The sequence below is a fragment of the Microcaecilia unicolor genome, chromosome 6 (assembly GCF_901765095.1).
Source record: "Microcaecilia unicolor chromosome 6, aMicUni1.1, whole genome shotgun sequence".
NCBI classification, from domain to species: Eukaryota; Metazoa; Chordata; class Amphibia; order Gymnophiona; family Siphonopidae; genus Microcaecilia; species Microcaecilia unicolor.
The window spans coordinates 65,072,453-65,649,168 of record NC_044036.1 but is presented as its reverse complement, the minus strand read 5'-3'; the positions used below and the strand labels follow the sequence as shown (position 1 = coordinate 65,649,168).

The window sequence follows — 576,716 nt, the reverse complement described above, 5'->3', positions numbered from 1 at the left end:
CTATCCATTACTCACTGTATCACTGACCCAAGGCCTCTTCTGGTTTGTATGTCCCCTGAGATGAGCTGCTTTCACTCCCTCAAAAGAGCTTTAGTCTGCACAGCCTGTAGCAGCAAATTTACACTTCACACAGCAGACAGCTCTTTCCAGATCTTATTCACTTAATGGGTGAGAAAGTAAAATTAGTTCAGTTGCTGATGAGGACCTTGAGCCAAATGAAAAGTGTTCATTTGTCAGCACAGACTTCAGGCTGAGATATGATTATAGAGCTAATTCAGTAATGGGGTTTGATGCTGAGCTCTTCTATATACCCAGGGTGTGTAGTTATCTGTTGATAATCAGATACTACAGTTTTCTCTGCTTGTATATGTGGTGGGAATGGAAACATCTCCCAGTCCTATTAGGGGTGACTGCATACAGTAGGCACTAACATACATGTAAATGTTTAGAATACATGTGTGCACATACTGTTCAAATAAGAATGCAAAAAAGGCCTGCAGTTGATATAGAATATTACTATTAAATTGCTCCGTAATGACCAGGTGACACCTCTGCTGCAACTAGAGCATTGGCTCCCAAGCAGAACAATGGATTAGATAGAAGATCTTGTTGGTTTATAAAATGTTACTTTCAGGTTCCCCTGTATTTTTGTTCTCTCATTTGTTTACCTTATGTCCCAACCAGGACGCTACGTTCAAGCCAACAACACTCTGAGCACATACCGAGCATTCTTGTTTAATGTTGTGGGTCCCACTATGTGGAATGCCCTTCCTCTGTCATTATATGCAGAGGGCGCTCTCCTGAAGTTTACAGTTATGCTAAAGGCTCATCTATTTTGTGCAGCATTTAATAGGTAATCCAAGTCTGTATATAGGTATAAACCACTTTCCATCCAGAGCATTTTGTTTATGATGTTGTTTGCATGTTATAGATTGTAGTTTTTATTTTAATTTATGTGCACCGCTTTGACAGTCTGACCTTAAGCGGATAATCAAATAGACACAACCTTTGAGAGTCCAACAGATATTTTAAAAAAAAGTTGCTTAGTTTATTCATCAACCATAAAGAAGGTACAGCTATCCAGAACAACTCACACTGGGAAAAGCAGACTTGATATGAAAGTGTTCCAGCGTTCATGCCTACCTTTGGTTGCCAGACATAGAGGCAGATGCACTAAAGCTAAATGAGCCTTTAATGACCCTCCAACGAGGAAAATTTGATCCGTTGCATGCATCAAAGGGCTTTTACCGAGGAAGCCAGCAGCTAACGAAAACGGAATGGAGATGAGCAATTAGTGTGAAAACCCCATTGAAACGACATGCACTAACCTTTTCCGATTGCCTTTACGCAGGAAAAAGGCAGGAAATCTAACGAGAGGTCTGGACCTCTCGTTAGGACAGCTCTGTGCCAGGAAAAATCATTAAGTGAAAAAATAAACAAACTTTGAGCCAATCCCAGCGCATTAGCAGAGCTAAAAGCGCTGTGATTGGTCCAAAGGACGTCAGAAAACACATCAAATAACCTACATAGGTTTCCGATGTCAGACGGGGCGGGCCCAGGAGGAGAGAGACGCGCGACAGAAGCTGGGCGAAGGCAGGCATCAGCTTTCTTCTTGCCCGTGCAGCGCCTTCAGACAGAGGAGAGAGGCGCTGCACGGGCCCGGTAAGAGGGAGGGGGGCCCGATGGAGGAGGGGAATGGCGGTGATGACCCCAAGAGGGGGCGGGGCACAGGGTGGAGGATGTCGGAAGGCAGAGCTGGGGGGAGACAGAGTAGTGAGGAAGGGAGGGGGGCCGGGGCTGCTAAAGGTACGTTTGCTTTTCTTCTTGCTTTTTAATTTAGAATGCAGGGGGAAGTGGGGCGGGGGAACGGCGACCACGGGTGGGGGGGGCAAGGACGGCCATACAGGACACTCCTGACCAGCGCCTTTGCCCCCTCCCGACCCTTTTTTAAAATTTTTGTTTTGATTTGGGAGCCATGTGCTTGTGATTTGACTGTGTTTTGACTGTTTGTGGCATACGCAGAGCAACTAACATAACGCTTGGCTGCTCTGCGCATGATTTGGGGGCCGATTAACGATGTGTATTGTGATTCTTTGATACATTGTACGTTTCAATACCGATCTCAGCATGTGTGACTTTTTTTTTTGGTGCATTTTTCGTTATTTTAAAATCGTTAGGGACTTTAACGATTTAGATTTTTTTACGTTTGGTTGCTGCATCTGCCTCTTAATCAGATGTAAGTCTGGCACCATTGCATAACTTGGCACCTAAATTGTAGGAATCCCCATGATCAGCCTATGGCCACATCACCTTTTCAGTTGCACATGGAAAAAGTTAGGTGCCAAGTTATGGAATAGCACAGTTAAAGGTGCTTTTTGAATTTGGGCTGGAGACTTGGTGGTTACTGACTTTTGAAATTGGACCAGAGCTTTTTGTATGCGGATGCTGTTGGCTGCATTCTTTTACTTTTGACATTGGGCCTCATTTTTCTTTTACACGCAGATATTGCAGTACATACTTTGAATCTGTGAATGTATTTTGGAAAAATATGTGACCCCTGATGAAGGTTTTTCCGAAACTTGGCCAGGTTGGGTCCTGTTTCCATTAACGTTGTCATTTGGATAAACTATTGCTTTGTTTGTCCTTCCTTGGATCGCTGTTGCTGTTTGTTTGTGTGATCTTAAGGTGGCCAAACAGGTAGAAAAGGCAACAGTGAAAGCTAGAAGGATGCTTGGGTGCATCTGGAGAGGAATAGCCAGTAGAAAAAAAGGAGGTGATAATGCCTCTGTATATGACTCTGGTGAGACCTCATTTAGAATATTGTATACAATTCTGGAGACTGCACCTTCAAAAAGATATAAACAGGATGGAGTCGGTCCAGAGGGTGTCTACTAAAATGGTCAGTGGTCTTTGTCATAAAGTGTATGGGAACAGACTTATATATACTTTGGAAGAAAGGTGGGAAAGGGGAGACATTTAAATACCTATGCGGCATAAATGCACAGGAGGTGAGTCTCTTTCAGTTGAAATGAAGCTCTGGAACGAGGGGGCATAGGATGAAGGTGAAAGGGGATAGACTCAAAAGTAACCCGAGGAAATACTTCTTCACAGAAAGAGTGGTAAATTCATGGAATGACCTCCTGGAGGAGGTGATGGAAATGAAAACTTATTTGAATTCAAGAAAGCTTGGAACAAGCATATAGGATCTCTAAAGGAGTGAAAGAGAAAGTAGATGGCATGGATGAGCAGACTGGATAGGCCATATGGACTTTATCGGCCTTCATTTTTCTGTGTTTCTATGTTAATAGTTTTTTTAAGCTTCTTGAATACCCACAAATATCAATTTAAACATTGGGCATTTTCTAGCTCTTTTGCGCAGTGCTGTGTTCCCCCCCCCCACACACACACACACACATACACACACACACTTCCTTTTCTCTATCCCATACATATATACATAGCCAGACAGAACATTGGTATTCAAGGTCAGAAGGATAACAGAGTTCAACAAGGGTTGGGCCATTTTCTGTGGGGCAAAACCAATAACAGCCATTGACTAGGTGCGTTTGGAATGCGCCATTTCTTTCTCCTGGGAGAATCTTTTGGTACCTCCTCCACTGTTGGAGACAGGATGCTGATCAGTGGACCATAGATCTGTTGATCTGACCCTGTATAACATTTCTTTTATTCTTTTGCAAATGACTTCTGTCCCATAAGGGTGAGATCATTTTTAATAGGGTCAAAATTGAAAAGCTTTTACTTCTTGCTTTAACAATGGTCAGTTATCTTTGTGTAACTATGTTTTCTTTGATTTATGTTCCATTTCTACACATCATTATTTATATTTTTATTATTATGAGGTGCCTGAAATAAGATGCCTAATAATTACTGAAATAATTTTAACCTATACATTTTATTAAGATAGATAGATAGATAGATAGATTTACGTGTTAGTTTGGCATGATCAAAAAAGGAATTCCAAGCAAATCACTAGATATCAAACAAACGAACAAAAAAAAAAACCTTCAGAGAAAGTGATGGATTCTTACTTCAGCTGTAAAAACAAATCTGGATAGTCCTAGCCCGGCATGATCTTCTGGGTTTTTATTATTTGAAATATCCCATGAAAAATGCACCTTGTTAAGATTTGCACGTTATTACTCTAACGATTCTGCAAACACTGCCACAATGCGATGAAAGGCAAAGCAGTCTTGATCTGATTGAGAGCTAATAAAAATCAGCACTGAAAACTGAAAATAGCACCCTTATCATCTTTCTTTCATTTAGATGTGATTACTGGGGGATTATAATGCAATCACAGCTATGTGTGAGAGGTAGCTATGGGAACCAGTTTTAACTGTTTATCTAGGCAAAGATCTTTATTTAAGTTTGAACTCTCTGATTCATTTATATGTAAGACATCAAGGAGACAAAATGCAGAAGAAACAGATGCTCACTTGTTCTCCACATTTAACTTCATAAGCTACCAGCCAATTTGTCTTTCAGGAGCAAAATTAATTTCTGATGACAATGTGAGCAAGTAATAAACCGGGAGTTCCTGTCTTGGGAAACTTGTTCATGCCATGTCTTCTGGAATTATTTAGGGAGGTGGGGGAGGGGAAGCTTTGCAACTAGACTTGCACAGGCATCTGAGCAGCACTGCCATTGTTCATGAACTGTAACTCCTTCGTTAGAAGGCTCATAACACCTTTGTAAGACGCCTGAGCAGGAGTTGGGCGTTGCCGGTGAAATAATACAGCCGGACAGGAGGTACAAATTCAAAAAAATAAAGCATTTATTTTACCCAACATGTTATATCACAGGACTGAGCTTTTACTATAAAGCAGTTTCTCTTGGTTAGTATCAATGCTTACACTACTCTTGCACAGTTCAGTACCAGTGTTTCCAACACTCTTGCACAGTTCACAGCACATAAATATACTCGTGGCTTACATCAGCCAGTTCTCAGCCATTAAATCCGAGTCTCAGCCAAGTCACACACTGGAGTTCCTGTTCCTCCTCTCCTGGGCATCTCCGTAACTGGAGCCTTTGTATCAGAGTCTCCTGCTTGTTCCGCAGGTTTCCTTCTCCTGGGAGTCTCTATATCGGTCTCTTACTCTTGGGTCTCTCTCTCTCCAGGGTCTCTGTATCAGGACCTCTCTCTGTTCTGCTCTCACTCAGGGTTTTTAACTTCCTGTATACTGTGAAGCTACTCCTTCCTGACCAGACTGCCTCACTTTCCCATAATGCACTAATCCTGCCATAGTAGCTTCAGCCTCTGTCACAGCAGGTTTAACGCCACCTGCTGCAAAGGTGGCTGAACTGCAACACCCCTCAGGGAATATCCCTAAGGACATCCACACTATGAGGCCCTTTTACTAAATCGCGGTAAAAAGTGGCCTGCAGCAGTGTAGGCGCGTGTATTAGACGTACACCGGCCAGTTTTTACCACATTTGCAAAGACCCTTTTTTAATGCGATGGGAAAAAGGCATTCGGTAAAACTGCACACGCGTAGTTCCTTCGCGGTTTAGTAAAAGGGCCCCTATGTCCCTCACTGCCTCACAACCTTACATAAAGATGGATTTGAAAAAAGGAACCATGTTGCCATTTTTCTCCTCCTCTGGGAGATTTTTGTTCTTTCTTCCAAAATTCTTTCGAACAAAACTAGTTGCACAAGAGTTAGATATCCATCAGTACAAAGACATGAAAGAGGTTGGGGCTTTCCTGCTTGGAGGAAAAAGGACTGAAAGGAGAAACAATAGAAGTTTATAAAATCATGACTGGTTGATTAACATATTAAAACTAATGACCAGCAAATTGAAAATAAATCACAGAAAGTTTATTTTTCACATAGTACATAAGGGCCCTTTTACAAAGCCGTGGTAGACTCTACACACGTGCAGCTGCGCCTAAATGAGACTACCGCCAGGCCAGCATGCCCCCTGGCAGTAATTTTAGGTTTGGTGGGCGCCCATAAAGCCTGTATGTTATTTATTTATTTCCTCCCATGCTCGCCGTTTCTAGCAGTAATTGGCAGTTGGCACACGCAACTGTGTAGCGTGTAAGCCCTTACCGCTAGATCAATGGGTGGTGTTAAGGGCTCAGGCCAGTTTTAGACACGTGCTGGTTTCAGTTTTACTCCATGCCCTTTTCCCGTCACATTAAAAGAGCCCTTTTTTGCAAACACGGTGAAAACTGGCCTGGTGTGCACTTAATACACGCACCCACACTGATGCAGGCCACTTTTTACCTTGGTTTAGTAAAAGGGCCCCACAATTCAGCTGTGGAATCTCTTACCAAAGGATATGGTCATGGCAACCAAAATAGTAAAATTCAAACAAGGATCGGACAAGTTCCTGAAGGAAAAGTCCATAAAAAATTATTAGCCAGGTAGATTTGGGACAGCCATTGTTCATCCCTGGAAATCAACAGATGTGGTGTTTGGGATCAGTGAAAAGTATGGGGACTATGGGCTTTTTTAGGTGCTCTGTGAGGGTATGTATGGAGTTGGGGATGTGGAGATGAAGGTAGTGAGGGCAGGGTATTTATTTTATTAATTTATGGCATTTATATCCCACATTATCCCAAACAAGTTTGAGTTCAATGTGGCTTATAATAAACAATATAGGACACTTAAAGTATAATGCATAAGAAAGTAATTTGTTGTAAGAATCCAATTTTACAATACAGTATCATAATCATACTGGGATAACTATGGGTGTTTAACATTTAAATATTCCATTATGAATGAGAAATTGTACATGAAACAAAGAGAAAGTTAATGGTAAATAGAGTAATAACCAATTCAGGCAATAATTAGTTGTTTGAGATATGGATGTTCTTTGTGAGGGTTTGTTTGAATAGGAACGATTTGAGGATTTTGCGGACTCTAGTTTAATCCTGTATATTTCTTATTGTGGGTGGTAAGGAGTTCCACCATTTGGTTCCTAAGTAAGTGAAGTTTGCAGATTGGACAGTTTGGTAGATCACTTTTTTGCAATTTGGGAGGTGTAGTCTGAGATAGTTTCTTGCCTCATATTTAGCGTTTCTTTGAGACAAGTTTATTAATGGTACCATATAGTCTGGAGCTGTGCCATTTTGGATTTGAAAGATAAAGGTGCATAATTTGAAGGTGGTTCTCGCGTTGATGGGAAGCCAGTGTAATTTGATTGATAAAGGGGAGGCACTTTCAAAATTAGAGATTTTGTATATGAACCTGGCTGCAGTGTCTTGAGCTGTTTGGAGTTTTTTCAACAGGTTCTCCTTACAGCCAGCATACATGAGACATTTGTGAATCTGGATGGGAGTAGGAAACAGGCATTTGTGGCTCTGAGCTTCACTTCATATTTATATTCAGCACCATTATCAATATAGTCACGGTGAATATATATGTATATCTATATATATATTCAGTGGTGAACATGATGCTGCTCTCTGTTTATTTCAGGACTGCTACTAATCCACATCACACCCTTCCTGCAAAAACTACACTGGCTACCAATACCTTAAAGGGCTAAATTTAAAAATCTATGTTTGATTTTCAAGGCCCTTAGATAAAATGGGCCAAAGTACTTAAAGAATAAGTTAGTTCTTTACACACCTTTGAGACTTCTAAGATCCTCTCAAAGATAATCATTATCTGTCCCCTCATAAAAAGAAATTGTACAATGTGATACCCGCCAGTGAGCCTTCTCAGGACTAGTCACCACACTCTGGAATTTATTCCCAGAGGGGCTACGTATAACTCGAGATTACCTCTACTTCAGAAAGCAGGTGAAAACCTGGCTGTTCTCCCAAGCCTTTAACACATAGGATGACTGACTATACACTCATTCTGTACCTGGACTAGGTTGCTACACACACTAACTTAGACCAGTTCCTTATATCTTGTTTAACTACACAAAGAACTTGCCTTGAATTTAGCCACCCATCTATTTATCCCAACTGACTCTCTACCACCCATCTTGTCTCCATCTATATATCTGCACTTGGCCCCTCGGCTACATGGTAAGCTGTATTGTAGAAAAGCATTGGTATCATATTTATGTTATCTGAATGTTCTAATGTGTGCTTTCCATTAGTACGCCTTGTAGCGCTATAGAAATGCTAAATAGTAGTAGTAGCAGCGCTGCGTACGCCTTGTAGCGCTATAGAAATGCTAAATAGTAGTAGTAGTAGTATTATGCTGATATCGTATTATCTCTCTGTTATTTGAATTTTAGTGCTGCTAAATGTGTATATTTTTAATTCTGTTTCATGGTAGTTCTATTATTAGGTTTCAGTTTACTGTTTTCAGATTGACCTCATTTAGGACTCCTTTTACAAAGCCATGGTACTGATTCCCACTCGGCAAATGCAACGAAGCCCATAGGAATTGAATGGGCTTTGTCAGATTTACCGCACCGGAAATCAGTACCGCAGCTTTCTAAAAGAAGCCCTTATTGTATTTATGTTTATATTGGTCACTTTACTATTGTTATGCTGTTAGCAAAATTGTAAGTTTTATGTTAAACTGTACCTGCTGTACATCACCTTGGGTGAATGTCTTCATAAAGGTGGTTAATAAATCCCAATAAATAAATAAAATACACAATCCGTTTAGCGGTTAAATAATGGTGCTAAACACATATCGGTCAATCTTCTGCCTGCGATGATCAGAGTTTCTTTAAATGCTGACTGCTGTGGGCAGAACTAGCCCTACATATTTAAAGCATGGCCATGTCTGGGCACCGGCACTGAACATCTGAGTCTAATTCAAAACATGCCACCGGGTCTTATGCAGGTCCAAATCACAAAACCTTGTTCGAAACGGTATTTTCGAAAACAAAAGATAGACGTTTTTCTTTTTTTGAAAATGACCTTCTTTCCTATTCAGATTTTGGACGTTTTTTAAAAAACGTCCAAAGTCGGACTTAGACGTCATATCGAAAATGCCCCTCTTTATGTCTGTGTCATATAGGGCATTATTTTTTCGATCCAATATTGAAAAGCACATAAAGTAAAAATGGGCATGGGCCAAGGAGGAAAATCATTACATGTTTCTACGATATTCCCTGAGATCAAAAGATCTTCTATAACCATGGATGTAGAAATTCCTTCAAATCTTAAATGGTGATGTTCTGAGAAGGTAAATGCACTTGCAAGAAACAAGAAATGCATTATTAAGGGTGCACTAGGCCAAAGTTTGGTTCATGCTCATTTTAAATTAATTTTTCCCAATTTGTAACCATTTTTAGTGCGCATTTAACATATTCTTTCTTTGTATGTATATCGTACTGTATATGTGCTAGAATATTTTTAGTGTGCAAAACAATTTTATGCACATAAGTACATAAGTATTACCATACTGGGACAGACTGAAGGTCCATCAAGCCCAGCATCCTGTTTCCAACAGTGGCCAATCCAGGTCACAAGTGCCCGGCAAGATCTCAAAACAGTACAATACATTTTATGCTGCTTATTCTAGAAATAAGCAGTACATTTTCCCCAAGTCCATTTTAATAATGGTCTATGGACTTTTCCTTTAGGAAGCCAGCCAAACCTTTTTTAAGCCCCGCTAAGCTAACTGCTTTTGCCACATTCTCTGGCAACAAATTCCAGAGTTTAATTACACGTTGAGTGAAGAAACATTTTCTCTGATTCGTATTAAATTTACTACTTTGTAGCTTCATCGCATGCCCCCTAGTCCTAGTATTTTTGGAAAGAGTAAAACAAACGATTCACGTTTACCCGTTCCACTCCACTCATTATTTTATAGGCCTTAGCTTGTAGATATACATGCATACAAATGATTTGTGTGCGCTTTAAGTTTTTAGGCACCCAGACAAAGTGAATGTGTGCTCTCAAAATAACACTCCTAGTGTTCACACCTTTCTGTAGTACTGAAAAATAGAGGTTCTAACCTTAAGAGTTCAGTTCTAAAGATCTTCTCTGCCAACTACCTACACTCCAGAATAGCAGATAACTCAAACGAGAGGGCAGATCTGAAAACTAACAGAATTAGCTATCAACTCCCAGAACCTACAGCCCATCCAGCAGCCACAATAGAGTCATTAGTACATCTGGCTCTTGAAGTAGCCCAGCAACAACATCTTTCGGAGCCTGACAGCTGCATGTTCACACAGGGACATGGGCACAAAGCCCGTATCGCAAACAGCTGCAAAAGAAGAAAATAAAAGAGCAAATGCAGGCGGCCTGCTGCTTTGCAAACCAGTGCTGTGACAATTCTAACATTTGGAATAAATTGCTTTGATAGAGAGAGGGCTGAAGTTTTGCATGCACTGACATCCCAGGATCCGAAAGACAGTTAAGATAAAGTTCAGGGAACAAACTGCAAGTGTGTGGTCCAGCAATCACTAAACATTTGGAAGACTCAAGTGTGTCACAGAGATTCCACTGGCAGGGTTATGGCTTACAGTAAGAAAGTAGTAAAGCATGTTTTGCTTAATTTTAAATTGGCCACATATAATTTAACTGTGTCCTGATACTTTGTAAAATGTATAAGGAAAATGTGCTAAGGCAGTGGTTCCCAAACCTGTCCTGGGGGCTCCCTAGCCAGTCAGGTTTTCAGGATATCCACAATGAATATTCATGAGAGAGATTTGTATGTAGTGGAGGTAGTGTATGTAGATATCTTTCATGAATATTCATTGTGGATATCCTGAAAACCCGACTGGCTGGAGAGCCCCCAGGACAGGTTTGGGAACCACTGCATTAAGGTATACAATAGAGCAGTAAAGATTCCCAAACCTGATCCTGGAGGCACCCCAGCCAGTCATGTTTTCAGGATATCCACAATGAATATTCATGAGAGATATCGGAATGCACTACCTCCACTGCATGCAAATCTCTCTCATGAATATTTGCATACCTCTAGAACAGGTTTGGGAACCACTGCAATAGACGGAAACACTAACAAAACATTAATGAGCTCTTAAAGTGCTAGGTTTGATAAAAATTTCTATATCACTGTCTGATAATTCATACTATCATGATACTTCTGCCTGGCACATCTTATAGGTTTCAGTTGTATGTACTGGGAGACTACAAAGGATTTTCTCAAGGATAGTTGAATTTTCATGTCTGCTGCTTTGTTATCTAAAACTACTAGTTTACACAGTCCCTCCCCCCTCCCCCATTTTTTTAAACAGTTCTGGCCACTGATGTGATAGACAAGAATCCCAGGTGGTATTGATAGATGGGGCAATCTATAAATTGGTGCTTCTGTCCAGGAGTCCCAGTGTCATGTGCTTAGCATCAGTTCTATAATGTTGGCTCCAAGATTCTGTTATAGCATACCAGCGTGTCAACATTGGTGTGCCCATGTTTTCGTGCACCCTCTTATGCCTTGTCAATGGCAGGTATAAGCTGGCATGCCAGGGTGTGCTAAGATGTAATTTATAGTATTCCATAAACTATGCATGTAACTGGGACACTTGCCCATGCTCCACCCACATTATTATTATTATCATTATTATTATTATTATTATTTATTTACCGCCTTTTTAAAGGAATATACTCAAGGTAGTGTACAGTAAGAATAGATCAAACATGAGCAATAGGCAATTACAGCAGTAAAAATATTCAAATAACAATACAAAGTATGGCATAGTATACTACTTACAATGTCAACACAATACGTAATAGAACATTTTAATTGATAGTGAAGGGTAAAGCAAAGATGGAACATATAGGTAGGTAACAGAGTAAGAAGAGTTAGAAAGTATGGTAACTGATTTAAAGAAAATTGTACATGAGGTCAGAGAGATGGTTAAATATTATTTCAGCTAGGGTAGGAGTGGATAAACATGTCCTGCTGCAGCATGTGCAGCCCAAGTCACTCCTTGTGTGTGTGAGTGAGACTAACAAGTTAGTTCCTTCTTCTATTAAAGGCCTGGTTGAAGAGCCAAGCTTTCATCTGCTTCCTGAAGTAGAGATAGTCTTGTGTTAAGTGAAGCCTTTCAGGCAGTGCATTCCAGAGTGTGGGGGCTACTCTGGAGAAGGCTCGCTTGTGGGTATCACATTGTGTAATGTCTTTTAGAGAGGGTGTGGTTAGTGATAGTCCTTGAGAGGACCTTAGTGTCCTTGGTGGTGTGTAGAGGATCATCCTATTCTTCAGGTACTCAGGGCCATTTCCTTTGAGGGCCTTGAAGATCAGACATAGAGTTTTATGTATGCCCCCCCCCCCCCCCCCCCGCTTGCAGTGCTACCTTATGGAATAGCTCCTATCCAAAATTCCGCCGCACGTTTTATCTACCATGTGAACCGATACTCTCATATCACCCCTCTCCTCAAGTTGCTTCACTGGCTCCCGATCCGCTACCGTATACAATTCAAGCTTCTCCTATTGACCTTCAAGTGCACTCAATCTGCAGCCCCCCATTACCTCTCTACCCTCCTCTCCTCGTATGTTCCCACCCGTAACCTCCGCTCTCAGGACAAATCACTCCTATCTGTACCCTTCTCCACCACCGCTAACTCCAGACTCCGCCCCTTCTGCCTCGCATCACCTTATGCCTGGAACAGACTTCCCGAGCCCATACGCCATGCGCCCTCCCTGCCCATTTTCAAGTCCTTACTCAAAGCCCATCTCTTCTCCCTTGCTTTTGGCGCATAACCACCTTCCCCATTCATAATACCTACACTGACTACTTAGTTTGTTACCTTTAGATTGTAAGCTCTCTTGAGCAGGGACTGTCCTCCCCATGTTTAAACTTGTACAGCGCTGCATAACCCTGGCAGCGCTATAGAAATGCTAAGTAGTAGTAGTAGTACTATTGCAAATACCTGTCAGTGGCACCTTTCACACACGTAAGCAGCCTCTAGGTCCCAGCTTGTAGAATTGCCCCAGTAGTGCTTATATATTTTATCTTTAATAAATATGGTCCCAGTGGTAATGCTAGATGGAAGACCTGGGCTCCGTTCCTGATCCCAGTTTCTGTTCCTTGGGCTTGACTAATCTGGCTAAAATAGACAGAAAAGGGGAGTGGTGAAAAATAGGAAAACACCTCAGGGAGTTACAATAAATGGCTAGCAACAACATATAGTAGCCCAGTAAAGACTGGTTGCAATTGAACTGGAAGTCCATAAAGGTAGGAGAAAACTGTGTGGCCTAAATAAAATATATGAACCCTAGCCAATAAAAACCTTACCAATAAAACAGGTGATAAAATATTTTATTAAAGAGTATTACTGTTATAGGCATAAAAACCTTTGTTCAATATTTTATCAAGCACTGTGCCAACATAGCCCATTCACTTTGAATAGTTTAGTAAACAGGGGGTAGCCTGTAGATCATCCACGTGCCACCAAAGAATGAGGCCAATGTACTATTCTGTAGAGAACTCCATATATGGCACTTCACATGCTAAATCCCAAAATAGTGAAAATTATTCACGATAAAATACATTATTTGTGAACTTCTTTCTGCAAAAAGTAATAGAGAACCCTAGATAGATAGATAGATAGATAGATAGATAGATAGATAGATACAGGGCCGTGCCTAGGGTCTCTGGCACCCCCCTGCAGTTGGCCCCGCCGGCGCGCCCCCCCCCCCGAAAACGATCGCTACACTACCCGCCCTCTTCTCCCCAGATCCTTGTCCTTTTTTTTTTTGTTTAAATTTACCTCTGGCGCGCGGCAGTGTAACGTTAGTGAGAAGGAGGCGGCGCTCCCCCGCCCAGATGTGTCTTCTTCCCTTCGCTCAGTGTCCCGTCTTCTTCTGACGTCATTTCTGACGTCAGAAGAAGGGGGAACCGAGCGAAGGGAAGAGACTGACACGACGGGGCGGGGGGAGCGCCGCCTCCTCACTAACGCTACGCTGCCACGCGCCGGAGAGGTAAATTTAAACAAAAAAAAAAAGGACAAGGATCTGGGGAGAAGAGGGCGAGGTAAGCATTGTGCGGCAGGGCGCCCCCCAGAGGATGGCACCCTCCTGCCATGCTTACCTCGCTTACCGTGTCGGCACGGCCCTGGATAGATAGATAGATAGATAGATAGAGATATTGTCCTATCTGTTAAGTGAGAGAACTCTCCAGTAATAAAAGGGTTACATAGAATGAGGTCTGTCCTTATATTCCATATCCACTAAGTCCTCCTCACCTAATAGGTGTAAAACAGAACTAGGACTTTCCCCTACAGAATTCACCTGATTCTGGTTTAAATGCCAATAACAACAATATAAACCCTCTCCAGTACTAGACATATTATGAAGTAATAACCCTATAAAAGTCACTCAGCACCAGAACTTATATAACAAGGAACCTAGCCAGAAAAGGCCAGCATTGTAAATATTACAATGGGCTCTAGAAAATCAATAAACCTACTGGGAAAATAAAATAAGTCAGATTACTATAGACCTCTACATAGAAACTCTATATTAACAGAATACCTGGCCTTGGTCTCACAAACGGAACACAGTTGAATGACGTCTCCAAGCACTATGTGCCACTTTTACTAAGGCATGCCAGCATTTTTAGCGTATGCAAATATTTAGGACGCGTTAAACGTTAGAGATGTCCATATATTCCTATGCTAAAAATGCTAGCGTGCCTTAGTAAAAGACCCCATAAGATACCACAATCTAAAAATAGAAATATGTAGTCAAAAATTGACCTAAAACCCCAAGAAATCACATCTGTGTGCTGTGTGACACCACAGCAGAAGAAACAGCGATGCATTTCCTCTGTACTATGCAAAATATAAAGACAGCCCAGCCAATATTCAGAGTGCATACTTCTGTGTTTTCATTCTAATCCTGCCCCAGTAGTATGAGCCACGCATGTATCTAATTTGGAACTGCCCCTGTGAATTTTACACTGAAATAGCCTTGGAAAACAAAGCAGCCTGATTGCAAAAGAACATTTTTTTTCAAGGACTAAGTAATTCTGCTTAATGAAGCACTGCTTCAACAATTATTCCTCCTACAAATCTTTTACCTCATACACACACACTGTAATTTACACACCTGGGTTTTAATTGTCCTTGTATAAATAATCAATGCTGCTTTAAACAAATTAAAAGTTATATATATTTTTTCTTTTTTAATCAGCTAATTTATCCATGATGTCTGTATTTCCGTACTCCCAGACTTCAGACAATTACAGTAAAACTTTACTCCTTCTCTGATACAACTTCACTTGTTTTCCTCAACAAATTAGTTTCTGGAAATAACATTCTACCAAGAGCTTCCCACTTTTTTTTAAATACAGAGGGGGTCTTTTACTAAAGCTTAGCTTGAGTTACCTGCAGCAGGGCCCATTTTATTCCTATGGGCCCTGCAGCAGATAATTCGAGCTAAGCTTTAGTAAAAGACCCCCACAGTTTCTTATGTTCTACCTCTAGATGTTAAAAATTGTTTGTGTTTCATTTGGTCTTAGCTTTGAAACCACAAGGGAGATAATTCTGTAAGAAAGCATTGAGAATTCGGCAGCAGGTACCCAAGGAAATACTGGTATTCTAGTCATTTACACGCACGTGTGAACACATTTGCACCTAAATGAGTGGTTTCCTGTCACATGCTATTCTGGAAGCACAGACCTCTATTTGATGGCATGTACCTTGCAAGTAGTCATACGAATGGGCAGCGTATGGGAAGCTTACAAAAGAGAAAGAGAGAGAGAGTTCAAAGCACAGCAAAGCAAACCAACAAGTGGAAAAAAGCATAAAGGGCCTTCAGAATTGGATAGGTATAGAGATGTATCTTTATTGAAAGACCCAACACAGTCTGTGTTTCAGCGAAACACCTGCATCAAGGGTCTAATGCCTGTGTTTACAAAGGTGCGCTATAGGCATGTTAGCGTTAACGCACGTTAAACACTAACATGCATCAAATGCTAACACACATATAGGAATGTATTGGCACGTTAGCGTTTGACGCGCGTTAAGTTTATAGGCGCGTTAAAAACACTAACGCACCTTAGTATGCATACCCCTAAACAAGCAAACATTAAAATACACAAAAATTCATAAAAATGTAACCTGAATTCACTACACTTATTCATAAAAAAAGTATAAATAATAATGATAAAAACATAAAATAAGTGTAATGAATGGCATTTACCACTGTCATCCTAGTCCTGTAATGAGTCCTGCACCTCTTCTGTGACTGTCACTGTCCTTGCTGGCTACAATGGAGGAGGAGGTGACCTGAGGAAACACCCCTACTTTTGTTCTCCTTCTGCCAGTCTAGTGTGAACTTTATCAAAAACTGCATACAGCACATCAGGCCCAGATTTCTCACTCATTAAATAACTGAATATTACAACTTCTGTGAGAAAAAATAAACATAATAACTTTAATCTCAATCATGTTTTTTTTTTTAAAACCTCTTACAGCATTTTTAAAAACAGTGAAATCAGCATGTCTCCTCTCTCCTCTGCCCTCTCCTCCCATCCATGTCCAGCGATTCTCCTCTCTCCCCTGCCCTCCCCTCCCCTCCTATCCATGTCCAGCAATTCTCTCTTCCCTGCCTTGCCCTCAAATCTATGTCCAGTGATTCTCCTCTCTCCCCTGCCCTCCCCTCCATGTCCAGCAATTCTCCTCTCTCCTCTGCCCTCCCTTCCCCTCCATGTCCAGCGATTCATTCAAACCCCGTCCCCCGCCCTCCCTCAGCTCCCCAACTTTCCGTTCATGCACCCGTGCTCCGTGCCTTGAAATCTTTAGTTTACCTGACGTCGCGGTGAACCAGCAGTAAAAGCAGCAGGCAGGCACTGGCAGGCAGGTTTGCCTCCTCGTCACTTCCCTTCCCTCTGAGCGCGTCCCGCCCTCACGGAAAGGAAATTACATCAGAGGAAGGCGGGACATGCTGAGAGGAAAGGGAAGCAACAAGGAGGCGAGCCTGCCTGCCTGCTACTTTTACTTCTGGTTCGCCGCGACTTCGGATAAATTTAAGATTTCAAAGCAGGGAGCACGGGTGCACGAATGGAAGGGAGCGGGTAGGTGAGCTGGACCTCACAAAAAAGGTGCCGGAACACTGTACCGGCGCATACCAGCACAAAAAAGCACTGATAAGAATAGATCAAACATGAGCAATAGGCAATTTACAGCAGTAAAAATATTCAAATAACAATACAAAGTATGGCATAGTATGCTACTTACAATGTCAATAAAATACGTAATAGAACATTTTAATTGATATTGAAGGGTAAAGCAAAGATGGAACATATAGATAGGTAAGAGAATAAGAAGAGTTAGAAAGTATGGTGACTGATTTAAAGAAAGTTGCACATGAGGTCAGAGATGGTTTAATATTATCTCAGCTAGGATAGGAGTGGATAAACATGTCCTGCTGCAGTATGTGCAGCCCGTGTCACTCCATATAGGTAGGTAACAGAGTAAGAAGAGTTAGAAAGTATGGTAACTGATTTAAAGAAAATTGTACATGAGGTCAGAGAGATGGTTAAATATTATTTCAGCTAGGGTAGGAGTGGATAAACATGTCCTGCTGCAGTATGTACAGCCCAAGTCACTCCTTGTGTGTATGAGTGAGACTAACAAGTTAGTTACTTCTTCCATTAAAGGCCTAGCTGAAGAGCCAAGCTTTCACCTGCTTCATGAAGTAGAGATAGTCTTGTGTTAAGCGGAGCCTTTCAGGCAGTGCATTCCAGAGCGTGGGGGCTACTCTGGAGAAGGCTCGCTTGCGGGTATCACATCATGTAATGTTTTTAGGAGAGGATGTAGTTAGTGATAGTCCTTGAGAGGACCTTAGTGTCCTTGGTGGTGTGTAGAGGATCATCCTATTCTTCAGGTACTCAGGGCCATTTCCTTTGAGGGCCTTGAAGATCAGACATATTTTAGCCCTGTATTGTAGTGGTAGCCAATATCCAATATTGTAGTGGTTCCCAATCCTAACTGGGATGATGAGGATGTTAAGGGAGAAATTGAACCCGCTGCTTGAAAGACTGGTCAATCTGATTTTGGACTCCTACTTTCTCTTTTTGTTTTCTATTCCTTGCCACTTATTTGATTAAATATTGTATTAATATTCCCTTCCCTTCTTCCTCCGGTCCCTTTCTACTGTCATTGTACTGCTTCTTTAGTTCATTGTAAGCCGCTTAGGGGCTGCTTTATGTGGTAATAGGCGGGGTATAAATGATCTAAATAAATAAATAAATCTAAAACATACATAAATAACTACAAAATAAATATAGTAATACAGAATTCAGCTAAAACACAAAACAGGATCAGAGCCTACAGTAAAAATTACAATACAAACATGCAATAAAAGCTAGTAAAAGAGTGTGTAAATCATATAGCAAAAAAAAATATATATATATATATAATAAAATCAAACCTATATATAGATAACAAATATCACTAGTAATAATCAGACCATAAACAATAAATAATAATGTCAATGGTGTATCAAGCATATGTAGCATAACTGAAACATAGACAATACAGTCTTTGAATCATGTGACATCAAGTAGATAATGACAATCCAGTCTATGGAACAATAATAATTAAATATACCAATAAAAATAAATATAACAGAAGAGAGTGATGTGTGCTACAAGACAAAAATGTGTGTAAAGAATTTCATACTGGGTACCATTTACTGTGAATAAAAAACTTCTGTCACCCATCCTCCACTTCACTGTTTTCTGTTTGACAGGACACCCATGCCAGAGGAGAAAGCCAGGCATTGCAAGGTCTGTCATCCCCAGGTTCCAGTATTACTTAAGAGAAAAACACTGCTGACTGTGATGTAAAATGTAATGGCAAGAGCAAGGGTGAAGGGGGAGGGGGCTGTGGATTCACATGCAGAATGTTGCTATTTACATGCATATGTGCACATATATAAACAGATATGACTGTATCCTTGTCATTTACTCACATTCTTGTTGCCAAAATGTTGATGCCGTCTTTATAGAACTACTCCTTTATGCAAAAGAGAATGGGGAGCCCACATAATTCAGCATTTAAAGTTAAACAGAGAAGGACACATTTGGAATTGCCACATTCATCTGCTAAATGTTAATATGCTGATGTAAGTCAAATGGCAAATGGAAAGAAAACACAGAAAGCAGAGTTCTTGTTTTTTCTGAGTTTGGCTCAAGCCTAGTCATGTCATTCCTACTCAATTCCATTACTTGACCTAGGTTCTCTTTAACAATGCTACAAGTTTCTAAGATTAAAAACACATATATTACTGTAGATTACCATGCCAAATCTTTTAGTCATACTTGTTTCTTGTTCTCCGTTTTTTTTTTATGTAGCAAGACATAGCTGAACAGAGGAACATCCTGCTTCTAATACGACCCTAGAAGTGGTAAAGAAATGGAGACTAGGCTTGTCTGCCCTTCAAGGGACAGGGAGTTTCTTCTCCACTACTTTTGAAGGGGAAAATTGCAAGACCCTGCCTCTAGGGGCCTAGAGTCATCTTTCATGGGAGTCCACGACAGAGGGAGAAGCAGCAGAAGCCTTAAGGGGCTCAGTCTCAGCCTGAAAAGCAACCTTCCTAATGGCCAGCTAGGACATACAGTGGGGGAAATAAGTATTTGATCCCTTGCTGATTTTGTAAGTTTGCCCACTGACAAAGACATGAGCAGCCCATAATTGAAGGGTAGGTTATTGGTAACAGTGAGAGATAGCACATCACAAATTAAATCCGGAAAATCACATTGTGGAAAGTATATGAATTTATTTGCATTCTGCAGAGGGAAATAAGTATTTAATCCCTCTGGCAAACAAGACCTAATACTTGGTGGCAAAACCCTTGTTGGCAAGCACAGCGGTCAGACGTCTTCTGTAGTTGATGATGAGGTTTGCACACATGTCAGGAGGAATTTTGGTCCACTCCTCTTTGCAGATCATCTCTAAATCATTAAGAGTTCTGGGCTGTCGCTTGGCAACTCGCAGCTTCAGCTCCCTCCATAAGTTTTCAATGGGATTAAGGTCTGGTGACTGGCTAGGCCACTCCATGACCCTAATGTGCTTCTTCCTGAGCCACTCCTTTGTTGCCTTGGCTGTATGTTTTGGGTCATTGTCGTGCTGGAAGACCCAGCCACGACCCATTTTTAAGGCCCTGGCGGAGGGAAGGAGGTTGTCACTCAGAATTGTACGGTACATGGCCCCATCCATTCTCCCATTGATGCGGTGAAGTAGTCCTGTGCCCTTAGCAGAGAAACACCCCCAAAACATAACATTTCCACCTCCATGCTTGACAGTGGGGACGGTGTTCTTTGGGTCATAGGCAGCATTTCTCTTCCTCCAAACACGGCGAGTTGAGTTCATGCCAAAGAGCTCAATTTTGTCTCATCTGACCACAGCACCTTCTCCCAATCACTCTCGGCATCATCCAGGTGTTCACTGGCAAACTTCAGACGGCCCGTCACATGTGCCTTCTGGAGCAGGGGGACCTTGCGGGCACTGCAGGATTGCAATCCGTTATGTCGTAATGTGTTACCAATGGTTTTCGTGGTGACAGTGGTCCCAGCTGCCTTGAGATCATTGACAAGTTCCCCCCTTGTAGTTGTAGGCTGATTTCTAACCTTCCTCATGATCAAGGATACCCCACGAGGTGAGATTTTGCGTGGAGCCCCAGATCTTTGTCGATTGACAGTCATTTTGTACTTCTTCCATTTTCTTACTATGGCACCAACAGTTGTCTCTTTCTCGCCCAGCGTCTTACTGATGGTTTTGTAGCCCATTCCAGCCTTGTGCAGGTGTATGATCTTGTCCCTGACATCCTTAGACAGCTCCTTGCTCTTGGCCATTTTGTAGAGGTTAGAGTCTGACTGATTCACTGAGTCTGTGGACAGGTGTCTTTCATACAGGTGACCATTGCCGACAGCTGTCTGTCATGCAGGTAACGAGTTGATTTGGAGCATCTACCTGGTCTGTAGGGGCCAGATCTCTTACTGGTTGGTGGGGGATCAAATACTTATTTCCCTCTGCAGAATGCAAATAAATTCATATACTTTCCACAATGTGATTTTCCGGATTTAATTTGTGATGTGCTATCTCTCACTGTTACCAATAACCTACCCTTCAATTATGGGCTGCTCATGTCTTTGTCAGTGGGCAAACTTACAAAATCAGCAAGGGATCAAATACTTATTTCCCCCACTGTACCATCCAAAGAGTGCTGTAACCTGCAAGCTAGCCATTTTTAAACCAGCTAAGTGCTGATGGAGAAAGAAAAGGTTAGTGAGATCATTTGTGATCTAGGCTATCTCAGCCTGATGAAGGAGTTTGGAGCAGCCTGGTCCTGAAGACTCAGTACAGAAGTGCCCATTCTAGCTGTCCAATAGGAGATTTTGTTCAGTTAGGTGATGGTGATACAGAGGATATATCAGTTCTGCCACTGGGCACCTAAGTGCTGAGCTATAGGGATTTGAGCCCCAAGTTCATTCTAACTAACCTTCTCCAAGGGATTATGATATCTTTTTGCTAAAAGGAATTTCTATTGTATGTTTTGAGGAAAGCAGTTTTGATGTGTTTGACTGTCTAGGGCAGGGGCGGGCAACCTGCAGCCCTCCATTGAGTTTTATATGACCCATGAAACCATGGGAAGTATGCACAGAAAACATCATTAACTAGAGTTTTAGAAATTTTAAATACTGTATAGCCAGTCTTACAGTTTATTTCCATCGTTTTTAGTTACATTTTTACTTATTTATTTATCACAGAAGGTCTGTGGAGCCCTGTGCATTTCCAGTTCCAACATTACATAATGCCGTGGCCCACTAGGTTGCCCGTCCCCTAGTCTAGGAGAGGACAGTAAATACCATATTGTTTTGTCTTTAACTAGGAGATTTGCTATATTTAGAGTTTGAATTTTTTCCTAAAAGTCCAGGGCACATTTAGCACTTACTAGTGTTTTCTTCTAAGGTGATGCTAAATGAACTAATTCAAAGGAGACCTTTGTTTGAAAGTGTGTTTTACAGGAGCTATTATGAGAAGCCCAGTCTGAGACCCCTCAGAAATGAATAAAGAGAGGACCTCACCTTGAGTCTACTTCAGAGTCAAAGGCCTGGTGTCAAAGACATCTTTTAGGGACATAATTTTTGTAAGAACTCCTTTGCTTTTACTGTTTTCATTACCCTGCGTTGCCATGTACATACTTTTCAGCCATCTAAACCATGTTTTTGCCTCTTGATTGCTTTATTCTTTCCCACTCCAGCTTAGGTCTCAAGGTTATGTTCCCCCTGATCCTGTGTACTGGTCTTTAACTGCTGTTGGTTTTTTTTTCTCCCAGATTTTAGAAGCACAAGCATCTTTTCTTTCATTTAGCACCTCTTGGGTTTACTATCACCCTTTCAGCAAGATGTGCAGTGATATTAAATTAGCATATAACCAAGCAACTGTTCAGTTACTTCTAGATCCAGTAAGCTATGCTAGAGCCTGTTGGGCAGAGAAACTGAGCTTTAAACAAAGTCAATCTTGTATGGCTGTCACATGCAATCCTGAATCTTCAGTGAGTTCTTGATTATGGGTTCAGAACAAGAAGGCACTCGAATGGAAACTGGCATTTGCAGTTATTTTATCATACCATTGGAGAACCAGAAGAAACAGCTTTCAAGAATATTAATTTCCTTAAGAGCAACAAAACTATTTGAAGTGCCTTCTCTTGTTACAGTTGAATAGATAGGGGACCCTTCAGAGTCTACGCGTGAGGTTACGGCAAGACAGATTTAAGTTTAAGTCTAGCTATGCATTCCACTTTGTTCTTTTCTCTTTCATGATTCCCTGGTGCACAGTTCAGACCTTAGAGCTTAACTGTTTTCTTTGGTTTCTGCGCTATACTAAATTTAAGTGAAACAAATTCAGGTCTGTCGGTTAAAAAGACTTATAAGGGGGAAAGTAGTCTACCTAAAAGTGCTTTAAATTATATGTGCATAAAGCATCTGTTTGAATATTACTCAAACTCAATGTGACGTAAAGCTTGTATAGTATTCCACAACAATCCACCTTTCAGCTGCACTGACAGGGTTAAGTCAGGAAAGGTAAAGTACATGCATAGTTGCATTCTGAAATCTCTGAGTGTATTTTCGAAGCCAAATTCTATCCACACAAAAATTGACCAGGGGACTCATTTCCAAAGCACTTAGGTCCTTTTACCAAGCTGCGGCAAAATTGGCCCTGTGCTAGTGGCAGGGCCCGTTTTTCCCATGTGCAAGGGCCCTTTTTACCACAGTGGGTAAAAAAGCCCCCAGCACACATGGTCATGCAGTGAGAGAACTCTTATCGCACAGCCATGCAGCAGGGAGCTCTTACTACCATCCACTGAGGTGGCGATGAGGGCTCCAGTGCTAACCCTGGAAATGGCACACGCCCAGGGTGGGACTAGCACCGGCAGCCACTTTGGGCTGGCAGTCATCCTGGAAGAGCGAGTGGTAAACCTGAGTTGGGCTTATCGCCGCTCTGTAAAAGGGCCCCTTAGACTTACAAAATTCTATAGCTTACCATGTAACTTTGTAAGTCTAAGTGCTTTGAAAATACGCCTCTATGTGTACTGAGTCCCACAGCAATTTTGAAAAGGAAATTCCTTGTACACGTTCCCTTTGAAAATTGGGTCAAGACCACTGTTTAAAAGTGTATACAATATAATCAGTTTGAAAATTGCTTCCTGTGGAAATGTGGCCAAGGGCAGAACCAGATCCGGGCCACACAGAGGGTTAAAATGTAAATATTAACATTTATTAATGTACAGGGGTGGGGAGAATCCTGTTTATTTCACAGGTAGGAAGAAAATAAACACAAACAGCCAATTCTGAAACTCATGAATTATCCTCCTGTGGTCAGCTTCGGCAGGGCCACAGTATGTACTATTGTCTCTCAATACAAACAGTAAATTCAGCTTCTCTCGGGTGTGGGACCCAGAGATAATGTTCTGTCTGTCACCAGATAGCAATTACCAATCAGCTGCCAGTTAGGTTTTAATTCACAGTTTTGCAAGGCTTCAAGATAAACTTGGCCAACCTGAATGCAGCCTTGGTAAGCGTCTGGGAGTCAAATGTAGATGGTGGAGGAATAGGTGGTAGAGGTCCGATTCTTCCCTCTGGGTATACTTAACCTAGCTGTGCCCTGAGCTCTTATACTCTCTGGGCCATACCCTGTGTCACCTTTCCCCTGGGTGGAAATGTAAGGCTGAGGGTGGTTCTGCAGCTGTGAGGGACTAACATTAAAGTGAAGCAGTAATATCCTATATAGTATACTCCCTTACACACACACACCCCTATATAGTTTGAGATATAAAGGGGTGAAAAAGTATTCCCCCACCCCCTTTGCTGGAAAAGTGAATGAAGAACAAGCAAATATGTCACATTCCAGCCTTGCACCTTGATCCATTTCAGTGAGCAGACTCTAAAGCAGTTTCCATGAGGAATCAAATTTACATAGCAGATTCAAGGACATCACAGATAAGCTAAATTCATCTTGTTCAGAAGTAAGAAAAAGATCATGAGGTTTTGACTCAGGCACAAGTAGCGAGGAGATGGGATGGTGAAATGGTGAGGCTACACAGGGCGCAAGGAAGGCAGGGCTGCCAAAATTACACCCCATCCATTGCCTCCCAAGCTTGGCTGCACAGCAGTGGGTGGGATGGCTGCACTGGGGGGGGGGGGGGGGGGGGGGGGTCACAAAGGGCACATTTCTGGCTCGGGACAATCCTGTATCTCAAAACAGGTAACTAGTTTTCCAGACCCAAGAATCTATATGCTTTCAGGAGTGAAGGAGTGGCCTAGTGGTTAGAACACCAGTCTTGATATCCAGAGGTGGCCAGTTCACATCCCACTGCTGCTCCTTGTGATCTTGGGCAAGTCACTTAACCCTCCATTGCCTCAGGTACAAATCTAGATTGTGAGCCCTTCAGAGACAGAGAAATACCCAGTGTACCTGAATGTAACTCACCTTGAGCTACTACTGAAAAAGGTGTGAGTAAAATCCAAATACATAAATATTCTGAAAGTTAAGAAGCACAAGTAGGTCAAAGAGAAGTGTATAGCATGAGGAGGAGGATATGGTAAAGGCTATACACAAATTGTAAATTACCTTGGGGGCTACCAACTGTGTGCCATTTTTAGTCAGAGACTATTAGCAGCACAGCTTGCCATTGCCTTCCTCAGTCATCTTTACTCCTGACTGGGTATTCATTTACCTAACAGAAATCCCAGTGCAGGATTTGAACTCAGGTTATAGGTGCAATAGACAAGTGACCAACTGATTTCACCACAAGATCATCTAAAAAGAAGAGGAATATGTGTGTTTTACTTTGGTAACAGCAAGGGTAAACTGTTTCGAATTAAAGCAGTAACACTAATAGACTTGGGTTAAAGTAAAACAAGTGTTCAGGGAGGATACGACCACTACAGAACTTTTAAGTCTTCCCTGCAAAGCATACTGAATAATTCCATGCTGGAACTTTCTGGTTAGGAGGTGATGACTGGAAGGAAGTGATACAAATCAATGTAAACATATTTATTTGTTTTTTATTTAGCAAACATTTCAAATCAGCCATTGTGAGGAACAACCCCACTTTCGGCAGAGTACAAAGGGTTTCTCAAAGACCCTACAATCCATCAAATCCTTACTCATATAATCAAAAACAATTCAAGACTTTGTTGTTTACAGAATTTTATGATGTATAATGTGGTGTTTTAGAAGTTTTGTTATGTAAGCCTTTGATACGGTTCCTCACAGAAGGCTCTTAAATAAGCTGAGATGGCTGAACTTAGGAGCCAAAGAGGTGAACTGAATTGGAAACTGGCTGACTGGCAGGTGACAGAGGGTGATGGTAAATGGAATTTGCTCAGAGGAAAGGAAGGTGAGTAGTGGAGTGCCTCAGGGGTCGGTACTGGAGCCGTTTCTGCTTAATATATTCATTAGAGTTAGAAGGAAAATTTAGCTCTTTTGCAGATGACACCAAGATAGCCAATAGAGTGGATACCATGGAGGAAACAGAAATCATGAGAAGAGAACTCCAAAAATTAAGAGAATGGTCAAAGGTCTAGCAGTTAAAATGTATGCAAAGAAGTGCAGAATGATGCACTTGGGATGCAGAAATCCAAAGGAGATTATGAGATAGGAGGCAAGAGATTGATAAGAACAGCTCAGGAGAGGGACCTTGGGATAATGGTGTCTGGGGATCTCAAGGTGACGAAACAATGCGGCTGTATAGAGAGGGGTATAACCAGCAGAAGAAAGGAGATGTTTATGACCCTGTACAAGTTGTTGGTGAGGCCCCACTTGAAGTATTGTGTTCAGTTTTGGAGGCCACATCTTGCAAAGGATGTAAAAAGACTTGAAGTGGTGAACAGAAAAGCAACGAAAATAGTATGGGATTTGTACCAGAAGACGTATGAGGAGGGGCTTGATGACCTGAAGATGTACACCCTGAAGGAAAGGAGAGACAGGGATGATATGGTACAAACACTCAAATATTTGAAATGTATTAATATACAAACAAATGTTTTCCAGAGGAGGGAAGGTGGTAGAAGTAGAGGACATGAATTTAGATTTCAGGGGGGTTGACACAGGAATAACGTCAGGAAGCACTTTTTCACAAAGAGGGTGCTAGATGACTGGAATTCCCTCCCATGGGAGGTGGTAGAGATGAAAACAGTAATAGAGTTAAAAAATATGTGGGATAAACACATGAAAAATTTTTTTATGGATAGTATGGATCATCAGATGGTAGACTAGACTATTACTTATATCTGCCCAGAACTACAATCTTCATCAATCCATTATATTCATTATCATTATCCATGAAACTTTAGTGTAAATTAGTGCAGGAGTCTCTCAAACCTTAAATGTGTGCAAAAATTACTTAATCTTAATCTTCAGCAATGGACAGAAAAGCAAATAGAATGCTAGAATGTATTTGGTATGAATGGAGAATATAACTAAAACTAGCATTCTAACCCTGTATGCATCCATCATGCCACCACAGCTTGATTCTGTGTGTAGTTCTAGTCTCTCAATCTAAAAAAGACATAACAAAGCTAGAGAAGGTACATAGAATGACAGCAAAAGAGAAGGGTATGAAATGGCTCTCTGAAGAAAGGCTTTAATAGCTAGAGCTCTTCCCTTTCAAGAAAGTTTGATAAGTGGAGATATGCCTGAAGTTTATAAAATCATGAGGCCTAAGGAACAAGCAATGAAACAAACAGGTAGCAGATACAATTAATAAAGTATTTTTTTGAGTCAGCCCACAATTGAGCTGTGGAATTTGTTACCATAGGATGTGGTGAAGACCAGGCCAGTAGTATAGCTGGGTTTAAAAAAAGGTTTGTACAAAATTTGGGAGGTCAAATCCATTAGCAACTATTAGCCAGGTAAGGTTAGGGAAAGCAACGTCTTACTGCCAGGAGTTGGGAATAGATGAATCTCTCAATAGGATCTGTTGCATTGATCATCAGAGACAGTATAATGTGTTTGACAGCCTACACATCTCACCCAGCATACGAGTGCTATGGGTGCTTGAGCACCCCCAATATTGAGAAAATTCCTTGTATGTGTCCAGGGAGGGGTTATTTCCATTGGGCTTAGCACCCCCAATAATTTTGAAAGTTGGTTCCTATCCTGCTTATTCTCGAAAGAGAAGGCCGGAAAATCTTCTGACACAAATCGGGAGATGGCCGGCCTTCTCCTAATGCCGGCCAAATCGGTATAATCGAAAGTTGTACAGTTGTGGGTAGTGGGTTTGGGGTTTTTTTGGGGGGGGCTCAGCACACAACGTAAGGGAGCTATGCACCTGAGATCAATTTGTGAAGTCCACTGCAGTGCTCCCTAGGGTGCCCGGTTGGTGTCCTGGCATGTGAGGGGGACCACTGCACTATAAATGCTGGCTCCTCCTACGACCAAATGGCTTGGATTTGGCCGGGTTTGAGATGGCTGCCATTAGTTTCCATTATCGGCGGGAAACCAATGGCGGCGATGTCTAACACCGCCCATCTCTAACGCCGGCCCAAATGTTGAGATTTGGGCAGCCCCGAACATATTATCGAAAAGAAAGATGGCCGGCCACCTTGTTTCGATAATACGGTCAGGTATGCCGCTTTACGGGGCCGGCCTTAGAGATGGCCGGCCCCGTTCGATTATGCCCCTCCACGTGACCCAGTGTGATATATCTTATGTTCTTAGACCTTGAGCCTGTTTTTTTACTATCTTAAGTTCATAAACAGTCCTTGTTTGCTTGTAGTTTTGTTGGCACCACTGTGGCCATCCCTCAGGGCCCCATTTTAATCTTCCAATTCTCTTAGCATGCTGTAAAAATGAAAGTTTCAAGTGTATTTTTGGTCAATAGAGCATATCTTTCTCTTGGTCTGTCCCAGTCTTGCTCAAAACAAATTCTACATTACAACCACTCATCTTTATAATTACCAAGAATGCTCTTTATTATTTTTTAGTTCTGCATTTCATCATAGTTTTCATCAATAGAGGGCTAGATCTATAAAAATTCATTTTACTCAAACTCTATGGCCCAACAAATGCTTTTTAGCCCTAATTGTTTTTCTGGGCATAACATAAAGGGTTATGTCTGCTGCAGCTCTCATCTAGGGGCCCTTTTACTACGCCACATAGGCGTCTACGCACGCCCAACGCACGCCAAAATGAAGTTACCATCCAACTACCGTGTGGCAGTAATCTCATTTTTGGCACATGTCCGATACACGTGTCTGAAAAATATTTTTTATTTTTGGATGCACGAAATGGACGCGCGCCAGGTCAATGGCTGGCAGTAAGGTTCCAGATCCAAAATGAACGCGAGGCAATTTTGATTTTGCCGTACGTCCATTTTAATTTTTTTTTTAAAAGGCCTTTTTCACAGGCGCACTGAAAAATGAATTGGCGCGTGCCCAAAACTCGCGCATACACTACCGCAACCCATTTTTCAGCGCACCTTAGTAAAAGGACCCCCTAATGTTTTGCTTCACCATGCTAGAACAAGGTAGCAATAGCATCAGATATCTTAGTGCTATAGCCAGTGGCGTAGCAAGGGCGGGGCGGTGAGGGTGGTGCACCCCGGGTGTCAGCAGGTGGGAGGTGCTCTGCTCCCGCTGCTCCCACCTAAAGGCCACTGACGCTGCAGTCCCCACCTGCCTACCAGCTCTGTCGAGAGATGACAACCCTCTTCTCCTGCCACTACCCTGCCTTTAAAAAAAATCTGTGAAGCGGCGTCGCAGGCAGCGCCTCGCGTCTGCCCTGCTTGTAAAAGAAGCAAATCTCCTCATCATCGCTGAGCCTTCCCTCACTGTGTCCCGCCCTCCTCTGAGGTAACTTCCTATTTCCGTGAGGGCGGGACACAGTGAGGGAAGGCCCGACGATGACGAGATTTGCTTTTTTTACAAGCAGGGCAGACGCGAGGCGCTGCCTGCGACGCCGCTTCACAGATTTTTTTTTAAAGGCAGGGTGGTGGCAGGAGAAGAGGTCTGTCGACAGAGCTGGTAGGCAGGTCAGGTCGGGGGGAGAAGGGGGAGGGGAGGGGCTTCTCAGATGGGAGAAGGGGGCTGGAACTGGGGGCTGAGGAGGGTAGATGGGATAAGGGGCCTAGTACTGGGACTGGGGGCTAAAAGGGGGGGCAGGTGGGATAAGGGGGCTGGAACTGGGGCTGAAAAAAGGGGCAGAGAGAGGGGACAGATCCTGGATGGAAGGGGGAGCGAGAGGGAGGGCAGACCCTGGATGGATGGGAGAGGGAGGGCAAATGGTGGATTGAAAGTGTAGACAGTGGATGGAAGGGATAGAAAGGGCAGACAGTGAATGGAAGGGGGAGATAGAGAGGGCAGACAGGGGCAGATGGTGGATGGAAGGGGCAGAGATAGAGGGCAGATGTGGATGGAAGGTACAGATATAGAGGGCAGACATTGGATGGAGGGAACAGCAGAGGGCAGACACTGGATGGCAGAGAGAGAACGAAGACAGATGCAGGATGGAAGGAAGACAGTGAAAAGAAGATGAGGAAAGCAGATACCAGAAACAACAAACTGTAAATAAAATATATATTTTTATTTTTTTGCTTTAGGATAACGTAGTATTGTAGCAGTGTTAATAAATGTTTATAATAGAACATGTAAACAAGGTACTCTTTTTATTGGACTAATTTTAATACATTTTGACTAAATTTCGGAGAACAAAACCCCCTTCCTCAGGTCAGGATAGGATACTGTAACAGCACTATACTGTATTGACCTGAGGAAGGATGTTTTGGCCTCTGAAAGCTAAATGTATTAGTCCAATAAAATGGCATTATTTTATTTTCTATGTTTGTTTTATTTCTATTTGTTAATTTGTAAAGTGGTGATTGGTACTTGTTAGTTTTTTCAAATTTACATCTGCTGTCTTTATATTTTGCACAGTACTAGGGGACATTTTCTGTTTCTGTGGAGTTGCATTGTATGCAGAATCTGGCATCTTGGGGGTTCAGTTTAATTTTTGTCTAAATAGAAAGTTTATGATTACTTATTCTATAGTGGATTAGGGTGTATCTGTGTTTGTGAAAAAGACATGGCTTTCAGTTGGCATTGACTGTGCAGGATCGACGATCTGTACTGTCTGGTTTCGTTTTACAATAGGTAAATTGATGTTCTAGTGCTCACTGTAGTGTTTAAGATGCTTTCCTTTTCCTTGTGTGATTCGTAGAAATGACTGCTTATGGTATGGTAGAATTGCTCTATAGGTCCTGAGTGTTTTGTATTCTTGGCATGCCTAGTACTGGAATTTGGAGGGGGGTGTTAAAAAATGACCAGCCCCGGGTGTCAACTACCCTAGCTATGCCACTGGCTATAGCTAATTCTTCTTCTTTAGCAGATTGCAAATCGATGATACTGCTGAGACTTCATTACTATCTGTGGTAGGAATGTAGTTGGCACTGGCAACACTTTTCAGAGAAAAGCTGGAAGACTAATCCATGTCTAATCTGCTTCTGTCCCATCAGGTTTCCAGTGAATTCATATTTTCTGGCTAGTCCCACAATAGCAACATAATCATTGCTCCCTCTAGCTGAGCGGGAGTTTGCCACCTATAGTCCTTCCAGTGGGAGGTGCTGTTTCACCACCACATTTTCAATAGTGAGAGACAGGCAAGCTCTGCAGGACTCCAGGGAACCTGCCTGTCCCTAGTGCTTGAAAACACAATGAAGCACACTTCTCCCCTCCCCCCATTGGCAGCAATGCAGTCGGAGGACTCCCGCTCAGCTTAGAGGGAACAGGGAACATAATAGGTGTTTGCATCTGAAAAGCAGAAGTAGGGAAGAAGTGAACACTAAGATGTATCATTGTGATACATTAACTATATTTAGTCATGAGAAAGCCCCAGCTTGTCTTTGGTCGTATGTAACAAGAAATGGATCTCCACCTTGGGATCCTGCCAAGTACTTGCAACCTTTGATGGGCCAGTGTCAGAGACAGAATGCTGAGCTTAATGGACCTTTGATCTGACCCAGTAAAGCACATCTTATGATGTGCAGTTATTTTTTTAAGATGAATTGTAAAGGTGTTAATGGCAAAATAAAACCATGCACCACTTTCCAGAGCAGGGTTGAGGCATATTGAGTGGGCAGTGTAGGGAAGTTTGTCCTGCCTCTTTCCATGTTTCTCAAAGAGTGTGCATTATTTGTACATAGTTCATACTCTTTCGCGATAGTTGTGCATGTCCATATTCATACAGACAGTATATAACTATTAAAAATCTACATATAAGCCAAGTATGCATGTAGTGACTGCCAGCAAATGCCCAATTGGCTTCCCATATCTGCCTGAATATTCTTACAGGCCGATGCACAAACGTCGCTGTTAAATACCGTGTACGTTTATATCTGTGGTTGAACGTAGTGATTTTGAAACTGTGACTGATGCTCAAAGGAAATCGCATGCAAATGAACTGCATGAAAATTCTGCAAGTGGCTCGGTAGGGAAAGCACCTAACACACGCGCAGAACAGTCTCTCGGCAAGCGTTGATGTTCTGCGCATCACTTCCACCTTCAATTCAATCTCAGGTTTCAACTCCTACAGTGCACATGATCAGCTAAACTCCAAAATGTGTATGTGTCAAGCTATAAAATCTTGTTTATTTTATTAGAAGGCTGTTGCAAAACAATTGCGGTAACTTTGGAAGAACCAGGATCTTTAACGGTTCCTGTTTCCGGTTCAGGTTAATTAGGCTGCAGAAGTTGGCGATTTCAAATAGTTTTGAGTCCATTCCTTCAGTAAAAGTAGCATGCTGACTGGTATAATAGGTACAAGTATTATAACCCCCCCCCCCCCTTTTTACAAAGCCGCTCAGCAATGCCAACACAGCCCATTCACTTTGAATGGGCTGCGTCACCATTACTGCACCGGCAGCCACTGGCACAGAGTTGTAAAAGGGAGGGGTAGGGGATTAGAGGGGCATCTTTTTTTTTTTTTAATTTTTTAAGACTAATTTCACTCAAAAGAAAAGTAGCTTGGTTCAGTTTTGTGGGTTTAAAACAGTAGCTTTGTTAGAGTCTGAAATTGATAACTTTCAATTGATCTGTGTTACTAGAATTATGGCAATAGGATAGGTATGGCTTTAATCCAGCAAACTGTATAGCGCAAACAGACTGCTCCCCATACAATGACAGCTCCAGACCTGCTGTAAAATTTTGCATGTTAAGGGTAGGCACTCCTTTCTGTGTAGTGCATGGAAACATCTGTGCATCACTTGGAATGCTCCTTTTAATACTAATGAGCTCGTTATAATACATTTTAATAGGATTATTAGTAGTTGCTACGGAGAACAGTAAAAGAGACACTGAACCCCTTTGTGCATTAGACTCTAAGGGCCCTATTTACTAAATTGTATTTCCATTATTCATATCATATTGTAAGCCACACTGAGCCCGCAAAAAGGTGGGAAAATGTGGGATACAAATGCAATAAATAAATAAATAAGACGTGCTAGCATTTTTAGCACGTGCTAAAATTTAGCGCACGCTAATGCTAGAGACACCCATATATTCCTATGGGTGTGTCTAGTATTAGTGTACACTAATTTTTAGTGTGCGCTAAAAGTGTTAGCGAGCCTATAGCGCGGCTTAGTAAACAGGGCCCTAAATGACATGCTCGCTGGACCGACTACAACTGGAATAAATCAGTTGCTGCCAGCACGGTAAGCTTTGTGCATCCGGCCCACAGTAGAAGCCAAACTCAACTCTTTACCTACCTCATTTCTGGATGCTGAAATAAAGAGGTTGCTCAGTATCTCAGACAAGTCACAGCAATGCATCCAAATAAAAGAAAACCAGATGGCCTCATGTCTCTAAAAATCCACATGCAGCTTCCTACCTTTTTTTTGTTTGTTTGTTTACTTTTAAGCAATTCGTATAGGTTACAAGAAAATTCTTGAAAAGAAAAGAGACAATCCTGCTTATTTTCGAACGAGAAGACCGGCCATCTTCCAACACAAATCAGGAGATGGCCGGCCATCTCCTAAACCCGGCCAAATCGGTATAATCGAAAGCCGATTTTGGCCGTGTTCAACTGCTTTCCGTCGCGGAGCCGGCCAAACTTCAAGGGGGCGTGTTGGCAGGGTACAGAAGGCAGGACGGGGGCGTGGTTACGAGATGGCCGGCTTTGCCCGATAATGGAAAAAAGAAAGGCGGCCCTGACGAGCATTTGGCCGACTTTACTTGTTCCCTTTTTTGTTCACGACCAAGCCTCAAAATGGTGCCCCAACTGACCAGATGACCACCGGAGGGAATCGGGGATCACTTTCCCTTACTCCCCCAGTGGTCAACAACCCCCTCCCACCCAAAAAAAACATTTTTTGCCAGCCTCAAATGTCATACCCAGCTCCATCACAGCAGTATGCAGGTCCCTGGAGCAGTTTTTAGTGGGTGCAGTGCACTTCAGGCAGGCGGATCCAGGCTCATCCCCCCTGCCTGTTACACTTGTGGTGGTAAATGGGAGCCCTCCAAACCCCCCCCCCCCGAAACCCACTGTACCCAAATATAGGTGCCCCCCTTCACCTGTAAGGGCTATGGTAGTGGTGTATAGTTGTGGGTAGTGGGTTTTGGGGGGCTCAGCACCCAAGGTAAGGGAGCTATTCACCTGGGAGCAATTTTTGAAGTCCACTGCAGTGCCCCCTAGGGTGCCCGGTTGGTGTCCTGGCATGTGAGGGGGACCAGTGCACTACAAATGCTGGCTCCTCCCACGACCAAATGGCTTGCATTTGGCTGGGTATGAGATCGCCAGCATTAGTTTCCATTATGGCTGAAAACCAATGCCGGCCATCTCTAAAGCCGGCCCAAATGTTGAGATTTGGCCGGCTCCAACCGTATTATCGAAACGAAAGATGGCCGGCCATCTTGTTTCGATAATACAGTCGGGACGTCGCTTTTCGGGACCGGCCTTGAAGATGGCCGCCCATATAGATGGCCGGCCCCATTCGATTATGCCCCTCAATATCACAATTAACAAAGAGTTACATTAAACTAAAAGAAAGAAAAGGAAATATTATACTTTTACTTAAGATTCCATCCTAATCCTTTTTATACAAGCAGATAAATAAGAAACAAAGGGGAAAGAAATCAACAAAGTGATAATTGTATCTAACGCGTACAATTAGGGATAGAAGGCAAGGCACAATTCAAAGAAATATTGGGGCCCTTTTACTGAAAAATGGCCTGTGCTGGTGTAGGCGCATCTATTGGACGTGCACAGTTCAATTTTTCAGTGCGCCTGCAAAAAAGGCCTTTTTGGGGGGCCGAAAATGTGCAGCCAAAATAAAAATCAGTGCATGTCCAATTTGGGCCTGAGACCTTACCTCCACTCACTGACTTAGTGGTAAGGTCTCACATGTTAACCGGGCGGTAATCATCAGCGCTACAAATCCCAGGGCAAGCAGTGACTTCCCCATGTTTGTCTCAATAGTAGACTATGGACTTTTCCTCCAGGAACTTGTCCAAACCTTTTTTTTAAACCCAGATACCCTAACCACTGTTATCACATCCTCTGGCGACGATATCCAGAGCTTAACTATTCATTGAGTGAAAAAATATTTCATCCTATTTGTTTTAAAAGCATTTCCATGTAACTTCCTAGAGTATCCCCTAGTCTTTCTACTTTTTGAAAGAGTAAAAAATCGATTCACTTCTACTAGTTCTACACCACTCAGGATTTTGTAGACTTCAATGATATCTCCCTTCAGCTGTCTCTTTTCCAAGCTGCAGAGCCCTAACCTCTTTAGCCTTTCCTCATATGAAAGAAGTTCCATCTCCTTTATCATTTTGGTCGCTCTTCCTTGAACCTTTTCTAATTCCACTATATCTTTTTTCAGATACGGTGACCAGAACTCAATGCAATACTCAAGGTGAGGTCGCACCATGGAGTGATACAGAGGCATTATAGTTTTCTTGGTTTATTTACTATCCCTTTCCTAATAATTCCTAGCATCCTGTTTGCTTTTATGGCCATTGCCGCACACTGGGCAGGAGATTTCAGCATATTGTCTACAACACTTAGATCTTTTTCTTGGTTACTGACCCCCAAGGAGGACCCTAGCATCAAGTAACTATGATTTGTGTTATGGGTTATTCTTTCCAATGTGCATCACCTTGCATTTGTCCACATTAAATTTCATCTGCCGTTTGGATGCCCAGTCTTCCAACTTCCTATGGTTTTCCTTCAATTTTTCACAGTCCATATGTGTTTTTAACAACCTTGAATAGTTTTGCGTCATCTGCAAATTTAATAACCTCACTTATTCCAATTTCCAGATCATTCATAAATATGTTAAATAGCATTGATCCTAATACAGATCCCCCGTGGCACTCCACTATTCACCCTCCTCCATTGAGAGAAATGACCTTTATTCCTACCCTCTGTTTTCTGTCCAATAACCAATTCCTAATCCACAACAGAACATTGCCTCCTATCCCATGACTCTTTAATTTGCTCGAGAGTCTCTCATGAACTTTGTTAAAAGCTTTCTGAAAATCTAAATATACTACATCAACCAGCTTACATTTATCGATGTGTTTATTCACGTCTTCAAAGAAATGAAGCAAATTGGTGAGGCATGACTTCCCTTGGCTGAATCCATGCTGACTCTTTCTCATTAAACCATGTTTATCTATGTGTTCTGTAATTCTATTCTTTATAATAGCTTCCACCATTTTACCCGGCACTGACATCAGGCTTACTAGTCTGTAATTTCCCTGCTCACTCCTGAAACCCTTTTTAAAAATCGGCATTACATTGGCCACCCTCCAATCTTCAGGAACTACAGACAATTTTAATGACAGGCTACAGATCAGCAGATCAGTACCCTTGGATACATGCCATCTAGTCCATGTGATTTACTACTCCTTAATTTGTCAGTTTGTTTCAGTACGTCTTCCAGGTTTTTGGTTTTTCCCATATTTATAGCATGTTTTCTGCATGGAAAAAGCCTTTAATAACATTGCACAGCAGTATACGTGTTTTTAAAATGCATGCACCCAAACAAATCTTCACAAAATTTTATGTGGATCTACATGGGCATTCTCAGGGATGGAAGGAGCAGAGGCAGAGTTACAATTTACATGTATATTTTATACATTATATGGGTAGGCATAGAATACATGATCACTTAAATTCTGCTATACCACTCTTCCTTACATAATCAGAGCAGTTTACATACACATTTCCATAGTTAAGGACAGCAGTGAAAAGAAAAAGATACTCAAATACATGAGTCTGTTTAGAACTCTAATAGCAGATATCAAAAAGCAGAATGTCAAATTAATATGATTGTGTTTTCAGCTAGCACAAATATGACATAAAAGAGGTAATGGGTGTTTTTACAGTAAAATGCACTAAGCTTGCTATTGTTCCAGAAACCTGATTTTCATCTACTGCACTGATCAAATTTAAAAGTTACAAGCAATTGTCTGCTTTGGTATCTGGTAAATTAACCCCCATTTACCAGCATTACATATTTCTGTTTCCCAAACTACTGTCTCTAAGCCGTCTTAACACAGTCCTCGTTCTATAAATGTAGTTCTGTATTATTTACATCAGTCAAGGTCCTAAGGTCATGAACAGTAACAGAACCCACTCTGAGATGTGCATTTTCTTAATATAATTGTGATTTAAGTGTACTTTTCCTAGGACTTTGTTGTGGCTCCACAATACATGAAATGAAAGCGTCACTGTGTAAATCTCTCTCTAAGCTATTACTATTTTTATTTGCATGGTGGAGGGGTGAAGGATCACTCAGGCAATTATTATGAGTAATGCATTATGTTGCTATAAAGAAAGAGCACACAAAGCAACGAGAAATTACATTTAGAAAAGATACCAAGGTAAAAGCACTCATTTCCTTATAATGAAAGTACTTTTTTGTACAGTAAAAAGTATATTGCCATGACCCTACACACCAGTTTAATGCCTGGCAAATTGTTATTGGGAAATGGTATACCTGCTGTGATCTGGGTCAGATTAAACTGGTCCAGTGCAGAATTCTGTCTGGAACTCCAAGTTATTTGGCTCTTGCTTTCAGACCCAGACTGGAGGCTCACAAGCTTGGATTGCCTGGATGGGGGGAAAAAGTGAAAGGGAAGATGGATTTCAGGTGTTCCCGATAATCTTCTTAGGTTACCTACACTTTTTCTGCAATAGTTTTTATCTGGGGGGGGGGGGGGGGGGGAGATGGATGATTTTATAACTGCACAGATGCATAGATAGTATGTTCAGTTTTCCCTGAGTACTGGCGAATTTTCCAAACAAAAGTAAGCTCATATTTCCATGTTAATAACTAGCCCAGGGAATTTATGTGCATGTATTACATCTGCTCTTTGGCACACACACATTTCCTGATGCAAAGTTGCACACTTTATAAAGCAGGGGCATAGCTACGTGGGGTCACGGGGGCATGGGCCCCAAGTAGATTTGGCCCTGATCCCCTTGCTGATGACCCTCTCGACCCCCCTCCTGCCACCAACCCTCCTCCGCCATCACCATCGGGTACCTTTGCTGGCGGGGGACCCCAAACCCCCCCAGCTGAAGTCCTCTTCTCCGGCGTTGCTGGCTGACCTGCAAGGCTTCGTTCTGTTTCTGTGAGTCTGACGTCCATGCAGGATGTCAGACTCACAGAAACAGAACGAAGCCTTGCAGATCAGCCAGCAGCGCCGGAGAAGAGGACTTTGGCTGGTGGGAGTTGGGGTCCCCCGCCAGCAAAGGTACCCGACGGCGACAGTGGCGGCGGGAAGGGGGGGGTCAAAGTTGATGGTGGCGGCAGTGGCGGCAGTGGCGCTGGGGGGGGGGGGTAAAAAATGACAGGGGATGTTGGCGGCGCCGGGGGGCTAAAATGTGCCCCCTCACCTCGGGTTCTAGAACCCCCTCCCGCCGAAGTCTGGCTACGCCCCTGTTATAAAGCATGCTAATAAATAGAAACCATTCCTAGTAATGCCTCCATGCAATCTAGGTAAATGTATGCTCTTAGGGCTAGATTCTGTAAGTGGCGTCCGGATTTGGGTGCCAAAAAAAAATTAGCACAGAGCGCTATTCTATAAACAGCACTCCAAGTTGGGCGTCATTTATAGAACAGCACATAGCACCGGGATCGGCGCCTAACTTTTAGCAAGAGGATTTACACCAACTCAAACCTGGTGTAATCCTGACATATGCGCTTCTTTAGAGAACACCCCTAACCTGCCCATGCCCCTCCTATGGCCACGCCTCCTTTTCAGCTGCACGCAAAAAGATTGACGCACGCATTTTTATAGAATAGTGCTGAACAAGATGCGTACGTAAATTCAAACTGTTAGCACCCAATTATTGGTGCTCATTGGCTTGTTAGTTAAATTGCACGTGCATATTGGGCATGCACTCAAATTTCTATACGCAGTTTTAACCGTCATATATAGAATCCGGTTGATGGAGGGCATACATGCCTAAAACTACCCGTTCTAAGCCTCCACAAAATTCTGCTTTCTCCGCTGTAGCTCCACTGCTCTGGAATTCCTTCCGCAAGCACTTTCGTATCAAAGTCTTTGCCCTGATTCAAAGTAGGTCTTAAGGCTCACTGGGGTCCTTTTACAAAGGTATGCTAGTGTTCTTAGTGCATGCTAATGATTAGCACGCACTAAACACTAGAGACGCCCATAGAAATGTAGAGCATCTTTAATGTTTGGCGCGTATTTATTTTTAGTTTGTGCTAAAAATGCTAGTGTGCCTTTGTAAAAGGACCCCACTGTTTCTCCTTGGCCTATAGGAGTTTGGGTGTGCCCTAATTTGAATCTTGTCATTGCCCTTGGTTGCTTTATTTTTTTTTCTTTTGTTCCTTTCTTCTTTCTCTTTCCTTAGTTTTTGGTTGTGAACCTCTCTGATATCCTGATGAAGGGTGATACAGAATATCAAGCATTGTACTAAACATAAAGGAACATATTTACAAGCAGTTTCTCAAAAGAAGGTGCTTCTGGCATTCTTGGATGGTTACCCAAAGTGGAAGATACTGGTTTTTGGCGCTGTTGAGGTAAGATCTGAAAAAAGGCCAGAAGAACAGTAGAGAATCCTTAAATACAAAAGACTACGATAGCGATAAGTGGATTTCCCAGTAATATTTTTACCATGTCGTTAAGTGAAACATCCATTTTAATTACAAGATTAGAAGAGCCTTAAGAAAAAAATTAAGTATTTGGAATTCTACTGTAAAAACAGCAGACATGATTGAATAAGCAAAAACAAACCACCCTAAAATATGTACTACATTACTTGGCATTTTAAATGAAATACACATACCAATGCCATGATTTTGCAGAAAATATCAGGTTACTCTGTACAATGGTCCTCATTGCACTACACTCATTTCTTTCTTTATTTATTTATTACATTTGTACCCTGTGCTTTCCCACTCATGGCAGGTTCAATGCGGCTTACATAGTAGATAGGGTTTCAGTGTATTGCAGAGAGAATTACAAGCTGTAATAAAGCTGTACTAACATAAAGCTGTACTATAGCATGATAGAAGTAGTTAGGTGATATAACAAGAGAAGGGGTAGTGGAGGTGGGAGAGTTAGGGAGGGGATGAGTTGTATTAGTCGGGAGATTTGGTGTGAGAGAGTAGGGGGAGGGAGGATTTGTGGGAAGATTGGTGGGAGGGGGTCTAGTTCATTGTCATATACTTTACTACATATACTTCCATTGGGTTATGATATTAACTTTGAGTAGCACTAGTTTCATGCTTTCTTTAACTCTCTCTTCAAAATTCTTTTCAACTTTCTCTTATGGTACTTGTTGACTATTGCTCTTGTGCCAGTATTTAGCCTTAGATAGAATTTACCATCTACTTTGAGCATTATCCCCAAACAATCCAACTCTGAGAAGACCACCTCTTGATCAGCAATCTACCTCCCAATATCAATTCAGCTGCTGCATTTTGTACATGCTATAAACGGTGGACTGCCAAGTTAGGAAACCCAGCAATACAATATTATAATAGTAATTCTAGTTTGTATAATCATTCTTAAATGTGAAGGCTCTAAGACGAGCTTAATTCTAAGTAAGATCTTAAGTTTATAAAAAGATTTTCAAATAATCTCTTTTATATGTAATTCCATACTTAAAGACGAATCCATTATTACTCCCAAGATTTTATTGCTGGTTTGCAACAAAATCTCTGCATCTTGAAATTTTATAGGCACATTTGGCATAACCATATCTCTACCTCCCACCCACAAGATATTCGTTTTACTGGGATTGATCTTTCAATCATTCAATAACATCCAATGGGAGATTTTATCAAACAGAGCAGACATCAGTTTACAGGTTTATGTTAATTTGAGAGAGTTTAATAATTGATGTTAACTGAATCAAATAGATGTTAAAAAGAATTGAGGGCAACAGAGAGCCAGGACATGTGACCAGCAGAAGAAAAGAGGTGTTGATGCCCCTGTACAAATCGTTGGTGAGGCCCCACCTGGAGTATTGTGTTCAGTTTTGGAGGCCGTATCTTGCTAAGGATGTAAAAAGAATTGAAGCGGTGCAAAGAAAAGCTACGAGGATGGTATGGGATTTGCGTTACAAGACGTATGAGGAGAGACTTGCGGACCTGAACACGTATACCCTGGAGGAAAGGAGGAACAGGGGTGATATGATACAGACGTTCAAATATTTGCAAGGTATTAATCCGCAAACGAACCTTTTCCGGAGATGGGAAGGCGGTAGAACGAGAGGGCATGAAATGAGATTGAAGGGGGGCAGACTCAAGAAGAATGTCAGGAAGTATTTTTTCACAGAGAGGGTGGTGGATGCTTGGAATGCCCTCCCGCGGGAGGTGGTGGAGATGAAAACGGTAACGGAATTCAAACATGCGTGGGATAAACATAAAGGAATCCTGTGCAGAAGGAAGGGATCCTCAGGAGCTTAGCCTAGAATGGGTGGCAGAGCTGGTGGTTGGGAGGCGGGGCTAGTGCTGGGCAGACTTATACGGTCTGTGCCGGGGCTGGTGGTTGGGAGGCGGGACTAGTGCTGGGCAGACTTATACGGTCTGTGCCGGGGCCGGTGGTTGGGCGGCGGGGATAGTGCTGGGCAGACTTATACGGTCTGTGCCAGAGCTGGTGGTGGGAGGCGGGACTGGTAGTTGGGAGGCGGGACTAGTGCTGGGCAGACTTATACGGTCTGTGCCGGGGCTGGTGGTTGGGCGGCGGGGATAGTGCTGGGCAGACTTATACGGTCTGTGCCAGAGCCAGTGGTGGGTGGCAGGGATAGTGCTGGGCAGACTTATATGGTCTGTGCCAGAGCTGGTGGTTGGGAGGCGGGGTTGGTGGTTGGGAGGCGGGGATAGTGCTGGGCAGACTTATACGGTCTGTGCCAGAGCCGGTGGTGGGTGGCAGGGATAGTGCTGGGCAGACTTATATGGTCTGTGCCAGAGCTGGTGGTTGGGAGGCGAGGTTGGTGGTTGGGAGGCGGGGATAGGGCTGGCCAGACTTATATGGTCTGTGCACTGAAGAGGACAGTACAAATAAAAAAAGTAGCACATATGAATATATCTTCTTGGGCAGACTGGATGGACCGTGCAGGTCTTTTTCTGCCGTCATCTACTATGTTACTATGTTACTATGAGGGACCCCACAGTCCGTGCTCCACGAACTCGAGAGAAATCCATTCCAAACAACCTGTAAATTCTGATGTTGTAGAAAGCCCTTAAACCATTTGTAGACAGTATCTGAAATCCTTAAATGGAACAACCTCAACAAAAGAATCTGTAATGGAAAGTTGAAAAGAACTTTAACAAGAGAGTTTAAGAGCATGTGCAACCATTAAGAGGTGGTCTTCTCAGAGCTGGGTTCTTTGGGAACGCTGGTAGGACACATCATCTAAAACTGATGATTACTGAACAAATGGATCGTATTTGATCTCAAAATGTTGGGCTCTTGCTCTCTTTGCCAATTTAGGCTGACAGCATTCTGAAAATGAAACTGAAATGCTTATAGGGAATGTTTTCTGGTGTCTACAGTGCTTTCATAGTACTGCCAGTTTCTTAGTTTAAGTAGTTACTGGGAAAGTTAACTGAGATATTGCACTCCATTTTTGGTAAGCACCAGTGGAAAGGCAGTCAATAGCAAGTTAAATAAATTTAAAACAGAAATCAAGTAATCATGTTGTATCATTCATGTAAAACAAATGGAAGCCCTAAACTCTACGGAAATGCCTGAACCAGTGCTCATCTTATAAAGTAATCACATTCTAGAACTGGAGCAAGTTAATTTATGGTTCATTTTCAGGAATACTATCCACTAAAATTAGACCTGTTCCATCTCTAGTTTCCTCGAGCTATCTACAATGGTTCCATTACAGCTAATGGAATGTGAATGTAGTGTATGTCACAATATCTTCCACTGAAAGCAAGAGCATACTTTTGCAGGCTAAGATGTTTCAGGACAGACAAGAAAACCTACAGAAACAAATAAGGCTAATAAACACAAGAGTAACTTTGGATGAAAAACCACTTGATAAAAAGAAAGGACATTTTTCATGGAAGATCAATATTATTTCACACACTGAATGGATTAAAACAGAATCCCAACCCCAAACAATGGGGATAATTATAGGACTCTTGAAGAACAATTCTATAACTGGGTGTATGCAGTTATTTGTGCCTTGTGTGCATACGTGCACAGAAAAGCAGCACTTATGAGTGGCACTAGTCTGTAACACAGTCAGGGGCATAATCGAACGAAAACGTCTATCTCCATGGGCGTTTATCTCTGAGAACGGGTCCGTGAAGGGGCGGACCGAACCGTACTTTTGAAAAAAAATAGACGTCCATGTTTTATTTGACAATTTGTGAGCTGGGCCTTTTTGTTTTTCAGTGATAATGGAAAATGAAAGCGCCCAGCTCAAAAACGAATAAATCCAAGGCATTTGTTCGTGGGAGGGGCCAGGATTCATAGTGCACTGGTCCCCCTCACATGCCAGGACACCAACCAGGCACCTTAGGGGGCACTTTTACAAAAACAAAAAAAAAGGTAAAAGAGCTCCCAGGTGCATAGCACCCTTCCCTTGTGTGTTGAGCCCCCCAAATCCCCCTCAAAACCCACTGCCCACAAGTCTACACCATTACTATAGCCCTAAGGGGTGAAGGGGGGCACCTACATGTGGGTACTGTGGGTTTGGGGGGGTTGGACGACTAAGCATTAAGCAGCACAATTGTAACAGGTAGGGGGGGATGGGCCTGGGTCCACCTGCCTGAAGTCCACTGCACCCCCTAACAACTGCTCCAGGGACCTGCATACTGCTGCCAGGGAGGTGGGTATGACATTTGAGGGTGAAAATAAAAAGTTGTGAAACATCATTTTTTGTGGTGGGAGGGGGTTAGTGACCACTGGGGGAGTCAGGGGAGGTCATCCCCGATTCCCTCTGGTGGTCATCTGATCATTTAGGGCACTTTTTGCGGCCTTATTTGTGAAAAAACAGGGTCCAGGAAAAGTGCCCTAAATTCTAGCTACAAACGCATACTTTTTTTTCCATTATCGGCGAAAGGCGCCCATCTCTGTTCAGGTGATAACCATGCCCCAGTCCCGCCTTCACCACGCCTCCGACATGCCCCCGTCAACTTTGTACGCTTCCGCGATGGAGTGCAGTTGAAAACGTCCAAGTTCGGCTTTCGATTATACCGCGTTATTCGTTTTTGTGAGATAAACGTCCATCTCCCGATTTAGGTCGGAACTTGGGCGTTTTTCTCGTTCGATTATAAGCAGGAGTGTGTAACTGTGAGGGGGGTGTACACGTTGGTGGAGTATGAGAGAGGCCTGGGCATGTTTCCAACTTACATGTACAGCTTATGGAAATGTTATAAGGGGTCCTTTTACCAAGCTGTGGTAAAAAGGGACCTGCACAGACAGCGGGGGCTGCTTTTGCTGCATTCTGAGGTCCTTTTTAATGCAGCAAGTAAACAACACTGAAAATAGCCAGGGCCATGCGGTAAGATTGCTTTTACCGTGTGGCCGTGTGAGGGGGAGCGCTTACTGCCACCCACTGAGGTGGTGTTAAGAGTTCACGCATTAACCCAGTGGTAACCAGGTAGGGTGCAGCGCTCCCCTATTACTGCCAGGTTAGTGCCGCTCTAAAAAATATGGGCTAATTTTCCCTAGCATGGGAATTGGTGCATGCCGGGGCTGGAACTTCCGCTGGAGCCTGCTTTGGGCCAGCTGTAGCTCCATATTAGCATGCAGTAAGTCCGCATTGGGCTTATCACCGCTTTGTAAAAGGGCCCATAAGTTATGCATATAGCATGGCAATCTTAGGCACACCCATTTACGCCAGCCATAAACATAGATGAATCATCATGCCTAAATTTAGGCATGCCAATGCAACTCTACTCTAGTATTTTATAACAGAATTAAGGCACTGAGATGTCATTATAGAATAGATGCCCCTGCAGAGCATTGGGACTTCTAAATCGAGGCATCCTATTACAGAATTGCCCCGATAGAGTCTAGAACACTGGTTCTCATTTTTTTCTTCCATTGTAACACACCTGACAAACTATGCTCACATTCGTGACGCACTGAACATTACCGTTCATGGCTGAATTAAAAAATAAATCCCTTATATATCATTCATTATTGCTGAAGATGCAAAGAAAGGTGGTGGCTGCTGGGTGGGGAAGAGCAGACTTGCATCAGTTCCAGTTGAGGCTAGTGGCAGTACTGAGCATTGTGGGTAATGGTGCAGGGCTGCCGAGAGACTGAGCCGGGCCCGGGGTACGGCCGCCACTGCTGGGCCTCCCACCCCAGGACAGCCGCTGCCACCACCCTCGGACTACCGCGTAGCCAGACAACAAAAATTAGGGGTCCAGAGCCCAAAGTGAGGAGGCATAATTTGCCCCACCTCCATGCCCTCCACCGTAACTTCACATACTTTGACTGGCGGAGGTCCCCATGCCCCACCAGCAGAAGCTTTCCTCCAGCGCTGTTCTCCTCTGCATTGCCTGCCCTACGGCTGCTTTTCCCCTCATGTTGCACATGCAGGCAATGCGGTGGAGAACATTTCTGGAGGAAGGCATCTGCTGGCAGAGCTTGGGGACCTCCTCCAGGCAAACCAGAGGCCACAAAACCCTGTGTCTGCTCCTCTTAGCCTCTAAGAGGAGTCCAGCGCCGGAGTTTTCTCTCTTCTGCTCCTGTCAGGATGTGATCACTTGGGTCCCGTCAGGAGCAGGAGAGAGACAGACCCCAATGCCAGGCCCTTGTAATGGTGAAACACAAAGAACCAGTTACATGGATTTCAAATACTTGATTCCCTGCTCTGCTCGCTGAAAAAACTCCAAACTGCCCAAAACATGGCAGCCAGACTCATTTTTGGTAAATCATGATTTGAAAGTGCAACACCACTCTGTGAAAAATTACACTGGCTCCCTATCAAAGAGCGAATAAACTTCAAAGTCCACACACTGATCCACAAGATCCTCCATGGAGAATCTCCAAGTTACATGACCAAACTAATCGACTTCCCAGACAGGAATGGGTCTAAATCCTCTCGAACATATCTCAATCTCCACCTTCCCAATTGCAAAGGCCTCAAATACAAAACCTACTACGATTCCAACTTCTCCGTGATAGGCAGTCAACTTTGGAACACCATACCAAGATACATCCGAGCAATCAACAAACTTCTACCCTTCCGAAAACTGCTGAAAACATAACTCTTCAAACAAGCCTATCCGAACGACCCAACTTAATTTACGTACCTAAACCACACCAAAAATCCACACCACTAACATTAACCTTGCCTCATTCCTTCCCCCACATTTCCCCATTTTATCATTCTCTATTCAACTTGTTATCCCTGTAAAACTTTGTAAATATACACTATGTTATCTTTGTAATACCTAGCACCTATTCATTGTTAGCCGCACTGAACCTGCTACCGAGCAGGAAAGAGCGGGGTATAAATGCTACAAATAAATAAATAAAACCCGCAGGCACACATGGTTGTTAAGGAAAGCAAGAGCTTGTTGTCTCGCTTTTTTGGTGACACACAAGTGTGTCCTGACACACTGGTTGAGAATCACTGGTCTAGAATGACAGACTGAGACATTAGAAGGTTTCATTGTAGGAATAAATCCCAAGAAGCACTGGATAACTCTCTGTAGAATTTTATATATGTGCTCCTTTGCTGAACCCACTAAACCTATATAGATGTATAACTACAATCTGCACTCTTTTGTGAAATTCAAAGATGAAACTGCACATGAGTGCTGTCGGGGCTCTGCTCTGTTCCAGGCCATATTAAATTCAGAAGGCAGCCATGCTACAGGAACAGGTGTTGTATTGTGAATAATAGCTCTATGGTAGTTACTATTCATGCTAACAGTCTTACAAACAAGTGAGTTTCTTATACATTCTTCATCACCTCAAGGCATTCATATTCTTTTAACTACCGAAAATTTAATTAGATTTTGACCACCAATCCAGGATTTGACTTTCCCTGACAGGATTTCCATTAGTGTATTCTGTGGGGGAATTCTCTGGTTTAACATCTGTGTGCCTGAAGCCTGTCTCACATTTACGGCAGAAGTCTGAAAAGCCTCCCTTGTATGCTGTATGTTGCTTCATGCTCCCAATTTCACAGAAGTCATTTCAGCACCAAATGGTAATTAGCGAAGGGATGGGCCCCAACTGACATGAATACAATTTATTGTTTTCCGGGAGGCCCTGAAGTGTGCAAACAAAGAGCACACAGTCTTGCTGTCTGGCATTTTATTAACTTTATTGTGCCATGTACCCAACAAAAGGAGATCTATAAACAATTCTGCGGCCAGCGTGCTGAAACGGAAAAGATAACCATTTCAGTTCAATTAGATACTCTTTGTGGTACCTAACACAGGACAACTAGTTTCATAATTGCCTTCCGGATTAACTTTCTCATCACCAAAGTCCTGCATAAATACATGCTTTTCTCTCTAAAATGCCAACACATCCTAACTTTTGGCAACAATACAAATCTCTTATTTGCTAATTATTTGTTCATTATCAGGCTCATTTTCAAAACACATAGACTTACAAAGGTACAACTTTGTAAGTCTATGTGCTTTAAAACATTAATAAAAGTAATGAATGGATAATATATTTTAATAATTGGAGATGTAAGTGATTGTAAGTGATAGCTCCCCAAATGTCTCTAGATGATCAGTTGACACTTAATTGTTTGCAGATGATGCTTATGCCAGTAACAGGTTTTTCTCACACTTGTGCGTTATTTTGTTTTTTGGTTTTTTTTTTTGACATGTGTGTCATGGTGAATTGTTATGCTATCAGGTCAACATATTTTGCTTCAATAAGTTTAACTAGTAACAGAATTCAGAAAGTGCTGGTAAGCCTTGTTCCATATGTTTTAGGAGAGAAGAAGGAAATGATTGTAGCAAGAGACTAGGGCCATATAGGTCAACAAAAGCTTTGCAATTTTCCATGCTCTGAAGTGTGATCTGACTACATTTCTCATATATTTATGCTGTGCAATTCTGTTATAGTGAGCTACATGTATTTGAACTGAGCATGCGGAAGTGCTGGCTATGGAGGCTGCAGCAGCCTGCCTGCTTCCCCGCTTCTTAGACAACAACTGCAGGGCTCCAGCAGTGAAACTTCAGCTGGCAGGGCTTGAGCATCCCAGCCAACAAACTATGATCAGGGGGTGGGGGGTGGGGGAGCATGGTAATGGCAGCAACAGTGGCAGCATGGTGGAGGGGGACTGAGAGGAAATGCTTGGCCCCCCAGTCCACTCCCGAGCCCTCCCCCCTCCAAATCAACTTCTGGCGCTATGCCCCTGGCGTATGCGAAGCCTTAGTAAAAGGGCCTCTAAGATTGTAAGCCCTCTGGGGAAAGAAAAAAATCTCCTGTACCTGAATGCAACTCATATTGATCAACTACTGAGCTAAATCCAAAACCACCCTTCCAATCTACTGCATGTGTGTTTATTATTTATTTATTTGGATTTTGCTCACACCTTTTTCATTAGTAGCTCAAGGTGAGTTACATTTAGGTACACTGGGTATTTCTCTGTCCCAGGAGAGCTCACAATCTAGTTTTGTACCTGAGGCAATGGAGGGTTAAGTGACTTGGCCAAGATCACAAGGAGCAGCAGTGGGATTTGAATCCCAGCCACCTCTGAATTGCAAGACCGGTGTTCTAACCACTAGGCCACTCCTCTGCTTGCTATACAGTCTTTCAGACCAAGCAACCAAAGCAGTTTACAATAAATACAATTATTTATTCATTTAGAGCACTTACAGTGGTGGAAATAAGTATTTGATCCCTTGCTGATTTTGTAAGTTTGCCCACTGACAAAGACATGAGCAGCCCATAATTGAAGGGTAGGTTATTGGTAACAGTGAGAGATAGCACATCACAAATTAAATCCGGAAAATCACATTGTGGAAAGTATATGAATTTATTTGCATTCTGCAGAGGGAAATAAGTATTTGATCCCCCACCAACCAGTAAGAGATCTGGCCCCTACAGACCAGGTAGATGCTCCAAATCAACTCGTTACCTGCATGACAGACAGCTGTCGGCAATGGTCACCTGTATGAAAGACACCTGTCCACAGACTCAGTGAATCAGTCAGACTCTAACCTCTACAAAATGGCCAAGAGCAAGGAGCTGTCTAAGGATGTCAGGGACAAGATCATACACCTGCACAAGGCTGGAATGGGCTACAAAACCATCAGTAAGACGCTGGGCGAGAAGGAGACAACTGTTGGTGCCATAGTAAGAAAATGGAAGAAGTACAAAATGACTGTCAATCGACAAAGATCTGGGGCTCCACGCAAAATCTCACCTCGTGGGGTATCCTTGATCATGAGGAAGGTTAGAAATCAGCCTACAACTACAAGGGGGGAACTTGTCAATGATCTCAAGGCAGCTGGGACCACTGTCACCACGAAAACCATTGGTAACACATTACGACATAACGGATTGCAATCCTGCAGTGCCCGCAAGGTCCCCCTGCTCCGGAAGGCACATGTGACGGCCCGTCTGAAGTTTGCCAGTGAACACCTGGATGATGCCGAGAGTGATTGGGAGAAGGTGCTGTGGTCAGATGAGACAAAATTGAGCTCTTTGGCATGAACTCAACTCGCCGTGTTTGGAGGAAGAGAAATGCTGCCTATGACCCAAAGAACACCGTCCCCACTGTCAAGCATGGAGGTGGAAATGTTATGTTTTGGGGGTGTTTCTCTGCTAAGGGCACAGGACTACTTCACCGCATCAATGGGAGAATGGATGGGGCCATGTACCGTACAATTCTGAGTGACAACCTCCTTCCCTCCGCCAGGGCCTTAAAAATGGGTCGTGGCTGGGTCTTCCAGCACGACAATGACCCAAAACATACAGCCAAGGCAACAAAGGAGTGGCTCAGGAAGAAGCACATTAGGGTCATGGAGTGGCCTAGCCAGTCACCAGACCTTAATCCCATTGAAAACTTATGGAGGGAGCTGAAGCTGCGAGTTGCCAAGCGACAGCCCAGAACTCTTAATGATTTAGAGATGATCTGCAAAGAGGAGTGGACCAAAATTCCTCCTGACATGTGTGCAAACCTCATCATCAACTACAGAAGACGTCTGACCGCTGTGCTTGCCAACAAGGGTTTTGCCACCAAGTATTAGGTCTTGTTTGCCAGAGGGATTAAATACTTATTTCCCTCTGCAGAATGCAAATAAATTCATATACTTTCCACAATGTGATTTTCCAGATTTAATTTGTGATGTGCTATCTCTCACTGTTACCAATAACCTACCCTTCAATTATGGGCTGCTCATGTCTTTGTCAGTGGGCAAACTTACAAAATCAGCAAGGGATCAAATACTTATTTCCACCACTGTATACCCCACCTTTTCCCACAGAATGCAGGCTCAAGGTGGCTTACAAGAGACTGGAAAGGCTAACGCCAAACCAGAAAAAATATACGTATAATAGTTAAACAGAGAAATGGAGGGGAGAAAAAGAAAAAAAGAGGAGAGATATAGAAGTCCAAAATGGTCTGTCCATTTGATGTTGTGAAGGCAGCGACACGCTGTGACAGAGTATGGTAGCAATGCAGCTCTCTTCAACCGCCAAAAACAGCTGACTGTAAAGTGGACATCGCCGAACAGGACTGGCAAAGCAGGCAAAAGCCGACGGCTGAAAACAGGGAGACAGAAGGAAGCGAGATTCCCACGATGAGCAAAAGTCTTCAAGACGCCTCCCTAATGTAAAGCAGCTGGCGACACTCAGCAGAAGGCAACTGACAACGCAGGCCAGCATGGATCGGCGGCTGGGCAGAGCGGCAAACAGCGCAGGCAGAGTACTCCAGAAGATGGCCCACAGTGCAGTAGAAAGGCTGGAGGAGAATTGGAACACCATTCATTATGATAGGATAGGGGAGGAAAACAAAAAGGTAAAAGGGGGAAGGACAAGGCTTCCTAGCATAGAGGCCCTTTACTAAGCTGTATTAAGTACTAACGCATGCCTAACGTAGCTTAAAATGGTGTACCGCAGGACATGCCAAATTAATGCGCTAAAAATTTGGGGGAGGGGCATGTCAGGACAATGAAGAGTGGGTATTCCTGCACCAAACAGCATATCCACATTAGCATGCGCTAACTGGTTAGCACAGGATGACCACATGAGCCCTTACTGCCTACAAAATGGGTGATGGTAAGTTCTCACATGGGTTTTTGTAATGCCCATGCACTAGTGGCGACATTAGCACATGGCCATTTGGGGCCAGATTCTATATATGTTACCTAAAAAGCTGCGCAGAACTCAGTTTCACCTAAGTGAATTCTACAAGATTTACATAGTCGATATCATCATGCCTAAATCTGCGCATGCCCATTTATACCAACAAAAACCTGGCGTAAATCCCAACACGTAGATTTAGACCGGGCCGTATTCTATGACTACGTGCGTAAATTTTGGAATGCCCACGGAACACCCATAAGCATGCCCCTTTTGAACTGCACGCATTTATTTTGAACTGTGCACTTCACCATTTTGGTGCAGTTCCTTATAGAATGCGCTTACCGAGCTGTGCACGTAACTTGCAATTATTGTCAATTAGTGCTCATTATTGCTTGTTAAGTGCTGTTAAAAATGCTGATTGGCTTGTTGAGCCAATTAAGTTCTGTGCATAGTTTTAGAATGCACCTGGATTTTGGTGCACAAATCTAGGTGTCAAATATACAATCTCCCCCTTTATTTATTTAGACTTTGCGCACAACTTTTCAGTAGTAGCTCAAGGTGAGTTACATTCAGGTACTCTGGATATTTCTCTGTCCCAGGAGGGCTCACAATCTAAGTTTGTACCTGAGGCAACGGAGGGTTAAGTGACTTGCCCAAGATCACAAGGAGCAGCAGTAGGATTTGAACTGGCCACCTCTGGATTGCAATACCAGGGCTCTAACCACTAGGTCACTCCTCCACTCAACTATAATTAGCACATGGGAAAAACTCACACAAGGATGCGCTAAGACCACTTTCTTGCTGCAGCTTAGTAAAAGGACCAGATTTAAGTGCGCCAAGCTCTATGTACATGTTTTTACAGAATACTGGTGTAAATTGGCAGAAATGTGCTATTTAGGCGTGCCCACTTACATTGTGTCAATAGCAGGCATAAACGAGCAAGCCTAAATGCAGCACTTAAGCACGTAACTTTCAGTATCTATAAGCTATGCACATAAATATTGGACACACCCACGTCCCGTCCATGCACATCCCCCTTTGCATGCCTCCTTAAATGGATTGACCCCTTCTTACCTATCTAATTGGGCCATTCTTCTTCATAAGACCTCTGTTGAGAAAACAAATCAGACGCTGTTGCTTTTTCCAATGGTTAGAGGAGTTAAGTTTTCACGGGATATTTACTTCATCAATTTACTATCAAGCTGTAATGATATGGAGCTCTTTGCCAATTCACATTCGCATTATGGGGCGCTTTTACAAAGCCGCTGTAAAAAGTGTCCTGCAGCAGTGTAGGCACGTGTATCAGGTGCACGCTGGACCAGTTTTTACCGCATCTGCAAGAAAGGGTTTTTTTTTAATGTAATGGGAAAAGGGCATGTGGTAAAACTGAAACTAGCATATGTCTAAAACCGACCTGAGCTCTTAATGCCACCCATTGATCTAGTGGTAAGGGCTCACGCGCTACACGTGAGGTGACCGGTTGATGTGCGCTAACTGCCAATTACTGCTGGAAACGGCATGCGTGGGAGGAAATAAATAATTTATCCAGGCATTATGGGCACGCGCCAAATCTGAAATTACCACCGGGGGGGGGGGGGGGAGCGCTGGCCTGGCAGTAGTCTGATTTGGGTGACAGCTTAGTAAAAGGGCCCCGATATGACTTTCCATAACTGCCTTAAAACTTGACTGTTCAAGAAGTATCTTTCTTAGTTGACTGAATATTGCTTTTTGTAACTCTTGGTCTTATTGAGGGGCATAATCAAAAAGGACGGCCAAGTTTTGCTGAGGATGTCCTCGCAAAACGTCCCAGTGGAGGGGCGGGGAAACCCGTATTATCGAAACAAGATGGACATCCATCTTTCATTTTGATAATTCGGTGGGGGATGCCCAAATCTTGACATTTAGGTCATCCTTAGAGATGGTCGTCCCTAGACTTGGTCGTTTCTGATTTTTGCCGATAATGGAAAGTAAGGACGCCCATCTCAGAAATGACCAAATGCAAGCCCTTTGGTGGTGGGAGGAGTCAGCATTCGTAGTGCATTGGTCCCCCTGACATGCCAGGACACCAACCAGGCACCCTAGGGGGCACTGAAGTGGACTTCAGAAATTGCTCCCAGGAACATAGCTCCCTTACCTTGAGTGCTGAGCCCCCCAAAACCCACTACCCACCACTGTACACCACTACTATAGCCCTTACAGGTGAAGGGGGGTACCTAGATGTGGGTACAGTGGGTTTCTGGTGGGTTTTGGAGGGCTCACATTTACCACTACAAGTATAACAGGTAGGGAGGGATGGGCCTGGGTCCGCCTGCCTGAAGTGCACTGCAGCCACTAAAACTGTTCCAGGGACCTGCATACTGCTGTGATGGACCTGAGTATGTGACATTTGAGGCTGGCATAGAGTCTGGCACAAAAGATTTTTAAAGATATTTTTTTGAGGGTGGGATGGGGTTAGTGACCACTGGAGGAGTAAGGGGAAGTGATTCCCGATTCTCTCCGGTGGTCATCTGGTCAGTTCGGGCACCTTTTTGTGCCTTGGTCATAAGAAAAACAGGACCAGGTAAAGTCATCCAAGTGCTCGTGAGGGACGCCCTTTTTTTCCATTATGGGTCGAGGACACCCATGTGTTAGGCACGCCCAAGTCCCGCCTTCGCTACACCTACGACACGCCCCCATGAACTTTGGTCATTCCCGCGACGGAAAGCAATTATGCCGATTTGGGCAACTCTGTGTGAAGGACGCCCATCTTCCGATTTGTGTCGAAAGATGGGCATCCTTCTCTTTCGAAAATAAGCCTGATAGTGTCCAATCTCTTTAATTTTGTGACCCTACACTGAACTTGATAGGTTGTTGTGGAATAGAAGCAAAGTGTAACAATAACAACAATAACATGCAAAGCAAGCACTGATGCACATGACTGTCACAGACACACACACAATGCTAGCAGTCTATCACTTATGCATGCACTCATGCGTACTCGTAGGTGCTAAGTTATATAATTAACAGTACACTTCTTGTCAGACTTGAAATGCAGCCTTTTCCAATGATTTTGTGTCTCTGATTTTATTAACCTTTATTTCTGCTTATTCTTTCTTTTAGGACATCGCTACCTACTACTTCTATCTTCTCTTTTCAAACTTATTTTCCTCCCTTATTTTAAACTTTTTTTTTTTTTAAATCATTGTCCTCCATCTCGTTCCTCCTGATCTGTGCCTACTACTTCTCTCTGCTTTATCTCTCACCCTTGTTGCCTTCTCTCCCCCCTGCTCAGCCTATTAACTGCTTTCACTTTCCCTGGCTTTCTTCATTTCTTCCCTCCCATTTGTTTTATTTTTATTGAAAATGTAAGTGGCTCAGAGCTTATCTGATTGAACTTGTAATCAAATATGATCAAATAAATAAAATATGCCATTTCCTTTCCTCTCCTCTCCTCTCCCAGCCCAGTCTGCTTCTTTAATGTCATATTTCTTGCCTATTTTGCATCCAGCCCTCTCCCATACTCTTCTTATCCATGCTTCTCCCTCTTTTTTCTTACATCATGCTGTTTCTTCCTGTCTCTCCTTATCTATCCTCTTCCAATTTGTGCTCAGGCCTTATTCTTCTCCTCCTTTGCCTATATCACTTTCTCCATCCTTGTGCTTCTGTTCTACTCTCTCTCTCTCTTTCTCTCCTTGTTCCCCCTCCCCTAATCCCTAAGCCCTTGCATCATTCTCCCCTCACCTCCATGTGGAAATCTTCCCAACCCTATACCTCTTTGTCCCTTCTACCATTTTTCCCTTCTGTACAAAATTTAAAGCAAAACAAAACCCCTCTCAGTGAAAGATGCTCAGCTGCCCATGTCAGGCTGCACATCGCTGGAATGAATATTGGAGCCATTGATGACAGCAAGGACCTCAGATTTTCTGCACTGTCTCTTGGTTCTGTCCTCTTCCTGAGAGACAAACATGAATATCATGTTCTATGTCGCCCTGTGAAAAGTGAGGGGGAGGGGGGTGTCAGAGCATGCTTGCTTCTACCACCAGTGCTGCTAACCTTTGATACAGCTATGAGTGATCTCCTTCTGCTGGTATCAGGCCTGACTAGTAGAGAAATGACCAATACAAGTCTAGCATATAATGTTAGGAATTACAGAGGCCCACTCACCCACAAAGCTTTTCAGGCAAATCTCTCTTGGCTTTACTGGGTAGCAGGATTGGACACAGCCAGGCTTGCCCAGAGAGGCGTGGTCTGACTCTGAAATGAGAATCAGGTCAGAACTATATAAGAATCCAGAGTAGGAAAGGATCAGATGGTGAACTCCTAAAGAACCACACACTGGAGAGGTAGCGTAGCCAGAGAGCAGATTTTGGGTAGACCTAAGGGGGAAAAATGGGTGGGCACTAAATGTGCTCTCCATGCCCCCCCCCCCCCCCCCCCCCCTCAAACTCAAAGTTTAAAATCAATTATGAATACCTGAGCTGGCGGGGTCTCCAAGCCCTGCCAGCTGAAGATCTCCCCGAAGGTGTTAGAAACACCTGTACTCAGCTCAATAGTTGGCAGCTGCGTCCTAAACTGCCGACGCCGGCACCCCTGTGCATACTCAGTGTCTGCGCATATGCAAAAACCAAGCATGGGCAGAGTACCAGTATTGGCAGTTCATGAAGGCGTTTCTGGCGCCTTTGGGGAGATCTTCAGCTGGCGGGGTTTGGGGATCCCTACCAGCTATCGCAGCAGTGTGCCACTGTTGGGTAGGCCTATACTACTGAATTGGAGGGCCCTTTCACTAAACCGTGTTAAGCATTTAACACACAGTTTACCACATGCTGTTAGCAGAGAGCTGCATTAAGGGGCTTTATGGTATTTTTGTAGTCTCCGCATAGTAAAGCTTCATTAAGTGCTTTTTGTATTAGGGGGCATGCCATGGGTGGAGAATGGTCATGGATGTTGTTTTGTAGTGAGTGTGCAGGAATGTCAACACACGACCTGCAATAGAAAATGCTGAGAACGTCTCCAATAGCTGCCACATTACATTTGCAGCAACTGCATGGTAAAGTCCTGCATTGAGCTTTTTACCATGGTTTAGTAAAAGGGCCCCTGAGTCAGCTGGATTCAGGAAAGTTAAAGGTAGGAGAATGGGAATTGTTGGGATCAGATCTGCCCAAAGGACTGACAACAGGAACACAAATGATCTGAAAATAGGACAATAGGATCAAAAAAGATATAGTGGAATTAGAAAAGGTGCAGAGAAGGGCGACGAAAATGATAAAGGGGATGGGACAACTTCCCTATGAGGAAAGGCTAAAGTGGCTAGGGCTCTTCAGCTTGGAGAAAGGCGGCTGAGGGGAGATATGATAGGGGTTTATAAAATAATGAGTGGAGTTGAACGGGTAGATGTGAAGCGTCTGTTCACGCTTTCCAAAAATACTAGGACTAGGGGGCATGTGATGAAGCTACAATGTAGTAAATTTAAAACGAATCGGAGAAACTTTTTCTTCACTCAACGTGTAATTAAACTCTGGAATTCGTTGCCAGAGAATGTGGTAAAGGTGGTTAGCTTAGCGGAGTTTAAAAAAGGTTTGGACGGCTTCCTAAAGGAAAAGTCCATAGACCGTTATTAAATGGACTTGGGGAAAATCCACTATTTCTGGGATAAGCAGTATAAAATGTTTTGTACGTTTTTGGGATCTTGCCGGGTATTTGTGACTTGGATTGGCCACTGTTGGAAACAGGATGCTGGGCTCGATGGACCTTTGGTCTTTCCCAGTATGGCAATACTTATGTACTAAGCAGCATAAAATTTATTGTACTGTTTTGGGATCTTGCCAGGTACTTGTGACCTGGATTGGCCACTATTGGAAACAGGATACTGGGCTTGATGGACCTTCGGTCTGTCCCAGTATGGCAATACTTATGTACTTATGTTCCATACCAGAACCAACTAGGCAGCCCTCCCTGTGGTAAGAACACTTCCTTGTTTCCTGTTTGCCTTTTCAGTGGTCTCAGGTCCAATACAGTAGCTTGCGGGGGGGGGGGGGGGGGGGGGGGGGGGAGATGCCACTGTTTCTAACTTTGACATATTCATTCTTCCAAGATCCTATGCCTCTCTTGTGCTGTGGTTTATTTATTTATTTTTGTTATATTTGTACCCCATGCTTTCCCACTCATGGCAGGCTCAATGTGGCGGGCAATGTAGGGTTAAGTGACTTTGCCCAGAGTCACAAGGAGCTGCCTGTGCCAGGAATCGAACTCAGTTCCTCAGTTCCCCAGGACCAAAGTCCACCACCCTAACCACTAGGCCACTCCTCCACTCAATGGTCGGGGCACCAGTTTAGCTGTCTGAGTGTCATGACAAAATAGGAAATTTATAGTAGCTAAAACAAAACTGTACTGCTTTATTCTATTACAAAGTACCAGAAAAAAAAAAAGAAAAGAAAAAGTGGACAAGAAACAAAAATGAGAAAAATCAGCTCCTTCTGGAAAATGTATGTCAATAAAGAATTTAAAAATTAAAAAAAACAAACAAAATCTCAAAAAATATATATATTAATAATGAAACAAATAAACCTGAGTACAACTCATTCAAAATAAGGCTCATTAGAATCCTTTTAGCAAGTTGTGGGAAAAAGGACACTGTGTTAGCGGTGGGGGCCCTTTTTTCCATGTGTCAGGGCCCTTTTTACTGCAGTGGGTAAAAATACTCCAGGTACACATGGCCATGCAGTAAGAGAACACTTACCACATGTCCATGTGACGGGGAGCTCTTACCACCACCCACTGAGTTGGCAATAAAAGCTCAGCAATGCCTGGTTACTGCCGCACAAGCCATTTTGGAGGTTCCCCTCCCCCCGGAAATGGCACACTCAGGGTGGGACTACTGCCAGTGGCCACGTTGATCTTGCGGTAGTCCCGGTAGAGCGAGCAGTAAGCCTGCATTGGGCTTACCACCGCTCTGTAAAAGGGTCCCATTGTTAGGCAGGGAAGGCACATTGAAGCATACTTGTAAAGACAATATATAATCCCATGTGCCTTTATAACATTTTCTTCCCAAAAGCTTCTGTACAGTTATGCCTGCTCTGAGACAGGAATAACTTTATTCATGCATGTGCTGCTAAGAATCTGCACTTATATAGTAACATACTAGACGACGGCAGATAAGGACTTTATGATCCATCCAGTCTGCACAATAAGATAAACTCATAGAAAAATACTGACACCCATCTAATTTATAGAACATCAAAATTTAAAAGTGCTTCACCGCTACTGCTAAGATTGCACTGGCTTCCAGTTGAAGTACACTCAGTTTTTAAGTTGTATGTGTTTATATATGGTGTGGCACCTTGTTATATGCAAGGCCTAATTCATTTGATGGATAGGAATGCATGCCTTGGATCTTGGAAATTTCTAACTCTCCAGTATGCTAGTTGCAGGAAGATTGTTTGGTTTTGTCTATCAGGCTTCACAATGGTGGAATATGCGACAGTCGGAAGTTAGAACTCAAGATAATTATGGTTCATTCTGAAAGCTGTCGAAAACTTTTCTGTTTTACAAGTTATTGTCGATAAGTTGAAATGCTCTGTGGGGTAATGTTCTCAGATTGCTTCTTTTATTCTTTTTATGAGTTTTTCAATTTCTGTATTGTTCTTGATATTAATTGTAAGCCACATTGAACTTGACGGCTAATGTGGAACAGAAATGTCAATTAATGTCAATGTGGGATAGAAATGTCAATTAATGTAATGTAATGTAATACTACATATGTCTACTTGATCTTGGTTTCTCCTTGCCATTTTCAGGGCAGAGACAGTAGAAGTCTGCCTGGCACTGGCCTTGTTTTCCAACTACTGAAGCTAAATCTGTACAGACCATCGAAGTCTGCCCAGCACTGGCTTTGCTTCCTCCACCCCCATCCCCTTATCTGTTGGTGTTCCCCAGGGATCGGTCCTTGGACCCCTTCTCTTCTCAATCTACACCTCTTCCCTGGGCTCCCTGATCTCATCTCATGGTTTCCAGTATCATCTCTATGCTGATGACACCCAACTGTATCTCTCCACACCAGACATCACCGCGGAGACCCAGGCAAAGGTATCGGCCTGCTTATCCGAGATTGCTGCCTGGATGTCCAACCGCCACCTGAAACTGAACATGTCCAAGACCGAGCTTATCGTCTTTCCACCAAAACCCACTTCTCCTCTTCCTCCACTTTCTATCTCAGTTGATAACACCCTCATCCTCCCCGTCTCATCTGCCCGCAACCTCGGAGTCATCTTTGACTCCTCTCTCTCCTTCTCTGCGCATATCCAGCAGATAGCCAAGACCTGTCGCTTCTTCCTCTTTAACATCAGCAAAATTCGCCCTTTCCTCTCTGAACACACCACCCGAACTCTCGTCCACGCTCTCATTACCTCTCGCCTGGACTACTGCAACTTACTTCTCACCGGCCTCCCACTTAGCCATCTATCCCCCCTTCAATCTGTTCAGAACTCTGCTGCATGTCTCATATTCCGCCAGAACCGATATACTCATATCACCCCTCTCCTCAGGTCACTTCACTGGCTTCCGATCAGATACCACATTCAATTCAAGCTTCTCCTTCTTACCTACAAATGCACTCAGTCTGCTGCCCCTCACTATCTTTCTACCCTCATCTCCCCTTACATTCCCGCCCGTAACCTCCGTTCACAGGATAAATCCCTCCTCTCAGTACCCTTCTCCACCACCGCCAACTCCAGGCTCCGCTCATTCTGCCTCGCCTCACCCTATGCTTGGAACAACCTTCCTGAACCCTTACGCCAAGCCCCCTCCCTGCCCGTCTTCAAGTCTTTGCTTAAAGCCCACCTCTTCAATGCTGCATTCGGCACCTAACCCTTACCGTTCAGTGAATCCAGACTGCCCCAATTTGACTGCCCCTATCGGACCGACCATTCACTTGTCTATTAGATTGTAAGCTCTTTCAGCAGGGACTGTCTCTCTTTGTTAAATTGTACAGCGCTGCGTAACCCTAGTAGCGCTCTAGAAATGTTAAGTAGTAGTAGTAGTAGTAGTAGTAATTACTGGTGTTGCCATCTAATCAATGCTAAGTTTGTTTGGTTCCACGCCTTCCATACAGAATTCCTTTGTGTTTATCCCTAGCATCAAGTCAATCCTATCCCTGTTTTGCCCCTTCTCCACCCACCCCTAAGCATACTTATGCATACATCACATATAAATTGGTGCAATGTTTTCATAGTACATTGCTTAATACATCTGTACACAGGACAATTTTATTAAAGCCTGAGCATGTTTGTTTGTTTGTTTTATTTATTTATTGAGGTTCATTACCCGCCTTTATAAAGAGATTCACCAAGGCAGGATACAGCAGGTGCAGTTTAACATAAAACTTACAATTTTGTTAACAGCATAACAATAGTAAAATAACCAAGTATAAACATAAATACAATAAATGATGTAAACTTGAAAACAGTAAATTGAAACCTAATAATAGAATGCATGCATATACAACATAAAATGTTGTTATACATGTATAAATTACTTATAAAATTACCCTCATAATAAATAAGGGAAGCAAATTAAATCAGATAACATCATATTTATGGCCAAGCTCCCCAACAAAACAAAATCCCTCCAAAATTCAAAAACTCTTTATTTGAAAAACAAAAACCCAATGCAAGCTATTTTTCAGAAAAATATTGCTGTATTGGAAGTCCAGATTAACATATACAGCACACATGAAACAAACTATGGGACCCTTTTACTTAAGCTTAGTGTGCGCTAATTGCTAAGAAGCCTATAGGTATAAAATGGGCTTCTTCACACAAAGCGGCCTTTTTAATAAAGCGGCGGTAAGCACGCAAAAACTGAACTACTGCCGGACCAACACGGTCATCGGTGGTAGTTCTAGGTTGAAGGCGTACTATTTCAAGTGCTCTCCGGTAGTAATTTTTTTTGTCTAGCAAGGTGCTAACCCAGCAGTAATCAGGTATCTTCGTGTGCTGCCCAGTTACCACAGGAGCCATTACTGCCACCTCAATGGGTGGTGTTAAGTGCTCCCCGCCATTTTTTTTGGGGCGGCAGCGTTTCACCCGTTGCAGTAAAAAGGGTCCTGGCACATGGGAAAAATGGCCCCCGCTGCTACTGCAGGGTCATTTTACCTGCAGTGTAGTAAGAGGACCCCTTAGCGCATGTGTGCGGAATTATAGAACTAGGTCAATTCACACCTAAGTTACGTGCCAGCATTTACACCTGCTTTTAGTAGGCATAAGTTCCACACCCAACGGTTAGGCGTGCATCTGCACTTAAGTGTGATTCCTTAAAGCGAGCACGTCCAGTATAGAATTACACTTAGGGCCAGTTTTTTGGGGCACACAATTTTGTATCATTTACTGAATTCCCTCCACATTGTGGGCAATTTTCAAAGGAAAACTTTAAATGCAGGTAGAAGGCCCATGCTTACTAAAATGAGCTCATACCTTGCAATATCATGGGCTACTGAAAATTACTCCCAGTGTATTCCAAGAGCGGACACACTCTAATGAAAGGTGCTCTAATTACCACCATAGTATTGAAAATGGACTGGCAGAAAATCTGTTGGCAGAGAACCACGTTTGGGGAAAGTTTCATATCTGCCTATACAGATGCAAAGTCCATAGCTGTGGAGAGTAGTCTAATGGTTAGCGCAGTGGGCTTTGATCCTAGCGACCTGGGTTCAATTCCCACTGCAGTTCCTTGTGGCCTTGGGCAAGTCACTTAGGGCCCCTTTTACCACGCTGCGGCAAAAGGGGGGGGGTCTGCGCTGGCATCGGCGTGTGTTTTTCATGTGCACCGAGGCCCCCTTTTACTACAGCGGGTAAAAGGGAAGTCTCTCTTTCCTGCAGGAAATGGCTGTGCGGCAAGTAAAGCACTTGCCAACCTGCCATTTCAGGGGGGAGGCCTTACCGTCACCCATTGAGGCCTAGAGCATCTGTGGAGATGACAATGATTCTATCATTTAAACATTTATTTTCTCATGCAGGTTGTTTGAAAGCGCCTTATCAGAACCTACCTGCTTGATGTGTAACAGACCTGCTCACACTTCTCTACAGAAGTTCATTGCCTGGCCTGTTCCCTTAAATGCAGATCAAGGGCCACCCATTGAAGTGGCGGTAAGGGCTCCTGCGCTAACCCGGTGGTAACCACGGCCTGTTTACTGCTGGGAAAAACTCCGGCGCCATAAAAATAAATATATTTTTTGTAGCTCCAGATATGACGGCATGCTAGGGGTGGGAAGTACCGCCGGGCTGCTGTGGTAGCCTGGTGGTACTTCCTGTTTAGTAAGCGGTAAACCAACGTTGGGCTTACCACTGCTTAGTAAAAGGGACCCTAAAACGTCCATTGCACCAGGTACAAAAATTTAGATTGTGAGCCCTCTAGGGACAGAAAACGTAGGAATATAATATGTACAGCACTGTGTATGTCTAGTAGTGCTATAGAAATGATTAGTAGTAGTGGGTGTGTTTACCCATGGTCTTTACACTTTTCAAGCATACTCTCACCTTAAAACTTGCCCTGGGAAATGTTACCAGCAGAAAGTTGCATCTGCTTTTTCTGTTGATACTTTTTCTGTGGAAAATAAGATCCATAGTTTTGAAAATGCAAAACTACATGCATTGTTTCTTCCTTCATCATAATCCTACCGCTAGGAAATTCTTTGCACAATGCAGATAAGTGTGCATACTATGGAGTGGGGGAGATGTACTTTTAGCCATTTGGAGGGGAGGCAATTTACAAAAAGTTCTTTTGCCTGAACAAATGACTTTTGAAAATTGCCTTCATTTTTCACTGACGTATATGGAGCCAGTTAACTTGTTTAGAAAGAAGAAACACAATGATCCAATAAATGTCATTTATAGCGTTTTTTTAAAAACCCCACCATGTTTCACAATCTTAATGAAGGTTGACGTAACTATTTCCAAAGCGTAAGTGCTTGCACTGAAAAAATATACGGAGGTTTTACTCTTTTAGCATTAATGGCAAAGTAATTAAATCAACTCCCATAAAGCCTTATTGAAAATCCAAAGTGATTTCGAAATTTACATTCAAAGAAAGATAAAAGGCAAGCTGGCCTTGATCTGCATTTAAGGGAACAGGCCAGGCAATGGACTTCTATAGAGAACTGTGGGCAGGTCTGTTACACATCAAGCAGGTAGGTTCTGATAAGGAGCTTTCAAACAACCTGCATGAGAAAACAAATGTTTGCATGACAGAATCATTGCCCTTTCAACAGATGCTCCAGGCCTAGCACCAGTGTTGAGATATGACACACACAAAAAAAAAAGCTTGAGGATTTTACGAAGACAGGCATCTCTTCAGGTGGTGCCCAGATAAAGGGTTATAAATGACAACCACAAGGTGCCAACAAAGCTGAAGTGCTGGGTCTTATCTTTCTCAAGATGCAAAGCCTCCCTCCAAGCAAACCCATTCAAATGAAGAGCAATTGACAGAGGTACTGGTGTATATTGATTGTTCAGGTCTGACCCATCCTGTCCTTTGCACTGTTCATAATACTTCTCTGCCACACAAAAGGCTCCATTTTCCATAGAGTGTCTAGGGCAGCAATGGGACCGCCAAGACAGGGTGGTCACAGTTTTCCTGACTGATTTACAAAAGGCTCACTGAGGGGTCCTTTTACCAAGTTGTGTGAAAAAGGGCCCTGCGCTAGCAGCAGGGGCCATTCTTCCCACGTGCCAGGGCCCTTTTTACCACAGTGGGTAAAAAGTCCCCAGACAAATATGGCCATGTGGTAACAGAACTCTTACTGCATGGCCATGCGGCGGGGAGCCCTTACCACAACCACCCATTGAGGTGGCGATAAGGGCTGCCGCGGTAACCTGGCTGTAACTGGGCAGTTGCAGTGATGCCCGATTACCACTGGGTTACCGCTGCGCAAGCCATTTCCAGAGGTTTTCTTTCTCACCCCCCCCCCCCCCCCCCCCCCCCCCCAGAAATGGTGCATGTTCAGGGCAGAACTACCTCCGGTGGCTGCATTGGGCTGGCGGTAGTCCGGATTTAGCGTTCGGTAAGCCCGTGTTGGACCCCATGAATATGGAACCTTTAGTAAAATACATATAGATCAGTGGTAAATACACAAGCATTTACAGAAACGTGCAGTAGAACCCAGCATTTTGTAAGAATACACTTTCAAAAACAGAGCAGCATCACTGTGCAGTTTGTCTATGCAAACACCAGCAGTTACACACGCAGAAGTACTAGCACACATACAAATGCCATATTTCAGAACATTGATATATATAAAAAGGAGAAAAAAGAATAGCACTCACTGCCAAAAATTAATAAAGTACAAAAGCATAAGGAGTAATTTAAACATAGCAACTATTACACACATTTTCAAAAGAGATGGACGTCCAAAAAGTGACATAAATTGGCATTTAGATGTCCATCTCACAGAAACGTCCAAATCGGCATAATCAAAATCGCATTTTGGACATCTTTCTCAGAAGTCCATCGGAAGGACATCCAAATCTCAAGGAGGCATATCGGAGGCGTGTTCAAGGCGGGACTTGGACGTTCCTAAGACTTGGATATCATTGAGCCATAATGGAACAAAGCAAAAACATCCAGCACTAAAACTTGGACGTTTTGCGCTACACCTGTTTTTGTTACGAATAAGGCACAAAAAGGTGCCCCAAATGACCAGATGACCACTGGATGGAATCAGGGATGACCTCCCCTTATTCCCCCAGTGGTCACTAACCCCCTCTCACCCCCAGAAAGTGTGTTGAATAACATTACTTGCAAGCCTCTATGCCAGCCTCAGATGTCATACTCAGGTCCATGACAGTAGCGTGCAGGTCCCTGGAGTAGTTTAATGCACTTCAGACAAGTGGACCCAGGCCCAACCCCACACTGCCTGTTACACTTGTGCAGGAAACTGTCAGCCCTCCAAAACCCACCAGAAACCCACTGTACCCACATATAGGTGCCCCCTTCACCAGTAAGGGCTATGATAGTGGTGTACAGTTTGGGGTAGTGGGTTTTGGGGGGAGTTTGGGGGCTTAGCACACAAGGTAAGGTAGTTGTTTACCTGGGAGCATTTTATGAAGTCCACTGCAGTGCCCCCTAGGGTGCCTGATTGCTGTCCTGGCATGTCAGGGGGACCAGTCTACTAAAAAATGCTGGCTCTTCCCACGTCCAAATGGCTTGACTTTGGACATTTTAAACTTGGACGTCTTTGTTTTGAAAATGGCCGAAAATCAAAGACATCCAAATCGCAAAACGTCCAAATCCAAGGATGTCCATGGTATTTGCAAACACAAAAGATGGACGTCCATCTTTTTCGAAAATGACCTTCTCCCCACCTCGGAATTTGGACGTCTTTATAAGACATCTAAATTCTGACTTAGACGTTTCTTTCAAAAGTGCCCCTCACTCAACGTGTAGTTGGACTCTGGAATTCGTTGCCAGAGAATGTGGGAAAGACGGTTAGCTTAGTGGAGTTTTAAAAAGGTTTGGATGGCTTCCTAAAGAAAAAGTCCATAGACCATTATTAAATGGACTTGGGGGAAATCCACTATTTCTGGAATAAGCAGTATAGAATGTTTTGTACATTTTGGGATCTTGCCAGTATAGAAATGATAAATAGTAGTAGTAGTAGTAGTAGTAGTAGTATTTGTGACCTGGATTGGCCACTGTTGGAAACAGTACGCTGGGCTTGATGGACCTTTGGTCTTTCCTAGTATGACAATACTTATGTACTTACATCATTCATTAAAACATCCTGATAAGGAGGCAAGAAAAGGAAAAAGGCAGAAGGGTATCAGATATCTATTTAGAGACAGCTATTGGACTTCTTATAGTCCAAGCTATTTCAGGTCCTAGCCTACATCAATCAATCACTTACCCAAACCACCCTACCTCACATTCCTCCTGTTTACTCAAAAGTCTAACTTTATTAATTCACAAAATTGCTTACTAACTATTCATAATTCCATGAATAACACATACTAATATGCTGTAGTAACACTAAGGAAATTGCTTACTGATTCATTGTAAACCATTTGTAAGATATTCATAATTCCATGAATAACGGATACTGACATTCTGTTGTAACTCTAAGGAAATTGCTTACCGATTTAATGTAAACCGCGGTGAACCCTTTCAGGTATATACACAATAAATTGATATTTCCTTCATCAAAGCAAGATTCATTTATTGTAGCTTATTCCTGTGCCAAAACTCATGAACTTAGTGAGTTTGGCACAGGAATAAGCTACGGTAAACGCATTTAGCCTTGATGAAGGAAATTAATCGCATAGCTCAAAACTGACAAAAAATGGACTGAGCGAGTTTCGGAAAAGTGCTCTTCATTTTTATTACAGCCATGAAAAAGCCTTTGCTCTATTGGTTTCATTAATGACCGTGCACTGTTACCACTGGCCCATAGAAGGCTGCAAGTGGTGTGACCACATCACACCCTTCCTGCAAAAGCTACACTGGCAACCAGTACCTTACAGGGCTAAATTTAAAACTCTACGTTTGATTTTCAAGGTCCTCAGACAAAATGAGCCAGATTACTTAAAAAATAAGTTAGCCCTTTACACACCTTTAAGACCTCTAAGATCCTCTCAAGGATCATCACTATCTGTACATTCATCAAAAGAAATTGTATGATGTGATATCCACCAGCGAGCCTTCTCAGGAGTAGCCCCCATGCTCTGGAATTTACTCCCAGAGGGGCTACGTATAACTTGAGACTACCTCTACATCAGGAAGCAGGTGAAAGCCTGGCTGCACCTGGACTAGCTTGCCACACACATTGTAACTTAGACCAGTTCCTTATCTCCTGCTTAACTATACAAAGAACTTGCCTTGATTTTAGCTAACCATCAAATTATCCCAACTGACTCTGTACCATGCATCTTGTTCCCATCATATATCTGCTCTTGGTCCCTCAGCTATATGGTAAGCTGTATTGTAGGAAATCATTAGCATCATATCTATGTTAGCTGAATATTCTAATGCATGCTTATTAGGTGTGTCAGTATTATGCTACCATTGTATTGTATCTCTGGTATTTGAATTCCAGTGCTGTTAAATGTGTATGTTTTTGATACCGTTTCACCGTAGTTCTATGATTAGATTTCAATCTACTTTTTTCAAGTTTACCTCATTTATTGTATTTATGTTTTTTCTTGGCTATTTCATTGTTGTTATGCTGTTAACAAAATTGTAAGTTTTATGTTAAACTGTACCTGCTGTACACCGCCTTGGGTGAATTTCTTCATAAAGGTGCTTAATAAATCCCAATAAATAAATAAGCACATAATAATTAGATCTGTTAACTGGTTAGCACAGGAATTCCCACTCTCTGCTCCTCACCCACTCCCTCAAAAATAATTCCCCCAAAATAATTACCAGACATGCCTAATCTAACGCGGAATGCTTTAGCGCAGCCCACATAGGTTTGTTTGGGTTTTTTTTTGCTACATTAAGTGTGTGTTAGTAGTAAAAGGATAGGAACCACAAGTTTGAATCTGAGGCAGCGGAGGTTTAAGGGTCTTTTTACTAAGCTGCGGTAAAAGGGGGCTTGTACTAGTTAGTGTCAGTGTGTGTTTTTGACCCGTGCTGAGGCCCCCTTTTACTGCAGTGGGTAAAAGGCTGTCTCTTTTTCTCAAAAAGGAAATGGTCATACGTAATGTGAACCACTTGCTGCGTGGCCTTTTCGGTGGGAAGAGCACTCACCACCACCCATTGAGGTGGCAGTAAGGGCTCCTGTGCAAACCGGGCAGCGATTACTGCCAGGTAAGCACCGGCACTACAAAAATAGATAATTTTTTGTAGCGACAGAAATGGCGCACACTTGGGGTGGGAACTACTGCCGGTCTCCAGCAGCAGTTCAGGATTGGTATGCAACAAGCCTGTTGTCACATGCCAACCCTTTAGTAAAAGTGACTTGCCCAAGATTTTAAGGAGCAGCAGTGAGATTTGAACTGGGCTTCTATGATTGTCAGCCTGGCATTCTAACCACTAGGCTGCTCCTCCACTCCAATCATAACAGCCAACTTCTAAAATACATTTCTGTTAAGTTTGGCCATACAGCATTTCAAGATCGATAAGCACTGCCACGCTGGGAAAAGACCAAAGGTCCATCAAGCCCAGCACTCTGTCTCCGACAGCAGCTAATCCAGGCCCCAAGAACCTGGCAAAAACCCAAAGTGTAATAACGATCAATGGACTTTTCCTTCAGGAATCTGTCCAGACCCCCTTTAAACTCAGCAAGGCCAGCTGCCGTCACTACCTTCTCCGGCAATGAGTTCCAGAGTCTAACCATGCGCTGAGTAAAGAAAAACTTTCTCCGATTTGTTTTAAAACTACCACATTCTAATTTCATCTTGTGACCCCTGGTCCTATTATTGTTAGAAAGCGTAAAGAAATGTTTCACATTTGTCCGCTCTACCCCACTCATTATTTTGTAGACCTCTATCATATCACCTCCCGTATCAGTTATCAATGACTATATTACTAAGGCAAATTTGCAGTGGCGTACCAAGGGGGGGCGGTGGGGGCGGTGATATAGAGTCATCTCTGAGCTACACAGTGTGTTTTTTCTAGCAAAAAAGGTGCCGGTACTCATATGCTAGGCCACCCTTCGGGGTGGGGTGATCACTGAGGGACCCACCCCACAATAGCCAGGCCCCCTGCAACCAGTCACAGAATCTATAATAAGGCAGAATTGGTGTGTAGAGCCTGAGCTCTTTCATTAAAACTTGTGTTCCATGGGTCAATTTTACCAGATAATAGAAAAAGTGCCGGTACTCAGTACCCCCAAGTACCCCCTCAAAAAAGCCCTGGAGCTACATGACCTACATCATTGAGTGATCATTATGATCTCTACCTACTCATTGTGTGAGATGTACAAGTGAGCTTGACAAATATGAAGTGTATTACTTAATAACAGCTAAATATTTATTGATTGGGACATCCGATTTATGCAAACTACATCAGCTTAAGAGCATGAGCTTGAAAAGATGTACAATTATTAATTATAAAACTGCTATCATCTAATAACAGTAAAACAAGCTAAAAAAGTGATCTTGGTACGACTTAATTCACCATTCATGGTAACTCTACTCCCCATGTCCTTTTAGGTCACAAATAACGTCTTGAATTTTTTGTAATAAACCAAATTTTCTTTAAGTTATTTGAAAATACTTATGAAATTGCTGCCTACTGTTTGGTTTCACACTATAATACTGAAAACCAACTTACAGAAAGAAAATGGTATATGGATTCTTAATGATAATTATTAAAGCAGGTGGGTAGTTTTTCCTAATTAACATTTCCATAAAAACAGAATAACTAATGATAGACTTAAAGAAGCCTATTCCTATATACTAATGATTACATTTGTAATTATGCAGCACAGCCCTCGTGTATGTTGCTAATGATAAGTAATTAAGCACTAGGCGTAGGAAGCCATCAAAAAGGGTCATGATAATGCAAAATAGGAAAATTAAAAAAGCAATAAAATTAGTTGTCAAAAAAGATTAAATAAAGTAATAAAGCTATAGCCCTGTTATTTCTTTCAGGTTAATATGGGAGGGAATATTTTAACTAATATCTTTTCTGCTGCTACATTTGCGCTAAGTGCATTTAAAAGTAAGCAAAACAGTTTAATGATTTAATTTTTATAAGGTATTTTTCTCAGAACTTCCAATACTTGAAGAAAAGACAAGGCCTTTGCTGTACATTTTACTAAACGGCCATATTTCAAAATGGGTTCATTTACTACACCAAAGTCCTAATTTATACTCAGTTCTTCACCACAGTAAACTGAGAAGTTGATCTATGAACTAGACATTTGGTTTTAAGTCTTTTGGAAGTTGTTTTGATGACTATGTGAGAGGAGTAGTGCAAGAAAGCTATTCTTAAAGCCTCCAAATAGCTCCAAGACAGTTGACATCTTCAAGAAGAACTAATTTCACTCTAGTTGAATAAGAAGGCTACCTGCCATTGTGTAACACACAGTCTCAAATCTCCAACTCTTTGCCTATGTTCTAGTTTTACTCTTTCCTCCAACTGTTAATTTGTCTTGGTGATACTGAAGTGCAAGGGTCTTCTTGTGTCTATCCACCAAAGTCATGTTTTGTTCCACTGATGGGCACATTTCAATGTACATAACTTGGCCTCAGCAAGTTTCAGCACTGTGCAGGAGCGATCTTCAAGCAATGGACAGAACTAAGCACAAGTTTTATATGTAATCTCAGGAGCTGCAATCACAGGTCCAATTGACAATTTTGCTTGCCCTGGACAGCTACAGAGGTTCTTATGCTATTACTGCATGACTTGGCACCAGTATCTGAAAGCTCACCGTTTCACTACTGCCTTTGGCTCCTAACCGCTACTCATTTGCCCTCCTCCCCTGTTCCTTTTTACCCTGTAATTTCCTTGCCCGTAATGTCTTGTCTGTTTGTGTTACCTAGATTGTAAACTCTTTGAGCAGGGACTGTCTCTCTATGTCAAATGTACAGTGCTGCGTGTGTCTTGTATCTCAACCCCACAAAAAAACTCATGCCCAGAAGGACACATACAGGAATTGGCATTACTGAATTTGGGATTCTCTTCAAAGAGTTGGGTATTCCTTGGTTGAATTCACTGTCCAGGGCATATTCTTAGGGACATTTTAGTTGGGCCCCTGGATACATGGCAGTCTCCACCTGTTGTTAGCTCAGATCTGGATTCTGAAGAATCTCATAATGGAGGTAATTATCATGGATGTTTTCCCACTCCTAAAGGTTAGTACTTCTAACTTTGACAAATATATGTCCTAAACATCAAGTTGGTTTCTGGAGGTTCTAGACTGTTTCTGGTACAGCAATCTCATCAAAACAAGTGGAAAAATTGCCAACTCTCTGAACTCCTTTAATCAAAGACAGTATGACTACATCTAAAAAGTTGGAAGATGTTTGAAACACTCTTCAAATTGGATTTTGAAGGTTATTAAATTGCCAAGGAATCTAATTATGTCTGGTCTAGAATTATTCAAGAATTACTTAGCTGTTAGCAGATCTCTAGAGGAGGGATCCCATTGATTGCCAGAGCACATTATCTTCATATTACTGTGTTAACCTACTTTACATAAGAAAATAAGTTGTGCTACACTGAGTCAAACCAGGTCCATCAGGCCTAACATCTGGTCTCTAATAATTGCCATTTTGGTTACTAGGAAATACCCCAGCATTTCTGAGCGGCCATTTTATAATATGCACAGACAATCAGCTATTTTTCACTGCAGAACCTTATCATCAAATGCTCTCTCACTTCCACAATCACAGTCTTATAAATCTAAAGGTCTTAACGGTGTAACTTGCTAGTGTGCTCTTTATCGACCAATAGATGAAATGTTATTTCAAAAGGATTTTTATATTAACTTTCCAGTTTATGGCAAACTTATATCATAATCATTCACTAAATTATTTATATTGTTCATACAGTGCTATTATAATATTCATCTGGGATAAATGTTAGAAACAATGTTGGGTTGTGGACCATTAACCCTAAATGATTCAGTTTCGCAAATGCTATCTCAAGGATGGGTCCCCTCAAAATTAATCGCCAGCTGCCTGGAGTATTATATTTCAAGTACTATAAAAGATATCTTGCACTGAAAGATTGAGAAAGGTAACCTTGTCTAATAGCATATAATTAAGCCTCAACTACCCCGAGGAAAGTCAAAGACTTTTACAATGTCCAACCCCAATGGGGCTATCCCTCATTGGCTTACAAGAGGACTGCAAAAACTGCAGTGGAAAAAAAACTCTAAAGTGAAAAATAAATAGAGAAAAACCCACTGCAGAAAAAAAACAGACATTCTTAATAGCAAACAAAAAATATAAACTCACAAAGTTGCCCTTACTCAACTTTCCTCAGTGATTTTAGAAAACGGGATAGAGCAGTTAGCATGCACCCGTTCCATGCCCATGATATGCCCCCTCCCAAAAATATTTTTTCAAAAATAAATAACACATGATTGGCGCATGCAAACTAGCAAATTACTGTAAACTGCTTTAATGCCTTTTTCATCAGCTAAACTTAATGTCCTTTAGTAAAAGAATACCTAAATTAAATTAATTAATTAAAATATATATTTTTTTTAATGTTGGTGCATGCCCATACTATCTTTTCAATACTGCCAGTATGGCAATAAGGGACGAACTGTGAGCTACTCTTATGATGGGTTATTTTACCACAAGTTGGGTAAATTTAGCACAGTCTCATTGCATAAAATAACAGGGTCTTGTAGTAAAATAACCCAACATAACAGTAGCCTATGTTGATAACTTCCCCACTAAAGGAGAAGAATTTCATGTTTTCTTTGAACTTTCATTCCATGATCTCTTGTCCTTAAAATTTTCTATATTATGAGAAATTTCACTCTTCTATACTTTATTGAAGCCTATGAAATATCGGAATGTTTCTATTATGCTCTTCCTCCCCCTCACCTCTGCCTCCAAATATATAATTGTCTGTTTTTCTAGAAGTTTGCATAGGGTGGTAGGGCTACCATGTGGGTAGCATGCGGGAAAACAGCACTACCACTGGGTATGCCCAGGTGCCCAGTGGTAGGACTATGTTCAGCGCACGCCGTTTCCCACACCCTGAAAATAAAATTTATTTTTTAGTGCGGAGGGCACATGCCCAGCGGTAATGGGTGGTGCACGGCCATTGCTGCACATTACCCAATTACTGCATGAGCAGGAGGCGGTAAGGGCTCAGGCAGTCAATAGCCATGTGCCAATGTTTTTATTAGCACTCCACCATTTACCACCTCCTTTGAAAACCAGGAGTTTTACGGCCACGGTAAAATGTGGCTGCAGCGTATGGGAAAACCACGTGCTACAATTACCGCCAGTCACCCAACAGTGAATAGAATTTGCTAGTATAGCCATGTGTGTCCACACATGTGAACATTTTAATCACCCTCAGCTGTCTGTCATTTTTAGAGTTCTTGTGACTCGCTGTAATTTCAGAGACCACATGGACTGTTTCCCAAGAAAACACACAAGTCCCAAGATGAAGGATTAATAATTTACTCAAAATAACTGCAGGAAAAATATTGTTCTTGTACCATGGGTTACTGTGTGTTTCCCTTCTCAATTATTAATTCCAAGATGAGGTGAAGATTTGTTTTTAATACGTTGTGAAATGTTTGGATCAAGTTGAATGCTCTATAGTTAAAGGATTTCTAAAGCTTGATTAGAGATGAGCAGGAGGCTTTACAAAAGTATCTTAACCCTTACAATCCATATGTTTGGGAAGATTGCAAAACAAAAATACAAGGGAATCACCAAAAATTTGCCACAGGGTCTCTATCGAGGTGTATTTTCAAAAAACTTAGATTTACAAAGTTACGTGGTCTCCTATTAAATTTATAATAAAATCCACACTCTAAATTGAAGAAGGTATCAGCTTAATTCAGTACATCCCTAGTCAGTGTGCATTTTGAAATGCCCCAGTTAGGGGCTATGAGGACCTCTTGATTGATACTGAGTTTCCTCTACATTTGGGAGGAATAAATTCTCTCCAATAGTTCCTATAGGATAATAATAAAAATAATAATAATAATATTCTTATACACTGTCAATACCATGAGTTCAAGATGGTTTACAATAATAACAAAATGTGGTTTAACAATTCAAAATGACTAATCATACAAACTACAAAAATTAGTACTAATATCTTCAAATAACCAAGATGTCAGCAGAAAATAATAATGCAAATATTTGTTAAATAGCCAACATTTCAACAGTTTAAAAATGTTTCATAATTTTGCTCAACCATAAGTTCAATCAGCAATATATTCCATAAGCTAGGAGCCACTGTATGAAATAATTTTTAATAAATGGAAGGAAGTCTTGTAAAAGGCAGCTTTGGCATTTCCAACTGATTTTTATAATGTGAACAAGTAGAATGAGGTCCAGTTTAAGATGAACCAAATCCAATATATAGGATGAAGAGTATCCATAAATTATTTAAAAAACCAAACATAGGGGTCCTTTTACTATGGTGCGTTAACAGATTTAGCATGTGCTAAATGATGAGATGCCCATTGTATTCCTATGGGCATCTTATCATTTAGTGTGTGCTAAATCTGTTAGCGCACCTTAGTAAAAGGACCCCATAGTAACTTAGGGGCCATTTTACTAAGCCACATAGATGCCTACGCATGCTCAACACATGCCAAATTGGAGTTACCACCCGGTTACCACGTGGTCCTTGCGGTAATTTCAATTTTGGCATGCATCCGCTATACGCGTCAAGTGGCATTTGATGCGCGTAGACAATTACCGCCCGGTTACCACATGAGACCTTACTGCTAGGTCAATGGCTTGCGGTAAGGTCTCAGACCCAAAATGGACGTGTGGCAATTTTCATTTTGCCGCACGTCCATTTTCGGCAAAAAAAGACATTTTTTGTAGGTGCACTAAAAAATAATTCTGCGCGCACCCAAAATACACGCCTACACTACCATAGGCCATTTTCAGCATGCCTTAGTAAAAGGAGCCCTTAAATTCTATACGAGCCATTATCGGAAGCCAATGAAGACATTGCTGCAATGAGGTAATTCTGTCAAATTTAGATTTGTAAAGAATTATCTTAGTTATTTTAAAGCAATTATATTCTACTCAATGATGATTTAGTAAGTTATTGCAACAGTGAAAAGTCCAAAAGTTTGTCTCAGAAGATTAAACTTCCTTATTGCATCAAGTTTAAGAAGGTGTTTTACCTGTAAATAGCAGAATAAACGCCTTTTGTTTGTGAAAGGTCATCAGGATTAGGGATCTTTGGGATGTTTCCCATTGAAAACGATGAACTGGCTTACTAGTGACAAACAGATATTCAAGTAATTTACCCCTACTTTGACATCTTGACTGGAATAAAGGTGACAAGTATCTAGTACAAATAAAAAAAACTCCATACCATTACTCTGAATCTACAATGCCCTCCATGGCTATGACTGATAAGTGATAACAACTAATTTTACTCACTTATCATCTATAGAAAGTGGCTTGTATTGAAGCACTCCTGTAGTTGCATTTAAATGAAGCATAAAAACATAGTGGCCTTCATTTTCAATATTTTAAAGAAAAAAAAACATCTTGGGAACCTCAAGTCTGTGTGTGAACAGACTTCTGTAGTGTACAGTGAGACTGTAATGATCCCTACTAGTTGTGCTCTGAAACATGCCCCCCCCCCCCCAAGAACCCTCAAACCACCAGGCAAGGAAGGGTCCAGCATTCAAAACGATTTTACCTGGGAACAGAGGTTCCTGTCCAGGTAAATAGCATTGGCTGGCCCAACTGTTTGTATTCAGCAGCACTTTGTAAGCCGCACTGAACCTGCTATTGAGCGGGAAAGAGTGGGGTATAAATGCTACAAATAAATAAATAAAATAAATTAACTGAATAGTTCTGCTTTAATGCCAGGATGGTCCAAGAGTGGAGCTGACAAGGACCTGGAAGTTATCAGGACAGCACAGATATTCAACCTAATCGAGCATGTTGGACCACATATCATACAGTCCTAACTGCACCCAATTAGCTTTCTAGGTATGGTGTTGAATATTGGACATTCCCAGATGCCTTTCAGACCATCACCAAATACCCGGATATTCAGTGCCACTGCCTGGATAGGTGCCAGCACGTAATATCAGGGCCTAATTCTGCCAGTTGTGGTCAGCATTGTCCAAAACACTACCCACTGTGGGCTGAATACTGGCCCAGAAGCATTTTCAGTAGTTGGAATCCTCTACTGTCTGGATATTGTTTTTTGAGAACATAAGAGTAGCCATATTGTGTCAGACCAATGGTCCAACTAGCTCAGTATCCTGTTTTCCATACAGTGGCCAACAGGGCCATTGCTCCCACCATTTTTCACACTAAGCAAGAAGGACTTTAAGAGTATGAGAACATAAAGAGTGCCTACAGAGCTCATGCAGGAATGAGGGTGCTGGCATTCATGTAAACAGCAACCTGTATACACCATATTTTTAAAGAAAATGGGCCCATTTTATTTTTTTCTATAACCAATGGCTAGGTATACAATAATAAAACTTGACTTACAAAGAGGTCAGAGCTTTAAAAAGATCATGCAATAAATATATAGCATGACATATATTCGTTGGAAACCTCCTCCCACCCCCCCCCCCCCCCCCAAAAAAAAAAAGTAACATTTTTTGCCAGCCTCAAATGTCACATACTCAGGTCCATCACAGTAGTATGCAGGTCCCTGGAGCAGTTTTAGTGGGTGCAGTGCACTTCAGGCAGGCGGAGCCAGGCCCATCTGCCCCTACCTGTTATACTTGTAGTGGTAAATGTGAACCCTCCAAAACCCACCACAAACCCACTGTATCCACATCTAGGTGCCCCCCTTCATCCCTAAGGGCTATGGTAGTGGTGTACAGTTATGGGGAGTGGGTTTTGGGAAGGGTTGGGGGGCTCAGCACCGAAGGTAAGTGAGCTATGCACCTGGGAGCAATTTGTGAAGTGCACTGCAGTGCCCCCTAGGGTGCCCGGATGGTGCCCTGGCATGTAAGGGGAACCAGCGTACGACATTGGGGTGCCTAACCTGAGGTGCCAATTTATAGAATTGTCCCCTAAATGCTTAGACATTTCCAGCAGCAGAGACTGAGGAGAGTTGGGGCAGGCTTGGCACTTATGCGTGAGTCTTACTAGCACGTAAGTGCGCAAACCAATGCCTGCCGTTGAGCAAATAGAACTGTGTGGCAGCCTTCTGGTGGGTTAATTTATAAAAAGGTACATAGGTAAGTGCCATGTATGTCCCTAAGGGCCTTCTCTGCCAAGGCACCCTGTTATCAAATTCTAGGTTTTAATAGTAGAGTTTAAAGAGAAAGACTATGTAGATGTTTATGACTTCCTGAGCATGTACGTCTAGCTCCATCTCTACCTGTTTTTAAATCTATGCTGAAAACCCACCTTTTCACCACTGCTTTTGGCTCCTAGCCACTACTCAATTGCCTCCCCTTGTTCCTTCTCACGCAGTACTTCCCTCGCCCTTAATTTGTCTTGTCTGGCTGTATTATATTTTTACATTGTAAGCTCTATTGAGCAGGGACTGTCTCTCTATGTCAGGTGTTCAGCGCTGCGTTCGTCTGGTAGCGCTATACAAATGTTATTAATAATAATAATAATGTTTATATTGCCCAAAAATGGCTGATACTGTTCACAATCATATTTCCAATAACATCTAAAATGTGAACTCAATGATCCAAATATAATTACTTATCAATGGAGGAAAAGACCTAAGACATCACAATGATGTTACTCCGATTCTGTCAGTGACAGCTGTCGACAATTAGCTTTCAGTGACAATTGTAATCATTGGTCAAATACCTCCTTTTATTTTGCAATTTTTTCTTATGAAGATGAGAATGCAAGCATTGCTAGTGACCTTTTGAAGGATCCCCAGAAGAAGGAACAGCGAAACGGGTGCCTCTCAGGACCTGATCATGAGCTAAGTGTCACTATAATTGCAGTACTTGTATCAGTAAGGCTGCTATAGTGAAAGTGGTATGACAAAAAAGATGAAAGGATATGATTGAGTTTATTGCACAATAGATCAATTTGTACCAATCAAAGAAGTTATGAATAAATGATTTGAAAACAGATTTATTGAAAAGACTAATAATTATTTAAAAATTGCAAAATAAAAGGAGGTTTTTGACCAATGATTACAATTGTCACGGAAAGCTAATTGCTGACAGATGTCACTGACAGAGTCAGAGTAAAATCTTTGTGATGTCTGAGGTCTTTTCCTCCATTGATAAGTAATTATATTTGGATCGTTGAGTTCACTTTTTAAGTATTATAGGTTTATATTGCTATGGGTGTTATGTAAGTATCTATTAATTGTATAAATAGATGCAATAGGCTTGAACAGCTTCTATGAGAAGAAGGATTAACATGTTTAAGAAGGAACACATTGTTCAAAGCACAACACAAGCTAGGCTCCATGCAGATTATGCCTGATATACTGTCACACTGCCAGTTGTCTCATTGCAGGTTACTGACATTTCAGATAGAAGATTGAGCTACAATTTTTTAAAAATTTAATCTTTATAGAATTCTCAAAGAATAATCACATCAATTAGATTGGCAAAGGTTAACAATGCAAAAAATAATTCTAGGAAATATTTAAAGAACAATATCCAAGCTTTTCACCCACAATACCAAGAGGAGCATAGGACTTAAAATATAAAGAAAGGAAATTAAACCAGTAAGGTACTGTAAGAGCCTCATGATGCATTCAGTATGTCACTTAACTACAATGCTCATAACCTGAGTTTGAATTCCTCACTGGGATTTCTGTCAGGTAGCCAGCCTCTGGCCAACTCAGCATTCCATCCACTTTTGGTTAACAAATGCGTGTCCAACCTTAGATTGGGGCGAGGGAGGGGGGGAAGGCCATGGCAAGCCACCCCCCCCCCCCCCCAATAGTCTGCCAAGAAACTATCACACCAGCGGCAGCCTCTATAAATCATTCACTACTTAGTACTTGCATACTGGGGACGACCTTTACCTTTAAAATATTTTAACAAAGATAGTTGCCACAGCCAACCTCCTATTGCATAATCTAACTTTGAGCACACAATCCCTAAATCTTCAGCTATTCCCTTCCAGACCATAATTCTACAGTGTTTGGAATCAAAATGCAAAAACGTTTTACCCTCTAAAGTTACAAAACAATTACAAGGAAATTTCAAATTAAACCTAGCACCCAGAGCCAAGTCCCTTGGTTTAAAAGCCAAGAAGTCCTTTCATCAGGAAACATATTTATTTATTTGCATTTGCATTTTGCTCACATCTTTTTCAGTAGTAGCTCAAGGTGAGTTACATTCAGGTACACTGGACATATGTATTGCAGACCCCATAAACAACTCATTCCTATGCCTAGTATATAAACATAGGACAGTATTATGATCAGGTTCAAGAGCAAATGTTGCTAGTACTGTAATCCTCTGTGTGACCACCTCCAGTGATGACTCAATGAATCTAGTTCAAACCCATTTAGGCTCCCTTCTGCTCTAGGCACAGACAAGTATGGAGTCCTCAGTACTAATGGTAGCAATTTAGAAGGCATTTCCAATACATCTTTAAGGTACTTCCATATCATATTCACTGATCCAATCAGTGGAGACTAGAGACAGTTCAGGAGCCTTTAAAATGTCCCATGATATTATGATGTATAAAATCTATGGGCCCGATATTCAGTAGGACATATCTGGATAGTAGCAGTTCTTACCCAGATAAGTCCCTAGGTCATACCCAGAGTTTCAATACCACTGAAAATCAAGTCAGACCACCTCGGTTCCATCCAGGCAGTGCTGGGGCAGTACAGTGGTTATCTGGGTACTGGTATGAATATCACAGGTACCCTGAAAGTGTCAGCAGCCGCTGCTATATTCTGGCATGGCCCAGCACTGAATATACAGACATAAAAAGCCCACAGTGGTCAGCATTTTTAAAAATGATGACTAATACAGGATGAATATTGACTCACTCATCTCTTATCGAAACCATATTATTATCTCGCATTTCGGACACTTGGGACTCCACAATTCCAAATCTGGTAGCATGCTGTTCCATCTCGCTCCTGTTCAGCAGATGTCCCAGGAACAACGCCCACATCATCTACAAACTTGTCAGCAACGGTAAACAGAGAAGAGTCTAATTCCTGTGTGTCATCCCAAAGTGACTTTAAGGTCACAACAGCTGGGTTCTGCATTACCAGTAACCCCGTTCTGTAAGTATCCTCTCTCTCGCTCTCTTGGTGAGCAAATTTACAGCAGATTAATATTCTTTTTTAGTTGGCTGAATCACAGCTTCTTTCAAGCATGTTAGAACTGATCTCTCATTCAAGGAACAATTGACTAAAAGTTGCCAATGAATCACCATAAATATCTGTGCTTTCCTTAATAAGCTTATAAGACCTAAGAGTTCATTTTCCTGAGATTAGTAAAACTAATCTCAGATACTGGAGAAAATTCTACCAGAAGTGTCAACACTTGCACTTGATCTAAGCACTGCTTGACACGGGCTATTTTAACATTAAATAAATCTGCTAGACCATTAGACCTTTGCACATTAAAGTACATGATCCTTAGTGAAAGATTAATTTAAATGAGATTCATGCAGAAGGGAAACAGTTTGTCAACCCGATTGATAATAAAAAATATTTTTTGAATAATTTCACAAACTGCAAAACAGAGTTTGTCGTTTATATGTTTTGATTTGTCCCTGTATGGAAATTTACATAGGAATGATGTCAAGGAGTTTAAAAATAAGGATGATTACTGAATATAAATGTAGTTTGAAAACACAGAGACTAACAGAACCTTTGGTTTCACATTGTGTGGATTTCAGTCATAGATTTCAAGATTTGAAATGCACTGTTACTGATGTGGAGCCGATCAATCGAAGAGGAAGAGATCATTTAAAGCATCTGAGGCAGAGGGAGGCACGTTGGATATTCAAGTTAAAATCTTTAGAACCAAATGGCTTGAATAACAAAATTGAGTAGAATGCCTTTTTTAATTCAAGTTTGGATAAGGACATTCATTTCAAATGTTTATTTAATTCTCAGATGCTTGTTTTATTTAAGTCAGCATGACATCATGATTTCAGTGCGCATGTGTAGCATCTTGGTTAAATGCCGGCGCCATTTTTGAGAAAATCACCCACCAGGAATTAGGCTGCACTGCAATCTGACAGTAAGTTTTTTTTTTTATTTACATCTGTTTTTAAAGTTTATGGATGGAAATGATTGGATTTTTCTTTTTTTCAGATGAGCACTACAATGGTATGAAGGGTGACATGCACTAAATAAGTTAACTTTGGGCCCACCCAAAATGGCAGATCTGGCCATGTCACTGGCCCTCACTAAATTTGTTAAACCATGCTCACATATCAAATGTGCGCATATCAATGTGCATTCCTACTGCTTGATTATACCCTGCACAGAAACTATGTCCCAGTTTCAACTGACCACTTCTAGCAATATTTTGTACTCCTATACTAGCTGGGTGCTGAAAGGAGCAATCCTATGAGAATTGGGGATTTATGCATTTGGTTACCAGTCTTTATAATCCTCAGCTTTAGAGTTTAATAAAGTGTTAATGGGCACACACTAAATGTATGATGCTTTTTGTTCCATGGTGTTCTTGAAAAGTCCTATAATCATCCACATTTTTAAAAATTATTCATGCCATACATTCAGTGTGTGCCCATTAACACTTTATTAAGTAGTAAAAACTGGGACAGATGATTATAAGGCAAAGGTGAACAAATGCATGAATCCCCAATCCTAGTATAATTGTCTTTATAAAAATGTGTTTTATTTAATGTTTCTCATAGAAATTTGTATATTTAGCAACTCTTTTGAGGTGTCCTCTTTATTCATTTGATCCTTTTTTTTTCTGCCTATTGTTTCAGCTTCATTTGTTACTGTAAAGAACATGAACGCTTGAACTGTTAACCCACAAGACAGGGTAGAGGTGTCAAGACCAGCAGGAAGCAGATAGACCTGTGCAATGGGCATGAGTCTCCCTAGCCCTAGGAGGATCTGTGTTCTAAAAAAAGCTCTTTTGTACCTTGTCATGTTTGCCTCTGTTAGGTGTATACTTGTCTGACTGGCCCTGCTGGGCCCAATCCAGAGAGTAGGGTTTATCTGCTGTGCTTCTGGGCTGGACCAGAACTGGGTCATTAGCTGTGCTATCCATGTATCCGTGCTTCCTTGTCCATGTTCCTGCTCTATATGCTATATCTTTGTCCAGTCAACTCTTGGAAAACCTTCTCACTCATAATACCTTACATAGTTTTCAATCTGGCTTTAGACCTGCATATAATGCACCTTGATAACCAATTTCAGGATGGACCTAAGTCGGGGCAAGAAAAATTTGATTTTACAGTTTGATATGTCCAGTACTTTTGACACGGTTGACCATAATATAACTGAGTTTGATGCTGAGTTTGATGGATCAGTTTGGCATTTGTGGTGAAGATCTGCAATGGTTCAATGGTTTCTTAAAACCAAGACAATATCAAGTAAAGTTGTCTGGTAACATTTCTTCACCCTGGCTGTGTGTGGGGTGCCCCAGGGTTCTCCCCCCCGCCCCTTTTTTCTCCCATTCTGTTTAATATAATGATGGTCACACTGGGTAGATTATTGGAATCAAATGGCTTTAATACCTTTATTTATGTTGATGATATCACTATTTACATACCATTTAGATGAAATCTTGCCTAGAATTAAGTTCGGCTTCAGTCTGATGAATAAAACCAAGTTCCTAATCCTAATCAATTCTACCCACCCAATGACTAATAAAAACTTCACAATTGATAATGTATCCTACCCTTTTTTCTACTACCATGAAAACCTTGGGAATAACTATTGATCAATATCTAGTATTTGATCCTCAGGTTTCTGTGATGATTTCTAGTGTCTTTAATTCTATGTGGAGATTGAAAAGACTGAGGCCTTTCTTTTCTAACTTGCTTTTTCGCACTCTAGTTCAATCTTTAGTGCTATCCAAATTTGATTACTGTTTACTCAGCTAAACTTGTGATCTCATAATCTGTGTTTCCTAACTAACTGCTTAGTGGCTATTTCTAATTGATATCTGTATTCTATGTAACTGATTTTAAAACTGCTTATTGGCTATTTGTATTTGATAGTTGATAATCTGAGAACTGGATTTAACAAGTGCTTTAAAATCGGTAGTAGTTTCTCTTGTGTTTTTATTTTTCCCTTCTGCTTCCATACTGTGGAATTCCTCCCCTCCCCCATCTGCTTTTGTTGTAAGGTAATTGCATAGCACAGGTGGAGCTTCTCTCTCCACGTGGTTTTTGTCTCTACACAGAACAGAAGCTGGACGGATTTGGGTGCTCTCAGATAAGATTATTTTCTGATTCCCCCTACCTTACACTTGTGGCTCTGGGCATTTCAATGCTGTTCTAGAGATAGGTTACAGCAAACACATTCCATAGGTCTTACGCTTAAGCCCACCCACCCTGCCCCACAACCCACCCACCCCAAGACTGACACTTCCTATATAGCTTTACCAAATATACTACATATCATAAATTAACCCCACCTAATTACAACCCCATCATAGTACACCTGTTCATACCCATTTCAACAAATCAAGATGACTTTTATTCTCTGTAATAATTGTGGTGCTTTAGTTTCAAGACCAAGCTTCTGGAGACTTAAAGCTTGTCCTATCTGTCTTCAGCTTGCTAGTTTAAAACAGGAGCTCAGCAAAGTAAAGCAGGAATTGAATGCACTTAAAGCAACTTCTAGGACTGCACAAAATCATACTGCACAGAATCATACCAAATTCTCACCACTGCCTCAAAGGATAATACCACCTAAGAATAGATGGTTCACAGTAGGCTCAGGCAGGCTTCGTTATGTGACATAGAAGCATCCGCCCTCACAAGTTTTGCCCCTACAGAATTCTTTTGCTCCACTACAGCACTGTGATGCTCCTGAAAATAAAACTGAGGCGGAAGAAAAAGAAAAAGCAAAGAAGGTGGAACAAAAAGATATGAAGGTACCCAAAGAGAAAAGACACCCCCAAATCACTAAAACCGAAACACATACTTGGAAATGTAGATGGAAAGTGATGACCACAAATGCTCGCAGTCTAAGCAATAAAGTTCATGACCTTCATGCCCTAATCTTGGAGGCAGACTTGGACATAGTTGCAATCACAGAGACATGGCTCAATGGTTCCCATGAATGGGATGCAAACATACCAGGCTATAATCTTTTTAGGAAGGATAGAGAGGGGCGTAAAGGTGGAGGAGTAGCTCTGTATGTGAGAAATGATATCACAGCAACTGAAATGACAGGGAACTGGGGAAAGGAAGAAGCGATATGGATCACCTTAAAAAGAGAGGATAGAACCTCTGTCCATGTGGGTGTTGTCTACAGACCCCCGACACAATTGGAGGACCTAGATAAAGATCTGATCGCTGATATTCAAAAGTTGGGGAAGAAAAGAGAGGTGCTGTTGTTGGGAGATTTCAATCTGCCGGATGTAGATTGGAAGGTTCCGTCTGCGGAATCGGAAAGAAGTAGAGAGATCGTGGATGCTTTTCAAAGTGCTTTGCTCAGACAAATGGTGTCGGAACCCATGAGGGAGGGAGCGACACTAGATCTGGTACTCACAAATGGGGATAATGTGTCAAATGTGCGAGTGGGTGCCCACCTGGGCAGCAGTGACCATAAAACGGTTTGGTTTGATATGACGGCTGAAGAGGAGGGTGGCCACTCAAAACTCAAAGTCATGGATTTCAAACATGCTGACTTTAGTAAAATGGGGGAATACCTGAGGAAGGAGCTGATGGGATGGGAGGAAATACAAGAAGTGGAAGGACAGTGGTCCAGGCTGAAAGAAGCTATAAATATGGCCACGAACCTTTATGTAAGGAAAGTAAATAAAAGCAAGAGAAAAAGGAAACCGATATGGTTCTCCAAGCAAGTGGCTGAGAAAATAAAGGCTAAAGAGTTGGCGCTTCAGAAATACAAAAAAACTCAAGAAAAGGGACACGAGGAGGAATACCGGATGAAACTGAAAGAAGCCAAGAGAGAGATACGTCTGGCGAAAGCGCAAACGGAAGAACAAATGGCTAGAAATGTAAGGAGGGGTGGCAAAATTTTCTTCAGGTATATTAGTGAAAGGAGAATGACTAAAAAGGGAATTGTGAGACTAAAAGATACTGCGAGCCGCTATGTGGATAATGATGAAGAAAAAGCAAATTTGCTAAATAGATACTTCTGTTCTGTTTTCACAGAAGAAAATCCTGGAGAAGGACCGCGATGGACTGCAAAAAGTACAAATGAGATTGATGTGGATAGAGCACCGTTCATAGAAGAGAGTGTGTATGAACAACTTGAAAAGCTAAAGGTGGACAAAGCCATGGGACCGGATGGGATCCACCCTAGGATATTGAGGGAGCTCAGAGAGGTTCTGGCGGGTCCTCTTAAAGATTTGTTTAATAAATCCTTGGAGACGGGAGAGGTTCCGAGGGATTGGAGATCGGCAGATGTGGTCCCTCTTCACAAAAGTGGTGATAGGGAAGAAGCTGGAAACTACAGGCCGGTAAGCCTCACTTCGGTTATTGGAAAAGTAATGGAAGCGATGCTGAAGGAAAGGATAGTGAATTTCCTGGAAGCCAATAAGTTGCAAGATCCGAGACAACATGGATTTACCAAAGGGAAATCGTGCCAAATGAACCTCACTGAATTCTTTGATTGGGTGACAGGAGAATTAAATCAGGGACGAGCTATGGACATAATCTACTTAGATTTCAGCAAAGTTTTTGACACGGTTCCCCACAGGAGGCTCTTAAATAAACTGGATGAGCTGAAGATAGAACCCGAAGTGGTGAACTGGATTAGGAACTGGTTGACGGATAGACGCCAGAGGGTGGTGGTGAATGGAATTCGCTCGGAGGAGCGAAAGGTGAGTAGTGGAGTGCCTCAAGGATTGGTGCTGGGGCCGATTCTGTTCAATATATTTGTGAGTGACATTGCCGAAGAGTTAGAAGGTAAAGTTTGCCTATTTGCGGATGATACTAAGATATGTAACAGAGTGGACACCCCGGAGGGAGTGGAAAACATGAAAAAGGACCTACGGAAGCTAGAAGAATGGTCTAAGGTTTGGCAATTAAAATTCAATGCGAAGAAATGCAAAGTGATGCACTTAGGGAGTAGAAATCCACGGGAGACGTATGTGTTAGGCAGGGAGAGTCTGATAGGTACGGATGGGGAGAGGGATCTTGGGGTGATAGTATCTGAGGATTTGAAGGCGACGAAACAATGTGACAAGGCGGTGGCCCTAGCTAGAAGGTTGTTAGGCTGTATAGAGAGAGGTGTGACCAGCAGAAGAAAGGGGGTGTTGATGCCCCTGTATAAGTCGTTGGTGAGGCCCCACCTGGAGTATTGTGTTCAATTCTGGAGGCCGTATCTTGTTAAGGATGTAAAAAGAATTGAAGCGGTGCAAAGAAAAGCTACGAGGATGGTATGGGATTTGCATTACAAGACGTATGAGGAGAGACTTGCGGACCTGAACATGTACACTCTGGAGGAAAGGAGAAACAGGGGTGATATGATACAGACGTTCAAATATTTGAAAGGTATTAATCTGCAAACGAACCTTTTCCGGAGATGCGAAGGTAGTAGAATGAGAGGACATGAAATGAGATTGAAGGGGGGCAGACTCAAGAAAAATGTCAGGAAGTATTTTTTCATGGAGAGAGTGGTGGATGCTTGGAATGCCCTCCCGCGGGAGGTGGTGGAAACGAAAACGGAACGGAATTCAAACATGCGTGGGATAAACATAAAGGAATTCTGCTCAGAAGGAATGGATCCTAAGGAGCTTAGACGAGATTGGGTGGCAAAGCCGGTGGCGGGAGACGGAGATGATGCTGGGCAGACTTATACGGTCTGTGCCAGAGCCGATGGTGGGAGGCAGGACTGGTGGTTTGGAGGCAGGGATAGTTGCTGGGCAGACTTATACGGTCTGTGCCAGAATCGGTGGTGGGAGGCGGGGCTGGTGGTTGGGATAGTGCTGGGCAGACTTACATGGTCTGTGCCCGGAAAAGGACAGGTACAAATCAAGGTAAGGTATACACAAAAAGTAGCACATGTGAGTTTATCTTGTTGGGCAGACTGGATGGACCGCGCAGGTCTTTTTCTGCCGTCATCTACTATGTTACTATATTACTATGTAAAAGTCTCTCATAAAAAAAACTTCAATACTGTGGCTCGTCTCATATGTAAAGCCCCTCGATTCACCAAGTCAGCTCCTCTTTTAATCAAACTGCATTGGCTTCCAATAAATGCAAGAGTTACCTTTAGACTATGTGTACTTGTTTATCAAATTTTATTTGGCCTTTTACCGGACTATATGTAATGCTTGTTAGAATTACCTTTACTTAATGCTCATCCGTCATCTGTGTTGTAAAAATCTTCGTTACAGATTTATTCATGATGCAAGCTTAACATACCAAGCTGCTAGGAAATGGAATTACTACTACTACTACTACTTAACATTTCTAAAGCACTACTAGAGTTACGCAGCGCTGTACAATTTAACATAGAGGGATGGTCCCTGCTCAAAGAGCTTACAATGTAAGAGACAAATGAATGGAATTAATTCCCTACCAAAGTCACTCAGATATGTTACTGACTACTTGACATTTCGTAAATTGTTGAAAGCATTTTTATTTAATGAATTCCTCGCTACTGTTGGTGATTGTTATTCTTTAATTTGTTATTTCAAAATGAGTCATCTTACTGCTTGGATGTTCCTAATTCCACTATAAAAGTACAGAGAAGGGTGATGAAAATGATAAAGGGAATGGGACAATTTCCCCATGAGGAAAGGCTGAAACGGCATGGGCACTTCAGCTTGGAGAAAAGAAGGCTGAGGGGAGTTATTATAGAGGTATATAAAATACTGAGTGGAGTGGAAGGGGTAGACGTGAATTGCTTGTTTACTCTTTCCAAAAATACTAGGACTAGGGGCAAGCAATGAAGCTACAAAGCAGAAAACGTAAAACGAATTGGAGAAAATATTTCTTCACTCAACGTGTAATTAAACTCTGGAATTCATTGCCAGAGAATGTGATAAAAGCAGTTAGCTTAGCAGGGTTTAAAAAAGGTTTAGCTAGCTTCCTAAAAGTCCATAAGCCATTATTAAAATGGACTTGGTAAAATCTACTGCTCATTTCTGGGATTAAGCAGCATAAAATGTATTGTACTATTTTGGGATCTTGCCAGGTACTTGTCACCTGGATTTGCCACAGTTGGAAACAGGATTCTGGGCTTGATGCACCTTCGGTCTGTCCCAATTTTGGCAACACTTAAGTTCTTATCTACTTTTTTGAGATGCTTACTGAGTCACACGTGCAGTCATAACAAACGTGTATAGAAAAGTGTGCCAGTTTTAACAGAGCACTGAATACTTATAGACAACATCACATAGGAGCCCTTTTACTAAAGCTTAGTGCATGCTAACGGACAGTACAGCACACTAAATGCTGAGAATTCTATTTTATACCAATGGTCCCCGTGGTACTTAGCGCATGCTAATGTCCAATAGAATTCGCTAAGTTTTAGTAAAAGGGCCCCATATTCTGTTGCATAACATTTCAGTTTAACTGCAACAAAAAAGTAATTAAGTAGCCTCTGTGCAAGTCTTGGGAACCAACCAGTCTCTGTGTGGTCACATAATGTTATTGACAACAGTGCCATCAATATTGGGTTTAAAGCCCATCTGTATCTTTGATATATATATATATATATATATATATATATATATATATACACACACACACATACACACAGTGCAATCCGCTTAAGTGCAAGGGTCTGGGACCAAAGAAATGCATGCAGTTAACCAGAGCATGCACTTAACCGTTGTGACCCAAAGAAGCTTGACATCTGATAAACATATGTACAGTACTGTTTATTATACGTACAGTATACAGTCTCCGTTAACTGACATTAGGCTTACTTGAAGTAATCAGTTATAGTCCTCTGTACACTAATGGGTCTGTGAGTTCCATAGACTACATCTGCCAGATGGTAAAAACTGTCATAGCACTGACATCCAGTGGCCTCCAGATAGGCCCACACGGTGTTGAGACTCTCCAGCGCTCTTGCAAAAGTGACAGGTGGAGGTTGTTGAATTTCGTCAGCATGTGCCTCGCTGCTCATTTCATCCTCTGTTTCATCATCAGCCGATGTTGCCTGTGTGTAGGCGCATATCTCCACATCAGTGCTGTCGTCAGCTTTTTATAGATCGTAATCAACAGCTACGTAGCAATGAAACTCCTCTTCAGTAACACTGGCTGGGATGTCAATAACCTGTTCATCTGACACGTTTGCAACAGCTGCATCTGTTTCGTCCCTCTCCACATCCTTAACAAAGCTTGCCCGCTTGTAGCAGTTCACAATGGTTGCCTGTGTAACATGATTCCAGGCTTCTTTCTGCATATGTATGGAATCCAATATGCTATTGCTATCATACTCTACCTTGCTGCAACCATATATATATAAAATATACAATGCTACCCTTTGCAAGGTGTTTTGACTGAGTTACTATCCACTTGCATTAAATTCTGTATTGCCTGATAATAGCTGTAACCAATAGAATTTTTAAAATCTAAGAATGGGTGATCAAGGATGCTTCTACTATAATGGATAATATTTAGGTGGTGTGAGTTGTTGGAACTCACTTCTTCAAAACCTTCAATTGGAACTAAATCGCCTTCCATTTCAAATCTGTTCTTAAGGCCTGTTTGTTTTTGCCATGGCCTTTGGAGATTAGATGGGGTTCGCTGGGAGGGGGGGCTCCTCAGGTAGCCCACTAATTTTACTATACTCTTACCTTCTTGCTATTTTTTGATGTTTCATTTATATTGTAAACCACCTTCCTAGGCAATCAAGAATTTATTACAGAATAGGCTCCCAATAGGTCCCCCTTCATAGAATTACCATCATGATGGCACTAAATATATGTATTAATTTAAATACCACACTGGTATTTAAATTAACCTACTGATCATCAGGGCTAAAATCCAGCTCATTGTATTTCAAAAACAGTGTGGGCTCTGGTTGAAGTGTCAATATTGGCAAGCACCCCATGAGCTACAAGAAGGCATTGAAAGGGTGAAACATTGGATTGGTAGTGGTTGGAGTAAAATGAGAAGAGTCAACTTGCCAAGCATGGTCAGATGTGCAGGCCTCTGTGAGTGATATGCATTTGAATACTTTCCAACATCAGGAGCTGAGAACTCCATGCTGCAGGGCCACAGGGGAAGGTAGAAAGGAAATATCTCTGCCTCCTAGCTACTATCGTTCCACTTCCTTCTACAGCGCATTGACTGGCTACTTGCTGCTACTGGCTGTAGAAAATCTGATCAAATGGACTGGAAGGGGAAGCACAAAATAGATAAATTTCCTGCCAGTGGAGAGGGGAAGTGTGGCAGATAGAGACTAAGAATGGAAAAGGGACACGATTCTTGCAAACATTTTGCACTGCGCCATCGTCAGAAGAATAACAGAAACAGAAAAAGATGACAAATGCTATTGTATCATTGAAATTGTTAAAACTATGCTTCTTCTACAATCACTTCACATTCCCTTAAAGTGATTCCACTAACTTCAGTGATCATATCATTCACTGATTAGCTTCTCCCGGTGAACCATGGTGCCCACTTCCTTGCTTGAAATGCTGCCCATTCTCTCCAACTCCACCAACAACCTGTGCTGGGAAAGGAATAGAGAGGATAGGAAGGAGTAAAGGAAAATGAAAGGGGTTATTGCCTGGGAGTAAGAATGCTGCTGTGAAGGGTTGGAAGATGCAGAAAGGAATTGAAAGAGCAAGCCAGAGTGATTGATGGGGACATTGTCTGAGTGAAGCTGTGAAGCTGTTTAAGAGGAGTAGGTACAGGATTTGAGGGTGAGAGGAGTTGAGGGGGGGCATGGGTTGTGATGGGGGAAGGGAACTGAGCGGAAACATGAGAGAATGAAAGAAGAGCAGGCAGAGGGGGTAGGAATAGGGAAACAAGTGGCAGAGATGAAGAGTTGGGAGCGGAGCTGTGTGAGATTGGGAAAGAGGGGAGCTGAAAAAAGTGGTTATGGGAAAAAAAGGGGGGGTCATGGTAGAGATATTTTATTTTTATTTATTTCTGCATTTGTACCCCACATTTTCCAAACTAGATATGAAGCTGAGAGAAGAGAAAGAAAAAAAGAGGCAGGAAAGAGAAGGAAGTTTCTGGAAAAAGTAAAACTAGAAGGGAATAAGAGGAGACAAGCTATGGAAGGAGCTACTGTACATGGAGGGAAAAGAATTTATAAAGAAATGAAAGGACAACATGAAAATGCATTTCTGAAAAAAATGTGAAGGCAGAAAATTTAGAAGACAAAGAACAAGTAGAAACAGAGGACTGAATTCAAACTATAGACATAAAAGTTGGAAAATTGTTTGCTAAATATTTCTGTGCTAGCTGTGCTGGGTCAAGGGTGGGGAGCTGCCGGTATTCTGAACTTCTCCTCCAGTCCTGTGGTCACCAAGATAAACAAGTTAGTTTACTGGAAGAACATGGGAGAGCAGTAGGAGTTTGTTGCAGTATGTAATGCTGTGGTTTGAAAAATCTCCTAAAAATTGCTCGCCTTGGCAGTTTTGAGACAAGAATCAAGAGGAAAACCATATCCCTTTTCACAAAATTAAAACAGTCATTCCCTCTGTTGTATCCCATGGGAAGCAGTAGTGGTTGGCCAAGCTGCCTCACTGTGTTGCATCGACTCAATGTAATAGCAGCAATAGGAAAAGGTGACAGGAAAGATGGGTGGAGTTTGGCAGGGTTTCCTTTCTCACTCCCAGTACAGCTCTGTTACAGCTAGATCTTATATTCCACCAGCGGATACAAAACCAAGGTGCCCTTTTACTAAGCCACCATGTAGGCGCCTATGCGCATCCTATGCGTGTCAGTTTTGAACTACCACCCGCGTGGCCCGGGCAGTAATTTCATTTTTAGGTGCGTCCATTAAGCGTGCCGTAAAATATATTTTATTTCCGGGCGGTAATCAGCATTGTACGCGTGTAGACCATTACCGCCTGGTTAATGCGTGAGACCTTACCGCTAGGTCAGTAGGTGGTGGTAAGGTCTCAGGCCCAAAATGGACACGCGCCAACTTTTATTTTGCCGCACGTCCATTTTTGGGCCCCTCCCCCAAAAAAAGACCTTTTTTGCAGGTACGCTGAAAAATGGACCTGAACGCATCCAATACATGTGTCTACACCAGCGCAGGCCAATTTTTGCCGCACCTTAGTAAAAGGACCCCCAAAAGACCAGTCCATTACATCTGGGAATTACAACAAACAAAAACGAATGATTAGAATATGACAATAATTAAAAACAAATGAAAGAAAATATCAATCACTATCTGACAAACCATATTTTCTGGAAAAAAGAAATGTTTTCCATTTTTTCCTAAATAAGGGCCCCGTTTACTAAGCTGCTCTAGCATTTTTAGTGCACACTAAAAATTAGCGCACACTAACGCTAGAGACACCCATACGGGTGTCTCTAGTGTTAGCATGTGCTAATTTTTAGCATGAGCTAAAAACGCTAGCACGCCTACAGCACAGCTTAGTAAACAGGACCCTAAATAATGATTACAAGATCTGGTACTGAGTGGTAATGAGTTCCAAGTGACTACCACCTGAAATGATATAGAGAGTGAAAGTTGTTCCATATATTTTATCTTACTTATAGCAGGAAAGTGCAACATAGATGATCTACTATTGACTCAGCTTAAGGCCAGCTTTTGGGGTATTGTGACCTGGGTGACTACATAAAAAACTGTTAATAAAAGGTACTGCCATGCTGTTGCCCCTCTCCCCAAGTTCTTCCATATCATGTGGAGAGAAAGAGGGGATAAGGGGGTAAAAATTGCTAGACAGAGGGTAGGGGAGAAAGAAGAAGGAGGGAGAAACAGTAATGCTATGCTGGACTACTACAGGAGGTGGTACTGTGCAGTGGCATAGTAAGGGTAGGCCAGTAGCAGCACACCTATGATGTGGCTGGCAGGGATCCCCAAGCCCCACCAGCCGAAGACACCCAACAACTGTCCCTCCTGCATACCTTGTAAATAGCAGATCTTCGCCTGCAGTGAGCAGCGACTGATACATGTTCACATCTGCCCCACAGCCTTCCCTCTGATGTATTCCCACCTATGTGGAAACAGGATGTTGCATCAGAGGGCAGGCTGTTGGGCCAACATGAGCAGTGTGTATTAGTTGCTGCTCGCTGCCGGTGAAAATCTGCTATTTAAAAGGTATGCGGGGGAGGGGGGACGTTTGAGAGACCATATGGCATGTAGGTGAGAGAGGGAGAGACCAAATCACTTGTGGGACAGGGCAGAGTTCTTCTGCCCACCCACCTTGGACACAGGCCCATCCAAAATTGGGTGTCTGGCTATGCCCCTGGTACTGTGCCAATGCTGTCACCACCAAAGAAAATGCTGAACATTCTGGATGGACTAACGGGGTCATCTCAAGGGATTGTGGTACCCTGAGCCCATTTTTACTTTTGTGCTCCCACCTTGGGACAGGTCTCATGACATGAACTGTGCAGATGTTGGGGCTCATAATGCAAGAATGGCCCACATCAGAAGGAAACTGGTAATTGCATCTTAATTTCCACTTCTTTACCCATTTCCTAGACTTAAAGGTAAAATATTTCATTCTCTAAAAACTGGAAAAAAAAGTCAATATCAATATGATTCTTATTGACTGCTAATTCCCCATCATGACTTAAGGGCTCAAGGCCATGGTAGGCACGCACCTGTGGCCACCTTGAAAATGGTTTGCAGGATATAATTTAGAAATGTTGTTGTTCCATAACTATGGAGGATTGTAGGACTGGTCAATAATGTGGAAAAGACATTCAGTGCATATATGCTTCCCCCCACTCCCCACCCCTAGCAACCTTGAGAATGGATGAGCACTTCATTATAGGGGACTGGGGTTCACCACATAAAGAAGAGTGGAACCTACCGGGGAGTGGTACAGGCCCAACAGGAAGCGGTACAGCAGCTCCAATGGCTGGAGCACAGCATCAAGGGCCTACGGCGTGACCTGCAAGCACACAGTACAGCCCTGATGCAGCAACAAGTGGCGTCTCCTTCTATCACTGCACAGCAACCATCGGCAAACCTGGTGAAAATAGAGGTAAGATTTGAATGCAGAGAACATACAGAGAATGGGGAGCCCTTGACCATGAGGGATGCACACATCCATTCTCAGGGCATCTTCCCCACTCCCATCCCCACCCCACAGGCAGCCACAACTGAGTGTGTCCAGTAGAGAATAAGACAAGACATCTGTACAATGAATTGGGTAGAAACAACCATGGCTCTCAGAGTCCAGTGTATTAGAGTCCACTGCTGTCCCTTGCAATCCTGTTGACCAGCTGCAGTGCAAGATGCAAGAAGTGGTTTTTTAGCACCTACATAGCAGAAGGAGGTGGCTGAGAAGTATGAGCTTACCTTGAACTTGTGGTGCCAGAAATTGCCAAAAGAAACACCAATCTGTTTGCTCCAAGGGGCCAGAGGCTAGCTGCTTCAACTATGGAGAAAGAATGGGGGTCAGTGAGGGACCGCATCAAACACAGCAAGCAGCTCCTGGAGGGTAGAGGTTCGAGAGTTGGTCAGATGCAGAAAATGCAGAGTATATGCTAAGCTGCCAGCTAACACCCAGTCAGAAACTTTGAAATGAAAGGTACACACCCCACACCCCAGTTATCTTTTAAGAATTGGCCAAAAGGTGTGCCCCCCCCCCCCCCCTCCAAAAATGAAAAAAAAAAACAAACAGTGGCAAAAACAAGGTAAAACACTTAGAAATACCACCCCATAATCTAAAGAAAAATCTCTAAAGTGCAAGCACAGAGAAAGCCGTTTTAAAGAGGCCCCAATAAAGGGAATGCAAACTTCCAAACTGGAAGAGCAGCTGGGGACGTTTATCATTTTCACCCACAATCGAAATTAGGGCATCCAAAACACAGAGCAGTTGGGGACGTCCATAGTTCCCACCCATAATGGAAATGAGGATGACCAAATCGAAGGAAACAGCTAGAGACGTTTAAGGATTTTGCCCATAATCGAAATTAGGACGACCATCTTGGGGACGCCTATGCCGCTCTTACATGGGCGTCCTTGGGACATTCTTCTCAGTATTTTCGAAGTTTTGCATCCCATTGTCAGAATGGCACCAAAACAGGCACCCACCCACAAAGGTAATTTCACTTTGTCCTCTGCACTCCTTCCACAGTTCTATGTGTACCCACCTGCCTGTGTGGCTCTCTTGCACATCACTCTCTAAAATGCACTGTACTCCTTTTCTCCAGCTCTGTACCATCTACAATCAGATCTGTGATTACCTGCTAATGCCAATCTTCACCATCTGTTTCCTGGATCTTCACATGTGGGCCTATGTATATGAATGCTGCAAAACAAAACAGGGTTATTTTGACCAACACACTTCCGCCCCTTTTGCTATGCAGGTGATGACACCAGTCAGACACAGAACTGGTCTTAGTGGGCACCAGCCCCAGCATACTGAAGGGCAGATAGAGCAGCAAACCAGGGACACAGACAAAGGTAACAGGGCACTGAACAACTCTCAACTTTCTCTCCCAACAACAATCTCGCCACTCTCCAACTCCACAAAACCGCTAATGGGTCTAAAGACGACTTCCCCCTTACCCTGGTCGCTTTTATTTCAGGTCTAACTAAGGACGCCCATGTTCCTGCCCATGCAAAACCATTTTGCTAGCCGTTATACATTGAAGGCGCCCATCTCGTAACACCGCCCATAACACGCCCCCTGTAGGGACGTCCTTAGATGGGCGTCCTCACGCTGAGGACATCCTTACGGCCCTGTTTCGATTATTGGATTTGGATTACTTTCTTTCACAGGGACGCCCATGTGCCTTTTGTGTCGCTTTTTGGACGCCCTTCTCTTTAGAAAATGAGCCTGCAAGTGTTGTTCCCTCGGAGAGAGCCAATAAATTCTCCTTCTGAACCCATTTCACTCCATTGACCTCCACCACTCCCCCTTTATATATTTCTATGTAGTCCATTTATAGTTGTTTTGCTTGGTACACTGCTTTGCTGTGATTAAATGAAAGGCAGTTAATAAAATCAAATAAGCGTTTTATTTATGTCTTAGTTTGGATTTATTAACCACCTTTAAAAGCTTTTGCCCCACCCTCAGCCTGCTTAAATCACTCACTTTTCCTGGACATATGATTTTGTCTGTTTTATAAATACATTGACCAAAGTTAGAATCATTGAAGATCATTTTTTTTAAAGCACTTATGCAATCAGAGCTGCTGCTGACCACATAAATGCTTTGAATTTCAGCCTGCCTGTATTTACAGAAGGGCTGTTACAATATAGCTATTCAGCTGGAAATGCTTGTAAGTCTGCTACCTTGCTTATTAATTTCCTTTCATGCAAAGCAATAAAGGTAAACTAACCCAATGTAGAGGATACCTTTCCATAAGACAAACCAAATATATCTCTGACTGACAGCCAAGTTATGCGGCCTTTATGGGATCTGAACAAAATAAGCTAAGGATGATATCCGAGCTACAAGTAAATTCTAGGCTGACTTACAAATGTAATTATTTGTTTTCAAAGCTGTAAAGATGTCTGAAGTCAGCTTTGAAAACAAACAATTATATTGTAAACCAACCTACAATTTACTTGTAATTCAGATATCTTCAGCCTTAATAGAGATATGCTTTCCTTTTAAGTATTGGCATTTCCTATAAACAAAGACAAAATATTTTTGATCCTTTTTGTTTTGTTTACAAACTGATCCCTGCCCTGCCTGCCAAACTAAAAAGAACAAAACCCTCCAAATTTCCCACCTTTTCGACATCTTGCACCATCTGTGATCACAAAGGGGGCAAGAGTGAATCCCAGTCACTCCTACCATACCAGTTCTGACTTGAGATCAGCAGTGTTTTGAAGTCCGACTGTACTGCAAAATGGTGCCATCCTCAGGTACACTGTCCAGTGCCATCATAGAATATGATGGACTTAAATAGGTCACTCTACTGAGCGAGGGATGTTAAACACCACTCTCTCTATCCCACTGCTCTAAAATAGTTTCTTACACAGGCACAAAATAAGATTAATTCAATATTAGTACATACTCTGATCTCAGAAGAGACTTTTTTCACCTGAGGTGCTCTGCCCCATGATTTGCTTAATCGTATCGGTCCACTGTTATTTTCTTTTAGCAAAACATTTTCATTATCAAGTCTCATAACATGAATTTATTAAGAACTTATCTGAATGGGACCCAGGCCGACACGGGCCATGTTTCGCACTGCTGCGTCAGGGCTGGGCCTTACAACTTTGCCATAGCTTTTCTAGCAGTAAAAAGAAAAGCTATGGCAAAGTTTTAAGGACAAGCCCTGATGCAGTAGACTCAGAACTCTTGAACCAAAAGTTTTAAGGATAAGCCCTGGCACAGTAGACTCAGAACTCTTGAACCAAAATCTTCTTGAATGTTGTAATTAAACAAGAAAAAATCATTTACAGTTCAGATGTGCTGGACAAGAGTGCTTGCTTTGCAAACTGGGAGTCTGTTCTCCACCAGCTCTCTCTCCATGCAGGAGAGAAGCTGAAGGAATTCAATAACACACTGAGTAGTAATGCTGTTCATACTTTTACACTGGTGAAATCTTGAGAGTCACAGTAGCTTGAAAGGATCATACAACAGAATACAGCATAGGCAGTTTCGGTTCACAGAGGAGATATGGTCCAGACTAACTCTCCAAACCTGATGATGGAGAGAGAAAGAAAGAGGGGGCAACTTGTGCAGCAAGCTTAGAGAACAAGGCAAGCCAGCAAAAAGAGTCCCACAGGAAACTGGACATGTGCTCTGAAAGATCCTATTACAGGAAACCATAGGATTAAAGGGATTTGTAGTCTTATTGTATATCCTATCATCTGCCTCCATGCAAATAAGGGGCAGAACAAGGATAGTTTAAGGTATGGCTTGACTCTAATTCTTTTTGTATTTTAATCTTTGGATTGTAATCTTTTGATTGTAAGCCACATTGAGCCTACAAATAGGTGGGAAAATGTGGGATACAAATGCAACAAATAAATAATTCTCAATGTTTTTTTTTTTTTGTTACATTTGTACCCCACGCTTTCCCACTCATGGCAGACTCTATGTGGAAGGCAATGGAGGGTTAAGCAACTTGCCCAGAGTCACAAGGAGCTACCTGTGCCGGGAATTGAACTCAGTTCCTCAGGACCAAAGTCCACCACCCTAACCACTAGGCCACTCCTCCACTCAAACTGATCTTGAGTTTCTGGTACAGATGGTATATAAATGCCCTGTTGTTGTTGCTCTTGCCTTTGACACACAATTTTTGTTAATTTAATGTCAGCCACCCTAATCTTCCTCCATTATCTTGATAATATCTAGTTTTCCAACTGTATTTTATGAGCCATAAAGCTTCCCCATCTCAGTTTTCTTCTGCTGGTTAGACCTTGGCAGGTGCCATGTGGTTACTCAGTCCAGCATTCACTTGCTCTTGGGTGGAGAAACTGGAATGACGCTGTTTTGAGAGGGATAACTAATTTGATGAAAACTGTGAGAGAAAGGCCCAGATATATAATTTTATGCTGCTTTTAGTTACCCATAAAATTTAAAGAGAGGGGAGATGAAGTTTAGTTTTACTGCTTTGCTCAACCAGAGGGAGTTTGTCCATGAGAGTGTATGTTTTCTTATGAAACAGATAACCTATGAATATTGCCAATCCAAACTCGCCAGTGAAAGCAAATGTTGTGGAGGCATTTTTTTTTTTTTACTAGGGTTTAAAATTGGACATACAAAATTACTTACAGATGTCTGACTAAAAAGCCCCTGAAACTGAGCCATAGTAAGCAACAGACCATCTATAGTGGTGTATTTTTGTCCTGTCTGAGTTCATATTAGATTATAAGTAGCCATTCTGAGAAGGTATTGTGTACCATTTAAATTAAATGCCTAGGCCTGAAATCGGCAATATCCCTTTACAGCACTTGGTCCAGCAAATCAAATTACAAAGCTTTCCACATCTCATTAAGTGTGCTGAGTGCAGTGACTTTTGTAAGAAATCACGTCTTTTTCAGGCGAATGGTGAGCAGTGACTTATTGCGAGTATTCTCATAGGATGACCCTCGAGCAGAAATTAAGAATTAATCTAGAGCGGGAAGGGTCACTTGGTCAAGACTGATCATAACATTTTCTCATTAATGTTTTCATTGGCATGAAAGAGCATGCTTCCCCAGCATACCAGTTCAAAAAGGCCTTTGATAATTTCATAGATGGCAAGGAGCCAAATGTTGTTTAATGAGTTCAGGTAGGCTTAGTTGCAAATATAAGAACAAAAATACATATTTGTATTGAAAAGTTTATCCCTTTCCAGTCAATAATGTATATATACAGCAGATAATAAAACTGGATTTCATTCATCGGTCAAAATATGTGTCAATAATTATTCTTAACCTTGAAGTCTCTCTCTACAATTTTTCGTTAAAGCAGTTTTTTGGGGTCATTTTTAGTAGAAATAAAAATGAACTAATTTTCTTTCTGATAAACCAATTGCTCAGAATATTAATGTTAAATAGGTTAAGGTGAAGCAGAAGGAATGTTAATTAGGTACTTGCAAAGCATTTGGTGCCTGTGTAGAAGTCCTATTATTTGATTAATATCTGAATTTTGTGATCTCTCGATGTTTTCGGTAGGCTCTCCTTGAAGTGGACTTGATGCAAAATTTCAATTTGGTTTTCTCTTTTTTTTCTATTTTGCATTTTCTCGTATGCTTTGCAATGTATGATTTAAAATTTCAATTAAAAATAAAAAAGAAACAAAACAGAACTAAAGTCACTGAGGAGCCCTTTTAATAAAACGCACTGAAATCTGAGCTAAACGCATTCTAACGTAGGACTTTCAAGTGCACTAAGAAAGGATTTAACACAGCGCTTTTTAGGCCTTTTTTAACATTTTTTTTTATTTGCAGGACGAGTTCTAATGTTGCCAATAGTGCACAAGACTTGCAAAAGATTAACTCCAGAGCACTTACTGCCTCTTATTCAGGAGGCACTTAGGGCCCCCTTTTATAAAGCGGCGGTAAGTCCAACGGGGGCTTACCACTGACTAAAAAGGAAGTACCTTTTGCGATTTTGTTGCTTCCACAGTCGGTGAAAGGAGTTTGTTATATTTGCTATGAATGTACAAACATTTGAGTAAAGTGTACAGCTTTAAACTCGAAAATTGCTGCGGTTCTGTGCCGACGTTTGGAGTTTACTGTTTGACCCCTGATGTAGATGCTTGCATGCGTCGAAACACGGCCTGTATCGGGTCTTTTAGTTTTTCATCACAATAAAGACTGTTGGGATTGATATCTCCAGTGGTGATTCGTCTTTGACCAGCCTCTACTTTAGCCTGTTCTAAAAAGGAAGTACCGTCAGGCTACCGCAGTAACCCAGCAGTAGTTCCTACCCTCAGCGTGCCATTTTTGTAGCACTGGTGCGTACCTGGTGGTGATCGAGAAAGTGCTGTGCATTGCCTGGCTACTACCAGGTTACCATGGGAGCTCTTACCGCCACCTCAACGGGTGGCAGTAAGGGCTTCCCCCTGAAATGGCCATGCGGCAAGTGAAGCACTTGCCGCATGACCATTTCCTAAAAAAAAAAAAGACCTACCCTTTAACCACTGCGGTAAAAGGGGGCCTCAGCGCGCATCAAAAACCATGCGCTGATGCCAGCGCAGGCCCCCTTTTACCGCGGTTTGGTAAAAGGGTCCCTAAGTGCTCCTGCGCTAGCGATTCTGGAATGGCAAATGCGATGAAGCCCATTCAGTTCCTATGGGCTTTGTTGCATTTGCTGCACCAGAATCGCTAGTGCGAAATCTGTAAAAGGAGTCTTAAGTCTGCATTATCCAGTTAGCATGCATTAGTCAGAAAATGCTAACCAGATAGTGCAGGAATGCTCACTCTCCTCTCATGACATGCCCCCTCTACAAAAACATTTTTTTTAAATAGTTATTGTGCACTTAGCATGCAAAATACCACAAAACACTTTCATGCGCTTTGTAGTAGCCTGTTTTTGCACATTAATGCCACATTAAGGGACCCTTTTACTAAAGGAGCCCGGCGGTGGTTCCCACCACCAGTGTGCGCCATTTCCGGCACAACAAAAATGGCCATGTGATAAGTGGTTCACTTACCGCACAGCCATTTCTTTTCCCCAAAATTGACCAGCCTTTTACCCGCTGCGGTAAAAGAGGGCCTGAGCACACATCAGAAACATACACTGACGCTAGTGCAGGTCCCCTATTACCGCAGCTTAGTAAAAGGACCCCTAAGGGCTTAATGCCCTCTAGTAAAAGTACCTCTAAGTTACATGATTGCTACTACACGTTTCATTTATAAAAACTGCACAGATTTTTTTCAACTAAGCCCAGCTGAAATAATTGAAAATAATACTTCTACATTAACCCTATTAAAGAGCATCACCATTTAATTTGGGTTAACAGTCCCGTCTCTGCACTGCTATTTAACATTGTCAGACTGCCTCGGAGCCCGGTGACATTTCAGATAATCATTTCTACAGTATCTGAACAACCTGTTTGGATAAAGTGCTGTAATTCTTTGTAATATGGCACTTTTGCACTTAAAAGGAAGGCCTCACAATTTATTTTTAATTTGTATGTCTTAGGGACCTGCTTAAAAAGATTGTTTTTCTTACCTTTGTCTGCACTCAGTTGCTCTGTTTTGATCATTCCCTAAGTCATGCTTGGCTCCATTTCGGGCAAAGCTCCTGATATGTTTATTGTATGTACGTCTTATTTTACGGAATTGAATTGTAATCTGTTTTGAGGGTTAAGGAAAGGCCAATAAACAAGTAAATAAAGGAAATGAAATGACAAAAAATATTCTCTACAAATCATTGATGACAATTTGAATCTTAGCTCTGCAGGGGTATATTGAAGTGGTTCTCAGTCCAATCCTAAAGGATTACTTATTTCTGTTTTCAGGATATCTACAATGAATAAGCATAAGATACACTGGAGAAAGTGTATGCAAGCATCTGAATATTAGGAGCATAAGAAAAGCCATGCTGAGTCAGACTAAGACCAAAGTCCATCAAGCAGAGCATCCTGTCTCTGACAATGTCCAGTCTGGTGAAAACACAGAAAAACAAGCCCTCCCAGCTCTACTCAAGTATCAACAACACTGTGAAGGTGACAGAATCACAAACCAGTGACACTACGTTACCAAAAGGACCTTTATTGTCAACATTCTGTTGACTCATGCTGAGACGAGTTGACGCCGTGACAAGTTTACTTAGATAGTAGAGGGTTTTTTGGCCGACAATTTGGATTTTTACTTAGAGAAAGGTGCAAAACTGTCTCACATATAAATCCTTTTCAGACTCCTGACGCAGGCCTAGTGGCCGAAACACAGTTCATGTTCAGTCTTGGACGATGAGAATCTTGGATGTCAACAATAAAGGTCCTTTTGATAACAGAGTGTCACCAGTTTGTGATAATGTGCATTCCAGGTCACAAATGCTTGGTACAGTCCAAAAAATAGATCTGTTTCTCATAGCATATTTCCAAGGATGAGCTAATATGTTTTAAAGGATTTTTCCTCCAGGAACTTGTCCGAACCTCTTTTGGACTCCACTATGTCAGTTGTCTTCACCACATCCTCAAAGTCACAGTATGGTCCCCAAGGAGAGTCGCTGGTATTTTGAATTCATGGCACACGGAATCATTTATTTCATTACTGACAAACAGATAGAGAAGCTTTTACAATATGCACTGCACTCTTTTACCCTTTTCAGCAGTTGCCTACAGTCTTAAATTTCTAGGATTTCAAGCTCTTCTACCATGATCACTGTTTGAAAATAATTAGTGTCCCCAGTGTTCCCTCAGCCTATGCCAGATATTTGTATTTGCCACTAGGCTGAGAGTGTTAAAAAAACACTTTTTTTTTCTAATAAAGAGAAATTGTTCCCTTTCTTTGTATGGTCAGCCACAGAGAAGCTAATGAGCGTCTCCTATATTACACAGTAATAGCAGCTCACTTAAATACATCAAAGAGAAACCGAAAACTGTGAAGACAAGATTTCTTCTTCCTCCTAAACAAATGTCCACAGGACTTGTTTTGTGGAAATTCTATGCAAATAAAACATGCATCTCTCTGTACCCATACTGGTTCACACTCAGGCTCTCATGGATGGCATTTATCTCCTGCATAGACGGGAAATGAACTGGAAAAATTCCAGTGAAACAGATTAATGTATTTGGATGTTTTTTTGGCACAGCAGAGCTCTGCAACAGCCATGAGTGTTTTCAGTAGGTCAGCATGCATCTTTATGTAACTTTAGATAAATATTTCTGTAATAGGATCATAAATCTGTCCCTTACCTTACCAATGATATCAGAAAGGAGGTGGAGTCTTCTAACATTTCCCAATGGGAGGAGTCTAAATTGAGTGATTTCACTATAGTGAAGGAGCCCAGAAAAAAATTGTTGTTCTTTCCTTCGGGCTGTTTTCCAGGAAGGCATTCAGACCTCATGCTAAGTGCCTGGGACTCAGAAGACATCCCTTGCTGCTATGCTGTGGGAGCCCTAAGAAGGAGTTTACATGTGAATTACTAATACAGGGAATATTCTCCATACTCCATTGTTTTTGAAGTGTCTTCACAAGAGAACATAAAATCTTCTTCCAGTAGGCCAAGCCTCAGGAAATATGGATTCTGAATTGGAGAAGATCTTGTACCAGAAAGAATGGCAACAGGAGTTCTTCAATAGTGTGACTTGGTTGAGGATTTTAGAGGAGAAACTTTACAGAGTTGATATTTCAGTGTGGTTTAAGAGAGCAAGAGAGGCTCCTGCGTGCTTGAACCAGTGGCATAGCTACAGAGAGGGCCTCCGGGGCCTGGACTCCCTCAGTTTCAGCTCAGGACCCCTCTGCTTTCCTGGCTTAAATCAGACTATCAGGCTTATTTTTGAAAGAGAAGGGCGCCCATCTTCCGACACAAATCAGGAGATGGGCGTCCTTCTCTCTAGGTTGGCCAAATCGGCATAATCGAAAGCCAATTTTGGTCTTCCTCAACTGCTTTCTGTTGCGGAGATGACAAATGTTCATGGGGGCGTGTCAGAAGTGTAGTGAAGGCGGGACGGGGTGTGGTTAACACATGGGCGTCCTTGGCCGTAATGGAAAAAAAAAAGGGCGTCCCTCACGAGCATTTGGCCGATTTTACTTGTTCCCTTTTTTTTTATGACCAAGCCTCGAAAAGGTGCCTGAACTGACCAGATGACCACTAGAGGGAATCGGGGATGACATCCCCTTACTCCCCCAGTAGTCACCAATTCCCTCCCACCCTAAAAAAAAATATTAAAAAACATTTTTTTCCAGCCTCTATGCCAGCCTCAAATGTCATACCCAGCTCCATCACAGCAGTATGCAGGTCCCTGGAGCAGTTTTTAGTGGGTGCAGTGCACTTCAGGCAGGCGGACCCAGGCCCATCCCTCTCCCCTACCTGTTACACTTGTGGTGGTAAATGTGAGCCCTCCAAAACCCACTAGAAACCCACTGTACCCACATCTAGGTGCCCCCCTTCACCAATAAGGGCTATGGTAGTGGTGTACAGTTGTGGGGAGTGGGTTTTGGGGGGGTTTGGGGGGCTCAGTACACAAGGTAAGGGAGCTATGGACTTGGGAGCAATTTGTGAAGTCCACTGCAGTGCCCCCTAGGGTGCCCAGTTGGTGTCCTGGCATGTGAGGGGGACCAGTGCACTACAAATGCTTGCTCTTCCCACGACCAAATGCCTTGGATTTGGTCGTTTTTGAGATGGGCGTCCTCTGTTTCCATTATCGGCGAAAACCGAGATCACCCATCTCTAAGGTCTGTGATCTCAACATTTAGGGCGACCATCTCTAAAGTCGACCTAAATGTTGAGATTTGGGTGTCCCCGACCGTATAATTGAAACGAAATATGGACGCCCATCTTGTTTCGATTATACGGGTTGTCCCGCCCTTTCCCGGGGATGTCCTCAGAGATGGGCGCCCTTAGAGATGGTCGTACCCATTCGAAAATGCCCCTCTATGTCATCTACTGCATCATTTGCCCATGTGGGAAGTTATATGTAGGGCAGACATCTAGACAGTTATCCACACGTTTAGTGGAACACAAAAGTGCCATTAAAACCCAGAAATTGTCATCACCACTAGCTAGTTCTTGTATTGATCATCAGCACTCATTTGTGACGTTACGCTGTGTACGTTCTGCAGCAGATCACTGCACCCCAGATTGGAGGAGATAAACGCCAAATATTGTTGCAGAAACAGCAACAATGGATTTTTAGATTAAATACATTATCCCCATGGGGTCATAACGCCAAGCTTGAATGGTGTCACTTTTTTTTAATTTTTTGGAACTACTTGACCAGCCTCTGAAGTGATTGGCCATTGACGGCTTGGGAGTCTGACCTCAGCTGTTATAATAAGTCACCATTTTTTTCTAGGGTTGTGTCTCTTTTCCGTCAGATGTTGAACAGAGTAGAAGTGAGCATGGAAGGGACAATGAAGACTGATATTAAACTGAACAGTTGACATCCTTGTTTAACTTTCCTCTTGTTTCTTTCAGAGTTTTGTGACCATTAGACTCTGATCCAGTTTTGATGAAACGCTGGCCACCGTTGGTCGCGGTCTGCTTTGTTGCATTAAGAAGAGACTCCACAGCTAAGTATTTATAGCTAATCCATATTTATTATATTTCTTTGAAAAGTTTGATTCAGTTAAGCTATTTTTGCAGAGGTTAATGTTTAAGGAGGTTTTTGTCCGATGATGAAATCCCGCTCTTACAGCTTTAAACTGGGAGCTTCTTGAGGCTTTTTCCTCCTTATTTTGATTTTCAATTAACCCTTTGATCATATTGTTGACATTTGAGAATCCTTTTTTTGTTTTTCTACAGCACTGGGTTTGACATCCAGGGGTGCCCAGTTCAAATCCCACAGCTGCTCCTTGTCACTTAATCTACCATTACCTTAGGTACAAAATTAGATTATTTATTTATTTATTGCATTTGTATCCCACATTTTCCCACCTATTTGCGGGCTCAGTGTGGCTTACAATACATTGTGAATGATGGAAATACAATTTGTTACAGTAAGATTATGGGTTACATTGTGAAGAATTATGGAAAGACAAAGTCAAAGTCAAAATGTCAATGGGGAGTAGAACAATGGAATGTAATAAACCCTCCAGAGCTAGAGAAATACCCAGTGAACCTGAATGCAGCTCACCTTGAACTACTAGTGAAAAAGGTGTGAACACAATCCAAATAAATAAAAAACATCCAAATGCCACTTTATGCCATAGTGTAAGAAAATCAAAACCTTCTATTACGGTACAGCTAAAAAGTGACAAAATAATTGTATCATGCATTTCTTTGTATACTTAAAACAGGCAGATAACTGAAAAGTCTACTGGTCAATCACATCATTTACTGTATCTCCGAGTTCCTAGACCATATGAGAAATACACACAACTCATATTCTGAAACCGCCCAAGATAAATAATATTTTTAAACTAAAGAACATGTTTCTGCATGCAGGATCTAATTTCTTCATCCTTCCTTTAGAAAAAAACCAATAGAATATACTTTAGAAATCTTTTGACGGCTGTACTGTTTCAGGCTACAAAAACTCCCACTGTGCAAGGCTGTTCAACAGTGGACCATTCACCAGATGCATTCCTGAACAGCCATTAGGGCAAAAGCCTGTGGTAGCTGTTGAGTCCTTGCCAGGCTCCGTCGCTTCATCATTTCTTTGGTATTTCAAGTATTTACTGTTATCTTTGCAAGAAGTAAGTAATTTGTATATCTTTCATAATTTTGTTTTGTATTTCAGGGCAGTTGTTACAGCTATTAATCACAAATGGGTTTTTCAAATTTTATATCCTTAATAAAATTTCTTAGCGAACAAGGTCATATTATTATTGAACAAATGGGAAAAGCATGTGGAGCATGGCTCATGGAATTCTTTCCAATCCATCAGTGTGTGCATCTGTCTGTGTGTTTGTCTCTGACCAAGAGAAGAGTGGGGAGGGGAAATTAAAATAGAGCAGTGTCCAAACATTTTGTTGGTTTGAAAATAAAAGGAATCCAAGAGAGATAATACGACTGACTATGAAATGTCACTGTCAACAGATTTGAAAGAATTAATTTTACAGTTTAACCACAGAGTGTCATTGTCCCAAGGCATCAGGTCCTGCCCCGCTTCTTTACCACTAGGAGAGGCTGAATACAGTAACCAGTAGTAAACTACATGGTTCAGTCACTAGATATAACCATACAGAGCAACCATTATGAAAGCTATACAGTTCGACAATAGGTTTCAAGGTAGAATCTATAATAAAAGAAAATTAAATACACATCTGAATCACTAAAAGGCAGCCCAGCAGGGATAGGGAAGTAGCAACAGAAGGGTGTGTGTGTTTTGGGAAAGCTTGCAGAGACATGCCTCACTGAGGGGACCATTTACTAAGGCATGGGAGGGGTAACGCACACCAAATCGGCACTACTGCAGGGCTAGTGCATTCATCCGGCGGTAATTCTCAGTTTGGCGCATGCTTAATCCTGTGGTTCAAAATCATTTTCTATCATGGGGGGGGGGGCGTTCACGGCGGTAATCAGCAGTTGGCACGTACTGCATGGTTACAATGCAGGTAGCGCGTGAGTCTTTACCGTTAGGTCAATGGGTGGCAGTAAGGGCTCAGGCCTTAAATAGACGCACACTAGTTTTAATTTCAGCACACGCCCATTTCCCAGCCCATTATAAAAAGCCCTTCTTCCCAGCCACGGTAAAAAAAAAAAATGGCCCAGCACACGCCCAAAACACACTCCCACACTACCATAGGCCACTTTTTACCGTGGCTTAGTAAAAGGACCCCTGAATTCTTTCCAACCCGTGTGTGTGTGCTCATGTGTGTCTGTTTTGCGTATGTGTGCATCTTTGTTTTGTTTGAGTGTGGTTCTGGCTGAAGGTGTTACTTATGTAAATGCTTCCTTTTGAATGTATATATTTGCATGTTTGTATCTATATGTATGCATATGTCTGGCTATGGATGTGTGTATCTGTATTGACTATGTTTCTGTGACCAACACAGGAGTCAAAAGTGGGGATCAGTTTGAAAGGTAGAATTCCCTAACCACTATGTAATAGTGAATCAGTGTATGCTACAGCTGCTGGAACTGCTTCTTCCATAGAAATGCATTGGGTCATTTGGTGGTGATGGGGGGAGGGGGGTTATTTCTCTGGAACCTCTGGCCCAGTCTGTCACATTTTCAAACTTTTGTGTGTCTTCACCAGTTTTTCCTTTATACAAAATGTGGCCCTGTTCTGATAAATTTTATAGTTATTTTGCCCCAGATGTACAGGTAGACATTTTTTGACACCTATATAATTTCTTTTCACCATTCTATTGAGTTGGTTAAAAATAAACAAAAGTTCTTGTGAAATAACAAAATATTAAAAAGGGCATTAAAAGATTTCAGCTTTCAGAACTTCTTATCATACAGTTCCTCTCTTCAGCATCCACATGAATCCATGCATTTAAAAAATGGAAAAAAAAAACAGACTCCAGGAGATCTGAACTGCAAGAAAGTGAATGTTTTGACAGATGGCTATGAGGCGCAAGCATGTAATTTGCAGAGAACGCATTATCATTTTTGTATCCTTAAATCTACCAATCTGAATGGAAGAGGCTTTTATATTAAATACACAATGAAATAAAAAGGAAAAGTGAAAGAAGCCCATAAAATAATTTCACTTTCCCTTCCTCCCCCACCCAACACACACTGATGACTACATCTATCCATCAACTCAAAACAAAAGCTACCCAAGAAGAGGAGGGAAAAGAGAAACAAAATCATGCATGTAATAAAATGCAAGTGATTTCTGTCTTTGCTGCTCCTTTGTCTATGGTAAGTGTTCAGGTTAAAACCTTGCAAATCATCTCAATGGTGTCTTCAACAAGGCGTACTCCCTTGCTATGCAGTTCATAGCTAAATCATGTAAGAATAACCTGGAGCGCTTATGAAAACCTTCTTATTGCATGATAGATACTAATGTTAAACTTTTAGGTAGCACAAGGGGGGCAATTCTGCAGCTGGCTGTGAGGTGGGACCCTATTTTATAATAGAACTAGGGTGCCCGATTCTGTTATAGAACACTAGTATAACTCGATATCATCACACTTACCAGCCATAGACCCAGCCTAACTGGGGCTGCATAAATGCCGCAGGCAAGTGTGCAACTTATGGTGTTCTGTAAGGTATGCAAATATTACTTGTTTAGTTATTGTTATGTAAATAATTTGTTGATTTTATTTTTATGAATATGAGTTGTAATCCACCTAGAATTTTTAGATAGTGCAGAATAGAACATTTTAAAATAAATAAATAAAACAAACTATAAGCCCTATCCATGTCTATTTCTCCTTGCATTTATGCCAGTGGTGTAGCCATTGGACCCCCCTATGTTTGGCTCAGGCCTCCCTCCACAGTACCCTTTGACTGGCTGGCGGGGATGCCCAATCCCCACCTGCTGAAGAGATTCACAGCCAGATTGCCCCTCAGGTCTGTCTCCGTAGGGCAGTTGTCGATGGCCTCCTTTCCTGCTGCCATTGGCATGCCTTGCACCTGCTCAGTTTGTGCAATGAGTGCCAATGTCAGTGGCAGTAAGGGAGGCTGCCAACTTCTTCCCTGCAGAAGCAGCACTGGGACAGTTCCAGCTATGGATCTTATTGGCTGGTGGGGATTGGACATCCCCACCAGCAAAAGTAAGAAATATGGCAGCGACCGGAGGGAGAGGCCCCCCCTCCCCCAGAAATCCAATGCTGTCTATGCCCCTGATTTACTCACTATGAAGGTTAGGCATGCTGTTACAGAATAGTGCTTAATTGCCCTGCTGGCACTTTCATGGGTAAGTATACACAAGTATGTAGGCTTTGGTGTTCTAGACAGGTGCGTAAATATGGGCACCTAGATTATAGAATTGCTCTTAAGATGGCTACATGTATCAGAGGGAACTGTCAAAGGGGTTGGACCAAGAGTTCTAGCAAGGCTACTGGATAGGACTTGACAACTTCTACTCATGAAGACTGCTTCTACCTTAACCTCTATTACAAGAAGAATTAAGGAAACTGTGATTGGAGGTACTAAATGGGGAAGGGACTGCACCAAACTCTGAGTCATCATAGGCAATGGAATTTGCCTCAGAATGAGCAGGAGTTTAATCCTGACTTGCAATAAAAATAATTATATGAATATAATTATCTTCTTAGAAACTTCCCTTCCATTCATGTCCATCAGCCTTCTCAACATGAACTGCAGAATTGATAAACAGCAGAACCCTACATCCATGCCTCCCGCTAACATTTACTTACAGAGATGGACATTGACAAATGTAATTTGTTCATTAAAAATGAAAAGGGTGCACAATAATCCAGACAGACAAAGGGTTTTGAAAAAGAACATTATCTGCCGTACTTCCATCATTCTAAATCATCAGAGGACTTTGGAAATGAGGCAGGTGTTACACTCTTGGAAAGCAGCATCAAAATAGTATTGAAAGAGAGAAAGCTGGGTATTGGAGCAATAATTATACAAATGAGATATATCAAAGCAGTAATAATGATAATGCCTTGAACCCTGTCTGCATGTGTAGAACAATGGGGAAATTAATAATTAAGTTTACTACATTACTAAGAACAGATTCAGAACAGAAACAAAATCTCTCCAGTTAAAGCGGCTCTGTTTCCATTTGAATAAAGCTTTTGCATATTTTCTCATTATACATTGTATTTTAGAATTAATAACATTTTGTTGCCTTTACATTTCACATTAATAAGGCCACAGTTACTGCACAAATGTTGAATCACTTTGCAAAGTTTCACAATTACTGCTCTAAGTGATCTTTGGGTTCCCAATACTGAAATTAATTTGCTCACTGTCTGCTAAAACCTTTATGTACCATGGAGCAGATTTACTAAGGATTTTCCTGCAGATGGAATATGGGACAAATTCCATTGGTAAAGTTGACTCTAGGAATATTTCAGTTGCCACTCTTAATGAAATGCTTACTGTGCTGGGGTGAGAAGACAAAATGGAAAAAAAGGACACTAGCTTTTAATGGTATCAGTTCTATGTGTTGTAGAGGAGTGGCCTAGTGGTTAGAGCACCAGTCTTGCAATCCAGAGGTGGCCCGTTCAAAAATCCCACTGCTGCTCCTTGTGATCTTGGGCAAGTCACTTAACCCTCCATTGCCTCAGGTACAAACTTAGATTGTGAGCCCTCCTGGGACAGAGAAATATCCAGAGTACCTGAATGTACCTCACCTTGAGCAACTACTGAAAAAGGTGTGAGCAAATCTAAATAAATAAAATGTAGGGTAGCCATTCCCTTAGAAAGAAATTGTATTTCTTTTCATAGTTCCTTGCTCTTTCTACCAACAAAAGATGAAAGACACAACATTTTTCCCAAAAATTAATACTGTAGTTTTAAAAAATTACATGGGTTGCTCTATTTTGCCAAAGGAAAAGCAGATCATATATGATCAAGAACCAGCCTTTAAATTCACCTTTAAATGTAGAAAGCCATGAACACTGTTGGCTGTTCAAGCCTTGACTTGACTTTAAGTTTCATGGTGCTTCAAAACTCACATGATTAACACCCAGACCTGTAGGCAACTTCTGACCAATTGGATGCTGTTCCAGGGCCTCTACATGACCTTGGTGGCTATGCCCCCAGCCCTGAAACAGCTTCCCATTGGTCAGAGGTTTCTTACAGGTCTGGGTGTTAAATCATGCGAGTGCTGAGATGTCAGAGTCAGGGTTCTGAAACTGCTACCAAATTCTAATAAGGTGAACAATTTGTTTTTTCTTAACACTGAAAAAGCTTTTTGTGTGGTTCTCCTACTTATTAGGATTCAGAAAACTTAGCTCCATTTGTTAGCTTAAACTGGCACATGTTTAGACCAAGGATCATTCACAGCTATCACCGATCCTATTCAACTTAATGATGACCCCACTTGCCAAGTCCTTATCCAACCATGGCCTTAACCCTTTCATATATGCAGACAGTGTCACAATATACATTCCTTACAAAACCAAACTGACAGAAATCACCAACGGAATCAAGCTCTGCCTGAACATCATGGATTCATGGGCAAATGCATTTCAACTAAAACTCAATAAAGATAAAACTCAGTGTCTCATCCTCTCATCCCAACACAGCGTGGACATCCCCACAAGTATCAACACCCCAGATCACACCCTTCCTATCTCAGATAGCTTGAAAACCCTCGGCGTTACAATGGACCGTAACTTAACACTAGAGAGCCAAGTGGCATCAACAACAAAGAAAATGTTCTGCTCAATGTGGAAACTCAAACACGTGAAGCAATTCTTCCCGAGTGAAAAATTTTGCAACCTGATACAATCAATGGTACTAAGCCACTTAGATTACTGCAATTTATGCGGGATGTAAAGAACAAACCTTAAAGAAACTTCAGACCGCTCAAAACACAGCAGCTAGGCTTATATTTGGTAAAACGTGATTTGAAAGCGCAAAAGCTCTCCGCGAAAAACTACACTAGCTCGCAATCAAAGAACGCATTGCCTTCAAAATCTGCACCCTGGTTCACAAAATCATCTATGGAGAAGCCTCGAGTTACATGACAGACTTGATCGACTTACCAATTAGAAACACATCCGAATCAACACGAATTTATCTAAATCTGCACTACCCAAGCTGCAAAGGACTTAAATATAAAACAACTTACGCATCTAGTTTTTCCTACATAAGCACCCAACTGTGGAATGCATTACCAAAAGCCTTGAAAATGACGTACAACCACCTAAACGTCCGGAAATCACTAAAAACCAACCTGTTTAAAAAGGCATACCCTACCGATCCAACTTAAATGCCTAATCTCTGCAACACAACCAAACTAAAGCACGTAATGGACATAACACAACTTTTCCATTCTCCGATTCCCTAATGTGGCTGTGCCACATGAACTTGATCTTACCACAACATCACCCTGTATTTGTTCACACCGGAGCCTGCAAAGGCCTCTCCGGTACTATGTAAGCCACATTGAGCCTACAAATACGTGGGAAAATGTGGGATACAAATGTAACAAATAAATAAAATAAAAAATGGCAGTATAGATCCCTGGTCATATAATCATTTTCTTGCTTCAAAGTGTAAATGATGATAAATACAGGTTTCTCCAGTGCCTCCACAGTTATGAGACTTTCAATAGCATTTAAACCACTGGTGAGAACAAAACAAGGATCACTGTGCTGGCTTTGGCTGCTGCTCACTCCCCTACTATGACACCACTGTGTGCCTCCTCCTGGACCCTCTATCATAACTACAGTAGAGATGGAGGCAAGTTGGCTACTCTTCCTGCTTTTCATGTCTAGCTGCTCATTTTCTTCCTCGAAAAATTATGTTTGATCTTAGACAAGGGGACTGCTACTGCTAATGCTACAGTTACCCTTGCTTTCATCTCTGCTGCTAGTACTGGCCGCCACCTCTTGCTGCCGGAACAGTTTTCCTTTCTGAAAGCTTCTCCCTCTCACATTCCCGCATCTTGCTCGTAAGATCATTGACTTTCTGAAACAAGAAAAGAACACCATTGGGTAGGGGCTGGGATTTTGCTGTGTTGCAATGTATATACATGGTAGAATCACTCAACACACACATGCAGTAATTTTTGTCAGTAAAACAGTAGTGCACTGCTAAGTATTCTCGCACACACACAGATCTGTCACAGTACACAATGCAAACTGATATAATCTGTCCTACAGTGTACTTTTCCTAAAGACATGGTAGAAAAGTCTGACTGCAGAGGCATAGCCAGTAATGTTTAAGAGGGGATGCTTCTCTCGCATCCCCCCCCCCCCCCCCCCCCCCCCCGCTCACACACACACACAGTATCTTAAAAATTACCTCTGCTCCTGTACTCATAGGCTGCCTGCGGCCTGCATCAGGACTTTTCTCTGAACCATCCCGCCCTTTACAAAACAAGAAGTTGTGTCAGAAGGGGCAGGACGATTCTCCTGGTTCAGGCCTCAAGCAGCCTATGAGTGCCGCTGCCACTGCCCAGGCAAAAGACTGGAGCAGACAAGATTTTAAGGTATGGGGGGGGGGGGGGGGTCAGCGGGTCTGACAGGGGGTGCATATGTTCTGTCTCCTTCCCTTTGTTACTGTATCAGTCCAAAGTAACCAAGCTGCAAAATAAGCTTACTGCTGAAAGTAACAGCACAACATAGAGTACTGTCAGCACTCTTTCTCTGAACTTTTTCAGTCTCTAATGAGCTTCTCAGCCTGTGTATTTACTCTCTAGTTCTCACATAAGTGACTAACTGCAAAATAGTGGCTGTGGGAGCTTCTTTTTTAGTTTCAGTTTCAGACAAGCTGGGATTGAGCGTTTGGAATCTGCTTGGTTCTACTCCTTTCCACATCCCCCACTGGCTCAAGTGGAGCTGATGTAATAAGTGGTGCCATCCTTTATCATGGTAGTTTGCTCAGGTTTGTTCTGCATTAATATTGCTACCTAATTTAGGCTTCAGTGCAATAAGGGCTGCATTAGAATGCTGAAGTAACTTCCAGCACACAGCCTTCTAACATATATATGCATCTATATAGAAATAAATAAATTTATATATATTTATCAACCAACTTTTTGAAGTCAGGCAGTGTACAGCAATAACAATCTGGACAGAGGCAACAAAGAATTACTGCAGTAAAAATATTCAAACAACAGGGCATAGTATGGCACAGTATGCTACTTACAACACCAACACAATATACTATAAGACATCTTAAAAGACAGCACAGGGTGTAAGCGGAGGTGGAACATATAGAAAGATAGGACAGAGTAACAAGAGTTACATAGTAACAGTAAATGACGGCAGATAAAGACCTGTACGGTCCATCCAGTCTGCCCAACAAGATAAACTCATTCTATATGATATGTGATACTTTATATGTATAACCAAGTTTGATTTGTCCTTGCCTTTCTCAGGGCACAGACTGTAGAAGTCTGCCCAGTACTGTTCTTGTACTAAGTTCTGAAGCTAACATCGAAGCCCCTTAAAATTTACACTCTAGCCCATCCCTATCTATTCAGTCACGGTCAGGGCGTAGACCGTAGAAACACACGCATGTTTGAATTCCATTACCGTTTTCATCTCCACCATCTCCCACGGGAGGGCATTCCACACATCCACCACCCTCTCCGTGAAAAAATACTTCCTGACATTAGTCCTGAGTCTGCCCCCTTCAATTCATATCCTCTAGTTCTACCGCCTTCCCGTCTCTGGAAAAGGTTCATTTGTGGATTAATACCTTTCAAATATTTGAACGTCTGTATCATATCACCCCTGTTTCTCCTTTCCTCCAAGGTATACATGTTCAGGTCAGCAAGTCTCTCCTCGTACGGTTTGCAATGCAAATCCCATACCATTTTCTTAGCTTTTCTTTGCACCACTTCCAGTCTTTTTACATCTTTAGCAAGATACGGCCTCCAAAACTGAACACAATGCTCCAAATGGGGCCTCACCAACGACTTGTAGAGGGGCATCAACACCTCCTTTCGTCTGCTGGTTATGCCCCTCTCTACACAGCCTAGCATCCTTCTTGCCACGGCCGTCGCCTTGTCGCATTGTTTCTTCACCTTCAGATCCTCTGACACCAACACCCCAAGGTCTCTCTCCTGAGTCAAGCTTACTAATCTCTCCCCTCCTATCCAGTATCTCTCTTTTGGGTTTCCGCACCCCAAGTGCATCACTCTACACTTCTTGGCATTAAATTTTAACTATCAAAAACCATGAAAATTTACCATAAAAAATATATCATAATGCAATGTGTGAAAAACCAAATTTTTTATATAATTTTTATAACATGCAAGTAGTGCTCAGCGACTGGGTAACTATCACTGGGCTGACTGGCAGTCCTTAAATGTGTTTATACCCAACAGTACATCATCGCACTGTCACCATCCACCTACCTATGATGTTATACTATTATTACTGCTGATAATACTGAAATCCTTATGCGAGTCAAAATATCAAATAATGGAGCATCACATAGAATTGAACACTTATCTTAGTGCTGTGTGGATAGATTCAGCTCTAGCTAGTGAAAGTCCCAGTCACTTCAATAACGTGCAGTGAAACTTGATTTGTAGAACTTCTGAACCAGTTTCCTGTTGTAATATCTTTTAGGTTCCCTACATGCAGGCATGTTTTGCCGTAGCATCATCAGGGGAACACCACTCTAAAATGAACATAATGTTAGCCATAAATTAAACTAGCGTTATACTCAAGAGCCACTGGTAAATTAGACGCTGTTCCTTGTGTATCAATGCAGACACTACGTCTCCCTCAAAATCCACTGGCAATTGGTACAGTACTACAAATGAAAGATCCTTTTCTTCATGTTTGGTTTGTATCCAATGCGTAACTTTACTCTGCGTTTAGTTTGACCAATATATCACTTAGCACCGACCCCTGAGGAACACCGTTGCTCACCTTCCTTTCCTCAGAGCGGATTCCATTTACTACCACCCTCTGCCACCTGTTGGTCAACCAGTTTCTTATCTAGTTCACCACTTTCAGTCCTAAGTTCAACCCTTTCAGCTTATTCACGAGTCTTCTGTGGGAGACCATATCAAAGGCTTTGCTGAAGTCCAAGTAGATTACATCTAGAGCATATCCCTCATCCAGTTCTTTGGTCACCCAGTCAAAAAAGTCAATAAGATTCGTTTGGCAGGATTTTCCTTTGGTAAAGCCATGTTGCCTCGGGTCCTGTAACCCGTCGGCTTCTAGAAAGTTAACTATCCTTTCTTTCAGCAGCGACTCCATTATTTTTCCTACCACCGAAGTGAGACTTATTTATTTATTTGTAGCATTTGTATCCCACATTTCCCCACCTATTTGCAGGCTCAATGTGGCTTACATTTGCCGTAATGGTGAGTGCCTTACTGGTCTGTAGTTTCCCACTTCTTTCCTGTCTCCACTTTTGTGAAGAGGGACCACATCCACTCATCTCCAATCTCACGGAACATCTCCCGTCTCTAAAGATCTATTAAATAAATCTTTAAGAGGTCCCGCCAGGACCTCTCTGAGTTCCTTCAGTATCCTGGGATGTATCCCATCCGGCCCCATAGCTTTGTTCACCTTCAGATTCTCCAGCTGTTTATAAACTACTAGTAAAAAAGGCCCGTTTCTCACACAAATGAAACGGGTGCTAGCAGGGTTATCCTCCGAGTTCCCGCTTGGCCCCCTCCCTCCCCCCTCTCATCTGAGTTCCAGGCCCCCCTCCCCTCCGAGTTCCAGGCCCCCCTCTCATCCGAGTTCCAAACCTCCCTCCATCCCTCTCTCTCCTCTGAGTTCCAGGCCCCCCTTCCTCCCTCTCTCCCCTCCGAGTTCCATGCCCCTCTCTCCTCAGAGTTCCAGACCCCCGCGCCTCCCTCCCTCTCTCTCTCTCTCTCCCCTCCGAGTGGCAGCCTGACCTGCGTTGGCTGCCCTCTTCTCCCAGTCCTACGCTTGCCCCTCACCTTCCTGAATGCCGCCCAGAATGGAAAAGTTCTTACCTCAGGGTCCAGCGGCAGCAGTGAAAGGCGAGCACGCACGGCGCTTCAGCCTGCCTTCCATTCTGTCTCAGCTCTGCCTCTGGTCCCGCCCTTCCGGAAACAGGAAACGACTTGTCCAGAGTCACAAGGAGCTGCAGTGGGAATCGAACTCAGTTCCCCAGGGTCAAAGTCCACTGCACTAAGCACTAGGCTAGAACACAACTAAACAGGCCACAAATAAGCAAACCTGCTGTATCTCCCCAAAGGCTAATGCAGACCCACAGTTAGGGAAAACAAGTTTAATTGGTGAAAGCTAACTGAAAAAAATGAGTTTTGAGTAAGGCCTTAAATGAGGGAAGAAAAGTCTCCAAACGTAAAAATATGGGCAGGTTATTTCACAGTGTAGGTGCCACTACGCTAAACCTCACTTTCTAAAACGTGGTAGATGGAATAGATAACAATAGCTGTTGGCTAGAGCAGAGGACTCGCCCAGGAATGTAGGACTGGAGACAAGGTGACAAACTTTCATCTGCTTCCTAAAGTAGAGATATTCTTGCACTGAGCATAGCCTTTCAGAGAGTACATTCCAGAGCACTAGCATAGCCAACTTTGGGCTCAGGCCCCCTCCAAAACTGCAGCAACAGATGAATGGTTGGCGAACATGCCCAAGTCCCACCAGCCGAAGAGATTCACTGGCCGAGCCTCGGTCCATGCTACCTCAGCAGTGAAGAAGCCAGTGGGGTACTTCAGCTGTGGGTGCCAGAACTTCTGCTGAAGCATCCTTTCAGCTTCCTCACTGCTGAGCCAGCATGGGCGGGGGCTGGGCCAGTGACTCTCTTTGGCTGGTGGGGCTTGGGCATCCCTGCCAGCAAAGATCAAGGAAGGCGGGGGGGGGGGGGGTTAAGAGAAGAACTGAGAGGAAATGCTTAGCCCCAGTCCACTTCTGGGGCCACCAAAAATTGGATTTCTGGCTACATCCCTGTTAGAGTGTGGAGGTTGCTTCAGAAAGGGTTGTTGGCGGGTGTTACATCATGTGATGTCCTATGGGGAGGGTATGGTTAGAGATACCCCATGGGAGGACCATAGCAGTCTTGGAGATGTGTAGAGGGAGATCCTGTTCTTCAAGATCAGATAGAATTTTAAATTTAGCCTGTATTGTACTGGTAGCTAATGAAGTTACTGCAGAAATTAAAGTTGCTTGGATTTGGAAAAGCAATGTAAGTGTTGAGACTAGCTGTATCCCAAGATTCCTGATGTGATTTGAGGGGGAAGTTTGAATCTCCCAAAAGAGATTTTGAGGTCAGGTATGTGTTCACTTGTTTTAGGAACACACAAGAACTGAGTTTTATTGAGTTCAGGTAAGGTTTGTTGTTCTTTTCCCATTCTTGAAGTGTTCTTAATCAGTTTATTCAGGGATGGAGGTAAGTCTCGTTCAGTGGATATGAGTAGCTGCATGTCATTTGCATAGATGTAGAACTGAGCATCCATCAACTGAATCAGCTTGACTGACAACAATATCAATCACTGTGGTACACCATAGGTCAGCACCCATGGTATAGATGAAGTGCTGCACTGCCTACTGGATAGATAGAATCTGAACAAGGGAAGTACTATGACACCGATACCTGTTTCTGCCAATCAAGCTAGCATGACATTGTGGTCCACGGTGACAAAACCAGATGAGAAATTCAGCAGTATTAACACCGAGGCAAATCCCTTGTCTCAGTTTCTATGAAGATCATCTAGTAGGGATTCAAGGACCATCTCCATTCCATAATCAAGACTGAATCTAGATTGATATTGATCTAGCTAGTTTCTCTCTTCTAGCCAGTTACTGAATTGGACATAGACTATTAGTTTTCCTAGAAATAGAATGTTAGATACTGATCCGTAACTTTCAAGCCAGTTCTGGTCAAGGTTATTCTTTTTTTCAGCATCGGACACACTACTGCCCTTTTTAATGCTGTTGGCAGTTGCCCATTAGAATGAGAGGAGCTCATTCTATGAGGTTCCTGCTTGCCTGCTGCACTATCTTTCATGGGCAGGGGTTGAGGGAGCACTGAAGTTGTTGGTAATGGTACTGGATGCCCATCGTACTAGGCATACTCAAATTGCCAATGTTGTTCAAGAATCCTTCGCTCAGTTACATTTGTTATGTCAATTTAAAGCCAATGTTGGCTTTTTCTGATTTTCGTAATGTTGTACAGAGTATGGTCATATTAAGGGTGGACTACTGTAATTCTTTGTATATGGGGGTATCTAGTGATAAAGTAAAAGCTTTACAGGTAGTGCAGAATGCACATAAGTTGATGTAACAAAATGGGATCATGTTACTCCCACTTTGAACCAGTTACATTGGTTGCCTGTGAGATTTAGGATTCAGTTAAAAGTCTTATGATGCTTCATCAGGCTGTTTATGGGAATGCTCTATGGTATTTAACATTCTATGATAAAATTGTATCTGCTGGAGACTTACCTGACGTGGCCACGTTTTGCATATCAGTTCAGTTGGAAGTAGCAGATATGGAACTAGATTTTTGGAATAACGGTTCTCATCCTACTATTAGTGTATATGATATATTATATACACTTTTGATAGTTTGTACCCCTGACGCAGCCTGAGGGTGAGACGTGGCCACGTCGGGTATTGTTCCCATAAATGCATTTGATTCCACTGCTTTGTTGTTTTTTATATACTGTTTTGTAAGCAGTTGTGTGGCTTTTTGTTTTTTTGTTCTGCTAGAGACTTGACATCTGATTCTGTGAAGAAGTTAGCAACTGATCTGTTAGTAACTACACATTATGCTCTTACGAGGGCTGCAGCATTTTCACAGATACAGCCCTCCTATGGAATGCTTTGCCTGGCTATCTGCACCTTTGTGCAAATGTAGGACAATTCAAGAAGCTCACCCATCCACCTCCATCCCCACCCTGTTAGATTGTCACTGAAATGCTTTGATGTCTCACTTATATATACTGTCATCTACCAAGTTTGCTTATTTCCGATCTGACGAAGAAGGGCAACCTTCGAAAGCTACTCAAGAAATGTACTAAGTTATGTCCAATAAAAAAAGTATCATCTTATTTTCTTTTTCATGTTTTATTTAGTTTTATTTCTATTGATTACCTTTAAAAGTGGACTAACATGGCTACCACACCTCTCTACTCAAGAAGCTCTTGAAAACTCGTTTCTTTGCTCAGGCTTTTCTTCATGTAATGCAGTCAGAGATCAGCAGCTATTAGTTAGTTGGGGGGGAGGGGGGTCAGTGTGGGATTTTGCTGTATTCGTTGAGTGTATGTTTTGATTTACTTATTATGAATGTTATGCTGTTAGCCACTTAGGTTAAAGCAGGGTATAAGTTTTATAAATACATAAATGGTAGAACAGCTTACCGCTTCAGTCCTTTAGTAAGGGTTTTATGCTGGGGTTTACTAAACCGTTAGCACACAGTTTAGTAAACAGACTCCTTAGAGTGGGAAAAAATCTTTGTAAAAACCATTATGCTAAAGAAAGCAAATGCATGTAAACTAGGAGAACCAGTAACTGCTCCTGTAAAAAAAAAAAAAAAAAAGGTAATTAAATTATGGTAATTCTTGTTTACTTTCTAAGGGCCCGATGCACAAAACTTACAGTGCTGGAAATGTTTGCTTTAGACTGATTGTATAGCTACCAAGTAAAAAAGTTAATATGAATTATCAGATTACTAGGAATAATAATAATAAATGTACATAACCCAAAGAATAAATGACTTTTCTTACACCTAAAATAAGTTACTCAGAGCAATTTCAGCATCAAACTCAGTTTGAATAAATCCTTATCGGACAGGAAGAGGACGCTAGGAGAGGAAAAGGCCTTTTCTTTCTCACATTGACTTTAAATTCATCATGTTAGGCTGACAGTTAAGACAGGCCTCACACTTTTTGAGGTGTGGTATTGGTGAAACTACAATTCAGTGTGAAAACCAGATGAGCACCCATTAGCATCTGTGCCACGATTACATGCCTTTCTCTTCTTACCATTCTTCTTTTGAAGGCCAGTTAGGCTTGAGGGTTATATGACCGGCTGGAATTTACAGCAATATAGGAAAGTTAATTTGAAGGTAAAAGCAGTAATCCTTGCACTCTGTAAAAGTCAAACATCAAACAAAAAAAAAAATTGGCCAATTAAACTGAACAGCTAAAGTCACTGCCAAGTTATTAAGTTGTTTGCTTTTTTTTTTTTTTTAACTGGTTCAAAAATGTTCTGACTCTAATGATAGGCGATAAGTTTGTAATTATTCCTTTTGTGCCATCTAGTGCCTAGAATACAAAACTGCCCACATTCTTAGTCCAGACACCTCAACAGATGCTGAACTCAAACATTTCAGACCGCACACATGTAAGACCGAAGGATGAAACATTGTTAGGTCTCCTCTGCCAAAAGCTTCATAAAAGGCTGAATTCAGGCAGCTGGCTAACCATATACCTGGTTAAAAGCCATTAAAAATGCTGTTTCCAAGCTAGCAGCAAGCCTAATGCAGAAAAGAAAACCACAAGTCTGAGTCACCCCTTGTGCCTGTTTTTGCACAAACGCTGCACAAGATCAACAGCATTTCTTTCTATTTTAATTAATTAGATGTAGTTCATGAGGAATAAGAGTACTGATGGTGGGGGTGGGGGTGGGGGAACCAGCCTCCTCCTTAATCTTTGCACCTGGTGGTTTTAATTGCACAGTGCAACTGCACTGCCATTGCTTTAATAATTTGCAGATCGTCTGAAGTGCACATGCTGCAAAAATGTTCTAAAGCATTTTTTGAATAGAGCATAATGAGTCCCAGCCGCCAGTGCAAAGCTGTGGCTCTCCTACAGAGGCTCAGGAGCCATTAGTAGCACACTCCCCACATTTGCCAGTGGGTCATGAGGTGAAGTGCTTGCAGAGAACCTCTGCTAAAGGAATGTTAATTTTGTATTCATTTCTTTTCTAGTTTTGGGCCACCTTAATTTTGCCTTAGCTATAGTTGAGTCCCAGGAGGTATTCCGTCAATTAAAATGCTCCATTGGCCGAAGTCACCATCTCTGATCTTTCTAATTTGTCACTGGGCACAGATGGATTTTTTTCCACTGTGGTCAACTTTGTTTCACCTCACTTTAATGTTTAAAGTAGTTAAGTTCTTATAAAGAATTCTGGGGCTGGTGTTTCTTCTGACCCACTCCTATTCCCTCAGACATTGTCCTACTCTCTGGGCTGCAGCAGCTCGAGAGGGGCGGAGGAGATTAGAGAGGAGTATGCATTACAAATTAAGGGGTCCTTTTTATTAAACTGTGGTAACAAATGGCCCTTAGCACACCGTTACATGGGTCATCCCTGCGCACTAAGGCCATTTTTACTGCAGCCAAAACATTTCCAATTTTCTATTTATCTCATTAACAATCGTTAGCACAATGGCCATTTAAAAAAATTACCACAGGAGCACTTACTGCTTTGTAAGCGGTAAAGCCTCCTGTGTTAGGAGCATGCTGACCAGTTAGCATGCCAGTAACGTAGATGCACTGTTAGCGCAGGACTGTTCAATCTCTGCCTCTGACACCCCCCCTAAAAAAGTTACCCAAAATATTTACCACGTGGAGGGGCATAATCGAACGGTGCCGGCCATCTATTTGGCTGGCGCCGCAAAATGCAGTCCCGAACCATATTATCGAAAAAGATGACCAGCTATCTTTCATTTCGATAATACGGTTGGGGCCTGCCAAATGTCAAAGGTGGCCGGGTTTGAGATGGCCAGCATCAGTTTTCACCCATAATGGAAACTAATGCCAGCGATCTCAAACCCAGACAAATCCAAGGCATTTGGTTGTGGGAGGAGCCAGCATTTGTAGTGCACTGGTCCCCCTGGCATGCCAGGACACCAACCGGGCACCCTAGGGGGCACTACAGTGGACTTCAAAAATTGCTCCCAGATGCATACCTCCCTTACCTTGGGTGCTGAGCCCCCCCAAATCCCACTCCCCACAACTGTACACCACTACCATAGTCCTTAGGGATGAAGGGGGGCACCTACATATGGGTACAGTGGGTTTGGGGGGGGGGTTGGAGGGCTCAACACTTACCACCACAAGTGTAACAGGTAGGGGGGGATGGACCTGGGTCCGTCTGGCTGAAGTGCACTGCACTCACTAAAACTGCTCCAGGGACCTGCATACTGCTGTCATGGAGCTGGGTATGACATTTGAGGCTGGCATAGAGGCTGGCAAAAAAATATATATTTTTTAATTTTTTGGGTAGGAGGGGGTTGGTGATCACTGGGGGAGTAAGGAGAGGTCATCCCCAATTCCCTCCGGTGGTCATCTGGTCAATTGGGGCACTTTTTAGAGGCTTGGTCATAAAAATAAATGGACCAAGTGAAGCCGGTGAAATGCTCGTCAGAGCCGGCCATCTTTTTTCTATTATCGGCCAAAGCCAACCATCTGATAACCATGCCCCCGTCCCGCCTTCCATACCCTTCCGAAATGCCCCCTTTAACTTTGGCCAGCTCTGCGACGGCAAGCAGTTGGAGCCGGCCAAAATTGGCTTTCCATTATACCGATTTGGCCGGCTTCAGGAGATGGCCGGCCATCTCCCAATTTGTGTCGTAAGATGGCCGGCGACCTCTTTCAAAAATAAGCTGGATAGTTAGCATGTGTCAGGGCTGCCGAGAGGGGGGGACAGGGGGGACAAAAGTCCCTGGGCCGGGGGCCCGGCGACACCGCAGCCCGACCCACCCTCCCTCCATCGCTCCCAGCACTAACCTTAAATGCCTCCTTTCACCATGTTCGCAGCAAGCAGCAGCAGGGCAGGCCACTCCTTCCTTCCGTGTCCCGCCCTCGCCTGATGTAACGTCCATGAGGGCGGGGCACGGAAGGAAGGGGAGGTCTGCCCTGCTGCTGCTTGCTGCAAACGTGCTGAAAGGAGGCATTTAAGGTTAGTGCAGGGCCCGGCCCAGTAGCGGGTGGAGGGGGGGCCGGCAACCTCGGGTGGTGGTGGGGGCCCGGGGGCGGCCTTGGCCCAGGCCTGGCTCTCGGCGGCCCTGGCATGTGTACATGCAAATACAAAAACTGATGCATTATCTCCTAAGGTAGCTTAGTAAAAGGATCCCAGCGTTACCCGTAAACCTTCTTTCATTCCGGTGAACTGCTCAAGACCCTGCTTGGTAATTATTTGAGGACTGTAGTGTGGGATAATTATCCGGTTAGTTTCACAGTGCCTCTTTGCTGACTCAGATCATGTATAAAGTGAGTGTGTGTGGGTTATGGCTGAATTAGGTGCTCTTTGTTGGTTGGTATGTGCGCCTGGTTGTGTTTTTGAAGCTATAGTAAATAACTTTTAAGCTGTCTGGCTGTATATACGCTTTCAATAAGTAAATAGAGGCGGATTCATTACTTTGGCTCAATTAATAAGGTAACTATTGCGCAGCTTCACAGATTGTGTTCACTAAGAAGCCCTTTTACTAAGCTGCACTAATGCATCCACTACTGCAGGGCGTACTCAGGAGTCCAATGGTAGGTTTCGAATCTGCCTGCTTCCCACATGCTAAAAACTATTTTTTAGTGCTGGGACAGGCTTGGGACCAGGGAGTAGGCATGCCCAGTGCTAATCCATTAGTGTAGCTACATTGTCACACACTAACCAATTAATACGCGGTGAGCACGGGAGCCTTTATTGCTTAGAAAATAAGTGTTGGTAAGGGCTTCCGCACTAATGGCCACACGCTAATTGAGAAACAGTGGCGTTCCTAGGGGGGCTGACACCCAGGGCGGATCGCCGATGCGCCCCGCCCCCCCTGGTGAAAGGACACCACCCACAAAGGAACCCCCCCACCGGGTGCACGCCGCTGAGGGGGGGGGGGGTGCCGCGTGCGCCTGTAATCCGTTGTTCCATGCTTCTTCTCTGCCCCGGAACAGGAAGTAACCTGTTCAGGGGCAGAGAAGAAGCATGGAACAAGAGAGGACAGGCGCACGTGGCCCCCCCCCCCCCCCAGCGGCATGCACCCGGGGCGGACCGCACCTACCGTCCCCCCTAGGAATGCCATTGTTGGGAAATTAGCGCAAGGCCATTAATTGATGAAATGGAAAATGCAGTCATTTTACAGCCATGCTATAAGTGGCCTCAGCCCATGAGAAACCCATGAGCAAATCATAGCACAGGCAACTTTTTAGTGCAGCTTAGTAAAAGGGCTCCTAAATAAAGAATAGAATAGATTTATGAAAATTTACATATAGATCAAGAACTGCAATGAAGTTGACCTGGCCCAGTTAGTACATAAGTAATGCCATACTGGGAAAAGACCAAGGGTCCATCGAGCCCAGCATCCTGTCCACGACAGCAGCCAATCCAGGCCAAGGGCACCTGGCAAGCTTCCCAAACGTACAAACATTCTATACATGTTATTCCTGGAATTGTGGATTTTTCCCACGTCCATTTAGTAGCGGTTTATGGACTTGTCCTTTAGGAAACCGTCCAACCCCTTTTTAAACTCTGCTAAGCTAACCGCCTTCACCACTTTCTCCGGCAACGAATTCCAGAGTTTAATTATACGTTGGGTGAAGAAAAATTCTCTCCGATTTGTTTTAAATTTACTACACTGTAGTTTCATCGCATGCCCCCTAGTCCTAGTATTTTTGGAAAGCGTGAACAGACGCTTCACATCCACCTGATTTATATGTACATTTTTTTTCAATTTTTAATAACCAGGGCTATTTTAACCACTTACAGGGTCCTAGACAAAATTTTAGAGGAGAGCCCCCCCCCCCACCCTTCTCTCATGAAAAGAGAAACTTGATATAATTATACAATTTATTTTAGAGCAAGGGTGTCCAATCTTTTGCCCTCCTCAGGTTGGGTTTTCAGGATTTCTCTAACGAATACAATGGAGGAAGTGCATGCAACTAGATCTCATGCATATTCATTATGGAAATCCTGAAAACCCAACTGGATTGTGGCCCTTGAGAACTAAGGTTGTACAACCCTGTTTCAGAGTGATGAGTTACGTGCCTGAATGAGATGAAACTTACCTTGCACTCCACTGTGGAAAAGGTAACTAAATCTAAAATCCAAATCCAAGCACAAAGACAGACCCCGACCACAACAAATGTGCAGATGAGAGGAAGCCCATAGGAATTGAATGGGCTTCCTCTCATTTGCTGTGCAGGAATCACTAGCGCAGCTTTGTAAAATAAGACCTAAATGATTAGCACAAGAATGCCCACGCGCCACCTCCTGAAATGCCCCTCCCCAAAAAATTACAAATATTTTTTAGCATGTGGTTACTGCACCCTAATTCAGAAGGTACCCACTGGATCCCTGAGCTCATCCCACAGTACACCATTTTAAGCTACATTAGGGCAGCTTAGTAAAAGGGCCCAAAATGGACTTACTGTCCAAAGGAAAGGTCCCTCTTGGATTTTGTGGCTAACTGGCTATAGTTACATTTACATACCCCATAAACATGTATATATTTGCATACATATAAATGAGGGTTGCATTTTGCTTAAAATTTTTAATCACAATTAACCACATGATTAAAGGACCAATATCTCACTCTCTCCCACTACTAGGTCCAATATCTCTCCCATTCTTATTCCTCCCTCTCTCCCATTATGCAGCATCTCCTCCTCCCTCCCCTCCCCCCCCCCAGGTCCATTCTCTATGTGTGTCTTGCTCTCTGTCTCCCACCCTCCAGTTGTACAGCCTTCCCAATGGACAGCATCTTTCCCTCCTCCCCCCCAATGTGTAACATCTCTCTCTCCCTCTCCTACACCCCAAGATCCATTCTTTTTCTCTCCATCCTTCTTTCCCTCCTGTTGGCTAACATCTCCCCCCCCCCCCCCCTCACCATGTGCAGTATCTCTCTTTCCCTCCCCTCTACCCCCAGATCCATTACTTTCCCTTCCAATACCTGATATATCACATCTTATTTTCCCCAACTTCATTGGTTTGATCTCTTCCTCCATTAGCATTTTTCTTCCTCCTAATCTGATTATCTCTCCCCTCTCAACTCAGGAACTTTATTTACATTCACTCCTGTAGTCACACATCCAGGGTCTGCTCCTCTCCCTCCCTCCCGCACCAAGTTTCCATAATCCCAGTCAATCCCCAATTTCCCACTCACCATCTTTTTCTCTCTCTCTACCTCCTCCCATTTCCCAAAGTTTCTGTTCTCCTAATTCCAGGGGTGGGAAACCTAAGGGCCACAACCCAGTCTGGTTGTACAGTGGCCAGGGAACAGAAGCCAAAGATAAGGCTACTCTTTGATAGATTTGAGGTTTATGCCAAAACAGTTGTCCTCCAAATGGTATCTCCTACCACTGTCAATTGCAGAACCTTGCATGACATAGCTGTAATTCGGGTTCCTCTTACCCACATGCATCACTTTGCACTTGTCAACATTGAGCTTCATCTGCCACTTGCATGCCCAATCCCCCAGTCTCGCGAGGTCCTCCTGTCATAGGAGCCAACTTTTCAAAATTATTGGGGGTGCTAAGCCCAGTGAAAATAACCCTTCCCTGGACACAAACAAGGAATTTTCTCAATATTGGGGGTGCTCAAGCACCCACAGCACTCTCAGAGTCAGCTCCCATGCCTCCTGTAATCTTTCACACTCCTTCTGCGACTTGACGACCCTGAATAATTTTGTGTCATCTGCAAATTTAATTACCTCACTAGTTACTCCCATCTCTAGGTCATTTATAAATATGTTAAAAAGCAGCAGTCCCAACACAGACCCCTGCGGGACCCCACTAACTACCCTTCTCCACTGAGAATACTGACCATTCAACCCTACTCTTTGCTTCCTATCTTTCAACCAGCTCTTAATCCATAGTAATACCCTACCTCCGATCCCATGACTCTCCAGTTTCCTCAGGAGTCTTTCATGAGGCACTTTGTCAAATGCCTTTTGAAAATCCAGATACACAATATCCACTGGCTCCCCATTGTCCACATGTTTGTTCACTCCCTCAAAAAAATGCAGTAGATTGGTGAGGCAAGACTTCCCTTCACTAAATCCATGCTGACTTTGTCTCATCAGCCCATGTTTTTGTAAGTGCTCTGTAATTTAATTCTTGATAATAGCCTCTACCATTTTGCCTGGTACCTACGTCAGACTCACCGGTCTATAATTTCCCGGATCTCCTCTAGAACCTTTTTTAAAAATCGGCGTAAAATTGGCTACCCTCCAGTCTTTCGGTACTACACTCGATTTTAGGGATAGATTGCATATTACTAACAGTAGCTCTACAAGTTCATTTTTAAGTTCTATTAATACTCTGGGATGAATACCATCAGGTCCTGGTGATTTACTACTCTTCAGTTTGCAGAACTGACCCATTACATCCTCCAAGTTTACAGAGAATTCATTTAGTTTTTCCGACTCGCCTGCTCCAAATATGCTTTCCGGCACTGGTGTCCCTCCCAAATCCTCCTCGGTGAAGACCGAGGGAAAGAATTCATTTAATTTCTCCGCTACGGCTCGGTCTTCCCTGATCGCCCCTTTAACACCATTTTCGTCTAGCGGCCCAACCGATTCTTTAGCCAGCTTCCTGCTTTTAATGTATGCAAAAAAAAATTTACTATGTATTTTCGCTTCTAACGCTAACTTTTTCTCAAAGTCCTTTTTTGCCCTCCTTATCTCCGCTTTGCATTTGGCTTGGCATTCCTTATGATTTATCTTGTTACCTTCAGTCGGTTCTCTTCTCCACTTTCTGAATGATTGTTTTTTGGTTCTAATGACTTCCTTTACCTTACTGTTTAGCCATCTCTGTGCACTGTGGAGATAAAGCCACAAATCTCTGTAGTTCAAACCCTTCATGTCCCCTCCTCATGCAGAGGCAGTTAGACCACCATGAATACCATCTACCTGTAACCAGAAGCTGTGCATCATAGTAAAATGTATTTATCATAATGTTTCTTGGGTGAATGTGTGTAAGTCTGTAGTCTATGCACAATTGCCACCTGAAAATACAAAAGAACACACAAGATACCAGTAGGAGTCAGTGCTGTTCTAGATCACATGTGCGCTAACTGGTTAGTGCAGTGCTTCCCAAACCTGGTCCTGGGGACAACTCCAACCAGTCAGGTTTTCAGAATATCTACAACGACTGCTCATGAGACAAATTTGCTTGCAAATTAACTTGTTGACACAAAGATCGTTTGTACTTATGCAAAACTTTCATTGTAGTCATAAATATTTCAACACGATCATTTTCATCTGCTTGTGCAATTATTATTGAGTATTTTAGATTACTGAAATATTATATTTAGGTTGTACTAAAAAAAAAAACCCTCAAAACTATTCAGAACATGGCCTTACGCTTGTCCTACACACTAAGAAAAACTGACAATTTAACACCAGTATATGTAAAAGCTCATTGACTCCCCCTAACTGCTACAATTTTATTTAAATATTTCTGTATGGTGTATAAGGTTTTATTTGGTTTTGCCCCTCAGTGTTTGGCAAGCCATTTTCTATTTTCAACTTTAACCAGACCAGTGAGAAATATGCTTGTTTGCCTTTCCATCATTAAAGAGCAAGCAAAAGATTAAATTACTGGATAATCTCTTCTCTCTTCAAGCAGCAAGATTAAATAAAGATAGCACTAATTTTCTATTATTTGCTAGGGACTATAAGCATTTCAGAAATTTGATTAAAACACATGTATTTAGAAAATTCCTATTAGGGAAGTAGATAATGAAGCTGTGAGAGTCTTTTGCTGTACTGGATCATTTTATCCTAATGGTTGTAATTCCTGGTAATGTCCAGGCTCTTTTATGGTGATCAGTGTACAACTGCAAGGCTAACGGTGAAATATAAGACATATTGTTATGTTTAGCCCTTGTAGTAATTTTAATAGCTGGGTTCTGTATTATCTGAAGATGGTTAACAGTATAGTTAGGGTAGACAATTTAAAAAAAAACAATGCATGAACAAGTTTATGCATAGATGGCTTATATACATACTAGTAAAAAAGGCCCGTTTCTGACACAAATGAAACGGGCGCTAGCAAGGTTTTCCTTGGAGTGTGTATGTTTGGGAGAGTGTATGTGAGAGTGACTGTTTGAGAGTCAGAGTGAAAGTGTGAGTGTGTGAGAGAGAGAGTGAGTCTGGGTGTGAGTGTGTTTGTGAGAATGAGAGTGTGTGCAAGTGTGTATGTGAGACACAGTGTGAGAGAGAGTGTGTGTGTGTGGGCGAGAGAGAGAGAGAGAGAGAGTGTGTGTGAGACACAGATTCTCTGTGAGAGTGAGTGTATGAGACCAAGCGAGTGTGTGAGTGACTGTGTGGCACATAGAGAGTGAATGTGATACAGTGTGAGACAGAGTGTGTGAGAGTGAGAGTCAGAAAGACATTGTATATGAGAGAGTGTGAGCCGTGCCCTCCCAATCCATGGCCATCTGTCCCCTGCCCCCTCCATTCATCCTTTTCCAGCAATTCCCCTCTCTCCCTGAGCCCTGCCCTCCCAATCCATGGTCATCCATGTTTCTCTGTCACCTGCCCCCTCCATTCATCCCTATCCAGCATTTCCCCTCTCTGCCTGAGGCCTGCCCTGCAATCCATATCCATCCATGCCCATCTGTCCCCTCCATTCATCCCTATCCAGCAATTCCCCTCTCCCTGAGTCCTGCCCTTCCAATCCATGCCCATCCATGCTCATCTGTCACCTGGCCCCTCCATTTTTCCCTATCCAGCATTTCCCCTCTCTGCCTGAGGCCTGCCCTGCAATCCATATCCATCCATGCCCATCTGTCCCCTCCATTCATCCCTATCCAGCAATTCCCCTCTCCCTGAGTCCTGCCCTTCCAATCCATGCCCATCCATGCTCATCTGTCACCTGGCCCCTCCATTTTTCCCTATCCAGCATTTCCCCTCTCTGCCTGAGGCCTGCCCTGCAATCCATATCCATCCATGCCCATCTGTCCCCTCCATTCATCCCTATCCAGCAATTCCCCTCTCCCTGAGTCCTGCCCTTCCAATCCATGCCCATCCATGCTCATCTGTCACCTGGCCCCTCCATTTTTCCCTATCCAGCAATTCCCCTCTCTCCCTGAGCCCTGCCCTCCCAATCCATGCCCATCCATGCTCCTCTGTCCCCTGCCCCCTCCATTCTTCCTTTTCCTGTAATTCCCCTCTCTTCCTTCCATGACCCCCCCCCTCGCATCCATGCTCCTCTCTGTCCCATGTCCCAGCCTGGCCCGCCCTCTTCTTCCCCCCCCCCCCCTTCGCATCCATGCTGTTGTTTTTCCCCTGCCCTCCTGCTCCCAGTGTTCAACTTTGCTGCCCACCCTCTTCTATCCCCCCAACATCCCTTTTCTTTTGGTTTTTTTTTTTAATTTACCTCCGTGGTGGCGGTTCCGGCAGCGCAGCGTCAGGGAAGGAGGCGGCGTTTCCGACATCTAGCCTGCCCTTCGCTGTGTTCCGCCTTCTTCTGACGTCATCATTGACGTCAGAAGAAGGCGGAACACAGCGAAGGGAAGGCTAGAGACGTCGGGAGCGCCGCCTCCTTCCCTGACGCTGCGCTGCCGGAACCGCCACCACAGAGGTAAATCTAATATACTAAAATGCACCGTGCGTGGGTGCGATCAGTTTGGTTTTTTTTCTGCCCTCGCGATCCGTGTGTTTTCCCCGCCCTCGACGTCATGACGTTTGACGCGAGGGCGGGGCAGAGACGGCTGGGTGGCTTCACACCACGAACCCTTCAGGGAGTGTTTTAGTGACTTCAGAACGTTGTCCTCATTAGAACGTTCACGGTGCGTTTTATTATATTAGATGTACATGATCTGATTAGGTGTAAGGCCCCCCCCCCCCCAAAAAAAAAAAAAAACTGAATCACTGAAGCAATATGAAACTCAAATGTCAGCCATGACTTCAATGTTACACCAAATCTTTTTATGGAAAAGCTGAGTGACAAAGTATGACCTACCAACCAGATTGAGCTTTAGAATTTATTGGGTTTACATTTTATTGGGTTGAATTTTAAAAGTGTACTTCCTTTTAAATCTAGGATATTTTTTGAGTGTTTATTTTTTATTTATTTAAATTTTCCAATATATCACCACATAAAGTGAATATGCAATCAGCATTATTTAACATTAGGAAACAAAAATGATAAGTATATATCTTTACAGCCCATTTGTCCACAAGTTAAAGAAATTTGATTCCAAGATTAAGGAAATTAAAAAAGAAAAAAAAATACAAAAATTAATAATCAATAGATGCTTCCTCTGGTTCAGACCCTAGCCTGCTAAATTAGGGAAGGTTTACTATATTCACATCAACTCTTGCATCAATAAACTCTTTCAACTGTTTTGGATCTACAAACTGAAGCATCACATTACAAAAACAAGGAAATCGCAAAACAAAATTTGCTCCCAATGCCACCACCCTGGGGCGAAGTTCCAAAAAGGCTCTTCGTCTCATCTGTGTAGGCTGTGAGAGATCTGGAAAGATACGGACCTTTGAGCCCAAAAACAGATTTTCTAAGTGTCTCAACGAAAGCCGTAGTACGGCATTCCTATCAGGCTCCAACGCAAAAGTGGCAAGCAGAGTTAACCTCTGAGTAACTATTTCTAATGAGTTTTCTAGGAATGAGGTAAGATTCATTCCCTCCCCTATTACGGGGGGGTTTCCCACCACCACTCCAGTACTCCCGATGTAATAAGCCCGTGTAATAGGAGGGAGTGAGTCCTTGTCCATTCCCAGGATGTCCACCAAATATTTTTTAACCATCTCCAAAGGAGAAATTAACGGCAATTTGGGAAAATTAAGAAACCTAAGGTTAAGTCTTTTAGTCTGATTTTCAAGGTATTCATGTCGTTTATGTAGGAAATTATTGTCTTTAACCAAAGCTGTTTCTATAGATCCCATTTCTTGAATTTTGATATCCACACGTTCCAATTTCTGGGTTTGCTGTGCAGTCACTTGTGCTTGAAGCAGGGCAGCCTCAGAAAGAACTTCAATATCAGAAGAATTCTGCTTTAAAGTAGTTTGCATAGAGGTTTGGATATTGTAAACCATGTCCCATAGTGACTCCAGTGTCACAATTGCTGGTCTAATCACTCCACTAGCCACAGGAGGAGATTGAGATAGACTATCAGCCCAAGCTAACTTGGAAACAATAGCTTGAGGCAATACCTTTGAAGCCTGTTGTAGTAATGTTTCCCGAAGTTGAGAATCTATCTCCGTTGCTGCAGTCACACCCTCAGACAGGACCAGCTGAGCCACTTCGGCGTCTGTCTCTGTTTGAACAGCCAGCAACTCTCTTCCAGGCTGGGGAGGTGCAATTCGCTCCACAGGGCTCAAGGAAGCCCCGTTTCCACTCTCAATCGACTCCGAAGGGCCGAGAGCTGCAGTGGGGGTCGAAGTTCCCTGAGGACCCGGTTGCTGCCTGGGAAATTGCAGGGTTGTTTGTTTCATCGTCGAGGAGGTCACAGGAACCGAGGGAAATTCCTTTACCTTCCCCCTCCGCTTCCCCATGGTTAACGCTTCCCCATGCCTACAGAGGCACCGAGAGAAACTCACAAACACAGCAGCCTCCAGGAGCAAACACAGGTGCGTCTATTCACAGCGCCATCTTGGAAATCTGTCCTTTCATTTTTTTTGAGTGTTTTAATAATACAATAACAGTATTATAACATTGAGTAAATACATAAAGTCATGAGTTCATAAAATAAATAGAAAATACAGAAATTGCATAGGATTACTATAGCTACTGTTATAGATGCTTAGATATGTATTTGTCTAGACTACGGGGCCCTTTTATTAAGGTGCACCAAAAATGGGCTGCGCTAGTATAGGCGTGTACAGATCCATTTTTCAGCATGCCTGAAAAAAAAAAAGCCTTTTCAAAATTTTGGGTGAAAATGGACATGCAGCAAAATAAAAATTGGCGCACATCCATTTTGGGTCTGAGACCTTACCGCTGCAATTGACTTACCGGTAAGGCCTCATGCGTTAACCATATGATAACCATCTATGCCTGTAGAATGACAATTACCGCCTGGTTTCTGCCACACGCCAGAAAATAAGAATTATTTTCTGGCACACGTAGCGGACGCACATCAAAAATGAAATTACAAGGGCCACGTGGTAGCTGGGCAGTAACTCCAAATTGATGCACATAGGCACCTTAGTAAAAGGGCCCCCAAATTTTTTGAGACATGAACTGTTGTGCCACATTTGTCTGCTAATGATAATGTAATGTTGTGTGCCACCAAAAACTCCCAGGCACCATGAAAAAGAACAGTTGCAATTTGACAGATGGCAAAGGCTGCCCCATGCTTATGGACACTGGAGGTAGAGGTAGTCAGGGAGCTGTTGAATCCTCTTGGGAGGATACAGAAGCTGTAGCAGGGAGGGTCAGACAGAAGGCAGGAGCAGACAGCAGGCCGTCAGGTGCTGTCACTCTTCAGGAAGGAGCAGGCACGCAGGAGCAAATGGCAGGGCCACGTTTAACAAGCTTCAGCTGTCTTCAAGACGCAGCCAGCTGTCATCTGATTAACTGACAGCAGCTCTTGCAGTAACTGCTCTAGATAACTTGAGAGGGTTTTTTTTTTTTTTTTAAAGAGGCTTCTTATACCCTTCCCTTGGGTAAAGCAAGCCTCACAATCTGAAACAGAGTTGGGGTTTTCCAATGTTGTGATTTGGAAGACCAAACACTGGGGCACAACTGTCAGCAGCAGATTTGTTCTAACCATGAAGTCACAGTTTTATGTAAAGTTGGTGTTGAAGTTGTTTTTGCTCTAATGTCCTCACTGCATGCCAGCTTGAGGACTATTCCGGCAATAGGCCACAGCATGAGAGCTGAAGTTGGCCTGAATCTATTACTTTTAAAAAGTCATGTTCATAGTGTCGAATAGCGCCTCCTATAGGGGTCTTTGCTCCCACACATGGTGACACACTAGCTCAATACGTCAAAAGTCATAGATTCCTAGGATTTTATGTTTACTGAGAAAAGTAAAGATTTTTATTTATAATATGCCATTTCTAAATAGATGGAGTTATTCTAAATACATTTACCCAATGACTGTTTTTGATAATATAAACTTCTGCTAAGGTGGAAGTAGATATTAAAACAACCACTGAAGACAGTTGTAATTGTTTGAAACAACAATCCTCTATGGAGGATTATAGTAAACAGCATGCAGAGTTATTATTAAAAATGAGAGCTTTTAAAGATACATTAAGACAAAACAAGAAGTCCAAGAGAGATGAAACAGATTATCAGAATAACTTTGTTTATCCGTGGATGAATAAGGAGAAAAGGACCAATAAACAATATACAGCTTTTGATAATTCTTTGGGGGATTCTGATTCTGGGAGTGATGAGATGGATAGAACAGTGGCGTAGCCAAGGGTGGGCTGGGGTGGGCCCAGGCCCACCCACTTTAGGTTCAGGCCCACCAAGTAGCAGCATACCTATAATGTGGCTGGCAGGGACCCCAAGCCCCACCAGCCAAAAATTCCCAACAACTGTTTGCTGCCGGTGAAAATCTGCTACTTAAAAGGTATATGGAGAAGAGGGGATGTTTCAAAGACCATATGGCATGCAGGCGGGAGAGGGAGAAACCAAATCACTTGTAGGACAAGGTGGAGTTCTGCCCGCCCACCCACCTTGGGTCCAGGCCCACCCAAACTTGGGTGTCTGGTTACGCCCCTGGGATAGAACAGCATCACCAAGACTGGAAATGACTTTTTAGCCAACAGGTGGCCACAACCAAGGCATCAGACAAGTGGGATTTTATGAATAACAAGGGGGATGAGAACCGAGAACCAGAGCCAGAGCCAAGATGGCACTAGATCATCAGTAATTACAATAGCAATGTGTTATATCTGATATGCAAAAGTATGTCTTAGAACTTGGATTAAGCTTTGAAGCAACAGTTCCTTATGATCCTTTTAAAATTAGAGTGGCAATTTTCAGATTTAGTTGTAAACTTCAATTGAAAAGATATTTTGAACACCACCCTTCAGGTCCAGACATTTCTATTAAATGCCCCAAATTGAGCTGGAATCCACCTGGCTCTATGGATCCTAAGTTATTGACTTTCCAGAGGTTGCTTCTAAAGCACATTTGGGAGGCAGAACACATATAGAGCAACAGACATAAAATTCATAACATCATATGGAGTCAAAAGAAAGCATTGGAAAAATTATAAGCAGACATGATTTTAAGAGCTGACAAAGGAGGGGCAACTACACTACAATCAGTAGATATATATATATATATATATATATATATATCTGAAGCAGCGATACAATTAGCTGATACGACAGTGTATTGCTTATTGAGGGGGTCTTTTACTAAGGCATGCTAGCATTTTTAGCACACGTTAATATTTAGGACTTGCAATGTCCATATGGTCTATGGACATCACTAATTTTTAGCACATCCTAAATATTAGCCTTAGGAAAAGAGGCTCTCAATGACAATCTGGTAAAAAAAAAAAAATTACAGAATCAGATTAGACAGTGGAGGAAGCTTTTTTTTTTTTTTTTTTAATATGCTGACATCAAAAGCAAAGTTTTTGTGTCATACACACCCAACTACTCAGATTTACTTTGTGCCCAAAATACACACATACAAACAATCCACCGGGGCACTCGATAGTATCATGCATATCTGTTTTAGAACCATTAGGTCAATTTATTTTTTACAGCCCTATGCTCAACAAGTAAAATCATAACTGTAGGATATAACACTTTTTGCGGGAACTGGAAAATGTACAATTAACATCCACAAGTATATTTGTGTCTTTAGATGTAGTTTCGTTATATACCCAGATATGTTACAAGGGGCAGCATTATCACTGATAGCTAAGACTTTAAATGCTAGAGAAGCCCCCCTCCCCCAAGAACTTCTACATTTTTAAAAATGGAATCAGCATCTCTGGTAATTAAACATAACTGTCTCTGATTTAGAGGCCAGTTTTACCAGCAATTTTTTAGAATACAAAGAATTTGTCTATAGAAGTTCCTAGATAGAGGGTATCCTTTTGCAGCAGTTAAGAAGGCCTATTTAAGAGCTCATAATGCTCACAGAGATTTGCTTTTACAATACACTGCATGTACTTGACAAGATCGATTAGTGGCAGTTCTACAATATTCTAATTTAAGTTCATCCATTTCAAAGTTGATTTTCAAACACTGGGAGATATTGTCTCTATTTGAGTGTTTCAGGGAATAATAATGTGGTAAGATCATGGGAGAATTTTTTTGAGTTATAGAAGAATGGGTTGCAATTATGTAGAGGAATTAATACATAGCCAGAGACAGTGTGGAGAATGTCAGTGGTGCACACAAACAATTGAAGGGTTGGATCGGATTGATTCACAGACCCAATAAAGAGTCACATTAAGGGCTAATACAACATACAAATCAAGTAATGTCATTTACATAATCCAATGCCCTTGCCAGCTGTTATATGTGGGTACATTCTCCAGATCGGTGCCACCTTAATGAACATAAATCTTAGATAATCAAATTTTTGACTGCTCCATTGGTACAACATTAGGTTGACAAATCACATTCTATAAAAGATATCAAATGGAGAATTTTAGATGTCATTGAGACAGGGTGGGAGGGAGATAATAGACTATTTTCTAAATTACAAAAAGCAATGCTGCATATTTATTTTAAAATACTATATCACCAGCAGACTTAAATCTTTAAATTGATTGGCAGTCTTTATTGTGAAGCTAACCTGTTGACTGGCTGGTAGAAACATGAGGGCTATATCACAGTTCAAACAAAGTAAAGCATTATATGGGGTAAGGTGCTTATTCAAATAATTAAATGCTTTTATGTAACAGTATTTGTTTTGAAATTTTTTGGGACCAACTCCCTAAGGCAGGGACCACAACACATGGACCATGTCAGTTGAAGGTCCCCTGACAATTTTGAGTTGACAAGAACAAAAGATGTTATATTTAATATATATTTTGTAATAATTACAAGTAAATATAAGAATAATGAAATTTTGACACAGTTATGAATAATAAAAGTACAATAGCCCAATGAAGAGTGAGGTGATTCATGAGCTATTGAGAGTATGCTCATGTGAAACAAATCACCACTAAGGGCATAAATGCAAGGTGCATTATATATGTACAATGCACAAATCCCACAACCAACCTAAATGTTGGCATGTAGCTGTTGACTTACACTAGTATTCTAGAATGACAATTATATGCATAATGCCATTACAGAATTTACACTTAGTGTGAGATAGGTCACCTAAAGTTAGGCACCAAACTTTGAATTGATCCCTGTAGATCTAGATTGCCTCAGTCAAAGGTGGAGACCAAACTCTCTTACTAGAGCCACTGGCAACAAGCACAAAGGCTGAGTTTGAAAGCCCTCATTACAAGGCAGTAGTCTTGATTGGCAAGCATGGTAAATGCACAATAACATTTATTTTTAGAAAAAAAGTGCCCAGTACCTTAATCCTGTCATTACACTAAATGGAGCCATAACAACTGCACATAATAAATAGCTACATTTCTGACACACTGGTATGCATCAAGGATTATATTAAGTGATACTTCACTGCTTTATACACTTTATTATATATGTCTAAAAAAGGAGGGCATGATCAGCAACACAGCATGCTGGGAAATTATTACCATTTAATCACTTCAGGAATAAATTTTATTACATGATTATCTTACTGAAGTAAGCAATCTGTGCATGTCTCATTTTTGGTGTTACTTAGTACAATGTTCATTTATCAGAAAAGTACAAAATCACCATTCAGCACATTAATTCTGCATTTGAAATACACTGTTAAAAGTGTCTCTCACTTAAATTATGCCCATGTACCATGTTTTTTTTGGCTTTGTAATATACTTCTGTTTAATCCTTTATCTGCTACCAGAGTATTCATGTCATACTTGTTTAAAAAAAACCAAACAAAAAAGACAAAATTATGGCAATAGAACCTATCATTCATTGCAAAATTCAAAACTGACAAAAACTGGATATCAGTTCTCAACAATACAAAGATTTTCTGCATGTCTATTTATAAAAAAACAAAACAAAAAAAAAACCACACATACACTCTTAGTGACCAAGAAAATAGCCAGGCAGCCTCCAATCTCCCTCCTTACTCCAGAAAACCTGATGGAGACTCACTGGTGAGTCGACTGCCCGTTCACACTTATGTTGTATGTATTCTATGTATAAAAGACCGATTTCTATTTCCTGGGTTATTAACCTGGTACCCCCATCATGAGAGAATCCTTTAAAAAAAAAATTATTTGAACCTGCCAGTGGCTTAAGAAATACTTGGACACATGGTTGGAACTACAGATTTCATTCACAATTATGTAGGAGGTTTCCCTATTATACATCCCTTCCAAAACTACTGTAGCCTGGTTAGTGCAAGGAAAGTCCTTAACAAGAAGCTATAGACCAGGGCTGCTCCTAGAGCTCTACAAACACAGGCCTTGGAACAGCCATTAGAGGTCATCACTGCATTATATAACTTCATTCTCCCAAGGGCTGTGGGCACTGCTTCTGTAGCACCAAACCAGACTTACCTACAATGGCACTGCACAGCTCTGCCAGAACTATCAGATCAGCTCCCATAATGAATCAGGTTTGGTAGTCAGATGAAAATGTTTCTTATGCATTTATCCAAATGTCATCACCCACACACAATTTGTGAATCTATTATTACAGTCATAGAAATGTACTCAAATGAGAGTTCACATTGCTTAATTTCTTTCACAAATCCTTTATTTTATGGTAGCTCCTTTCCATTGAGATACCGATACAACTGCTCTGGGCAATCTGTACATCATCTTCCAGCTGACAGTCAAATGCCTTTCACAGGGGCCTTTTTACTAAGGCACACCCAAAAGTGGCCTGCGCTGGTATAGGCACGTGTTTTGGATGCGGGCAAGTCCATTTCCTCATCGTGCCTAGAAAAAAGGAGATTTTTTAATGTGCAGCAAAATGAAAACCAGCACACGTCCATTTTCAGCCTGAGACCTTAACACCGCCCACTGACTTAGCAGTAAGATCTCACTCACACTCTAACTGGGCAGTAAGGGCCCCACAGTAGAAAATATTTTCTACCGTGTGTTTTGGACACATGCCAAAAATGGAATTACCCCTCAGGGCACATGGTAGACGGGCAGAAGTACCAATTTGATGGACATTGGATGCACAAAGGCGCCTAAGAGCCTTTGTAAAAGGGCCCCACAAAGCACAGAAGATAAATTCCCACAGAAGGCTAGCAATCAGAATAAAATGCCTCTGCAAATGACATAAAATGATCATGATGCTATAACAATTCCAACTACAGCTTCAAGATAACTATGCTGCAAAAACTGGGAGATACAAAAGCAACAGAAATCAATATTAAGACTGGACACAGTATCTTTCCTCCCACTGGGTTATTTATTTCATAGCATTTTACATCTTAAAATCAAGTGAAACACTTTCACAACAGAAAAACTAACAGCATGTGAAGGAAAACAGAGCAAACAAAATGGTTTCAAACTGGGATTATACTGCACAAATGAAAATCAGAGATTTATAGCGATAAGAGGGCAGTGAGCATCTGCAACATGATCATAAGGAAAAAAGGCACTATATAGTAATTATAGATTTGATAAAAGAAAAGCAGCTAAGCACAATCTCTGCTTCTCCATAATTGCATTTGGTTCTGCATGTGAGTATTTCCCAGAAATTAGAGCAAATGTGAAAATAAAGACTTGTAATGACATGCTGAAATGCATCTTAAACTGAGCTCATGGTCTTCAGCTTTTGACACAGTGCCAAACAGAGTATCCTCTTTAATAATCTCCCACTTGATCTTCAGTAAACATGAATAGCCTCCATTCTCAAAGATAGAAACTGGCAGTGGATGAATTTTCAGTAGTCTGATCATTACTGAGACATCATGTGTGAATGTGATCTGCCTCCCTCCCCCAGGTATAAACATTGAAAACATAAGCAGGCTTTCATTTAAGGATGAAAGCTGAACACTTCAAAGGAAGATTATCAAAAAAGGATTCTGATTTCAAATGGTCATTATTTCTTTTGCTAAATTTCTGAATTTTTACAATTCTTGTTTAGAATTTGTGTGAAAGCATACCTCAAATCTCAGTATTGCGTGATATCTGGGACTTAGTTCCATTCTTGATGATTTTATACTGTCTCTCTCTCTTGAGGTGCTGCAGATTATGCATATGCTTGTAGTAGTGTTCACATGTTGTTTTGTAACGTTGAGTTATATGTGCTTAATTTAATAATTACAATAATTTGGGGGCTGATGTAATAAGCTATGCTTTCCTTAGCGCAGCAGTTTACGTCTGATTTTCCTGTGCTAATCTTAATCTCAATGTAGTTAAGAATTTTTAGCATGGTAAAATTAAAATCACCATGCTAAAGGATAGTTTGCAAATTGTATGTAAAAGGCCAAATCTGTAAGCACTCTTATGCCTATGTTTACCAAGGTGTGCTACAGGTGCGTTAGTGTTTTCAACGAGCGTAAATGGTTTACACGTGTTAAATGCTAATGTGCATATAGAAATGTATAGGCGTTTTAGCATTTAATACACCTTAACTTTAAAGGTGTTAGAAATGATAACACACCTTAGTAAACATACCCCTTAATGTGAAAAACCATGCCAAATTTTGGCATGCTTTATTATTTCCTTTGTAAGGCTAAATCTTTACTCCACCTCAGGGCAGGAGTAAAGCTGGAGCAAACAGTCATCTGAGATGAATTGCAGGGCTTATAGATGACCCTATATGGCCTGGACCCCCAAGAACTCCTACCCTTGGTGGCCTCTAAACAAAAAAGAAAAGAAAAATCACCTTTCTTGGGACCAGCTGGGGTTAGGGCACCCCAGATGGGTATGCCTGGCAAAGAGAGGTCCTTGAGCAGACAGTCTCCAGTGCTGTAGCACTAAGCCCTGTGAGCCAATACCACCTGGTCTGGGATCCAGCATCATCCTGTTCCTCCTGCTGCCATCCTGGAAAATGGCTTTGCCTAACCTCTAGAAGTCTATTGAGATACACTGCTAGATGTCAGTCTGCCAACTAAAAGAAGCATTTCTTCATCTAGAATCTCTGCTAAATCTTATTTGGCAGACTAACCCCCTAGCAGTGCATTGCAACTTACTGCTAGGGATCAAATAACGATGCCATTTTCCAAGATAGCAAAAAGAACAGGACGCAGCTGGTCCAAGGGAAAGGGAGGGAGGAGGAGAGTGGATGCTCTCTCATTGAGGGCCTCCCTGCACTGGTACCCAGGACCTGGAAACCATATAGCCTGGGGAAGGAGTGGGGGATTTAAAAAAAAAAAAAAAAAATTCCTCGTCAGTGGTGATTGACCTCCTATTCACTGAGCAGGTAATGGTTCATGCACTGACAAGAAAAGAGAAAAAGTATTTCCACCCAATACAGTAAAATGGCAGCATGTTACTGTGGCAGTGTGCACTGATTTTTCTATCACTGCATATTCTTTTAGTTTACTGCATCAGAAGTAATAATTTTTTTGCAGTGTGTACAGTGCATTAGATTAGAGCTGTTGGATAACACTGTCTTACCACATTTGTTTCAGATACTGGCATGAGTAGATAATGCCCTCCTGTTGTGTGATATCATTTCCTGTTATAACTGGAATCATCCAGAATTCTGCATTTCTCTGCAATTACATTTTATTCACTGCAGACCACTTTTAAAGATGATGTTTGAAAAACAGAATATTTATCACATTATTAAAATCTACAGTGCTACAAAACTGACTAGACTGATTTCATACCTTTGGGAAAAGACAGAGCCAACTGTTAAACCTACAGAAACTCATAAAATGCTTGTAGTTAAATGTCTACGTAAATAAGATATGAAATATAGAGAAGCAGATGGTCTCAGTCAATAACAGTACTTTGAATTGTAGGATAATTCACAAAGTGCTATTTCCCAAGGCCAAATCAATAGGCATAACTAAAGTAAAAAAAAAAAAAAAATTATCTATGGTAAACAGTCTCTTGCAATGTCATTACCTGTCATTGTAACAAGAAGGGGGAGATGGAATTGATAAATTCAATGATTGTATGTTTATTTTTGGACAAATCAATTTTCCTTATTTCTTACCAGCAGGACAGGAGCTTAAAAAGTTAAATGCATTTTTCTCTCTTGTAAATATGCACCATGTAAGTGGTCAGATGTAAACACAAATGTTACAGCACACCTAGGTACTATGAGCTTTACATTACAGTTGATATTTAGCACTTTCTTTTTGAAGAATTGTTGAGAGCACTGTATGAGATGTTAAAAGATTGACTTATTACTATAAATCCAAGGGGTTGTGGTTCCATTGTTGCAATTCTTTGTCATGGCAGAAAATTCTCCATTCAGAAACAATTGTTCATTCCTCTTAACATTGTCTTCTCTAGTGCAAAAATTAAATCTTAGGGAGTGTTAAGTATTTGACTCAGAAAACTTTTCAAACACTATAAAGAAATAACTTTAAAATGTTTTTCTTTCAGAATCTGGAATCTAAAAATGTATGTTTTTTTAAATTTTTTTTTAATTGAAGTCTATGTTGTTTAGGAAGACCTCCTGAGAATTTTCTTTGCTTATCATCTAGCAATTAAGCTGTAAGTATACCACCACATACAAAATGCTTTATGAAAATTCTGGGATGAAATGCGCAGGTTTCCTGAATAGTTTTGTACATATAACTAGAAAGTTTGACCTCTTCTACTCAAACATGTGTTTGTTACTATTAACATAATTAGGATTCATACATTCTAGAGGTATTGCACACTACTGATGACGGCAACTCATGATACTGCAGCACTGGCAGACAATGACAGCTGGATAAACTGATAACAGCTTCACTGCAGCTCCTCCAGTCAATTAACAGTGAGGTACAGAAGTATGCCTCATAATGTACACTGTGTATTAAACTTGAACAAGGAAACGCACTGCAATGATACTTAACAGTTAAATCAAAAACAGTAGGTGAAGCAGTAGATAGGATGTTTTCAGTTCATATTTAACAAAAATGGTGCAAAACACTTTAAACTGTATAACCTTTTGGTCCAAATACATAAAACCTGCAGTATGTACAAGCACTGAAGTCCTTTTGTAAAAGCAATCCTTTCAAACACATTAAAAAGCACCTTATTAAAAATACTCTACAGATAAAATATAGTAAAATCCTAACTATACCACAGCTCAGTAATGCAGTCATAGTATGAAATCATCATCACAATTCACAATTATAACTAATAATCAATGGAACAACTCAGATAGAATTTATTGTATTTTTATATATGCCTAAAAACACTGGCAGGCATTGCAATCATCTTTTCTAAAGTTTTCCCAATTGTTAGGGAAGGGGAACACAGGGGGAATACTGTCATGATTCTCTAGCTTTTTATAGTATTGGCTGCTTTCGGATTTATTTATTTTTTTTAAATATGTCCGGCAAAACCAGTGTAAATATAAACCTGCTTAACTGCAGTAGCAACAGAGTTTCTCTGCAAAATAAGGTTGAAAATTCAACTCTCAAAAAAGTTGCTTACCTAGACCAGGTGTTCTCTGAATGCAGTAGTTTATTCACATGTATAGGTAATATCATCCCATGGTGCCAAAAAAAAGAAAAGTTTTTCCAGAGTTTTCTAGCAAAGCCTTTTAGATCCCTCTGGGCGTATGCACAAGATTCTTGTGGCATGCCTCAGATCAGTAATTAAGCTAATGAGCTCAGCTGAAGAAGGGGGAGGATCTGTGACTTGTGAACTGCTGCCTTCAGAGAACATATGCTACAACTTTCTCTGAAAGCAAGCAGCTCACTAATATCACAAATATGAGCCTCCCTAGATAATGACTATCCTCCAACAAAACGGGAAAAAATAAAAATAACTGACCATCAGGGTAGAATAACTTTCTGGTGGGTTTAAATTTTTTTAAAGAGAAAAACAACTTTAAACAATAAAAATGGTCACTGAGGGGTCTGAAGCTCAGGTATAATCTTCTAAGAAACCTGAAGAACAGTGTCCAAATCTGCTGTTTCCTCAGGGCTCTGTGTCTAAGTAATGTGATCCAACATGGAAACAAGATTTCAAGTCACAGCCTTGCATATCTCAGACTTTCATTAGCTAATCTAAAATCACAATAAGGCACCATGGCATTGCATGTGGCTGAGTGGTTATAACAACAAGCAAAAGTAGAGAGGTGTGGTAGCCGTGTTAGTCCACTCTTAAAGGTTATCAATAGAAATCAAACAAAATAAAACATGGAAAAGAAAATAAGATGATACCTTTTTTATTGGACATAACTTAATACATTTCTTGATTAGCTTTCGAAGGTTGCCCTTCTTCGTCAGATCGGAAATAAGCAAATGTGTTAGTTGATAGACTGTCATTGAAATGCTTTGATGCTTCACTTATATATACTATCAACTAACACATTTGCTTATTTCCGATCTGACGAAGAAGGGCAACCTTCGAAAGCTAATCAAGAAATGTATTAAGTTATGTCCAATAAAAAAGGTATCATCTTATTTTCTTTTCCATGTTTTATTTTGTTTGATTTCTATTAACAACAAGCTACAAACAAAGAAAATCAAGGTTCAAAAGCTTGCTCCAGACACTCCTTCTTAAGTTTGGGAAAATCAGTACCATCTGTTGTCTCAGGTAACCCTTTTATACTGTAAGCTCTTTGGAGAAGATACCTATTGTATCTAATAATAAAGTTGTAAGTCATCTTAGAATTATTTGGAAAGAAAACACCAAAATATAAAACATAAGTTAATGGAAGGCTTAAAATGAAGCACAGCCCCCACACAAAACCTTACAACTAAAGGTCATATAGAAATTGGTCTCCCTTCTACATAATGGTGGCATACCCAGTTTATTTCAAGTCAAGGGTCTGATATAAAAGTATTATAAGCAGTTGTGTGGAACAGAAGGATCTAGGGACCGGCCATTACATCGGACAGCAAATCTTTACCTTTTATCATTATAAAATCTTCTAAAGGATTCTATTGTAAAAGTCAGAAGTACTGGAGAGATTGAATCAGAAAGACCAAAAGAATGTACTACTTTGATCTCAATGTTCATACCACAAGGGAAAACTAGCAGAGGGTGGTATGAAGTTCCTTATTTCCAACCTTACAATTGCATAAAACTCCCAACTAGGTTGGTTTCTTTATGAAAAAATCCCACCATACTGGAAACCGACCATGCCTCAGATATGTGCATGTTATGTGAATTAATCCATTAGCTTCTTGAACTGTAATATGGTTTTGCCACTAGACTGCTTAGTAATCTGCTTCTAGAGCAGAAAGCTAGACACCTGCAGTCATATCGATCTGCACTTGTCATTAGCCATTGCAAATACCTCTTCCTAAATTATATATCCAATGGATAAGATGCTTTTGCATTCCTAGTCTTGAGTTAAGTTTCAAATTTACAAACACCACAAAATTATCCAAAGTTGTTAAATCACAAGTGGTTTTTGAGACTGGGAATCAAAACAGCACAAGACATTTAAGTGCATTATTTTTTCCCTTTGTGTATCAAACTGTAGTTACATGATGCTAGGTTTCATATTAAATTTCACCACCCAGGAAAAGGATCTTGGCATCAACGTGGACTATATTTTGAAATCCTTACTGTGTGGTAGCAGTCAAAAAAGGCAAACTGGATTTTAGGTATTATATTCTCCATTCGTTTCCCAATACCTTTGTAGATGGTGCAACTTTAGTCACCACATGTCAAAAAAAGATAGTGAAGTTGCAAAGGTCCAGAGAATGGAAACCAAAATGATAAAAAGAGGATGAAATAGCTTCCAGATGAGGAAAGACTGAACAAGATAGGGCTCTTAAGCTATGATTGATTGGAGATACAATAGATGTCTATAAAATCATAGGTAAATGTTAATGGGTTGTTTACTCTTTCAAAAAAATATAAAGATTAGGTGAAATGCCAAGAAATTACTAAACAGCACATTTAAAACAAATCTGAAATAATATTTTTTCATTCAACATACAAATCAGCTCTGGAATTTGTTGCAGGAGGAAGTAGTAAAAGGAGTTAGTATAGCTGGGTTTAAAAATCGTTTGGACAAATTCCTGTAGAAAAAAACATTATTAACTAGGTAGACTTGGAGGAAATGCCACTGCTTTTGCCTGGGCATAAGCAACATGAAATCTATTTACTCTCTGAAATCCTGCCAGGTACTTGTGATCTGGATTGGCCACAGCTGCAAACAGGATATTGGGCTTAATGGACCTTGGGTCTTGGCCAATATGGCAGTTCTTATCGTCTGACTGCAGCTTGGGTTCTTCTTGAACTGCGGGTTGTTTGCCTGTTATATATATATTAAAAAAAAGACCATACAAAACCAAAACGAGAACCAATTATTAAAGCAGACAGATGGCCCTTAAAAAAGAAAGATAACTAGGTCTGTAGAAACTGCTGAAAGAAGGGTCCACTGAAAAGAAAGTAAAGCTTAAGTATGCAAAAGAATAAAAAAGAAAATGCTAAGAGGAAAAGCCAGAGAGAGAAACCTGTAGAAATGACTGCATGAACAGCAAAACAAAAGAAATAAAAAGTGGAAGCATGATCATTAGTAGCAAAGGAAAAGGATGAGGAATGCCAGATAATCACAGAATTCTAGTGCATGCCCAAACAGGTCTTCAAGTCTTCACTGGAAAGCTCTGGAAAGTGTTCCACATCAGTGCCATCAGATGACGTCGTTTGAATTTAGTGAACTGCTTTGCCTTCATAGGAACATATAAGCCTGGGAAACAACTGCTATTGATATTCATAACACCATCCAAACCACATTTATGTATAAGAGGAAATAAATTATTTTTCCTCACAGAAGTTTAAAGGGAAGGAACTCAATGTTCCTCTAAACAAAGCACCTAGTAAAGTAATGCCAAGGAGTTTAAAATGTATTTGCCATTACTCTATTAACAAAGCTACATATGAAGTACAGGTAATACCTTGGTGGTACCATCTTTGAAAATAAACCACAATGCCCTAGGATCCCATGTCTCAACACTGATAGTTCAGAGCAGCAAGACTCCACTGGTTTATACCAGTGTATTTCAGATCATGTCTCAAAGTAATAAACAAATGTTCAGGGTGGCGTTATTTTCATTGGGTTTAGCACCCCAATCATTTTGAAAAGTGGCTCCTATGGCTGCTGGGAAATGGCAAATGGAAGCACTTGGGACTGAAAAATATTTTCTCCATAGTTGCTGTTTGGTAAGTCCTAGTAGCTGTTCCAGTGTGGCAGGAATAATATTAACTGCATTGTGGAGATTTTATGATGGTGCTTACTAGGTATCATCTGTGTTTTTATTTCTGTGTTTCTAAAGTAACTCAAATTAGATGTTTAAAGACCTATTAGTAGAGTGGTGCTTATACTCTGAATTTTGCCATATGCACTACCATGGGTCTTTCCCTTTATATGAAAGCAATTACTCAAAAAATTAAAAATAAAACAGTTTCATCTATTTAACATTTAAATCAGAACTACTGTGTTGAATATTTTTGCAAGTGGAGGTTTCTTCAGAGAAGCAGCATTTACTCCTCTTGTTCATATTAGTTAGAGCTGGGGCATGGGCCTCTGTAGTGCTGATAATCCAGTACTGCACCACAACACACTATCTCAGCTGAACAGTGAAATGTCTCAAAAGGTACATCAGCACACAGGTCTCCAGGGCTGATTGAAACAGCATGACCAAAGACTTCATCCATTAATCTGTGTACTTTGCTCTTAGTTTGGCTTAGGGTAAATCTTTTCATAGAAAAAGTTTTGTGCGAGAATGTATAGTTCACCATCCTTTTCCCGTACTGCATGTGCTCTGATGAACTGGAACTGCTCCAGTGCGAATTCATAGAACTCGTTCTCCATCTTCCATATCTCAGACTGTTGAAGCTTTGCTGTGGTTTCTTTTGTAGGCGCTTTCTTCTCAGCTGTTTTTCTGAGATGGGATTTCTTTCCTAAAAGTACAAAAAAAAAAAAAAAGCCAAACAAAAAAATAGGTATAACAATTACATTGCTAGATAAAATTTCATTTCTATTTATTCACTCACTCACTCAAGTAGCTCATATGTATTATGAAATAATTTTGTTTTCTTTCTCCTTTTCATCTGCTTCACTACACAAACAAAGTGGCAGATGCAATTTAGAGGGTCTTTTACTAAAAGGTTAGCACACGATGTCTGCCACAGGACCCATTTTATTCCTATGGGCCCTGCTGCAGATAACATGCATTAATCTTTAATAACAGACCACCTTAATGTGAATATGCATAGCTTAACGCATATGGGTTAAAAATAAAGGGGAGTAAGGGGGTAGTTAAAATATACTATGAACCTGGCAATACTATTGAAAACTCGGGGGGGGGGGGGGGAGCCTTTGATTTAATATTGTTAATGCTAAACGTATTTTGGCATGCATAAGGGGTGGGGAGGGGGAAACGATGATCATTTTCTTTCCTTTAGTCAGCAACAGTGTTTTGTACGATTGGGTTGTTATCCCTTCTTACCAGCAAGTGGAGATAGAGAAAACTAAATTTTACCAGTGATATCGCTGGTATAAGCTGGGTTGCTCCCTGGAACAATCCAGGATGCCACAGAGTGTAATTCGCTACCCTGCATATACCAAGATATAGCAGTACCATGTATTGCTGCCAATCAGAACAACTGATCTAGGGTTTTTTTGTTTTTTTTTAAGAACTGAAAAGAAATCACAGAGCATAACTGAGGACCTTCTAAGGACGAGACTGTAGAACAGTGTCGCTGACTAAAGGAAAAAAAATGATCAGGTAAGACATAACGTTTCCTTCCTCAGCGTCACCACTGTTCTCCATGATTGGGACATACTGAAACAGCTCTACTGGGTGGGGGAAGACAATATTGGCTCTGCTAAAGTACAACTAAGACTCTGGCCAACACATCCAATCTGTAGTGCTTAGCTAACAAATGGAGCGACGACCAAGTTGCCGCCCTGCAAATCTCCTCAGGGACCACTGCTCATCAAGCTGCCTGAGCCCTAGTACAGTTGGCCTTCAACCCTTGAGGCTATGGATGGTTTTTACATATATAGGCAGACTCAATAGCTGCCTTAATTCACCTCACAATCAAGGCCTTAGAGGCCACCTGGCCATTGCGAAGGCCATGAAAAGCAAGAAGAGGTGGTTAGAAAGATGAAACTCATTCGTCTCCTTATGATACCAGAGGAGCCTCTTTTAAACACCCAGCTTGCGGCGCCTCTGGCCCACAGGAGTCAAACCCCTTACCACAAAAGATGACAACCAGACCTCCTGATTCACAAGAAAGGGACACGCCACTTTCAGTAGAAAAGAGGGTACAGTCCACAAGGACACTGATACCTCTGTTAAGGAAAGATATGGGTTTTGTCAGGAGAGGACAGGGCCTGCAGCTCGGACACCGTATTAGCAGAGGCGAAGGCCTCCAGGAACACAGTCTTGACAGTAAGGTTCTTGATGGAGGCCGAGTGCAGAGGCTGAAAGGGAGCCTTCAACAGGGCCCAAAGAACCAGGTTGATTTCTCACAAAAGGAAGGAAGAAGCGGGAGATGTAGATGCACCAACCAAGCTAGTCTCTATGCAAGGCCTGAGAAGTGCCCTTCACTTTCCTCCCAAAACTGGAAAGAGCAGTGACCCGAATCCTCAGGATGCTCAAAGCCAGCCCCTGATCCAGGCCTTGCTGCAAAAATTCCAAAATATCAGGGATCTGAGCCCGCCAGGCAGGCAGGGGCCATTTCCCGTACCAGGATTCAAAAACACGCCAAACTCTGATGTAAGCCATGGATGTAGAGGACTTCCTGGAACAGAGAAGCATAAAGACCACCTGAGGGGAGAAATCATTTTTCTCTAAACGCGTCCTCTCAATGGCCAGACTTTAAGCTAGAAGGGAACTGGATCTTCCATTTCTGGAGCAGATCTCGACCCCTGGACAGCTGAATAGGCTCCTCCACCAGAAGGTGCTGGAGATTTGCATATCAGGGCCGGTGAGGCAGTCCAGAGTCACCAACAGGACTAAATGAGGATGGCTTACAATCCTGCGCAACAGACAGCCTAGCAAAGGCCACGGAGGAAAGTCATAGAGGAGCTCCTCCAACAGCCAAGGGTGAAACAGGGCATCGATCCCCTGATAGGCCGACTCCCTCCATCTACTGAAGCAGTGCTCTGCCTTTGTATTCACTCTGGATATCATCAGGTCAAACTGCTGGGGACCTGTGATCCACAACAAGCTAACAGGAATGCCCCACTTCTCTTGGCTCCAGGAGAGAGTGACCAAGAAAGTCCACCTGCACATTGTCCTTGCCCACAATATGGACCACTAAGAGGGCCTGCAGATGGCTCTCTGCCCACAGACTGAGGCTCACTGCCTGACACCCGATACTGCCCTGCCTGTTGATGTAAGCCACAACCGTGGTGTTGTCCGACATCACTCTGACTGTATTCCCTTTGAGAAGCGACCAAAACTCTTGCAGGGCTATTTAGACCACCCTGGTATCCAGGTGAATGATGGACCAGGTCTGTTGGCTTGACCAGGTTCCTTGAGCCACTCATCCCATGCAGTGAGATCCCCAACTGAGGAGACTGAATGCTGGACACCAGGTGGAGTTCATCATGAAGTTCTTGAGGTCTGAGCCTCCCTGGACAGGAACAGCGGTCGCCTTTGTGACCCTCGTCACCAGCACATCCACCCTTAGGGAACGCCCAGTACTTCTGGACCTCCTCTGGGCAAAGTGTAAAGGCAATCGAGAACCCTGGCCCCCAAAGGGGACCATCAGGATTTTCATACTCTGCTATCATCATATGAACGAGAGCCTTGTGACAGGGAAAATGCTTCAGGGGCCTCATGAGCTCTTCCAGCAGCAGAACCCTCTCCACAGAGGCTTGAGCATGGAAATGTCCCTTGTCACCTCGTCAATAAGACAAGACAGCTCCTGTCTCCGAAAGGGATGGATCACAGATGACCATTAATTCTCAGCTTCCCTCGGCGGGGGGACCCTCAGAACCTGAATCAGAGGTAGAATGGGAGGCCAACAGTGCCTCCAAGTCCCCCCATCTCCCCCGAGGGTGCTGGGCCCTCTGGAACCCTCAATTCAGCTCTGCGCCTTTTAAAGCCTACACTGGGGACCCCAGGAGTCCCAACAGTAGGAGGGGACCCACCATCCAACTGTACGGCATGCTTGACCAACTGGACCAAGCTCTGGAGCCAAAAGGCCTAAGTCAGACCCAAGGGGGGAGGAAGATTCTCCTACCCCCCCCCCCCCCCCCCCAAATTCCTGATGGGGACAAACACTCAGCAGCAGGAGAAAATAAAAAACTGCAGCATTCCAAATGGCTGCTGTTCCTGCTAATGACACCAATGTCTCGGCAGTCATAGCAGTAAGGTTAGAACTAGGAGCACCCCCTCCCCCCCCCCACTTAAGAAGTTGGAAATGGCTGTGAGCTCTTGCAAACTCCTCAGTGCCTGCCAGCCAGCCAGCATGTCCAACCACATCACAGGCGCGTGCAAGCTTGCCTTACTGCTAAGGGCCTGCCTCAGCCTTGAGCTTCAGCATCTCCGCCATTCCCCAGCTCCTTAAGGGTGCACTGGCAGGGAAATCCCTTTTACGCTGTTTCCAAACAGTGGCCAAGTCAGGTCACAAGTACTGGCAGAAACCCAATTATTAGCAACGTTCCATGCTAATCAATCCTGGAGCAAGCAGTTGCTTCCCCATATCTGTCTCAACAGCAAACTATGGACTTTTCCTCCAGGAACTTGTCCAAACCTTTTTTAAACCCAGATATGCTAACCACTGTTACCACATCCTCCGGCAAAGAGTTCCAGAGCTTAACTATTCGTTGAGTGAAAAAAATAGACCCGCCTATTGTTTTAAAAGTATTTCCATGTAACTTCCTTGAGTGTCCACTAGTCTTTGTACTTTTGGAACGAGTAAAAAATTGATTTACTTCTACTCAATCTACACCACTCAGAATTTTGTAGTCCTCAATCAAATCTCCCCTCAGCCGTCTCTTTTCCAAGCTGAAGAGCCCTAACTTCTTAGGCTTTCCTCATACTGGAGGAGTTCCATCCTCTGATCGCTTTTTGAACCTTTTCTAATTCTGCTATATCTTTTTTTGAGATACGGGGACCAGAACTGAACGCAATAGGCAAGATGCGGTCGCACCATGGAGCGACAGAGGCATTATAGTATTTTCAGTCTTATTCACCATCCCTTTCCTAATAATTCCTAATATCCTGTTTGCTTTTTTGTCCACCGCCGCACACTGAATGGAAGATTTCAGCGTATTATCTACAATGACACCTAGATCTTTTTCTTGAGTGCTGACCCCCATCAGGTAACTATGATTCGGATTATTCTTTCCAATGTGCATCACCTTGCATTTGTTCACATTAAATTTCATCTGCCATTTGGATGCCCAGTCTTCCAATTTACTAAGTTCTTCCTGCAATACTTCACAGTCTGCACGTGTTTTAACAACCTTGAATTTGTATCATCTGCAAATTTAATCACCTCACTCGTCATTCCGGTTTCCATATAATGTATAAATATATTAAATAGCACTGGTCCCAGAACTGATTCGTGCGGCACTCCACTGTTCACCCTCCCCTTAATCAAGGAATAAAGCTATCCAGACCAATTTTTTTTAAAGCGCAATACCTGGGAGCTGCAGGGGTACCCATCGGGGTTACTGCAAAATAGGGTGTATGGGCAAGAAGGGTGGGGGGGATAGGGACCGGCAGCCTTCAGACAAGGCCCCGTGGGACTGAGCCAAAGCTTCACACAGTGGCACTAAGAAGTGCGATGGGGCCAATGGAGCCAACCTCTGTGCTCAACCAGGCAAGGTTTGAGACTGAGCAGCAGTTGGGCTTGACCAGGAGTCCATAGCCAGCAGAACAAGGAGCTAGACCAGAGACAGGAGCACCGACAGCATGACCTACAATCTGCTGAAAGTAGAAAAAACACTGGATTGTTCCAGGCAGCAACCCAGATTATACCAATGATGTCACTGGTAGAATTCAGTTTTCTCTACATCCACCTGCTGGTAGGAAGGGATAACAACCCAATTGTGCAGAATAGTGGTGCTGATGCTAAGGAAAGAACAGATATCAGCTTTCCATTTTAAGTCTTTATCAGACTTCATTCACAATATGTATTACATTATGGGCAACCTCCTTTATAACAAATAGGCAAACGTGATAAAGTAAAAAACATGGCCACTAGCTTACTAAAATAAATGTAAGGCTCAAATGTGTTCAAATATTATGCATGCAGCGGCTATTTATTTAGGAAACGAGGAGTGATGGAGAATTTAATTGTAGTGTACAAGAATGTAGTAAAGTGGGGTTGTGTAGGTGGGGTAGGATTATAGGGACTAAGATAATGTTGTACATTTTTATTGTTACTCACCTTGGATGGTGTTTCATCAAATCTAAAACTTTATTTAAATCCAGAAGCAACAAATGAGGAAACATCCTCTAAAACTGGAGAAACTGAACAGACTGTACCACCTTCTAACATACATGTCACACCCCTCACCTGTTTCCGTGGTCCCTAGCACCATTTAGTGCCAGAAGAATCTGTTTCTCTTCCTGGAAACCCTGTGTTATATATAACTGGAAGTGTGAGCCCTTGGACCAGACTGGAAAACCAGAGTGTGGCTGACGAGTCACTACAAAACAGGACCACTCACAGGAGCACTCTCAGGATCCCTCTTAGGAACCCTCTCAGGATCACTGTCAGAGGAACACTCTGACGAATAATTGTAGTAGCGTCTCATGGTCACTCACAGAATCACTCTAGGAATAAGTGCGGTAGTATCTCAGGAGCATCCTTCCCTGGAACACGCGCTATGGTATCTCAGGAACACTCTAGGTAAAGTGCTGTGGCATCTCAGGAACTCACTCTCTGGAACAGGGGCTGTGGTGTCTCAGAACTCACTCAGGTATAAGTGCTAGAGTGTTTCAAGAACCTCACTCACTGGAATAAGCGCAGAGGCATCACAGGAGCTGCTCTCTGGAACAAGCACTTTAGCGTCTCAGGAACTCACTCACTGGAATGAGCACTGTAGCGTCTCAGGAACTTGCTCTCTGGAACAAGCGCTGCGGGCGTCTTAGAAGCTATTCTCTGGAGCAAGCACCAAGGCATCTCAGGAACTCATTCACTGGAGCAAGCGCTAAGGTGTCTCAGGAGCTACACTCTAGAACAAGCACTGTGGTGTCTCAGGAACACACTCTCTGGAATAGGTGCAAAGAAAATGAAGTAGGTAAGTGCGTCTCGGGTCATGTTGTCATCTTGTTGTGTCTTCCTGTGGCTCCTGCCACGAGCCCAATAAGTAAAGGCTGAGGTGCGTGCAACCTAGGAAGGTGGTGTCTTGTCAGAGAGGATGGTCTGGTAGGTGGCAGCTAGCAGTGTGTAGGTATGATGCGGTGCAGGAGTCACAGTAACACTGACACCCTGCACTTTCTTTTTAGCCCTGCAAGAATGCGCTGGCTGATTTAATCACCTCCTGTCTTGTAGTATATAAGGAAGTTCCCGACTCCCAGCCAGTGCCTTTGCAACAGGTCCTCCAGCCATGTCTTGGGCGCTGCTCCAGCCTTGCTCCAGTTGCCCTATCTCTAGCCCTGTTCCTACCTGTCCTGTCCCAGCCTTGTAGCTGTCCGTGTCTTCCGTCTTGTACCTGCCCGCTTCCTGCCCCGACCCAGTCTGTGCCCTCTGTCTTGTTCCTGCCTGTGTGTTTGCATCTTTTGTGCTTTCTGCATCTCCCTAGCCCTGACTTCGTCAGGCAAGCCCCCAAGGGCCTTCTTTTAAGGTCTATTCCCTGGCCTCGACTGTTGTGCCACCCCCAGGGGATCTCATAAGACCCATCTCCAGGCTCTGACTCTGCCCTTGTGGAAAACAAGTAGATCAATGGAAATGGAAACAAATGTTTATTTGTAAAGCAAAAACCAGAATGATGCCCAACACAGGCCGTGTTTTGCCCACACAAGGGCTGTGTCAGGGGTTATATGGTGTATGTAAAACTCTTCACCACCATAAATATACTTCTTGAAAATGGCACCATTTCAAATAAACTGACAGCAAAACAGCACAAATGGAAGTGGGGGAAGTGAGTGATCAGCTGGCAGGGACAGGGAGAGTTCACATGACAGGATCCGCTGCTCAGCGTATAACCAAGCTGCAAAGGAACAGAGGGCTGTTTGTCTCTCCCTCCCCGAGTGGCGGATTCTGTCATGTGAGCTATCCCTGCCAGCTGATCGCTCACTTCCTCCACCTCCGTTTGTGCTATTTTGCTTTTATGGCAAGAAGCAAGCCATGAAACTACCGCCTCACCGGGAGTGTGATTTCCCTAGTGCTCTCCAGCTGGGTAAGATGCCGCCACAGGGAAAGGCTTCCTTGCCCTCTATCTTGGAATCCCAACCCATCTTGGACCCAGTAAAGAGTGTTGCTGTCTCCCAGATCACTGTATCTCAAGGAAAACACATGTCCCTAAGAAGTCAAGGAAGTGGGCCTTGCACTGGGCATACAACTTCAAATCTACTTCATTATCCCCAGGAAAAAGAAGACCCTTCAATCAAGGGTACATCAATACTGGTGTCCCCAAATGTCTTATCATAGGCAAGATATTCTAGACGTCAGAAGGATAAGAGGGAGATGACACTATCCTCTTGCTCGGAAGGTCTTTGGACCCGAGGATGATGCGTGTGAACCTGCTGTCTATGTTCATGTCCCTGCACATGTAAGACTACGTCATCTTTATACCCTCAAACCTGAACCCACAGGCCTGGGGAGGGGGTTCAGGAAGGGGGTACTGTCATGCCCCTCATCATTTTTCTGTGGTCTCCAGCAGCATTCCATTCCAGAAGAATCTATTTCACTTCCTGGAAACCCTGCACTTCTTTTTTAGCTCTGCAAGAGGGTGCTGGCTGATGTCAATACTTCCTGTCTTGTAGTATATAAGGAAGTTCCTGACTCCCATCCAGTGCCTTTGCAATGGGTCCTCTAGTTGTGTTTTGGGTGCTTCTTCAGCCTTGCTCCAGTTGTGTCTTGAGTGCTTCTCCACCCTTGTTCCACTTGTCAATCTCCAGCCCTGTTCCTAGCTTGTCCTGTACCTGTCCATGCCTTCAAGTCTTGTTTCTGCCTGCTCCAGCTTGTCTCTTCCACTGTGTTCTGGTCTTGCCCCTGCCCCAACCCAGTGTGTGCCCTCCATCTTGTTCCTGCCTGCGTCTGTTTTGATTCCTGCTTCTCCCTGGCCCCGACTTCATCAGACCAGCCCCCAAGGGCTCTTCTAAGAGCCACTCTCTGGTTTAGTCTCCACAGGGGTGAGACTCGCCTGCTACCAGTTGTAGCTTGACTAGCCTTTAGGCCAGGAGGGAAGCATAAACTCAACTGTGACCTATGGGTCACCTACCTAGAAGCATGACAATACAGAATCTCTCCAGGCAAAGAGTGATGAAATTATGGCACATTTCATTAAGATTACCACAGTTAAAACACTATACTTCAAAAGAAAACTAGGCATGATTTTTGTGGATATATGTTGATCTGTTTAAAGTTGATAGTATTAACCAAAATTTTAAACTGCTAGACTTCATAAGATCGCAAGATCCCTGAAACATCTATTAGATGATCGATTCCTGAAAGCTTGCTTCATGCCTTTGTTTTCTCTTTTTAGATTACTGCAACTTTCTTCTAGTAGGTGTTCTTCTCTAATCATTAAACTGCTTTATTAAGCTACTTGCTTTGATCAGGTTACTCCTTTACTTTCCGCACTACATTGGCTTCCTGTTACCTTTAGAACCTTGTTGAAGATTTACTTGCTCACAGAGCTTTTCATAATGGTTATTCAGTTTATCTGCATTCACTTCTCCTCCTATATGCATATACATGCACTCTTCATTCTACCAATACCAATCTCCTGAATGTACCATCTTTCATGAGATTCCAGTTAGACTCTTTGTACCTGATCTTTCTACTGCACCAATCCTACTCTCTTACAACTGTGCCTCGAGGCTTCTGTGATGAAAATTAAGACAGCGATGAAGACACTGTAATTCTTGCAGGGCTCTCTATGACCTTTTCAATACCTTATTCCTCTCACCGAACTGGTTTCTCCCTCTATTTTGTTTTCAGTATAATAATAAGTTTGTAGTTTTGTTTTTAAATTGTTGTGTCATTCATTATCCCCTCCCTCATGATTCGTTTGTCAGGATTCATATGGATCTAATATCTACTGTCTTCATTTGTTTCTCAGATTCCTCTGGTTGCTGTAAACTACTATGATGCTACTGGCGGTATAACAAGTGAATCTTAAATAAATTTGTTGTAAGTACATTTTTCTTTGTCTGACTCTGAACTACCATGTAGAGTGCACATTTTAGGCAAGTGTAAGACAACTGCACTTGAGAACTAAGATAAACCATGTTGAATCAGACTAAGGTCTACCAAGCTTAGCATCCTGTCTCCAACAGTGGCTAGTTTAGGCCACAAATACCTAGCAGATCACAAAAAGATCTTTTCTGAACGTTCATTTCAAGTTAATTTATAGTGTGACAGAGCCATACTATTACCTTGGTCTCCCTAAGAACTCCTTTTACCCTTGGCTATCTAGTGGTCAGTCACTCAGGGTATTTTTGTTTTGTTTCAAATGCACCAAGGGTTAGTCTGTACATCTAACGCAAGCTTCTTTACGCAGTCTCTCTTATCCTGCCTTAATATTATTGCACATCTAACTTGCCAATGTGTATGCTTACCCAAATTTTCTTCATAATGGTCTGCTTTCCATTTTCTGGAAACTGTCTTTCTGGCATTTACTGCCTCATTCACCTCACCATTAAACCATTCTGAACATTATGTGGTGGTCCTTTGACCTTTAATGCATGGAATATATTTTCTCTGGGCTTCCGAACTGTTTTTAAGTAACGCTCACATTTCATGAAAACTGTTCATTAGCTTTTTTTCCCTAAAATAATTCCTAATTTTATCATGTCACTCTCTTTGAAATTAATGCTATAAACAAGTTTTCTTTAGTGTCCTCCTTGCAGTGATGAAGGCTAATTTGACTGTATTGTGTTCACTATTGCCAAGTGGTACCATCACCATTACTAGACTGCAAGGTTCTGGCCCAAAGGATAGACTACACCTCATCAGTTCCAGGATCAGCTGTTCCATAAAACAGGAATTTATGGCATTTAGAAACTGAATCCTGATAAGACATTTACTCAGTCAATACTAGGGTTAATTAAAGTCTCAATCAATTAAAATGAGTTATGAGCAGAAGATTAAAAAAACTCTACTCAAAATAAAGAAGAAAGGAGGTCTTCTGTAATATCAAAACACAGATTAACAACACATGCTCAATCTCATATCAAAAAAATTATACGGAGACAAAGACCTTGGTCAAAAATTTCATATCCTACTCATTAGTTTTATTGGGTTGGAATCTTTTAATCATTGGACAGAAAAAAACCTCCATTTTTAAAATTACTTTTTTTCAAAGACCTCAATATAAAAAAAAATCACTGAAGAGCTTCCTCTTCTCAACAATAATGAAACAATCTGTGCTTCAAACAAATAGTAATGTAACAAAAAAGAACAGCAGCATCTGGAAGAAGGGAGAAGGGGGAAGTGTCTGGAGGGAGAGGATGCAACAGGAAAAAAAAGAGGGTAGTGTGATAAGGAGGAGAGGAAAGTGTCTAGAGGGAAGGAATCAGAAGGGGAATAGTAAGAGAACGGGTGTGAAGATCAGACAGTCTTCAGAGATGGAGCAAGAGAAGAGTGAAAGTAGGGCTAGAGAGATGGTATGAAAGATATAGAAGGGTTAAGAAAGGGATGAGAAGGAGTAAAAAGGGACAGGAGACTTAAAAAGGGATGAGAGACTGCGTAAATGGTACTAGTGAGGAATGGAAGCTGAGTACAGGTATGAGAAAGAAGGTGTGAAACACAATGAACAGAACATTTTGATTGTGCGAATGTGGTGGTTTCTAATGGTGGTAGCTGGTGTTGAAAGTGATGCTTGGGGAGAGAATAAGAGTGTGTGTGTAGTGGGAGCATGAGGAATAGGGGCTCTAAGCAGGGCCGTGCCTAGGGTCTCCGGTGCCCCCCTGCAGTTGGCCCCGCGCCCGCCCCCCCCCCTCGAAAACCATCGCTACACTACCCGCCCTCTTCTCCCCAGATCCTTTTCTTTTTGTTTAAATTTACCTCTGACCGGCGGCAGCGTAGCGTTAGTGAGAAGGAGGCGGCGCTCCCCTGCCCCGACGTGTCAGTCTTCCCTTTGCTCAGTTCCTGCCTTCTTCTGACGTCATTTCTGATGTCAGAAGAAGGTGGAACTGAGCGAAGGGAAGACTGACACGTCGGGGGCGGTGGAGCGCCGCCTCCTTCTCACTAACGCTACGCTGCTGCCGGTCAGAGGTAATTTAAACAAAAAAAAAAGGATCTGGGGAGAAGAGGGCGAGGTAAGCATGGTGTGGCGGGGCGCCCCCCAGAGGATGGCGCCCTCCTGCCATGCTTACCTCGCTTACTGTGTTGGCACGGCCCTGGCTCTAAGGTGTAGCTCCTTAGTCCTGAAATCCCTGGGGAAAGGGAGAGGAAGGTGCAGTAAGATGGTTGTGGGGATTACTCGTTACTGGGTGAAGGTGGAAGGATGGGGGGTGAAGAGCTGCCGAGGGGGGGGGGGGGGGGAGATGTGACTCATAACTGGGTGGAGGTGGAAGGACAGGGGTGAAGAGCTGCACAGTGGGGGAGAGATTACTCCATTTCACTTGTGGTTCCTTATATATTAACTGAAGATATATCCATGTTCTGCAAGTGTGACTGATGTGAAGGTTTATTTTAGCCCTGCAGTCCTGCTTGTTTCATTTTACCAACACAAGTGTGTTGGTGCTGTAAGGTTTGATGTAATATGACTGACGTTTTTTCAAAGATAGATTTGTTATGCTATATAGGTTCTGCATGTTTTTTTTTGTGAAGCATCTATTTGGAAAGAGGGTTACCTGTCTGAAGTGATGCCACAGTTTGAATATTTTTTTTCATGGTGAGTTGTAAGGAGAAATACCCAGATTCCATTGTTGAGGAATGTGAAGTTTTAGAAAACTGGAGGTATAGGTGTCATACTGAGATTCCTGTACAGACTACTTCCATACAGAAGAATTAGTTGAATGACGCTACCAATGTAATGGTAGTTTTACTGGATGGCTGATATGGGCAGGATTCCTTTCTTTTAATAGCTAATTTAAAGGTGGGGAGGGTTGCAATGTGGTGGTGAGCATGATGTGCAAAAAAAAAAAGTCTCTGACTTGCCCCCCCCTCTGTCACCACAAATACTTCTCACCTAAATCATTACTGCCCTGCTAGCAGCCTTGCTCCACCTTACTTTGACTGAAAAAGTACCTAGCCCTGGCAGGTTCTGAGACAACCATCCAAACCTCACAACTGAAGTAGAAAACACCTATCACAATACCTGTACGATACAGCTCTGTAGCACCCCTAAAGAAACGGGGTAAAGCTGCTTCTAACAACATAATGAAGTCTTCAAGTTCTTCGGTAACTCCCACAAGGAAGTATTCATTAACCAGGTTGTACTTGGCTTGCTCTAAAGCCCATCTGCTTCCCCCATTCCTAAAGTAAGACAGAAAAATGACAGAAAACATCACCTTTCTAGATAGTTTTTTCACTTTACAAAAGAGTCTGCCAATTTAATGTTAAGTTAAAAGCAACATGCCTATGTACCATCACCATTTTATAGTAAATTAATTAGCAGAGAAATGGAGTTTATCATCTGACAAAGCCCTATTAATTACCAATATAGAACACTGGTATTATGCAGGGTAGGGATATCAAACTTAAGTTCCAAGGACTGTAAACCAATTAAGTTTTCAGGAATTCCTAATCACTAAACATATGCTATATCTGTGTGCACTGCTTCCACTGTATGCCAATATTTCTCATGCAGTCATTAGGAGATAGAATGAAACCAGACTGGTTTGCAGCTCTCCAGGTCTGCAGTTCAACACCTCTTTCATGACTCACAGTTAATGTTGTAGGCTATCTCCCTAACTTAAGGATTCCCTTCTGATAGAGAGGTTATTTGCACTAGAAAGTCTACAGTGCTGAGATTTTAAATAAGGTCATTTAAGTAAAGGTTGTTGAAACTAGAAGAAGCCCTTGATACCTTGTCACCACAAATAAAGCAAGTAATCAGCTATCACCACCACCAAAACAGAACATTTTGGGGTTTCTCAAAGCAAGAAGGAATCAAGGTGGGCTGGTGGGTGTCTGCTAATGCAGAATTATAAAAGTACTTGTATACATTTTCTAGTAATTATTTTGAAAAGAAAAAATATTCTAAAAGGTTGAACAGGGGAAACATGATAAAAACAGGAGTTTTTCCTTTATAGTTTTCCAAGTACAAAAAAGGTTTGTTGATAACATAAAAAAAAACCCCAAAAACCTAGGCCCTAGAAAGTGATCAGATTTCCTTTAAATCAAGGAAATATAAAATATTTTCCTAAGATATTCCAACACTTTTGATGTTCACAAAATAAGAAAGAAAAGATCTGACTTTTGATTTTTGTTTTAATAGCAAAAGATTTCTAACATTTTTTCAAAATACCCATATACATTTACTCAAAAAGATACAATTTGAACAGGGGAAGCTTAGGCACTGGCACAGAGCGCTAGTGATAAAGGGCACCAAAATCCCCACTTCTGATGTCATCACAAGTGCCTCACCTAATCCACTGGTTAAATCTTTCCTTCCCTCCCTCCACCATGGCATATCTCCCTCTTTCCTTCTGTTTCTATTGGTCCAACATCTCTCTCCTCCTCTCCCCATCCCAGTCCCTTTCTAACCCCTTCCCTGCTGATATAAAAGATGCCAAAGTCGTCACTAGTGCCTCACCTGGTCAAATGGTTAAGCTTTCCCCTCCCCCGAGGATTTGGCATAGCTCCCTTCCTCTTCACCCCCTGCCCATGGCCCTGCAAATTTGCCCTGAATTGCTGGTAGGAGCAATGATAAAGAGAGGCTGTCTTCCCTCTGCCACACCCCGCCCACAGAAAACTGCATCAGGGGAACTAGACAAACAGAGGGAAGACCCAGGGGCAGGCTAGGCAGCCTGTCTATTACTACTTCCACCAGTAACTCAAGGCAAGTTTGGAGTACCACAGGCAAGGGGGTGGGGAGGAAAGAGAGTGAGGGGGTACAGAGGAGAGACAATGGAGGGAAAGAGGAGACAGAGATGCTGGACCTGGGTAGAGAGAGAGGGAAGAAAGGGAAGGGATAGACAGGGATACAAAACTAATGAGAAAGGGTGCTCCTGATGCTTTGGGGAGAAGGAGGTAAAGCAAGTTGGCTCAGAGTGCCACAATCCCTTGAGCCAGCACTGAATGTGAACAATAAAAGTTTCAGAGTGGAAAAGGTACATCATATTGTTGTACAGACTACAGAGGATTTCTGTAATTATTTTGCCAAGCAGGAATTCTAGGTTATATTTCTTGGGAAGGTAATCTGGAAGCATAAAAATCACAGATTTGTATCCTGCAGCACTCATTTTAGAATTTACTTTCAAAATCTAGCCTACATTGAGAGTCTTGATAAACACAGATTACAGTGATAATGTACAGTTGATTAGAAAGGTAAGTCAACGATCTTCTTACCAGCATTCTGAGCTGTGGCCACAGAAGAATGGAATCTGAAGCCAAAGCTTTTCAGGCGCGCAGTCTGAGCCTCCAGCTGCTACACATTCATCAAAGGTCTGGAACCAAAACAGACACACTATAAGATATCAATTCCTCTCTTGCATTTCAAGCATCTTAATCTTATCAGCTATTAAAAACAAGAGAGAGGAAGTGAGGAAGGAGAGAGGGTAAACATAATGAACATAACATATGGAAAAACAAATCCTTTAGTCGATGTTCCCTCTAAGTTGTGCGGTAGTCCTCTAACCATATTGCTGCCTGTGGGTGGTGGTGCTTCAATATTGTGTTTTCAATCGCTAGGGACAGGCTGGTCCTCCGGAGTCCTGAAGAACTTGCCTGACCCTTGCTATTGAAAAATATATTTGAAACAGTACCCCCACTGGCAGAAATGGCTTAGAGGAAACAGTGCCTTTAGTATATGTTATATTTAGTGGTCATATGAAATTGTCACAGTAACATATTTGGCTACCAAAGAACGAAGTAAGTAAAAAGACAGAAAATGGTCTGGGAATACTGGTGTATAATTTATTTTATTTATTTGGATTTGGCTCACAGTACACTTCCCTCAAGTGGAGTCGTGTCAAGGGAGTGACATGCACATTTGAGGCCATGTGGCACATCAATCTCAACATTTGCCGAGCTGTGACCTGCTTGCTGCTTTTGACTTGCGAGGCGAGTGTCGATAAGGTCTCTGCTCTCACTTGTGGAAGAAAAGCCCGAGCCTGCAACGTATCTAGCAGGGCTCCTATGTATTCCAATTGTTGGACTAGGAGAAGGTGACAAACCCTAGTAACTCTAACACCCAAATAGGCACATTGATGCTGTTACCCCCTCCTGTGATGTACTCATGACCAGCCAATCGGCCAGATAGGGGAACACACACGCTCCCAGTCTGCATTGATACGTCACTACTACTGCTAGATATTTGGTGAATACCCTGGGAGCTGATGAAAGGACAACGCCATACTGGTAATGGTGTTTCCCTATTCAAAATCCGAAATACTTTCTGTGACTGGGAAGTATCGAAATATGGGTATAGGCATCCTTTTAAGTCTAGAAAGCATAGCCAATCATTTTCCTGAACCATGGGGAGAAAGGTGCCCAGGGACATTCTGAATTGTTCTTTCATAAGAAATTAATTCAGGGCCCTTAGGTCTAGGATGAGACAAAATCCTCCTGTTTTCTTGGGTATAAGGAAGTACCTGGAATAGATTCCCTTACCTTCTTCTCCTGGTGGCACGGGTTCAATCGCCTTGGCCTGTAGAAGAGCGGAGATTTCCTCTACAAGTACCCTCTTGTGCAGAGAGCTGCACGATGATGCTCTCTGTGGGAAATTTGGTGGTCTTTGACACCTATGCAGGGCATAACTGAGATGGACTATTTGAAGAACTCACCAGTCAGAGGTTACAAGGGGCCACCTGTGATGGTAAAAACTAAGCCTCCATCCCACTGTAAGGCTATCCAGGATGGTTACTTTGAGGACAGCTATGATCTCATGAAGCCAGTTGGCGAGGCTGAGACCGCTGGGTCTAGTGCTGCAGGGCAGAGCAGGAAGGTAGGGTAAACCTGCACCTTTGACAGCAGTAGGTTCACAGTCTACACCCACTTGAAAACCTCCGTGAAGAAGATGGTACAGCTAGAGGGTGCCGGGAGAGTTTGAATGGTGTCCGTATGCTTCTTTATGAGGTTTGCGACCTCTTCCACATCTCCAAAAAAAGTTGTAATCTCGGCAAGGAACTTCTGCCAACTTCTCCTGCACCGCTAGTTCCAGGTCAAAGACATGTAGTCATAAGAGTCTGTGCATCCCCACGTCCATGGTGGAGAGTCTGGACACTATGTCAAAAGAGTCATAGGCACCCCTGGATAGATATTTTTTGCACTCCAGCTGCTTACTGGTCAACCTCTGAAGCTCTGCAGCCTGCTCCTGTGAGAGAGGATCCACAAAACTTAGTGTACTGCGGACTAAAGACTGCATGTAGAAGCTTGTGTAGAGTTGGTAACACTGGATATGGGCAGTGAGCATTGAGGCCTGAAAACTTTTCCTCCCAAACGAGTCTAGTGTTATGGCCTCTCATCTGGGGGTGCCAAGGCATGAATCCTGGAACGTCTATCTCGTTTGAGAGTGAATTTGACTACAAGAGAATGGTGTGGCAGTTGAGCTCTCTTGAATCTGGGAGCCTTTTGGATCAGTACTGCATATTCACCTTCTTAGGTGCGACCTGCACTGAGAGGAGAGATTCCTAGTTCTTCATCAGTGCATCCTTAAGGATAGGGTGCAACAGTACAGTGACCACTTCCTTAAGAGACTCAGTCTACGACAGTCAACATCGCCACCCTGAGCTCTTCCTCCGTTCCCAACTTAAATGGTACGGCAGAAGACGTCTCCCTGATAAAAAAACAAAACAAAAAACAGTGAAAGAAACCCTCAGGTAGAGATTTTCATCTCTCTTGAGGTGGTGAGGGATCAGAAAGTATCCCATAAGACTCCTCCGAGAAGTAATGTGGCTCCTCTTCTGAATCTTCTGAATTCGGACTTCACTATACTCAGGGTGTAGTGAATGAGTTTGTGGCTGTCTCGACTCAGGGGATCAAAGTCCATGCCCTGAAGAGCGTCTAGGTACAGCCCTATTCTCTGACTCCGAGGAAGCTTCCTCCCCTTATGTTGAGAGAGACATTGTAAGCGTCGAGGTAGATATCGATACCCTGCGAGGAACCAGTGTCTAGGATCTCTGCACCAGCATTGAAGGAGCCTCAGGAAAAATTTGGGCTGGATCTGCAGTTCGTTCGCCCTCAATGTCTGAGAGGAGTGCAACTGCAGTATCTATGCCAGCTCCTTTCTGAGCATGGCTTGGAACCACTCATTGAAGGAAGGCATTGGCAAAGGTGGGGGAGCAGGAAGAGACGCAGCCTGAGGTGTCAGTGTCGGACTGGTAGCAGGGACCTGGCTGCTGGGAGACTGGAAAGCCTGTTGAAAAAGGCAGGTCTCCACCCAATTTTTGAATTTATGAAAAGAACTTTCCACATATAAATCTAATGGACAGGAATTCCATAAGGTAGGGGCCAAGAAGTAGAATGTGGTCTGACAGGTAGAATCAAGGTACACAAAGAAGGAGAGAATAAAAAAGTTAGCTTGGGATGAATAACGAATAATTAAGGAATTCAGGGGAACAGAAAGAGCAATAAGGAACATTCGATGGGCTCCAGTTATGATTTTGAACTTAATGTGATAAATTAGGAGCCAGTGTTCCTCAAAGAAGAGCGGAAAAACATGATCAAAATGTTTGTCTGAAGTATTTTAAAAAAATTGATATTTGGTATTTAATTTTTTTACACTGTGGGACACTGAGGGGCATAATTGAAAGTGGGCGCCCAAGTTTTCCTGAGGACGTCCTCACAGGACGTCCCGGCGAAGGGGTAGGGAAACCTGTATTATCGAAACAAGATGGGCATCCATCTTTCGTTTCGATAATACGGTCATGGACGCCCAAATCGCGAAATTTAGGTCAACGAAAGAGATGGTCGTCCCCGATTTTCAAACAAAAAAAACAGCAGCACGGGCCTTTAAAAATGGAACACAGTTCTTGATGAGTCTAAATATTAATCTTTGGTTTTATTCATTATATGTTAAAAAATTTTTAAAAATATATTATTTCTATGTTTTGTATTCTATGTAGACCCCTGACGTAGGTGCTAGTCACCGAAACGCGGCCCGTGTCGGGTCTTTTTGTCAAGGCTCATTCATTAAAGAACTGTGTTCCATTTTTAAAGGCCCGTGGTGCTGTTTTTTTTGTTTGGACTTTAGTTTGTACTTCGTTCCCTCTCTTTTGTTATATCCGTCCCCGATTTTCAGCCATAATGGAAACCGAGGATGCCCATCTCAGAAACGACCAAATCCAAGTCATTTGGTTGTGGAAGCAGCCAGCATTCTTAGTACACTGGTCCCCCTCACATGCCAGGCCACCAATCAGGCACCCTAGGGGGCACTGCAGTGGACTTCAGAAATTGCTCCCAGGTGCATAGCTCCCTTACCTTGGGTGCTGAGCCCCCCCCCCCCCCAAAAAAAAAAAAAAACAATCCCCACAACTGTACACCACTACCATAGCCCTAAGGGGTGAAGGGGGGCACCTAGATGTGGGTACAGTGGGTTTCTGGTGGGTTTTGAAGGGCTCACATTTACCACCACAAGTGTAACAGGTAGGGGGGGGGGATGAGCCTGGGTCCCCCTGCCTGAAGTGCACTGCACCCACTAAAACTGCTCCAGGGACCTGCATACTGCTGTGATGGAGCTGGGTATGACATTTGAGGCTGACAGAGACTGGCAAAAAATATTTAAAAAGTTTTTTTTTTAGGGTGAGACGGGGTTGGTGACCAAGTAAGGGGGAGTAAGGGGAGGTCATCCCCGATTCCCTCCGGTGGTCATCTGGTCAGTTCGGGCACCTTTTTGAGGCTTGGTCGTAAAAAGAAATGGACCAAGTAAAGTCGCCCAAGTGCTCGTCAGGGACGTCCATGTGTTAGGCACACCCCAGTCCCACCTTCGCTATGTTTCCGACACGCCCCCATGAGCTTTGGTCGTCCCTGCGATGGAAAGCAGTTGAAGACGTCCAAAATTGGCTTTCGATTATGCCAATTTGGGTGACCCTGGGAGAAGGACGCCCATCTCCCGATTTGTGTCGAAAGATGGGTGCCCTTCTCTTTCGAAAATAAGCCTTATGGTAACTCACCTTGCAGGTGCCAATAAACACAGGGAGAAGTATCAGGGATGGGAGATGGAGCAGAGTGTAGGGATACGTAAGAATAGACAAGCGAAAGAGAAGCCTTAAATGAAGATTTTAAAAACCTATTTTGGGATAAGGAAAATATTATTATTATACTTGGCATTAGAGATTTAAGCAATCATCCACAAGGGACAATAATTTAAGATTACCCTGAACACTAGAACCACATTAGCTAGTTACAATTGTCCTGCCTAGCAGATAGTAGATGCAAAAATGTTTTGAAAGAACAGAAAATATTAACACTCCTACCTATTTTAGTTTTTTAAATCCATCCTTTTAAGAATGTAATACATTGAATCAGCTTATCTGACATACTGAATTACAAAATAAAACTGGATTATTTTAGGCAATGAAAGCAGTCACACCTGAACATGGGCTGAAAACCCATATACATTATTATCTGATCATGTGTTTTTATTTAGTATTATGTATGCATTTCATGTGCATAAATATATTGTCCACTAAAAAGGGCATATATGCTATACTTAAATATATAGAGGCTCATTTTCAAAGCACACAGGCTTACAAATTCTATATGCTTTGAAAATGAGCACCATAGTTTTTCCTGCACTAAGTGGTGTCATATTTGAAACAAAGCTTAACAGCACAAAGATCTACAATTGCTTATAAGCAAGGCACTGTACAAGAGGCTACAACATAATTTTAAGTGGATGCCTGTGAAAAGTATTAGCTACAGCATAGCATTAACTATGAAAACATGCTCAAGTTTCTCCAGTCTAAGTTAGGATGTCAAGGCACCCTGAAAATCTAAAGTATTTAATGAAGACTTCAAAAAGAGCAGTTTCTAGTTCTGGAAACAACTCAAGTAAAGAAAAAGTAAACCATGCTTGTTGGACTCAGCTCACATCACTTCATTATAGAAGAGAGACTTGGTTGCTTCACACAGCTGTTGCACATTCTTAATAGTGTATCTCTGCTGCAAGTAACAACCTAAACCTGACCTGCCTGCAGCTCTTGAGGACCGGAGTTGCCTACCCCTGACCTACTAGGCTTTAAGACAAAGTTAAACAAACTCCTGGAGATGGGCAATATGTCTGCTATACTCAACAAGAACTTGCCTTCTGGGATAAACTATATTCCTTATTGGGGCATATTCTTTATTCCAACAAAGTTGGACAGCTTGCTATACCTATTCAAGCAGTTAGGAACTGCTAACAGTGAATACAGACTTACCCCTGGCATTATTAAACCATTCACTGAATATATTTTGAATGTGTTTTGAAATTTACAATTTCCGTTATGATCTTTATTCTGTGCATAGCTCCTCAAACAGTTTGTAACGTGCTACTACTACTACCTAACGTTTCTAGAGCGCTACTAGGGTTACGCAGCGCTGTACAATTTAACAAAGAGAGACAGTCCCTGCTCAAAGAGCTTACAATCTAATAGACAAGTGAACGGTCGGTCCGATAGGGGCAGTCAAATTGGGGCAGTCTGGTGCTAAGTGACATTAAGCCAATTATGTTATGAGCTAGCAAAATACTAATTCTTTATCGCAGCTATAGGATGCCTGAAGAATCTAAAAGGTTCCATTTATTCTACATACATATAAGGTGAAAAAAAATAAAGCTTCATGTCTCTTGCTGGTTCATTATAATCAGGAACAAAATTAGGGAGGCCCAGCTATCCCACCCAACTTCCAAGTAGCTGTGGTTTGGGATTTTAGAATTACTCTCAGCTTTTCCAAATTTGAATTCAAAGTAAGTTATAATGAAGTAAAAATAATTCCCACTCCAAATGGGCTTACAACCTAAGCCATACTTGAGGCAACAGAAGGTGAAGTGATTTGCTCAAAGTCGCAAGAAGCATTTGCAAGAGAACAATCTGAACCCTGGCTTCCTTGGCTCTGAACCTGTTGCAGACTGACCTGCTTCCTTTCCCACTCTGCAAGATGCGATATCATCACATATGTGCAGTTGTTGCATAGGGTATGTCACCACATACTCATGTTTCTAATTTATAAGAAGCTGACAATTTCCCTGCAAATAACATAACATTAATCTGACAAATGTCAAAGGACAAATATTTGTGCAATGAGTGATTTTATAATGTATGTATGATATCACATCACACATTTTTAAACATTTTATCTACAGGGAAGCAGAAGCATAGCTCCAGTCTGCCGGTGGCTTAAGCTGAATATTTAAAGTTATGTGGACATTTCGCCTGTAAGGATACACTGCAGAAATCACTTATTTGAATGACTATCTGCCCAATGCTGGCCCTTGAAAAAGGACAGAAGTAGTGAATATCACTAGCATTCATCAAATTTGACAGGTGCCACGCCCACTTCTGTGTTCTCAGCCAATCAGAAATGAGGACACGCCTAAGCTCCCACCCTATTTGAAGGGACCACCCAAGCCACACCCACTCCCAACCCCTAGGGATGACATCACCAGATATATCATGCACCTGCTCCTTTTGCATAACCACACTTCTTGCCCCAACTTATTTGCATAGCCCCTCCCCAAACCCTGCTACTTTTGGTGGTGTCACTAGAAGCGACAGACACACCCCTTTTCAAGGTGGCAGCCACCACCGTATGCATCACATCACCTCATCTTTTCAATACTAGCCACCGTCTTGGATAGGGTCACGTGATAGGAACTGACGTAAAAAAAATTCCAACACCGTCCCCTACAGCCTCAGCAAAATTTAGTCATGCATGCGCATTTCTCAAAGGAAATTAAAATCTGGAATATGTTGTCAGGGGATCTGGTAAAAGCAGTTAGCTTAGCAGGGTTTAAAAAAGGGTTGGATAGTTTCCTAAAAAAAAAAAAAGTCCATAAGCCATTATTAGGATGGACTTGGGGAAATCCACAGCTTATTTCTAGGACAAGCAGCATAAAATCTGTTTTACTGTTCTGGGATCTTTGCCAGGTACTTGTGGCCTGGATTGGCCACTTTTGGAAACAGGATAATGGGCTTGATGGACCTTCGATTTGTCCCAGTTCTTAATTAGAAGCATTTTAGGTTACCGTGTTATTTTCTGTAGAAGATTGGAAGGAAAATATATGTAAAACCACTAAGTGGGGTTGCAATAGCAACTGAAAGCCAAGCTACAACTTATTTTCAATATTTCTGTTACAGTGAACAGATCTTGTTCTGAAACTGAGGAAGAAGAGCATCATCTAATCTCACCAGCAAGCATCTAGCTTCCAGGGTAACCAAAAATGAACCTGTTCTTAAACACCATGTATGTAAATACAGGTCATAATTATTCACTGAAGATAGTCTGAGAAGCAAACTTGTTTTCCCTCTGGGCCTCAGACTCCACCCATGGATGGATCTTGAGCTCCAGCTAAGCGTTGACAGCCTCAGAGTCCAATCAGAGTTTCCTGCTGGAGGGGCAATTCATCATCCAAGTGATTTCTGCTCCCCTTCTGGACACTTCTGCTAAGGTACAGAAAACTTCTATACCATAAATATCACTGACTGATATCTAGAATGTCGTCTCAAACACCTACTCTTTGCTTCAAAAGGTTAGTGCTCAAGACTTATTTTCAAAGAAAGGAACTATCCTTTTTGTGAACAAAAGTTGTATTTACTTCTTGATGTAAATAGGGTTACTACTCAAGCTCAAAAGAAAACTATTCAGCAGCCGAGACCTCATGTTTTGACTACAGGAGCATTTCATTTTTTAGAATTTCCATATAAACTTGTAGTAACCTTTCAAAGAACTAAATATGTTTTTTGGGTTTTTTTTTTGAAAAGTGTAATTAAACTTTTTCTTAAGAATAAGAATGTTTAAATGTTAATGATCCATTTTTATGTGTGTGTTGGGAACTGAATGAGTTTTATTGTGTAATTATATGGGATGTGATTCTCTTCATTGTTATATCAGTTCCTGATATTGACCTCTTCTCCCTTTGATATATGGACCATAGCACATGTTAATTTCTTTATTTTTTTAGTGAAATCAACTTTTGTGAATGACTGCTTTTTTGTTTTTTTTCTAAATTGCCTTATGTTTACATTATGTAAATATTTTGAAAATCTCAATTTAAAAAAAGTTCTACATAGGTAGCTTAAAAACAAGCTGAGTTCACCTTTGGTATGTGCCCTAAAGTGACTGACTACGTGAGGAACTGGATGAGTGGAAGAAGAAAACATGTCATGGTAAATGTGCTCACTCTGAGGATTAGGGATGTTACCAGTGGTGTGCCACAGGAGATCAGTCCTTGGTCTGATGCTTTTATTTATTTATTTTTTAATCATTTTTGTAAGCAATATTGTGGAAGGTTTTCCTTCTTGCAGATGACACCAAAATCTGCAACACAGTACATACCCTGAAAGATGTGGAAAACAGGAAGAGGTGTATAGCAAAGCTTGAAGAATAACCTAGAAGCTGGGAGCTAAAATTGCAAGGTCTTGTATTTGTACTAGTATACATCTCAGACAATTTTTAGGTGGCCAAACAGGTAAAAAAAGGCAACAGCAAGAGCCACAAGGATGCTTGGGTGCACAGCGAAAGGAATGGCCAGCAGGAAAAAGGATAAGAGTGTGCATTTGTATAAATATCTAGTGAAATCTCATTTGTTGTACTGTTTACAAATCTGAAAGGGAAATGGGACTTGATATACTACAGCCTTTCTGTGGTTTTTGCAACTACATTTAAAGTGGTTGTAATCAAAGTCCACTGCACTAACCACTAGGCTACTCCTCCACTGCACCTTTAGAAAGATATAAACAAGATAGTCTTGGTCCAAAGGGTGGTTACTAAAATAGTCAACGGTCTTCCTCAAGTTAATGGCGACACACTTAAAGATCTAACTACACATACTTTGGAAGAAAGGTGAGAGAAGAGAGATGACAGACATTTAAATATTTCCATAGTATAAACACATAAGGTATGGGCCTCTTTCAACTGAAAGGAAGCACTGAAAAAAAAGGGCTCACAGAATAAAGGTGAAAGAGACTCAGAAGTAACCTAAGGAAATATTTCCATATGGAAATGGCGATGGGGACAAGGACCGTATCTGAATTCAAGAAAGCACAGGACAAGCACGAAGAAACTCAGAGGGAGAGGAAGGGATTGTACAGCATGGTATGGATGAGCAAATTAGACAGGCCATATGGTCTTTATCTACCATCATTTATTATGTTAGGTGGAGTGGAGTAGCAGCCTAGTGGTTAGTGCAATGGACTTTGATGATGGGGAGCTGTGTTTGATTCCCACTGCAGCTCTTTGTCACTCCGGGCAATTTACTTAACCCTCCATTGCCCCAGGAACAAATAAGTACCTGTATATACTATGTAAACCGCTTTCAATGTAGTTGCAAAAACCACAGAGGTGGTATACCAAGTCCCATTTCCCTGCATCTCATTGGTGTGGTACAAGTTTTTTCTAATGGTAAAGGCTAAGTAGTACAACCAGCATATACTGAATCTTTTTGTAATTTGTTTTACTGGAACAAAATATTGTTTTAGCAGGATATTAGTGGTTTATGGAAACCACTAATTGTGCAAAAGATAAACAGAATACTTCATGATATACCTTTACCTTTTTATCTCCTTGTTTTCGTCTTCGTAGCCCAGGCCTGTAATCATCTCCAAACCGCAAAAAGTAATAGTAAGAAACAAGCCTTTCAATAGGATCCCTTATGACATTTATATAAATTGGCTTCTTTCTAATGCCAAACCTAAAACAGAGGCAGAACAGACATATGCAAAAATTACTTTGTGTTAACTCCTTGGTGGTAGTTAAGGATTTTTTCATATTAAGAATTTTATGATGTTAGCACTACACTTGTTGGTATGTGCAACAGAGAACCTGTAATGTGTACCAAGGTTGCATTATTTGTTATGCTAGCCACATACTTCTAATCAGTTTATAAGCATTAGGAAGCATACACAGATATTGGATAAGCTGGTTCATTTCATTTAGATATGCATAGTTAATGGCTTTCCAGTTCAAACATGAAAGAATGGGTGAGAGAGGTATCTCAATGTGGGGGGAGTGGTCCAACATCCTTTCCCCCTTCCTTTCCATGTCATCTCGTAGGTTTGGGTTTGGCTACAGCACATTCTAGTGGATATGGGGGTAGAGGACACACTAATGAGTGTAGCTGCATACCCAGGCCTTGATCCAGGACAGAGCTGTTCTAGGGATATAGTGTCAGTGGTACTTATGTCAGGCCCTGAGGTGCTCCCTCATGCGCTGGATGAGGCTTGGATCTTCACATTAGGGCAGGATGCTGGCACAGAGGGGGGGGAGGGGGAGTCCATCCAAATATTTGCAGCTCCTCATTTCAGTACTGAATGGTTAGTGGAGGAAGGCCCTACAATTACTTGCCATTGGAAATTCTGGACATTCTGATTTCATCATTGTTTTTATTTCCCTTTCTTATGAAAAAGCAATTAACATGTATTGCAACAACAAAAGGACCTCACTGTATTTGACCCTATGTATACTACTGGCATGAGTGGTGCTGTGATCCTGAGGAGCACTGCTTCTCATCTTTCTAGGCTGCCTCTAATGGATCTCTCTGCCCTCATGGAGACATTTGGGGGGGGGGGGGGGGGGGGGGAAGGTGGTGGTGTTTAAAATTTTTTTTCCTGTGCCTGAGCCACAGGAGTACCTGGAACTGTATTCTCTGGCACACTGAAACCGGGCTCCCTCTAAAGAGATAAGACTGTCCACACTGAGGAAGCGGTCCTCCATCTGCAGGAGGTATATATGCACATTTTGCACGTGGAGAGAACATGCTGCCTTTGCTGCAGAAGTTTTCTTGATGTGGGCACCAGTACTACGTTTTGCATAGGGTATTTTTAATCGGCAGAGTCGATGGTCTTAGAACGTCTATGATGTTTGCAGTGCATCATCTTTCTAAACTTTTTTTTAAAAAGTATTTTCAAATTATATTTTCTAATATCATAACACATTTATTTCTTAAATTATGGACTTGCATTTTTAAACGTTTTCTAGGAAATGTTTATTTCACCATTTGAAGGTCATATCGAAAATGCCCCTCTTAACTATATATAGAAACAAATCTTGCAACAGGACACCATGGTACTGTGGATCCAAGGATTGTTCAGGCTTAAAATAAAGTATCAAAAAATGTTTTAACTCTAACAATAAAGAGAATGTTTTTTGGGGTTAAAAGTTTTTCTGTTTCCTGACGTTTCGAGGGAAACCCAGTGAAGACGGAAACAATTTTTGATTCTGAAATCTGCTGTTTTGCAATTAGGGGGAACATTTTATATGAGATTTCATTGTAAATGTATAATAAGATATAATGCAGATATAATGCAGTTAAATATGTATTCATGGAACCCTCTCATTTAACATCTTTTGTTGAATCTAAAAGAACTGGGGAGTAATTCAATTTAATACCAGATTTCTCTAAGGTGCTAAGAATGCTTTAAAAATTTTGCTTTGTCCCTCCTTTCATTAATCTTGGAATCCAATAATGTGGACTTGAGTGTTGTTATATGTATAATTTAATATTTCCTTAATATTTTTTGTTTTCACTTTTCTGAACAAGTGTAATCATTGGTATAATAATGACTTAAACCTAAATAAAAGGAGAAAAAATGCTTTAACAACTTAATGAAAAGCAAAACTAATATCTATATGCAGTATCATGGTGATAAACCAAAGGTTCTGTCAAACCAACAAAGAAACTGCACAAGAAAATCTGCTCACATCATATAGCGAAAAATGTTTCTGAAAAATCTCAAAGAATCAGAAGATACAGCAGGTATCCATTTAAAGTCACTAGAGGGCAGTACCACAAACTGAATCAGTATTACACTGACAACACTAAATACATTCCACTGCTGGTTGTTGAATAATCAGTACCATGAACATTTCACTCCTGCTGTACAATTTTTAGCTTTGTACACTGGTTTAGGCAATGAAGTAAGGCAGTTTAGAAATCTTCTAAATATATTCTATGAATTTTTCTTAATACAGAAGACCTGAATCTTTATTTTAACAGCATGAAGAATATAACAAAATGTATATAGTATAAGCTAATGAAACATACTTCGTAAAATCCAAATAAGAAACATGACCATGGTAAAATCCTGGCTTCATTTCCTTCCATGATGTGACATTCTTCACAAATCGCACCTAGAAAATGTGAAACAATACTTATTTATATATAAATAAATAAATATATACACGTATATATTCTGCTAAAATACTTTTACATTAACATCACAAATGTGGCCTAAAAGAAAGGGTACTCAGCTAGGAGCAGAAGCAGACTTTTTCAAATTATACCACAAGAAAGCCACTTTCTCTCCCTGTGCCTTAGTTCTCCCCATTGCAGCAGTAAATAAACTTATCCTTTTCATTTCTTCACCCTTCAAGAAGGAGTCACACAGATAGGGTGCCAGAGATGTGATAGTATACCATCAACTGCATTAGGTCTGCATTACTTGCAGAACTAATGCAGTTGATTCTAGGGGAATTTTGAGCAACGTTGCAACACAGAACCTGCACAGAATTCCTTACCTCTGCAGAATGCCCAGAACTCTGAACTTGCTATGTAGACTTCTGTCCAGGCACTAGCATCAGCTACTCTCCTGAATCTTTTTCTACCCCCCCCCCCTTCACAGAAATCACAGAGCAAGAGGCGCAGAAAATGGACCATTGCACACCAGGCAGCTTCCTCCTCCTCTGCCAGCCTAGACCTGACTGTTCATTGAACCATGGGACTGTACAGAGGCCCATCATGTCGACAGGGGAGGGAGGGGGAGAGAATGAGAAGAGCAGCAGATGACAGTGGCTTGTTTGTACCCTGGGAATGACAGGCAGGCAGAGCAAAGTGAGTGCACCATGCAGATTGGGGGGAGGAGGGGACAGGACAGAGACAGCTGACAGCAAGCCTTGGGGATGAGAGGGGGAGCAAAGCTGAGAAGACTGTGCTACAGAGATGGAGAGGCGTTAGAGAAGTTGAGAATATATCACTGGTGTGGCTGTGGGGGATCAAGCTTGAAGATGCACCATGGGGGAGAGATTCAATGAAAACTGGGGAGGGGGTGCCAGGGGGAGGAAGAAGGAGAGGTGGAGGGTACTGCATGCAGGAGAATACTAAGGGCAAACAGAATTAAAGGTCTTGTTGAGAGTTAGAGAGAGAGAGAGCTGCAGTTGGAGAAAAAGAACTAGGGAGGCTGGAGCATGAGGAGGGAAAAGGCAGAAGGGTTCAGGCTTTATGATGGGGGTATTCTGTACAAAAACATTACAAAAACTATGCAGAATTTTAAAATATCGTGTGCAGAATTCTCAGAGTACTGCATGTATGCTTCTGAAGCAGTACACTACAAAGTCATGGAGATATAGAGTGCTACACAACTCTAACGTACTATTAGTGTCCAAAGCCAATTCCTTTATGCAGGGGTCTGAACCTGGAAAGAAAAAAAAAGTTATAGTCGCAAGAAATCAGTCCAGAATGTGTGAGTCCATTGACCAGTAGATGGAGAAAGAGAAAGTATTTCTTCAAGATCTGCCCCCTAAGGGTATCATGCATCCCTGGATCACTTGGTATTTCAAATGACAAAGCAATGAAGGTTATATAAAGAGTTCAAAGAATGCTGCAGAATCATGAATCACTCAGACTTTGAACACATGGTTGATATTAACTCACTCAATCTCCAATCGAGTTAGTCAACAACAAATGACTTACAGTGAGTAAACTGATTGAAGGAGGAACTATCACAATATACCTAAAGTGAGAGGCATGGACGCCAAGTGATACACCAGATATCAACTGAAGCAGTTCACTGACCACAACCAAAATAAAGTAATGCCTGAACTGAAGGTGGAGTAGATAAAGAAACGGCAGATAAATTGCACAGTAGAAGAATAATGAACTGTGGCATGGAAAGAATAGAATAACAATCTATAAAGGAAGCAAGTAATGAATGGATCTGCAAGGGTAAGCTTCTGGACGGATCCTGTTAGGACTAATGGAAAGAAAATTATCAGGTAAGATATTTCCTTTCTTAGCATTCCACAGATCAGTCCAGAACTTGTGGTATGTAGCAAACCAGTTCACAAATAGAGTGGGGGAGTTCATGGCTGCAGTCCAACAAGCCTAACCTAAGGTGTAGGGATGTTTAATGTTGCACAAAAATGACATCAGGAGCTTGTAGCGCCAAGAGGGCAAAGAAAGCACAACATGAAAGGCCAAGGCTTTGTAGCCACTAAAAGACTAAGGTATAATCAACAAAGAGGCTGAAATGCAGGCAACACTGAAGGTGAAGAATGCCCAAGGCTGCCCACACGAAGCTCAGCAGCAAGTGCTAAGCTGTGTAACCCCTGAGAGTTGAAGGTTAATGTGCAGAGGAAGAAAAATCATCACTCTGACGCAGGAATTTATGCTACTAGAAGCTGGAAACAACTTATTTCCCTTCACCCTTGAGCCTCAGGGAAAAAACGGCATAAGGCTTTTCCAAAAGAGATGAAGGAGCCTTCAATCGGCAAGCTGCATTAACAGCTGAATCTGCAGGCAAGCTGAGACATATACTCATGGCACACACTGCACTTAGCAAGGTGGAAGCTGCCCAAGTTATGACAAAGAAGAGGTGCTTAAAAATAGATCCATACCAAGTATAGCAACGAACTAGCTCTTTCACACACAACCCCCCCCCCAAAAACAAAACAAAACAAAACAGAAAAAGGTACAGATAAACCACCTTATAATTGAAAGAGAAAAACGCCTAGATTTCGACCCAAATCGGGAGATAGACGTTTATCTCACAAAAACGAATAAATCGGTATAATGGAAAGCCGATTTTGGACGTTTTCAACTGCACTCCATCGCGGAAGCGTACAAAGTTGACGGGGGCGTGGCGAAGGTGGAACTGGGCGTGGTTATCGGCCGAGGAGAGATGGGCGCCTTTCGCCGATAATGGAAACAAAGTATGCGTTTGTAGCTAGAATTTAGGGCACTTTTCCTGGACCCTGTTTTTTCACGAATAAGGCCCCAAAAAGTGCCCTAAATGACCAGATTACCACCAGAGGGAATCGGGGATGACCTCCCCTGACTCCCCCAGTGGTCACTAACCCCCTCCCACCACAAAAAATGATGTTTCACAACTTTTTATTGTCACCCTCAAATGTCATACCCACCTCCCTGGCAGCAGTATGCAGGTCCCTGGAGCAGTTGTTAGGGGGTGCAGTGGACTTCAGGCACGTGGACCCAGGCCCATCCCCCCCCACCTGTTACAATTGTGCTGCTTATTGCTTAGTCGTCCAACCCCCCCAAACCCACTGTACCCACATGTATGGGGCCCCCCTTCACCCCTTAGGGCTATAGTAATGGTGTAGACTTGTGGGCAGTGGGTTTTGAGGGGGATTTGGGGGGCTCAACACACAAGGGAAGGGTGCTATGCACCTGGGAGCTCTTTTACCTTTTTTTTTGTTTTTGTAAAAGTGCCCCGGCATGTGAAGGGGACCAGTGCACTACGAATCCTGGCCCCTCTCACGAACAAATGCCTTGGATTTATTTGTTTTTGAGCTGGGCGCTTTCATTTTCCATTATCACTGAAAAACAAAAACGCCCAGCTCACAAATTGTCGAATAAAACATGGACGTCTAATTTTTTTCGAAAATACGGTTTGGTCCGCCCCTTCAAGGACCAGTTCTCGGAGACAAACGCCCATGGAGATAGACGTTTTCGTTCAATTATGCCCCTCAAAGTATACATATTTTTAGAACATAAGAATAGCCATACTGGGTCAGACCAATGGTCCATCTAGCCCAGTATCCTGTTTTCAACAGTGGTCAAGCCAGGTCATAAGTACCTGGCAGAAATACAAATCATGGCAACATTCAGTGTTACAAATCCCAGGGCAAGCAGTTGCTTCCCCATATCTGTCTCAATAGCAGACTATGGAGTTTCCTCCAGGAACTTGTCCAAATTCTTTTTAAACCCAGATACGCTAACACCTTCTGGCAAAGAGTTCCAGAACTTAACTAATTGTTGAGTGAAAAAAATATTTCCTCCTTTTTGTTTTAAAAGTATTTCCATGTAACTTCCTTGAGTGTCCCCTAGTTTTTGTACTTTTGGAATGAGTAAAAGATCAAATTACTTCTACAACACTCAGGATTTTGTAGACCTGAATCATATCTCCCCTCATCCATCTCTTTTCCAAGCTGAAGAGCCCTAACCTCTTTAGCCTTTCTTCATATGAGAGGAGTTGCAACCCCATTATCATTTTGGTTGCTCTTCTTTGAACCTTTTCTAATCTGCTATATCGTTTTTGAGATACAGCAACCAGAACTGAATGCAATACTCAAGGTGCGGTTGCACCATGGACCTATACAGAGGCATTATAGTGTTTTCAGTCTTAATCCCTTTCCTAATAATTCTTAGCATCCTGTTTGCTTTTTTGGCCACCGCCGCACACTAAGCAGAAGATTTCAGTGTTTTATCTACAATGACACCTAGATAACCAAGCAATCAGATAACTATGATTCAGATTATTCTTTCCAATCCACCTTGCATTTCTCAATATTAAATTTCATCTGCCATTTGGATGCCCAGTCTTCCTACAATATTTCACAGTCCGCACGTGTTTCAACAACCTTGAATAGTTTTGTGTCATCTACAAATTTAGTTACCTCACTCATCATTCCGATTTCCATATCATTTATAAATATGTTAAATAGCACTGGTCCCAGTTCTGATCCCTGCGGCACTAAACTGTTCACTCTCCTCCATTGAGAGAAATGACCATTTAATCCTACCCTCTGTTTTCTGACCCATAACCAATGCTTCTTATCCCATGACTTTTCTCAGGAGTCTCTCATGAGGAACGTTATCAAAAGCTTTCTGAAAATCTAGATACACAACATCAACCAGCTCATCTTTATCAAAATGATTTTCACACCTTTAAAGAAATGAAGCAAATTCATGAGGCAAGACTTCTCTTGGCTGAACCCATGCTGACTGTCCCATTAAACCATGTTTGTCTATATGTTCTGTTTTTTTGCTGAAGATAAAAAGCTGATGTCACCAGTGAAAGAGAGAGATGTAGGGGGAAGGAGGTAAGGGACTCAAGACAGCTCTGAGTATTGTCCTCAGGCTCAATCCATTTCCAGTTGAAAGCTCCCCTCGCTCAACTGGACTGCAGTCAAAACTAGTCCAGGAACTGGCCTCAGACCACATCCTATTCAACCCCAAGACCACCTTCTAGAGAAAGAAGGAGTGATAGAAAGAAGGAGTGATAGGAAAAGGAAAAAATAGTTCTTACCTGCTAGTTTTCTTTTCTTCAGTCCCAACAGATCAATTCAGAAACTTGCGGATTATGCTCATCTACCATCAGGTGCAGAGGGAATAACAGAGCTCTGCTATAAAAGAACCTGTGGAGCAGCTTCCTTCTAGTACTTTCGATAACAAAGCAATGAGAAATAAACACAGGGTAGAAGAAAAATCTCCTGCCCCTCAAACAGATATAAAACAAACTGCATGACAAAAAAGGAACAACCACTGCAAAGTGCGCTAAGGGGAGCAGTTTCTCCAATAATAGGCATGTTAATGTGCATCTCCAAAATAGCTGAACCAGAGACCTAGGGAAGCAAGGAACATATACAATATATATATATATATAGTTTAGTTACATTTGTACCCCGCGCTTTCCCACTCATGGCAGGCTCAATGAGGCTTACATATACAGGTACTTATTCGTACCTGGGGCAATGGAGGGTTAAGTGACTTGCCCAGAGTCACAAGGAGCTGCTTGTGCCTGAAATGGGATTGAACTCAGTTCCCCAGTTCCAGAGTTCACCACCCTAACCACTAGGACACTCCTCCATTCCTATATATGTACACACACACACAGCAAAAACATGTGGACAAAATCAAGACAATGGAAATTAATCCCAATTGAGGGCCTCTGGATTGATCTGCTGGGACTAAAGGAAAGAAAATGAGCAGGTAAGATTTTCCTTCCATTACATCCCACAGATCAATCCAGAGACATTGCGGGATGTAAAAAAGCAGTCCTCAAGTTGGGCAGGACATGGAAATCCCTACAGAAATGATTGATGCCCCAAAAGCCACATTTCCCCTGGCAAAAACAAACAAGAGGTAATGCTTTTGAAAGGTGTGAGAAGAGGACTGAGGCACAGGTCTGCAAATTTCCTCAATAGAAATTGATTGCAACTCAGCAAAAGTATCTTGACTTCTGGCAGAATGAGCCTTGGGCTCCAACAAAGGAGTCTTACCAAACAAAACTATATAGAGAAGATGGCATTCTTGAGCCAGCGACCAAGGCTTTGAAGCCTGAAAATCCTTCCTGTGGCCAGCAAACAAGGCAAAAAGGTGGTCAGAATGCCTGAAATCGTTAGGGATCTCTAGGTATTTCAAAAGACTCTGCGAACATCCAAGCTGCCAAGTAAGCTAAACTCCTCCAAACAATCCTCCTTACAGAACAGAGGGAAATTGGCTTATTCATGTGAAAGGCAAAGACCACCTTTGGCAGAAAGGACGAAATGGTCCTGATCATGACTCCAGCCTCAGAAATACAAAGGAACGGGTCTCTGAATGACAGCGCCTGCAATTCTGACACTCTCCTGTCTGCAATAATCAAGACCAAAAAGACAGTCTTCAGAGTGAGGTCTTTCAAGGTAAGTTGATTGAGGGGTAAAAGGGGGGCCACTGGAATGTGCAGAGAAGGTGATTTAGATTCCAGGAAAGACACGTTGCACATTGTGGGGCTGCGAGTGATCAACTCCCCACAGAAAACAGACTACGTCCAGATGTGCTGTGAGGGAATATTTTCAAAGGCGGCCCAAAACAATCAAGTGCAGCCAACTGAACCTTAAAAGTGTCCAAAGCTAAGCCCTTTTTGAAACCTTTCTGCAAAAATGCCGGGATGTGGGAAAGAAGCCTGAAATGGTTCAATGCTTCTGGAAGCACACCAGGTCTCAAAGGTTCTTCGTACTCTTGTGTAAACCATGGAAATGGATTTCTTCCTGGCCTGGAACAGCATAATAATGACATCCTCCTAATATCCTTTCCTCCTCAGTCTAGACCTTTCAAAAGCCAGGCCTTAGACCAAAGAGGGATGGATCCTCCATCTGAAATGGGCCCTGGGAACACAGCCCCTCTCCAGACAGCAAGTGAATGAGGATGTCTATCTGCAACAAGATTATGTCCACATACCATGGCAGTTTGGGACAATCTGGTGCCACCAGAATCACTGAACCAAAATGAAGGGATATTCTATTGAGGACCCTGTCAATTATCAGCCAAGGGGGTAAGATGTACAGAAGAGAGTTGGCTGGTTAAGGCTGAAGAAGTATGTCCAGTGTCTCTGAGCCAGACTCCTTCCAAAAGCTGAAGAACCTGGGAGCTTTTGTGTTGCCTTTTTGTGGCCATCAGGTCCATGGCAGGAAGGTCCCTCTGTCGTAATCAGATGAAAAGATTTCCTGAATAGTGTCCATTCTCTTGAATCCAAAAGATATCTTCTGAAATACTCTGCCTGCACATTCTGAGTGCCCACCATGTGTGACATTGAAAGCAAGGACAAGTCACTCTCTGCTCATTGGCATAGGAGGCATGCTTCTGTTGCCAAAGGAGCACTCTTCATGCCCTCATCTGTTGACATAAGCAACTGCCTCACATTTTTGGACAAAATGCACACCGCCTTGCTCCACAGTATAGAGGAAAACATTAGGAGACCTTCCTGATATCCCCCCTCAACTCCAAGTGGTTGATCAACCACGATGCCTCCAACTGAGTCCATAGGCCCTGGGCCTCACTCAGAAAGTCTGGCATCTGTGGTCACCACCACCCACTGTACAGCCAACAGGAGGATACCACATTGAAGGTTTTCCAGCTGAAGCCCCCATCTGAGACTGACTTTTATCTGGGCTCTACAAGGAACCCAGACTAGAGAGTTGGCAGAAGTAGGAGACCAATGACTGAAGCAACAGCTGAAGTAGGCAAATGTGACACCATGCCCATGGGAGCACATCCACCCTGGAAACCTTCGTATCCAGGGTCTGCATCTAATCCCGCACCCAAGGGGGCCTGGAGGGAGAAGACTGGATATCTAAGCAACAATCTTGTGCCGACACGAAGCTGGGAGGATTCAAGATGACCCTGAGATATTCAAGACACTGAGACAGTTAGATGACTCTTGGACAGGTCAACAACCATCCCAATAACCGAAGACTGACCATCCTGGATGCTACCTGAATATTCTCCTGCAGGGAGGACTCCCTGATCAGCCAATCATCCAGATACAGATGAACTTGAATACCCTCACATCACAGAAATGCTGCCACCACCACCATTACCCTGGAAAAGGTTCTGGGGGTCGTGGCCAGACCCAAGGTAATCACCTGAAACTGAAAATGTTCCTCAAGAATGGTGAAAGAAAGGAAGTGCTAATGCAGCAAAAAAAATAAGGACGTGTCTATTCATTTACTGAGAAAGATAGAAGACTGGAAGGAGGCTGCTGCACAGTGTCCTTTATAACAGAGCTCTGCCGTTTTCGCTGTCTGCACTTGCTGGTAGATGCGTATAACCTGCAAATCTTTGGATTGATCTGTGTGAAAGTAACTTGGACAGCACCAAGTGCTCCCTAATGAATTTTCTTGTGATATAGTTTTACCCTGTATACTGAAAAGGGATGTAGCTCAACTTAACCCACTAGCAGTGGTTCAAGAGCCAATAAAAGCCTATGCAGCACTGGAGCTGAAAGGTATTCCGTCACCATCTGATGGAGACAGAAAAATACTGAGTGTTGCAGGGATGCCCTTAAGGGGCAGATCAAGTAGAACTACATTCTTTCTCTGTCTCCATCCGCTGGCTGATAAACATACCCCACAAGTTCTGGGCTGATCTGTGGGACACTAAGGGAGGGGGAATTTTTAACATTTGAGCCTAACTGAAAGAACTTCAAAATCAAAAAATAGAAATAAAACCAATACTGATTTTAAGTTAAATGAGTTGACAATGGTTTGCATAAACACACCAAGGATAAAACTGATTCCAGCAATTATGAATTAGCATATTCATTTTTGCATATGGATTCCCACCTCCCCACTCCCCCCGTTTTCTATTTCTGTTGATGGCTCTCTCATTCTCCCTGTCTCCTCAGCTCGAAACCTTGGGGTCATCTTTGACTCTTCTCTCTCCTTCTCTGCTCATATCCAGCAGATTGCCAAGACCTGTCGTTTCTTTCTTTACAACATCCGTAAAATCCGCCCCTTTCTTTCCGAGCACTCTACCAAAACCCTCATCCACACCCTTGTCACCTCTCGTTTAGACTACTGCAATCTGCTTCTTGCTGGCCTCCCACTTAGTCACCTCTCCCCTCTCCAGTCGGTTCAAAACTCTGCTGCCCGTCTCATCTTCCGCCAGGGTCGCTTTACTCATACTACCCCTCTCAAGACCCTTCACTGGCTCCCTATCCGTTTTCGCATCCTGTTCAAACTTCTTCTACTAACCTATAAATGTACTCACTCTGCTGCTCCCCAGTATCTCTCCACACTCATCCTTCCCTACACCCCTTCCCGTGCACTCCGCTCCATGGACAAATCCTTCTTATCTGTTCCCTTCTCCACTACTGCCAACTCCAGACTTCGCGCCTTCTGTCTCGCTGCACCCTACGCCTGGAATAAACTTCTTGAGCCCCTACGTCTTGCCCCATCCTTGGCCACCTTTAAATCTAGACTGAAAGCCCACCTCTTTAACATTGCTTTTGACTCGTAACCACTTGTAACCACTTGCCTCCACCTACCCTCCTCTCTTTCTTCACGTTCACATTAATTGATTTGATTTGCTTACTTTATTTATTTTTTGTCTATTAGATTGTAAGCTCTTTGAGCAGGGACTGTCTTTCTTCTATGTTTGTGCAGCGCTGCGTACGCCTTGTAGCGCTATAGAAATGCTAAATAGTAGTAGTAGTAGTAGTAGATTAACAAAAAAAAAATTGCCAGAAGTCCATCATCTATCCAAGCAGTAGCACATATTCTGATTAACACCTAATAAAACAAACCCTAGGTATATGGCAATATGGGAAAATTAGGTTCTTACCTTGGTAATTTTCTTTCCTTTAGTCATAGCAGATGAAGCCATTACGTATGGGTTGTGTCCATCAACCAGCAGGGGGAGATAGAGAGCACTCAACTTTTCACAGGGCCTCATGGCCAGCTAGCTCCACTGCCTCTTCAGTATTTGAAGCTTCCAAAGCAGTATGGCAAACCGCAATGGGAATAACATGAACTTTCCTCACAGCAAACGATGGCCCCTTAACAAGGGCATGAACTTAAAAGGAGGGAATGAACACATCCTACTGGAGGGAATAAACTCGTCCTCCTTATTGTATAACTGGAGGGGATACGCGCAACCTCCTGGAGGGAATATACTCATACTCCAAAACATAAACTGGAGGGAATGGACTCATCCTCCTATAAGTGAACGTGAATCCTGAAGACTGTTTTCCAACTTTCTCCCAAGGAAGGAACATCAGGAAACAAGAACAGAACCTGAAACAGATTCACAGCACACAGACAATCATACAGGGAGGGCTCATGGCTTCATCTGCTATGACTAAAGGAAAGAAAATTACCAAGGTAAGAACCTAATTTTCCCTTCCTTGTCATCAAGCAGATGAATCCATTACGTATGGGATGTAACAAAGCAATCCCTATATAGGGTGGGAACAGGTCACATCACGCGCTTGCACTTGTGCTCCAAAGTGCGCATCCCTCCTAGCAGCCACATCCAGCCTGTAATGTCGAGCAAAAGAGAGCTTAGAAGCCCATGTTGCTGCACTGCATATCTCTTGACGAGAGAGTGCTCCAGTTTCAGCCCAAGAGGAAGAAATCGCTCTGGTAGAATGCGCCTTAAAGGCTACAGGCGGAGACCGGCCGGCAAGCAGATAAGCTGAAAAGATAGTTTCTTTGAGCCAGCGGGCAACAGTGGCTTTAGACGCTGGAGACCCTCTGCGAGGACCTGATAGCAAAACAAACAGATGATCATAGATCCTGAAAGAGATAGTAATTTGCAGATACTGCAGCAGAATCCTGCGCACATCCAACAGGTGCACCTGCCCAAAAGATTCTGGAAACTCCTCCTTATCAAAGGAGGGCAAGAAAATAGGCTGGTTTAGGTGAATCGCTGAGACCACCTTAGGCATGAAGGAAGGCACGGTCTGAACCGTGAGCCCGGACTCTGAGAATTGCAGAAATGGGTCTCTACAGGACAGCGCCTGGAGCTCTGACACCTGTCTCGCCGAAGTAATGGCCACAAGAAAAACGGCCTTTAGTGTCAAATCTTTCTCCGATGCTCGCCGAAGCGGCTGAAAAGCAGAAGCTTGCAGGGCCTTCAAAACTAGCCCCAGGTTCCAAGCTGGACAGGGTGCTCGCACGGAAGGCTGGAGCGAAGCACCCCACTAAGAAACCGTGCCACATCTGGATGAGCAGCTAAAGACACGCCTTCAACCTTACCACGAAGGGAGGCCAACGCTGCCACTTGCACCCGCAGGGAATTATAGGCCAAGCCTATTTGTACACCATCCTACAAAAAGTCCAGAATCAGCGAGACAGGAGCCCGCATGGGTGTGATCGCTTTTGAAGCACACCAAGACTCAAACTGGCGCCAAATCCTGGCATAAGCCACGGAAGTGGAACGCTTGCGGGCCTGCAGGAGAGTGGAAATGACTGTGTTTGAATAGCCTTTGTCCCTCAATTGCGCCCTCTCAATCGCCATGCCATAAGACCAAAGCAGCAGGCGTCCTCCATGGCTACCGGGCCCTGTGACAACAGGTTCGGTACCAGAGGTAAAGGAAGGGGAGCCTCCACTAGCATCTGTCTGAGGTCCGCATACCAAGGCCTCCTGGGCCAATCCGGGGCTTGAGGACCACTTCTCCTGGGTGCAGCCGAATCCGCAGGAGCACGCGCCCTATCAAGGGCCACGGAGGGAACACATATAGTAGGCCCGGATGCCAGGGCTGAGTCAAGGCATCCAACCCTGCCGAGCGAGGATCTCTCCGTCTGCTGAAGAAGCACGGGACTTTGGCATTTGAACCTGTCGCCATAAGATCCATCACGGGCTTGCCCCATTTGGCACATATCTGCAGGAATACTTCGTCTGCTAGCTCCCATTCTGCTGGATCGATCTGATGCCTGCTTAGATAATCGGCTTGCACGTTGCTCTGACCTGCAATGTGAGCTGCCGACAGAAACTAAAGATGCAGCTTGGCCCTGTGGCAAATCTGTTCGGCCTGCGTGGCCAGTGCTCTGCACGGAGTGCCGCCTTGTCGATTTATGTAGGCCACTGCTGTGGTGTTGTCCAACATCATTCTGACAGCCAATCCTTCCAGGGTCTCTTGAAAGGCCAGAAGCGCCTGAAACACCGCTTTCAACTCCAGGCGGTTGATGGACCACTCCGACTCCTCAGGTGTCCACAGACCCTAGACATGTTTCCCCTTGCAATGTGCGCCCAGCCCTTCAGGCTGGCATCTGTCACTACTAGACACCAATCAGGGAGCGCCAGCGGCATTCCTCGCCGCAGCATGCTGTCCGAGAGCCACCACTCCATGCTGAGTCGGGCCGCAGGGAGCCAAGAAAGTCTGCATTGATAATCCTGAGAAACTGGAGACCATCTTTGAAGTAGGGAATACTGTAGAGGTCTCAGGTGCGCTCTCGCCCAGGGCACCACTTCCAATGTGGCTGTCATCGATCCCAGCAGCTGGACAATGTCCCAAGCTCGCGGGCGGGGGCATCCTCAGGAGCAGACGGACCTGATTCTGAAGCTTGCACCGCCTTAGCTCGGGTAGGTATACAAAGCACGAGTCTGTGTCGAACCTGGCCCCCAAATATTCTAGAGATTGCGAGGGGGTCAGGTGACTTTTGGCCATATTGATAACCCAGCCTAGAGATTGAAGTACTGAGACCACTCTGGCTGTAGCTTGATAGCTCTCTGTTACAGAGTCTGCTCTGATGAGCCAGTCGTCTAGGTACGGGTGAACCCTGATACCTTCTCGCCTGAGCAAAGCAGCTACTACCACCATTACCTTCGAAAAGGTTCGGGGAGCTGTGGCGAGGCCAAAAGGCAAGGCCCGGAACTGGAAATGTTTTCCCAACACCGCAAACCTCAGAAACTTCTGGTGCGGGGGCCAAATTGGTATGTGCAAGTAAGCTTCTTTCAGGTCTAGAGACGTGAGAAACTCTCCTGGCTGTACCGCAGCAATGACGGCGCGCAGGGTTTCCATGTGGAAATGCCGCACTCTCAGGGACTTGTTAAATTTTTTAAGTCCAGAATAGGGCAAAAAGACCCACCTTTTCGCGGCACCACAAAGTAGATGGAGTATCGGCCGTAGCCGTGTTTGGCGGGAGGTACTGGGGACACGGCCCCTAACTGAATCAGACCTTGCAAAGTCTCCTCTACCGCCGCCCGTTTGGCGGCAGAACCGCATCGGGACTCCATAAACACGTCTCTTACTGGAGCGTTGAATTCTATTCTGTAGCCATCTCTGATCAGGTCCAGAACCCACTGATCTGAGGAAATATTGGCCCACTCCTCGGCAAAGAGGGAAAGACGTCCTCCGATGACAGGAAGCGAGGAGGGGGCCGGCGCACCATCACTGAGAGGGTCGCCCCTGACCTCCAGGCCTAGAGCCGGTGGCTGCAGAACGCTTGTCAGAGCGAAAGGAGCTCCTCTGCTGAAAAACGGGCACGAGAAGTGAACCCAGCAGAACGCCCCAGGCGGTACCTTTTAGCTTCACGGAAGCAAGGTCTATAAGAGGAGTGGACCGCCTGGCCCTTGGAGGAAGGCCTCGGCCTATCTTCGGGCAAGCGCTGGGGTTTAGGATCTCCCAGGCCTTTAACAATTTTTTTCCAACTCCTCAGCAAATAGGAGAAGGCCTTGAAAGGGCAACTTCACCAACCTTTGCTTAGAGGCCATGTCCGCTGCCCAATGTCGTAGCCAAATAAGATGGCGAGCTGCCACTGCTACTGTCATTTGTTTAGCCGAAGTTCTGACAATATCATAAAGGGCATCAGTCAAAAAGGACAAGGCCGACTCCAGCTGCGGAGCCACATCCGAGAAGGGCTCCGTTCCATCTCCGGGCTGTTCCACTGCCTGTTGCAACCACGCCAGGCAGGCTCTAGCAGCATAACAACTGCATGCAGACGCCCGAACAGTAAGACCTGCAATTTCAAAGGACTGTTTAAGTGCTGCTTCCAGCCTATGGTTTTGTATATCCTTCAGGGCAACTCCTCCTTCCACAGGGAGGGTAGTTCTCTTTGTCACCGCAGTGACTAGGGTATCTACTTTAGGCATTGCAAAGCGAGCCAAATGTTCCTCACGCAGAGGGTATAATTGCCCCATAGCCCTGGAAACTTTCAAAGGTCCCTCGGGGTCAGCCCACTGAGCAGAAATAAGCTCTTGGATGGAGTCATGCAAAGGAAAGGCTCGAGCAGGCTTTTTGGTACTAGCCATCCTAGGATTCACAGAGGAGGCCGTGCCACTGTCAGGCTCTTCAATAGAAAGGACCTGTAGGGCATCTGAAATAAGTGCTGGCAGCTCATCACGGTGGAAAATCCTCACCGCGGAGGGATCATCCAGATCCTGTGGTAATTCTGCACCTGACTCTGGCTCCTCAAACCACGAAGGCCTGCCAGAACTCTCCGAATCCTCACAGCCTGACCACGGGGGGAGGGGGGGGGGGGGGGGTGGGGGAAGGAGGTGCACCACAATCTGAAGGGGAATTAGCCCTTCTATGCTTTTCTTTATGCCAATTATCAGGGAAAATAGCCTCAGCGGGCAGTCCCAGGCCAGAATCCACCGGGGGGGGGGGGGGGGGGGGGGGGCAATAGAATGGGCCTCAGACGACCCTTGAGGGAGAGCTCTTTTCAGCATGTATGCTTTATGCAATAATAACACAAAATCAGGGGAGAAAAACTCGCCCTGGGCACCCAGATCCCGCCCAGGGCTATCCGCTCCCTGAATAGCCTCAATTCGAGGTCCCCCCCCCCCCCGGGCTCTCCGTCTCTACGGAGGCCGCGCCATGCGGAGAATTCAAAATGGCGTCCGCTGCCAGCTCTGAGCGGAAAGAATCATCGCTCGCCATGCTCAGGCCGGCTCTTACACCTGTATGGCACGATTTACAGAGCCCCGCTGCTGATTTGCGCTTGCCACACCGGGAACAGCGCTTTGCATTCTGTGCAGCTATCGCCGAAAACGTCGGGAAAATTCAAAATGGCGGTGTCGCGCCAAAAACGCCCCGATCGCGGGCCCATCCCGGAGGAGTTAGAAAACACTCTTACCTCACCGGACCGAGTATCACAGCTCCGGTCCCATAGAAGAATCAAAGGAAAACCTCTGTTCCATTTTTTTTTTTTTTTTTAAACGCTGTGAGGAAAGCAGAGGAAATAAGAACTCCGGAGGCTCAGATGAGTGGGAAAGGCAGGGAAAGGCGAACCAATGTGCCTGCATCCACTGAGTGGGAAAGGACAGGGAAAAGCAAGCTAATATGTCCACATCCACGGGGGCATGGGTAAGGCAGGGAAAGGGCTAACCTATGTGTCTTCAAAGTGATGCTGCTATAGTCTCTAACACCCCGGCTAACAACTGGCAAGCCAGGAGTCACCCCCAGGCAGATTTTTGATGGAGCTCGAAGAAGCTGCAGCCACCCTGCTTGGGGAGATAGAGAATACTGAAGAGGCAGTGGAGCAGGCTGGCCATGAGGCACTGTGAAAAATTGAGTGCTCTTTATCTCCCCCTGCTGGTTGATGGACACAACCCATACGTAATGGCTTCATCTGCTTGATAACAAGGAAATACTATATTAAAAATCATTATGATCATAAAACACGAGTAGCATAAGGAGAATGCATATAATCATGTATAATTTGTACAGGCAAGCATGGCCCGAGGAATTTCAGGAAACCATACATCATGTGAGGCAACAAGCAGTTGGCTAGTGGGAACATTGGGAGCAGGCAGGCATGACTGGCAGTCATCCAGAATCAATCAGCCTGCCAATTCCCCACCTGCTGAGGTCAGTGAAGGAGGGAACAGCAAGCTGGAGGGTTGCTGCACCTGCCTGCAGAGACAACTTACAGTTTACAGGGGGGACAGGAACAAAAACCTAGCATGTGCCATATATGCTGTGAGAATGGAGAAGGAGGAGAGGGTGACCTTATAGAGGTGGGGAGAGTAGACACACTTGATGGGGAGAGAAGAAGAATCCTGAGAGAGGGAAATTGGGAAAGAGGTGCCTGATGAGGATAAGAGAAAAGGGAAATTGTCAGGAAGAGGGACAGACTACACTCTAGGGAATTGTGCAATTATCGACAGCCATTGAAGTCATCCCGAGAGACTATAAGCTGCACTGCCCAAAGTCCTGTTATGTTCTTATGAGACTTTTAGAAACCTGGACTTTGAGCACCATGTGGTTCACACTCGAGTTATACAGAGCAGGAGAAAAAGTTTGCCAGGAGAAGAACTGTCTATAACATCAGGAAGTGAGCACAAGAGGGAGGAATCAAGGGATAGAAATGGGGGCAGAGTCAGCAAGAGAGACTGTAGGGGTAAGACAATATGAGGAAGGACTTGCTAGGGTAGACAGAGATTAACGGGATGGGTGGATGGGGAGATAGAAGCTGAGTATGTGAGAAGAGAAGATGGATGTGCATTAATCAGGGGGAGAGTGAAGCTGAGGGGATGATATTGCATAAAGGGGAGATGAACTGGAGGAGGAATAGTGCTGAAGGGAAGATCAACTAGTAAGTGAAGGACAGTACTGAAAGGTGATAAACAGGAAGACAGCCATACACAGGGAAAGGAGGCGCGACTGAGTAATAAAACATACCAGATACAAGAAATGTTTATTCCATTCCATTCCAAATTAATTTACTAAAAAAATGTTCACTCACTGAAGCACAAAAAAAGTGTATTTTTGTGCTGCGATACCAGTGTTGGATGCAGAATTTTGACATCAGCCACATGTGAGTATTATGTGTGTGGTTTTGAATACATGTGAGAGATGAAAAGGGTATAAGTGGTTTGAGACATTTGCTCCCAGAAGATTACTTTGTTTACTTGGAATGATATAAGCATTATGAAATTGTTGTAACACATTTAAACATATACATGCTAAAATACAGTTCTATATTTATATTGTGAAAAATTATAACAATTGCCTTTGAATAATTTTCTATGGTGCACAATTTTTTTTAATGTTTTGAGGCATAAATCCCCTATGGTGTAATTGTACTCAAATACACACATTTCTACATTTTAACCACTCTATTTTTCCTTTTCATTTGTACTTCAGAACTCTTAGCAGTCACAGAAAATGGCTGCTGTCTGGAACAGTAACAATTTCAGGGTAAAGATACTATCAGCAGCAGTTTCATGGAGGAGGTGGTTTATTGAAAATAAAATACAACAGCAAAGTTCACAGATATGTTATGAAAACCATGCTACTCAGTAACAGACCTATACCAATGGCTTCTGTTAATTAACAAGTATGCAGTTTTTTCTCTTTCTGCAAATTAAAAATCTAGTCCTTGCATTGTGAGACTCCAACAGACCTAAAGGCAGGACTAGGAATCTGATCTAGATAAACTACAGGCATGATTAAGCCTGTAGACAAATAAATGCAGACATAACAGAGCTTGCCAATATTAACAAATGAGAAGCAGACCATGTATTTACATTAATAAGTGAAGCAGGGTAATGCCATTTGAGTTGAACTGGACTGCTTTTCAACAGCTTTAAGAGATCATCAAATCTATCATGTACCAGAAATGTCAATTTGGTAAGTGTACTTTGGAACACTGATGGAAAGCAAACACTGACATGGTAGTTTCTGATAACTGAAGCCTTATGGAAAACTATTCTGGTCATTACAATGGACCTATCACAGACTGAAATCTCAAGAATTCACTCAAAAAAAAGCTGAAGACACAAATTTTGGAGGCAATTCTATAAAGGGTGACAAAAGTTAGGTGCCAGGAATCTAACATCCAGATCTCGTTATGGAGCACCAGTGTAAGTTGGCAATGATGTGGTAACATTTAGTTGGGTCAACTTAGACCTTGTCAACAGCAAGCATAAATCATGTGCCTAAATGTGATACTTTAGCATGCAACTTACAGTAGTTCTGTAAGTTCCATGCATCAATGTGGGATCCACCCATTCTCTGCCCAGGTTACTCTCCCTTGCATGCCTATGTTACAAAACAACTTAGGCGTGCACAGCTAGCACTTACATGTCTATCTGTAACAATCACATGCATAAGTGTTAGTAATCTGTGTAACTGCAAGCTTAATTGGCACTTAGCTTTAGGTGACTACTACTACTTAACATTTCTAAAGCGCTACTAGGGTTACGCAGCGCTGTACAATTTAACACAGAGGGATGGTCCCTGCTCAAGGAGCTTACAATCTAAGAGACAAGTGAACGGACAGTCCGATAGGGGCGGTCAAATTGGGGCAGTCTGGTGACCTGTTATAGGAATGAGGGGGAGAGAGTACAGGCTGCAAAAGACAGCCATGTTCTCATTAAGATAATCTGTTCTTAAAGATGGTTAATAAATCCCAATAAATAAATAAAATAAAATAAGTTGATTGATGAACAATGATACAAGTGTCACGGTTGTGCCCATGTTTCGGGCTCCCCTTCTTCTCGCCACCTGGTGGCCAGACCTGGTGGCTGCAATGAACTGTCTGGTTATTATCACCCATTCCAGATTTCAGCCCAGTCTGGTCCGGATCTTCTGGGCTGCCAGACTTGCTTGTTTTGTTTGAACCTACACAGCACCCGTAGTTGCCTGGTGATTGCTGCAGCTAAGCCTCAGCTGCTGCTGGGCTTATTAGCCATTTTGAAACCTTTTTGCTTTGCCTTTGCATCGCCTTAGGCCCTGGTATGTTGGTGCTTGTTGCACTTCTGTTTAAGTTCTTGCCTGAGATTCTTGTTTGTTTCTAGTTGGGCTGTGTGTAGTTTAGATTAGATTGTTGTTTGTTTGCTAGTCCTGTCTCTGGGTTATAGTTTTGTGTTCAGTCTTTGTCTGTTTGTGTCTTTGTGGCTGCTCGGCAGCTTTCAGTTCTATGTCTTGCTATCAGTGTTTTGTTTCCTGTTTTAGTGGCTGCTTGCAGCTTTCAGTCCTGCCCTTTAGCTTTCCTTTCCCTGCTGCCCCTGTATGTTCCTTTCCCCTCTGCCCCTCAGGGTATCCAGTTCTGCCTTGCCCAGTAAGTCCTGCTGGCCACCTGCAGCCAGGGGCTCTACTCCTCGTGAAAAGCGGCTAAGCGCAGGTGAAGTTTTAGTGTGCCTGCTCTGCTTATTCCTGCTTGTTTGCCTCTGCTGCAACTCCAGTCCGGGATTCCAGTCCTGTTCTGCCTAGTCTCCGGTGTGGGTGGTTTTGCCTGCCACTGCCGCTCCTCGGCAGTGGCCCAAGGGCTCACTACCTAGTTCCTGCTGTGAAAACGCGACAAGGCAATGAAACTGTTCAATCCAGAACTCTTCAGAAAGGCAGTTAATAAATTCCAATATTTAAATTAAACTTGGTAACATAACTCTAAGGAACAAGGCATGTAGCTTAACACTAATGGGCATTTTACTCTGCTTCGCTTTAAGTGAAAACTACAGTGGCATTCCTATACATTTTTAAAATACTAGTAGGACTAAGAGGACTGTTTACAAAAGCTGACAAATCTGGTTAAATCAATAATAAAATTTGCCAACAAGTGAGGATTTACATGTATCACATCTTTAGTTCACAGAATAGGAAACAAAAATGAAACACAACTATGTACATTCATAGGAAAAAATTGTTTTTCAAACGTTAATAGCAAGGTAGTTAATATTTTGACATGCTTTAGTTTGACATGCCCAGTCATTTTTCCCTCTGAAAATATCATGTTCTTATCAAAATATGCATTCCATCTCTTCCCTTTATAGTCTGTTTACTACCCCCACTTGATCACTTACAAATGAGTTGTCAATATTTTAAATATTAACTGAAAGATTAAAATAAAAATCACCAAAAGCAGCATATTAAAATGTTTTCCACAATTAAAAGAGCCTAGATTGAGCTAGACCTGCTATACTATCAACAAGCTCCCTTCACAATTTGAATTCTATTTTGATTTTGCTTGCTTGATATTTATTTGCAATATGGGGATAAGATCATTAGAACAAAAAAAAAGATCTAGGCGTAATCATTTTATTATTATAACATTTTGAGGATTAGCCAGTCAGTGTGATAAGATAATTGGGAGAAGTTAATACAATAGTTTGCATAAATAGATATCACCAGCAGGAAATACTGACTTTGTATATAGTTATGTGAAAAAGTTTCTCCCCTCCTGATTTCCCCTATTATTGCCTGGACAGTTTCTGATCTTTAAACAAAATGTATGAGGGCTGAATGAAAAGTAATGCCTCCATCTCCATAATTCATCAACGGCAGCACTGACACACTACATGTGTTCAATTGATCTTTGAAATCTCTTCCTTCACCTCAGTTAATGAGAAATGTCCATTGAAGAGTTTATTTTGCTATTGCTTATGAAATGGAAGCTTGCAGTGAGCACTTGGTGTAATTTAAGGAATGTGCCGTAATATAATTTCTGACTGACTGTTGAATGAATTCCTCCAATTGAAATTCACTGCCACATGCAGATTTTTTATGCTGCTGACTATGTTGATGTGAGTACTGTGCATCACTGGGCCAAAAAAATATACTGTAGACTGGGAAGGGCTGATTTGTGTGATCAAAAGCCAAGGCTGTCGAGTTGGCGTTGGCAGCAGAGTTGGTAAAAATGTAAGGATTTCAGCTTCAACATAAAAACCTAAAACATTATAATACCATACCATATATCTACCTTTGTCCTGCATCTAAAATACAGGTAAAAATGAGTTTATTTACCAATATTTTAGATCCAGAACAAAAAATGTAAAGGTCAATATCAGTAGGAATCAGAGAGTAGAAAAATGCTGGAGTCGAAGGTTTGGTGTACCAATTCCACAGCCCTGTCAAAAACGAAGTGTACAACAGCAACGGATGAGTCTCATATAAGAACGGTTGACAAACTCAAAGGACAACTGGAGGACTGCTCAAAGGGAAATTGCCAACGCCACTTATTCTACCTTACACAAATTTCACTGAGCAGATTTGCAATTCCAATGGTCGTTTTTAAGACCAATTTGTAGTCCTAATTTCTCATGATACGCATTTCATTTTTTTGAAATTACTATATGAGAGATCATTTGCAGAGACGCCCAAAGCAAGCCTGTGGCCGAAACAGAGTACTGTGTCTCCTGTTAATAAATGTTTCGGTATCCAGAGTTTCCTCGTTCATCTCTGGTTTACTAGGCTTATTTCCCACTCCTTGTCTCTTCCTGTTTGTGTTTCGTGGGATCTCAGTGTTCCATACAGCTATTCAAACATACTCCACTCTCACCACTCATATTTCACTGTTAAACCTTACATGAATTTAACATCAAGTGTGGTCAACAAAAGCTGTAACATCATTTAGAACTAATCATATCATTAGAGACACAACTGGCTGCAAACCGCAAAAAAATTGTGTTTTAGTAGAAGCAATCTGCTCAACAGTTATCCCAAAAATAATTTGTTGGAATGTCTGTATTCTTGTAAGCAGGCAGGCAATTCTTAAGAATCCCACTGTTGGTATCACAAACTGCTTACACATGGGGCTACACCAATTCGCCACCTCCCTGGAGGATTTCTCTAACTGCCAGTGTCTTGTCTCCAATAAATCATAATAGCATTAATAAAGTCGTGCAGTTCTTCAGATTGTCATGATGTTTCTATTATCTCACATAGCTCCTCTATGACTCTACACGGTGCTGTGTTTTGCTCAAAAGAGCGTCTTCAGGGGTCTGTGTAGTTCAAAATACAATTATTAAATCAGTCGCCACCTACTACATTTATACACATATTTAAATATCTTAAATATCTAAACTTGCATACTCAAAAATATTACTGACCTAAATGAGTGTCCGGGAAGCCAAACCAGAGTCCACTGATGGGCTGAATGCTCAAAAATGTTCACACATGCGCATCACAGCATTGCGGGAAAAAATCCATTTAAATACCCTGTCACATGAACCATAACCCATAGGGGGCCACAGTATTCCACTGAAATATCATACGCTGTTCCTTTCTCTTTTTGTTTTCTATTTATCAATTTATTTTAATAACATTTATGCCAAATACATAAATTCAGAATTAAGAAAACATTCTTTCAAGTAAATTATAAAGAAGGTACAATGCAAATTTATATGTTTGTCCACATTAAACCTTATACGATCCAAGAACCAGGAACTTAAAATTAATTAGCCCAAATGACCAAGGTATAACCTCAAAACACGTGAGGCTCAAAGGACTCAGGTTGACGCAGCCGATCTAGTGTTATTATCCATTGCTAACATACATTACTCTTTGCTAACAATAAATTCTGTAAGCTTTCCTGGTTCAAAAAAATATAATTAGTAGCTTCTAAAGAAATATAACATTTACAAGGAAATTTCAATATAAAGGTCCCACCCATTGTAGGACCCTTGATTTCAATAAGAAGAAGTCTTTTCTTCGTTTTTGTGTTTCTCGTGAGAGATCCGGAAATACTTGGATTTTTGAGCCAAGAAAGGGATATGGCGAAAAAACAATCTAAATATGTTATTGCGGTCCAGCTGCAGTGCAAATGTTACCAGCAGCGTTGTCCTTTCCGTAATAACTTCCAATGAACTTTCCAGAAATTGTGTTAAATTCACATCTGCCTGAGGTACTTGCACATTGCCAGTTCCAGCGCCAGAAATGTAAAACACCCTAGTTAAAGGGGGAAATGCATCTGAGGGAATACCCAAAACTTCGATAAAATATTTTTTCAACATTTCTTTAGCTGGAATTAATGGGGACTTTGGAAAGTTCAGAAAACAGAGGTTATTCCTCCTCATTTGATTTTCCATATAATTGACCTTTTTTCTTTGAAAGTTATTGTCTTTGATAATCGTCAAAATAGACGTTTTAACTGATTTTACCTCAGATTCTAAGGCGTCCGTTCTGGTTACCTGCTCAGTAACCTTATCCGCAAATTCAGTCTGTGCTTGAGATAGTTTCCCCACATCAGCCCGCAAAGATTCAGCTACCTGTAGTAAGGTGGTGTTTAGGCACTGGATCGCCTCCTATATGGAGTCCATCGTGACAACTGTCGGTCTTACGATTTCCCCGATTCTCACAGAGGGTTCTCCCCGAGTATGCACAGGCACCAATCCTGATTGCACCGTTGTTTGAACTGGGGACGAAGTAGCTATGGTGTCTCCATCACAAACAACAGGGGTTCCACTTCCGGGAGTTCCCGTTGTTTGCCCCAACATAGCTAACAGCTCTCCTCCTGGCCTCAAGGGTGTTGTCGTCGGAGGGGGACTAAGAGTCATCCCCTCTACGCTGAGGTCCGATATCGCTACCAGGCCCCTCAAAGCGCCTTCCTGAGTCCTATGGAGCAGCAGACCGGACTCCTCCAACGTTGCCTGTCGGGTGGGGACAGGGTTTACCCGTCCTGTGGAGCTAGGTACGTTGGGCTTGCCCTTTCTCTTCCCCATAGTAGAATAGGGAAGGTTCTCATTCCATATTCAGTGAGGTGCGTCAGGAGCTGCAGCTCACATGTCCCTCACGAACGCCATCTTGGATCGCCCCACCACTAATATCAATGGAACATTTTCATTTTTTAATCATTACATTATCTTCATTTAAATAGAGTTATGGAGGTGGAAACATTACTTTATTCAACTAGACAAAGAAAACCTAAGCAAACATACCAGAGGTTTTAAATTAGAACTTCATTTAAGGAACCAAGTTATCCATCAACCATAGCACCCACATGAAAAAGTAACTTCCCCCTTAGATACTTAACCAATTGACCAAATTTAATTGATAATTACATTCAGCTGATTCAACACAGACAGGCCTGCTGAATCTAAACCTCACTATATATTGAACCTGAGTGAAGTAGAGAACAGATCCCAGATGAAGGTCACAGCAAATATTTTAAAGTAACCAGACGTGGCCACGTTATACCCAAAGGCTGTCAGGGATAACACTATAAAAATATGAATAAAAATCAATACATAAAAACTAAAGACATAGAAGCAAAAAGACAAAACAAAAATGTACAGTCAAGATACTTACATTTATGGATAGAGCATACCATAAATAAAGGATTCAATATATTTCCAAGTTTAAAACCATGCAAGTAGGGATAAGAGACAGGTGAACTGTGAAACAAACTGTCTACATCAGTGCACTGTGGATTCCATAGAAATATGATAAGAATCACTGGGTACAAAGCAAACTAAAACACATTTTTGTGTGGTGCAGGCAAGAAAGTAGCAGTGCTATAGTAATTAGGTCAAAAAGGACAAATAACCAATAGGGATTTAAAACAAACTCGCCCCTATTAGCCAGATTATTTCCACACAGCCTAAAAAAAAAAATACATAAAATCTAAATGATAAAGCTCACACAAATAGGCTCAAAAAGTCTTTAAAGACCGAGGAACAAGGCTAAGAAAAAATAAGTTATTTACAGAGTGGTAATTTTCCATCAGAGTGGCAGTGTCTACATCACATGAACAAGAGTCTGCCATAATGTGCACAGTTGCAGGTATTTTAAACTCCAAACAGGGTCAAAGGTCAATTAACAATTTTATTTTATCAAGCTATTTTTATTACAGACTTTACCAGTATGACTGTAAGTTAAAATAAAAGCAAAGCCATCACAATTCTTATGAAAAACAGAGCCTATATTAACACTCTAAAAAGATCAATTCTACAAAAAATAAAACATCAAAAAACTGAAGGTAAAGTGTAACATATTCAGGCAACCTCAAAAAGCTAATTATCTGAGAAAACACTCCCAATTTACTTTAAAGCATTGAAACTAGTCAAATTATGATTTTAAAAGCGTTTAAAGGTTGTAAAAGGATAACAAAAATGTAGAAGTAGTGACTGCACAAACAGCACATTATATATATATATATATATATATATATATATATAGAGAGAGAGAGAGAGAGAGAGAGAGAGAGAGAGAGAGAGAGAGAGAGAGACTTTAATACAACAGTAAATACAATATCAAATAATTAAATAGTAAATCAATAAATAGAATGGTCATGTAAACTAAACATAAGTAAATAAAATGGTCATATAAAAAGGACATAAATGAATAAATACCAATAAAATTGATATATTCATACAATAAATCATATAAACAAATTTGTATATCTCTAAACTTAAAAAATAATCACCTTGTGGTCACTGGTGTAACAGTCCCTAATTCAAACATCATTCTCTTTTCAATCCTAAAAGTTTATCCACATCTCCACCTCTCAAAAGTCCTGACTTGAACCCAATAGAGATTATGTGGCAAGACCTGAAATGAACAGTTCATGCACGAAAACCTACGAATGTGTCTGACAAAGTGGTTTTGTAAACACTGGATTAACACAGGTGATATGGTTGTTGGATAACTGTTCCTTAAATAAATGAAGTTTCAAGTTTCCCATTTATTTGATATACAGCCTATTAGAAAACCAATATAGTTTATATTCACTTTCTAAACTGCCTTTACTGTTAGGCATGCCAGAGTAATTTACACAACAAAAATAAAAATGTGGAAAAGGAACTACACATTTTTCATATAGAATAGATTCTGACACAAAGAGCAAATAGTTTAAGGAGCAGAGCAAAAGTAAACAAAACCACAACAGCAAGGATGTTTGCACGCATGTATACATTCATTAAGGGCCTATAGGCCTGTCCAAATAGCCTGATTTTAATAACTACCTTAAATTTTTTTTAGGGCAAACTCACTACAAACAGAAATAATTTTAAAACTCTTATGTGTTTACTCAGGTTCCCTTAGTCTCATTCAGTATTACATTTAGTTTAAATTTCAGAAACCATTCAGTGTGACAAAGGAAATAGCAGGAGAAAGCAGGAGGGGGGAAACCTTTTCACATTACTGTTGGTCAATGTTCTTCACACATTTTTAAGCAAGGGCCACTGCTGGAAGAGAACCAAGAAAAATTTTCCACTCCAGAACAGTGGACCAACCACACTGGCTGGCACATTTCAATTCTTCCATCTTTTGCCCAGGAATCTCTCAATAGCTTTGTTTACCTTCGCCTGCCCTCAACTATCCACCTGTCTTCAGCTCTGCAATATAAAACACAAGCCTTACCTTGCAGCCATCATTTACATTGATTTGGATTTGGTGACAGCAGCTCTCCTAAGCCACAAGATTGCTGAATGTGTCTCAGCAGCACACAATGTTTCTATGGCTGATTCTGCTCTTGCTGTCCATCTCAGAGACCTGCTGCTGCTTCAGCCAGCTAAGTCTGCTGACTTTATCACCACTGGTTCATGCAGCCGAAAAAGTCTTCCGTTCACACTGATAAATAGCCTCTTTCCTATCTTATCTTCATCAGTGGCCTATGCAGAAGCAGCCTCCTCTTCAGTTGTGAGGGACAATGACAATTCAATCAAGAAGGCAAACAATCCCCAACAAAGAGCTCAATAGCAACAGGAGCCATAACAGATGACCATGTGGATCACCACTGGCTCACAAGCCTTGCAATGAAGAGCATCATAGTGATGCCCCACATTATGTTCTGTGTTTAATTCTGAAGGGTGTACTTTTGTAAGCACACTGAAAGGGTTAGAAGCAGCTCAGAAAATGGCTACCAAAATGACACAAGTTTGCAATACAAGTCCTATAGAGAGAGGATTAAAAAAATTCAAAATGCACTCACTAGAAGAAAAACAAGTAAATGGGGATATAACAAATGTTCAAATATTTGACATATTTTAGTAAAGAAGGTGGTGATAATATTTTCCAAACAACGTAGAAATATGGATAAAATAAGCTGTGACACCTTTTTATTAAATTCAGTAAATCAATGTTATTGTACTGGATTTCCTCCTGTTCCTTTATGATACCTGAAAAAACTCAAAAAAGTAGGAGACTCCTAAATATATAGTGTCTCATATGAGATATAATTTAATTATAGAGGAAAAGCCTCAATCCTGGCATGTACTCCTTATGTTGTTGTTCAACCTCTAGTAGAGGTTTTTGAGCCAGTGATGATCAGGCAGTGCTCCCTAACGTTGAACAACAACATAAGGAGTACATGCCAGGATTGAGGCTTTTCTTCTATAATTCAACTAGTAAAAAAGCCCCGTTTCTGATGCAAATGAAACGGGGGCTAGCAATGTTTTCTTCTGTGTGCATGTGGGAGTGTGTGTGTCCCTGCCCTCTGGCCTCTCTCCCCTCCCCCCTCTGAGTCCTTCACTGTTACAGAGCCAGCGATTTGATTTCGTGCTCTGCTGTTTTCCTTCACTGACTGTGTTACAGAGAGGGCGGGGCAGACACTCATAGGGAAACCGGATATCTCGCCCCTTCACACTTCCGGCTGGAGGCTTCATAGAACGTTGGTTTTGCCTTTTATATAGAGAGATTATATCTCATATGAGAGGCTATATATATAGGAGTCTCACTTTTTTGAGTGTTAATATATTAATGATTGGACTACCTATAGCTCTGTTTTGATTATCATTAGGAGTTCCTTTATGATACCTGCCCATTTTGGACACAGTTGATGTGGGCAGGGAGGGTGGCAACATTATTAAAATACTTAATTTTAAGAAGCAGTGCTGGATATTTTTCTTAGATACTTTATCTCCACAGGGTCTTAATAGCCAATTGGATTGGGGATCCCTTCTCTGATATAATTAGTTTCTTTCATTTGATAGGTTAAGCTTGGTTAGATTTTGATTGATGGGTATTCATGGGCAGTACTATTTAATCCGTAAAGCCGCACTGATGCCATCTTTGAGTAAAGTTTGATGATGGCGTTCTAGACGGTAAGCGTTTTCTATAATGGTGAATGAAATAAACTATAGTAGAAAGGTTTGGTGGATAGTAATTTAATAATTGGGTAATCCTTTGTATCTATTCTTATTTTTAGTGGACCCGACCCTGACGCAGCTAAAGCAAAACATGCTGCATGTTGGCCAGTGGTCTTGGTGTTTGCAACTAGCCTTAAAGCTAAATTCTAAAAAGGTTTTCAATTTTTAAAGTAATAAGTTTTTAGCTTTTTTGGAAGGAATACATATATAATAGCAATTTTGTGTGAGAATAAAATGGACAAATAATTTGGACTTATGAAGATGCAATGGCGAGTTAAGAGAGAGTTAAGAGTGTGCTCATCTCTTCACAAATGAACCGTCGCCACACGCTTTGTGCCTCTGAGGTCCTTGAAAATTAAAGGAGTAAATGAGATAAAAAGTAAAAAACAATAATAATAATAAGAAAAAACGATTAAGAATCTTGTTGAATACAATGTCATTTTGAAATACTGCAGTGAAATTTGAGTTTGAAAGTATGTGAGGCGCTAAGCTTCTTTGTCCTGTCAATTGGAACCAGGGCCAGGAACTAGTGCAATCTGTCTTCACTGGCAACTGCTCATCACTTTCCCTCCTATTTTATAATCCTTCCTTTCCCACCCCCAAGAAAAATACACTTAGGCTGTCCATTCCAGTAACAGTGCTTGGCTGGGAGCCATGCATCAGGAATCCTTCCAGAGCCTTGCAATTATGTGCCCTAAATTTGGCCACCTGGTATCATCATTCAGCTATGAAAGTTCCCTGTAATTTTAGTGGGGAGGCTCTGATCAAGGCACCTAGATTAGCAGATTTCTACAAATTCCTGGAGGGCAAAAGCCTATGGACAACAATTAGCCCAGTACACTGTCTGAGACAGAATGCTAGGAATGACGGATCTTTGGTCTGGCGCAGAACAGTGCACTTTTATATTCTTAACTAGTAAAAAAGGCCCGTTTCTGACACAAATGAAACGGGCGCCAGCAAGGTTTTCCTCGGAGTGTGTATGTTTGAGAGAGTGTATGTGAGAGTGACTGTGTGTGTGTGAGAGAGAGAGAGAGAGTGAATGTGCGAGTGTGTGTGTGAGAGAGAGAGAGTCTGGGTGCGAGTGTGTGTGTGAGAATGAGTGTGTGCAAGTGCGTATGTGAGACACTGTGAGAGAGAGAGAGTGTGCTTCACACAGATACAGTGTGTGCGAGAGAGAGAGTGTGTGTGTGAGACACAGACTCTCTGTGAGACTGAGTGTATGAGACCAAGAGTGTGTGAGTTACTGTGTGACACATAGAGAGTGAATGTGATACAGTGTGAGACAGTGTGTGTGAGAGAGAGAGAGAGAGTGTGTGTGTGACAGATACCTCTCCCCTCCCCTAGTGTCAGGCCCCCCTCCCTCCCTCTCTTTCTGGTGTCTGAGCGTTACTGTGCAGGACGCTGAGCTCTGGCTGTGCTTCAAGGAACTGACCAATCCTATTTAATAGAATGCACATCCAACATTCTGAAGCCGAGAAACCTCGTGTGGTTGGTCACTTCTGCCTGTGACGAACCCGGAAGTACGTGATGTCAATTCAGGAGATGGATACAGAGAGCAGGAATGCCTCAGCCATGCAGTCAGCTTCAGAATGTTGGAGGTGCGTTTTATTATATAGTATATGTTTAGACTTATTTTTACATATTAAGATAGACTAACAAGACAACCACAAAGCTTTGCTCTAAAGAAAAGGAAATTCAAAGACAAAGGATCATGATCTAAGGTGCAGCTAGAAGACTCAGAGAAAACAATCAGCAACTTGGGTTTAGGGAAAAACAAAGCATGAAATTAAACTAATTAAATAGAGGCAAAACCAAATTCCTTGTACTGTCAAGTCCGCATAACCCCACAGCCTACCAAAAGTTTACAATCAACCATAAAATATACCGAATTGAAACTCAGTTAAAAATACTGGGAATCATTCTTCAAAAACACCTAACACTAGATAGTCAAATATCAGCAGTAACAACAAAATGCTTAAGAACACTATGGAAACTGAGAAGGATAAGAGACTATTTTTCCTAGTACAAATAACGATACTTTCACAACTGGATTACTGCAATGCAGAATGTTGGTTGTAAGGAAAGTGCATGAAATCGCTACAAACTGTCCAAAACATGGCGGCAAGGTTAATTTTCAAGAAGTCGAAACATGAAAGAGCTACTCCACTACTCGAAACACTACACTGGCTGTCAATCAAGGCAAGACTAATCTTCAAAGTGAGCACCATCATCTACAAAATATTATTTGGTTTGTCTCCAGAATACATGGTAGACTTGGTAGAACTATCACCAAGAAACACAAGCCCAGAAAACAGAAGCTACCTACTTCTTCACCTACCCAACTGCAGAAACATAACTTACAAATCTGTCTACATGGCTGGATTTAACTACCTGGGCTCCAAATGGTGGAACTCAATACCAAAGATCACAAGAAGAATCACAAACTGTCTTTAGAAAAGAACTGAAAAAACTCTTTAAAAAAATTCTACAACAAATAACTTAGCTATCAATGATCATTTCAATTACTAATCATAAGCTATCCTTATAAGTACCAACCAAAATGAAAACTGTAATTGTAAACCATCACTAAGTCTCAACTGCACTATAAAATGTAAAGCAATACTGTAACTGTTAACCAGAATGTAATTTGTAAGCCACTTTGAACCGAAACTTGTTTTTGGATAACAGTGGGATACAAGAATGCACAAACAAACAAATAAATAAAGTGCCTGATTCTTTGTTCCAGGATACTACAGTGGGGATATATTCATGCTAGTTTTATTGGACATTTCAATGGCTTTTGACATTGCAGAACGTGGTACTCGGGTGGTTTGAATAACTGAACATTTAAACTTGGAGATATGAGATGGTGGATTTTTGTCATTGAAAACTTATACCTCAATAAATCTATCTCCAAATCTTCTATGTTGAATTAAAACATTAGAAAGCAGAACACACAAGCTCTTTTACAATAGGACTGCTGCTCTGCATCTCTAAATACTAAACCACTGTCATCTTAATCAAATCAGCTCACTACATTGTTTTCAGTTATAAGTAGGTCGATCTTGTTGTCTTTGCACAAGGGTTCTTTACATAATGAGCACACAATATTTATTAACTAGTGAATGGTGCCTTATTTCTTTATTACCATCATCTGCCAAAACACTATCACTTCAAACTAAACAAAACACACAGAAAAAAAACCTATGCACCTCTAACTATACTGCTTAGTGCCTAAAAAAACAACAAAAACTGACCTGAACCTGCCCTTTTGAAAATTAATATTGTCAATGTGTTAAACTTTTAAACCACTGAAAATATGGCTACTTAGGACTTTGGATCTACCACTACAATCATAATTGCTGTACTCGTCTCACCAAGGTTCCTGCACATACTCATTTCTATCTACAAGAGAAATCCTCATGGACATGTGAGAATAGAAAAACTGTACAAAGGTACTGCATATTCTACTACAATCAAGTCACGTCTTCTAGCTTGTGTTCAACATTTTAACAGCAGCCATAAGCTTAGAGTATACATTTTACAATAAATTCAACTTGCCTGATCTTGCAGTGACATAACAGGATTATTTTTGGTTGTATTGATATGAAGAACATGATACTTGTTCTTCGCACACAAGTCATAGGCGATGTTTGTAAAAGATGTGCTTGCTGTTTTAGGTACTCTGTTATAAATAATCACCACATCCTCATCCTCATCCAATGTGCCATCCTGTCGAGGGCCATCCATCGTGTGACGTTGCTCTATTTCTCGGACCTCGTGTCTTGCAATTGCTCTTTCTGCAAAGGAAATGTACACACTTATTAGAAATAAGGATAAATATGCATTATTTTACAGTTTAGAAAGCCAAAATATTAACATTTCTATAGTGCTATTAAACATAGGCAATATTTAGATACATAAAATAGAAAATCCCCATAATCAAGCTTACAGTCTAGTTGAGATAAGAAAAATAATTTCCAGTGATCATGTAAGCACTGAACATGCTTAACATGAGAGAGTCAAAATCAGAAAGAGGAAGTGTTTATGGATCTAAAAGAAATGTCAAAGATATGGGATTTTAAGTAGGACTTAAACATGACCAGAAATGGAGCAATATGTACTAAATCAGGAAGGCTATTCCATGCTTGTTCCTCTGGTATGACTGTCTGGATATCCTACTATCAACTTAAACTTATGGCCAAGAATGTCTGAAAGATTTAGTAAACTGGGTGGGAAAAGCTAAGAGAAGCAAAAGAGCAGTGGACAAACTTTAAAAAGATATAAGACGAACAAATCTGTTGATGAACTTAATTAAACAGGAAGAGGCTAATGTGGTTTTCTAATGCAGCAACTGGAAAATGTTTAGCATTCAAGCTATAACAGATCACAGAAAGACAAGTAATAGTATCTGGTAAATCTAACAGAAACTGGGGTAATCAGAGCAAAAGCACAAAGGGAAGAAAGAATTGTTAAAACAGTAAAACAGAGTGCAGGTTGCTGATCTTTTAAAAAAGATGATATCAATCTGTGCTTGGAAGATGTGCAAAAGTGGGACTCTGAGTCAGAAGTGAAAGGAAGGAATACTTTGAGGTTGACAAGAAAAAAAGTATAACATATTAATAAATATTTTTGTTCAGTGCTCAGTGAAGTGAGAACAGGGAACACTGTCACAAATATGAATGGAAGTGAGGAAGACCTCAAATGATTTTCAGAAGACTGTGTCCCCTCAGGAGCTAGCTAGTTAACTAGAAGCACATAAAGTGAGATTTTATTTATTTATTTATTTAAGGTTCATTTCTACCCCACATTTTCCCACAAATGCAGGCACAATGTGGCTTACATGAATTATAAATGAGGAAACATACAATGCATGGATGCTACTGAGGAAAACTGAGGTAACGACAACCACAATAATAATAACTAAACAGCAGAGTTACTGATGGAGTAAGTTTTTTTGAACAGGAACGTTTCCAGCAGTTTCTTGAAGAGAAGGTGATCAGCTTGCGACTTTAAGAACAAAGGGAGAGCATTCCAATTCTTCGGGCTGGTGTAGTGGATAGACGAGGCAAAAAGAAGCTTGTATTTGACACCCCTACAAGTTGGGTAGTGTAATTGGAAAGAGCGAGCTGTTTTTATGGCATTTCATGGTGGTAGATCTATTAGAGGAATCATATATTCCGGAGCTAATCCGTAAATTATTTTATGTGTTGAAGGCGAATCTTTCTTTTACTGGTAGCCAATGTAGAGTGAGACGCAGAGGCTGCGCAGGAACCAAGTGCGATTTTCCCAAGATGAGTCTCGCAGCAGTGTTCTGGGCAGTCTGGAACTTTCTCAGGAGGCACTCCTGGCAGCCTGCATATATCCCACTACAGTAGTCTAGGTGAGACAGAAATAGCCAGTGAACGAGAGTGCGGAAGAGCTCTCTGGTGAGACAGAATCTAATACCCTGCAGCCTCCACATTGCATAGAACATCCTCTTGGTGACCGCTCGCACGTGCAGGTCTAGTTACAGATGAGGGTCTAGCTCAACACCAAGAAGTCTAAGGCTCTTTGAGATAGGAAGTGTCTGGTCTTTGATGACAAGGGTGTTTGTTGAGAATTTGGCATGAAGGGACGAGAAGACAAGACATTGAGTTTTATCTTTGTTTAACTTAAACTGAAATACTTGAGCCAATGATCCATGATGGAAAAACTCGCTTCTATCAAATCTGAGATTTCAGTTAAGGAGGAATGGAAGGGGATGTAGATGGTTATATCGTCTGCATAGATAAATGGATAAAGCAATAGGCCTGGATGCAAAAGATTCAATGGTACCAGAGTGGATTCAAAGGACTGGAGACAGCCAGTTGATATGGTTCTTCACAAAAATGGAAGTAAAGAGGAGGTTGAGAACTACGGAGAAATTAGACCTTACCTGCTAATTTGCTTTCATTTAGTCCCTCCTGCCTGCTGGAGACTGAGAAAATACTGGGGCTAGGGTCACATGGCCAGGGCTCTTATTGGCTCAGAAGTTTCTCAGTCTCCACCTGCTGGAAGGTGTGCGCAACCCATCAGTCCAATCCTGGGCCGGTCCAGAGGGACGCTAAGGAAAGGCTAGTTAGTCTGACCTCAACTGTGAGTAAATTATTAAAGCAAAGGAGAGTCAAGTTTCTGAGATCCAATTACTGGATCCGATATAGCATGGTTTTAGAGTCTTGCTGACAAACCTGAACAATTTGATTGGGTGACCAGAAATAGATCAGGGAAAGTGGTAGATGTAGTACATTTGGATTTCAACAGGGACTAGAAAAGCAGCTTGTACACTGAATGCCTTAGGTATGGGCACTGATGTACTTAATATGTTCTGCAGTTGTACTACACTGTTTAAAAATTACTAAAAAGTCTTAAAATCCCCCATTTCTCACTTAAAAGTGAATTCACTAACTCTATGGCATACTGTTCTCTGTACTTCTCTCTCTCCTTATGAACTCAGTTCATCAAGCAAGCTACTCCTATGCCCTTGAACTTCAGATAGCATGCTTTCTATAGTGCTTACCATGATGGAAACTTGACACAATTTGTTTTTCATGGCAGAAAAATTCAAGATATACCACCATAGTATTTTGAATATAGTGAAAAACTGGTTAAACCTACAATGAACTTTTTAAAATTATGATGGCCAGTCTCTTATCAGCTCAATCTGAATCAACCCTTGAGACTTTGGTGTCACAAGCTCTCATTTGTAACTACTGAAGGCATTCTCTCTCATTTTTGAGGCCCCACCACTTTTTTCCATCATGCCCTGCCCTTCCAGTGAACATTCTATAGCCAAGGGCCAGAAACCATGGACGTCCCTCTGGAAACTGGCACGTGTATCCTGCCTGACCATTAGGTCTCAACAATGTGCAACGATGGGAACTCCTATCCCTCCAAGCCCCAAGCTCCTAAGGCTGTGACAACCACCTGTGCAACACCTCCAGCCTCAGAATTTACATCTGAGTGCTTTATAAGTTCATAAAATAAATAAATAAATAAATAAATAAATAAATAAAAGATTACTTTCACCCTTACAGATAATACTTGACACAGTGACATTAGATACTACTATGCATCATGTGGAAATCTCACAAACAAAAATCTATGGGGACAATTTTATAAATTGGCCTCTTAATTCAGGCACCACAAAGGGGTAAGTGTAGTGCTAATTCCAGTGTGTTTTTACTAGCAAAAAAGGTGCCGGTACTCAAATGCTAAGGCCACCCTTCAGGGGTGAGTTGATCACTGAGAGACCCATCCCACAATAGCCAGGCCCCCTGCAATCAGTCACAGAATCTATGGCAAGGCAGAATTGGTGTGTAGAGCCTGAGCTCTTTCATTAAAACATGGGCACCATGGGTCTATTTTAGCAGACAGTGGAAAAGGTGCCGGTACTCAGTACCCCCTCAAAAAAAGCCCTGGCTAATTCTATAATGATCTAAGGATGTGCTTAAGTCCTTACAAAACATAAATGCAAAGCCACACTGGTGCACCAAAAGTTAGATGTGCCTACTTACAACAGGTCAATGGCTGGCTGAAGTGGGCATTAGGCATACCTAAATGAACTGTGCAATGCATGCATGTAACTGATAATATTCTATAAGATGTGCGTTTCGCTTGGTGATGCACCCATGACATACCCATGCTCCACCCACATGTATGTATCCACCCTGGCAGATGAATGCTAAACAATCAACATACATTGTTTTTATAAACAGCACCTAGCAAATGCATCAATTGCCACTTCCTGGCAGCAATCACACATGCAAGCACTACTGTTCTATAAATTAGGCACACTATTGGTGCCCAAACTGGTGCCCACCTAAACTTCCGAAAATCACTAAAAACTAACCTGTTTCAAAAGGCTTATCCCACCGACCCAACTTAAATAACTGAACTCTGCTACACTGCAAAACTAAAGTACGTAATGGACATCCACAATTCTTATGCTTTACGATTCCTTAATGTGACCGTTCCACATGAATCTTATTTTACCACACTATCACTTTGTATTTGTTCACACCGTAGTCAGCGAAAGCCTCTCCGGTATTATGTAAACCACATTGAGCCTGCAAATAGGTGGGAAAATGTGGGATACAAATGTAACAAATAAATAAATTTAGGTACCAGCTTATAGAATTGCCTTTTATGCTTCCACAGACAATGTATATTGAAACTACTAGCATTTAGATATCACTCTGAAATGCAGTCAAGAGACATCTCTTATGCTGGGCATTACAATGAATGGTTTTGTAAAATCCAGTTATACAAATTAATTTCAGGTTTGATAACAACTGGACACACTCCTAACACATATGGTTGGTATTACAGCTGAGAATAATTTGTATGTACATGGGAAGAAAAAAAAAAGCACCTTGGGACTCTTAAAACGTCTTCCACAAGGAAGGAGGGAAAGGGGACATTCTTGAATGTTAAATTTTACCCCCGTTTACTAAGCCGCACTAGTAGCAATGCTGACACAGCCCACTCAAAGCGAATGGGCTGTTCCGGAATTAACTCGCAGCTTTGTAAACAGGGGGGTGGGGGTAATGTCAGTTTTTGCCTTAATTGTTTTATCCAACCCTGTTATAAAGGAATTGTTACTTGTTATGCACAGAAATTGACTGTCTTATTCTGAATCTATTTTTGATTTTTTTTTAAATTTACTGTATTTTATGATTTTCATGCGGCTGGCCGACAGAATAAAAGGAGAAATTATGTCTTACTTGATAATTTTCTTTCCTTTAGTCATAGATAAATCCAGAAACGGATGGTTATGTCTATCTACCAGCAAATGGAGATAGAGAACATTGAATTAAGATATATAGGATAGCCTGCAGTCTAGTCTCTCAGTTTACTCCAAATCAAAGCAGGAGAAGATGTCTCCGGAAGCTGATTGCAATCCTTCCCTACTATAAAAGCAATACACTTGGATAACAGTAGAACTAGAAGCAGAACAGCAGCTCATCTTAACAGTGGAATGAACAAGAAACCGCACAGAATCCACAGGGCAGGGCTCTGGATTCATCTGTTGTGACTAAAGGAAAGAAAATTATCAGGTAAGACATAATTTCTCCTTCCTTGTCATCAAAGCAGATGAATCCAGAAATGGATGGAATGTAGCAAAGCAGTCATCAATCCGGGTGGGACCCAGATGCTGCTGCTGAAAGAATTGATACATCAAAGGCCACGACCAAGTGAGCCGCTGCTTAAAGAATTGATACATCAAAGGCCATGACCAAGTGAGCCGCAACATCCATCCTGTAGTGTCTAGCAAACAAATGCAGCAATGCCCAGGTCACTAATCTACAAATCTCTTCCAGGGAAAGGAGGAGAGATTCCGCCCAAGAAGTAGAAAGAGCCTGAAGTGTCAGTGAGGCAGATATCCTTGACAACAGGTAAGCAGATGAAACACACTCCTGGATCCACCGGGCAATAGTAGTTTTAGAGGCAACCGCCTCCTTCTGAGGCCCCACAAATAGAACAAAAAGATGATCCAACCACTAAAACTTATTAGTGACTTTCAGATACTGCAGGAGGACCCCACGGCCATCCAGACAACAAAGTGAATAAGACGCCAACCCACACTTGGATTTGGAAATCGAAGGAAGATGTACCAGCTGATTGACATGAAAGGCCGACACCACCTTAAGCAAAGAGGAGGTAACTATAAGAAGGAAAACTCCTTCAGGAGAAAATCGCAGAAACGGATCCTGACATGAGAGAGCCTGAAGCTCTCCTAGCGGAGGAGATAGCCAACCCTACCGCCTGCAGCTGACAGTTGATATACCAGTACACCTCCTCTGGAGTCCAATGCCCCTGAGCAGAGTGGTGAAGCCAACAGCCCCGGAAAATGGCATCCATCACCACCGGAATCTACAATGATATGCTGCATTGAAGATGGAAAGACAGGAGCCACCAGCCCAGCTGGCCTTAGCCCGAGGGGTCCAGCGAAGGTGACGGGCTAGTCCTGAGACTAGTGGGAGAGGAGAAAGAGCTGAGGAGGTCCCATGTGAGCTCTGCCCTAGGGCACGACCTGCTGCCATGTAGCCCAGCACCTGGACCAAGTCCCAATCCCGAGGACAGGGCAGCTGCAGTAAGGAACGTATCTGGCCCTGAAGTTTGACTCTCCTGTGATCTGGAAGATAGACATGGCCCTACTGTGAGTCAAACAGAACTCTCAGATATTCCAGCGACCGAGTCGGCTGCAACCTGCACTTGGGCAGATTGATTAGCCAACCCAGACAGCCCAATATCTCCATTACCCAAGCCATAACAGTCAGGCTGTCCTGAAAGGGCGAGGCCTGAATGATCAAATCATCCAAGTATGGGTGGACACGAAACCCCTCCCAATGCAGACAAACGTTCGCCACCACTATAAAGGTCCAGGGAGCCGTCACCAGCCCAAATGTCATCGTCCAGAATTCGTAGTGCTCGCCCAGGACAGCAAAGCACAAGATGCGCCTATGCTGTGGCCAGATCAGATGTGGAAGTACGCCTCCTTGAGGTCCAGGGACATGAGATATTCCCTTTGCCAGACTGCCATAATGACTGATCTCAGAGTCTCCATATGGATGTAGCGGACCTTGAGGGACCGATTCACCTTCTTTAGGTCTAATAACAGCAGAGAGGAACTTCCCTTCTTGGGGACCACAAAACAGACGGAATAATAGTTCCCTTCCCCTGTTGGGTGTGGAAAACAGTGGAATTGCCCCCAGATGAAAAAAATCTGCGAAGGGAGAGGAGAACTCTAGCTTTTAAACTATCTCTAATAATGTCCAACACCCACTGGTCTGATATGATCTTGGTCTACTTTTGTGAAAGCCGGAAAGACGCCCCTCAATGACCAAAGGGGAAGAATGAACCAAAACACCATCACTGGGAGCTGCGGACTGCAGGTGTCACTCGGGAGGTTCACAAAGAGGACCGCTTGTCCCCACGAAAGGGCTGCTGCATCTGAAACTTGAATCTCTTAATTGAAGGTTCCCTCCTAGGCCTGTATAATTTAGCATTTTTGAGACAGGAGCACGACTGACTGCTGGCGAAAAGAGGAGCAGGCCCTATCCTCAGGCAGGCGCTAGCCCTTGGAGTCCACAAGACCCTTCACCAGCTTCTTATGGTCCTCCCTCAACAGCAGTTTCCCCCGGAATGGGAGTTTTGCCAGGTGCTGCTTGAAGGCTACATCCACTGACCAATGCCGGAGCCACAAAAAAGCCGCTAGACTGCAACACAAGCGCAAGTTGCTTGGCTGAAGCCCTGAGCAAATCAATGAGAATCTGCCAGGTACATTAACCTTGTCTCAAGAGTGGGAAACTCCAGGGATGATGTCATATCCAAATCAGAAAGCGCATCAGCAGCCCACTGCACCCAGGCTAAACAGGCTCGAGCCACATACAAACCGCAGATGGAGGCCTGGCGAGACAAACCCAAAATCTCAAAGGAAAGCTTGAAAGCAGACTCATTCTATCTTGGGCGTCTTTGAAAGCAATGCCCCCTTCCACCGGCAGCATAATCTTCTTGGTGACCACTGCCACCAAGGAGTTCACCTTCAGCAGTTTTTTTCCAGTTCCTCAGATAGAATAGGGTACATTCTACCCATAGCCCAGGCCACCTTAAGTCCTGCAACCGGGCGTCTCCCATTATGCAGCAATGAGCTCCAGCATCAACTCATGCACTAGAAAGGTGCGTGGGGTTTTTTTTAGTACCCACTATTAGTGGATTAGAGGCTGCCATAGGTGGAGTGGGGAAAAAGATATTGAGGACCTCCAGTGCCTTGGTAATAAAAGAGGGGAGTTCCTTTTTGTGGAAAACCCACACAGCATTTGAATCATCCGCTTCCTCCAAGGGCAATTCTCCCTCCTCCAAAGGCTCAGGCTGTGGAGAAAACATAGACAGAACCTACAGTCCTCATTCCGAACCGGGGGGGGGGGGGGGGGGGGGGTGCAGAGGAGAAGCAGGGTCCATTTACAGCACCAGGTCCACCTCCCTCTTCTTCACAGCTATCACCAATGAGGACTCGCCCTAGGGGACGAGGATGTCTTCAACATACAAGCCTGGTGGAATAACACAAATTCAGGGGAAAACAGTACTTGGGTGGCTGTCAGAGAAGAGTCCAGGCCAGAAGAACAAGTGAAAGCAGATAAGAACCTAGCAGACCCGCAGAAGCAGAGGGAGCCACAACTTCCACTAAGCAGAATAACTGCGAGGCTCCAAAATGGCTGATGCTGCTGGGCTCACTGCAAAGAATCTGAAGCAGCCACCATGACACTTACCTGTTCGCACCCAGACAGTCCACAAAGTGCTCCCACAGCCCAAAAGCCACCCTGCCACAAACCTTGGGCTGGGAACTCGGATGTGCCAAAAACAAAAGTATAATCATGATGCCATGGGGAGCTGACAGCAATAAAAAATTTAAACCGGTACTCACCATGGTAGCACAGCAAAGGCTGCCAGTATTTGAGAGCCCCAAATGCAGAGCAGGTAGGCTGGATTTTGCGGTGTCACTCGACCCCCCCCCCCCAATGCCCCCAATCTTGTGGAAATCAGCCCAAGCTCCCCCGCCCAGAAGGGAGTACTGTTGCCTACGCACCCAGATGAACCTGGGACTCTGCTTGGTTGCTTTTTCTTTTTTTTGCACAGTAGTGAGGAAGGATAATAGTGTGGCTGCAGGGGAGAAGGGGGGGCAGGGGGGCAGGAGGGTGACCTGGCGCCATCAGGTATACCCTAGATAGCACCAGCCAAGCCAGCCCAGGCTCAACCGAACCAAACGGAACAGATGTCCACAACAGCAGAGACCAGACACAGATAAGATGTCTCAACCTGCTGGAGAATTCAGTGTTTTCTATCTCAAACCTGCTGGTAGATGGACATATCCATCCATTTCTGGATTCATCTGCTCTGATGACGAGGAATACATATTTCAATATAACCAGACTGAAAAAAAAATTGGATTCAGAAAACACTTGTTTGGAAGGAGAAAAAGATAATTTATTCAAGAACAATGTAATTGACATTTTATCTTTCTATAATTTTGCAGTGCTAGCTTGGATAGAAAAAAGCAAAACTGTTTTGCATCAGAAGATGCTGCCTTAGCATATACTTACTCTATGATGATACAGACAAGAGTTCAGTACAACATGCTTCTTTCTCAGCAAAACAGATGGCAAAAGTACACATTTTACTTACATCAATTTAAATTGTGAAGCTGTTTTAAAAATCAAAGATCTCTAGTATGATTAGATTATAAGCTCTTTCAAGCAGTGACTGTCTCATGTTCAAGTGTACAGAGCTGCGTATATCTAGTAGCGCTATAGAAATGATAAGTAGTAGTAGTATGTCAACATTATTCAAGAAAAGCATTGCTGCTGCATTCTGAATAACCTGACTGCAATCAGGCAAGAGGTCAAGACTGTGTAATGTAATATTTCACAAATCTATTAATACTAATGGACTCAAATGTATGCAACACGTGGTAAGGTCAGTCTACGTCAACATGAGTTCATACTGAAGAAATGGCTCAGCTGTAAGAGGTAAAATTTATTAATGGAAGGGAAGATAGATTTCATATCTAATTTTAGAGATAGGTCATTCTTTGCCCATTTCAATGTAATACAGTATCATAGTAGACGATGGTACATAAGGACCTCCATGGTCCATCCAGTCTACCCAGGAAAGCATGCTTTGATTGTGTTATAAAGTTTTCATTCTTGATTCTGTTCTGTCTGCCATGTTCAGAACACAAACCATAAAAGTCTGCCTGGCACTGGCCTTAGTTTCCAACTAGTGAAGTTTCTGTCTAAGCACTGTTTTGTTTAATTTACTTTTATGTTATTTAAAAATTTATAGCACACTCAATCTACCATTCTCGGCAGGTAACAACATACATAATAATGCATAAAACATAAAATTATCTTACTTAGCAGCCATGCTGCTTTACTGCTAATGTTGTTTAACAACTGCCCACCACTCTTCCCCAAAGGCTTGATGAAAAAAGTTTCTTCTTAAATAACAACTGATTCCTCTCTGCTCTAAGTGAGGGTGGTAACAAATTCCATAATTTTGGTCCAGCTATTGAAAAAAAATGGAGGATCTATATTTTTACAGTCTCACAGAGTGAAAGGGTGGAACACCAAGTAGACTCATTGGGGCCGATCTTAGTACTCATGGCGATTGATAAAAGACGTAGAGTAGAGGAAATTGCTACAAGATCTCTTTGTTTAAAGCATTAAAGATAAACCATCAAAATTTTATACTGAATTCTCTTTCCATATAGGGATCCTCTGTATTTACCCAACATATCTTTGAATTCTGTCATTGTTTCCACCACCTCCCCTGGTAGAGCATTCTAGGCATCAACTACCCTCTCTGTGAAAAAGTATTTCCTAAAGAGTCTAAGTCGACGACCCCACAACCTCAATTCGTGTCCTCTAGATCTACCACTTCCCTGCCTCTGGAAGAGATTTGTTTGTATCAGATACTTTTCAAGTATTTAAATGTCTGTTATTTATTATATTTGCATCCCGCACTTTCCCACTAAAAGCAGGCTCAATGCGGCTTACAAAGTAATAGGTAACACAGAATTTTGTTATGTAAAGTAGGAAATTAAGTATAACATAATAGAAGGATGGATGTTATCATACCTCTCCTATACTTTCTCTCCTCTATGTCATGAACGTATTTTCAAAGCACTTAGACTTACAAAGTTACATAGCAACATATGGAACTTTGTAAGTCTAAGTGCTTTGAAAATGAGCACCTAAGTAAACTAAAGGGGAAAAAAAATGTGAAACCTTGGTTTATGGTTATTTAGCAACTTCATATAAAATTCAATTTAAAACGAGCCAAACACATATAAAACTTATGAATGGTCCAGTTATAATCTGACTCTTATCCTTCAATTTACATCTAATACCATAATCCTCCATGCATACCAATGCTACAAAGAAGAAAAAGAAGAAAAGCAAAGCTGATCCCAAGGTTGCAGTCTGAGGGTACTGGAAGGTGAAATTTGTTCTTATTTGCTAATTTCCTCTCATTGATTCATGTTAGACCAGTTCAAATATGTGAGTTACCAGCACATGGAAACAGAGCCTGGAATTATCCAGTGATCTCATTACAGTATAAGGCGTGGAAGGAACCACACGCAAAAAAAAGGGGGCTATCCAATTACAAAAGCACAAATATACACCGGAAAAAAGCCTTCAAATAATCATAAATTAAGAAAAGAATAAAATTTAATCATACTCACATACATATATAAATTATTAAAACTATACAATAAGACATTCAGCGAGGCATTTTTGATAAAACATCTAAGTCTGATTTTGGATGTTTTGCTAAAACATCCAAAAATCGAGTGTCGAACACACATTTTTCAGGTTTGAATTAAAAAAAAAAAAAAAGAAGAAAAAGACTATACAGTAAGGTGGGTTGCCAAGGAACATATATAGTGCTGGCAAAGATTCAATTAGTGTCCACTATTATACTGTCGTAATTGTCTTTATCAAATGTCAAATGCCTGACGTATCAGCGCAACATCTGCTTCAGGGGCTTCACAAAGATTAGGTGTAAGAATGAGATCAGGGCATCATGTTGTCTAAGAGAGGGGCAGAAAGAACTCACCCAATCAGACACAAATCTAAATATCAGCCTCGCCTTAGCTGTTCTGCAGCATTAGTGCTTTATGGACCCCTGAAGAACAATTACAACGGACTAATAGTGGACAGTAATTGAATCTTTGCCAGCACAGTTCATGTTCCTTGGCAACCCACCTTACTGTATGATTTTAACAATTTATATGTTTATATTATTAGTAAATACGGTTAAATTTGATTGTTTTTACAGTTTGTCATGATTTGAAGATCTTTTTCTTGATTGCTTTTTGTGGTATAGGTATAAGGAGTTGTGCAGCTCTGGAACATTCCAGTATACTAGTGACAAAGCCGACAGAACAATAAAGCCCAACAATGATGTAAACAAATATAAAATATCAGATACCTATAGGAATTCTTGAAGGTAAAATCTCTGCACGGATAAGTCTAATGATTGAGAATCCCCCATAGTAATACTGAAGAGCAAATAAATGGGAAATGACCCCTGAAGCTGCAGAGCAAATAAATGGGAAATGAGCCCTGAAGCTGCAGTCTTCCCCTGTAGGTCTTATCCTGGCATGGTAGAAAACCAAGGAAAGAGAATTAGAAGGTAAAAACAAAACTCACTTTCCTTTTCATCCTGTTAGACCAGTCAGACATTAAAAAAAAAACACACCAAAGCTTCAGACACCCAGTCAGGAAGAAAACAAGAGCCCCTCCAAGATAGTCCTAGCAAACATACTATTCTCTTTAGCTCATACATCCAACCTATAGAACGTAACAAAAAAAGAAGGAGCTTAAGACTACATTGCCAGCTTACAAATATATTTACATGAGGAGTTGGCCTGCGCTCAGGAAAATGTCAGTTTGTGATTTAAAAGATATGTCAAAGTGATGGCCTCCTTTGTCCATCTTCACAAATAGGGTTTAGAAATCACTTCCTTACCTTGGGGCCACTAAACGTAAGTAGATGGACTGACTTTTGGAAGGTGTTCATCACCTTCAAATGACTAAGGAAAGTCCTGTGGACATCCAGTCTGTGTACATCTGACTTCCCATGCCTTTGAAAGGCAGGCAAAGCAGACTGCTTGAATTGGCTGAAGAGGTGAGACCACTTTGTGCAAGCAACCTGGGACAGTATGCAAGAACACAGTCTGCCCCAAAGGAAAAAAAAAGGAGAAAACTACAGCCCAGGAAAATTAACAGTTAATTTGTGAGACTGAGTTCACATTTCATATACCCTAGCTTAACAGTGAGGTTCATTACTGTCAGGGTATGATCAAACCCGTCTGGAGATATTTTCCCCGAGAAAAAGCAGTTCTGACTGATGACTGACTGACAAAGGACCCTGAACAGGAAGATGTATTTAAATACTTAGGATTAGAGAAAGGCGCAACTGCATTAACATCATGGTAGCTCATTTAAATCTTTAGAGAGCATTTTTTTTTTTTGAGCTCGAGTTTCCTTCCAGGTATGTACTGTTGAATTCTCACTCGTTCCTTCTACTTGTCGGAATGCTTCTACAAGTTTAATGATGGAGACAGATTCTAGACATTAACATTCATACTTCAGTGCTTTCCACGTTATTTAGATCTGTTGAAGATGTTAAGGAGACTTGGAGGCCTATAATAGTAGCTCTATATGTATAATGTCTTTCTGTAAGGCCCATTCTTCCATTGGTAATCAAGAATAGAGGGAATCCAACAAGAGAATGCAGACTGAAGAATGAAGGGACTTGGATAAACTGAAACAGTATGGTTAATCACAATAAAAATAACGTATCACCAAACATAATTTTCAGTTCCATTTATAGAATAGCGCTTAATACGGGGGTGGGGGGCGAGTTCAGCACCAATTTTTCTGCAACATTTAGTCCAAAACTTTAGGAGAATATAAAGATTCTAGATTTAACAGTGTTGATAGCAGCTGACAGGGATATCATTTAAAAGGTTAATCAATTTAAAAAATTAAAATAAAATGGTTGTTTAAATAATACATAAAACACCCTCCCTGCAGTTTCTGGAAGAGGGCTGTAGGCTCCCTTTCTATATTATGCCTTTGCGCTCTACATCCCTTTTCCTCAAAGCTCTTTGCACTGGCTAATATCAGCCAAGCATGCAGGTAAACAGCAAGGTGGAAGTAAGTCACAGGCTCACTTGAGCAGGTCCCCAGCTTATGAAAGCAGGTAAGCATATAGGGGGTAATATTCAGCCAGTGGTGGTCAGCGTTTCTTTAAACACTGACTGCTGCCATGAAATTATATCCAAATATTCAATACCGAGCTATGACTGGCTACCAGTATTAAATCTCCAGGGCCCCTTTACTAAAGGGCATTATGATTTGCATTTAATATGGCTTAATGTGGAAGTTTACTATATATTAGCTGCAAATCTGATGTGGCAATTAGTAAAGGCATGCCCATTTCCCACCCACGCCATGCCTTCTGATAGAAAAAATCTGAAATTCAGTAATGCGCAATAACAGGCAAACTGCTGCAAAAAAAACTTAACTCGGTTGTGTTAACTGCGCGTTAATTGCCTAATGCATTTTACTAAAAGGGCCTCTTAACCAGGTAAGCGCTGATATTCAGGCCTTAACCAGATAAGTAAAAACTGGACAAAGATAGGACCTGCTATTTATGTAATCCTATTTGCTCGGTTACCTTATCTGGCTAAGGGCTGAACTTTGGCATTTATCTAGTGTCAACTCTGCTCTGACTCCGCCCCTGGACCACCAGCACAATACCTGGTTTTGGCTGTATCAGTTAGAGGGGATGTTCAGAGGTACTATCCGGATAAATGTTGATCAATGTTTCCTTGGGGCTCTATCAGCATGACTTAACGGGATAAGAACCTCTTTTACCTGGTTAGTTCACTGAATATTGATCCTTAACATCTTCAACAGATCTAAATAATGTGAAAAGCACTGAAGTATTAATGCTAATGTCCAGAGTGGAGGAGTGGTCTAGTGGTTAGAGCACCGGTCTTGCAATCCAGAGGTGGCCGGTTCAAATCCCACTGCTGCTCCTTGTGATCTTGGGCAAGTCACCTAACCCTCCATTGCCTCAGGTACAAACTTAGATTGTGAGCCCTCCTGGGACAGAGAAATATCCAGAGTACCTGAATGTAACTCACCTTGAGCTTCTACTGAAAAAGGTGTGAGCAAAATCTAAATAAATAAAATAGATTAACTGTATGCATTAACGTAAAGGCCTACCCCAACAACCCTACGTAAACCTCCTCACCCAAAGCACTACATGACTAATGATCGTACAGGACAACACACAACCTTCATCCCTTTGGATCCCCACATATACCTCATTCGATCACTATACAACTTTGTATTTGTTATCAACCGATACAAACGCCTAACGGTACTATGTAAGCCACACTGAGCCTGCAAGTAGGTGGGAAAATGTGGGATACAAATGCAATAAATAAATAAATAAATAAATAAATAAATACTGTTTAATTCTTTAAACAATATTTTATATGCCTGTTAAAGAGAGAATAAGGACTGCATAAATGCCCTTGGCCATGAAGATGTGACTGAAGACTTCAGAAAGGACTAATTCAATGGAATGTAGATGGCAGAAACTACATCAAAGCCAATCCAGAATTACCTGTGATTCAATAAACCAGAGCAGTGGGGAAAAGTAGTGTGGATACAAAGGGAGGAGAGAAATGGGAATGAATTAGCAAGGTGAATATGGTGAAAAAGTTTTCTCTCTCTCTCGAAGAGTGGTGTGATCCCACAGCATGTCTGAAGGTAGTAAGGAGAACTGGAATAGAAAGTGACAGATTAAGGATGTGATGGATACAGAGGATAACTGAAAGGAAGACAGAGCAGTCACCAAATGCTGGTCAGCACTTGAGCTAACAACTATATGATTCTTCCAAAGAATTCAACTCATATCACAAAGCAAAGTTAGTTACCAACAGATGTCCTTCATGGACAGCAGGACAACTAATCAGATGCACAAATGGGATATCACTGGCTGGCGTCAGAACAGCTCTCACAGAGCTGAAAATTAATGTAAAGTTATGAGCATGTCTACCCTCTTCAATGTGCACCAAACCTCACAGTTTGAAATGCAGAATCAACTTTTGGGAGGCATGACAGATTGAGATTGTTTAAAAATGCTGTCTCTGGAGAACACCTGTTACCGAGTAGCAACTTTAGTTTTTCTGTTGAAAAGCAGGATTGAAGCAGGTGACTTGCAAGTTCAAGGTTGAACTGGCTTCTGAGATAATCGCCCTACTGCTGAGCAAGCAATCTGCTCATATTTTTGCAAGAATCAAACAGTTTATAATAGTGGCCCTCGCTATTTTTGAAGCTGCAGCCAGACTGCCAAGAAGAATTTGATGTGAGAGCCAGGACCAGTACTGGATAAAGTGGATGATCCTTCTCCAATAATGTAGACAGTCTGGCTTTTCAGGCACACTCTGAGCAACACGCGTAAATAAAGTAGAAAATCTGAAGAATCAAATGTTTCCCTCAGCCCATCTTATTTCCTAAAACGTTCTTATAAAATTATAATAATGGGCGATTATATTACCCCAGGATTGACCAGATAAATGTTACATCAGGGAGAACTAGGGAGGGGAAATTCCTAGATGTAATAAATGAATGCTTCTTGGAGCAACTGGTCCAAGAACCAAAAAGAGGGGGATCTATTTAAGATCTAGTCTTTAGTGGAATGCAGGGCTTGGTATGACAGCTAACAGTGTTGGATCCGCTGGGAAACAGTAATCATAACATGATCAAATTTGAGTCAATATCTGGAGTGAAGGAAATCTAATGTAGCAGCATTTAATTTTTGAAAGGGTTTCTATGACAAAATGAGGAAAATGGTTAAAAAGAAGTTAAAAGGATTACGGACTGGCCACAAATGTTAGGAATTTAAATCAGGCATGGACATTGTGCCACAGCCAGCATGATTAAAAGGTGAAGTGAAAAACTAGTAGAGCCAAAAGAACATCCTTCAAAGAATGGAAAAAAGGATCCGAATAAAGAAAATAAGAAGCAACATAAGCACTATCAAGCTAGATGCAAGGCATTAATAATGAAGGCTAAAAGAGAATATGATGAAAACTTGCTGTGGAGACAAAAACTCATAGTAACATCTTTTTCAGGTACATCAGAAGCAGAAAGCTTGCAAGAGAATCTGTGGGACCATCAAACCTATAAATGGCAAGTGACCGACTCACCTGCAAATGCGCAGTAGAGACTTCCCTCTCTGTCCCGCCCCCGCGTCAAGACGTGATGACGGGGGGGGAGGGGGGCGGGACAGAGAGGGAAACTGAGCGGAAGGGGAGGGAGGGAACTGCTGACGTCGCTACCGCTCCCCCCCCCCCAAGGTAGCCGCTACCCCCCCCCCCCCCGGAGTCGCCACCACCCCCTTCACCCGGCCCGGGCCCTCTCTTCGTTATTCAACTTACAGCAGCGCCGAAACAGCAGCAAGCAGCAGCTCCCGTTGGCCTTCCTTCACTGCCTGTGCCCCGCCCTCGCCGACGTGACGTCACACGAGAGCGAGGCACAGGCAGTGAAGGAAGGCCAACGGGAGCTGCTGCTTGCTGCTGTTTCGGCGCTGCTGTAAGTTGAATAACGAAGAGAGGGCCCGGGCCGGGTGAAGGGGGGGGGGGGGGTGGTGGCGACTCCGGCGTGGGGGGGGGGGCGGTAGCGGCTACCTTGGGGGGGGAGGGGACATGGGACGTCTCAGAAGCAGGGGGCCTTGGAGCTGGGAGGGAAGGGGGCCTTGGGAGCTGGGGGGGCCTGGGGCCTTGGAACTGGGATGGAGGGAGGGAGGGCGGGGGGCCTTGCAGCTGGGAAGGGGGGAGGACTGGAGCCTTGGAGCTGGGAGGGAGGGCAGGGGGGCCCTTACAGTTGTGAGGGAGAGCAGGGGGCCTTGGAACTGGGAGGGAAGGGGGCCTTGGGAGCTGGGGGGCCTGGGGCCTTGGAACTGGGAGGGAGGGCGGGGGGCCTTGCAGCTGGGAAGGGGGGAAGACTGGAGCCTTGGAGCTGGAGGGCAGGGGGGCTGTTACAGTTGTGAGGGAGAGCAGGGGGCCTTGGAACTGGGAGGGCAGGAGGGAAGGGGGCCTTGGGAGCTGGGGGGGAGGGCCTGGGGCCTTGGAACTGGGAGGGAGGGAGGGCAGGGGGCCTTGGGAGCTGGGGGGAGGGCCTGGGGCCTTGGAACTGGGAGGGAGGGAGGGCGGGCAGGCAGGGGGCCCTTACAGTTGTGAGGGAATGGGGCCCCTTACAGTTGTGAGGGAGAGCAGGGGGCCTTGGAACTGGGAGGGAGGGAGGGAGGGCAGGGGGCCTTGCAGCTGGGAAGGGGGGAGGACTGGAGCCTTGGAGCTGGGAGGGAGGGACAGAGGGGGCCTTGGAGCTGGCAGGGAAGGAGGATGGCAGGGGCTTTGCAGCTGCAACGGGAGGGGGGCCTTGGGGAAAAAAACATTCCAATACCCGCCCGTTTTTACGGGCTTAACGGCTAGTTAGAACATAAAGGAGCAAAAGGGGCACTCAAGGAGGACAAGGCCAAAGCGGAGAGACTGAATGAATTCTTTGCTTTGATCTTTATGGAAGAAGATGTAAGAGTCTACCTGTATCAGAAATGGTTTTCAAGGGTGACGATGTGGAGGAACTAAAAAAAAAAATCTTGGTGAAACCTGTAAAATGTACTGAGTCAAATTGACAAGTTAATATCAATCACCAGGACAGGACAGTGTATACCCCCGGGTACTGAAAGAACTCAAACATGAAATTGCTGATATGCTGTTAGTGATCTGTAACCTGTTAAAATCGTCTTTAGTACCTGAAGATTGGATGGTGGCCAACATAACGCCGATTTTTTTTAAAAAAAAAAGGTTCTGGGGTGATCCGGGAAATTACAGACCATTAAGTTTAACTTCAATGCCAGGCAAAATAGTGGAAATTATTATAAAGAATAAAATCACTGAACACAAACAAATAAAATCCAAAACTGCGGGAAATGTTTAACCTACTAACAAGAAGATTGTGACATAGTACACAGTTGCAAATGGGTAGATAAGTAAGATGGACTTAAAACATTTAAGATCTTAAGAGACAAAAGAGATTAAATTATATGTTTGCAAGAGTCCAAGTGAACTAAAAAAAAATTCTGGATTATCTTCTGTAAGTTATCAAGAGAGAAAAAATTGCATACCTGATGGAATATACAGAGATGGCAGAAAACAACTCTTCACCACCTTTCCTACCCTCAAATCCATTTCTAATTTTGAATCAATTATTCCTCAAATTCTGAATACAGGGTTATGAAAAAAAACCCAAATATAAATGTATCAGTTCTGCTAGTATATATCTCAATGTATGCCAAAGCATCTTATGGCCAATAAAAACCCCCAATTTAATAAAAATCTACAACTAAAGGAAAAGAAAAACATTCTTTATGGATTCCTATGCCCTAATAATATTCTGGCAGTTAGTTCCCTACCATTACACTAGCAGGAAAAATTAACAAATATGGCAGTGAGTACATTTTCACAATATTGCATTGTGTCTGGCAAAGTTTCCAAAAAAGATTTGCAGCCTATAAAGGGATTGCATTTCTAAAAGTCAAAAAAGAACAGACAGATGACATTATGCTCATGCTTGAACAGCTGCACCTGGTGTTCCATGTTACTAATGGGTGAAAGAAAGAGGATCCATGAGGAATCAGCTACAGCTGGGCTTGGATATCACTAAAATCTAAGGCAGCAGCTGTCTGAAAATTAGAATTAGTGATGTTGAAAACCTGCTACAGTTTCATTAGTGTTTGATATTCATCATGTAATTCAAGATAGGATTTCTTTTGGACCTTTATTTAGAATAGTGCATTATATAAATTTATGTCAACATCCGCTGACTGTACTGTTCTAGGAATATAGAAGTCTACGAACTTGGCAGCAAAGCTCAGAATGAAGGACATGGAAGACACATGATAGAACAGTACCAGAGAAAAAGGAATAGTGTGTTCCTGTATTAATCTCATTTCCCATATCTGTCTGGACTGTGATTTACTCTTTCAAATGCAGGGGAAACTAACAAGATGCTTGGAGGTTTCTCCTAGTTGGTAGACAAACTTTTTTTTAAGAACCTGCCTTCTTCCCAAGTATATTTTTCCCCAGTTCTGAGGAAAATAAAGAAAAACTTAAAGTGATGTTATCAACTTTTCTATAACTTAGGAAGCAAAAGTAGAAAAATTAGGAGTGGACAACAATTAAAAATTTTAATCATGATCAATCGTGCAACTGAAATTTTTAATCACGTGATTAATCACGCTTAACCAAGGCATGCATTTTTGGGCCATAATGTGTAATTCAAACCATTCTCTGTTCTAGGAAGTTTAATATTTACTACACCACTTCTTATCAACAAGCATGTTTGATCATAGTGTGTTACACAAATCAATGCAGGACAAAGTTTTACCATCTCTGCTAAAGACAGCCCTTCTGATGTCCTTATTAAAGTGCCTTTTTTAAACCAAAGGAAACACCAACCCCAGTCTAGAATAATACCACTGTCATCCAATGCTATCACCCTGCCCCATACCCCATTTTGTAGTACAAACCATACTTCAAAAAAGGCACCAGCCCCTGGTCAATCAATGCAGCATCATAGCCCAGTTTCACTCTCTCTCTCCCTCCTCATTTACCTCAACAGCTGTGCTCAGCGGATTTTTTTTAAGAGATGCGCTCCAATAGTCAAAATCCACTGTGCAGCAGTGGGATGCTGGTTGCTGGGCACCTCCGGGGTGGGAGAGACACTGACAAGCTGCACAAAAATACACTGTGTGCACAGCGGTGGTGGGAGGCAGGTTGATAGGTATATAATGGTGCATTGCTGGAGGAGTCAGCAAGAAACCCTCTAAGAAGAGTCAGGCGGGTTCTTCAGGTGAGTCAGGGAAGTCTCGCAGGGCTTGAAACAGTGACTTCCCCTAATTCCTGCACCACTGTGCAGAGGAAGCTGAAAATCCAGCAGTAGAGGTAAACAAAGGGGGAGAGGGGCGGGTCTGCATTAAAAAGCAGCCAATGTTAAAAAATTTTGTGTGTTAATAGCATCATAAATGTGTTAATTGCCCACCCATAAGATAAATGATTACAATTTCCTTCCTCCAAATTGGTGCAGAAAACTATGGAAGCAAATTTCCAATTTGCAGGTCATTCTCCCTCACTAGTCCACATATTTAAGAACCAATCTGTCCAAGTTTGTAAAAGAAAAAAAAAAACAGCATATTTTATCTACCTAACACACACAGGGACCTTTTTAGAAAAGCTTAGTGCGGGCTAACTGCTAAGAAGCCAATAGGTCTAAAATGGGATTCTTTGCATGTGCTAATTCCTTTAGCGTGAGCTAAGCTTTAGTAAAAGGTCCCCTTAAGTGCCTATTCTATCAAGTAATATAAGTACCTACTCTCCTTTATAGAATAGCAGTGTAACTAGGTACATTAATGCGTTTACAGTTAGGCATGAGCTCTCTGGCCAGGGAACAAAGCACAATTGCCCTAGCTGCACCCCTCTAACACCATCCCTGGCACGTGTCATTTTTATATTTTGCTCAGGAGGAAATGCCTTTCTTTCTTGTTTCTCTGGTGTACTTACATGCAAGGTCTGGTTTCTTGGGGTTTCTGTTTAATTTATGTTATAGAGTTTGTGGTCACTTATTCTGTATTTGGCATTTGCGTTCTGTGTGTGTGACTGAAGTATTCTGTTAGCATGAATTTTCTAGTAGCATTCTGTAGTAATTTGGTTTTTTCAGTTTTCCCGATAAATTTACTGGTATTTTAGGACCCCGCTTTAATATTTAAGGCACTGACTTTCCATAGGTAGGATCCTTGCTTTTGAAGTTAGTGCTAGCATGGTAGATTTACTCCAGGTTCTATGTGACTTCATGTTTTATAGATTTTTTAAAAATTACTTTATAATATGTCCGTTATTGAGATTACACTAGAAACCAACATTTCTTTGTATGATGAGTTTTATGGGGAAATGTCCTTCCTCTGCTCTGTATCCATTGTTGGTGGAAGGCCAAGAGGTTCTCTGGATGTGGAATGTGTTTGCCTTCAATACCATATGTGTGTTGGAGGACCATGGCTCAATGGGACTGAAGAGTGCAGTCTATTGTACTTCCCTTAGCTCTCAATTGGCCTGCAGCCACTGAAGCCTGCAATGCTACCCTCACTGAAGTTATTGGGAGAGAGGTAGAGGTTGAGCATGGAGTGGGGTAGGGACAGAGAATGGGTGCATTAGGTTGCTGTTTTTTCCTCTTTCAAAAAGTGAGCAACTCTAGTGCCCACCTATCCAACCTGTTGGCCCACCCAAAAATTGCCTTCTGGCTATGTCACCTTAAGCTGTGAACATTAATTTGGTCACATGGCCAAATTGCGTGAACTTGATTAACAAGCTAATCAGCGCTGATAATTGGTACTTAACCAATTAGCAACACTAATTGGCTTTAATTAGAATTTATGCGCACAACTTTCAAGGTACATTCTATAACGTGGTGTGCGTAAATTCTAAAGCACAAAGTTGAAAAGGGGGCATGGCCATGGGTGTGGAATGGGCAAGTTGTGGGCATTTCAAAAAACTATGAGCACTATTATAGAATACATCTGATGTGTGCCTAACTTAGGCACAGGTATTTAAGCGTGTTTTTGGGTGGCCTAAATGGGTGCACCTAAATTTTAATCACAAAAAGAGTGTGTGAGCCTATTCTATAACTATGCCTAACTTTAATCACGCTAACCGCATGGTTTTATGGTGCCAATTTTTAAGGCGCCATTTATAGACTTTCCCTCTAAGAGAATATGATACATGATAATTTACAGTAACCTATAGTCAAATTCACTTAAAAGTTTCATTCCAATATTGATTTACCATTACTGAAAGAGTTAGATCATTTGCAAATATGGTTCAAGTTAATGTCTTATCTGCTTTTTGACATTCTTTTGACATTTTGCCCACAAAGCTGGATAAAACCTTTGGCTGTCTCAGAACAGTTACTCATGGTAAGTTACCTTAAAAGTAAGTATCCTGCTTCCACTTTTTCTAGATAAGTAAGCTCATTTTGGTTGTCTGTCTTTTGCTTATTTCCTTTTCACAAATTCCGGCAACAGAGGGAAACTTTCTTTTATAAAAATGTAGTCTATTCTAATCTGGCCTCATTCATCAGACAATGCACTATGAAGAAGCTTACTTTCCTCTTTACACTCCAAAACAACAAACTTTATTTATAAGAAGTACTGTACAATTAATATGAATTTAATAGTTTAATCTACCCTTAACTGTCTAGGCATATGTTATGAGCATTTAACAATCATTTATCATTTCTTTAACATAGATGGGCAGGATAAAAGAAATGTTTAAGTAAATAATAAAGTAGGCAGATACTAACCTAAGGTTATCAACTGGCTCCAGATTTGCAGAACAAGGTTGATTCAGTCCTGGGTTTACCCCAGTGCATACAGGGACTTGTAGTTCTGATTTCCCCATAATATTCCCTAAGAAAAGTAAGATACAAGTCCCAGCATGCACTGGGGTAAACCCAGGACTGGATCAACCCTGTTATGCGAATTTGGATCCAGTTAGTAACCTTAGGTTAGTATTTGCCGACTTTATTATTTTTAAAAAATTCTTGTACCCTGCCTATCTGGATCCAGTTGACAGTCTTACACTAACCCATTCTTAAATCACATTTGTAAAATGTGAAATTGTAATGTCTTTACTTTTTTCCCATCAGAATAACTCTGATGGACAATGTCTTACATTTTGAAAATGCCCCAATCCCAATCTAGGTAATGAAAATAAAAGTAGTCACACAAACATGATGTATATTTAATGATACACACATTAAATAAAAAGCCAGGTAATCTAACCAGTACTTTTTAGAATAGTTATATTTCATGAGAATACCATGCTTAAATTTCAAAATCAATTCCTAATTACAGTTTATCAAAGCTGGAAGTTTGCAACCCCTTTCAAACAAGTTTGGATCTCTATTCATACACACAAAATCAAAGTCGCCCCTAAATACAAAGGGACACACATTCTCATAATGCATCTTCCAGCCTAGATCACCACTCCTTTTTGTTTATTATATTTATTACAACACAGTCTATCTGTATTCAGCTAAAGAGCAACTACTCTGTGGTTTTGACAAATGCTGTCTGGAGTCTGGATAAAAGCCTAACAAATAGATATCTAAATCCTGTTATGTGGAACTTAAGTGCCACAGAATCTACATGTAATCAATCACATTTACACCAAAAATGTGCTAATTTGGACATTCCAGGCTTATGATGAGACTTCCATTTATACTGTTAGCCAGTCATTTAACACTGTGCCATGTTGCCAGTGGGGGAAGACTGCCAAATGGCATTTTTAACCATATTATGAAAGCATCTGTCTACTTTCTCCATAAGCTGGTCAATACCAGATTGAAAAGTATACTATGGTTTCAACTAAAAGCTTTTTAAAAAATCAATATACACAATTAAGGGATAATGCATATGTACCTTCTCTAACAGAGATATATATAATTATTTAACCAGTATGTTATTTTTAATGAGTGCACACTGTTTCACAGAAATCATTTAACTACATTTTCTGAGAGTTAAATAATGATGAAAACAAGTCTAATATTTACAACTGGCTAAGTACAAGACACACAGACACATACATATATACACACACTTGCACTACTAGATTTAAAAAGAATAGTAAAAAGTAATAGAAATTTTTTATAACATCAATTCTCTTCAAATTAGTTCTTCCTCCTGTGTATAGATTTAAATCTCTTCAGTAAATCTATACACAGGAGGAAGAACTAATTTGAAGAGATACAATACTGTCCCTGTTTGCCAAAAGGATGTTACTTGCAGGAGTACTATTCATTACAAGAGAAATTAGCACATCTCTGGTTAACTTTGTATGTGGTGTGCACTTAACTTTTGATACCTGTCAGAACAAAGACAAGTGTCTCCATTTCCAAAAATAAAGCAAACCTATACAAATCTTTTCTGAAGATAGCAATTCATTCACACATATGGGTGATGTTATTTTGATGGCAATACATTGACATGTTTCCCAGAGCTTTTCACGAACATCCTAGAGATTAGTTCCTATGTGCTTGTGGCCATGAAGTATGCCAGAAGGGGAGGTAATACAGATTTTCTGTAAGGCAACAGTTCAGTTACACAAATCCTAACTGGCGAGTAACAGATCCCACACGAGTCTCCAACAAAAAGCGAGCAATAACATTCTACCTACAGAAAGCAACAATTTTTTGTGGCTAAAACTCTATATGAAACAGGAAGACAACCCTAACTACCCTAATGGGGGCTGCAGTTGGGCTACTTCTCAACAAGACCCTGAAGGAGGAAACTGCTTAAACCTGCTCTTATGTTGGCAACTATCACAATATGATGTGGATGACCTAAGACAACAACAAAAAACAGGAAGACCAAAACTCCAGAGATAGATCCAGAAAAGACACACAGTGGAGAAGAAACAACCACACACACAGTGCAGTGTGCAATTATGCTAAAAAGGTTCTTTATTCAAACAACCAAGGAACTAACCGAAGGGTTAGAAGGTAAAGTTTGCCTTTTTGCGGACGATGCTAAGATTTGTAACAGAGTGGACACCCGGGAGGGAGTGGAAAACATGAAAAAGGATCTTCGGAAACTAGAAGAATGGTCTAAGGTTTGGCAATTAAAATTCAATGCGAAGGAGAAGTATGTGTTAGGCGGGGAGAGTCTGATAGTTACGGATGGGGAGAGGGATCTTGGGGTGATAGTATCTGAGGATCTGAAGACGACGAAACAGTGTGACAAGGCGGTGGCCATAGCCAGAAGGTTGCTAGGCTGTATAGAGAGGTGTGACCAGCAGAAGAAAAGAGGTGTTGATGCTCCTGTATAAGTCGTTGGTGAGGCCCCACCTGGAGTATTGTGTTCAGTTCTGGAGGCCGTACCTTGCTAAGGATGTAAAAAAAATGGAAGCGGTGCAAAGAAAAGCTACGAGAATGGTATGAGATTTGCGTTACAAGACGTATGAGGAGAGACTTGCGGACCTGAACATGTATACCCTGGAGGAAAGGAGAAACAGGGGTGATATGATACAGACATTCAAATATTTGAAAGGTATTAATCCGCAAACGAACCTTTTCCGGAGATGGGAGGGCGGTAGAACGAGAGGACATGATATGAGAGTGAAGGGGGGCAGACTCAAGAAAAATGTCAGGAAGTATTTTTCCACGGAGAGAGTGGTAGATACTTGGAATGCCCTCCCGCAGGAGGTAGTGGAGATGAAAACGGTAGCGGAATTCAAGCATGCATGGGATAAACATAAAGGAATCCTGCGCAGAAGGAATGGATCCTCAGAAGCTTAGCCGAGATTGGGAGGCGGGGCTGGTGTTTGGGTGGTGGGGCTAGTTCTAGGCAAGACTTCTACGGTCTGTGTCCTGAAAATGGTAGATACAAATCAAGGTAAGGTATACACAAGAAGTAGCTGAGTTTATCTTGTTGGGCAGACTAGATGGACCGTGCAGGTCTTTTTCTGCCGTCATCTACTATGTTACTATGTTACTTGGTTGTTTGAATAAATACACTTTTTAACCTAATTGCACACTGCACTGTGTGTGCCCAGTGAATGACCTAATAGCACAGTGCCTGACAGATGGCGTTGATCAAACAATTATTTAAATAAGGGACCACAAGAATCTCCCTCTGGGCAGAAAAACTGCATATATCCATGGAGCTGAAGCTATGCCAAAAGGCTATATATGGTACTAGATTACTGTTGTGCTACCAAACTCTTAAAACCACATCAGGTCATTGGAAGTACATGTGCTTATATGTTTCTTTCAAATTCAGAAATCGCAGGCAGTTTTTTTTCCTTTAAATTAAAAAAAGGGACATTAAGACACAGGTTAACTATATCCAGTCTTTTGACATAAGATACTTGCTCTAGTCCTTTAGGTTTGGGACTGGGAAGTATACCCCAGGATTTTGGGAAAACTAAGAACTACTTGGAATAAAATCTCTTTCTTCTATCCCCAATTGCACAGGGCCGATTGCTTTGGCCTTTAAGAAGACTACTAACCTGAGTAGGTATTGGAGCTTCTCAAGATAAAATTGCTTCCAAATCACACTCTCAAAAAAAAAGCACTGTAATGGGCACAATCTGTAGCCCCCCCCCCCCCCCCCCCCCCATATTATCCGAAAGGGTCCCCTTGCTGAAGTTTACAGTGAGCTAACAATTTGTATAAAACATTACACTCCCACATATAGGAGTCTACTTATTTGTAGAGGGGTAGGAGGAAATGAGTCCAAAGGGAAGCATCAGGTGCAAATTCTTGTTCAAACTCACCTCTAACACATAATGGGCATCCCATGACTGCTTAGGCCTATCTTAACATACAATGCAAGTTAACACAGTAGCCTCTGCACGTATGTTGATCCTTGGGGCTTCAAATAGAGAGTTGCACGGGGACAGCAATGCGACCCCGCCAGAATCAAACCCATCCCCGTGAGTAATCTCCTCCGTCCCCGCCTGTCCCCATAAAAAAAGGAAGCACTGAGTGGAGTGGACAGGGGGCACACAATGCAGAGTAATACATTTAAAATGAATCACAGAAAATATTTCTGCACTCGTTAATATACTGAACCTTAGAAAAAGGGCAATAAATACATAAAACAAACTGAATTTTTTTCCACACTAAAATAGAGAGAATTATTGGCCACCCAAACAGCATAATGCCCTAAACAAAAGAAACAAGTGGGTATGCTAATGCTTTAGCTGCAGTAAAACAGCTCACAAACAGCCAGTTCCCACCATGAGAGAAATAAACTGCCTATCCTACTATATAAATGAAGAGTGACCGACGTGCTGCGCATGTCAATACACCCAGTACGCCGCCGCTACCACTGGATGCAGTTGAAAAGCGCCTGCCGAATTTGAACGAGGTTTTAACAATGAACTCACCCCAGCGTTGCAAGTCTATTTCAGTGTGGTTTCCCTTAGTTTAAAAATAATACCTGGGTGATTTGCTATGGCAGCAGCTTCGTGGTACAAGTATATTTTTTTTCCTATTGTTTAAACACTGTGGCGGGGAGGTGGAGGGTGGGGAAAATGGGCAACGTCTTCCAGTTTATGTGAAAACTGGGTGTTAGGAGGAAGAACCCCCATTAAAAGGCGCACTTCCCTGTCAATCAAGTCATCGTGGGATTTGAATCCCAGAGGCGAGGAAAGGTTTGTTTTTTTACCTGCCCGTTACCCCTCCAACCCCACGAGGTTGACCGTTTTAAATAAAACAGCCATGTCTAAATCCAGGGTTCTTACCAATGGCGAATACGCCTCTACTTGTTTTCTTCCTGTGAGCGAAAAGCCGAAAACCTACAGAGCCCTGAGCACCAACACACCGCACATGCACAGCATTCACAGCCTCTCCCTTTCAACTGTCTAATATTAAAAACAGCAAAGAAAACTACAACTCCCAGCATCCCCCGCTGAGAACTCACCCAGCAATTTCCTACCCAGTCTGTCCTATCCCAGCAGAGCCAGAGTCAGGTAACAAAAGCTGAATTGCTATTTACGTCACAACTACATTAAAAAAAAAAAAAAAGAGAGAGAGAGAGAGAAAAAGAGAAGTAGCCGTTCATTGGAGCTAGTAGTTCTCTGCGATGTCCCGAAGTTCGTAGTGGTGGTGGCAAAAAGGTCCAACATGGCCCAACATGAGATGCTCTCCTCCTCCTCCTCATTTGCATGAGCTGATGACTAGGAAGTGGGGTGAGTATGTATGTGCACAAAGCGCCACTGACGCTATGGGGGGGGGGGGGGGGGGTAACGCAAGAGGAGAGGAGGGAAAGCCAGGGAAGGGATTAGCTGGATTTGTGTGTGTGTGCTGGTGGGATATGTGGAGAGAACTGGAGAAGTGTGAGAGAAGATGTATAAGGGAGTGGCGGGCATCTTGGGGAAGGGCTTGAGAAGATGAAGAGAGAACAAGAAGGTCTTGCTAGGGGATGGGGACAGAGCTAAAGAAATCCTATAAGGTATCCACTGGATATGGGGCAGAGAAAACAAGGGATTCAGGATAGTTGAGGTATGAAACTCCTGGAGGAGTCAAGTCTAAACAGGGATAATGCTTTGGGAGGGGAGGGGGTTGGGGGGAGTCAGGCCTGGAGCACAACATAGTATATAAAAGTGCACTGTACACATCCACTCTCATTTCTTCCTTTGGCTATTACATTTTTCACAACAAAAATGACGCCTGTTTTAACGGGCTTTACAGCTTGTACACATATAAAAAATAAAAGTAGTCAGCTGAGCTCACCTCTGTAAAGTTCTCTTCTGTAGATACCGAGGTCTGGCAGTGCCTGGAAGACTCACTGCATACAACTTGAGCAAATCTCCTGCACGTGTTGAACTTGAATTGAGACAGAGAGAGACCCGGGTGAAAACGTGCAAGTGCTCATCAGGTACGTCCTTTTTTTTAGGTTATGGATGAAGGACGTCTAATTGTTAGGCACTCAAGTCCCACCTTCGCTATGCCTCCCACACCCCCTTGAAATTTGGCCGTCCCTGCGATGGAGCAGTTAAGGATCCCCAAAATGGACATTTCTCCGAGAAGGACATCCACGCCTTTGCTCTGCCCGACAACCCCTTGGTATTTGGCCGTCCCTGCGACGGGGCAGTTGAGGGCGTCCTTTTCGTATTGGAGGAGAGCTTGGTTTCCGCCCACTAAAACAAAGGTATGTGCGCGCGTCCCCACTGGTATCCCACCAGAACATCCTCCATCCCCACGGGAATCCCGCATGTTTGTTTCCGTCTCCGCGGCACTCCCGCTGACCCGGAGGGGATTCCCGCGGACTCCGCGGGATCCCCGCAAACCCCATTCCCGTGCAGACCTGTACTTCAAAACCAATCTTAAGATGCAAGAGGAGAAAGCTTATTCAAGTGGTGAGCCCCGGTCGCTGAGCGTACTCGCTGACCTTCCCCCCCCATTTGAACGCAAGAGGGGATGTTTAATCTGTGCGTTCAATGTCCTATGTTTTCTTTCTGTCACCTTAATTTTCTTTCTATTTCTCTCTCCTACTTTTCTGACCTATCTCCCCGTGGCCATTATCTCTATCGTGTCCCTACTCTGTCGTTCCTTCATTTTTTCCCTCTTCCTCTCTCTCCTTCTGCATCTTACGGACATTGCCCTATTGCGGGGTAATGGGCACTATGTTCTGTCCGTTTCTTTTTCTCACCCCGGCATTAAATACTCTCCTATGTTTCTGCTTTCTTCCTTTGTCTCCTGCATGTCTTAATCTCCTGCATTCCTTTAATTCCCTTCTTACTTCTGCCTCTTACGGACATTGCCCACTTGAGGGGTATTGGGCACTATTATTCTGTCCATTCTTTTCTTACCTCTCACCTTTCTCCCCATTGTCTCCTATTTTACTAGGCTTCCTATGCTGGACTAACACATCTGTATTTTTCTCCTTGTATGATTCTGTCCATCTGACGGTCCTTATATTTCATCTTGTATTCCTCGCCTATATACTGTTCCTTTTGAGCGTTTGCTGTATGAAAGAATCTGTATGCCATCTCGATTCTAAGTTTTGGGAGACCATACTTAGCAGATGGTGACTGTATTTTCTCTTTCACCACGATTGTCAGTGTGCGGTCTAATGCGGGCTATTCTTGGCCTAACGCCTTGACATTTCGTGTCTTTCGTCTCTGTCCCACATGTGTTTTTCTAGCCTATATTCCTTATTTTCTGCCTGTACCCCTGTGTATTTTACCCTTATATGTCTGCCTTCAAATCATTCTGTTCTCTCTATCTTCTGTCATTCTGACAGCCCATGGCCCCCCCCCCTCTTCCTGCCCAAACACTTCTGTTTCACTACTCTTTGTCGCCTTTGCCTGCCATCTAAAAACACTTCGGCTTCGCTGAAACCTGTGATTTGGGTTTTCCCCTTCTTTCAAACTGTATTGCATCATTTCTGTGCAAATTAACTTTATGATTCTTTGCTATCTTTTCTGCTGATACGCACATTTCCTAGTCTTTACCTTCTGTTCTCATTTTATCGTTTGTGGGCGTGCGCCCTCCCGTTTGCATTCTTTCTATATGTTCCATGTCTCTCTCGTCCGTCTAATCTATTTTTCTTGTCCCCTATTCTGTAAGTCTACGGTTCCTCCTATGTTTTTAATTCCTCATCTCGGTATGTCATAGGAAGCCCCGGTTTCCATCTGTTTTAATCTCACTATATTTTTTTTTTCCCTCAGTACACAGCTCATTTCCGGTATTTTTACGGCAGCTTTGTTCTACATTTTGTTACTTTTTGGGAGTTGTCTTTGTCCCCCTTTTTTCCTGCTATCGTCGGACTTCTACAAATACTTCTACATTAGTATCACCTTTCAATTTTGATGCCCTGCAAAGCTATTCTTTTTTGTTGTCAGCCCCATGTAACACAGTTTTTTTGTGCTTCCGGAACTTTGCTTAATACATTGCTAGTTGCAGTCATAATTGATATATAGTTATTTCCTGTTGAACTAACTCTTTGCTTGCCTGTTACAGAAAAACATATTCTGCTTTCCCTTATACTTCCCTTTATAGGATGCCAGTAGTTGTTCTTGGTACACTGATACCGTGCTCACATTTTGTGTAGCAATGTACGGAAGTAATTTGTTTGCTTTCACTTTTAGGCTTACGGCACAGCACGGCACAGCCTTTTAGGGTTTTAAAATTATAATATAACACTAATCTATAGCCTATTTCCTTTCTTCTTTTCTGCATTTCTCGTCTCAGTACGCCATAACTGCATGACTGTAGGAAACACCTGCTTCCTCTTAAGCTAGTACAGTCTGTATTGTATACTGAACGTATCTTATCCGAAGAGCTTACATATGCTTACTTTGCTTTAAAATTTTTTTTTCTTTCTCTCTCTCTCTTTGTCTAACATCGGACATTTCTACATATTGTTCATTCTTTCCGTATGGAACCTGGTCCTTATAAGTCCTTATAAGTCCCGTCTTTCTGTTTTTCTCTCCTTTTTCCTTTCATATTAAAAGTGCGTAGATGCTCCACTGCTCCTTTTTGGGCGGTGCCCACTTCCTTCTTCTTCTCAATATTCTCTCCCTCTTGACTCTGCTAATCTTTAGCTTGGGCATCTCTTGCAACATTTTGTTTAAAAATAATTTCTGGTATAACGTCTTGACCTGCACTTGGTACCGCTTCCGGTGTTTCCCGCATTGGAATCTACTTTTTCTCTTGCCTATATTCCCTGCCCTTATGTCAGCAAGGTTACGTTCTTATCTCTGTCTGTGATTTCTTTGCTATATCATTTTGTTAATTATTGCTTTAACTATACATATACCCGGTGACAGGTCTGTTGCAAGTTTAAGTATTGTCAGCCCGTATTTTTATTTTTTGTCTTTGAGAGCTTATTGTCAGGTCATACGTTGTAGAGATTGTGTGTCATCACTTTTGACAGACTGCTACCGTCTTCCGTGCTGTTAATTATTTTTCTTTTTCTGCTAAAACTCCCGTTTGGAGTATTGCCTGCCACCTGGCTATTATTGTATTTGAAATGGACAATGCTATTCTCTAATTGCTATCGTACGCCACAGTTTGCATACTAAGATTTTTAGACCTGCATCTGTTTGACCTTGGAGCCTAACTTAAACATATTTAGTTATCAACCTATTTCTACGGTCCTTTTCAAACACTTGTTTTGTTTTTATTGGCCACTGATACATGAACTTTGGGGACTGAGCTTCTGACATGATTTCTGCTTGGCACGATTAATATGCACTCATTTCCTGTAAAACTGCTTGCCCGTAACTTTCCTGCATACAAGTGATTTAAGCTTACGATACTGTGCCTGCGTTCTATAAATAGATAGTGTGCGGCAATGTTCTCAGTCCTATCATATATTTAAAAGTTTAACCCTGTTTTATGGTTCATAGTCTCAGTATGCGTCATGATAATTCCATGTCGTGGTACATATTCTTTTAAATTATTCTAGCTTCTTTGAATGTACCCTCTCCCACAAACAGCTTTTATTCTGTATTGTCCTGGTTTTGCGGCCCTCTTTACTGTCGGCTGTCCTATTTTAATGCTTTTGTTTTTATGAATTATTTAATAAGCAAATCTATTGTCTTGTTACTCTTTTATGGTACCTTCCCCCAAGAGCTTACATGTGTTTAGTGTTAAATTTTTCTTCCAATTTTCTTTTAACAAGATTTATCTTATTTTTACTATTTTTGCAGTTTGTTTCAGGGGCTCTTCCCTGGGATGGGCTATACCTTTTATGCTACTCTAAAAATTTCTTTGTTTTTTTTTTCTTTCTCCCCTTATATCCCAGTGTCACGCTATAACTATTGGGCTAGATACCGATGTCTGATGTCTGGGACTCACACCCATTTGAGGGCCACAAACCCTTCAATGGATTACGGTATCTCAATTATTAGATTTTAAGCAGACTTCCATTCCATTTTCGGAGTGGCCTGCGGTTTCGGCATTATTGCCCACCTATGAGTTACTTATACAGATGACCGCGGGGTTAATAAAGAGACGTCTAATGACTTTCGTTGCGATTGTGTACAGGTGGACTCGGGCACTCCATATTCTTGAATGGTTAGTTTAAAATGAGAGGTTTCCTAACCTTTCAATGTTCTAGGATGGTTAGTTGTATATGAGAGGTTCCCTAACCACAAATTATTGAATGGGTTGTTGTATATGAGAGGTTCTCAACTCACTGCAGGTCCCTTGGGGAGATTAGTCGCATATGAGAGGTTCCCTAATCTGCGGAAACCCTTTGGACCGCTGCTCCTCCACTCATGACACCTTATTCGCTGGTCTTGTGAGTTCTTTATGGGAGTGTTCGCAATGCCCCTTTTTGGGGGCTCTATCATGGGCTGGAACTCATGGCCACTTATCTGGGAGAGGTTTTGGCAGGCAGAGGAATTCAGTTTCTTTATGTCTTTAGAAGCACACTCTGGGGAGTAGTTCTTATTAATTAGGGGTAGAGTAGTATACACGTTGACACTATTCTCTTAAACACTTTGATCACCTTTGTGGCTTACATTTACCTGTTCATTTAACATGCGGCAAAAGCATTCGGGCTTTCCGCCAATTAGTAATCTCTGTTCTAGGTTCCGCCACCGGAACACTCTTGAAGACGCGTGAGTATAAGTGTTTTTTGTACGCATGATGCATGTTTTTTCATTTAGATAATTTTCCCGTGCATGGTTTTGTTTAGTTGCCCCTGTTATAGACCTCAGAATTTTGACTTGAATCGTCTTACTTAAAGATATTGCATTATATAGAATACACTCTTCTATGAGTTCCTATGTGGATTGTCTTCCCCCTATTTCAGATCCCACTATGTCCTCCTCCTCATCCCCTAGTCCCCTGGACAGAGTCCTTAATTTCTTTCCCGCTGATAGAAAAGAACTTACCCGCTTATGTCAAACCTGGCATACCGGTTGGTCTGCTAAGGATCAAGGACTGGAATGGCCATCAAAGGGCTCATTTGATCAGGGCAAACTCCAAGCTTTGGTCTGCTACAATGAGTCCCACAAAACAGGAAAATCTAGGGATAAACATTTAGCTGCCATTAATAAATTCATACTTATTGCACAAAACCAGAACGATAGGAGTTTAGGTAAGTCCGATTGCGACCAAGCCCCCTACCAGGAGGCAGTAATACCTACTGCCCCACCACCTTATGATGCTGCTACCGCTGCAGGTACGACAAAGCTTCTACCATGTGCAGTGGGATATACCCCGATACCCCCAGGATATTGTGATAAACCGGTCACAAGTCCTCTGCTGCAGAATTCTCAAGGATCTCAGACAGTAACACCCCCGCTGCCTGCGGTATCTCCCGCTCCTATGATATTTGACCCACCCACTACCGTGCACATTGCCGGTGTTGTTGATCTATCTCTTCCCTCATCACAACAAAACTCAATCCCAATATCTCAGGGGTCAGCACAAACTCAGACGCCCTTAACCCCTTCAGCAACACCAGTGGCTCAGACTGTTGCTCAGTCGCCCACGGTCACGACTGCTCCAACGATGCAAGTATCTACCCAGACCCAGACCCTTACTCCACAGACACGTCATGTCTATCGTACTATTGGAGGTAATGAGATTGAGATACCCCCTCCCATTATTGAGCAGTATCCTTGTGTCCCGAATCCATCGGATCCGGTCTCCATTCACCACCCAACCATCAGTCAGATTGATACGGCTGCCCAGACCTCCACCTGTCCTGTGCCAGGATCAGGATTGACCTCACACATGACTACTCAAACGGCTACCTACCCATACATGGGACATTCAACTCAGACATCACCTCCACCGCCACATTTGGACTCCTCCGTCCAAACTGGTTCCTTGCCTCCCGCATCCCTACATTACCCTATCCTGTCTCAGTTACGACAGATGGGCTTCATTCCATGTAGTCCTGCTACACAAACACGGGCTATTTGTCAGGAACTCTATGATCGGGGTTTCATTAAACCGCCCCCTGCTACAGTGAACCCTTCAATGCCCATTCTAGAACCACAGTGTTCTACTCCTCCTAGATGGGACACGTTAGGCGCACGGCCAAAGCATCCCCTGGTACTTCCAGCCAAACCGGCTAATGAGGGGCAACCAAAGGTAAGACTCTCCCCATTAGAAGAAGCATGGGAAGTTTTACAACAACAACTCCCAGCTAAATCTGACCTGGAGGATATTCGAAATGAACCTCCCCCAGTGCTAAATTTCTCCTCCTCGGTGGAAGGAGATTCATCGCACCTTGAACTACCCAAGACCCGTCCCCCTGACACTCACATTCCTTCAGGGGCATGTTGTATGCCACAACATGGCACCACATTGGCCAGTATGGGAAATGACCTCGCATTCGTTTCAGAAGGACTTCGTTCCTTACGTAAGTCCATTTCAGTACTCCCGGATACTATTGCATCTGCTGCATCAAAATCCAAAATACCCCAACAACATGATGTTATTTCACATCATACCAGACAGCGCCACCCTCAAAGTTATCTTACTGACGAGGGATCTAGTCGCTGCCTTGCAGTCATTGACGGTCCCCGTCACCCTACAGGTCTGAACATTGATACAGAACCTGGCTTATCTGGTCCACCTAGCACACCCGCCCAATATGTAGCATTACATGAAAATTCATGGTATTATGTCCAGCCATGGATTGATACTCTTGCAGGATGGTCTGAGGCGCTTCAGCCCCAGTCCGCCCTCTTCCCACGTGAAGGATCCTTGCGGTCTGACAAACTCTCACTAGTGAGAGATCTTATTTATGACCACCCTGACCCCCATTGGGATCAGAAAACAACCCTCTACCTAATCCAAGGTCTCCAGGTTTGGAAAAAGTACGAGAATCAATTTCCCCCAACCGCATCAATCGATCTCCTTACATCTTCGTTGATTAAACCCTTTGAAAAAGTAAAACTTTTTCCCTTGTTAAATAAAATGTCAGGTGGTGTTTCTCATACGGAATACACTCCACTTTCAGCTGTTGAATTAAATAGCCTCATACTGCAACTCCCGGATATTGCAATGGGAGGTAACCGATGGTTAAAGAAATTTCAGGACATTACACTAGGTACCACTCTGTCAGTTGGAGACATGAAAGCGCTATTGGGCAGAACCCCACACGCCAGTGTCACTGACATATTCACCCAATCAGGATATGCCAAATTTGTAACAGATACTCAGTACGATGGCAATCCTTTAACAGAGATTCAGACCAAAGTATTCCAGGAAATCCGGACCATGTATCCGACCCTTAAAGATTTCTCAGTTATCACTTCCCAAAGGTGGGAAATGGATTCAGAGCCTATTGAGGCTTATTTACTCAGACTCCAAGAACTCTATAAAGAAGAGACAGAGGAGACATTTGACTCCGATAATGCTCTTCCGGTGTTCTATCATTTACTTAAGGGAACCCTACCTTCACAGATTAAAAACAAACTAGAGGACACAGTTGGTCTCCAACTAGAAAAATGGCCAAAGATTCGTGAACACATCCTTCATCATTGCAGAAAGCTTATTAAAAACAAGCAAGATGAAGCCCAACATCGTAAGACAGTACACACTAACCTGGAAGTGCTACAAACTGAAGATCTCAAAGAAAAGAGAGCCTCTAAGAGCTCTGACACAGATCCCAATACCCCCGAGACCACTCCCCCTGTTATTGTTATGTATGCTGATCAACGCTATGACAATAACACCCGAACTCAGGGCCCACGGCCCTATCACTCAGACCGCAGAACTAATTACCCAGAAGAACGAGGTCGTCACGCTCAACCGCAGCGAGGTCCCCCAAGGGGCCCTAATGATGACAATCGACGACCAATAGATTATCGTTCTCGACCTAGTCCTGATCGCTATTTCGATGTCCTATGCTATCGTTGTCATCAGTATGGTCATTATGCACGGGAATGTTCGTTACCACCACAAAATAGACTTAGAAATCAAATGCGCAAAAATCCTCCTGAACGCCAATCATTCCCTTTATGGAACCCCGACCAACGCCGCCCACAGTGACTAGGCGTGGTCCACACTGCTGCAGGATTGGATGATCCCATGATCACCTTGTTAATCTGTGATGTCCCCGTTCCCTTTTTAATTGACACAGGCGCCTCTCGCTCTGTGCTAGCCCATGTCCCGCACAAATTGCAGAAACTTCTTAAAGTTTCCCCTAACAATATTACCACCACAGGATTTGATGGTGTTCCTACGGACACACCCCTGCTTGAGCCCTTGCCAATTACATATGCGGATCAACAACTATCTGCTCCCTTTTTATATGCTCCATTATGCCCTGTCAATTTACTGGGGAGAGATCTGTTGACATTGTTTCACTTTGAAATCCATTTTGATCCTTCCCCTAATGAAACCACTTCACTCATGATGGCTGTCACCTCTATGGTTGAGAAACAAATAGAGGTTGCACTGAATGATCTACCAGGTTTTCTGTGGGCCACACCTGAGAAACCTTATGGTGAGGTTAAAGGCCCTCCCCATCGTATTCAGCTGCTACCGGGTTGCAAAGGCCCTAAAATTGCCCAGTATCCGCTAAAACCTGACGTTATTGCTGGAGCTCAGGAACAAATTGATTCCTTATTACAGCAAGGCATCATTGAAAAGTGTAATTCACCATACAATACTCCATTATTCCCAGTGCCAAAGAAAGAGCCTGGCGCCTTCCGTATAGTACAAGACTTACGCGCGCTAAATGACCTCACTTACGCGGTATTTCCAAACGTGGAAAACCCAACTACACTCCTCAATAGTATTTCCTTGCAGACATATCATTCCACCATTGACCTATCCAATGCCTTCTTTTCCATCACCCTTGACCCTGTAAGCCGCCCGTTAACGGCTTTCCAATTCAATAACACAACATATCAGTGGACCCGTCTCCCCCAGGGATTTACTGACAGTCCAACAGTCTTTTCGCAAACTTTAGCAGGACACATACAGGAATTCAAACAGTACCGATACGATCTCCCACCACAAACCTCTATTGTACAATATGTAGACGACATGCTCATTACCTGCCCTGACTTTGACACATGCGTCCAGGTCACCTGTGACTTCCTTGGCTTCCTTGCTACGAAAGGCTATAAAGTTAACAGAAAGAAATTGAAAGTAGCTCAGACACATGTTACCTTCCTTGGACACCACATAGGCCCCCGTCAGAAGGGCCTAGGTCCCGATACTCTCCAACATGTATCCTCCTTGCGAATGCCCACTACCGTTTCTGATCTCAGAGGTGTCCTTGGCATGTTGAATTTTTGTCGCCTTTGGATACCCAATTATTCAGCTCGAACACAGCCATTTTATATAAAACTACAAGGTAAACAGAAAATTAAACGAGAACCCATTAACTTCACGGCTCAGGAAACATCAGATCTTATGGCTCTTGTGAAAGATGTTATGCTTTCCTCACCATTAGCAACTATTGATGTTTCTCAGGATGTACACCTTTGGGTTGTGCATACTGAGACTACTTGGTCTTGCCTAATCACTCAAGAACATGATGATCTTGCCTGTGGTTACCTTTCAGGTACCTTTTCCCCGGTTGAAAGAGCCTTTGCCACTTGTGAGAAAGGCCTTGTTGCCGCCAGCACAGCTGTCACAAAATTATACAGCTACATTCCTCACCTTCCGGTGATTCTTCACACGTCCCATGATGTTAAATATCTGTTGGACAAACAGATTAGTCACATGACTGTCTGCCGATTGCAAAAGTATCAAGTACTTTTGTTCAGTGTAGTGCACTCTATTCACCCATTAACGTTAACTGACCTTCAACGCCTAGATCCATTACTCACTGTAACAGAAACAGCACAGAATGCTATCTTTCCCCATGAGTGCACTACCCAATTGTCTGTTCCCGAATCCCTCCATCTGCATTCAGAAATCTTGCAGAGTGGCGAGGTTTGGTTTACAGATGGTTCGCAGCAAAACGGAGTTGCTGGCTTTGCCGCCCTCCATTATACACCGGAAGAACACATACTGGATCCTATACAATTCAGGTTACCAGATGCATTTACAGCCCAAACCGCAGAACTTGCAGCGGTTTTATACGTCTTACTGTATAAAGCACTACACTCTGATTTGAGCATTGTCACCGACTCAGACTATGTTTTTGCTTCCTTGCATTCCCATGTTCGCAAATGGAACCAGAGGGGTATGATTTCCTCTACAGGACAACCTCTCAGTCACTTACCTTTGTGGACTGCACTTTTTGATGCGTTGGAGAAGCGCCATCAAAAAGGCCTCCGCACCAGTATCTCTTGGATTAAAGCTCATCAGGAGACAGTTTTTTCTTTCGCCATTAATGGGAACCATGCTGCTGATGAACTAGCCCGTGAGGTCACTTCCTTTTCCAGCCTTCCTTCCGAGTCCCCTACTGATGTGGCGCTTCCTGTAATTGCAACCGAAGTGCCTCCCCTTGACACACCTCCTTCTACTCCTTCGGACTCCACACACTCTGAATCCTCCTCTCCAAACACCCCACCTAATTTCCCTGTACCTCCTGTCATAACCTCTTTACTATCTCCTGAATCAGAGCCCCCTGTTACGTCCCCTCCCTCTGAATCCCTAACCTCAGACTTCTCCGCTACCCTCACTTCCTCACTTTCACAAGCAGAACTCACTTTGTGGAAGCAAGCTGGATGTTTTCTTAATCCAAATGGTCTTTGGACCCATCCTAATGGTCAATTATGTGTTTCACAGCATGTTTTATCCCTTCTTTTGCATGCCCTCCATTATCCTTTACATTTAAATGCTAATACACTGTATGATCAATTGTCTTCCAAGCTATGGGCTCCCCAAATGATGCCCATGTGTCACACTGTAGTTCATAATTGCTACAAATGTTTTCTGTATACACCTAAACGAGGACCTGTCATCCCTTCCGGTCATTTGCCTGTTGTCCAGGGACCTGGCCAACATTGGTATATTGATTTCACAGATATGCAGACACCTGTTCGTGGTAAACGGTATCTGCTTGTCTGCGTGGACAGTTTCTCTAAGTGGGTGGAAGCTTTCCCTTGCACTAGAGAAACCGCACAAACCATGGCACAGTCACTGTGTAATGAAATTATTCCTCGATTTGGTATTCCTGGCAAAATTACCACAGATAATGGTACACACTTTGTGAATGAACTCCTGCAGAACCTCCTTCCAGCACTTGGCATTACACATAGAACTGTCTGTGTTTACAAACCCACCAGTAATGGTTTGGTTGAAAGATACAATGGATTGCTTAAAACAAAAATGCGTCAGCTTATGGCAAATGGGATAAAGAATTGGCTTGATGCCCTCCCTTTGGCACTGTTATCTCTCCGTGCCACTCCATCCTCTTCCCTTAAACTGACGCCGTTCCAATTATGTACAGGTCGCCAGATGCGACTCCTACCTGGCAATCCAGACACTCAAGTACCCGATCAATACTCAGTATATTGGGATATCTTGCAGACTATTGTAAGTTCTCTGTCCTCAATTCCACAGGCCATTTCGGACAGAAGAGGGGATTGTGATGCCAATAGATCCCCCCCTTATAAAGTGGGCGATCTAGTGCACCGGCGTTATTACACGCACAAGACCTGGCGAGATCCCATCTACGTTGGGCCCTTCAAGATAGAAGCTCTGTCAGCCACAGCTGCTAAGCTTGAGGACCACACATCCTGGGTCCATCTGAAAGATATCCGCGCCTATCCAAATACCCAATCAGGCCTCCTGGATGTTTCCATTGATGTTTCCAGCACAACAGTCACTGGAGAGACCAGTCCCACCACAAACTCCATCTCCACCACCACTGAGCCCAAGACCACCGACCCCACATCCAACACTTTTGAATCATCTTGATCAACTCGACCAAAGACTTAACCACTTAATCAACTTAGACCATCCATCTCCTGAATCCCACCTCCTTGATCTGGCTGACATTGTCATCCAAACCTTCGCTGATTCTCCAGAGTCACCATCTGAACAACCACCTGTATTGGAACCTGCTTTTGAGTTGCCGTCCTCACCTCTTCCTCCAACTGTTCCAGCTCTCCCACTTCCATACGTAGATCTTCACATCCGTCTCATCCGAATCCGTAACCTTGCAGAAGATCTCACCCAAATCCGCAACTTAGCAGGACAATTGAATCCGGAAGAACAAGAGTCTGTTGCGGTTTCCACAGTACAGAATCTGCACAGCAACATCTGTGAGCTGCTTGACATTCTACATTTGTACTTCCCGAATCAAGTCAGATAAATGCCACAGCAATTTCCGCTGATTTTCACTCCAGAAGAACTCATTCCCTTACAGACTATTTCTCTACATAAAGTTCCTATTCCAATACCACCCTTTCCAACCACTCCTGTGAAAGTGTTGATACCACCACCCTCCCCCGCTGGTAAGAGTCTCCGCAGGGAACCAACTGCTGAGAACCTTGCTGCCCTCGACAATATCAAGGAACCTGATCCACCAGACCCACTGGACATTGGACTTTACCCTGTTGATAAGTGTCACTCTGAGCAGGTATCAGAAACCAATTCCCATTGGTCGAACGACTTCGACGACACTTATTTGGAAGGCGACACCAATCCTGACGACACGGACGGAACCAGTACCCGCCCAAGTGTTGTCTCAGCAGCAGTGACGGTGTTACATCAATACACCCTCTTCTTCTGCTTTCCATCTGCTCGATTGTTTGCTGTTGGACTCGTGTGCATCATCCTACTTTGTATAGGTTTGGTTTTGTTTTTCACTACCCTGTTTACCTATACTGCTGACAGTAACCTCCTTGATCTTTGGATCACACTTACTGCCTTTCCCACTGGCAACGTTACCTTGCCAGCCGGAAACGTCACGGTACTTGCAACTACTTCTGTACTTGCAACTACTCCAGCAGTACTTGTAACTACTTCGGTACTTACATCTACTCCTGCTCCACCACTTGCTACAGCAGCCTACACAGAGCCCCAACAATACACCGCATTTACACGCCTGTTTGGATACAGATCCCCCCAGACGACCTCAAAGATAGGTCCCATTGCCACCAGTCATCCCACCCCCTGGGCAGATACATCTGCCACGACAGACTTTTCAACTGGCTATCCTCCAGAGCCTATTGAAACCTCTGCGACTACTCCTGTCCTCACTGATTCTCCTGTTTTGCATTCTACAACTGTTCCCAATAATATCAGTAGCTCGGTCCATATTGTCCCCAATCTTACAACTACTTTTGAGGATAATATTACCTTGCTTGAATTACGACCCACCCCTCCTCCTTATTCTCTGGTTCCTCCTAGTGACGCTCCTCCTCCCACGAATACTACTTTAGCCACTCCAAACATCACCGTCCCAGCCACTCGACCTCCCAGATAGCTCATCATCCTTAAGTAACCATCAATATATGTCCCAGAATTTACCAGATAACCCGCCCTCTCCACCTGATTCTCCCCCACCATCGCCTTTTAGCATAGGTGTACACTTAATCCCTGAACCCCCAGAGTACCTTTTTGATCTAAGAGAGTTAATACATCCTCATTGGGACCCAGCTCCAGAAGACGATCCCAATTGGGACCCCTTCACCCGATATCTGACATTGTGTGAACCTTTGTTTGAGAATTGGACACTAGGTCCTAGCCGAACAGTTACAGACACTGTGATACTGTTTGGAGGAACCTTAGGTTTACAAATAGAACAAACCGACGACCTCCTAATAAGACCAGAAACTGGTGACGTTGTAGATTTTTGGATTATCACATACGCCGTACTGGGCACTGATTGGATACCCTTTGTGTTCATTAGAGAGGTTGGATTGGGACCTTTGGAAGTATACAGTATTTTCCATATCCCCGACCCTCCTGAAAGAGGAGCTGTTAGAATTTACCCACCCTACCCAGTTATTAGAATTTACCAACCCAACCCAAATTCTTCCTAATGATATATCAAGCTTTGGTATACCTAGGAATATTAATTATAGCAATTACAGTTCTGGTTAGGACCCTAGGATTTATTGTGTTACTCATTTTCATTAACCGCCAATTACCTTTGGTACAATCCAGGTCTTACATTTAACCATGAAAACTACCAACATGAAGTCCTTAGTCTTCCTCCTGGTGTGTGTGCTCACCATGCCAATGATACAAGGAACACAGCATCTAGAAAGTTTTCTAAAACAATTCATTACCCCTTACGAAATAGCATTACCCACCACCACGGACACAACCACAATAACCCTTGATGTCTGTGCTTACACAATGTGTGGGGCACATCCTGTACAGCAATACTTGTCAGCTTTTGAGGTATACCTGTGTCCCTTCTCCAATTGCGGAAGTTGGGCACAGGTATGGTGGTATACAGGTTCGTGGGTCCCCTACTCAGGTAGTGAGATTCCAGATCTCAAGAAGAGCATTTCTATCATGAAAATGCGAGTGAATGGCCTCTGTCCAATGACCAAATGTAATCAAGTGGCTATCACTTTCAGAGGAGTAACGGCCACTACATACAGAACTTATTCCATAGGAATTGATGCCACAGGTAGAGATCCGGTTGGAACGTTCAAGCTTGTTCCACCCCCAGCCCAACCTACAGCGACCAATCCTTTGGTGCCAACAAAGATCCCAGAAGTAAAAATTCCTTACCAGATCGTGCCAATTAATAATTCCAAAGATTTAATAGCATTAGAAACAGGATTTGGAGAAACAAACCTATGGCTCGAATGGGCACATTATACTACAAAGAGCTTGAATGTCTCTAATTGTTATTTTTGTTCCCATGCAAGAGCAGAACCAACGGTAGTTCCTTTCCCTTTAGATCTCCACAATGATCCAGATGGTTTTTGGTGTATGTTAGAATTATTGCAGGTAAAAGAAGAAGTCAATCAGTCTTGTCAGCATCTTGACAAGCATCACCCCTACTTGCCCCCTCGGATGAGGGTTCCACCTGCATTCAGGATTCCAGATCCTGCTACCAGATATCATACATGTATAGAACGATATGAGGGGAAAAATACACGGTTTTTAGGAAATTTGACTAATTGTAACACAACCTTAGGAAAAGGGAGTCTGCGAAATCTTAATCTCACAAACTTTTCACAAGCTAGAGCAGACATATGGTGGTACTGTGGAGCCCATACTATCCACCATACACTTCACAGAAGTTGGAAAGGCAGATGTGCCTTAGTAAAATTGGTAATTCCAATCATAATAGCGTCCTTACTCCCTCCTCACAGCAGCTCTTCCTCACGAGTGAAGAGAAATGCAATGCCTGGATCTTTTGATGATCGGGTCTATATAGATGCTATTGGTGTTCCAAGAGGGGTCCCTGATGAGTTCAAAGCCAGAAACCAAATAGCTGCAGGATTCGAATCTACCTTCTTTTGGTGGGCTACTATCAATAAGAACGTAGACTGGATTAATTATATATATTACAACCAGCAGAGATTTGTGAACTACACTAGGGACGCAGTTAAAGGAATTGCAACACAATTAGACGCCACCAGCAGGATGACGTTGGAAAATAGATTAGTTCTTGACCAACTTCTAGCAGCGGATGGCGGGGTGTGCCAAAAGATAGGTACACAGTGTTGCACCTTTATCCCCAACAATACAGCTCCAGATGGATCAATCACCAGAGCTTTGGAAGGCTTAACCTCATTGTCACAAGAATTGGCAGAAAACTCTGGCGTTGATACATCCTGGACTGGTTGGATGGATAAAGCTTTTGGTAAATGGAAGACATTTATCATTTCAGCAGCCACAACTATAATCATAGTGGTAGCAATTTTTGTGCTAGTAGGGTGTTGCATAATCCCTTGTGCTAGAGGCTTAGTAGAACGCTTAATTGAAACCGCAATCACGAAAAAGACAACAGCAGGACAATATGTCCTGTACGAAAATCTCCTTCCCAACACCACAGGAGATGACACGTTGGACTATCTCCCTCTGAGAAGGACCAATCGCTATGCAACTGCTAGAGACACTAGAGAGATGTCTGCATCTGTATAATCAGGTAATAGCACACACAGGGATACAATATAACCATATAAAGCTTTATAAGATAAGATATGATCAGTATATAACCAAAGAATTAATGATAAAATAGGTAAGAATAAGATAGAATCTGCATATAAAAGGGTAGAAGTATAGTAACTATAAGTTTTTGTATAACCATAGATATAGATAAGCAGGAAGGATAGAAATAATTGAAGTGGTGCCAGGATGGTAATCTGAAACCAAATAATTCAGACTGTACCGGTTTGCATTGAGACACAGAAAATTTGATGGCCTTGTAGGATACCTTCTGGAATGGATGGTACCATGGTACATTAACCCTGGTGTCACCCTATGGGATAGGGTGAAGAGGGGAATGTTAATATATGGCCTGGTTTTAGATCTACCACTGGAATTGTGATGGACAAAGCCACAGAGCCAAAAACATCTGAAAAAGTACTGATTAGGCCAAACAAGTAACAAATGAATTAATATTTGAGAATCTGCAGAAAGCAGGTCTGAACAATGAGTCTTAACACAAACAGGTACAATATTCAAATAAAATGTAGCACCTGTAATGAAAGAATGATGGATAAAATGGAAAAAAATGTGGCTCTCAAAATGGGGTTTATTTTTTATATTAATGTATAAAATGATACAGAGATCAGAAGATGTGATGAGAGGTGTTGCAAAAACATTATGTGAAACTGGTATCTCAACAGAAAAATATGTTAGTAACCGCAAAAACAGTTTGTTCTAAAAACATGTTGACATAACCGGAAAATGTGGCAACCTGTTGAAATAGATGGAACGGAAGGAGCTGGGTACAAATGCACAGATGGCAGGACGTGAAAGTATAACCGCAGAAATTGAGAAATAACTGACAAAATTGTACCCCTCCATAGACTTCTATGGAGAGGTAAGTGTATAAAAGAAGAGAGATTTAGGCTTAATTTGAGAAGTCGTCCTCAGCACTTCTCAGACGGCGGAGCGCTGTGCCATTGAACCCAGAATCCGTCCGATGTCTGTACTGAATTGAAACCTTGGTAAGAATAAATATCTTTCTATCTGAAATCTATTTCTGTCTTTATTTTCAAATATTCCTTATTTTACTAACTAAACAAAACTAAACACACACCAGACACTCATTTGGTGCATAAAATACTGATAGATTCTAACAGACTATATGTGGGAACATAAATGGCCCAGAATATACCTAGATCCAGAAAGACAGAAAGCAGTAGTTATGGGAATTAATTTCGAATTGCGGCTGTTGATGCCTGCCCAGACCAGACCCCCATGGGACTGGGTGACAATGGAAGTAAGAAAAACAATTCAGAATCTTCTGGATGAACTTAGTACGTTCAATCCTCCATATGGAATAGCCCAAGGAGGACGAAAACGAGGTCAAACAAAACAGTAACAAAACAACATATAAAAAATAAAAGTAGTCAGCTGAGCTCACCTCTGTAAAGTTCTCTTCTGTAGATACCGAGGTCTGGCAGTGCCTGGAAGACTCACTGCATACAACTTGAGCAAATCTCCTGCACGTGTTGAACTTGAATTGAGACAGAGAGAGACCCGGGTGAAAACGTGCAAGTGCTCATCAGGTACGTCCTTTTTTTTTAGGTTATGGATGAAGGACGTCTAATTGTTAGGCACTCAAGTCCCACCTTCGCTATGCCTCCCACACCCCCTTGAAATTTGGCCGTCCCTGCGATGGAGCAGTTAAGGATCCCCAAAATGGACATTTCTCCGAGAAGGACATCCACGCCTTTGCTCTGCCCGACAACCCCTTGGTATTTGGCCGTCCCTGCGACGGGGCAGTTGAGGGCGTCCTTTTCGTATTGGAGGAGAGCTTGGTTTCCGCCCACTAAAACAAAGGTATGTGCGCGCGTCCCCACTGGTATCCCACCAGAACATCCTCCATCCCCACGGGAATCCCGCATGTTTGTTTCCGTCTCCGCGGCACTCCCGCTGACCCGGAGGGGATTCCCGCGGACTCCGCGGGATCCCCGCAAACCCCATTCCCGTGCAGACCTGTACTTCAAAACCAATCTTAAGATGCAAGAGGAGAAAGCTTATTCAAGATTGAAGGTCCTAGATAAACCTTCATGATAGAAAATTACATAAAAGTAAGCGGAAGAAGGTGGCTGCTCTGGTTCTCAAAAGCAGTAGCTTAAAAGGTAAGGGAGAAAAGTTAACATTCATATGTTACAAGATGACTCAAAGAGTAAGACAGGCAAAAATACCTGCAAAAGCTAAGAGAAGCTGGAAAAGCTGTCAGGAAAGCGAAGAGGCAAATGGAGGAAAAGATAGCTGATATGGTAAAACTGGGGGACAAGACATTTTTTTTAGATATGTGTCAGGAGGCTGAGGGGGAGGAATAAGTAGAGGCTAAGAAGGGTAAAGCTGAACTGCTTAACAATTATTTCTGTTCTAAGTTCACAGATGAAAGGCCGGGGTCAGGACCCCAGAAAACAAATGCCAATGAGGATGGATGTATGGTAGACCAGGACTTTTTCTACTGGTGCAGCATTTTTAACTTTACCTGTAAATGCTTTCTTTACTATCAGGGGACAAGATGCTTTTAACTGCTTATGTTTCCAGAAAATATATTTTTTGCAAGAAAACTATTTGAGGCACTTGCCCTCTACTCCCTTCTATGAGTGCTAAGAGTATTCTAGCGCAGCTATTATATTGGTTAATAGGCCCTTCTTTCAAGCCGTTGTACATTTGTGTGTTTTTTCCCTCAATTTCTTGCTCTCTTCCATTGGTCATTGAAGAGACCTTCACATTTAGGGTTTTGGCCTTAAGGCTTTGCATTTCTTTAATTCTTGGTTGATAACATAGAAGGTATTGCTGTATATTCTATTGTAACATGATGAATATGTTACAAGAATTAATTTAAGTTCTTAATATGATATTTAAGAGCAGGGGGAAATTGCTCAAGAGCACTCGCCAATATTTATAATTTCTCCACCACTTACCTATAAGGTAAGAATGATCTACAATTGCAAGAATACAAAGGAATTAAATGTTATATTTTTGTAATTTCACTAGCATGTACAGCAAGATTTAAAAGTATGTACTCAGAGCATGGCACTAAATTTTAAAAGTGACCATGTGCTATCAGTATAACTTTAAAAGATACCATATACTCAGAACACAAAGAGACCATATTTTTAGCTTCCAAAGGGTTTATTTAATATACAAATCATGTAAATAATATGGCAAGCAAGAGGTATTTTTAAGAATCGTTACTGAGAATTTGTGCATACGACAAAGCAACAGGTCCAAATCAAAGGTTTTTAGGTTAACTTACAGTCCTTGTTACAAGCATGCTGAGGTCCAGTGAAGGGCCATGAGGCAAAGGAAGGTCCTCACAGCAGGAAGGTGGGCTGCAGGTCCCAGAGCAGATTCCCAAGAGCAGGCAGGTCCCAAGAGCTGGAGAGCTGCGCTTTTCCAGGCTTTTTTATGCAGTCTGCATGGAAATATGAGTGCATGTCCTGTGTGCATTTGCTTCCTGGTTTGCACTCGACCCTGGGCATTTGCAAAGCATTGTGGTATCTTGGTCTCATGTCTTATGACATCACAAGACTTCCTGTCTGGATTTTGCTGACAAATGGTCTTTTGAAGTGAAAAGGCTTCCTGCTCAATCTCTGTAGCAGATACACATTATACTTTCCTTTTGTCAATAGGTGTGTGGATTCCCACCTTTCTGTCTCCTTGCCTCTTTGATCTTTGTTGTGTTGACCAGTCAGGCTTTTTGATAAGAGGAAGAGAGTAAATTTAAAACTTTGAAGCAGTCTCTTATTTGAGGATAGTCTTTTGTTAAAGGGGGAGTCCTCTGTGGCAAGTGGTTTATGGCTTCCTGTTTATTCTTTCATTCTGAGTCAATAGCTGGAGTTACACCTTCCCAGACCCTCTGACTGCAGTTCTGCAAAAGTCTTGATGAGCCTTCCAGTCAGCTTTTGTTATGAGTCCTTGTTAGGTGGGAGGAGAAGGAAGCTATAGCCCAGTACCTTTTGTCTCTGTTAAGTGTTTGTAATTGACTAGCCCTGCTATCAAAAGTTTCCCAGGAAAAAGGGAGGGGGAGATGAAATTCAGGCTAGAAATTCAAACTATTTTCTCTGCTGTAGTTTCAATAAGTCCTTTAAAACTGTATTTTTATATTGGTACCTGATTCAGCACAATTCTACATATTTCAATAATTCTGCTGCATATTTAATTCTAACAATTGAACTGACATCATGTTACATATTTCCCTCTCTTGGTTCCGAGTGACAATAATTTATAATATATTGGAGTGAGGAACCATAAAAATAAACTATAAAGTCTAAAAACCCTAACTCTAACCTAATACAGTAGCATATATAACATTTTTTAAAATACATACAAAATAGAGGCAAGCACAACTCAACTAATACCCATAAGCACAAAAGTAACATCAGAAAAATGAACAAAGTGAAATCAAAAGAAAATATTTTCTCCACAGTTAAAAGGTAACTGAGGAGAAAGAGGGACCGTGACTTCAGAACCTGCTGAAAGGGATAGCAAAAAAGAAGAAACTTTAGAATTGCCAAAACAATAATTAGTAGATAAGGGGAAAGAAACATAGGCAACCTGATCCTAAAAATCTGAAGAGCTCAAAGAAAAAAAAAATGTTCTAGAAAGATGCAGTGAAAAAATAAAGTAATCATTTGAGTAAAGTGTATAGACTGAAGCCAAACTGTGAAGTCAATGCAGAAAGCTGTGAATTAGGAGATGGGCTAAACAACTTAATGAAAAAAATATTCTTCACTGATCCAATAAGCTAATATATATAATTCTGAAGTGAGCACAACTCGTATAGTAACCAAGAGCAGACTCATACACATATGGTTTGCATATTAATGACAATCACATGCAAAAAAAATCTCTCTTCATGTCAGTTAAATATAAATTTTAATGTTATGTTAAGTTACATTGGTAAAACCAGTCAGAAAATCAGGGTCAAAAATTTTCATACACAAAATTATTGCCATAAAAAACAGCATGGCAGCTTGGAAAAAAACATTTCTCAGATGATTACTTGTGACAACTGGGGTACTTAATAGGAAATTTTGGAGTACCCAATAAAAAATATTTTAAATTATCATCATCAAACTCTGTAACAAACAAAAAAGTATTTAATAGTGATATTGGCCTTCTCACCCACTATCAGGCATATACCCTTTCAACTGTAAAGGTTTACTGTGTCATCTTCTCTGTGATGCATCCCGCCTATGCGGAAGCAGGAAGTTACATCAAAGAGAAGGCTCCAGGGTTGGTGTAAGCAGGGTGTATGAATTGTTACTCTCTGCTTGCTGCCACCGACCACTAGAGACAAGAAAACTTTGACCCTCAACTCTCGCAGCACACTGGTATGTCACAGCAGGTCTAATGTGCCACAGCACACTGGTTGAAAAACGCTGAGCTAGACCATCCAGGGACAGACTACAAAGTGGGAACAATGACACTCTGAACTGCCATTTATATCTTAAGGTCCACCTTTGCTAAGTAGTTAAAGCTTCCAGTAGAATGTTTTAAAATAAGGCTCATTTCCCCAACTGTATTAAACATCTCGAGGAAAGCCCACAGCAAACCAGGAATTATTTTTTTTTGCTAAGGTCTGAAGGAAAACAGATTTCCTTTCTTTGCCCTGTATTACTACCACTGACTGGAGGGGACACAGCTAGGGATGGACCAAGGTGGGACATACCCCTGAACAAAGGAGAGTGTGCTACAGTCCTTTGAGTTGTAACACAAAACATATGGTCTCTCAGGGCGGACTCTATTCCCTGCTGATCTACAGGGAATTTTTAGTCCTTTAATGAAAGCTGCTTAATTTGTACTTGTTACAGCACAAGAATGTGAACCAACGGTTCACCTTGGAGTGGAGGAGTAGCCTAGTGGTTAGTGCAGTAGACTTTGATCCTTGGGAACTGAGTTCAATTCCCACTGCAGGCAAGTCTAACCCTCCATTGTCCCTGGTACAAAATAAGTACCTGAATATATGTAAACCGCTTTGAATATAGTTGCAAAAACCTCAGAAAGGCGGTATATCAAGTCCCATTTCCATTGCCCAGTATTCTGTTTCCAAGAGTGGCCAAGCCCAGGTCACAAGCACCTGGCTAAGGGGTCAATGATCAAAGCTACTGCTAGCTTAAGCATTCGGTTAGAGCAGGGTATGCACACATATTATTGGATGCAGAATGCACAGAGGGCTTGAGGATGCAAGTTAACTCTTGTGGAAGACATGGCCGCCCGCTCAATTAAAATACATGGTAAAAAGCTTTCCATGAAAGGCAGAGAGTATTCTAGCTCAATGCTTAGATCTTTTGATGTGCATGCAACAGGATCTTATTTATTTATTGGTTGAATACTGGTTTATTATACATGTTGTGGTATTTTACTATTATTATTTTTTATTATGTATTATTTTTTAAACTAATAACTATATTTATTTCTTAACGGGTCTTCTGTTTTATTTGCCATTAGTTATTTGCAGCCCCTGACACAGCCCTTGCATGGGCGAAACATGGCCAGTGTCAAGTTTGTCTGATTTTATTTCTAGAACTCACAAGAATAAACTGCTTTGAAAGAATTTCTCCTATTGTGATCTTCTCCTTTGCACCGCCATGCGTGCAACGAGAGAAATTTTCTGCCAGGCCTGTGGCAGCACAAGTGGTTCTGAGGAGAGGATTTCTTGTCAATTATTCACACTTAACTATAGGTTCTGTCATTTTACAAGTGGAAGGAAGCTTCCGCAAATTTTAAAGGCAGACAGGAAGTAACAAATATGTGGCAAGAGTGAAAGTACATATCCACGCATGTTCTTCTGCGCTTAATATGAGCCTTGCAAAAATTCCATATGCAAGAAATTTTTATGAGGCTCATAATTTAGGCATAGAAGTACAAGAACCAATATGTGCTGACATTTCAGTTTTGTCTGGGCATGAGCACAAAAGCTGCGCTTACTCTAAAACATTTATGTGCACGTGTCAGGCACATTCCTTCCCCCATTAACCGCAAGTTTTCTGCACATATAATCTGCATATAATTTGGTTTATGTCTTGCACAGTATTATGCTTGTGGTAAAAGACATCAGAGCATGGCTTTAATGCAACCCTTTGAGCGCTGGCACTGGAGTCTCAAAATTCCATGCTACATAGCCTCAGCAATTTGTCCAAGCCTTTTAAAAACACAGCTACATTAACTGCCTTTACCACTGACCACGGCAACAGGCTCTACAGCTTTACTATACAATGAGTAAAAAAATATATTTTTTTTCCTATTTGTTTCAAATGTACTACTATGAAACTTCATTGAGTGTCCCCTACTCCACAATCTATTTGTGTTTACCCATTACACTCCAACAAAATTTAATGAGCTATTTTATAAGTCCCCTAAAGCCCTCCAAGCTTAAGAGCACTAACCTCTTTAGCCTTTCCTCATATGAGTCATTCCATCCCCTTAATCATTTGGTTACCCTTCTTTGTACCTTTTACAGTTCCACTACATCTTATTTGAGAAGATTTCAACATATTGTCCACGATGACATCTAAATCCTTTTCCCTCACTGGTGACTCCTAAGAAACTTCAGGAACTCAAATAGTGGTGGTGGGGAACCCATGGTTTCCACTGACCACAGAGGATGTAAGTGCAAGATGCCAAACACCTGCTTAATAGTACAGACATGACTATTCCTAGCCATCCCCAAACTATCCTCATGACTTTACGACCATCTTTTGGAACCACAGACCTGGTGAATACCAGGACAGTTACTAAGAAATCCTCAATGAACCATGTCATCATCAGTGAACAGTATGTAAACATTTTTGGAACAACAATCTTAGCTTGATGAAACCTGGGGATTACTACTGTCTGAACTATACCCAAAGTGAACCATAACCAGGAAAGTGAGCAGCCTCAACTGGAAACACAGTCAAACTGTGCAGTCACTATTCTCCATCTAAGAATTCTTTTTAGTCCAGCTAGGAAAATCCCATCTGCCTCTGCTTTCTTGACCTTTTTATTTATTTTATATCTATATATATATCTACCTATATCTATATATAAAAAAAAAAACCAAGAAGGCACCATGTTAACTGTTTTGTTGATGTACTCAGACTGTCAAGAAAGGTCAATAATAAACTAAGCAGTTCCTACTACACCAATCACCTCATATCACAATGTTATACGTATAAGCAGTAGCTCCTTGACCTAAATACAAAGGTGCACTCTAAGGTTAGGGATCATGGGTGACTTTAATCTACATATTGGAATCCCAATACAACCATCATTATTGTATTCCAGGACACAATGGCAGCACTAGGATTCACACAGGCAATCAGTTCTCAATTCCACAAAAAGTCACATTCTTGGTGTTCTGAAAGGGGTTCAACATCTCAGAATTCCAGGCTGGTGACGTTGAAATAATGTATCTAACACAGACAGACCACTTTCTAATCACATTTTCTCTAAATGACAAACAAAAACAGATGTGGCCTTTTCATTTCAGAATATTAGAAGAAAAATTTGATAGCTGAGACTATCCTAGAGGTCTTAAGACTATCCTTGTGTGGATGAAAAGACAACTACATTGTCAGAGGAAGCTGAGCTTTGAAATATGTACTTAGCAAAAGCTCTACAGAAAACTGTATTACTAAAATTCCTATGTCCCAAATACAAATGCTCACCTTGATTCCCTCCAGAGTTACAATTCCTTAATTGCCAAGGATGGAAACTGGAAAGATGGTATACATCTTGCTTGGACAGATTTATTTTTACAGGCTAAACTGTAGGAAACATAAGGTAACGTACTACAAAGCCTAAACAGCAGTCAAAAAGCAATATTTATTTCACTATATACAAGGCTACAATTCAACTAAGCAGCTATACTTGACATTGTAAAACTGTCTACTGCAGTTCAGTGAAAATCTACTTCTATGCAGGGGAAAAGAATTCTTTAAAGAATTAGATCAGCAAACAAGGAAGTGGAAATTACACCAATACAATGAACAATACAAATCTTTTGCAGAAGACTTGGTCCCTGATAGTTTGAAATGTACTGCTGCTGTTCATCCATTGTTAAAGAATGAGAAGTTGGATCCTCTTGTTATAGATAACTATTGTCCTATATCGGTAATGTTTTCTACAAAGATTTTGGAAATGGCCACTTTGCAACAATTACAGAAATTTTTGGATGCAAACATTTTGAATACAGCCCAATTTGGTTTTAAGCCAAGACAAAGACACTTAATTTCACTATATGGAACTATATGAGCTGGATTGGATTACAGTACATAATTTTTCATGGTTATCTAAGATATTACCGTAGTGTTTTACACTGTTCACTATGACCTTTTGTTAAATCATTTGAAAATCTTAGGAATTGAGGGAATATATTAGCGTGGTTTAAATTTTTTGAGAGCAGTATCACTTTTGTGTTTGATAAAGTTGTGACCCATCAGAGTAGAGAACTTGTCCACTGGAGTCCCTCAAGGTTCCGCTTTGTCATGTAACATTTATATGATTCTTATTTGTCTCTTACTTGCATATTGAGGTTTACAATTTAGACTATATGCTGACTATATTCAGGTTTCTTTCTTATCAATGGATCTATAGATGACGCTCTTCAATATGTCTATATGTTTATATTCAAACTAAACATGGTCGAGAGACAAATTATATTTTTATCTGGTGACTCATCATCAATTAGTGTTCCACTAGGAGTTTGTGTTGATGATATATATTTTTTTTGTTACATTTGTACCCCGCGCTTTCCCACTCATGGCAGGCTCAATGTGGCTTACATGGGGCAATGGAGGGTTAAGTGACTTGCCCAGAGTCACAAGGAACTGCCTGTGCCTGAAGTGGGAATCGAACTCAGTTCCTCAGTTCCCCAGGACCAAAGTCCACCACCCTAACCACTAGGCCACTCCTCCCTATTATTTCTGAAATTAACTATCTTGGTATTTTAGTAGAGTCTTCTTTGTTGATGAGTCAAAAGTACGATTCAGAAGACATTCTTTAAATTAAGGATGATCAGGAAATTGAAAGATTTCTTATCTACAGACAAGTTTAGAACAGTCTTACAATCTTTAGTGACACCTTTATTAGATTACTGCTTTTCTCTGTATCTTCCGAACTACATGTTTAAAGTGTTACAAATAGCACAGAATGCAGTGAAACATCTTCTAGATGGGTTATCTTGATTTCATCACATCACTCCTGCACTTACAGAATTATATTGGCTACCTATAGAATGGCATGTGAAGATTAAGGTTTTGACTAATAAAACTTTCAATAAAGACCCCACTGTCCCTGCCACATACTTTAAGAATTTATCATCTAACACACTATTTACAATCTGCTGATTACTACTTGATGTACCTTCTTTCCAACATATTAGACTTGATGACTATTGCTCTTCCATCTTTTAAGTGGGAGGTGCTACACCATGAAACATGCTTCTTTTTGAAATCCAAAAATTAGCTCTGTTATTCAATGTAGGTAACAACTAAAAGCTCACTATTTCTGCAAGCTTTCTGTGCCTAAGCCTATGCTCTGATCATTGTTTAATGATTTGTTTTTATAGTAGTTGTTTTGTCTTGTCTGTAAATTTTGTGTGTGTTTTGATTGATACTCACTTAGAATGGTAGAATAGCGAAGGATATGTCAATCAAAACTGAATACATAAATAGTTAAGGAGAGGAGAACTAAAACCTAGGGATGAACTTGATGGTTACAGCCTAGGATGGTGGATTATGGATGAAAGTTCACAGCAAATACAGAAAAAGCTGGTAAAACAGACACCAGTAGATTTTGTTAGAAAGAGCTGTAAACAATTATTCACCCTGTAGCTGGCTGCAAGGTTTTAATGGAAGAAAATTTCTATACAGAAAGTCACAATAAGCTAGTGTATCTCATCCACTGCTAACTCTGAACACATCATCACTGAACCATTAAAGTGCCAGGATGTACAAAGTGATTGGGAAGAACAACCCAAATTATAGCTACATGATGCTAGGTTCTATATTAGGAGTCACTACTCAGGAAAAAGATCTAGGTGTCACAGACAATACATTAGAATCTTCTGCTCAGTGTGAGGTGGCGCCCAAAAAAAGCAAACAATGTTAGGAAAGGAATAGAAAAAAGTTTAAAAAATTATAATGCCTATCATTTCATGGTGCAATCTCACCTTGAGTACTGTGTGCAATTCTGGTTGCTGCATCTAAAATAAGATGTGGCGGGGCATTTCTGAAAAAACATCTAAGTTGGACTTTGAATGTTTTGTGCTAAACATCCCAAATCCGAATATCAAATATAACCATTTTTGACGCAGCAAAATGTCCAAGTGCAAAGCGCAAAAATCAAGCCATTGGGATGTAGGAGGAGCCAGTATTCTTAGTAGACTGGCCACAGACATCCCAGGAGAGTAATGGGGCACCCTAAGGAGTACTGCTGTGGACTTTATATAAAAGCTCCCAGGTACATATCTCACCATTGCTCCCTTACTTTGTCTGCTGAGTCCTCAAAAACCCACCACTCCCAACTGTACACTACTATAACAGCCCTTATGGTTGAAGGTGTCACCTATAGGTGGGTACAGTAGGTTTTGGTGAGTTTCGAAGGGCTCACATTTTCCACCACAAGTGTAATAGGTAGAGTGAGATATGGGCCCGCGTCCTCTCTACAGTGCACTGCATCAACCACCACACTACTCCAGGAACCTGCTTGCTGCTCTAATAAAACTGGCTACAACATTGGACGTTGTCATAAAGGCTGGTAAATACTATTTTTATTCACATCTTTGGGGGTGGGACAGGGGTCAGTGACCTCTGGGGGGTAAGGGGGCATCCCTGATTCCTTCCAGTGGTAATCTGGTCATTTAGGGCACCTTTTGTGCCTTATTCATTCTAAAAACAGGTCTAGATCAAAACATTCAAGTTTTAGTCCTAGATGTTTTTGTTTTGTTCATTTATGCCTACAAAACATCAAGTGTTAAGAATGCCCTAAGCCCACTCTAATTCCACCCCAACACACCCCCTTGTGCTTTGGACGCACTGCAAACGAATTGCATAGATGTTTGCAAACTAGGTTACAAAAATATCGATTTGGACATTTTGAGAAGAAATTCATTCAAATACTGTTTTATGACATTTTTGGATGTTTTTCTCTTTCAAGAATGAGCCCCATACTGGAATTAGATAAGGTACAAAGAAGGATGGCCAAAATGATTAAGGTGATGAAACACTTCTCATATGAGGAAAGGCTAAAGAGGTTAAGGCTTTTCAGCTTGGAGAACAGACTGTCAAGGGGGTATACGATAAGAGGTCTACAAAATCCTTAGCTGAGTGAAATGCGTAAATGCGTATCAAGTGCTTACTCTTTCCACAAGTACTTAGAGACTAAGGAACATGCTGTGAAGTTACATAGTAATACTTTTAAAACAAATAGAAGAAAATATATTTTTCACTCAATGCACAGTTAAGCTCTGGAATTTGTTGCTAGAGGATATGCTAAAAGCAGTTAGCGTAGCCAACTTTAAAAAAGTTCCTGGGGGTAAAGTCCATAAACCATTAAGACAGACATGAGGAAAGTAACTGTTTATCCTGGGGGTTGGTATCATGGAAATCTGGCTACTTCTTGGGGTTCTGCCCAGGTTGTCATCACCTGGGACATTCCCATTCTGACTGATAACAGCTTCATGCAAAGAAGCCAGACAGATATAAAGGAAAAAAACATGAGAAATATGGTAAGGATTACTGCCAAATTATTCTGTGAATTGTGTGGAAAGGAAGATTCTTGAGCACTAAGAAAGGCAGCCAGAGCAAGAAAACATGGAAGAAGCAAATATTTTCCATTATATTGGGTGCTACAAGCCCAATTAAAACCAACTTCCAAACACACCTAAAAAGGTTGCCTATATTTATTACTACCTATGAACTCCAAAGGAAGTATTCTTTGGCATGATTCAAGTACAAAGAAATTAATATTAGCAAAATATTTGAAATACTTGGATCATGTTCAACATACCCTGGGCTCAAGTTTCCTTACTACATGCACAACACTAACCCATTTGGAGATATTACCCCGCTGATATATGAATATGTGGTATTCTGTACAAAAAAGACTGAATGGCCTCATTACACTACTAGATTGAGGTTGCATCTTAGTATTATTGGGCTGCTTACTTATTTGAAGATGCTAAGAGAGTAGGGATACTTACAGTTTATTTATTACATTTTATGCTGTATTTTATGTCTGCTTGTCAATGAACTGCAAAGAAATTAGAATTAATCTATTGCTAGGGTCAGAATTACTCAGTTGATGATAAAAATTCCTAGTAACTTCTGTTTTGAGAAAATTTCCCTCCTATCCTCTTAAATGGCCTAACAGTCTATTAATGGGGTGGGTGGAAATGAATGATTTTTTTTTTTTGGACTACTCTTATTTCTAACTTTTAACTAACAATCTTTCTTTTCAACATGCTAATATTCACATACTTCTTACCAGCAGGATACAAAGCCTTATATTCAGAATACAAAGCCTGATTCACCAAAACTTTTATCCCATTTTATATCCATAGGAAAATACTCTGATAAAGTCCACTCTTTTCAAATATTTGAACGTCTGTATCATATCACCCCTGTTTCTCCTTTCTTCCAGAGTATACATGTTCAGGTCATCAAGTCTCTCCTCATACGTCTTGTAACGCAAATCCCTTACCATTCTCGTAGCTTTTCTTTGCACCGCTTCAATTCTTTTTACATCCTTCGCAAGGTACGGCCTCCAAAACTGAACACAATACTCTAGGTGGGGGCTCACCAATGACTTATACAGGGGCATCAACACCCCCTTTCTTCTGCTGTATAGAGAGAGGTGTGACCAGCAGAAGAAAGGGGGAGTTGATGCCCGCTTGAAATTTTGGGGAAAAAGGGAGAGTCCTTGGCGTCTCATGGGCTCGATGTTAGCTCAGTTCTGACTGGAGAGCCCATCCTCAGCCACAAAGCAGCAGTTTGCCGGTTGCGGCACTAGGAGGGAAGTTTTCACTCAATGAATAACTAAGCTCTGGAACTCATTGCCAGAGGATGTGGCAATAGTGGGTAGTGTATCTGAGTTTAAAAAAGATTTGGACAAGGTCCTGGATGAAAAGTCTATAGTCTGCTATTGAGACAGACATGGGGAAGCCACTGCTTGCCCTGGGATTGATAGTATGGAACGCTACTACTATTTGGGTTTCTGCCAGGTACTTGTGACTTGGATTGGCCACTGCTAGAAACAGGATTGGGCTACATGGACCACTGGTCTGAGCCAGTATGGCTAATTCTCATCTTATGTTCTACTAGGAAATGTAAAATATGCTATAATGCAAGAGGGCATGCACAAAAAGGACGGTGATAGCAGAGACACACTGCAAAAGGTAAGCCACAGCTGTTTTCAGTGTTGGAGGTTGCCAAATTGTCAATGAAGAGTCTAGTAAGTGATCTCTATTGTTTCCAAACAACTGGTACTGGTGATAGAGTTACCAAGTTATCTTTTTCATAAACCACCTGAAATAACCCTTGATACAAATGACTGCAGATCAGGGCAAAATATTATGCCCTCAGGTACAAATTCAGGAGCAGAAAGTTCAGCAGTTGAAGATGGATAAAAGATTCTTCTGATATAAAAATGTTATCTAATTGTGTTGAGAATCTGGAGAACGATATGATAGCGATAAACAATGCTTTGAGGTATCCAGCAGTTCTGCATAGGAAAATGAGGCAGGACTGTGTAGAACCAGCACACCTCTGTGCTGAGATCTCATCTGTTTTCAGTCAAAAGAAGTCTCTTCTTAGTCTCACAGTAGTTGTGAAGACAGTTGAGATGGTCCTTCCTGTTTTGCAGGAATATGCGAGTATGATACTTACATTCAGACTGATTATAATCAAGGCCTAAGTAGATAAGGCACGTCAAATGTGAATCAAAGTTCTAGATCTTGCTGCCACATTGAAGGCTAGGATGGAAATCAGACTTCTATGTTATAACAAATTTTGCTTGTTTTTCAAAGAAAATAAAAAGGCAGCCAGAAAACAAAAACCATTGAGACAGCAAGGCAAAAAAATTAAAAAACTCTCAACAGTCAGCAGAACTGTGCTTTTGTGTCCATTTGACAAAGCAGAAATACAAAGTTGAGGAGTCTGCTGCACAAAGAAGGGCCATACATGATCTGAACTTTACATTAGGTTCTGCACTCTGGGAGAGCTGTTCTGTCCCCTGTGATGTGTGCTGTCACCCATTTGTGTGCGTAAGTCCTGCTTATCAATGGCAAATGTATTTTTAGTTAGATTATGAAATATCAGGAAGACAGTTATAACAACACTACATGAACAATGAATAGTAAAGACAAGGCAAGGCATGGGCTTACGTCTTTTCTTTAACATACATGTGTACATACATGTGTACCAAAGGTACCCCTTTGCCAGTCAGGTTATCAGGATATCCACAATAAATATGCATGAACTTGATGTGCATACTCTGTCTCCATTATATGCAAATCGAGTTCATGCATATTTATTGTGGATATTCTGAAAACCTGACTGGCAAGGGGTACTCCAGGACTGGACGCGAGGCATCAAGGACTTAGAAAACATGGAAATTAACAACTGATGAATCTAAAAACATTCTGATTAAAGGTTTGGTTTTTTTTTTATCACCTACTGAATTACTTTAATAGTTTACATTATCTAAAATGCTGATGAAAGTCTACTTGTTCTTAAAAATGTATTTTATTTGACAAGGCTTGATATACCACCAAAGGCCTACACGTAGGCATCAAAGCAGTTTACATGACATACTATAATGAAAGAAAGAAAAGAGAGGAAAAAAGTATTTATTAGTTACCATCTACTATGCCATAATATGCTACCCTTTTCTTGTTTCAGTTCACTTCAAATGATATATGGAATTAAAATAAGAAACTAAATTCAGTGACAAAGGGTCTTGATATGAAGCTAGAGAAAGGGTCAGACAGAAAGCAAAAATATTTCTGTGAAAAAGGTAATAGATGACTGGCATAGCCAACTACTTTTACACTCTGTACTTGCCCCTTCCCAAGCCCTTATCTACCTATTTCTGCCTTATGTTCCCCCCCCCCCCCCCCCCCAACCATATAACCCCGTTACTTGGGCGTAGGAGAAGAAATTAGGGGGTGGAAACCATGGAAGCATGGTCTCCATCCCCTACTTCTTCTCCTATCCCCTAAGGCTGTTTCCCATTCGGATCACTTTCCTGTGGCCATGGTGATCACCACCACCATCAGTCTGGCCTATAAATGTGTGCGTTTGAACTCTTCATGGCTGTGATCAGTGCTCTTCCTGGCAGCAGTAGATGAAAACAAAATAGTTCAAGGCTTTCTTCTTATAAATTTTGATTCTTATGGCAGTGGGTAGAAGGTTGTAAGAGGGCAAAAAGAAAAAGTGAGTGTTGGTAGAATAGGTGAAAAAGAAGGAGTAAACCTGGGAGCAGGGGTGAAGTGGCCACAAACTTTGTGCAATGATATCACTTTCGGGGGGGAGGGGGGGGAAGACTGTCAGTAATTAGACTACAAACTCTACCCCTCACCCACCAAAAATGGTTTTGTAAGATTAACATTAGGTGGGAACGTCTGACATCATGGAGACAACTTAAACTAAGTGGAAAAACAGGGACACAAGGATTAGATTGGGGCTTGGAAAAAGAGAAGTGGAGACAGAGTAAGTAGGGATATGGAGGCCACGTGACTGGCTGGGAGATATGGCTTGGGGGATGCCAGATTAAATGTGTGGGGTAGATAGAAAGGGCACAGTGCTGGAGTGATGATGAAAGAAAGTCGATATAAAGGAACTAGGGAAGAAAAGAAGAGAGGAATGCTTAACTTCCAGTGTAGGCTAATGGTGGCTGTGCATGTTGAGTGTAGGATGTAACACCAGTGATTACTTTGGGTGGGGGGGGGGGGGGAGTGGAAATGTATTATTTCCAATTTAGGATGGCAACAGTAGTGATCGCTAGGGGTCAGAGATAACAGCAATACAAATTTCAAGTATCTGACTCAGTGTTCTGCACATTTCTCAGTCAGCAGGCGCACATGACCATTATGGAAAGCATGAGCTTCCCATGTATGCATGTATGCCAAAATTTCTGGCTACATACCTCCCAGCTCTTGGCAACAACCGCTCAACGCTTACCCGATTTTCACTCTATTATTCTTTGCGTATGCTCCACAGCCTATATCAGGACTCCGAAAAGCTCAAGTTGTGTAGGAAAATGACCACTAATACTAGGTAACATCAGAAGAGAGGACTGATGGCAACCCATGAAACCAACGCGTTAGCTATAGTTAAGCTGATGTTCCTGTCAAGCAAAAATTAGTCTAATTCACCTGTCTGAAATGAAGGGTGGTATTTTATTTGTTAAGCTGCTGATCATAATTTTGTTTCGTATAATATACAAACAAAAATAATTCTAAGTTGCACTTTATTCTGAATGGATGTTGGCAAGAAAAGTCATCCAGAAATGCTATAAATACTTTTTTTCTTTATAAATTTTTTTATTAAAGTTTCACAGATACATCTTAACAGATATTCAACTACACACTGACATCTTGCTTCTTACATCAATCTATGCCTATCCCCAACTGTAGTTTCCCTCCCTATCCCAGTGGTGAGTGCTGCTGTTCCTTATACTGTTCATAAAGTGTCCAAATTTTGTTAAAGACTAGCATGGATCCTCTTCGCATAGCTGTTAATTTTGACATCTGATAGAGGTGCTCCACTTTCCTACTGACCGCCTGAAATGATGGCGGCTCCACTTGCCGCCAGGCGCGAGCCAGTCCCAGTCTTGCCGCTACAAAATATTGAATCGCCAACCTATGCTGCCAGCTCGGTATTGCTGCTGGTCTGAAGTGTAGTAGGCAGTGTTCTGCCTTCCATAAGCATGTCCTCTGTAGAACTGTATTAACCAGTTGCATTACATCTTTCCAATACATTTCAACTTTCTCACAGGACCACCAAATATGATAGAATGCGCCTCTGTGACCACACTCCCGCCAGCATTGCCCCGACATTTCTGGGTACAGCTTTTGTAGCCGGTCGGGGGTGTAGTACCACCAATAAAACATCTTAAAACCATTTTCATTTACCGTTTGAGCCAGGGATGGCTTAAGCAAATATTTATAATTCCCCTTCCATATTGTTTCAGGGTAGGTGGTTTGTAGCACCTTCTCCCATTTAGCTTGGTAAAGTACCTGAGGATCTGTCCTTCCCAACAAGGCTAAATATATCCTGGTGATTCCTCCCCTGCCTCCCCCTCTATCGCTAGTTCTAGGGCTGTTTAAGCTAGGTCCAACTCATCTTGCGCTTTCTTTTTAATGAAGCTGCACAGGTTGCAGTAATATGTAAGATCTCTCTTCCCTAGGCCATATTCCTCCTGCAAGTCTGTAAAGTGTATCATTACCCCATCTTTCCATACCTGACCCAGCGTGCGCAACCCTGCTTGAGCCCATGTATCAAACACTTTCTCGGTTCTCCCCAAGGGAAATCCCTTTGCCCAACGTATTGCTGTTTGCCGATAATATCGCCTCTCTGGAAACAGCCTCCTTCTCAATTGGTACCATGTCCACATAGGGTGTCTCAATCCCAGGGGCATTTTTCTGATTATAGGCACCAGCTCATCCCCTGGAATCCACATAATTCCTCTATTTCACGTCTGCCTAGCCAGTGAAAGCCATTTCTTGGATGCCCCAGGGGCCCACTCCGCCAGAACGCGAATTTGGGCCGCCTGGTAATACAGATAGAAAATTAGGGACCCCCCATACCTCCTCTCTCCCATGTTTGAAACATCATTGAGCGTCTCACTCTTGGTGGACGTTTCCTCCATATGTATGTAAACATTTTGCGATTCAGGTTTGCAAAAAAACTAGTAGGAATTGGTAACGGGATTGCCATAAATAGATATAATAGTTTTGGGAGTAACATCATCTTGATGGCGTTTATACGCCCTTTCCAAGATACATTAAGCCCTTCCCATCTATCCAACTCTCTAAATAGCTCTTCTGCTTTCTGGGGGGGAGTTAGCTGCAAAGAGCCCCTCCAACTGCGGCGTTATCTGAATACCTAAGTATTTAATAGATTTGCTCGCCCACACAAAGGGGAACTCTGTCTGAAGAGTCGACAGCTCAGTGGGAGGCACTGTGAGATTTAAAAAGGTTGATTTCTCCAAGTTAGGCTTAAATCCTGATAATTGTCCATATTGTGTGAGATGTTCCACTACCCTCTTCACCGATGTGTCTGGTTTCGTAATAGTCAGCAATATATCATCGGCAAACAGCATCAGTTTATGTTCCCTCCAGCCTCTCACCACTCCCCTTACCTCCTGATCCTTTCGAAGCATACATGCTAAAGGTTCTAAAGATAGAGCAAAAAGGAGTGGAGACAGCGCACATCCCTGTCTAGTCCCTCGTTGTAATTTAAATGTTCTTGTGTACATCCCATTAATTTTTAATGTTGCCAGTGGGGCCTGATATAGTAGCTGTAACCATTTCAGATACTTCCCTTCTATCCCTATCCACTGTAGCACCGTGAACAGAAACGACCAGTCCACACGATCAAATGCCTTTTCTGCATCAATCGAAAGCAATATTGCTGGGGTCTGGTCGTCTCTCACCTGTTGGATGACATGCATCAGGCATCTGATATTATCAAACGTCTGGCGTCCCGCTGTGAACCCCGCCTGATCTTCATGTACTATATCTGGTATCTGTTTTTGTAATCTGCGGGCCAGGATTTTTGTGAATATCTTGTAATCCACGTTCAGGAGCGAGATCGGCCTGTAAGAGCTACATAGCTGTGGGTTTTTCCCTGGCTTTGGTAATAGGGTTATCGCTGCCAATCTCCAGGTATAAGGTAATTCCTGCGAGTCAGCCAGTGCATTAAACACTCTCTGTAAGACTGGTGTTAGGAGTTTACTATACATTTTATAAAATCTGGGGGGAAACCCATCTGGGCCTGGGGCTTTACCACTCGCCATATCTGTTATGGCCCACATGATCTCCTCTATGAGATGGGGGGCGGACATCTGTTCAGACCCCTTCTTCCCCACCCGCGGGAGATCCGCTTCTCGCAGGTATTGCTCCCTTCTGTCTTCCTCTAGGGTCTGTTCTGATCTATATAGGGTTGTATAATATTCAAGGAATGCCTCTTGAACTTGCTCCACCTGTGTGACTGTGTTCCCCCCTGCTATTTGTATATTTCCTATATGGTTTCGTTGCGCTAACTTTTTGAGTTTGCATGCTAGCAGTCTGCCTGCCTTATCTCCAAATTCAAAATATTCTTGTTGTGTCTTTTGCAGTTTGGCAGCTAGTTCTGCCAGTTGTAGTTCGTTAAGTTTGGATCGCAACTCCTGTATTTTTACCTGTCCCTGGGTATCTTTGGGGTCTTTTTTGTGTTCCTGCTCCAATCTTAGTATCTCTGCTCTGATGTTATCTTCCTGCGCTATTCGTGTCTTAGTTATATGTGCCCCCAATGCAATCAATTGTCCGCGTAGGACTGCTTTGAGGCCCTCCCACAAGTGTTCCGGGAGGGTCTCTCCTACATCGTTAAATTCAAGGTATTCCTCGATATATTTTTCTATCACTGGGATATTTTTAGTGTCTAGTAGGATTGCCTCATTTAATCTCCAATATCGTGTGCCCACCTGCCGTGTTCCTGTGTGTAATTCTAACACCACCGGGGCATGATCCGACCAGATGCGTGGTTCAATATGTGTCTCACGCACCTTGTTTGCAATTGCCACATCTCCCATCCATCCATCTATTCTGGAATATGACCCATATTTAGAAGAGTAATAGGTATAGTCTCGCTCCTCCCCGTGTTTAGCCCGCCATAGGTCTATCAGTCCCCACCTTGCCAGGAATCCCTTCAATTTTTTCCGATCTAATTTAGCATACACTGCCTGGCCCGCAGAGTTGTCTAATGGGGGGTGTATCGTGACATTAAAATCTCCTCCTAGCAAAAGATGCCCCTGTTGATGTCTTTGCAATTTTTGTGCGCACTCTATCCGGATTGTGTCTGGCGCTATTGTATGATCCGGGGAAGATAAAAGGTGGGCTGCTATATCTTGCACTACCTTCTCGCAGTTGTTAAATTCTGGTAACTCCGGTAGGCCCCGCACCCGGATATTGGATCGCCGACTTCTATTTTCAAGGTCTTCCACCTTGTCCGTGAGAAATTTCATGTCTGCTTGTTGGTCCGTTATTTGTTGTTCGACCATTGTCAGAGTTTCTGCATGCTCCTCTAGTCCAGCCTCCGTCTCATTGACTCGGTTCCCCAAGTCTTTAATCTCTTCTCTTAGGTCCGCACTTAGTTGTGCAAAATCTCGCCGCATCTCTTTGATGTCCTTTTTTATATCTAGCAACCACGTGCTTAATTGCTCCCATTTATCTGTCGCTATCTTGCTCTCACTATTTTCGTCGTGTGCTCTCTGAGCGTTTGGAGAACGCGGGTTTACAGAGCTTCCCTGGCCGCCCTGATCGTCGGCCTGTTTCCCTGCCACGTGGTCGCGCTGGCGGAATCCGAATGCAGTTAAATCTGCCGTCTTGAGCTTCGAGTTCGCCATTTGTAAGTTCGCGTTCCTTTCACTGCCCGCACTGCTACTTGCTTTTCGCTTCGGGCCGCGGTGACTCTATTTTTTAGCTAGTTTTTCGGCTGGCAACCGGGAGCTCCGTCTTCAGATTGCCATTGCTGATCGTGACGTCACCGGAAGTCCTAAATACTTTTTTCTATTGAGCTTACAATAGTTAGTTACTAACAAATTATACTACATTTTTATGCCCTTGTCTTAAAACCTAATACCAAAAAAACATATCTTTATTAAAGAGCTATGTATTTTTTTTATATAGATCAAAATATTCTACTTCTTTTAGACAAGAGGATGAACTTTATAAGAAACCTTCCTAAGGTGAGGATCCAATTAAGAGTCTGCTTTCTTCCTGTTCCAAATATCAGACTGAAAACAAACAAACAAACAAAAAAAAAAACAGCACACACCGATATCCAATAGGTGTTCTAATAAATAACTGCTATGATACAATCTATGGCTGTATACAGCCTGAGGAAAAGCAATCAACCTTACAACTGTAACAATTACATTTTAATGAATGGAATGGTAAGAAAAATGTCTTAACACAACTTGAGTTATCTATACTCTTCCCAGTCTTTCAGTATCTTTACAGATATACTTGCATATTAACGCATTCAGTGCATTAGATAACTGGGATTTAAAAGATAGTAATTATTCCATCAAGAAAATAAGAACACTTAAACAGTTTGCAATGTAATTTGTCACTTCTACGCTGCTATTAAAAAGCAAATGACTGCTTTGTGCACTATCTTGAAAAGTTTCTTTGAAAAAATGTACTGAATTTCTTATGTGGAAATAAGGATCAAGCAAGGGTATAGGTGATACATTAAGTTAGTTCAATTAAAAAAAAAAAGTACCTACCACCTACACCTTGCTTGTTGATCCTTATTTTCATATATCCAAGTAGGCTAACAAAGCAACCACAATTCTCTACTTAATTTCTCATTATGCTAATGAAAAAAAGTACATATTCATTAGAAGAGGAATATGGGAGACCACATATTTTTACCTTTCTGTATCTAACATTGTAGTAGTAAATGTCCTTTACTCACTCCTTTCTGTTTCATTTTGCATCCATTCTAGAAGTTCTTACTCCAAAAATTATATTTGTGGGATATACTGAGCATTTTGTTGTGTACCTCATCCATCTGTTACTACAGAAATTAGTGACCAAGTTTACTCAGCTGTTGCCCCCCAACTTTACAAAATACTCTGCCAAGGAACATCTGATGCCTTAACAAATTACTTTCAGGAATAAACAGACTTGGATTTTTCAAAAGACCATTAACATGACTTTCTTCAGTTTAATTAAAAAAAACTGAATAAAATCCTTGATTTTAATTTTGTTAGTTAGATATATCCTCTACCTGTTTGTGAGGCAATTCTATAGCTTATGTTGACAAATACTTTTTTGTGTATAAAGCAAAATATGGACTTTAATTTCCTTGTTTTTTTCCTATGTTTTTATTACTGGTATGGCAGCAACACTGATCTTGATAAACTTATATTAGGTGCTCTTTTTAGTAGTTTGTTTTAGACTGTATATAACATGAAGTCCCACTCACAATACTGGTATAACTATTTTGTTATGACATTCTGTTTTTGTTTATATCATATAATTTATGTGTATATAGGATCTGTATTATTTATATACATGATACTTAATTATCCATTATTCTAGGCTTTCAAACAAAGAATAATTTAATAAACTCAATGTTTGTTATGAGTTGCAGATATACTTTTTAAACTGTTTTTAGCAGTAATAAGTGCCAAAAAATCCTGTCTAGTGACATACATTTATCAACAGGTACAGCACTCAGATCTCCATGTCATTATACATGTTCAGAAACTTTTGAATGGGGGAATAATTTCATATGATTTTGAGTAGAGAGGTGTGGTAGCTGTGTTAGTCCACTTTTAAAGGTAATCAATAGAAATAAAAAAATAAAACATGGAAAAGAAAATAAGATGATACCTTTTTTATTGGACATAACTTAATACATTTCTTCCTTTCGAAGGTTGCCCTTTTTCGTCAGATCGGAAATAAGCAAATGTGGTAGATGACAGTGAGGCTTATTTTCAAAGCACTTAGCCTCCCAAAGTTCCATAGAAACCTATGGAACTTAGCCTCCCAAAGTGCTTTGAAAATATGCCTCAGTATATATAAGTGAAACATCAAAGAATTTCAGTGACAGTCTATGGGGGTGGATAGGTGAGAGGAGGGTGACAGAGCAATACAACTTTATGGTTTATAATGGGCTAGAAAACCCAGGTCCTTGTTAAGTGCTGTCTGTTGGGTGTCAAAATATTCAATCATTCTGACTTCAAAGGTCTTACGTTCCTGTATTGTTTTAAAGTTACCTTTCAGGATTCTTACTATGAAATCACTGGTACAGTGTTCTGGTTTTGTAAAATGCTACCCCACAGGGGTGGAATCCTGGCTGGCACTGGCATTCTTCATGTGATGTCTATGTAAATTAAATCTTGTCTTTAGCATCTGGCTTGTTTCTCTAATATAGCATACTTTGTTACATTTTTTACACTGAATGATGTTATACCACATTGGCAGATGAGCAAGTAAAGGATTCCTTTATGTTGAATATTTTTCCTTTGTGAATTACTGTGGGGTCCTGTGAAATGTTTTGGCATTGTTTGCAGCTGGATATATTGCAAGGAAGTGTGCCATTCTCGTCTTTTTGAGTCTGTGTTGGGAGTTTACTTCTGATTAGCTTGTGTTTCAAGTTGGGTGGCTGTCGGAAGGCCAGCATTGGTGGGGCTGGGAATCTCTCTTTCAGTAATTCATCCTCCTGGAGTAGAGGCTGAAGATCTTTTATGATTTTTCTTAATTTTTCCAGCTCTGGGTTGTATGTCACTATAAGGGGGATTCTGTCTGTGGCTTTTTTTTTTCTTTGTACTGTAGCTGATTTTCCCTGGATGAAAACCAGAACACTGTACCAGTGATTTCATAGTAAGAATCCTGTTAGACTATCACTGAAATGCTTTGATGTTCCCATGCATATCCACCCCACCCCCACCCTGTTAGACTGTCACTGAAATGCTTTGATGTTTCACTTATATATACTGTCATCTACCACATTTGCTTATTTCCGATCTGACGAGAAGGGCAACCTTCGAAAGCTAATCAAGAAATGTATTATGTCCAATAAAAAATTATCATCTTATTTTCTTTTCCATGTTTTATTTCTATATGATTTTGATAAATTTGTAAAGAACTAACTTAAGTTGATCAACTCTTTCTACATACTCACCCAGCTTAACTAAGAATTTTAGTTATTCTCTTCAATATGTGACAATTTAAATATGTGCATATTGGGAGTTCTGGTGACATCATCATCAAGATGGCCGCTTAGCCCTAGAGCTCTGATCAAGGGAGCAATAAAAGGTGGAATTTAGCGGGGGTACACCTGCCAAGAACCCAATATCTTTCTTCATTTATGATCCGGGGTCTATTCCAGATTTGATCCATGTTGAGAAAATGCAACAGGGAGATTAAAAGTTAATTTTCCCACAGCTAGTCATGCCGAACTACATGGACTGTGTGGTAAGCCTGATTCCACCACGGACGATCCAGAGGTGGGAGGTTCTTTTCCAAACAGACTGCATTAATAGGGAAATAATGGATGTTGACAGACCTCTCACGAAAAGAGCAATACAGGAGATGCTACTAGCTTTAAAATGGGCTTTGCAAAGCCAAGACCACAACACAGTTCCAGGATACAAGACATACGAGGAGGCCTGGAAGACCTGGGCTCCCGAATGGACAATGCGGAGCAGCAATTAGAGGATAAGGACCTGCAAATACGAGAGCTGGCTACCAAAATTGAGGCATTGTCTGTGACTTTGGTACAGGATGATCGTGGCAGCCGTTTTATCCCTATCTTAAAAGATCCTACTAGGTGGCCTCAGATAGATATCTCTATTGCTAAAATATTTTAATGTTTAATATGTAATGTTTTAGCAATAGAGATATTGGATTTTCCCAATAGCAGTGGATTTTCACAAGTCAATTTAATAATGGTCTATGGACTTTCCTTTAGGAAGCCATCCAGGCCCTATATGAACCCCACTAAGCTAACCACCTTTACCACATTCTCTGGCAACGAATTCCAGAGTTGAATTACACGTTGAGTGAAAAAATATTTTCTCTGATTCGTATTAAATTTACTACTTTGTAGCTTCATCGCATGCCCCCTAGTCCTAGTTTTTTTGGAAAGAATAAACAAATGATTCACATCTACCCGTTCCACTCCACTCATTATTTTATAGACCTTTATCATATCTCCCCTCAGCCGTCTCTTCTTTATGCTGAAGAGACCTAGACGCTTTAGCCTTTCCTAATAAGAAAGTCATCCCATCACCTTATCATTTCATCGCCCTTCTCTGTACCTTTTCTAATTCCATGGTATCTTTTTTGAGAATGCAGCGACCAGAATTGAACACAATATTCGAGGTGCGGTCACACCATGGAACGATACAAGAGCATAATGTCCTCACTTTTGTTTTCCATTCCTTTCCTAATAATACCTAACATTCTATTTGCTTTCTTAGCCACCGCAGTACACTGAGCAGAGGGTTTCAATGTATCATCATCAACAACACCAAGATCCCTTTCCTGGTCGGTGACTCCTAATGTGGAACCTTGCATTACGTAGCTATAGTTCGGGTTCCTCTTTCCCACATGCATCATTTTGCACTTGCTCACATTAAACATCTGCCATTTAGACGCCCAGTCTCTTAAGGTCTTCTTGTAATTTTTCACAATCCTCTCATGATTTAACAACTTTGAATAACTTTGTGTCGTCAGCAAATTTAATTACCTCACTAGTTACTCCCATCTCTAAATCATTTATAAATATGTTAAAAAGCAGCAGTCCCAGCACAGACCCCTGAGGAACCCCACTATCTACTCTTCTCCATTGAGAATACTGACCATTTAACCCTACTCTCTGTTTTCTATCTTTTAACCAGTTTTTAATCAACGATAGGACACTACCTCCTATCCCATGACTCTCCAATTTCTTCTGGAGCCTTTCATGAGGTACTTTGTCGAACGCCTTTTGAAAATCCAGATACACAATATCAACTGGCTCGCCTTTATCCACATCTTTGTTCACCCCTTCAAAGAAATGTAATAGATTGGTGAAGCAAGATTTCCCTTCACTAAATCCATGTTGGCTTTGTCTCATTAATCCATGCTTTTGAATATGCTCTGTAATTTTGTTCTTTATAATAGTCTTTACCATTTTACCCGGCACCCACGTCAGACTCACCGGTGTATAATTTCCCGGATCCCCTCTGGAACCTTTTTTAAGTATCGGCGTTACATGGGCTACCCTCCAATCTTCCGATACCATGCTCGATTTTAAAGATAAATTACATATTACTAACAATAGTTCTTCCAGTTCACTTTTCAATTCTATCAGTACTCTGGGATGAATACCATTCGGTCCAGATTTGCTACTCTTCAATTTGTCAAATTACCCTATTATATCCTCTAGGTTTATAGAGATTTCATTCAGTTTCTCTGACTCGTCAGCTTCGAATACCATTTCTGGCACCGGTATCTCTCCCAAATCTTCCTCGGTGAAGACCGAAGCAAAGAATTCATTTAATCTCTCTGCTATGACTTTGTCTTCCCTGATCGCCCCTTTTATCACTTGGTCTTCTAGCGGTCCAACCAATTCTTTTGCCAGCTTCTTGTTTTCCATATACCTAAAAAAATTCTATGTGTTTTTGCCTCCAACGCAATTTTTTTCAAAGTGCCTCTTAGCCTTCCTTATCAGCGCTTTGCATTTGACTTGACATTCCTTATGCTGTTTCTTATTATTTTCCATTTTCTGAAGGATTTTCTTTTAGCTCTAATACCTTCCTTCACCTCACTTTTTAATCATGCCGGCTGTCGTTTGGTCTTCCTCTCTCCTTTTTTAATACACAGGATATATTTGGCCTGGGCTTCCAGGATGGTGTTTTTGAACAGCATCCACGCCTGATGTAAATTTTTGACGCCCGCAGCCGCTCCTCTAAGTTTTGTTTTCACCGTTCTTCTCATTTTATCAGTCTCCTTTTTGAAAGTTAAATGCTAACGTATTGAATTTCCTTTGTATACTTACTCCAAAGCTAATATCAAATCTGATCATATTATGATCACTTATCAAGCAGCCCCATCACCATTACCTCCCGCACCAGATCATGCGATCCACTTAGGACTAGGTCTAGAATTTTTCCTTCACTTATCAGCTCCTGTACCAGCTGCTCCAGAAAGCAATCCTTGATATCGTCAAGGAATTTTACCTCCCTAGCATGCCCCAATGTTACATTTACCCAGTCAACATCGGGGTAATTGAAATAACCCATTATTATCATGTTGCCCAGTTTGTTAGCCTCCCTAATTTCCAATAACATTTCTACATCTGTCTGTTCATCCTGACCAGGTGGATGGTAGTACATTCCTATCACTATCCTTTTCCCCTTTACACATGGAATTTCAATCCACAGGGATTCCAACATGTGTTTTGTTTCCTGTAGAATTTTCAATCTATTTGATTCAAAGCCCTCCTTAACATACAATGCTACCCCTCCAACAATTAGATCCACCCTATCACTACGATATAATTTGTACCCCGACATGACAGTGTCCCACTGATTATCCTCCTTGCACCAGGTCTCAAAGATTCCTACTATATCGAATATTTCATTTAGTGCAATATATTCTAACTCTCCCATCTTATTTCTCAGGCTTCTGGCATTCGCATATAGACATTTCAAACTATGTTTGTTGTTCCTATTTACATCATGCTCAGTACTAGACAGTATTAAATTGCAATCTTTTGTCTGATTTTTATTTTTAAGGACACCTGATTTACTACGGTCTCTTTTGCAACCTCACTATCGGGATACCCTATCTTCCCTGTTTGGTGATATCTTTAAAAGATACCTTATTCCGAACCATGTGCTTTTGAGCGACTGTTGGCCTTCCCCCAGTCTCTAGTTTAAAAGCTGCTCTATCTCCTTTTTAAACGCTGATCTAGGCAACAAACAAAACAGCAGAGCTAGTAAAATCAATGCTAAAAATCTTGATTTAATTTAACCACTACACCCACTAGAACTGGATTGTTATGACTAATTCAATGTACTTCAAAACACAATGGATGGCATTTTAAGAATAATATTTGTCATTTGGGCAATAAAGAATATGTCACAATATATTTCAGCATGTAATACCAAAATAAAACTGCATCAGCCACACAACAGTCTCTTTACTCATAACAAACCCACCTATAACAAAAATAGCAGTCAAAATGACAGTTCTGTTCCACAAAATTATGTCCAACTGAAAAATAAGCCTGTCAAATAAGGTCACCTTAAATTTATCCACATTCTAATTCAAACCTTTTGGACTGACTGCAGCACTTTGGCAAACATTTTGCCTTTAATTTTCCACAGCAATAGAGAATGAAAGACCTCATGTTGCTTTAGCTTGTATTAGTTTAAATCTAAGCAATCTTTATTGTTCTACTTTACTGTTTTTATAATAATTTTTGTTACCTGAAAATCCTAATAAAATTTCTGGGGAAAAAAAACAAACAAACACAGCTAAAACATAGGCCATGAAGTTCCAGTGGCCTACCAATACTGTTCACTTTGGTAAATGAATAAGCCAGAGAAGACAACAAAGGTAGAAGAAGCAGATGGAAGCGATCTTGCCTACCCTGTAGCAATTTGCAAATGACATTGGTGGGCTAATGGTCCAGACATTTTGTGCCACGATCTAATACCTTCACATTTAAATCTAAATAAGTGAAGGAAAACAAAATATTGAACTAAATGCATTATGACACTTGGAGAAAAACAATAAGGTCCTTTTTTTTTTTTTTTAAAAGATAATCTTGTTAATTTCTACTCTCTCTAAAAAAGGTACATCAAATATGCTTCTCCATTTTACTATTAGTTTCATAATGCAATTCCAACATTTTGTGCCCTAAGCAAATTACACTGCAAGAACTGATTTGTAAATAATTTTCTTACAACTTGGATAGTGAAGTACTAGATAACCTCTAGACCCAAGAACAGCATCATTATTTATTTATTTATGCAGAACATTTATAACCCGCTTTATACCACTGAAAGCGGCCTCTAAGCGGCTTACAATAAACTGATAAAATACAATGACAGTTGAGAGGGTAGAAGGAACAGAGGAAGAAGGGAGGGGAAAGAGAGTCTAAAATGGACTGTGAAGTCCAGACGCTGAGAAGTATCAGAGTAGCTGGAACAGCTCCCAACAAGGCACTGTAGTGAGATCCAGCCAGCACAGCTAAAGCGCAGAAGAAGCGGCATACAGCCTGGAAAGCGGAGGCGGTCACCAGAGGCAGAAGACAGGCGATCAAAGCTGGCGGAGCCAACGGATCCAGCACCAGCACTGACGAGGTACAAGACACGCAGTCCACCGGAACCAAAGACAGCAGCCCCTGGCATCAACTGGCATCCCAGAAGGAAGCAAGTCCCCCACAAGACCCAGCAGTGCACAAGAGATCTGGTGGAAGATCAACAAGAGATAACATATAGCAAGAGGACATACCACACAATATTTGGTAGACAAGTACAGCTTAGATAGCAGTGGAGATGACTACTCAAAAAAACTTTACACACAAGCCGAGTTGCGGTGTTTAGGGCAGTTTGGGGGAGTGGTCTAGTGGTTAGGGTGGTGAACTTTGGTCCTGGGGAACTGAGGAACTGATTTCGATTCCCACTTCAGGCACAGGAAGCTCCTTGTGACTCTGGGCAAGTCACTTAACTCTCCATTACCCCAGGTACAAATAAGTACTTGTACACAATATGTAAGCCGCATTGAGCCTGCCATGAGTGGGAAAGCGCGGGGTACAAATGTAACAAAAAAAAAAATAACAGCGATTCCCTGCAACCACCATCGATTGCACTGCAATAGTTAAATTTTGACAAAACAAGTGCCTGCACTAAGAGTCTGAAGGTCACAGTAGGGAAGAAGGATCTAATTCTCCTCAGTTTGCATACGGTTTTAAAGGATTTGGACACAACATTGGATACATGGCTCAAAAGTTAGGTGACAACAACCACTTCCAGTACTCTTAGTGTAGACTACATATTTGCTGTTGGTCTTAGAAAAATACAGAATTTGTGGTTTGTTCCAAAATGCAGAACAAGCTCTTTACACTGCGTCACAGTTGGCAAATCAAGTGAATGATTTGGGATCCTTCTGGCCTGCAGCAAGGCATAAGGTAAGGCTGCCCTCTCTCCCCTTTGATTTTTATTTTGAGCTTAGAGCTCCTTTATGAGCTATACAGAACAATCCAGCAATTACCGGAATAAAAATTAAACAGCAGGAATTTAAAATAAATAAAACAGTGGCCTCTGCAGATGATATTCTGGTGCATCAGGTGAATCCTGAATGCTCCTTGCCACCACTGTTGCAGGAATTTTAGCAGTTTGGGATCTTTTCAGGGCTGAAGACCAGACTTGCTAAATCGGAGCCATGTCAATACTGCTCTCACAAACATTTTTTTTGAGATGATGGGATATCATACCAGGCCTACTTGACAAACCACTAATAATACCAAGTGGTATACATAATCATTTAACAACTCCTCCCCATTCCAAAATAAAATTGGCAAATCTTTGTCAACAAATCATTTCTAAATAAATGTGAGGGTGGTTCAAAATAAATGTGATCATAACACAATTTAAAATTGGTGTTTGGAATTCCCCTAATTTAGTGTGGTTTGGCAATTGCAGTAGTCACTTGTTTATACACTAAAATATGGGTCCTGCAGCTGTCATGGATCCCTGGAATACTTCACTCACTATCACTTCAGATTGCCCCTAAAAAGGAAGTAGTCTTCAACCTTAATCATAATCTCCTTGGTTTAATGAGGCCTTAAACTTCTGAGATGCAAATTAAGATGGGCAGAGAGCCTGAAGAACACACACTGCTCTGATGACCTTGAATCATACAGTAAAACCAAGTACAAATACTTGTATGAATTATCTAGTTACAGTTGCTACAGATCAAAAGGATCCTTTTAGTGAGCTGTGTTAGTATTAACATGCAGATTAGTGAACTGTAACAGCCAACTCAAGGTTGCCAAAATTAGACTGGCCAAGACTAGGTAATGTACAATTAAAATTCATAAAAAGGAAAACAGAAAAGAACTCCATTAAAAACAAGAAAGGTACACCAATAAACAAGTAATGGCGTTTTTGGTTGGGAGGTGTTACTGAGCGGAGAATGCTCCCTGTAGTTAATGCACTGGAGTTACCGTGTGCTAATTGACACGCTATTAACATGGAAACACTAAGTGCCTCTGCAGTAACACGCTGGGCTTGTGCGTTAACTGCAACTTTAACACATGGCCAAAATGTGAAAATGCGGAGAACGCCCCTTCTTGCTGTTGTATTAGTTCTGGACTTTTTATGCATTAAAATCCTGCATTATGGCATGCGAAGCCCAAAATTTAAACCACTTTAGTAAAAGATCCAAAATGATTAATTTGGCCCTTAATCACCAAGGGAGTTCTTTGAAACACCAGAACATCTAACTCAGAATAAGTGATCTCATGTTACCTGTCAGGATCCTTCTGTTAATGATTTTATGAATGCTTTTGCTTATAAAATCTCCAATTTGGTGGCTACATTTGAGAAACAGCCGATTCTGGTAGATGTCCAGCCAATTGTAGCCCATTCCTGGATTCAGTTTGATATTTCTCCTGAAACAGAGATCATCTCAATTCTAAAATGTCTCAATCCTAGAATGTGCTTAAATGACACCTGTTTGCCTCTCATTCTGGGTCAACCCCTGCTGTAACTATGCTGCTGAACATGTCTATCAACCAGTGGACTACCTCCCTCTTTACAATTATGACTGTTCATCCTTTATTGAAGGACTTTCTAGAGCCCTCCATTCCAGAGTTACCGTCCAATCTCCTCTCTCCTACCTGTAGTAAAAGTAATCAGTTCTTTCCCGGCTTAATGCCTGAGTGTACTGCTTTGTTAGATACTTTTCAAGATGGATTCCATAAATCCCACAGCATTAAGACGATTCTTTCCACCATGGATACATTAAGACAAGTCCTTAATCACTATTCTCTCCTTTTTTTTTTTATGATTCTTCTGGACTTCTCCGAGGCTTCTGATATAAATCACTATATCCTTTTATTAGGCTGAACTCTTCCAGTACTTCTGGCATTTATCACACTACAGAGACGGTCTACAACACTGGTTTGACCAACCAAGAGCCATAAGATTATGTGGAACCAGAAGGCTGCAATAACCTTCTTTAAAGGGTAGGCCCTGATAGCACTACTGTTAAGTGGCCACAGACAGGACAGACTCCATGAAAGAACCAAAGCTCTTTTCCAAACTACCTCTGTAACCGAGCCACATGAACTATGTAAATGAAACTATAAGGCCACATGTCACTCTGTGATAGTATGAGCAAGAGTAAGGCACAGACACTCTACAGACACAGCCAAGCCACTATGTAAAGTAGAACAAAATTATTTTATTAGGATGTACATTAATTATATACCCAGGCTTGTTTCTGTCATAGGTCTTGTAACTCCATTTCAATACAATGGGGGTGGTTCCTCCCAGGCTACATTTAAGTCTGCATGTACACAGGAGTATCAACTTAAAGGTACACATTTAACAGACAAGGAAGGGCCTGGGTTCTGTTAAGCCACAATGTCAACAATTCAGAATGTTCAACTAAGAAATTTCTTACCTTGACCACTCTTCTGGTTCCTTGACCTTAACTGAAAGGCTGCTCCTTCCTCTTCTGGGCTATCCTGTCTTGTTCCTGCTCTGGGTTTTTACTTTCCCTGACTGGACCACACACTCCTGGCTAAGCAGTCTAGAGTTGGAGCTCTCTTGAAGTGGCCTTATATGGGAGTGTATGTGGTGGCAGAGTTCAGCTCTACCATATACTCACTTGTGGGGTTTAACCTCTTCACACCACCACTGCGATGGGTGAAAGCTTACCCAATTATTCTCACCCAACCGGTTGCCAATTCAGTAAACTTCTCTTTATTTTTTTTTACTTCAAACAGCAGTCAATAATCATAAGCAAAAGCAGAGCACAAACAGCTACTAAAACAGAAGAACAGAAAATACTAGAGTGGAGGCTAGTAGATGCTCGACTCCAAGTATCCACCACTCTCCCCCTAAGCCTAAATTGTTCCCTTATTTTATAGGTCTTTTACCTTATCTATCCATCCCTTCCCTTTATCTGCCTACCTATCCTTTTCACTTATCTCTCGCCTAGTCTTCATCCCTCCCATGTTCCTGAACAATCTTTCCTACCCCCTATCTTGTTCTGGTCACATATAGCTATGGTTTATTATTTTTTCTAAATTCCCAACATTCTGTAGTTAGTTAGCTGCATCCCATGTTTTTTCCCTGCTGCTAGCCCTTCCTTACCTACTTAAAATACAATCTTAAAGATGAACATAAGATTCAAGATGGCGACCAAGCAGGATGTGCGATGAGGACGCTCCTAGAAAAACTCTTAAAGTTTTGTTTCTTACAATAATTATGCCAAAAGGAAAGGAAAGCCGAGGGGACCACCTCTCCCGAAGCAAACTCCTTCTTTACCTGGGCAGCAGTCCATGTCAGCATATCTGGTTTCAACTCCAATCGCGGACGTATCCGCTAGCGGGGCAGGGAAGAGCCCCGTTTTGGAGAGCGAAGTATCGCTCAGTCCGTTGGGACCTTTGACCCCGACGCCGCCGCGTACGCCCGGAGGTCCTGTACCGAGCCCTGAAGGAAAGGGGAACTCGAAGGAGTAGCGCTCTCCGGAGACATCCGTGCAGCCCGAGGAGATCTTTGGGATGGCGCAGGGAGACCAACGAACGCCAGAAGATCTGGTTGGGGTAACCGGTGGGAAGTCGCCTGAAACAACAGCGCAGGCCACAGCTTGCGCTTTGGCGATTGAACCGCTGAGTAAACCTCAAGTGGTGTCATTGGAATCAATCTGGACAGCCCTCGAATCACTTCACAAGGTCTGTACTTCATTTATTACGTTGTCATTGAATAATTCTTCTCAAATAAATTCCTTAAAAGTTCAAATGGAGGGAATATCAATGAAGCAGACTAGTCTGAAAACACAAGTTGAAAAATTAAATCAGCAACAAGCCCAGATTTCCAGGGATCGAATATTAATCCACAGGAAAATTGAGAATATGGAAAATTACTCAAGAAATCTGAACTTGCGAATATTAAACTTTCCAAGTTCTCAATTTGTGGCTCCTAAAGACATGTTTGCTAAATTTTTGAAAGAAATATATAAGTATTCTGAGCAAACAATTCCCCCAACTCAAAAAATTTATTATTTGGATGTGAAGACTCCTCCATTACAGGATAATTCTAGGCAGGATATATCATCCGAAGTACTGGACTTGACAAACTTTCTAGAACAGTCAAAGGGCAATACAGAGACTAGAGCAACCTTGATAGTATCTTTTGTTTTCCTGCAAGATAAAGAATCCTTATTGAGACTTTATTTTAAAAACATGTGTCCTGAATTTAAAGGAAGCAAGGTCTCTATATTTCCAGACATTGCTCCGTGGACCCAACAAAGATGGAAAAAAATTCCTGCTTATGAAACAGGAATCTTTGAATATAGGTGCAGTCTTCCAATTACATTTTCCATGTAAATGTGTTTTGATATTTAAAGAGAAGAAATATGTGTTTTTTGAGCCAGATCAATTGAGGTCATTTCTTGTTAAGAAGGGAGACCAGGGTTAATTCCAGATAAATGAGTCCTATATAAATATGGATAACCACTGCTTGTTTTCTTTTAAAGTGTTCTAGCACCAACTTCCTTTGGTATTATTATATCTTGAATCCCTCTATTTGTGGACTATAATAACCAGCCAAACATATATTCTTTGTTTGTAAAATTTATCTATTAAGTTAGAATATGTTTTTTTTTTAAGGCTGGTGTATCTTGTCAAAGAGTTATTCTTTGTATATATTATATTAAAATGATAAATAAAGGGGAAAAAAAGATGAGCATAAGAGTGAAAGTACATATTTTCCATGCAGGCTCTCTCTAATACATAAACTAGGGGCGGACAACAATTAAAATTTGTAATTGCAATTAATCACGCAATTAACCCTTTTAACCGTGCAATTAAAATGACATGCATTTTGGGCCATAAAGTGTAATTCCAACAAAATAGAATACTGAAACCAAAATCAATATGACACAGGTTTATAGCCCTCACTACCACCATCCTCTGGTCTAGGAAGTTTAATGTTTGATGGGATGGAGGATGGGGACTGAAAGCCTCCCTCCCCCAGCTATTTCTCTGCTCTTCTACAAGTTTTGCTATTGAAAAATGCAACCAGACTACTCCTCTCAGAAATCTCCCTTAGACAACAGCTCCAGACCTGGCGGAAAATTTCACATTAAAGGTAGGCACTCCTTTCTGTGCATCACTTGGAAATGTCTGTGCATCACTCAGAATGTGCATTTTAATATTAATGAGCTCTGTGTAATACATTTGTATAGGCTTATTGTTAGCTGCTACCCAAATAGACCACACAGAACCCCTTTGTACATTAGACACTGAATAACGTGATTAGACTGGCTAGAACCAGTTTAAGTCAGACATTGCTAGCACAGTAAGCATTGAGCATTGGCCCCTATGCCTGAAAACTACATAAAAGATCGTATTATATTAACATTACAAGAGCTTTAACATTAAAACATTACAATCAACTGGTTTTTCTCCTTGAATACTATGCTGGGCATAAGCCTTGCATAATTTCATAACTGCTTATGCTCATTATCCAGAAGTCTCAACCGTTTTTCTCAGCTATTCTATCAGACATAGGGTGTAGGGGAAAAGTGGGCCCTAGATGAAGTCATTTGAATGCATTGCATAGTTTTCATCTGGTCTTTTAGTTTGTATTTGGATAAATGGGTAATTGCAGAATATAAGAATGTAAGTAATGTAATGTAATAATAAATGCACACTGCTCTTTTTTAATCACAATTTAAGGATTTACTAGTAATATTCCTTTCAACAAAATAGCTCCTATTACTGTGGTACCTTGCACTTTGCAAATTATAACATTTTTCTGCAAAAGTGAAATCTCTCCATACCTGTTCATTTTCTTTCCTTGAACCCTGCCAGACTAGTCCAGATATGCGGCTTGTGTACCCCCAACCAGCAGATAGAGGCAGACAGCTCCTATCATAGAGTGCCATAACTTTTTAACAGGCAGTGCAGCCAAACTGGACAGCAAGTATTTACCAGTTAAAGCTACACAATTAAGTAAAACATAGCCTTTAAAACCTACTTTTATTTTATGGACAACTACCCCCATAGGCTTTCCTCAACAAACTGTACTCAGCAAACTGAGGGAAGACAGAATCACACAAACAAATGGAAATTCCAGAAGAAAGTCCCATCCTTGCTCTCCCTGCTTGAGGAAACCCCTTAAACTACATACCAAAAATTTTACAGACCAATATTTACTGAACTGCCAAACAGGAGCATGGTAGCCTTAGACTTCCCAGGTGAGTCCTAGACTGGTTCTGCAGGATTCAAGTATGGGAAATTAATAGTTATATATAATTTCACCTTCTTATCCTACCAGACCAGTCCAAACATGGAGGACATACACAAGCTCCCTTAACTCAAGTGAGAGGAAGACTAGGTTGTTCTCATGATCCCCGCCCCAAAAGGAGGCCTCAACCTTTGGCCTGTAAACCTAACTGGTAGCACTCGGAAAACAAAATGCAGTGAAAACCATGCTGCTATACTTCATATATCTACTGGAGTTACTGCTCTGCATTCTGGACAGGAAGCAGTTTGTACCTGACAGAATGAGCACCAAGTCCATCTGGAATTTTCAGAACCCTATTGGATTCCTGGATCCACCTGGAAAACTGACACCAGGTGGACTGGTGGACCAGCAAAAAAAAAAAAAAAAAAAAAAAAAAAAAAAGACTAAAAGGATGTTCAACCTTCTGAATGTATTGGTTCCTTGAGGTAAATTAACAGCATTCTCTTAACATTCAAAATAAAGCTCCCTTGCTTCCTTCCTTTTAGCAAATGTACAAAAGGTTGGCAACAAAACTTCCTTTTTTTTTTTTTTTTAATAACCTTTATTAAACTTTTCCCAACATAAATACAAATCAAACACAATGGAGATGCACCATTGGTTCTTCAGCTCATCCACTCTTTACACATGCAAAGTCTAAAACCACCCACCCCCTCCCCTCTTTCCCCAAATGTTGCAACTTCCAAGTTGGAAAACAACGCCACCTCTCTATGATGGGTTGCTCCTCCACTATGCTGTCCATGTCTCTCCCATTAGTCAGGCCACGTGGTATGTGGTCTGACTGCTGCTCTCCCAGTTTCGCTAGCATTTTACTCTCCACACTGCAGCTCTTTACTGACATCTGCTACACCAATCATTTGGCAGGCTGATCACACTGCAATCAGGTATCTCCAGAGGGGAAAGGAGGAGAAGATAATATGCTTTTGGGAGGTAAAAGCGCTAGACTCTCAGCACAGCTCTCCACTTAGGCAACCATCCTTGTTGATGACGTCAATTCCTCCTTTGCTCCTTCAGCAACAAAACTTCCCGATTCAGATAAGAAAATAAGAAAAGTCGTACTGGGTCAGACCATAGTCCATTGAACCCAGCATTCTTTCTTCAACAGTGGCTAGTCAAGGTTACCATTAGCCAGCAGACCCAAAGATGTTTATCTCTTTCTCATAGATTATTTCCAGGTATGTGGAAATGTCTCTCCTAAATCTCGTTAAACATTTTTAATGCAATTTTCTGCCAGAACTTTCCAAATCTCTTTTGACACCCATTATTTACATTGCCTTCACTACATTCTCTAGTGAAATTCCATAGCTTAATTGTGCACTGTATGAAATAAAAACCATATGGAAAAATTATGTTCTTACCTGATAATTTTCTTTCCTTTAATCATACCAGACCAGTCCAGACTAATGGGCTGTGTCCATCTACCAGTGGAAGGAGACAGAGCAAATAGTTCCAAGTAAACCGCCCCTTAAGGGTATCGTGCAGCCTGGAATGTTCAGTATTTCGAATAGCCAAGCAATGGTGCTCTGAAGTCTAGAAGAACACACAGTTAATACTAAACAGGCAAACACTTGGCGCCAATATGCAGAACCTCACTGTTCCTGTTTAGCCAAAGGCAACTGCAACCTCCCCTCACAGTAAAGTAAGCAGGAGGGAATAGTCCATACGGAGCTTGCTCAAGCACATAGAGATCTAACCCTGAATCCGGGGAAAGAACTCCGTGATGCCAAGTAACAGGAGTCATACAGAGCTGACAGAAGAACAAGTGGCAGGAGATTGAATAGAGAAGATGAAGTAGGCAGTGCTGTAGGACATCCCAGCGTACTGAAGCGTCGTGGAACAGCCAGGGATACCTAAAGGAAACAACACTCTGACAGACTTTAGCCAGGGAGGGCACCTGGACTGGTCTGGTATGATTAAAGAAAAGAAAATTATCAGGTAAGAACATAATTTTTCCTTCACTGTCATCTATACCAGATTAGTCTAGACTAATGGGATGTAGCAAAGCAGTTTCCCAAATGAGGGGGGGGGGGGGGGAGAAAAGAAGAATGTAGAAGGTTGAAAAATCAACAAAGCTATACACACAGCAAAAAAACTGATCAGCAGAAAAGGATTCGAATATCTGAACCATCAGGCTACCAAAATGGAACAGAGTTAGACACTAGAAAAGAAACTGAAGCCGTAGAACGTAAAACAAACGTTCTGAGCAAAAGAAAAATTATGTACCCCTGTCCCGAGAGTAGTAAAAGAAGCAGCAAAAGATACTCATGCCAAAGGACCCCCTTTGGAAGAAAGGCAACAGTCGTATCCGAGCAACAAGGAGAAGAACAGTCTCTCCTAGACCAGGATCCACTTCTCCGAACCCTGGCAGGACAAAGACTAACTCCCAAACCTGCCGGTCTGCCTTGAGTCCAAGATGGTTGGATGAAGTGATCCTAACAAGTACTAGGAGTACGCAACCCCAAACAGTGTGCCACACCTCATAGAAGGAAGCAAGATCCAGGAACCACCCAGACCCTCGCCTAGTGAGCTGCGCTCCAGATGCCGACGAGAAGCTATGTTTTCTACGCAGACATGAAGCTGTGTAGCACCTGCAGTCACAGAGCTGTGCTCCACTTCACCCAATTTGCAGAGAAGAGATAGAGCTACACTCAACAGGCAGTGGAGCTGCGCTCTGCACGCAGACAGGGAGCCGAGTTCCATACGCAAAGAGAGCTGCATGTCACACACAGACAAGGAGCTGCGTTCCACAGGCAGACACAGAGCTGTGTTCTACACGCAGACAAGACTGTGCCCCACGCTGAGACTTGCAGGGAAAGAACTACACTCAGCATGTGACAATGGAGCTGCGTTCAACATGCAAAGATGAAAGGTTGCAGAATAAACAGCGAAGGAACTTCACGCAACATGCCATGATAGAGCTGTCCTCAACATATAGCGATGGAGCTAAAGCCAACCTAGAACTGTGGAACTGTGCCCAGCATGCAGCGATGGAGCCGTGCCCAACATGGAACGGTGGAACTGCATGGAATAATGAAGCTGCGCTCAACATGCAGCGATGGAGCCGCGCTCAACATGCAAAATGCATAGATGGAGTCCCGGGGAACAGCCAGAGAAGGAGGTGCTGCCAGGAGGCCAACAGGAAAGGAGCACAACTTGTGGAAATGCAGACCTGGCACTGCACTCCCCTGGCCCAGAGGGACTAAAACTACAAGAAGAGAAAGCCCCGTGCCCCAAGTAACACTCTCGGCCCTCAAGTGGTCTCTAAGCCACAATGACCGCTCTCCTAGGCAACCGATACGGAGCAGCAGTCAATGCAGAGAAAAAACTCCCGCCACGAGAGGTAAGCATCACAGAGCTAGAATCCTCAGACCATAGGGAGCAAAATGCAGCTGTAAGGCAGTGAGAAAGAAACAACTCTCGCAAGGCCAGGAACAAAGAGGAAACTGGCCACTAACACCAAACTGAGGAAAATCCAGCTAAGGGAGAGTCAAACTCCAGACCTAGAACAGAGCCACTTCCCTGCAAAAAAGTAGAGAAAAGCACAGCGCTAAGAGGCGATAATCCAGATGCACAGCAATAGATCTGCTCAGCAGGAAAGAACTGTGCCCCTTACAGAAAAAAGGAGTGCCAAATGTTCCAGCAGAGAGGCGCCTGAAACTAGAAAAGGCAAAATCCACCTGTGCCAGGCTAAAACTCCCGCCCGAAAGCAAGGGAAGCAAGGAAGAGCTGTAGCAAAGTAGTCCTAAAAAAGCACATTCCCGTAAAGAGACACTGAACCGAGTCCAAGCAAAAGACTGGCAAGAATGGCGCTCCCGAGGGTATTCAGAAGAGGGATTTGAGCTAGCAGTTGCACACCAAGGGCAACTCGGACCCCCACCAGAAGGAAAGTACCCTGCAGACAAACCAGAGCAGACAGGAGGGATCCATGGGGCCGAGAGAACCAGAACCTCCCTCTCATGATCAAAAGCAAATGCCGGCGCTAGAGGCTGTTAGCCCCATACTGGCATCGGCGTTTGCTACCGCTCCATGATTAGAGCCCTCAAGCGCGTGAAAACGCGCTCGAGGGCTCTTACCGCAAGTAGCATGCAAATGCATGCTAAACGGGGTTTAACACATTCATCCCCAATGATCAGCAACCAGAGCGCCAAAGATTGGGTCGCTGGCTGCGACAAACCCTACGCTTGCTACCTACCACCACAGAAGAGAAGAACTCCACAGGGGAGACAAGTTACTCCATGCCACAATGAACCATCACTCTGCTAGATAGACAGCCAGGGGAGGTGGGGGGGGGGGGGGGGGGGGGAGGGGAGGGAACCAGGGTCACTTGATATCACCCTAGCTGGCACATGAGGAACTCAGGACCACTATCATCTAAAACTAGCCCCAACACGGCTACCAGCATACCCCTGGCTCTACTGTCACCAGAAGAATCTGGGACAGGAGCTACCAGCCAGCAATCCACAGCAGCTGCACGATCCGTCCACCATCCGCTAGGAAAGAAAATACTGAACATTCCAGAGTGCACGATACCCTTAAGGGGCGGTTTACTTGGAACTATTTTCTCTATCTCCTTCCGCTGGTAGATGGACACAACCCATTAGTCTGGATTGGTCTGGTATAGATGACAAGGAAGGTTTGTTTTTAATCTGTTGGTCAATAATTAAATGGAGCGTCCTCTTGTTTTTTGTGTTGGATAGGTTATAACTGTTCCATTCCACTTATGTTTTCTATGAACTAGTCATATCTCCTCTCAGTCCTCTGACATAGTAATCTGTTTAGCCTCTCTTCATGATGGCGATGTTACATCCCTTTTTAACATTCTTGTTGTTCTTTGAACCTTTTCTAGTTGCACTATATAATTTGACGTGGGGTGACCAGAACTATGCACTGTAAAGGCACAGTCACACAAGGGGCTTACAAAGAAGAATAATGTTACATTCTCAGTTTATTCTCCATTCCTTCTCAAATAATACCTTACATTATAATTTGCTTTCTCGGCAACTGTGGCACACTGGACTGAAAATGTCATGTATTGTCCACGACAATTCAAAGATCTAACTCAGAACCCGGCATTTTTTTTTTCCTTACATGCATCACTTAGCATTTGTCCACATCAAAATGTCCATTTTGTGAGACCAGGAGACTGGGAATCTAAATGAAAAATGAAACAGGAAACCATTTTGAGCAAAAAGGAAAGTACTATACAAACGGTCACCGCCTCCTCAGAGAACACTGTGGGGCCGATGCGCTAAAGTCCCCGGAAGCAATCCTCCCTATTAGGAAAGGCTGAAGCGTCTAGGGCTGTTCAGCTTGGAGAAAAGACGGCTAAAGGGAGATATGATAGAGGTCTATAAAATAATGAGTGGAGTGGAACAGGTAGACGTGAATCATTTGTTTACTCTTTCCAAAAATACTACAACTAGGGGGCATGCGATGAAGCTACAAAGTAGTAAATTTAATACGATCGGAGAAAATGTTTCTTCAGTCAGCGTGTAATTAAACTCTGGAATTCATTGCCAGAGAATGTAGTAAAGGCAGTTAGCTTAGCAGGGTTTAAATAAGGTCTGGACAGCTTCCTGAAGGAAAAGTCCATAGACCATTATTAAATTGACTTGGGGAAAATCCACTGCTATTTTTGTATTGAACTTTTTTGGGATCTTGCCAGGTATTTGTGACCTGGATTGGCCACGGTTGGAAACAGGATGCTGGGCTTGATGGACCTTTGGTCTGTCCCAGTGAGGCAATACTTATGTACTTATCCTATTTCCAACAGTGCGCAATCCAGGTCACAAGTACCTGGCAGAAACCCAAATAGTTGCACCATTCTGTGCTACCAATCCCAGGGCAAGTAGTGACTTCCCCACGTCTGTCTCAATAGCAGACTAAGGACATTTCCTCCAGAACATGTCCAAACCTTTTTTAAACCTAGATATACTTAACCACTGTTACCACATCCTCCGGCAACGAGTTCCACAACTTAACTATTCATTCAGTAAAAAAAATATTTCTTCCTATTTATTTTAAAAGAACTTCCATGTAATTTCATCGTGTTCCCTTGTCTTTGCACTTTTTGAAAGAGTGAAAAATTGATTCACTTTCACCCATTCAACTTCACTCAGGATTTTGTAGACATCAATTATATCGCCCCTCAGCTTGTCATCTCTGAGCTCTAAATATTTTAACTATTTAGTGTCCATAAGCAATCTCAGCGGTAAAAACAAATTGATACAGCCTGTTCGCCCTCATCCTCTGGTCTCTCTTTTCTATTAACCAATCTCTCACCTCCAAAATGACTCCTTCTGAGGAATATCTGTACTTTTGTGTCTTCTTACAAATCTGCTTCTTCCTGGTCTTATTAAGGAACTGTGTATGTCTACAGTTATCTACTGAATCACATCAGTGTACCTAAAATTGAGTCAGTAAAATTGCATGCTCCCCTTCCCACTCTTAAAAGGAATGCTAGAATAGTCCAGCACTTTTCTCTTCAGATTTGCAGCATCATGGATCAAGATGAATGATCTGCTAACTAAACAAAATGAAAATGGTCAAGCCCTCCTCATATCGCAAATGAAATGCAACCCATGTGCATAGCTCTAGAACATTTTAAAATAGCAATGGAACAACCCCAGCAATTAAAACTTGATGCCTTTTGCTAATTTTGACCTAGCCAGCTTGAAATGAAGCCCAAAGCATGGAAGCATGAGTGTATAATTCTTTAATACTGACTATAGAACTTCAGAAAACCTCATTAGGAGAACCAGTTTTTAAGCCTATTATGCCATCAAACAGGATGTACTTTAAAGCAAACCTTTACCCTTCTGACAAACCCAAGTGGCACTAACCTGTGAACTTCATTGATGAACACAATTTCCCACTGAAGACTTAGGGCCAGATGCACTAAACTTAACCAGCCATTAATGAGCAAGTAGTAAACCCTGACCTGCACTAAATACTTTTTTCCCACATGGTAGCAGCTAACGAAAACGAATGCAGATGAGCAAATTGTGTAGAAACCCCTATTGTGATGAGATGCACTAACCTTTTCCGATTGCCTTAACGCTGGAAAACGGTGGAAAATCTAACGAGAGGTCTGTACCTCTCGCTGGGTCTGCGCAGGATTGGAAAACTTCATAAAATGTAAAAAATTAAAAATAAATCGGGGGGGGGGGGGGGGGGGGGGGAAACGGACAAACTGCTCATCATGGACGGCCATTATGGGAGTGCTCCACCCGAAAAACAGCCCAAGTGCTCAAACAGGCTCCGCTGCTGCAGGCTCTTTTTTTGGACCCCGGAATAATAAAAACGTCTTTTTTGGCCGTGCTTCACTCAGCTGAGAGACCAGGAAGTCTCTGAGTCAACCACAGCGCGTTTAGTTCGGCTGAACGCGTTGTGATTGGCTCAGGGACTTCCAGGTCTCAGCTGAGTGAAGCACTGCCAAAAAAGGCGTTTTTATTATTAAGGGAGCCAAAATGGACATTTTTTTTTGATTGGCACCCATTTTGGCCGCCTGCCCCCCTTGCAATAACAAAAACATCTTTTTTTGCAGTGCTTCACTCAGCTGAGAGACCAGGAAGTCTCAGAGCAAATCACAGTGCATTTAGCTCAGCTGAACGCGTTGTGATTGGCTCAGGGACTTCCAGGTCTCAGCTGAGTGAAGCACTCCCAAAAAAGACGTTTTTATTATTGCAAAGGGGGGGAGGGGCAGCCAAAATGGGAGCCCATCCAAAAAGAAAAACCATCCATTTTGGCCCCCTTAATAATAAAACCCCCCGAAGGCAACAATGGCCCTGGTGGTCTAGTGACCTGGAGCCCCCCCATGCCCCTTCCAACCCCCCTAAAGCAAAAATGTCTCTGGTGTCTAGTGACCCTGAGCCCCCGCCCAACCCCCCCCAAAGGCAACAACGGCCTTGGTGGTCTAGTGACCTCAAGTGCCCCCCTCCCAACCTCCCCCCAACAGCAAAAAATGACCCAACCCCCACTCCCCGAACCAGGAAAAGGAGGAAGGAGGGCGAATACCACCTCCCACACTGGGTGTGGCTAAGCACCATATAAGGAGTTTTCTTCTGCAGCAGCATCTTGTCTTTTCTCCCGTTAGGTAAGCATCTCTCCAGGCTCGTCCCCAGGTGCCAGGCCACTTCAGGACCGGACCTCATAAGGAGGGCCTGTTACAGAAGGCCTATATACACCCATGCCTAGGGAACCATCTCCAGGGATGCTGCCATTGAACCAACCACCTGCAGGCAATTCCATGTCCTCAGGATCCAGACCTGTAGCAACCCATGAATCTATGTAACTTAGAAATTCTGGACCTGGTCAAGATGACCCTTCCTACTTCTGTGCTAAACAGGGCTATGAGGTACTTTAGGGCTTACAAGGGAACTAGCCTACTTTGTTCACCAGTAAGGCCAAAGTTTTCAAAAGCTGGATAGCAGTGGTTATAACCTGGCAACTCTCCTGTTCTGATTGTGCCTTAATTAGCCCACCAGGGAAATTAAGCATACCTTCCCCCTCTCTGTCCTTAGCACTCCATTGCCCATATACAGAAGAAACTGACAACAAAGCTGTCCCTGGGTGCCACAAACTGCACACTGTCCCCTCTCTGAGCCTGAAAAACGTGCAACTGTAGTAAGGCCAGGGCCACAGTACTAAGTTCTCACCATGCCTCCTCTAAGTGGCTGAGCAGACCCACCTCAACTACTATGATGACTTTTTCTTTTCAGAGGGGGTGGTGCTTTTTTTGTTTTACATTTTTATGTGGCAGGCAGCATGAACATTCCCTACTAAAGGATGTCTCGATGTAAAGTTTGGTTTGAAAGGAAAGAAGTCCTGAGGAACTGCTTTCCTAGTAAGAGAACAGACTAGCCACCAGTGACTGCTGCCTGTAGAATTCATTATGGCCCAGCTCTAGCTGTACATAGAAGCAGATCCCTTAAGGGCCACCATCAAAGGAGTTTCTTCTTCATCCTTGCTGCACTAGTCCTGAACTTCTCTACTTTGCTACAGACAGAGAACACCAACTGGCTTTTCACCTGCACCAGCCTTTCAGGAGAAGCAAGAAGCTTTGTTTTTGTATCCATCTGCAGGCAGACAAGACAATTTTTCATTCTAAACTGGCCTGGCAATGAACAGAAAGAAAACTGATAATGTGGCGAGCATAGACCAAAGCATAATATGAGACCAATACAATAAAAGTTGCAGAGGTCCAAGAATATAATAAAGTTTAAAAGTTCTTTTAAAAATATCTTAAATTTTAAAATACAGTCAACCCAGTGGCTCTGTGACTGTGCTGTACACTGCTATGCACTGCCAAACAAAAGACCCAGGATCAGTTCTAAGCCAGACTTTGGCTCCTTTGTGCAGTCATGGAATACTACAAAATTAGTGTTCAGAGTCTGTTGGGGGATGGAGGGGATGAGAAAGGAATTTTTATTCTCAACCACTGCTCAGCTGTGATGCCCAAGCTGTCCAGCCTAGGATGCGCATACACTGGGTTCCAGAGGGAGTTGAAGTCCATGCCAAAACAAAAATGACGGTGAGAAAAATAAACACATAAGTACGTTGTGAGTAGTATCACAGCCCAGTACTGGCCAGTTTAGATTATACTGAAAGATTAACTGGAACCATAGAAAATGCCAGGTTAACAAGAATCGAAAATATACCTGATAAAAAGGCAACTAATGCTACAACAGAAATATTATGTTTTCAATTCCAAATAAAACACACACTGCACTGTATTTAGCACTATATATCTAAAGGACAAGCAGGTACATAACATCTCCTGCACACAAGGGAAAAGATTAGAGGGAATATTGTTGCAGAGTGCTATATTTATGTCCTGCATGCCTCTAGGGAGCATTTCATCAGTCAGCCAAAGTCTGCGAAGATGAAATTTATCCTTAAAAGCACAGGTAGGCCACAAAGACTATTTGTGGCATGTCAATATAGATCATAGTACAGAAACAAAAAGAAAGCACAACAAGTCAATTATTTGTTATCATTCACTTTATTCTCGTTATGTTCCTCCATGCTCCCTATTATGATGTATCATTTGTAACCTTCTGTCATTTGTTATATGAATGTTCTACTGTGGTGTTTCAATGTGTATATTTCATGTTATTCCTATTATTAATATTCAAATTGTCTGTCTCCAAGTTTAACCCATTGACTGTATTTATGCTTATTTGGTCATTTTACTATGGTTATGACTTTTACAAAATTGTAAGTCTCAAGTCAAGCAACACCTGCTGTACACCGTCTTAGGTGAAACTTTTATAATGATAGCTATTAAATCCCAATTAATAAATTTAGTAGCTTCTCAGCATTAGTTAAGCCTTTTCACTAAAATCAAAACCAGATTGATTAAATATTTTGATAGAGAAATAATCAATAGCAACGGTGTCTGTGAATTAAAAGTAGAAAAGAATCCTATCAAAATTATCTGGAATTTAAAAGATATTTATTACTGTCACTTCAGATCAAGATGACTCGTCACATCATGTGGATGTGATGATTAGAGCTGAAAGCAATATCTCAATCACCACACTCTAGTTTGTTGAATACCATATTGTTGAGGCAAAATTTGAATCAATGGAAAATTATTTAAAAAATTGCATCTGCTGTATAGCCAGGACCAAGACAAGCTGAAGTCCCAGTCCCGTTACAGTCAAGCTCGAGATTGGGGGGCACCTTGCCAAGGCTCCTCCTCTCTCTCTCACTCAAGTACCCCCCTCCAAAAATCCTGAATCCTGGTTCTGCATCTCTCCCTCCCCACTACAGCAGAGGTGGGGGGAAAGAGAAGAAGAAACGTCAGACCGGGATTTTGATGCCCTTTATCACATGCACCCTAAGCCAGTACCTTACCTGGTACGTAGGTTGAGCCAGCCCTCCATCTTGCTAACCATGGTATGATGCTCTCCACTTCTAACAATGAGGAAACCTTCACTGTAGTGGTTGGGGTACTTGGACTGAGCAGTGGCCTTGTCTCTCCTTTTATTAGTATACTTAACCACTGGATTACTAGCCACCCATATAAAACAGATACATTTGAATGTGCTTTCCTGGAAAGTACATATTAGCACACTTCTTTCAAAGCTGCAAGAGCATGCACAGCACTCCCAGTGCCTCAAACAGCCATAGCCAAGTAGTGCTATTCTGCAATTTGACCATCAACTCTCTTACTCATAGCTCTCCTGACTTTCCAGGATATGTGCCTGTCAAATATTTTAAGCAAACCTGAGATGCCTTGATGTTTCAGGTTACCTTTTTAGCTACATCCTTCCTACCTTTATTTCTATTCCTAAATTTATAATTTGATTTATGGCCTGATATTCGGTCCACTGTGGTAAGCCATTCACAGCCATGGGCTGAATTAACCTCAGATATTCAATGCCAAGGGAAGTCCGGCTTCCGGCACTGAATATCTGGGTTATTGTAGCAACCTGGAAGTTAACCAGGCAGCAGCTGATGTTCAGATCTGTGCCTAGTTAACCCAACGGATAAAGTTAGTACAGCCTTTTTGCTGTCCTAACTTAATTTGCTTATTTAGCCATTTAGTAGAATGAACATTGCTACTAACCTGTTAAGTAGCAACTCTGCCCAAAATCCATTCCTAGACCACTCCTAAACTAACTGGTTAAGGAATAGCCTGTTAGAACTGATATTCAACAGCATTACCTGTTTAAGTGCCACTGAATACTGGAGGCTGGCCAGCTCAATGGGGTTTAAATGGGCAGGGGCCTCTCTTGTCCAGTTAAACTCCTTCGAATATGGATCCCATAAAAAAACTTCAATGACGTAAGCCTGTTAAGCATATTGGTTGCTAGTCCAGTACTAAAAAAAAACTAAATTGCCTAATTAAAGCTCTTAAGACCTATTTATTTGGGAAGTATGTAATGGGGGATAATTGACTGATAACTATGTCCATACCACACCCATAAATCTGTATGAGTTATTGGTTGTTATTCCTGATGTTTGATCTGTTAATGACGTATATCGCTTTCAGCCCCCAATGAGATACGTTAGTGATTTGTAAGAGAAAAAGTACAGTAAAAATAAAAGCTTTCGGTTACTGTTTCCTACTCATCCCAGACATGCTCTTCAATTTAAAGGCTTTAAAGCCATTAGGAAGATAGGAATGAGATTTTTCACCACAGGGCTTAATTGGGTATTGTCTTCAGCATGAGATAACCCCTAGAAATAGATTAATACTAGGTTCTCTGTAGATCATTGACATAAAATATAGATTAATAGCCTAATATATACCTAATAAATTTAAGGGACATTAGTTATTTAAAGTTGCTAAGTGAACAGAGATTCTTCAACTAAACAACTCACCAATACTAGGATGCAGACAGCAATCCAACTGCAAGATGGGGGCTATCCAGGTTTTTTTTTGCACTGCATGCCAGACATATAATTGTCTCCCAGATGGTAAGAGAGATCATGTGTGTGAACTCCCATCTGAAGATCTCCTGGCTCTCAGAGAACAAATTTGATCTCTGGAAGCTAAAGTAACAGTCTTGAAGGAGCTGAGGCAGACAGAGGTATATAAAGACTGCCTTCAAGGACACGTTAAAGCAAATCCAACTCCAGTCTAGCAGTCAATGCACTCCTTGAAGGAGAAAGGTCACTTAAAGGAAAGTAACTTGGAGCGGCAGAAGTGATCTTGTAGCCAAGATCTGGACTCCAGGTGATCCAATCATCTAAATAGCTGAGTGGATGGTGCTCATGAGAGTTACTAGATGACGTCTGCCTGGTGCAAATATAGCAGACCTTATATGTCACCCAGATAAGATTTTAGACAATATTAGGGAGGAGCAGGCTTTCTTGGTAGATGTGGATACCAACAACACAGGAAAGGGCAGGGTGGGGTTTCTAGAAGCCCAATTTAGACTTTTAGGTAGAAACAATCAGGCTAGCAACCTCAGACTTCCTGTTCCATGTGCAAGACCCAAGAGTCAGGCAGAGCTCTTGAGTCTAAATGCATAGATAGAGATCATGCAACAGGAAAGATGGATTTAGGTTTACTAGGAACTAGACATTGTGGGGGGTTATACCAAAAGGATGGGGCTCCACCTTAACCAGAGTAGAACCACGTTGCTGGTGTTAACTTTTAAAAAGGTGACAGAACAGGTTGTAAACTAGAGCCTGGAGAAATGCTGACAATAAGCTCTACAGCACATGATTCAGATTAAGTTATCTGAAAAACATTTAATTTCATATACACTTACACAAAATCAGTCTGATTAATGCAGTTTGCATAAATACAATAAAATCATCAAATAATGAAAAAACATAAACAAAAGGGTAAGGAACCTTCAGAACCCTAAACCTAACACCTTTCCTAGCTGCTTGACAAAAGCCATGCAGCTTACAGAATTGTTCTAATCCAAGTTCCAACCTAACACTGTACGACATTTCATGCCACCAAATTCTTACCATGATTGAAAACATACGTATTCACCAACATTCACTCCTAACCTCCTTTGCTGAGGGAACAACCAATAATCTCAAATTTCTCCCTGGACTCTTAGATCTGGTCTTTACTGGTACACAACTCCATTTGCAAGGGGTAACAGTGGTGGAGCCATTAGGCAATAGCAATGCAATCAAAAATCTCAAAAATCAACATTATTACAAGAAATTGCTTTATAAAAAACCTACTATTATAGGATTTTATTTTAAAGAGAAGGCTAAGATAAAATGAGGAAAAAAGAAAAGGAGATGTTGCTAGAGTAAAAAATTTATATAAACAGACATTTAAAAACAACAACAACACTTTTTGGATGCCCAGATAAATATATTAAAAAGATCAAAAGAAGGTAAAACAGCCAATGTAGTTTAATGGTGAAGGGGAAAAGGCAGTGAAAACCAAAATGGAAATGGAAAGCAGACCCAAATGAAGACAAGGATGAGCACAAGCACAGCAAGTCAAATATAAAAATAATAAGGAAGGCCAAGAGAGATTTGGGGGGGGGGGGGGGGGGGGGAAAGAAAAAGAAAAGAAAGCTTGTTGTAGAGGCCAGAACCAGTATCAAAAACTTTTTCAAAAACACCCAAAGCAAAAGCTCATAAGGGAATCAACTGGACCACTGGACAACCAAAGAGTAAAAGGAATGCTCGAGGAGGAAAAGATTATAGTACAACATTTTTGTTTTAATATAACTTCAATCATTTGCTTGGCACTGAAATTGAGCTCACTGCTGCAGAACTTTTTAAAAACTGGAATTACATTAGCCAAACTCCAGTGCTCAGGAATTATGGCCACTTTGAATGACAGCTTACCGATTACTAGTAACAGGTTAACGATTTCATGTTTGAGCTCTTTCAAATACTATTCTAGTCCTGGTGCTCTGCTGCCTTTGAGTTTGTCAACTTGGTATATTACATCTTCTATGTAGACTTACACTGATGTGCTTAAGCTGCTCTGAATCATTACCAAAGGATTCCAGGATGGATATAACTCCAACATGCTCCTAGGTTAAGACAGAGAGAGAAATTATTTAGTTACAGACCCATGTAGACAGAGAAAGCTTGGGGTCATCAAAGGCAGGTCTTGCCCTGCCAATGTATTGAGGTTTTTTTTGAAAGTGTAGACAACCAAATGGATAACAGTGAACCAGTTGATGTAGAGGGGCATTTTCAAAAGAACATCCAAGTCAAAATTGGGACATCCTACTAATAATGTCAAAAAAACAAAAACCAAACATCTATCACATAGCCATTTTCAAACAGGAAAAAATGTTGGGATTTCCTGTTCAAAAATACGTGAGGACATTTTTGTGCTGAAAATGAACAGCCATTTTCCAAAATGAAACATTCAAAATATGAATACAAAAAAAGTGGACTCAAAAATGTCCAGCATCATTGATACAAAAATGGCCACACAGACATCCCTGAAGAGCAGAGGGGCAGCCTAATGGACTTTAAACAATGGGACTCTGGTACAAATCCCACCTTAATTCATTTGTTATTCCGAGCCCTCCAGTAACAGATAAAAACCTACTGCACCTAAAGGTACATCACTACAGTAGCTATCATGCCTTAGAGTGCCTTATAAATTCAGATACAGTAGGTATTTCTATGCTCCAGGTTATCTGCAACAGGGCCCATTTTATTCCTATGGGTCCTGCTGCAGATAACTCAAGCTAAGCTTTAGAAAAAGACCCCCTAAAAGAGTTAAAGTGAGTTACATCTGGCTCTCCCCTGTTGTTCAAAATCCACTGCACTGGTCACTAGATCACTCCTTACGCTTGTTCGCTGCTCCATTAGGAATGGCCATAATACCTGAAGATGTCAAAGAGCATGGTGTCCACCAACACTTTCACTTCTTAGGGGGATGGGAGAGGATAAGTAACCATTGGAAGATTAAGGAGGGGTCATGTTTTCATCCCTCCAGTGGCCAACTGTCTTTTTTTGTACCCTGAATATAACTGAAACAGGTCTACTACTACTACTACTATTTAGCATTTCTATAGCGCTACAAGGCATACGCAGCGCTGCACAAACATAGAAGAAAGACAGTCCCTGCTCAAAGAGCTTACAATCTAATAGACAAAAAATAAATAAAGTAAGCAAATCAAATCAATTAATGTGAACGGGAAGGAAGAGAGGAGGGTAGGTGGAGGCGAGTGGTTACAAGTGGTTACGAGTCAAAGCAATGTTAAAGAGGTGGGCTTTCAGTCTAGATTTAAAGGTGGCCAAGGATGGGCAAGACGTAGGGGCTCAGGAAGTTTATTCCAGGCGTAGGGTGCAGCGAGACAGAAGGCGCAAAGTCTGGAGTTGGCAGTAGTGGAGAAGGGAACAGATAAGAAGGATTTATCCATGGAGAGGAGTGCACGGGAAGGGGTGTAGGGAAGGACGAGTGTGGAGAGATACTGGGGAGCAGCAGAGTGAATACATTTATAGGTTAGTAGAAGAAGTTTGAACAGGATGCGAAAACGGATAGGGAGCCAGTGAAGGGTCTTGAGGAGAGGGGTAGTATGAGTAAAGCGACCCTGGCGGAAGATGAGACGGGCAGCAGAGTTTTGAACCGACTGGAGAAGGGAGAGGTGACTAAGTGGGAGGCCAGCAAGAAGCAGATTGCAGTAGTCTAAACGAGAGGTGACAAGGGTGTGGATGAGGGTTTTGGTAGAGTGCTCGGAAAGAAAGGGGCGGATTTTACGGATGTTGTAAAGAAAGAAATGACAGGTCTTGGCAATCTGCTGGATATGAGCAGAGAAGGAGAGAGAAGAGTCAAAGATGACCCCAAGGTTTCGAGCTGAGGAGACAGGGAGAATGAGAGAGCCATCAACAGAAATAGAAAACGGGGGGAGCGGGGAGGTGGGTTTGGGGGGGGAAATGAGAAGCTCGGTTTTGGTCATATTTAATTTCAGGTGGCGTTGAGACATCCAAACAGCAATGTCAGACAAGCACGCTGAAACTTTGGTTTGGATGCAAGGTGAGATATCAGGGGTAGAAAAAGCAGGTCTAGATAAAAGCATCATTTTTGTTTTTGTCTTGGATGTTTCTTCCTGTTCCATCATCACTGAAAAACATCCTACCCTAGTCCCATCCAAAACACACCTCCTTGCTACTTAGTATTTGGACGTTTTACACTGCAGTTCATCCGACTTTCAAAAATCACGATTTGAACATTTTCAGCAGATGGACCTTTTTTTTTTGGCCATTTTGACACATCCATCTGCTTCAAAAATGAGCATCATAGTATATATGGATTTGTAGATGGCATGGATGGGGAGACTGGATAGGCCATATAGTCCTTGTCAAACAGAACCATTATGAAGGCAGACAAAGTCCCTCATGAATGGCTCTTTAAGAAAATTAAAGGATTATGGGAATAGGAGGTAATGCTCTTGTGTGGACTACAAACTGGCTAAAAGAATATGAAGTAGGATTAAATAGTCAGCTAGCCACCTGGAAGACAGTAATGGAGTACCCCAAGGGTCTGGAGATAGGAGTAATGTGATCAAATTTGCAGATAACACAAAATTGTTCAAAGTCATTAAAACTGCAGAAAATTTTGAGGATCTGCAGAAGGATCTTGTGAGTCTAGGAACTTGGGCATCTAAATGAAAATTAAATTTATATGAACAATGATGCACATAGGGAAAACATCTCAAATATAGGCACAAAATGTTGGGCTCTGAGTTAGGAGTTACCACCAAGGGAAAGACCTTGGAGTAACTGTGGACAATGTTTTGAAATTAGCAGCTGTGACACACTGGGCTGAAAAAAATAAAAGAGCAAATAAGAACGTAAGAGATTATCTGAAAAGAGAACAAAACAGAATATCATTATGTTTCTGTATCGGTGTCTGGTGTGACCGCAATTTTAGTATTGTATGGAGTTTCGGTTGTCCCAGTTAATAAAGGACATAGTGGGATTACAAAAGGTTTCGAGAAGAGTGACAAAAATGATAAAGCGGATAAAATAGCTCTCTTATGTAGAAATGCTGAAAATGTTAGGTCTCTTCAGCTTGGATAAAGGACAATGGAGAAGGGATATGATAAAGTTTAATGAGATCAGTCGAGGGATGAACAAGTTAAATAGGGAATGGTTCTTTAACTTTCCTAACACAAAAACCATAAGGGCACTCCATGAATCTACTGATCAGCAGGCTGAAAAACCGTACAAAGGTTTCTTTCCAAGCACTGCATAATCAAGTTGTGGAATCTGTTGCTGGAGGATATTGTAAAGGCACTAACAGCAGGATTCAACAGACGTTTGGAGACATTATTGGTGGAAAAGTCCATAAAAGGTCTTAGCCAGGTAAACTTGACGAAGCCGCTGCTTATTCCTAGAAATGAAGTATGAGAAGCAGATCTACTTTTGGGGGTCTGCCAGGTACTTTTTGAACAGGACTGACCACTGTCAGAGAAGATGGGCTCAATGGACCTCAATCTGACTTACCGTATAATGAATACAACAAAAATGCATTATCATATAGAACCATTCAAAGATATCCACATACATCTGCTTAATTCTCTTTTCATGAGAGCACTGCATGTCCCAAAGGTAACTAAAAGTTACACATGAAGAGGATGTCACACACTTCCTACATCCATTCCAAGAGTCATGGAACGGTTTGAGTTGGATTAGATTCTAGCAGAAGCCTTTCCTGAACTCAAGATTACTTGCCTATGAATACTTCACTATCTTTAGTTCTGCTACTGTCCCTCTTTACCTTTTCCTTGCATCAACATCCAGCTCCTTCTTATGATTTTTTTCTACTTGATTTATCCTAGGACTTCTTACCAGGCACACTCATATGTCTACTCATGCCTCACATGTATTTGCACTTCTGCCACCCCACCACCTCTTCCTGGCTATGTCATGTCCTCTTGAGCCCAATCTTCTCCTCTAGAAAAAGCAAGCAGACCAACCCCCAGCCCTTCAGGTGTGTATCATTTTCAAAGCACTTAGCCTTCCAAAGTTCCATAGAAACTATGCAACTGTTGTTTATAAATGACAAACAGAAAACAATAACAACAACTATAATAACCCCCCTCCCACACCATCACCACTTTCTACCCTTCCAACCCCAACAATAGCTGACTTAATCCACCTTGTTAAAATGTCCAGGGGTACAAAATACAACCCGTTTTGTATGCCCTAATGGGGGAGAAATATGGCCTATGAAGAACCGTTAAGATTTTTTAATCTGTGGATGATTTATTCAATCTCAGGATTCAGTCTAGCTCTCCTGTCTTCTACAGTCCTTCCTGCAATAGATGTCTTCTCATGCAAATTTTGCCAGTTGTGGCCATCATGTTTGCTTGTTTTTCCAAAAAATCAAAAGATCATTATCTGCATCACTCAAACATAAATAACAGTCCAGTTGATTAACAAGCTTCAAAGTAGAGGATGACATAGGGACAAAGTTTGTCCCTATCCCCACCTCGTCCCTACGGAATCTGTCCCTGTGCCCTCAGGTTCTGTTCCTGCCCTATCCCTGTGGCCTCTGTCCCCATCCACACGGCTACTGCGGATCCCCATCCCCGTGTCATTCTCTAGGCTGCTCCAGTTTTTACAACCAGGAGGACCATGTGCTTCACTGCTATACTCACTCAGGCAAAAGTCTGTCTCCATTTGTCTAAATTAATTTGAGGGGTTTTATATGCCTCCTTAATCCTGAAAGCTCAAAGCTGATTAAAACAATTATAAATCAATAATCTCAGCAATTACAATAGCAAGATGAAAAATCAATACATCTATTTATTTATTTATTTATTTGGATTTATGCTCCAGTTAACAATATAGAGTTATCATACAGCTCAAACTCCATCCAATTCCGAATTCCCAGTTCCGTTTAGGCCTTAGACTATATTAACTGCTATTATGTAATTTTAATATGCACTTTAAGATAAAATTCTGTGATTAAAATTAATTTTCTAAAACCTTTATAAGTTGTTTATCTCTGTCCATATAGCAGCAGGGTTGTGTTCAACATGGCTGAAAGCCATTTAGGTTCATTCTGCTTGATGCAATATTGCTTCTGAAATGACAAGATGGTGGGCATTTACTTGCCTGTGCCTTTTGTGTCTCTCCGAGGCCCTGCCCCCAATTCCACCGTCTGCCCTACAAATTCCCAGCAGAGGTGCTGCTGGGAGTCATATTACTAGGAGAGCAGAAGTGCTGATGCTACATTTTATCAACTTGAGCACTCCAACCCTGGGCTTTTTCTTTAACTATCTGGAACTAAAAGGTTTCCAAATGACAGATCTCACAGCTACTGCCACTGGATACTTAAAAGCAAGCATAGACAAAATAGAGTAAAATAGAAATATTTTATTTTGCAAGTGAAGCAGAAAAGAAATGCAGGTTTTAGTGCACAATCATTTAGCAAGTTAAGGCAAACCAGAAACAATTTAACAATAGTAAAGGTATTACATATGTAATAAATTATAATCCTGTTCTATTAATTCATAATAGGTTAAAAAAAAATAAAAAAAAGTACACACACACACCCATTAAAAAAAGCAACTTACTAAACTGGGGGCAAGTAATCAGGAGGTCCAGTGTGTCCCACATTAATTACAGCCTATCACATGGTAAACAACTGTCCCTTAATCACTGTTGACTATTTGTTCATTAAACACAGTAATATCTAGTATTAAACACCTTAAATTCTGAAAATCCAAAATTAAAATTGCTCAAAGCAACATAAAATGGTACAAAACAAATCATGTATGACTCACCAAAAAGAAAACAAATACAGTAAAATACATACCATAATAATCCAAAACAAACTGGATTAAAGAACTTGAACAAATTTTTCACATTTTTTCCCAAATATGGTATGTAATGCCTTTCAGTTTTAAGAGAGAAAAAAAGAATTCCACATCTCAGTCCAACAACAGGTAGAGACCACACACGATCAGAAGTTACTGCAAGTTCAGTTGCCATTAGGAAAGAGATAACTGTCTATAGGGACCCTACCAATCAAAAATGAGGCGGTTTTTAAAGAAACAATAAGGGCCTCTTATCAAGCTGTGTTAGCAGCTCCCTGTGCAGTAATGCCAACTCCATCAGAATGCCATGTGGGAACCACTAGTGCAGCGTAAAAAAAGAGACCCTAAGTTACTTAAGTAACTCTGCCATTCAATATAAAAAGCACCTTAAAAAACACACACACATTTTAGAATAAGCTTACTCCCTAAAGGGATTCTAGATAAGGAACCACTGTCTAATAGTCCTTTGATAGGCTGCAGATGCTAGCAGCTTTCTAAAAATTCTAAAGTATCTTTAATACATTAATTAAGAATAGATAGGCAAATAAATACTTACAGCAGTGAAGTTTACTTAATCAGATGCACTCTCTCAACTTCCAAACTAAGGACCCGATTTACTAATCTGCACTGTAGGAGCGCAAGCGCTTTAGCTTGCGCTAATGCTAGAGACACCCATAGGAATATAATGGATGTCTCTATTGTTAGCACACGCTAAGAAGCTAGCGCACCTACAGCACGGCTTAGTAAACAGAGCCCTAAGCAAAGTTTATAAAACAAGATGATGGAACTGATTTACAGGCCTCAAAACCGAACAAAATTCCATGCCTTTAGCAGTCCTTAATCCACTGGGAGAGGGAAATACTAAGCCACACTATCTCAATTTTCTGAATGTTCAGCACAAACTTACTGTGTAACTGCCAGCTCTTGACCACAGCCATACGGTAAAAATCATGCCTTACCTGATAATTTTCTTTCCTTTAGTGGCAGCAGATGAATCCAGGAACTGGTGGGTTGTGTCTATCTAACAGCAGGTGGAGATTGTGAATAGTGGACTGAAGACAGTGATCCTGGATAGCCAGTCCCTCAGTTAAGTCAGTATATATCGCATCACAAAGCAGAACTACAAGCAAACACATTCATTGTAAGCCTTCCTCACAAACACAGAAACAGCAAACCAGTCAGGGATGAATCAAAGTCCTCGCACAGTACCCTGTATGAAAAAAAAAATATAGGGTATGATACATACCTGTAGCAGTTGTTCTCCGAGGACAGCAGGCTGATTGTTCTCACGACTGGGTTGACGTCCGCGGCAGCCCCCACCAACCGGAAGAAGCTTCGCGGGACGGTCGGCACGCAGGCCACGCCCACCGCGCATGCGCGGCCGCCTTCCCGCCCGTGCGCGACCGCTCCCGCCAGTTGAATGACAAGCAATAAAATATGAAACACACAACTCCAAAGGGGAGGAGGGAGGGTAGGTGAGAACAATCAGCCTGCTGTCCTCGGAGAACAACTGCTACAGGTATGTATCATACCCTTTCTCCGAGGACAAGCAGGCTGCTTGTTCTCACGACTGGGGTATCCCTAGCTCTCAGGCTCACTCAAAACAATAACCCAGGTCAATTGAACCTCGCAACGGCGAGGGTACAACAGAAATTGACCTACGAAGAACAACTAACTGAGAGTGCAGCCTGACCAGAATAAATTCGGGTCCTGGAGGGTGGAGTTGGATTTACACCCCAAACAGATTCTGCAACACCGACTGCCCGAACCGACTGTCGCGTCGGGTATCCTGCTGGAGGCAGTAATGAGATGTGAATGTGTGGACAGATGACCACGTCGCAGCCTTGCAGATCTCTTCAATAGTGGCTGACTTCAAGTGGGCCACCGACGCTGCCATGGCTCTGACACTATGAGCCGTGACATGACCCTCAAGAGCCAGCCCAGCCTGGGCGTAAGTGAAGGAAATGCAATCTGCTAGCCAATTGGAGATGGTGCGTTTCCCGACAGCGACCCCTAGCCTGTTAGGGTCGAAAGAAATAAACAATTGGGCGGACTGTCTGTTGGGCTGTGTCCGCTCCAAGTAGAAGGCCAATGCTCTCTTGCAGTCCAATGTGTGCAACTGACGTTCAGCAGGGCGGGTATGCGGCCTGGGGAAGAATGTTGGCAAGACAATTGACTGGTTAAGATGGAACTCCGACACCACCTTCGGCAGGAACTTTGGGTGAGTGCGGAGCACTACTCTGTTGTGATGAAATTTGGTATATGGAGCATGAGCTACCAGGGCTTGAAGCTCACTGACCCTACGAGCTGAAGTAACTGCCACCAAGAAAATGACCTTCCAGGTCAAGTACTTCAGATGGCAGGCATTCAGTGGCTCAAAAGGAGGTTTCATCAGCTGGGTGAGGACGACGTTGAGATCCCATGACACAGTAGGAGGCTTGATAGGGGGCTTTGACAAAAGCAAGCCTCTCATGAATCGAACGACTAAAGGCTCTCCAGAGATGGCTTTACCTTCCACACGATAATGGTAAGCACTAATCGCACTAAGGTGATTCCTTACTGAGTTGGTCTTGAGGCCAGACTCTGATAAGTGCAGAAGGTATTCAAGCAGGTTCTGTGCAGGGCAAGAACGAGGTTCTAGGGCCTTGCTCTCACACCAAACGACAAACCTCCTCCACTTGAAAAAGTAACTCTTTTTAGTGGAATCCTTCCTAGAGGCAAGCAAGACCCGGGAGACACCCTCAGACAGACCCAACGCAGCGAAGTCTACGCCCTCAACATCCAGGCCGTGAGAGCCAGGGATTGAAGGTTGGGGTGCAGCAACGCTCCGTCGTTCTGCGAAATGAGAGTCGGAAAGCATTCCAATCTCCACGGTTCTTCGGAGGACAACTCCAGAAGAAGAGGGAACCAGATCTGACGGGGCCAAAAGGGCGCTATCAGAATCATGGTGCCGCGGTCTTGCTTGAGCTTCAGTAAGGTCTTCCCCACCAAAGGTATGGGAGGATAAGCATACAGGAGGCCGGTCCCCCAATGAAGGAGAAAGGCATCTGACGCTAGCCTGCCGTGTGTCTGAAGTCTGGAACAGAACAGAGGCAGCTTGTGGTTGGTCTGAGAGGCGAAAAGATCCACCGAGGGGGTGCCCCACTCTCGGAAGATCTTGCGTACCACTCTGGAATGGAGCGACCACTCGTGCGGTTGCATGACTCTGCTCAGTCTGTCGGCCAGACTGTTGTTTACGCCTGCCAGGTACGTGGCTTGGAGAAGCATGCCGAACCGACACGCCCAACGCCACATACCGACGGCTTCCTGACACAGGGGGCGAGATCCGGTGCCCCCCTGCTTGTTGACGTAATACATTGCAACCTGATTGTCTGTCCGAATTTGGATAATTTGGCAGGACAGCCGATCTCTGAAAGCCTTCAGTGCGTTCCAGATCGCTCGGAGCTCCAGGAGGTTGATCTGCAGATCCTTTTCCTGGAGGGACCACAGACCCTGGGTGTGAAGCCCATCGACATGGGCTCCCCACCCCAGGCGAGATGCATCCGTCGTCAGCACTTTCGTGGGCTGCGGAATTTGGAATGGACGTCCCAGGGTCAAATTGGTCCGTATGGTCCACCAGAGCAGTGAAGTGCGGCAACTGGTGGAGAGGCGGATGACATCCTCTAGATTCCCGGTGGCTTGGAACCACTGGGAAGCTAGGGTCCATTGAGCAGATCTCATGTGAAGACGAGCCATGGGAGTCACATGAACTGTGGAGGCCATATGACCCAGAAGTCTCAACATCTGCCGAGCTGTGATCTGCTGAGACGCTCTGGTCTGCGAAGCCAGGGCCAAGAGATTGGTGGCCCTCGCTTCGGGAAGGTAGGCCTGAGCCGTCTGGGAATTCAGCAGCGCTCCTATGAATTCCAGAGACTGAGTTGGCTGGAGATGGGACTTTGGGTAATTTATCACAAACCCCAGCAGCTCCAGAAGTTGAATAGTGCACTGCATGGACCGGAGGGCTCCTGCCTCCGAGGTGTTCTTGACCAGCCAATCGTCGAGATATGGGAACACGTGCACTCCCAGCTTGCGTAGGTAGGCCGCTACCACCACGAGGCACTTGGTAAACACTCGTGGGGCAGAGGCGAGCCCAAATGGCAGCACACAATACTGAAAGTGGCGTGCGCCCAGGCGGAATCTGAGATACTGTCTGTGAGCTGGCAGTATCGGTATGTGAGTATATGCGTCCTTTAAATCCAGGGAACATAGCCAATCGTTTTTCTGAATCATTGGCAGAAGGGTGCCCAAGGAAAGCATCCTGAACTTTTCTTTGACCAGGAATTTGTTCAGGCCTCTCAGGTCTAGGATGGGACGCATCCCCCCAGTTTTCTTTTCCACAAGGAAGTACCTGGAATAGAATCCCTGCCCTTCCTGCCCGGGTGGTACGGGCTCGACCGCATTGGCGCTGAGAAGGGCGGAGAGTTCCTCTGCAAGTACCCGCTTGTGATGGGAGCTGAAAGACTGAGCTCCCGGAGGACAATTTGGAGGCAGGGAGGCCAAATTCAGGGCGTATCCGTACCGCACTATTTGGAGAACCCACTGGTCGGAGGTTATGAGAGGCCACCTTTGGTGAAAGAATTTTAACCTCCCTCCGACCGGCAGGTCGTCCGGTACGGACACTTGTAGGGCGGCTATGTTCCCATGGATCCAGTCAAAAGCCCGTCCCCGGCTTTTGCTGTGGAGGCGCAGGGGGCTGCTTAGGCGCACGCTGTTGACGGGAACGAGCGCGCTGGGGCTGTCCCTGTGCCTGACGAGGCCTTCGGGCCGGCTGGTTGTACCTACGCTTCGCAAAAGAATAGGGTGCAGCCTGCCGAGCCCGGGAAAAACGCCCGCCCGCGGGGGCGGGTGCTGAAGGCGCCCGGTGGGAGAGCTTGTCGAGAGCGGTTTCCCGCTGATGCAGTTGGTCAACCATCTGCTCGACCTTCTCGCCAAAAATATTATCCCCCCGGCAAGGGACGTCAGCCAGTCTCTGCTGGGTGCGGTTGTCCAGGTCAGAGGCACGCAGCCATGAGAGCCTGCGCATCACTATACCTTGGGCCGCAGCACGAGATGCCACGTCACAGGTGTCAAAAATCCCCCTGGACAGGAACTTTCTGCACGCCTTCAGCTGCCTGACCACCTCCTGATAAGGCCTGGACTGCTCCGGCGGGAGCTTATCGACCAGGTCCGCCAGCTGTTGCACATTGGTCCGCATGTGGATGCTCATATAGAGCAGGTAAGATTGGATGCGGGTCACGAGCATGGAGGATTGGTAGGCCTTCCTCCCAAATGAGTCCAGAGTGCGAGACTCCCGCCCCGGGGGCGCCGAGGCGGTATCCCTCGAACTCCGTGCCCTCTTGAGAGCAGAATCCACGACCGCTGAGTCATGGGGCAACTGGGGCCGCATGAGCTCTGGGTCAGAGTGGATCCTGTACTGGGACTCTGCTTTCTTGGGAATGGTGGGGTTAGTTAGTGGTCGCACCCAGTTCCGAAGCAGCGTCTCCTTCAGGACATTGTGCAGCGGTACCGTGGAGGACTCTCTAGGTGGTGATGGATAGTCGAGGACCTCGAGCATCTCGGCCCTCGGCTCTTCCACAGAGACCACGGGAAAGGGAATGCTTATAGACATATCCCGCACAAAGGAGGCAAAGGAGAGACTCTCAGGAGGTGAGAGCTTCCTCTCCGGTGACGGCGTGGGGTCCGAGGGAAGGCCCGTAGACTCCTCTGAGGAGAAATATCTCGGGTCCTCCTCTTCCCCCCACGAGTCCTCATCCTCGGTATCGGACATTAGCTCATGTAGCTGAGTCCGGTACCGGGCCCGGCTCGACGTCGAGGCACCAAGGTCTCGGTGTCGTCGAGCGGTGGACTCCCGCGCCGGCAGGGACGGAGCTCCCTCCATCGACGTCGACGGGGACTCCACCTGCGTGGCGGTCGAGACTGGCACCGCAAGCGGCGGCGGTGTCGACAGCCCCGGCGCCGGGCTAGAGCTCGCCGGCGCCACAGTCATCGGCGCCGGGGGCGCAAGCACCCCCGACGCCGGCACAGCCTGGCGCATCAGCCCTTCCAGGATCCCCGGAAGGATGGCTCTGAGGCACTCGTCCAGGCCCGCTGCCGGGAAAGGCGGTGGGGCCGGTAAGGGTGTCGGTGCCAGAAGCTGCTGGGGGCCAGGAGACGGCACCGAGGTGCCGGAACCCCGACGCGTCGGTACCTCCACCACCGACGGAGATCTCTCCTCTCTGCGATGACGCTTCGGCGTCGACTCCTCTTCAGGGTGCACCGAGGGCTCCCGGTGACGGCGCTTCTTATCTTTTTTCCGGTGCACGTCACCGGCGCCGGAGGGCATGGAGGAGGAGGAGGTCGATCCCCCTCGGTCTCGAGGTACCGGGTCCGACAGGGTTCGGTCCCGTGGCTCACGAGTTGAGGGAGTGACCGGGGCCGACTGCCCACGCGACCTCTCAACCCCACTCTCACCGGCGGACCGGCGGGCCCTGTTCTCCTGGGGTCGCTGCCATCGGTGCCGATGTCTCGGGCATCGATACCGGTACCGAAGAACCGGCCTTCGATACCGATGCCGTCGAGGTCGACGTCGAGGGGCCGGCGCAAGTTCCAAAAAGACGGTCCCGCAGAACTTGCCTCGCAACCTGGGTCCGTTTCCGGAGACCGAGACACAAAGCGCACGACTTGAGATTGTGCTCCGGCCCGAGGCACTGGAGGCACCAAGCGTGGGTGTCGGTCTGCGAGATCGGCCGGCCGCAGCGACCACACTTTTTAAATCCACTCGGGACCTTCGAGGACATCGATGGAAAAATCGCGTCGGCGAAGTCAAAGTCGGCAATGGTGGCTAAAATCACACCACGAAAAAATCAACCGACCGAGCGGCCAGTAGGCCGCAACGTGGCGTCCCCGCTAGAAAGCGAGGGAAAAAGGGGAGCGCGTGCTCCACACGCGCAACAAATTTCTTTTTTTTTTTTTTTTTTTTTTCTAAACAATACAAACAAAATCAGAGGAAACCGAACGGGAATCCAAGCAACGATCCGCGTAAACGCGGTCGAAAATCCGGCGGCTGAACCGAGAGAGAGGCAAACGCACCACTCTCTCAGTCGCGGAAAAAAAGTAACTGGCGGGAGCGGTCGCGCACGGGCGGGAAGGCGGCCGCGCATGCGCGGTGGGCGTGGCCTGCGTGCCGACCGTCCCGCGAAGCTTCTTCCGGTTGGTGGGGGCTGCCGCGGACGTCAACCCAGTCGTGAGAACAAGCAGCCTGCTTGTCCTCGGAGAAATATATATATATATATATATATATATATTTTTTTTTTTTTTAAATGAACCAAACCTGGAAAAACCACAGATGAGAGAGACCTTCATCAACCATGGACAGGATCCTGGATTCATCTGCTGCGACTAAAGGAAAGAAAATTATCAGGTAAGGTATAAGTTTACCTTCCTCAGCGTCAGCAGCAGATGAATCCAGAAACTGGGGAAGGGGGGAGGGGGATGTACAAAAGCAATCCCTATGGAGTGTGGGAAGCCGCTGCTCCCATAAACTGCATTGCCACACCAAAGCTGGCATCCACCCGTGTGGCCACATCTAATCTGTAATGTTTTGAAAATATGCAAGGAGGCCCAAGTAGCCGCCTGACAAATTTCCTCGGGAGAGAAAACACCCGTCTCCGCTCCAAAAGGTAGGCCGAAGTTAATTTTGGACAAGAGGTTGAAAGAAGTCTCTGGAACTTTAACCACCTTTCTTAAGATACCTCTTATACATATATGCAGAAACACTTAAGAGCCACATCGATTCACGTTTTAGTTGCCATCTTGAATGTAATATTGTTAGCCTACAAAACTTTTACTCTACCCTCACATTCTTTAATATTTCAATCTTGACCACATCAGTTTTAACTTGATTAAAGGCTCCAAACAAATGCATAATCTGATGGGACAGTGCCTGATTTTGGAGTGCTGTAATTCTTGAACAGTCTTGCAAAGTTACTAAACTGAAAACCCAACGGTTTTCCCATAAGAGAAGCAACAGTGGGGCTCCCAAGTAATTTCAAACTCAAAGAATCATTCCTGATGTTCATAGCAGCAAACACGGTATACTCTCCCAAGACAGGACCAGCAGCAGGTTTCAAAGCACAACTGGATCTGACGGAATCTCCCTTCCATGTAGCCATGGTTCCACCACCTCCTTCCATCTGACTAGTATCCCCGTGCAAAGTGATGCATGTAGGAAAGAGGAACCCAAACTACGACTACGTGATACAAGGTTCCACATTAGGAGTCACTAACCAGGAAAAGGATCTAGGTGTTATCATTGATGAAACATTGAAATAATCTGCTCAGTGTGCAGCGGTGGCTAAGAAAGCAAATAGAATGTTAAGTATTATTAGGAAAGGAATGGAAAACAAAAATGAGAAAGGTATAATGCCTTTGTATCGCTCCACGGTGTGATCGCACCTCGAATACTGTGTGAAATCATGGTCACTGCATCTCAAAAAATATATATAGTGGAATTAGCAAAGGTACACAGAAGGGCAATGAAAATGATAAAGTAGATGGGACGACTTTTCCTTAGGAAAGGCTAAAGCGGCTAGGGCTCTTCAGCTCGGAGAAGAGACAGCAGAGGGGAGATATGCTAGAAGTCTACAAAATAATGGAAAGGAGTAGAACAGGTAAATGAGAATCTCTTTTTTACTCTTTCCAAACTAGGACTAGAGGGGCTTGCAATGAGGTTAGTAGTAAATTTACAATAAATCAAAGACATATCTTCACTCAATGTGTAATTAAACTCTGGAATTTGTTGCCAGAGAATGTGGTAAAAGCAGTTAGGCTTAGCAGGGTTTAAAAAAGATTTCAATAATTTCCTTAAAAAATGTCCATAAGCCACTGGATATTTTTTTTTTTAAGGATGACTCGGGGAAAATCCACTGCTTATTTCTAGGATAAGCAGCATAAAATCTGTTTTACTGCTCTGGGATCATGCCAGTACTAGTGGCCTGATTGGCCACTGTTGGAAACAGGATACTGGGCTTGATGAACCTTTGGTCTGTCCCAGTATGGCAACGCTTTTATTCTTAAGAAAAACTCTGGTGCCGCTGAAAATCAAAAGAAGCCCTGCTCTGTTTGTTCGTACAAGTTTTTTCTTTTTAAATGCTATTTCAGCAAGCATGATGGTGAGGAGCTTAGCATGGCTGTCTCCCCACGGGACTCAAAAACTCTTCCCTCAAAGGGGTCAAGGCTCTGCAAACACCATTTCACTAGAAGGCCCCAAGGAACATGAAAAGAAGAACAGGCAATTGGGGAGGGGGAGGACTCAGCTACCCGAGTATGGTGCCCCCAAGGCTAAAAGAGAACCCCCTCGAGCCTCAGCATGTCAACCAGGAATGCCTGGTGCACAGATGCCACAGACAAGGAAAAGCCAGAAAAGGATAATAAAAGAAAGAAAACAGTAGAGATAGTCTTTCCTCCTCACCCCCCTTCCTTAAGAAGAGAAATAAGACAATGAACTGAGACTGAAGGGCTTACCACCCATCACCTGAAGGAGACTGAGAATTCTGAGTCTAGCTGAGGCTGTGCAAGGGGTCTTATTGGCTCTCTAAAGTCAGAGTTCTCAGTCCCCACCTGCCTGTAGTCATGCATAACCCATCAGTCATTTTCTGGGCCAGTCTGAAGGGATGCTAAGGAAGAGAATCAGGGGGACCAGACCTTCTGTAAAATAGGTTCTGGTGCAAGGCTGAAGGCCCAATCTATATAGGCACAGCTTCATTCAAAATCTATTTGGGGGAAAAGCAACTAGCTACACCTCTTGGTTATATGCTTGAAAAAGAAGCATGACTTGAGACAGAGCAAGAGTAGACAAAAAGTTATACATTCAGTGCTGAAATTCAGCTTCTGGAATAATCCAGCCTGTTAATGAACTGGACTGTTATTTATGTTTGAGTGACACAAACGATATTTTGATTTTTTTTTTTTTTAAACAAGCAAACACGCTGGCCACAACTAGCAAAATTTGTTGCATGGGGGACCCTCTACATTCCTTCTTCCAGCACATCTTTTAAGATGACATCTTTTATTACAGGAAGAACTGTGGAAGACAGGAGAGAAAGACTGAATCCTGAGATTGTTGATGACTTATTCATCCATAGATTTAAAAAAAAACATAGAGTTTCATAGGGCATATTTCTCCCCCGTTAGGGCATACAGAGCAGGTTGTACTTTGTACTCCTGGACATTTTAACAGGGTAGATTAGGATTCCTTGGGGTAGGAGAATATTGTTGGGGTTGGAAGGGCAGAGGGTGGTGGTGGGTGGGGGGTTATTATAGTTACTCATTGTTATAATTGTTTTCTATTTATAAACAACAGTTGCAACGCATATTGTACCTTTTTATGCTTTAATAAAAAGATTTAAATATAAAATCACAAGTGTTAGAAGCTTCTGTAGATGAGGACAGAGCTTAAGCGGATGGGACAGGGACGAAAACAGAACCTGCATGGATGGGGTGGGGACGGAGACAAAATTTGTCCCCATGTCATTCTCTACTATTAAGTAGTAAATTTAAAATGATCGGATAATATTCATTGTGAGCATCCTGAAAACCTCCAGGACAAGGTTTCGGAACCAACGGCTTGATGGACCTTCACATCTATCCCAGTTTAGCAATGCTTTGTTTTTATGTACAATGATGAAATCACCTATCAATTAACTGCACATATATCTGTCAAGTGAATTGGATAATTAAACTGACAATTTTTGAAAATTCACACAGCAATTGTACGTTATGCCAGCAGATCAAACTAAAGATGCAAAAAATAAAAAAAAAAGTTAAATTCAGAACCAGCTGTAAGCAAACAAATGTTTAAGTTTTAAGTCCTAAAATGGTTGTGTTCCAACATGTATAACTGTTTCGGGGGGGGGGGGGGGGGGGGGAATTCAGTGAATAGATGATCCAGCTCATATATAATATCAGGTTCATAATCCATGTCCATTCACTATAGTCACAGATCAGGAAAAATTGAAGCAGAAGGTAAATTCCAAACTGACTTTTAATATCATGAAGACTGGGCATTTACCCTTGGCAGCCCCTTAGAAACAACCACAGATTCCTATCCATCAACATCTGGTGGCTAAAGTGAACTTTGTGTGTCATATGAATGAGTTGACTGCGCTTCGAAAGAACAGAGTGCATTCTATTGTTCTGGTTTAGGATCCCTTTATTCAGTGGAGGGAGGGGGTAGCAATCTAGTAGCCTGGTGACTGAGACTCTCCAAGGAACAACACCTAACTGTCCTCTGGGGGGAGCTGGGGGGGGGGGATTAGTTCTAAGGGTGGGTATTTGGGGTTTGCCTCAAGATTTAAGTAGGCATTGTACCAAAGAATCATATCATGACTTTTCCCAAAGCAGGCAATTTGGTTTGTATGATGTTATCTTGTTTTCTGGCTGTATTTCATAAAATCTTAATACGAAAAAAAAAAAAAAAAAAGAAGGTGGTGGTGAATTCCAAGTTCCAAAATATCCCACAATGGAAGCTATTGGCAAACCACAAAAGGCTATTACTCATGAAATAAATGACAGTACAATTTAAAAACAGCACATTCAAGGACCTCAAAATAGATGGGTCACAGCCACAGTAAGCAGCTTGTATACAGGCCACTGTTATTAAAAAGTGGACTAAGACAGCTGTTGGACAGATTTCTACCAGCATCTTCAAGGAACCCAGAGATTCAGACTGAAATAGGACCAATATTCAAACTGCAACCAATATTTTGATTAGCAAAGACAGTTTGCCCAAAATTTAGACTACGCCACATTTTGGTGTTCACACACTTGGATGTGCCAGTACTATCATTACGAACAGTGGAACACTGGATATAAGTAACAGAGAAAACTACACTAAAAGTTATTGTTTCAAAAAGACTGGCACCCAGCTGTGCAATGAATTTAAAAAGTTGGTTGCTGAATCAATGAAAATAAGTGCTTCACATGTGTGTTCCCTTTAGCCCTCGCTGCTTCAAAAGTCTAGATCCAACGCTAGTCCATTTCAATATCAAAACATGAGTTACAAGAAATGGAATTTATTTTAATATAGTTTACAGACTACTACATAAAGAGGATCATTTTCACAGCACATAAACTTACAAAATTACATATGTTAATGTGTAACTTTTTAAGTCTATGTGCTCTGAAAATGAGCACCTTAATATATTACCTTTCCTGTAGGCATAAAGCAGTGAACAATACAAAATCAAAGAAATAACAAGGAATGCCATTGTTAAGTCAGAAAAGAGGAAATAACATGAAGGACTATCAAAGTTCAGACACAAACTATCATTCAGTAGCAGTGATGATTATGTCAGTCACGAGTTCAATGAGAGACAATGAGATGTAAAGTATCTTTAGTCACTGTTTGGTACCTTCTGGCAGTAATTCCAAAATAAATAACAGCAGAGCTGTGTGGCTAGCAGATGGTTGGACAGGTCACTTACAGTAAGTATGAAGGCTTCTAATCTGGAAATTAATGGGCCACACAGATGATAGACTATCCGGCAATATTCCATTAACAACACTTTAGGCAAAAACCTCCTCCAACATCAGCTCACTCTGTTTTGTGGAAATTTTATTAATCCTGTAAATATTTCTGCATATCTACAAATCTTGCTGCACCGAGGCCCGACTCACTAGATAACCAGGTTCACATTATATAACAGTAACATTGGCACTGATGTTAATGTCTTGAAAATTATTCCTTGCCAAGAACTTTTCTTTTTTCATCAGAAGTGAAAAAAGTGAAATCAGGTGGCTTAAAAAACGATAATTTGTTCAAATTTGAGCCTACATACGATCATCTTGAAAGTTTATAAAAATATACGCCTACCCTTAAGTAACAAATTAATTTTTTTTTTTTTGGGGGGGGGGGGGGGGGGGAAAGAGTGAACCAGTGGTTCCTCATTTTTGTTTTCTTCCTGTTCTATTAAACAAGTATTAACATTTTGAGGCCGTAAGTCTTCATTTAGAACTACCCAGGAACTTCTTCTCTCTTAATTGACCCACTGTACCTAGTCTGATCACTGCAGCAACAGTCCTAAGGTTGGGACCCATGCAAATAACTCCTTTTGTAACTCTGTCACATGGGATCTAAATCTAGCCACTAGGTCACTCCTTAAGAATTGTCTTATAGCAGTGGAAGAGTGCATTTTCTCGAGCTAGCCTAGAGTTCAATCGGAGCAGGTATGATTGTTTTGATGAGAGTTGATAGTGTAAGAAGGGATTTTTTATTACAGAGCACAGTTCCTCCATTTCTTCAGAATGGAAAGGAAGAGCAACAGGGGTGTTCTGCTGGAACCCCTTCTAGTCAACCTATAGGGAAGAAGAGGTAAGGAGTGAGCCTAGAGCAAACAGAAAATGGCCATTCTGCTCCCTAATCCATTCCCTTTCCTCCTACTGCTCCCCTCCTCTTCTGCAGAGACCAGAAGGGGGACTGATCCTGAAAAAGACACAGCAGAGCAAAGACACAAAATGGAGTTGAATTGGCAGAAGTTTCAAATTTGTAAGCAGTAATACCAGTCATCAAGGCCAAGGCTGAAGCCTTGAAGAATGACACTGCTACGCGCTAATCTTCAAGTCTACTACCTTGAACGTGATGGCATTACTGTTCACAAGTTTCAAATTTCATTTATTTATTCATTCTTGTATCCCACTATTATCCAAAAGCAAGTTTCAGTTCAAAGTGGCTTACAGTTTACAATTAATGAAATTACATTGATGTGTGATTTTCAGTTATATGGCGTTACATTGGTGCATTATGATTACAAAGTGGTGTAGAGCATCAGCCATGCATGTGGTTATCCATAGAATTTATTGAAAAGGTATGTCTTTAGTCCTTTTCTGAACTGGAGATAGTTTGTGATGCTTCTAGTCACCTTGGGTATTGAGCTCCACCATTTAGATCCCAGATAGCCAAATCCAGCTATGTAGGTGGATTTGTATGTTATGTTTCTGCAGTTTGATAGGTGAAGTAGTACGTAGCTTCTGGTTCCTGGGTTTGCATTTCTTGGGGATAATTCTATCAGGTCTAGCATGCAGTCTGGGGACATGAAAAATTGTATTTTGAATATAAAAGCGTGCTTGTTTTGAAGAATAGTCTTGCATTGATTGGGAGCCAGTGTAGCACTTTGCGTAGTGATGTTGTTCTTTCATATTTTGACTTTTTAAATATCAGTCTTGCTGCTGTTTTGATCGGTCTGCAGCTAGTATGCTCTCTTTGCACCCTACATATGCTGCATTGCAGTAGTCTAGTTGAGTCAGTATCAGTGATTGTGTTATTAGGCAAAATAATTGTCTGGGAAAGTAGTCCCTAATCCATCTCAGTTTCCATAGATTTCTGAAGCATTTGATGTGATTGCCAAACTTGGCTTTCTAGTATCAGATGTTTATTGAGAATAATGCCTAGTATTTTTAGTTGTTAAACCAATCCCTTTTTGTCTCATACTCAAGCCCTGAACAGCATTGTCACTTTTGTTTTTCAACCAGACACAATGCAAGCAGAGCAGAACCAGCATGTAAACCTGTTCTGGCTCCCCTATAGAAACTATAGTGTCAATATATTGAAACAATGAATGAGAAGAAAAAAAGACTACATCAAAGTTTTATCATTAAGAAATACTGTTGCTGCTGGAGATCACAGAAAACACTCAAAATGAAATTGAACACAAAAAAATGAAGCAAAAAAGTTGTGTCCGATCCAATCACATTCCTGATGCTTCGCAAGAAAGATCTTCCCCTGGCGATGGGGTTTGATATGCCATCTTTCTGTGGTTACAATCAAAGATCAAAGCTGTTTACATACACCTGGGGTGATGGAGAGTTAAATGACTTGCCCAGAGTTACAAGGAGCTGTAATGGGAATCGAACTAACCACTGAACTAACAATTAGGCTACTCCTCCTCTCAATTTGGGTGCCCAAAATTGCACATGATCCTGCGATCTGCACCACAAATAAACTAGAGCCATAGTTGGCTGTTAATTAATGTTAAATTGGCTCTAATTTGGATTTCCACATGGATGTGGCTGCATGCAATTCTATAAAGATCCATGCCCTGATCCTCTCACATGCAACCCAAAAGGGGGAATGGCAATGGGAGGGACACTGCTGGGTCAGGAACGCTCCAAAGAACAAAGCGCAGTATTATAGAATCTGGGGACTATGTAACCAAGCCGCGTGCCAGGATTTACACCAGGTTTCAACTGGTATAAGTCCTTGCATCCAAAGTTGGGCACCAGAATGTGTGTTAAATGCTATATTATAAAGAGTGCTCAGCCCAGAATGCCTTTTATAGAACAGCACCGAGTTCAAATTTTTCCCGGTATCTACTTTGTGGCGCCATATTTTGAAACTGGCCCCCTTTTCCTGTGATGGTCTAGAAATATCAGAAAACATTCAGGAACATAAAGAGTCAATCATTCAGCTTAGTAATTAGTCTGGTCTCATCTGCGAAGAGTACGACATGCACCTATATTTGGGCCTCAAAGGTTCAGGTATAGTCTGTACCCAAGAAAGAAATTGCCATGGTGGAACTATATTATGGTATAATATAATAATAATTAGTAAATATGGCAAACAAGCTCACTAAATAAATCTTTTGCATAAAAGGATTACACTATTTAGATATAGTCATTCTGTCACAGCAACTATCATGATTTCCTGAGAATAGATTACAATAGTAGCAAATATAATATGTACCTGAGAATCTAAGCAAGCAAGCTAAGGACAGAAAACTTAACTGTACCCCAAAACCACCGAAGAGATCCCGTCTCTCACCCTCTGTGGCTGGCAGAGTCCTTAGAGATGATGTCTACTTGGTGATAGATAAGATCCTTCTTTCAAAGTTCAAGCTGGGTACGCAGCAAGCCCGTCCAACAGCTGGATGATACTGGAGTAAGCCAGACATGTCACACGGCACAGGATGCCGGACTCTCTCAGTCTGCTAGAAGCCAAAAATAATCAGCTACTGAAGTCTTCCTTGTACTGTAGTTTGTAATGCCTATGAACTGTAACTCTCTGTACAGATAATCTCTCCTCAGCTCTTCTCCTCTTTGGAACCAAAACACAGGAAAGCCTGGTCTCAGCCCTGTCCCAATGTCCCCAAGTGACTTTTCTGGGCCAATCAGGTATCATATACACCCTGTCCCACTAATGCTATACAACCTCAGATATTGAGAAGCCCTTAGCCATCTAGATGGTACTTGATAGTTAACCACCTCATTAGCAAACAAGGATTACCTCATTACCGTACCTTCTGTGTGAGTCTCTCTCCCTCAAACTTCCCACACGGAGAACCAGAAAGCCAGCATTACCACATCAGGTTTATCTCAAGACAAACTCCTATATGCTAGGAACTGAAGTACCTAGCATCTGGAACAAATTGTTTCATCCTGGCTCTCTCCCACAAGATTTCCTGCGGTTCAAGCAACAACTCTTCATGAGTAAGGCCTTAGTGGGTGTAGAACCAAAAGGGAGAGCCAGCCTCCACTCTTGCAGCAGCCACTAATCCACTTCCTGGCAACAATGGCATCTCTGCCAGGTCCCATACCTCCAAATGTGGTCCTGGTGAAGAGGCAGCATCCAATCTCCCAGGCTGAGCGAGACTTCACTCTCGCCATGAGATAAACCCAGGTGAAGGGTGCATAATGAGACCAGCATCAATAAAAGAGAACAAATAAGAAACCGCTGTATGAGCTACTGGATAAACCAAAACCCCTGTGGGGGAGTGAGGTTGGTAAGAAGCCTTCCCTTTTGACCATCTCAGAAGCAACACAGAGCTCTATGTCTGCTCACATCACCATTTTCACTCCACTCTGAGTATATAGAATATATTTGATTTGTATTTAAGTTGTTGACAAATTTGATATATGTATTTAATGCTTTATTTTTGGCATATGTTCTGCTGCAGATTGAGGACTCTCTCGCTATATAATCAAAAAATAAAAACCAGGTCATTTTGGTTTTATACTGCTTCTACCTAGCAGATGCAGTCTTGACAAAAAGCAGATAGATTTTAATACTGCCGGGGGGTCTCTCTACAGGTGAAAAAATACAAAAACTTGCTATGCAAGTACTGACATGCAAGACAGAGCATTTTGCTTACTTTATGAGTTAACACTACTGATTCTTCTAGATAACATGAAAATCTTTCACACACATCTGAATTATTTACAACTCTTAATTCTCTGGTGTACATAAACAATTCCCACAAACAGAAAGTTCAGGAAAGTCTGGATTTAGAAAAGACATTTCACATCTAACAAGACTATAATGCACCCCCTTTAGAAGACTAGTCAGAATATTAAAAAAAAAAGTAGTAGTGTTATTACTAGCAGTTTAGGAGACTTGTTAAAATAAAAGCAACAAATACCGATTTTAAAATGAGCTCCCCAATTTTGGTCCTGGCAGCAACAACCATACAGAGTCTATTCTTGTTGCACAAAGATAATTAAGGGACCTTACTCACCAAGGGGTCGATGCTCAAAACTTCGCAGTCAAGTCTTCCTTCTACCATGAAATGTCGGCACAAGAATTTCCACGGCATGCGACAAGTAATGAGCATGCAAATTAATGCCACATTAAAATCATGGCAGAAATTTGTGGCTCAGTGCTAAACATCAACTTTCCTGTCAGTGACTGGCTCAGGCACTGACTGGAAAGCTGAGAGTAAAATTATATATATATGTATATGTGTGAAACTTTAATATCTATATAAAATATCTATGTGTATCTCTCTCTATATAAATATATACAGATAGATTTTTTTTCAAGGACTGCACAGTTAACATGTTAATAACCAACATTAATATACACAATTTTTTTATGACTACACATGTTAATTAACATTAAAAGAATTAACAATTAACACAAGGGGCTCGCTTTAACTTCTTCCACTGGCTGCCTCTGTGTATTACATACCTCATTCTAGTGCTGAAATAGCCTCTCTTGGCGTTCCAAGCCTTACTCTGGCTTACTGAGGATGTTGGAAGGAGCACCTAGTAAGAGCTGTCTGGTAAGGTTTGCCTCTTTGCAGACGATACCAAAATCTGCATTAGGGTAGACACTCCCTGATGGTGGATAACAGGAGGAAGAACTTAGCCATGCTAGAGGAAAGGTCTGAAATTTGGAAGCTTAGACTTAATGGTAAAAAAAAAAAAAAAAAAAAAAATGCAGGGTCATGCATTTGGCTGCAAAAACCCAAGGGAATGATTCAGTTTAAGGGGTGAAGAACTTTTGTTAACGTAAAAGGAGCAGAACTTGAGTGTGATCATATGTGATGATCTTAAGGTGGCCAAACAGGTAGAAGAGGTGATGGCAAAAGCTAGAAGGATACTTGGGTGTATAGGGAGAGAAATGGCCAGTAGGAAAAAGGAGGTGATGATGACCCTGTATAAGACTCTGGTAAGACCTCATTTAGAATATTGTGTATAATTCTGGAGACCACAGCTTCAAAAAGATATAAGCAGGATGGTCAGTCCCAGGGCAGCTACTAAAATGCTCAGTGGTCTTCATCATAAAGAGTATGGGATGACTTAAAGGCGGGATAGGGGAGATATGATAGAGACATTTAAATACCTATGCGACAAATACAAAGGCAAGTCTCTTTCAATTAAAAGGAATCTCTGGAAGAGGGGGAACAGGATGAAAGTGAAAGGGGATAGAAGTAATCTAAGGAAATACTTCTTGATGGAAAGGGTAGTGAATCCATTAAATGCCTCCCAGTGAAAGCTGTAGAGATGAAAACAGTACCTGAATTCAAGAGAGCTTGGGACAAGTACACAACATCTCTAAGGGAATAACAACAGTGATTGCCTACATTCTTCTACCTCCTGCCATTGACTCTGGTAGAGCTGCCGGCCACTTTCAGAGCTGCTGCTGACCCCTCCCCCCCCCCCAAAAGAGGTGCTGGTGTCACTGACTCCACCCTCACCCCTCATGTGAGAGCTGCTGATGTCAGTGGGACCCCCCCCTCCAAATGCCAGTAGTGCAGCTAGGACCCCCTTAGAGCCTTTGGTAAGAGTTGGAAAATCATCAGACACATGCAGCTGCACTATTTACTCTCTCTACTTCACTGAAATCATAATGCAAGAGGAGGAGAGAGTGCATGGCTGCATATTGGGCTACTTCCTCCTCCTGTGTCTGCCTGGAGCAGACTGTTCATGTGAACCATAGGGGCCTCTGTACAGCCCCACGGTTCACATGAGCAGTTGGCTCTAGGCAGGCACAGGAGAAGGAAACAGCCAGATATGCAGTTATTCGCTCTCTCTTCCCTCTTACAGTGCAATTTCAGCTGGAAAGAGAATGAACAGTGCAGCTGCTGCCAATGGCGGGGGATAACAGGAGGCTGTGCAAGGCAAGGTGATTGTGTGCCATGGGGATTTGGAGGGGGGATGCAAGGCAAGGTGATTGTGGGTCATGTGTCACCCATCATGTACATGACGTTACATAGCTCACCCCCATGCTTCCAGAAGGGAGACTACTAGTTTTGTACAGTGGTACCTTAACAGGCTGATTTACTAAACTTTCAGACACAGAATGGGAAAGAGCCTTAGTAAAATGAGTTTGTAAAGTAGTTGCTGCTGATCATGGAAGGGTTCCCCACCCTATACACACATTAATTTCACCATGCACAATGTTAGGTGTGGGGTGGAAGGAAACAAAAGAAATTTCAGCTGCCAGCAACTAGATTCAGTGAAAATCTGGTGAGGCTCCACTTAGGCTCTACCTTACAGAATAGCATCTAGTGAACTGTAGATTTGTGTAGTAAACTAGTAGGTAGAGTACCAGGCTGACAACCAGCAAAGCCAGGTTCAAATCTTGCTGCTGGTCCCTGTGATCTTGTACAAGTCACTTAACCTTCCATTGTCTGAAGTACAAAATTAGGTTCTAATGCCTCAGGGGAGAAGGAAATACTTAGTGTACCTGAGGCCCAATGCTCAAAAGCAAATATGGGCACTACAGGCCATTAGTGTCAGACTAGTGCCCACATTTGCTACCGCACAATGCTGAGAGCCGACGAGCACGTGAAACAACGAGCTCGCCAGCTCCCAGCGCAATAAGCATGCTAAATCAGCTCACTACCTATTCCTCCCAGTGCGCCAAACAAAGGAATTAGGGTTGTCAGCAGCAATGTCTGCCTGCTGGAAGGAATAGTAGCAAATGCATTAGTATGCAAAAAAAAAAAAAAAATGTAAAAAAAGTCCATGTTTTATGATGGACATCTTATGCCCAGAGGTTACAAAGATCAAATCTCCCACACATCTCTTTCAAAGGTTTGCTTCCATCTGAGCCTACATGCCTTCACCAAAATCCGCATTTCTTTGGATTGGTAGCTAAAGACCAGTTACCTGTGGTGTCTGAATGCATTTCTCTCTCTTTCTGATTTGCCCATATGGGTTTGTTTGTTTTTTTGGAGGCAGAGAACATGCAGGAAAGTGCTGCCTTTTTGTGTAGCTCACACAACTGGCACCTTTCTCTTCCACCTCCTTCCCTCTGACATTCTGGACATGGGCTAAACAGCCGTGATGAATGCACAACTCTTCAGCGCAAATGCCAGACATTGTCATCCCACCAAACTCCCTAATACTCAACTCTAACAACACACCTAAATTTGCATGTCATTAACGTTGAACATTAGGGAGTTCCTTTGCCATATGGTGGCATTTTTCTGGCACTGTTTAATACAGCACTGGAGTTTTGAGCATCTGCATCTGAATGTGGCTCACCTACAGCTACTACTGAGAAAGAGGACAGCAAAATCCAAAAAGTATATATTCATAAAAGTCACTTTTTGTCACTTAATTGGCATACATTTCTATGCACAAGCTTACAGAATTACCTTTCACATGCCTGAAGGAATTGTCAGGTATACATATAAAAGTAGCACATATGAGTTTATCTTGTTGGGCAGACTGGATGGACCATACAGGTCTTTTATCTGCCGGCAACTACTATGTTACTATGTAAATGCTAAATTTATTTCAACATCTGGATCAAGCGATTGTGCAATTAAATTTTAATCAAATGTACAACCCATACACACACCCCCACACACACACACACACCAGCCCCTTACTCTCAACTAGACACCTCTTCCCACCCACCCAAAAACCTAACCCTGGTATCTAGTGGTACCCATCCTGACTCCACATACTTGTCCCCCCCACCTCCACTTTTCCCAAATATTACAAAAATGCCCCTGTGGTCTAGAGGAACCCCGGCCCCCTTGCAATCTAACTCCCCTTCCCCTAATGTTAAAAAAGTCCTGGTGGACCCCAAAAGGAAGCAGAACTGATGCTCACTTGCTCCTACCTTTGAATGCCATCTGCAAAATGGTGACACCTGCTCTGCTCAGTGCATCCTGGGAAACACTTGGGCAGAGCCTACCTACCATATAAGGGAGATGATTACTAGGATACACTGGGCATGGTGGGTTACTGCGATTTTGCAGATGGCAGTGCCCAAAGACAGGAGCGAGTGGGCATCACTCCTACCTCCTTCTAGGCATGGAAGCTAGGGTGACAAGGAAGGGACTGCAAGAAAGGGGACCAAGGTCCACTAGACCATCAGGACTTTTTTTTTATACATTAGGGGAAGGGAGGAGGTCAGGTCAGGAGGAAAGCCGGGAGTCCACTAGACCACAGCAGCATTTTTGTAATGTTAGGGAAAAGGGGGAGGGAGAGTCAGGGCAGAATTTTGAAGCTCAGTCCAGGGCAGGCTGGTCAAAATAAATGGAAAGAAGGGGTGCCGCTTGACACCTCTCCTTTCAACTAATCCTTCTATGCTGCCCCACACTTGGCGAAAGGTTTCCCATGCTAAATGCACGCGAACATATATACATATATACATACACACACATATATATACACACCTCAACCCATCAGTGACATCAAATCAAGTCTAACATATCCCATGTGGCTTAATGAAATTTGTTCATTACTGAAAACATTAAGCAACCTTGTGGAACTTAGGCAAACATATTGCTTTACATTAAAAACACACATACACATAACAAAAAAACATTCTGACTTTATACATGAAGGCAGTCAACGGGCAAGTGTGGGATACACTACAGAACTACTAATCAGAGTGCATTTGGAAACTTCAAACCATTACAAGCTCATCTTTGAAACAAAATAAAATAAGAGCAGATTCTCTAGTAACTGTGTCCTTTAGTGTTGAAAAGTTTAAAACAAATGTAGCAGTGGATAATGATGTGAGCTAAATACAAAAGGGGACATGACACTGTGGAGGTCTTTTACTAAAGATTAGCACGTTATCTACCACAAGATCTATTTTATTCCCATGGGCCCTGCAGCAGATAAATTGTGCTAATCTCCTATATGTATCTGCAGTCCAAGTTAAAGGTCAGAGTTGGGAACTTCTGTTAAAAGAATCTGAAAATTTAAGATTCCTTTCAAGTTGAAAAATGTCTAGTGTAATTTGCTATGTGAACTGAAACCTCCCAGATGTCAGGAAAGTCTATAAACTGTCAACTGGTTACACAGTACTCTCATAAAAATTACAAAAGCTGAAAATAATTGTTTTCTTTTTACTCAACACAAATTATAGCTAAAGTTATCTAAAGAAATAATTAAAAAACAAATACATTTTTATAATGAGCATCTCAAATGAAACATATGGGTCTCTATAGCTTTATGAGAGCAACACACTCAAATTACATTAGTTTGATGTGATTTGCAATCTGTTAATGTAATTCTTAAGTGATTTAATTTTAACATTTTGTATAATTCCCCTATGAACTAGATGTCATCTTAAACTAAATGCTTGTGTGTGTGTATATATATATATATATATATATATATATATATATATATATATATATATACATATATATATATACATACTTATACACACACACACACATAGCCATGATATTCAACACCACTACTTAGTTTAGCGCCGCCAAAAAAATGCTCAATGAAGAGGACTCTGTAACAACTATATTGTTTTTATGATTTCTTTGCAATTGCAACAATGCCAACCAAAGTAAACCTTTTACAAGCCCCTAATGTAGTTCTTTCACCTAAATGCACCACCAAAGGAAGCTGAAGTAGTGGAAAGGGGGGGGGGGGGTGCTTGGATTGGCGGACCTCTAAACACAGACCCCTTTAAATTACAATGCCAATCTGGTACTTCGGAACCAAGCAGTTTTACTGTTCTGGAAGCACTCTCATTCATAGTCCTCCCACATCATGATAGTAGAGCGAATCCTCATCAGCTCAAATCTGGACCCTTGCTCCAACCAGACAATTACGCGGCGTAAAGCAGCACACACTTCCAAAACAGCGCGCTTTAACGAAGTAAACATTGCACAGTGCCCCTTAACCCTAAGCAACAAAAATAATCAGGTGTTCTGCCATTGGGTTGTATTTAGCTGAAAACCTAAATCCACGTCAAGGTAATATTGGGGGAGAAAATAGAGGTAGTACCAGACGGACCCGCCACAGGCATTACTGGTACTTTCCAGAGTAACCCTAAAAACTGCGTTTCACAGCAGGAAGGCCGCTTGGATAATAGGGGGCTTCTTTATTTGACCCAAAAGGAATTGCTCTACAAAAACAAAAAAACAAAAACAGAGAGAGGAAAAGGGGCGAGAGCCACAAGGAATAAATTAAAAACAGAGCAAGCACAGTTCAGCTCCTTGATTTCTCATGGCAAAATAAATGAGCCGAGGCCAAGGATGCACCATGCACAGAAGAAATTAAAACAGATATTTTTTTTCTGAGGGGGGTGGGGGGGGGGGCAGATCCTCTTCTCCCATCCTTAAACCCAAACTAAACGGATTTTACATCCTCCCTCGCCACAGTCGAATGCGCACCGGACAGCGCAGGTACCCAGGCAAAGCAAGTGGAACCGGCTTCTCCACGTTCGTGCATTTCCTTTCCTTACCAAGCTTGCTGCGGGAATCCTCCAACTTCTGGATTTGGTTTTCCAGGAAGAGCACCGCTAGCCCGAACGCCAGCATCGCCAGCAGCTGCAACTTCGGCGGCATTATAATCCTTAGGAGCCCCATCAAACTGACCTATCACGACATGCCGTGGACACACGGATAAATAACACTGTAGGAGATAAGGGGCAGCAGGCAAAGAAACAACACCATACGCCACCACTCCACAGCTAAAAGAAGAAAACAGCCAAAAAAAAACCCCCCAAAAAAACCCCAACTGAGACAAGAGGAAGAGATTGCGACTCCAAAACGAATACTTCAAACCGACCGTAATTCCTCTGCACAGCCTACTCGGCTCAGCTAAGCCGCCGAGCGTCCCGCCCTGCGTCACAGTGCGTCCACCAAATCCCGCCTCTACTGGGCCGCTGCTCAGCAACGGGGAACGTGCCCTGTCCTTCTAGCAACCTATTGGCCTCCAGCATGGTCGTGTTCCTCTCGTCAACTAACCATTCAATAAAAGCCGTGTCAATCAGGCTTGAGCCACAGGTAATTGGCTGTTCTCTAGCATTGATTTTTCTCTCATAGATTTAGTGGTCTAAGGACCCAGTAAACATGGTGGTGGTGACCTGTAAATGCCTGTTTAGCCGGCGTGCGTGGAGACTTCAGTTGAGTTAAAAAAAAAAAAAAGCTACGAACTTATAAAACATACAAAATCGAGAAATAGCTTGTATACATATACATCACAAAATTATATGGTTATTTTCTAATACTATACAAAAATGCTAAAATAAGGGTCAATAAAAGTGTTGCATGATATGTTTTATTCGATCGCAGGCAAAAAAAGAAGTCTCCCCCCCCGTTTAGTGTTGGCGGCAATAAAGTGCGGTTGATACATACGGCAAGCAAGTTATTGAATACAAGGTGCATGCACATTGTTCCTTTTACTTAATGCCACATTTGTCTAGACAAACAGTAAAGTGCTAAACGAAACGTTCTCCCTTTTGCCAGGCGGTGTGTAGACAGCTAGCGGAAGGGTCCTGCCTGGATTGGGCCGCGTCGCGCCCCTCGCGCGATTTGCACTCCACAGAGATGGAGTTGACTGTGGAGAAGTGGTTATGGTGGCTCAGTGCTGTTTTGCAGGCGGTAAGTAAGGCGATGGCTGCTGTTTTGGGGTTATTGTGTGAAAGTAAATGGGATGAGAAGAGGATGCTTGTACGCTGAAATTGGCTGTAGTGGTTTCACTCTAGTTCCTCTGGTGGTGGCTGACGTGGCTCTCTGTTCCGGCCTGCGACTTCTCGCCGATGACTTTTTTTTTCTCGGTAATGAATTGCAGACATCAGGAGGAGATAGAAAAACAAAATCTTATTCTTTGGGTGGGTTGATGGAACTTTATGAAACATTTTCTGGGAGGAAGTTTTAAAGTATTTTCTCCAAGTATTTTGGATAAATATTTACATATGCAATGCAAATTGCAAAGTAAAGCGGTTCTTGTAGCAGGATTTGCTTGTCAGAGCACAAAATGTTGGAACTCCTTGCCGAAGTCAATTAGAAGTTAGTGTGATTACTTAAAATATTAAGTAGAGAGGTGTGGTAGTCGTGTTAGTCCACTTTTAAAGGTAATCAATAGAAATAAAACATGGAAAAGAAAATAATATGATACCCTTTTTTATTGGATGTAACAACACATTTCTTGATTAGCTTTCGAAGGTTGCCCTTCTTCGTCAGATTGGAAATAAGCAAATGTTGGTAGATGACAGCAGGGGTGTAGCCATGGATGGGCCTGGGCCCACCCACTTTCCCTCCAGGCCCACCCAACATCCCTCGGTGCTGGTGCGGCAATGAAGGTTCCGTTCCGGCGGGCGTCCCCTCCCTCCAACTAGTGGGATGTATCGCTGTCCCTTTTTGCTCCACCTTCGCCCGCCCGCCCGCCCCACTCTCGCTCCTCAGGCCTTTAAGTTCCAGACCTTCAGGAGTGTACATCAGCAATACAAGCGCTGCCTTTGGCTAACCCCGGAAGCCTTTTCTGTACAACGTCCCGCCAACGCGGGAAGCTGTACAGAGAACACTTCCGGGGCAGGCTAAAGGCAGCTTTTTACATCGCTGATGCTGCCGATGGGCCTGGAAAGCTTGGAGGTCTGCAGAGCGCGGTAGGGGTGGAGAGAGCCGAGGTAGACGCGCGATGCCAAGTCAACCTGACCGCACGGAAAGGATACGGGGGAGTGAAGTGAAGAGAGGAGGAGTTTGAAGGGGAAGAAGGGGTGGAAAGAAGAAGACGAGCAATGCCAGACCTCAGGGGAACGGAAAAGGAGGGCGGAGAGAGAAGGAAAAGCAATGCCGGACCGAAGGGGAAGAGGGGGTGGAGAGGCAGAGAGCGATCCCAGACCTCAGGGGAAGGGGAAATAAGGGGGGAAAGAGGAGGGAAAGTGATACCAGACCAGAGGGGAAGGAGAAAAGTAAAATATTCAGGAGATACTGGAAAGCAGAAGATGGATGGGGAGAGGAGAGATAAAGATGGAGAGAGGGGGAGATGCTGGAGTGCATCATGTAAAAAGGAGAGGGGGCACAGGCTGAAGGAAAGGGCAGGCAGTGGATGGAAGGGGCAGAGAAAGCAGACAGACACCACATGGAAAGGGGGATATGGCAGACACAGGATAGAAGAGAGGGCAACAGTGGATGGACGGGGCAGAGAAAGCAGGCAAACGCTGGATGGAAGGGAGAAAGAAAGAAAGAGGGCAGACGCTGGATGGAAGGGAGCGAGAACGAGGGTAGACGCTGGGTGGAAGGGGCAGAGAAAGTGGTCAAATGCTGGATAGAAGCGAGGGAGCAGATTCTGGATAGAAGGGAGAGACTGAAGAGAAGATGAGGAAAGCAGAAACCAGAGACAAAAAAGGTAGAAAAAAGATTTATTATTATTATATTTTATTTTTTGCTTTAGGATAAAGTAGTATTACAGTTGTGGTGATAAATAGAAGATGAAAATAAGGTGATCTTTCTATTAGACTACTTTAATACATTATTGACTAACTTTCAGAGACCAAAAACTCATCCTCAGGTCAGGACAGGATGACATAACAGCAGTACACTGTACTGACCTTAGGAAGGAGGTTTTGGCCTCTGAAAGCTAATTGAAAAATGTATTAGTCCAATAACATGGTATCATCTTATTTTCCATTTTTTTTGTTTTATTTCTGTTTGTTAATTTGTAAAGTGGTGATTGGTATGTGTCAGTTTTTTCACATTTACATGTGCTATCTTTATATTGCACAGTACTAGGGGACATGCATCACTGTTTCTGTGGTGTTGCATTGTATGCAGAATCTGACTTATTGGGGGTTCAGTTTAACTTTTGCCTACATATTTCTGTTTTTAGTTTGTGGTTACTTATTCTATACTTGGTGAGGATGTATCTGGACATGGTTTTGTGTTGGCAGGATCATTTTTACTAATGTCTTGTGTAGTTTTACAATTGGTGTTTTGATGTTCTAGTGCTCACTGTAACGTTTAAGATCCTGTCTTTTCCTAGGTGTTTTTCTGTATTTTGGTTGTTTTCGTAGGTACACCCTTGTTGTGTGAGTCATGGATTATTATTAAAAATATTTTTTTCATACAGAGGAGGGGGGGTGTTTTTTTCGCCTTTCGCCAGCAGCGCTCTGCTGCCATTCACACAGGCAGCTCCGCTCCCCCCACCGCTTCCATCTGGCCCTGCGTAAACAGGAAGTGCACCAGAGAGGGCCGTATAGATGCAGCAAAGGGGAGTGGAGTGCCTGTGTGAATTGCAGCGCTGCCGAGGAACGAAGAAAGCAAACCTTTCTACAAGTAAAAGTTGATTTGTTTTAGTTTTGCTGGTGGTGGGGGTTTGTGTTTTATTTGTTTTATACTTTCTGCATCCAGGATGGCAACTCTGACCCAGTATGGTTACCTTTATGTTTTTGCTGAAAACAGCTGCAAAGGAAAAGTGACTTGTTACTGGAGAATAATGAGGCAGCATTGTATTTTATTATGGTGACTTATTTTGGCTTATTGTGTGTGTGGGTGGGGTTTTTTTTCTCCTGGGGCTTTAGCTACTTTTAAGAGAGCCTGAAAACTGTGTCTATTTGAATTAGTTATTCACTCACAGATTTGTAAGTTATTGGGAGTGGGGTAGGTGTGTGGTAGGCGTAGGGGCGTGGGCAGGGCATATCAGGTGCCCATCCATCCAACCTGTTGGCCCACCCAAAAATTGCCTTCTGGCTACGCCACTGGATGACAGTATATATATGAGCGAAACAAAGCAGTGACAGTCTAACAGGATGGGGGTGGGTAGGTGAGAGGGAGACAGGAGAGCACAACAATTTACAAAGCAATACAATGTTATGCTTTGTAATGGGCTAGAAAACCCAGATCTTTGTTAAGTCCTGTCTGGTGGGTGTCAAAATATTTAATCATTTTGACTTCAAAGGTCTTATGTTCCTGTATTGTTTTAAAGTTCCCTTTCAGGATCCTTACCAAGAAATCACTGGTACAGTGTTCTGGTTTTGTAAAATGCTGCCTCACAGGTGTGACATCTTTATTAGTACTGGCATTTTTCATATGATGTCTATGTAAATTAAAACTCTTCTTTAGCATCTGACTGGTTTCTCCAATGTAGCAGCCTTCTTTGCATTTTTTTACACTGAATGATATATACCACATTGGAAGATGAGCACGTGAAAGATTCCTTAATGTTGAATATTTTTCCTTTGTGAATGATCATGGGGTCCTGTGAGATATTTTGGCATAGTTTGTAGCTGGACATATTGCAAGGATGTGTGCCATTCTTTTCTTTTTGAGTCTGTGTTGGGAGCTTACTTCTAATTAGCTTGTGTTTTAAGTTGGATGACTGTCGGAAAGCCAGCACTGGTGGGGATGGGAATATCTCTTTCAGTAATTCATCCTCCTGGAGTAGAGGTGGCAGATTTTTCTTAATTTTTCCAGCTCTGGGTTGTATGTCACTATAAGGGGGATTCTTTCTGTGGCTTTTTTTTTCTTTGTACTGTAGCAGATTTTCACTGGGTGTTTTTAAGGAGGAGGCAATATTCTTGGAGTTTATTTTGGGGTTGTAGCCTTTCTGTTTGAAAGAGGTGGGCTTTCAGTCTAGATTTAAAGGTGGCCAAGGTTGGGGCAAGACGTAGGGGCTCAGGAAGTTTATTCCAGGCGTAGGGTGCAGCGAGACAGAAGGCGCAAAGTCTGGAGTTGGCAGTAGTGGAGAAGGGAACAGATAAGAAGGATTTATCCATGGAGCGGAGTGCATGGGAAGGGGTGTAGGGAAGGACGAGTGTGGAGAGATGCTGGGGAGCAGCAGAGTGAGTACATTTATAGGTTAGTAGAAGAAGTTTGAACAGGATGCGAAAACGGATAGGGAGCCAGTGAAGGGTCTTGAGGAGAGGGGTAGTATGAGTAAAGCGACCCTGGCGGAAGACGAGACGGGCAGCAGAGTTTTGAACCGACTGGAGAGGTGACTAAGTGGGAGGCCAGCAAGAAGCAGATTGCAGGAGTCTAAACGAGAGGTGACAAGGGTGTGGATGAGGGTTTTGGTAGAGTGCTCGGAAAGAAAGGGGCGGATTTTACGGATGTTGTAAAGAAAGAAACGACAGGTCTTGGCAATCTGCTGGATATGAGCAGAGAAGGAGAGAGAAGAGTCAAAGATGACCCCAAGGTTTCGAGCTGAGGAGACAAGGAGAATGAGAGAGCCATCAACAGAAATAGAAAACGCGGGGAGGTGGGTTTGGGGGGGGAAAATGAGAAGCTCGGTTTTGGTCATGGTGGCGTTGAGACATCCAGACAGCAATGTTAGACAAGCACGCTGAAACTTTGGTTTGGATGCAAGGTGAGATATCAGGGGTAGAAAGGTAGATTTGGGAGTCATCACCATAGAGATGGTAGGAAAAGCCATGGGATGAGATTAATGAACCAAGGGAAGAAGTATAGATAGAAAAGAGGAGGGGACCAAGAACAGAACCCTGAGGTACGCCGACAGGCAGCGGGATAGAAGTAGAAGAGGATCCACCAGAGTGAACACTAAAGGTGCGGAGGGAGAGGTAGGAAGAGAACCAGGAAAGGACAGAGCCCTGGAATCCAAGTGAGGACAGGGTATTGAGAAGTATGCTGTGATCGACAGTGTCAAAAGCAGCGGAAAGATCAAGAAGAATGAGGATGGAATATTGACCTCTGGATTTAGCCAGTAATAGGTCATTGGAGACTTTAGTAAGCGCAGTTTCAGTTGAGTGGAGAGGGTGAAAACCAGATTGTAGTGGGTCAAGAATAGCATGTGAGGAGAGAAACTCAAGGCAGCGGCAGTGAACAACACGCTCAAGTAATATGGATAGAAAAGGAAGGAGGGAGATGGGTCGGTAATTAGAGGGACAAGTAGGGTCGAGTGAAGGCTTCTTAAGGAGAGGTGTGACCACAGCATGTTTAAAGGCAGCAGGGACAGTCGCAGAAGTGAGAGGTTGAGAATGTGACAGATAAAAGGAATAAGAGCAGGAGAGATGGCATTAAGAAGGTGGGTGGGAATGGGATCAGAGGAACAGGTGGTACATTTTGAGGAAGAAAGGAGAAGTGTAGTTTCCTCAATAGTAACTTCAGGAAAGGAGGAAAGGGAATGAGGGGAAGGAGAGAGAGGGGAACGGACTAGTGGAGGGAGAGGTGGTGAGGTAGAGAAAGCAAGGTTTATCTTTTGAACCTTGTTGTGAAAGAATTCAGCAAGGGTCTGAGGAGATAATGAAGGGGGAGTTGGGGGAGGGGGCACCTTGAGGAGAGAGTTCAATGTGGTGAAGAGAAGTCGAGGATTAGAGCCAAGAGAGTTGGTCAGTTGGATATAATAATCCTGTTTGGCACGTAAAAGAGCAGATTGGAAGGAGGTCAGCATGAAAAAGTGTAAGAAATCAGCAAGGGCCCGAGATTTCCGCCAGAGGCGTTCGGTGGAGCGGGTACAGGAACATAGGTAGCAGATATTAGAAGTCAGCCAAGGTTGGGGTTTTGTACGCCTTACAGGGCGGGTCATCAACGGTGGAAGAGTGTCTAAGGCAGAGGATAGAGTATTCTTGTAAGAAGAAACAGCCTCGTTGACAGACGTGGATGGTGCCACAGTAGAGAGGAGGTTTGAAACATGGGAGGATAGAGATGAAGGGTCAATATCGTGAAGATTCCTAGATAAATTAGATAAGATAGGATGGGACTGGGAGGGAGGAGATTTAAGTGTGAAAGTTATAAGATGGTGATCAGAGGAGGGAAGATCAGAGGCAAGGAAACTAGAGGGTGAACAGTTGGAGGAGAAGATGAGATCAAGACAGTGACCATTTTGATGAGTGGGGGAGGTGGAGCATAGTTTGAGATTAAAGGAGGACGTTAAAGCGAGTAACTTGGAAATATAAGAGTTGGCAGGATCATTAGCAGGAATATTAAAGTCACCAAGGATGAGAGAGGGGGAGGAAGGATCATGGAAGAAGGCAAGCCAGGCGTCAAAGTCACTGAGAAAGAATGAAAGGGACTTATCAGGGGGACGATAAATGACCGCTATTCGAAGAGGCAGAGGAGAGAAAAGGCGGATAGAGTGGACTTCAAAGGAGGAAAAACAGTGAGATTGAGGTGGAAGAAGGGGTTGAAGAGGGAGAGAGAAGTAGTCCAACACCGCCCCCACGGCCAGCAGGGCGAGGAGTATGTGAAAATAGATAACCGCCATGGCACAGGGCTGCAACTGAAGCAGAGTCATCAGGGCAGAGCCAGGTTTCTGTTATGGCGAGCAGATGGAGGTGACGCGAGATAAAGAGGTCCTGGATATAGGCGAGTTTGTTACAGATAGAGCGGGCATTCCATAGGGCGCAAGAGAAGGGCAGAGAAGAGGAGGGGAGTAGAGAAATAGAGATGAGGTTAGAGAGGTCGCGGTGAGATCTGTAGAGTTGGGATAATAGTTGGTGAGGGGGGCCAGGATTGGGATTGATGTCACCGGCTGAGAGTAAAAGAAGGAGTAAAAGAGAGCGGAGGAGAGTAGGAGAGGTGTGGCCATGAAGGCGTCGAAGGCGAGAGTTATTTAGGTGGAAGGGGGAAGGCAAAATGGACGGAAGAAAGAGGCGGAGATTAAAAGCCAAGAGGGAGGAAGAGGGTAGGAGAGAAGGTGAGGTGATGAAGTCGATGGATGGGCAGTGAGTTCCTGTAGCGGAGAGAGGTAGGGGGTGAGGGAAAAGATTAGGAAGGGACAGGGCTAGGAAGAGAATGTGAATAGGGGCCATAAATGACTGAGGTACTTTAGATCTTCATAGGTAAGAACCACTACAATTCTATACGACTCTCTCTCATCCCTACTGCCCATAAGCAGTCAGCCGTGTATGACTCCTGGGGCTGCCACAAGTGTAATGGTTTCAGTGACAGGCCCTAAAGTGGTGAGGCTGCTAGCCCCAACCCTGGCTATCCCAAGGCAGTGGAAGGTTAAGTGGCTTGCCCAAAGCCACAAGGAGTCTGTGGTGGGACGGTTCCCAGACCACTGCTCTAACCATTAAGCTACTCCTCTGCTCAATCTATAGTACTAAAGAGATTAAGCGGCTCATTTTCAAAGCGCATAGACTTACAAAATTCCATAGTTTACTATGTAACTTTGTAAGTTTAAGTGCTTTGAAAATACGCCATCCAAATAAATATAGATTACATTGAGTAATCAAGACAGTTGTCTGTTGATGCAGCACATCACAAAAGTGAAGTTGAAACTATTCAGTTTTACAGCCCTCGTGAGCTTGGGGCAGATTAAAGTCCCACCATGGGGAAAAATAGTTCTAAAATAAAGTTGAACCTAAAAGAAAATCATATCCTTGTACCATTTTGCCAGGCGCTGAGGTCAGAATCACAGTTGTGTAGTTTCTGTGTGACACTGTTCATCACCATGTAATCCTTGATGCATTTGATTCTGTCGGATTCTAGGATTCTGCTTATTTTTGGTTTTGTGCTTCTACTACTGTACGTGAACTGTATCCTCCGGTGTAGTTCTTTTCAACCCTCTTCTGGGGCATACCTAGCCAGTCAGGTTTTTAGGATTACCACTATGAATATGCATAGTTTCCAATATCGGCAAATACTTCTCATGAATATTCATTATGGCAACTCCAAAAACATGACTGACTAGATTTCTCTGAGGACAAGCAGGATGGGGAGGGAAGGCACTTGCACATGCGCAGTGTGTGATGCTGCCAAAGGCTTTTTAAAGTAACAGAACATTTGGTAGCGTCTGCACCGGGCTCCATCAGATGATGTCTACTACTACTACTTAACATTTCTAAAGCGCTACTAGGGTTACGCAGCGCTGTACAATTTAACATGGAAGGACAGTCCCTGCTCAAGAAGCTTACGATCTAAAAGACAAGTGTACAATCTAAAAGATAGGTGTAAATCTAGAGACAAGTGTACAATCTAAAAGACAAGTGTAGAGTCGATCTAATAGAGCATACTATATTTCTCGAAAGGTTAGGTGCCGAAAGCAGCATTGAAGAGGTGAGTTTTAAGCAGAGATTTGAAGATGGGTAGGGAGGGGGCTTGGCGTAGGGGTTGAGGAAGATTGTTCCAGGCATAGGGTGAGGCAAGGCAAAATGAGCGGAGCCTGGAGTTGGCAGTGGTGGAGAAGGGTACAGAAAGGAGGGATTTGTCCTGTGAGCGGAGGTTACGGGTGGGAACATAGGGGGAGATGAGGGTAGAGAGGTAGTGAGGAGCCGCAGACCGGGTGCATTTGTAGGTAAGGAGGAGAAGCTTGAATTGTATGCGGTAACTGATCGGAAGCCAGTGAAGTGACTTGAGGAGAGGGGTGATATGAGTATATCGGTTCTGGCGGAATATAAGACGTGCGGCAGCGTTCTGAACGGATTGAAGGGGGGATAGATGGCTAAGTGGGAGGCCGGTGAGGAGTAAGTTGCAGTAGTCAAGGCGAGAGTTAATGAGAGCGTGGACTACAGTTCGTGTGGTGTGCTCAGAAAGAAAAGGGCGAATTTTGCTGATGTTGAAGAGGAAGAAGCGACAGGTTTTGGCAGTCTGTTGGATATGCGCAGAGAAGGAGAGGGAGGAGTCGAAGATGACTCCGAGGTTGCGGGCAGATGGGACGGGGAGGATGAGGGTGTTATCAACCAGCTCATTTGCATGCGATTTTCTTGATGCATTCCCATTGCTGACCGATTCGCTAAGGAATCGGTAAGGGAAGGGCTTTAACGATGTTTTTAGTGCATCTACCCCTTAGTAAGAATCTGTATCATGCTTGTCCTTTAAATACAAAATGGGAAACATCTCAGTGCTACTTTATTATTTTTGCACAGTTTGGATAAGCATAAAAAGCTGGTAATTTTTTTTTTTCTCACTAAGTTCCTGTCTCGGAGGATATTTAACTACATCTGCATTGACTTGGAAACCTAAACGTGCCAGACTTGTTAAGAAGCGCTTGTTAAAATGGCTCTCCCAGTTGTGTGCCTGTGCTTCAGTTCCTGGGATGAGGTGGTATTATAGTCTGTGTGTTTAGCAGAGGGCTGCCAACTGCAAGCTCTGACAATCCCTAGTGGGCTTCATTGGTTGTGTGAGTATGAACCAATCTTTAGTTTTCGGTTTCGGCTTTGGCCAAAACCAGGCAAATTATTTTTTTAATTGCTGCAGTTTCGGTTTCAGCCAAAACTGAAAAAATTCAATTTCGGCTACTCTACCATCCTTTTGTAACGGTATCAGTTTATTACTGAAATATGTAGCATGATGTAAGTTTAATTCTCAGAGTTATTGGTTTTGCTGGATCAGATCCAAATCATATAAAATATACAGCTGCAAAGACTTTACTTCCCCCCTCTCCACTGGAAAACTACTAGCCTGGGTGGTTACCTAAGCCCATCAACACCTATCCAAAGAATCAATCACAGAGGCTACAGCAACAAAAGACAGTGAAACTCCACCTATTACTCAGACTCAGAAGCCCATCTATCAGACAAAAGAAGCTCAATCATCTATCAGACAAATGGACGCCAGGACATCTGCAGAAAGAAGGACTTATAATGTGGTCATGTGAACAGACTACATTAACCATAATGCCTTGCAAAATATCCAAGACATGCACACACCATGCTTCTCTGCTAACATTATAAAAGGCCTGGAAACAGCCCAGCTTGCCCTCTTGGAACCTCCTCCTCTTGGGACCTGCTGCTCTCTTGGGATCTGCTGATGCCTCCTGTCCTCAACATGTGCTCATCAGTCCTGCTGGACCACAGCATGCTTGTAACAAGGACTTGTAAGTTGATCTAGACCTGCTACTTTGTTCTATTTTAAGCACAGATTACCTGTAAAGATTCCTCTTAAAAACCTACCTCTCGTGTGAAATTGTAAATTAAATCAATCTTTTTGAAGCTAAAAATATGGTCTCTTTGTGTTCTAAATATATATATATACTTAATTTATTTAATTTATTGCAATTATCACCTTTGGTGATTGGTGGAGAAATCAATATAAATACAGCACCTGCTCTTAAATTATAAGCAGTGGCGAGTTGCTCTAGAGCTATTTTCCCCAAAATAACTCATTTCTTCCAACATATTAATTGCTGGAGAAGTGGGTAGAATTTCTTGTAACATATTATTCTCCGAGGACAAGCAGGCTGCTTGTTCTCACTGATGGGTGACGTCCACGGCAGCCCCTCCAATCGGAAACTTCACTAGCAAAGTCCTTTGCTAGCCCTCGCGCGCCCGCGCGCACCGCGCATGCGCGGCCGTCTTCCCGCCCGAAACCGGCTCGAGCCGGCCAGTCTTCTTTTGTCCGCACTCGGTACGGTCGTGTTTTCGCCGTGTCGAGCCCCGGAAAGTCGACCTCGCGCGTCCAATTTGTTTGAACGTGTTTTTTTCCTTCGGGAAAGCTTTGTCCTAGTCGGGAAGTGCTCCGGAAACCCCCCGCCGGGTTTCGTGTAAATCCTCCCCGTACTTCCAGCTTTTTTGCCCCGGTAAGTTTTCTTTCGTCGTCGGGGTAGGCCTTTTTTCGGCCTCGGTCGAGATTTTTTCTCCCTCTAAATTTGGTGCTTCGAATTTCGCCATTTCGGCTTTTGATTTCGCCGGCGTGATTTTTCCGCCCATGACATCGAAGCCTTCCAGCGGCTTCAAGAAGTGCACCCAGTGCGCCCGGGTTATCTCGCTCACTGATCGACACTCGTCGTGTCTTCAGTGTCTGGGGGCCGAGCACCGCCCTCAGAACTGCAGTCTGTGTTCCCTGCTTCAAAGGCGGACTCAGGTAGCGAGACTAGCCCAGTGGAACGTGTTGTTCTCGGGCTCTTCGTCGGCATCGGCACCGGGATCTTCGAGTGCATCGACGTCGTCAGCGTCCAGACCATCTTCCTCGGCCGCCCCTGCATCGAGTGCATCGAGGCATCGGGCCTCTGCATCGGCGCCGAGACATCGGATAGCTGCATCGACGTCGGTGGTACCAGGACCTCGTCTGCTGATGTCGTCGGACGGTGGTGCATCGGGTGGAGTGCAGGTGAGGGCTGTCCATTCCCCTGCTGGTGGCGGTGAGCCCTCGGGTGGGTCTCCGCCTACCCTGAGGGCTCCTGCGGTACAGCCCCCCCGAGATCGACCTTCTTCAGTCTCGGCCCCGAGGAAGCGACGGGTGGATTCGACGTCCTCCTCGTCGGTGCCGGGGAGCTCCGGTGACATGCTTCGGAAGAAATCGAAGAAGCATCGACACCGGTCTCCTCCCCGTGTCGGCACCGAGAGCTCTGGGTCGCCGAGGGATTCGGCACCCAGCAGGCATCGGCACCGAGAGGACCGCTCACCCTCTGTTCAGGAGGTGTCGATGCGCTCCGCTCTGGACAGCCCGGAACAGCCTCCACGCCCGGAACAGGTACTGACGTCGACGCCTGCATCGACCTCTCAGCCTTTCTCTGCAGCCGCTCTAAACGAGAGCCTCCGGGCCGTTCTCCCAGAGATTCTGGGAGAGCTGTTGCGCCCTACCCCTCCGGTACCGGCGGTGCTTGCGCCACCGGTACCGTCGAGCGTGGCGCCGGCTGGCCCATCGCCCAGGTTGAGGTCCCCGACGTCGGTACCGCGTGCGGTACCGACCGCGGCCACCTCCCAGGAAGGCTCCCCGACTACGTCGGCGGAGGGAGCTTCGCCGATGCGGGCGAGGGAGTCTACCTCTCGACGCCCCCATCGTGGACAGGGTTCCACGGAGTCGAGCAGGGCGAGGTTGCAGACACAGGTCCGTGAACTTGTGTCTGACACCGAGGGTGAGGCCTCGTGGGAGGAAGAGGAAGATCCCAGATATTTCTCTGACGAGGAGTCTGGGGGTCTTCCGTCTGATCCCACTCCCTCTCCTGAGAGACAGCTTTCTCCTCCCGAGAGTCTGTCTTTTGCCTCCTTTGTCCGGGAGATGTCTACGGCCATCCCCTTCCCGGTGGTTGTGGAGGACGAGCCCAGGGCTGAAATGTTTGAGCTCCTGGACTATCCTTCTCCACCTAAGGAAGCGTCCACTGTTCCCTTGCACCATGTCCTGAAGAAGACATTGCTTGCGAACTGGACCAAACCATTAACTAATCCCCACATTCCCAAGAAGATCGAGTCCCAGTACCGGATCCATGGGGACCCAGAGCTGATGCGCACTCAGTTGCCTCATGACTCTGGAGTTGTGGATTTGGCCCTAAAGAAGGCTAAGAGTTCTAGGGAACATGCTTCGGCGCCCCCGGGCAAGGACGCTAGAACCTTAGACTCCTTTGGGAGGAAGGCCTACCATTCCTCTATGCTCGTGTCCAAGATCCAGTCTTACCAGCTCTACACGAGCATACACATGCGGAATAATGTGCGGCAGTTGGCGGGCTTGGTTGATGCTCTTCCCCCTGAGCAAGCCAAGCCTTTTCAGGAGGTGGTCAGGCAGCTGAAGGCGTGCAGAAAATTCCTGGCCAGAGGAGTTTATGACACTTTTGATGTTGCGTCCAGGGCCGCTGCTCAAGGTGTGGTGATGCGCAGGCTCTCATGGCTGCGTGCCGCCGACCTGGAGAATAGAGTCCAGCAGCGGATTACGGACTTGCCTTGCCGTGCGGATAACATTTTTGGCGAAAAAGTCGAGCAGGTGGTAGAGTCTCTCCACCAGCGGGACACCGCATTCGACAAGTTCGCCCGCCGGCAGCCTTCAGCTTCTACCTCTACAGGTAGACGATTTTTCGGGGGAAGGAAGACTGTTCCCTATACTTCTGGCAAGCGTAGGTACAATCCTCCTTCCCGACAGCCTGCGGCCCAGGCTAAGCCCCAGCGCGCTCGCTCTCGTCAGCAGCGTGCGAATCAGCAAGGCCCCGCGGCTCCCCAGCAAAAGCAAGGGGCGAGCTTTTGACTGGCTCCAGCAGAGCATAGCCGACATCCAAGTGTCAGTGCCGGGCGACCTGCCTGTCGGAGGGAGGTTGAAAGCTTTTCACCAAAGGTGGCCTCTTATAACCTCCGATCAGTGGGTTCTCCAAATAGTCCGGCAAGGATACACCCTCAATTTGGCCTCTCAACCTCCAAATTGTCCACCGGGAGCTCAGTCCTACAGCTTCCAGCACAAGCAGGTACTTGCAGAGGAACTCTCCGCCCTTCTCAGCGCCAATGCGGTCGAGCCCGTGCCATCCGGGCAAGAAGGGCTGGGGTTCTATTCCAGGTACTTCCTTGTGGAAAAGAAAACAGGGGGGATGCGTCCCATCCTAGACCTAAGGGCCCTGAACAAATATCTCGTAAAAGAAAAGTTCAGGATGCTTTCCCTGGGCACCCTTCTCCCCATGATTCAGCAAAACGATTGGCTATGCTCTCTGGACTTGAAGGATGCCTACACACACATCCCGATACTGCCAGCTCACAGACAGTATCTGCGATTTCAGCTGGGCGCACGCCACTTCCAGTACTGTGTGCTACCCTTTGGGCTCGCCTCTGCGCCCAGGGTGTTCACAAAGTGCCTAGCTGTGGTAGCAGCGGCGCTTCGCAGGCTGGGGGTGCACGTGTTCCCATATCTCGACGATTGGCTGGTGAAGAACACATCCGAGGCAGGAGCCCTGCAGTCCATGCAGATGACTATTCGCCTCCTGGAGCTACTGGGGTTTGTGATAAATTACCCAAAGTCCCATCTTCTCCCAGTGCAGAAACTCGAATTCATCGGAGCCCTGCTGGATTCTCGGACGGCTCGCGCCTACCTCCCAGAGGCGAGGGCCAACAACTTGTTGTCCCTCGTCTCGCGGGTGCGAGCGTCCCAGCAGATCACAGCTCGGCAGATGTTGAGATTGCTGGGCCACATGGCCTCCACAGTTCATGTGACTCCCATGGCCCGCCTTCACATGAGATCTGCTCAATGGACCCTAGCCTCCCAGTGGTATCAGGCCGCCGGGGGTCTAGAGGACGTGATCCACCTGTCCACGAGTTTTCTCGAATCCCTGTATTGGTGGACGATTTGCTCCAATTTGACTCTGGGACGTCCCTTCCAAATTCCTCAGCCTCAAAAAGTGCTGACCACGGATGCGTCTCTCCTGGGATGGGGAGCTCATGTCGATGGGCTTCACACCCAAGGAAGGTGGTCCCTCCAAGAAAGCGATCTACAGATCAATCTTCTGGAGTTGCGAGCGATCTGGAACGCTCTGAAGGCTTTCAGAGATCGGCTGTCCCACCAAATTATCCAAATTCAGACAGACAATCAGGTTGCCATGTACTATGTCAACAAGCAGGGGGGCACCGGATCTCGCCCCCTGTGTCAGGAAGCCGTCAGCATGTGGCTCTGGGCTCGCCGTCAAGGCATGGTGCTCCAAGCCACATATCTGGCAGGCGTAAACAACAGTCTGGCCGACAGGTTGAGCAGGATTATGCAACCTCACGAGTGGTCGCTCAATTCCCGTGTGGTGCGTCAGATCTTCCGGGCGTGGGGCACCCCCCTGGTAGATCTCTTCGCATCTCAAGTGAACCACAAGGTCCCTCAGTTCTGTTCCAGGCTTCAGGCCCACGGCAGACTGGCGTCGGATGCCTTCCTCCTGGATTGGGGGGAAGGTCTGCTGTATGCTTATCCTCCCATTCCTCTGGTGGGGAAGACTTTGTTGAAACTCAAGCAAGACCGAGGCACCATGATTCTGATTGCTCCCTTTTGGCCGCGTCAGATCTGGTTCCCTCTTCTTCTGGAGTTATCCTCCGAAGAACCGTGGAGATTGGAGTGTTTTCCGACCCTCATCACGCAGGACGAAGGGGCTCTGCTGCATCCCAACCTCCAGTCCCTGGCTCTCACGGCCTGGATGTTGAGGGCGTAGACTTTGCCTCTTTGGGTCTGCCAGAGGGTGTCTCCCGCATCTTGCTTGCTTCCAGGAAAGACTCCACTAAGAGAAGTTACTTCTTTCATTGGAGGAGGTTTGCCGTCTGGTGTGACAGCAAGGCCCTAGATCCCCGCTCTTGTCCTACACAGACCCTGCTTGAATACCTTCTCCACTTGTCGGAGTCTGGTCTGAAGACCAACTCCGTAAGGGTTCACCTTAGTGCAATCAGTGCATACCATTACCAAGTGGAAGGTAAGCCGATCTCAGGACAGCCTTTAGTTGTTCGCTTCATGAGAGGTTTGCTTTTGTCAAAGCCCCCTGTCAAGCCTCCTACAGTGTCATGGGATCTCAATGTCGTTCTCACCCAGCTGATGAAACCTCCTTTCGAGCCACTGAATTCCTGCCATCCGAAGTACTTGACCTGGAAGGTCATTTTCTTGGTGGCAGTTACCTCGGCTCGTAGAGTCAGTGAGCTTCAGGCCCTGGTAGCCCAGGCCCCTTACACCAAATTTCATCACAACAGAGTAGTCCTCCGCACTCACCCTAAGTTTCTGCCAAAGGTTGTGTCGGAATTCCATCTGAACCAGTCAATTGTCTTGCCAACATTCTTTCCCCGTCCTCATTCCTGCCCTGCTGAACGTCAGCTGCACACATTGGACTGCAAGAGAGCATTGGCCTTCTATCTGGAGCGGACACAGCCCCACAGACAGTCCGCCCAATTGTTTGTTTCTTTTGATCCCAACAAGAGGGGAGTGGCTGTAGGGAAACGCACCATATCCAATTGGCTAGCAGATTGCATTTCCTTCACTTACGCCCAGGCTGGGCTGGCTCTTGAGGGTCATGTCACGGCTCATAATGTTAGAGCCATGGCAGCGTCGGTAGCCCACTTGAAGTCAGCCACCATGGAGGAAATTTGCAAAGCTGCGACGTGGTCATCTGTCCACACATTCACATCTCATTACTGTCTGCAGCAGGATACCCGACGTGACAGTCGGTTCGGGCAGTCAGTTCTTCAGAACCTGTTTGGGCTTTAGGATCCAACTCCACCCCCCGAGGGCCCTGTTTGTTCTGTTCCAGGCTACACTCTCAGTTAGTTGGTAAATTTTTTAGGTCAATCTCAGTTATGTCCTCGCCGTTGCGAGGCCCAATTGACCAATGTTGTTGTTTTGAGTGAGCCTGGGGGCTAGGGATACCCCATCAGTGAGAACAAGCAGCCTGCTTGTCCTCGGAGAAAGCGAATGCTACATACCTGTAGAAGGTATTCTCCGAGGACAGCAGGCTGATTGTTCTCACAAACCCGCCCGCCTCCCCTTTGGAGTTGTGTCTTCCCTTGAAGTGTATTGTCTTGCTACATACTGGACTGGCCGGCTCGAGCCGGTTTCGGGCGGGAAGACGGCCGCGCATGCGCGGTGCGCGCGGGCGCGCGAGGGCTAGCAAAGGACTTTGCTAGTGAAGTTTCCGATTGGAGGGGCTGCCGTGGACGTCACCCATCAGTGAGAACAATCAGCCTGCTGTCCTCGGAGAATACCTTCTACAGGTATGTAGCATTCGCTATTCGTGGCGAATGTGGGCAGCAAGTCTAACATATTAATTGGTGGAGAATTGCGCGCAGGAATATTGTGCCAAAATAGCAGTGTTCTTAAATTATATTTTTGTATTTTGCTGCTTTATAGAGAACTGAGTATCAGGTTTCATTAATTTTCCGATTGATAAATTGATAAGGTTTTCAGGGCATTTAGAATATTTAGAATGCTGTGCTGGATGGATGTTTGGTCTTATTTAGGTACTTATGCACTCATGTATTTTATGTATTGCATAATCAAATCTTTAGGCATGCTCTGGCATAAAATAAAAAACAATTTTGCAGTTTCTTTTGAGAAGGACATAGATAACCCCACTTTGCCTAAGCAATGCGTAGAATCTTCTGGCCCTAATCCTTGGACCCATAATGTAACTGAAACAAAATGTGATTTATATTCAATTAAGGAAGGGAGCAAGAGAATTTCTGCATGCACTTGGTTAATGTGGGCCATGTGTGAGAAAGCCTTAAAAGAGCATGCAGAATTGAATGAGAAGTTACTAGCCAAAGAGAGAGAATGTATGCAGATAGAGAATGAAAAGGAGTTCTTAATCACAATGACTAGTTGCTTAAGTTATCAAGTAGATTCTCTTAAACAGCAAGTCCAACAGCAGGTAGTCCAAGAAAATCAGATGCAGACCCAAATTTCCGCCTTAGAAATACAAGCCAACCAGGTTCCTGGTTTGAAGCATTTAGTCAGAGAGTTATCACTGCAGACTCCCACTCTAGGTGAAGAGCATGCACATTGTCACAAGGAGATAGAAACCTTAGGACAAAAATTACAGGATGCTCGTATGCAGGTCTCAACCATTACGGGTCTCCCATGTGCTCCTCCAGACCCAAATACAGCTACAGCCATGCATGTTTCAGCTGTGGTAACAGTATCACAGTCCACACCTGTAGCAGGAGGTTTAACTAGAACCATTAGTTCTCAGACCCCCTCACAGCATCCAAAACCTCAGCACATATATGCACAACCTGTTCTGCAGTCTAATTTAAATGCTCATGATTCAGCTCCTCAGCACACAGATGCACCACCTGGGCTGCATTCTGATCTAGGCTCCCATAGAAGGGAACCTCTAATAAAGAAATCAGCTCCTCAGTATGTAGTTACTGAAAACCGCCAGCAAGCATGTGACATTTTAAACTCTCATGTAGCCTTGCAGATATTGCAGATAGCTAACAATAAAAAGAGAAATTTGCCGCCAGATAAACAGAAACTTATAACTGCAGGTCCTGCTGGACCAGAAACTGACATTCTGTCAGCCCTTCCTGCAATTTAATTTCAATTAAACATGAGGAGACGCATCCAGCCTGGACTGGACTTCTCCACAGCATGACCCACTCTGCAGATGGCAGGGAAATCCAGGTGATAATTTTTAAAATAGGTTGGACAGGAAAATGGAAAAAGTTTTTGCTATTTTTAAAATATGTTGGACCGGAAAATAGAAAAAGTTTTTGCAATGGTCCTTTGTAACACTGATAAGAATTAAAGATGTAGCTTCTATTGTTCTTTTGAACATTTAAGATTTAGTAATGTCTCTTTGCAATAAGTCAGATTTAAAATGTCTCTCTGTGATAGCTTCTGTTGTAATTTGTTTTTGATACATGATCTATCAGGTACAATCAGTACAGGGAATGTTTCTGACCTTTTTAGTTTATTCTACATTACAGCCAGGACGCACACAATGTCTCTCCCTGGAATGAAATATTGGCTGTGTGCAAAGCAAAATTAACATATCTTTTCTAAATTCTTTACAACATTAAACACATGAGTATTGTCTATTAAAGTGCAACATTAAACACTGCTAAAGCAGATAAATATGGTAACCTTTTACCACACTCATTACCCATAAAAGGTTTCTCTCTGAAAAATAAAAGGTTTCTCTCTGAAAGGTAGTTCATGGCACTATACCATGACTCTGTTTTTTTTTAATTTGGTCAATGATTAAGTAAATATTATTGCATAGGAATGATAGGAATAATTGTTTTGTGTGTAATAGTAGCCTAGGAAATTATTATAATTGCATACATATGTCTTTCTTGTTTCTAATGAAACAGTAGCCTCTGAAATAGAAAATATAGGGAAACATTCACAGTGTTAGGAAACATTCATAGAATATTTTTCCTTGGAATGTCAAACGCTGAAAATATGACTGAATACATTGTTCCACCCCATTGCGGTGGTAAATTGGTCAATTGTGCACTCTCATGCTATTGATTTTGGCTAGCATACTGGGTAAGATATCCTGTGGCACAAACTTGGGAGCAGCCTATGCCCCTGAGCAGGTGACACAAAAGGAGATGGTCTCTGGAAATAGAGCAAAATGACGCTTGTGTGGCTGAAGTCATATAAAGTGTACTTGCAATCCTATTTTAAACCAGAGCAAAGCCATACTCTGCCACCTGACTGAATGGAAGCCTAATGAAACTGACCACAGAAAACTTAACCCTAGCTACCTAAATGTAAGTCATGAGCAAACAAAAGTAATAATGATGAGTCTTTTAGCTTATAACAGTCATATCCCAGCTAAGGACATATTCCAAGATTCATAGTGATGTGACATAGTAGATGACGGCAGGAAAAATACCTGCACGGTCCAGTCTGTTCAATGTCCATTATTAAAAGATTCACCTCTCCCAATACACATGCCCATGTAAACAGTTCAGTACCTTTGCTATTGTTGTTTTGAAATTATGCTACTGTACGAGGTTGTTAGAGTTGTTTTTTTTTAATTTTAGCTTTTATAGTTCATTTTATGGCTCCTCATTCCAATATATTAAAAATTTATTTTCACTCGGAGCCAAGAGAGGGAATGTAACGGTATCAGTTTATTACTGAAATATGTAGCATGATGTAAGTTTAATTCTCAGAGTTATTGGTTTTGCTGGATCAGATCCAAATCATATAAAATATACAGCTGCAAAGACTTTACTTCCCCCCTCTCCACTGGAAAACTACTAGCCTGGGTGGTTACCTAAGCCCATCAACACCTATCCAAAGAATCAATCACAGAGGCTACAGCAACAAAAGACAGTGAAACTCCACCTATTACTCAGACTCAGAAGCCCATCTATCAGACAAAAGAAGCTCAATCATCTATCAGACAAATGGACGCCAGGACATCTGCAGAAAGAAGGACTTATAATGTGGTCATGTGAACAGACTACATTAACCATAATGCCTTGCAAAATATCCAAGACATGCACACACCATGCTTCTCTGCTAACATTATAAAAGGCCTGGAAACAGCCCAGCTTGCCCTCTTGGAACCTCCTCCTCTTGGGACCTGCTGCTCTCTTGGGATCTGCTGATGCCTCCTGTCCTCAACATGTGCTCATCAGTCCTGCTGGACCACAGCATGCTTGTAACAAGGACTTGTAAGTTGATCTAGACCTGCTACTTTGTTCTATTTTAAGCACAGATTACCTGTAAAGATTCCTCTTAAAAACCTACCTCTCGTGTGAAATTGTAAATTAAATCAATCTTTTTGAAGCTAAAAATATGGTCTCTTTGTGTTCTAAATATATATATATACTTAATTTATTTAATTTATTGCAATTATCACCTTTGGTGATTGGTGGAGAAATCAATATAAATACAGCACCTGCTCTTAAATTATAAGCAGTGGCGAGTTGCTCTAGAGCTATTTTCCCCAAAATAACTCATTTCTTCCAACATATTAATTGCTGGAGAAGTGGGTAGAATTTCTTGTAACATATTAATTCGTGGCGAATGTGGGCAGCAAGTCTAACACTTTGAGAACATAAAGGTGGTTCACAGTAGTATAAAATAAACAACTAAAATCTAACACATAATGATAATTCAAGTAGCAGAAATAACATAAAAGTTAAAATATATACAAAACCAAAGCAGCACATCCCAGGGGGTGGTGTTCCTCTTGGAGGAGCACATGACCAAACTCCAAGCTTTGATAACTAACCTACGGAGATTTAAGAAACGCATACAAAGGAAAAGCAGGAACTGGAATGATCCTATGTGACACCAGAGAGAGAAGTCCCACACAGGCGCTGATATCCTAACTACAGTGCTCTACATAGAGAGCTTTGTTGAACTTTTCTACTACTCCAGACTCCATCAGATAACATTACCCATTACTGAGAACGTATTATTATTATGCTTGTCCTTGGAGAAAATGAAAACATCAGTGAATCTAATTTGTTGCTCATATCTTTAAACCCACACACCCCCTTTTAGCTGTGCTTCTTGTCTACCACTTCCAAATGAAAGACTTTTTTTGAATGGAAACTTTATCTATATTTGTTTATTTGATCACTTGCATGGGGAAATAAATTGTCATTGGCTAAATGCAAAATAAATATGTACTAAAATGTACTGATAGCTGCTGCTGCTAAAGCACTGATAGGAAATAATATTATGTATTATTGTTGGATCCAGTCATAACAAATTTTCATATTCCAGGGTTCTGTAATAAGATAAATGCAGTGTGTAAAGAAACTTTGCCCAGGTCATAAATTATAATTTTCAAAGGACACTAATGTCCTGGGCTTTCAACTTCAGGCATTGTAATTCCACATTAGTCACATTCTTGTTTGTTGGGCAATGATGCTATATATATATATATATACATATGCAAGCTTAGCCTTTAAATATATTTCCTTTCAGATATCTGCATATGGAGCAGAGCTATCATCTGAAGCATGCAAAGATTTGGGCTTTTCCAGTAGTTTACTATGCAGTTCATGTGACCTTCTTGAACAGTTTAGTCTGAATCAGCTTGATCCATACTGCAGGAAGTGCTGTCAGGAGGAAGCCCAAATTGAACCCAAAAAGGTATGTGTCGTCAGACTTCTACAGATGCTATATTTTCTCACCTTTTTATATGATATAGTTTAACATTTTCAGTTGAGGAATTAGGTTGAGCTGTGAGATGTCCAAAACTCCCATAAATCTCAGAGAAAGATTTTGTCTTCTGCTGTGTATGACTACATTGACTAATAGTAGGATTTGTCATCTTAAATCTGTGCCTTTTCTTTTAGTACCATATTGAATCCTATCCAGAAACTCCTCTGCAGTGAAAAACCCACAACTCTCCAATGAAATATTGACACTCCCAATATTCACTTTGGACAATCTCTTCCAGCATCTTAATTGAGAAGCATCTCATGCCCTGAGAACATAGGGCATCCTACTAAACTACGCTAGCAATTCCCATGCTGCAAATGTGACGCAGCCCATCCAAAATGAATGGGCTGCTGTGTATTTGCCACACCGGGAATCACTAGCGCGGTTTAGTAAAAAAGGCCGAAGGTGAATAAAATTTCTAACTGCTCCCAAGACTGTTTTGACAGTGCAACAGCAGTTACATAAAACCATAAGAATTCCCTTTAACACTTTACACATTGAAAAAGCATTGGTATCAATTAATTGGGTTACAGTCAGTTCTGAGGATGCATTTAATATTTAATTGGCTACGTTCATCAAAATCATAATACAAAGCCAACAAATTATATTTGGAGTATTGTCACCATTTAACAGTAAATTTGGAAAGATTTCAAAAGGAAGTCATTGAATTAACTAGTGTAATTCCTTCTTAGTAAAATGATCTAGAAAAAAGTTTGTTGCCATTTGCATCATGTGTCTTGTTAACCTGTTGGTCTTTTACTGATTTTTCTTTGTTTCCTACAAACAGTAAGACAAAATATCTCCTCACTGAATATCTGACCTACATAAATGTTTGTTGCATAAGAAAACCATCTTGCAGAATACTTTTATAGTTCCTGCTTATTTTATGTTATTTTGCTCAGCTTGCCTTCTTCCACACCTGGACTTCCAGTTCAGGCAGAACCTACTCCAGCCCCGTTTATCGTTGGCAGGTGCTATAGATCTTCCTTTTGTGCAGTGACTAAGCCTTCCAGCCACAGTTGTTGGCATCCCTAATGTGTGCCAGCCCAAAGATCAGAAATTGGATTTGGGAATCGATCTTTGGCCTTCCTACTATGTTGGAGACTATCTTATTTTATAAATGTTTTGGTATGTATAAGGTTACACGAGGAGTACTGTAAAGAATTTTGGAAACATACAATATCCCTTGTGTATGTTATAGCATTTAAAGAGTAGTTGTGAAATAAACTGTTAGATCTTGGTGGGGGAAAGCTTGTTTAAAATTTTTTTAAAGTAAAAATTACCTTAGCGTCTCAGCCACATCACTCTGTACAAATGAGTTGTGTGTCTTTCCTACGAGCAGATGGAGGTAGAGAGCTGAAATTTCCAGTGATACCACTGGATATAAGCTGGTGATCTGCTGGAACTTTCCAGTATTTCTTTACCTCCAGCAGGTGGTAAGTTTGTTTAGGCTGGTGCTATTCCTAGGTCTAGCTCCCCAGTGCACAGGCTTTCTGGCCTAGTACTGCGGTCAAGATTAACAGCGTTGCTTCTGCCTCTGGTTCATCATTCAGGGCCAGTCAAACGCAGAGCTACTGCTCTGCAGCACCCAGACCACTTAAGGGTGCCCACTGGATGGAGTTCAGGCTTGGTCTCCATGGGGCCTTTGCTTGCGGGGCTGTGGGTCTCGTTTCCCCTCCCTGCACTCCCTCCCTCCCTCCCCAGCTTGCTTTAGTTTCTTCCTGTTCAGGGAAATAAAGTTTTAAAACAAAAAAGAGAGAGTCTGTTCAAGGCTTTGGGGGGAAAAAAACTGAACAAAAGCAGTGCTAAACCACCTTGAGAGTCCAGGGGAACCACGGAGATGTGGGGAGTGCAGCGCACGCTTTGCCAGCTTTTGATGGGCCATTTCCTTTGTTAGAAACAGCATTGGAAGATGAGCAGGAGACAAATTTAAGGGCTGTTGATCCTGCCTCTGACTAGCCCTGAGGAACTTGGTGGGAATGGCAGCCAGTTTATCCTCAGCTCATCTTCCTTCTTCACGTGTTTTGCTGCATGAGAAGGTTCAGCAGTCCACAGATGTCACCCTGATGTGAAAATACTCAGCCTGCTGTCCTTGGGGAACAGCTGCTACTGATGAGTAGCTTCTCTGTACTTGATCCTGACCTGTTTGTGCCATTTTTGGAACACAGACCTGCCCAGCAGTGTTCTTACTTCTGAACTACTGGCGAAACGGTCGAAGCTCATCCTGATCTGTCTTGCCATTTTCAGGATACAGACTGTAGAAGTCTGCCCGGCACTCTCCTTACTTCCCTAATGCTGAAGTTGCCATCTAAGCATCACTCCTGCTTATTATAAAACTTCAACAGCCATAAGGTTGGTTTTGTTTCGATGCTGTCCTCTTTCCTTCTAGGGATCATCTGTGTTTATCCCACACATTTTATAGTTCTGTTATTGTTACTGTCTCCATCATCGTCACCAGGAGAGTATTCTCTGTCTGTGAAAAAGTATTCCTTGATGTTGTTCCTAAGTCTATAGCTCTGCAACTTCAGTTCATTTCCTCTAGTTTTACAGTTTCTCCATCTGTATGGAAAATTATTTGTTTCTATATTAATACCTTTCAAGTATGTAAACATCCGTATTGTATCTCCCCTACCCTCATTTCCTCTAGGGTCTTCAAGTCTATTCACATATGTCTTTGGTGCAAGCCCATATCGTTTTGCTGTCTTCCTCTGAACCACTTTGTCTTTTTCTGTCCTTAGCAAGATACGACCTTCAAAAATGAACAAGAGGGCGACCTCACGAAAGACTTGTACAGAGGCACTAACACCTCCCTTTCTTCTGCTGGTTATGCCTTTTCCTGTGCAGCCTAGCGTCCTTCTGGCTGAACTTTATCAAACTGGCTAACAGACTGCATAGCACATTGCACTTGTGGCAGACTGTAGCAAATATCAAATGCCTTTAAGGCATATCGGATCAGAGCTGTGACAACCTTTATCACCCATCCCTGCTTCCTTACACTTGAGATGTTTTATGCTGCAACGTGATCTTCCATTCATTCCTTTACATCCCATTATTGTCTGGACAGCATGTCTCACAGAGAAAGCACATTTGAATAGACAGTTCCTCAAAAACTACTCAATTTACACTCTGCCCTCTCAAATTTGTCTACCCTGGTTTGTCCTCATAATCCAGAACCTAGACTTTTTGTTTCTTGCAGCCTTTCTGTTCCAAAGGCACCTGCCAATTCTGTCTGCTTATCACTTACGGTTCAGTAGGTTTCAGTGTAGTGTGAAGGCAGCAGACTGAATATACGTAGCTGTACTTAAAAGAAGAACCTGTATAAAATGTACTGTTTATTTTACTGGTTAACCAAAAATGTTTTTTTTTATGTTGGATTTTATTTTGCTTTCGTTTCATGCCAGTGGTGTATTGAAAAAGTGCTGACATACTGGTAGGGTTCAGTGCTCTTTTTGATTGCACTTCTGTCCTAACTCAGTACGTTGTCTCATTGAAGAAAATCTAAAACAAATTAGGATTGCATTTAGAGCTGCCTCATTAAATAGCTATTTGATAAAGCCAAAGAGAAAAGGTCAGGATGGTCAGTGCTGGTTTTTCCTGTAGAATGAAGGCAACACAGGAAGCATCTGTGTTGTAACTGTCAATAAATTGATATTATCTAAAATAACAGTTTCAAACTGAAATGGCAACCTACAGACTACATTGATAACATATTTATTAGGGCAAAAAATTTCAGTTCTTTTTCAGAGTTTTCAGAAATCTCCATTTTTGTATGTTTTTTTCTTTGTTCGTATTCAGTTTAATAAAAGAAAAAAATCTTTTAACATGGTTTAAAGCTTTGCAGCACATGCAAATTAGCTTAACTTGTGTTTAAATCAATTTTGCACACACAGTATATTTTTAAGGCATACTGACAAATGCACATTCCTAGTATTTACAGTAAACATATTAAATTACATTTCTTTAGCATCAGCCACACCATTCTGAACAAGCAGATGTTGTTCCTGCTTACCAACAGATGGAGATAGAGAAAAATTGATCCCTTTCCAGTGACCTCACCAGTATAAGGTATGGTGCTGAGAGGAAGTCCTCAGTATTTTTCTCTACCTCTTTCAGATGATAGATCTCTCAGTTTGGTGCTCCCGTCCCTGGCCTAGCTCCCCGCTCTGTTGGCTGCATCCACACAGCGAGGTTCAGTTTAATGGCCGCTCCCAGGATTTCCAGTATCAGACCGCATTTGGTCAAGCGCAGAGCTAGACTCCGCTACCCCAGTCACACTTCTTAGTGTCCACTGGGTGAGGCTTTGGCTCAGATCCACGGGGTCTTGGGTGTGGGTCTCCATCCCTCTCCCCTCCCCTAAACTATGTTTGGATGTTATTCCCTCAGACTCCCCTGTAGCCTTCAAGCAGTTTTATTAGTTTATTACTTCTGCCTGCTTCCCTGGTGCAGGAAATAGGGCTGATATATAAAAGTCTGCTTTTGCAGCCTTGAATAAGAAACAAAGAAACTTATTTGGAGCACACCCAAGTGAGCAGGGGGGGTGGCTGAGATGCCGAGTTAGCTCAAGAGGGCAGGTAAGCCTGCATGTGCCTGCCGTATAGCCGGGCAGGCATGTTGGCAGACACTGTTCTGTCTGCAGCTGCTGGCTCTGCCTGCCCTTCCTGTGACAGTCTGTTTCCGACTTCGGTAGGGACTGCCAGGTGTATGTCTCAGGTTCCCAGCATTGAGGCATCAGGTCCCACGGTCCCGGTGTTTATGGCAGCCATTTTTCTCCTCCTACAGTTTTCTGTATCGGGCCTTGGAGGGATGGGGGACATTTCTTTCCCACCACCCTGGGTCCATTAGCAGGTGAGGGTCCTGATGAGGTGCCAGGGTTAGCCCAGAGGGTTGAGCAAGCCCTACAAGCAGAGATTTGACCTTTGACCAGTGGGAGGGCCCTAGCAGGCCCTGGGAGCACAGCCAAGGTCAAGAAGCAGGGGCCAAGCATCAACACAGAGACCCAGCTACCTCAGGGCCACTAGATGTTCTGAAGTGCCTTTTGGATCCACAGAACCTCTTGGACTCGATTTGCAGCATTGGTTGCGGCAGCTGCCAGAGTCTCCAGAGGTTTCTCACCTGGAATAGAACATGACCCTTTTGGTTAACATACTTGTGATTTGATGAGTCTGGCCTCCCAGTCAGTGGCATCCTGGGTGGTGGCTTGCTGTTGGTTGTGGCGGCGCCACTGGGACACTTTCGCAGTCTCCTAGATGCTCCTCAGTCAGCTTCCCTTTGAAGGGCAGTTGCTGTTTGGGGAGGACCTGGAAAGGTTAACAGAGGACATGGGTGAGGCTTCCTGAACTCAGACATAAAGGTTCTGAGTGGCCTTCAACTGGGGATCGCCACAGGAGGGCAGGCGCTTACTGGCGGACAGAGATTCGTTGGCTGCAGCCTCTGCTGTGGACAAACCCTTCAGCCAAGCTCCTTCATACTGCCAAGAGATCCAGAGTCTCCAGTTCTGCTGATGGGGTCAAAACTTTCTGGCCTGTCCAATGAGAGCACACAGGACCCCTCGGTGGTTCAAGTGGGTGGCAGATTGTCTCTCTTCTGCCTCAGATCAGTGGGTCCTGCCGATAGTCGAAAGAAGTTTCTCTTGAGCTGGCCTGTCCTGTCCCAGAAGCCTTCTGGTATCTCCCTATAGCTCAGAGCTAAAGCAGCAGGCTACCACTCTTACTTTACTGCATCTCCTAGTGCTGGGGATGGTAGAACCTATTCTGGAAGCGGAACAAGGTCGGAACCGTTATTTCATTTATTTTGTAGCCCTAAAGGGAGACTCTTTGTCCTATTTTGGATATCAAGGGCCTCAATATCTGCCTTTGGGTCTGGCATTTTCCATGGGGACCCTCCAGTAACTGTTCGCCTCAGAACACCCAGGCAATTTCTTGATATCCGTGGACCTCACAGAGCCCTTCTGCATATTCCTTTTGTAGAACATCCAAGCAGTGCCTCCCCTTCTGTGTTTTGGGGTGCTTTTTTCAATTTTGGGCCCTTTGGGCTATCCACAGCACCCGGAACCTCTTCCAGGTTAGGGGTAGGGTCAGTACATATAGAGTGCCTAGGTATGTGGGTCTATGCTTCTTTGAATGATTGGTTGGTTCGAGCAGGCTTGGAGGCGGAGGCCAGGGTGGCCACCTCACAAGTCACAGCCCTTTTAGAGAATCCAGGCTGGGTGGAGAATCATGTCGAGTCACCTGCTTTCTTATCAGGTCTTGGAGCGTCTGGGAGTCTGCTTTGATATAGCACAGAGACTAGTTTCTCACCCGGAGGTCCAAGCAGCCAAACTGCAGGCCCTGCAACACAAGTAATTGAGCCACTTCCACTGAAAAGGCGCCATGGTCTTCCCTGGCAGGGGTGGTGGAAATGGGAGATCCGGTTCCCTTTTGGGTCTTGAAAGGTGGTACTTTGAGAGACTTTTCTAGCTCACAGTTATCTCTCTATTTCACTCAAGTATCAAAGGACTTCCACGTCTCTGGCTTATGTGCAGGTTTAGAAGGTGTTCGTGCCTTGGTTTGCTGGGCAGACGCTGTCCCCTTGGAAGGCGCAGATCCACATTCCGTTTGCTTTCCTGCAGCAGGGCCTGAATCGAGGCCTGGCACTGAATTCTTTGACGGTGCAAGTGACTGCCTTTTCCAGTTTTTGGGGTTCCATCATGGGCGCCTCCATATTCACAAATAGGTGGCTCGGTTTTGCGTATTTTCTTCCTCTGGTTCTACCTTCTTTGCCATCATGGGACCTGCCTTTAGTTCTATCAGTGCTCTCCGGGGCTCTCATTTGAGCCACTGGGATCAACTACCATTAAGGATTTTCTCTCAAGACTTGTTTGTTTGTTTGTTTCCTAGTTGGAGCTTGGAGAGGCTCAGATTTTCAATCTTTGTCTTGCAAAGAGCCATACTTCTCACTTTCAGAAAATTCAGTGTCTAGTTGCATGGTTCCTCCCTTTCTTCCTAAGGTGGTTTCCTCATTTCATGTGAACCAGGAGTTCTGTTCCTTCTCCTTGTGGAGGAGGGTTCCGATGCTTTGGCTTGGAGATTGCCTAAGCTAGGTGTCCAGCATACGTTGCTGCACTATTTGAAGGGGATGAATGAATTTTGTTTTTGTTCGCCTCTTCATCCTTTTGATGGCCCTAGGAAAAGTCCAGCAGCTTCCAAGGCCTCTATAGCAAGATGGATCAAGACTATCAAGTCTGCTTACATCTATAGGAATTACACCCTCAGGATTGAGGGTTCACTCGACTCGGGCAGCTTCCTAGGTGGAATCCCAGGTGGTTTCTCCAGAAGATATTTACAGGGCAGCAATATGCTAATTGCTCCTTTCCTTTGTGAAGCATTGCAGGTTGGTTGAGCTAGCCAGAGCCTGTTCAGATTTTGGAAGAGCAGTCATTTGGGGGGTCTTGTCTTCCCCGCCCAGTAAGTCTGCTTGGGTACATCCAACTTGTTCAGAACAGTGTGACTGATGCTAAGAAAGGTGAAATTGTGTCTTTCCTTGATAATTTCCTTTTCTTTAGTCAGCCACACTGTTCTGAAATATGCCCTCAGAAGACTAGGGCCTGGGGCTCACAGGGTGCTCTGTTCCTTCCTTCCTTTTCCTTGTAAAAAGAAAAAGATAGCGAAGAGTCTCAATCCTGGCATATGCAGGGTAGCAAGTGCACTCTGTGATGTTATTCTCACTTGATAATTGCTACTGCAATGGTTGATGGGGCACGTACATGCATTACGAAGGTACCATCTGTTGCTTTGGCAGATGCATACTGAGGTTTGCCTCTCAGCACCACACCTTATACCAGTAAGGTCACTGGAAAGAGATCAGTTTTTTTTTCTCTACCTCCATCTGTTTTAGGAAGGAATAACACCCTCTTGTTCAGAACAGTGTGGCTGACTGAAGGAAAGGAATTTTCAAGGTAAGACGTAATTTCAGCATGTGCTGAGACAAATTATGTTGAAACGTTTTTGGTATAGTAAATGCATAAGCTGTTTTTCTTTATGATTTCTGTATTCCATTTTTTTGACTGTTTTCAGCGGTGAAATTAATTTTGTTCATCAAGACAAGATTCATTCAGGGGTCCTTTTACTAAACCACTCTAAAAAGTGGCCAGCACTGGTTTGCAGTATTTCAAGACAAGATAGTTTTTCAACATAGTTAACTTAGAGGCATATTTTCAAAGCACTTTGGGAGGCTAAGTTCCATAGGTTTCTATGGAACTTTGGGAGGCTAAGTGCTTTCAAAATGAGCATCATGGTCTAAATAGAGGCAAAACTAAAGCCATGATGGAAGTATCTTAGACAGAAAAAATCAATTTTTATTTGAAAAACGTAACTTATAGACTGTTCATAAATGTACTGTAATCAACTGTGTATTTTGAAGAAAATTTTGTTTCCTTATTTGGCTGTATTTACCACCTTTTTTGAAAAAATTCACCCAAGATGGTGTACAGCAAGAATAAGCCTGATATAGGCAATAGACAATTACAGCAGTAAAACTATTCAAATTTTCAGCACGTAGTATACTATTTATAGTGTCGAGACAATACACCTTCAAACATCTTAGTAGTTTAGGGTATAAACAGAGGTGGAACATATAGACAGGATAGAATAACAGTAGTTAGATCGATAGAAAATAAAGATGACTAACTTAAGGACAAATTGCTTGTGGAGTCAGTAAAGGTGCAGCTAGAGGACGAGTGGGTAAGCAGTATGTGCATCTGGTATTAGTCCTTGTGCATTTGACTAGATAATGAGTTGCTTCTACCAGTGGCGTAGCCAAAGGTGAGCCTGGGTGGGCCAGGGCCCACCCAACAGTAGCACACGTTTAGTGGTAGCTGGTGGGGATCCCAAGCTCGGCCAGCTGAAGACTTCCCCCTTATGGTAACGAAAACGGTACTCTCTATGATACTGGCACCTGAGCATGCTCATTTTTCAGCGCATACCTGCTGCAGACTGCCAAGATGGAAAGAAGCGTTTTCCCGCCAGCTGAGATATTTTTTTGGTGGTGGTTGGGGGGTGGGGGAGGGGAAGAACACTTGGTGCCCACCCACTTCTTGCCTAGGCCCACCCAAAATCTGTTGTCTGGCTACGCCCCTGGCTTCTACCACTAAAGTTTTGGGAGAAGAGCCAAACTTTTACCTGCTTGCTGAAGTAGAAATAGTCTTGCATTAAGCAAATCCTTTCTATGAGTGCATTCCAGAGTGTAGGGGCTACTCCAGAGAAGGCTTGTCAAGTGTCACATCATGTCATTTCCTTTCTGGAGGCTGTGGTTAGCAACCTTTGGATGTATGTAGATGGAGATCCTGTTCTTCAAACATTCTGGCCCATTTCCTTTAAGGGGCTAAAGGATCAGAAATAGAATATTAAATTTAGCCCTGTATTATACTAGTAGCCAGTGAAGTTTTTGCAGGAATGGTGTAATGTGATCACATTGCTTACAACCTTCTATTGGTCTTGCTGCAGCATTCTGAATCAATTGAAGTTGGTGCAAACCTTTTATAATCAGAGCAAAGTAGAGTGTATTACACTAATCCAGCCTTGATGTTAATCATGATGTGAAACACTGTGACAAGACTTGCCTTCAGAATGTATGGAGAGATAGTGTAGTTGTCGCAGATGATAGAGGCAGCTCCTGAAGGTTGCTTGGGTTTAGTCTAGCTGTACCCCAGAGCTCCTGATCTGTGAGTTAAGGGGGAGTTCGTAGCTCCCTAATGGGGTTTTGATGTGATATGTGACTACTTGTGTTGGAAACTGTTATAAATCGCCCCCAGATAACCTGAGAACCTATACAAAAATAGGACTCATAAAATCAGATTGATGAACCAAAGCTTAATTAAGCAATCTTTATACATTTCTTACAGAAACCCACAGAGGCTCAGATTTTCTAGGCTTAGGCAAAGTTTCTTTAAATTGCTGTTAAACATATTGGTAGTCGTTTTATTAATGACTATAGGTAAGTCGGAGCAAGAGTAGCTATGATTCATCCGTATAGATGTAGAACTGAGTATCTACTGACTGAATCAGCTCGGCTAGGGGCTTAAGGTACATATTATTAAGCAAAACAGATGACCGTATCGATCCTTGTGGTACCGTGCATGTTAGCGCTTACAGTGCCAATGAGGTGCTGCCGAACCATTATGAACTGTTGCCCATCTGATAGGATCTGAACGAGGCATGTTGTGCCACTGATACCTGTTTCTACCAATTGTGCTAGCATGGTACTGTGGTCTATAAGGAGCAAAACAGTTATACGACACCTCCTGGTGAACACTGTGTAAAAGGAACATGCTATTTATGTAATGATAGCACTATATAAGTATTTCTAGGCTATGTCCCCCTGACTATGCGTATGTGAGTACTTAGCTCCTGGGAGCACTGATAAGCAACTGACACAAGGCCCAGAGATTATAAAAATAAAAGCTGATTTATTTGCAAGCAAGTAAAACAGCTAAAGATAAAACTGAGGTAATTAGAATATAAGAATTATGTACAAATGCTAGGTATATCAGAAAAGCAATAAACAAATATACTTTAAATGTTAACATGTGAACACTTATCAGGAATTGTTTCAGAATAAACATATGCTTCCTAGGCCCACTATTAGGACTGCCTGCTTTATTACCCACTAGCACAACAGAGCTTGTAAACAACCTGGTAGTGAAGCAAGTTTCTTCTTCTTCAGGATAAAGGCGCAGGTCGGCAGGTGATCAGCTGGTAGTAGAGCTCTGAAGGGTCCCAGCAGTGCAGAAATTAGTAGAGGAGTTCAGTAGAATTTTACGAGCTGATGACAGTTCAGATATGATGAGATCACCAGATAACTTTTGGTTCCAGGGGAACACCCCTTGTATATGGTTCTGAGAGGGGTACTGTTCCCGAAGATAAGATAATTCATTTTGTCCTGGACACTCAATGTCAAAAACCACAAGAATGTCTATGTCATTAAAGACACAGTTCTTGGAATTCAGGAAAGTCTTTCTGAACCCAAGCTCCAAAGTGGCTGGGGTAACTTGACCAGAGGTCTGTATCTCTGCATAAGAAGTCCATGATGCAATAGCTGCAAGGTGATTACAGCAGCTAAAGTGGGTCAGGGGCACCAATTTGCTGAAATGCAGGCCTCAACAAATCTTGAGACAGTCTATGCTGTTTGAAACACTGTCTGAAGACTGAATTGCAGGAGGCTGTTAACCAAGCACTGTTTGTAGCTATATAAGCAGGGCTTAGCCCCTACAGGTCCACAGCAACAAATGTAGATAAGAAATCCAGCAGTATTAGCACAGAGGTGAATCCCAATATCTTGGTTTCTGTGAAGATAATCTAGGAGATATGAGGACTGTCGCCGTTCAACAACCTGCAAGACTTGAAACCTTCTTGAGACCAATCCAGTTTTTCTGCATCATGTGGCTCAAGCTTAGAACTGAATTGCAGTGCAAATGTGGGTGACACACTTTTTTTTTTTTTGAGGTAGTTCTGCAAAACAAACAACATTCAGAAGCACAAAATCCCAGGTGCCTGGGAAATTTGCTAAACCCTGCATTAAAGTCTCCCATGATCACCAGTCCAGGGAAACTCCGGGTCATCTCTGTAATCAGATGGAGGAGTTCTTGCACAGATGGGTATTAGGTAAATGCAGTTGATATACACTGCCTTTCTGTGGTACAACCAGAGTGGTTTACATATTTTTTTGTTGTCTCCGATGGGCTCACAATCAGTTTTTGAACCTGAGGCTATGGAGGGTTAAGTGGCCTGCCCAGGGTCACAAGGAGCCGCAGTGGTAATTGAATTTAGTTCTCCTGGTTCTTAGCCCACTGTACTAACCATAATGTGTTATTAAGAGGTGCTCAGTGTTTGATGAGCAACTAGATTGGTTTCTCTTCTTCCATCTGGATGAAAAGGGATTCTGATTCAGTTAGATGGGAGATGGCAATTCTGCACATTTTGATTATGTCTGTAGTCAGGACTGCTACCCATTCTCCACATCTCCCTGTCTTGTTTGATGTGAGATAATGTATGATTTATATAATATTTACTGTGAACAAATCAGTTGCCATTGGCCTGGTTCCTTTGCAGATTTTTCTCTTGAAACCTTCCAAACAGGGGAAACGGAGAAAACATCACTAACAGGGTCTTTGCACTAAACATTTGCTTCATATACTCATAATTGGAGCAAACTCATTACTATATCAAGTCCTAGTTGAGTTTGTCAAAAAGTAAATTTTCACTAAATTTATGACCATTTTGTGTGAGTTTTTAAATGCACATTCAGTTAGGAAAAGATGAATAATGAAATCCAAATGCATGGTATGATGCCTCAAAGAGGAAGATGGACAAGAGATTACCATGAATGTTTTATCAGATACTCTTTGAATTCTAATTTTTTTTATAGCTCTGTTGGAAAAATAAATCATTCTACATTTCTTCTTTCTATGTCGGTGTCTGAATTGCTCACTTGCTGGAAATTTTAATTTTGTAGTGAGTATATGACTGCTGCTGCAAGGAAGCAAGCAAACCAATTCTGAATCATTTTAGCATGTGGTGATTTGATTTTGATAAAATGTGTTAGGTTTAATGTGAGAGCAGATCAGAATTGTAAAATGATAGAAAAAAAGGTATTTTTCACATTCTTCTAATGCAATAAATAGTGTCTGAAAAATTTCTGGGAGATGATTTGCAAATCAGTGCAGTGCATTCTGCAAAAGTGAGTAGGTAATATTAAAATTTTAAGTTTTTTTTAATGTTTAAACTGGACCTGCTATACACTGCCTTGGTTGAATCTATTCATAAAGGAAGTTAATAATTCCCAATAAATAAATGATCAATCACCTTGTTATGGTAGATGGTTTGTTCTAAAGCATTCATAGTGAAATGCTACATTGATGATAGTTATAATGATTTCATTTATTAATAGTTATTCACAAGAAGAAGTACACAACTTTCATATTTCAAATTGAAGAGCACTTTTCCAAAGTCCATTTTTCAACTGTGCAATTAATTTTGTTCATCAAGGCAAGATTCATTCAGGGGTCCTTTTACTAAGCCGCTCTAAAAAGTGATCAGCACTGGTGACCGTATTTGGGGTTTTCTGCACGCTGCAGCTACTTTAGCCCATTTAGGAGGTGGTAAGTGCTCCTGCGCAAATTGGGTAGCAAGCAGTAATGTGCCCACGCTACCCAATTAGTGCAGGCATGCCTATTCTCTGCCCATGGGCACACCACCTGCGCTGGAAAATAAAAAAATATTTTCCAGTGTGGGATTAGCACATGCAGAGTGGAGAAACTACTGCAGGATGCCTCAGGGCGTCCCATGGTAATTCCCTTTTAGCGTGCAGTATAGCGTATGATAGTCCCACATTAGCCCTTCTGCAGCTTAGTAAAAGAGCCCCTTTACTGTAGCTTATTCCTATGCCAAAACTCACTAAGTCCATGAGTTTTGGCACAGGAATAAGCTGCGGTAAATGAATCCTTGCCTTGATGAACAAAATTAATTGCGTAGTTCAAAACTGACAAAAAATGGACTAAGTTTTAGAAAAGTGCTCTTCAGTTCTTTTTGTGGCAAACCATATTACTAAGAACTTGAGTCCTCTTGCTGCTGTTCTGCTATTGAGAGACATTCTGCTGACTTTACTTGGCCTGGATCATCTTGATGTTTTTTTTTTTCCTGTGGTGTGTGTATGTATGAGTTACAGAGGAAATAAGATAGATGCTGATATTTCTGTATTCAGTTAATAACTGCCGTGTCTGTGTCTGATGTATTGTTTAAAAGAGATTTTTGAGAGAGATTGCAGAATTTTAGGATTAACTGTGAAACTATTGATGTAAGGCATCAAAATAGATTTCAGTTTGCAATAGCTTTAGAATCATTCTGCATATTTTTAATGTTAACATTTTTACCCAAAATATACATTTTCTAAAACATGTCTTATTTTTTGTCTATCTAATTCAACTGCTCAGGATGAATAGTTGAGGTGGGGGGGGGGGGGGGGGGGGTTCCCCCTGATCCAGCATTTTCTTCTTGCTCCTTTAAGCCTCTGCACAGTTGAACCCAGCGCTGAGAACCAGTACCATGAATCCTTCACTCATAACTATTGGGGATTTTTCTTCTATTTTATAATCATTCATTCATCTCACATCTTTTCACTGGTAGCTCAAGGGGAGTTACATTAAGGTATAATAGATATTTCCCTGTCCCCAGAGAGCTTTCAATCTAGTTTGGTACCTGAGACAACAGAAGGTGAAATGATTTACCTGGTCCTCTCCCCTCAGTTATCTCTCCCTTCTGCTTCCCACCTAATCTTGATGATGCATTCACTATAGAACCAGGCTCCAGCTGCTGTTGCTCCATGCCCCAGCCAGTTATATGAAGTCAAAAAAGTTCAAGAAGCCTTAAAATGAGAGCATCTCAGCTGTACTTTATTAATTGGACCCGACACAGTCCATGTTTCGAAAACAAATGCCTGCGTCAGGGGTCTATTGTATTCAAAGAAACAGGTAATCTAATGATTGAAAACAAACTTGTCTTGAAAAAGACAGGTCCACTCAGTACTTCATAAAGAGTTGCCAAGAAAGCGTGGGGACAAAATGTGAACCTAGTCGATGTTCCGTGGTACAGAGTTGGCTGTCTTTGTACAGCAGAAGATCAACTAGGTTCACCTCTGAGCGGACCTGTCTTTTTCAAAACAAGTTTGTTTTCAATCGTTTCTTTGAATACAATAGACTCCTGGTGCAGGCATTTGTTGCCAAAACACGGACCATGTCGGGTCCGATTAATAGAGTACAACTAAGACGCTCTCATTTTTTAAAGGCTCCTTGTGCTTTTTTGGACATTAGCTTTTGCTGCTTTGCTTTTGGATTCCCTCTCCTCTGTTCTGTTTGTTATATGAGCCATGCCTTCAATGGAAGTAAACAAACTGTAGCAGCAATATGTCCCCTCTGAGTCTGCCCTCTTAAAGTCACAGGAAGTAATAGGCTAGCTGCTTTTCCTATTCTAATGGCCTGCAAACCCCTGCAACTTTAAGGGGCCATATTACCACAGTTTTGGTAACCTCAGTGACCTACCAGGGGGATGCCCAATCCCCCACTGATGCAAACCACCCCTGCATGTCCAGGCTCTTAAGGAGCATCTGCAAAATGTGAACCTTGACTTCTGTGGTTCTGAGCCCACTCCTCTAATCACTAAGCTACTGTTCCACTCCTCTAAATCCAGTATCACAGTTATAGGTATTTTGCCAACCAGTGTAAAACACAGCATCATACAACCTTGTAAATGTAATTGAATAAATGTAATCTCTAACAACTGTTAAATGTAAGCCATATTGAACCGAAGCTCGTTTTTGGATAATTGTTGGATACAAGTATGAATGAATAAATAAATAAAAATAGACCTTCACCAAGAGATTACCACCAAGGCTCCTTCCAATGCAATCGTGCACTAAATCCAGTCACAAGGCATCATTGTTGCATAGCAACTAATTCACACCCTCCAGGGCTGTGAACACTACCTCTGCAGCATCCCCAGCCCCTCTGTAACTGAGGAAGAGAAGAGCTGACCAAGAAATTAAACCATGATCTTAGTATGGCTATGCACAGCATTGACCTAGGGATGCTAATTTGCTGAAAATGTATGAATTGATTTATTTACCGCCTTTTTACTTTTTTAAGGACTTCACTCAAGGCAGTGTACAGTAAGAATAAATCAAACATAAGCAATAGATAATTACAGCAGTAAACATATTCAAACAATACAAAGTATGGTACAATATGTTACATTACGATGTCAACACAATATGTAATAAAACATTTTTCATAGGCAGCTTAGAGTATAAGCAAAGATGGAACATATAGATAGAGTAACCGGAGTAAAAAAAAAAATAAGGGGTTTAATTTAAAGAATGTTGCAAATGAGGTCAGAAAGGTGCTTGAACATTATCTTAGCTAGAGTAGGGGTAGGTAAACATAAAATTAAAGCCATTATTGAGGCATGCAGAATTTTGGTGCGAAAGCGCCTAATTTATGGAGTGACTGACAGTATATAGTTGAACACCCACAGTGCATGTATACCACACTGAAAACAAGACATTTAAATAGTTCCAAAAAGATTTACCTCGAATGAAATTGTTTCCTTCTGCTCAGTACCAAAGCAATTTTAAAACCTGATCATAACGTCTGAAGATTAATATTCTTCTCCTGTAGATGAGAATGAAATTGACTGTAAATTTGCTGTTCTGAAAGAATTGTGTGTTCGCTGTAGAAAAAAAATGCCTAACCATTGCCCAAAAGATATTCTTGACTACCGTGGCTGTATGTACAGTATTGGTGAGAATAGTAATAAAAGGCTCCTTAGGACAGGCATGTTGCATGTTCAAAATGGCCTCACTTTGAACATTCTTCTGTTGTGGCTCTCCTTTTTACTTAGCCATTTACCCTTTTCCCTAACCTATATTACTCCTTTGCAGGTGGATCCAATTACAGAACAGTTAGAGGCCTATTTACTAAATTGTGCTATGGTTTTGCACCCAATTGGGGGGGGGGGGGGGGGGAGTAATTTTATAACAGAGCACTTAAGTTAATAGGGCAGGAAGATGCTTAGTTTGAGTCTATTTATAAACACACATACTGTAGGCACCTTTTGGGCTCATTTTCGAAAGAGAAGAGGACGCTCATCTTTCAACATAAATTGGAAGATGGTCATCCAAATCAGTATAATCGAAAGCCGATTTTGGACGTCCCCAACTGCTTTCCGTCACAGGGATGGCCAAAGTTCAATGGGGCATGTCGGAGGCGTAGCGAAGGCGGGACTGGGGCGTGACCCATAATCGAAAGGAACAAGGACATCACTGACGAACACTTGGACGACTTTATTTGGTCGTGTTTTTCTTACGACCAAGGCACAAAAAGGTGCCCGAAATGACCAGATGACCTCCCCTTACTCCCCCAGTAGTCACTAACCCCCTCCCACCCTCAAAAAATATCTTTCAAAATATTGATTGCCAGCCTCAGATGTCATACTCGGGTCCACCATAGCAGTATGCAGGTTCCTGGAGCAGTTTTAGTGGGTGCGGTGCACGTCAAGCGGTGGACCCAGGCCCATCCCCCCCTACCTGTTACATTTGTAGAGGAAAACAAAGGAGAAAGGGGGGTCCACTCCTTCCACAGTAACGCAAGCAAACCAAACACCGGGTGGAAGAAACAAGTCCAAGTGACCAGCCAAAACACAGGAGTAAGAGCTCCAAACAAAGTTTATTGGGAGGAAACAGTGAGCCCTCCAAAACCCACCACAAACCCACTGTACCCACATCTAGGTGTCCCCCTTCACCTGTAAGGGCTATGGTAGTGGTGTACAGTTGTGGGTAGTGGGTTTGGGGGGGCTCAGCACACAAGGTAAGGGAGCTATGTACCTGGGAGCAATTTATGAAGTCCACTGCAGTGCCCGGTTGGTGTCCTAGCATGTCAGGGGGACCAGTGCACTACAAATGCGCCTCCCATGACCAAATGGCTTGCATTTGGTCGTTTCTGAAATGGACATCCTTGGTTTTGATTATAGCCGAAAATCAGAAATGACCAAGTCTAAGGACGACCAAGTTTCAGGATTTGGGCGTCCCTGACCGTATTATCGAAACGAAAGATGGACGTCCATCTTGTTTCAAAAATATGGGTTTCTCTGCCCCTGGATGGGGATGTTTTGCGAGGACGTCCTCATCAAAACTTGAATGTCCCTTTCAATTATGCCCTTCCACGTGTCTTTTTATAAAATATTAGTACAAATCCAGCAGAAATAGTGCCTAGATTCAAGGTGTGGATATTTTGTCTGCTGTAAAGCAGGCATAAATGATAGCACATACTTTATATGTATAAATCATGACGCCATCCGAACTCTGCGTCTGAGTACACCTACTGTACAATCATATATTAGTTTGCATCATAAGTAATAGCCATGACCTAAATTTATAAGAGCCCATATATGCATATAAATCTGTGTTTTGTGCACAGCAATTGACAGTCTGTAATGTCATCTGCATTAATTATAAGTCATAGTTCCAACCACATTGATAGCATACTTTAAATGCAGCCCCTTAATAGTCATGTAGGCAATTAGATATTTCTATAAAATGCCTTCTATTGAAAATATTTATGTCCTACGTCAGGCTAAGAAGGGAAAATTATCAGATTTAGGAGCAGACTCTTGAAAGATTTTCTCTTTACCTTCCTTGCATTTTACTTCAGCAAAGTTTTTTCAAAAGTGTTCACTATTCCTTTAAATTCTACAAGATTGAAAATACTGGTAAATTAATTTGTTCCCAAGATACCATTTTTCAAGGCGGAGTGTTGGATATTGCATAGTTACACAAACAGGTTTGTTAATATTTGCTTGACCTACTCTGGCAGATATTCAAAGAGAGTTAACCATCACAGAGTTAACCAGCTGGGAACAGACGCTGACTGGTTGTTTTCAGCGGCAATTAGGTTATCGGCGCTAACTAGTCATTTTCAGTGAAGAAGTACAAGCCAGCTGTATTGGGGGGGGGGGGGGGGGGTGTACCGAAAGTGGAGTCTAGTTAGCTCCTGATCTTTAGAGCTAACTGGCCAGTGTTAGTGCATAAATAACACCACATAAATAGCAGTCCTGACTTTAACAAATGGCCAGTTAGCTCTGAATGTTGAGTTAACTGGGCATGTGCTAGTTGGTTTAAAAAAAAACAAAAAGGAACATTCAGTGCCAGCAGCCTGTTATGACTTTGGCATTGAATATCCAGGTTCAGTGCTGACAGTGGACATTAGCAGTGCTGCCCACCACCAGTTGAATTTTTTTTTTGGGGGGGGGGGGGAGGGAGGAAGCACTTATTTTATTTTGGACTTATTTTCTTTCAGACTAACTTTTTGCTTTCCAGAATAAATGCTTAGGTGCCTGAAGTAGTTCTAGATAATTTTGGGCTCTAGGGTATAATTTGATGTCACTAATATCCACTCAGTCTTGTTTTTGGTTGCGGATCATGGGGATTTCATATTAAGAAAGTAAACTACCACAGTTTGGTAACTTTCAATTTCATGAAAATCCCATGTCCAATTGCAGTCTTAACTCTCAAGATGGCTTAAATAGTATTACTTCAGACAGCTGTAAGTTTTAAGTCTCAGTCTGTGAAATATACAGTTCTTCTGGTGTGTAAAACAAAGGGTTATTTGGAGGTGAAAGTAACTCTGCATGAAATTGTTGTAGCAGAACAAATCAACCACGTTGTAAAGGTAATGAAAATAGCCACACTGTTTTGTGAGTTCTGATCATTTCATGAAAACACAAATGCCAACATATCCTTAATTCTATGTAAATGTGAAATTTGACTACTATGTATGAATTTCTATTTTGTTTTTCTGAGACTACTTTTTTTTCCACTTTATTGGAGGCATCAATGCTTTCCATTTTTCAGCCTTTAGGAGTGGTGGGCTTCCAAAAGATGGTAGATTTTAGTCAACAGCCCCACCACCATCATCATTTCCTCATACAGTCCCAAATCATTTTCTGTCCACCAGCCCTGTTCAGTCTCTCAAGCCCACATCTTACGATAAACATGTCCTCTCCCCCAAAAGACTAAATATAGGCATCCATCAGGTTGATACCACCTCCAGGTGCATCTAGAGCAGGGAGGAAGGCAGGCTGACTTTTCTTTGAGTAAAGCCAGGAAAGGGGTAAGTGGTGGGACAGGGAGGAAAGCAGACAGACAAGTGACAGTGAGCACTGCTTTCCACCGTGTTACTACCTGAATGTGTTCAGTTACTGTTTGCCCTGATCCTATATAATAATTCTCACCTCCAACGTTCTAATGTGCCTGGTACCGTGGCTCCCTCGAAGGTGGTCTGCTAGGCAGTTTAGAATGCACTGACGTCAGTGATGTCACTGACAGCTGATTCCAAGGCAAGGGGAGGAGTAGGGAAACACGTGGAGCGTGTTTCCTTACTCCTCCCCCTGCCTGGGAAACAGCTGTCAGTGCCCCCCCCTCAGCGCAACACCCGAGCCCCTGCCCTGCAAAACCGCAAGCCAGGCAGGGGGAGGCGTGTTTCCCTACTCCTCCCCCTGCCTACCAATCAGCTTTCAGTGCCCCCCTCGGCGCAACACCCAAGCCCCTCCGCCCTGGCGCAGCACCCAAGCCCCTAAACCCCCGACGCATCACCCAAGACCCTCCCCCCCCGGTGCATCACCGAAGCCCCTACCCCCCCCCCTCTCGGCACATCAACTCCCTCGCCACCCGCAGCCACCAATACTAACGCTGTCCGGCCGCTGCTGATTCTCCTGCGGGTGGCGAGGGGGTTGACGTGCCGGGGGGGGTAGGGGCTTGGGTGATGCGCTGGGGGGGGGGGGTAGGGGTTTGGGTGATGCGCCGAGGGGGGAGGGGAGGGTCACTGGACATGGGTGGCTGGAGGGGGGCAGGGGGAGGGGAGGGTCGCTGGACATGGGTGGCTGCAGGGGGGGCAGGGAAGAGGGAGGTGGGGAGGGGGTCCTGAGACCAGATGGGTGCTGCAGGGGAGGGCAGGGGAGACAGAAGGGACGCTGCAGGGGGGGCAGGGGAGAGAGGTGGGTCGCTGGACATGGGTGGCTACAGGGGGGGGAAAGGAGAGGAGGGTCATTGGACATGGGTGGCTGCAGGGGGGCAGGGGAGAGGAGGGTCGCTGGACATGGGTAGCTGCAGGAGGAGAGGAGGGTCGCTGGACATGGGTGGCTGCAGGGGGGGCAGGGGGAGAGGAGAGTCGCTGGACATGGGTGGCTGCAGGGGGAGTAGGGGAGAGAGGAGGGCCGCTGCACATGCGTGGCTGCAGGGGCAGACGAGGGTTGGTGGGGAGGGGGTCTTGAGACCAGATGGGTGGCTGCAGGGGGGGCAAGGGAGACAGGAAGGACGCTGCGGGGGGGGATTACCTTGCTAGCGCCCGTTTCATTACCTTCGGAAACGGGCCTTTTATACTAGTTAATAATTCGTGTGAAGTATTTGGGCTGGCAAGCCACATCTTTCCTTATCTTGATAGTCTAGACTAGTGCTGTCCGAGTCAGTCAAAAAATCTTTGATTCAGTATGATTTTATTCTTTCAAAAAAAATGGTTTTTCGATTCAATTTGATTTGATTTAACTTGATTGAAATAGTGAGGGCCACATGCTAATATTATAACACACAAGGTAAAAAAAAAAAACAGACAGCAGCAATTGAACAAAGGCAAACTTTAGTGTGAGCACGCCATGCAGTGTTAGATCATGTGAAAAGTGAAGTTTGGGCAAGTCCTACACCTTCCAGTTTTTATTAAGAAAAATAATTTTGTCCAATTTGGCTGGCTTCAGACAACTGCGTCTTGCAGCTATATTTTGTCCAGAAGCAGAAAAATGTCTTTCTGAGGACACACAGGTGACTGGCTTACACAGAAACATACTGTTCTCCAGATGCAATTGTTGTGGCTTCCTCAAAAGCCTGCAAAACATTAATGAGTTTTTGGGCAAGATCATAATCATGTCCAGCAGGTGCACCTTTCTTTGTGAGTTTTTTGCTGCTACTCAAAGCTAAACCAATGGGTTGCTTGCCCCTGAAACATGTTCAAAACAGAATAATCCATTTGTGTATCTCAAAGGTAAATTTCTACAAAACAGATGAAGATGTGATGCCATGTGCGCAATGAAAGGAGAATTTAGTTCTACTTCCATTTAATTTCAATATATTCCATCATTTTTATAACTTCAGGCTTCCCTAGGCAGATTACAACAACAGTTAAGATGAACCCATCAGGAAACAGGATATCCTCACTGAAATCTGTCCATCTGTATTGTATAGAAGAACAATGAAGAAAAATGGGCACAAACGACAGAGTTTATAATTGCTGTTTCTACAAGCTACAATAATTTGTGAAGCTGTTTTAATGATATTCAATTGTTATTTCTTTTCTCCACCTTTTTAAGGCATTGCCTATCCAACTGAAACAGCTTTAGACTTGTTACAAATGTGGACCAACAATAAAGAACGACAACATGGAAGCAGCAGCTCTTAGGTTTGCTTGCTTTGTTTTGAGCATGTGGCAATGACGGCTGCGCGGGGGAGTGGACACACAGATTAACCAAATTGGCTTACTTGCTTACAGTGGACTAGATAGGCTCATGTCCACTCCTGTCTATTAAACCTGCTTGCTTGGCTCGATTGCCGGTCCTGCCCCCTGATGTCAGTTCCGGCTGCGTGCCAATAGAGAGACTTTCATGCCTGTGCCAACTATAGAGAGACCATGGGCTCTGCTATGGTAAGTTTATCTTCTCACTGCTGCTGCTTCTTCCCTCAGCAGCTACAGTGGCTTGAGTGACAGCGTGAGGGAGGGAAGCAGCGGCTTGGGTGACAGCGGGTGGGAGGGAGGGAAGTAGGGAAATCCCAAATCGGGACTCCTGATTTTTTTTTCCAATTCGAATCAATTCGTCCAAAATGAATTGACGAATCGATTTGAATCGTGAATTGGACAGTACTGGCCCAGACCAGTGGGTTATCAGGTTTCAAGTTTAATGAGGTTTGATATTCCACCTTTAAGACCACTTTCAGACAGTGGTATATTATTTTCTGAAGAAGAAAAGGAAATACATATCATGTAAGGAAAGAGGAGGGAGAGAGAAGTTCAGAGCTGGAACATTGACCCCCCCCCCCCATCCCACCCCCAAACCTAGCGCTCAGTAGACAGGGCAGCAGCATATCATGGACTATATGCATCGGTAAATAAAAAGTTTTAAGATCCATTTTGAATTTAGTATATGAACTTTCAAGATAAAGGGCGTTCCAAAGAGTGGCCCCAATTATTACACTAAATATCCATGAATGATTGAAATTGTAGCATACAGTACAGAGAGAGGGAACAAGCAAGTTTGCTGACACCGACCAAAGTAGTCTGATTGGTGAGTATGGATTTAAAAGACGAGAAAGATATTGGGAAATACCAGAGGTGTGGATCTTGTAAAAGAGCATGAGAAGATTTTAAGGTATTCTGTGGGAAACCGGTAACCAGTATTCTTAAGGGGAGTAGCGTGATCAAATATTTTGGAAACAGTAATGACCTTTTAAGGCTGCATTTTGAACGAGTTGGAGATGCTATGAATCAGGAAATTGCAATAGTCCATACGAGTGATTACGAAAGAATGAACAAGAATGCGGAGGGCAGTTTGCTTAAGCAGTTGATGGACCGAATAGATCTACTTAAGTTTATAGAAGCAGCATCTTTAGTTTCATCGAGTAGAAGAACCCCCAGCACTCTAAATTGCTACTATTGGACTGAAATATAATCCACTTTCAACTTTGCTTTTTTTTTTTTTTTTTTTTCTTTAATCAAATGGTTTGATTTGAAATGTATTTGGGGGTTTTTGTTAGAACTTACAGTGCAGTGACTATGGTGAGATTTTCCACAAGAAATAATTTGTTTGCTTGGAGGTCACTGAATATCTGGATTTTAATTTACACAAGTCTTTTGCTACTATATAAAGGTAAAGCATAAAAAAATATTGTAATAATCTAGCAGTATGTTTGGCTACTTAGAGAGAGAATATAAATAGAACTAACATTTCAACTCCTACTAAATGGTGCTGGATTTATCCAGTGCGACAGAAGGTTAAATGTGCTAATGCTGACATTTTACTCCTTCAGTTGTTTTATAAAAAAAATCATCTTTATTGCTGCAAATTTCAAATGTACTTAAAACAGGTTTCTACTTCCTTTGTAAGCTTAGAGCAGTCCGCAAGACAGATTCCCTCTGTACTTTGTTCTATGCCTACATTAACTCCAGATATGATTCCTGCAATACTATCTATGCAGGAGTGACAAAATTCAATCTCGAATGTTTGCAAACCCTTCAGAATACCGCTGCCAGAATACTTAGTCGGATGACTCAATATGATTGTGCCTTCGCACTACTGAAACAATTACACTTGTTACCGATATAATACCGGATTAAGTATAAAATATTGACATTAGTTCATAACTTATCTACATTTATTATTCCTTATACACCTGCTTGTGCGCTCCAATCATTGCACAATAATAGACTTGTTGTACTTCACCCTTCACAAACAAATTGGGTCTCAGCTATGTGAAATTCTTTACCTAAGCATCTTTGTCTAGAACATTCTTATAACATGATCTGCATAGGCCTAAAGACTTATCTGTTTGAATCAGCCTTCTCAGTTACATAATTTTCTTCTGGACGGAGGGGGACACAGTGGCGCACGGTAGTGAGACCATAGTTTCTTAATGAATGTATATATCGTTTTATCTACTTCTTGGTTGATTGGATATTTCCTATTATACTATGGAGGTCTTTTAATTTTCAGTTTTTGTATTGTAAACCACTTTGACTTGCAATTCAAAAAGTCCAATAAATGATACTATCTTGAACACTCAAAGTAATCTCAGCTTTATGACTTCATTAAGAAAGAAGTGAACACTCTGTCAGTGAAAATGGTTGCATCTTTTGCTCTTCTGTTTCAAACTTATTTTTCCTTATTTAGCACTTTTCTAATTATTATCAGTGGAGATGGAATTGAAATTTAAAATGTCTCTCTTGGTTTTCCAAAAATCCTAAGTCTTTGCTTTTCCAAGAGTTGGTACTTAATTGGATAAAGCTTTATAGAAATACAGTAAAAAGATTTGTAATAAACCATGTTTGTCTCCAAGACTTACTCCCTTTTTTTCATGTCCATTCCAGATTGGTATCCATGCTTACTTACATCTTTGTGCAAGAGCCACATTAAATAGTCTCTACCTAGCAGCTAAACTGTATTAGCTAGCAGGGGCAATACTAGGCACCAGTGATTTTTGTATATTGGATTTCTTTTTCACTAAGTTGAAATGCATGGCTGAAGCTATATAGCCCTGCATATGCTTTTGTAAGAACTAAGGTTAATTTTCTGTAAATAATTATTTACTGTATTTTTGATGCACTGTAGTATGTTTATGTTTACATTTTGTTTTGTATTATACTAACAGCCTATAAACTATAACTGGTAGCAACATCCTGCTAGGGCATATAAATTCTATTCTTATAGGTTAGGGACATTACTTTAGAAACAAATCCATGTGTAAATAGTAGCATTCGAAAGTATATATTAAAATTACATATTTTCAGAAAGCCACCATTTATACATGGAGATTCATAACATACAGAGGTTTCAAGGAGCATAGTTTGGGTGGGTCTAAAATCTACATGTTTATTCACCATTATACAAAGGCAATACACATGCACGGAGAAAGAATACAGTATCTATATTTGGTTTTACATCAGCTTAAAGGACGCATTCATTTTTAAAAAGTGTTTGTTTTGGTCAAGGCTTTACATGAGGAATTAAGGCATTCATTCTCCTTAATTATAGTTAATTTCCACTTGCAATGGCGATTTTATGGGGGCTGCTTTGCCCATGTATTCCTCCGACTGGATTCAGTAGCTCCTAGAAAGTGCACCTTGAGATGGTGGCTGCCTTTTAGCAGACGCCTTGTATGAGACCCGGTCCAGATCGGTTCTGGTAACCTGGTTTCAGTGGTGATGCTGTTGAAATGGCTGTGGCTTTACCTCTAAATCAGTAAGTGGTGATGCTGTGAAGATGGCTGACTCAGCCTTTGAATCGTACCTTAGCATGCTTCTCTTTCAACGTAAGTTTCTGTTTGGGAAAGGCTTCAAAGGTAGTTTCAAACTAAGCAAGCAATCCTCCTCTTCTTTCTCATTGAGCAGGTGCAAGAACAGTCGGCTCTTTCAAGGGATCTGCAAGTTCCAGGATTGTGTGGTCCTCCTATTGAAGGCAAAGAGGCGTAATAAGGAGTCATGAATTCACCCCAAGGACCCAGGGTCTGTGTGTTGTACTCTGAAGGGAACATATCACCTCAGGTCAATGGGTGCTCGAGGTGATCTATCAAGGCTGTGTTCTGCATTTTGCCAAACCCATTTCTGGCTTCTTATGGAGTGTTCCTGCAGATTGGTGCTAAAGAGGCAGTTGTAGAAGAAACCCTACAATTGCTCTTACAATCCTATATAATAAAACTCACCCTCAACGTTCTGAGGACACTGACGTCACTGTCAGTTCCTGCGGGCACTTCCTTCCTGTTCGAAGGGTTCGTGGTGGTGAAGCCACCGAAATCGCTGTGTCTGGGCCCCGCCCTCGCGTCAAACAAGATAACGTCAAGGGCGGAGCAATGGCGTCAGTAGCTTTACAACCAACAAGGAAGGACTCGGGAGATGAAGGTGGCGTGCGTTGACGAGGTCCAGAACAATGGCGGTCAGTGGCTTCACAACGCCGAAGGGGTGGGTAAGGGGGGGGGGGGGTTCGGGAGGAAAACCTTGCTAGCACCTGTTTCATTTGCTCCAGAAACGGGCATGTTTTACTAGTTATAGATATTGTTCAAATCTATCCCCCATCCCCGAGGAGCAGGGAAGAAGTCACTGTACTATTATTCCATTTATTTTGTGGTCCCAAAGAAGGAGGGTTTGTTCCACTATGCTGTTGATGCCCTAGTTTCATATAGAGACCTGCCAGAAAGGGCAAGTTTATTGCTTCTCTAGACTTGTCCAAGGCTAATCTGCACATACCACTTTAGGAGTCCCACCAAAGGTTTCTCCCGTTTTGTGTTCTTGGCAGACACTTTCAGTTCAGAGGCCTGCCCTTCAGCCTGGTTACAACTCTGGGAACCTTTTCAAAAGTGGTGAAAGTTGTGGCAACCTTTCTGCACAGAGGGAATTGGAGTTTATTCCTACTTGGATGATTAGCTGATCTTCCTGGGGAGCACCAGAGAGCTTCAACTACCTCATCAACCACAGAGGGTTACTGGTATTTACTTGATGCTAGGGTCCACCTTGGGGGTCAGCACCCAAGAAAAAGATCTAGCTGTCATCGTAGACAATATGCTGAAATGTTCTGTCCAGTGTTCGGCGGCAGCCAAAAAAAAGTAAACAGATGACATTCTTTATGTACTCATTTTTAAGTACCTATTGTATACATATATATTGTGTTTTATTGATGTGTTTTGATTTTTTTTTTTTTTTTGTAGACTCCTGAGGCAAGTTTTATGGCCAAAATATGTCTTGAATTGTCATTGATACCAATTAATAAAGTTTTGCACCACACCATTGTTTTGGGACTTTTGTTGTCACCTTTGCTGTTTGGGTGCTATAAATAAATGAGAGCATCATGGGAATAAAGAAGATTCTGTATATATTAAAACTAGCCAAAAAGATATGGATAATGTTCAAAGCAATATACATAGCACATATTTAGAACAGTATATAAACATGGGTGAATGTGTGTTATTAGACCTCAAAACCTGATTATAAACTCAAAAATATAACTTAGTACATATACCTAAAAGTAAAATAAATGAGTAAAGGACTATCTAAAACATGCTATTGAATTATTTTAAGAAAACAGATAAGAAAACCATATAAAACGGTGAGTGATATTCTAAAGGTGGTGCTGTAAAGTCAAATGCAGTGCATTGCTTGGTCAAAGATGTCTAAATTCATAAGGGAAGATGATAAATCTAAATAAATTATGTATTTAAAAGTAGTTTCAAATGTTAGTTTTCTAGGTAGCGTGTGTCCTTTCAACTAAATAATGGCTTTATAAGTTTTTTTCAGCACTGGGTCTCTTTTAATAGAATTAGTTTCTTATGTTAGAGAACATCTGAGTCGAGGTGATCAGGTGTTGCTTCTACAGTTTGATGTATTTGCAGCCTTCAATACTGTTAGCCATGACATCTTATCTGTATTCTGCTTTTGTGAAAGACATGGTTTTCTGTTAGCATTGACAGTACAGGATCGATCTGTACTAATGTGACTTGTTTAGTTTTCCAGTAGGTTTACTGATGATCTAGTGCCCATAGCAGAATTTGTGGTGCTTTCTTTTCCTTGGTTGGTCCTTGTGTGACTCGTGGAAGTTGCTGCTATTATGGTAGAATTGCTCTGTAGGTCCTATGTTTTATTTGTAGTGTTTGTATTCACAGTATGAACATGGATTTAGATCACATCTTTCTCAGTAGTAGCTCAAGGCAAGTTACATTAAGCTACAGTAGATATTTCCCTGTCCCTAGAAGGCTTACAATTTAAGTTTTGTACCTGAAGCAGTGGAGGCTTAAGTGATAAGTCCAAGATTTCCAGGAGTGGCAGCGGGATTTGATTCCTGGTTTCCTTGGTTGTCAGCTTGTTGCTGTAACCATTAGGTACAGAGACAGATAATACACCCACCTCCCCGCTCCCCCCGTTTTCTATTTCTGTTGATGGTTCTCTCATTCTCCCTGTCTCCTCAGCTCGAAACCTTGGGGTCATCTTTGAATCTTCTCTCTCCTTCTCTGCTCATATCCAGCAGATTGCCAAGACCTGTCGTTTCTTTCTTTACAACATCCGTAAAATCCGCCCCTTTCTTTCCGAGCACTCTACCAAAACCCTCATCCACACCCTTGTCACCTCTCATTTAGACTACTACAATCTGCTTCTTGCTGGCCTCCCACTTAGTCACCTCTCCCCTCTCCAGTCGGTTCAAAACTCTGCTGCCCGTCTCGTCTTCCGCCAGGGTCGCTTTACTCATACTACCCCTCTCCTCAAGTCCCTTCACTGGCTCCCTATCCGTTTTCGCATCCTGTTCAAACTTCTTCTACTAACCTATAAATGTACTCACTCTGCTGCTCCCCAGTATCTCTCCACACTCGTCCTTCTCCACACCCCTTCCCATGCACTCCGCTCCATGGATAAATCCTTCTTATCTGTTCCCTTCTCAACTACTGCCAACTCCAGACTTCGCGCCTTCTGTCTCGCTGCACCCTACGCCTGGAATAAACTTCCTGAGCCCCTACGTCTTGCCCCATCCTTGGCCACCTTTAAATCTAGACTGAAAGCCCACCTCTTTAACATTGCTTTTGACTCGTAACCACTTGTAACCACCTACCCTCCTCTCTTCCTTCCCGTTCACATTAATTGATTTGATTTGCTTACTTTATATTTTTTGTTTGTCTATTAGATTGTAAGCTCTTTGAGCAGGGACTGTCTTTCTTCTATGTTTGTGCAGCACTGCGTACGCCTTGTAGCGCTATAGAAATGCTAAATAGTAGTAGTAGTAGCTGTATCTTATGTTTGGTAACTCAACAGCAAACTAAAGGTTAGCAGAACTGAAGCCTGGTGGTCATTGGCAACCTACCAAAAACATTGGCAAATTATGTTATGATTGCTAGTAACCTCAGAATTTCTGTTACAGTGCTGCTGAACATCACTCTTCGCATGGCCAACAGGAAAATGCTAGGCTGGGGAGCCAGGGCTGACTGGGAGCCAAGTGTTGGAGTACTTGAATATATTTGCAGAATATTGCAAATACGATGGACCTTTGGTCTTTTCCCAGTATGGCATTACTTTATATGTTGTATTATTTTGCTGTGCATTATTTTGATGTTGTTGATACATAATTCCCTGGAGTGTATACAGTGTGCATACTACAATCAGTAAGAGGAACTAGGGGGAGATATCTGGTAGATAGTAAAGGGTTTCTTCCCTGCAATGTTCAAAAGTGCCCCTGCAGTCCCTTTCTTTTTAAAAGAAATGATGCTTCCACAGGGAGAGCATTGTTCCCTCTAAGCTACGCTAAATATCTAGTAGCTAAGTAAGGTTCTCAGAGTAGCTGTAAAGCATATAGTTAAACTACAGGCAAACAAGTAGGGAAAGCATGTAGAGCATGGCGCATGGAATTCTTTCTAGCCTCCCTGTGTGTGTACAAGTCTGTGTGTATATCAGTAAGAAGTGCTCACAGTGTAATATAACAGAAAATCTTTGCTCATGTCAAATCAAACCTTTGCTCATGATTAAAAGTTTTTGCTCACATCAGATTGGTCCTTAGAGGCAATGTTGTGCAAGAGTAAATATCACTCTACACTAATAACTTCAGGAACCAGACCATTATCAACTAAGAAATACTTTTCCAAATTCATCTAATTCTGGTAGTGAGGATATTTGTTATAAAGTCGATCTAACTGTTTAATCCTTTCCAACATAATTTAAATTATAATTGATACATTGTTAAATATTGCCTTGCTAACGCTTACATAAGTTTTATGATTTTCCATACCAGTATGTATGGAGGCATATTTTCAAAGCACTTAGACTTACAGAGATCCATAGTAACATATGAACTTTGTAAACCTAAGTGCTTTGAAAATTAGCCCCAAAGTCTTACGATGACACCCAGTATCACAGTACTCCTCACTTTCTTTCTTCCTGGCTATTCAATCCCTACAGATCTCTCTCTGCCTACTCTTGTTTCCTATTTTAATCCACAGTAAATTGAACCTTCTCTTCCTTTTGCTGCATTCCTTTGCCCCTCCTCCGCATTGCAGTTCTAATGTCTTACCACGATTTGTTTTTAACTCTGGCCTTTTTCCTGTATCTTTGGCTCTTGAGCCTACTGCCAAGTGGAACATATTTACTGATGCAGAACACCAGACTTCTTTTTTTCACATTTAACTATCACATGAAGTAGAACATACCTCATTAGTCTCCATAAAATATTCCTCTTGTACATCTTTATACACAGACCACATCATTTAAAAGACATATTATTTTAAGTGTGTTTTCTTTTTGGTCCCATATGAGATATGTGGAAAACAGATGGGCAAAGCCTGAAGCCTGCATAATTATGGTGATGTGTTCATATTTAAATAGTATCTAAGAGATGTATGAGTTTATAAAAAGAAAACTTCCTTTGGGGAAAAAAAAACATGGATCCGTGTAATAGGTCAGTTTATTCAGCAACTTGATATACTGCCTTTCAACTGCATAGAAATATATATTGTGTATATGTGTGTGTGTGTATATACATTGAGGTGACGATAAGGGCTCTCGCGCTAATCCGCATTGGGCCACCTGTAGTCCCGAAAAAGGGAGCAGTAAGCCCGCTGTGGGCTTACCGCCACTCTGTAAAAGGCCCCCTATCAGCCTTATTTTCGAAAGTGATGGGCGCCCATATTTTGACCCAAATCGGGAGATGGGCGCCCATCTCGCAAAGGCGCCCAAATCACTATAACCGAAAGCCGATTTTGGGTGTCTTCAACTGCACTCCATCGCGGGAACGAACAAAGTTGACGGGGGCATGTCGGAGGCGTGGTGAAGGTGGGCCTGGGGCGTGTTTATCGGCCGAGGAGAGATGGGCGCCTTCGGCCGATAATCGAAAAAAGGGCGGCAGAAGCGAGAATTTGGGTCGCTTTTGCTGGACCCTTTTTTTTCAAGACCCAAGTCCCACAAAAGTGCCCCAACTGGCCAGATGACCACCAGAGGGAATTGGGGATGACCTCCCCTGACTCCCCCAGTGGTCACTAACCCCCTCACAGCACAAAAAATGAACTTTAAAAACTTTTTTTGACAGCCTGTATGCGAGCCTCAAATGTCATACCCAGCTCCCTGACAGCAGTATGCAGGTCCCTTGGAGCAGTTGTTAGTGGGTGCAGTGGACGTCAGGCAGGCGGACCCAGGCCCATCCTCCCCTACCTGTTCCACTTGTGCTGGTTAATGTTGAGCCCTCCAGAACCCCCCAACACCCACTGTACTCACATGTAGGTGCCCCCCTGCACCCCTTAGGGCTATGGTAATGGTGTAGGCTTGTGGGCAGTGGGTTTTGGGTGGGATTTGGGGGGGCTCAGCACACAGGGAAGGGTGCTATGCACCTGGGAGCTATTTTAATTTTTATTTTTTTTTTTTTAAAGTGCCCCCTAGGGTGCCCAGTTGGTGTCCTGGCATTTGAGGGGGACCAGTGCACTACGAATCCCGGCCCCTCCCACAACCCAATGCCTTGGATTTGTTCGTTTTTGAGCTGGGCGCCTTCGGTTTCCATTATCGCTGAAAACCGATAGCGCCCAGCTCAAAAATGAACAAATCCTAGGCATTTGCCCCGCACAACCCGTATTATAGAAAAAAAAGATGGGCGCCCATCTTTTTTTGAAAATATGGTTTGTCCCGCCCCTTCGCATGGCCACCCACGGAGATGGGCACCCACTTTCGATTACGCCCCTCCATGTGAATTTTTGTGTGTGCTTTTCCTTTGAAAATTACCCCCTAGTTTTTGAAGTGCATAGAAGTGTATTGTGGAAAGTGCGCACATCCAAATCATGCTCCCCATCCTCACTTCCCAGGAAGGCTGAGGTCAGATAAACGTATACAGGGTGCATGTGCATAAGTTTACTCACTTAGAACTAAGGTCAATTTTATAAAAGCACTCTGAACTACTGCATACAAGGTATTTACTGTGTTGCTAAATGTAAAATTTAAAAAAGGAGGAAAAAGGGCTTCAGTGATGTCTATCACGTCTCAGATAACTTTGGACTAATGACTGGACAATCCCCAAAAAACCTCTTTTAATGGAGGTCTTTTTGGTTAGTGAAGAGGTGTGGTAGCCGTGTTAAAGGTTATCAATAGAAATCAAACAAAATAAAACATGGAAAAGAAAATAAGATGATACCTTTTTTATTGGACATAACTTAATACATTTCTTGATTAGCTTTCGAAGGTTGCCCTTCTTCGTCAGATCGGAAATAAGCAAATGTGTTAGTTGATAGTATATATAAGTGAAGCATCAAAGCATTTCAATGACAGTCTAGCAAGGTGGAGGTTGGGTACATCAAAGCATTTTATTTCATTGATAGTCTAACAGGATGGGTGTGGGTAGTTGAGAGGAGAGTGATAAACAGAGAAATACAACTTTATGGTTTATAATGGGCTAGAAAACCCAGATCCTTGTTAAGTCCTGTCTGTTGGGTGTCAAAATATTCAATCATTAGTTAGTGAAGAGATTGCCCAGTCATTAGTCCAAAGTTATCTGAGACGTGACGGACATCACTGAAGCCTTTTTTCCTCCCTTTTTAAATTTTACATTTAGCAACACAGTGAATATCTTGTATGTAATAGTTCAGAGTGATTTCATCGAAAGTGCAAGAAGTAAAGCCAGTTGAAGGCAATTTTATAAAAGGCCATTTCTGCATGTAAAATGCCTTTCAGTATTAACCCTTCATTTTTATGCATTACGTCTTCAAGTATTTTAAATCATTGTAAAGCTTATAAAAGGTTAAAGGAAGAAAGGTAGATCTTCTTAGTTACCATGAAGAGTTTACCAGGAACCAGTAGTTCTATTGAAACAGACAATAAAATGTTTTATATTCATTGTGTTCATTTAATTCATCTAAACAGATTTATCTTTTAGTAATCTTTAGTGTTTATCCATTTTTATTTCACTTCAAAGTTTTAGAAGCTTCATGTAATCAGATTCTTGCAATCCTGCGATTGATTGAAAGACATTGTACTCCTCGCCCATGTCTCCAATAGAATTTAAAAATAGAAATCTTGTTCATCAACATCTTTGCAGTTTTTTTTCTCCTGTTCTGGTTTTAGTATGATGTCAGCGGCAGTACAAGTTAACAAATGCAGAATTGTGTGCTTTTAAATGATGTGTACTTCTGATGCACGTCACAGATATCAACTTTGTCTTGTGTTACAAAAATTCTATTATGTCCATTTATATCTGCATGGCTAGCTACTGAGAAATGTACAGAGCAGCTGTTTGTCTCAGTGTGAATCTGACCTTTTTCTGTAGCTGCACAATTGGGCTATAATTATGGTAGAATTATAACCTTAGAAAGTATAAGCATGAGGAAATTACTTGTTTTCTGCATGTAAATCCTAGCTGTAATAGTTCAACTAGTGACAAAATGTCCTCAAAATATAGATTTCAGTAATAGCTTGTGGTTCTTTTAACTCATGAGGGCAGACTATATTTACTGATTGGTAGAAAGGTTATTTGTAAACCAGTGTAGATATGGGAATCATATGAGCAGTTTAATATGTGAGGAAAGACATTACTGCCTTGTTTTTATTCTTGGGGCTTAACTTTTGGATAACTCTTCTGAATTTTTTGGCATGCATAACTTAGTCCAGTCATTTGCTATAATTGCATTAGGGTATCTGGATAAAACTGTAGGTTCAGCTTTCCTAACCAGAAAATATTTAAGAGGATCAACTTAAGCATAGAGTTACTAGAGCAAACCTCGTGCAGTTATACATAAGTGATATTCTTTCTGTGCAACTCAGGGATTCTGCATATGCAGTAGATTTCTATAATGCATAGTGTGAGCAGGAGTAGTTATGTGTTTATATCCCTACTTTTTATTTGAACTCAACAAGGGATTAACAAAATAGTTCCTAAATTATAATTATGCCTATAGGAATAAGGTACAGTATATAAAAGCTTCAATATAAGAATAGCTATATTAGACAAATGGTTCGTCCGGCCTAGTATCCTGCTTCCAACAGTGGCCAATCCAGGTTACAAGTACCTGGCAGAAACCCAACTAGTTGCAAAATTCCATGCTACCAATCACGGGGCAACTAGTGGCTTCCCCCATGTCCATCTCAATAACAGACTATGGATGTTTCCTCCAGGAACTTGTCCAAACCTTTTTTAAACCCATATACACTAACCGCTGTTACCACATCCTCTGGCAGTGAGTTCCAGAGCTTAACTATTCTTTGAATGAAAAAATATTTCCTCCTGTTTGTTTAAGAGTATTTCCATGTGATTTCATTGAGTGACCCCTGGATCTTTGTACTTTTTGAGATAATGAAACATTGATTCATCTTTACCCATTCTACACCACTCAGGATTTTATAGACCTCAATCTTATCCCCCCCCCCCCCCCCTTCAGCCGTCTCTTTTCCAAGATGAAGAGCCCTAATCTTTTTAGCCTTTCTTCATATGAGAGGAGTTCCAACTCCTTTATCATTTTGGTTGCTCTTTTTTTTAACCTTTTCTAATTCCGCTGTATCTTTTTTGAGATACAGCGATCAGAATTGAATGCAATACTCCAAGGTGAGGTTCCTCCATGGAGCGATACAAAGGCATTATAATATTCATGATCTTATTTTGCTTCCCTTTCCTAATAATTTCTAGTATCCTGTTTGCTTTTTTGGCCACCGCCGCACACTGGGTAGAAGATGTCATCATATTGTCTACAATGACACCTAGATCTTTTTCTTGAGTGCTGATTCCTAAAGTAGACCCCAGCATGAGGTAACTATGATTCGGACTATTTTTCCCAATGTGCATCACTTTGTATTTGTCCACATTAAATTTCATCTGCCATTTGAATGCCCAGTCTTCCAGTTTTCTACGATTCCTCAATTTTTCACAGTCTGCATGTGTTTTAACAACCTTTAATAGTTTTATGTCATCTGCAGATTTAATCACCTCACCTTTTGTTCCATTTTCCAGATCATATATAAATGTGTTAAATAGCACTGGTCTCAGAACAGATCCCTGTGGCACTCCACTATTCACCCTCCTCCATTGAGAAAAATGGCCTCTGTTTTCTATCCAATAATTTATTTCTACTCCATAAGAGAACATTGCCTCCTGTCTCATGACTTTTTAATTTTCTCAGGAATCTCTCAATGAGGAACTTTGACAAAAGCTTTCTGAAAATCTAGATACACTACATCAACCGGCTCACCTTATCAAAGTGTTTATTCACACGTTCAAAGAAATGAAGCAAATTGATGAGGCAAGACTTCTCTTGGCTGAATCCATGGTGACTCTTCCATTAAACCATGTTTGTGTTCCTTAATTTTATCCTTTGTAATAGTTTCTGCTGTTTTACCCAGCACTGATGTCAGGTTTACCGGTCAGTAATTTCCCAGATCACCCCTGGAACTCTTTAAAAATCAGCATTACTATCTTCAGGTACTACAGGTGATTATACCAACAGGTTACATATTGCTAACAGCAGATCAGCAATTTCATGTTTAGTTTTTTCAGTACTCTGGGGTATGTGTATCTGTCCCCAAATTAATTCACTATTTGAAAAAAAAATACAAGAACAAAAGATAAATGAAATCTATTGAAGATGAGATGAAAATGTAGTTTGAAAATAGCAGCATTGCCAAAATACTGATGAGGCTTTAATTAAGAATAATGTTTCTGAAGTCTAAAGAAGCAGCTGTGGAGAATCAGATGAGGTCTACTAATTTGAAGTTACTTAATTTTCTAAATGTGTCCTTGAGATCTTCTAAGGAGGTTTTCTTCCAATATTTGATTGAAATACTAAAAGTAACTCCTGAGATTACGTCCCCACTTGTGCAGATCTACTAGTTGCCAGGAGTCACTCTAGTTGGTAAATGAAAATCTTAATCCTAATTTGTGATCTCTGATTCTGACTTGACACCAACAACATTGATGTTTTCCTATGTCTTTTTTTCTAACATAAGGATGAACTTTTTATGAATTCTAAACTAAGGATATTTGTGGATGTGACTAAAGAAACAGAGCAGCGAAAGAGAGATTTTTTGCTCTTGAGGCCTGATGTCCTCCAGAAGATTGCTCTTTTTTTTCTAAAATTTCCTTGTAAATGCATAGTTTAAGTCAACTATGTATATCTTTTTTTTTTTTTTCAGCCTGCATAACTACCATCTTTTTTAGCTTCGTATCATCCTATGGTTCCTTCAACTGTAGGGTATTCTGGAGCCACTATGGAATTTTAGGAATAGAATAGTCAAAAGGTCTGGATGTATTCAGATGTGAGTAAAGATACATAAGATAGAAGAAATTTATTTTTAGCTATGAGATCAGAAGCACTTTCTTTAGGAGTATCTTATTTGTTAACATATCCATGCCCAGGGAAGAATGAGGTGCCAGTGAGGTTCTCAACCCTTGGCAGCAGAAGAAAAGACTCACATGGCAACGGTAAAGATGAAGTGCCAATGGGGTTCCCAACCTCATGGAAGATTGAGAGCAGATGTTGATTTTTTTTTTTTTAATGTGTGAGACTTGAAATAGTATCTTGGATTTTTGTCATAAGCTTTTATTGGTTTACTGATTTACTACGGTGTATTGGTTTTGCAGCAAGAAAGTAAGCAAAAGAATGTATATCTGGATGAAATAAATAGTGTGCTTATATGAAAGGGTTTCTAAGGACAGTGTTTGATGGATAAAGTAGCAATCTATAAAGTATTATTAAAATCAGCCCACAGTAACTGAGGATTGAAAGGTAGCAAATGTAGTGCCAGGAAACTATAGACTAGTGAGCCGGACATTTGTTCCATGTAAAATGGTAGAAGCTGTTATGAAAAATGAAATTATGCAGCTTAATGGGGCAGAGACAAAATGGATTAGCAAAGGGAAGGGTTTGTCTTGCAAATTTATTACATTTTTAAAGGTGTTGATTAAATATGGATAAGGATGAATTGTCAGTTTATAGTATGTGTGGATTTTCAACAGGAAATGACAAGGTTATAAACAAAATTGTGATCTCTTCTTTATCGGAAAAGAAATAAATGTATTGCAACAAAGCAACCTTTTAGAAAGAATATGGAATCTAATAATCAGGTCTCGACAAAGTTTCATTAAATCTGGGAGCCAGCCCAAAAACTAAGGAGACCTCTCACGCTTCTCCTTTCCCAGCTCTCCAACATTGTCTCTAGTGAAGATTTTGAGTTTTTGTTGTTGTTTTTTTTTTGGGGGGGGGAGGGGTGGGGAGGTATCCCATTCCAACAGTCTGTCTTTGAAAAACTGGTTTGCTGAAGCTTTTTTCTTACCTTGTGTCTGTGAGCAAGGAAACGATAGAAATCAGTCCCTTAAGGTGCCCCTGCAAATCACTGGCAGAAGCCAACAATTTCCCTTCCCAAAGCAGGCTGACAGCTGTGCTACAGCAGTACATATCACCATGACCTAGGTCCCCTCCAGTTTCTCTTCTTATCCACCCCCCCCCCCCCCCAGCCTTTTCCCAGGCTCTCTCTTTCATACCCCCCCCCCCCCCCCCCACACACACACACACACACACACACAGCTTTCATCCAGTCTCTCTCTTATATTCATCCCCAGCCTCCAACCAGTTTCTCTCTCTTTCTCTCTTACTTGTCACTCCCAGGCAGTTAGCGCTCGGGAGTCTGCTACCTATTCCCCATGTCTTGCAATTTGCATAAATGCCTTAGAAACCATACCGCGTTTTGGCTCTCTCTAAACCTTAACTGCGCAATATAAGAAGTTTGGCTACATAGCTGAAGCTTATAGAGTTCTGTCATAGTGCAGAAGTGAGAGATGCACTTTTGAGGAAGCTCTGCAAAAGAAAAACATTCGGAGGCATGAAATCCTGGGTACTGGGGTGCAATTTCTAGGCACTGTGACATCCTGGCACCTTGGATTTGTTGAGCTCTGCTAATTATTGTGTGTGTTTGTAGAGAAAATTAAGAACTGCATGAAATATAAAACCCATTCTGTTTGGATGGTGCATTTTGCAACTAAAACTTGTAATGCTGGTTTTATATTGAGGAGCCATGTATATTTGTACCTGAAGGTTCACAGTCTTGTCTACTATTTTTTTGTATCAGCATTTGAGAACTAGAACATTATCTCTGACAGCCAAACATTTCAGAATTAATATTAGGTGTAAAATGAATAGAAGTCAGATTTCTGGGAACACGTGCTATGACTAGCATTTGTTATTTATAATCCCACATCCCTCCCATGTACTAGAATATACCAAGATTCAAAAGGGAGATATTCACACAGTGGGGTAAGAACCCATGGAAGGAGGTATAGTTGATCAATTAATAGAGGTTGATCCAATTAATAGAGGCCTTACTTATGTGCCATAATATGATTCTGTAGTATTCATATATTTTGCAATAGAAATAACAGATTGTACTTTGTATGTTTCAGAAATATGCAGGTGCTATCCTTGAGGTATGTGGATGAAAATTGGGGAGGTTCCCACAAGTCCAAGGTGAGTAAAAAGTTAACATTTGGTTTTTCCTTCCTAATTAAAATACATCCACCAGTAGATTAAAAAAAAAAATAGTTCCCTTTTTTTTTCTTTGCTCGTTTGCTGTTAATTTCCTAAGGATTAATATATGCACAAAGTACAAATTACTGCAGGTAATTTGGTGTGTTCGGTACAGTTCTGTGGAAAATCAAGGTCTAGGAATGGTTTAGGAGCCTTAGATAACAGCCCAGTGGTGGTCATGTTTAGCCCAGAGCACCACTATGAGGCTTTTGAGTTTCATATATGGATGGTTTTAGGGACAAATGAGTTAACCCTCATTTTGCCAGTTTGAGGCATTTTGGACCTAGTTCATCAAGGAATGAACCTATGGACAAGTGAACTAAGCTAAAAATTTAATGGGCTATTCCCACTGGCCACATGGACAACTGGTCTGACTATCTCAGGTGCATCCAAATGTAGTTTGACTAATTTTCTTGGCCTAACTCATTTATCAACTGGTAGAAGGACTTACTTGTTTTGCGATCAAATGTTATTACATTTTCCAACTGTTAGGAAGATCAAATCACTAAAACAATTAATATCTTCTTTTTCATACCAAGCTCCATTTAGTGTGGAATTAAAATATTGACTAATTATTTCCAATTCAGGAACGCATTGAAAGCTTATCTTTTTCAAAAGTTTGTTTTAGCCCAATCTTAGTTTATTTAATTTTTCTAGCTGTTGATATGTAACTTTAACTATTGTCAATCACCATACACTATCACTGTATATATAAATTTAATGACTATTATATTAGACCTCAGAGGTGTTGTTAAAGTGAATTTCCACTTTGATGTTATTCACATCAGAAATCAATCTCATATGCCTCTCGTCATTGGTCAAATATCAATTTTTCTATGTTTTCCATTTTTTTCACTTAAAACATATAATGATAAAAAGATTTACTTATCTTTTTGATAACTTCAGTTCTTATCGCTCCAAAAGCTCTCATCAGCGTTAGTTGGTGGTTCTGCTTGTTAAGATGTTTATAGCTCCAACATCTTCCAACGGCTCATATCTCAACCTGCAAATGATCTTGCGCTCTCAAAGCTCACGTTCAATTTAACGTCTATGTTTGTTTCTATTTATGTGTTCTTTCTTATTCCTCCAGGCTTATTGAGGCGCGCATTCTGATTGTTGAGATATCTCTTACTCCAACGGCTCACACCAACTTTTTTTTACTGAAAATAATTCTTTCACTCTTAAGATTCACAAGATGTGATGTGAATCTTAAAAGTGAAAGAATTATTTTCAGTAAAAAAAAGTTGGTGTGAGCCGTTGGAGTAAGAGATATCTCAACAATCAGAATGCGCGCCTCAATAAGCCTGGAGGAATAAGAAAGAACACATAAATAGAAACAAACATAGACGTTAAATTGAACGTGAGCTTTGAGAGCGCAAGATCATTTGCAGGTTGAGATATGAGCCGTTGGAAGATGTTGGAGCTATAAACATCTTAACAAGCAGAACCACCAACTAACGCTGATGAGAGCTTTTGGAGCGATAAGAACTGAAGTTATCAAAAAGATAAGTAAATCTTTTTATCATTATATGTTTTAAGTGAAAAAAATGGAAAACATAGAAAAATTGATATTTGACCAATGACGAGAGGCATATGAGATTGATTTCTGATGTGAATAACATCAAAGTGGAAATTCACTTTAACAACACCTCTGAGGTCTAATATAATAGTCATTAAATTTATATATACAGTGATAGTGTATGGTGATTGATGAATCGTGTGAACGCTGTATAATTAAAGATAAGTTAAGGGGCAGTATTTAGATAACACTTTAACTATTGTGACATTTGGTGTTCTTTCAAGGTATGGCTTGGTTGTTTTAGCCTGTAATCCACATAGAACTGTGCAGATGATTGCAAAATACAAGTACCATCATGTAATGTTACCTCATATGGTTACATGTAGTTCAAGAACATAAAAATAAAAAAAGTAATTCTAGAATGAAAATATAATTATTCTATGACCTTAAACAGGCAGAATCAAACAACAAAGAAACTTTCAAGGTTCCTTAATTGGTGCAGGCTCAAAAAAGACCAAATTGTAGAAGTATCTAATTATGATTTGCTGACCTAAGTGCTGTCTCTGTGGCTGACATTTCCAAGTCTTCTGCTTGAGCTTCCATTTACAAGAAAACCATACACTCTGTATACTGTTCAGTATTTCTAAAAGCATCCAGGAACTATAGTTGATGGTCTTACCTAAAAGTCAACAAATTATCCTAAATACTTTTGATCAATGTTTATACTCAAAATGTCTTCACATCAGGGCAGGCCCAATGATTTAGAAGTAATGTTGTGCATTTTTACGTGAAAGTTCAGGGTTTAACTCGCAGACCCGCCAGTACATGGGGGAGGGGGGAAAGAGAGTTTCAGCAATTGTTCAGTAGTGACATCTAGTGGCCAGATTTTATGTCCACAGTAGTCAGGTTTGTGATCCCTGGCTCAGGACAAATAAAATATGACTGTCACTACTACTGTGGTGGCTGAAAGTGGGGAAAGCGATATAAAATATAATTCCAACTATGAAAGGTGCACCAGGAAAATAGCAAAAAATGTTATTTATATTTTTAAACCACAAGAAGATTTGGGATATATAAAACATTCTACCCTTGCTACATCCAGGGATAATTTTCTTTATGGTTATTTTGGGGTAAGAGTGTTTCCCTGAAACCAGATAGTCATTGGGTAATGTGGATGACTTGGTCAAGGGTAGCTTCAGAATTTCACAATAAAATTTAAATCTTCATCCTGTAGCAGATATTTAATTACCGAAGTCTGTTTTTTATGAAGAACAGAATTATATTACACAACATTTCCAAAGATAACATGTAAATATAGTTTTAAATAATTAACCTTTTAAACTACTGAAATTAATGCAGTTAACCAAACAGTATGTGCTGGAAGTTCTCCTTTGGTCTGGTTGTAAGTAACCCCTCCTCCAACATGTATGTATGCTTTCAGGACTGGCTAATAGCAGCTCAGCCTGTCTCAGGATGGGGAGCCGTGCAGCAAGTCAGGAAGGGGACACTGGAATTTAGCCAAGGGCTGACTACAATGGGTCCCTAGCTTGCACCAGTATACATTAAAGTGAAGATGATCAGAAGCCCCGTGCTGTTCCAAGCAGTGCTCTAAGATTAGCGCCGGAACAGTGCGAGGCATTAACGTCCTATGATCAGAGCTAATAGCATGCACATTTTGTTGCACTATTAGCTCTGATTATAGAGGCACAATCCTCCTGCAGAAGTTGTTTGACAGGTCCAAGCTGTCTTAAAAAAAAAAAAGTCTGGACCTGTCAACCGGAAACCAGAAGAGATTTGAAAGGTCCAGGATTTTCTCCACACCTGTCAAACCTAAGCCTCCCCCACCCCCCCCAAACACTAAAAAGACCCTGGTGGTCCAGTGGGGCTGCTATCCCTTCACACATGCACCGGCAACCCCCCCCCCCCCCCCCCCCCCCCGCAGCTTACCTCGTATTTGAGGGAGGGAGGAGTTAGCACTTCCTCCTCTGCAAGCACCTCATCAAAATGGCAGCATCCTGCCTGGTGCATACTGAAGTCCACTGGGCAGAGCAGTGCGCACCATTTTCAGGAGGCACCCGCAAAGGAGGAGAGGACGTTCTAGTCCATCCCTTCTCCAACTATGAGGTAGGTGGGAGGGTACAGGTGTGGAGGGCTAGCGGTCCCACTGGACCGCCAGTGCTTTTTTAGTGTTTGGGGGTGGGGGGGCTGGAGGTCCACTGGACCTCCAGGCCTTGTGTTTGGCGGTGGCAGACTTAGGTTTGACAGGTCTGAGAAAAAATCCCAGACCTGTCAAACCTCTTCTATTTGTCTCCCCAATTCCTTCCTTACTGGCAAACCCTAACACCAGCTCCGAGCTGGCGTAGGGTTTGCAGCGGGAGCATCGCCCTTGTGTGGCATGCTGCCCACTGATCATAAGGGAGGACTGTGAGAGACCCTCGTTTGCATGCAACTAGTGATCAGAGCCGGCAAGTGCTTTGTTTCATGTGCTCGGCAGCTCTGATCCTGGGGCAATGGCTAGTCCAGCGCTAGTGGCCTTTAGTGCCTGCACTTGCTTCTGATCATCATGCCCTAAATGCCTAAACAATTAGAATTTATTTACCATTTAATCATTTTAAGCATTTAATATTTTACTGTCTTTAGTAAGAAGAGCACAGGAGCTTGTTTTTGAAACTAACAAGGAATGCTTATTGTCTTTCTTGCCGTGTAGAACAGACACTTTTAACAGGTGATCAATGGGATCAGAGCCAATGTTCCTGAGACAAATTAATCAACCTGCTTTCTGCTTCCATGAGACTATTTCAAATCAATACAGATTACTTTGCTTCCTTGTGGTTTCTCATTTACATAGAGTTGGATGTACAAAAGTGAAAAAAGGACCAGAAACAATAAAATATTCATGCTTTATGCCCTTTTATGATTGCTGTCTCTGGCCAACCTTTGCAACAATCTGGGAAATACTTATATAGGAGGTAGTATTCCTTAGAGTGGAGGAGTGGCCTAGTGGTTAGGGTGGTGGACTTTGGTCCTGGGGAACTGAGGAACTGAATTCGATTCCCTTGTGACTCTGGGCAAGTCACTTAACCCTCCATTGCCTGCCGCATTGAGCCTGCCGTGAGTGGGAAAGTGCGGGGTACAAATGTATCAAAAATAAAAAATAAATTAATACCATTCTGACTGCCAGAATTTTCACAGTTCTTTCCTTTGGGCATTCCAAATGTCAGTAGTTCCTGAGGGTTTACCATAAGAGCATGCTGTTTTAAGAAATCATAATATCGAACAAGTTTATCTTCAAATATCTGCCAACTCCAAAGATCATGATGCTTGAGGTTTGCAGCACATTATTTTGTGGAAAAGAATCTGCTGCTACTACTACTACTACTACTTATCATTTCTATAGCGCTATTTTGAACCTGCTACAAGGCAGTCATAGGATAAATGGTTGCTATAACATCAAAGTAAATCTGATAATTATCCAAGGCCAGATTATTGGGTATTAGGCAGATATGTTTGTGAGCCTCTACCACAGACACCCATTTATTTTATTTTTTTTTTCAGCCCCCTTTCTCCTCCAGAGTCACATCCACTCTTTTTCTTGCCCTCCCAAATTGACATCTCCCACCTCTAGGATCTTTTTATAGCCTTCCCTCCAAGCCCCCACATTTCACCTTTCTAGAAGTAGCATGGGGAAAGTGCATGGTCTAGTACAGGATGGGTGGCAATAGCATGTTGTGCGTGAACATAGAAACTGTACAAGCACGTGCTTCAAGTGAAGTAGGCTAGTGATTAGAGAAGTGGACTGGGAACCCAAGGCACCATGTAAACATGAACACCAAATTGCCCGGTAAGAGTATCATGGTAAAACTCTCAGCATTGAGAAATAGTTACCAAGGAGTTTTCTTCTCTCTTAGTGACCAATGTGGTTGAAATCATTCTACCAGGGGGAAAAATGGAGGGATTTTACTCCCAAGTATTTCCTGATCACAAAGAAAACTGGAGAACTCCATTCCATTTATGTGCAAAGGGGAGACCGGTCATGTTCTCTGTACTTATTATCATTATCTTTTTTTTATTTGTTACATTTGTATCCCACATTTTCCCACCTATTTGCAGGCTCAATGTGGCTTGCATAGTACCGGAAAGGTGTTCGCCAAGTCCGGTATGAACAAATACAAGGTGATGTGGTAGAATAAGGTTCATGTGGAACAGACACATTAGGGAATCTTAAACTTAAAGAATCACACACCCAAATAGAGACACATCCTAGCCGCTGGAAGTATCTCAGTTTTGCAGTAGAGCCACTAGACTCTTGTAACCTGAAGCACTTGATTTTGGTATGCAAAGTTATTAAACTCCATGCCTTAGTGATTTATCTACCCTCTACAGTGCTTTTGAATAATAAAATGGGTCTGCAAAGTGTCCCGAGTTCTTTTCTAGATTGGTTAAGGTTGAAATAAGATACAAATCGATCATCCTTCCAGCATTTTTCCCTAGGCCACACACCCACAATGGTGAGCATGACTTACATATTTTGGATTGCAAATGCTCTTTAGTCACCTTCTTAGAGCGGACTAAAGCCCTTAGAACAAGGGTAGGCAACAGTGGTCCCCTTTTATAGAATACTGCCCAGCAGAAACATACGTGCTATGATTTGATGATGCGTACTTTGCCTGTGGGAGTATGCGTGGGTGGAGTTTGGATGGTATTCTATAAGAGATCATTTACACATACATACTGCACGGTGTCTGGGGGAAAAATGGAGCCATTTACATAGTTTCAAAATACTTTGCAATTGTTCAAACATTTAGTATAATGTTTGAAAATACATTAGTCCAGCCTTTATTAGGAATCTCCCTTAGCAAACTCTGCCTTATTTTGTTGCAAAAATTTAACTTTATCTTCTTTACTAAATGCCATTTTGCTAAAACGAATCTTAATGGTCACGTCTTGAATGACGTCGTTTTTAAACAGGGATCATCCCAGTTTTACAGCATCGTGCACCAACACCTGTCAATAATAGTAATAATGTTTTAATAATGGTGCATTTGTTTTGAGGTTATTTGGAAAAAGATTGGGGTCCCATTTTTTCCTGACACTTTGTATATTACTGTGTGAGTGGCACTTTTATTTACACTCCCTCCTTCCACCTCAACTAGGGAGCTCCTCATTAAATTACCCTTATAATATCCAAGTCATAGCTGCGTTGGTAGTCCACTTGAGGTTGGCCTCTATGGAGGAGATTTGCAGTGCTGCGACATGGTCATCAGTCCATACATCTATGTCTCATTACTGTTTGAAAAGGAACTCCCGACGCAATAGTAAATTCGCTTATTCTGTCCTCTAAAAGATCGTTGAGGAGTAGAATCGAACTCTATACCCACTCCCACCTCAAACCTGTTTTCTTTATTTCTAGGATGCCTTTAAAAAAATAAAATTAAAAAAAGGGTAAAAACCGAAAAGACTCATTGCTACCAAAACATGTTTCGGTGTCTGCACCTTTCATATATATTTTCCCCTTTGCTGTTTAAGGCAGTCTGCAGCCACGGAAGACCCATCTATGAGAACTTGAAGTCATTTATCCTTGGAGATAACCAACAGCCCAGTATTCAAAAGCATTTATCCATATAGTGGCAGCCACTATCACCCTAATTCTATAATCTTAGCGCTAGCATTTTCAGGCTAGGATTATAGAATACTAATGATTGCACATGTAAATGTAACATTCATTTGTGTAAGTGCCAGTTGATCACTAAGTGCTATTCTACAAGCTTAGCATGCCAATCAGCACCGATAATTGCCAAATAACAAGCAATTATTGACACTAATTGGCATTAATTACAATTTACGTGCAAAACTGTCAAGTGTATTCTGTAAAGTGATAAGCGTAAATTCTAAGTTGCATAGTTGAAAAGGAGGTGTGGCCTTGGGCAGTTTGTGGGCATTTCTAAAAGCTGTGTGCATTGTTATAGAATACACTTGGTCCGCGCCTAATTTAGGCATCAGCTTTTACACCAAGTTTTTTACTTGGCGTAACTGCCCGTAGCTACATTTAGTCACGTGGACAGGCACTCCATGTATTTTATAAACCGCGCAGAAATTGGGGGTTTTTTCAGCGCCAATTTGTTTAGGCATGATATATAGAATCTAACCCATAGCGTGTAACTTCAAGGGGGGGGGGGGGGCTACACTTGTACACCTGCCTTTAACATGGCATAAATAATAGTTCCTAAATGTTGGCATGCACGTGTCAAGTTATGCTCTATTCTACAACAGAATCTGGGCACCCAAATGCTGTTTTAGAATTCATGCTCAGTACCTTCCATTTTAGTGCCCAAATTTAGGTGACCGTTATAGAATTGCTCCTTGTGACTCTGGGCAAATCATTTAACTCTCCATTGTCCCATATTCAGCTGCTGTCTTTTTATCTATGTAGTTTACATTAGGTCAGCTTTTTTTGCTGTTCTGCGGTTTTGCTTTTGAGGTTCTGAGCAACAATGCAAGCAGGAAGTTGTATGCATGTCCCCATAGACGGGTGTTTCAAAAGCTTCCAGAATTGTTTCAGCTAGAAAGACTTTTTCCCATTCAGGTGGTGTCAGATGGCATCACCTTTCTGTGAGAAGTTACTACTTGTTCTCTGTGAACAGCAGGATGCATCAGCTACAGGTAGGTTGGGATTGGTACAGGGAGCTGAAATGTAAGCATGTCCTGTCTAAGTTGCAAATTCAATATAATTTTCTTGATAAGTTGAGAGATTTCTTTCTTTGTATGTTATTTTCGTACAGAACTGACAGATGGGTCAGTGCATATAAAAAGATTATGTACCTAGATTTTTGTTAAATAATTTTGGAGGTCATTTTTGAGAAAATAGTAAGAAAGGTATATGTACATTATATTTTGTAACATTTCATTTTTTTTAAGTTTTATTTTTGATGCATTTTATTTTTAGTATGGTTAGTTATGATATTTATTTTGTTAGTTTGTCATTCAACAAGAACGTCAGATTAGCAAGCTAAAAATTATTAAATACATTTTGGTGGTAATCAGGTTTATAATCTACAAAACTAGACATACACATTTCACAAAGAAACAAAAGTTCAGAAAAAGTAGTGTTAAAGTACCACTGAAAAAACAACACAGCATTGAAGGAAAGGGAATTTCACATCCAGTATCAATGAATTTTCCATGCAGGGGCAGACAGAGTGGTCTGGGAACTGACTGTGGTCTGGGCCCCCCGCCCAACATAACCCCCCCCCCCCCCCCCCACTGCCTTGCTGCTGCCCCCCACCTACCACCGCAGCCGATGCCCCAGTCCTACTGGAAGGGCCCTGGTGGTGTAGTAGTCTCTGCGGGGGGGGGGGGGGGGGGGGGGGGGGGGGAACATGTTCTTTCCTGCCCACTGTGTTGCCGCTATTCTCCCACCTGCCGATGCAACCGTGTTTTCAAAATGGTGGCCGAGACTTCCCGTAGTAGTCCCGGGTTCTATTGAAATAAAGAACTGAGAGTGGGGAGAGAATGAGGAGGTTGTCAGCAGATCTAAGGCAGTGGAGGGGAGAATATGATATGAGGGGCATCAGGAAGTCTAGATTTGTAAACCAGAAGGAGTGTCTTAAATTTGATATAGGCAGAGCTCAGAAGTCAGTGTTCTGCATGTAGAAGGGGGGGGAGACATGGTTAAACCGATGGGCATTGTGGAAGCGTTTAACTGCAGTGAACTGATGTAACTGTAATCATTTGATAGAACAAAAAGGAAGACCAGCAAGAAGGGAATTGCATTAGTTCAGTTGTGAAATGACAAAAAGCAAGAAGAAAGGAAGCAGGAAGGAGAGAGCGGATAGAGCAGACATGGTGGAGAGCAAAGAAAGAACAATGAATAACTGAGTCTATATGGGGTTTAAATATAAGAAAGGAGGCAAATGTCACACCGAGAATCCAAACCAAGTCTTTTTTTTTTTAATTATTTTATTTTACAATTTTACATTAATTTCAAGAATACATCTTGATATAGCAAAGATGATTAACAAAGGATATATAATTCTATACATATTTCCATCTTATATTGACAATCAACGTTTCAAGAAGAGGAAAAAAATAATAAAACTAATAAAATTACAATATAAAATGAAACTTTTCACCAAACTTCTCATAATATTCATCTTTAGTCCACTATTTGGGAGGCATAACACAATATCTGAGGAATTACAAAGAATAATTCTTTCCGTTAGGAAACTGAGGACTGAGGGGAGGTTCCGGGAATTCCTAACTATCTCATGGAGTAGATGTAATAATTGTTCTTGACTGTGATGAAGGTAACCAGGCTAATTTAGAATCCAAAAAGGAATTAAATTATTTAGGATCAAAAAACACGTATTTTACAGAATTTAATTTTACTACACATTTATATGGAAAGTTTAACCAGAAAAGAGCACCAAATTGTATCTTTGGGCGTAATTTAAGAAATTCTTGACGCCGCTTTTGGGTTGCTTTAGAAACATCCAGAAACATTCTTATTTTATAATTCAAAAAGAACTGGTCTCTATGAAGGAAAAATTGTTTAAGAATCCAGTCTCTATCTGGTTGTAATACAAAGGAAACTATTAAAGTCATTGTCACTTAGCCTAAATTGTCATCTTCCAAGGTCTGTGTTAAATTCAAATCCAAAGTATCAAATGGTATTTCAGTCCCCTGATCCTCCGTTTGTTCCTTTTCCTTTTTTTTATATGGTAACACCAAACCGAGTCTTTAAGCATTAGTGTCTGACCGTCCAAGCTAGGTGCAGGGAAAGAGATGTGCAATGAGGAAGGGAAGAGAATAGCCTCACATTTGGAGATGTTGAGGAATAGTAGGTTCAACTTAAGCCAAGAGGAAACTGTAGAGATACAGTAATTAAGAGTAGTGATGGACAAAGGATCGGTGGTTCTAAAAAGAATTTGAATGTTGTCCATGTAACAGAAAGTTATGCATGAATGATCTTGGATGATGGTGAGAAATGGAGCAAGGAAGACATTGAAGAGAGCTAGAGCCATAATCGATCCCTGGGGAACGCCATTGAGAAGAGGAAGGGAAGGAGTTGTGGAGTGATTGAAAGAGAGATGATGAGAACGATCAGAGGTAACTAGAGAACCAGAAGAGTGCCTGCTATACCAAAGGAACAAAGACGTAGAAGTAGCAGTGTGTGATTGATGAGATCAAAGGCGGAAGACAGAACTAGGGAAACCAAATCAAAGAGAACAATATTGATCCAGGGAAGTGCAGATCAGATCATAAGAGAGAAAATAACAAGGTTTCAGGTCTGTGGTTTGGTTGGAACCCAGCCTTCTAGAGGTGTAGAATATTACTTTTTTCAGTGTGTTGGACTAACTGGGAATGGACAAGCTTTTCTAATATCTTGGAGAAGAAAGGGAGATTGGAAATAGGGTGAAAGCTAGTAAGAGAGCCCATGTTTAAGTGGGGGGGGGGGGTTAGAAGGGGGCGAACAGTGGTATGCTTCTAAGTAAGGGGAACTGTACTATCTGTGAGCAAAGACAAAATGAGTGGTAGGAGATAGGGAGTGATAAGGCATTTTATGAGAGAGGCAGGCCAAGGGTCACCAGAGGAGGGTGAATAGTGGAGTGCCGCAGAGATCTGTACTGGGACCTGTGCTATTTAACTTATTTATAATTGATCTCGATCTGGAAATCGGAACGACAAGTGAGGTGATTAAAATTGCAGATGACACAAAACTATTCAGAGTTGTCAAAACACGTGCGGACTATGAAAAATTGCAAGAAGACCTTAGGAAACTGGAAGACTGGGCATCCAAATGGTAGATGAAATTTAGTGTGGACAAATGCAAAGTGATGCACATTGGGAAGAATAATCCGAATCATAGTGACCTGATGCTAGGGTCCACCTTGGGGGTCAGCACCCAAGAAAAGGTCTAGGTGTCCTTGTAGACAATACACTGAGTTATTGTGCGCAACAGCCAAAAAAGCAAATAGGATGCTAGGAATTATTAGTAAAAGGATGATAAATAAGACCAAGAATATTTTAATGCCTCTGTAATGCTCCATGGTGTGATGTCACCTTGGTTATTGCATTCAGTTCTGGTCACTGTATCTCAAAAAAGTGATAGCAGAACTAGAAACAGTTCAAAGAAGAGCAACCAAAATGATAAAGGGCATGGAACACCTCTCATCTGAGGAAAGGCTGAAGAGTTTAGGGCTCTTCAGCTTGGAAAAGAGACGGCTCAGCGGAGATATGATTGAGGTCTACTAAATCCTGCATGATGTAGAACAGGTAAAAATGAATAAATTTTTCACTCTTTCAAAAGCTACAAAGACCAGAGGACACTCAATGAAATTACATGGAAATACTTTTAAAACAAATAGGAGGAAATATTTTTTTCACTCAAAGAATAGTTAAGCTCTGGAACTCGTTGCCAGAGGATGCAGTAACAGTGGTTAGTGTATCTGGGTTTAAAAAAGGTTTGGAAAAGTCCATAGTCTGTTATTGAGATAGACATGAGGGAAGCCACTGCTTGCCTTGAGATTGGTAGCATGGAATGTTGCTACTATTTGGGTTTCTGCCAGGTACTTGTGACCTGGATCGGCCACTGGTGGAAGCAGGATACTGGGCTATATGGACCATGAGTATGACCCAGTATGGCTGTTCTTATGTGCTAAGTGTTTTACAGTAAGATAAACACACAAAGATCAGAAATCAAACATGTCCCTACTACATCATTTATCTAGATGTTTTCCAAAAAGATACGTTTTTTTAATGCTTTCCAAAACAGCAAAAACGTATCTTTTTGGAAAATATCTAGATAAATGATGTAGTAGGAACACGTTTGATTTTTGATCTTTGTGTTTTTATCTTATTATAACTTGCTTAGATTCTTCATTGGAAGCGGAATATAACTGCATAGAATAGAATGAAAGGATTTGGAACAACTTTAAACTTCGGCTTTATTAAAAATGATCTCATCCTTAACAGATTGATGTCATTTAAGTAAAACAGATTCTTTAAATTTTGTCTGGCTTGGTCCAATGCCAGGCAAGGTGTTGTACCTCTGCACATACATACTTAAACACCACATTGGCACTTTCTCCAGGGTTGAAAAAGTAGTGAGAAAGGAACTGCCCTTTTTCCAGAAACTTATCATGCATGAACTTTGAGAGCTATACTTCTGATTCGTAACATAAAAGGTTTAACTGGCAAATAGGATTTTGCACCTTCCGTACCATATTTGCTTCAGCAGTTCAGTTATTTGTGATAACATCATGTTATTTTAACTTCAAAAGTACAAATATATAAAACTCTGAAGAAAAAAATAATTTTGTCATAACCATGTTCTTTTTCTTTCATGTAAATTATAGCTTTCGTCAAGAGTGACAAACCTAAAATGTTCAAGGGACTACAAATCCAGGTGAGTAATTTATTGTTGCCTAATATTTCATAAAATATTCTGAGTTTATTTTTTCTCGACAAATGATGTGCAGCACCCTATTTCAGTGCTTTGAACCTGCAGGAAGCATTCCAACCTGGACACCTGACATTCACCTTTTAATGATGGCCATTCAGGTTTTTATCAACATCCTTAATTGTAGTATTAAAAGACAGAACCAGCAGAAAACTTGTTCTAAACTGTTTAGTTTCCAGGTAACAAAACACTATTTTGCCAGCAAAGATGATTTCACAACAGTTGCAATATTCATAATCTCAACAGATACTAAGTAGCTTGTTGAATGTCTTTGACTTTTAGATGATTTTAATTGGTTATATCATATAAACAATATAATTTAGAAGAAAACAAACAACCCGGTTAGGCAGAGATGCCTATTATCTCGAATCAACTATTTTATGGGGGGGGGGGGGGTTAACCTGGAATATTCTAGTTTGTTTATTTTTATATGCTGACTCTCCTAAGAAGCTACAAGATGGTTTACAGTATAAAATTTCCTATTTATAATTCAATTCCATAAGAAAACATTTCTCAGCATCAGCCCATCACCCATCATATTCACCACAAAAAGCCAAGCTTAAATTGTTAGCAAAATTGCAATATATCGTTGATTTTCTTTCAACTCATCAGGAAGCATGTTCCAGAGTACTGGCCGCACACAAGCAAAGAAATGTTAATTTTGTTTTTGTTTAATTAGCCATCTTCTGCTTTGTAACTCATTATTTTTGTTTCTTAAGGTCAATACTGAGCCAGCACAGTGACTGTTCTAAATTAAGCACTCATGCTTAACTTAGTTATGTATATTCAGTGTTACTATAGAGTTAGCAATACTGAATATGTAGGTATTGTGGTTACCTTGCCAGAACTGTTTAATTTATTCAGCAGACCTGAACTAAACATACAAATCATCCATTTAACAGTGGAGTATCATTGCTAAACAGATAATATTTTAGCCCACCCTCAGCCCTCCCAGACCTGGGCCATTCAGTCAGATACTATTTGTATAAGTTTCAAAAATTTACAGGTGGTGAAGTTACCCATTCACAAATCACCTATGAGCATATACCACCTTTTAACTTTTACCTATTTTGCTGTCCAAATTAATGTGTGCAGAAAAAAATTAAAGCAGAACTTCTGGTTAGCAATAGAAATCACAGATCCTGCAAGAACCTGTGTTAGATTGTGGAAATCTGAATACAAGTGAATTGAGTCGCAGTATAGAACTTAGAAGGGGAGAACATGTGGTTGTTGACTTGACTGAGATGGATATTTTCCTGACGGAGGATCACAGTGTAGGTCCTATTCCAAAGCTAAAAGCACAAGATAACAGTGCTAAGAAAATGTTTGTGAACTCCAAGTAAAATAATTTATTTATTATTAATTACATTTGTACCCCGCGCTGTCCCACACATGGCAGGCTCAATGTGGCTTACATAGTAACAATATAAAGAATTACACTTTATTTCACATTTATTTGGTATATCACATGTCTTAAGAAATTCTAAGCAGTTTACAATTGTAAAACAATATAGAAATAATATAAAATTAACAAGATACAAAAGTAGGGATAGAGCTGGACAAATAGGAAATAAACAAGAGGAACTGTATTATGTTTATGTGTAGCAAACCTAATTGTAACACAAAAAGGAAAATGAGAGTGCCTCAGTCACATCACAGCATGCTGCATGCTTGGACAAGGTCATCACCCAGTCTAGTAATGGGCAGCTTGTTAACACTCTTGGAAGTCCTGATTTTAAAAAAATGGGGGGGGGGGGGGGGGGGGGTTCTATATGGAAGTTTGAATATCTTAAATGAAGTTTCAAGTCCTAAGTTTAGGGGAATGTTGCGCCAAAGGGAGGGTGCTAATAGTCTGAAGCAAGAGATTCTTATAAAATTGAGACAGATTTTATGGTGGGAGCAATTACTAATAGTTGGTGTTGCAATGAACTGTGTGTTAATTGAGGAACACGAGGAATCAGAAAAACTAGACAGAAAAAAAGATAGGCCAGAGTAGAAAACCTTAATGTGTAGTAAGAATCTTGAATAATATCCTATGAGTGATAGGAAGCCAGTGTTCTTCATGAAGAGAGATAACGTGGAGGGGCATAATGGAACTGGGACGACCATCTCTAAGGACGTTCCGGTGAAGGGGTGGGGAAACCCGTATTATCGAAACAAGATGGACGTCCATCTTTCGTTTCGATAATACGGTCGGAGACGCCCAAATCTCACCTGGTCGACCTAAATGTTCAACCTTAGAGATGGTCGTCCCCAGTTTTCGGCCATAATGGAAACCGTGGATGCTCATCTCAAAAACGACCAAATCCAAGCCCTTTGGTTGTGGGAGGAGCCAGCATTCGTAGTGCACTGGCCCTCCTCACATGCCATGACACCAACCAGGCACCCTAGGGGGCACTGCAGTGGACTTCACAAATTGCTCCCAGGTACACAGCTCTCTTACCTTCGGTGCTGAGCCCTCCCCCCCCCCAAACCCCCTCTAAAACCCACCCCCCCACAACTGTACACCACTACCATAGCCCTTAGGGATGAAGGGGGGCACCTACATGTGGGTACAGTGGGTTTCGGATGACTTTTGGAGGGCTCACATTTACAACCACAAGTGTAACAGGTGGGGGGGGGGGGGCCTGGGTCCACCTGCCTGAAGTGCACTGCACCCACTAAAAACTGCTCCATGGACCTGCATACTGCTGTGATGGAGCTGGGTATGACATTTGAGGCTGGCATACAGGCTGGAAAAAATATGTTTTTAAAGTTTTTTTTTTTTTGGGTGGGAGGGGGTTAGTGACCACTGGGGGAGTCAGGGGTGATCATCCCCGATTCCCTCCGATGGTCATCTGGTCGGTTCGGGCACCTTTTCGAGGCTTGGTCCTAAAAAAAAAGGGACCAAGTAAAGTCGACCAAATGCTTGTGAGGGACGCCGTTTTTTTCCATTATCAGCCAAGGACGCCCATCTCTTAACCACGCCCCCGTCCCACCGGTACACTGCCGACACGCCCCCGTGAACTTTGGTCGTCCCCACGATGGAAAGCAGTTGAGGACTCAAAAAATCGGCTTTCGATTATGCCGATTTGGATGACCTCGGGAGAAGGACGCCCATCTCCCGATTTGTGTCGGAAGACGGGCGTCCTTCCCTTTCGAAAATAAGCAAGATAGTCATATATCTTAGCTTCAAAATGTAAATTAACTGAGGTGGTGGGTTTTTTTTTTTTATTTAAAGTTTTCAAATTAATTTCAAGACAAATATCTTGAACAGAAAGAAAGAACAAATACAATTGATAATTAAACTAACAAGCAAAATCCTTACAATATAAAGTCCTCAACATTGTGGGGAAGAAAATCAGAAATTATGAAAAGAAATTAGCAACCTCCCATCCTCCTATCCTGTCTACCCTTTTTTATCCTAGTCATATATTATCTAGCTCAACTTATCATACACTACTAAGCCCGACTTTACATTGTTTTCTATTGTTTTATTAAAATTCTATTAACTTTGTATTTCAAATTACTATGCAAGCTGCATTGAGCCTGCATTATGTGGGAAAGCGCGGGGTACAAATGTAATAATAATAATAGTAACTAGATGGACATTAAAGCAAATGGCTACTTAGAACTCCAATTATTCATTGGTCTAAATGGCTTACATTGCAGCCCTATTTGGAGAACTAGATATAACACGCAGACTACTGATGAAAGCAGTTAACTGTACAGGATCAAAGAATACATAATTATCTGACTGGTACTTAATTATACATTTACAAGGGTATTTGAGGAAAAAGATCACTCCAGTTTGAAGAACTCTACATTTCAATAGAAGAAAACCTTTTCTCCTTCTCTGAGTCTCTCTACACAAATCAGGAAAAATCCTGATTCGTAAACCCAGAAAAGAAATATCTAGCTTTTTAAAGAGTATGCGTAGTAACCAGTCACAATCATAAACCAATGCTAAAGATAATACCAATGTGGCCAAAGTTACTGTTTACGTTCAAGATGTCTCCAGTATTTCAGAAATGTTCAAAACAGCGACCTCAGGGGCCTGTGCCTCCCGAGACATCAATGGCTCTTTCTTACTTGTGGGCAAATAGTAAATACTCAATATTGAGGGCATCAGTTTATTACCTGTAAACTACAGGATCAAGTATAATTTCCTAATTTTTCAGTTTTCCTCTTAATGTTGTTTTCAGTTATGATAGACGCATTGATTGCTTGAAGCATTTTAATTTGAGCAAAATTCTCATTACTCAATTCTTCAGTTTGCTTCATTTGTGTTTGTAATACCGTCAACAAAGAGGAATTTGCTTGAATATTAAGGTTAAGAGTCAATATTTGTGCCAAAATGACCATACCCATTTCTGCCACAGGCGTCCAGACAGTCTCTAAAGAAAATACAGGGGCTTCTGAATAAGGGGTGGGGGGGACCAACAACTCCAGAAGCACTTTTTAGTACGCATATAAGGGGATCATAAATATAAATAGTTTTGATAAAATATAATTTAGAAAACTTATAAACAAAATATAATGCACATATCTCTTCAAAAAGAATCATTGATGGATCTTTCCTTTAAATATCTCTTTATCTTCCTTTGCCAGTTTCAGTATTTTTATAGATCTGTCTGGGCTCTAAAATTGTCCAAAACCTTTTGTTATTCATTCTGCTATAGCAATAACTTATCAAGTGATTGTTTTGTCATTCAGTTATTCAGTTTTGTTCATTAGAATATAAAATTAGGCACTGTTAGAGTAGAAAGAAAATATAGTAGAATTGGAAAAGGTGCAGCGAAGGGCGACTAAAATGATAGCGGGGATGGGACGACTTCCCTATGAAGAAAGACTAAGGAGGCTAGGGCTATACAGCTTGGAGAAGAGACGGCTGAGGGGAGACATGATAGAGGTATATAAAATAATGAGTGGAGTGGAACAGGTGGATGTGAAGCGTCTGTTCATGCTTTCCAAAAATACTAGGACTAGGGGGCATGCGATGAAACTACAGTGTAGTAAATTTAAAACAAATCGGAGAAAATTTTTCTTCACCCAACGTGTAATTAAACTCTGGAATTCGTTGCCGGAGAAAGTGGTGAAGGCGGTTAGCTTAGCAGAGTTTAAAAAGGGGTTGGACAAGTCCATAAACCGCTACTAAACGGACTTGGAAAAATCCAAAATTCCAGGAATAACATGTATAGAATGTTTGTACGTTTGGGAAGCTTGCCAGGTGCCCTTGGCCTGGTTTGGCCGCTGTCGTGGACAGGATGCTGGGCTCGATGGACCCTTGGTCTTTTCCCAGTATGGCATTACTTATGTACTTATGTAACTCCATTAGCCTTCACATACGACTATAGCATACTGAATAACTGCATATAAAAGTTTAAGGGAAGGTATTTAAAGAGAGATTTTACAAAGATGAGAAGTTTAGGGATTTTTAATTTAGAAAACTCGTAAACAAAATATAATGCACTTATCTCTTTAAAAAAAAATCATTGATGGGTCTTAACTTTTAAACAGCTCTTTATCTTCCTTTGGCAGTTTCAGTATTTTCATAGATCTGTCTTGGCTCTAAAATTGTCCAAAACCTTTTGTTATTCATTATGCCCAGCGTATTGTTGCTTGGCCATGTAGTTAAGTCTCAGTAAGTACATAAATAAATAATTTGCCATTTTGAGATCTGAAGAGTCTTATTGTCTCAGCTCCTCCATCTCCGTCTCCATTTCTTTCTCATCTCCCCCATCAAGCCAGCCAGTCAACTGCCAGTCCTCCTCCTCCTCCTTTCCTTCACCTAGCCTTCCAGATAATTATCTCAAACAAGCCAGTTCCACATCTAGCTCCTGAGAAAATTAGAGTCATGGGATAGGAGGCAATGTTCTATTGTGGGTAAAGAATTCGTTATTGGATAGAAAGCAGAGGGTAGGGTTAAATGGCCATTTCAATGGAGGAGGGTGAATAGTTGAGTGCTGCAGGGATCTGTATTGGGACCGGTGTTTTTTAACATATTTATAAATAATCTGGAAATCGGAATGAAGAGCAAGGTGATTAAATTTGCAGATGACACAAAACTATTCAAGGTTGTTAAAACACATGCGCACTGTGAAAAATTGCAGGAAGACCTTAAGAAATTGGAAGACTAGGTCTCCAAATGGCAAATGAAATTTAATGTGGACACAAAGTGATACGCATTGGGAATAATAATCCAAATCATAGTTACTTGATTCAAGGGTCCACCTTGGGGATCAGTACCTAAGAAAAAGATCTGGGTATTGTAGTAGACAATACACTGAAATCTTCTGCCTAGTGTGCGGCGGCAGGCAAAAAAGCAAACAGGATATTAGGAAAGGGATGGTAAATAAGACTGAGAATACTATAATGCCTCTGTATTGCTCCATGGTGCGATCTCACCTTCAGTTTTGCATTTAATTCTGGTCGCTGTATCTCAAAAAAGATATAGCAGAATTAAAACAGCTTCAAGGAAGAGCAACCAAAATGGTAAAGGGGATGAAACTCCTCTTGAATGAGTGAAGGCTAAAGAGGTTAGGGCCCTTCAGCTTAGAAGTAAATCGATGTTTTACTCTTTCAAAAAGTGGAAGACTAGGGGACAATAAATGAAGTTACATGGAAACACTTTTAAAACAGGATGAAATATGTTTTCAGTCATCAAATATTAACGCTCTGGAACTCTTTGCTGGAGTATGTAGTAACAGCGGTTAGCATATCTGGGTTTAAAAAAAGGTTTGGATAAGTTCCTGGAGGAAAAGTCCATAGTCTGCTATTGAGACAGATAGACAGACATGGAGAGGCCACTTCTTGCCCTGGGATTGGTAACATGAAATGTTGCTACTATTTGGATGTCTGCCAGGTACTTGTGACCTGGATTGGCCACTGTTGAAAACAGGATACTGAGCTAGATGGACCATTGGTTTGACCCAGTATGGCTATTCTTATGTTCTTAACCAGCTTCTGTCAGTCATCTTCCCCTTCCCTTTTTCTCCAGCTTCAGCTGGTCATCTAATGGTAGTGGGCTAGGAATGATACAGAATCGGTTGTCCCACTAGATGACCGAGGTTTAAAAGGGGCGATCAGGGAAGACAAAGCCATAGCAGATAGATTAAATGAATTTTTTTTTTTGTCTTCACTGAGGAAGATTTGGGAGAAATACCAGTGCCAGAAATGGTATTCAAAGCTGATGAGTCGGAGAAACTGAATGAAATCTCTATAAACCTAGAGGATGTAATGGGGCAATTTGACAAATTGAAGAGTAGCAAATCTCCTGGACCAGATGGTATTCATCACAGAGTATTGATAGAACTGAAAAATGAACTTGCGGAACTATTGTTAGTAATATGTAATTTATCCTTAAAATCGAGCGTGGTACCGGAAGATTGGAAGGTGGCCAATGAAACACCAATTTCCTTGTCATCAAGCAGATGAAGCCATTACGTATGGGTTATGTCCATCAACCAGCAGGGGAGATAGAGAGCACTCAAACTTTCATAGTGCCCTCTTGGCCAGCTAGCTCCACTGCCTCTTCAGTATTCTCTCTCTCCCTTAGCAGGGTGGCTGCAGCTTGTTCGAGCTCCAGAAAAATCTGCCGGGAGGTGGTTCCTGGCTTGCCAGTTGTTAACCGGGGTGTTGGAGGCTATAGCAGCTTCACTTTAAAGGCACATAGGTTAGCCCTTTCCCTGCCTTACCCATACCTCTGTGGATGTGGACATATTGCCTTGCTTTCCCTGTCCTTACCCACCAACAGTGGATGCAGGCATATAGGTTCGCCCTTTCCCTGCCTTTCCCACTCATCTGAGCCTCCGGAGTCTTCAATACCTCTGCTTTCCTCACAGCTTAAAAAAAAAAAAAAAGTCGCGTCGCGTTTTTAAACGCAGAGACGCTGGAACAGAGGTTTTTGACCTGATTTTCAGCAGGATCGTAGTTGTACACTAGATCCTTTGAGGTAAGAGTGTTTTCCAACTCCTCCGGGGTGGGCCCGCGATCGGGGCGATTTTGGCGCGAACCGCCATTTTGGATTTTACCGCCGTTTTTCGGCGATGGCTGCGGACAATGTAAAGCACTGTTCCACTTGTGGCAAGCGCAAATCAGCAGCAGGGCTCTGTAAATCGTGCTGTATTGGCGTAGGAGCCGGCCCGAGCATGGCGAGCGATGTTTCTTCCAGCTCTGAGCTGGCAGCGGGCGCCATTTTGCTTACACCGCATGGCGCGGCCTCCGTGGACACGGAGAGACCTGAGCCGGGTGGGGCACCTCGAGATGAGGTTATTTCAGGAGTGGCTAGCACCGGACAGGATTTGGGTGCCCAGGGTGAGATTTTCTCCCCGGATTTTGTGCTTTTGCTGCATAAAGCATACATGATGAAAAGAGCCCTCCCTCAAGGGTCGCCTGAGGCTCCTCTGATTGCCCCCCCCCCCCCCCCCCCCGATGGATTCTGGCCTGGGACTGCCCAGTGAGGTTTTTTTTCCCGGATGCTTGGCCTAAAGATAAGCGCAGAAGGGTTAATTCCCCTTCAGATTGTGGTGCACCTTTTTCCCCCCCGTGGTCGGGGTGTGAGGATTCGGAGAACTCTGACAGACGTTCTTGGTCTGAGGAACCAGAGTCAGGTGCGGATTTACCACAGGATCTGGATGATCCCTCCGCGGTGAGGGTTTTCCACCGTGATGAGCTGCCAGCGCTTATTTCAGATACCCTGCAGGCCCTCTTGATTGAAGATCCTGACAGTGGCATGGCCTCCTCGGGTAATCCCAGGATGGCTAGAACCAAGAAAGCTGCTCGGCCTTCCCTTTGCATGACTCCATCCTAGAGCTTGTTTCGGCTCAGTGGGCTGACCCTGAGGGACCTTTGAGAGTTTCCAGGGCTATGGGGCAGTTATACCCTCTGCGTGAGGGACATATGGCTCGTTTTCAAATGCCTACAGTGGATGCCCTAGTCACTGCGGTGACAAAGAGAACTACCCTCCCTGTTGAAGGAGGTGTTGCCCTGAAGGATGTTCAAGACCGTAGGCTGGAAACAGCGTTGAAACGGTCCTTTGAAATTGCAGATCTCACTGTTCGGGCGTCTGCATGCAGCTGTTATGCTGTGAGAGCCTGCCTAGCTTGGCTGCAACAGGCAGTGGCTCAGCCCGGAGATGGAGCGGAGCCCTTCTTGGATGTGGCTCCGCGGATGGAGGTGGCCTTGTCCTTTCTGGCTGATGCCCTTTATGACCTTGTCAGAACTTCGGCTAAACAAATGGCAGTAGCAGTGGTGGCTCGCCGTCGTCTGTGGCTACGACACTGGGCAGCGGACATGGCCTCTAAGCAAAGGTTGGTGAAGTTGCCTTTTCAAGGACTTCTCCTATTTGGTGAGGAGTTAGAGAAAATTGTGAAAGGCCTGGGTGATCCAAAACCCCAGCGCTTGCCCGAAGATAGGCAGAGGCCTTCCTCTAACGGCCAGGCGGTCCACTCCTCGTACAGACCTCGCTTCCATGAAGCTAGAAGGTACCGCCCGGGGCGTTCTGCTGGGTTCACTTCATGTGCCCGTGATCAGCAGAGGAACTCCTTTCGCTCGGACAAGCGTTCCGCAGCCGGTGGCTCAAGGCCAGGAGTTCAGGGGCGACCCTCTCAATGATGGTGCGCCGGCCCTCTCCTCGATGCCTGTCATCGGAGGACGGCTTTCCCTCTTTGTCGAGGAGTGGGCCAAGATTTCCTCAGATCAGTGTAACATAGTAACATAGTAGATGACGGCAGAAAAAGACCTGCACGGTCCATCTAGTCTGCCCACGATAAACTCATGTGTATACCTTACCTTGATTTGTACCTGTCTTTTTCAGGGCACAGACCATATAAGTCTGTGCAGCAGTATTTCCCGCCTCCCAACCACCAGTCCCGCCTCCCATCACCGGCTCCGGCACAGACCCCGTATAAGTCTGCCCTCCCCCATCCTAGCCTCTCAACCACCAACCCCTCTTCCCCCCGCCACCCAATTTCAGCTAAGCTTCAGTGGGTTCTGGACCTGATCAGAGATGGATACAGAATGGAATTCAACGCCCCAGTAAGAGACGTGTTTGTGGAGTCCCGATGCGGTTCAGCCGTCAAACGGGCGGCGGTGGAGGAGACTTTACAAGGTCTGATTCAGTTAGGGGCAGTGACCCCGGTGCCTCCCGCCGAGCAAGGCTGCGGCCGATACTCCATCTACTTTGTGGTGCCGTGAAAAGGTGGGTCCTTTCGCCCTTTTCTGGACTTAAAAGAACTGAACAAGTCCCTGAAAGTGCGGCATTTCCACATGGAATCCCTGCGCTCCGTCATTGCGGCGGTTCAGCCAGGAGAGTTTCTCACGTCTCTAGACCTGAAAGAAGCTTACTTGCACATACCGATTTGGCCCCTGCACCAGAAGTTTCTGAGGTTTGCGGTGTTGGGAAAACATTTCCAGTTCAGGGCCTTGCCTTTTGGCCTCGCCACAGCTCCCCGAACCTTTTCGAAGGTAATGGTGGTAGTAGCTGCTTTTCTCAGGTGAGAAGGTATCAGGGTTCACCCGTACCTAGACGACTGGCTCATCAGAGCAGACTCTGCAACAGAGAGCTTACAAGCTACAGCCAGAGTGGTCTCAGTACTGCAATCTCTAGGCTGGGTCGTCAATATGGCCAAAAGTCACCTGTCCCCTTCACAATCTCTAGAGTTTTTGGGGGCCAGGTTCGACACAGTCTTGGGCTATGTGTTCCTACCCGAGCCAAGTCGGTGCAAGCTTCAGAATCAGGTCCGTCTGCTCCTGAGGATGCCCCGCCCGCGAGCTTGGGACATTGTCCAGCTGCTGGGATCGATGACAGCCACGATGGAAGTGGTACCCTGTGCGAGAGCGCACCTGAGACCTCTACAGTATTCCCTACTCCGGAGATGGTCTCCTATTTCTCAGGATTACCAATGCAGACTTACTTGGCTCCCTGCGGCCCGTCTCAGCATGGAGTGGTGGCTCTCGGACAGCATGCTGCGGCGAGGAATGCCGCTGACGCTCCCCGTTTGGTGCCTAGTGGTGACAGATGCCAGCCTGAAGGGCTGGGGTGCACACTGCAAGGGGAAGCATGCCCAGGGTCTATGGACACCCGAGGAGTCGGAGTGGTCCATCAACCGCCTAGAATTGAAAGCGGTGTTTCAGGCGCTTCTGGCCTTTCAAGTGACCCTGGAAGGATTGGCTGTCAGAGTGATGTCGGACAACACGACAACGGTGGCCTATATAAATCGACAAGGCGGAACAAGGTGCAGAGCACTAGCCGCGCAGGCCGAACTGATTTGCCACTGGGCCGAGCTGCATCTTCAGTGTCTGTCGGCAGCTCATATTGCAGGCCGATTATCTGAGCAGGCATCAGATCAATCCAGCAGAATGGAATCTGGCAGACGAAGTTTTCCTGCAGATCTGTGCCAAATGGGGCAAGCCCGTGATGGATCTAATGGCGACAAGTGCCAATACCAAAGTCCCGTGCTTCTTCAGCAGACGGAGAGATCCTCGCTCGGTGGGGTTGGATGCCTTGGCTCAACCCTGGCCTCCGGGTCTACTTTATGTGTTTCCCCCACGGCCCTTGATAGGGCGCCTGCTCTTGCGGATTCGGCTGCACCCAGGAGAAGTGGTCCTCATCGCCCCGGATTGGCCAAGGAGACCTTGGTATGCAGACCTCCGACAGATGCTCCTGGAGGCTCCTCTGCCGTTACCTCTGGTACCGAACCTGTTGACTCAGGGACCGGTAGCCATGGAGGACGCCGGCCGCTTTGGACTTACGGCATGGCTATTGAGAGGGCGCAATTGAGGGATAAAGGTTATTCCAATAAAGTTATTTCCACTCTCCTGCAAGCCCGCAAGCGGTCCACTTCTGTGGCTTATGCCAGGATTTGGTGCCTGTTTGAGTCTTGGTGTGCTTCCAGAGCCATTGTTCCAATGCGGGCTCCTGTCTCGCCGATTCTGGACTTTTTGCAGGAAGGGGTACAAAAAGGCTTGGCCTATAATTCCCTGCGGGTGCAGGTGGCAGCGTTGGCCTCCCTTCGTGGTAAGGTGGAAGGCGTGTCTTTGGCTGCTCACCCAGATGTGGCACGGTTTCTTAGAGGGGTGCTTCGGCTCCGACCTCCAGTGCGAGCACCCTGTCCAGCTTGGAACCTGGGGCTAGTTTTGAAAACCCTGCAGGCATCTCCTTTTGAGCCGCTTCGGCGAGCATCGGAGAAAGACTTGACACTGAAGGCCATTTTTCTGGTGGCCATTACCTCAGCGAGACGGGTGTCAGAGCTCCAGGCGCTGTCCTGTAGAGACCCATTTCTGCAATTTTCAGAGTCCGGAGTCACGGTTCGGACCGTGCCTTCCTTTATGCCTAAGGTGGTTTCAGCCTTTCACTTAAACCAGCCTATTTTCTTGCCCTCTTTTTCAGAGGAAGAGTTTCCAGAATCTTTTGGGCAGCTGCACCTTTTGGATGTGCGCAGGACTCTGCTGCAGTATCTGCGAGTTACTAACTCTTTCAGGACTTCTGATCATATGTTTGTTTTGCTGTCCGGTTCTCGCAGAGGGTCTCCAGCGTCTAAGGCCACTATTGCCCGCTGGCTCAAAGAAACTATCAGCTTATCTGCTGGCCGGCAGGGTTCCGCCTGTAGCCTTTAAGGCACATTCGACTAGAGCGATTTCTTCCTCTTGGGCTGAAACTGGAGCACTCTCTCTTCAAGAGATATGCAGTGCAGCAACATGGGCTTCTAAGCTCTCCTTTGCCCGACATTACAGGCTGGATGTGGCTGCCAGGAGGGATGCGCGTTTTGGTGCACAAGTGCTAGCGCGTGGTGTGGCTTGTTCCCACCCTATCTAGGGATTGCTTTGTTACATCCCATACGTAATGGCTTCATCTGCTTGATGACAAGGAAGGGAAAATTAGGTTCTTACCTTGGTAATTTTCTTTCCTTTAGTCATAGCAGATGAAGCCATGAGCCCTCCCTGTATGATTGTCTGTATGCTGTGAATCTGCTTTTCAGGTTCTGTTCTAATTTCCTGAAGTTCCTTCCTTGGGAGAAAGTTGGAAAACAATCTTCAGGATTCATGTTCAGTTTAAATTTAGGAGGATATGTTCATTCCCTCCAGCATATTTTGGAGAATGTGTTGATTCTCTCCAGGAGGCGCGTGTGTTCCCCTCCAGTTCTATAAATAGGAGGATGAGTTCATTCCCTCCAGTGTGTTGGGAGGATGTGTGATTCCCTCCAGGAGGCGCATGTGTTCCCCTCCACTTATACAATAAGGAGGATGAGTTTATTCCCTCCAGGAGGATGTGCATTCCCTCCTTTATGAGTTCATGCCCTTGTGATGGGCCATCGTTCGCTGTGAGGAAAGCTTTTGTGATTCCCATTGCGGTTTGCCATACTGCTTTGGAAGCTTCAAATACTGAAGAGGCAGTGGAGCTAGCTGGCCAAGAGGGCACTGTGAAAGTTTGAGTGCTCTCTATCTCCCCTGCTGGTTGATGGACATAACCCATACGTAATGGCTTCATCTGCTATGACTAAAGGAAAGAAAATAACCAAGGTAAGAACCTAATTTTCCCTTTTTTTTTAAAGGTTCCAGGGGAGATCCGGGAAATTATAGACCGGTGAGTCTGACGTCGGTGCCGGGGCAAAATGGTAGAGACTATTATAAAGAACAAAATTACAGAGCATATTCAAAAGCATGGGATTAAGAGACAAAGCCAACATGGATTTAGTTAAGGGAAAGCTTTCCTCACCAATCTATTACATTTCTTTGAAGGGGTGAACAAACGTGGATAAAGGGGAGCCGGTTGATATTGTGTATCTGGATTTTCAAAAAGCGTTTGACAAAGTACCTCATGAAAGACTCCAGAGGAAATTTGAGAGTCATGGGATAGGAGGTAGTGTCCTATTGTGGATTAAATACTGGTTAAAAGATAGAGAGTAGGGTTAAATGGTCAGTATTCTCAATAGAGAAGGGTAGATAGTGGGGTTCCCCAGGGGTCTGTGCTGGGACCGCTGCTTTTTAACATATTTATAAATGACCTAGAGATGGGAGTAACTAGTGAGGTAATTAAATTTGCTGACGACACAAAGTTATTCAAAGTCATTAAATCGCGGGAGGATTGTGAAAATTACAAGAGGACCTTACGAGACTGGGAGACTGGGCGTCTAAATGGCAGATGACGTTTAATGTGAGCAAGTGCAAAGTGATGCATGTGGGAAAGAGGAACCCGAATTATAGCTACGTCATGCAAGGTTCCACGTTAGGAGTCACTGACCAAGAAAGAGATCTAGGTGTCGTCATTGATGATACGTTGAAACCTTCTGCTCAGTGTGCTGCGGCGGCTAAGAAAGCAAATAGAATGTTAGGTATTATTAGGAAAGGAATGGAAAACAAAAATGAGGATGTTATAATGCCTTTGTATCGCTCCATGGTGCGACCGCACCTCGAATATTGTGTTCAATTCTGGTCGCCGCATCTCAAAAAGGATATAGTAGAATCAGTAAAGGTGCAGAGAAGGATGACGAAAATGATGAAGGGGATGGGATGACTTCCCTATGAGGAAAGGCTAAAGTGGCTGGGGCTCTTCAGCTTGGAGAAAAGACGACTGAGGGGAGATATGATAGAGGTCTATAAAATAATGAGTGGAGTGGAATGGGTAGACGTGAAGCGTCTGTTTATGCTATCCAAAAATACTAGGACTAGGGGCCATGTGATGAAGCTAGAAAGTAGTAAATTTAAAACGAATGGAAGAAAATATTTCTTCACTCAACGTGTAATTCAACTCTGGAATTCGTTGCCAGAAAATGTGGTAAAGGCAGTTAGCTTAGCTGAGTTTTAAAAAGGTTTGGACTGCTTCCTAAAGGAAAAGTCCATAGACCATTATTAAATTGGACTTGGGGAAAATATTTCTGGGATAAGCAGTATAAAATGTTTTGTACCTTTTTTAGGATCTTGCCAGGTATTTGTGACCTGGATTGGGCACTGTTGTAAACAGGATGCTGGGCTTGATGGACCTTAGGTCTGTCCCAGTATGGCAATATTTATGTACTTATGAGATTCTTTCACCCCAGTGCAGCAGTTGGCCTTGGGCCAGTGCAGATGTGTACAGAGACCAGCTCGCATAGCTTTTCTCAAGCTGTTGCCTGCAAGGACTGCAGCCGCCACTGCTATCACACCTCTCCACTAGAGCCCTGCATTGCTGAGAATTTGGACACGAAGCAGTAGTGTAGCATTGTGATCTATGTCAGTGCATTCAAATAGGAAGTGGAGCACAATGATCTATGCTTCTGGGCAAATCATGTTCTCATTTCTTGTGAGTAGTGCTGTACTGTGAGCTGGAAATCAAGACTCACACCAGCCAGTGATTTAGAGAACTTGTGAAACATGGACAAGCAATACAACAATCATTGAACTTAACTCAAAAGATGCATATCAGATAATAAAACCATTGCATTATACAAAAGTTTAGTTCCTAATTTCAGTTCTTGCTTTTATAGCTAGTGAGAAGCCAGTCTGAACCAAATGTCTCTTATGACAATACACAGTGATTGGCTATAGAACAGCAGTGGATGTGATTTGTATGGGGGAGCTATGTTTAAGTTGTGAACGACAGAACATTGCTGCAGTATTTGGTGTTTGTGTAAGGGTTTGAGGAAGAAAATGGTAAAACTACTGGATGCCATTCTTGGTGAATAGTGAAAAAAAAATAACACGACAGAAGCCTTGCTGTACTGAATTGACAGAAATAAAGTACTGAAATTATTACTAACAAAATTCTAATATCCATATATACAAATCATAGGAATGATTCCTTGTGAGATATAAACATCAGATCCGTCCTCATCCTGTTGTTGTTTTTTTTTTAATTTAATAATGCTATATATTTCATGTGCGTAATATTTGTGTAATAAGTGGGTGGCAGGTTTATCAGTGTTGCAAAAGACACTAATGTATGATCGTTTCTTTTCTTGCAGTATGTGCGTGGCTCTGATCCTGTACTAAAGCTGCTGGACGACAGTGGGGACATTTCTGAAGAACTGAGCATTCTCAAATGGAATACTGATAGTGTAGAAGAATTCTTAAGTGAAAAATTAGAACACGTGTAAATCTTCTTGTTATCAATCTTTTATATATATTTTTCTCTTGGGTGCAATGTGTTGTTCTATTTGAGCTGTACAATGAATTGTATTAAATTCTTTATTACATACAGCATAATAATTATCCTTTCAATTGCAAGAAAACATTTTTACATAATAACCAAAAGAGAAAAATATGACAAACAGTCTTTTTAACAACATTAAGAATTTGATTATGTTAATACAAATTATTACTAATAGAATGAATTGTAATCCATCTTAAATTTATTATCTAACACTGTCATGTTTAAATTCAACCACAGACCTTTCTGATGAGTTTCCAACCCTTCAGTAAGACGACTGCTATGTTTATTATGCTTTTTATTGTATGCAGGGGCAGGAAATTATCAAATGACATGCACTAGGCCTTGCACCCGGATTTCTCTTGAGCTTGTATGTCTTTTGTACTATTCCATTTTCTTTTTACAGAGCACTATTTACCAGTTTCTAGTGAGAGCTAAATTAGGAATATGTCTGTAGATTTGTTGTGATGGAAAGACTCTGCAGTAACTGAACTATATTCAGTAGGTACATTTTAGTGAAGACCACACAGAAAACCTTTAAAAGGTATGTGTATGTCTGATGTCATTTGTACCAACACTGAGTATTTTGCTACTGCATCAAGTATGAACTGAAAGAAGTAAACAGTTTGAAAGAACCTGAAACTGAAATAAAAGACTTTTCAAAAATGTGTCTGGTTTGAAAATGTTTTCAACTGCATTTATTTAATGTAATTTGGCATTTATAACCGGTTGTAAGTGGTTCACATTTAATAATATGTTATGAAATGATTAGCTAACATTAATTAATAACTTATAGTGGAACTGTTCAGTATACGGTAAACAATATTACATTACATCTTATTAACTAGCTAGACATGGTTGAGCATTATTTTTAGATAATTTTTCAAAAGTACATATTGTTCCATAATGAATTTATTCTAGGACTGCATGTTAATCGCTGCTAATGCGATGATTAACATATCATTTATTAGGTGCAGTGTAAAAAAATTAATCACAGCTATTAAAATTAATTGTGCTGTAGTGTCTCACCTCTCTCTGTCTCTGTCGCACAGTTCAGCATCTTCTACTCCCCTCCCCCACTGACAGTTCGCCACATCCCCTTCTCTCCATCTGCTCTCTTTTCTGGACTATCTTAAATCTGGTCTTTGGTCCCTGGCAGTGGTATATGCTGTTTGTGGCCTGCTCCAGAGCTTTCCTTCATCCTACCTCTTCTGACACAACTTAGACCTGGATGGAAGGAGAGGGATGCTGTACAATAGAAGAGAGAGGAAAGGATGATAGATTGAGAGGGAGGGAAGAAAGAGTATATGAGGGGGGAGGAGACGAAAGGAAGAGATGGTGGATCTGGGGGGGAGCAGGCAGAGAGGAGGGAGAAAAGAAAGAAGTGTTGAACTACAGAAGGAGGATGGGAGAGAAAGAAGAACGAGAAAGAACAGACAGAGAATGGACCTGGGGACGGGGTGGAGAGGAGGGAGGAAGAGATGCTGGAGAATGGTCATGAGGTAAGAGGGAGAAATATTAGACCCAGGGGATGGGATAAAGGGAGAAATTAGTCCTTTTTTCATATCATTAATTACAATTAAAAATGTGATTAAAAGCGTTAATCAAAATGCAGCCCCATTTTATACAAATATCTTTCTGATATGTTTTTGCATGAGTTAGCTTTGAACTGCAAAGTGATCTTTTAATCTGCTAAACCTTATATTTCTATCCTTCTCCAGTTCAAAATCTACTGCTGCTGATGGAGTGAAATTTATATTGTAGAATAATGTAGTAGGATTTCTGATTATACATGACAAATCACCTCCAATGATATTGAAAATGACTCAAGATAAAAAGGTTCTATGAGATGTCATTGATTTTATATTTTATGGAAGAATAGACATTTTGCAGTACTTTTTCTCTTACCCATATTAACTGAGGAGACAGCTTTATTGTTTGCTGTCTGTACATGGTAGTAGATTTAGGAGACACATTTAAAAAAGGGAGCTTATGATTCATAAGGGTATAATACTTGGTTGGTTATCTTAACAAAAAAATGAACTGTATTAACCAAGTTAAGTGTATAGTCTTTTGCTTAAAGAGATACAAGTAGGTGAAAAATTCTCCTTCACAGTAGATCTATGGATTACCACACAGATCATTGCAGGGGTTACACTGTAGAAAATAAATAACATGAAAGATAATTTTAAGATATTGCAAGTATGGCCAGAGATATGACAACAATTCTTTAATCCATTTAAATATAAAGCTATGCATTTTAAGATGTAGAAATCCAGAGGCCAGATGACTTTTTGAAGGTCAAGGTCTGGCACTCATCAAACAGTAAAGAGACTTGGAGTCATCATCTTTGATGATTTAAGGTAGCCAGTCAGTATGCCAAAGCATACTGTTCCAACAGTAAATAAAATTTATTATTTGCCAGTTGCCTCAAAAGATTCCCAGGGTGTGGTAACAGTACAAGGAGCTCAAAATGTTCAAGTGGAATTAAACAATATTTGTGCAATTTTAGAAGACTCAAAGGTGGGGTATTTTTACTAAAGCTTAGCTTGAATTATCTGCAGTAGGGCCCATTTTATTCCTATGGGCCCTGCTGCAGATAACTCGAGCTAAGCTTTAGTAAAGGACCTCCAAAGTCTGAAATATCACAGCGGGCCACGTTGGTTAGCTTTGTTTTTTAGTAAGATTTAAATTTGGTGATGAAACTATACTTTTGAAACTCTAAAGCTTTATTTTGTGGTCAGAAAAATCTAGATTTACCATGATACTAAGACTACACAAGAGCGAAAGAAGGCATTCTTGCTTTTGGGGCAATTCTATACATTAGATTGTATACATGTGCAAATGCCAAATTTTAGAATGCAGCTTTTTACATATAGAATTGTCATGGGATGCATTCAAAGGAGGCATGTTCTGGGTATGGTTTAGGCAGTCTATAAATATTCTATTTTTTATTTTAAAAAATTTATATCCCACCTATTATTAAGCAGCTTACATAATAAAACCATACATAAAATTGCAAAATCACACAAAACAAATCTAACAAACACTTTTCAATGACAAAACATCAAGATCACCTGAAACTAGGAAGCTGTCACATAGAGCTTAATAGGAATATTTATTTTTTAAACATTTCCTGTTGACATTTACATTCTTGGCGATATGCATAAGAGTCAGCTACCTGTTTGGACCTGGGATCTCCAGCAGTGATTGAGGGGACAATTGTGCTTAACTTCTGTGGTATCTATCACCACCTCAAAAATTCAAAAGAGCTATTTGATTTGATTCCTTAATTGCCTCCTTTTATACATTCACTTTTGTAAAATCCAGCACGTACACATAAAACTGGTGGCGAATACTCTTGTATATTGCAGGTTCAGCATTTATACATGTATAGGAGTAAATTAGTAATTACACCACCTCGTATGGGACAGTGCAGGTATGGATGTGCAAAGAATATTTATGTAAAGCACTCTGCAATGATCTTAGTCTTACGCCTCCCTAACTGGGAAAATCTGAGTTCTCACCCTTCCCAGATATATGGACAGACAATGCAACACAAGTGCTAAATACAACAACAATGAAGCTTTTGTTTACAAGCAAATAATATAATCAAGAATGAAAGTGGAAACAACCAAGACCTAAAAGTTATGAATAGAGACCATGTGATGCAATGAGCTGAGCAGCAGTGTTTCTCCTCAGGTGCTGGAGTGTCCACTAAATATCAACTCCATCGGGCTATTATCAGCAACTAACCTGAATATCCAGATGAAATAGAGCCTCTGTTCACTGTATTGACAAATATCTAAACAAACTAATGGTAAGTACGGCTACAAAGGGTGGGAAAAAGACAAGGAAAAACTGAGGCCTACACCATCTACAGATTCCAATATGGCGGCAATGGGTGAAACGGAAGGAAAAATACAGGAAAGTTTACTATTCCATATATGAGAGATTGTGGTCACAGTCTTAGATAATAGCCTATCCATCATTAAACAACTAAATGATCTTACCCAATCTGTTACCAATTTTAATGGGAAAGTAATCAAGTTGGCGACTTGGGTGAGTTTGGCAGAAGACTCCATAAACACTAGGAGATCTAGAAAAGTTGCAAAAGCTGATTTTGAATTTTACAGACAAGATAGATGATCTTAAGAATAAATCTTGAAGGAACAAGGTTTGGTTCATTAGATTCAGTTCAATTAGATTCATTACTTTTAGCTGCTACAATAAAACATTCATAAAAAATGTGGTTCATTGGTCTTCCAGAGTCAGTGAAAGAAGAACTGTTAGACTTCCTGGAACTCCTACAAGGCTCACCATATGGCCCACTGTGTATGGAAAGGGTGCGTAGAGCACTAAAATAACAATGAGCTCCAAGCATTAATTGCAAGGCTTCTCAGTTTTGCTCATAAAGAATACATCTTCAAGCAATATCGACAAAAAAGGGAGCTCTACTATGATAAGCCTTTCGGGATTACTCTACACCTGAAACGGAAGCACAAAAAACTTTGACTACAATTTGTAAACAACTAGTGGAGCGGAACCTTTGCATTACTCTCCAGTGCCCTGCTCATTTGAGGATGTTACATGGTGGTAAAGCATACATTTTCTCTATGCCAGAGGAAGCACAAGAAGAATTAAACCTTTGGTTCTCAAATACACCAAAGACTGATCGCATCTGACCTTTCTGTCTGGGTGTGTGGTGGTTTTTGCATAGCAATGACTCCAATATCACCAATGGCTCTCTGGCATGCGACTGTTTTATAGGGAGTTCCTTTATCACTATGAGAATGCTCCTAGCAGACTTGATGCTAATTGATGTCAATGCTCCAGAGCGCTAAACACTAGTTGGACGTGATATGATGCTCTATTTTTGCATGACCAAAAAAGAGTGCTAAAAGTGCTCTTAAATTTGACAGTATCACAGTGTCTGTGAAACAGTGCTTTCCATCCTGGTTATTCCCAGTTGCATGCTGCTCTTTATCACTAACTGATAAACTGCTTATGCAGAAATAGGGCATTGTCCATTCATATAACAACTTGGAGAAACATAAAATGGGATGAATGTTAAGATGATGAATGAAAGTGTGTGTTAACATTCTGGGTGATCAGTTATGAATGGGAGGTATGAAAAGTTATTCTGACAATCTTATGGAGTTTTCCAGTTTGAAAATTTCTGCAATGCTGGTTTTATTATCTGAATAAGTGATATGATGGGGGTTGTGAGTGGGGGCTGGTATTAAATGTGGTTCAAGGGAGGAATTGTAGAATTTGGAAGTGCAAGAGTACACTGGGGTGTGTGGCATGGAGGGGTGGGATGGGTACCTGTTCTTAAGATAATTTTGCTTCAACAATGGGTAGGGAGTTTGAAGATCAAGTATTGATCTGGCATTATTTGGTTATCTGAATGTTTTGTTATAGTGGAAGGTTTCCCTATATTTCTACTGGTTGCTGGAATGAGGGTTGGGCACTTCAGCACTCCTTGGTACAGAGATTTTATTTGCAGATATATGCACCATTACTTGTAAAATCCAAGAATGAGTACTAATTCTTTAAAGTTCTGTTCATGGAATGTCTCAGGTATCAATTTTCCTATCAAATGAACAAAAAAATATTACAGTCCCTGGAGTGTCATAGGTCTAACATAATCTGTTTGCAGGAGACTAAATTAACTGCTCTAGAACACCCTCCTCAAGAAAAAAGAGAGCTGGTGTGGGTATTCTTATTAACAAAACAGTTATATTTCAGCTAAACCAATTGATACAAGACCCTGAGGGCAGATATGTGATAATACATGACTTATCGGGACCCTGGTTACAGTGGCTTCCATAAATGCCCCAATGTCAGAGACTGTTTTCAAAAATCTTTTGCCTATAGACCCCGTTTGTACATTCTAATTTGATAGTGGCAAGTGATTGTAATTCTATCATACAAGCTAATCTTGATATTAAACCCAGTCACATCTTTAGATTGGATATGAGTTTAAAAACACTCAATAGTTTAAGTAGGCTAGACCCATGGAGATTGTTACAGCCTACTGACATGGATTCTACTCGTATCTCTAGGGTGCATAACTCTATTTCCTGGATTGGCTTTATATCCCAAGGTCTGTTTCCAAGAGTCAGAAAGGTAGATATTGGTCCCCTGGTAATTTCTGATTATACTTTTATTATTTTTGGAAAGGATTGAGGTCTAATAGGAGAGGAAGTTTTAGATGGAAATTTCCCACACAACTCTATAGAGACAAAGAGTTCCTTGAGTAGAGCAAAAATGGATGGAGTTTTGTATACATAACCAAGAACATGCTGAGAATCCCCTTTTATTCTGGAATACAACAAAGGTTGATCTAAGAGGGGACCTCATTGCATATGCTAATAGGTGGAAAAATCCAATCTCCACCCAGACAATACATTTAGAATCCATGTGTAGGAGGTTAAAGGGCAACTATTGGGTATGAAGCCATGTATGTTTATTCAATCATAAGACTATAAGAATAGCCATACTGGGTCATACCAATGGTCCATCTAGCCCAATATCCTGTCTCCAACAGTGGCCAATCCAGGTCACAAGTACCTGGTAGAAACTCAAATAGTAGTAACACTTTATTCTTTGGTTCAGGAAAAACTAGGAAGACTATACACTACTATCCTATATAATAATACTCACCTCCAATGTTCTGAGCCTGGTTGCCTGTGTCCGTAACTTTGGGCTCCCAAGCCCCAGCTGACGTCACGATGCATTACGCCGAAAACCCAGGGGACGTGATCAAGTTGGAATCTGTGTGCTTGCGTCAGACACACGAGCACAAACTGATTCAAACTTGATCACATCATTCCTCCATGCCGTGTGGCCGAGGAGACTTCAGCTGGTGGGGGTTGGGGTCCCCCGCCAGCACAGGTACACAACGGCGGCTGAGGAGGTTTGGCGGCGGGAAGGGGGGCTCGAGAGGGTTGCGACAGGGGGGTCTAGGGGTCAGGAACTCTGAGGGGGGTCTGGAAATCGGAAGAAGGAAGGCAGGGAGGTGGGCTCTGCAAATCAGAGGGAGGCAGGGAGGTGGGGTCTGGAACTTGGAAAGCAGGAGGGAGGGGTCTGGAGCTTGGAGGGGGGTCTGGAATTTGGATGGAGAGAGGGGGGTCTGGAACTGGGGGAGAGTGCTGGAGGGGTCTGGAACTCGGGGGGGGGGGGGGGAGGAAAACCTTGCTAGCGCCCGTTTCATTTGTGCCTGAAACGGGACTTTTCTACTAGTAAGTACAGATTACATAGATACGGAAACAAGCCTAGTAAACTGTTGGTTAATCTCACTAAGTCCCTTGGGAGGACCTATGGTCATTTCAGCTGTGAAAAATACAATAGGGCAGGTCATCAGCAATCAAAGTTGGAGAAAGTATCTACTCAATTTTACCAAAATCTTTATTCCTCTGAGGTTCACTGTTCAGATCAGGAACTTGATTCTTGGCTTAATAAAATTTCCCTACCAAATCTAACTTCATTGGAGAAAGTGGAGTTAAATGGCCCGATAACCAGGGAGGAGATCCAGCAGGCAATCTTACACCTTAAATTACATAAATTTCCAGGCCCAGATGGGTACAGTGGAGAATTTTTTAAAATGTTACAAAACCATATTATAGGAGCCTTGGAGGCATACTATACCAGGCTATTTCCACGGGCAGTTTCCCACTTCACTCGAATCACGCATTAATTATTGTGTTACTGAAGCCTGGAAAAGATCATTTACGCTCAGACTCATATAAACCTATTTCTCTTATTAATATTGACCTGAAAATATTAGCATGTATTTTGGCTGAACGTCTAGCAAAGATAATGCGCTACTATAGTGGCAGAAGTCATACCCCTACACATGTACGATCAGAGAAGCTGCTCTTTCTATTTTTTTAAAGAACTGAGAAAAATTATCACAACGAGAGATAAGAAAAGAGCCCTCAGGACATTACTGTTAAATTAGAAAGGCTCTATATGCTGAAGTTTAATACTTGCATTCACTTTGGAGTTCTTTTACCAAGCCATGCTAGAGGCAATAGCCCTACCACCCTTTCGTGAAAGGGCCCCCTTGTGAGAATACATGTATTTCATTTGTGACAATATATAGGTATACAACATAGATATGCACATAAATTAAACTCTGGATAAAGAATATGAGCAGGCTTAGAAAAAAAACATGTAAGTTTTTCTACACAATAGGCAAGAATAATGTTTACAAATCAGCTGCTGAGTTTCTTTCAAGGTATTGGATGATCAATTTGCCACTATTTCTCACCAGGAGACTTTTTCCTTAAAAGCTTGGAAGTATTGCTCATACCCAGGCTATTCACAAGTGAAAGTTATGACCATTATTATTTGGCTTGTCTGGTAATGCATCTGGATTCTGCTCCTGCAGCCTTTGGGAATGATTACCACAGACCCACACAAAGGGAAAGATCCTTGTCTAACCATGGCATCTACAGGATGTGCAATTAGTGCATAATTAGGATGAAGTCCATTTTCAGCTTTGCTTGGCTCCAGCTCCCAAAGTATAATCACTGTATGGTAGAATGGAAATGCATTTTAATCGCATGGATATAAATCATGGCTGCAGCCTGGCTTCTCATTTCTTGCATAAAATGTTTGGTACTGCTTGTATGAAATTCGGTTCCAAACACCAACATCAGAGTGTGCTAATATGATGGTTTTTATTGTAATCAAATGTCACACTAATTTTATTTTTTTTATATAGTGTATGAGCATAAATAGACTGGGGACCAATTAATTTGTTATTAAGGGGATTTGTGGCCACTATAAAGATATTATACAAGTACTGACGAAGACAAAAATTCAGTTTGTTAAAAAGCCAGGCTTGCTTTATGGAGGTTTGCCATAAACCAAGGCCTCAGGGATTTAATTATACTGAACTGAACAGATTTCTTGATGGGTCTGGTACGGATTTTACTAGGGGATCATTTTACTGTACGAGCAGTAAACAAAACAGAGAAACATGATGGCAGATAAAGGCCATATGACCCATCCAGTCTGCCCATCCTCTGTAACCCCTAACTCTTCCTCTTCCTAAGCGATCCCACATGCTTATCCCATGCCTTTTTAAATTCTGAAACAGTCCTCGATCCAGTGGTGTGCTGGTAAATGTTTAACAACAGGCTGTCTCCCTGGTCCACCTCTGCGCCCCTCATCCACCTCTGCGCCCCCCCCCCCCCCCCAAATTGCAGAGCTGGCTATAGCCGGGTAGAGAGCCTGAGGGGAGCAATGCATTACTCCAGGAAAAAAAAAATTAAATGATCCCAGGTTCCAATCTAATTCATGTTTAATGTGGGATAAAATGCCATAAATAAGTAAATAAATATAAACTTTTAATGTTGAGCACCTGATTCTCAAAGTGGACATATTCCAAACACTATAATGAAAATAAAATGATTTTTTTTCTACCTTTGTTGTCTGGTGACTGTTTTTCTGATCATGCTGGCCCAGTATCCGATTCTGCTGCTATCTGTCCTCTTAACTCCGTTTCCAGGGCTTCCTTTCCATTTATTTCTTTACTTTACTTTTCCAGGATCTCCCCTTCCACCTTCTTCTGTGGCCAGTATATCCTCCATCTACTTTTCCACCATATCCAGTGTCTCCCCCTGATCTCCCCTTCCACTTGGCCTCTCCAGCATCTTCTCTTGATGTCTCTTTTCACATGGCCGATGGCCTCCTCTCCAGCATCTTCTGCCAATCTCTCCTTCCATCCACCTCTCTCTAGCGTCTACCCGCCTCCTCTCCAGCATTTCCCCAATGTTTCCTTCCACTCGCTATCCTGAATGGGTAGAAGTTGGAATGGGGGAGGTAAGGAGGTGTTAGATGCTTGTATCCTACATGCCGGGGTGGGGTGGACATGGTGGCAGCTGTGAAGGGGCAATCCAGTGCAGCAAGCTTTAGGTGCCCCTACACTTGAGCCCTCTAAGCCCAGTTTCCCTATTCTTTTCCCCCCAGAGTCCAGCATATCCCCTTTCCCAAGCCAAGAAGGTCTGTCATTTTTCTTCTCCCTCCCCTTTCCCATGTATTCCTACATTTCCCTTCTCTGTCTGTCTTTCTCTCCTCCTTCCCCATCCAGCATTGCCCCTTCTTGCCCCCTCCCTATTCCCTTCTTCCTGGTGTCCAGCAATGCATATCCCAACCCACAACTGTGTGCCATCTTTCATCTCCCTCCCTTGCCCCACATATTCCAGCATCCCCCCTCACTCCTTCCATGTCCAGCTTTATCCATTCCCCCCCCCCCAATCTACTCTCTTCCCTCAAGCCTGTTCTCATCCCGTTGCTGGACTTCCCCTGCCCAACGTGTTGCAGGATCAATCTCTCTCTTCTTCTCCCCTCCTCCGTTCTGCTTTGTCCCTTCATGCACTTTTCCCCCGCTCCCTCACCTCAAACGCTAGTCTTGTGGATCTTTCCCAGTGCAGCCTCTGTGAGGAAGAAGTAGAAACAACGGGTGCGGAGCCTCGTGCTGTTGTGAATGCAGCCAGAAGTTAAAAGAACCACCCCCTTCTTGGCAGCAGGAAGTACGTGGGAGGGAGGGTGCATCTGGCAGACAGAGCCCCCCGCTGGAAGTAACAACACAGTACTAGGACAGGGAGTGTAATGCATTACCGCCGTGTTGCGCCACCCCTGGGAGCCGGCTCGTCTGCCGGAACAACCAGCTCACAAGAGCTTTAAAAATTTAACAACCGGCTCGTGTGAGCCGGCTCCAACACACCACTGCCTCGATCCCACCAGGAGGCCATTCCATGCCTCCACCATCCTTTCTGTGAAATAGAACTTCCTTAGATTACTCCTAAGCCTATTCCCTCTTAACTTCATCATATGCCCCCTCATTCCAGAGCTCTCCTTCAGTTTAAAAAGGCTCTCTTCCTGTACATAAATGCCCTTGAGATATTTAAATGTCTCTATCATGTCTCCTCGCTCCCTCCTCCCAGCGTATTCATGTTGAGATTCATATGCCTGTCCCTATGTTTTTTGTGTTCAAGACTGTTTACTAATTTTGTAGCCACCCTCTGGACCGACTCTATCCTGGGGGCATCCTCTCAGATTAAGGGGAAATTGAATCTGTCTTCATTGAAGGTATTTACTCAAAAGGCAAAGAAACAGCAACACTTAGGGGAGAAGCTTTTGCACTACCGTTAAAGACATGTTATTTTACTTTTAACCCCAGATATTAGTAACTAGGTCTCAAGAGATAACATGGGACCTGTGCCAACACAGCACAAGTTAATGGTAAAATAATACTTCTTAGCGGTAGCCCACGTTGATATCTACACCACTTAATAACATCAAAAGTAAATTGGAAAGTTTTGAAGGCACATTTTATGGAAGGGTACAATTATGATAGAGGACAGATATGATCCAGCTGAGCAAAATATTTGAGACTGTGAAAAACAAAGGTTTTTGGTTCTGTTGGTGACAATGTCAACAGTGTGGGATTGTTATTCTTACTTTGGATTACCACATTGACAGCTCTTCGTTGGTTATGGCTAAAGGTCCATCAAGTCCAACTGTGTAGTCCAGCTCACTGCCTGTGTCCATCTGCTTTATTAAGTATAGTTCTGAATGCTGATAAAATGCAAATACAAATCATTTGTATTTATTTAATTTGATGCATTCCTAGGCTATATTTTAAAGGAAAATCCAATTCAAAGCAGTGTGCACCAAATTAGACAACAATATAACATACATAACCTAACATTAAGATGCATTAGATAGTCAAAAAATAAACCCTATCCAACCAAAAAGAAGATAAATTGGCAACAATGATGAATTCCAAATGTTTATAAATCATTCTTAAAATATAAAACACCAATACAGCCCCAATATCTAAAATCCAATCAGAAAATAGCCTGAAAGCTTAAGATAAATAAATCCTATCAGATAAAGGCCATCTAAACAGAAGATCCAAGATTTAAGAAGATACAGGAACGTTAAAAATCGGTCTCCTACAGTATAGATAACTAAAGACATGATGAAACATGTAAATATAATAAGATGATGCATCTATGTGTCTCTAAAATGATGCTTTTGTAAAACTGTAGCTAGATATGTTTTTGTTAATGTAATAAATGATTGTGAGGGATTTTATTGGACTCATTAATCAAGAAAGGCTTTGCATCTGCTGAATTAGTGCCCCTCAGTGGCACAGCCATGGGGGGGGGGGGGGGGGCTTGGGCACCTAGGTCCCCCCATTTGGATTTGGGCCCCCCAAAGTCTGCTGGTTTGGATGGTGGGGCTCCCCAAGTCCCGCCAGCAGAAGCTTTCCTGCAGCGATATTTGTTGCTGCTCTGCCTGCCCTGCTTCCCCCTTCCTCACATGCAAGCTCAGTTTTAAAACAGAGCATTCACACTGGGGTGGGAAAGCAGGGCAGGCAGCATGGTACCAAGTATCACCACAGGAAAGCTTCTGCTGGCAGGACTTGGGGACCCTCACCAGCCCAGGTATGTGGGGTTGTGGCTGGGGCAGAGAGCAGTGGGGAGCCCACTTTGGGCTCAGGCCCCTCACAAAAAATCGAGGTCTGGATATGCCTCTGGTGCGCCTTATGAGCCAAATTATCTACTATAATAAAACGCACCTCCAACATTCTGAAGCTGACTCTGTGGCTTCAGGGTTCGTAAGTTCGTAAGGGTGTCACATCTCTCTCTGCCCCGCCTTCACGTAAAAACGTGATGACGTCGAGGGCAGAACAGTGAGAGTGAAGGGATCACTGAAAGGATGCATCTATCTGATGAAGTGACGTACCGTACTTCTGGGTACGTCACACGCAAAAGCTGACTAACCAGAGGTGGGAGGGTGGACGCACAGCGGCGAATCGATCTAGCATTCACTGGACCTGCATGCTCAGCTGTGCACGGCAGTGGAGAGATTTGACCGGTATCGTTAGGGGCAGGGGAGACAGGAGATTCGCTTAGAAGGGGGGGCAGGGGAGAGAAGAGCATCGGTGGGTGGCTGGAAGGGGGGGGCAAGGGAAAATGGAAAATCAATGGGTGGCTGGAGGGGACCAGAGGAAAAAGGAAAATCACTAGCTGGCTGGAGGGGGGACAGAGGACAATCGCTGGGTGGCTGGAAGGGGGGGCAGGGAAGAGACGAGAATCGCTGGGTGACTGGAGGGGGGGCAGGGGAGAGACAAGAATTGCAGGGTGGCTGGAGGGGGGGCCAGGGGGAGAGGGGAATCACTGGGTGGCTGGAGGGGGATCAGGGGACAGAGCAGACTCGCTGGGTGGCGGGAGGGGGGCAGGGGAGAGAAGAGCATTCCTTGGTGGATACGGAGGGGGGGCAAGGAAAAACAATAATTGCTGGGTGGGAGCAGGGGAGAGAGGACAATCGCTGGGTGGCTGGAAGGGGGGGCAGGGAAGAGACGAGAATCGCTGGGTGGCTGGAGGGGGGGCCGGGGAGAGAGGGAATCACTGGGTGGCTGGAGGGGGATCAGGGGACAGAGGAGACTCGCTGGGTGGTGGGAGGGGGGGCATGGGAGAGAAGAGCATCCCTGGGTGGATACGGGGGAGGGGGGCAAGGAAAAACGATAATTGCTGGGTGAGAGCAGGGGAGAGAGGACAATCGCTGGGTGGCTGGAAGGGGGAGCAGAGGACAGAGGAGAATCGCTGGGTGGCTGCAGGAGTGGCAGGGGACAGAGGACAATCGCTGGGTGGCTGGAGGGGGGGCCGGGGAGAGAGGGAATCACTGGGTGGCTGGAGGGGGATCAGGGGACAGAGGAGACTCGCTGGGTGGTGGGAGGGGGGGGCAGGGGAGAGAAGAGCATCCATGGGTGGATACGGGGGAGGGGGGCAAGGAAAAACGATAATTGCTGGGTGAGAGCAGGGGAGAGAGGACAATCGCTGTGTGGCTGGAAGGGGGGGCAGGGGACAGAGGAGAATCACTGGGTGGCTGCAGGAGTGGCAGGGGACAGAGGACAATCGCTGGGTGGCTGGAGGGGGGGGCCGGGGAGAGAGGGAATCACTGGGTGGCTGGAGGGGGATCAGGGGACAGAGGAGACTCGCTGGGTGGTGGGAGGGGGGGCATGGGAGAGAAGAGCATCCCTGGGTGGATACGAGGGGGGGGCAAGGAAAAACGATAATTGCTGGGTGAGAGCAGGGGAGAGAGGACAATCGCTGGGTGGCTGGAAGGGGGGGGCAGGGGACAGAGGAGAATCGCTGGGTGGCTGCAGGGGTGGCAGGGGACAGAGGACAATCGCTGGGTGGCTGGGGGGGCAGGGGAGAGAGGAGAGTCGCTGGGAGGCGGGAGGGGAGGCAGGGGAGAGAAGAGCATGCCTGGGTAGATACGGGGGGGGGGGGGGGGGGGGGGGGCAAGGAAAAAGGATAACCGCTGGGTGGCTGCAGGGGGAGCAGAGGAGAGAGGAGAATCGCTGGGTGGCTGGAGGGGGGCAGGGGACAGGGCAGGCACACTCGCACACAGCAGTCTCACTCTGTCACAAACACACACTCACACATTCACTCTCTCTCTCTCTCTCTCTCTCTCTCTCTCTCTCACACAGTCACTCACGCACACTCTCTCAAACATACACACTCCGAGAAAAACCTTGCTAGCGCCCATTTCATTTGTGTCAGAAATGGGCCTGATTTACTAGTTATTAAATAAGTGTGTGAGTTTGAAAGCAAGCTTTAAATATCAGTCTAAAGAAATCCTTTTTAGAACTTGTTGGCCTATAAAAGCATCAAAGTATACATAGAGGGGCATAATCGAACGGAAACGCCTATCTCCATGGGCGTTTATCTCCGAGAACGGGTCCGTGAAGGGGTGGATCGAACCGTATGTTCGAAAAACATGGACGTTTATCTTTTTTTGAGCTGGGCGTTTTTGTTTTTGAGCGATAGTGGAAACCGAATGCGCCCAGCTCAAAAATGAATAACTCCAAGACATTTATTCGTGGGAGGGGCCAGGATTCGTACTGCACTGGTCGCCCTCACATGCCAGGACACCAACCGGGCACCCTAGGGGGCACTTTTACAAAAAAAAAAAAAAAAAAGGTAAAACAGCTCCCAGGTGCATAGCACCCTTCCCTTGGGTGTTGAGCCCCCCAAATCCCCCTCAAAACCCACTACCCACAAGTCTACACCATTACTATAGCCCTAAGGGTGAAGGGGGGCACCTACATATGGGTACAGTGGGTTTGGGGGGCGGTTTGGAGGGCTCCCATTTACCAGCACAAGTGTAACAGGTGGGGGGGATGGGCCTGGGTCCACCTGCCTGAAGTCCACTGCACCCCCTAATAACTGCTCCAGTGACCTGCATACTGCTGCCAGGGAGGTGGGTATGACATTTGAGGGTGAAAATAAAAAGTTGTGAAACGGCATATTTTGTGGTGGGAGGGGGTTTGTGACCACTGGGGGAGTCAGGGGAGGTCATCCCCAATTCCCTCCAGTGGTCATCTGGTCATTTAGGGCACTTTTTGGGGCCTTATTCATGGAAAAACAGGGTCCAGGAAACGTGCCCTAAATTCTTGCTAAAAACGCATATTTTTTTTCCATTATCGGCAAAAGGCGCCCATCTCTGATCGGCCGATAACCACGCCCCAGTTCCGCCTTCACCACGCCTTCGACACGCCCCATCAACTTTGTCCGAATCCGCGACGGAGTGCAGTTGAAAACGTCCAAATTCGGCTTTCGATTATACCGCTTTATTCGTTTTTGTGAGATAAACGTCTATCTCCCGATTTGGGTCACAATATAGGCGTTTTTCTCTTTCAATTATAAGCAGGATAGTAACATAGCTTGGAGAGTAATGTTATTTGTGCAAAATAGTATTGGGGGGTTAAATCTATAAGGAGCCACCTAGTCTAAGGCACAAGAATGTGTGCAAATGCCAGTCTTCTAGTCATTTACATAGGTATGTCAATAAACATGTACCTCAATGAGCAATGTATTCTGTAATTATGCACCTAGGTGTGAAGGTGCAAACTTTGTGGGTGGGCGTTCACATGAACATAATTTAAGCAGAGTGGGGGCAGGGCACATATTATGCACATAGATTATAAAACCTTAAAATCTACATAGAAAAGCTCTGTGAAACAGCATTGTTTGCGACCCACTGAGACCACACCGCATTACCTAGAGATTGCCATTTGTGCATTTATATTGTTCAACATATAGTGTTTGCATTACATCATTATTATCCTGTTCCTACATCTACAGACTCCTGAGGCAAGGGGCTATGCTGAAAAACAGCTCCTTGTCAAGTCTTCCAGATGTATTTATGACAATAAAAACTGTGTGCGACAAAACTCTTGACTCCCTGGTTTTTGTTGGAAGAGCCATCCTTACACCCCTACTCCACTAGAACTTTTTCTTCACATTCATAGCAGTTCCTGTTCCTCCAGTGGTCTTTTTATCTGAATGGAATAGAAAGTCAGTGGTTTCAGTAAGGGTGTGACATGATCAAATTGATGGGTATGACACAGAACAGGGACAGAGGCGTTCTGGATTATTTGAAGTCTCTTCAATGCAATGGCTGGGAGCCCAGTATAAATGATGTTACAGTAGCCTAATTTTGTGGCAACCAGCGCATAAAGTAGAGTAGCACAACTCGCATCATCCAAATATGGGTGGATAGAGCAGATAAGATGCAGGGAGTAGAAACAGGAATGGACAACTGAAGAGATCTGCGAATGGAAGGAAAGTGTGAAGTCAAAGACTACATCCAATTATTTAAAAGATTCAACATGTGTGATGGGGGAACCACGCAAGGAAGGGGCAATAGAAAGTCCATACTAGTGACCTGTCGCCCACAGGGCAACACTCTTTCTTTGTGTTGAGAGATAGGTGATATTGAAAAAGCCAACATTCAATCTTCTCAAGGCAAGCCTGAAGAGGAGAAAGTTTCGGATTATATAGGTCATAGGAGAATATCATCAATGTAAACATAACACTGAATACAGGACTCCAGGATCAGAGTTGCCAGGGGGCTAAGAAAGATACTAAAATCAAAGTGAAAGCACAGAGCCCTGAGGAACACCACACATAAGGGGAGTGGGAGAAGAACTAGATGATGCTACAGAAACACGAAAAGATCTATTGGTGAGAAAAGAAGAGAACCAGTTCAAAACTGTATCAGCATTACCAATAGAGGAAGACCTAGAAAGAAGAAGAGAGTGACTCACCAGATTAAAAGCTGTGGAGAGATGCAGAAACACAAGAAGAAGAGCTTGACCATGATCTAAGGAGGAGTGACAGTCATCGAGTAAAAATGTGATCACAGTCTCTGTAGAATGGTTTTTCCAAACACCTGCCTGATAGGGGTGAAGGACATATGAAGCTTCAACATGCTGGTTGAGCTGAAGAAAAATATATTCCTCAACAAATTTGGCAAGAAAAGGAAGATTGGACACTGGATAATAATTCGAGACTAAGAAGGGATTTAATGAAGGAAGAAATTTAGGGCAATCAACCTCCGATTTCCAGCAAGAAGGTATAAGCCCTAAACTGAGATTGTTAACATAGCACGGACAAGCGGGCTAAGGTCATGGGATGGAAGCAATAACCATCCCGAAGGTTATTTTGTCAAAGACAATAGGTGAGTGGAGTGTGAATTAAGACCAAGTAGGCAAAAGTGGCCCAGAAGAAGCTGGGTGAACTGGGGGGGGGGGGGGGGGGGGGGGGAGGTAGGGAGAAGTGATAGGAAGAGCAGAATCTGAGGGGAGGGTGGACAAGAAGAAGGGGAGAAGGAGGCAAATGTGAGAATGAAGAGAGATTTTAGAGGCAAAAAACCCCTGCAAAATCATTGGCGGTCAAAGTCAGCAGAAAGGAGGAGAATGGAGCCATCACTGAAAGTTTAGAGAGCCCTGGAGTGGTTGTCAGCTTCGTTACCAAGTTTAGTGTAAAAGAAGTGTCAGAAATCCTTAAGCTTAGACTGATTGCAAGTCAAGCGAGACCAAGAGCAGAGGTCAGATAAAGATTTAGATCTACACCACAAATATTCAGCTTTCCAAAGCTGCCTTCGTAGGCCAGTAAGTGCACCCCATAATCACCCATAAGGGCACCAAGCAAGATGGGATGGACCGAGACACCACATCATAAAGGGTGGTGTCCCACAACAACGCTTGAAAAGAAAAGGGGCCATAAGAAAGGGGAGAGAGAGAAAATCATTAGGAAAATGAGAAAAGAGGGCCGGTAGGAGGAGTGGTCAAATGACCTGAAATCAGGAAAAGAAATCCCTTGAGAGACTGGCAAACAGGCCGTCTGTACTTGGGGAAAAAAGTGAGAAAGTAGAAGAGAATGATCAGACCAAGGCAGGGGGGTACAGGAAAGATTAGAAAACTGGATAGAATCAGGTGTGAGCATGTTAAGTTTTCATGCCTTAAATATAGGTGCATTTTCAGCCACTTACACTAATATTCCATAAAGAAAAGTTGGTGCTCACTTTTCTTTATAGAATAGTCATCAAATAAACCTAGGCAACCCCTTATAGAATTACCCTGCTTACTTTGCAATAAAATTGTCCTAGGGTATATGTGCATAAAAGTGCATGCTGCTTGTCATGTCCCCTACCTCAACGTAAGCGGCGTCCTTGGGCTGCGCAGGGTCCCGTCGACACGCATACTTGACTGGCACAGCCCTGAGCCATGTGTGTGTAGTTCTTCTCTGGCTGCAGGCTCCTTGATTGCTTTGCTTCCACTCACCTGGGTCTGCTCTTCCTCTGCCTGGCTTCCCTTGTTTCTCTCCTATTGGTCTTCTGGTTCCTCCTTCCCCTGCTTTTGTCCTATGGCTGTCCCCCTTCTCCCTGCTGATGTCAGATGCCTGCACTTTATCAGCTGAGCTCTCCCTAGACTCCTTGCTTCAGCTTCTGATTTGGTAGGTGTTACTTGCTCAGTAGTGTGCTTCTCCTCTACTTTGTTCTTCATTGCTGACTTAGCCTGTACCTGGTTTACTCTCGTGTCTGCTGCCTGCCTACTGACCTTGCCTGTACCTGTATTACTCTCGTGTCTGCTGCCTGCCTCCTGACCTTGCCTGTACCTGGATTACTCTTGTGTCTGCTGCCTGCCTACTGACTTTGCCTGTACCTGGATTACTCTTGTGTCTGCTGCCTGCCTACTGACCCTGCCTGTACCTGGATTACTCTCTTGACCTGCTGCCGGCCTACTGACCCTGCCTGTACCTGGATCACTCTCTTACCTGCTGCCTGTCTGGCCGTCACGCTCATCACCCCGCTTCCTGCTCCATCTCGTAAGCCCTGCAGGCCGCCCGCACCTAGGGGCTCAATCTCTGGGGAACGGTGGTCAATGCAGGTGAAATCCGGGGTTGCCCGGCTGACAAGCAGAACCTGGTCCGAGTACTGGGCTCGGCAGCGCTCTACTTGGCACAAGAACTCACAAGTCTGTCACTACTGAACTACTATTACTCCTACTACTAGAACTACTTATTTCTAAGCAGAGGGCCATATTCTATAACAATTCACATAAATTTTGAAACACCCATGAAATGTCCATTTCCCCACCCATAACCTCACCTTTTTTTTGCCTACGCGCATTAAAATTTAGGCACAGTACGTTACAGAATACGCTTTGCGAGTTGTGCACATAAATTCTAATTATTACCAATTAGTGCTTATTATTGCTAGATAAGTGCTGTTAACAATGCTGATTAGCTTGTTAAGCCAATTAAGTTACGTGCGTTGTTACAGAATATGCTTGGATTTCAGTGCAGATCTCTAGGCAAGTTATATAGAATCTGGGGGTATGGGAATAATTTCATAATGGGCACCTATGTACGAAGTAAAATAGGTTTACATAGTATCATAGAAGATGACAGCAGATAAAGACCTGTACAGTCTATCCAGTCTGCCAAACAAGATAAACTCATTACACATGGTATGTGATACTTCATATATATACCTGATCTTGATTTGTCCTTGCCATTTTCAGGGCACAAACTGTAGAAGTCTGCCCAGCACTGGCTTTGCATCCCAATGGCTTGTACAATAGTGCTCTCATAGAAATTTATACTTGCTCTGAAAGAGGTGTAAACATGAACATGGGGTAAAGTCAAGAAAGTCTTCTAAAGTTAGATGCCAAATATTTAGGTACTAACCCCCAGATTCTACATATGTGTGCCAAAGTTTCAGTATGGAGCGAAGATGAGCATGCAAATAAATTGTTTAACAAACCATTAGTTAGCAATGAATTGATGTTAGCAATCAATTATTGTAGTTAATTGGCAATAATTGAGATTTGGGTGCATATCCGCCTGTGTGCTATTTTATAAGACTGGGTGCCTAAAACCCTTAGCACACAACTCAAAAGAGGGTGTGCCCAGGGGAGGGGCAGGGGCGCTCTGAAAGGTTGCACATAGTTTTTTTAGAATAGTACCATTTCTGTGCCCAAATGCAGTGAGTTGGGCAATGGCATTTACACCAGGTTTCAGGGATGTAGGTGTCTTCTGTGCCCCCATTTGCAATCACCCCCTCCCACCCTTGAAACATCCCAAAATCTCCCTCCCCCCAGAAGCACATCTTCTCTCTCCCTTGAGTCCAATGCCTCTCCCTCTTACCCCCTCAGAAGCATGTAGCCCCCTTCCAATCCCCGCTCCTCCCTCCCCCAATGAGGCATGGTCCCCCTCCAGCCTTCCCTAGGTCCATACCCTCTTTCCTCATCCCACTGATGATACCCCCTGGACCTACATGACTGAGAGGGGGGAGAGGGGATCTGTTCCTTAACTACTTGTCAGGACACATTGCACCTCTCCCCCCAAATCTCTATTTTCCTATCTACAGCTGTGACACTATCTCTTCGCTTTACGCAACGTAAATAAGAAATTTCCTGCTTTCTCTACACTTGACATGGTATTCATGCAGATGCCCACTGCTTATAATAAACTTTCTGGGTGGTACTGAGTGGGTAAGGCATGGAGAGCCTCCCAGTCACTTGAGCAGCTAGCAGGCCGGTGGAGCTGTATGTTGGGAGTGGGGGTGATGGAGCAGGACTTTTCATGTTGTTTCCTTCTGGCCTATAAGATAACTCCTAATGTGGGGTTGCATGAGATCCAACTCAAGATTTTACATAATGTATATCTCACTAGAAGTAGAGGCTGGGCAATGGGTCTTTGGGATTCCGAGGACTGTGACAAGTGCGCATGCAGTAGTGGTACTTTGGTTCATCACTTTCTGGAATGTCCTGTTCTAAAAGGTTTCTGGAAGGGTGTCCTTGCCCACTTGGATGGAGTGTTGGGTACTGTGCTAGAATGGACCTATACTGCTTATAGGGTTAGACTCAGACTTGTCTGACCAGGGACTTTCCATTTATCAATGCAGGTTCACCCTCTTGGCCCTAGTGTTGGCTAAGAAAGTTATATTGCAGCACTGGGTGGACAGAACTCCTTCCCCTCTTGCTAAATGGTATGCTAGTATGAAACAAATGGCAGAGTGGGAGGATGGAGGTTCATTTGACCAGTTCCGGGGGCATCCCATACCTTGCAGTGATCTGTGGAGGAAAAGCCATGAGTGCCTGCTGTAGCTGTCCAATACTTATCAAAATGGAGATATGGGGTGGGATAGGAACCGGCCTCTGGGAAGGGAGGGGAGGGTATTGAGGGGGTTAGTTATTTAGTTATTATAGGGGGGGGGGGAACATATATAGAGAGAGAATGCTGCGCTAGCATTGTCTCATGAATGGTCAGGGTGTACAGTTTGATTAAATTTCTTATTGGTTAGCTTGTCATTTAGTTTCAGTACTATGCCTCTGTATTAGTGATAGTTGGGGTTCAATCTGATTTCTCTGTATGCAGATATTTGTAATATATTTTGTTTGTGCCTTTCTCTTGTTCAATAAAAATACGATCAAAAAAAATAAATTAACTGTTTTTACACCCCAAATACTGATTTACATACATAAATGGGCTCTTATAAAATTAGGTCTCACCTAAAAGTATGTGCAGTGCATGTACTTGTTCAGTAGTCAGAGTTTGGGCAGAGCATGGGCGGAGCTGTGATTTACATACATAGTATATGTGCATACATTTACACTTCCTCTCAAACAGGCATAATGTCCATATCATCAATCTAAGTGTAATTTCTGCAGGATTTTGTGCTAATATTAAATAAACTCTGTTGCTTATGCATTCCATTATTATTTTTTAGTGGGGTTTTTTAATGCTCCATGAAGAAGCACAAGTAAGAGAAACCACTGTCCAGATGAAATGGGATTGTACTAAGAGATTGAAGCTGGAATTACTGTTGAGATAAGTTTGCACTTATTTATTTATTTATTTATTTTGAAAACCCTGGGGCCCTTTTACTAAGCTGCGTTAAAAGGTGGCCTGCGCTATATGACTAGCATGTGGGTTTCCCCATGTGCTCAGGCCACGTTTAGTGCAGCTGTAAATGGCTGCATTTCCCATTTCTTTAAGGAAAGACCACACAATAATTAGGAAATTGATTAACGCTGGGCACATCTACGCTTGGGAAGCGAACTCAGATGACAAAACTACAGTGGGACGCCTGAGCCCCCACAGCAGTGAATTTTCTCACATGGTAAGCAGCCGTTACTGTCACTTAGTAAAAGGACCCACTTATTTGCAGTTCTAGAAATAGCATAAAGAAGGAATTTTAGGGCAATGATGAAGTAAAGTTGAGCAATGTATAAAATCATCATTAAGTTGAAATTTTAGTCGCTTTTTTTTTTAGCCCTTTATTCCTGGAGTTGAGGAGTAGCCTAATGGTTAGTGCAGCGAGCTTTGATCCTGGCGAACTGGGTTTGCTTGGAACATACACAGTCAGAGAGGGTACGAAGTACTAGACAAAGTCCAAAACAGCAAAAGGAAAGCACTAGGAGCCTTCAAAATGGGGAACACAAATCCTTGTAATCATATAACTTGAATAACAATCTTGTGTTACTGACCCGAAACAGGCTGTGTTTCGGCACACAGCACCTGCGTCAGGAGTCAGTGATAAATTCTTAAGCAAGTTTGGTTGATGCCTCCCCATACGATGTGAACTAAGTGGAGTTTCCTACTCCTCACCATCGGATGCCAAATAGTCCTTCCTGATCCCACTGCAGCTCCTTGTGATCTTGAGCAAGTCACTTAATCCTCCTTTACCCAAGGTACAAAACTTAAATTGTGAGCCCTCTAGGGACGGAGAAAGTACTTGCATATAATGAGTACAACACTGCGTACATCTAGTAGCGCTATAGAAATGATTAGTAGTAGTAGGTTGATAATGTTTGTCCATTACATTTTGAGGTTGGTTGTAGGCAAGGAGTAGTTCCATAAATTTTGGTCTGTTTTTTTTTTTTTTTAAATCTACCTATTTATTTCTTCATTAATTAATGCTGTCTTATACAACAGATCTATAGACAAGCAAGTCAATATCCTAATAATCTTTAAAAAGAAAATGGATATTTCCTGTAAGAAAAAAGTTGACAGAACTGTACTTAACTTACAGTGCACAAAGAGATTTAATTGGTGTATTAGAAGTGCCAGATATATCTTTGTGTTTTACTACCACCAGCAGATGCTCTGCAGATGTTACTTTCAGTGCTGGCTTGTCATAGGGACCCTAAGTTATGTCTACAGCAAACCATCCAAACACTGCCATAAAAAGAAGTTATTAATTTGTACAGCGCTGCGTAATCCTAGTAGCGCTCTAGAAATGTTAAGTAGTAGTAGTAGTAAAATAGAGAGAGATAAGAACAGCATTAGCATTGAAAGGAGAGCACAGAAGACCACATCTATTATCTCTTAATACAGTGATTCCCAAACAGGGTCCTGGAGGCACCCCTGCCTGTTAGGTTTTCAGAGTATCCACAATTAATATCCATGAGAGAGATTTGATTGCGCTTCTTCCTTTGTGGATATCCTGAAAACCTGACTGGCTGGGATGCCTCCAGGACCAGGTTTGGGAACCACTGTCTTAATACATTCATCTTCATCTATTTCTAAACTGTTTTCTCCCCTTCCAGCCAACTTTAGGTTTCCCATATCCCCTTGGCCAAACCCCAGCCTCTGTCTCCTGTTAATCCTGCTCTCTTTCTTCCCAGACACCACCATTCAGAATTACACTAGCTGAGCCATGGCTCTCTATCCATTGGTGGCCACTGTGGTCAAATATGTGATGAAAACATCACGCTCCAATAGTTATTAGCCCATGCTAATGACCAAGATAATTTGCTATTTTGAATGCACTAATCGCAATTTGTATGCACTAATCAGTAATCCCATGTGGCATTTGCAAATAGCATGTGCTATTGCCCTATAGCACATGTATACACAAACATAAGGTACACCAGGGGTGGACTGACCATTTGGGCAACCAGGCAGTGCCTGCAGGCCCAGAGGCTCTGCCCAGATGCCTGCCACACACTACAGGTCTCCCCGGTCCTACCTGTAAAGGCACGCCGCTGGTGATCTAATGGCCTCTGTGTGTGTGTGGGGGGGGGGGGGCAGGGAAACATGTTCTTTTCTGTCTGTTGTGCTGCTGCTATTCCCCCTGCCCAGCACTGTCATATTTTAAAAATGGCGGCCGAAACTCCCTGCGTAAATCTCACGAAACTGTAGAGGCCTGTGAGACTACTGCGGGAAGTCTTGGCTGACATTTTGAAAACATGGCGGTGCTGGCAGGCAGGGGAATACCGGCAGCACAGCAGGCAGGAAAGAATACGCCCCCACCAGGGACCTTCAGGTAGGACCCGGGCAGTGTGGGCGTCAGCTGTGGCAGTAGGGTGGGCAGCAGCGTGTAGTAGGGGAGTGTTGGTCAGTGGCTGGGCAGGGGCCCCAGACAACCCTCAGTGCCTGGGGGCCCAGACCACTCTCAGTCCACCCTGAGGTACACAAACTCAAAGAAAAAACCAGCAAAGCACAATCAATAGGAAAATACTACATCTATATTGATAAACTCTGTTTGGCCATTCTTCTTTGATGCAACAATGTTTCCTTGCATCCTTCTTTCATTCTTCCAGTTGACTATTACTCATTGTTCCATAAACTCATCAATCCTCTTCCCATGTCTCTGTTTTCTTCCTTTTTCTCCTACATTTAGAACTGTCTTGCTAGGGGCACGCAGCAATCACTTCCAATGAAGATTGAAAAGAAGCAGCCTTAAAAAAAAAATCAGTTAAAGTTATCACATTCTTGTGCTTGTTGCACCTTTGGCGGACTATAGGTGAACAGTATAGAACTATTTCAAATAAATACTGATGTTCTTCAGGCACCCTGGGAATATATGACATCAAAATAATAGTAGCAATATTCACCGAACTAACAATTTTAATGTAACACAAATGCACATCTGGCTCAAGGTTGGTAGAGAGACCATTCCATTAACAGAATATAATTTTAAGGATCTCACATCAAAACAAGTCCTATGCTGGACTTGCTCAGTTGCAGCCATTTCTAATCCTTAAGCAGGTGCCCTATGAAGGAGAAAAGATGGCTAACAACAAAATCGAAAAATACAGGACAGGAAAAGCAGATTCTTTCTCCTGTCCTTTCCACCTTCAAAATCATGTCATCACTTAGCAGCTTCTGTGTCTGACAGTCATGGAGCCTATAAACCCTGTTCCTATCTAACTGGTATCTTTGTATATCTATGTTTGCAGATTTACTGTAAGCTGCCCAATACACTCAAGACAGATTTATATATACCTGGCTTTAAAAAGAATTGTTTGGCTTTTGGTAAATATGTACAGCTTGGATGAATTTACCACTGGCTTGCAGTGGCTTATATAAGAAAAAAAGAAATGTAGACTTTTTTTTAATAGTCTGTACTGTACCGCATCGACTGTTAAACATGCCCAGTGTGGATAAAACTACAAGCAGTGACACTGCTTTTGGGTGCCTACGATTACCCAGAGAAATGTCAAATCTGGGTTCATGTTATTATATCATGATTGAAGGAATGCAAGGAAAAGTTTGTGAAGCACAGTAAAAGAGGGAAATTCTATAAATGGTACTGGATAAAATTGGCACTCAGCACTATTCTACATAGTGTGCTCCAGGTTGAGTGCCCAAAGCTGGGTAAGTACATAAGTATTGCCATCTGTATTGAAATCTCTCTCTGATTCTGATGATAGATGGATGCTAGTTTGTGCTAATATTAATTCTCTCCCTTATTCTTTCTTAGATGTATATGCCCCTGTTTCAGACTCTGCAGAGTTTTAAGAGCTTTATATTTAACTGTGCTACAACAGCAAATGTGTTCTCTGATTATTGCTGGTGATTTTAACCAGCCTTTAGATTATTGCTTATATAGATCCTCTAAACGTAGACCAGCTAAATCCAAGATGTTAGTTGAACTGAAAAATTTGTTATCAAATTCTAATCTAATAGATACCTGGAGAATACCCCATTCCACTGAGAAAAACTACATCCACTTCTCTCCACCACATAACATGTGTGCCAGGTTAGATTATTTTCTTATTTCTAACACTCTCTCATCCTCTCTCATTGCTTCTAACATTCACCCTATACATTTGGCAGATTATGCTGCAGTATTACTGCAGTTAAAAATACAATCCAGGAAATAAACAATGCATCTTGGAGATTTAATAATGTGATGCTAAGTAGTGACTTTACCAAAGATTTTTTTTTTATAGGAATTCCTCAGATGATATTTCCCCAACAACTTTGTGGGAAGTGTACAAAGCTACGTTTAGAGACAAGGCCATCAGTTTGATGGCATGGCAGAGAAAGAGCCAACCCTCCATAATGGAAACCACACTTAACCAGGAAATTAAAATGCTTGAAGGCAATTACATGTCTTTATCAGATCCAACAATTCTAGCCAAACTCACTAAAGCAAAATATATAATTCTATAGTTTCAGAAAAGGCCAGAGAAAACCTATTTATCCGCTGTACTGGCCATTATTCTGGTGACAATAAAATGGGCAAACTTCTTGCCAAATATTTAAAAGGGGAAAAAATCCAGAGAACTTATCCCCTCGTTTCAGTCTTCACAGGGTACAGTAATTACTAACACCAAAGGTAAAACATTACTTTTTGAAGAATTTTATACTAATCTTTTAAAGTCTGAATCATCAGGCTCTGCTCAGTTTCATTAAAATGAGTGTGCATGGCGCTGAAAGCAGGACAGGGCAGGCAATGTTAGAGTAGCACGGGACAAACGCTTTAGCCAAGGTACCTTCCAGCGGCAGCGGGGGAGAGCGACAGCGGCAGAAGCGGTAGCTTCCAGCAGCGGCAGGGAGGCAGAAGCGGCAGCGGAGGGAGTGGTGGTGGTGGGGAGGCAAAAGCGGTGGCGAGGGGAGGCATAAGTACATAAGTATTGCCATACTAGGACAGCCCAAAGGTCCATCAAGCCCAGTATCCTGTTTCCAACAGTGGCCAATCCAGGTCACAAATACCTGGCAAGATCCCAGAAAAGCTCAATACATTTTATGATGCTTATCCCAGAAATAAGCAGTGGATTTTCCCAGTCAATATAATAATGGTCTATGGACTTTTCCTTTAGGAAGCCACCCAAACCTTTAAGCCCCGCTAAGCTAACTGCTTTTACCACATTCTCTGGCAACGAATTCCAGAGTTTAATTACACGTTGAGTGAAGAAACATTTTCTCTGATTTGTATTAAATTTACTACTTTGTAGCTTCATCACATGCTTCCTAGTCCTAGTATTTTTAGAAAGAGTAAACAAATGATTCACGTCTACCCGTTCCACTCCTCTCATTATTTTATAGACCTCTATCATATCTCCCTTCAGCCATCTCTTCTCCAAGCTGAAGCAGAGGTGGCAGCAGGAAGGCGGCAGCAGGGAGATGGGACAAAATGTTCCCCCTCCCTCCACCCTGGGCTCTGGCTCCCCCTCCCGAAGTCTGGCTATGCCCCTGCCAAGGAACGGCACAGACAAGGTCCAAAGTACAGAACAAAGTCCAAATAGTGAAAAAAAGCACCAACAGCCTTCAAAATCAGGACACAATTTCTTTAATCGTGTAACTTGAACATCAATTTTTCCTTTGATGACCCGACACGGGCCATGTTTCGGCGCACAGCGCCTACGTCAAGGGTCTTTATTGAACATATATAACAGTATAAGTCAGTCATTAAAAATGAAACATAAAAATGAAGGTGTGGAGGAGTGGCCTAGTGGTTAGGGTGGTGGACTTTGGTCCTGAGGAACTGAATTCAATTCCCACTTCAGGCACAGGCAGCTCCTTGTGACTCTGGGCAAGTCACTTAACCCTCCATTGCCCCATGTAAGCCACATTGAGCCTGCCATGAGTGGGAAAGCACAGGGTATAAATGTAACAAAAAAAAGGTATGTTCATTGCAAATCCTTAAGTGGATCCCTTCAAAAAATAATAATAGAGTAAACATGAATATTAATTATAGTGAAATACATAAAACGTGAACATATTAAAAGTATTTTTTAGGAACTATGAATAAGTATTGTGAAAAAAGTGTGTGTTTCTTCCAAGTGATATAGATAAATCATTCTTATTGTAGTGTTATATCAAAAAGATTAAAATATGTTTTAATAGTGGTATAATAAGAATTGATTGATTTTGCCAAACTCACCGATTAAGTTGTGATGTTTTAAAAAAACGACAGATCTTTCTCCTTTGGAGATGACAAGAACTGGCTATGGGGTTGTGCTAGTGTAAGCACGTGGTTTGGGTACGCGCACATCCATTTTTCAGTGCGCCAGTAAAAAAGGTCTTTTTTTATATTTTTCCTAAAAATTGGTGCACGTCCATTTTGGGTCTGAGACCTTAACGCCAGCCATTGACTTAGCGGTAAGATCTCACACATTAACCATGCGGTAATCATCTACGCACACAGAATGATGATTACCACCCAGTTTCTGCCATGCGCCAGAAAATAAAAATTATTTTTCGATGCGCGTAGCAGACGCACGTAAAAAATGAAATTACAGCAAGGGCCACATGGTAGCCAGGCGGTAACTCCAAACTGATACGAATTGGGTGCACATAGGCATCTATACGGCTTAGTAAAAGGGCCCCTAGGTATTCAAAAATAATACAAAAGAATAAAGAAAAATAAAAAAATGATAAAATAAACATCAACATGTCCTATGTAAATATATAATTGAAAAACTATTTTTGGAACTACTACGTTGTAAATTGTCAGAATAGGCTACTTGTCTGCTAAGCATTTGCAGGAAAAGGTGAACAGAATGACTACAAAGAAACCAGCGTTCATTGCTAAAATTGTATGTATATTAAACAAAGAAGAAGAAACAAGACCCAAACCAATTAGATTCCTTTTAAAACTGCTGCTCATTTCTCACTTCAAAAGAATGCTGAAATTAACTCTGCTCAGAGAAAGGCATAGTGGAAAGAATACACATTGCTTTGAACACTGTTTTGAAAATGGCTGCATGTCTCTCACTTGCGGAAGTAAGCTCTACTTTTAAAAGTAGCATAGTAGAGATGATACACACTGCATGAATCACAGTTAGAATAAAAGTGCTAAACTTAACTGCATGGCTTCAGAGGTTTGTATTCATCACAGTTTGAAAAAAAAACAAAACACCAAAATGAACTGCTCATCACCAGTATCTTAATAATGACATGCTTAGAGCTGTATGTATATTTTTTATTTATGTTAAAAAACGCATCTTAATAGTGGCATACGTGAAGCTAAATTAAAAAGTATAGTAGGGGGCGTGACAAGATGGCACTGAGAGCGGAGGTTTAGTAACTTGCTCCAGCTTTGCCTCGACAACTTTTCTTTTTCCTTCTACTAAAATGCCTCATTCAAAACGTAAAGGGGTAGTCTGGACAGTACCCACACCTACCGGCACCTCTACGCCGATGAGGTCGGGGCTGGAGCGTTTCTTCCCTGCTCTCGCTCGTGAAGTTAGTGAATTGGAGTCCATAGCGGGAAGAGCCGGTGAAGCGGCTGCCTCGCGGGAAGTGGAAACATCTCTATCTCCTCCGTCGGTCTCTATGATCCCTCCGTGCCCCGCGCACAAAGCGAGTCGAGAGGGGAATCCATTGCAAGCCGGAAAGGCTGAAGCTGGAGGACCCTGTGGGGTAACCGACCCTGTGAAGTTAACAACTGCTGCGGGGAGAGAACCGGAGGTCAGCCTAGGTCAGATATGGCTGAAATTGGTGGATATGGATAAAACCTTGCAGCAGTCCTCAATGGAGGTAAAAACTTTAAATACTACTGTACAGGAATTGAAGGATTCTATAGAAATTGTTAAACAAGATTTTTCCTCTAAGATAGAGACCTTACAGAAAGAGATGAATCAAACTACAGAATTTAAAGTGGCTGTAATAAAAGACAATATGGAGTTAAGAAGAAAAGTGGAGCAAATGGAGAATTTTAATAGAAGACTAAACCTCCGTCTACTTAACTTTCCTAAACTAGTAGGGATCCCTCCATTAGAAATTTTTACAAGATTTTTGAGAGAAAATTTAAATTTTCCACATGAGGCAATCCCACCATTGAATAAAATATATTTTATACCTAATACAGTTAAAAAAGTAGAAGGAGAGAAATCAATGGACTTAAATAATATTACAGCCATTTTGGAACAAACCTTAGAAGAGGCTACGGAAAGAGCAACGTTGCTTGTTTCTTGGGGCTTCAGTATAAAAAAAAAAGACAAGCTGTGCCTATTGACGTCCTTTATGGACATCCTTCGCCCCCCCCCCCCTCTGAGATCGCCACCGCTCCCCCTGCATTGAAATGACAGCTTCCCGCAGCCCCGGCCTCCCCACCATCCTCCACACCCCCGAGGCCCCGCCCCCACTGCCCCCCTGAGGTCATCACCGCCGCAGCTCCCCCCTCCACCTGCCCCCCTCCGTCTGCCACTGGGCCGGGCCCTCACAGCGCCTCTCACCTCTGTGTGAAGGCACTGCAGCAAGCAACAGCGGATCGCTTCACTTCGGCCTTTCCTCCTTTCCTCCCTAGGCTGCCCTCATCAGATGAGGCATGTTTCAGGGACAAGTGGTTTTATAGGTCAAAAAAAAAATATATATTTTTTAATGCAGATCTCTTTTGTTTAAACATAACTAAATGGGCTATAAGCCCTTAATGCAGTCCATTGGCTTTCTTATATTTATTTATTTATAACATTTGTATACCACATTTTCCCACCTATTTGCAGGCTCAGTGTTGCTTACATATTCTGTTTTAGTGGCCTTTACCAGGAGAAAAAAAATCTCTGCACGAATATAACACGTGCTAGAGTGCCTCTATAACTAGCCCCTTCAAATGACACACTGATTACGATTTACAACAGATTACTACTCTACCTATATTCCGTTCCGTTATTATACTTTTTCTGTGTATATCCGTATACTGCACAAATTGGCATGTTTGAAAATATAAGTGAGATTAAATACAAATGCTACCAACAATAAAGAGTGACAACATGGATGCAGCAGCTCTTAGGTTTGCTTGCTTTGTTTTGAGTATGGCGATGACGGCTTCACTGGGAAGGGAAAACTGAGATTGGATATGGACATAAAGGGGCACTACTGGAAAGGGGGGAGGAGATAGGGACACAGAGGGCACTATTGGAAAGGGGAGGAGGAGATAGGGACGTGAAAAAGGGATGAGATGGGGACAAAGAGGTCATTTTGGAAAAGGGGAAAGATGGTAACTCAGATCAGTGCCAAATAGATGTAGAGAAGGAAAGTGTTGAGAATTGGGGGGTCCTGAGCCCCCCCTAAGAAGGCTAGAGTGACCTTAATCTGACTCCATCTCTAAATAGCACTAGTACTGGGGTAATCAAGGAGTTATTGCCTCTAAGGGAGACGTTAGATTACAAGTTATACAATGCATTTATACTTACAGCCTTTGATCATTAAGTGAAGCCCACAAATCATCATTTGGAATGAGGAGTTTATTCGCCAAGGTACAAGTCAAATCAGTGATTGACAACAGGCATGTACAATCAATTAATTATAGGAATATAATAAGCTGCAAACAGGTGTCAATTATTGGCTAATCTTTTATAATTTATTTTACCAATTAGAGGTTTTACAAGGGAAAGCAATTAGATAATTTGTCAATTCTGCTGGACACATTGGTTTCCCTTGGAGAGAGAGTGGCAACCCTATTCTCTCTAACTTAAACCAGGAAATACCCGGATTTTTATAGGTGCCCTCAGGATATGGGTAATATGACAGTAGATATACCTGATTGGATCTATGCTAATGTCATGGTTGTCACTGATTGGCTCATGCTAATGAGTAGCTTCTATCTTGCTAACATGGTTTTATCTTTAGCTCGCTTCTTAAGCAAGATCCTGCTCACAGGAAAGTCTCCCTCCTCTCTTAGACAGCAAGTTCCTTATTTTCTCTGCACCTGGCATGACTCACTCATTGCTCAACTTGTTTTTCTAACTTACATTAGAGAAAATTCCACTTTGTAACTTTGTTTCCATATCTATTAACTTAACTTTTAGGCCTCAATCCGGGTTACAAACTAGGCCATACTTTTCCAGCAAGCTCCCAGTTATGTCAGCCATCAGATTTCTGACTCAGCCAAGGTCTGTAATGGCCTGAGCTCTATGACTGGGCCCGCCACCATTCCAGTGGGGGGGGTCTCTGGCTGTACCATAATTATACAAAAGGAAGAAGACAAGAGGAGAGAGAAGAAATGGAAAGGCCAGCCTGGAAAAGAATTTGTAAGGCTGACTCATGGAACATGGAAAAAAAGACTGGAACCAGCCAAATTCCCAAACAACAAAGAAAAACATTTTTTTTATTTAATACTTTGTAAGGACTGAGATGTACCTGCTTTGTAAAATGTATATTTTTCTATGTTTATTTTGCAAAGTACAGGAGAAAGTGCTTTTCTGTTTCTTTTTACCAGTATTCCACTGTTTGTCTTTCTTCTATGTTTGTGCAGCGCTACGTACACCTTGTAGCGCTATAGAAATGCTAAATAGTAGTAGTAGTATAGAGTCTGGTTTTCTTGGGCAGAGAGGAGGGGATCTCTATTTCAATTTTTGTTGTTGTTGGGGTTTTTTTTGTGGCTCCCTATTCTGTATTAGATTGGTAGGATGGAATGTTGTCACAGTTTGGGTTTCTGCTTGTGCTTGTGACCTGGGTTGGCCACTGTTGGAAGCTGGATACTGGGCTAGATGGACCTTTGGTCTGACCCAGTATGGCTACTCATGTTAAAAAGATGAGTCTGTTCATGTTCTGCATGTGCGACTGAGATGAAGAATTCTGCTAGCATGTAGTGTCTGTGTAGGAATGTGTAACAGTGCAGCTTGTTCCAGTTTCCCAATAGTAGGTATATTGGTGCTCGAGAACCCAGTGTAATATATATTGCATTGTCTTTTCATAGGTGGGTTAGGGCTGTTATGGGATGGTAAGTTTTGTGTTTAGGGCAGCATTTCCCAAGTTGGTCCTGGAGTACCCCTTTGCCAGTCAGGTTTTCAGGATATCCACATTAAATATGCATGAAATTGATTTGCATATACTGCCTCCATTACATGCAAATCTTTTTCATGCAGATTCATTGTGGATAGCCTGAAAACCTGAATGGCAAAAGTGTCTAGCCCTATTTGAAAGTGGGCTCAGCCACTCTGGGGCAAGGGCTGCCTTTGGTGGTCCTTGTCAACCAAAATAAAAATCCTGAAGACTAGTGGTCTCCATATCCTGTAGAGTCACCACACAAACAAAAGCCCATCTGATTTAAACAAGGTGTCTAGCAGTGGAAGGAATGTGTATGCTATTCCTGAGGTGATGGTCACAATTTGAATATTTTTACTTTGTAGTTAAGAAGACAGGTTGCCTGCTCTGGCCAGTCCAGGGACCTCTTCTGCGTCCTGCCTCCTGATGTAACTTACTGTTTCCTTGTAGGCAGGATGCAACAGAGACAGCCTGTATTAATCAGTGCCTGCCACAGTCCTTGAGCAACAACACAGACACTGCTGTCTAGCTGACACCAACCGGCGCCTATTTTATAAAAGTCTGCTCCCCCTGAGATCAAAACCTGGCTACGCCTCTGCCTGGCAAGATCCCAGAACAGCAAAACAGATTTTATGCTGCTTATCCTAGAATATGCACTGGATTTTCCCAAGTCCATCTTAATAATGGCTTATGGACTTTTCTTTTAGGAAATTATCCAAAGGTTTTTAAAACCCTGCTAAGTTAACTGCTTTTACCACATTCTCTGGAAACAAATTTGATTTAATTACTTGAGTGAAGAAATAATTTTTTTCTGATTTGTTTTAAATTTACTTCTTAGTAGCTTCTTTGTATGTCCCCTAATCCTAGTATTTTTGGAAAGAGTAAACAAGCAATTCACATCTACCTGTTCCACTCAGTATTTTATAAATCTTTATCATATCTCCCCACAGCTGTCTCTTCCCCAAGCTGAAAAGCCCTAGCCACTTTAGCCTTTCCTCATAGGGAAGTTCTTCCCATCCCATTTATAATTTTTGTTGTCTCTGTACTTTTTCTAATTCTACTGTATCTTTCTTGAGGTGCGGTGACCAGAACTGTGCCCAGTATTCAAGGTGTGGCCACATCATGGATCAATACAAAGGCATTATAACATTGTTTTGTTTTCCATTCCTTTCCTAATAATTCCTAACATTCTATTTGCTTTCTTAGACACCGCTTCACATTGAGTAGAGGGTTTCAACATATCAACGATGACACCTAGATCTTTTTCCTGTGGTAAATAATTGTTTACTCCTGTTATAAAGTTATGCAAATGATTACGTGTTAAATATTTGTAATTAAATATCAAACACAGAATTATAAGAAAAGATACATATATGTATCACTTTATACAGCATACATCTATTTTTAAAAATTCTTTTCACTGTGTGCTTCATTGCAATTTAAGATAAAAGATGATTTGAAGGCAAAATGAACAGAGAACTCTAGTGGTAATGCTTCATATGCTGCCCCCTTGTGGAAGCATAGCATACAGCAGTTGAGACTAGAAAGGTAACAGGGCTCATTGATATTTTTTATACTAATGTTTAATTACAAGCAATTCCTGAGAGGCAGCGAGGTCTGTATATTGAATTAATGACAGTAAAATGATGCCCTATCATGGCATTAAGTGGTAAGTGAAGAAACAGACTTTCATCTTTAAAACTATTTAAAAACTGTTTAAAACAATTATTTGGCTATACAAACTAAGACATAACTGGAAAGTCTGGTATTTTCTGCATTATTAGCCTCTCACAGATGCTGTTTGTATGTTGTTACATACATGTTGTTACAGTAGTTATTAAGATGCACCTTACCCCCACCCCCACACACACACCAAAACCCACAGGTTTGTGTTTTTCAGGAAATCAGTAAGGAACATTCGTGATTTATTTGCAAACATTCAGCAAACAAACCATATTAAGTTGGATATTCTATTAATCTGAAAATCAGATCTGGATTGGTGACTCTTCAAGATCAGATTCAAGAGCCACCACTGTAAAACATGAAATCTCAAGGTAACAAATATTTAGTGATGCAGTCCTCAATGTCACATGTTATGAACATCTAATTCACCCTACATCTGCACTCCTTGGTATCCACTACAGAGTAGATTTGGCTAAATATAATATTCTGACTGAGCAGCTGCTTTCAAAGGAAGCCAAGATATGAGACTATTTGGCCTTAAAATAGCATGAATGTCTCAAGATGTAGAGTAGAAATTTTTAATATCAACACTTACAAAGCACAAAATATTTGGTGACAATACTGCTACAGTAAATATGTTCTCTGTAATCTAGCTCAGCATTAACAAGCAGAAACATCTCATGATGTCTTAACATCACAGAGAAGCTGTCTGCATGCACACAGTCCCAGTTCAAAAAGCAGCAGAATAAAATCCTGTTAAATATTGTGACAGAGCTATTGGCTCTGTAGTTCCCAAGGTTTAATTCTCAAAAGCAATCCTACCCACAAAATGCCTTTACTGAACTGTTTCAGCAAGGCAAATACATTTCTCCAGTTTGTTGGCTCAGGGTTGCTCTGTTAGCTGATCCCAATTCAACTCCAGTCATGCTGCAGTGAATTAGCCCAAGGGTCAGGCCAATCTACAAAATAAAAGGGATGCTCAGTGCTCTAAAAAGGTAAGTCAAAACAATTCACACAACCCCTGATCCTTATTTGCAATGATTTACCTAACAAACCAATTTCTAGGGGCAATTATAATTTTCAAAGCCAGCTGGAAATTATAATATCCACCTGCAGCACAGACTAGCAGGCAAAATGGTTGGTTGAATAGGCAATAGTGTGTTATGTTTGTCTTTTGCAACATTTCATTTATAAACAGGGGTCTTTATTTCAAGTTTATTATATACTAGTAAAAAAGGCCCGTTTCTGTCAGAAATGAAACGGGTGCTAGCAAGGTTTTCCTTGGAGTGTATGTTTGAGAGTGTTTGTGTGTGAGCGAGCAATGGAGTGTGTGTGACAGAGAGAGAATGAGAGAGACAGAGTGTGTGTGTTTGTGTGTCAGCCCCCACACCCCCTCTCTGAGGGCCCCCTTCCACCCCCACCTCTCTGGTCTGATGACCACCCCCACTTCTCTGGTCTCAGGACCCCCCTCCCCTGCCCACCTTCTAGCCACCCATGTCCAGCGACCCTGCTCTCTCACCTGCCTCCCCTCCAGCCACCCAGGTTGTGTAGTGAATTCTTCGGGGCAGGCAGGAAAGATCCCTGGTCCTGTATGCCAGCTGCTGGCGCTGACCCTCCCACGCTGCCAGATCGCTGCTCTAAATGGCCGCCGAGACTTCTACTGTAGTCTTGGAGGCGGCCATTTTGAACAGCGATCCGGCAGCGAGGGAAGGTCAGCGCCAGCGGCGGGCAGGACCGGGGATCTTTCCTGCTTGCCCACGAAGAATTCGCTACACAACCTGGGTGGCTGGAGGGGGGGGCAGGTGAGAGAGCAGGGGCGTTGGACATGGGTGGCTGCAGGGTGGGCAAGGGAGAGAGGAGGGTCACTGGACATGGATCAGCTGAGGCATGGAATGTTTTTTTTTTCTTTTTACACGGGTTCTAAAGTTCACAGCATAATGGTGACGTCAGCCTGACTACGGAGCCTAGCTCAGCAACTCTGAAGGAGCCACGGACACAGCAAGCAAGATTAGAATGTTGGAGGTGAGAATTATTATATAGGATTTGCTATACCAGCCAATTAGCAAACTTTCTGAGCAGTTTACAATGTATTCTAAACAAATTAGGAAGAAATCAGAAATAAAGTTACAATTTTAACAGATTCATAATAAGGAATAGAAAAAAAAAGAGTATACATTAAAAACAAATTAAAAGGCATGTCACAGGGATTCATTGGCTCCCTCCACTCAAGCCTGAAAGCTGGCAAAAAAAAAAAGGAGGGAGGGGGGCATCCTGAAACAAAAAGGTTTTTAAATTGTTCTTAAATTTTGTCAGGCTGTGTTCTAGCCTTAAGCTGGTGGGAAGTGCATTCCATAACAAAGGAGCAGAAACATGTGGAGAGGCATTTTTGATATGATATCCAAATGGTGAAAAAAAAATCGCGTATCGGAAAACGTTCAAAAAATTAAGGGGCCGATATTCAGAATGCACAAGGGAGCTTGGCTAACTTCTGTGCTCAGCAGTCAGCCTCCAGGCCACTTCTAGTGGCTGGCATTGAATATCCAGTTTATTTTTGGGCAGTTTAAACTTAACCGGATAAGTTGTATTCAGAGATAGCCGGTTAAGTTTAAACCGGACAAAGATATTCCAGCTATTTACGTGGCCCAATGTGGCCGCTTACAGTAACCAGCTATACTGCGTGCTATAGCTGGTTATCTTCTAGCCACTAACCGGGAATATTCAGCGAGGGAAAGCTGGTTATCTCCTGCTGAATTTTGCCACATAGCCGATTAAGTGCCATTTACCAGCCAGTTCCTGGCTGATTAAATGGTTTTGAATATCAGGGGATGTCTATAATGGAAGAGGTAAATAAACATTTTCCAGTATTTGAAAATACTGTTAAAAAAACATTTAATAAAAAGATGCACTGCAAGTGCCAGATATTTTGAGAGAAGCATCTCTGCCAATCAGAAATACACTATTTAAAATGTGCAACGGTGGTATTGGTCCCCGTGTCAAGAAAACATCGGCAGGACATTCCTCCATGTGCAAAATGCGCACATATATTTCTGCACATGAAGAATGCTCCTCAGGGTGCACAGCAATGTCTCTGCACAGGGAGCCACATTTCACTGTGCAGGAATCTGAGCTCTTGCTCCTCCTGTGCCTGAGAGATATTCAAGCATCATAACCCCTTGTCATCCCACAATGTCTCCATCAGGGCCTGGAAAGGTGAGTGCAAAGCACTGCCACTGCCACCCCCCCCCCCCCCCCCCCAGGATCACATCACTACTCATATGCAAGCACCATACAAAAGGCAGAGTCACATACAGTGAGTGCCTCTTATTATAACAATACATTTTATTAATTTTTCTTAAGAATGAATAACAAAACATTGCTGAAATAAGAATGTTCAGAATATTCAAGGACCCATCTTGTACGCCTGTAGGAAGACAATCCTCTCAGGGGCCAAACAGTTATATCAGTGGCTCCGGGGTTCCTTGCTATGAGATCTCATTGATGCCACAGATCATAGATGTCCTTCAGATAACAACCAACAGCCCCCAACTGTACCTCTCCTTGCCCACCCATAGCTAGCTGCATCACTATGCAAGCCACGTAGGATGTGTTGATCTCAATTACAAACCTTTTAAAACATACAGGTCACCCTCCAGCTGCCGCAAAGCCTACCGTGGACCAGCCTGCCCAGACCAGTCTGCTGCTGAGACGGCCTAGGAGGAAATGATGTCAGACCTTGGCCAATGGGAACCCCCTCACCCCATAACAGGGCCACATCCAGCAGGTAGAATTAGAGGAGGATCCCTGGAGGAACATGCTTCCACTGGAGGTGAAAGGAAGGGTGGAGGAAGAGTCCTCCCAGGCAGCAAGGCAGGAGGTCACAGAGCTCAGCCCCATATCGTAATGCCTGTTGGTGAAACTTCCTCTGACAGCCACCCTAGCCCTCCTCCTGCAGCAAGTCAGAGGCATGCGCAGAGACATGCAGCAGGAGCTGGGATGCCTAGGCCACATTCAAGAAAAAATACTCAAGAAGCTCAGGATGTTCCGTGAGGAGCAGAGGCATCAGCAACTGCAACCCCAATGAAGTGAATGGACAAGAACATTTGTATGAAAATTTTATTTTGTTTACAAATACAATGTTTACTGATATTAGCATACAAAGGTCTGTGCCTCCATTCTCAAAACTAAGTGCTGATGCCCTGCAGCCCTGATATGTAAGGCCCACTGATGTGGTTTAAACACTTCTAGTCAATCCCTGGGAAAGGGAGCATTACAACAGGGTGGGGTTTAGACACCAGAGAACAAGGTGTCCAAAGGGCCCAATCACAGACAGATGATGAAAACCTTGCGCTGTTCCAAACAGCACTCCAAAAATAGCGCTGGAACAGCGCGAGGCGTTATTAGACATGATCAAAGATAACTACATGCAAATTTAAGCACGCAATTATCTCTAATCATGGGGCAGAAGTGTGGGAGAATTGTGCCTGAGCATGCACTCAGCACAATCCTCCCGCACTCGTTTGACAGGTCTGGGCTGTCAAAAGCCCAAACCTGTCAAACACAGGGGCTGGAGGTCCATGGGACCCACCAGGCCCCAACTACCCCTGCCCCGAGCAACGGGGGCTGGAGGTCCCCTCCCCAGTCCCTGGTGGCCTAGTGGGTGACTGACCAACCAACCAACCTCCGCCCCCAGCGACAGGAGGGGGGGGCTGGAGGTCTGCTGGACCTCTGGTCCCCTCTGAAGATCCCCACCCCCCAGGTTCAGGGCATTCCTGGTGGTCCAGTCCCCCTTACCCCCCAACCTTGTGTGCAGAGCTGGTCTTAGGCCAAGGCAGCCGCATAGGGCCCCACGCGGCGCGCCTCAACTCTGCCTCCGACCCCCGCTCGGACCGCATCATGATCCCACTCGGCCGCTCCGCTCCCGCCACCCACCCCTCGCTTGGGCCCGCTGTCAGCTCCCACCTCCCCGGACCCAGACAGTTGAAGTGAACCAGCGACGGCTCACCTCCAGCTTTTCACTTCCCGCTCAATGTCCCACCTTCTGATGAGATATTTCCTGTTTCCGCGAGGGCAGGAGTCACTGAGCGGGGAAGGGAAAAGCTGGAGTCTGGTCAGAGGTGAGCCATTGCTGGTGCGAGTGTGTCTTCAAATAAAGTGAAGCAACAGGGCTACAGTTTGTGCCATCATTCAAAGGCAAGCTATGATAGCTTTTCTATAAGGAACCTTTTTAAAGTGGTCTTGTTGATTTGCGAATGGAACCTTTTACATTAAAGTGATGTGGTTCATTTCTGCATATGATGATTCATGTTGCCTACTGCTCATTTCAGCCTCAGATTAAGCTCAAATTTCCAAGATCAGTTGTCATAGGCCTTTCCCTTCATTCCTCCCTCTCTATACTGTTTCACAATTTTAAAGATGCATCTTAATGCTTTTGCTATTTATTGGTGGTTTCCTTTTTTTATGGAGTGAAGGAATAGCCCAATAGTTAAGAGGATTAAGAGACGCCCAGGCGCTGGATTCTCTTTGTATGCATTTGTGTTATTTTGTTCAATTTTTATTGCAATATAGAAATAGAAAAAGAGCGGATGAATTTTTTCAATTATTAATTTTTTTCTTTATTTTACTTCAATATGAGAATTGGAACTACTAATTGTAGTGGGCTTGAACTGAATAATTTCTGGGGGGGGGGGGGGGGGGGTCATGATAGCATTGTGCTTATTTCAATCAGTTTTTTTGTAAAAATTTTCTAAAAATTGAATAATCTTATCAATGGGGCGGAGCTAGGGTGGGGGCAGACCACCAAATTGGTCTGCACAGGGCCCTGCACTTGCTAAGACCGGACCTGCTTGTGTGTTGGGAGGAGGGAGGGTAACCTTCCTCCCTCCTCTTCCTGCGACGCTGCAAAATGGTGACACCCAGCCCTGCCCAGAGTACCCTCGGATGCGCTGGGCAGGGCTATACACCATATAAGGTCCACCTCCCTCCAAAAAATAAAATATATTTTTTAAAGGAGCCAGTTCAATGGTGCCTTGAACACATCCTTATGCTGGGAAAACTCCACCCCCTGAAGTGTCACCAGCACGCTGCTCCCCCCCAAGAAGTCACGAAGGAGGCAGCATAGTGCCCCTGAAGAACCAAAAGGAAAAGCCAAGAAACAGCCAGCTGTTTGCCTCTCAAGGCCAATCTCACAGATAGTGCACTCAGTACTTTGGCGCTGAAGACCTAGCCACCCAGGCTGCATAGTAGTAGACAAGTAAGACTGAAATGCATCTAGCAGCTAACTGAAAAGTACAAAGAAGATATGCCATCTTAGCAGGTAAGAATTTTTCCTTCCATTACATCCTTACCAGATCACTCTAGATCTGTGGGATATAACAAAGCAGTCCAGAGAAGTGTGGGTGGGATAGAAATGCACAAGATAGCAAGAATAGTCAAGGAAGCGAGTCCTGAAAAGCAACTCAGCAAAGCTTCCCAAGTCCCAGATTTCAAAGGATGGCCTGAACAAGAGAAAATAAAGGAGAAGAGCGTAGACTCCCAAATTAAATCCCAATTAAGAGAAATCAGGAAACAGTATTTGGAAGTACTGCCTAGGGAAATGGGGAAGGATGACTATCCCGCTAGCCAACCAGGACGTAGACTCAAAGGCCAGTAACAGAATGCACCCAGAAGAAAAAGTACCAATCCAACGCTGAAAGAAACCCAGGAGAGAAATCTCTCAAAGAGGCATGATATACTCTGGGATATAGGCTAGGAGCTACTAACAGACTAATGATCCCAGGCATCTAGTGATTATGAGCTTAAAGATATACCCTCTGGAGACACGACAATCCCCTACTCCTTCTGACATGCAGAATCAATATGCAAAGGGAGAAAACTGCAACTGCACTTTCGAGGAAGTTCAGCAACTGAAATAAGTACCCCAATGAGGACCTAACAATCACACAGTGTTAAGGAACACCACCCTGAAAAGGAGTTTGGGTTCACATGGAATTGCACCAAAGAACTGCAGAATGCAAGTCTAAGGAGGTCTGAACGAAAGTTCAAAAAGAAATGTGCTGGCAGCCTTGGCAAAGACAGTCCAAAGGATAGGATGCACAGAGTTTAGGCTGTAAGACAGAGCCTCCAGGAGGGAAAATGCAATGCACCCCCCCCCCCCCCCGAGTTCTGAGACTTACTGAAGCATGCACTATAACAGGTGAAGATTCTCCTCTCACCAATATACAGTGATTAACCTCAGGCTGTGGGGCACTATGCTTTGAGTAGCAGCTACCCTCCTCAGGAATTTCTTTGTTGTTTTTAAGTCTGCTGCCCAAGACCCGAAGTAAGCCACTAGGAACCAGCTGAGCATCAGCTGGCTGCTACCATTTTTGTCCTGTCGTAGCCACACCACCCCAAAACACTGCCAGGGCCGCTAGGCCCAAGTGTTGTGCTGCACTAGGGAGCACCCAGAGAGCCTGTTCAGGACAGAAATCAGAGCTCAGTCACCCAGGTTTGCTAGAGACAGCAGTATCCCAACACAAGTGCCGGGTGGGCTAAAACTGGGGAAACAAACGCTGCTGGAACAAAGCTATTACAGCGACTGCGCTGCAGACTGCCAACCCGTACTTACTGTCATACACGCAAAAGCCGCTGACAAACTATTCTGGCAGGAATATCAGACCATGTCCGCTGCCTCACATCAACAAAAGGCAAAGAAAAAAAAAAAACAAGTGCAGCTGGCAATGAACAAAACTGCAGAAACCAGATGTAAACAAACTCATGTAGGAATCAAGAGCGGTATTATGAAGAGGCAAAGTGAAGTCAGAAGCCACCCTCATCCATTCAATCTGCAATCTGACAGAACCAAAAAGAAATTAGCAGCACCCTGAAAGGAAACCAAATAGGTCCAAACAAAATAACATTTACATCCATGCAGTGCAGCTATCGTATACTTGCTGTTTCCTGATGTAAAGGTGCTACAAGCCGGAAGGAGGAAGGGAACTCGGGACTAATACCATCATCAACCTCAAGATAATGGGCAAGGAAAAGCACCTCTCGCTCCACTGAAAGCCAGCCTTGATCAGAAGCCAGCCTCAGACCTGCATACTTACCCGAGAACTTCTCAAACTCGAAAAACCTTCATGGGGAAAAGAGGGAAATCTAAAAAGTGACTCAACCATCTAAGTATTTCCCTTTTTTTTTTTTTTTTAAGATTTCGTGAAGCAGTGAAATATATTGGTTCTACAGGACAATACTGGTTCAGGAGCTCACCCAGGGCAATGCAGCCCAGGATCTGCACAGTATGATATCTGCTACAGAGACAATACTGAATTATTATGCCTACATAGGCTCTTATTAGGGCAAATCACAAGAACTACTTTGTTTCTGTCTACATCCGCTAGTCGGTGGACAATTACCCACAGGTATGGAATACTCAGCACATAACAGAAACAGTGCTTGGAAAGTAGACTATTTTGATTTACATCAAAGTTCTTTTGCAATTCTGCTTCATATAATGGGAATTACATAGAAATACTTTTATGTAATATTTCCTTCTCTTCACTGTTTAACTATTGTCATTAATATGCAATATTTGAAAGCCAAAACATCTACACAATGACACTACCTAGTACACCTATTTAGAAAAATGTTCAGAGAAGAAAAATAGCAAGTCATCTCTATTTTAAATCTCTAATTACACTCAATGATTTAATAATTATGCTACTGAAGGCAAGATAGAGTCGTATCAACTATATTTTTACACTGGAACCACAAAAAATTTATCATTTTTACAGACAAATCCACAGGACATCAGTTTTATCTGCACAAAATGGATTTATGAAATGCCATTCAGTAAATTAAATGGCAGAGAGCTTTAGATGCAAAATACAGAGCTGGCTAGGGGGATAATGTCACCACTGGAGCCACACTCCAGAGTGGCTCCAGTGACCTCATAATCCCCCTAAAAGTCTCTACTTTTTGCTGTTTGTCTTCTGCAGAATGTTTTTGTTCTTCTCCTGTTTCACAATGGAGCTACATTACTTTGCCATCTTGTCCCAAGATGCACAGAAAATGTCAATAGATCTGCGATATGTTTGTTGTTTCAAAGCATCAAATGTCCTATAATTCCATTACACCTTCCTTACTCTAAAGTCCAACACGGATAAAACAAAATTACAATTCTACACATCTAGCATATTGCACAGCAACAATCATCCAGTCACTTAAATTTAGTAAAGAGGAATTTAATCTATGACCAGGCAGAGAATTGTTTTCAATCTCATTGTCATTCTGGAAATGATACAGATACTTAGCCTAGAGTTTGAAACTTATATTGCTGGTATCCAGACTATTTGAAAAAACCTCTATGACTTTCCAAAAACATTTGTTGAGTTTTTAGAAAATGTATCAGCTACTTATGTACCACCTTTCTTAAACCAAGTTTAACCCAACCCAATTTATAGAATAATCAAATATAATATAGCTGCATCAAATAACCTAAAAATACAGTGATACAATAGAAATGATCAAAAATAGAATCCTATTCAGTACAGAGTTCTCAATTAACTAACTTCATTCTGTTTCTCCAACAGCTGAGGTGCTTGATGTTAAACAATGCAAGTGTAGACACATGCAAAGAAAAGCAGCGATGCTACGGTACCAAAGAAACTTGTAGATAAGACAGCTAGGCCTATATAGAGGCCAAGGTACTAAAAGGGTGCAAATGCATATATGTGATAAAAGTGATTAGTGTGTATAAACTAGGAGTACAAGGCCATTTATTATTTGTATTTGTACATGTTTTTCTGCACATACCAGGCTAATGAGGCTGCACATACTGAAGCAAGACATGTTTTGTCCACTCCTACCCTGAGATAATATTTAACCATCTCTCTGACCTCATGTGCAACTTTCTTTAAATTAGTCACCTTACTTTCTAACTCTTCTTACTCTTACCTATATGTTCCATCTTTGCTTTACCCTTCACTATCAATTAAAATCTTCTATTATGTATTGTGTTGACATTGTATAGCATACTATGCCATACTTCGTATTTGAATATTTTTACTGCTGTAATTGCCTATTGCTCATGTTTGATCTATTCTTACTGTACACCACTTCGAGTGAATTCCTTAAAAAAGGCAGTAAATAAATTCTAATAAGTAAAATAAATTCTGATGCAAAATTATTCAAAGCAGCACATAAGCTATTAGTTCACTAAAAAAGTATGTATGGTAACTGCACTGCAAAGAAATGACTACACCTTAGGATGTACAGTTAAGGATCCTGCAGTAAGTTCAAAGTATAAGTGCCATTTACTTTTGGGACTCATTTATATACAGTGGGGGAAATAAGTATTTGATCCCTTGCTGATTTTGTAAGTTTGCCCACTGACAAAGACATGAGCAGCCCATAATTGAAGGGTAGGTTATTGGTAACAGTGAGAGATAGCACATCACAAATTAAATCCGGAAAATCACATTGTGGAAAGTATATGAATTTATTTGCATTCTGCAGAGGGAAATAAGTATTTGATCCCTCTGGCAAACAAGACCTAATACTTGGTGGCAAAACCCTTGTTGGCAAGCACAGCGGTCAGACGTCTTCTGTAGTTGATGATGAGGTTTGCACACATGTCAGGAGGAATTTTGGTCCACTCCTCTTTGCAGATCATCTCTAAATCATTAAGAGTTCTGGGATGTCGCTTGGCAACTCGCAGCTTCAGCTCCCTCCATAAGTTTTCAATGGGATTAAGGTCTGGTGACTGGCTAGGCCACTCCATGACCCTAATGTGCTTCTTCCTGAGCCACTCCTTTGTTGCCTTGGCTGTATGTTTTGGGTCATTGTCGTGCTGGAAGACCCAGCCACGACCCATTTTAAGGCCCTGGCGGAGGGAAGGAGGTTGTCACTCAGAATTGTACGGTACATGGCCCCATCCATTCTCCCATTGATGCGGTGAAGTAGTCCTGTGCCCTTAGCAGAGAAACACCCCCAAAACATAACATTTCCACCTCCATGCTTGACAGTGGGGACGGTGTTCTTTGGGTCATAGGCAGCATTTCTCTTCCTCCAAACACGGCGAGTTGAGTTCATGCCAAAGAGCTCAATTTTTGTCTCATCTGACCACAGCACCTTCTCCCAATCACTCTCGGCATCATCCAGGTGTTCACTGGCAAACTTCAGACGGGCCGTCACATGTGCCTTCCGGAGCAGGGGGACCTTGCGGGCACTGCAGGATTGCAATCCGTTATGTCGTAATGTGTTACCAATGGTTTTCGTGGTGACAGTGGTCCCAGCTGCCTTGAGATCATTGACAAGTTCCCCCCTTGTAGTTGTAGGCTGATTTCTAACCTTCCTCATGATCAAGGATACCCCACGAGGTGAGATTTTGCGTGGAGCCCCAGATCTTTGTCGATTGACAGTCATTTTGTACTTCTTCCATTTTCTTACTATGGCACCAACAGTTGTCTCCTTCTCGCCCAGCGTCTTACTGATGGTTTTGTAGCCCATTCCAGCCTTGTGCAGGTGTATGATCTTGTCCCTGACATCCTTAGACAGCTCCTTGCTCTTGGCCATTTTGTAGAGGTTAGAGTCTGACTGATTCACTGAGTCTGTGGACAGGTGTCTTTCATACAGGTGACCATTGCCGACAGCTGTCTGTCATGCAGGTAACGAGTTGATTTGGAGCATCTACCTGGTCTGTAGGGGCCAGATCTCTTACTGGTTGGTGGGGGATCAAATACTTATTTCCCTCTGCAGAATGCAAATAAATTCATATACTTTCCACAATGTGATTTTCCGGATTTAATTTGTGATGTGCTATCTCTCACTGTTACCAATAACCTACCCTTCAATTATGGGCTGCTCATGTCTTTGTCAGTGGGCAAACTTACAAAATCAGCAAGGGATCAAATACTTATTTCCCCCACTGTATAATGCACATCACCCATAATAAGCACATGCAGTAAATGCAAGTTTGTGTGTGTACTTTGGGCCTTGTTAATCTTGGCTTAATACATAGGTGTCCTGGTCTCATGTCCCTAAACTGATACTATGTAGCAGCTATATATTCTGTACAGCTACAATACAGGTAAAAAGAAACAAAACAAGTAAGGCAACCTTAAAAAGGGTATTTCAGTCTCAGTGATTTGAGCACCCTGTATCAAAGAATTAGACACAAGCCTGGCATTGATACACAACTTTATTTTACACAAAAGAAGCTGGTCATTAATGAAAAAAATCCAGTAGAAAACAGAACTCCCTGCTTTCAATTCTAAATTATTCAAAAAGGGTGAAGTTTATTAGTGAAAACTTCGGAAGCCATAAATATTGGCACATAACATATGAGCTGTTAAATTAAATGTGAAGTTCTGGAGTATTTATCATGCAACAGTACTGACAGGCAGAAGTGTATGGCCAGGTTTTGATATCTGGTATTAAGACATAACATGGAAGACACATAAATCAGTTTTATATAAAGTTAATTGCATATAAATATGGTGTTTCCATAACTGGCAGTCTCAACACAAGCATTCATTTAGTTTAGCAACTCTAAGTATGTAATAGGCACTTTGCCTTTCTGAGTTCCCCTTTCTCCCATCAGCCAATCTGAATCCATTCCAAGGACACTGTACACTGTTATCACCTAGAAGAAAACAGGAAAATACAGGGTCATCACTTACATTTTCCAAGAAATGATTTTACTCAACACATTTTTAGTAACTTTAAAAGCCTAACAGTCACAGTCATACTGTAAGTAACTGAACAATTTATTGCTCCCTGTGTGCCTTAAATGATAATTTTTGCTCTGAGAGATTCCAACTCTTCCAAGGAATTTAAAGGTTTCAGTGCAATAGGAAGCCAACATAGAACTTCTACTGAAGAAAGCTTAAAAGATTTCAGATTATACATTCCACGGATCCAAGACAATTAAGCAAAAAAGGAATCTGGTGGCCAAATGTAAACCAGAGCATTTTAATCAAAGCATGTTTAGAAATTCTATTTCATGACCCCAATCATCATGAAATTTTCAGAGATTCTGAAGTAGCAGGCATATCGAGGAAGCAAGATACGTGGAAAAGTTACGTCTTTACCTGCTAACTTTCTTTCTTTTTGATGCAGCAGATGAATCCAGAGACTTGTGGGTTGTGACCATCTACCAGCAGGTGGAGAAAGAGTACTAAATTGAACTCTGCCTTATAGACAGCCTTATAGACAGGAACCCTCCCTGGTTATTAAAGGAACTAAGAGTCATCCATGCCTCCTTCCGCACAGTGAGACCGTATCCTCCATGAACCAAAGAACTAGAAGAAAAACTAACTAAACCCCTGTAAGAGTCAAGTGAACCCCTCAACCGCAAAAATTACTAACGAAGGGGGGGGGGGGGGGGGGGGGTGTGTTCTGGATTCATCTGCTGTGACTAAAGGAAAGGAAGTTATCAGGTAACATAACCCTTCCTTCCTCAGCGTCAGCAGCAGATGAATCCAGAGACTTGTGGGATGAAGTAAAGTAGTCCTCATATCAGGCGGGAAGCAGCAGCCCTGGCCACCAGCCCACGCGGTCAAAGACAGCACCCTCTCAGGCCAAGACATCCAAATGATAATGCTGCGCAAAGGTATGCGAGGATGACATCACCGCCCTACAAATCTCTTCCAATGACAAGGTGGCTGATTCCGCCCACGAAGGGCACATGTAAAATGAGCCCAAAGGGCCTCCGGAAACTGTGAGAGAATGCACGTCCATAATTGCTCATCAAATTCACCGAGCAACTGTCTTGGATGCCACATTCCTGCGATTGGGTCCCGAAAGGAGAATGAAAAGATAATTTGAGTGCCAGAACCCATTAGTAGCCTGCAAATACTGTAGAACAACCCTTCACACATCCAGAGCAACAGCCCGAGGGATAAACCTCCTGTCGAAAAGATGACAGAATAAGTGGCTGATCGACATGAAAAGCCAACACCACCTTAGCCAAGAAGGACGGAACTGGACGAAGTGTCACTCCCGACTCAGTGAAAAAGAAAGATCTCTGCAGTATTGTGTTCAGTTCTGGTCACCGTATCAAAAAAAAAAAAAAAAAAAAAAAAAAAAAGATATAGCGGAATTAGAAAAGGTTCAAAGAAGTGCGACCAAAATGATAAAGGGGATGGAACTCTCTCATATGAGGAAAAGCTAAATAGGTTAGGGCTCTTCCAACTTGGAAGAGAGATGCATGAAGGGAGATACGATTCAGGTCTACATGATCTTGAGTGGTGTAGAATGAGTACAAGTAAATTAATTTTTTACTCGTTCCAGAAGTACAAAGACTATGGGACACTCAAGGAAGTTACATGGAAATACTTTTAAAACAAAATGGGAGGAAATACTTTTTCACTCAATGAATAGTTAAGCTCTGGAACTCTTTGCCGGAGGATGTAACGGCAGTTAGTGTACCTGGGTTTAAAAAAAAGGTTTGCACAAAATCCTGAATAGTCCATAGTCTGCTATTTAGACAGACATGGGGAAGCAACTGCTTGCCCTGGGATTTGTAGCATGGAATGCTGCCATGATTTGGGTTTCTGCCAGGTACTTGTGACCTGGCTTGGCCACTGTTGGACACAGGACACTGGGCTAGATGGACCATTGGTCTGACCCAGTATGGCTACTCTTATGTAAGGCAGCGCCTGCAACTCTTCAGGCAGATGAAATTACCACCAAACTGTTTTCAGTGTCAGATCTGTCAATGTGGCTTTCTTTATCGGCTCAAAAGGAGCCCTTTGTAGCACCTGGAGAACCAGATTATGGTTCCACATCCATGAAAGATGCTGAAGAGGAAACTGAAGATGAATGGCCCCCTTCACATCAGGAGAGATCACAATAGTATGGAGGACGTGGTCCCTATAAGACAGTGCTGCCACGTGGGCTTGAAGCATATTGTAGGCCAAACCCATCTGTAGCCCATCCTGCAGGAATGCCAACAGCTGCGAGAGATGAGCCTGAAACGGATTCACTGGCTGCTTGGAGCACCACGGCTCAAACACCCACCAGATCCTTGCGTACACTGCAGAGGCTGTGCACTTCTTGGCATGCAGTAAGGTTATGATGTCCTCTGTGTACCCCTTTTATCTCAATCTCCTCCACTCAATTGCTAGGCCATAAGACCAAAGCAGGAATGATCCTTCATCGAAATGGGCCCTTGATGAAGCAGCTCCTGGTCCAATGGAAGGACAAACGGTTTGTCCACCAGAAGCAGCACCAGGTTCACATACCATGAACTCTGGGGCCAACCCAGAATAATCAATATAACTAGACTGATTATGCTGAATGCGATGAAGCACCTTACTGATCATGGGTCAAGGACGAAAGACATACGGAACGGACGTCAGCCAGGGCTAAATAAGTGTGCTTATGCCCTCCGATCAGACTTCTTTTCCCCTGCTGAAAAACTGGAGACCTTGGTATTGCGATGGGTCGCCATGAGGTCTATGCTCGGTACACCCTACTTCTGCAAAACACTGTGAAAGGCAGTCACCGACAACTCCCATTCTGCTGGATCCAACAAGTTGCAGCTGAGGAAGTCTGCCTGCACATTGAGGCATCCCACAATGTGTGAAATCTGTTGTGACTCTCCGCCCATATGAACAGCGGACAAGCCTCCAGTGCCAAGGCCAGACTGCAGGTTTCTCCCTGCCTGTTGATATAGGCCACCACCGTCATATTGTCCAAGAGAACCTGAAAAGCTCGAAGTGCCAATCGAACTGCCCTCAGGTGCAAGCAATTGATGGGCCACCACAAGTCATCCGGGGACCAGTGCCCCCCTGCACTCTGTGGTGCAGGCAATGAATCCTCCAGCTGGACAGATGCATCTAAGAATACCACCACCACCCACCAAACGGGGATGACAGTAGCATGTCCACCTCAGGTGTGCTGGACAGCGCCACTATGACAGACTGTGCCACACTGCAGGCATCCAAGGGAGCCACAACTAATAATCCTGCAAAACTGGAGACTAGCGGCTCAACGACTGCTGAAGGGGGTGCATGTGCACTCTGGTCCAAGGCACCGTCTCCAATGTTGCTGTCACAGAGCTAAGAAAAGGTACGAGGATTTGGGGTGCACAATGCGAGTTGATTTTGAGATCTGCTGGTCCGTCAAGCAAACTTGGCCCGGGTGGTATCGAATCGAACCGAACCCCCAGTCAGATATTCTGGTGTCTGAGATGGTTGAAGATTACTCTTGGGCAGGTTGATAACCCACCCTTGGGACTGCAACAGCACGATAACTCTGGCCATGACTTGGTGACTCCTGCTCAAGAAGGCCCGAATAAGCCAGCCATTGAGATACAGATGAACCCGGATCCCCTCTCTGCGAAGGAACGCCACCACCATGACTGACCTTGGTAAAAGGTCCTGGGAGCCACTGCGAGCCCATAGGGCATCACTTGGAACTGGAAATGATAACCCAGAACAGCAAAGTGCAGAAAACACTCACAGGGAGGCCAGATGGGAACGTGCAGATAGGCCTCCTTGGAGGCCCAACGCTGTGAGAACTCTCCTGGATGAACAGCTACCAGAACAGACTGTAAATGTCTCTATCCAAAAATGTTAGACACGAAGAAACTGATCAACTTTGAAGTCCAGCACTGAATGATAAGATCCTCCTTTCTTCGGGACCACGAAGTATATGGAACAGTGACCCTACCCGAGTTTGTGAGACGGCATCAGCACCATCGCCCTCAACTCTCGCAGCACCAGAAGGGTAGCCTGAACCACTGCCCAATTTGCTGCCACGCTGCAAGGGGACACCAAGAAAAATCTGCGATGGGAGGGAAAAAAAAAAACCTAATTTGTAGCCATGTGATCATTTCTAGGACTCACTGGTCCTTAGTCATAAAGAGAGCCAAATGCCCCCCACTCATTTCATCAAAGAGTGGACTGACATCCCATCACTGAACAGGTCTGGTGGGGGGCAGCAGGCCACTTGTCCAAAGGACTGGCACTGCTGAAACCAAGACTGCGGCTCGGAAACCAAAGAAGAATATGACTAGCCAGAGTGATACCACCTGGCCTCCTTCAGACATGGTCCAAGAAAACAACAGGGTAACTGATCTGTAAACTCCAAGATGGAAACAAAAAAAAGCAGATACGTGGATTAAAAAACAATATTTAAAATAGGTTAAAATAAAATTAGAAAGCCCGACACAGGCCGTGTTTCGCCCAACTGGGATGCATCAGGGGCTAACAGATATCTGATCATATAAATCCTGAAGAATCAAAACCCTGTGAAGGACCCATATTTGACAGTGCGGGCTGAGGGGAGCGACCAGGGAAACCGCCACATGGGAAAACGGCTCCTCATGACTGCCCACCCCCACAGGAGCAGCGCTTAACCATCTCAGCAGCCATGGACCCAAACCAAAACCACAAGTGCCAACAGGAAGAAAACAATCTGAAGACTCATCAGATTCAAGAAATTCACCTGCCTACTTCAAACCACTGCCAACACTGGCAGATAGTAACCACCCTTTCCACAACACAGGTTCTGGCAGCCCAAAGCTGAGGGTGCGTCTCTCCAAAGAAGAATCAAAGGAGTTGCTGATTTATTTTTTTGTAAGATGACTCGCTCCAAGAGGACGGATGAGTGAACTTAGGGTCGGAATAGGATTGTCAACTGGATCCAGATTTGCCCAACAGTGTTGTTCCAGTCCTGGACTTACCCCAATGTATACAGGGACTTATAACCTTGCTTTTCTTAGGGAATCCAAAGGGGAAATCAGAACAAGTCGTTGCATAAAGTGGGGTATGCCCAGGACGGATCAATCCTGTCAGGCGAACCTAGACCTAGTTGACAACCCTAGGTCAGAAAGGGGTCTGGGGTGACCTGACCTGACACCACCAAGTGTACTCCCTAAAGCCACCACCGGACAGCTGCAGCTCAACGGAACCGGGAACCCCAGAACAGGAGCTTGTGAAGATCTGTTTACTGCCTGCTGGAGATAGTGATAAACTGAATGACCAGGAGGGATCCCGTCCTATAAGCCACAGTTCGATTTAGTACTCTCTCCACCTGCTGGATGGTCACAACCCACAAAAGTCTCTTGATTCATCTGCTGCCAACGCTAAAGAAGGCTACATTTGCTACAAGACTAGCACTACCATAGTTAATGGCATGTACATTTTCAGAGTTGTCTTAAAATTAATGCAGCTGTGTCAGAAAATACACATTTCTCTAATGTGTATCTTATAGGATAAAACCAAAGTACATAATTTTTGAACACAATTTCAGTGTTCAGAAACCATAGAACAAGTTTATTTCTATAACGAAAATAGATTTTTAAATTTTTTTTGCTTAACCATCAGGGCACTACACCCAGCCAGTCAGGGATATCCTGAAAACACTGACTGGCTGGGAGTGCCCCAAGGACTGGGTTGAAAACCACTGGCTTAGGCCATCATGTCCCTCATGCATGCTTTCATACCTTCAAATCTGACTTCAACTGAAACTAATGTTTAAAACGTTATAGGGTTGACAAGGTAATGAGAACAACCAGAGAGGACAGATTAGTATTCCTTTAGCATGCAGTCAAATGAAGGGTTCACACTTATCAGAATGTATAGTATAAAAAAAATTGAGTGAAAACATCTTTAAGCGCCAGGTTAATGTCTGCAGAAAGCTAGCAGCTGCAGAATTCCTATTTCAAAAACATGCTGATTCAATCTAAGTAACCCAAAAGACTAAAATGCAGTAGAATGCCTGTAGAGGAGCAAACTATTTTCAGAAATAATGGTTCTAAGACAGTCCTTAGCTCTACTTTTTTTTGTTCAAATTGCACCCATAGGTCATGATCCCAAACAACTTCAAGGCTTGTTATATCCAAGGTGATTTTTTTTTTTTTTTTTTTAAATTAAAACTTCTGTGCCTAGCAATCTAGGTCGGCACACTCACCTCATCTGCTAGGAGCGATAACTCGCTGCTGTTTGCAGCATCATAGTCATATAGAACTCTGGCCTTCCTACTGCCACTGGAAGCTTTCAGTTCAGTGAAGCCTGAAGTAACTACTGAATTGCCTGCAACAGGCAACGGAGTAGACTCGGAGACAGAGGGGGTTGAAACATTTTGCACAGAGGACAGAGATTGATTATTGTTCGACAGGAAGTTAGAAGGAAAGCTGTTAAACAAAATTAGTAAAATGAGTCATCAAAACAAAACTCAAGATCACTATACTTTAATTTCTTTTTCAGATATGCCATCTACACTGAAACTGATTTTTTTTGGTCAAACAAAATGGTTTTAACTGCAATTTCTTTTCTTACCATGCCTAACGTTTACACAATCATTTATAAATAAATATTGTAGTGCAAGTTATTCTGGACACCATTTAAAAAACAAAACAATGAATCGACTAAACATGCATGTTGCTGTACTGAACAGCCAGAGAATTAATGTGCTGCTCATTAGAAGGTCCAAATCACAGAAGCAGAAAGATGAAAAGTGCACCTCTAGATGGATTACAACATCTCATCCACAGGTGAAATACAAGCAAACTGGACCAACTGTACCTCTGAATATACATACATGCTTCAGCTGTGGAGAAGTGGCATCTTCCAACCAAAAGCATCCATGCTTGCACTATTGCCTCTCTAACTTGGACTGTATTTGAGTGAATGGTGCCAGAACTCCAGAGAGGAATGGGAGAGAGAGAGAGAGAGAGGACAGGGTACAGCCAGTTGTGCGCTGGTTAACAGCATAAACAGTTTATTTCATTTACCTTAGGCGAGATGTACTTAACAATTTTGCAATAAAATCCAAAGGTAAAATATGTGCAACACTACTTTCAAGACTTGTTTACTTGAGTGGGCCAAACAATTTGTTTTGAGTATTGGTGAAATGGCCAAGTAAACTATTAAATGCACTGGAAAGTTTTTGTTAAGAAAATGATGTGTGTATGTATCCATCTCCACTGACAGTGGGCAGCATGTTACTAGTTACAAAGCAGTCCGAGTGTAGAGGGAATTCAAGATAACATTGAAAGAAAAATGAGCTCATGGTAATTCTTAAGCATCTGAAACTCAATGGCAGTTTGCTGGCAAATGAACAAAAAGCATATATACCCTTTGCAGAATGCAACAGAGGAAACTGGACTGTCCAGGAGAAAAAAAAAAAAAAAAGAAGCTTGATATAAAACATGCTATTCAAATGTTAAAGAACTAAAAGTAGTCTATTTGCTGGGAAGGGTCTTCATCAAAACCTACTGAGAAGCATTCATCTAGTAGTTTAAATACCTGTCAATAGTCTGTGCTGGATGAAAAAGAAAAGCAGGGATAGATAATCTCATTGCCATTAAAAAAAAAAAAATCCTGGTTTTACGTTATGCCAGAGAGCTATATGTTATAATGAAATGTTTAATTAGTTAAGGTTTTAAAAAAATCAAACACAAAAATTTTAAATACTTTTTGAATCACAAATGGTTATATTAGTTTATAAGTAGAATACCGTCATGAATTAAAACTTTAGTCTAATGCACTGGGCTCCCAAACCCGGTTTTAGAGACATCCCAGCCAGTCAGGTTTTCATGGTACCCACAATAAATACTCATATGAGAGATCTGAATGCACTGACTCCACTGCAAGCAAATCTCTCAGGAATACTCATGGTAGATATTCTGAAAACTTGACTGGCTGGCTGGGTGCCTCCAGGACTAGGTTTAGGAGCATAATACATTAAAAACTGCAGTTAGGTCGCCTTCACAACTGTCATTCAGCGAGGGCAACCAGCATTAAAAATGGCAACTCTCACAATTTCAGACATTTGTTAGTGAAGAATGCTGCTTGAACTGTACACAATCGTTTTAGATTCTTAGCATAAATTAAAAAGCTTTGAGAAGTATAAAATACATTTGACTGAACAACTCTGAAGAGTAATATTCCCTCACAAGAAGTAATGGCACTGATTTAAGATCAGAGTCACAATAAACCTCCAGCTTTAGGGATTCATCTAGAGAGAGAGCGGTGAAAAATACTTATTTCAATAAAAAGCTAGGATAGAAATGGGCATTGCAATCAAAACACACCTTTAAATGTTCCCATGTACATAGGTTGGACTCATTAACCCTCCCTAGATTTTTCTTTTTTAATGGGAAAAACCCTTACAAGATAAAATGTGTGTTTTTGTTTTTTAATAAAATATAAAACAGCTTTTCATGACAAATGTTTGTATATTAGAATCATGTGGCAAATGAGAGAAAGCTCATTCAATTCCCTATGGGCTTCCTCATTTGCTGAATGGGAATCGCTTGCATGGCTTTGAAAAAGAAGTCCTAATACTGAACCTTTGTGGTAATAAACATGATTTTGTGCCCTACTCTAGAGGAGTTGCATTAATGAGCGAGAGATTTAGAATAAGAAAATAGTTTCTTAAAAATATATGTATTTAAAATTAGAAATGTTTTTGGATTACATGAAACTTTATAATTCTAATTTAGTTTACCAAAATTGCTTTTAGATTCAATACAGATAGAAAATCGACTCACTTTATTAGAGATTTGTTTATACATTTTCGGGTATCACTTAACATACAATTGGATATTTAAATTTGGTTTCATGATTTGAAATCAAATGATTACAGTATGTACAGTTAAATAGGAGAGTACAATTTCATTTTAATGCTGCACTCGCTTTAAGCTATATATTTGGAGGTCATCATAAACATAACATACCTAAGTCAAAAGACCTCACCATTTATTGTTTCAGTCATATGTACTCCATTTCAATTTGCCACAACACTAATTTAACAGTTGATCTATGGTTTTGTGTATTGGAGGTGGTTGTGTCCCTTGATTGCTGGGGAGATATAGACAACATTTTGTTGAACAAAGATGGATCTTTTCTCTGAACTGCATTTGACCCCATAGACTAAATAAAGAACTGGAGTGGTGGTGATCTTAGCTCAATAAAGTTGTTTGACATTCTGACATCACATTGCATAAGGACCTATGAAAGACACTCCTCTACTCCTCAATTGCCAGGGACTATCACAATTAGACTAGTTTGCCAGATTACGATAAATTGTATTTTTGAGTGATAACTGTTCACGAATTCAGTTTATTATATCGGAGGATGTGTTTGTGTCTTTCCATTCTTTTCTAGTTTCTATTAAGTGATTCTTTGAAAATTTGCAAATTGTTAAAACCCTAGAAGCAGGTGCACCAGTGCTGCCTAAATACACCATTAGAACACAACAGTCATACTGGGTCAGACCAATGCTCCATCCAGCCCAGTATCTGGTTTCCTACAGTGGCCAAAGCCAGGTCACAAGTATTTTTTATTTATTTATTTATTTGCATTTGTACCCCACATTTTCCCACCTATTTGCGGGCTCAGTGTGGCTTACAATACATTGTAAATAATGGAAATACAGTTTGTTACATTACGATTATGGTTACATTGTGAATAGTTAAGGAAGACAGAGTTATATCGGTCACTTTTGGGGCGTAAAAACTATAGGATATGTCATTGGGGAATTACTACGGTGGTCGAATAGTAGCAAGAGAGTGATGGGTAGAGAGTTTTTATCTGTGGGTAAATTGTTGAGTGGGAGAGAGTACGGGGAAGTGGAGTGCGTGAGGTAATGTCTTGAGGCATTATTATGATGTATATGGGCTTTATATGTTTTAATCCTTGCGGTATGTTTTTTCAAAGAGATAGGTCTTTAATCGTTTGCGGAAGTCTGTCAACTCATAGACCGCTCTCAGGCCGCGTGGCAGTGCATTCCAAAGTTGCGTGCTCTTGTAGGTGAAGGTTGATGCATGTAGTGCTTTATACTTTATGCCTTTGCATTTTGGGAAGTGGAGGTTGAGGAAGGTTCTGGATGATTTTTTGGCATTTCTGGGTGGCAAGTCAACCAAGTCGGACATATATGCAGGGGCTTCACCGTGAATGATTTTGTGCACTAACGTGCATACTTTAAAGGTGACACGTTCCCTGAGTGGGAGCCAGTGTAGTTTCTCACGTAGTGGTGCTGCGCTTTCGTATTTTGGTTTTCCGAAGATGAGTCTGGCTGCTGTATTCTGGGCTGTCTGAAGTTTTCTCTTTATTTGTTCTTTGCAGCCTGCGTATAATGAGTTGCAGTAATCCAGATGGCTTAGTACGAGTGATTGTACTAGGTTGCGGAAGACAGATCTTGGAAAGAATGGTTTTATTCTTTTCAGCTTCCACATGCAGAAGAACATCTTTTTTGTTGTGTTGTTCGCGTGAGTCTCAAGTGTAAGGTGGCGGTCGATTGTGACTCCAAGGATTTTTAAATTTTCAGAAATTGGCAAGTTTAGTTTAGGTGTGTTGATGGCGGTAAATTTTGTTGTGTTGTATTGGGAGGTTAGTATGAGGCATTGAGTTTTTTCTGCGTTCAATTTCAGTCGGAATGCATCTGCCCAAGTGTTCATGATGTGTAGACTTTGGTTGATTTCATTGGAGATTTCGTTGATGTTATGTTTAAAAGGAATATATATTGTTACATCATCGGCGTATATGTAAGGGTTAAGGTTATGGTTTGATAGAAGTTTTGCTAGTGGGGTCATCAGTAGGTTGAAAATTGTTGGTGAAAGGGGAGATCCTTGCGGTACTCCGCACTCAGGTGTCCATGCAGCAGATGTGGTTGAATTTGATGCGACTTGGTATGAGCGTGAGGTTAAGAATCCCTTGAACCAATTTAGGACATTGCCTCCGATGCCGAAATATTCAAGAATGTGTAATAGAATTCCGTGATCAACCATGTCGAAGGCACTTGACATGTCAAATTGTAGGAGGAGTATATTAGAGCCTGTTGCGATCCGTTGCTTAAATTTGGTCAGTAGGGTAGTTAGTACTGTCTCTGTGCTGTGATTCGAACGGAATCCTGATTGGGCGTCATGCAGTATTGAGAACTTGTCGAGATAACTTGTGAGTTGTTTGGTTACCACTCCTTCTGTTATTTTGGTTATTAGTGGTATGGATGCAACTGGTCTGTAGTTAGTTATTTCACTAGCGTTTTTCTTTGTATCTTTGGGTATTGGGGTGAGTAAGATTTTTCCTTTTTCCTTTGGGAAAAGTCCGTTTTGTAGCATGAAATTCAGGTGGTTCGTTAAGTCTAGTATGAATTGTTGAGGCGCTGATTTCATGAGGTTGCTTGGGCAGACGTCTAATTTGCATTGGGATTTGGCGAATCTATTAAGCGTTTTAAGGATGAGGTCTTCTGACAGTGCTTCGAATTCGGTCCAGATCCTGTCTGCTGGGTATGTTCCGTCTTCAGGGTCTAGGTAGTTCAGGAATGTGGTGTATTCGGTAGGGCTGGTAGGTATTCTGAGTCGTAGTTGTATGATTTTCTCTTTGAAGTATTTCGCGAGGTCATCGACCCCTGGTATTTCTTTGTTATTGTTTGTAACAGGTGTAGTGTCTAGCAGCTTATTTACAAGGTGGAAGAGTTTGTGCGTGTCTTTGTAATTTGGTCCAATCATATTTTTATAGTGTAGTCTTTTCGTCTGTTTTATGGTGTATTTGTATTTCCTCCGGAGTGATTTCCATGCATTCAGTGTGGGTTCATCTTTCTTTTTGTTCCAAGTGCGTTCTAGTTTTCTGACTTGTGTTTTGAGTTCTTTCAGCTCTTCGGTGAACCATGGGTTTGATTTTTTCCTGTGGGATGTTCTGGTTTGGATTGGGGCAATTGTGTCTAATATTGTTTTACATATGTTATCCCATTCTTGGAGGAATAGTACGGTGTTTGTGTTTGCTGGCCATTCATTTTGGTAGACCTGTTGCCAGAATGTTGTAGGGTCTATTTTTCCTCTCGTAGTGTACGTTGTTCGTTCGTTTTTGTTGACTGTGTTTCTGTGTGTTTTTCGCCAGAGGAGGGAGACATGTGCTTTATAGTGGTCTGTCCATGGTGTGGGTATCCATCTTGTGTCTTTAAGTAGGATAGTTGAGTCTAGGTCGAATTTGTGTGTGATGATATCTAGTGTGTGTCCTTTTTCGTGTGTTGGTTGGGTGTTTGGAGCGTGTAAATCCCAGAGTTTCAGGAATTCTTTACATTCTAGTGTGTGTTTTGAAGTGTCGTCTTCAAGATGTAGGTTGATGTCTCCTATAATGAAGATGTTGGAGGCCGAGACACATGTGTTCGAGATGAAGTCCATGAGTTGCGATTGGGAGTCTTTCCATTTTCCTGGTGGTCTGTAGAATAAAATTGTGTTGAGGTGTCCTTGTAGGTTCGGGTGATTGATTCTTATCGAGGCGATTTCGAGTTGTGGTGAGGTGGATTCACCAGTAGTTGTGATGGTGAACTCGGATTTGTAAATTATGGCTATTCCGCCACCTCTTTTTCCATTTCTTGTCCAGTGGGCATGTGTTTTTGATGGCGGGGTCTGTGGGGCCGTGAAACCATGTTTCCGTGATGAATAGAAGGTCTAGTTTTTCTGTGGTAGTCCAGTCTAGTATGTCTACGGAATTGCTTACCGCTGATCTTGCGTTGATGTATCCTATTCGGATTGTGCGGTATGGTTCTGTGGGGAGGTTAGATGTGTTTATTTTTATTAATTGTCTGTTTTCTCGGTGGTTGGATTTGTTGTTGTTGGTTTTCTTCTCCTTCTGTTGGTGGTGTTCGTAGATGGAGATGTTGCCTTTTGGTTGGTTATTGTTTTTTTGGTTTGGTGAGTTATTAGTAGGTTGTATATATAGTTGGTGTGTTGTAGTTGGATTGCTGTAGAAGTTAGGGGTGGTCCATGCGTAATGGATTATAGGAATGAGATAGATTATTATCAGTAATTTGTTAGCGTTCATGTTGGGTTTATGTGGACTGTGTTCGGGGGAGTGTGGGTAGTGTTGGTGGTGTCAGTAGTAATTGTAGAGGTGTTGGTCGGTGTTAGTGATATTTGTAGCATATACTGGGAGTTATACAAGCGTGTTATAAGGCTGTAGACAGTTAAAGCGATTAGGTGAAGCGTTTAGAGCGTTAGAAGAGAGTTTTTCGGCATGCAGCAATCGTCTAAAGTATATATCGCATTTAGTCATTTAAAGAGAGTCCTTCAAACAAGCTATGAAGCATCTTAGCAATAAAGCATTTAGATGAAGCATTTAGATTAATTATAACATTTAAAAGGAGTCTTTCAGCATGTATAAGCATAGCTTCTGGATAGAGCAGTCATTTAAAGAGAGTCCTTCAAACAAGCTATGAATCAAATAGCGGTTAGGCTTTTGGATGAGGCATTTAGAGTAATTATAACATTGAGAAAGGAAGAAGAAAAAAAAAAAAAAAGTCTGCCTGCAGAAGCATAACTTCTAGATAGAGCATCAGCTTATTTAAATTAGGTTTTAACAGGAGTTCAGGACTATAAAAGTAAGGCAAAAGCAGCTATGGAAAATGTTCTTGGGTAGATTCAGCAGGTGCTCTGATCCTGGAGGGGTGATGATGGTTGGTGGTGGTAGCCGTAATGGCGAATAACCTGTTTATTCCTATTTATTGTTTTCATTTCATTTCTACTTGCCTCGGGGTCCCAGATGCCATCCACGCCGTCGCTGAAGGGCCGCCGTCGGGGGTCTAAAAATGCAACCCTTAATCGTCCCGGTTTTAATTCCGTCGTTGGCTTCCTTATTTCGTCCTCCTGATGTTTCGCTCCAGCTGGTCGGTGAGCGGTCAAGGGTGTTTGCGGCTCTCGCCTCGATGGTTGGTGCCTCTCTAGTTCTTTCCTTTCTCGTGCGCCCGGGTTCCTTGTGGCCTGGTGTCCCGCGGCGCGCCTGAGTCAGGAGCCGCTGCAGGTCCCGCTCAATTACTGTAGCCCTGCTCGCTCTTGGGTCCCGATGGGTTAGGCGCTGTGGTTTTTAGCCTAAGTGTGAGCTCCGATAGAGCATCTGATCAGTTTGGTCGGGCCACGAGGTCGCGGGTCTTCTACTCGGCCGGGCCACGAGGCATTCCGCCTCTAGGTTGTTCAATCGGCCGGCCGCCGCTGGATTTCTGCTGGGTCACGGGCTAGATGGGCCGCCCGCTACGATCAGCCGTGGCTCGTCCTCCTGTGTATGGTACCTGTGGGGCTGTCGCGGTCGTGATCCAGTTTTCCCTGCTCTGGTCAGTGTTCGTCCTAGTCCGCGGCAGTGTCGGCCTCGGATCGATCACCCGTGCATGGGATCTGAGGGCTGATGTGGTCGCGGTTGCGGTTGCGGTCGCGCCCTCTGCCAATCAGTTTAGAATTATCTCCGGTCCGTTCCAGTAGGGGGGTCACCCAGATGAATTATGTGGGCTTAATCCCTCGAGGTCTTAGGAGCTTGTTTCTGGGCATCCTACCTGTCGGCCATCTTAGCGTATACTTCTGTTGCTGTACATGGCAGAAACCCAAATAGTAGCAACATTCCACGCTACCAATCCCAGGGCACAAGCAGTGGCTTCCCCACGTCGGTCTCAATTGCAGACTATGGACTTTTCCTCCAGGAACTTATCCAAACCACTTTTAACCCCAGATACGCTAACCGTTGTTACCACATCCTCTGGCAAAGAGTTCTAGAGCTTAACTATCCGTTGAGTGAAAAAAAATCTCCCCTCCTATTTGTTTTAAAAGTATATCCATGTAACTTCATTGTGTCCCCTAGTCTTTGTACTTTCTGGAAGAGTAAAAACACACAAAAAAAACCAAAACAAACAAAACCAATGGATTCACTTCTCGTTCTATATAACTCAAGATTTTGTAGAACTCAATCTTATCTTCCCTCAGCCATCTCTTTTCCAAGCTGAAGAGCCTTAATCACTTTATCCTTTCCTCAAAGGAGTTCCATTCCCTTTATCATTTTGGTCACTCTTCTTTGAACCGTTTCTAATTCTTCTAAATTTTGAGATCTCACGACCAGAACTGAATGCAATACTCAAAGTGAGGTCGCACTATGAAGCGATACAGAGGCATTATAGTATTCTCAGTCTTATTTACCATACCTTTCCTTAATAATTCCTAGCATCCTGTTTGCTTTTTTGGCCACTGCTGCACACTGGGCAGAAAATTTCAGTGCATTGTCTACGACGACACCTAGATCTTTTTCTTGAGTGCTGACCCCCAAGGTGGACCTTAGCATCAGATAACTATGATTTGGATGATTCTTTCCAATGTACACCACTTTGCATTCTTTAACACCTTCCTTGATTTGTGGGCATTGGGTGTTTTCACTGCTCCAGTGCTGGGATTTCAGATACAGATATGTGATCCCATTACTTTGAAAAACTGTTTTGATGTTGAAAATACTTACATAAATTTGTGATAACACTTAAGTTGGTGTGTATGCAAAACTGGAAGAGGTCCATGTGTGTGACAGGGTGTATGTCCAGTCACAAGGAGGGGGAGAAACCCCAGCCCCAGAGATGTGCCAGACCTGAACTCTAAAAATAAACCACCTGGGTTTGAAGTCAGTCCCTGTGGGCCACCTATAGAGTTAGGATGAAAAATTGGGACCCCTGCATGGGAGGTAGTAGCTCATTAGGGTAAGCTACATGGGAAGTGAAGGGGGTGGGGGGGTGGGACTAACTTCTGGAATTGGTTTACTTAATTCTGAGTACTGGAAGTGAGAGGCACAGCATCCTTTAACTACAGATACCTATTTAAATCATATGCAAATGATTAAGTTAGATTGCAAACCTCCCTTGCAAATAGGCTGAAGGGAGGAAAGAACTCTGCTGTGCCAAAGGGAGGATATTCCTTCCTAAAGGTTCCTGTGAGGTCCATACAGAGTAGGTTGCTCAACTCACCCTGACCAAAAAGGGGGCCTCATTGCTGCTGAGGCTTAACACTTGGAAATGGTTTTCTCACTGTTCCAAACATGAGACCTTACTGGGGAAGGATCATGGACTCCCCTTGGCTTTGGACTACTGCCTTTGGTTTTGAATTCACTGGTATTCAGCCCACACCTTTGTGTGGGTAGAGCAAGAGGGACACTGGGTCCATACCTTCAGGTGGGTGATGGCATGACAATATGATGGTGGTCTTAACCTGGAATAGCTTGTGCTATAAGAGGTCTTTTGACCTATGGAATGTTTATGATGACCTCTATATATTTAATGTATACATTTGTGAAAATTTGAGTTATCACTGTCTGACCAACTCTGGTTTATATAAACACACATTATACCAAAGCTGCTGATTTAGTACATGTGTAAGGTTCTAGTGGAATGTTTTTAAAGAAAATTTTATTCAAATAGCTTTTTATATATTTTTTTTATTCATGGATTACTCCATCTTTAATTTCAGTTAAATTGCAGTGTATTCCAGAACTTAAGATTGGCTGACGAGTTAGCTACATGCCAAATTACCAGGCAACACTCTGCTTAAAATTTAGCTCTATATAAATATTGTCAATAAATAAAAAGTAGTGTATGCAGACATACACATACAGAAAATGCACTCTACTCCCCATCCACATTATTTCTCTTTTATACATGAATCAAGTCAACTGAAGCCAAATCATTTCTTGGAATACCAGAGGAAAGTAACCAGAGACGGTATTTACTCAGTGTGAATTTCTCTCTCTTTATATCACTGACTAGCGACATCAGTCTACAGTTATTCAATTACAGTAGTTTCAGGTAAATTAAAGACATTTCTCCTTTTCTGACTTCTTAGTAAATCCTATTTGTATGGTTGGTTACAAACAGTAGCACTCCAATTTGAGATCCCACAAATTCATGCACACAATCATCCTCTTTGTAAGTAAGATAAGGGCAGGAATCTCTTCAGGAATCAAAACTCATAGGAAGCAGTGACTAGATAAACGTTATCACCTTCCAAGCTGTTTCTGGAGATCCAGCATGTACTGGTAACATTGTGCATAATATGTCATCTGAGCTTCTACAAAGTCATTCAGACAACGGAGATGATGTGCCTAAAAGAAAGGAATCAGCAATGTCAACTATGAAAAACCTATATTATATACATCAGAGCACATAATATTTTAACATAACCAGCTGAATAGCCAAAGTTGAAATACAACAAAACAGCTGTACTCAACTAGGGCATCAAAAATGTCATTTCAGAACCTGCAATTTGATTTAATATAAAAAAGGTAAGACTGCTTACAGAAAAGTGAAGATACTTACCTGTAGCAGGTATTCAGAGGACAGCAGGCTGATTGTTCTCATATGTGGGTCGACGTCCGCGTCGGCCCGGGATCCGGCGTTTTGCAAGAGCAAAAAATAAACAAACTTTTGCCAGAGTCTTCCCACCCGCCGCGCATCTCCTCAGTTAAATGAAAAAGCAAATGAAATAACAGATTAACTCCAAAGGGGAGGTGGGAGGGCTTGTGAGAACAATCAGCCTGCTGTCTTCGGAGAATACCTGCTACAGGTAAGTATCTTCGATTTCTCTGAGGACAAGCAGGCTGCTTGTTCTCACATGTGGGGTATCCCTAGCATCCAGGCTCACTCAAAACAATGAACATTGGTCAACTGAGCCTTGCAATGGCGAGGACATAACAGATTATCCTGAAACTATATACAGCCAGCTGAGAGTGCAGCCTGGAACAGAATAAAAATGGGTCTAGGGGGGTGGAGTTGGATTCTAAACCCCAAACAGATTCTGCAGCACTAACTGCCCAACCCGACTGTTGCATCAGGTATCCTGCTGAAGGCAGTAGTGAGATGTGAATGTGTGGACTGACGACCTCGTTGCAGTCTTGCAAATCTCTTCAATGGAGGCTAAGTGAGCCACCGACGCAGCCATTGCTCTTACATTATCAGCTGTGACATGGCACTCCAGAGTCAGCCCAGCTTGGGCATAAGTGAAGGAAATGCAATCTGCTATCCCACTGGAGATTGTGCGTTTTCCGATGGCAACTCCTCTCCTGTTGGGATCGAAAGAAACAAACAACTGGGCGGACTGTCTGAAGGGCTTCGTCTGCTCCACGTAAAAAGGCCAATGCTCTCTTGCAGTCCAAGGTGTGCAAACTGCTTTCACCAGGGTGTGCATAAGGTCAGGGAAAAAATGTTGGCAAGACAATTGACTGGTTCAGATGGAACTCAGACACCACCTTCGGTAGGAACTTCGGGTGCGTGTGGAGGACTACTCTATTGTGATGAAACTTAGTATAAGGTACATCTACCACTAGGGCCTGAAGCTCACTGACCCTACGAGCTGAAGTAACAGCCACCAAGGAAACGACCTTCCAGGTCAAGTACTTCAAATGGCAGGAATTCAGCGGCTCAAAAGTAGCTTTCATCAGTAGGGTGAGAACGAAGTTGAGATCCCATGACTGGCGAAGGTTTGACAGGGGGGCTTTGACAAAAGCAAACCTCTCATGACGTGAACAACTAAAGGCTGTCCAGAGATAGGCTTACCCTCTACAAACCAATAAGCACTAATTGCAGAGGTATTCAAGCAAGGTCTGTGTAGGACAAGAAAGAGGATCTAGGGCATTGCTGTCACACCAGTTGGCAAACCTCCTCCATTTGAAAGAGTAACACCTCTTTGTGGAATCTTTCCTAGAAGCAAGACCCGGGAGACACCCCTTGAAAGACCCAAGAAGGCGAATTCTAAGCTCTCAACAACCAGGCCGTGAGAGCCAGAGACTGGAGGCTGGGATGCAGAAGCGACCCCTCGTTCTGGGTGATGAGGGTTGGAAAACACTCCAATCTCCACGGTTCTGAGGAGGCCAACTGCAGAAGAAGAGAGAACCAAATCTGGCGTGGCCAGAAGGGTGCAATCAAGATCATGGTTCCGAAGTCTTGCTTGAGTTTCAGCAAAGTCTTCCCTACTAGAGGTATGGGAGAATACGCATACAGAAGGCCTGTAATGAAGGAGAAAGGCATCTGACACTAGTCTGTCGGGCCTGAAGCAGAACTGAGGGACCTTGTGATTGATCCGAGTGGCAAAAAGATTCACCGAGGGGGTGCCCCACGCTCGGAAGATCTTGCGGGCCACGCCCATATTCAGTGACCACTTCTGAGGTTGCATTACCCTGCTCAGTCTGTCGGCCAGACTGTTTACACTTGCTAGATAAGTAGCTTGGAGAAATATGCCGTGACGGTGTGCCCAAAGCCACATCTGAACAGCTTCCTGACACAGAGGGCAAGATCCGGTGCCCCCCTGCTTGTTGGTGTAATACATCGCAACCTGATTGTCTGTTTGTATCAAGATGATTTGGTTGGACAGACGATCTCCGAAAGCCTTTAGAGTGTTCCAGATCGCTCGCAATTCCAGGAGGTTGATCTGAAGACCTGCTTCCCGGAAGGACGAGGCTCCTTGACTGTGAAGCCCATCTACATGAGTTCCCAACCCTAGGAGGGATGCATCTGTCATCAGCACTTTTTGTGGCTGAGGAATTTGGAATGGTTGTCCCATGGTCAAATCGGACAGGATTGTCCACCACTGAAGAGAATTTCGAAAATCGGTGGACAGTTGGAGCACATCCTCCACATCCCCCGCAGCTTGATACCACTAGGAAGCTAGGGTCCATTGAGCTGATCTCATGTGTAGATGTACCATGGGAGTTACATGAACTGTGGAAGCCATGTGGCCCAGAAGTCTCAACATCTGCTGAGCTGCGATCTGCTGAGACGCTCAAACCATGGACACCAGGGACAGGAGGTTGTCTGCCCTTGTCTTGGGAAGATAAGCCCGAGCTGTCTCTGTCCAGCAGTGATCCAATGAATTCCAGTTTTTGGACAGGAGTGAGATGGAACTTGGAGTAATTTATTACGAACCCCAGTAGCGCCAGCACCTGAATAGTCATTCACATGGACTTCAGAACATCATCTTCCGAGGTGCTCTTTACCAGCCAATCGTCGAGATAAGGGAACACATGAACTCCCAGTCTGCGTAGCGACGCTGCGACTACAGCTAGACACTTTGTAAACACTCTGGGTGCAGACGCCAGGCCAAAGAGCAGTACACAGTACTTAAAGTCTTGTGCTCCCAGCCAAAATTGAAGATACTTCCTGTGAGCTGGAAGTATCGGGATGTGTGTGTAAGAATCCTTTAAGTCCAGAGAACATAGCCAATCGTTCTTCTGAATCATGGGAAGAAGGGTGCCCAGGGAAACCATCCTGAACTTTTCTCGGACTAGATATTTGTTCAGGGCCCTTAGATCTAGGATGGGACACATCCCCCGTTTTCTTCTGCACAAGGAAGTACCTGGAATAGAATCCCAGCCCTTCTTCCCCTGGTGGAACGGGTTCGACCGCATGGGCCTTTAGAAGGGCGGAGAGTTCCTCTGCAAGTACCTGCCTGTGCTGGGAGCTGTAAGAATGAGCTCCCAGTGGGAATTTGGAGGTTTGGATTCCAGATTGAGGGTGTATCCTAACTGGACTATTTGAAGAACCCACCGGTCGGAGGTTATGAGAGGTCACCTTCGGTGAAAAAACATTAACCTCCCCCCCCCCCCCCCAACCGGCAAGTCATTCGGAACGGATGCTTATAGCAGCTATGCTGAACTGGAGCCAGTCAAAAGCTTGTTCCTTGCTGGGGAGCAGCTGGGGCCTTAGGCACACACTGTTGATGAGAACAAGTGCACGGACGCTGAGCCTGGGTAGGCTGTCAGGAAGCCGGAGTGTACTTACGCCTAGCATTGGTATAGGGAGCACTCCTCTTCCCCCCAAAATACCTCCTAATTGTAGGAGAAGACGCCTGGTGGGAGAGAGAATCCATAGCATCAAACTTCTTGATTTGGTCAACAAGATCCTCTACTTTTTCACCAAAAAGGTTATCCCCCCCCCCCCCACCCCCAGCAAGGTACATCTGCTATCCGCTGCTGGACCGAATGATCCAGGTCAGAGACATGCAGCCATGAGAGTCTATGCATCACTATGCCCTGAGCAGCGATTCTGGATGCCACATCAAAAGAGTCGTAAGAGCCCCTGGCCAGGAATTTACGACATGCCTTCTGCTGCCTGACCACCTGGAGAAAAGGCTCGGCCTGCTCCGGAGAGAGGGCGTCAACCAAGCTAGACAGTTGCCTCACCGAGTTCTGCAAGTGGACGCTCGTGAACAGCTGATAAGATTGGATTCGGGTGGTGAGCATAGCGGCCTGATATGTCTTCCTCCCAAGAGTCCAGTGTCCTAGCTTCTCTGCCTGGGGGCGCCAAGGCATAGTCTCTAGTACTCTTGGCTCTCTTGAGGGCGGAGTCAACCACCATGGAATTGTGGGGTAACTGAGAACTCATCAACCCAGGTTCACCATGGATCCGATACTAGGAATCGGCCATTTTCGGGATCACATGGCCAGACAGAGGGTACTACCAGTTCTGCATAAGGACTTCCTTCAGTACCTTATGTACAGCAGCTCTCACAGCCTCCCTCAGTGGAGAAGGATAGTCCAGGACCTCAAGCATCTCAGCTCTGGGCTCATCCTCAACCTCCATAGGAAAGTAATAGCTGTAGCCATTTCCCGGACAAAAGATGTAAAGGACAGACTCTCCAGAGGAGATAGTCTCCTTTCTGGTGGAGGGGAAGGTTCAGAGGGAATTCCATAGGACTCGTCAGAAGAAAAGTACCTGGAATCTTCATCTGACTCCCACGAACGCTCCTCTTCAGTATCGGATAAGACCTCTCTCAGAGCACTCCGAGACTGAGCCTGCCTCGACGCAGAGGATCGACAACCTCGATGGCAATGTCGAGAGGCCGACGCCCGCCTGGACTGCGGCGAAGCTTCCTCCACCAACGAAGGGGAGTCGACCTAGGTGGCAGCAGACACCGATGCCGCAAGTGGCACCGAGGACAGGGACCTCACCGCAGGTGAAGGGCCAGACGTCGCTGCAGCAGATGGTACGGAAGGCGCAAGCACCCCCCCCCCCGACACCAAAGCAGTCCTTCCAGAAGCTCTGGAAGCAGGGCCCGGATGCGCTCGTTGAGAGCCGCCATCGGAGAAGTTGCGGGGTCAGTGGAACAACCGGAGGCAGAATCTGCTGAGGTTCGGGAGCAGGCACCGGGCTGCCAAGAGACCGACGCATCGGCACCTCTTGTATAGAGGGGGAACAGTCCTCTCGGCGCCGACGCTTCTCGGGTGCCAAGTCCCTCGTCACCCTGGAGCTCCCAGCACTGTGTGTAGAAGATCGATCGATGATGGTGCTTCTTCGTCTTCGCTCGACGCCCATCATCGAGACTCCCTGGTACCGATGAAGACGTGGAATCCTCACACCTCCTCTGGGTCGGGTCTGACGAAGGTTGGTCCTGGGGGGCCTGCATAACAGGAGGCCTCGAGATAGGTGGAGACCCACTCGATGCCTCACTGCTCCCAGCGCGACTTGGTCTCTCAGCAGCCATTACCTTTGCTCCCGACATCGATGCCTCCCTCGATGTCGACACCACAGACCTTGGTACTGATATCGAAGGACCAGACCGAGCCCCAAAAAGTTTCTCTCGCTGGGCTTCTCGAGACACTTGAGTCCGTTTCTTCATACGAAGACACAGACTAAAAGCAGCTGGGCTATGGTCGGGCCCAAGGCACTGAATACACCAAGAATGAGTATCGGTACCCGAGATGGTCCGGTTGCACAGAGTACAACGTCTGAAGCTGCTGGGTGTCTTCGATGACATGGGAGGAAAAACGGCTTTGGCGAAATCAAATGACGCGATTGTGCCAAAAAGAAAAGGGCACAAAAGGGGGGACAAATAAACTAAGTCAAAAATAAAGGGAAAATTTTTTTTAATAAAAACAAATGAAAACAGCAGCGAAACTCGCGAAAAAACAAAGACTCCTTTCCCGGACCTCAACGAGGAGCACAGGAGGAGCCTGCCGCACCTCGTCATGGGAAAAAAAAAAAACAACAACAGACGTGCACTCGCACAGGAAGTCAATCCACACATGCGCAGCTCAAGTGCCAGAAGAGTCTGTCAAAAGTTTACTTTTTGCTCTTGCACAACGCCGGTTCCCGGGCCGACGCAGACCCATGTGTGAGAACAAGCAGCCTGCTTGTCTTCGGAGAGCTAATACTCATCATATACATAGAGCAATGAATAGCTTCTCAAATCTTCTGTACTCCGCCCAGAATTGTAGATGGTGCACATCATAAATATCTTTAATTAAAATAAATTCTATATCTACATATATCCCTGAAAACAATCAAGGTTTTAGGTCACACCACTAATTTGCAAAACTGACATTCCATCCAGGCAGAACCACCAAAAATTGTCAATATTTCTTAACTAAGGCAGCAAGAGATCAAGCAGGCAGCTTGCAAACCACAAGCAGTTCTGTATTGGAAAATGAAGCCTTGCAAAATGTCAAAAAATTTTTCCAAAACCATTTCCTCATACCACACTATTTTTCTTTGTGGACAGCTAAAGTACTTTGGAATACTTCTCTACAATTTCAGTATGACGACTATAAATTTTACACCAAGACCAAAAGCCAAAGATTTATTTATTTTCCATTAGAAAATACTCACATGCGTACTGCTGATTCCTTCTAAAAGAAGTCTGGTAATCTCTGCCTGACGGTCAAATTCACTCTGAGTTATTCTTAATTCTTGGTCAGACTTTAAAACAAAAAACAAACAAAACCGCACACACGTTAGTTGCATGTATCAATAGAATTAAAAACTGAGAAAGTCATCTCTAATTTACAAGGGATTTCTCATTTCTAAAAGTTGTTTTGTAGTTATTTTTAACCAAGCCAAAAAAAAAAAAAGGTCAGTGAAAGTGCACAGATATCTTTGTTTTGTACTAAAGTTATCTCCCAAAACACTGTGCATCTGCTTTACTTGTAAAATATTGTATCTGACTTAACAGCAAACTGATACTGCTATCCCTTCCCTGCCCGACATATCTCCTTTCCCTCTCGGACTGCCAGTGGCTCTCCCCTCTCAGTTTACCTTTTATTTTTTTCTTGTAAATCTTTGCCCTCCAGCAGCAGTCTTGATGTAGCTTCCTGAATGGGGCGGGGCAGGTCAGAAGAAAAGGCCCGATGCAGGCTGAGGCACTGTTTTTAATACCTTTGCAAGGCTAAGATTTACTTAAGGGGGGTGGGGGTGGGGAAGAGAGGGTAAGCCAGGAAGGGGGGAGATGCTGGACTGACCACGCAGGCGGGGGAGGGTATCAAGAGAACTACGAGAAACAAGGGGTGAAGACACAGGGGGGCACATATGAGAGAGGAAGACAATGGGCTGGTGGGGTAGCTGAAGCCCCGCCAGCAGAAGAAATCTACTGCCTGAGTCCCCCCCTTCCTCCTCGTACTGTCTCATACATGAACTGAGCATGCTCGGGGAGTGCCATCATTGGTGGCTGGAGGAACCCTAATGACTTCCTTGCTCTCGAGGCAGCACAAGGAGAAAGGGGGCAGCTTTGACAGTGGATTTCTTCGACTGGTAGGCTTCAGCATCCCCACCAGCAAAGATATGATATCTAATGTTGGGAGGGAGAGGTAATGCATGCCCTCCCCACAATGGACTGCTGGCTATGTCCCACCTTTAATCACGATTAAAATTTTTAATCAAACTGCAGCCCTACTAGTGTTCTAAGGGGTTATTTTACCAAGCTGGGTTTTCCCACATGCTAAGGCCATTTTTACTACAGAGGTAAAATGGGCAATTTTTTATTTTTCCTATTAATGGCCATGCATTAAAAGATTACAGTGTGAGCACTTCCTGCCACCTATTTTGAGGCGGTAAGAGCCCACACACTAATCCCTGAGCTAATCAGTTAAGTGTGCAGTAATGAGGATGAGCTGATTAGCGTAGAACACACCTGCACGCCACCTCCAGGCATACCTCCCTCTGGGATAAATATTTTTAGTGAGCGTTACTGCATGCACATTTGGAAGTTACCACAGGACACTTGAGTGTGTCCTGCAATAAGCCAGTTTAAGCTGCGGTAAGCGCATTAGCACTTACCACAGATTCGTAAGAAAACCCTTACATTTTAAAATAATTCACTGTCAAAGAGGGGCATAATCGAAAGTGGCGCCCAAGTTTTCCTGAGGACGTCCTCGCGAAGGGGCGGGGAAACCCGTTTTATCGAAACAAGATGGGCGTCCATCTTTCGTTTTGATAATGTGCTCCGACCATGTGGTGTCACATAAAGGCTATACATATTTAACTTTAATGAATGTGAGAAAATTATATTTTTGATTCTATATTCTATTCTCCACCAATTACCTATAAGGTAATAAGATTTACATTTGTAGGAATAAAGGGGAATTAAATATTTGTTGAATTACATTAACCAGCACTGCAAGGTTTAAGAACATGTGCTGAGACCATATATTTAACGTTAAAAAGGTTTATTTACAATACAGGTAATGTAATAATGTTACAAGCGAGAGGCAGCTTTAAGGAATCTATACGGTCGTGGACGCCCAAATCGCGAAATTTAGGTTGACCTTAGAGATGGTCATCCCCGATTTTCGGCCATAATGGAAACCGAGGACGCCCATCTTAGAAACGACCAAATTCAAGCCATTTGGTCGTGGGAGGAGCCAGCACTTGTAGTGCCCTGGTCCCTCTCACATGCCAGGACACCAACCGGGCACCCTAGGGAGCACTGCAGTGGACTTTACAAATTGCTCCCAGGTGCACAGCTCCCTTACCTTGTGTGCTGAGCCCCCCCAAAACCCACTCCCCACAACTGTACACCACTACCATAGCCCTAAGGGGTGAAGGGGTAAACCTGCCTGAAGTGCACTGCACCCACTAAAACTGCTCCAGGGACCTGCATACTGCTGTGATGGAGCTGGGTATGACCATTTGAGGCTGGCAAAAAATATCTAAAAAGTTTTTTTTTTTTTAGGGTGGGAAGAGGTTGGTGACCACTGGGGAAGTAAGGGGAGGTCATCCCTGATTCCCTCCGGTGGTCATCTGGTCAGTTCAGGAACCTTTTTGAGGCTTGGTCGTAAAAAAAAAATGGACCAAGTCGCCCAAGTGCTAGTCAGGGACGCCCTTCTTTTTTCCATTATGGGTATATGTTAGGCACACCCCAGTCCCGCCTTCGCTATGCTTCCAACACGCCCCCCCTTAAACTTTGGTCATCCCCGCGATGGAAAACAGTCGAGGATGCCCAAAATCGGCGTTCGATTATGCCAATTTGGGCGACCCTGGGAAAAGGATGCCCATCTCCCGATTTGTGTCGAAAGATGGGTGCCCTTCTCTTTCGAAAATAAGCCTGAAAGTTTCTATTAAAACTTTAGTCATCAGCCACACACTTCATTCATTGTAACATTAGAAATCAATTCTATTTCAACAGATGTGAAAGATGAATGCTACTTCTCTCCATATTCAAAAACTAATATGTTCCTCCCAAAATAGTAGAAAGAAAAAAAATAAACACTCAATCCCCTCAAATAAAAATATGCAACCGTCCACTGCTAAAATTCACTTACACATTGCATAAGGTCCACCAAATAGCCCATTTAGATTAAGGGATACCAACGGCTGGCAGAATCTTTAACTAGCACTATAAGTTCCAATATCCTACTAACAGCTAGCCTCTGCAAAAGTAAAGCCTCTTTCATCTCCACTTATTATCCATCCCAATCCCCCCCTTCTCCCCTGCATCATCTCCTCCACACCGTAGCCACTACAGAAACATGACAGCAGAGGGCCAAATGGCCCATCCAGTCTGTCCATCCTCAGTAACCACTAACTCCTCCTTTTCCTAAGGGATCCCATGTGCCTGTCCCATGCTTTCTTAAATTCCGACAGTCTGTCTCCACGACCTCCATCAGGAGGCCATTACACACATCCACCACCCTTTCTCTGACAGAGTATTTTCTTAGATTCCTCCTAAGCCTACTTCCTCTTAACATCCACCCTATGCCCTCTCATTCCAGAGTTTTCCTTCATTTGAAAAAGTCTCACCTCCTGTACATTAACATCACTGAGCTATTTAAAGGTCTATCATATCCCCTCTGTTCTACAGTATACATGCTGAGGTTCATGAGCCTGTTCCTATATGTTTTATGACAGAGACCGCTTACCAATTTAGTAGCCATCCTCTGGACTGACTCCACCCTGTTTATATCTTTCCATAGGTGCGGTCTCCAGAATTGGGAGTACTCAGACTTATACAAGGGCATTATCACCTCTTTTCTTCCTGCTGTCACCCCTCTCCTTATGTACCCAACTATCCTTCTGGATTTGGCTATCACCTTTTCTACCTGTTTGGCCACCTTTAGGTCATCAGACACAATAATTCCCAAGTCCCGCTCTTCCTTTGTACACAGAAGCACTTCACCCCCTTTACTGTACTGTTCCCATGGATGCTGGTAACCCAAGTGCATTAAATCTTGTCAATTTTCAGACCATTCTTCAAGCTTCGCTAGATCTATTTTCATGCCATCCACACCCTAAAGGGTGTTCACCCTATTATAGAGTTATATATCATCTCCCGATGATGCAGCAACACGAAACATGGTCCTTTATTGACTGAAGAAGCAAGCAGATAGTTCTCAGCCTTGTGCTGGGTGAACCTGCCAGCAGAGTGAAGCAGATAATCATCTTGATGAACTGACTTTTTAAAATTTTATTTGTGGTAGTGAGATTTGAACTCTGGGCCCCAAAGGACTACTTGAGCCCACGCAGTTGTGCAGGTGATGGGCTTTGTTCGGAGTGGAATGATTTAACCTCATAAATAAAAAAAATTTTAAAAAAAAGGGAAGAACTACTGAAGAGGTTTTCAGAAGATTTGACTTTTTGTTTAACTCCTCCTTCCACAGCCTTTGCCTTCTAGGGCTTGTTTCTGGAATGCTCCTGGATGGTTCCTGGACTGTAATTTAAATTATGGGATTTTTTTCAGAATAGATAGGTATTTGTGAGTTTATCTTGCTTTACTCGTATTTATGCAATTCTATTTTGTATTTATCTCAGTAGGAGCTTTTTGTAGCCTTGATAAGAAAGTGCCGTTTTTGAATAAAGTTTTGTTTGTATTGATTCATATTATTTAGCTTTTACTTGTATTATAGATAGGACACTTTTTAAAACCAGGTTTGCTGGGCATTTTTTTTTCTTGGAAAGTTGGTTAGAATTTGATATTAGGAGAACAGAGTTCCGTCCATTGGACAGGGCATAAAAAATGAAACTTGAGCAGGGAGGAGTAGGCCAGTCTATACAATGGGCTAACGCATGCTCAGAGGGGCTAATACAAACCTCTCTAAGCTATTGGAGAGCTACTTCCATTTATGGGGCCATCAGATGTCACCAGGTGTGGCTGAATCATCCTGCTTGTCCATGGAAAACAACGGAAGTCCTCTTTACAAGCCTTATAAATCAAAATCCTACCAGCTTTACCCAATTGACAGATGTATTCACTGCCCCCAATTAAACCGGTAGGTAATCTATCGAATGCCGAGGCTTTACTATATCTTTAGTTTTCTTCTCTAGTGGATTATTTAGATTTCCAAATAGCTACTAAGCCAACATAAATTTAAATCAATCTAGGAATCAAATAGGATTGTATTATTCAAAGCTCCTACTCGCCCTATTTGCATTTCTTACAAACTCTTACACAGCCTCATTTCTTGCAGCTTTGCTCAATTAACACCTTCTTGAGCTAATACCATCTATTAAATTACATTTGGTTAAATTCTCCAAATTATGGCATGATTGAACTCAACTCATTTGTTCTTTGTATGTCTAGTCTGCTCTTTGAGGCCCCAATGCTCAAAAGTAAACATGGGCACTAGAGGCCATTAGCACCTGCATTTTACCTGCACAGAATGTTCAGATACGGAGAGCAGGACCAAACAGCATGCAGACGAATAACACAAGTAGCATGCTAATGTAATCAAGCTAATGTTAATGAGGTCATTTTGTATTCCTCCCCAACGCTCAGAAAGAGTGCCTGAAACAAAACTGCCTTACCGCTGCAAACAAATAATTCCAGGTCAGGGCAGGCAGAGTGTAGGAAGAGAGGACTTCTCATAATTCTCATGCTTCTGTAAACTCTGCTGGTTTTGATTGCTTTTGAAGCATAAGGAAGTTCGTACAAGCCCTTAAGTGCTGGTCATAAGGAACAGCATACCCAAACAAAAGCACAGATTGGCGTCTGTTTCCTAGATCTAAATATAAGCATCCGAGCTTTAAAAAAAAAAAAAAAGCCTATATTTAGATAGAAGAAAACAGACGCCAATGTGTGCTTCACATTCAGGTTTTACCAGGCACATGTGCATAGGAGCCAAGCTTACTGCGAAACTGTTTGCGCACGCGCCAAGCACAATCCTCTCAACGAACTCCCTAATATTCAAAACTATGAGCATGCCTATATTTGCATTTGATTAGCATTAAGCATTAGGGCATTGCTCTTCTGCGCTGTTCTGGTGGTACTTTTACGGTGCTATTCGGAACAGCACTGGAGCCTAAGTATACAGTCTAGTCAAGACTGTTTTCTCTTGTGTACCTCTAAAGCATTTGGGATTATTTCTGTAGTGCCACAAGGAATACAATCTGCCCCGATATTCTAAATGTTTCCTATTTTGTGCCTATGGGGAAAATTATTAGTATGTGTGGCCCTCAGAGCCATATATAAACCGACTTCCTTAGGGGTGACAAAATATTTTAAGAATGTACATTCCAACCAAAACATAAATGTGGGGAATATTCGTTTCTGCTTTTTTTTTTTTTTTTTTTGGAGGGGGAAGGGAAGCCTGGCAAAAAGGTTACCATTTTTTAATTTCTCTTTTGCTTCTTTATATTTTTATATTGTACTACTTGCTCTCCTCTTTCAGGAACCCTCCTTCCCAATACTCCCACCAATTTCATCTCTTTGCCAGTTTCCATCTCCCTCCACACACAATTCTAATCTATTTCCTCTGTAACCCTTGCAGGCCCATGCCATTTTCCAAGCTCTTGTGATAATTCACTCTTCCATACCCTAGTGTACTATATCCCACTGGATCTACTCTAGTCAGAAACTGAATTTTCTTTACACAGAAGTTGGAGCCCCAGCCATTAAAGGTAAAATGCTCTCTAGGTCAATACTGAAGCATTTAAATGGATGCACTGTGCTTTCACAGTTTAGACATTTTGAAGTTATTATAAAGGAGGCCTAAATGTAATGAACTATGAATCTTAACAGGTAGTGACATCTCAAATACTACAATCTCTTGATTACATTGCTCCAATAAAAATAAACCTCCTATGCCCTTGACCTGGATTGGCCACTGTCGGTGACAGGATGCTGGGCTAGATGGACCTTTGGTCTTTCCCAGTATGGCACTACTTATGTACATAAACAAATACAACTACTAGAACTCTGCTATAAAATTAGCACAGAATATATGGAGCAGAATAATGAAAAACACATCACACACAATATCACATACACAATTTAACTTACTTTAGTGACTTCTTCTGCCCAAAGCTAGCCAGCATTAAAAATGAAAGAAAAGTCACTGAAGTACACATAGATGAGTTCAAATACTAAATAACTGCATTCATGTATTTAATGAGAGATTGCATCCTTTAAATATCAAAAAGGAGAAACTTGAAAATGCACTAGTGCCTCCTACTCAAAGAAGAATTAAGATTTGCCCAGAAGTAGGCCAATCAATGTGGCAATACAGAGACCAAACATGGTGAATTTTTTTTAAAGCAGTATTTAAAAATATATATAGCTTAAACAGTCTTATAGCAAAAATTTGCTGTAGGGATCCATTCCTTATTGTAGGGAGAGTCCACATTACCATTAGGCCTGCACGTACTCCACAGGTGGTGGGGGAAGAGATTGAGAGAGAAGTTTCTGAGCAGTCACTCTCCACTTTCAAGTCCTTCCATTTAACAGTGATAAAAATGAAGCTTCAGGATATTCAATACTTTTACTAAATTTTAACAGCTCAAACACATACATTAATACATCCAGATTCTAAATTTATATTGGGGGAAAAAAAATTTCATCAGCAGTAGATCAAGAACAAAAACTGAATTCTTAGAAAGTACACTTTCAGTGGATTAGTAGCTTCATGCTGTAGTAATAATAAGTCTAGGGATCTTTGGGCCCTATGGGAGACTTGAGATGACCAGGACAGGCTTCCAAAACATGAAAATTTCTGCCTCAGAAGAGGAGCTTTCTATAGCCACTCCACCAGCTGCAATCCATACAAGGATTCTACAAAAAATTAAAAAATAAAAAGCTTGCCTAAGCTCAAAAAGGGAAACAAGTGGGTAAAATGGTTTCCATGATTCACTAAAACAATACTACACCCAAACTGCTGACTGGCAGAAATATTAAAATTAACCAGCAAAAATATAATTTAGTTAGTTATTCATCCAACAGCAATTATCTTCAACTCCTGAAAATCAGTGACTACATTTTTTTAACTTTTTATTTTCATGCTACTTTACCACAATTGAAAAGGAAGAGCATCAAAGCAGAACACCTCTTCCAAGCAATGGATTAGTATGTCGCTTATGGTTCAAGAATTCGTCCAAAGGGATCTTTAACTAAATGGATTGGTGGACGCTGAAGCAGACAGTGAAACTATGATGCAATTCTAGGTAAACTCTGTGCTGAAGGTCCTATTAAGTTGTAGGAAAAGACCAGGTTGGTTTAAGCAAGGAAATTGTGATACTTTAAGACTATGCCATCAATACCATGGCAAAGCAAATCTTGTGCACTACCAGACTGGGGTTACAGCAAGAGCCACCTAGAGTGCTGGCAAGCTAATTAGAAAATGTAACTAGGACATGCAGGTGTGTCTCAGTAGAAGCAGCTGTTCAATGTGGAGGCAAGTTGTGTACCTCTTCTTCGAGCATTACTGTTGTAACTGGGATTTTAGACCTTTTATTTCTGGATGGGTTGATGAATTGTCAAAATGTTATGAATCTAATGGCTTGTGTTAGCACAACTTGGTAGAAAAAAATATGTACATCTCAGTGCTCCAAAAACACCACCAGTGGATGCCAACATATAACTGCAAGCAGGTGAAAAATAAAATGAATGCTTTTCAATGTGACCAATTTCACAAGTATAAATTAATACCTCAGGGAGCTTTTAAGGATCCTGACAAAAGATGAGTCACCAGTGTGCAATGGTTTCTCTCTCCCTCCAAGTGGTAGCTCAGAAAAGACAAGCATGTAATTTGATCTTACTCACTAATTTCCTTTTCTAGAGTCCTGCTAAACCAGGATGTGCTCTTCTACCAGCAGATGAGGCAGAGAAGCGGAGTCTTCAAGTGACTTCACAGAATAAGAGGTATTACTGATTTGGGATCTTGAAAGGTACTTAAGACTGGGATTGGCCACTGTTGGAAACAGGATACTGGACTTGATGGACCTTCAGTCTACATAAGTACATAAGTAATGCCATACTGGGAAAAGACCAAGGGTCCATCGAGCCCAGCATCTTGTCCACGACAGCGGCCAATCCAGGCCAAGGGCACCTGGCAAGCTTCCCAAACGTACAAACATTCTATACATGTTATTCCTGGGATTTTGGATTTTTCCAAATCCGTTTAGTAGCGGTTTATGGACTTGTCCTTTAGGAAACCGTCCAACCCCTTTTTAAACTCTGCTAAGCTAACCGCCTTCACCACATTTTCCGGCAATGAATTCCAGAGTTTAATTACACGTTGGGTGAAGAAAAAGTTTCTCCGATTTGTTTTAAATTTACTACACTATAGTTTAATCGCATGCCCCCTAGTCCTAGTATTTTTGGAAAGCGTGAACAGACGCTTCACATCCACCTGTTCCACTCCACTCATTTTATATACCTCTATCATGTCTCCCCTCAGCCGTCTCTTCTCCAAGCTTAATAGCCCTAGCCTCCTTAGTCTTTCTTCATAGGGAAGTCGTCCCATCCCCGCTATCATTTTAGTTGCCCTTCGCTGCACCTTTTCCAATTCTACTATATCTTTCTTGAGAGGGGGCGACCAGAATTGAACACAATACTCAAGGTGCGGTCGCACCATGGAGCGATACAACGGCATTATAACATCCTCACACCTGTTTTCCATACCTTTCCTAATAATACCCAACATTCTATTCGCTTTCCTAGCCGCAGCAGCACACTGAGCAGAAGGTTTCAGCGTGTTATCGACGACGACACCCAGATCCCTTTCTTGATCCGTAACTCCTAACGTGGAACCTTGCATGATGTAGCTATAATTCGGGTTCTTTTTTCCCACATGCATCACCTTGCACTTGCTCACATTAAACGTCATCTGCCATTTAGCCGCCCAGTCTCCCAGTCTCGTAAGGTCCTCTTGTAATTTTTCACAATCCTGTCGCGAGTTAACGACTTTGAATAACTTTGTGTCATCAGCAAATTTAATTACCTCGCTAGTTACTCCCATCTCTAAATCATTTATAAATATATTAAAAAGCAGCAGTCCTAGCACAGACCCCTGAGGAACCCCACTAACTACCCTTCTCCATTATGAATACTGCCCATTTAACCCCACTCTCTGTTTCCTATCCTTCAACCAGTTTTTAATCCACAATAGGACATTTCCTCCTAGCCCATGACCCTCCAATTTCCTCTGTAGCCTTTCATGAGGTACCTTGTCAAATGCCTTTTGAAAATCCAGATACACAATATCAACCGGCTCCCCTTTGTCCACATGTTTGTTTACTCCTTCAAAGAATTGAAGTAAATTGGTCTGTCATTTTATGTTGCAACCTGGAACTAGTCAGTATGATTATGCCAAAGCATGAATAAAAACAACTATATACAAAGCCCCAAAACCAAGAGTCACTGCAAACCAAATTTGCTACAGACTACATCTTAACCTAAGCAGATCTGAAGCATAAGAGGAGGCAGGGAGCAATGCTGCCCGACACCAAACTTACTCCTATTGAGATTGCAGTGTACAGCAGTAGGCCTTAGACTGGTCTAGCGGGACTAAAGAAAAGGAAGTTAGCGGGTAATATATTTATCCTTCCTTTTCATCCTGCTAGACTAATGGAGTGCACAAAAAGCTTCAATCCTCAGGATGGGAGAAGACGAGGCCCCCTCCTTCACCACTCTGCCAAAGGAACTGTCCTACCTGGCAGAATCAACCTTGCAGTAGGCTCACAAAAAGGTGTAAACTGAGAACTGTGTCACCAACTTGCCGATATCCGCTAGCATGACCAACGTGGTCTCCACCCAAGAAGTTGCCCGAAATCTTATAAAATGGGCCTGAAGACCTTCTGGAAGTCCTTGTTGCTGAGAATATATGTGTCAAATTAATCAGTGAATTTATCCAGCAGGCCAAGGAGGATTATTCTGTCCATGCCCAGGTCCACACTACCTGACTGCTACCCCTGCAGAGCCTACCAAACAAGACAAAGCCTGTCAAAACATCCAAAATAGAAAACGACATGGGGACAAAGTTTATCCCTATCTCCATCCTGTCTTTGTAACAGTGCAAAAGCTCCTTCATACTAAATGCGAGCAACTGTCTTATTGAAAATGACGAACTAGTGTGGCAGAGTTTGAGTTTGTGGGGACGGGGAGAGGATGGGGACAAACTTTGTTCCCGTGTCATTCTCTATTCCAAAACCCATTTGCCTCCTCCAAATAGCATACCTAGCACCTGCAATATATAGCCTGCTCTTGTTTGAATGCCAGGAGCAAAATCACTGTCACATAAAAAGGGGGAGTCACCTTTGGCAAGGACTGCAGAGCCCTCTTAAGTGGCCTTACGTGAGCTCTTGCCCATGGACCTACCTACACTATCATCACTATAGATCCAAGAAGCTGGAGAATACCAAGCCCTGGGAGCCTGATGTGCCCAAATCTTCTCAATATGTTCTAAGGTCCCTGTCTGGTGTTGCAGTGGACCCTGAAGTACTCCAGTATCCGCAACAGACCCAGCCAACTCTTGGCACAGTTGACACAGTCTAGCTGCTCTGTCCATTGTCAAACTGGAATCTGCTTCTGAACTGGCCCAGATCAGTCAATTGTCCAGGTAGCAATGCATGTTCCTCCACAAATGTGTTTAGGGAAGAAGGACCCAGATGTTAAATGCAATTTATTTGCTGTTGATGTATGAAGGGATCACGTGTAAGGGATAAGGGAATGGCCAATGAACACAAAGTGTGCATGTGAATTGGAGCAGGAGAGGATGGTAAGAATAAAGGAAATAACTTTTTTTGTAAATTGAGAGAGTAGCAGAATATAACCTTATATGTATAAGAAAACAGGAAATATCCTTTTATGAATAAAAAGATAGAATAGGAGAAATCACATGTTTTAGAAGAAATGAAACTTATAACAGTATATAAGTGCAGAATGAGAAAGTCAAACTAAGCAGCCTTGTAGCTCAGCCTGAACATCTTGCTGGCTGTGCATCAAAAAACCGCTCCAGAAGGATCACTTTTGTACTGACTTAGGGCTAGATGCACTAATCAATCGTTAAAGCCCTTCCCTTACCGATTCCCTTAGCGAATCGGTAAGGAACGGGCATGCATCAAGCAATAGGAATGCAAATGAGCTACTTGTTGTAGCTCACTTGCATTCTCTATTCTGTCGCTAACAGTCGGATAGTCAGCCGGTCGAGCATGCGCAGAGCAGCCAAGGACGTCCTTCACTATAACAAACTCCCTCTAAAAAGACATTCTTTTTACAGGCTACAAGCTAATGTACAGTTCAGAGGCAAGAAAATAAAAACTAACCTGATACGGAGGTGCCTTCCAACCCAGAAAAAATCGGGACGTGAGAAGACACAAATCAAAACTTTTTGGACGTCCTTCCCTCCAGGTCTCTCTCAGCCAATCACAGTGCATTTAGCTGATACTGGTAACAGCTAAACGCGCTGGGATTGGCTAAGAGAGACCTGGAGCTGATCAGTTATGCTATTACTTACTTGTTCTGGAGTGCTGTATTTTGTTATGCTGTTTTGATAAATGTTCAATAAAGACTTCATACAACTTAAAAAAGTGGGAAAAAATCCACGTGCTTGTCCTTTTTTTTTTTTTTTAAACAAAACTATTAGTGGGATTTGAACCCGCCACCTCTGGATTACAAGACCGTTGCTCTAACCACTTGGCCACAACTGTACTTACTTGGATGTCCCTCCCTTACTTCCAAGGTCTCTCAGCTGAGTGAAGCACGGCCAAAAAGAATGTTTTTATTATTCCGGTGTTGAATGATGTCCAAAAAAGAGCCTGCAGCATCGGAGCCCATTTGATTTTTTTTTTTAATAAGCTTTGCTTAAAAAATAAACATCCATTTTGGGCAGCCTCCCCCTCCCTCCCCGCAATAATAAAAACATCCTTTTTGGCCTTGCTTCACTCAGCTGAGAGACCTGGAAGTAAGGGAGTGACATCCAAGTACAGTTGTGGCTGAGTGCTTAGAGCAGCGATCTTGTAATTCAGAGGTGGCGGGTTCAAATCCCACTATTTTTTTTTATTTTTACAAAACTAAGGACAAGCAAGGATTTTTTTTCCACTTTTAAGTTGTATGAAGGTAAAATTATGTATCATACCTGATAATTTTCTTTCCATTAATCATAGCTGATCAATCCATAGACTGGTGGGTTGTGTCCATCTACCAGCAGGTGGAGATAGAGAGCAAACTTTTGCCTCCCTATATTGTGGTCATGTGCTGCCGGAAACTCCTCAGTATGTCGATATCAAAGCTCCATCCGCAGGACTCAGAGAATTACACCCACGAAGGGACACTCTGCCCAGCTCACCACCGCCGAAACGGGGGAGGGGAATTAACCCAGCTCATCCCCACACAAGTGGGGGAGGGGAATCCGTCCAGCTCATCCCCGCGGAGCGGGGGAGGGACGCCACACCCGCCGATGCGGGGGGATCTGGCTTATCCTGCAACCGCGGGAGGAGCTGACTGACCCTAACACCGCCGAAGCGGGAGGGGTACAAAGCTGCCCTACAGCCGCACGAAGCGGGAGGGAGTGCCGGCAGAATTTAAATCTCAATCCAGCCCCGTAAAACGGAGGGGAGAGGAATGCAGCAGCTCACTGTAACACAAACTCGTCTCAACTCTTGAAGAATCCAAGTGAAAGAAGAACTTGAACACGAAGTCCTCCTGAAGTAACTGAAGGCTAAACAAACTAAAATTCAACCAGAATATAAACAGTACAGATATCTGGGAGGGGCTATGGATTGATCAGCTATGATTAATGGAAAGAAAATTATCAGGTATGATACATAATTTTACCTTCCATATCATCAAGCTGATCAATCCATAGACTGGTGGGATGTACCGAAGCAGTACTCACCCAGGGCGGGACATAGAAATCCCTGACCGCAACACTGAAGCTCCAAACCGGGCCTCCGCCCGAGCAGCCACAGTCAAGCGGTAATGCCTGGCAAAGGTATGGGCCTTCCCCGCGGCCACCTAAGCCGCTGCAATGGCTTCCTTGCCCATCTTGCCACTGTAGGCTTAGAAGCCTGCAGACCCTTACGAGGACCTGTAAACAGGACAAACAGATGATCCGATTTCCGGAAATCGTTGGTCACTTCCAAGTATCTGATGATGACTCGTCTCACATCCAGAAATTGAGAGCAGAGTATTCCTCTGGTTAGACCTCCCTACGAAAGGAAGGGAGACAGAGCTGCTGAATCACATGGAAGCGAAAAACAATCTTGGGCAGGAAGGAAGGCACTGTGCGAATAGTCACTCCTGCCTCAGTGAACTGCAGAAAAAGCTCTCGACATGAGAGTGCCTGGAGCTCGGAAACTCTTCTGGCTGAAGTGATAGCCACCAAAAAGACTGCTTTCAACGTCAGGTCTTTCAGAGATGCCCTCGACAAGGGTTCAAAAGGCGGCTTCTGCAATGCTCTTAGCACCAGGTTGAGATTCCACGCAGGCACCACTGAGTGCAGAGGAGGGCGCAGGTGATTAACTCCCTTGAGAAAGCGTACCACATCTGGCTGCGAAGCCAGGGAAGCACCCTTCAGGCGGCCCCTGAAGCAAGCCAGAGCCGCTACCTGAACTTTCAGGGAACTGAGCGACAGGCCTTTGTCCAGACCTTCTAGCAGGAACGCCAACACTGAAGAAATTGGAGCAGTGCAGGGAGAAAGTGAGCCTGCCTCACACCACGCTGCAAAGATACGTCAAACCCTGGCGTAAGCAGTAGAAGTAGAGCGCTTCCTCGCTCTCAGCATAGTGGCGATGACCTTGTCTGAGAAGCCCTTCTTTCTCAGACGCTGCCGCTCAATAGCCAGGCCGTAAGACCAAAGGGGGAGGGATCCTCCATCACCACGGGGCCCTGATGAAACAGGCCCTGCTCCACTGACAGCCGCAGAGGATCGCCAACTGAGAGCCTGATCAAGTCCGCATACCAGGGCCAATCCGGACCCACCAGGATTACCCTGCCGGGATGCTTTGCCACCCGGTCTAGCACCCTGCCCAACATGGGCCAGGGCGGGAACACATAGAGAAGCTCTTGTGTCGGCCACTGTTGGAGAAGAGCATCTACTCCCAGGGATCGAGGGTCCCGTCCTCTGCTGAAAAAGCGCGGCACTTGACAATTGGCCGAGGACGCCATCAGATCTAGGCTCGGCTGGCCCCAGCGCTTCGTGATGCCCAAGAACGCCTGAGCAGATAGCTGCCACTCTCCGGGCTCCAAGGTATGGCGACTGAGAAAGTCCGCCTTGACATTCATGACTCCGGCAATGTGGGCCGCTGACAGCTGTTCCAGGTTCGCTTCCGTCCACTGGCATAGATTCATGGCCTCCTTGGCTAGAGGGGCGCTCTTGGTACCTCCCTGGCGGTTGACATAGGCCACAGCCGTGGCATTGTCCGACAGGACCCGTACAGGCTTCAACACCAGTACCGGGATGAACTCCAACAACACCAACCGAATGGCTCTGAGTTCCAGGAGGTTGATAGACCACTTGCCTCTGCAGGAGACCAGAGCCCCTGCGCTGTCCTTCCCAAGCAGTGGGCTCCCCAGCCCATCAAAGAGGCGTCTGTCGTGACGACAATCCACTCCGGGGTCACCAGAGGCATTCCTGCAGACAACTTGTCTGTCTGCGTCCACCAGCTCAGCGCCTTGCGCACTGCTGGGTCCAAGGGAAGGCGCACAGCATAATCCTCCGACATCGGAGTCCAGCGCAGCAGCAGAGATTGTTGTAGTGGTCTCATATGAGCCCTGGCCCAGGGCACTACTTCCATCGTGGCCGTCATAGAGCCCAACAGCTGCACGTAGTCCCAAGCCCGAATAGGAGAGGCTACTAGGAACTAGTCCACCTGAGCCTGAAACTTGACAATCCGATTGTCTGGCAGGAACACTCTGCCCACTTGGGTGTCGAATCGAACTCCCAGATACTCCAGGAACTGAGTCGGGCGCAGCTGGCTTTACTCCCAGTTGATGATCCACCCCAGGGAGCTCAAAAGAGCAACCACCCGGTTCACAGCTTTGCCGCACTCTGCATAAGAGGGGGCTTGGATCAACCAGTCGTCCAGATAAGGATGGACGAACTCCTTCCTTCCTCAGGAAGGCCGCGATGACCACCATTACTTTGGAGAAGGTCCGCGGAGCAGTAGCCAACCCGAACGGGAGGGCTCTGAACTGGAAGTGTCGGCCCAGTACTGCAAAACGCAGAAAGCGTTGATGAGGAGGCCAGATGGGAATATGCAAGTACGCTTCCTTGATGTCCAAGGATGCCAGGAACTCTCCTGCCTTCACTGCCGCTATAACAGAGCGGAGGGTCTCCATGCGAAAGTGCCGAACTTTCAAGGCCCAATTGACCCCTTTGAGGTCGAGGATACGCCATACAGAACCTCCTTTCTTTGGTATCACAAAGAAAAAGGAGTAACATCCCTTGCCAAGCTGATTTTCTGGCACCGGAACGACCGCCCCCAGGCGGATCAGATTGTTCAAGGTCTGCTGCACTACCACAGCTTTGACCGGAGACTTGCAGGGAGAGAGTACAAACCCGTCTCTTAAGGGTCGGCAGAACTCTAGCTTGTAGCCGTCTCTGATGACTTCCAGCACCCAAGCGTCTGAAGTTATTGTGGTCCACTCGCCCATAAACGAGGACAGCCGTCCTCCAATCTGCACTGGGGCGTGGAGCAAGGCCCCGTCATTGGGTACGAGACCCTGGGGGAGGACCGGAGGGAGCACCTCCGGGACGGCGGTCTCTGCGAAAGGAATGCTGCTTGGGGGAGAAGTTCCTCTTGAAGGAAGAGGGGGCAGAGGAGCCCGACCTGCCCGGGCGGTACCGACGGGCTTCCTGAAACCGTCCTCTGGAGGTACCAGGGCGAGTACTAGCCCGAACCCTGACCTCTGGTAACTTCTTGCCCTTAGACGTGCCGAGATCGGTCACGATTTTGTCCAGCTCGACCCCAAAGAGCAGCTTGCCTTTAAAAGGCAATCTAGCCAGGCGGGATTTAGAGGCGTGGTCAGCAGACCAATGTTTCAGCCAAAGCCACCGCCGCGCAGAGATTGTCTGAGCCATGCCTTTCGCTGAGGCCCTCAAGACATCATACAGCAAGTCTGCCAAATAGGCTAAGCCCGATTCCAGGGCCGGCCAATCAGCCCTCAAGGAAAGATCCGAGGGGAAAGCCCGCTGCACCATAGTCAGGCACGCCCTGGCCACATAGGAGCCGCAAATTGAGGCCTGCAAACTTAAAGCAGCTGCCTCAAAGGACGACCTTAAGGCCGCCTCCAATCTTCTGTCTTGGGCGTCCTTTAGGGCCATGCCACCTTCCACCGGCAATGCCGTTTTCTTAGTCACCGCAGTGATTAAAGAATCCACGGTAGGCCACAGATAGGCCTCACGTTCACTTTCAGTCAAAGGATAGAGGCGGGACATAGCCCTAGCCACTTTAAGGCTCGCTTCCGGGACATCCCATTGAGCCGCAATTAAGGTGTGCATGGCATCATGCACGTGGAAGGTTCTAGGCGGGCGCTTCGTCCCCAGCATAATGGCAGAGCCAACAGGGGCTGAGGGAGAGACGTCCTCCGGAGAGGAAATCTTCAAAGTGTCCATGGCCTGTACCAACAGGTTGGACAAATCCTCTGAGCTAAAAAGCCGCGCTGCAGAGGGGTCATCCGCTCCATCCGAGCGGGGATCCGTCTCCTCCAAGGAATCCGCAAAGGACCGTTGGGAGACCTCAGATACGCTGCCCTCATCTACATCGGAGGAGACAAAGTCCTCCAAGGCCTGGGAATCAACCTGAGGGCGTTTACCTCTGGGAACCTCAACCTCTTTACCAGACGAGGGAGCAGGGGCAGCGTTTTGCATAAGGAAGGCCTGATGCAGCAGCAAAACAAACTCGGGGGAGAAACCCCCCAGACTGTGTACTTCCGCAGCCTGGGCAACAGCCCTAGACGCACCCTCAACCGGCGCTCGCAAGAGCGGGGGAGAGACATGCTGCGCATCCAAAATGGCGTCCGGCGCAACACTCCGCGAAGGAGCCGCGCGGGAAGAACGGCGCTTAACTTTAGCCGCTTTTGTGCCGTCGCCCAAATTAAGGGCGTTCATGGCATTAATGTCTCCAACCTCAAGGGCGGCCCACGAAGAAGCCGTCCGAGCCGCGTGGCCGGCCAAGATGGCGGAGGCGAGGAGTGGGGGATGGGCGTTTATGGCGGGAAAAATCGCCACGCCGGAGGAAGGACCGGGACATTCATCGGCCATGAAACTGTCACCCAACAAGGGCGAATCAGGCTTTAAGACCCCCGCATCCCCTCTAGAAGCGCCCAAGCGATCCGGGGAGCGACTCTTTATGCCCTCGCCCTCCGACGCCATATGCCACGTGGAGATAAATCGGGGAACCCCCTGCCCGCTATAAAAAGGTAAAAAATTACCTGCTGTCCGCTCCGAGCTGTAACGACCTGGTGTCCCAGTGAGTAGCTGCAATAAACGTTTAAATAAACGTCGAAATAAACGCCTTTAAGGACGTTCAAAATTTTTTTTTTTTTAACGGAGCCAGCGGGAGGGGGGAGAAAAGGAGGGACCTGGCACCACCAGGTTTGCACTTGCTCAAAAGAGCCCTCAACCCCAGGCACTCAACAAAACCTAAAAATTAGGCTTGGAGGCCTAGCCAGAGCTGCTGCTGTGTGTGACCACCACCTGCTGAGATAGAGAACATACTGAGGAGTTTCCGGCAGCACATGACCACATATAGGGAGGCAAAAGTTTGCTCTCTATCTCCACCTGCTGGTAGATGGACACAACCCACCAGTCTATGGATTGATCAGCTTGATGATATGGAAGTCTTTATTGAACATTTATCAATAAAGTGACGAGCACTTGGGCGGTTTTTCGGGCGTAGAACGGCCATAATGGCCGTCCATGACGAGCACTTGGCCGTTTTAGCCCCCTGATTTTTTTTTTCACATTTTAATATTTTTCCAATCCAGTGCAGCCCCAACGAGAGGTACAGACCTCTCATTAGATTTTCCAGCGTTAAGGCAATCGGAAAAGGTTAGTGCATCTCATTACAATAGGGTTTCTACATGATTTGCTCATCTGCATTCCGTTTTCGTTAGCTGCTACCGTCGTCGGAAAAAAGTGTTTAGTGCATGCCAGGGTTTACTACTTGCTCGTTAATGGCTTGTTAAGGGCTCGTTAAGTTTAGTGCATCTGTCCCTTAGAGAAATACCAATAAAGATTTTATTTGAAGCATCTAAGTTTGATTGTCTCTCTTATTCCAGCCAAAGAGATTTTTCTCTAAGGCTAAAGTGTTTTCCCCCTCTTAAGGGACAAAGGATGGGAATTACACCTTTTTGTAGAGGATAACAAGATTTGCAAAAGAGTGGATACCTCGAGGGCGTGGACAACATGAAACTGATCTGCAAAAGCTAGAAGAATGGTCTAATGTTTGGCAGTTAAAGTTTAATGCGAAGAAATGCAGAATGATACACTTGGAGTAGAAATCCTATGGAGCTGAATGTGCTAGGAGGTGAAAGGCTGATGTACATAGAGAGAGACCCTGGGGTGATAGTGCGATCATCTCAAGGCAATGAAACAGTGTGACAAGGCAATGGTCATAGCCAGAAGGATGATAGGCTGCATAGAGACATAACCAGCAGAAGAAAGGTGGTGTTGATGCTGCTGTACAAGTCACTGGCGAGACCCCACCTGGAATACTGTGTTCAGTTTTGGAGGGAGTATTTTGCTAAGGACAAAAAAAAAAAAAAAAAAAAAAAAAAAACTTGAGGCGGCTTAGAGGAAGGTGACAAAAATGGTATGGGATTTACACCAAAAGACATATGAGAAGAGACTAGAAGACCTGAATATGTTTATCTTAGAGGAAAGGAGGAATAGGAGAGATATGACGACAGACATTTAAATACTTGAAAGGTAATATACAGACAAATCTTTAAAGGTAACAATATACAGCCGTGAAAGGTATTAATATACAAATATTTTCTAGATATGGGGAACAGTAGAAGTTGAGGAATAGTAAATTTAGCAGTCATTAAGTTCTTTAAAACCATTCATACTGTTTAGATGTTTAAAACTAATGTTTGAAATGCATAATGCCTTGCACACAAAGTGATGAACCTTACTTACCATCTTAAATGGATCTAGACTAAACCACAACTCACATTATTGAGATACTACATACTATATTTATTAGACACCAGGATTAGAATTAATCTATAGGAGATTACTACTACTACTACTACTACTACTACTATTTAACATTTCTAAAGCGCTACTAGGGTTACGCAGCGCTGTACAATTTAACATAGAAGACCAGTCTCTGCTCAGAGAGCTTACAATCTAAAGGACAAATGTACAGTCAGTCGAGTAGGGGTCGTCAAAATGGAGCAGTCTAGATTTCCTGAAAGGTATAAAGGTTAGGTGCCGAAAGCAACATTGAAGAGGTGGGCTTTGAGTAAGGATTTGAAGATGGGTAGGGAGGAGGCTTGGCGTAAGGGTTCAGGAAGTTTATTCCAAGCATAGGGTGAGGCGAGGCAAAATGGGCGGAGCCTGGAGTTGGAGGTAGTGGAGAAGGGTACTGAGAGGAGGGATTTGTCCTGTGAGCGGAGGTTTCGGGCGGGAACATAAGGGGAGATGAGGGTAGAGAGGTAGTGAGGGGCTGCAGACTGAGTGCATTTGTAGGTAAGAAGGAGAAGCTTGAACTGTATGCGGTATCTGATTGGAAGCCAGTGAAGTGACCTGAGGAGAGGGGTGATATGATTATATCGGTTAAGGCGGAATATAAGACATGCAGCAGAGTTCTGAACGGATTGAAGGGGAGGATAGATGGTTAAGTGGGAGACCAGTGAGGAGTAGGTTGCAGTAGTCAAGGCGAGAGGTAATGAAAGCGTGGACGAGAGTTCGGGTGGTGTGCTCAGAGAGGAAAGGGCGAATTTTGTTGATGTTAAAGAGGAAGAAGCGACAGGTCTTGGCTGTCTGCTGGATATGCGCAGAGGAGAGGGAGGAGTCGAAGATAACTCTGAGGTTGCGGGCGGATGAGACGGGGAGGATGAGGGTGTTATCAACTGAGATCGAGAGAGGAGGAATAGGAGAAGTGGGTTTTGGTGGAAAGATAAGCTCGGCCATGTTCAGCTTCAGGTGGCGGTTAGACATCCATGCAGCAATATCGGATAAGCAGGCCGATACCTTGGCCTGGGTCTCCGCGGTGATGTCTGGTGTGGAAAGATACAGCTGGGTATCATCAGCATAGAGATGATACTGGAAACCATGAGATGAGATCAGTGAGCCAAGGGAAGAGGTGTAGATTGAAAAAAGAAGGGGTCCAAGGACAGATCCCTGGGGAACTCCAACAGAGAGCGGGATGGGGGTGGAGGAAGATCCATGAGAGTGTACTCTGAAGGTTCGGTGGGAGAGATAGGAGGAGAACCAGGAGAGGACAGAGCCCCGGAACCCAAACGAGGACAGTGTGGCAAGAAGTAAATCATGATTGACAGTGTCAAAAGCGGCAGATAGATCAAGGAGGATGAGGATGGAGTAGTGACCTCTGGATTTGGCAAGGAGCAGGTCATTGCAGACTTTAGAGAGTGCTGTTTCTGTTGAGTGTGGGGGCCAAAACCGGATTGAAGCGGATCGAAGATGGCCTGGGAGGAAAGAAAATCAAGGCAGCGGCTGTGAATGGCGCGCTCAAGTATTTTGGAGAGGAAGGGTAGGAGGGAGATGGGGCGGTAGTTGGAGGGACAGGTAGGTTCAAGTGATGGTTTTTTGAGGAGAGGTGTGACTACGGCGTGCTTGAACGTGTCAGGGACAGTTGCAGTGGAAAGAGAGAGGTTGAGGATATGACAGATGGGGGGGGGGGGGTGACAGTATGAGAGATGGTGTTAAGTAAGTTGGTGGGGATGGGATCAGAGGAACAAGTGGTGCATTTCAAGGAGGAAAGAAGGCGGGCGGTTTCCTCCTCGGTGATATCAGGAAAGGATATCCACACTCCTCTAGGAAAGGAGGAGAAAGAGGCCAGGGTTGGTTGGTTGAAGGAGAGGGGTGAAGGGGAGGAGGTGGCTTGGTAGTGAACTCAAGGTTGATCTTTTGCACCTTGTCACGGAAGTAGTCAGCCAGTGATTGAGGAGAGAGTGAGGGGGGTGGGAGTGGAGGGCACTTTGAGGAGAGAGTTAAGGGTGGCAAAGAGACGACGAGGGTTGGAGCTGAGAGAATTGGTCAACTGGGTGTAGTAGTCCTGTTTGGCAAGGAATAGGGAGGACTGGAAGGAGGATAGCATGAATTTGTAATGAAGGAAATCTGAACAGGTGCAAGATTTCCTCCAGAGGCGTTCAGCAGATCGGACACAGGAGCGAAGGTAACAGATGCAAGGGGTCAACCAGGGCTGGGGATTAGTATGCCTTGTGGGATGGGAGATGGATGGTGCAAGGGTGTCCAGAGCGGACGAGAGGGTGGCATTGTAAGCGGAGACAGCCTTGTCGACAGACTCGGAGGACATGATGGAGGGGAGAAGATTAGAAATACTAGAGGATTAGGTGGGAGGGTCAATAGCCTGGAGATTCCTGGAAGTGGTGGTTAATTTTGGGCGGGGCTGGGGGGGGGGGGTGAAGAAGTGTGAAGGTGATCAGATGATGATCAGAGAGAGGAAGAGCTGAGGCGTGGAAATTGGAGGGTGAGCCGAAGAGGAGAGGATGAGGTCGAGACAATGGCCATTTTTGTGAGTAGGGGTGGTGGAGCACAGCTGAAGGTTGAAGGAGGATGTTAGAGTGAGGAACTGAGAAGCATGAGGGTCGGATGGATCATCAGCGTGTATGTCAAACAGTTTGTAATTACATTTATGACCTAAGTGTTTCAACCCAGCAGCAGAACGTAAACCTCCTTGGTGAGAAGAACGAGGACTGCGGGGCGGAAACGTCCCTGAAGGAAAGCGAGTGCGGGGCATTATTGCTCTCATTATTCCAAAATAAACCTCTTAATGTCATGCTAAAGGCAAAGCACGACAATCACAAAGTTAAACAGCATTAATGCAACTACTCTCAAACTCAACTGCAATTCCCATATAAATACAACAGCTAAATTTGTATAAGACTTACAATTCAAAAGGTCTTTGCTCCAGTCATAGCAACAGCAGTACCCATATTTCATGTGGAAATTTTAACTGAAGCTCAAATAAAATGGGTATGAAACAGGTGGTGTGGTCTAGTAGACAGAAATAAGTCAGAGCTTCTAGGATTCATCAGCTCAAAATCAGCTGTCCTATGTCTCCTGAGCTCCAGTGCCTTAACCAAAAACAGGCCACCATTTCCCTAACTGCAATCATGAAAAGCATTTATTCCCCACTAAGAAATAATTATACTAGTTAACCCTCAAAACTGGTAATCAGACTTTCAAGTCTAGCAGCAGATGCATTTTGGGAGTGTAGTAAGTTCACACTTGCAGAATAGTTGATCTAAAGTTTTTCTCCTCATTCTAGGTATGGTATGCTCTATTTCCCATATTCATAATATTTTTGTCATCTGTATTTGGTACAGTCTTCGAGTACTACAGTATTACTAATTGAAAACTTAACTGCAAATATCTTCAAACAGCAAAGGAAACACCCTGGATATGAAAAAGCAGAATGTGTTAGGCCAACAAACCTTCAGCCATTTTACATGCAATAAGTTGAGCATGTAAGAGAAATTTACCATAATGTTATCTCCTTCGTGCCGAGATGAGTTTAGTTGCTTAAATGCACAAAGACAAAACAGAAGACAGTGAGCAGAAAAATGTTAGCATATCATTTTTAAAAGTAACAATGGTAATGAAAGAATTAAAGTATTGGGATTCACATAACTACTACTTTATTTGTATAAAATACGCCTCGTCAAATAATTTCCACATATTTTCTCTAGTTTTTATTTTCTTGACTATACAGTCTACAACTTTTTGATGCAGCTGTTTTACAGAAACCAACTCAAAGTTAAAATACCATTCTACAATTTAGGGTCTAATATACTAGTTCCTCATATTCTGTGTTTCAGAGAAATGTTTAAATCAGGTCCTTAGTATTTTAGACTATTTTTGTTTTTGTTACATTTGTACCCCGCGCTTTCCCACTCATGGCTGGCTCAATGCGGCTTACATGGGGCAATGGAGGGTTAAGTGACTTGCCCAGAGTCACAAGGAGCTGCCTGTGCCTGAAGTGGGAATCTAACTCAGTTCCTCAGGACCAAAGTCCACCACCCTAACCACTAGGCCACTCCTCCACTGCCTAAACATCAACCCACAAATATACAATATTATACAAAAGTGTATTGACTTATTGTTTTTAGAGTAATAACCTTGTCAGTGTATTACAGTGAGGAGAAAAGAATTAATTTGATTTGTGTGTACTAAAATGCAATCTACTGCTTTAGGCCATACCCCTTGAAGGAGGAGGACAGTTTAGAGTATATCATCAAGCTTGGCTCTAGATATACTCTTGATCACTGGCACTCACTGTAAACAACCTAGAACTTGGTGAATGCCTCAATTTTTCTTTTGCTTTAGTTTATATGACTGCCTTCATGAAGAAATACCTCCAACTTCACAATATACTTCTGCTGTATTTCACCCATCAGGGTTTTTGATAGTGTTAGGATGTTCCATTCTATCAAAAAGGTAATCCCACTCCTTCCCCCCAACCCCCCTCCCCCCCCAGACAGCAGGATGATCGTTGTAGTTTCCAAGTATCACAAGCTTCCAAGAAATATAGGCAAAATAGGCCATTAACTTGCTGAAAAAGGAAACTAAAGCTGAGCTACAATTTTAAGAGAATATCTGATGCTTTTGCCAGCAACAGGAATAATTTTGCTTCATGCCTTATAAAGTTAATACAATCAGTGAATGACCTGGCAGACAAGAGTCCTTTCATTTACAGAATGGAGTCATGCACAATTTAAAATATAATATAAGCAGAGGTTGTAAACAGAAAATACAGAAAAAGTTATCCATTATTGATGCTACCCATGGTACATGAACAAAAAAAAACAAACAAACAAAAAAAAACACACACACGTGAAAAACAAATGTCAACTTATTTTTCCCCAATATTTGGCGGATAAAACAAGGTGGTTTCAGTAGGACGTCATACCTTTGAAAACAAATAGTAAACAAACATTTTTTTTTTAAATTAGGCAGTCAGTGGAATGAAACAACAACTCCATTCATAGTTTTTTAAGTCCAGACATAATAACTGTTTAGAGTCTTCAAGTCTCCTATTACTCATTCAGCTCACTGTGGTGTGCTGCCAGATTCATCTTGATAGATGGAAAATGCAAATACAGAACAAAATGGAAGCAGTGTCAATCCCAGAAGAGATTCAACCTTTTATTCTAAACAAATGTGAACACCATAAGAAACCTAAAGAACTACTTTGACCAAGAAATCCAAGAGGGAATAAGACAGCACGGTATACTCCTGCTATCAGACAGAAAATAATATTTTCAACACTTCTGGGTAATATCAATGAAACTCAAGACACAGAGCTTCCAAAACAACCTGCTTCCCAAACCTGATCCCAGAGGCACCTCAGCCAGTCAGGTCTGCAGGATATCCACAATGAATATGCATACAAGAGATTTACATGCAGTGAAGACAGTGCATGCAAATCTCTCATATGGATATTCATTGTGGATATGCTGAAACCCTGACTGGCTGGGGTACCACCAGGACTAGGTCTGGGAACCTCTAACCTAGTTAAAGGGACAAGAGTTTAGAATCACACCTTCGATATCATTTGCATAATTTAGAGTTAATTTGTTTTTAATCACTACAATCAGAAAATACATGTTACTTTATGCTTCAAGTTTGAAATGTATTGTTCTTTGTTATATGAATACCTACTTTATTCTTGATACTGACTCTGCTTTATATGTATTTGTGGTTTTGTATTATCTGAAAATTTCAATAAAAATATTTAAATAAAAAGGAACTGTAACGGATAGAAAAAATTCATACACTTAAGGGAAGTTACAGTAATATGATTTGAAAGTTAATAGGGACTTCATACCAAGTTAAGAAAAGTTGCTTCATAAATTAATCATATAACCAGCTATCTGCAATTTAGGAAACAAATATAAACACATACATAAATATTTCTAAGGTACAGCAAAATACCAAATGGCAATGCACACAACCAATTTGCTCTCGTATGTTTGCAAAACAGCGACAAAAGGTATGCAGGACCTCTATCTCACTGCACAAAGCAAACACCTAGTCAACATGCAGTATCCAGCAAGATCAGCACAAATGGTACACTAGCATTCTTCTCATGCCAGGGTTGGCAAACTCCAGCATGACTAACACACTAAGATTAAAAAGTACACGTGTACAGAAAATATTTTCAGTTCATTTTTAAAATCAGTTGACATTTTTCCACTTCATTTGTTTTCAGGGTCTCTAGAACTCGCTCATTTCACTTGGTTCCAGTAGAGTGCTTTCCAAACTTTATGCAGCTGCGACCAACCCACCTTGCCTCTCATGCCACTGCCTATGCACAGTATCAGCGGTGATGCTGCTGTAATCCCCCCAACTCATGTTGAACCCACATAAGCCAAGTTACAGCATTTCTCTTCAAGACTGACATGACTTCTGCAGTCATAGTTGCAATCCCAAATTTGGATTCGTGACCCACAGTTTGGCCAATGCTGCACTAAAGACATCAGGGGAATCAATTTTGGACTGTTGATTTTCTCACCAATTTTTAAGACTTACTGGAAGGCATCAACAGTAGAGGAAACAGCAATCCAAGAATGGAATGGACACTGCACAAGGCAGCGGATCAAATAGAGGGATGAGGCTTCATTGGGACCGGATAAGATTATCTGTTCATGAGGTGGCAGATGCCCTGGGACCTGTGTATGCCTGGGCCAAGGGTATCCCATCTCCAGAGATGCCCATACTGTAGGGATCCCATAGTGAATTATGTGAATAAAAAAAAACAACAAAAAAACACACACACACAAATGGTTGTCAGTTCATTTGAAGCCACATCCATTTGTTGGAAATGAAATTTACTATTTTGATTTAGATTTCAGTTGTAGCTCAAGGTGAGTTACAGTCAGGTACAGTGGATGTTTCCCTGTTCCTGGAGGGCTTACAATCTAAATTTATACCTGAAGCAAAGGATAGGTAAATGAGTTGCCCAAGGTCACAAGCAGCATTAATGGGATTGAACCCCGGTTTTGCTGGTTTTCAGCTCACTGCTGTAATCACTAGGTGACACATTGCATTTTACTATTCCTTTACAATGGATGCACATCTAGTTCTGTACCCTCTACCAAGCTATTCAAAACTAGAAGCACATTAAGACACTAATTTGGTCCCAGAACTGTCCCCCTCCACCCCCCCCCCCCCCACAGGCAAGGCTATCTCTGCTTCTAGCAAGTGAAATGCAATAGGGTGTTAGGTGTACTATAGAGCCAATATGGGTAGGAGAGGCATTATGTAGAAGGCTGTATACCAACATACCTTAGTACTTCTAGAAAGCAGCTGTTGAGTCTCTTAAGGAGGTAGGAAAGTAGACAAAACAGGCAGGAAGAGAGAGACTGAGGAAAAGAAGTACCCTAACCTATATACTCCGTGGTGGCCCTACCATTAGACCAACTGAGGCGGGGGCCTCAGGCGGCACTCTTCCTCCACCCCCTTCTGAGTTTACCTTTTTTCCATTTTTCAAAAGACAGCCGGCACCAGCCTCTCTTTACTGTGGCTCGTCTCTCTGAAGTAACTTCCTGTTTCCTCAGAAGCGGGATGCAGTAGAGAAGAGGGCAGTGCAGGCGGCAGGTTAGCATATGGGAATCGCTGCCACCGCTCTTTGGAAAATGGAATCCTTGGGGAACAGGGTGGTGGAAGGATGGGGGCAGATACAAGACTGTGGCCCGGGGCCTAGCCGCTATAGCCTCTCTTCGTACAAGTCGTCCCATCCCCTTTACCATTTTTGTTGCCCTTCTCTGTACCTTTTATAATTCCACTATATCTTTTTTGAGATGAGGTGACCACAATTGAACACAATATTTGAGGTGCGATTACACCATGGAGCAATACAAAGGCATTATAACATCTTCATTTTTATTTTCTATTCCTTTCCTAATACCCAACATTCTATTTGCTTTCTTAGCTGCCACAGCACACTGAGCAGAGGTTTTTAACTTATCAACAATGACGCCTAGATCCCTTTCCTGGTCGGTGACTCCTAATGTGGAACCTTGCATTACGTAGCTATAATTCGGGTTCCTCTTTCCCACATGCATCACTTTGCACTTGATCACATTAAAGGTTACCAGCCATTTAGATGCCCAGTCAGTAACGTTTTACAATCCACTTCTCTTGCAATCTGACATCTTTGAATAACTGTCTCATCAGCAAATTTAATTACCTCACTAGTTACTCCCATCTCTAGATCATTTATAAATGTGTTAAAACGCAGCAGTCCCAGCACAGACCCCTGGGGAACCCCACTAGCTACGCTTCTCTATTGAGAATACTGACCATTTAACCCTACTCTGTTTTCTATTTTTTAACCAGTTTTTAATCCACAATAAGACATACATCCTATCCCATGACTCTCCAATTTCCTCTGGAGTCGTTCTAGAGGTATTGTCAAATGCCTTTTGAAAATCCAGATACAAAATATAGACCAGCTCACCTCTATGTTTGTTCACCCCTTCAAAGAAAGGTAAAACTGGTGAGGCAAGATTTCCATTCACTAAATCCATGTTGGCTTCGTCTCATTAATCCATGCTTTTGAACATGCTCTGTAATTTTGTTCTTTATAGTAGTCTCTACCATTTTACCCTGCACCAACGTTAGGCTCACCAGTCTATAATTTCCCTATCTGCTCTTGAACCTTTTAAAAATAAATAAATAAAAAACGGCATTACATTGGCCACCCTCCACTCTTTCAGTACCGTACTCGATTTTAAAGATAAATCAACATATTACTAATAGTTCCATGACTGGCATCCCCAATTTGTTCCCACTCTCCTGGGTTCAATGTCTGCTCAAGTAATCTGCCTGCACATTCTGAACCCCCGCAATGTGCACCACCAAGAGTTTCTGCAATTCTTTTCTGCCCAACTGATAAGTAGGTGGGTTTCGACAGTAAGGGCCGCATTGCTCGTGCCCCCTTGCCAGTTGATATAGGTCACCGTCATCATGTTGTTGGAAAGGACACACATGCACCAACTTGCCCTCCACCAGGGCTTGAAATTCCAACAGAGCAAAACACACTGCTCGAAGCGCCAACTGATTATCAGCCACCGGGCTTCCTTCTGGGATGACTGATCTTGAGTGACCTGGCAGAGACAATGAGCACTCCACCCTGTCAGGCTCGCATCTGTGACCACCACCATGCACATAGGAGTGGCCAAAGGCTGCCTCATTGCAAATTGGAATCCAACGGCCACCAAACCATGCTGAGACATGTGGACCTCGTCCAGTATTATTATTATTACCATTTGTATAGCGCTACCAGATGCACGCAGCGCTGAACACCTGATACAAAGAGACAGTCCCTGCTCAAAAGAGCTTACAATCTAAGTAATACAGACAAACAAGACAGTTACGGGTGAGGGAAGTAATGGGTGAGAAGGGAGGAAGGGACAAGGGGAGGGCAATTGTGGCTAGGAGCTAAAAGCAGCAGTGAAAAGGTGGGTTTACAGCATAGATTTGAAAACAGGAAGATATGGAGCTAGACGTATAGGTCCAGGAAGTCTATTCCAGGCATAAGGTGCCGTGACAGAAAAGGAGCGAAGCCTGGAGTTAGCAGTGGAGGAGAAGGGGGACGACAAGAGAGATTTGTCAAGTGAGCGGAGTTCACGGGGAGGAATGTATGGAGAGATGAGAGCGGAGAGGTAATGGGGGGCTGCAGAGTGGATACATTTAAAGGTCAGTATGAAAAGTTTAAATTGAATGTGGAAACGGACAGGGAGCCAGTGAAGTGACTTGAGGAGCGGGCCCATAATCCTGCGATACCGGGAGACCAGCGACTGAGAAGAGACTGCTGAATGGCTGCATCTGTGCACAGGCCCATGGCACTACATCTAAGGTCGCCGCCAGAGACCCAAGAACCTGAACACAGCCCCAAACTCATGGGACAGGAGAATGATGCAGAAGGCAAACCTGTCGTCTGCAACTTAGCACCCCGTTGCTCTGGCAGAAAGACCTTGCCCTGAGCAGTGTCAAACTGAACATCAAGATACGCCAGCATCTGAGTGGAAACTAGCTGACTCTTGGGTAGACAACCCATCCCAATGACTGCGAGAGAGATGAGCTGAGCCATGACCCGCTCGCTCTCCTGGACTGAAGATGCTCTGATCAGCCAATTATCTAGATAAGGATGATGCAGGTGCCTTGGTGCTGCAGAAAGGCTGCCACCACCACTATAACCTTGGAGAATGTCCATGGTACTGTGGTGAGACCGAAGGGCATCGCCTGAAATTGGAAATGTGGGCCGAACACAGCGAAGCAAAGAAACTGCTGATGAGGAGGCTAAATGGGAATATATAAATACACTTTCTTGAGATCCAAGGCTGTGAGGAGCTCACCTGGCTGCACCACAGTCAGAGCAGATCACAAGGTCTCCATATGGAAGCGAAAGACTTTCAGAAACCGATTGACTTGTTTGAGGTCCAGGACCGGATGGAAGATGTCCCCCCTTTTTCTTGAGGACCACAAAATAAATGGAACCACCACCCTTTTTCCATTTGTCGGACAGAACTGCAATTACAGCTCCCAATGCCAGTAAGGCATCAAATGAACTGCTGCTTGCAGGAGCTCCTGAATGGGGACTCAAATTTGTAGCCTTCTCGAATAATGTAAAGGTCCCACTGGTCTAAAGTTATGTGGGGGGGGGGGGGGGGGGGGCAGCCTCTCGCCAACTGGGGCCAAGGAGCAATCTGGCACTCCATCATTGAGAAGGACGCGCTAAAGAGGGGCTCGGGTTGTGGAGGAAGCAGACTGCTTGTCTGATCGAAAGGTCTATCAAGAATGAAAGCAAGAGCGCCGAGAGTGGCTGGACCGCTCCAGCCTATACCTGTGCGTATCTCTGAAATGAGGACAACACAGACTAGGCCTCGTCATGGTTTTAGCTTTATCTTCTGGAAGCTGCCAAGTCTTGGAATTGCCGAGATTTCTCTAAGCCTCCCCCAAAGAGCAACTGCCCTTTACAAGGTAGTTCTACCAAACGCTGCTTAGAAGCCATGTCCACCGCCCAGCGAGACAACTACAAGAAATGGCGTGCCATGACCACCTAAGACATCTGTTTCATGAATGAGCAAATCAAGTCAAAGGAAATCTGCCAAACAGGCCAACACTGTCTCCACATCTGGTCACGGTAACAGTAGCCGACCATTGGATTCTTAGAAAGAATCCACAAATTGCTGTACCCAACTAAGACAGGCTGTAGCTGCAAAAGAACTACAGGTAAGAGACTTGCAAGGGAATGGGGTTCATGGGAATCCCACGGAACCCATGGGGTTCCCACAGGGATGGAAGCAGTTCTGCGGGGATCTCGTGGGGATGAAAACAATTCCTGTGAGGTTCCCGTGGGGACAGAAACAATTCCTGGGGGGGTTCCTGTGAAAGTGTACGCTGCACTTCTGCCAGCCTCTCACTTACCGAGTACCAAGTTCTTTAGAGTGCTGCCTCCTCCTCCTCACTTTAACAACACAGATGAAGAAAGTCTCCATTAAGGAGGTAGTAGAGACACAAATGGTGACTGAACACAGAATATCTCTAATTAGAAGATGGAAGTTATAAAAAACCTAAACTTATAGGATTGCATGTATGTGGATGTGTCAAGTGACGCTTAGATGGCAACTCCAGGTGAACTAGGGCAGATACTAGGCAGATCTGTAATGTCTGTGTTTCATATATGGCAATCTGGTTTAGGATGGGCTGGAAAGGGCTTGGACAGCAACTTTAGTGCCTGGAATATAAGAACCGTGCTGGACAGACTTTTACAGTCTGTGTCCTGCAAATGAGAAGGCGAACAGGCTAGAGTGGGCTTCGATGGCAACTCCAGCAGTTGGAACATAAGGATAGGGCTGGGCGGACTTCTATGGTCTTATGTCCAAGAAATGCCAAAGAAAGACCATAATCAAGTATATAATATGTTCATTGTTGATTTAATCATGAATTGATAATGAGTGTGACTACTGGGCAGACTGGATGGACCATTCAGGTTTTTATCTGATGTCACTTATGTTACTAATTAATCCTCTCTGCTCCTGGGCTGATCTGCAGACCTCAGCTCTGACGAAGGCACAAGCATTAGATGTCACCTGACCTACTTTCACATGCATGTGGCAACCTCTTGGCACACAGTGCCAGTGAATCAGAGACAAGTCTTACATGTGCACACCAGATTGTTCCACGTTCCAGCTTCTGTTCCTTCCTTGCCTGCAGTGCTGTGGCTCAAACTCAGAGACAGAGCTGACCAGAATTTTTTTTTAAATGTATCATTAAATTCTTGCAGGACTGAGTGGGGACAGGTTAAAGTCTTGCGGGGACGGGTAAGATTTCTATTCCCGTGCACCTCTCTACTACAGATAGACGCTTGCAGTAAGAGAGCTCCAAAGAAAGCTTCAGAGAAGACTCCAGCTTCCTATCCTGAACATCTTTTAAGGCAATGCCACCCTTCACAGGTAAGGTGGTCTTTTTGGTGACCGCTGCCACCAAGGCATCTACTCTACCAAGGCATCTACTCTAGGCAGACAGAGCTTGTCTGGCTCCAACTGTGCCAGTGGGTACAGATGGGACATAGCTTTGGCCACCCACAGCAGCGCGTCCAGCATACCCACTGCACAAAAATTATTTTGATGGGTGCAATGGGTGCTAGCCATTTTAGGACTGGAAGTAGCCGGGGTAGCCACATCAGGTACAGAAAATGTTGAGGACCTGTAGAGCCTTAGTAATGAAGGAAGTCAACTCCTCCTTATGGAACACATGGACCAAAGAAGGATCACCTAACTCCTCCTGGATAAGCTCGCTTCGTCCAAGTCACCCCATTCCTGCATGGAATGGCCTGAAAGAACCCCTTCAGAAAAAGAAGGTGAAATGGGAGCCGGAGACCCTCCTTCAGAAAGGGAGTCAGTCACAGCAGTGCCTCTCAGGGCACCATCCAAAACTGGAGCCACAGCTTGCCCCGACGCCTTCAATAAATAGCTATGATGTAAAAGAGCAATGAATTCTGGAGAGAAGGGCTCAGTCACCTCTCCCCAGGAAGAAACCCCCGGTGTCTCTAAACACGAAGCATTTCAGCTGGACCTTGAGAATCGGTAGTCAACAGCGCAGACCAGACTCACGCTGTAAAATGGCCACTGCTGTGTTGCCAAGTGCAGAACAGCACATGCTTCAGCTGTGCGGGAAACCACCAGCACAGTCTCAGAAGTCCTTGCACCCCTGGACAACGGAGAAGTGGCACAGCCCTAGACACTGTCCCAACACTGCTCTTTGCTTAGCACATCGGGAGAAGCACCTTACAAGCTACGCGGACATCCAAACAGAAATGGAGCCCTGACGTCAGGGAAAAGATTTTAGAGACACTCAGCACACAAGCAGTGCTATCAGGAGCCTGACTGATGCCCTTGGAGCTGCTGCAATGGTGACCCAAACTCTCCAGTGCCCAATTATAGCCAAAGGATGCCTCCACCGCCCACTGTTATACAGGGAGAGAAATTCAACACTGCAGGCAGAGCGGTGCTTTTTTTTTTTTTGTTAAGGAGAAAGGAGACTGGACAGAACAGGGGAGTGGCACAGGGTAGGGGAGGGACCTGGGAAGATCAGGTGTATCCCTAAAGGCAGCACCGCTTAGCCAAAGCTACACCAAAACCCAAATAGGCCAGGAGTTAGCAGCAGAAAAAACCAGAAGCATGTAGAGAAACAGTATCTGCCTGCTGGAGATAGAGAATACTGACTGGTCAGGGTGCATTCCGTCTCATGAAGCACTTCAGTTCAGTGCTATCTCCACCTGCTGGTAGATAGTCCCACTAGTCTCTGAATTAATCTGCTGCTGGCGCCAAGGAACCATAACCTTTCTACAGATATAAGGATCAGATCCTCCTGACACCAAGCCCTGTTAAATGTTTATATTTAAAAGCAAAATGGTCTGCACATATCATGATAATTGCTAGGTAGTGGCAACATCGTTTAGGTGAGGTGTCTGACGTGAGTGCAGTTTACTGCAAATTTATTCAAGATATATGTTATTAAATTGATCAATTTTTAACAGAATAATGTGGAAAACAAGTTTATTTTTTTGAAACAGTGTAGTACGCATAACTATGCACTGACACAAGAAACACCCCTTTCACAATGTGCAATTACATTAAAAATAGCATATTTCTTACTAATATTTTATACTACAGTCACAGGTAAAATGGATCGCTACACAGCAGCTCCACAATTTTCTTCAATGTAGTAGAATTTTTTAAAAAACTTAATAGCCAAACATTTTACTTACTGCTGCTTTGGCTTCTGCAGCTCGTGCTTTCTTTGATCTGGCTTTTGCTGCATCTAAATCCAGTCTTTTATTCTGAAGCAATTTGCGTTCTTTCTGAAAGAGTTAAATATTTCCTAGTAAGCTACTATTACTTAAATTCATCTTCCACTTGTTATTTCAAGTGGAAAAAAAAGTTTAAAACCACACAAATGGGATACAGCTTTCTTCTCTCTCTAGACTTAGGGCCCGATGAACAAAGCTTACTGTGCTTGCAACATTTGCTTTAGACTGGTTGTAGCCAGTCTAAAGCAAACTTAGCATCTAATGCATAAAGGGGTTCTCTGCCCCTTTAACAATTCCTCATAGAAGCTACCAAAAACCCCAAGTAAATATATTACAAGCAGCTCATCAGTATTAAAATGAGCATTCCAGCTGAAGCACAGACATTTCTGTGCTGAGTCCCTCCCATTGCATCCTAGGATGCAACGGTGGAGGGGCTGAGCACCGCCGTTTTGAAAAGGGTGGACCCAGAGGCAAGAAAGGAGTAGGCATTGCTCCTATCCAATGCTTATAATGTATGTGGAAGGAGAGGGGGGGGGGGGTCGGGTCAGTAGGCCACCAAGAAGTTTGAGTGGCAGGGCGAAGGGCTGCACCCCAGGATAAGGGTCCACTGGACCACCAGGAGTTTTAAAAGGGTGGGGGGGGGGGGGGGGGGGGAGGAGTCCGATCATCCCTGGATATGCCCATAACAGCTGTGCCTACCGCACAGTTCTTGTAGGCACGAGCCAGGAATGCTCGGACCCTTTTACCAAACAATAATTTGCATGTTATTAGGTGTTGAGCACTGGTCAGTAATTCTGACTCATGAGCCTGTGTTTTTCCGACACTGTTCCTTACAGCAACGGAGTTCTGTCCATTGGGCCCTCAGTAGATACAGTATAGTCAGGGCCATGGTTACTGTGGAGGCAGAGTCTACAGCATGCTATTGTAAGAAAAGTCAGTCTACAGAAGCAGTGGACAAATTATGCTCTGCAGGCCAATAGAGGGAAGTCCCTTCTTTCGGCCAATGCTGACTTCTGATTGTATTGCAGTAGCACTACCTCCCACTCCCACCTTTTCATGTCTCCTTTCTACCATCCCTGCAGAAGTCTTATATGTTGCACCATTTCCTGGTTCCAACACTTGGCCATTACTCTTCTCAGAAAGGCAGCAGCAGCCATCTCACTTTCAATCTATAAACTTTCCTCCCCAAAAAAGGAAGGATTATGACCCTTTAGCTCTGGCAAAAGTGGCAGCACTGGTGGCTTCTATTTAAAAAAAAAGACTGGGTTGGGTAAGCCGGTCACACTGCAGCCAGTAGCAAGTGGGGAGAGCCGACAAAATACAACATGAACTGGTGGTGCTTGATTTACCTTGGACTTGACTTTTCTGGACTCCTATGGGAAATTAGCTCTCTCCAAGTTATCAAGGAACAAGCCTTCCTGAGGTATATGGCTTTTAGTCCCTGGAGGTGTGTGGTGTATTTCCTGGTTTTATTTTACCATTTACCATCTATTTTGCTTCTGAGGCGCATGCCTTATGTTGATGGCGCTTCCGGGAACGGGGACAAACTTTGTCCCCGTGTCATTTTCTACTTTGAAGCTTGTTAATGAACTGGACTGTTATTTATGTTTGAGTGATTGTATTGTAACATTTATAACCCGCGCTTTCCCACTTGTCAGCAGGCTCAATGCGGCTTACGTAATAATATAACAAATTTACAAGATAAAACAAAATGGATAAAACATCTAAACATAGTATATAAAGAGGTGGACAGTAAAAGGATAAGGGACCTCTTCAGAGGAGGTTTGGAGATACTGGAGAGGTGATTTCCCTCTGAGGAAAGCGCAAACGTTTTTTAAATACCTAGGAATCTTGCTGCCTATGAATACCTTACGGTTGCATGATCTTAACATTACTTGGTTGTTAGAGGAGACCCGTAATGTGCTACAAGGCTGGCTGGATTTGCAGTTATCACTGTTAGGCAGAGTAAACCTGGTAAAAATGGTGTTATTCCCCAAATGGCTCTATGTACTACAGACAATCCCACTCTGGCTACGCCGTAAAGATTTGCAGAGTTTATAAACTAGTATTGAAGTTTTGCTGGAGGGGTAAGAAGCCTAGGATTCGCTTCTCACACTTAATAGGAGGTTGGAGCCCGGGTGGGGTGGGTATGCCAGATCTAGCGCTATATAATCAGGCATGCCAACTGAGTCACTAAGGGGATTGGTATTTGGGTACACAGCGGTACACTCCTATAGCGTTGGAAACGGCATACTTGGAGCCTTACCAACTTTTCTCGCTTTTGCACCATAAAACATGTAATCTGCCAGTGGGACTAGGCAAAAATGTGATGTTGCGACCGCTCCAAGAGGTGTTGGGAGTGCTTGTTCGGCAGTTTGGGGGAGACCCGGCAGTGAGACCAGCTCACTATTTGTGGGAATTTGAGTTCATACCTGGACTGTCGAGCCAGCATTTTGTTGAATGGGCAAGGAGGGGGATTTCACATCTGCCGCATCTAGTGAGCAGAGATGGGCAGCCCCTCTCAGATGAGGAATTGACAAGCAAGGTGGGAGACTCCTGGGGTAACAGATTTGCTATAAGGCAAGTGAGACACTATGTTGCTTCCCTGGCAGGAGATCCTCTGAGAACTCAGTTGGGGTGTAAGCTACGAAACTTTTTTCAATCTATGGGTGAGGGACAGTTCACTATTTAATTGCTCTTTAAGGCACTATCCTGATGGCAGCCCCCCAGGGACTATGAGCCTTTGAAGAGCGCTTGGGAAAAGGAACTGGGCTTGGCAGTAGCGTCATGGGATATAACAATCAGTAGCACACATACCCTTGTTAGTGTCAGATGCCCGATTGAGAGAATGCGCACACCAATGTATTTACAGAGGATATGTGGCTACTTCCCAATTGGCACACATGGGAGGGAACCAAAGTCCAGACTATCTTAAATGTGGGAAGAGCCCCGGCATTCTACTACATATGTTTTGGAGTTGCCCAATCTTGAGAAGGTTTTGGACTCAAATCCGAAGTTTTGGGGAGGGGCGGCTGGGGATTTTGGTTTGGGGGACAGTTGAACAGTTACTTTTAGATACCCCGGGGTCACTTAGAGGTAAGAATCAATTTGAAAACATTGATGCTCCGTAAGATGTGCTTATTGGCTAGGAAATGTATCTTACAGTATTGGACGTTAAAGATCCTCCAGCGTATTGGCACTGGAGGAACCAGTTGCACTTGTTAGTATCTTGGAAGGCTGGAGAGTCTAGGTTCTCAAAGAGGAAAAGAATCACTTTTCTGACCATTTGGGGTCCCTATCTGCGAATCTTAAGCCCCAGAGGTCGCAGTCTACTCCTTAATGTAGGGTGAGCGTCGCACTCTGTTAATGATTGGTTCCCTCGGGTTCCGGGGGGGGGGGGGGGGGGGGGGGATGTGGGACAAAGTACAGATAAGCTTTCAATGTTAATGCAGAGCTCATGCTTAGGCTTGGGATGGGCGTGGGAGTTAAGCGATGAGGGGACATTGCACCATCAGTTTGAGGGGAAGGGGGGGGGGGGGAAATGTTTGAAAAGGGTTGTACATTGGCGTGGTGTACTGATTGGCATATATTGGCTATTACATTGTGATGCGCGAGATTGTACACCTGGGAAGTTCTTAATAAAATGCTTGAGAATAAGCTTAAGGGGGGGGGATTGGGATTGGAAAGGGGGGAGAAAAGGTTAAAATGATTGGGAAGGAGTGAAATTCATTGTCTAAGATGTTTGGGTTACGTTTGCAAATTCTTGTATAATGAGTTTGTGGGATGTTTCTTGTGATGGAATCCTCAATAAAAAAAAATGTTGAAACATAAAAGGATAAGGGAGACAACATTTTGATTTTTTGGAAAAACAAGCAAACATGCTGGCCACAACTAGCAAAATTTGCATTGGGGATCCAGTATATCCTGCTACCAGCACATCATCTAAGAAGACATCTTCTATTGCAGGAAGGACTGTGGAAGACAGGAGAGCTAGACTTCTTATTCATCCACAGATTAAAAAGTCATAAAAAAGTGCTTCATAGTGCATATTTCTCTCCTCTAGGGCATGGGTTGTATTTTATACCCCTGGATAGGATTAGGATTCCTTGGGGTAGAAGAAATCAGCTATTGTTGGGGTTGGAAGATTAGAGGGCGGTGGTGAGGAGGGCTGTTATAGCTGCTCGCTGTTATTTTCTACTTGTAATTTATACACAATAGTTGCACAGCATATTGTTCCTTTTTATACTTTAATAAAAAGGTTTTAATATGAAATAATTGTTCGAGGCTTCTGCAGATGAGGACAGAGCCCATGGGGATGGGGACAAACTTTGTCCCCGTGTCATTCTCTACTAGGAATTCATCTATATTTGTACAGTGTTTGGTTTTATCATAATATTGATGTTTTTTTATTACCAAACTCAAATCTTGACCACCATCTTACTTTGTGATTCTTTCTGGTACGGGTGCATGTTACAGGTATATAACAGTGATACTAGGATGTGGACTGGAAAGTTCCATCTGCAGAATCAGAGAAGTAGGGAGATAGCGGATGCCTTTCAAAGTGCTCTGCTGAAATAGTGATGGATCACACGAGGGAACGAGCGATGCTGGATCTAGTGCTCACAAACGGGGAAATTTGTCTAATGTCAGAGTAGGTGACCACCTGGGCAGTAGTGATCAAACTGTTTGGTTTGATATAACAGCTAGAGCGGAGGGCAGCCACTCAAAACTCAAAAGTCCTGGATTTCAAACATACTGACTAACAAAATGGGAGTGTACCTGAAGAGCTGAGGGGATGGGAAGACATACGAGAAGTGGAAAGACAGTGGCTCAGGCTGTAAGGAGCTATTAAAATGGTCACTGACCTTTACGTGAGAGTAAATAAAAGCAAGAAGAAAAGGAAACCGATATGGTTCTCTAAACAAGTGGCTGAGAAAATAAAGGCAAAAGAGGTTGCGTTCATGAAACACAGGAAAGTATACCGGAGGAAGCTGAAAGAAGCCAAGGGGGAGATACATCTAGTGGAAGAGCACATGGCTAGGAATGTAAGGAAGGGAGACAAAAATGTTTTCAGGTATACCAGTGAAAGAAGGAAGGCTAGAAATGGAATTGAGACTGAAAGATGCTGTGGACAGCTATGTAGAAAGTGAAAATGAAAAAAAGCAAACGTGTTAAAACAAATACTTCTGTTCTGTGTTCACAGAAGAAAATCTTGGAAAAGGACCATGATCGGCTGGTAAAGTTAAATATAAGAATGAAGTGGACATCACATTGTTCATAGAATATGTTTATGAACAATTTGAAAAATTGAAGGTGGACAAAGCCATGGGACCAAATGGAATCCCATCCCAGGATATTAAGGGAGCTTAGAGAGATTCTGGCGGGTCCTCTTAAAGATTTGTTTAATAAATCCTTGGAGACGGGAGAGGTTCCAAGGGGCTGGAGAAGAGGATGTGGTCCCTCTTCACAAAAGTGGCGACAGAAGAAGTGGGAAACCACAGGCTGGTAAGCCTCACTTCAGTTATTGGAAAAGTAATGGAAGTGTTGCTGAAGGAAAGGACAGTGAAGTTCCTGGAATCCAATGAGTTATCCGAGGCAACATGGTTTTACTAAAGGTAAATTGTGCCAAACGAATTGGATTGAATTCTTTGACTGGGCAACCTGCGACCTGGATCAAGGACGTGTGCTAGATGTAATGTACTTGGATTTCAGCAAACCATTTCACACGGTCCCACATAGAAGGCTCTTCAATAATCTTGACAGGCTGAAGTTAGAACCCAAAGTGGTGAACTGGATTAAAAACTAAGACAGATGCCAGAGGGTGGTGGTCAATGGAATTCACTCGGATGAAAGAAAGGTGAGTAGCAGAGTGCCTCAGGAATCGGTGCTGGGGCCAGTTCTGTTCAATATATTTGCGAGTGACATAGCCGAAGGATTAAAAGGTTGCTTTTTTGCAAATGATACCAAGATAAGAGTGGAAACCTCGGAAGTGGAAAACATGAAAAGGGATCTGCAAAAGTTAGAAGAATGGTCTAACGTTTGGCAATTAAAATTTAATGCAAAAAAGTGCAAAACAATGCATTTGGGGAGTAGAAACCCAAGGGAGCTGTATGTCCTAAGAGATGAGAGGCTGACATGCACAGATCGGGAGAGGGACCTTAGGGTGATTGTGTCCGAGGACCTTAAACTGAACAAACAATGATGTCTGGAGCCAGAAGGATGATAGGTTTAATCGAGAGAGGAGTAACCAGCAGAAGAAAGGAGGGTGTTGATGCCCCTGTACAAGTCGTTGGAGAGGCCCCACCCGGAGTATTGTGTACAGTTTTGGAGGTCATACCTTGCTAAGCATATAAAGAGACGAAGTGGTCCAGAGGAAGGCAACAAAAATGATATGGGGCTTGCACCATAAGACATATGCGAAGAGACTGGAAGACCTGAATATGTATAGCCTAAAGAAGGGTCAGGGGAGATATCACTTATAGAAACAAATCTCTTATAGAGAAGGGGAAATGGTAAAACTAAAGTACTTGAGCTGAGGTTGTAGGGTGGTAGACTTAGGAGTAATGTCAGGAAATTCTTTTTTCACAGAGAGGGTGGTCGCAGGGGAGTGGCTGCTCCCCCAAACGAACTTCCAATGGACAGTACCTATTTTTCACGTGATCCGTCACATTTAAAATACGCGCCGGCGGCAGTCCGCTCGCCGCTCCCCCCACGCCCTGAACTTGGCTACACTTCTGGGTGGTCGATGCCTGGAATGCCCTCCTGAGGGAGGTGGTAGAGACAGAAAGTGACAGAATTCAAAAAGGCATGGGATGAACACAAAGAAACCCTATTTAGAAAATAGATAGTAGAAAACTAAAATAAAGAAAACCAAACCAAACAACAACTACTACTACAAACCCTTAAATGGTTGCTGGGAGTGGTATGAATGACACTTGGATGGCTACTCCAGCTGTGAAGAACTAAGGCCGGTGCCAGGCAGACTTTGTAGGTCTGTATATAGCAATCCAGTTTAGGATAGGCTGGAAAGGGCTTCAATGGCAATTTCACTAGTTGGAACCAAGGTCAGTGCTGGGCAGACTTTTACAGTCTGGGTCCTGCAAATGACAAGACTGATTTGGATAGGTTGGAGTGAGGTTTGACAGCAACTCCAGTAGGTGGAACATAAGGACAGAGCTGGGCAGACTTCTACAGTCTATGTCCCAGAAACGCCAAAGACTCTAAAGTATATATCGTCACATTCATTGTTGATTAGTCATGAATTGATAAGTGGAACTTGCTGTGCAGACTAGATGGACTGTTCAGGTCCTTATCTGCTGTCATTCACTATGTTACTAGTCAAAAGAATGGGGTTTATGTATTATGCAGAGGAGGAGTCAAGTATGAAAGTGATGATAGGGTCCAAGGCTCCAACTGGTCTGCCCAATTTTCTTCATATTCTAATTAGAACATTTTAATATATACAGTGGGGGAAATAAGTATTTGATCCCTTGCTGATTTTGTAAGTTTGCCCACTGACAAAGACATGAGCAGCCCATAATTGAAGGGTAGGTTATTGGTAACAGTGAGAGATAGCACATCACAAATTAAATCCGGAAAATCACATTGTGGAAAGTATATGAATTTATTTGCATTCTGCAGAGGGAAATAAGTATTTGATCCCCCACCAACCAGTAAGAGATCTGGCCCCTACAGACCAGGTAGATGCTCCAAATCAACTCGTTACCTGCATGACAGACAGCTGTCAGCAATGGTCACCTGTATGAAAGACACCTGTCCACAGACTCAGTGAATCAGTCAGACTCTAACCTCTACAAAATGGCCAAGAGCAAGGAGCTGTCTAAGGATGTCAGGGACAAGATCATACACCTGCACAAGGCTGGAATGGGCTACAAAACCATCAGTAAGACGCTGGGCGAGAAGGAGACAACTGTTGGTGCCATAGTAAGAAAATGGAAGAAGTACAAAATGACTGTCAATCGACAAAGATCTGGGGCTCCACGCAAAATCTCACCTCGTGGGGTATCCTTGATCATGAGGAAGGTTAGAAATCAGCCTACAACTACAAGGGGGGAACTTGTCAATGATCTCAAGGCAGCTGGGACCACTGTCACCACGAAAACCATTGGTAACACATTACGACATAACGGATTGCAATCCTGCAGTGCCCGCAAGGTCCCCCTGCTCCGGAAGGCACATGTGACGGCCCATCTGAAGTTTGCCAGTGAACACCTGGATGATGCCGAGAGTGATTGGGAGAAGGTGCTGTGGTCAGATGAGACAAAATTGAGCTCTTTGGCATGAACTCAACTCGCCGTGTTTGGAGGAAGAGAAATGCTGCCTATGACCCAAAGAACACCGTCCCCCACTGTCAAGCATGGAGGTGGAAATGTTATGTTTTGGGGGTGTTTCTCTGCTAAGGGCACAGGACTACTTCACCGCATCAATGGGAGAATGGATGGGGCCATGTACCGTACAATTCTGAGTGACAACCTCCTTCCCTCCGCCAGGGCCTTAAAAATGGGTCGTGGCTGGGTCTTCCAGCACGACAATGACCCAAAACATACAGCCAAGGCAACAAAGGAGTGGCTCAGGAAGAAGCACATTAGGGTCATGGAGTGGCCTAGCCAGTCACCAGACCTTAATCCCATTGAAAACTTATGGAGGGAGCTGAAGCTGCGAGTTGCCAAGCGACAGCCCAGAACTCTTAATGATTTAGAGATGATCTGCAAAGAGGAGTGGACCAAAATTCCTCCTGACATGTGTGCAAACCTCATCATCAACTACAGAAGACGTCTGACCGCTGTGCTTGCCAACAAGGGTTTTGCCACCAAGTATTAGGTCTTGTTTGCCAGAGGGATTAAATACTTATTTCCCTCTGCAGAATGCAAATAAATTCATATACTTTCCACAATGTGATTTTCCGGATTTAATTTGTGATGTGCTATCTCTCACTGTTACCAATAACCTACCCTTCAATTATGGGCTGCTCATGTCTTTGTCAGTGGGCAAACTTACAAAATCAGCAAGGGATCAAATACTTATTTCCCCCACTGTATAATAATGTGAAATACCACAATAAAAACAGGAAATAAAATAAAACTGATCGAGCAACTGATCACTGCTCGATCAGTTTCAATTCAGGAAGAACAGAGTATTGCATGAATGGCTCCTACGTAAGTGTGGAGGAGGATGTGAGAGAAGCAGTGTTATGCTCCGCAGGAGGGGAAAGGAAGAGAAGCAATGTTATGCTCCACCCAACTGGTGCTGTGAAAGGGCAACTAACTCCTAGGGCACACAAGAGCCACTAAATGTGGGCCAAAATGTTTGTCCACTGCTAGTCCAGTTCTCACACTAAAGCCAGTGGCCAGAATCAGGGTCAATGGATTCCAAAAGGGAACTGCTAACCAGAGATCCCTCACCAATAGCTAAGTTAAAGAGCCACAGGTATATATTACCAAGATGTTTTGTGCAGATGCAGACAAGCACACAGAAGACAACTGAGGACAACACTGGGGATTTAATGCAAGGTCTAAAGAGGAGTAAAAGTGAGCAGGATTAAAAAAACAAAACAAAAACATCTTGTCAATTACCACTTGGCTTCAAGCACTGCATATTCTTCTCTAGGCAAAGAGAAGACCAGAGCTGTAAACTCAGCCTACTAAATCCACTTTCAGTTTGAACTGTAAAATGTGTTACATCAATAGCTCAAAGAGAATCCACGTATGAGGAGAACTCAAAAAATCCCACGGAGCATCTCAAGGAGAAGGAAAAGTGGGAACTAAGGCCACGATTCCAAAGACTGGAGCACAAAATGTCGAATTAAAACAAGATTTTATTGAAAATCAAAAGCGACTCAACACAACGTTGTGTTTCGGCCAAAGGGCCTGCATCAGGAGTCTGACACAATACATCCTTCTCCTTAAATCAATAGCTACCACATTAGGATATGCTGCTACACACAATAACCAGAATATGTAAGCAGATGCAAAGCATCACTTATACTAAATGAATAGTTAATCAGCTCAGACACATCTGAAAAACACATTAACCCTGCTAGGAAGACTTTGGCTACACTGAATTACTATATCCTCATCACAGAGATTTGGTGCATATACCTCTCCAGTAGTTTTATGATCTTTGTATGACCAATCAGTAGCCTATACTCAAGCTTTTCTCAACAACACTTAACAGATCCTAAGAAAAATTGAAGGAAACCTCTGAAAAGGGGTTTTTCTTCATATTTAGAGCTCCTACTGAAAAAAAAAAAAAAAGGAATGAGCAAATCCAAATAAATATTTTGATCACCACCACTAATACAGGCTAAACTGCTTTAGTTAGCTATGAAACAGAATGCAACATAACCCAAGATTTGCTCATAACCTGGGACACAGAAAAATAAAATGTTTCATCATCATAAAATAGAACATAAAAGCTATTTTTCTGTGGAATCTGAATGTAGCTGTCTTTAAAAAGAGTGATGAGGCACTTACTCCAAAGCACAAGGGAAACTAAGCAAATGCCAGTCACAGAGGTGAGAAGAAATCTGACCCCTTGTCTCCTGGAGGAACAATCTGCATTCCACAGGCATGGTACAGCTCACAGGTTTAATGGACACAAACAATAGGTGCCAACTTACAGAAATGGTTTTATAGTCTCCTTCTATAAAATTTCTCAAAGGTGTGAGAAAGTTTATGGCAGCTGTTTGCATTAGTTCTCTGTCTGCTGCTCCAATCCGTTTCTGTGTTTCTCCACATTTAATGAGAGCATTTCCTGCAAAAGGAAAACAGAGCTGAAGTGTATTTAAGTCTATATCGCCAACAATCAAGTCAGTTTTCACACAGTTCTCTATATGAAGCAAAAATAAAATGTTAACACAAGTACACTGGTAAAAAAGCAAAGTGAATTCATCAAAAGTAGTTATTTCAGGATGAGTTCATCCTGGCATGCTTCAGGAGTTTTTTTAAAAATCCTCTATTCAAAATAACTTCAAAATTTATGTGGACGTTTAATTTTTTAAGAGGACAACGCAGAAAGCAGTGCATTAGAGCTGCTGACCATATATGGCAAAAAGATTGTCATTGCATGCAGTAATCAATGAACAGACAAACTACTGCTGCATTAGTAGCATGGTAGCAATCCACAGCTTATTGCTAAACATCACCCTTCCTATCAGTGCCTGAGCTGCAACAGAAAGTGACAAAAAATTGAAAAAAAAAATCTGCTAGTGATCTGCACCAGCCCGACTGACCTCATGCCTGCCTTGGCCCGTTCCCTCCTGCCCCCACCAATATTTTTTTTTAAATTATATTATATAACAAATCCCTAGAGGTCTAATGCCCCCCTCCCCTCAAATAAAAAAAATCCCTGGTGTCTAGTGGCACCCTCCCACCCCTGACCCCTCCTCCCAGCCCACCTGAACCCACTCAGCATACTTAACAGGAGAAGATGCCAATGCACTCCTGCCTCTAGCATCACCATCTTGAAAAAAGGCAGTGCCTTGCCCTACCCTGGACTCTGGTATATATTTTCCCACTGTAAATGCATGGCCAAACTTTCTTGTTTTGCATGCTGCAAGTTAGCAAATGTGCCGAATTTACATTCATTTCAATGAAATTGCAGTCAAGGTTTCATCTACCCTGTAGTAAAACTATTAAACCTGCAGCAACCACATGGGAAGTTTTCTGTATTGACCTCTAAGTGTGTTGATGTGAAGGCCAGAAATGATTTACTATATGATAGGATTACAACTCTTTTATACCATCTTCACTGGCTCCCAGTTGAAGCCAGAATAAAATTTAAGATTCTTACTCTGGCTTTTAAAGCCCTACATTTACTGACTCCTCAATATTTAGCCAACGTTATTTTACCATATTCACCTACACGAACACTCCGATCACAGACTAATAATTCCATCACCACAAAAGGCTAGATGAAAATCTACTAGAAATTCAGCTTTTTTCTTTCTAGCTCCCTCTCTCTGGAATTGTCTTCCTAAAATTATTACATTGGAAGAATCGTATGTTAAGTTTCGCAAACTTCTAAAAACACATCTCAGAATACATTTGAAAGTAATCTGGGATGAAAAAGGGGAACATGGGCAGAATGAATATGCAGTAACAAATCATATGTTTGCTATATAAACTTGTTATGAATGGATTGTCCACTGATGTTTTTACTTTTTAGAATAGATGTTTTTAGCTTGCTGTGCTTTCCTGTCAAATTAATGGAGTTCTTATATGTTATTTTAAATTTTGATATTTTACTAAGATGTAAACCGTTCTGGTTTGTATATACATCTGTATGCAATAAGATCGGTATAGAAAATAAACAATATATATTGGCTATGAATCAGAGGCTACTTCATAAAGTGATTCACACACACAAAGGCCATTAATGCACGTCATCTACTGCAGGGCTCATTTTCATGCAATGGTCTGAAGTGTGTTAACAGTGTTAACACATGCTGTTAGCAAATGACCCTGGTTAATGATCTGAACATAAGAGTTCCTTCTGCAAACCACATGCTCATGGGCACACTGCAACTAGACCATGGTCCAGGTACGTGCATCAGGAAGGACAGCCCATTCCAGCCACATTTTCCAGTATCCTACAAAGAACAAGCCCAGAAAAGCTTGGGGCAGTCACCACAAGTCACCCACCCCTTGCACAAACTAGAGGAGAGGAGCGACCACACCCCACAACACCAATCCAAAGCAGTGAAGCAAGCCACCCACAAATGCCTTCTACTGCTCAAACTGAGTCATCGGATCAGTCAGATCTTGCCAAGTAAATGCTTTGCAGAGACCTCAGACAGGCCTCACACAGTTCGACGACCAACCTGAAAAGTATAGGATGTGGAAGGACAGTTTCAAAATGTACTATGGCATATCCAAGTCCTACTCCGGACAGAGATATACATGATAGAATTCTAAAATGGAAGATTCCATGATAGTTAACCCAGTGTTAAGTTGTAGCTTTCCCAAGGTCTACCTTAACGTTCTTGCTACAAGAGATATTTGCTGAGTGAATGTCAGGTTTTTGAACAGATGTTACAGCATTTTCCTCCAGAAAATTGTCCAAACCTTTTTTTTTTTTTTTTTTAAACCCAGCTACATTAACTGCTATTACCACTTCCTCAATGAGTTCCAGAGTTTAACTACGTTTAATGAAAAAATATTTTCTTTTATACATTTTAAATGTGCCAGTATGGAACTCCATGACGTGTCCCTTAATATTTATATTTTGAAAGAGTAAACAAATCGATTCATGTTTACCTGTTCCACTCCAGGATTTTAAAGGCTTCCATTATATCTCTTCTCAGCCGTTAGGTCTCCAAGCTGAAGAGCCTTAACCACTTTAGCCTTTCCTCAAAGTGGAACTGCTCCATCCCCTTAATCATTGTGGTGGCTGTTCTCTGTACTTTTTCCAGTTCCATTATAAATATCTGAGATGTGGTGACCAGAACTGCACACAATATTCAAGGTGTAGTCTCAATCATGGAATGACAGAGACGTTATATATATGATATGATATTCTTAGTCTTACTCTCTATTCATTTTCTTTCCTAATAAATCCTAACATTATGTTTCCATTTGTGGCCACCGATTCACACTGAGCGGAAGATTTCAATGTATTGTCCACAATGACACCTGAATTCTCTCTTTTGGTGACTTCTAATGTGGTCCTAGCATCATGTAGCTATAATTTGGGTTATTTTAAACAATGTGTGTCACTTTGCACTTGTTCACATTAAATTTTAATCAGCTATTTGGATGCCCAGTCTTCCAGGCTCTTAATGTCCTCCTGCAATTTCTCATAGTCCACATGCGATTTGACAACTTTGAATTTTTATGTCATTGTCTTAGCCTTACACATACCATATGCTGTTCCTGGGCCAAACTCATTCCCAGCATCAATCATATACTGGCCTAACAGCTCTGGGTTATTTAAACGACTTGGTGCTTTCCTGTCAAGCTTCTCGTACACAAACTCCTCTATTCTCGCATCTAGAACAAAAAAAAAGACACACAAAACATGTGAGAGTTCAATACACCTGGCATACAGTTGCAAGATACAAAAAACCTAAAAATTCTCTTACCTAGTACTATATTAATAAAATGAAAAACTATATCCGTATATGATCTGAAAACAGTGAAAGGGACTTAATGTATTTTTCTAAGTCAGATGTAGTCATGAAAATGGAGTTAAAATATTTTAGGGTAGAAAAAAAGTGCACTGGCAGATACTAAGTACAATGTAAGGCCAACTAAATTTCTCTTCCAGCAAAAATATTTTACTTTATTTCCAGAGTAATGAAGGTAGGCAGACATACAGTACGTATCATAGAAGTGCTAAACAAGTCTTATGCTACTGAAATTATGCACTAGGCTTCCTTTAGAAAAAAAAAAAAAAAAGCTACTCTGGAAAAGTTATGTTCTCTCCAAGCACATTTGGCTGAGACTCTTACACAATTTCTGTGCAAATAAACTCAGGACAATGATGTTTAAGATTATCTTTTACTTGGAAGGAAGAAGTGCCATGATGATATGGATCAGTTGCCCAATATAAAGATAGAAACACAGTATTCAAACAAAAAGCAAACTGTTTGTTCTGAATGGGTGAACTGTGACCATTCACTACATCTCTATAATCTCTAAGTCATTCTATTGCCAGTAAGGAAAAGTTGAAACTAGGATTCAGCTAAAAAGCCAAAATAGCGACCCTGACTAGGTCAAATTCAAGAGCATTTTAAAACTAGGCAAAGGAAAAAAAATAGGCATATTTTATATTACAGAATTTGCACAACAGAGCTGCTTTAATCTGAAAACACATTTTTTGTGGGAAGAGTAGAGGTGTTCTGGAATGCCTTCCTGATGGGGGTGGGGACAAAAAGCTGTGAAGAATTTCATAAGGCATGGGATGAACACACAGGATCCCTATACAGCAAAAGGACAGAATCAAAGTAAATCACTGTTTTTCACACTTTGTAAAATGGCAAAGAGAGGTGTACGAAGCACAAGTACAACTCTAAATAAAGGCATGAGGTATAACCAGCCTAAAAGCGGATGTGATTTGATATACTACCTTTCTGTGGTTGCAGTCAAAGTGGTTTACAGATTATGCAGATGCAACTCTAGAAACCTTACTGGGCATACTAGATGGACTATACTGGTCTTTATATGCCATCTTTTACTACGGAGCCCTTTTACTAAACTGCATTATGCACTAATATGCCTAACAGCAAAAATGGTCTAATGTGGTATGCACTAAAGTGTCTCATGTTAGTTTTGTCATCTGCACAAGCTAAGCACGTGGCATTTTTTGGGGTTGGAAGCACGTCAGGGATGAAGAATTGGTGTGAAAGCGCAATTTAGCTAGTGTGCTGACAGAAACACATACTAATGGAATAAAAGCCGACAACACAGGCGCAATTAGTGCCTTCTAAATACAGTAACTGCTATGGCTTTTTTTTTAGTGGCTGCAGCTAATGCAAACATTAGGGCATGGCCATAGATCCAACAAATAGAAAAAAACAAGCTCTTTTTGACGGTTGTGGTAAAGTCCAATGTAAGGATGTGCTAAGCCCATTTTTTAGCGCAATTTAGTACACTGCCTTTCTGTGGTACAACCAAGGGCCCCCTATGTTACTAAAAAGTAAATAAGAGATATAGTATTTAGGGGTTTGCCTAGATCTACTAGAAATATATCTTGATTACAGTATGACTGAAGATGTGGACATATTTACAAATTAAAGCCTTACAAATTAAGATATGCCAGCAGCTAAAATTCATATCTTTTATATTAAATCACCATTTGAACAATTACCAAGACAAGGGTAACTGCTAAGTTGAGAAGTGTAAACATTTTCAAATAAGGATATGATTTGTGCGATAAAATGTATCTGTATAGCTTTCAGTACACTGAAAAAATAATACACACAAAAGTGATGCCTTTTTAGTCAGACTAACCTATTATTTCTTGAAGCTTTGATCCCCCTCCGAAGAAAGTGGCACAATTATAGAGAGGGGACTCAGGCTCAAGTGTTTTGCTAGAATGGAAAATGTGCTTTGTATCTGACATAGGAAAGAACGTTTCATTACTTATGAGTTCACTGCCAAACACAAGACCATATGTTTGCAGTAGCAGGTTTACATTAGGCAGTTTTTCATTGTGACCTGCTAGTGAATACATTTTCTATTACTGTGTTAAGTCCTTCAGGATATAGTGTATTCTATACAGCAGCTACATTTGCTTCTTTTCAAATTTTAATTTCTAAAAATATTTAACAAATGCCCTAAATGTTGTGTTCTTAATCTCTGAAGACGCCTGATGAAAAATATCTGCAACAAGTTATCTGACTAAGGAAAACATTCTACTAGTACTGTTTATAAATTATCTTGAATAGCTGCAAATATGGATCACTCACATATACACAAATTAGATTGCTGCAATACCTCTTCTGATTTTGCTCTTTAAAATCATATACACTGCATATAAAAATATACAATTAAAAGGTTGATTTTAGCATTTTCCAACCGAACATGAAAATACATGAACAGGAAATCAAATGGGTCCTAAGTCAAAACTATGTTGGAGGATCCAAGATGGCGTCGAGGGAGGACGTACATTAGTTGAGCTCCCGTTTTACACCAGAATACCTGAAGTAGGCGCGCTCCCCAAAGAATGGGGAAGAGAAAAGGCAAAGCCGTGGTGTTGTCCTCCTCAAACACGGCTGGGGTTCCCACCACTTCTCAGCCTACTTTGGAGAGATTCAGGGTCATAACGTCGGGGATATTGGTTCCTGCTTCGGGGAACAGCAAGGCTTTATTGCCGAATCTCAGTGGAGAGGGAGTGACTTTGAGTCCCCCTGCTGGCACGACCCCTCCAAAACCCGGAAACAGTACGCTTCGCTATGGAGGTCGACAGTGGAAATGCCCGAAGTGGGTTAGGATTTTCACGCAACCCGAGGAGGTCCTGGTGCAGCATCGACTCCTGATAATAAACCAACTGGGGGATTGGAGAGTGAGCTCTTCCCCCAAAGATATCTGGAGCGGTTTCTGTGGAGAAATTGGATCTGGTGAAGCCAATAATGTCACAATGGACGTACTATGGGAAGTGCTGCAGAGTGTGAATAACTCTCTTCTTTAAAATTTTTCAGAAATAAACATGCGAGTTAAAGAATTTATATTAATACTTATCTAACAAAGTGGAAGTCCAAGATATAAAAATAGAGACTTTGATTACGGAAATGGTTTCTCAACGAAAATCAGTTAATTTGGTAATGGACAGCCATGTTTCTTGTAAAAATTGGAATTTCTGGAGAACCAATTAAGGAAAAATAACAGAATGATAAATTTTCCTATAACATCCTATATATCAGCTACTGTTGAAGAAATATTTCTCTGACATTTTGCAAATACCTTCTGATAGCCACCCTCTGGTGTCTAAAGTGATTTAAATTTTCCTTAAAATTTTATCAGAGTAAAGAGATGTGAACTTAACTGACATTTTGGAAAATTCAGAAATTACACAACAGTTATATTAGTGACTTTCACCTTTGATTTAGATAGGAACAATGTTTTGAAATTGTATTTCCGACACATGGCTGATAGTTTTTTTGGGTTCAAAGATGAATATATTTCCTGACATATCAAGGGAATAGCAGACTAGGTGTGAGATTCTTGGCTTTTAAGCCAGAAATCATTACCCTAGGTGGGACCTTCCTAGTGCGATTCCCTTGTGTTTTATTTCCTTATTACTTATTTGTTGAACCTAAGAAATTACAAGTTTGTGGAGTTGAAAGAACAGATGAAGAACCCTCTGTAGCAACTTCCTTTAGTTACCACTGTACTGGCTGCAATCACCGATTAACCTTCCTCCCTCAGAAAATGTGAATTGTAAGATTAACCATTTTGAGTTTTTATTTTCTTTGAGATTGTTTTCCTGATCTTGGATCTCCCAATTGTGGACAATTGTATAATATATATCGATGAGAGAAAATGTTCTTTTTCCTTTATATTAATTTCTGTTTTTCCTTACATTTGTGTGATAAATGTGAATGTAATTAAGTAAAATGATTAAATTAAAAAAAAAAAAAAAAACTTATGTTGTGGCCGTACATCTCATTCTCCGAGAATACACATACAGGAAAAAGACCCGGTCTGTCTGGCTATCAAAATGCCTGTCAGACAGTTCCATAGACACCTCCCTCAGAGATATTCTCTTAACCAATCAACCATTCAGACAAGGGTACATGCATTTCAATTATTTGTGAAGGTGTGCAGCCACCACAGCTACACATTTTGTGAACGTTTACGGTATACAAAAAGAAACCCCCGAGCAAAACAGAGAAAAAACAGGGGACAACCAATTGAATTCCAAGGATGACTATTTATTTAAAACAAAAAAACAAATAAGCACAAATGTGTAAAGCTAAAATATTTCTTCTTATTGACAAATTTGTTAGTCAATAGACTCAGAGTCCTGCGTTTCGGCACTGGAAGTGCCTGCTTCAGGAGTAATTTTTATATTTATACACAGATAAATATAAAAATAATGAAAACATCTCAGACATACGGATTAAGTAGCATCAATAAAACCAAATGACAAATGATGAATTTGATAAAAGCACATACAGAATACTTATAGAGCAGTATGTCATATTGGAGAGGGCATTTCACCGTTATAAACCTGGCATACATCCAAGTTGTAGGAAATATTTGAAAATGTAAGCATCCTTTCCATCCAGGGAGAATAGCCAGCTTCCTTTCTAGAGAAAATGATTAAGATGCCCAGAACTACCCTGAATTTTGCTTTTACAAGGAATCTGCTTTAGGTGTACAATAGAAGAGAGTCCCAATGTTTTTCTTTAGAGTCAGAAAACACTTGAGTAAAACCCCCACACTGTTCTCGCACAGAAAAGCGTTACTTTGCATTTACATCCAGATGCTTAGAGTTTGACCATGACACACTGTGGACAATCTGGTAGGGAATTCCAATAGAAGATGTCAGTTGCGCCTCATCCTAATAAGAACCCATGTGTCTGATGTTATTATAGGCTAATAGTTTACGTAAAACCTTATTCTTCCCCAACAGGAATGTTCTTTGAGACAGATTTTAGGACACTGGGAATATTAGATATGTCCACATGGACAAAGTGAAAGCCTCATTTTCAAGCTTTTGCTGTCTGTGGCTTTGCAACTTAAGAAATAGCAAGGAGCCTATTGCTGGTTACAAGGGGGCAAGAGGATAATACCAAAGCAGACCCCCACACACACAAAAATAATTCTGCCACAGAGCTAAACTCATAAAAAATTTGAGTGCAAGGCAGATGCTACGAGATATCTCCCTGACAGCCACAATCTTCATGGATGCAGTGGACTGGTCTAGTCTAGTAGGATTCATGAAAAGGAAATTATCAGGTAAGAACAAAATCTCACCTTCCTTTTCATCCTGCTAGGCCAGTTCAGATTAATTGGTACAGTTCTATCCCTCAGTGCAAGAGACAAGGGTCTCTCTGGAACTGATGTGCCATCCTTTCTGGCCCTGGTGTCAGATCTTGTATGTTTAACAAATGAATGCAAACAGAACCTCACCACCACTCTACAAATATCCTCCAGTGCTACAGCCTGAACCTCCGCCGCTGAGGTCACCTGAGACCTTGTAGATCATGGCCAGAGACCCTCCAACACCATACAGGCTGACTTGATTGTTGCCTTAATACACTATGCCAACGGGGCCTTCAATGCCATATCTCCTTTCCATAGCCAACTAAATACAGCCAGCCAGTTAGGGCTTTCAGATATAATTTGTGACTTCTAGGTAGTGAAGACTTTTACAAATGTTCAACTTGGAGAATCTTTACCAAGTCCTAACCTTTCCAAGGAAAATGCTTGCCCATATAGACTGATTGAGATGAAAATGAAGCCACAACCTCCAGTAAGAAGGAAAGCACCATGCAAATGGAGACTAAGTCTGCCGAAAGACAAAGGATCCCTACATTAAAAATGTCCGCAACTCAAACTCATCTGACTTGCTACCGGAAAGACTGCCTTGAGAGGTCCTTCAGCAACAACCACTTTAAGGGCTCAAAGGAGGACCCATTAAAATCCTCAAAATAAAATTAAGATCCCAGTAGGGAACTACCAGCCAAAGTGGAGGCTTGATATGCATAACTGCCCTTTAAAAAAAAAACAAAAAACAAACCTCCCTTCAGCAGAATGGTGGTCCTCTTAGTCACTACTGCCACCAAGGCATCCACCTTCGGAACACAGGAGCCCTTCTATATAATCACAGGGAAAGAAAATACAGCTTACTCATTACCTCAGTACCCCCAATAACCAACTCAGGGGCCTCTCACTCTACCAGCCCTATTCAAGAGGTGGCTTTGTGAAACAAAAAGGCTTTGGATAACTTACCCAGCCCCTCCAAGACTGGATTCCCTTCTAATGCCTCTTCTGCCTGTGCCTCGGACATATGGAATGCTGCAACCACCTGAGTTACAAGGGAAGACAGCTAATCCCAGTAGAACCACCATATAACTGGCGAGTCACCTCTCCCTTCTCCCCACATTCCCAACCTTGTTTTATGTAAGGGGCTGGAATCAAATCCCACTCCCCCTCAGAAGCCCCACCAGAGACCCAGGGCTACTTCAGCAGTTCACTCAAGTCCCCCCCTTGGGGTTCTGTTGCTATCCCAGCTACATTTGGGCTCAGCCCCTGCAGCCTTGCCAGGGTCTTCAGAATATAAATAGGGCCTGAAAATGTTGAGGCTCCAAACCCATTATGGCATACCCAGAGCTTACGCTGCCCTACAGAAGCTCCCACTGTTCCCCGAGGACCAATGAGAAAGGGAAAATTTCCACTTGCTGGGTCTGATCTGGAGCCAAAATTGTGGCAACTATGTAGTAAGGATTTAAAGCTACCATGACAGGAACAGAAACCATCTTGGCACTTATGACCACAATCAGAACGGTGCCCCACCCACCCTGACACAGCTCGGGAGCCAGTGTTGATGGCTGCTCTGGTTCTCAAAACTACAAAAGACAGTTCCTCAATGGACAGTAGGGCCTTGCCATGCTATTGAAAACTGGCCTCCCAGAAGCTGAACACAGCCCTGGACTGAGGAAAACCTCCAACCTCCTCTGCTCTCTTGTAAACCACTTGTTCTTTCAACATGCCATCAGAAACTGTCTCCCTGCCAGAGATTCATTCTTCTTTAATCTTTGAAACTTGATTGCTGCCCTAGCTGCTTCTAAAAGTTAGGCTTGGGGGTGGGGGGGTGGGGAGTGATTGACAATACTACCACTTACTCATTCCTGGTGTCTGTGGCCCACAGGACCACCACAGCACAATAAGCCAAGACCCATGAAGTCAAAGCTTGGGGAACTCTAAAGCTCAATTAATGCAAAAAGGACCATTGATCCACCCCCGAGAACCACTCCTAGCCAGACAAGTTCACAGGCTGCACCACTCATACCAGTGGGTATCAATGGAAAGTTCAGATTCTCTGCCTCCATCTGCTGGTATAGTGGAATAACCAGTCAGTCTGTACTGGCTTAATAAGATGAAAAAAACAAACAGTATTTTATGCACATAATAGCATTCTATCATATATGTAGTTTTAATCACATGCAGCCCGAGTGCACATGCATCAGGTATGTACTCATTGTTAGTGCAATTCTTTTTTTCTTTTTACATTCAGCCTAACTGAATGCTATGTGATGCCAGCCTGGTAAGTTTAACGGGCTGCACAGCGAAGAACCACTGGTTGACTGGCCATAATGCCACCTGTTTCAACTGTGTAGAGGTGAAGGACATTCATTTGGCTGTGGAGCAGTTCTCCCTATTTTGAAGGGAAAGGCAGTTCAAGTTATGTTCAACAATGTCACAGGGGTAGCATATATGAACAAACAGGGGAACCAGAAATGTGACAGTGGTGCAGGAGATAGAATGATCTCTACTTAGGCTGAGAGCCTATTGGCTGTCGGTGGCACACCGCTGCGGCTCCGGTAGCAGTTTTGGACAGAGCTGCTTCTCCTTTGTTAGGAGAGTCTTTGGGAATGGCAGGCACGGCTGTCTGTGGCTCAGGAACCATGGCTGCAGGTTCCTCCGCTTCGGGGGAGGGGTTTTCTCCCGAATTTGTTTTGCTCCTCCATCAGGCTTATTTGCTGAAGTGCCCCCCCCCCCCCCCCCTCCGCTGCAGCTTCTGGCATTGAACCTATTGGGGGGTCTCGGGGTAGCCAGTTGTCCTCCTTTATTTCTCAGGCGTTGGAAGCCTTAAATATAGAGGACCAGGCATTTTGAGTGTTCTCTAACACCACCACAACGGTGGCCTACATCAATCAGCAGGGAGGCACTCGTAGTCTTCCCCTGGCAGAGGAAGCATCTCATCTTCTGGTGTGGGCAGAAGCGCATGTTCTGTGTCAACAGTGCTCAAGCGGATTTTCTTAGCCGGAATCTTTTGGACGCAGCGGAGTGGATGCTGTTGGAGTGGGCATTTCGGCTGATCGACATTGGGGAATGCCGGTGATGGATCTCATGGCCACGGCTTGCGATGCCAAATTTTCCCAGTTTTTCAGTCGCAATAAGGCAGCCTGGAACCGCAGGGTTAGACGCCCTTCTCCAGCCCTGGCCAGAAGAAAAACTGCTGTATGTTTTTCCTCCGTGGCTTCTGATAGGGAGGATTCTGTTCCGCATAGTGCGGCATCAGGGGCCGGTCATTCTAGTGGGTCCGGATTGGCCCCGGTGTCCATGGTATGCGGACCTGGTTCAGGTGCTCTGTCGCCGTTGCGACTGCCGGTGACTCCGGATCTTCTGCAACATGTGGTCAGTTTGGGCACCTTTTTGAGGCTTGGTCATGAAAATAAAAGGACCAAGTAAACCCAGTGAAATACTGCTTAACGCCATATTTTTGCCCAGAGTCACAAGGAGCTGCCTGTGCCGGGAATAGCCATAAGCCCCCAATGGAGATTAAAGACGGAGCCAGAGCTCACACATCACAAACCATTAGAGGAGCCTCCTGGGAAGCCCAGCCGGGATGAAAGGAAACAAAGTTTTGAAAAACTTCCTTTGGTGCTTAGGCCACTACAAGCAAAAAGTCAAAACTCATCTGTAGTCCAAGCTGTGCAGTGTGCGCTAGCTACGGGCATGAGACCATGGGAAGGACGGAAGCAAGACAGTCAGCTAATGGATAAAAACTCCCGCACAACCTGAGGCAGGAATTGAGGGTGCATGCGAAGAAGTACCCTATGGTGATGAAAATCAGAGTAAGGTGGAACTGCCGAAGGAACAGCCCCTGGAAACAAGACCGTCCAGGCCAAGGAAGTCATGAAGCAGGAAAAACGAAAGGCTCAAAAGAAGCTTAAGTAAAAGGGAGGAAACGCGTTGCGGTCCCATAATAGAAACAAAAAGGTGTGACTGGGTACCAGCCTCATGAATCAAATAACTAGAGGCTGTCAAGAGATGGGAATATCCCTCACACAACAATGAGAAGCACTGAGTATACAGTGGTGAACTCACCCAAGTTAGGTTTCAGACAAAACTCAGAAAAAGGAGGAAGAGAAGGTATGGGCATAGGGTTCTAGGCCCCTCCCTTCCCTGCACAGTAACCAACATACCTCCTTCACTATAAAAAGGACCACCCCTTAGTGGAAGTTTTTCAGAAAAACAGCAAGACTAAGGAGACACCCTCAGAAAAATGCAAGGAAGCTTACGCGAAGCCCTGAACATCCAGTCTGTGAGGTCTAGAAACTGGAGAAGTAGAAGAAAACTTGTTCTGCGTGACAAGGGTTGGAAAATATTCCAAGTTCTATGATCCTTGGAGAGTGCAGAAGTAAAGGAAACCAGATTTGTCAGGCCCAGTAAGAATCCTGGATTCGCAGTCCTGCGTGCATGGCAGTAGAAACCTCCCCTATGAGAGAGATGAGAGGATATGAATACAGAAAACAACCATTCCCCAAGGAAGGAGGAAAGGAACCAATGGTAGGCTGTTGTGGGCATAGAGCCTGGAACAGACCTGAGGAATGGCACAATCAACACAATTTGTCAAGAGATCCAACAAAGGGGTGTTGCACAGTTAGAAGATGATGCAAACACCCATTTGAAAAAAAAAAAAAACACTCGTGTGGATGCATGGCTTTGCACATTCTGATGACCAGTTTGTTTGATGTGGTTGCAACATGAGTGGCTCCCAGGAGCAGTCTCGGACAGCTTCCTGCTATATCTGTATGGCTCTCAGCCAGGAGGGTGTAGTCAGGTGCCCTCCTGCTTATCGGGGTAGCACATGGCAACCTCGGCTGAAAAGCCTAGTACGGAAAACTTGCGTTTCAAAACCTCTCAGAATTCCAAAAAGGGAAGTTGAAGAGCTGTATCCTAAGCTAACCAAGCAGCTCGAGTATGAAGCCTGTCCAAAAGGCGCTTCCGAACTTAGATGGTATGCAGCCACTGTCTGTTCCAGAATCGCAGTGCACCATAGAGTTCACCAAAGCAGAGAATGCATGAGCTGTGGGAACAGTCTGATAACATCGTCCAGGGTCTTCATGATCTGCTACCACTAAGAACGTAGGGTCCCACTGGGCAGTTGCCATGAGAAAACAAGACATGAGTGTTATATGGACAGTGGGGGGGGGGGGGGGGGGGGGGGGCCACGTGATCAAAGAATTACAACATTTGGTGAAGTGCAACCTGTTAACGGGCTCGAACCTAAGCGGCAAAAGCAAGAAGCCCAACTACCTCCAGCACAGAAAGAAATACTCGAGCCTAATGAGCATGAAGCAATTACAATGATTACCAAATGGGAGACAGGAAACAGATGAATTAAGGGTGTAGTAAAATGAACACCAGTTGGTCCAAAGACCCAGGAGTTATCCAAATGGACTGCCAAGTAGTGATTGTTGAAGTGCACTGCAGCAATAGATAATTAAGATAGAAAAACATGTAAGCGCTAGACGCAATGCTAGACACAGAGTGATACCCTGGTAATTGACAAGAGGCCAAAAAACAGCTCACGGTACTGGAGTGGAATGCCTCCAGTGAAAAGCAAAGATACTTCTTGAGTATACACATCTGGTACATCCAAAAAGTAAAGGAAATCATTATCCTGAACCATAGAGAGTAGGGTGGTCAGGGAAACCATCTTGCAGTATACTTTGTGCAGGGCTGTTAGGCCCAGGCGAGAACACATCCTCCTGTCCTTTGTTGCCACTGAGGAGGACCTGGAACAGGAGCCAAGTCTTCCTCCCCTGCTGGTACAGATTCTACTACACAAGCCTTCAGAAAGGCAGGAGTGGCTCAGCAAGGAACTGCTTGAAGTGAGAGACGATGTGAGTCGCCATGAGCAGGCAAGTGATTGGCCGCTAGCCTGACCCGAAACCCTGCAGCTTCCCCCTGACAAATAGGTTGACAGGGCCAAGTACGGGCACTGCAGGCATGCTCCCCTGGAGCTGGTAGGAAAGTCACTCGCTGTGACTGAAGAGGTGTCAGAGGCTGAGATGCATGCTGTTGACGAGATGGGGCCGAGTCCATTGAGACTAGCGAGAAGTGGCATACCCACATACCAGCGCATAGCAAGAACTGTCATCTGCCGAAAAAAAATCTACTAAAGATGAAAGACGTTAACACTAAAGTGAACTTACAAAATAAAAAAAGGAGAGACTCAATGGTGCCCGTAAAAAAAAAAGTACGCACCAGAAAAAAAAGAAGGGAACAAACTGACCCAGGCTCAGGCCCACGTATGGGCTACTGAGCATGATAAAGAAAAAAAAATAAAATAAAAAAAACACAAAAACCAAATGAGAAGAAAATGAACCCGAACGAGAAGCAAAGGAATGAAAAAAAAAAAAAAAGGCACAAAGCCCTGTTAAAACCGAACCAGAGGCTGTGAGGAGAGAAGGAACAAAAACAAAAAAAAACATGCTCTATCCTCACTATTGGGGGGGGGGGGGGGGGGGGGGGGAGAATGCTTGTCCTCTGAGAATTTCCTCTTATCATTATGTCCAGTTTGCTCGCATACAGCTTTGGAAAAATGGTCAAAACGGGGTTGTCCCAGATGATCGTAGCCTCTTTATTATCCAGAATTTTCTTAGGGTTATGATGCCGGTGCTTTTCCTGATACAGAAACGCCTTAATGTTTACAAACTTATCAATGATTAGATCTGCCACCAGAACGTTGCAGCCAGCTACAAGATGAATAACTATTTCCAGCTCCATGTTATAGAACTAATGGCTCCTTCTTACAGAACTGACGGACGTCTGTTGTACCAGTTTTTCTATGCTTGCTATGAATCACCTTCTGTAATCCACCGTCTAGGGCTGCAACTATGGATCCTCATCCTTAGGTTTCATTCAAGTTTCCGATTTTGATCCATTTTAATGCTGGCATTTTTAATCCACTTAACCATCAAGTCCAAAGCAGAGAACAATCTCACATTATAAACAGGTACTCTTCTCTCTCTGTCCCTAGAGTGCTCACAATCTCAGATTTTGTACCGAAGGCAATGGAGGGTTAAGTGACTTGCCTAGGGTCAAAAGGAGCTGTAGTGGGAATTGAACCATTTTGTATTTCCAACTGTACTTGTGCATTTGCCACTTGTTTTTCCTCACTTGCTGACCTAATTCTTTGAAGCTTTTCTCTTTTGGAAATTCTGTTGCTTCCTCCCCTATACATACCAGTGGATTCAGATTCCTTCTGTTGGAATGCTTGTCCAAGTTTAATCATGGAGATGGATTCTGGATGTTTATTTTTATATTTCAAACAACTTTTGTATATTTGAATCCAATGACACTATTAAGTAAGCCTGGAAGCCTATGAATGTTCCTCTATAAATACAATCTATTTCCATGAGGCCCTTTCAACTTGAGGAATGTACAGTTGGCATACACCAATTCTAACAAACAAGCTTGTGGTTTTCTTGTTTCTACATCCAGTTTTTGAAGATCTTTAAAGAGGCCAGTTTACAATTCCAAAACTGTAGGAGTGTGGGGGAATTGGAAGCTGATTAATGTCTTAGTATTCTGCAATGTTAGTGTACTCAAATTATCAGTTTTAATCTCCTATATTTTACACTGAACTTTGCTTAGTGACTTACGTTTGATTGTTGCTCCTTCCTCTATTTCTAGATATTTTATACACCTTGCCTGTTCCAGTTCTTTTATGTTACAGTCATCAGCTAGAGGGTTATTTCCAGTTTTACTCTATTGTCCTCTGAGGAAAGTTACCTTAGCACATTTATCTAGAGAAAATCTTAATGTCATCTGAGCAAACTTTCCACTATTGTTTTGCTAATTGTTGGACTCCGGAACTGTAGAGCTTGAGGACAGCTACAAACAGTAAGGGTGATGTAACCTCTGGATCACTGAAGCACAAAAATAAAGGGCACGTGACTGAAATTACATGGTGAGGTTTCAAGTGGTTAGATATTTTACCCTATCAAACATCCTTCAAACTTTTTGCCAAAACAATGTCTGATGCCCTCATTCACCTTTATTAAGAAAATCTAGTTTTCAACATAGTTGACGCACCATTATTGTAGAACCTGCTAGAGGGAGGCCACACCAGATGGTTATGGCCAGATGCAGACCAGTTCGACTGCCAGAGCTGGAACTAGGTTCAGCCCCAAAGTACAGAGCCGTTAACCAGACTGTAGAAACAGAAGCCGAGCAAAATCAGGTACATGGTCATATCCCCAGCCAGGCCACGCTCACGAGCAGCACCAGAGGCCAGCATGCAGACCAAAGCAGAAGGCAGACCAGAGGAGATGGCCCTTAGTAGAGTGGTGTCCAGGTGGACTCTCTGACCCCCAAGAGGCCCCACCTGCCGAAGTCAAGGACGAAGGATGAGGGTATTGAGAAATATGAACCTTCTCCCCAGCATGCCCATCCGAGAAAGTCTGCAGAAATGGGTGCAGAAGAGAACCACTGCAGGGACTGACGCTGCAGACAACACGCACAGAGAAGGACCCAACGGAGGTAAGGCATGCTGTGATTTCTGGAACAGCAGAGACAATGGTAAGGTAACCAAGGAACGGAAGGCAGCAGAAGGATCCAAAGAGGCCTGCCTGAGAGACAGAGCAGACTATCAAGCTCTGTAGAAGATCTGCTCAGTCAAGTACTGCCAAGGCTAAAAGAAAGGAGCGAAGATCCTCCATGGACAGGAAGGGACCAAACCACCCCCTCCCCAGAGACAAGCTACTGGGTCTAAATAAGGAGCAGGGATGCCAAGAGAACTGAGGCGGCTTCCCCCACCTGGAGGGGAAAGGAGAAGCCCCACAGGTCCTGAACAAAAAAGAAACCAGAGGGTCCTCAAAGGTGACAGAGGGAATGGTAGGACCTCTGGGAGACCAGAAAGACCTCCAGAGGAGACAGAACCAAAAAAAGCTCTATCTGACCCTTCAGAAGCAAACTGACCGGAGAACTGGCTCAGAGGTGGTCCAGCAAGAACTGCCAGGAAGGCAAAGTCAGCAGAGCTGGCAGACCAAATGGAGAAACTAACCAACAGCCCTAACGGGGCAGAGAGCAACAGAGCAAGCACCACGGCCGCCACCTGACCGAGGTGTCAAGGAGCTGCCACTGAGCTGCAATCCAGTGATACCCCCCACCAGAATGGTAGCAAAGACCTAAGAAGAGTGCAGACCCCAACACTTACAGAATTGAAAAACAACTGAAGGCTTCATGGCAGCTAGAGGGCTGGAAACCCATACTGGACAAAAAAGCAGTTCGTTTTTTTTTTTTTTTGGGTTCAATGTTGGAGATCAAAACCTACTCAAGCCATCACAAGATGGCTGAAGGTCCGAGTGACCCCCCCCCCCCCCCCCCCCCAAAGACTGAAGGGGAGACTTAAAGAAGCACGGGAAACAAAGCCACCAAATCTACTGCGCCAACAAGACCACCCTAGCAACCATGACCAGGGCCCCTCAGGCACTAAGCCAATTCCTGAGCCAATGCCCGCTCTCAGCACAGGATGGGAATCGCCTGGTCACACTAGGTCGGAGACTCATTTTAAATATACCCATCCAAATCATGCGAGGCAAAATGGAGGCAACCTGCCAAATAGGCACAGAGCAGTCTCCTCTGCCTGGCCCGGTGAAGCACCCCAACTGACCCTCAAAGGGGAAAAATCGCAAGCTAACAAGCATGCGGCACCGGATCGCGATAGCCCCACTGGAGCAGTACCACCACAGAAGGGGAAGTAACACCTTCCCAGTGCATAAAGCCCCCAATGAGGCTTCTGGCCAGAGTTACTGCAAACCGTCTCCCCACAGAAAATTGAAATAAAGACTTACTGTGTTAGAAGAGCTGCCGGAGGCGGCACATTTTTTTTCTTTTAAAAAGAGGCAGGTGTTCAAATGAAGAGGATGAAAATGCCAGCATGCTGGGAGGGCTGAGAGGCAGGAAAGGGGTATGGGAGGGACCAGTCACCATCAAGTGTACCGCAAACTGGTCAAGCACCAACAAGACCCCCAGCTCGAGCTCCTTTTTTGGTTGGGCTGGAGAGCAACTTCCAAGGATATGGGAAGAGCATGGTCAAACCAGGCCTGAGAGGCTAAGAAGTGGTGAAAGGGTGGGGGTGGGGGGTGGGGAGAGACCTGGCACTACCAGGTGTACTCCCAAACAGGCTGGTATCAAGAGCTCAAAACCCCAGCTCAACTAAACCCAAGGGAACAGGCTAGGAGCAAACACCATCCAGAGAGACGCACAGGATATGTTCATCCACCTGTGAAGATAAAATAGAGATTAAAGTGGCTGCACACGACCACATATAGTAAACCTCTTAAGTTCTCTCTATCTCCACCTGCTGGTAGAGGGACATAACCCACTCATCTCTGGATTGATCTGTGGGACGCTATGGAATAGGTCATTCTTAAAATTTAGAATTACATACCGTACTTAGATTATGTATAATGTATTGTTTTTAATTAGACATGCAATTCCTGGATATAGCCAATTTTTCTTTCTCCGATTGTTATCTGTGTAGAACTGCGAGGTGTACTGCAGAATATAGTATTAAAAAAAAAATAAATGTTTTGTATAGTCATTGGCATCTATTGCAGTGAATAGCTTATAGGTGGCCTACACATTTTCATTAACTAGAACTAGCAGCTAGGAGTTCTTACTTTTCCCTTCCCCACCTCTCCAACATTTATCCCCCATAAAATTCGGGGGGGGGGGGGGGGGGGGGGGGGGAATCTCCTTTCAGATCTGGGGTAGAAACCAATTTACTAAGGCTCTTTTCCTATTCTGTAAATCACTAGCAGAAGTCAGCAGTCTCTTCCTAAAGCAAGTTGTCAGCTGCGTTAACAGCATCCCCTTGATAAATGAAAGAGGCAATTGCCTCTGTTCACCTATCACTATGACCTGGGTCTCAACCTCCCCCTCCCCCCTCCCCCCAACCTCTCAAACCCCACCTCCCAGTCCAAGCCTTCACCCAGTATCCTGTCACTAGCAAGCAACTAATGTGCTTTGGAATCTGCCACATATTCCTATTGCCTATTTGCAAGCTGCCTCAATGTGTCTTTTTTTTTTGTTTGTTTTTTTTTTGTTACATTTGTACCCCGCGCTTTCCCACTCATGGCAGGCTCAATGCGGCTTACATGGGGCAATGGAGGGTTAAGTGACTTGCCCAGAGTCACAAGGAGCTGCCTGTGCCTGAAGTGGGAATCAAACTCAGTTCCTCAGTTCCCCAGGACCAAAGTCCACCACCCTAACCACCAGGCCACTCCTCCACTCGAAGCCTTCCACTTCAGCACAATTTGGCTCTAAGCTTCAGCTGCAAGGTAACCACCACCAAACAAAAAACCACACATACTAGGGGCCAGGGCAAATAGGCACCTGAGAACTGTTGAGCCCTGGTTTATAGGCTGTAGGTAGACATGTTATGTTACGAGTCGTGCTAACCTGACCAATTGTCCCAGCCTACCTTGGGAAATGAAACAAAAAAGTGAGGAGAATGAATGAGGATACCAAAAAAGGTTTTATTCACATAAAAAATGACCCATTTTTTAATGTGAATAAAACCTTTTTTGGTATCCTCATTCATTCTCCTCACTTTTTTGTTTCATTTCTCACGGTTTCGTGAGGGTTTTTACCTACTTTTTGTTTTTCCAGCCTACCTTGGCCCAGGGCCCCAGCATCTCTGCTGTCCCCAGCCCTCTGGATGAGCCTAGAGGGAAATTCCCTACTTTATAATAGCATTAGCCCCTGACAAAAGCAAGAAGCTAGTTAGACCAACATTATCTTTATTTGGTATGTGTGCTGCCAAAGGGAGCACTTTTGTAAAGACTGGGAGCTGCAGGGGAAGCCTGTGGGGAATACACACAGAGAACAGGCAGGAGGGGTGGGGGGAGGTGGGGACCTGCACCCCTTGGGCAAGGCCCTGCAGGACAGAGCCAAAGCTGCACAATGTGACACTAAGAAGTGTGACTGGGTGCTTTGGAGCCAAGCTCCGAGCTCAACCAGGTATGGTCCTGGGACTGTTCTGGGAGTGGCCATTAGGCTCGACTACACTGTGCAGCCACAGCCAGCAGAGTGAGAGCTAGACCAGGTTCAGGAGCATGTCAAGAAGAAACGATATCCCATCCTGCACATCCTTTAAGGCCATTCCACCCTCCACTGGCAGGGTTTTTTGTGTGTGTGTGGGGGGGGGGTGCCTGAAGCAACCAAAAAAAAAAAAATCACTTTAAGGTAAATGTAAGCCTCCCAAGCTTCTTCTGAGCAACAGAAGAAAGGAGAGTCACAGCCCAGGCCACTGTGAGACTGGAAGCTGGGATGATCCACAGAGCCAAAATAAGCTTGTGCAAACCCTGCATGTACAGGGAATGCTTTAGGCAGCTTCCAGTGCATTAGCCATCCCAGGACACACTGAGGGGTTTTGTAACTCTAAGCTGTAAACATTCAGAGCCTCCAAAGCCTTAGCCATACAGAAGTTAATTACTTTTTTTTTTTTGGGGGGGGGGGGGGGGGGCGGAGTGAATAACTGTAGGAACTTATCAGACAAAAGCTCTCCTTCCTCAACTTCCCCAGAAAAACAGAAGGTAGGGAAGCTGCTGCCAAGCCCGATTCAGATTGAGGGGAAGATGGAGGAGCAAAGTCTGCCACAGAAACAGGTTCCAAATGTCTCCCTTCACTCACAAAATCCAACTACAGAAGCTAAGAAGTTTACAAGGACCTAGAAATCTTCAACTGCAGCTGACAGAGACAGTCAGAAGACCATGTATGCTGAGGAGACCTTTGCAGAATACTGGCTTAATTTCTTTTGGGTTTTTTTTTTTTGCAAGGAAAGAACACTAGGAAAAAAAGGCACTAGAGGCCCAGGAGTTACAATACAGTCAGAAACCTTACCAGATGTAGAAGGTCCAGAAATACGCTTTTTCATATTTCAACTTCTTAAATATCAGTCTTGCTTCCATGTTTTGAATGGTTAGTAGTGATATTAGTGTTCTCTTTACATCCTACATATGTTGCATTACAATAGTCTAGTTGTGGCAATATCATTGCTTGCAGTATTAGTCAACATGATTGTCTAGGAAAATAAGTCTAATCCTTCTCAGTTTCCATAGTGTTCTAAAGCTACATTTCATGTTACAGAAGTTTTATTCATGGTTATGAAAAGGATTATATAGTTTTACTGTTAATAAAAATCTTATGGAGTCTAAGCTTAACATGAAGCTGGTGGCCACTAGGACTAACAGCATTGCAGCTTTCAAAATGACTGGCACATGATCTGATCTTCCTGAGCTTTCAACTAAACAATCCCATTTCCCTTTGAGGATGCTAATATAAAACAGGGAGCCAAATTGTCAGGGTAATTAAGAGCCTAGGATTAATGGGTGTGCTATTATATATGGCAACATTTAAATTAGATGAACAGTTCAAAAATGTTGGGTTGTTGGGGGGGGGGGGGGGGAGTAGATTCTGATCTTATAACACCAATTTCCATTTTGAAAGCTATGCTAAAAATAGATACACCAATTTTTATTTTTTAGAAAAACTGCATAAAAAAGCATCTCATATAGCACTTGTCTTACACATACTGGATTTAATTTTGGTACGAGAGGAACATTTTTTCTTACTTGGATTTGGCTGTAATAAGACTTCTGTCTGCTTCATAATTTTTTCTGTCCATTGCTTAGTGCACTCTGCTTTACTGAGTAGGTTCTCTAGGTGAGCATCCAACTCTGTTTTCTCTGCCTGACCAAGCTTCTCTTCTGTGAACTGCATGGTTTAAACATAAGAACATGATAGTGATTTGTATCTGAATCAAAAGCATTGTAAATACATACAAATAGTATTATGAATAATTCACGTCAACTCAAAACCAGCACTTAGAAGCTTCCAACATATTATGCCAGTCATATCATGGTTACGACTGCTGCTCCCACCATCGCCCGAATTGACTAGCATCCCAGAGAGGTGAATAGGACATTGGATCACCCAAATTACTCATACAATTATATTGATCATGGAACTGTAAGCAGGCAGATATTCAGTCTCAAACTCTGCGCTCTCCTCCTGCTGTGGTACAGCAGAGGTCAATTATATGATGACTCAGTCCCATATACTGTACAGATAGTTAACTGGAAAAAAGATCCACAGCGCCGATTCATCAAGCTGCTAACAAACCATACCAACTTGTTGAGTGACATGGAAGCTTGAAGTCTGACAATTAAGGGGCCCTTTTACTAAAACTTAGCTGTGATTTCTATTTTATACCTATGGGCCCCATGTCACTTAGCGTATGCTAATGTCTTGCGTATGCTAATGTCTGTTGGGGCCTTTTTACTAAAACTTAGCATGCCCTAAGTTAATCTAATTCTAAATTGTTGGCACTTAAATGTACAATTTCACCAAAGAAAACAAAAAAAGGCAACCTATTAAGCAAGATCATATTTTGTTTCATATATTCAAATCTGTTTATTAACATTTTCATATATGAAGTTGCAAACAAGTAACGAGCATAATGACCAGAAAGAACAAGTCTGTAGGAAGTCTGGACTCGTATAACTCCCCACTGATCCATTAAGCACAACAGAGAAACAAGATTCCAGAAGATAAGGACACCCATCTCCCTCTCCTCCTTCCCTCCAGCAACTAATTATCAAACCTAGGTTCTCATGACCAAGTTACAGTGATACATTTTTCAATATAAGGCTATGTTCTTGAGAGGACAAAGACTGCACATAGGGCTCCCAAATGACTCAAAATCTTTTATGGTTCAGTGTGAAACATGTATCCCTAGCCTCCATTAGCAATAAATTGTGTAAAGCGTTTCTCCAATGCCAGACAGTAGGTGGAGAAGTCATGGGCCAATGTTACAAAACATTTTTTTACCCACCACTCTAGCTTTCACTATGGAAACAGGTTTTCATAGCACTTATTAATAAAAATGTTGCCTGTTTTAATGGGCTTAATGGCTTGCATTAAGATATATCAATGGTAACATCTTGAAGATTAGCAAAAACTCTTGCCCGTTTTAATGGGCTTAACGCTCTCACTCCCTCTCACACACACACTCTCTCTCTGTCTAGCTTTATATAAAAAATGCATTCTTTCTGCACGAGTGGACCTGCCCAAAAAATACCTACAGAAGAATAATAGATTTATGGAGCAATTGTTCCCAATAACCAAATCAAACTATGCCAAAAACTTTAGATAAAGGAGCAAAACCAAAAGGAATGAGATAGAATGGCATCGGAACTACAGTTGAGAAAAATCATGTAAGAAACACACCCTGCATAAAATGCTTGTTTTGGGGAAAAAATAGGATCTAGTAAGACTCTGATATTTTGACATTTCCTATATAGGATATACTGTATATTGGATTAAATGTAAGTACCTCCCCCTCCAGGATATAAACTGTCAATTCAGTATTCCACTTCAGTACCAACAGGGCAAAACTCTTACCAGGAGCCACTACAGTTAACGCCACATAAGAGACTAGCGACAGAAACCTGGGACTGATTAGATGGAAGGAAAATTTTAGTTAGCAATTCAAATGTGCCAAGAGAACAATTAGTCCTCAGCAGTTGCTTAATACAACAGGAAACCTGAATATATGCAAAGTTATCCAAGCAATGAGACCACTCACTTGCCTGCTACTACAGCTATTCCCCTCCACTCAAGCATTCTTTTGGGTAATACAAAAAAAAATTTACTTTGTCCTGCCTTGGAGAAAATTCCTCCCTATACTACTATACATGATCTTACCTTGTGCAAGGCAGAAATACATAGTGATGAAGATAATTCAACTTATCTTCAACAGAATGTATAGGAAAGTTCAGAGGTCACTGGTAGTTGCCAACCACAGCCTCAGCACTCTGCATGGTATTCGGAAAAAACAGACTTCCAACATTTATCCAAATAACCCCAAAACAAGTGTACAGTTATTAAAAAATTACTTCTATTGTTGTTAATGCAAGATGCTGTAAAAGCTGGATGATCCCCATTTTCAAAATGATGTTATTCAGGAAGTGACCATTAAGATCAGTTTTAGCAAAAAGGAGTTGGAAACTTCGACGTGTATTTTCAAAGCTCCATAGGTTACTAATGGGCTCATTTTCGTCCAAATCACAAAACCTTGTTCAGAACAGTATTTTTGAAAACAAAAGACAAAAATGTTTTTCTTTTTTCAAAATGACCTTCCTATTCAGAATTTGGACATTTTTTGCAAAACACCCAAAATCGGACTTAGACATTATATTGAAAAGTGCTTTGAAAATGCACCCCTTTGTGAATTTGTCAAGGTTGAAGGAGGACACTGAACACAAGTTATGAATTACAAAAAACAAAAAAAAGAAAACAAGTTATCCTAATGTGTCTTCAAAGTCATCCTAAATGTTTGAACATTTTAAGGGGTCCCTTTTTATCACAGCTTCCCAATTTCCCTAGCAAACAAGATGTACATAAGCAAGCCTAGTAAAATATTTAGAACATACATCCAGGAAAGCATCCAATTCCCTTTTACTTGTCCCCCATAGCACTCTCCTTTCCTCCACACACATTAGTTTAGTAGTTCCTATAAAGAGGGCAGCTCCAAGTGCTGGGCATACACAGTGGTTTCTCAGGCCAGCTCCCATGTTTTGTGTCTCTTACCTCCGAGCCCAGCCCCAGCAACAAGCACCAAGCACAGAATTTTAAAAACATGGGTTTTTTTCCTAGCTCCTTCCATGAGACATTGTAGAAACAAATATCCATAAATATTTAGCTTTGAGCCCGTTGGATAAAAGATGCTGATTTTGCTTAAGCACTGTATTTGACACCGTGGATCGCTGGATACTGCTTCCACAACTGTCTGGGTTAGGGATTACAGGAGTAGAGCTAATGTGGATTGAGTCAAGGTTGGATTATTGCAATGCTCTATAGTTAACCCAAAATTCATTAGCAGGTACAGTAATGACTTATAAGCTGTGGAACAGGATGGCACTGGTCTTGAAAACCTTCCATCAATATTAATGAAGTTTAAAATTATTAATAGTATTAAAAGCTTGTGGGGCCACATTAGAGCACATCTGAAACACAAATTGAAATGTTACTTCTCAAGTGGGAGATTACGCTTCTCTCAAAGTACTGTGGTAGCCATCTAATGATTAGATGAGAACCAGGAAAAAGCCCGATTCAAATCCAACTGCTGCTCCCTGCAACCTTGGGCAAATCACTTAGCCCTCCCACTGCGTCAGATACAAATTTAAGATTGTAAATCCTCTGGGATACAGAAACACCTACTATACTTGAATGTAACTCACTTTGAGCTACTACCAAAAATAGCATGAGCCAAACTCAAAATACCGCTTTGAATACATAACCAAGGTCAGCTTGGTTTTCACAAGGCAATATGCATTTAAATTTTGAGTACCATACTTATGGAAGCATTTACCAATACATGACTTACCTCTGATTAATATTTAGAAAGTCAGTTAACATAGCTTTTATGAGAAAGCTTTAGAAGAATAAACTTGACTAGCCATATGGTAAGAGAATAAAACTGACAGGATAATTGAGGGCTAAAACCCTTCCTAGTGGAGACAACTTATTGAGAGAAACACTGTGGGAGGCAAACTGGATACTAAAGGGGTTGGGGATCATGATTTGGGAAAGATTATGGCAGGTTTGGACAGGTTTTCCACTGTACAACCTTTGAATTGTTAGTGGTTATCAAAACGTTAAATAGGCCCTTATTAAAATTAAGACCTTAATTATAGATGCCAAAGAACTTCTATAATTTTTGGTTTCTATACAGTTAACATGTGTTGTAGGCTGTGTTTTTACTGATATGTTTTTTTTGTTAACGGCCTAAAAGGTAAGAAATAAAATGTGAATGAAAATTCCTTGAATTTGTACCGACTCACAAAATGGGAAGGATGATCCATTATTACCCTCTTTTTTTTTTTTAATTTTTCTCTCAGTCACTTCTACTGGCAGCAGCATCTTCAGTTAGCCTTGGATTTCTGTCAGTGGCAGCAGCTACAGCATCTTCCTAGGTCCAGGGCCAGCAGCTAGTCCTGTGTGGCCCAAAATCGTAGTTAACTTAGCATTTTTCCATTCTTATGTTCCCCTACAAAAAATGACTGGAACCTGATGAGAGAGTCAGGTAATTTTCAATAGGGTAACACTCAATAGCACCTGGAAACCCTTTCTTATTATTTTAGATATTTATTTTAAACCTCTTTTCAATCATATAAGCCAGCATATCACAAAATGAATTGAAAATATAGAGTGTTATAAGAAACACAGTCCTTCCAGTTTCCTAATATATAGAAGTAACATATAGACGTTGAATCTGGCTTTCTGCATAGGTTCCACTTCCTGATTAAAAACTGGTATGCTTAATCTCTGTCTGCTAATTTTGGGCACAGACTGTAGAAGTCTGCCTGGCACCAGTATTACTTCCCAACTACTGAAGTTGGCGTTAAAGCCCACTCCAGCCTTGATCCTGATATTTACAAGCCTACTACTAAAAATTGAGCATTTAAAAAATTTTTTAAGATATTTGAGACATGTAAACTGCCATCCAGAAAGCAGGCTAAAACATTAAGTGCACCTAGACCAGAAAGAGCTGACTAGTATTAATTATCATCTGCAGGATGGAAGCAATGAGTAACTTTTATTCGAATGCAGATGACGTGAAATTCACCATAATGCAAAGAAAACATTTATAAAGGTAAGTTGCAAATGAAGGATAAGAGAAAGGAGTTTTACAAGCAAAGTGAACACAGATGCCTTTTCAGGGCCTCTGTTGTCTCATGATTCCTGGGTCAGGGTTGTAAAATCCAGCCCGTCCTGTAGAACTCTCAAACTGTTCACAGGAAACTGAGGGCCAGGGTGCGGCAGTGGCAGCAGCAGTCCTTTCTTCCTGCTTCCCACCCTTAAGCCTAGCTTCAGACTGTGGATGGGAAACAGCTGTAGTGTGTCACCTTGAGCCATGATCTCCCCTTCTGCTGTCAGGGTGAAAACAGTGAATTTTGGCCTCCCTATCCTCCTGATGGCAAATGACACAGGAGAACGAAAGCAGTAGAGCAACATCTTGGGCCATAACCTCCTCTTCTGCTACCAGCATCTGTATATAATGTTTTGAATTGAACAGCACAGTTCAAAGCACAACACCTGGGCGGTAGCATGATATAGCATGAGGTACTACACTGTAGCTAATGTATGTCTTTATGTTAAGAAGCCAACATGAAATGCGAGTGAGGGACTGAAAGGAGCAAGGTCAAAATACTAAGTGGGGGAATGCAGGTGCAAGATAAGGCGTAAGGGGATGTATAGGTAACAAATATTAGTGAGGAACTGGAGAGGATTGATTGTGTAGAGAAACAGCTAAGAGTAGGGAACAGAAGTAGAGAAAGGATCACAGAGTGTGAGCAAGAGAACTGGAAGGGAGATATGAGAGAAGCAACTAGAAGGTCCCCTGGCATCTGTGGCAAAATCTGGGTCAGGTTGGGAAAAGAACAGTAGCTGCCAACGTTGAAAACCAGCAGCATTTTCCTTAGGTTGGAAGGAACAGCAGCCATCTATTGAGGAGGCATGGCAATGCCATTCTGGAAGGAGCACTGGGTGGGCAAGCGGTGGAATCACATATGTGCCCCCCCCCCCCAAAAGCTATATGTGGGAAATACCTAAGTTTTCCATATGTTAGTGCTGAACATAGTAACATAGTAGATGACGGCAGAAAAAGACCTGCATGGTCCATCCAGTCTGCCCAACAAGATAAACTCATATGTGCTACTTTTTGTGTATACCTTACCTTGATTTGTACCTGTCCTTTTCAGGGCACAGTCCGTGTAAGTCTGCCCAGCACTATCCCCGCCTCCCACCACCGAACTCACCCCTCCTCTCTCCCCCTACTGATAGACCTACCCCTTGCCACCCTCAGCCTACATTTATGGTGAAGAAAGATCAAAAATCAAGGACATCTTTCCTCCTCCTATTTTCAGTCCCCCCCCCCCCCTCCTCAGCTTTCATTCCTGATGCCCCTTCCCTGACTTACTCTCCTCTCCCATTCCATCCCTTATCTCTCTACCTCCTGCTTGCAATCCCTCTTCTATTTCTATCATTTAAGCGCCCCTCTCTAATCCCCATCTCCCAAATTTCTTCTTCTCTTTACTCTCCTTTTCTAAGCACTAATCACCAAAACTCTCTTCCTCACAAATGGACAAATTAAGGGTACACAAAATAATTTTTTAAAACGTAAAACTATATTCAACTTCATGCAATTATGCAACCTACTTATGATTCAACTTTGAAAGGTACGGTAGAATTTGCAAGGGTGCCACAATCTTGAAAAAAAAACTGCAGAAAGAAAACAGGTGATACTTATTGAGAGACATTATGATCTTTGCATGCTACCTAAAACCGGCATCATTTTATAGATTATAAGTCTGCTGCTACCAGGATAAGAAAGATGTCTACACTACAACTTGGGAATTCTCACAGGAAGCAGCCAGGAGTCTGAAAATCAGTGGAATCAAATTTCTTATCCAAATTTCTATAATATTGCCAAGGGTGGAGGCCTAGCCTAATGGTTTGAGCAGCAAGTTGAGAACCACGGATGTCAGAGTTCAAAGCCTACTGATGCTCCATGTGATCTTGAACAACTGCAAAGATTGTAAGTCCTCCAGCCAGGAACATAAAAATACCTACTGTACCTATCTAGCTTTAAGAAAGGAGTGAGCTAAATTTAATTTCTAAAATCACTGCTACAGTCACATAGACTAGTTGTCTTGGTTTTAAATAATGTAGTCACGGCACTGCTCTGCATAATGAAGACATCCTGCGTCTTATAGTGGTTCTTTTAAACAAAGCAGTCTATAATGAAACGAAATAACCAGTCACATGAGCGTGGCAAGTTGGTTGGGCAATAGTTGCCTCGGAAGTACCATCCTCCTCAGAACAAAAATGTTGTTGGCAAGGGACGCAGAACAGCGACACAAACTTCAGAAATAAAAACTGACAACCACAACGTCAAACGTCTCTTCTTCGACCTCTCCAAGCACGTAACATTCAACGTGAAACCACTGCGGAAGGAAAAGAGGGAGGCTCCCCGCAGATGTGGCTCGTCCATTACCCTCTTACCTTCCTCTGGGCCGTCTGAACTATGGGTTAAATTATATTCGTTCACTGCAAACATGAGCCATTGAGCCTTAGAGGGCTGGTTTGGAAAGCAACGGAATAGTGTCATCCACCGCTACACGCATAGTGTTCCTACTCGTCTGTGTCCCAGGCAGGAAGGGAGGCCTATATATCCCAAAGCAACAACTGCCCTGGTAGAGCTCCTTTCCGGCCAGCACAGAGGCGCGGCCCTCATGCTCCAATCGTTCCCTATTACTCCCCGGCCGGCCCTTCTCACTTACCTGCACCGCGCGGCTAAGGAAGGTGCCGGCATCGGCCGCCAGTTTTTTGACGTTGAAATCCATAATATTCATAGCCAGCGGAAAGAACTTTCGGAAGTAGACGAGACGACACTGGCGGACTGGGCCGCCACGGCCCCCAGTCTCCGGACAGCGCCTACGAGCCAAGGCAATTTGTCATGGAGTCGCCATAGAAATCTCGCGTGGGGCGGGACTCTGCGCCGGACCTGGGCACGTGATAGGGGTAAGGGTGGGGCGGGTCCGGGGATTGCTTGCCCTCGTCGGAAGCAGAGATGATAAGTGGGCGGGCTCTGATTGATGTAACGTGTTTCAGCTGGTGGTTGTCTGTAAGTGAAGTTTCTATGGGCCTTTCAGGGAAAGGTCTCCTAAAATACAAAGTAACGCACGCGTCAAACTTTACCTACTTGAGCACACAGTTATGGAACGCACTACCGCGCAACTTAAAAACGATTGTCGAAGTAATGAACTTCGGCAAGCTGCTGAAGACCCATCTCTTTAACAAGGCATACCACAAAGATCAACCAATGTGAATATACACAACTACATATATTCAGAACTGTCTTACAATATCTGCTGTTATACTACTATCATGTTTCATCATTATCATGTTGCCCAAGATCCTTCTGTAAAACTAAATGTCTATTTTCTATGATGTATTGTAAGCCACACAGCCTGCAGAGGTGGGAAAATGTGGGATACAAATGCAATAAATAAATAAATCTTGGAGAGCTTTGTGATCGAAAACTGCCAACTGACAGTCTTTAGGTGTGCTCTACGTTGCAATCCTGCTGTAGGGAAGTGCCGTAGAGTCACCAAGGGGTCCTGCATTAATTTTTGAATCTGCACACTGTGCACAGACACATTGGAGTGGAGGAGTAGCCTAGTGAAATCAGGGGAACTGGGCGCAATTCCCACTGCAGCTCCCAAAGACCCTTGGCAAGCCACCTAACCTAACCCTCTATTGCCCCAGGTACAAAATAAGTACCTGAACATGATATATAAACTGCTTTGATTGTAACCACAGAAAGGCATATCAAATCCCATTCACTAAACCATATTTTATTTTTTTAGCACAGTGGGCGCAGGCCGGGGCCGGATAAAGATTTGGAAGGCCATAGGACATTAAGCTGGGCTTATTCTTGAGTATTCTTTAGCAGTCCAGGAACAGATGCCTTGCTTACTCTCCCCCCAAAATGCTCAGCACACCAAGGAATTGTAATTTTACTGAACTCTTCAACAGCAGTAAATCTAAACTTCAAACTCATACAGTCAGCATTTGGTTCAAGAGGTTTTTATTTTAATCTAGCCAAAACTATTTTATATAGTCTTATCCACTGTTCTAACAACTTCAGATGATAACTTTCAGCTATGTACAAAATATACACTCTTCCTGTCCATCACCAATCCCTGCAGGCTTTATAATCCAAGGCTGCTCCTGATGTCTCTCAACACCATCAATTTCTCTCAGGATCAGACCTCCCTGTCCTCCTTCCAGCGATGTACCTCTCAGGGTCACACCCTGGCCTTTAACAGGCTTCCCCTGCACCAACACCCACTCCCAGGCTGGGTTCCCCTTGTCCTCGTGGAGCTCTTTCACCCTCACATTTTCTGCTTCCATATCATCATGCTGATCAATCCATAGACTAATGGGTTGTGTCCATCTACCAGCAGGTGGAGATAGAGAGCAATCCTTTTGCCTCCCTATATGTGGTCATGTGCTGACGGAAACTCCTCAGTATGTTCTCTATCTCAGCAGGTGGTGGTCACATACAGCAGCAGCTCTGGCTAGGTCTCCAAGCCTAATTCTTAGGTTTTGTTGAGTACCTGGGGTTGAAGGCTCTTCTTCAGCAAGTGCAAACCTGGTGGCGCCAGGTCCCTCCTTTTCTCCCCCCTCCCGCTGGCTCCATTTAAAAAAAAAATGTTGAACATCCTTTAAGGGCATTTATTTCAACGTTTATATCAACGTTTATTGCAGCTGCTCACTGGGACACCAGTTCGTTACAGCTCGGAGCGAGAAGCTGGTAATTTGTACCTTTTATAGCGGGCAGGGGGTTCCCCGATCGGTCTCCACGTGGCTTATGGTGTTGGAGGGCGAGGGCGCGAAAAATCGCTCCCCGGACCGCATGGGCGCGTCTAACGGGGATGCGGGGGTTTCAAAGCCTGAATCGCCTTTTTTGAGCGTCAGTTTGGAGTCCGGTCAGTGTCCCGGTTCTTCCTCCGGTGCGGCGGTTTTTCCCGCCATAAGCGCCCATCCCCCGCTGCTCGCCCCCTCCATTTTGGCCGGCCACTCTGCTCGGACGGCTTCTTCTTGGGCCGCCCTCGAGGTGGGAGACGTTAATGCTATGGTCGCCCTTGATTCAGGCGACGGCAAGAAAGCGGCAAAAGTTAAGCGCCGTTCTTCCCGCGCGGCTCCTCTCGGAGTTTTGCACCAGACGCCATTTTGGATGCGCAGCATGTTTCTCCCCCGCTCTTGCGAGCGCTGGTTGAGGGTGCGTCTAGGGCCATGTCCCAGGCTGCAGAAGTGCACAGTCGGGGGGTTTCTCCCCTGAGTTCATTTTGCTGCTGCATCAGGCCTTTCTTATGCAAAACACTGCCCCTGCTCCCCTGTCTGAAGGGGTTGAGGCCTCCAGAAGCAAACGCCCTCGGGTTGATTTCCAGGCCCTAGAGGACTCTGTCTCCTCTGATGTAGATGAGGGCAGCGTATCTGAGTTCTCCCAACGGTCCCTTGGGGATTCCTTGGAGGAGACGGATTCCCGCTCTAATGGAGCGGATGACCCCTCTGCAGCGCAGATCTTTCGCTCAGAGGATTTGCCCAACCTGTTAGTGCAGGCCATGAGCATTTTGAAGATTTCCTCTCCGGAGGACGTCCCTCAGCCTCTGCTGGCTCTGCCATTATGCTGGGGACGAAGCGCCCGCCTAGAACCTTCCACGTGCATGAAGCCATGCACACCTTGATTTCAGCTCAATAGGATTTCCCAGAAGCGAGCCTTAAAGTGGCTAGGCCTATGTCCCGCCTCTATCCTCTGCCTGAAGGCGAATGGGAGGCCTTTCTTTGGCCTACCGTGGACTCCTTAATCACTGCGGTGACTTAAGAAAACGGCGTTGCCGGTGGAAGGTGGCACGGCCCTAAAGGATGCCCAAGACAGAAGATTGGAGGCGGCTTTAAAGTCGTCCTTCGAGGCGGCTGCTTTAAGTTTGCAGGCCTCAGTTTGCGGCTCCTATGTGGCCAGGGCGTGCCTGACGATTGTGCAGCAGGCTTCCCCCTCGGATCCTTCCTTGAGGGCTGATTGGCCGGCCCTGGAATCGGGCTTGGCCTATTTGGCAGACTTGCTGTATGATGTCTTGAGAGCCTCGGCTAAAGGTATGGCTCAGACAGTCTCTGCTCGGCGCTGGCTTTGGCTGAAGCATTGGTCTGCTGACCATGCCTCTAAGTCTCGCCTGGCTAAGTTGCCTTTTAAAGGCAAGCTGCTCTTTGGGGTCGAGCTGGACAAGATTGTGACCGATCTCGGCACGTCCAAGGGCAAGAGGTTACCGGAGATCAGGGCTCTGGCCAGTGGTGCCCGCCCCGGTTCCTCCAAAGGACGGTTTCAGGAAGCCCGTCGGTATCGCCCGGGCAAGTCGGGATCCTCTGCCCCCTCTTCCTTCAAGAGGAACTTCTCCCCCAAGCAGCATTCCTTTCGCAGAGACCGCCGTCCCGGAGGTGCGTCCTCCGGTCCTCCCCCAGGGTCTCGTACCCAATGACGGGGCCCTGGTCCATGGCCCAGAGCAGATTGGAGGACGCCTATCCTCGTTTCTGGGCGAGTGGACCAGGGTAACTTCAGACGCTTGGGTGCTGGAAGTCATCAGAGACGGCTACAAGCTAGAGTTCTGCCGATCCCTTAAGAGACGGGTTTGTGCACTCTCCCTGCAAGTCTCCGGTCAAAGCTGTGGCAGTGCAGCAGACTTTGGACAATCTGATCCGCCTGGGTGCTGTCGTTCCGGTGCCAGAAGATCAGCTTGGCAAGGGACATTAC

At 42.8% G+C, this 576,716-nt stretch overlaps 3 protein-coding genes and 1 long non-coding RNA gene across 7 annotated transcripts; 2 read left to right on the top strand and 2 right to left on the bottom strand.

Moving 5' to 3' along the window:
• Positions 1-145,942: 145,942 nt before the first annotated feature.
• HS2ST1 (heparan sulfate 2-O-sulfotransferase 1) lies at positions 145,943-335,865 on the bottom strand. Of its 2 annotated transcripts, none has more exons than XM_030205345.1 (7): positions 335,517-335,865; positions 208,417-208,655; positions 176,935-177,020; positions 174,444-174,582; positions 164,103-164,200; positions 161,908-162,065; positions 145,943-149,405 (listed from the first exon to the last, which is right to left on the bottom strand). In XM_030205345.1, exons 1-7 carry the CDS (start codon positions 335,638-335,640, stop codon positions 149,179-149,181), a joined length of 1,071 nt encoding a protein of 356 aa, XP_030061205.1. In that variant the 5' UTR covers positions 335,641-335,865; the 3' UTR covers positions 145,943-149,178. The 2 variants fall into 2 exon arrangements, with proteins under 2 accessions (XP_030061205.1, XP_030061206.1); XM_030205346.1 differs by lacking the exon at positions 335,517-335,865 and adding an exon at positions 305,723-305,798.
• Positions 335,866-335,964: 99 nt separating this feature from the next.
• SELENOF (selenoprotein F) lies at positions 335,965-426,827 on the top strand. The gene is made up of 6 exons (XM_030205347.1): positions 335,965-336,060; positions 336,523-336,657; positions 358,000-358,167; positions 396,954-397,017; positions 409,951-410,000; positions 425,975-426,827. The coding sequence occupies exons 1-6, from the start codon at positions 335,995-335,997 to the stop codon at positions 426,104-426,106; spliced, it is 615 nt and encodes a 204-aa protein (XP_030061207.1). The 5' UTR covers positions 335,965-335,994; the 3' UTR covers positions 426,107-426,827.
• Positions 426,828-473,331: 46,504 nt separating this feature from the next.
• SH3GLB1 (SH3 domain containing GRB2 like, endophilin B1) lies at positions 473,332-572,904 on the bottom strand. 3 transcript variants are annotated; one of them, XM_030205582.1, is made up of 11 exons: positions 572,686-572,904; positions 564,913-565,054; positions 545,726-545,854; positions 542,485-542,618; positions 531,804-531,896; positions 521,008-521,046; positions 504,376-504,399; positions 497,496-497,585; positions 490,899-490,999; positions 480,072-480,294; positions 473,332-473,793 (listed from the first exon to the last, which is right to left on the bottom strand). In XM_030205582.1, exons 1-11 carry the CDS (start codon positions 572,755-572,757, stop codon positions 473,686-473,688), a joined length of 1,155 nt encoding a protein of 384 aa, XP_030061442.1. In that variant the 5' UTR covers positions 572,758-572,904; the 3' UTR covers positions 473,332-473,685. The 3 variants fall into 3 exon arrangements, with proteins under 3 accessions (XP_030061442.1, XP_030061443.1, XP_030061444.1); XM_030205583.1 differs by lacking the exon at positions 504,376-504,399; XM_030205584.1 differs by lacking the exons at positions 504,376-504,399; positions 521,008-521,046 and having other exon boundaries at positions 572,686-572,903.
• LOC115471766 lies at positions 484,220-493,201 on the top strand. Its single transcript, XR_003942416.1, has 3 exons — positions 484,220-484,236; positions 487,529-487,531; positions 493,108-493,201. It is a non-coding gene; the product is annotated as an uncharacterized LOC115471766 (long non-coding RNA).
• Positions 572,905-576,716: the final 3,812 nt, after the last annotated feature.

Coding starts and splice junctions, on each gene's coding strand:
- SH3GLB1 (XM_030205582.1), bottom strand. CDS start 572,757: ATGAATATTATGGATTTCAACGTCAAAAAACTGGCGGCCGATGCCGGC. Junction 521,047..531,803: donor CTGCAGAAGCCAAAGCAGCA/GTAAGTAAAATG, acceptor TGTGCATTTAAG/CAACTAAACTCATCTCGGCA. Junction 473,794..480,071: donor TATCGCTCCTAGCAGATGAG/GTGAGTGTGCCG, acceptor GTTTTCTTCTAG/GTGATAACAGTGTACAGTGT.
- HS2ST1 (XM_030205345.1), bottom strand. CDS start 335,640: ATGGGGCTCCTAAGGATTATAATGCCGCCGAAGTTGCAGCTGCTGGCG. Junction 208,656..335,516: donor GGATTCCCGCAGCAAGCTTG/GTAAGGAAAGGA, acceptor TTTCCTTTGCAG/AAAGAGCAATTGCAAGACAC. Junction 174,583..176,934: donor TCTTATTTGGATTTTACGAA/GTATGTTTCATT, acceptor CCTCTGTTTTAG/GTTTGGCATTAGAAAGAAGC.